Genomic DNA, 576,716 nt, shown 5'->3' on the forward strand with positions numbered 1-576,716 from the left:
CTACAACTAACAACCATCTGACTCCTTGCTCTGTGCTTTGTCTTCTGAATGAACAATGCTGCTTCTTAAGTACACATAAGCCAAACTGCCTCTCAAATTGCAGCCATCTACTTTGAGTTCAGATTTGCACAGCATGACATGAATTGGGCTGCAAATTATGCAGAAAACAGCCATCACATCCATCTGTGATGTCAGAATCCTCAAGTACAATGTGACCTGTTAGTATGTAACAGAGTAGAAGGATACTGTGTCTGATTCCTTCCCTATGAAGAGTGATGAATATCCTTCCAGATGCATTTGGCCCAGTGTGAAAAGGTTAAATATGATTGAGGTAATGCCTGTGATATGCTCAAGAGCAGATTTCATATCCAAGGGTGCAGGCAATTAGATTTTTTTTAATGGTGTAGTAACTAGAGAAAGAAAACACACAAATACACTCATACCTAATGGTAAACTGAATTTATTTCCTCTTGGAAAACAATTCCAGTAATCTCCAGGTTCAGACTGCAGAGTAAACATTAATAACAGTAACATACAGGTTAGTTCAACTGATTCAAGAATTTGGCTGCGTGAAATCATTAAGGAAAACCTTGAACACTCAAAGCTTCAAATGTATCCAGGGAAAAAAAAATTCTTTGACAGTCTACATAACAACTATTGCATATATAGTGATGCTACCTGTCACATTGCAAGGCTTACAAATATATATATACGGGCCTTATCCAGCTGTGGGGTTCTGTTCTGTGAGAACATCTCTTCATGGTTTGCAAGAATCTTCAGCAATAAAAAATAGTCTTGGATTTAAGCGCTGATATACCTAAAGAGAAATTCTAGGCTTAAGTGTAAAGAAAAGGAAGTCCAACCATAGTCTCATGTATAACAGTTGTTTTTAATCTTTCTTCCTTAAAAATACTTTATCTTAAGCCATTTTGGTCATAGTCTTTTTTTTTTTTTAATCTTGCCTGAATAGGGCCCAAGTCCACTTGTCTTTATAAGACCATTTTAGTATCAGACGACATAATACATGTGCAACACTTTATATACAAGGGGTCTATCCGGTGCGCAAAAGTTCAAACACATGAACATCCAACAGTTTGATAATACAAGTTTTATGGTACAATACAATGTTTCTGAATAATATACATTAACAATGAAAGTTTCGTGCAAAGAGTAAAACATGTTCCCTTTTTGTGCCACAAAATCAATTCTCCTTGAGAGACTGTACTTGCACTAACTGCTGTGTTGGGTCATTGTATGATTCTGTAAATAACAAAAAAAAAAAAAAAAAAAAAAAAAAAAAAAAAGAGAAGAGAGGGAAAACAAACTTCAGTGATTTCATTTTCATCAGACCAAGCATATATACATGTAATTAATTCATAATGACTTGAACAGAACAATGAGTTTCTGCCCTCTGATGAATAGTGCTCATGGGTGCCCTCTAATGTTAAAAAAAATCTAATGTTTCTTCCCCAGGGGGAAACAGACCCAGAGATCTTCTGAACCTGCTGTCACCCATGAGGGCCTGGAAGGAGAGGCCAGGGCAGAAGCCTCCTTAATGTGAGATGGCTGGCTGGCACCTTGCCTTTTCTCCACCTCTGCCATGCCTTTCTATAATACCCTCCCGCCATCCATCATCTCTTCTTATTAAGATACGACCCAGTGTTCAAGGAGCAGGTAGCACTGTTTTAACAGTTTTATGGATCTGTGCGTGATTTCCATTGGTTACATATGCCTCTGTTCCAATCCCTCTGAGACTGTAACATCTTGACAACAGGGGCTCTATCTGCCCCTGAATATGGGTATGAAATGCAAGAGTTAGCTGGCTGATGATGGACAGTGGGAGCAGCCCCCCTCCTGAGGGTGGGCTTTGGGCTGTGGTCATACCGTGGCTCAGGGGCAGATTACAGTAGCCCGCCAGGTCTCCCCTTGTCCCCGGATGCTCTTTCTCAGCTGACACAGCCTGTGCTGTATATTGGTGGTCCCTGCTCATCTATGCTAGCATGTCCCCTTTCTGAGTGAACACTCTCTTTCCAAATTGTGAGAGGGTAACTGGGATTGCTGGGCAACTCAGGACCACCAGCCAGGCCCTGAGGGTGGACGCCGGGTGGGAAAGTTGAGCTGAACCTCTGGTCATTCAGCCTGTATTCAGGGAGCAGGCAGTTTGCTAGTTGCTGTAAAGGATGAAGAGATAACCTGGTTCGCCAGGAACCAGGCCTGGATGATGGTCACAGATCTGCAGGATATTTGCCTGGAGCATAAGCCTGGAGATGGCCTGATCTCCACTCTCCTCCTCTGTGCTTTCCTGGAGCCATGTTCTCTCACTACTCACTTGTATCCCCTGACCCCAATCCCTTTGTATTACAACCTTGGGGCCCAGCTCAAAATATCACCACTTCCATCCTCACCCCATCTAACACTGATCTCTCCCTTCTCTGATTTCCTGCTGCACTTTATACTGCTTACATAGGATGCATCTTAGGTCTTGTCTCATGATTATTTGTAGGCCTGGCTCTCACTCATGCCAATAATTCCGATGTTCATTCATTTATTCATTCATCTACAAGCATCTATTGAAAACGCACATCAGCACCTGGCACATGCCAGAGCGCTGCAGTGCTCAGGAAAGAGGGTTTGGCTATCTCAGTGACTGGCTGGCAAGGCAAGGGCTACTGGAGAGGAAGGGCATGGTCCTTGCCTTCATGCCTTCAAAGTGCTCACAGTCTAAAGAAGGTCATGTGGGTACATAAAAGTAAAGCAAGATGGCAAGCAGTCTATTAGAAAAGAACACAGAAATGTCACGGATACACCTAAACCTGCCTAGCCATTGGGGAATGGTTCCAAGTGGATCCAGCATACTGACAGCCGGAGACATGAGCAGAGAGTACAGGGAGGGCACTCTAGGCCAAGGGACCCACATGGGTCAGGGCAATGAAACAGGAATATGCAAGGTACGTTTGCAGACCTGCAACTTGTTTAGATTGGATGAATTCTTCTGGAGTGTTCTGAATCAACAGTACTCACGAGACATGAAGATGGAGCTGGTTTGGGGCAAGAATATGAGCTGTCTTATCTACCTTGCTAAAGAGCTGAGACTGTCTTGTAGGTTAAGGGAGCCATTGGAGTATTTTAAGCAGAGGGATTCATCTTAGAGATGTTTGTTATCTCTTCATCCTTTACAGCAACTAGCAAACTGCCTGCTCCCTGAATACAGGCTGAATGACCAGAGGTTCAGCTGAGAACCAATTGGGGCTGCGTGCAGAAGTTGGCGGGGGGCTGGGAGCCTTGTGAAGAGGACTTAGGTCTTCCTTGTTCCATTTCAAATTTAGCTCATTTTTGAAAAAGATGGATGACAAATCATGATGCAGACCAGTATTTCACTCTCCCTTATTTAAAACATATCTTAATAGTCCCAGCCTCAGAGTGAATACAGGAAATAGCAAATTGTTTTTATGCCAGCTCTTTTATCTGTATATTGATTTTTAATACTTCTGAAAAGTACTTGTCACCGATATGTAGACAGAAAGGGTAATAAAAGTACTAATGAGACCGAAAAACTTTGCTATTTTCTGAAAAATCAACATGATTCTGTTCGGAAAGGTTATAAACAATAAAAGTTTGATTACTCAAAATACACCACATCTAAGCCTTCTTATACCTTTTGCTATCTCAGAGTCAAGTTTATAGAAAGGTTTTTTATTTTTAAAAAGTCCAAAAACAATGACCAAATAAGTACAAGAAGATACGATAATACAGATCGAGCACCTCCAAATGGGAAAATCCAAAATCCAAATACTCCAAAATCTGAAATTTTTGAGCACTGACATGATGGAATATAGGTGACTAAGCTAGTGACACCTTTGCTTTCTGCTGATTCAATGTACTGAAACTTTGTTTCATGCACAAAATTATTGAAAATATTGTGTAAAATGACCTTTGGGCTATGTGTATAAGGTATATAAGAAATATAAATGAATTTTGTGTTTAGACTTGGGTTGCATCCCCAAGACATCTCATTATGTATATGCAAATATGCCAAACTCTGAAATCGAAGACACTTCTGGTCCCAAGCATTTTAAAAAAGGAATACTCAACCTGTATTTACCTAAATGATAGGACTCTGACAGAAAGATGGGTGTTTTTTTCTTCTTACCAAATAAAAAAAAAAAACAGTTTAATTACATTATTTTCAAATGTTTAAGTGCTTATGATGGACACTCCACATGTGATTGGATTCTAGGGGTTAGTAAAAGAGTACACAGTGCAATTTTCCTGGTGTTTTTATATGTGCTCATATCAAGATGCTACAAGAACCCAAAACAAACTGCCCATAACAGTTGGCAATGGTTGTGTGTTGTATGCTTTCATCCTCAATCAAAGCCATACAAGTCTCTTCAGAGGTGCAAGGACATGAACAAATACACATACATCACTTACTACAACAGACTGAAGTTGTTTCATAAAGGAGTTATGTTTTGCATATAAGAGAGAGGAATATAAATCACTTGTGAGAAGGGCAAGGGTATGGCTTGTGAAATTCAAAAATAAAGCAACCCAATGTAAGTAATATCAACCTAAGAAATCTGGCATGAGAAATGTAAGGGCAGGAAGTCCTCTTGGTGTGGAGATGCCTGCAGACCACGGAGGTCTCTTATTCTCATTTTGTTTGGTTTCCCTTTTTTGCTCCAGCCCAACAGAGTGCTATGGCAGGGTGTCCCCAGGCCTGGCTGTCCACCATTGGCAGTGATGCTCATGGTGGAAGGCAGCACGTTCCTAGAGCTTCTTGGGCAATGGATATACTTGTGTTGGAAACAACCCCGCCATGGGATTCTGCTCCATCCTCAAGGGCTTGCCTTTGCCACCTTTGAGGATCCGGGGGATGTGTCTGTTCTCCTCCCCCACGCAGTATTTCAAGTCCACTGGAAATACAAATGGCCTCATTTCATTCTCTGGGGGAAGGAATGGAATATCTGAGCCATGGTTTATTCGATTGGCTTTTAGGTGTTGGTGAGAACAGATGCGAAGTCCTAGTCTCTGGTCTCGACTAAAGATTCTCTGAATAGAGCTTCATGGGAGCACTCAGTGTTTTTTGTGTTTTCTGATGCTCATAGACATTATTTCTTTAGAAAGGGAGACAAGAGGCAAGTGGGAAGGATAAAAAAGTAGACAGCAGAAGCGCCAAGCAAAGAGAGGGTAGGCTCTGAGGCCCAGTCTGCTCTCCCCCTGGCTACTTGCCACACCACAGAACCAGTCCTGAGACAGCAAGGACACAAATGCATATGAGCAGAAAGCGGAAAAATGCTGCCAGGCCATCCACAAGCAGCCTTCTCTCTGTGCAAGAGTTTTCAGCTCTTTAGGTCCAGAGGAAACCACTACACTAGAACAAAGCAGTGGGTAATCTCACCAATTTTACACAGCAATTCACAGTCCCTAAAGTACTTTAATGCAATGACAGGTTATGAGAAAAAATATCTGTTCCAATGAAGGGAAAGTGTTTTACATAATTGAGAAGAACATCAGTGCAACATTGGTGGAGGTGGGGGGTGAAGACAGAAAAGGAAGTAGGAAGAGAAGAAAACTTCTGTAATCCCACAGAGAGCCATATTCTACTCTGCAAAAAGCCATCTCCTGGAGACCCCATGTCTAAGTAACTGAAAATTGCAAACCATTAATCCCAGTTATGAACAGTTGTTTTACACGAGGGGGGTTTGTGTTAAAAAAAAATCAAATCCACAACATACCTTAAAGCTGAAAAGAAGATCCATCTAGGTATGATACCTTAATAGCGAGGTTTCAAAAACACTTTCTTTACTGTAAAGGGCCCCATCTGGAAGGAGTGTGCTGTATGTATTTTTTTTCTCTATAAATGTGAAATTAAACTTAGAAAGCTAAAAAACAGACGAGGGCCTTAAAAATTCCCTTCTAGCACTATGTATTTCTTTTTAAATATGAGATGCCTTTCATTTTACAAGACTGGAATTCTCATTTTGGGCTTGGCACTCTAACAAATGATTAATTCAGCCTCCTTTTTTTCTGAGAGCTGACCACATTTGCTGGTCAAACAGTTTAATCCTATTTAAAATGCAATCCAAGAAAAATATTTTTAAGTAAAAATAAAAATCCATGATCCTTTGAAACTGTTCACCTTGGCTAAAGACATTCCATTTTCCTGCAATCTTGATGTAAATTTGAATTTTTGCACCTACATCAATGATGAAATTCAGCTTTGGAGGAAAGCCAGGGGGAACCTATCTTCCTAGAGTTGAAAAATTAAATTCCCAACCCCAAAACTTATGCCCAGAGATTGCCTTCACTTTTCTAATTCTTTGGCAGAGACCGTGTCTCGTCTGTGCTTTGTAACACTCTGTTGGCATCGGCAAAATGTTACGTATCAGTGGTCATAAAAACAAAAATGGCATTTGAATGGAAGTTTTGTGAAATCTGTTGATTCAAAGATGTTAATCATTTTTACCATGACTTGTTTATTTATAGCCTTTTGTTTCAAACAAATTCTGACAAGCTTTTAAAACTAAGTAAAAGAGCCAGCACGCTATTTTAAAAAGGAATGAAAAAAAATAACAAGCTTTCCACCACTAATTCACTATGCCATTAGAAACCCGAATTTAAACTGCAGTTGTATTTAATTTAAATGAGATGTTTTCTAACTAGATGAAATAGTAGGCAATTGTGGCTCAGAAACAATGCAAGGTGGGAAGAAATAAAGAAATATAAAGATTAAATGTGGCTGTTTCTTTCAACAGATGGTGACAGCACCATGGCAGCATGTTGTTTTTTCTTTAGTTGAAGAACACAAACATCCGTAATCAATCATCACTGATTAACTAATTATATTACCCTTCCTTTTATCACTTGGGTTGGACCTTTATCCATAAACACTGAGGATAATCGGTATGCTCTTATTTTTCTGGAAGTATATTCTAGTTCACATACAGTCGTGCAGTTACAGGCTGCAAACAGAATTCTACATTACCGTCCACCTTTAAGCACTATTGCTTTTTTTCATTTTTAATTTTTTTTTTTAAACAAAAGCAATTGGTTTCCCACAGGCTGGATAATAAGTCTTTTGACCTGCATTCTTCTTTGACCCATTAAGGTCACCCCTGTGCTCGGGCATATAGCTGACTTAGGAAATGCCTGCAAGTCCTACATTTCATCTCCTGCCCACTCAAAATAAAGCTTTCTTTAAATGTGTCTGTACGGGTCCCTGAAGGCCAAAGAGGCATCCCTGTAGTGGGCAATGGAGGGACAGAAGCTTCTGCCTTTATTAATGAATGCAGACCATTATGAGTCTGGCTGGCTCCTTCCCCGTTCCCAGAAGCATATACTGTACGTGACTTAAAATGCTAGAATATTGACACAAAGCGAGCTGGGCACCCCTAAGGAAAATTACTCCTTGGATATAATGTAGGCTCCTAACAGCTATTAGAGTACAAAATAAAACCCTCCGGGATCAGACTGACATATACCGCATTCTACCTAGTCCTCAAACATTAGAAGAATTTCTTTGTGAAGGCATTCTCAAGGACAGCATTAAACTGACTTTTGTAGCAATCTGCAACAGCTTTTTGGCTTAGAGCTTTTAGTACTAAATCTCTGGTTCGAATCAATATAAGTACTATATCTTCTACATTAATCAATATATTTGGTTCAATACATATTCTATTAAATTATACTTTCTAATCAAGATTTTTACATTTCCATCCTCTCTCCTTTTCATTCCCAACTTCTTATGCTAGTAAAATAGTTTTAAAAGTGTATACAGCTAATGATGACAGGATCCTGGGTTATTTCCCCTGAACGTTAAGAGAAAAAATAGTCACAATGGCAAAGGGTGACCTTTAAGCATCTTAATAAGGTTAACAGGATGTGAATGTTAATAAATTAACATTTTCAAAGTCCACACAATTACAAAAGTACTCATAATTTTCAACTGATTAAAAGTAAATTGCTACGGCTCTGGGAGTACCATTAGGAATTTTCTAAAAATTACACTGAAGACCAAAATCACCCTCAAGTACCCTACTTTGCCCACCCCAAAGTTTCTACTGCCCACAACTATATAATTCCTGGCTGAGGAAATCTGGGGTAATTGTGTTTTTATGGACCTTACCAGGTAAACATCAGGACCATATCTGTGGATATTGCATTTTTGTGAGCTATGCTATAGTTCAATGCATATTTTTTAAAGGACAAATATACAGTATTTTCCCTAAGTGCTATGAGAATCGAAAAGACATATGCATAGTGGATTTTTTTCATAGCCAGGGAAGTTGACTCATAATCTTTACATTTGTAGAATCTGCTAGAATGAAGTTCTACTCTTTTATTATGACACAGCAATGGCATTTCCAAATTGTCATGTATGCTTTTGCCCCTCTCTTTAATGCCATGAATGTTGCATTTATGATCATGTTTGCACTGACAGAATTTCCCTTTTTATTTTTTCATATGGTAATGTCATCACCATGAACTTACAGAAACACTGATGCATTTTCTTTTGACATTTAACAGTTCACATGGGCTTGGTCTGACATCTCAAAGCATTTTCTGGATGACACTAAGCTATATTAAAGCAAAAGGTGAAATGGCATCATCAGAAGCGATCAGAAGAATACAAGATATTAAAGAAGGAAAAGGACTATTAGGACATTTGGTTTGTCCCCTTGTAGGAACATAATTGTTTGATAAAGTTTACACACTTAGGCCAGTTTTGAATGATTCTGGCAATGAAGTTGCTATCATACCTCCCATAGGAAACAATTTCGCATTCTAATAAACCTCACTGAAGGACATTTTTGTTGTTGTTCTCTGGACATTTGTGCTAACTACGTCCAGAAAAAGGGTGATCTGAGATAATCCTGAAGGATGAGGACACTGGCATGTTGATGAGTTTATGTTCCAAACACTAGACCATGTACCTATAGTATAAAAGTTCATCCATCTCATCCAAAGCAACCTAGAAGACCATCCAGTACACCATTTCTCAGTCATTACATAAAACACATCCCATTCACTTGCTTGGTTCCAGAGAGGAGCCTGAAAATAGATTTTAGAAGGCCAGTGGGGCTTGCCTTACACAAGCAGGGTTTCCCAACCTCAGCACTACTGACATTTGGCGCTGGACAATTCTTTGTTGCAGGGGGTTGTCCTGGGTATTGTAGGATGTTTAGCAGCATCCTCAGCCACTACTGCCAACATGCTAGTGGCATCTTCCCAGTTGTGACAAGCAGAAATGTCCCCTGACACTGCCACATATCTCTTGGTGGGAAGCATCTCTCCCACCAGGGAGATATTGAGGAACACTGCCTTATACTGTTTGAAAAACACTTGTGCATGAATAAATGAAAGCTGGGAAATAAGGAGGGTTCTGAATTTAAGGGTTTTGAAGAATTTGCAGGGAGGAACTGATCTAAAGGGGAAGAAGAAATGGTGGTCTATGAGGTGTGTTAAATAGCTGTAATGAGGAGGTCTTGTTAATGACCTGTCTTGTTATTGACAGGTTTAAATTAGAGGTCAGACACAGGAACAGGTGGTCATAAGGAAGGTATATAATTGTTTTGAATTTACTTTGTATTGAAAACACATTGAGCTTGCTATACCATGCTTGAGTATGCTACTTTGTCTTCATTATAAGATGGTATTTTCCCCATTTTAAAAAGAGAACTGCAAAGGGACACATATACCACATGAGACTGTACTGCAGTAAATATATACCGTACTGCAGTAAAACGTAGTCAATGGGTGAACGTGGGCAAGTATACAGAAACTGTAGAAAGAATTCTTCTGAGATATATAATGGCATTGTTTATGTAAAGAACCAAGTATTTCCAGAAGTGTTCATTCTTTTAGTGACTTATCAAGACCATCCATATACCATTGATGAACAAAGATGGTACGTTTTAGTGGCAATCAACCTATGCTGCTTTAGGGATATTTGCAATCTAATAATGTTTAAAGGTACCCAAATATTAAACTCTGGAAATCAGTATTTGGGGAATGGAAAAAACTATCTACTTTGAAAGAACTACAGAGCCATCATCCTCAATTTGTTGGTCTAGACTCAATGGCAGGTGAATCAACTACACCTGTAAGTAATACTGCAGAGAAAGAAAAAATTGGTTTCAGAGCTGGGGGTTGGGGGTGGTACATAGCAGCATCTGGTCCAGTATCTTATTTTATAGATGAGAAAATTAAGTCCCAGAGGGTTGAAGCCAACACTCAAGGTCTTAGAGTTAGTCCCACGGCTGGGCCAGCTGTACAGATAAAGGACACTCATTGCCATAGCCCAGACCTTCTATCTGGAGAGACAGGGTGCTCTAGGACACAGAGGAAGGGCCCTTCACCTTATGTCAGAGGCTTTGTTCTTGGAGGAGTCACACATGCCTGGTGCGGGAGAGATGAGGAGGCAGAGGTAAAAAGGGAGAGAATGGCCCCCGAAGTAGAGGGAAGAGCAGCAGCAAAGCTGAGAACCAGAGGGCAGAAGGCAGGGGGCAGAGGGCAGAGGGCAGGAACTGTGTAGGAGCTGAGGCATCTGGTGGAGCTGCAGATATGTCCGGCTGTGCCGGGAGGTAGGGAGTCAGTTCAAAAACGGCCTATTTTCACCACATTTTGCTATTTTCTGCAATATCAAACGAGCTGGAAAAGCCCATGGCGGTTACCATGTACCAAGAATACCCAGTTTGACCTTAGTCTAATGTGAGTCTTCAGAAGACTAAGCAAAGACTAATTATTTAAATAATGCTAAGTCCTAGTTGCTAACATAGAACAATTCCTAGTATTTTGACAATTAAACATTTTGGAGATATAAAACAAGCCCTTTAGTCCACCAGCTTCCAAAGGACAAATTCTGCTGTGACGTCATACGTGGGAAATGTTAACATCGTGACAATCCCATTTTCCATTAAGAACTTAAAAACAGTAGTAAAATTGTAGTTGCAAGCTGACCCCTATCTGTTGTGCATACCTGACAAGCTTGAAAATTTCCCTCTTTGCAACTGACAATAGCGTGCACTATGTACTACCTTGAGAGTGGGGGAAAAAGGTGCCGAAAGGGAAGAACAGGCGAAAAAGAGCAAAATGGCCACTGGGAAATATAGTAAAGAGTACGATGTTTATTTTTAAAAGAAAACAATGAATTGAGCTGTCTGTTTCCATGCAAGAAGCCAGCAGAAAATTTAAATCAAACTATATAAAGCCAGCACCAGTGAGAGGGAGAGTGTAAAGATTTCACTCAAGATTCTGGAATTGCAGGATTCCAGCGTACTGTGGGACAGAAGGCTTTGATAGGCAATACTGTCTAATAAGATATTCAGGGATTAAGTCAGTGCTTCACAGACAGATGTGTCCATGTGCCAGTTGTTGCTAAGCTTTAATTTTTTCCCCTGTAATGTTTAATTTATCACACTGGCGCTTTCTAAACTAGAACATCTGTAAACAAGGTTAAGAATGACCTCCTTCCAATTTTACATCCATGAACAGTGCCCCTTCTTCGTGCTCTAATTTTAGATACCTTAAAGATAAATAAATCTTTGGAAGGAAGAAAAAAGAAGGCTTGTCTGACATTGTAATGTGTTCATCTTGGGCGAATACAAATTTCCTCTCCGCCAGCTCTCGGTGCACACAACCAACTCTTGCTGCTGAAGCTATATTCAAGCATCCCCTTCCCAGTCAAACGCAATTAAACAAACTTCTGCTAAATATTTAACAGCCTTGTGTACCAATTAGCAGCAAATAATGGAAGCTTAAATTGATAATTGCTCAGAAATGTCCTCTTACAAACATTACAAAATTCCAACTCCTCCCTTTTCTCTTAGATTTTGAATCCCGGAAGGTTTTTGAAGAGAATTTAGTCAGCAAAATTAACTATAATCATATCACTTGGTCAAGATCTCAGAGTTAAGTTTGGCTGTTTTGCAGTCAGCTGCAAGATTCCACTGGCATCATTTACTTCACTTCCGTGTTTGAAATCCATTGAAATTTAGTTACACACTGAAAGATGGTGGAGCAGGGCATTGATTTAAAAACTGACTGGCAGGCTTAGGATTTAAACTCTGGTCCACCAGATTCAAAAGGTCATCTGATTAGAATGAGAGAAGCACAGGGCGTTGTAATTTATATTCAAAGGGTAACCTTTGTAGGAAGAAGGAGGGAGCCAAGACTCTTTCTGCTTTTCCACTTGATAGGGACACGGATTCCCTTCAACCAAATTCCAATAATTATGAAAAATAGTTTATTGAACTTGGGCAAAAAGCAAAAGAAATGCCACTTCCTTGTAGTGTATTATTTCTTTTATTAAAAACACTGCCACACTCCCTAGGAGGTAAACTCACATTAAGAGTAAGTCAAACATGTTATAAATCATTAAGAATAACAGAAAAACATCTTTCCCCACCGTAAGCCAAAAAAAAAAAAAGCTTGTCTACTATGGCATATGCTTTGGTAAAGATATATAAAAATAAAACTGTGAAAGGACAATGTATTAATTTAGATAAACTGTGTTAAGTATGAGCCACCTCCTGAGAGGTGTGTGTGCGTGCATGTGTGTGTCTGTGCACATGTGTGCGCACGCGTGTGTGCGTGCGTGTGTGCACGCGCACGGGAATATGCCTGTGCGCATGTCCATTTCCACGCCTAAGCGAGTGTTGCGCAGGGCAAAAAAAAAGAGTTACATACATGCATTGCTTCTACAGGTAAAATTCCTGGTGTTTGCCTTTGATCTTTCTGTCTCTCTGGGGACTTATTCCTGCATGGAGAATGCAATTAGAAGGAGCCCCAAGTAATTCTTGTTTTAAGATCTAAGCAAGCCCTTTAAAAATGCAAGTATTTCACAGGCCCAATTCTGTTTGGTTATCCCCTACTTTAAATAAAAAACCCAAGTTTGGAGAAGAGAAAACATTTCACACTCAAGTTTGGTGCTTTTTTCTTTTTGCCTGTGTGCTTGCTTTTCTTTCTCTTTTCCCTGTATGTTATTGTGTATTGTTGAAAATTTCAGGTCTCTTTCTTTAACGATCCCTCCCCACCCCCTAAAATCATCCCGGTTTATTAGCAAGTTCATACAGGCACAAAGAAGTCAGGAATGGTTGGGTGCATTTCCTATTCTCTATTAAACCTGTTCTTAAGATATATTTTTATTCTTTCTTGTCCACGATTTCCCATTGTCTTATACTCTTTAAGGTCTTAAAATGGCAGAGCTGCCCCCACTCTCTACCCTGCCAAGAAGAGCTTCTATTTGCTTCAGAAACCCACACGTGAAGTTCCCATTCTCCTCTCACTTCCTGGGCACCTTTTCTGGCTTTACTTCTAGGTCTCTGTGGGACAGTTTCCTCACCCCTTATGGTGCACAGAGCTACTGGAAAGAGAACCCTTTAATTCCTCCACGCAGAGATGTGCTGTAGCTATGGTGAGAGTAATCTATAACCCTCACATCCTTAAATAATTTGCTACTCCAAGTTAATTTTAATTCATTACAATAAAGCAATATAATTAAAAAAATCTCTTTAAAGTGAAGTATTTAACATGATCCTGAAAGAAAGACAGTCCTGACTAACAGAGGGCCAGGCGGCAGGCATGGTGCAAACTCATGCAAATTCAAAGGTGAGCCGTAAACAAGAACACACAGCAACACTGCCATGCATAAAGGGCCAGGCAACGGGAGGCCTCATTCTAATCAGTCCTCAAAGGAACCTGCCATACAGAAGTGGCACTTATTCTAATTTAAAGCCCTCATGCTTGCTTCAGTGTTGCAAAATTTATAAAAGAATAACTTCATTAAACCGCCTGGCATTTCAAACACAAATGCAAACCAGCCACAACACAGAAGGAGCTGGACAAGAGGAAGAGAAATATTCCCAGAGAGTTGTTAGCTCAGATATTAAAATAGAGTCTGCATTGTGGTGCTTCTCTTTCCGTGCAACTTTCCTTCACCAATGACTCCTGCCACCGGGCTCTTTACTTCTGTCACAAGTCCTGTTGCTCCTGTGAGTTTGCTTAATAACACTGAAAATCATTCAAAGCGGTTTGGCGAGCCCAGTCACATGCAGAAATACATCTGGCAGTACATAAATGAACGCTATTCAATGTTCCTTGCCTGGCCTGCAGAGGAGATTGATTCTGAACACACCACTATTACAGTTCCCATTTACTTGGGTATATATTTCAGACTCACCTAAGTTGTTGAAAAACTAATGGAAGAAAAAATTTCTTCTCCTTAACCCTGGCACTCAAGAAAGAAAACAATAATAAGGGTTAAGTGGAAACAGTCTACTGAATCCACGCACGGCGCAGGAGAAAAGTTATTGTCACATCCTAAAACATATGCTTTAAAGGGAACTTCTTTTTCTCCCCTGAATCAGAGTCCTAGAAACGCTACAGAAAAATTACTTCAGGCTAGATTCCTAAGCTGCAATGCAGTGTGTGTCAGAACACACATCATTTCATGCTGAACTGTCAGCATATTTCTCAAAATCATTTTTTTTTGGAATGCAATGAAACGACAAATCTGGAAGCCTGTATAAAACCTCCAAGCCTCTGAGAAAGTATGTGTCACCCACAAGTTAAACTAAGCATCATGATCTTGAGAGATCCCAGTAATGAACCACTCCTTTCCTGCTCAGTGTTTCTCATCACCTTAGTGGGCACAAATCTGTGCTAAGATTTTGCTTCAGAGAACACAGTGAGCGTTCAAAAACCTCGAAAATGGTAATCCGTGGATGAATAAGAGGAAATGGCCTTAGGGTAAGTAAAAGGTGAATCTCTCCAAGGGTTATAAAAGAAAAAGACTGTTTATCCCAGTTGTTTTTCAGAATTCTGGAGTGGGATTCTTGCTGTTGGTTGGAAGAAAGACCTGTTACAGGGTGCTCAGACCAGGCTGACCGGAGACCAGTTCCACGCAATGGATGTGAAACTTAAAGTTGTCACCAAAAATTGCAGGATGATAGGAGTCATATTCTTCTTAGGGTAAACAAATATTGAAATGAATTATCTCTTATCCCTATGCAATTGTTTTATAGTGCTGGAAGCTTTTTATATCCAAATAATGCAATATTTTGGTGAAGGTAAGTTTGTATTCTTTTTTCTCTCCATGAATACAATCGAGCTAATCAGATGGAATGAATGAGCCAATTCACTTACAGGCAGCCTTTATTATATAATAAAATATGGATTATTGATCTTGTGGAGTTGGCAATTGCATGATGCAAATTCAGTGAAGGAAACCTCCAATATTGGAATTTGAGGCTATTTGTATTGACGCTTGAATCTACCTGAACTATTTTCACTTTTGAAAAACCATCAAAATAAAACAACACTAAAACTAATTAAACCCAGTGTTCCAAAAAGGACAAAGAAAAGTTAACACAGAGGCCTGGGATGGAAGGCTGGGATGGCCCCCTTATAGGGTATAATCCCTTGTTCTGTTCCAACGGAGGGAGAAGAAACAGGCAGGCTCTTTGGGCCTGTCTGTGGAGTAGTGAGTACAAACTTATTTGCTAGACCCAAATGTACTGCCTAGGCAGCTTGCTACAAATCCTACCCAGCCCTGTAATAAGAGTCAGTGTATTGTTGTGGCCCTCACACTTGTGAGGCAGACTTGTTTAAAATACAACACTGGGCTGTCCTAGCAAAATCCTTTCATCTCTTATCTCTTAAAAAATGCGGTCATCAGCCCGGGTTAGGAGACAGCTCTGAATACAAGGGTCACATGGCAAGGAAAGCCTACACAGCAAACACTGAAGGGAAGAAAGAACGTGAGCTATGTTATTCAACGTGTATTTACTCACCTCTGTTCTGCCTTCCCGTTCCCCTTATAAATCTGCCCCAAGATACGATGGCATGCTGATTGCTATTTGTGCTCTGCTACAAAGTCCAGGCCAGACTGTCTCCTGTATTCCTTATAAACTTCTCCCAGCTCTTCCCTACAGAGCAAGCACGCCCTTCCTTTTGACAGAGTTCACGTCCTCTCTACCTTTTTATGGGCCACATCCGCGTGCCCCCCACATAGCAGCACAACACAAACATGTGCCTTTCTCCTCTTATGTTTTTTTTAAGAGTAAAAACAGGCTCTGTGTTTTGGTAGGCATCCCTCCAAAGCATAGGTGAACGTCCATGCGTTATGTTTCCGAAAACGACGCCAATGAAAGGGAGGGATGAGAGATGCTAAACAATGCCGCACCAAAGTTGCAGACTGTTCGGCTACAGTCCAGAAAATGAATCCAATTTTTCATTCTGTCATTATAAATATTTCATTGCAAATGGTACTGATTTTCTGCAACTGTGGTTAAGCAGAGGGCCTCTGTGTGAATATTTAAGAAAAAAAAGAGGAAGACAACGAAGAAGAGGGAGGCGGGGAGAATTAAAGGTTAGCAACCAATTAATTTCTCACTTGAAATGTAAAAGATTCTGGGAGAAATTCAACAGTGATGTAGTGTGTGACTCAAAGAAGAAGAAAAAAAAAACATTTACTCTGCTCTTCTTCTGACAGTTTCTCATAAAATATCTGCAGTCCATCTATCTTTTAGTACTCCGGGCTCCTCTGGAGAGCAGAAAATGGTGGTTTAAAGCTCACTTCAGTGCCAGTCTGCGGGAGATGGCTTTCCACAGGGCCCCCGCTGATGGAGGCCTAGGGGAAGAGGCCCAGGAGTTATTCAATCAGCCCGAGACTCTGGGGCGGCTGGGGGTCCTTTGAGGGCTGATTATAAAGCTGCCCTCCTGTTGCCTGCCTCGGAACAGAACGAAATGAGCAGCCTCTTGCTGCGCAGATTCTGAAAGAAGGAATTTCACCTGTCATGGAGTTTGTCAGAATTTCAGGATTTATCTTGGTGCAAAATTAATAAAATACCAACCAGGATTTCAGGCTGACTACTCAGCTGTGTCATCTCAAAGTGATCTTTCACCCAAGAAAACCTGGACAGTGAACACGGCCATTCTTGCCCTACTTTTCCTTTGCAGGATGAACGAGACGATGTGACTAATGCCACCCAAACATCAGAATGAGACCGTGAGCCAATTACACGCGAGGCAGAATTATGCGTGGGTGCTGCTGTCTTAATGCATGACCTCTCACCCCGCCGCTGCAGTTCTAAAGCCCCTTTGGAATAAGTGGAGTCTAAGGCATAAAAAGGCCATTTCTGCAGCTTATAACACAGTAGGTCCCCTATGGCATCACATCTGTTAAATGCATACACTGGTATTTCAGACCCGGATTTGATTTATCTTTTAAAAGGAGTACTAACAATGGAGTATGGCAAGAATATATACTATGAAACGTTGCACATTAATCTTGGGTTGGCTATGAACGAGGTGCAGTTTCATCCTTTGTTTCAGCACACGCCCTCTGCATGTCCCATCACCTTCTGGGCTCCCAGCAGAAAGTGGGAGTGCAGAGGGCGGGGGAGGTGGGAGAGAACACAAAGGGATAGGACAGAGTGGGAACAAACCACCTATTTCTGTGACCCTCTGCCGGCTCTGGGCTGCAACAAGTTTGACCATCTTGGCTTCTTTCACTTTAGACTGTGGCTTGCATCGCACAAATCACCACTGCTCTTTTAAGTGAAGTTCTGTACAACCCAGGGGTTTGATCATTTTGAACTGAGACTTGGGTAGCTCCAAGGCAATTAGTTCTGGTCCTCAGAGTGGGTGGCATCGCATGGCAGATGGCGCCAGTGCGTGGGGTCTGGATTGGCGCTCATGCCACTGGTTGGCCCAGGCCAATGGACAGAGTGGGCAAGCAGTTCTCAGGACCTTGGTCTCACTCAAGTTCGACTTCCAGAACACTGAACTCAGGTTCAGCACAGGGTTGGTTAGTTTGGGTTGTGATGCACACCTTGTTTTGTGTCCCTGGCCTCCATCCACGCTCAGGCCATGGGTCCCTCTTACTCATCGATGATTAGCAGCACAGCCTCGGCTCTCGGAGTCAGCGACGGGTTTAAGGCATTGCTGCTTCTCTAATTTCTAATCGACATTTTCTAAATGAGACATTAAACAATGCTGTAATACATTCTCCCCAGCTCTTCCCCTAGTTAAATGACAATTCTGCTTTGGAGAACCAGTTTTACAATTCAGTAGCAGTCTGACTATACTAACACCAAGAGATCTCAGGAAAAAGTAAGAGAGAGAGAGAGAGAGAGAGAGAGAGTGAAAGAGAGAAGACAGCTAGGAAGTGAGCGCACAGATGGTGGGGGGGACGCAGGGTGCTCTCAGCAGGCTTCAGTGGAGATGCATTAACTCCACAGAGGGATAAGGGCTTCCCACCAGTACTGTCATGAATTATAACTGAGTATGGGAGTGAAGTCTTGGTGCCTGTCTCACAGCAAATATACTGTTCCATTTTCCTGCACAATCACCTTTCACCCTTATAAACTCAAAGCACAGCAAAGCACACTGCTGATATTTAATGGTATCACAGTAGCCTTTTATATGTCTAGAAGGCACACAAGCTTAGCAGATGTGCCCAGTGGTGTAAGACAGACAATTATAAAATTAAGTTTTGGCAATGTGAAAAAGGAAGTCTTTTATGGGCGCTTTGGGTTTCCAGTGAAGGATGGTCTCCTGCCAGCCAGGAGCTGCTATCAAGGCAGGGGCAGGGATCACGCAGGAAAGAAGCTGTCCTCCCAGACATGGAGGGGCCCAAGGAAAAAGCCCCGCTTTTGCAAACTTGGCCCTCCTATGGGAAAGCAGTTCCTGGCCAGTTAGTTTCCACTCACTCATTCAATGAAGTTATCAATGAAGGAGACCTGTTATTTTAGGCAGTTTAAAATTTCACCACTATTAAAGGACTCGTTTACCCTGCCTTTCACTCCCGTTTAAAGCCTCGGAGTTGCTGTTCTAAATGACAGCACCGCAAGCACAGCTTTTAAGCACTATTCATCTCGCCGCCACATCTCAGGCTTTTACAGAACACTACTCTCTCTCTCCAATAAGGGGAACTTACTCCTTCATAGCTGCAGGGCAGAGCCTGTTCCAAGCTGTAGATTCGTTGCAAATATAACAATAAAGGATACAAATGTGAATTCCTCTTAAAATACACGTTTGGCTCTGAAGCTGCCCGGCCTTAGCAAACTCGATCAAGAGCAGCCTATCAATCTTTCTCCAAATGCACAGCAGCAGCTCATTTCACCCGGCTGTCCGAGGGATCGCCACATTGATGGATCAGGAAGACGCTGGAATGGATTCTTTGCTCGTTTCAGGGGATTTATAGTGGAAGCCCATGATTACTATCTTTCTTACCCTAATTGTCACAACAGCTGGATATGGAAGTGGTGTTTTCCAATAGTTAGAGGAAAGTTTGTAAACATAAAGGGTCTATTCTTGCCACTTTGTCTCTGCTAATGTGAGGAAACTGATCCATGTGTGGTGCAAACATCTAAAATAGAAACAGGTGGCAATTCCATGTGCCTCTCTAGATTGCAGAATGTTTTGGAAATTTGGATTTCTGGATTTCTCCAAAGGATCCGACTACAAAGGCGCTGAGACAGAGCTCTGTCTTTACAAGACAGTCACACATGCAGTCTTTCCTTCCTAATGGAGGCAGATCTTCCGGTGCTATGGCAGCAGGCTGTCTTGGCGACATGGAAGATGGCAGGGCCAGCAGAGCCCAGCCAAAGCAGAATGTGGCAGAGGTGATGAACATTTCCAGGGGGTGGGAGGGAGGGGGCTGCAGAACTGGCCACAGTGCTCTTCAGTACACCCTGGCTGGATGCTCCATAAAGCCGCACTGATGGCAGTTCGGAGATGGCCATCTGTCGTCAACTCTGGGCCAGACAAAAAAATAATGTAATGGCAGCTCGCTAACAACAGGGCTGTTGGAGGAGGGAGCGAGTCCTAGAATGAAGAGGTGGTGCTCCCTCTTTTAATAGCGAAAACCAGCCATCAATATGAACATCAAGAAATTAATGGATGGAGAATTTTTAAAAACTGAGCTGGGGTGCTGTAGAAACAATTCAAATGCAAATAAAGTGGTTTCAGCTTATTGCAATTACCTCTGTTGCCCTTACTTCAGTCATATTAACCACTTGATTCTTGAAAATTTGACTACCAGGACACATGGTGAAGCAGGAAGGGCCAAATTTAGAAAAAGGTGAGCCCAGGTTGTGCCTCCAAGCATGCACACACAGATGAGGCATTTATTGTACAAAACAGGTAATTGAAAATGCATTTACTCATTTAGTCCAAATGAGTTCATTGTGATAATCATGCTTATCTTTCTGTATGCTTGCTTAATTTCTAGATGCAATTTTATTAAAAAGCCAAATAAAACTATCTTACCTTTAGACGCATTATGAATGCTATACAACTGCAACCTCCCTCCTTTGCTTAAGAAAAACTCTAGTCTTTTTGCTACTGCATAGATGATGGGGGGTTGGAACGGAGAGAGAATAACAAACTGAGGTTAGCTTAGCCATGTCCTGTTTGTGTCCTATGTGATTAACTTTCTGCCTTCAATGGTAAGGCCAATCAATCCTGATTGAATTATCCAATATTAACAGCTGAAAGTGATCAAAACTAATGGTGAAAACATAGCACCAATCAATAAATCAATGCAAATGATTCGGTTCCTGGAGATCCGATCAAATAAAAGAGATAGATCAATTTAACCACTGAGCAAATTAAGTGGAAGTTGCTGTAGCACCAATTTACTTCCAAAGCCCTGCAGGCCCACAAAGCAAAGAAATGAGGTGATGTATGAAATGGACCAGTTCCAGAACCACGTGCTCATTTGACACAATTTATACTCCTGTGACTTTTGAAGTCTTTGTGATGTGCTTAAGGGCTGCGATTTCAGCCCCAAGAACAAGAGATACACAGGGGCACAGTGGATCTAAGGATGTAAAGAGCAAAGGAATGAGGCCCAGACCATCCAGGAAGGGGTGGGAATTACAATCCCCCACACTGGCTTTCCTCCAAACTGATCAGTATAGGACCCGGATATGCCAGATCTAGATGTGGTGATGGGCAAATATTTCCAACCCAGGGGTCCCAGCAGAAGAACACATGATAAGAGGCAAGACATAACAGGGTTTTGAGTTTTATATTTTGTGTGGGGATAATAAAAGAAATTTTGGCCTGGTGTGATGGCTCACGCCTGTAATCCTAGCACTTTGGGAGGCCAAGGCGGGTGGATTGCCTGAGCTCAGGGGTTTGAGACCAGCCTGGGCAACATGGTGAAACCCCATCTCTACTAAAATACACACACAAAAAATTAGCTGGGTGTGGCAGTGTGAACCTGTAATCCCAGTTACTTGGGAGGCTAAGGCAGGAGAATTGCTTGAACCTAGGAGGCGGAGGTTGCAGTGAGCCAAGATGGTGCCATTGCACTCCAGCCTGGGCGACCGAGCAAGACTCCGTCTCAAAAAAAAAAAAAAAAAAAAAAAAAAAATTAAGCTCTGTAGGAAATAAAAAGTAAGCCCTTGAAAAATATGAAAAAGTGAGAAAACGGGGATGAGGGTTACTTCCTTTGGATGTGCTGTGAATACACACCCTTTCATTCCTCTTGTTTGCAAAAGAGGATTTCAGCCTCGCTTGGAGGAAAATATGAAAAAATAAACTAAAACTTTTTTCCAAACTACACTCAGATTCTACCTTGTCTTTCGTGAAGGGGTAAAATAAAACCGTTTGTCTTAGCCACACCTCCGTAATTGGATGAAAGACAGGGGAGTGTATTAGTTTGGAATACATTTCTGAAAGCAAGTATACATGTTTAGTTTTGTAGTTAGAGGTTAAAAACCAAAACAAAGCCCAAGACTCCTAATCACTTGAAAAAGATAAATGTTTAAAAATAAGAATTTTTACCTGGAAACTGATTAACATGAAACCATGTCCAGATATGACTCATTGCAAAATTATTCTCGTAAGCTAGAACAGAGAACTCAGGAAAGTTCTGATATGTCTGAGGTAGAGATTTTGTTTTCAAATAATGATGAATCTGGATTTTGTTCACTTAGGTCAGCACTAGGAAAGCAGCAAGAAGGTCACAGAGCCAACGTTCTGTGAGTGTCTATTATGTTCTCCGAATTCCATAACCATCCATCCAAACCAGCAGGGGTGCCTCCCACCCAATTCTCCCAGCTGGAGAAGAAACACCTTTTCTGGGAAGATTTATAACAATTGATTACATATCACCTCATATAGTAGCTATTTCTTTGCCTATCTTCTCTTTCCTAGTAGATTGTAAATATATGTCTAATTATTTTAAGTATGTCTTGAAGTGTCTGGCATCATGGTGAATTTAAAAAGATGGAATTATATATTTACATATATATATTTTGTTTGTTTGTTTGTTTGTTTTCTTGAGACAAGGTCTCTCTCTCTCTCTGTCGCCCAGGCTGGAGTGCAGTGGTGCAATCATGGCTCACTGCAGCCTCAACCTCCCCAGGTTCAGGTGATCCTCCCACCTCAGCCTCCTGAGTACCTGGGACCACAGGCACCTCAACCTGGGTAATTTTTTTTTTTTTTTTTTTTTTTTTTTTTTTGGTAGAGATGAGGCTTTCACCATGTTGTCCAGGCTGGTCTCAATCTCTTGGGCTCAAGTGATCCGCCTGCCTCAGCCTCTCAAAGTGTTGGGATTACAGGCATGAGCCACTGTGCCTGGCCTGTAAATATTTTTAATAAGTATATTTTCTTAATAATGGCATGGGGACTATAGCAGTATGTAATATAGCAGTTGTAATTCTGACTATTAACAAGGACTCCTAAAGGCCTCATCACATATTATTTAATAATGTGAGACAGATTTTGTGTTATACTCACTGAGAAGCTGGTTTAGGACCAGTAGCTAAGTTAGCAAGTGACCCAGCAAGCCACTCAATGGTGACAATTTAATGCTGTATTGTTGTCTTATACGTCCCATCCCATAGGCAGTAATTCATTTTTCCTTCAGCAATATGACCATAACACTCAAGCACCAGTTAAACTGTGGTGTGAAAAATATGCATCAAAATCAGGTGATTTGGTGGAAGTGATTTGAGAAGGAAATCAAATAGCTATAGTGACAATTACACATTTAAACCTTAGTGATTTCTGAAAGTCTCGGTATATCCCTCAAATGTCAAATTACTACTGCACTTTGAATGTAGGAAACACTGCACTCATGACTTAATGAAGGGAAGGGCTGGGTATTAAGATAATCTTTGATTCAAAAGGAATTGAAATACTAGAATTTCAGAGCCTAAAGTTCAACTAGACCAATTTCTTCTACCCGTACTGCAGGAATTCCCTCAATCTTCATTAAATTTATAACAAGAGGCCTGACAGAACTTTCTATGTGGACACATTGGGAGAGAGGATGATTTGATCATTGCCATCCAATAGTAGCTTTTCTGGAGGCACCAATTAAACAGCAATTAGTGTACTGAAAGAATGTGGTCTATTCAACAGGATTTTTACAAACACCACTTGCTCACACCTGCATAAACCACTTTGGATACAAATATGCATTGTAGGATATTATTCTTGGACCATACCATCCTCTCTCAAAGCAGCTTCCTTAGGTTCTGCTGAAAAATTTTGAGGTCTATTAGGAAAACATGTGAAACATTGAACACATTCATTCACTTAAAAAATAATAAAATGTTCATTGAGTTGAAATAATGGACTCTTATTCCAAAGCACATCTCCTCTCCTGGCAGCACGCTAGGTGGCCTTTGAAGTGTATTAGAATTTCTTGCAAAAATGGAGGGAAACTCTGCCAAAAGAGAAAGGTTATATCTTGCTACAAATTATATTATATTTTTATGTGTATATATATATATAAGTATAATATGATATAATTTTATATTATACACATTATATAAAATTCCAGTCCAGATATATATCTGTATATGTAGAACATTTGGTCAGCAAGGTTTATGGGTTGTGTGATGAACGTAACTTCTACACTGGCAAAAAGTGTGACTTAGATTAAACGTTTCATAGAAATAAGGGCTTCATCTGGCCTAAATCTTAAAGGACTTGTGGTTTGTGATATTCAAAGGATGGTGCCTGAGTGCTTGATCTCCTAAAGATGAACAATGTATAGTGAAGAATTATCTACATTCTGACTGGCTTTGTAGGCAATGCAAATGAAGGTAACACACCACTATATATATGTGTACATACATAGTGTATGTACACACATAGTATATATACATGCATGTATACATACTTATACATCCCCATATATATATGTGTGTGTGTGTGTGTGTGTGTGTGTGTGTATACATATATGGTGGCAAGTAATTTTCGTTAACATTCCCTCATATATATATATGCGCATATATACGCATATATATAAATTCTATACCTAACAAAGCACTTCTATCCACAAAAAAATGCTTCATATTTTCAACTGGGCATAAACCAAAAGAAATGTAAATTATGTATTATGGTCATAAAATCATTCATGTACATTTAAAAGATATCCATAGTGATGTTGATGGTCAATTCCAGAATGCTTATCCTAAACTTAACCTATTATTCTCACCTTGATAGAAAAGCCAAATAAATTGTATACTTTAAAATCTCTAATAGGATTGCAGTTCTTAGACATTTAGTTTTATAGTCTCTTGTGAAAAGTCCTTATTTCTGAACTTTGGTGGCATAAAAAAGTAGATGAGTTCAAGTGGTTTAAAATTTACATTTATTTTGCACACCAAGGCATGAACTACAGTGGCTGATAAAATGGCTTCATTTTTCTACTCTGTGGTTATTTTGGTTATAGATCCTATTTTCTATTGTCACCTGAATTTTAGAAAATTTTTTTTCACTTGTCCTAGGAAAATAACAAAACTGTTTCATGGTTTTTGTACACTTACCATCCCATTTTCTATACAGCAAATAAAATAAATCAATATTTTAAAATTACATTAATTCCATCCTCTAAGCACTGGTATAAATGCAATTTGGGTAATGAAAGCAAATGCAAAGGACCATGAATGCCAAAAGTTAAAATATAAAAATAAAAACACTTTCAAAACTAGAAAAAGTCAAGTTAACTCTGATCCATTTTTCTTAATGTGTTGAAACTAAAGCCACTGACATTATTGAGGATTTCAGAAACTAGACCCACATAGAGATTCCAATAACTATGAATTATAGTTTTGCGAAATATTGACTGTGTAGTCAATATCTCATCTCAGATTCATAATAATTATCACATACTCACCATAAATACTGTTCTTATCTAAGGAATGATTCACATATTAAACCTGAGTATTCGCATCAAGAGCAAATATATATAATTTAGAGTTGTGGGATTGGAAATATAAGGCTCATAGTTTTGGATTACAGAGTAAGTCTCTGTTTGGCCCAGATCACAATTTGTATGAGCGAGTCAGAAATGTTTTGGTAGATGTTTGACTAAAAAGGTCACAAAAACTCAAAAAGAGTTGTGTGTTCTGCACTAAAATTTCTATGCCTGTGGTTCTCAAAGGGTGGCCCAGGGACTTCTGTGGTCTCCTAAACACTTATGAGAGGTCTGTAAGGTCAAACTATTTTCACAATAATATTAGACATTATTTGCCCTTTATACTCTCATTATCTCAAGAGGGTACAGTGAAGTTTTCTAGACGCTACCTGATATGTGATGACATCATCTCTCTGACAGCTAATAGAATATGTGCTTGTATTCTTGTATTTAATAGATTTCTCAGTTTTGATTTTTAAGATGGAAAATGATAGTAACTCACATAAACCAAAGCCTTTTGTGGTCCTCAATAATTTCTAAGAATGTAAAGGCATCCTGAGATCAAGGAGTCTGTGATTGGTCTATACTAATCGTAGAAAAGAGTGAATACTATATGTTCCACATAGAATAAAACCTGAAAATACATCATCATAAAGGAAACCTGGAATCTTGAAGGATGTGATTAATTGCTTAATTTTGTCTGCTCTACAATGGGTCAGAGGCCACCGCTGCCACAGTGCTGAGTTCTTTTAATGAAAGACATTGATGGTACCACCAGGTAAGAATCTACTAATACAGTACAAAAGTGGAAGTTTGTTGCAAACATTTTTGTTTTCAAGAACACTAGGTAGGAATCAGTCTCTAAAGAAACTCTACAGCTTTGATTTTAAACGATTACTTAATTCTGCCTCACAGTTTACATACTAATTAACAGTATCACTAGGTGTTTTGGCCATATCCTTTATAGATTCACAAAATCAAAATGACTTATGCTTTGATACCTATGCAATAAAAATGTAGTATTTTTTTCAAACAGAAATTTAGATTATTTTAATAAGATGTATTTTTAAACAATAGTCTAACTTGGCCCATCTTCTATATTCAATTCATGAACACATGTGACAGAATAGCATTTTTAGAAGCGATACAAGGTAAGATAGTAACTTTAATTTGGATCCACTGACACGTTATGACAACTAAATGGGCTCAAGCATTCTTTCTTATATTTTGTATTTCATCTCCTTAACTTACTATTTGTTCACTTTTAGAATGATAACTGAGAAGATAAACTGCAAATTCCTTATTTTGACACATAACTCACATAAATCTCGTTTCATCAGGGCCCAAGGAAGCACGAAGTTGCCCCAGGACCCAATGTGGGATGGAAGACTGAGGAGTGGGTGGGCTCCCAGTCCCTCAGTCTTGCCTCTCCCAAGTCAACCAGATCAGCTCTTTCATTTGGTTCAGGGATTCACTGTGAAAATTAACTGCAACCCTCATTTTAGGCTAAATACCTGTGTTGTTAATAATAATACTCATAATAACAGAATAATTTTCTTTTCTTTTCTTTTTTTTTTTTTTGAGACAGAGTCTCGCTCTGTTGCCCAGGCTGGAGTGCAGTGGTGTGATCTCGGCTCACCGCAAGCTCCGCCTCCCGGGTTCATGCCATTCTCCTGCCTCAGCCTCTCAAGTAGCTGGGACTACAGCCGCCCGCCACTGTGCCTGGCTAATTTTTTTTTTGTATTTTTAGTAGAGATGGGGTTTCACCGTGTTAGCCAGGATGGTATCGATCTCCTGACCTCGTGATCCTCCCACCTCGGCCTCCCAAAGTGCTGGGATTACAGGTGTGAGCCACCGTGCCCGGCCAACAGAATAATTTTCAGTTCGACTCTATTCTCCTCCACGGGAACCAATAAGATTGAACAAAAAGCATGTTACTCTCAGATCATTTCATCAGAAAAATAAGGATAAGACATTATACCCATTTTCAAGGTGAAGTAACATTAAAAAATAAATTATTTTCCTTTATAATACATGATACTTCTGGAATAGAATCTAGGTCTCTGACTCATTTTTTTTAAACTACCAGTCTATAGCTAAGAAAAATAAGAATAACCAAATCTTCCTATGTTTATATCTTATATCCATACCCATCATTTCATTTTCACTGTATAACAGCCCTATAAGTGTGATGTTTGTTTATTTCTTCATATCTGAGGTTCAGAGGACTTACAGTCCAAGGTTACTCACACATTAATCAAGTGGACCACTCAAGGCTAGATTCAATGTCTTTGGGTGCAAAATTTTCAACTATAAGGCTTTGGTTAAGTAACAGTTATTCTATTCCATTAAATGGAAGATATACATACTGGACAAGAGTACGATTTCTTTCTTTTCTTCCCCTCTCCCTTCCAATTTTAAGCCCCTCAGGACAACAATAACCTGGACATCCACCCAGCTTGGAGCCCAGTGGGAACAGAACATGAATAAAACAGGATTTGGGAGAATGAGTCATGACAAGCAAGGTGAATGATCCCACAGTCCAATAAACCTGACCTCTAAGTCTATCACACTGGGTCAGAAGGTCCAATTATAGGTCTGTTCTAGTTCTTTTTATGATTGACAGCAGCCAGAGGCAAAATTACTTTGGTGTCTATTAATCCAGGCTCTAATTTTCCCTTTGCCCCCAATACACACAAAGCATCATGGTGGCCCAGGGTGAGTGATACTGTGAATCCAGATTTAAAATGCCCCTGTTTACTATAAGAATAGCAACTGAGTTCAATCCCAGTCCTCCCCATGAGGACATTACCTGCAGCTCTGTTTGGAAGAAAAACTTCTGTGGACATTGTGTACAGTCATAGATCTTGTCTTCTTGTCCATGGGCAGAGAAAATATGCTGCTGCAACTTGTTTGCTTGAACAAATACTGAAATGATAAAAGAATGATGAACTTGGGTTATTTTGTTTCCGAAATGCCCTCAGTCGATGACTCTGCATGAACAGACAGCAGGCCGGACAGCACGCCTCCCAGGTGTGACTTACTGCCTGAGACCTGGGGAGAGCTGAGTCACATTTGCTCATGGTTGGGTCTCTGGCTTTTGTTAAGATGCACTCTACGGAGCACCTAATTCAACCCAAACAGCTCCAAAGTAAAGGTTTATGGAGGCCCTGCTCCCTATAAATCTTTAAAAAATAAAGCCGAAAACTGTCAAATGCATAGCTCTGTCTCAACAGAAATGACTCCTATTTCTCAGCAACCCACAGGTTAAGAAATCATAGATGCCAAAACCCTGTTTATTGTGTTTGCCTAAAGTTATAGCTAGCAAACAGTTCTCTATTTAAATGTGTTAATGCTAAAAATCATATCCCACAGCTACTCTGGGGCACTGTCTATAAATGTGAAACAGAACGGCAGGTAAATTCTCTTTGGATACTTTAAGATCAACTCAGCCTACACACTGAATGCAAGGGTTTCAATAATATAAACATGTTCAATTTTAATGACTACAAAACAAGGCCCTAAGACTGTGTAACAGTTTACCTAGGAGACACGCTATTAATAATTAAATTGTATATGCCAGAGGCAGTGTTTGGGTTGGCAGAACTGACTTCTGATGGATGCCTGGTGCACTGTGACCTAAAAAAGTTTGCATCTACAATATTAATCTGTATAGGCAGGGAAAGGATTTATTAAAGATGTTGGCATTTGACTTTGACTCCACTCTAATCATTAAAATTATTCTAATTGCCAGCCAACCTAAAATATTAGAATATTGTTCTTGTGAGTCATACATTTTAATCACATTTCTCATTACCTTAAAAAACTGCTCAGATTTCCTTTCCCACCTAACACACTTTATATTGGAAGCATTTTTTAAAAATTGTTATTTCTAAATTACTTCAAGATACGCTAAAACAATTCACGTCTGTCTGCACAGAAAATGCAGACTGTGCACGATTAATGCATTTTTGTCTCTTTATCCGTATCAACAAGAAGAAATGAGGTTTTTACATAGATTTGCAGCTAATCTGCATATAACTCAGTACATTTTATGAGGCTTCTGGCTACAACATGAAAGACCTATTTTATTAGGGGTCTTAATCGTGAGGTGACCTATGACCCAGTCCTCCTTTATGAAGACTTATGAGCTTTTATAAAGAACCTAGACTCTTGACTCGTTGTATGTTAGGATATATACTACTGATGGTAAACCATAGCAGTATATATTTTTAAGTATAAACCTGGAAGAATAAAAAGAGTTCCAAAAGAAGGATGGAGAGTGGCTGATGGAATTATTGAATGAAGGAGCCAAACAGGCAACTGTTGAAGGCAGAGCCATCAACGTACTCAGTTAGTAATTGTGCTAGCTGTGCAATGAACATGGCCCCTCTTTATCACAGAATAGAAATCTATAGGCTCAGTTCAGTGAAGGTAAATAATCAATGCTTGGAATTTTGCTCTGCAAACAAAGAAGTCATCCTTGAGAGAAGGATATATTCTCCCTCCTCCAACAAATAAAAAGGCATTGCTTGAGGGGCTTAACCACTGAGTCCAAAACACATGCAAAATAATCACAAAGGATTTTCCAAAATAACTTTGTCATTGTTAGGGGAATACCACAAATATGTGTGATCATATTTCAACCTCCATGGGCTTCAAATGAGAGTTTCAGATTTACTTTTTTTTTTCTGCTAAAATCTGTAATGCTATCGTATCTGTTAAAAAATTTCTTCTTAAAAGTATAAGTGTAGATCAACTTCTACTCTAAAAATCCAATTTCATAGGCAGTAAATGCCTCATCTAATCTGTTTTCCATGTCAGAGAATTTGGGGTGAGTTTTAATACTATCTTTGTATTTCTGGTGGAGAATGTTATGAAATTCTCCATGTTTAAGTAGCAGACATGCGCTGACAACACGGCTGCACTTTTAGTTGAACATCTTGTGATTAAAAAGCAGCTCTGTGCAGGCAGCCTTACCCTTGGTAACCTTTAACATCGAGAGAAAAAAAAAAGTGAACACAACATGTATGTAGTTTTCCAAATGGAAAAGTGCAAACTTCTGAGAGAACTTGAAATGCCTTTGTTCATCCTGACAGTTAACCTTCCTGCTCATGTGAGCCTTTAAGTAGGCTGCAATCAATAATGCTAATAAAGCAGAAATCAAACATCTTCCCCCCAAATTGAACTGAAGTCATGTCTGTAAAAGGCCATAGCAGTGGGAAGTAATGCTTTGGTAGGAAAGACATGATGTGGCCATCAGCCTCTCCTGTGTCTTCCTGAAATAATCTTCCCACCTGTAAAGCAGACTGGACACTTGAAGGTGCCTCCCATCCCTTCGAAGCTGTGCTCTATCAGGTGGCACTGGAGTTTGGCAGGAGAGTCAAAGGTCTGGCTGCAGAGTTTGCATTCATGGTTCAGTCCTTCATCTGTCAAGGAAAACACATGAAGAGAAATGATGAAAACCTGTCATATCTTTAATACACTAGAGAGTTATCTTTAATTGCATATATTAAACTATTTCCATCACCTAATATACATATGTAGTATTATATATGGTTTCTGGTTATTTCACATTATTCATGAGTTTATATCAATTTAAAACAGTTCTGGAATTTAAAATCCAAAGATAATCAGAAGTCAGATTTTATCTTAAGGCTAATGCATTTTATTACACTTTTAAAATATAATTGGTGTATCAATAATGAGGCATTTCCTTTTCTCTCATTACCATGATTTTCTGGGGTCTGTATTTCCAAAGCCCTAAAATAAAAAAGTGTGGACAGCTTCTTCCTCAGTGATTCTACTCTGGCTTATCCAGAGGGTCCTGGAAGTGTCTATTTCTAACCATAGGTCTTCAGTGGTATTCAGTTGATACAGACTATCTTTTTCTATTTCCAAGAATTTCTGGCAATTTTGAAGTATCATTAATAGGACAGTCTCTTACAAATGCCCTTTTCTCTGCTTCGCACCTCCAGTCTCCCATATTCTTCCTAGTTCATCTCTCCCTTAACTCTGGAAGACAGTTTCAATTTTACCCCCAGAACCAGACTCTGCTTCTGTTTCTCCAAAGCACTTTTGTGACCTCCAGGCTCACTTGACTAGCCCTGAATTTTTCTTGGATATCTTAAGAATGAGGGGGCAGAAAAATATTTTGATGTCATAACATTGCTATATAAAGTGGAGAGTTTGTGTTATACATAGACACTGTTATTTTAAACATTTATGGATTTTAAACATTTAAAATTAAAATTTAAAATTGAAGTTTAAAATGTAAGGATTATCCTAACTTATTTCATTGTGCAATTGTAAGGTATAAAAAACCAGGGGCACTAGAGCTAGCAGCCTAGCTGACACTGATTTAGTGTTTGCTGTGTTTCAGAACTGCTCAGAGACACAAATTCATTTAATTGCACTAAAACCCTATGAGAAAAACTACTATTAGTCTCATTTTACAGATGAGAAAAATGAGGCGCAGAGAGTTTAAGTAACTTTGCTCTGAGTCACAAGCACTCATAATTGGAAGAGCCAGAACTTGAACGCAGGCAGTCTAGATTCAAACCTGGGCACTCTGGCCTCAGGGGACATATCTTAATAGATATGGTGGAGCACACACCCACTACTTCCAAGACTACTTACTAAAGGGTAGAGGCTGCACTTTAACCTGGCTTGTTATCACATTACACTTTTATATTCTCCTATTAGCAATGATTAAAAAATGCTACTAAGACATTCTAGGTCTAGGGAATGAAAGACACCGTCACACTACAAGGGTAACAAGTCTACACTGCAGTTATTTTCTTTCATTCAAAGACAACATGCATGTGTAAGTCCTCTGCCAGCTGATATTACTGGTAATACCACGTCCCAATTACAAAGTGAGTAATTATTAGCTAACTGTGAGTAAAATCACTCTATTTGTATTCCTAATCTTTCTTCCCATACAAGTATGAGTCTTTAGAAGCAGAGGATTGGAATTTGTAAAAAGAGAAGCAAAGCACTAATTAAGCCACCCAGTACTGTCTACATTTCACAAGAGATAAAAACCTACTCTGTATCTGGGTGGCACAGTAAATTCCTTGATTATAATTATGTAAGAGGGAGTTTAATTGTGCATACTGACATGACAAGGGGTTATACAAAAAGCTTTAGGGATTATATAAGATCAAGGGTTTTTTCATCTGTTTCCTTTTTTTAAAATCCTGAAGTCACCAAAAAATTTCCAGATTTTAGACATTAAGAAATATAAAAAACACTATTTATTGTAAGAAATTGGATTGGCAAGTGCATCTTCAGAAAAATACTTGCTAACTTTAAAAGTTCTCTATTTCCTTAATGCTACATACCTTTATTTTGAATAGTAAGAAGGTTACTACGGGTTTTCATCTCCTTTTAAAATTATGTGTGCTTTGCACAAGAACCAAGAGATGGCCTATGGATATGAACTGATATACACTTGTTCCAGAATTTTAAAACTTGCAATAGGTGTGATGTAATAGATCTGGCAGGTTTTCCTGGGGATAACAATTGACTGTCACATGAGCATAAAGTGAATTATGCACATTAGGATGTTCTGTAATGTAATATTATCTTTCTTGACTATGAGTATTTTGTTTGGAAAAATAAGAGAAGGAAAAATAAATAAGACATATGTGTATGAGTGCAGGGAAAATGTACTCATTCATTTTTATGTATTTCTTACCCAAAGAAAAGAGAAGTTGCATCCCAAAATGTTAAATAATCCAAATTCAGTCAAGTGAATTCATAAAAAGGTGACACACAGGCATAAAGGTATTTATGCATTATTAGGGAAGACTTATTTTCTACATATTCTATCTTTTATTTGTGAAAGCGCTAAGTGACAGCAATGATAACAATCACATCTACCATTTTCAGAACTCTTTTTACAGCTTAAAAGCACGTTATAATGTTAAAAAAAAAGTTGGAAGTTCTACCTGCCTTTTATTTTTAAGTTACACTGTGAGGTCTTTCCTAGTTACTGATCTCCTAGTTATTTCCATAGGAGAGAAAATATATATGAATTGTTACACAGCACATTATAAGATGAGCAAAAGCCAATAAGCTCTTAGGTGGACATTTAGAGTCCCTCCTTTTCTCTCACCTTTGTTCATTTCCCTACTCCCTTCCCCCATCTTCACACTTGCTTATTACCTCAAGGTCAAATGTATAATGAGAAAGAGAGATAGTAACACAAAACATTCTAACAACTGGTTAATATAATTCATTTTGTATTTTTTTTTAATTGAGGGCAGCACAGGTAGTAAAAGAAAATGAAACTTATTTATAGTAAGAATTTCAAAAGTTTATCCTTATTCAGAGTCTTTAACTCTTCTCTTCTAATTCCATATTTACCTTTGTATGGCTGAGAGCCATGTCTGACTTTTCAAAGAATTCTTGAAAACCCTTAGAATTGGGTGGGGGGGATCTGGCTGAGTTAAACCCCATCTCTTTTCAAAACTCTCCTTTCTTTCCCCTATCTGGTATAAGGTAGTAAAGAACAGTAAATGTAACTGCTGTTTTATTTTTAAAGCCAATGTTCTTGATGGGATACTATCAGCACCTCTATTCAGGATTTTGCCCACAAAGCATAACCTGAATTGTGTCTTTCCTCCTCCTCTTCCTAAAGGTGCCAAAAAGCTTAAAAAATTCAATCAAAATAACCAATTCTGCTCTCTGGAAAGGTAGCAGCTGACAGTAATTGGATAATACAGCCTGACTCATTTATTAAAAAGAGATTCAGAGTCAATTGATTTAATAACCATTACAATATTCCATTAAGGATATAATAGGCTAGTACAGCCCTATTTTTTAATTAAGAATTATAGATGGGATCTTCGAACGAAACTTCTAGATTTTTCTTCTCCTTTTTGCTTATCTATATTCTCCAGATTTTCTACAATGAGCACAATTTGCCTTGTAGGGTACTTTGAAATTGAAAGAGAGAGGGAAAAACCTACCTTTTCTAAACCCTATTAATGAAGACTGATTACAACACTGAAATTTTGCTAGCTAAAAAATTAGATAGGAAATGAGCAATATTATGAAGTCTAGAAAAACTCTAGTTTTGCCCAATTAAACTTAAAAGTATTCTAGCCACGTATGTACAAAAACAAAAATTAGCACAAGGAAAGGGAGAAAGAACTATCAGAATGCAATTTAGCTATATGAGCAAACATGGAGCTTTCTGTATGAGCCTGTATCTTTCCAGAACACACAGAATACCCCTCTCTGTTGGATACTGAGGGAGGTATATGTGCCTAGCAATGGGGGTCCAGTGTCAGAGTGGGGCCTTTACCATTGAGACCATGCTGGAAGCCAGCAACTTCCTGTCTTGGTCACCCACTGGAAAGGCATGACCAAAGCTGCTTTGAGTATAATTAAGAAATCATTTCACATGTATAGAAATTTCATCTAAAATAATTATTTCCATTTGTTAATCTTCATTTAACTGTGAACATAAATGTAAACAGGAATCAAGTCTACATAAAAGAGACTGATGCTAATGTAAATATTTACTCCAATATTAAATGTTTCAAAGGAAAGCGTCTGCATACATAATTGGACTACAACCTCACTGACTTAGTAGGAAACGTGCTAATCACTTACAAAATTTTGTGCTCTAAGAAAACCATCTGCTTGTCTAAAGCCAGTTCAAAGATGAATGACAACTTCTATACCTCCAATTTATAAAACCTGGACCTACATAACTATTTATTAGCCTGTTTTATAACAGGAGAAATATTAGTTACCATTTGGATGCTCAAGCACAGGTTTAAATTATGAGCTCCAAGGTGGCAATTGGTAGTTTAACACAAGACACTGACATTTCAATATAAGCTTTAAACAAGAGAAACCCTTTAAGCAGCCTCCAGACTGTGTGTCCCATGTTTATACTCCTTTTCCTTCAATAAAAACAAAAATCTAGAGTGGCTACAAGCAAATGTTCAGTGGCTGACTTACATGCTGCTGTTATCCCAGGAATCACTGGGGGCCCCCTTATATCGTCTGATCAACGCTACAGCCATTACTGAGGGCCAATTTGTAACAGTTTATAAGTAGAACTCCTTCTCCCTTTTACCCTCAAGACTGGCCAGAAGGGTCCTCCAGCCTCTTCCACTGCATAAATCTATAGGCTAAAGTCCACAGATAGAAACCCCTCCTGCTATATCACCATGTGGCCGGGGCCATACTTAAAAGCTCTGATCTGAGTGGGAGTAAACTCTGCCCTCAGAATCCAAACAGAGGAATCAAATGCCCTACAGTTGTAACTTATCCAGTTCGAATGTGTGTTACCACTGTATCCTCATATATATTTTTAAATCTAAGAAAACTATGCCCTAACCCAATTCCCAACCTCCCACCCTTTACTTTGCTTCTCCTCTTCCTTGAGTTAATTTCCAAGCACACATTTATAAGCTAGGGGTCCGAGGAGTAACAAAGAAAAGCCATACATGACAAAACTCACCCCTCGGCTACATTGGCTCGCCCTAGAAACCAGGAGTAGAAAAATAGGCAGACTGCAGTATAATTTGCCATGCACACAGCCATCACATTCTTTCCAGGGCCATAGCACTCAGCCACGATAATTTGTTGTATTATATACAGCACATGTTTCATGACTGTAACATAAACACACTGTGGTGCTAATTTGGCAATGGAGAATATGACTTAGGCTTCAAAGTCTGCCGGTAGATTAGTCATTAAGCCCCCAAAGTAAGGCAGAATTTGAGAGAATTGCATATTGTGGGAACGTTTTTTCTCATACCAGTTAAAAAGTTCTGCCCTTATTTTTTTTGAACGAGTTGCCATGAAAATGAATGCAGCCTGAAGACCGACGCTAGCACCTTCTAGGAGTTTTGTCACTGGCAATATGGGAGTGTCTGGCACTGTCAGTATTTCTACGCCACATGAGAGAGGAACAGAAGACACAGGCATGAGACTCTTACAATAAGAGGAAAAGGACACTGGGACATGAGGAAATGAGCTCCAGGTTCCTGGACCCTGACTGTGTGCACAAAGTGCCTAACCCTTAGGTATCTCAAGAGCCGCAGGATACACATCCTGTGTGCCTCAGTCAGAATCTCACTTCCAGGAGATCTACAGGTGCAAGCTTACCTTAACTTAGTTACTGGCTGTTTTTAGCCAATGGTCTAAAGGCTACAATGCTTTTGGACTTTATAAGCAAAGCCACTGATATTGCCACTGTTATTTCCTGCCTTGAACTTCTCATTATCAGCAGGGCTGGAGCAGGAAATGATTCAACTGGGGTAGGCTGCATGGTACCCAGCAGATTTTAAAGAGCCCGGGGGCTGCCTAGAGCCCCATAAACATCAGCAGCTTGGAAACTAGCAGGAGGTCCAGGTGGGTAGGGAGAGGAGAGGCAGGCAGTGGGATTTTAGATGCTCTGAGATGCAATATCGTCCAATTCCTTGGCTATTATTATAGGTTGTGTGAAGTACTTATTAGAATATTCTCATGTAGGAGAAAACATTGGAATGTTGTTCAAACAATAAACAGTAAAACAAACAGCCCACCAAAAAGGTGGCTTTCCTTCAACTGAGGGGACTCAGCAGTGGTATTTTGGCACAAGTAGGGAATGGGGATAAGCACACAGACTACAATGTTTTTCAAACCTGGCCAGTACATTAGCTCCTCTAGTTCCTTCTTTTCTTCTTCACATTCTGAATCTAAACATGGACCCCATGGTTGAAGTCTCAGAGAAAACATGGTGCCTACAAATAGCTTTAAAGGTAAAACTTTGCCCTCATTTTTTTTTTATTAAAAAAAAACTGCAAACACCAGTTTTGGAAGGGCACTGATAAAATCACTTTGATTCTTCCTCTCCCCATCCCAAGAAAAAAATTGTTAGCCAAGAAAAGAAGAAAGTAGTGGATATTTCTTAGCAAATATTCTGGAAAAGGCAAGGGCAGGGATAAGGACGGGAGTGAGGACTGAGACCAACTAAGTCTGATGTATGTCCTCCAGGTTTGATTAGATATTGGAGTTGCTTTTAAACAACTTGGATGTTGTTAACACAGTGCCACTGTGTTGCACTGAAAAGGATCCAGTTTACTTGAACAGTCAATTCTCCCCCTCATTTATACCCACTTGAATACAGGAGAGTACATTTTTTCTTTCAAAAAATTTTTGTCACCTAATCTTTAGTGCTGTTCTGTTCTCTGACTTGAAAGAAAGTTTGTGAGCACGCAAATACAAGTATAAAACATTTGTTTCCATTTCACATAACAGACTAGATGAATGGAATGATTGAAGACAGCAGTGTTTCCAATTCAGCAACGCATTTCAGTTTTTGCCTTGCCTACAAAGAGTGGTGTGTGGCAGCTCTGACCATCTCAATGCCATAAGAGTGTTGAGAACTCAGTTTGGGGTTATTCACCTATTCTTGCTACAGTGCAAGTTCCAGGAGGGCAAGGGTATTTGTCTGTTTTGCTCATTGATGTACACGAAGTACCTAGAACAGTACATGGCTCATAGCTGGAACTCAATAAATATTTATTGAATTCATGGGAAATAACTACTTAGCAAACCCTATATTTAATTTCATCAGAATAAAATGCCAAGACTGATGGTAAAACAATATCTATTGTTTGTCAGTTGGGTTTCAAAATTTTGCTCCGTTCCCTTGTGCATTAAACCCTGTGCATATAACATAGCGGACTGGCAAAATCCACCTTACAGTGCTTGGCTTCTTTATTTCCCAAAATAAGATGAAAATACTCTGGCAAATAAAGCATTAACAAAGTAGCTGTCTAATTTGCCAACTTATCCCTGGCAAGAAACTGATAAGCCAAAACTTATCCCTTATTTCCAGAAGAAAAATATTATTATGTATCTTATATCTGAAATACCAAAAAGTGCCATATCAAAGAAGGGATAATTACCTTTTATTTGTCCCAAGTCATAGAGAAGTCTCTATACCGTACATCCATGACCAATAAACAATTTTTATTAATTGTCTGTATTCTCATGTTACAAAGCTCCATTCTTTTAATTAATTGGCTAAACCAGATGTATATGCATTTATTATACTCTTTGTTTAAAATTTCTCTTGTTTGATATCAAATACCTTCTATTAATGCCCTTACATCTGGGACTTCCGGCAGTAGTGGAAGTACAGGTATATTTACCTTTGAGTACTGTACAAAACCCCCACAAATTGGTAAGATCGAAAGAGGATAGTTCATGCAGCATAAACTAAATGTAACCTGCTTTAAAGTTAAATCTATTGGGAAAACATCTTTGAGAACTGAGACAGTGCAAGAGTCAATATTAATTCCACACAGTGGGGGGCCCGCAACACAAGCCATGTGCTGGACACGGCACTCATCAGGCATGTTTTCCTGTTGCTGTGCTGAGTTTATGGCAAGGGTCAGGGCCTTTTCTTTTTTTCTTTCTTTCTTTTTTTTTTTTTTTAATCTTCTTCTTCTTGGCATAAAGCCACTAGTTATCTGAAGGAGAAAGTCTCCAAACACTGAAAAGCTGTTTATCCTTGCTAGAAAGCACGGCTTGCTACTGCTGATGATTTTTTAAACAACAAAAGCAAATCAAACAAACACAAGAAATTGAGTGAGGTTCAACAGCTTCTGCAAATGTTATGGTCCTTGACAACCATGGGTTTTAAGTGCTCACAGGTTTAGATGAGAAACTAAGTCAAGCATTTTCAAAGCTAATTTTCTTTCTAAGAAACTATATTATTGATTACTTATTGCAAAGATGACATCTTCTCTCCTTCTGATTCTGTTTATTAATAGAATCACAGTTCACCACAAAAGCACACGTCATATCTGCAATGGCACATGGGGGTGTTAAGGGGGCCAAAATCTCTCTAATTTCCAAGGGGCTCAATCCTGCTCCTTTCACTTTGTGGCAATGGTAAGAAAACCATTAAGCAGCAATGCAAAAATCACAATACTGCATGCTATTTGCAAATGAGTCACATTTTTATTGTTCTATTGGTGTGACCTTAGAAACTTGGCCTTGAAGAATTAAAAAAAAAAAAGGTAATGGCACAATAAACGCAATAAGATTTCTAAAAACAGTTTATTGGAAATGTGCTGTGAAACTTGAATTCTTCTAATCAAACGATGCCACCCCTTAGAGAAATTTGCCTGTGCATTATTAAAGTGATATACTGCAGTACTAGTTAGAGCTCCATAACCTTTAAATTGCCTGATTGTAATTAAGGCCACTAGTTTTATTTAGGAAGGTTCAAGGAGGCTCAATTTAAGTTGGCTTAACTAGTGTGAATTTAATGTCATGCTGCCAGAAGGCAGAGGAGCATTCTGGCCTGGCTGTTCTGTGGCACATGCAGCTGTGGGGTCATGTATTCTAAATTAAACCCAGATTTTAAAGAAACTACAGATATCAGTAAATAGCTGGATGTGTGTAAATAAACGCCCCCATGTTTGCATGTGTACATCATTCATTCTTTCATTCAGTCATTCAGTATGCTGGCAGTTTTCCAATTTAGGAATCTAAATACAGTTGGCCCTAGAACAACATGGTTAGAACTGTGTGGGTCCACTTACCTGCAGATTTTTTTCAACCAAATGTGGACTGAAAATATAGTACTCACGGGATGTGAAACCTGCATATAGGGGTTCCACATATACTGAGGGACTTGTGCATGCATGGAAGTGGGTATCCTAGAATCAATCCCCTGCATATCCCAACGGACAGCTGTACAGCTGATCATTTACAGAATGAGGAGAAGGGGTTTGTAGATGTTTTTAAGGGCATGATGACCCCTTTCACAGAAAGGCATGGCTTAAGGCAATCTCCAGTCAGCATTAATGATTTAAAATGAAATGTGCATGTAACAAAGTTGTAAAGGCAGGAATCTTACTATAAATAAATTCTAGGAAGGAAAATTTATAGTCAGGAATATGAGGAGAAAAGAAAAGGTATTCTTTGGACAGGCCACTGAATGGAGTGCTGAGAACAATATGTAAACTTCACTGAAAGGGCAGCAAATCAAGGACTGAAACAAAAGATGAAAGAAAATGTAGGTACTCAAAGCACAGACTAGCAGAAGCAAAGGGAAGCAGCAGGGAGAAAACACTTACAGATTTGACCCATGTTCAAAATTTTACTGGATGTGAACTCAACAACATTCATCTCTGGATAGAATGCTGGTAATTTTCTGTAGCTCCAACAGCAATAATGATAAATGAATTTCTTTACAGCCAAGTGGCTCAAGCAGCCAACTACGTTACCACTATATAATTAATAACAATAAGCAATTAAAGAGAACAGCAGGTTACAACTATAAGGTGTCAAAATATATCAGCAAAGGAAAATACAGCAATGATACACTTAAAAGAAAAATAAATGTACAGCACATGAATCCATGTAGTGTCTTCTTCCAGACTATATTTTGGATAAAGCTTTTATGTTTGAAGAAAAATAGACGATGGCCTAAAACTACTATAAAGCAATTAATATCCCTCCAAAAACAAATAACACTCCTAATGCTCAGAGAAATCTGAAATGTGATATGGGACACACGACTGGGAAGGCACACAAGAATTGGCTGGCTACTATTTGGCATTTTTTTTAAATTAAAAGATAATTTTTTAAATTAAAAGACATTCTAATAAATACCTCACAAAACTGTATTTTTTGGCTTAAGTATTTTCAAAGATTTTCATGTAAAATTGAGGAGAAGCAAGCAACGAGGAGAGTGGAGGAAAAAAGAAAGGGAAAGAGTCAACATGGTACATTTGGCTGAACACTGGAGCACTGGATAAAATTTAGAAGGAGCTTGGAGATGCTCTAACTAAGGACTTTTTTAAAAGATGAGAAAATTGAGACTATATATATATATAGTTTTTATTTTTATTTTTTAGAGTAAAGGGGTCTTTGCTCTGTTGCCCAGGCTAGAGTACAGTATATGTGCTCATAGCTCCCTGCAGCCTCAAGCTCCTCGGCTCAGGCAATCCTTCTTGAATAGCCAGGACTACAGGTGTGTGCTGCCATGCATGGCCTGAGACTATAGATATTAACCAACACACCCATGACAGAAAAGCCTTATGGTCATGGCCAGCACCAGAATTCAGGCTTCCCGAATCCAAGATTATACTGTCCCACCAACCTTCACTTAAAAAAGAAGTTATTTCCTCCCTTAGTACAATGTAAGTTGTCAAGGAAACAAAACAGCAGTTACTGTTTTCTAGATCTCTTATTGATGTGCAAGGAGCTATTTCTATTTCCATGCCAACCTGGTGACGCCTTTGCTCCCTGACAAATCAAGGCCTGAATTTATTCAAATCCACCTCATCCCCCTATGTCTTAAGCAGCTACTGTTAAAGTCTCTCTCACCCCTTGAAAGCTTTTCTTCTCCTTTTAGGGAAGGGAAGCCTAAGTTGATGTGATGCACCTGTTGGAAGGCTGGAAAATTTGGTTATAGGAAGTTAAATTTCCCATAACTAGAGATAGAGATATCTCTAGATATGGGGAATTTTATCTCCCTAGATGGTGCTCCTAGAGGGGCTAGGTAAAGCACTTGGGTCTGAGCTGTCAGTCTGAAGGAAATCTTCCCGATTATACAACCTGTGATGGAGTGGCTGAACGCTGATGCTCTGTATGACAATAACCCAATGATTTGCTTAAACTGTTACCCAAAACCCTGTGGAGGCTGGGCTTGAGTGCTCCTTTATGGAGTTATAATTACTCAAAAACAAACACTGATTTCTTAATTCTATTCTGCCTATAGCTAACTGTACTTCTTCAAGTACCTGGATCATTCCCCGATATAGTGTTAAATTGAGTGTTTGAGAAGAAACCGAGACTGCATGCATAACCCAAAGTGTGTGGCTTACTAGAAACATAACCCCATACTTACGTATGGAAAATAGGTCAGCTCAATATATTCCTAACCTACTTTTCTCTCTTGGGCACCATTCTGGATACACTAGCACATCTAGACACTGTATGCTGAAGCCAAGATGTTACTGGCATATCAATGAATCATACTCATTTCTAGTTCCTTCTGCTGTTTTCTGTCAATCAAGAGCTATCTAAGTGAGACAGTTGTTATCCTCTGTGATGGGAAGAGAGAAGGAGTAAGGGAGGGAAGAAAGAAGGGTGAGAGGAAGGAAGGGAGGGAGGGAGGGAGGGAAGGAGGAAATAAGGAAGGGAGGGAGGAAGGGAGGAAGGAAAGACAAAAGACTCGTGGTAAGAAAGATTTCTTTCTCATTTCTACTTAGTTATGAAGTGTGATGAAGAAGTAGATGTCTCTGGGTATTTTTGCTATGTCAAAAACCAAAGCTAAAGACTATGAAAAAGGGCCCAACAAAAACCATGGATTAGTTAATAAGTCTATCTGTTAAATAAAGAATGAGACATAATAGTTATGGAGTGCTCTTTCTCCGATGATAATTCCTTATATTACCTTCTTTAAAGCTATTAAATATTTCTAAGTCTATAATGTCAAATTATAAATATGTCTGGGGCACAATAAATTTTTAATCCCCTATCTTTATGACAATTTTTCTATAACCTGAACCAGCTCATTCAAGATCCACTTAAAAAATTTAAAAATTGTATACTATGTCAATATAAAGGCTGATAATGACTCTCCTAACACAAAAGGAAATCTACTGACATAATCTCACTAAAATATCTGTCAATGGCCTTAAAACATTTTATATATTTAAAGGCTCTGTTTTGCCTTGCATGATATGTGATACAATAAGCACAGAATTCCAATGCTGTCTTAAACAATCTAAGTAGAAGTCTGATGCCAAGGACTGTAAAGTTTATTTCCTTTCTGAAAGCAAGTCATATTTAGCTCACTTATTGGTTTCATTCTTGGTAAAGAAATCATAAAAGTCCAGGACAGAAAGTGACCTATAGGGATGACCTGGCCTCTTGCCCTTTTCTTTGCTTCTGGAAAGCAGTAGCAATGTTTGGTTCCTTAAAGACAAAGATTAGCATGAGGATTTTTAAATTTGACAATCTGGAGAAAAGCGAATACCTTTATATAATTTTGTGGAACTGTAATTGTTGCGTAAAACAGGAGACGTAGGGTCTGATCTGAACCAGTAACAAAAGTTCTCATCTCAGAATACAGGAGAAAAGACAGTTCAGAAATTGAAACAAGAGTGGGTAAATAGAGATTAGCATGGTATGAATGTGCAGAAAATAAAAAAGTGAATACATAATTTCAGCATATTTTCAGCCAATTGCAATAATTCAGCATGCATAGATACTTATATTTAGAGAAAAATGCCCAGGCAAAATAATTTTTTTTCTCTGGGACGGGAAGAGATGTTTTCTTAATTAAATTTTGCCCTGGGCTATTTTAAAGAATTAAAAATAAAATAATTCTCAAAGAATTAGACATAACTATTGCTCTCTCAATAGGACAGCATGGGATTGATGAAGAGACAGACTGGCATTCTGGCTCATGTAGTTCAGTCTGAATCTTCTTCTTCCTCTACCAGATACTCACAATTCAGCTAGACACGTCTCCAAAGGGAACATCGAGAGGAAGGGGAAGAATGCAACCAGTGACACACAGGACCTAGAATCTAGGCATCTCTCTTTTGAAATGAATATTAGAAATTCTATCTTAAACTGATAACAGCAGGGAAATTCCAAATCAAAGTAATCACTATGGCCTTAATTCACCCGAGTAGGTCTAAATATGATCTCATCTTCTGCAAAATATCAGACTTTGTGCTTAGGCCAACTTGACTTTTAAGCACAAGATGTTGAAGGAAGTGTCTACACAAGTCAAACTCATGGGCATGTCGAAGGCCCCATAAAAATGAGACTCTTATTGTTGCTAAGATTATAACAATGGTACATTCTCCTCCCCTTATCTCTGAGGATGATTATAAATATAATAACTACTGTATTTATATAGCCCTTTACAATTTTCAAAATGTGTGGGTGTGGGTTTATATACATCCATTCTCAATTAATCTGCTCAATAACACAAATTTCTCCAGGTAACTCAAGTCCTAGGAAGAGCTTTACTGATTTGCTTGAAGTGATATGGGTAGTTACTGAGAGCCTGGCTCAAATATGGATTTAGATTCCAGATTAGAGAAAAGAAAACAACTAAATTTCAGTATCGGAGCAAATTTTTAGTTAAATCGTGTATGATGCTTAGTTTACTGGGTCCCTATGCCCAGGAAGATAGGAGATCATCCATCTACTTGTGTTGATAACGTATGTTTAGTTAAGGCAGTGAACAGCAATAAAGAGAAAATTAGAAAAATATACTTTCAGCTTGGGCCTTTCTGGTTATTTTGATGGTTTATTTTAGGGCCCTTTTAAGGTTTCATTAAGGCCAAAAATGTGGTATTCGTTTTGTTGTTGTTGTTGTTGTTTCTGAATTTATCAAGATTTAATTTAAAACTTGGCATTAAAAAATCTGACTAATTCATGAAGAAATAACCTATTTCAATTTTGCTCTTATGGGTGAGAAAACTGATATGATTCATTTTATTAACAAACTGTTTGAAAATCCAAAATGTCATTATTTTCAAACTGTATGAAACAAGACAGAATCATTTGTTTCCCAACAAATGGTACCCGTTACAAGGTTGTTTTCTCTTCCTCATGTGGAGAGTTTCACATATACTGCTAAATATCACTTACTGAGTTGATTTGGAAAATACCAGGAAAACCATATACTGTACAGCTCAAATGATTGGGGTTAACAAAAACAAACAAACCCTCCCGGCCCCCAGAAATGTAAATAAAAAGTTAGATTTCCCTGTACTACATTTGATTGCATTAATTGATGTTTAAAAAAAAATCCGTTGAAAATAAAGCCCAGCAGTAGCATTTTTCTTTCCTAAATCACAATAGCAGCACATTACAAACATTACCAAAAGGTCCCCTGGTGCGATTGTAAAGTTCTACTCTGGCAGTAAAATGCTTCTACTGTGTGTTCTCCATTTTCATCTCCACCCTCCCCAATATATAAGAAAGCAGGTCACGAATGCAATTAAGCCTGCTTGTGTGTTGCTTAAATATTAATTTCTGATGAATGCTCAGATACTGAATAGTCACCCACTACATCTTTTAAAATATATATATTTTAAAATCCTCTTATTTTAACATAGGGTTTGAGCTTGGTTAGTAAGCAGATCATTACTAGTGAGTCCAGTTTTATAATCTGTCATCTTTTCTACTGTCACAAAAGTTGCTTCCACAGTGGGAGGGAAATTCTTGGTATACAAGGCATGTACTAGGCCTGGTATGTTAGCAAACACAGACCTCTACTACAGATGTAAAGTAACTTACACTATAGTGTACAGAAGAGACAGTATTTATAGAAATCAGCACAGGCATCATCCCCAAAGCCTTTCTTCCCATGCGACATGGTGGAGAGGTTCAAAAAACAAAGGCTTTGGGATCACTTAGCGGGTGGGATGCCCAACCCTGCCACTAACAAGCTGAGCCATTTCACATAGGTTATTAATCCTTGCCTTCGTCAAATCATCTATTAAATGGGAATATCAAGTACCTATGTTGTGGGACTGTAGAAGTGAGACTCAATCAAAATAACATATATAAAGTATCTAGCATAATACTTGGCCTATGGTAACTACTCAGTAAATGTGAGTTATTCTTGTTATTAAGAATGAAACAAATGTTTGTTCCTTTGTTGAAATATCTTTTAACACTCAGCATTTTTACTTTCTTATTATCTAGGATACAGATCTTACTCTGTTTTCCCAACACTTCAGCCAGTTATTTTAAAAGATTAAACAGTTTTGATGCATAATTTTTAGATCTATACTGGAAGACTTTCTCTGAATATCTAGTCATTTATATAATCAGAAATGGAAGTTATCATATTCATCCTTGTAAATATTTTCTTTGAGTTTTTAAATAATATTTAGAACACTCCAAGAGTCTTCAAGCTGGGTATACATGGAAGGCAGCTATGTGTACCACTAAACTGTGAATGCACAACCTGAGTGTACATAGAGGCTTTCAAAGAAGTATGCAGACTGCGGTAATAATTCAGAGGGAACTGATTTTCAGTGTTAAAACTCCACATGGACTCTTTCCTAAAACTGATCTGCCTGCAAGCAGCCTGTGGTCTGCTGGTTCCCCTATCTCGCCTCTCCTTATACTTAACCTTGTCCTATTGTACAAAATGTGGGAGTACTTCCTGCCCTTTCTCAATCTTACTCATGTTTTGTCCTGGGCTGCAAAAATCTTCTGGGGGATTCAAAAACTGGATACCTGCTGTGGAATAGATCCGCAAGGGTGAAAGCAAAATTTGTCATGGTACAACATGCTGAAGAGGGCAGTGCCTTTTTCATCCAGGTGGGAGACTCACAAGGCTTGTGCCTTCTCCATCTCTCTTAGAGCTAGAATTTAGAAGTGAGATTATTGTCACAGGAATGCATATTAACACTTTCATTTTCAAGTCAAAGTCAGACTTTTTCTGACATTAAGTGTAAGTTTGTTTTGGCTTATGACTTTGACAGTGAAGACTGGCTTTGTCCTTTAAATTACATGGCAAGTATCTCATCCAATTGAATGAGATAAATGTTAATGATAAAAATATACTTAAAGTATATGCAATATACAGTGCACTGAAAATTGCATTTTTTCAATGACTTAATTTATGATTAAAAAATTTTTATAGGTGCCAAATTAAAAGCATGAGGAGATATATAATTTTAAAAGTTGTTTTTGGGGTTACACAAACAACTTTGAAGATGTAACATATATGGTATAAGTTTTTCTTTTTTTTCATGTTTTTGTCTTATCTTTTTACTGCTTTTACAATTACCATTTTAGTGTTTTATCATTTTGGCAATTTTAGTAATAATAGATATTGGAATTCATAGTTCTTATTCCATTTTAAAACCTGTTTCCCATAGCTGCAAACTATGAAAAAAATAAGCAGGGGGAATTTCCAGTTACCAAATACAATAGAGCTATGGTTAGAAATTTGATATTTCTTTTTCTGAGACAGAGTCTCACTCTGTTGCCCAGGTTGGAGTGCAGTGGCTCGATCTTGGCTCACTGCCATCTCCGCCTCCCTGGTTCAAGTGATTCTCCTGCCTCAGCCTCCTGAGTAGCTGGGACTACAGGCGTGTGTCACCATGCCCAGCTAATTTTTATATTTTTAGTAGAGATGGGGTTTCGCCATAGTAGCCAGGATGGTCTCAAACTCCTGACCTCAAGTGATCCACCCACCTCAGCCTCCCAAAGTGCTGGGATTACAGGTGTGAGCCACTGCACCTGGCTAGATTTTAAAAATTAATTTATTTGATTTTAATTTAATTTTTAAATTTTAGATTCAGAGGGTACATGTGCAGGTTTGTTACATGAATATATTGCATAATGGTGAGATCTGGATGTCCGTTCAGTGTACCCATCACCCAAATAGTGAACACTGTACTCAATAGGTATTTTTTTAACCCTCACGCCCCCAACCCTCCCCCACTTTGGAGTTCCCAGTTTCTATTATTTCCATCTTTATGTCCATGTGTATCCATTGTTTAGTTCCCACTTATAAGTGAGAATATGTGGTAATTTGATTTTCTGAGTTAGTTCACTTAGGATAATGGTCTCCAGCTCTATCCATGTTGCTGCAAAGGACACGACTTCATTCTTTTTTATGGCTGCATAGTATTCCATGGTATAAATGTACTTCATTTTCTTTATCCAATCATCCATTGATGGGCATTTAGGTTGATTCCATTGCTTTGCCACTGTGACTAGTGCTGCAATAACACAGGTACGCAGGTGTCTTTTTATATGATTTCTTCTCCTTTGGGTAGAAGCCCAGTAGTGGGATTGCTGGGTGGAATGGTAGTTTTATTTTTAATTATTTGAGAAATCTCCCAACTGTTTTTCATAGAGGTCGTACTAATTTACATTCTCACCAACAGTATATAAGTGTTCCCTTTTCTCTGCATCCTTGACAACATATGTTGCTTTTTGACTTTCTAATAATACCGTTCTGACTGGTGTAAGATGATACCTCATTGTGGTTTTAGTTTGCATTTCTCTGATGATTAGTGATGTTGAGCATTTTTGCATGTTTCCTGGCCACTTGTATGTCTTCTTTTGAGGAATGTCTGCTCATGTCCTTTGCCCACTTTTTAATGGAATTGTTTGTTTTTTTCTTGTTGTGCTGTTTGAGATCATTGTGGAATCTGGATATCAGTCCTCTGTTGGCGGCACAATTTGCAAACATTTTCTCCCATTCTGAAGATTGTCTGTTTATCCTGTTGATTATTTCTTCTGCTGTGCCAAAGCTGTTTTGTATTTAGTTTGAACTATACCAAGTGTTTTTAATCTTTATAATTCTTATATTGATTTTCTTCTTCTATATTCTTCCTCTTCTCCTCCATATAGGAAAAACAGAGAAGGAAGAAAAGGGAGAAGAAGCCATAGGCTGTGGGGCAGAAAGGGACCCTGCTTCCAGGAGTGTGTTTAGACAGGAGAAAGACAGGAGACAGCAGAGTTTTATCAAAGTGGGTTTCCCATCTACAGTCAGTTCTGTCAGCTGCCCCAAAGCAGTGGTGGGTCTTGCAGGATCTGGGAGGTAAAACTGAGGCAATGGCTGTAAGGGCTGAAACACCGAGTCCGCTCAGCAGAATGCTATCAGCGGGACTGAGGAGGTGAGGAGAGGTGGGCCTGCGCCTTGGGTCCTGCCTGCCCCCTTGCATCCTGCCTGATCCAAAATCCCAAAAGTGTGGGGTTTTGTTTTATATGGTTTTTGTTGTTGTTGACTGAATGAATGGAAGGCAGGAGACCAAAAAAGAAAGAAAAAGAGGGAGAGAATGAGAGAGGGAGGGAAGAGACAGCTTTGGTGAAGCCGCAGGGTTATAAGGGATTTCAAGTCCACCCATGAACGAGGTAGAAGCACATGGTTGATTCTTCTTTGTATCCTCAAATAATTCAATATGTCGTCAAAGAGATCTTTTCAAATTCACACCATTCCTTTACTTGTGACAGGCTTCTTGCCCAGCTATCTTACTTTTGACTAGCCCAAAAGTAAAAAAAAAAAAAATTGTGTGTTTCAAATATAGAAGCACTGTCTCCTGTATTTATTTCTATCTAAAAAATAACATTTCCCCCTCCTTTTTTTTTGAGAGAGAGTCTTGCTCTGTCACCCAGGCTGGAGTGCAGGGTACAATCTTAGCTCACTACAACCTCCTCCACCTCCCAGGTTCAAGTGATTCTCCTACCTCAGCCTACAGAGTAGCTGGGACTACAGGCACCCGCCACCACGCCTGGCTAATTTTTGTATTTTTAGTAGAGATGGGGTTTCACCATGTTGGCCAGGCTGGTCTCGAACTCCTGGCCTTAAGTGTTCCACCCTCCTCAGCCTCCCGAAGTGCTGGAATTACAGGCGTGAGCCACCACACCTGGCCTATTTTCCTTTTATTTAGCAGGGCCTCCTTACTGCCTGCTAGTGTTCTATTTTCTCGACAAGCAGAAAAACGGTGCCCAGCTTCCTCCCTAGGCAGTCTACATTTGGCTGCTACCATTTTCCAGGTGCTGACCTCTACTTGGCCTTCCCTGCAAAGTTTTCTTTATTTTACATTTTAAGAATGAGATTAAAAGAATGGTCTGAATAAGCACTTCAATGCTACTGCATTCCACTTGTCCCACACTGTCCTTACTAATCTATGGGCAATCACAATTTCTTTAGAGTGCTACCTCATTGTAACCTCTAGAAACCAGACGATATTAGAAGTCATTGTGTTTAACGAAAATTCTGAGGACTCATGTGATTTTAAAGGCTCAATTAACTTAATAGTTACTAGGGAAAAATACATTTTAAAAATTCAGTATGAAATATCTGCGTTGGGTGTTTGCATCATACTAGTCTCTCAAGAACTTTACCCTCTTTGCCAACTGCTACATAATATCTGACCAGCTGTTCTCAAGTAAAGCTGACACCCCTGGTCAGTCAGTGAACAATGTGCAGACAAGGAAGAGGTGCACAACACCCTGTGTGCCAATGTGATGCTTTCCTTCTTTTTAAGGGGCTAAACTGCCCATTCATTAGCCTTTGCAACTCTCAATTTCCAAGGCACAGGCTCGAGTCTTCTCATTAGCACTGAATTCCCTGCCTCTAAGAAGAGCACAGATGTCAGGCAAGCCTGACCCAGTATCTGGCTGATCAGATGCTGTTTACTTTCATAAGCCCGAGGTTTTACTGCATCTTGAGACGAGGCAGTGGGATTCTTCTCTGGCCCTCCTCGGCGTGGCGGAGTAATGGAATGCACAACAAGCTCACAAATGGCCTGTGCCCACAGCCGCAGATCACTATGAGGAGAGGGCTGCTGTTTTCCGTGGGAAGCTTCCCTAAAGGACAAAGGGTCCAGACTGCTTCTCTGGAAACCAAATCTGCAGGAGGCTCCAGTCCTCTGAAACAACCAGGCATGCTTTGGCACATTCAGCCTGGGGCAAATGGCCTACTCTCCTGTCCTCTTCAGAAAATGTTCTTTGTATGGAGTTAAATAAATAAATAAGTGCATGCATACATATCTGCATACATACATACAAATATGAAATGAATCTCTTTAATAATATCCAGATATCATCTCAGCTCATGTATGAGGCAGTCGCTAGGGGCCCGTGACAAAGGGGCCTTCGGGTTTTCTCTTTACCTTTGATCTGCATTATGAAATGTTAATGTTCATCCCATCAGGGCCCCTTCCAGAAACACACCCTTTCTAGAAAGGCGTACCCCTGCCCACTACAACTTCCACTCAAATTCACCATTTATATTTAAGTGCTGACTCTGAGCTCATGCCCAGAAGCACTGACATTTTTAAACAGGGCTAGCTAAACTGCTAAATAAAATTTATTGATGATAAAGAGCACAGCTGAGATTAAATTGTGGCAATTTAATAATAAACACACTCCCATCCAGCGCATCTTGCCATTCTGCATACACTTAATGTATGAACCTTGACTCCAAGCATTTTGTCTGTAGTAGGGAATGTGGGGTGCGGGGGGGCAGAGTCCATAGAATCTATAATTTTGAGTTGATTAGGTAGGAAACAACCACAAGCACATATTTTGATATCTCTATTAACAGCCTGTTCGTGTCTAACTGCAAAACTTGGTTGCACTTCTTTCACCATCTTTGCCCAAGACAGACCAGTAAACACAATTCCTCTCTCTATAATTAGCCTTTTCTCTGAGGGCCCTGAAGTAAGTCTGCATGCCGTAGATTTAATATCCAGTGCTATATCCATATGTGCTGCCCTTGCCTGGTCCCAGAGCATATAAACTCCCCTATTAGCAGCCTTGACTGCTTAATTATGCAGATTTTTTTTGTACCCGCCTGCCTGTAAAATTACTGTGTCTAACCTTTTTTTTTTTCCTCTTTGCACCATGCTGGCCATTCTAATGAAATCGGCATAGGGGAAAGGGCCTGATTTGCAGTTATGGAGGCTGGATCGCACTGGCAATCTGTCCTTAGTGGGAGTTACAAAAGAAGTCAAATGCCTTCATCTGGCTCTACCCTATCATCCCCAAGGTGATTGAGTTCACTTCCCGATGCTTCCCAAGTTTTCCTCAGGCTGTCCAATCAGCAGGTCCACCAGGGAGCCCAGCCTAGCTTGCAACAGTCTCTGTATCTAGTTACAGCCCCACCAGGGACAGTCAACCATCCACCCCCAAGCCTTCAGATGAAAACCTTTTCTAACAAGGCCGCCCAGCGCCAATGAAATAACACACATCTGCATATCCACTGGGTCCCATGTTTCTTGTGCTCATGGATTATGTATCTTGCAGCCTCTAATAAAGAAATGCAGTTCTTTGTTTAATGTTTATCTTGTGCTTGTTAAGCAAATGCTAATGTTGTATCAGAATGCTTTAGTGCTATTTAGGTTTTTGGTGATTTACTACAAGACAATCTGCTGTGAAGTAAATTTAGAGAGGGAGAAAAGGGAAAAAATCATTCTGGTTGAAAGGCAGAAAAAGAAAAAGGTTTGACAGAAAAATCAAGGAAAAGGGAATGAGATAGCGTGGAGAGAACGAGGAAGTGGGAGTGTGCTAGAGACAGCAAATGCCTGAGACAGACAGACAGGCAGGCAGACCGAAGGACGGACGGACACACACACACACACACACACACACACACACAGAGACGGGGGAGAGAGCAGGGCCTTACAGAAATCTTCTAGCCCCAGGCTGACATACTCACTCTATCACTGGACAGTTTGAGACTGGAAACTAGAGAATAAACCCAGTACAATTTCCTAAAAAGATGAGATGATAACTTTCCCTTCAGTGATAAGGTAAACAGTGTCCTGAAGGGTAAACAAAAAATAAAAAAGCCTTTTTTTTTTGTTTTCTGCCTTGTGCCCTCATGGTTAGCACTGTGCACTGTTATTCACAGACCACAGGGAAGCCCTAAATTTAATTGTTCATGCCTAGCTCTGCTAGAAATAGGCAAAAATAATCAGAATCTCCCTCCTCCCAATTTCAGGGAGGGGTGGGGGTTGGGGGAAAGAAAAGAGGGTGGCAGCTTGAAAGCTGATGAATGAATGCCCTTTATTTATCCTTTGGCAAGATGGGATATAGATATCCACAGTGCAAACCTTTCATGCCTGCTTTCCAATGCTGCAATACTGGTGGAAAAGAGGATGTCATTTTTATACCAAGAGATTACAAATTTCCCCCTACTCCATATTTTTGATAGGAGTGGTCAAAATGCAATTCTTTAGAGGTCAAATTGGGGAAAACTGAGGTCTATATTTTTAAAAATTACAGCTGTTATAATTTGTTGACAAATTGTGAGGTTAATGAGGTCTTAGATTTCTGGTTTATAATATACAAAGACTAACTGATAAGAGATGATGGAGAGAATAGCATAGTGGGCAGGATAAATAAGTATTTCACTCAGGAAGTACACTTGTCACAAATCATAGTCCTTTTCTTTTCCTCCTCTCTGCACTCCACGAAATAAATCAATAAATTTCCAAAAGGATGAAAAAACTCTAAGTGGGTAAATGAAAAGCAAACACCTACCACACAAATACTCACTCTGTCAAGTGAAAATTACATCCGCATAGGAGAATGCCATGTTAGCTTTCTTCTTGGGTAAACATCTCTATCCTTAACACACTATAGAAGCTAAGGATAAATTTAGTCTTTGTGATTAATACAATTAATTACAAGTACTCTGGTTCTTCAGAAATGCCTCAAGGATGTCACAGAAGTTTTCATTAAAAGTGTCAGCTCCTGCTTCAGAAAATGTATGTGCAACGTAGTTTATTGTTCTTTGCTAATATTCCTTTTGTAAATTCTTGTTTTATTTTTTTTCCTATGAATATTGTTTTCCTTTATAAATTTGCTGTTTTCTAATGGTGTCCTATTAACACACAAAAGCTGAATTCAGGGTCCCTTTCTATGCCAATGGAAGGGAGTAGAAAAGACAGTGAAGGCATCCATTTGTTACTTGAATAACTGGAAATCTATAGTCTGGGATTCTCAAAAGCACTGCCTCTTAAGTCACTGAGGGCTCTCTGCAGAGAGTGAAGCTTAATTACTACCGTGGACATAATTTGGGGATCTGACACTTATTCTTTGAGGGCTGACCAGAAGTCATCAACTTCTTTCCATGATTTCATTTCACTAAATAATACGATCATGGCAGACTTCATTTAGGCTCAAAGCAAATCCTACTGCTGAAAGGTCTTTTTTCCCATTGTCTTAGCCACTTAGTCCCCATTGGGGGCTATTATTAGAATTGGAATTTAATGTATCTCTTTTCCCCTTTAAATTTAACGAATAAAAAAAAACAGAAAAAGAAAATCAATGGCACTTTTCATTAGCTGGTTCTTATACCTATGGCAGGGCATGAATCATGGGCTTTTCTGTTCATAAAGTATTATATAGTAAAGACTCTCTAAATAATAAATAAAAGTAACATGCATGTTTAGATTTGTCTTCTCAGTAACTTATAATGCTTCCCATTCTCATATCATGAATTCACATTACATTCCTGTGAAGCAGTTGTGTTCTGTGTATTACAGTCTCCATTACATACTTAAGAAAACAGAGTTACTAAATTACTAACAAAAAAGTCATTCAGTGATGAATGTTCAAGCCCCAATCTCCTGTCTTCCTCAGGGGAGTGGGTTTTGAGGGAGTTGAGGTTGCTCAAGGCTGGTTGTCTATTCAGCCACAGCTTGCTTTGAGGCAGGGCCTGACTCCAGTGAGTTTACAAAGAGCTTGACCTCAATTTCTCCGCCAGGAAAACCTCAATAATGCTCTAGCTATCCTGGCCTAGACAACCTAATATTCAAAGCAGTATATTAATAGAGATAAGCACTTAGGGTTAAGGTGGTAAAAAGACCAAATATTTGAATAAAATGACATTTTTATTCTGGAACTTTCAGTGACCAGGGTGGCTCAAGAACAATGGGTGACTGAAGCGATCTGTTGTGATGGTATTCTCCTGTGGCACTGGAGCACTGTAGAACTCAGCTGCTAAGAGTTTTAGGCACTCCAGGAAGAAGAAAATGCTCTTATCAGTGGCCCTACCCAGAAGCTGTGCTAAATGATCAGGGGCAATCTGAACTGCCATTGGAATAGAATCCAGGGTGAGAAAAAGACAAGGAGTTGATTGGAGAAGGTGGGTTAGAATGAGAAAGTGGGTTCTTTGGAAGGTGGTGGTTAGATTTAGATAATGGGTTGCATTGGGGTTGAGTGAGACTCCAACTGAGGGCCATTCTGGGAATCAGTTTATTTAAAAATAAACAAACTACAAAAACTAACAAAAGGTAACCCCTTAAACATGGTTTAAAATTATATTTAGAGTACATTAAATCTCCACATTCTCTAGGATCACCCTACACACTAAACCTTGTGGAATGGGAGTGCCACTTGGATTGGCAGAATAAACTCCTACTAGAGCAAACCTCTTGCAGATAACTACTATAAATTTCAGACAAAAGACAAACAATCATCAACCTGAAGGCATTAGCATGTGAATAAAAGCAGGCAGAGTCTGGAGAGTCAACACTTGGATGAAGAAGGGAATAACACAAGATGAATTTCCTCCTTTTTAAAAAAAACATATTTTATACGCATGTGGATGTCAGTACTCCAATAGAAAGCTTCAGTTATGTCTGACTTGAAGAACTAGAAAACATAATTTGGGGCAAGCATAGCCACTGGAAAGTAAGGGGAAAATCTGTTACATATATATATACGTATATATATATATATACGTATATATATATGTGTATATATACGTATATCTATGTATATATATACGTATATATACACATATATATGTATATATGTATATATATGTATATATATATACACACACACATATATATACATACACACACACACATATATATATACATACACACACACACACATATATATACACACACACACACACACACACACACACATACACACATCCTTAATTAGATTGCTTCCAGTCAGTCCTGCTCTTGTATGGTTCAGAATTTGGTCAGGGATTTATGAAGAGTTTGTATACAGTATGTGTTTCCCCATCTCTACCAAGCTCTTTCCTTTCTAGTGTTTTCCCTCACTCTCTCTCTCTGTATAAATAGAGAGAGTGCTGACATTTGAGCTGCGGTCCAAATGATGGTTTGCAGTCTGAGTTCAATAGAGGTACCTGTCTGCTAAAACAAAAATATCAGCCTCCTCTGGAAGAATGTATCAGAATCCATCGTATCCACAACACAACACTTACAATGTCCAAGATACAATTTACAAAGAAAATAGACAATGTGACCTATTTTTAACAGAAAAGACAATTAACTTAGATGTTAGAACTAGCATCCAAGGATTTTAAAGCAGCTATTATAACTATGCTTAATGATATAAAGGAAAATATATTCTTCATGAATGAAAACATAGGAAATCACAAAAGAGGAAAAATAGCCTATAAAAGGGTATCAAATGGAAATTCTTAAACTGAAAATTATAATTTTTGAAATAAAATAATCCCTGTATGGGCTTAACACCTTAATGAATATGATAAAGGAAAAAGTCAATGAATGTGAAAATAGACTAATAGAAATAACTCAAGAGAAATGAACAGAGCCTCAATAACCAGTAGGATAATATCAACACATGGGTAACTGTAGTTTTAATGTGAGAAAGAAAACGGGAAAAAATAATAGTTTAAAAAATAATGGCAAAATGTCCCAAATTTAGTGAAAGATACAACTCTACAGACTCATGAATCTCGCAAACTCCAAGAAGGAAAAGTATAAGAAAACCACATAAGCATATCCTAGTCAAATAGTTCAAAAGCAATACAAAGGGAACATTTTAAAAGCAGGAAAAAACAAAACAAAAAACCTCTCCCCAAATAGAAAACAAAAACAAACCCCAAACTCATAAAAGCATATTACACAGAGCAAAACAATGATTTGAATGATTTCTGTCTTCTCACTAGAGTCAATAGATCTCAGAAGACAGCAGACTAATGCCTTTAAGGTATTAAAATACTACAGAAATCTGTCAACCTATAATTTTATATCCAATAAAGAATATCCTTCAAGAAGGAAGGTGAAATTAAAATATTTCCATATAAGAAAAACTAAGAGAATTTATCTTTAGCAGAACTGAACTATAAAGAGTTCTTCTTCAGACTGATGGGATATTAGACCAGATGAAAGCTTGGGTCTTCAGGGAAGAATTAAGAGCAACATAAACAGTAAATATCTAGTATACATTAAATAATTATTTTTCTTTTTAATTTCTTTAACAAATGTATGATTACTTAGAGCAAAAAATTATAGCATTATCTTATGGGGTTTATTACCTATGTAGACATAATACATATGAAATCTATATCACAGATTGACATATGGTTACAAAGTGTCTACATTTAATAAAAATAAAGTGGTAAGATATTAACTCTAAGGAGACTGTGAAAGTTAATTATATATATTAAAATCCCTACAACAACCACTAAAATAATAAGGCAAAGGGATATAGCTGAAATGCCTACAAATAAATGATAATGGAATTATAAAAACGATTCAGAAAGTCCAAAAGGGGGAAGAAAAGGAAGAAATGACTCAAAAAAATGAGGCAAATAGCAAAGACATGGGAGGCCTAAATCTAACCACATTAATAATTACATCACATTATAATGTACTGAACACTAATTAAAAGAAAGATTGTCAGAATGAATAAAAATGGAAGCTCCAACTATATGATGTCTATAAGAGATACACATTAACAATAAAGAGAAGTTGAAAGCAAATGGATGGAACAAATACATACTACGAATACAGTAAGCATGAGAATGCTAGAGGGGCTATATTAATATCAGACTTCAAGATCATATTGCCAGAGATAAAAAGAGATATTTCATAATGCAAAATAAGCCAACTGCTCTGGAAAATATAACAGACATAAATGTGTATGCACCTAAGAAGAGTTTCAAAATATATAAGGCAAAAACGGACAGAATATAATGAAAAAAAGATAATCTTAACAATTATGGATATTTGAACGTCTCTTAGCAATTAAAAAGACAATCTTATAATCACATATAAATATTTGAATGCCTGCCTTAGCAATTGATAGAACACTAGCTCCCTGCCCCCGCCAATGACTAGACACATAGATGATGATTTCAACAACACTCTCAACCACCTTGACCTAACTGATAGCTACAGAACATTATACTCAACATCTGCAGAATGCATACTGTTTTCAAGTGCACATAATACATTCATCAAGATTGACCATATGTTCACCCATAGAACAAGTATCAATAAATTTAATAGAATTAAAATCACACAGAGTATGCTCTCTATTCATATGGAATTAAATTAGAAATTAGTAACAATTAGATATCTAGGAAAATCTCAAATATTTGGAAATTAAAATTAAAAAATTAAAATTAAAAAAATAATCCATGGGTCCAAAAAGAAATCACAAGGGAAATTAGAATATACTTTGAAAGGAAAGATACTGAAAATTTAATATTTTAAAATTTACGGGATGCAGCTAACACATTTTTTAGAAAGAAATTTAAGAGATACAGATGCTTGTATTAGAAACATAAAATTGTCTAAAACTAATGACTTAAGTTTTACCTTAAGAAGCTAGAAAAAGAAGGGTAAATTAAACGTAAATCAGTATAAGAAAAGAAACAATAAAGATAAAAATAGAAATCAATGAAATACAAAATAAACCATGGAAAAGTTAATAAAATAAGAAAATTGATCATTTGAAAACATCTGCAGAATTGACAAACTTAGCTAAACTGATTGGAAGAAAAGACAGTACAAATTATCAGTATATCAAATTATCAGGAACGAATAAGTGGCACTATTAATCCTATAGATATTTAAAGGCCAATAAGAGAATATTACAATTTTATGCCAACAAATTTGACACAAAATTAAACAGAAAATCTGAACAGCCTTTTTTGTCTATTAAAGAAATTGAACTTATTAAAAAAGGAAGGAAGAAAGGTAGACACAATTCCAGATCAGATGGTTTCATTGGTGAATTCTAACAAGCATTTATGGAAAAAATAACACCTATCTTAAACTCTTCAGAAATTCCTCTTATGAGGTCAGCATAACCTTAATATCAACCCCTTAAACAGATTTTATAAAACTTGTAGGATCAGGCCAGGCATGGTGGCTCACACCTGTAATCCCAGCACTTTGGGAGGCCAAGGTGGGCAGATCACCCGAGGTCAGGAGTTCAAGACCAGCCTGGCCAACACGATGAAACCCCATCTCTACTAAAAATACGAAAAATTAGCTGGGTGTGGTGGCATGCGCCTGTAGTCCCAGCTACTTGGGAGGCTGAGGCAGGTGAATCACTTGAATCTGGAAGCAGAGGTTGCATTGAGCTGAGATCCCACCACTGCACTCCAGGCTGGGCAACAAGAGCAAAACTCCATCTAAAAAAAAAAAAAAAAAAAACCACAAACAAACAAACAAACAAACAAAAAAACCTAGTAGGACTGGCCTATAACCATAATTCAGTCAGCCACATGAGTATACTAAAAGGGACATTGATAGATATAAAAAAAAGGAATAAAAATCAAATAAAATTATTTTCCTTTTCTTATTCTTATTACTGTAATAAACAGATCAACCCCTTTAGAATTAAAAACTGATCTGTGAACAAATACCTTGGCTCCCTTCTTCTCACTTTTGAAGCAGTCTTTTCTCATTACAGTCACTTTCACCTTCACTCTGCAGTAAGACACTGGCAGTGGGGGCAACACAGCATAGACCTGCTGTTCAGGAAGGTGGTAAGAAACCTGGTTCAGGTCATGGGTCATCTATGCTCTCAAGTTTATCTTTCTCAGTAGTAAATTTCATAGTTTGGTCAAGAAGTTTTTGGAGAAAAATCCAAAACAAAAAAATAATACTGAATTTGTTTTTCCTTAACCCCTAAAAAATAGAGTGAAAGGGAAGAAGGAGTATTTTTTTTTTTTTTTTTTGAGACAGAGTCTCGCTCTGTCTCCCAGGCTGGAGTGCAGTGGTGCCATCTCGGCTCACTGCAAACTCCGCCTCCCAGGTTCACGCCATTCTCCTGCCTCAGCCTCCCGAGTAGCCACCGCGCCCAGCCTTCTTCTTCTTCTTCCTTTTTTTTTTTTTTTTTGAGACAAAGTCTCGCTCTGTTGCCCGCGATCTCAGCTCACTGCAACCTCCGCCTCCCAGGTTCAAGCAATTCTCCTGCCTCAGCCTCGAGCAGCTGTGACTACAGGCACCTGCCACCATGCCTGGCTAATTTTTGCATTTTCAGTAGAGACGGGGTTTCACCATGTTGGCCAGGCTGGTCTCAAACTCCTGACCTTGCGATCTGCCCTCCTTGGCCTCTCAAAGTGCTGGGATTACAGTCATGAGCCACAGCACCCAGCCAGAAAGTCTTAAAAAAGTGTTAGATGACATGAAATAACTGCATGTGGAAGTAGAAAGCACCCAGCAGAGTGACCACCATCCCCTTCCCCACCACTGGAGGGGGACAGTGAAGGAACAACAGGAGGGGCTCTGAGAGGAGAAAGTACTGGGTAGAGTATGCAGAAGGGTGTTGCATCAGTAGTGCGGAAAAATTAGCCCTAAATTAAAGGTTGCTCTGCAACTCCTCCCCCCAAATATAAATAAGGCCTCAAAGGATCAAACTATTACAAACTTAACTTAACTGCTTCCCAAAACAAAGCTCAAGAGTAGTTATATAAATACAAAAATATCCAGTACCCAGCAAGGTAAAATTCACAATGTCTGGCATCCAATGAAAAATCACCAAACACGTAAAGAAGCAGGAAAATGCAACACATAGGGCAAAGCAAAAAATCAATCAATATTAACTGACACAGAAATGACACATGATAAAATTAGTAGAAAAAGACATTAAAAAAGCTATAACTACATTTCTGTGTATTCAAGACATAGAAGAAACACTGAAGGTGTTCAATAGGGACATGAAAGAGATAAAAAGATCCATATTGAACTTGAAGAGATGAAAAATACAGATGGATTTAACAGCAGATTAGACATTACAGAAGAAAAGATTAGCAAATTAAAGACAGAGCAACAGAAACTATCCAAAATGAAACAGAGAGACAAGGTAGTGAAAAAAAATGAACAAAGTATCAATGAACTGTGGGACAATTTCAAGTGGCTAATATACCTATGACTAAAATCCCTGAAGGAGATGTACAGAAAAATATCTGAAAAATAGGTAACTGTCAAGTGACAGAGTGTCATGAACATTCAGATAATTTAAGTTATAATTTTTGGTATTTTCATGGTTTTAAGTATATACTATATTCTGAATATTGTACCTAAAATTATATTCTACCTGGAAATGTCTAATATTTATTTAAAAACAAGCCCCAATGTAAAATCTAGAATTACATATATCCTATCAAATAAGTGAGTGACTTTTAGAATATATTCAAGAAGTAAAGTGAATTTCTAATATAGATTTATCTCCACTTTTTATGGACCTGAATGTTGATCTATTACTGATGAAGCAGTTAAGAAATTTAATGTCTCACTTCTCCCTCTGATTGGAATGCAGGTAGCTTGTGAATGTGAAGAAAAGAAATAAATTTTGGTTGTGGGTGGCACAGAAAAAATTGGTAACTTGTAGTATAAGTATTATCAAAGAAAGAATAGAAACTGACAAGTTTTAGATCATGATGAAAAAAAGGAAGGAGAGAAAAAAACATCAGGAACTAGCTTACAGAATGGGACATGAAACTTGGTCCAGTGTGGCAGTGGGGAAGGTGTAATTCACACGCACTCAGCCAGTCACAGGTGTTTTGGTTTGGTCAAATATAGAGCCCTTAACTTAGGATGAGATTCTATCTGCTTCTTAAGCTAGATCTACTGTAAGTGGTGACCATTATACCAAATATTAAAAATATAAACTAGACATTCCTCTATTTGGGGTTTGGAAGATTATTACAGAGATGTCTAATAATTATCTGTACTTACAAATGACTCATTATATGAGTCATTTGTAAGTACAGATAATTATTAGAACAAAGAAGTAAGAGAAGCAAACACTGTTTTGTTTTGTTTTTGCCTCAAAGATTCACTTACAGACCACATCGTCAGGGAACTGTTGTAAAGCATGCTATATTTTTTCCATAGTCACAATGGCATTACTGGGGACTAAATTATTGAGTCAAGACTCAGTTTAAAAGAAAACACAGAAATGATAAAGAAAATGACATAAGGACAAAAGGGAAAGTGACAAACCTCCTCAGTCAATTGAAATAATTCCGTGAAATAAGATTAATGTTTTCCAAGTCAAAAACCTTTAGAGCTAAAGTACCTTCAAGCAATCTCCTCATTTCCTGATAGTAAAGAGATTAACCTAGGTGATGCAACTATTCACTGTAAAGGAAGAAACTGAGTTGCAAGTCTCCTCAATCACAACCCTGAGCCTTGGTTGTTGCATTCTCCAGTTTCCTTGCAGAGGGAAGGGAGGGAGAGTAGACTGTATGCAGTGATTTTACAGAGGACTCCAGTGCACTTTAAAGTGCGTATTAACATTCATAAAAATACACTTTCTAATATAACCTTGACCTACCTTGACCTAATGTGCTTTCTATAAGAAACATGAATTCCATATTTAGTTACTAATGGTTTGGGGTTCTCAGAATTTAGAAACATTTTTGCCAGATGCTGGTTTGGATGATAGAGGATTTTTTAAAAGATCTTCTCATGAAAGAAATGATCCCTTCTTTAACCTTTTTGATAAATCATCACCTTTAGCTTTGTAAACAATTCAAATTCACTCGACTGATTGTTATTTCCATAAGCCATCATTCCAGTATCTTGTAGAGATATACTTGCGGGACTGGGAGCCAAGAAATCTGTGTCCTGGCCCCAGTGCTGCTTGGAGCCTGCGTTAAGTGATGGAACATTTATGGATCTCAGCTTTCTTATGAAAACAAGAAGCCGACAGAATGCTCTTTTCTCTAAATTTCTATTATTTTCAACTGCAAGAGCGAGGAGAGCAAAAATCTCTAGTCATCTTTTATTTGTAACTGGGTAAGTTTTTCTTCTGTTCCCCTTTCTGTACCCATCAACAAGTAGAAGGATCTGTGAAGAGATACAGGATGAGGAGGAGGTGGGGAAGAACTAAAGTAACTACCCTAATTTTGTATACCTTTTAGTTTTAACAACAGCTGCAGTCCTGCTTCATTTTTTCTCCTTAGCTTACTGGCCACTGGGTCCTGCTTCAGAAACTAAGTAACACATGAATAAAGTCATGGCAATTGACTGCTTTTCATAAGCAGATCATTTGGTGAAATGATAAAAGTTGAAGAATTGAGAGTGCCTTTATGAATTTACAGTGTAAATATAAGCTAATTTCAGAGCCATCCTTTATTTTTTGCTTCTTCTATTTGTACTGAACATTTCCCCCTTTTCTTGTCCTTAACTCTTACTCAGATTTCCTTCTCCATTTTTGTCGTATTGCTGTTCTTGTGTTGTGCAAACTTTATCTTATTTTCAATTGGAGAAACAAATAAATGACTTAACTGTGCTGACAGTTAAAATGCTAGTAAAAATTCTATCTATTTAAGTTACATCAAATAAGCAGAGATATTTTGTTCCAAACAAATTAACATCTATGTCAAATACACTCCTCTAACAGTGTTGATACAGCTTCCAAAGCTCCTGATTTTAAACCATAGGTGTTAGAAAGATATATGTGCAAATGTTTTGAGCTATATAAATCCAAGCTATGCTCACAGTAACAACTAGTTCTACTTCAAGTAGTTTTATATTGCTTATGGAAGTGTTATTATGGCATTATGTTAAAACATTCAACCAAAATTTCCTGGACACCATTTATGAGCACAGTATATATAAAAGTGATTTCAATTAGTTGATATTATGTGTCTACTACAAGTACCTCAAAGAGTATGCATGGATCCGATAGTATCCTGGAGGTATAAATTCACCCTCCACATAATATTTGATCCCATAAATCTAGCAGTTTATACCTCAAAGGAAACGGTGGATTTTCTTCTGTTTTTATTTTCAGTGAAATTTGAATCTTATCTAGCCACATGGGAATATGATAGACAATAATCCATTGTTGAACATTAGTCTTATATTTATCTAATTTATTGATTGAATGAAATGAGGTCTTTGATTCAATTCAACAGTTTGGCATTTTACACTTTTCAGTTTATAGAACTGTTTGATTAACAATAAATTTCAAAACAGTCTATTCATATTAAGAAAATTAGGCCCAATACTAACAGATATCAAGACATACCTCATGTTCAATTTGTGGTTTAATCTCTCTTCCTAAAATGAAACAGTAATTGGTAAACCATCTTGAATAGGTCTTGTGTGTGTATGTGTATATGTGTGTGTGTATGTTGTGTGTATTAAACAAGTTTGATTATGGGTTAGTAGGATTGCATCAGCTATCTCTTTGACTATGTGGCATCCAATAAGTGGGCACTAATGGTGTGTGTGTGTGCGTGTGTGTATGTATGTGTAATGGTGTCATGCACTTTCTCTAGGGAATTTCTCCAGGATAGATTTAGTTTTCAAAACTGCTTTTTTTTTTTTTTAAATACTATAAGCAGAAAGGTATGATTTGGTTGTGGTTTTGCTATTATTTCCAAGAAATAAACTTGCTTGCTATCCAGTAGTGGCTGGCACTTTAAGTTTTAATGTGGATATTAGTCCACATTTTGCAAGAATTTGGCCATTACTCAAGTATGAAGTTAGGAAATTGTATATTTTATCTGACATTCTATTTCTAGTTGTAGCAAGCTTTTTGGCGTCAGAATATTTGTGCACCATATTCCCCTTCAATGGTCCTCATAAATGTTATGTTTGCCTTTATACAGTTTTTAGTTAGGAATTTGGATCCTAGGAAGAGCCTCAAGAAACTGGATAGACTCCTCTAGGACATCTCACAGGAATGAATAACCTTGAAAACTTGAAAGTGGATTCGACTACCTGGTGACACAGACCACATGGTAATACACGAGCAATTTTCTCTAACCCCTAAACAGGTCTCACAAGCAATCTTTGGTTTCTCAACACTTTTTTCCCAATTAAATTGACCAGAAAATATCCTTCTTTCCTTCTCCAGCATCTAACTTTTTAAGTTGCAAACTCATAAATGAAGTCAGGCTATTGATATTATGCTTACATTCTACACAGTAATATTATAAATTTAAATGAAGCAATATCTACTCTGTGTTCTAGTTCCTCAAATGAATAGTTTATTCCACATAAAAAGAGGGATTATTAATAACAACATTCTGTTTTTCTATTCCCTCTGTAGTTTCAATTAGTTATACAGATATTTACTTCCTTCTCTGTACCTGTGTCATATTTAAAAATCTTTATTCAACTGAAGAAGCAGCTCTGTTTTGTGAAGTAAGTAAAGTCACTCATGAATAACGTTTACCTCCTGGGGACTATTAAAGGACTGAATAGGAGCCACATACAACCATTCTAGAAATATCTATTTAAGTGGATAAAAGTCTTTTTATACTTTAAAATTTCCTACATTAGAGATAAGCACAATAAGATAAATCTTGGACATCAGGAGAAAATTCTACTTCTAATACCTACAGTGATTAATGTGTTATTTGGAATGTAACACAAAATTAAAAATTAAAAAAACCAAAGAATTAAATTATTGTAATTACTGCACTTGTATTTTTTGGCACTGCAGGAAAGGACATCTTAGTCTGATAGCCTCCAGCACCATAAACTTGGATAAGCCATCTGACCTCTCCAGGACTTGGTTTATTCATTTGGGCCAAGTGACTCATAAGGTCTGTGCCAGATCTAAAAACATCATGGGTTTGTATTATTGGTGGGGAATACTTTAATAAAGCTCAGATTGACAAATGTTGCAAAGCTATACTTTAAATACAAAGACACGCCATACTATTAATGAGTGATTGGGCTGGGGGATGCAATTGAGGGAGGAAATATGATGTGGAAGCTGTTTGGGGGAAGTGAAATAATCAGTTTGAAAAGGAGATTTTTGTGTGGGTAGATAACAAAAACCTTACAATGGATATAAAGGTCAGGTTGTTGAAGGTCCTGAACTTTAAAATAGGGGATTTAGATTTTGATCTGTAGGTGACAGTAGTAGGACAAGATACAGAGTGGGATAAAGAGGACCGACATAGAGACTTCCTAGCAGAGTAATAGCATTAATATTAACAATGGCTAAATTTTATTAAGCACTTACTATATGCCCAGCATAGATCTACATCCTCTACATGTATTAACTCATTCAAATAATGGAAATAATAACTTTAGGATGTTAGGTACTATTATTAATGCTTTCGTTAAAAAAGGAAACTGAGGAAAAAGGAGAATTTATGCAACTTGCCTAATCAAAAACACAATAATGTTTTAGAAAAAGACCTAAAAAAAGATACGATCCAGAATGATTTGGAAAGGAGCCAACAAATATGAATTTATATTCAGAAATTTGAGTTTTGGAAAATATTGATTGCATTAAGAGAATATATGTACATTTCAAGTGTGGTAATCACTTATAATAATTTTGCTTTTGAAGAGCATGCACGGACTGTTTTATAGTCATGTTTGTGAGTTTAAGAGTACATGTATTAAAGAAAAATAAATTAAAACAAAAAAATTAACCCAATCCAAAACAGACTTGGTTGATTTGGTCTCTGTGGAAAAGAAAATAAATAATGGATAATGGAAAATAGTGAAATGTATCAAACATCGAAGAAACAAATGACACCAATTCTCTAAAATTTGTTTCAGAAAACAGAATCAGAGAGAACATTTCCCAACTCATTCTATGATGCCAGCCTTTACCTAATACAGAAACCAGACAAAGACATTACAAGAAAGGAAAACAATAGACCACTATGCCTCATGAACACAGATGAAAAATATTCTCAATAAAATATTAGCAAATTGAATCCAACAATACATAAAACAATTATACCGTATGACCCAGTGGGATTCTTCTAGGTATGCAAGGCAAGTTCAACATTTGAAAATCAGTTGATGTAATCTATCATGTCAAGAGACTAAAGAAAAAAAAAATCGTATCAACAGATACAAAAAAAGAATTTGACAAAATCCAACATCCATTCATGATAAAAACTCTGACAAAACTAGCAATAGGGGGTAACTGCTTCAATTTCATGAAGAATATCTACAAAAATCTATAACTAACATCATACCAGTGGTAAGAAGCTAGAAGCTTTCCCTCTAAGATCTGAAACAAGGCAAAGATGTCTCCTCTCAACATTCCCTTTCAATATCATACTGAAAGTTGTAGCTGATATAAGAAAAAGATAAAAAATATACAGACTGGAAAAAAAGAAATTAAAACTTTGTTTACAGAATACGTGATTGCCTATGTAGAAAATCCCAGAGAATCAACCACAACGAAGAAAATCCTGGAACTAATAAGCAATTACAGCAATGTTGCAAGATACAAGGTTGATATACAAGTCAACTGCAGTCTTACATACAAGCAATGAGCAATAAGAATTTGAAATTGAGAACACATCATTCATATTAATTTCAAAAAATTTAAATACCTACGTATAGACCTAATGATATATGTACAAGGTCTATATGAGATAAACTACAAAACTCTGATGCAAGAGATTTAAAAAGATCAACATAAATGGAAACATATTTCATGTTAATGGAAAGAACAACTCAATATTGTTAAGATGTCAATTCTTCCCAACTTGACCAATAAATTTAACACAATCCCAATCTAAATTCCAGCATGTTATTTTTGTGGATATTGACAAAAAGATTCTATAGTTTATACAAAAGGCAAAAGAACCAGAATAGCCAAAATGATACTGAAGAAGAGCAAAATCAGAGAACTAATGCCACTCAACTTCAAGACCTATTATAAAACTACAGAAATCAAGATAGTATGGTATTAGTGAAAGGACAGACAAATGAATCAATGAAGCAGAATAGAGAGCCCCGAATTGATTCACACAAATATAGTCAACTGATCTTGGACAAAGAAGCAAGGGTAATCTAATGGTGAAAGTATAATTTCCTAAACAAATGATGCTAGAACTAGACTTTCACACGGAATAATAATAATAATAATAATTATTATTATTATTATTAATTAATCTGTGTCTAGATTTCTAGACACAGATCTTACACATTTCACAAAAACTAACTCAAGATGGATCATAGACTAAATGTAAAGTACAAAATCAAAACTTCTAGAAGACAACAGGAAAATCTAGGTACCGGGTGTTTGGCAATAAATTTTTAGATAGAACACTAAAAGCATGATCCATGAAAGAAAATTCAAGAAGATAAGCTTCATTGAAGTTAAAAACTTCTGCTCTGCAAAAGACAATATTAGGAGATTGAAAAGATAAGCTATATAATGAGAGAATATATTTGCAAACACATGTCTGATAAAGGACTTGTATCTAAAATATGTAATAGTCTTAAGATCCAGTAATTAGAAAACAAACAACTCAATTAGAAAGTGGCGGGGTGGGGGGTATGATCTGGACACTTCACCGAAGAAGATACACAGATGGCAAATAGGTACATAAAAAGATGCTCTGCATCATGTGTCATTAGTGAATTGTGAACAAAAATAATGATGAGATAGCACTCTGTACCTGTCAGAATGACTGATTTCCGAAACACTGACAAAACCAAATGCTGGCAATGATGCTGAGCCACAGAAACCCCCATTTATTGTGGTGGGAATACAAAATTATACTGCCTCACTGAAAGACAGTTTGGAGCTTTCTTATAAAGCTAAGCATAATATTAACATATTATTTCAGCAATTGAGCTCCTAGGTATTTCCCCAAATGATTTGAAAATGTATGTCCACACAAAAACCTGCACACGAATGTTTACAGCAGCTTTAGTTATAACTGCCCAAACTGGAAGCAACAACTAAGATGTCTTTCAATAGATAAATGAATAAATGAAGTGTGGTATGCCAATTTAATGGAATATTATGCAGCAATAGAAAGAAATGAGCTATCAAGTCATGAAACACATGGATGAATCTCAAATGCATATTGTAAGTAAAAGAAGCCAGTCTGAAAAGCTACATCCTGTATTATTCCAAGTATATGACATTCTGCAAAAGGCAAAACTATGGAGACAGTAAAAAAAATATCAGTAGTTACTAGGGCTTCAGGGGAAGGAGCAGAGGGATGAGTAGATAGAACAAAGAAAATTTTTTGGGCAGTGAAACTATTCTGTAAGATACTATAATTGTGGACACATGATATGCAAAATCTATAGAACTGTGCAAAACAGAGTGAACCCTAATATAAACCGTGAACTTTAATGTATCATTATTGGTTCATCAATTGTAGCAAATGTACCATACCACTGCAAGATGTTAATGATGGGAGAATAAAGTCATGGGGGAAAAACAATATGGAAATGGTACTTTCTGTTAAACTCTTTTGTAAAACTAAAACTGCTTTAAGAAAGTTTATTCATTAGAAATAAATCCAGCCCAGGCACTATGGCTCACACTTGTTATCCCAGCACTTTGGGAAGCTGAGGTGAGATGATTCCTTAAGGCTAGGAGTTGGAGATAGGCCTGGGCAACATAGCGAGACCCCATCTCTACAAAAAATTCAATAATTAGCCAGGTGTTGTGGTGCATGCCTGTAGTCCCAGCTACTTGGGAGGCTGAGGTGGGAGGATCACTGGAGCCCAGCAGTTTGAGGCTGAAGTGGGTTATGATCACACCACTGCACTCCAGCCTGGGTGAAAGAATGAGATCCTGTCTCTAAAAATCAATCAATCAATCAATCAATCAATCAATCAATCCTACACAATCCAAAATATATCTTTTTTTCCGATTGGAGAGTCTCCATGGTATACTTATGTGGAAAATGAATAGTGTAATCAGAAAAGTTTGGTAGCAGCCACAGAGAACCAAAGGGAAGAAAGCATGAGAAAGAGAAGATTGCTTCTTACTGCTCCTGTGGCTTCCAACAGTGCCCTCAATCCACTCTGATGCCAGAATGACCCTGTTACAAGAAAATCTGAACATATCACCCTCATGCTCAAATTTCATCAAGAAAACCATGGGCTGCAAGATAAAACTTAAAGTCCTTGGCATGGCATACAAGGTTCTTGATGGTCTGGTAAGGCTCCATTTCTCTGTCCACCCTGGATCATTTCATTCCATTCATCCCACGTACAATTTTCCCAAGAAGTTTTGTACACACAGGAAAATCCTTCCTTGGCCTTGCAAATTCCAGCTCATTCTTCGAATATTAGTTAGGGAGTTCTCTTCCTAACGAAGTGTCCCCTAAGCTTCCCAGGCAGTCCTTGTCAAATACTTTTTCCTGTGCTCCAGTTGATCATGGTACCTAGCTTTCCTAAGACAAATATCTATCATGACATAAATATTCATTTGCATGTCTGGTGCCAAATTTGACCCAAGCTCCTTTAGAAAACCACTGTGTTGCATTTGTCTTTATATCCCTCGTATCTAGCCCAGAGCCTTGTACATAGTAGGTGCTGAATAAATGCTTGTTCAGTAAACATCGGGAGGTGAATCTTCAAGCTCTGATTCACCACAACCTCTATAGTAATATCCTCTAGTTAATATTTTAATAGTTCACACTTCTCTAATTCTCACTTGTATATATAGTGAACTCTTGATTATACACCAGAGGATTATTCCACATTGTAGTTTAGTGTAGCAAATCTTACTTTTAACTTCTTGTTGACATCACCAGCTGTTTACTTATGTCCTTCATTGACATTGTCGCCAATTCCATCTACTTTTACTCCTGTATGCAGCCAAGAGCATGGCAGAAGCTAGAAAGAAAGGATTTTTTAAAAGTTACACATACTTATTTGCCTCTCCCTACCCAAGATTCTGGACTTAAAGGCACAAGAGATCCCAAAGTCAGAAAAAGGAGGTTATCAAGGTAAGCCAGATAAAAACAGTGATGAAAGGGGCAGCTACTTGAGTGATGGTGTGAAACGGGAGTACTGGGAACATTTTTCTGGGAAAAGGATCTTCATCACAAACTACAAATCTTTGAATAACTTTTAGGATATGCTCCTCAACAAAGAATCCTACATTTCCACCTACTGTATCTTCTAAGCAGACTAGTGTTTTATAACTTCTAACTTTTTCCATTTCCTTGGAGTCACTAACTTGATGACTGCAATAAATGGTAGGATGTTTAGGAATAAAACATGAGCAACTGCACACTCCTGAAATAATCATCTATTAAACACTGTCTTCCATTTCAGACTGCTAGTAAAGAGAAAAATAAATACTTTAATTTCAGGCACAATTTTGTTTTGTTTTGTTTTATGTTTCCCTGAGTATGTGATATGAAACTATTTTTTAATGTCATTTACATTAAACTCTGGCACTGCTGGCTGTGCTTTACATTCTTCTGAAGGCTCCCAGTAGTGATTCCTCTTTTAAATTTAAAAGCCTAATGAACCCAGATTTTAAAAAGTAGCTAATATTGGGTTGAGGGCCAAACAATATAATGATGCAGAGCTACTTGCATTATTCCTGGAGCTATTTGATTTTGACAAGCCCACATTTGGTAATTAACATGAGAATGCCCCCTTGGGCCGTTCTCCTGTTAGCTAAAATATCTTATAAATTACTGTAATAAAAGGGGAGAAAAAGGAACACGCTGCCTGTCAATGTTTCAACTTATCTAGCAAGAGGAGGAGACAAAGCCCCGATCTGGAAACATACAGATGCCAAACGGGAGCATAAATTCTACCGTCTGCCCCGATCTGAGAGTGGAACCTATTCAACAGCAGGACATGTGTGCGGCATCAGCTGAGTTCCCGAAGCAAAAGGTGTGTTGGTCTGTTGGATGGGCGGTCTTGGTAGGTTTCCTAATTGCCGCTTAGTCAGTGATATCACATTATCTGCTAAATGCCAGGTCAGTGGACACAGTACCTACAATTGAGGAAGCAGCTTCATATATTCCATTTCAAGGTCTCTTGGTAGAGTTCAATAAATAATACCATCTACCAGTATTGTCAAATGCAGTTGAATTTATTATCCTAATCTAGATGAATGTATTAACATGGCCTAATATAGATTCTACGTGCATTTGTGGTTAAGAGTCAAATGTCTCCCCTCACTACTTCTGTTTGCTCCCATCTGGCTATGAGCTTGTAATCAGCTAAAGGAACTGGAAGTGGACAAATGAGCAGGTTTTACAGTTCATTTTCTTGAGGCTAAGATTTGGCAATGATGTAATTTTAATTCTGGCAAGAAGTAACAATCTGTGACTATTTCCTTAGAATTGACTTTTCAAATTCTTTAAGACCTCACTTTCTTTTCTCTTTCACCCACATAACCATTTATCATCTGATTATAGACATATAAGCCACTAAAAGATAATTATGATACAAGTAATAAATTCTTCCTAGGTAATGGAGACTACTGTGTATCTAAACATATCCATATATGCAACAATGCATACAAAAATAAACTTTATTTTCTCACACTATAGTTTTACCTCCTGTTACCAAATCAACTTTATTATCATCAATTTATTTTAATCTAGGACATTAACCACATTATTTTGAGTCGACAGCAGCTGCTGATTGAACAATAGTTTTCAACATTCTATTACTTAGGGTCTCTTTTTTTTTAATGTTTTAGTTAAAGGCCTGAGGGAATCAATGGGTATAATGTGTAGACTTATTGATAAAAATTCTGAGCCTGCAATAGAATATAGCTCAAAAATAGCTGTGTTTAATCCATAGCAGACATAATTTGCTACTAGGGCTGAATTTTAACAGGAACAGATCCAAAATCATGTCAGTGTTCCCATTTTTGTGCCACAGAGTAATGACATTTAATCAGGAATATTACTACACTCTTTTGGTGACAGCTGAGACACAAAACCAGCCAGCTGATGCAATTCCTGTCTTACTGCTGGCGGCCTATAAACAGCAACTACAAACAGGAAGCTGCCTTACCTCTTGTATCCTAACAGACGGAATTTTAAAGAACAAGGCTTGCAGAGTGGCTGCAAGTACAAGTCATCAGGCTTCCTAAAGACTTCTGGAACCATCCCACAGTCTCCACACATCCCTGTGGCCAAAGGAAGCTTAAGGAGGAAACTGTTCTAGATCTTTTGATGTAATGGCGCTGCAGTCACCAGGTGTGAGGCAACATGAGATTTGCAGAATATAACCACCATAGCTACTGCTCAGTTAGATCGATGGCCTATAATTACCTGGGAATTACTTGGACACAAATCAATGGTGTATTGTGTCCCATTCCTAATGAGCAGGGTAACTTTTGCCTGGTCTGTGAACATTATGATAAAGACAATATTCCCATCTGCTTACTCTGCCTTCTACTACCTGCCCAAACTGCATCTGATGTAGCCCAGCAAGACTGGGGATGTGGGAAGCGGACTTCAGACAGCAAGGAATTGGGGGTGATGTGTTCCAACTCCAAAACAATTTTTATTGCAGCGGTTGCAGCTTTTCACTCCATCCCAATCTGGACTAAGACTGACATCTCTGAGATAAAAGGCTCCATTAGATGTCTTCAGTTTGGCCAGCCTCCTCCCCTGGCCACGCCCCAAGGGATCCAGGCACATTCTGATGACATCCATCAAGCTCATGATTCCAGCTCAACACTTTGCAGCAATTTCTCCATCTTCCAGCTACCACAAAAAGAGGGGTGGGAGGAGAAGATCCAAGCAAGTGGTGGGGAGGGGGTGCTTAGTGCTATTTGATCAAACACAGAATGTACGGCCCCATAACTAAGCTGCCACAAACACACCACTCTATCCTGTAATACTTCTTAAAAGTAAAGGAACTGAGCTGGAGTCCTGCTGGATTTCCCTTAGCAACTTGACAGGAGCCCACAAGGTCAGCTAGCAGGAAGCGTAGAAAATTATACAGTGGGGAATTATCAGCTAAATTATTTCACTATACTCAGGATTTTTACTGTTCTTGCCAAGACAGTGGCCTCTTGCTACCCAGATTAGAAACATGAATAAAAGGACAAGAATGACAAAAGGAGGGGGAAAGAAAAGAGAAACATTTTAAATGGCTTCTTTACCTTATTTTATATATGTACACATACATACATGTATATGTATACGTGTGTGTGTGTGTGTGTGTGTGTGTGTGTGTATGTCTTTGTTTTGTTTTAATGCAACTCCTTGAGGCTACTGCCCAGAAATCCAACCTGCTTGTTTTCCTTCTCTGGCCATAATGTTTCTTTTCCTTTTTGTTTGGGTTGGAAGGATGATGGGGGTTGGGCTGGAGACGGCTCCATGACCAGGTTTGCTACACAAGCCACAGCAGCAGGAGCAAGCATGATTTATCAATTAACAGGTAATGAAAAAAATTCTCTGCAATTAAAGATATGATTTTGCTCAAACAGGAAGCAGCACCATACAACTGTGTACCCCTCTGAGGAATACTCAGCTCCCGTCACTAATGTGGAGCACAGCTAATTTTAACAGAGTGTGTGTGGGCCCCTTGGGGGACTCCTTGTTGATGAAGGAATATACAGTAGGGAACCCCCAGAGGACCTAGCTGATTGGAGAGCCCCAGGAAAGGTGTAGGGAAATTACATTTCCTGTTTCTTAGGAGAGTTATTAAAGGGAAAGGCAGCTTTAATCACTGAAAGACCAGTTGCTGTATTATTTTTGATTTATATACCAAAACAATACCCTTTATTCCTTGGTTGCTTTTTAATATATATGTCAGCTTAGTCAATATTATATTTCAGTATAACATATAAACAGCTGTAAGATCTTGTTAAAAACGTGAAGGCTTTTGAAAGATTATACAAGATAAAATACATTATTGCTACTCAACAAAAAAATCAGAGAAAATTAAAGTAGACAGAAATATTCCCCTTTTTCCCTTCACATAAATCAATAAGCTATTTTGTTAAAAGAAATGCACCAAAAATTTCGTAATAATATATAAAAAAAGTTGTTGGCTTCCCAATGTTTTCTTCTTCTGGATATACAGTTTCTTTGGAAAGAAAAATTTCATTTCTATGCAATTAATGCAGAAAGTGCATAGTGATTTGTTGATATTATGTTCATGCCAATTTGTTTAAAATACTTCTATATAGTCCCTATTTTACATCAATATTTTAGTAAGCTTTGGAGATAGAGGAGTTTTCAGATCACCTAGTTCAACTCTTTCACATTTCAGGTAAGAAAACAAGAGTCAGAAAGGCTAAGTATTAAAAACACAACAATAATAACAACAATAATGTCTAACATGGGTTGGGTAATTACTGTTAGGTGCTGCTCTGAGCTCTTTGCATATGTGACCTCATTGAATTCTTTCTATAGCCCTTTGAGGTATTACTATTATTATCAATGATCAGTTTTATTGTTTTCATAGAAGGAGAGGTTCAGGTTGAGAAAGGGTGAATGACTCACCCAAGACCACGTGAGAAGGGCAGAAGCAGGGAGTGGGAAGAGGGATTCCTGACTCCAGGGACACCAGAGTTAATCACTAGGCTACGCTGTCTCTCCTGTCATGCACTGATTACAGAGGTGTGGGCACCAGACGCCAGATCCTTTGTTTTGGAGTCTAGTAATAAAACAGAAAATTATTTCATTCCATTAGATTATGTTGAAATATTCTCCGCCCCAAAAGATCACCCACAGAGCTGAATTTCAAATTGAAAGTTCCTATATGAATTTGAACTGTTAAACCAAATGGGACACCACATGTGTGTGTGAGTGAGTGTGCCGAATGTGGTTGTTGGACTGGGGGAATACAAGAGACCTTGGGAAAAACACAGGCAGGGAGGCCTGGTTCCTGCTGCTGTGCCCTCTGACCTCCCAAAAGGATCCTCCTCTGTCTCCTTGTAACCCCCAGGATGAGTCTCGCCACACCACAGTCCAGTCCAAATCCGATTACGTCTATAAAAACAAGTGTTCCATTTCTGGTGCTTTTTAAATGTAATTGAAAGACTGCGTCTTCCTAAAACAGCCAAAATCTATAACCCTTCTTGCTAATGTCCTTCCTGAAAACTCCTCTGCTTGCCAAAGCAGTGTTAAAGAACAACCACAGTGTATGGCATGAGTGCAAATAGCTTTCCTTTTAAAACACAAACCAAAATAACCTTTACAATCCAGCAGCTATAAGTGGTGGAGAAGGCTCCTTCAAACCCTGCCCCACAGTATCACCTCGGGCAAAGGTTTCTCTACTGTTAGAACTGGGATATTTGGAAGTAGGCTGCCCCTACAAGCTTTGCTCTTGTTTCTTTGGCGGATTCCTCTGACAGTTCCTAACTGTATTATCAGGATTTGTCTCGCCGGTAATGGCCAATTCATTTGTATTACCACATTTAGACCTTCCACTAAGCAGACAATCACAGGTATGAAGACTGGTCCCATGGAGTCCAGTGCAGCTGACTGATCTGACTGGCTCAGAGGAAAATGTCAGCAGGAAATCAAGTCCGTCTTCTTCATTTTTCCTGTCCAGATTCTGCACTTCCTTATGGACAAGCAGACAGACAGAGCACATGTGTGTGCACACACACTTCCTAAATCCCAGCAGTGAGCCTCAACCTCATTGGGGAAGAACTGGGACAGACATCGAGTCCAACGCCTTCATTTAACAGCTGAGGAACCAAGTCCCAGAGAAAATAAGAGACTTCCATGTGTTAGTTAGTAAGTGGCAAAGCTAGCGTTTGATCCTAAGGATGCCTAATCCTAAGGCCACCGTTCTTTATGCAGCACTGTTTTACTAAAAGCAAAAAAAGTCTTTATTAATGGGGGTGTTCAGAAACTCTCCTTCTGTAAGCCCTTGTTTAGTGACTCCATTTTACAAGCAATCAATTTCTCAGGTCTTTCTTAAGTAAGGACTTCCACACAGACATCCTCACCCACTGGGATAGGGCCTCCGCTGGTAGAACCAGACACAAAACAGTACCAAGGACTTCCTGGGAGACTGAGGAACCAGCAAGCCCAACCTTGCCCACATGCTTCATACTCTGGTCCAGTTCCAGGGCTGATACCTCCCAGGGATTCAACTGCTATGCTTTGAATACAACTGAGAATATTAAAGGCATCTACTCTCTCAGCATCTGAAAACAGAGGGTGTCAAAGACCTCAACATATTTCAAAGAACTTGTGAAGGAAAACAAATATCGGAAAGTTATTTTGAGGTTCAAAATTTTGAAAGAAAAAAGATAACCCTGAATAATATTCTAATTTTTATAGGTACAATTTGTACCTATCTTTCCATAGATGAGAGAGGTGGCACACGAGAAACGGATCATTAAACAGTAGTGTGAAACCAGGGAAATTAACCAGCTGGTGTGAAAGCCACCTCTTATTCTCTGAGAAAGAGAGTGGAGGGTGGGGGTGGGGAGGACAGAGCTCAGGAAAAGCAGGAAGAAAGGAGCTGATTTCATCGATAAAGCATTAGCTTAGAAGTCTGTGGACCATCTCAAAGCTAATGAACAGAAAATGTATGATCAAAAAATAATAGTTGCAGGTGACAGATCTTTCATACTTTTCAAATTATAATAATTTTGTCCTGGAAGAGCCTTAAAGACCATTTCATTCAATGCCCCGATTTAACATAAAAGGAAACTGAGGAACTGAGGTTGAGAGAAGAGAACTGGCTTGGCCTCATTTCCACGTATCAATTTGGTGGCAGGAGCCTGGCCTTGTGATTCCCATCCTATCTTGTGCTCTACCCACGAACACTGCCTTACTCATTCAACAGGCCACAGGGCACTGGAGGGAACTCTGTTAAGTCCAGCAAGTAAGGACATTGTACAAGATGGTTGGGTTTTAGCTGCTGGGATATTTTTCTGTGCAGAAGAAAGGCAAACTCTTTTCTATATCAAGAAGAATCTATATGCCTGTTGGGTTGTTGAGTAAGCGTTCCATGTGCCTCCACCAAGTTAGTAATGCAAAAAGACGCTGGGCACGGTGGCTCACGCCTGTAATCCCAGCACTTTGGGAGGCTGAGGTGGGTGGATGATGAAGTTGGGATTTCAAGACCAGCCTGGCCAACATGGTGAAACCCCGTCTCTACTAAAAATAAAAAAAATTAGCTGGGTGTGGTGGCAGGCACCTGTAATCCCAGCTACTCGGGAGGCTAAAGCAGGAGAATGGCTTGAACCCAGGAGGCAGAGGTTGAATCCAGGAGCTGAGATCACACCACTGCACTCTAGCCTGGGCGACAGAGCAAGACTCTGTCTCAAAAAAAAAAAAAAAAAAAAAAAAAAAAAAGACAATAAGCCTTTAAGAGCAAAGGAATCTGTAGCAAAAGACCATACAGGAAAAGTCAGTGCAGAAGAGCTGTCCCAGGGAAATATCCTGGTCTTACAGTCCACAGCCCTTGGGAAAGGTATGACACAGAAGAGAGCTGCCATCTGCTGAGTGCCTCTAGTAGAGGTGTTACAGCCCTTTTCAGGTAAGACAATCAAGGCCAGAAATGTTACCTGACCTGCCCATTATTACACACAGAGAGCCAATATTCTAGCCCAGGTCCACTCCAAAGTCCAAGTTCTTTCTTTGGAACCTAGTTTGATTCCTTCAATCTACAAGTGCTCTGTGTTAAGTAATACAGCACTAGGTCTTTGAGTGCAGTGGACTGAATGTGTATGTCTCCCTCCCAACTCATATGTTTAAATCCTATCCCTGAAGGTGGTGGTATTAGGAGGTATTAGGCCTTCAGGTTCTGAGATTGGAGCCCTCACAAATGGGATTAATGCCCTTATAAAAGAAATCCCGAATAACTTCCTTGCCCCTTCACCAAGTAAGGTACACGGAAACAAGCCACTGTCTATGAAGCAGGAAGCTGGCCCTCACCAGACACACAATCTGCAGGTGCCTTGATCTCCAACTTCTCAGCCTCCAGCACTGTGAGAAATAATTTTCTGTTGCTTATAAGCCCCTAGTTTATGGTATATAGCAGCGCAAATGGACAAAGACACCGGGTGAAAGGAGACCATGGTATCAACTCATCATTTACATGAATTTGCTTCATCAAATCACAAATCAGAAATTTCTATCTACTCCTGAATGAAATGAAAAGGCAGTCCCTTCTTAGCTTCCCTTTCTTATTCCACTCAGATACTTGGAAGAACAAAAAGGAAAGCAGCCAACATGAAGAAAAGTAACATCTCTCGGCTGAGATTTCTGTGCCAAAGAAAGAGATAAAGCAGGAACAAAGTAACAAATTATATTGTCAGAGAAAACGTGAACTTTTTGATTGGGGATGACATTTATTTTAAGTGTGCAATGACGGCAGGAAATCTGTCAGGGTAAGACATGGCAGAGGTTTCAGCGTTTGTTAAGAGTGTCGTGGGAATTTAGCTAAAACTGTTAAAACTGACACCATTGGCTTTTGTTAACACATTAAGCATGGGAAAAGTGCCAGTCAGCATATCCTCCATAGCATCAGTTCAGTTAAATCATCTGGAAGATGCATAAAACTGGGTGGGATAATAATGGCTACATTTTTCAACACATGGGGAGACAGAGGGGAGAAGGCCAGTGCCGTTTTGATAAGAATGACAAATGATTCCTTTAAGATATAGCTCCCAACAAGGGAAAATGGGAGAGGGAGGGCATTTGTATTGGTCCTGTTACATTCCTGAAGATTTTTTAGTGTAGAAAACAAAGTGCACATACAACTGTGATGATGCCAAGATTACAGAATAATCGCTGATGCAAACACATGGGTTTGGCTGAAGTAAAATCAAAGGCCTGCTTAACATTCTGCTTTCAATGGACTCAATTACTTCAGAGACAAGCTAAGCGGCAAAAAGCAGAAACACAGATATTTACCCAACAAGATGAACAAAATCAAATCCAAAGGCACTCTCGCTTCTTCAAGAAATCTTCAAACAGACCCATTACACAGAATCTTGCCTCACCTGATTCCTCTCAAGAAGCAGATCGAAAGAAAAGAAAACTGAAAGCTTAACAATGACAAGTGCCTCCAGCAACTCAATGGGTTCCAGCTGTTGGTGACCAGAACAATGCTTTAATGAAATGGCACCCTCAGCTTATTTGGACAAACGTTTTGACTGAATTAGAGGAATTTTGTTCTCAGCACCCTCTGAGTAGTAAATTAAAAATTACGTGTTTGTTTCATGAAAAAAGTTAAGAAAAAAAGCTGGCTGTTTATATGTGATGTGCACAAAAGGTGTGGTGGTCCTGCCAAATTGTGCTAGAAAATGCAATACCTTTTAGTACCACACTACCCACATGCTTTGTAAGACCTTAGGTAATGAAATAGTCTTTGGAAGTTAGGGCATCCCCTGGGGGCCGTTCTTCCTTAGAGCACAGAAAATGGAAATTTGGTTCTAGAGTTCCCTTAGTGGTTCTACATGTAAAGAAAAGTCTTCAGTTGAATAAGTCTCTATGAAGCGAATAACTTACTGCTCTTTGCCAGAGATGGAAGCCTGTGTGTACTTTTACTTCAGGATTTACACTCTTTGTAGTCTACAGAGGCTCAAAGGTGGCTGGTCATCTGACTTGGGATTTTCTGGTTAGTTTTCAGGAGAGTGTTTATTGTCCACAGGTTAGGGTGTCTTTAATTTAAAGCCTTTCTTGCCCTCCTGGTTATCTTGTAAATGATTACTCCATGCTCAGCTTTTTCGGCAATACTCTAATGAGTATAAACAAAATAAGCCCCAGTTTTCCAATTATAGAGCCATGGCGCTCTCCAAAACATCACCATACGACTGTCGGTGACCAGTGTAACTTTCCAACATTCCATGCGCTAGGAAGTTTTTGCTCATTTGCGCCTGTCTGGTTTAGCTGATAAAACACAGACACAGAATTAAGGGCAAAAACATAAAAATTTGCTGCCAAGAACTGTCTTTCTGCTATGCAAACATCATCTTGTGTAGCTTAAGACACTAAATGTTTTTCCTAAAGGGCTGTTTCCACCCTCCTCCCCCATCACACCAAAAAGGGAACATATGGAAGAATGAGCTTGGACCAAAGGGATCCTGTTTTTTGGCTCAGCAGTAGAGTAGTCACAGAAGCACAGCACCTCATCAAATAAACCAGACTGACACCGTTTGGACTTTACCAACCTAATTTCCTAGATCTTTCAAGTTCTCTCATCCATCTCTGGCTACTACCAAGCTCAGGCAGCTCACCAGGCATAGCACCTGGGTTATTCAGATGCATCACTACTGACTTTTAAAATTAATTTTAAAAAAGAAGATCAAGCAATTGCCATAAGCATTGTCTAGATTCAAAAATGGCTTCTCATTCCCAAACAAAACTGATTGAAATAACATCATCGGAACTGGCCTCATTCTCAGTGGCCTTCAATGGAATGACAGCTAATTAACACACGACCTAATTCTTAATCTGCTTCCTCCCTGCCTACCTTGTGAGTTCTTGGGACTTCTTTTCTGATGACAAGGAGAATAGTACTTTCATGGAAAAGATGTGGCTACCAAGTCTTAGAATATCTAAGCAATGGAACCTTGAGAACCCAAGCCCAGAAGAGAGAAAAACTAGAGCCAGCTCACTACAAAATGCCACACATTTTAACCAATATGTTGAAATTTGATTTTTTTTTTTAGATTTTCATAGATCCTGTACATTCCCTTTTGTAAGTTATTTTTTGCATCTAAGAAAGGTAGCAGAAGTATTCATTAACACTACTTTGTGATAATTTCTATTAGTTTTAGAAATAAAATTCAGGAGACTGTTATTTAAGAGATTCCTATTTCACATGTGTCCTTTGGTTCGGGTTTTAAAAGCAATTTTAATGAACTATTCTAACAGGTTATGGTAATTCAGTTCCAAAGATATTAATCTGACTATAAACAAAATCACACCTGCTAGAGATGTTCATGTTGTTATCAACAGATATGCAGATATACTTGGCATTGACCTTCCCTTGACACAGACTACCATAACTAGAGGACTTAATAAGCATCTGATGCTCCGCAAAACTTTGAAATAACACATCTAGTGTCAGCATGTACTTTTTATCATATTTTCTACATTTATACTCTTTTTTTTAGCATTTTGAACATAGTATCAAAGAGTGGATTTTCTCTAAAGCTAGTTTTATAGCAAATATCTTATCTATGCTTTGTGACATCACAGGAGTTTCCCTAATAACTGTGAATGCCTAAACAGAAATTTATTATCATGTCAAGCTGGTAAGAGACGGGGATATAACTACCAATAGTTAGAGTCCTGTTTTTCATGTAGATGTTTGCTTTCAGGAGTAAAGAGATGAAAAATTAAGGAAATATGAAGTGTGTAAGTAAATGAGATAGATTTTCTTGTGTATCTTGTAAACTGGCTCTGAGGACCATCAAAAGGTCTTGTTCTGGGCAAGGATGGTTTTGTTTAGAATAAACTGCTAGCCTTCAGTTTAAAGTTCACCATCATTTTAAAATTAAAAGTGATATGACATATATAGTATTTGTAACTATCTTCATGAAGCTTTCTTCAGATACCTTGTAGCAAAGATGCTAAGTAACAAAAATACAAATTTCTATTATTTTATACATTTCTATTATTTAAAAATTTAAAAAAGAAACAACGTGTTTTCCCCAATTAGAAGGGCCTGTAGAGACAGAAAGTTGCGATAACTATCCATAATAAATTCAGCCATCAAATTTCACAAGACTAGAAGCAACAGAAATATTTTATGAGGCAATTGTTCAATTTGTCCTCTTACTAAGTGATACAATCAGTTATACCAATAAGCTAGTAAATATTTTCACTGGTACATGAAACAACCTTTTGGTTGGTTTATAATTACAAGAATGATGCTAACTGAATCCTTTGCTTTGTTTCAGTATCCCTTGTTAGTGCCATAGACCTCTCTGTCTCTCTTGTTTTTCTCAAAAGCAATTTAGAAAATGCTTGTATTTTAGACAAAAGGAGAACATTTGGTGAAAGAAAATTCATCATTAGGTATCTAGAGGTTTGTTAATAGAAAAGGCAACTCCCACAGTGTATCCTAGTGCTCAAGCCAGACACACACGCTCAGGACCAGCAAGCTGCCTTCACAGTGGGCCAAAAGTCATTATCATAATTTTATATTACATAGACTACATTGAAAATTTAATATATCCCAGCAAAAAGAGACAAAAGACATTTTGCATAATGCTTCTGTGAGCGCACTCTCTCTTGCTACTCTTTTAGCCACCCCATGCAGATAATCACACCAGGAAAAAGAAGTTCATTACCTAAGCCAAATCAAAATTAGGCTTTTCTTTTTGATAGGGAACTTCATTAGTAAGCCCTGTCTTATACAGCTGGGAGATTTGATGAATCTATCTTAGAGTAATAATTCAGCACAATCAGCTACAATTTTACTTTAAGTTTCATATCTTTATCAAGAAAAGTAGAAATATATAAACTGGATACATATACATGGATTTTTAAAGATGCTAAATCAAGATGCTAACTGAAATCACTTTTGGACATTTAAAACATTCCAGAGTGATAGAACAAACCCAGGTAAGAAATGCAACTCATTGCCATGTAGTTATCTATGATTAAGGCTTTAAAGAAAAAAAAAATCAAAGAAACCAAGGCTGAAACACTTGAAGTTGAGGAAAGCAGATATTTATTGAAACTATTCAAATGAAAACATCTTCACATTTTTAAAGTTAGCCTTTGCTTAACTGGAAAACGCAGGAGGAAAGAGTGATTTTAGAATCTCAAGATAAAGGCTAAAGATCTATTGTCCCTACATGCTGTCCAAGAAAATATCTACTGCAGTGCTAAGCCCCCATTTATATCATACAAAACTCAGTTATCCCACAGACGTGGAACAAAGAACTCCATTCTCCCCTTTGTGTGACTCACATATGTAAGTAAGTTCACCAGCATGCAAGAGCTCTGCTGGCTGCAGATGACTGTCTGTGGAACTCCTCCAAGATCGCACCCTTTCATGCTGAAAAAAACTATCTCTGTAGCCCTGGTTGTGGACATAGTTTTCCATACTGTGCTTGAAGCTAACCTTGACTTTTGTAACCAGACTGAGGTTTCAATATCATGCAGGGCTTTTCTGGCCATTGTCCACTATGTGTTCTCTTAACTACACAAAGCCAGTTAGCCATCAAGAGAAATATCAGTCTCCCTTTGCCATTTCTCCCCCTCTTTATTGACATCCCTGAATTTCCCTAAATATTTACATCAATATTACTGAAAGGATGAGAGTACTGAATTCTTGAAGGTTAAAACTTTTTAAAACAAATAACTTAACCTCCTAGGCCTCTTTGGTGTTATCGATCTATAGTTTTTGTTTACTCTCAACAGTGGCAAAACCTATGGCACAACCACCACCACCACAACCATCAACAAAATGAAAATAAAAAACAAACTTCTTCCACTTCATCATATCGGATGTCACTTCATCCATATTTGAGTGGTAGGAGTGCTCAAAAGACATATTCCATTTGACTTAAGCTTGGGTCTGTCACTGAGCACGAATGACCCGAGTGACAAATCCTGACATCCAATATTGTGATGCCCAACAACCTCTTTTTGAGCAAGGACAAAAGACTTAAGAAGTACTTGGTTTAAGAGTTAACAAGACTAAATACTTTCTTACACTTCTACCTATTCAAAACACACTCTGAGCCTTCAGAAACAAAAACAGCATTCGAAATTCCAGCTTTTCCATAGGTTTGATTTCACTTTTACAAATTAATAATATCATCTAATTTATTCCCTTCTAGTGTTTAATCTTCTTCTGGAAAACGCTATAGTTCCTAGTGCTTAGAAAGTGGAAATGAAACTGTTTCAGGCCTTCTAGGATATGACAACATGGGAAACCTTTAGAAAGAGAGATGATGACAACAGTTACCATTTATAAAGTCTTAATTGTGTACCAGGCATGGTGCTTAATGTTTTTAATAGATTATTTTACTTCAACCTTCAAACAACCTTATTAGTTAGCTATTATTATTCCTATTTTATGGATTAGGAGACTGAGTCTTTGCAAGGTTGTGTCACTTGCCCCATGTCACACAGCTAGCAAGTGCAGAGTTTTGGCTACTTGTTAATCTAACACTCAGGCCTGTTTTTCTAACCACTGAGCTTACTAACCCTCCTAAGTGGATAATGAACAATAAGCAATTCCAGGAAATTTCAGGAAATCAAAAGAGTTGCTTAATTCTCATAATTGTCATATAAGCAATTTATAGGAATATGCAATTCCAGGAAATCAAAAGACTTGCTTAATTCTCATAGTTGTCATATAAGCAATTTATAAAACTACCCTTCCAGGTGTCCTTTGGGGCTAGGATATATAAAAAGCATTTAGCAACAAAGAAAACAAGCAGGGAGCCCTATAGAAAACTAGAAAGGATAGAGAAAAATACATAAAAATGAGCATCTTTTATGCCATGACATTGGTTTCTCTGAAAAAAGGCTACTCCACTATCTGCTTTTCAAAAAAAGCCCCCCATCTTTATTAGAAAAACTGTTTTTCACTTTTATAACCCTTGCCACTTGGCCTGGTTAATCGTAACTATTTCTTTAGGGTCTATGAAAATTATGCCATATCATTGTTTAGTTCTCCTTTCCCTAACCAAAAAACAGTGGTGTAGATCAAGGCCCAGTTCAAGTCCTCTTCCTCCTTGATGACTCGGTGGTATAAAATGCATTGCTCTCCACTGTCTTCACAATTTATCCTTCTCATATGATTTTTTACCCATGTTTTATTACATTGTGATAAACCCTTTATACCTAGATACAGGTATAAATATCCTATGCTCCTTGATAGCAGGAGTCACATCTTACGTGTTTGTAAATAAAACAAAACTGGATGCTCAAAAATGTGTGACAAAGATAGTAGGAGTATGATTACATAGGCATCAGATATAGGATACACGACCACAGGGTTTTCTGCTTTGGTTTTCTTCTTCTGAAAGTTTGCAGGATACAGAGCAGGGCAAACATTTTAAAATTTGAGGTTTATAAACACAACAATGCATCCCAGCTCACAGTTAACAAGCCAACTGCAAAGACAATGATCAAAAACAAATCAGTCAACAAATGCCAACAATAAGATGAAATATAATAATAATGTCAACATTCAACAAAACCAGTCATTAACAAGGGTCTTGAGATTTACCTTTAATACTGAAGTGTAATAATAGAGTCTAAGGGGGCATTTTTACATATTTTATAAGGAAGTTTTAGGTTATATGAACCTTTAATACTTGGCCATAAAAATGAATCAATCACCATCTTGCAAGGGACCAAACTATAAATTTTCCAAATTCCCCTCACATTTGACTGCAGGTTAGTCCAAGTTCAGAAAATCCGGTTCAGCTATTTTCTTTTTCAACAGATTTCCACGTTATTAGAAGTACACAGTTAACCAGGTTTCATGCAGTAGACAAAATGGCATTGTGGGATTACATTAGTTCGACAGCTGCTTTATGACTATAGCTTCCAGACCAATTTATTTAATATTGATCTTTAAACAAACATCAGTACAAATAAATTTGAGCACTCCAGTCCTGAGATTTTATATCTATAAAAGAGGCCTATATTCAGAGAAACAGGGCTGCTTGTATTTCTCCCTTTGATTCTGTTTTCTTTGATCCTACCAGGTATCAAATACATCAATGCCAAATTAAAACAAATCCATCTTCAGATAACACTCTGTTTATAATCTTTCGTGCAGAAAGAATTTTTCTATCAATAACTTCCAGCAAGCATTTTAACTGATCTTTTTATTGCTTTATTCTGACTACTACAAAAGGCAGCCGTACCCTGTCCTGACCGAACACCATGCCTGGCTCTACCTGGAATATCTGCTAGGAAGGGCTGAGTTCTACCCCCATCTCCATGCAGCTTGCTTTCTTTAACAATTCCAAGCCAGCAGCAGGGACACACCAAGATCCAGCTGGCCCCTACTGAGAAAATTGCTGCACAAAGCTAGGGGTTCCGGAGGCCAATCTGAAGGCTTTTATGAGACAGCAGTTGACCATTTGGAGAAGGGGACAGCTGGGTGCTAAATATAAATGGGAAAAAAGACTTAGATAGGGAAATAGATAATGAATCCTGGGATTAAACACTTGATTCAATTAGTAGGGCATGTATGAATGTGAAGCATAAATGGACGTGACATAATTATTTGCACAGGACTTATTTATGCCATTCTTAGTTATCCTGATTGAGTATAGATACGAGGCTCACCAGAGGATGGATATTCTTGTGGTCTGGAAATGGGATAAAGTTCAAAGTTTTTGGTCACTATGTATTCACATCTGTCATCTATTTTATGTTCACTGATTTCTATGCATTGAGTTTTAAAAAAATTAAAGTTTCTGTTCTGTTCTTTTCCTTCTCTCCTTCTTCTTTCCCTCCATTCCTCCCTTCCTGCTTTCTTTTAAGTATAAATATTCTGGAAACAGGCTAGGTCAATGGATAAATCCTTATGAGAAATTAAAAAGCCCTTCAGCAAAATGTTCAGTTTATTTCCAGATACCCTGAACCTGTACTAGCAAAGGGAGGTCTACCTGCTGCAAAACTGTAAGATAACTGTGTTTTGTGAGTGACAAATTTCGGTCATAGTCAGTGAAGGATTGGTTTTCAGAGCATTCGAATTAAAAAAAAAAGTCTTTTCACTTGTCATAAATTAGGGCTCAAGGAGAGATTGGGAAGACATGATATTTTAATGCTTAACATCAGAAATGCCTAAAAGATACAATTATTTAAGACTACTATTCCTTAGTCAATATAATAGCTTGGTGCTATAAATATAGCAACCAATCTATTATTTATACAAGTACCAGCTTCTGTTATGTCCCTTTTCAGTGTGCTCACATAAATGAACTCGGAGCATAAAACAAATGTACAGAAGAGGAACTGTACCCATGATGTCTTCCTAATTTGAAAGGACTTTTCTTTTTTCACCACATCCCTAAAACTATTGATAGGTGAAGATAAGTGAAGGGTGTCCACTGGCCAAATATAGTCTGCTGTCTTGCTTCTGGCACACAGGATGAAGCATTAAGGCACAGGTCTTTGTCCATGTAGCTGCTGAACCTTAAAGACAGGAGGCAGACCCTCCATGCGGTATGAAGGGGAAGACAGGTGCTACTGTGTAACTTCTAAGGTGCTACGATTGAATCAGCCATAGATGTAGGTCTTCTTTCAGTCTGCGTGTGTTATGGGTAGAGAATGATTCTTTCCTCATAGAACTTTCCTATAGTAAGTATTAAATGGTAAAACACGTGTAAATTTGCTTTGATAACCAGAAGATGTGGGGCCAATATATAAGGTTGATATTCTTATAATTATCTATGATGTCATAACTATCATAGATATCTGTGCAGGCAATGATTTTATTAAAGGAAGCCCATATTTTATGGCTAATAGAGACCTTTATATTGGCTCATGTTTAAACCAGACTCAAGGCTGAGTTACATGGAAGAGCTGGTCTCATCTCTTGTTGCACCCCGATGTTCTATCTATAGATGGTTAACTGCATTCCCACAGGCAGCACTCTCATTGAGAATGCTATAAATTTTGTATGACATTTCTGTTGCAACCTTTACTTCACTGATTCTTAAGAAGCTGGGGGCCACAGCTAAAGTGAAGCTATGCCTCACTTCTGGGTGTTCATATCTTGTAGTAGTTCATAATGGGTGCTCATAGAGTCCATAATGAAAGATGAGACAATGGTGCTCATGAGACTCTGCCACCTGGGTGAGCAATGATAGCTGATGATGTCAGTCACAGATATCAGATATGCTCTGAGCAGAAAAAATTCTGAGAACCACCCCTCTACAGACACCTCCATCAAAACTTTTTTATAACAGAGAGCAATAACTATTCTTGTTTTTGGTCTTTCTGCCTATGGATCATGAGCTCCCTGAGATATGCTCAGTATATCTTTGTACCCACAATTAATGAAAGTCCCTGGCTTATATTAGATAATAACTAAATGAGTACAGGTTAATAAAAAGAAACAAGTTAATGGCATTCACAGCAACTTGGATGGAACTGGAGACCATCCAGTTATTCTCAGTGCAGTAACTCAGGAATGGAAAACCAAACATTGTATGTTCTCACTCATAAGTGGGAACTAAGCTATAAGGATGCAAAGGCATAAGAATGATACAATGGACTTTGGGGACTCAGGGGGTAAGGCTGGGAAGTGGGTGAGGGATAAAAGACTACAAATTGAGTACAGTGTATACTGCTTCGGTGATGGGTGCACCCAAATCCCACATATCACCCCTAAAGAACTTACTCACGTAACCAAACACCACCTGTTTCCCTAAAACCTACAGAAATAAAAAATTATAGGTAAATAAATAAATAAGTACAGGCTAAAGGAGCAAAGTTGGAGAAGTGATGATGGTTTTGAAACCAGGACATATAAGCAGTGTTTGAAGAGACCAGAGGATGTTGATCTTGGAGAAAAACCAAGAGAAGAAGATGTCAGCCACAATAAAATACATGAAGGACTTTATAGTAGAATAAGGACTTTTTTCCATGTGGACTAGTGAATGGAAATTTCAGACACAGACTCAGAGTATCCTGGGATCCCTTCCTCTCTTTTATCTTTCACATCTATTGGGTCATAACTCCTAAATATTTCTAAATTCCATTTCTTCTCCATTTCCATTCCCATGGTTTTAGTTCTGATCCACCTCTAAATCTCTTGGGCTAGTTATATTTCCCCCCATGTGGTCTCTCACCCCTTCAATTCTACTCTCCAGCTGGCTCCAGCTCTTTTTTTTTCTTTTTTCTTTTTTTTTTTTTTTGAGACAGAGTCTCGCTCTGTCACCCAGACTGAAGTACAGTGGTGTGATCACGGCTCACTGTAGCCTTGACCTCCTTGGCTCAAGTGATCCTCCCGCCTCAGCCCCCGAGTAGCTGGGAAGTGATCCTTCTGCCTTGGCCTCCCAAAGTGCTGGGATCACAGGTGTGAGCCACCGCACCTGGCCCTGATCCAGGTCTTATGTTGCTCCCCTGACTAAAATCTGTTCAAAGCCTCTTCATCGCCCTAAAAATAAAACCCAACTTCCTTGGCTTGGAAACAGGGTCTCTGAGGAGTGAGTGTCTCCCTGAATCTTTTAGAAATCCATGCTTTAGATACACTCTTCCTCTGATTCATATCCTTCTTCCTTGGCCTTCCTGGGACTCTGTACTCATCATTGAAGATTCTGCTCAGAAGTTTCTTTGATAAACCTTCTTTGACCCTCTTAGGCATGTTCATTTAATCACTTCTGGTCATCTTCTAACACCTTGTGACTTAGCAGATTTTAATGATTTATGTTGTTACTATTATCACCTAGAAGAAAAATAACATTCTGTTTATCTTTTTACCCCCAATGATATGTTGAGTGAATAAATGATTGACTGACTGAATGGCCCACTCTTTAAGCAGAACTTTGAAGACTGGACCAGGCTCTTTTGGGAGGTGGTGAGTCTTTAGGTGTTCAGCTAGTAGTCTGGACGAGACTTTTATCGTTTCTTTCAACTCTTTCCCTCTGCACCCCACTCCCTTAGGGCTTCTCGCTTAGCAGTAGGGTAGGAAGGAGTCAAGGCAGGCATCATGCAGAAGTTGAATCTGAGCTTGCTGTTCAGACAAGCAGACTAGTGAGAAACTCACAGCTCTCTTTCACAGCCCAGGATCCAGGTTTAAATACTAGAAAAGCCCCCCAAAAATAAGCTAAGACTGTCAATCAGAGTTAAAGAGGATTTCACTTGAGGATTCATGTTGCACAAATAATGAATGACTTCTATGAACAAAAGATCTAAGCAAAGTCCAGTCCTTTCTTATGGAACGGGGGTTGGCAGATCTCTTGATGCTGGCTTGAAATGGTTATTTTTTTACATGAGAGAGCATAAGCACTAACATAGCATTCCACTGCCTACACAGATCTCCCAGAGTATTAATGAGGAATGATCCCAAAAGACCGTTTTTATGAACCCTCACTGTGGAATCTTTCTACACATTTTTGAAGCCCTAGCCACCCGGAAGATCAGAATACCTTTGTTTAGACATTTATTTAGTACACTACAAAGGCAATTTAGAAAACTATCCTCTAGGCTGGGCATGGTGGCTCACGCCTGTAATCTCAACACTTTGGGAGGCCGAGGCGGGTGGATCACTTGAGGTCAGGAGTTTGAGACCAGCCTGGCCAAAATGGCAAAACCCCGTCTCTACTAAAAAAACAAAAATTAACCTGGCGTGGTGGCGCACACCTGTGGTCCCAGCTACTCGGGAGGCTGATGTAGGAGAATCACTTGAATCTAGGAGGCAGAGGTTGCAGCAAGCTGAGATCGTGCCACTGCACTCCAACCTGGGCAACAGAGCGAGACTCGGTCTCAAAAAAAAAAAAGAAAAAAAAAAGAAAGAAAAGAAAGCTATCCTCTAGTGATCTCTAAAACTAAATGCCCCTCCCTAAGTGTCTAACCAATTACCAAGGGATTTTTACTGCCAGAGAAAATTTAACATTTTTTTAAAAGTTTTACATCGGGTACAAAGGAGAGGAGACCCCGGAAAATTATGATATTGTGTTATGGTAAGTGGAAAAACGCCCGTTCACAGAAAACTCTCTTGACTACATACATCTTGAAGTTTTGCAGATAGGTCTGAGATCTGCTACAGGTTTAATTTCATGAGGAATGAATTTAATCTCTTTTTTTCTGCTCTTCCGTGTTGTCTTCTATTTTTGATACTTCGCTGGCATTAATGAAAACAGTGGAATTACTAGAGATAAAATGCAAAAGTTACAGAGCTACTGCTTTTCTACAAGAGTCTTGGGGATGGCCACGATGGGATGGAAGTTACTCTTCCTGAAATCTGACCCGAAATACCCCCCAAACACCATAAAATGTATAGATATTTGTCTTAAAACATAAACCCTGTGATCTTTATAAAATAGTTACTGACAAATAGTGAAACAGCTAGGTTTAAGGTTTTAAATGTATATTTTCTAATGGTGCTGATGGCTGTGTTTACTATGTATTTTGGTACATGAAGTACTATTACTAAGTGGATCGTAATGCTGTCAGTATGGAGAATGTTGGTCAGCTAAACTTTCAAGTTGCATATAATTTATACTAATATTTTAAGTAATTCACTTGGTCATGTAAATGGAAATCATGATACTACAACTCTCTAATAAAAATCTGTGCTTTCAAATTAAAAATTTATTTCCTACACTGCCTATACACATTTCATCACAAGCAGGATTTATGAAGTCATGGGGAAGCCTGTTCTACCCTGCCCCCTCTCTTATTACCTTCTGGTACTGGGATAATGAGAAGCTTGACAACATGGCTTCAGGTTGGAATTAAAAGCCTCAAGCTCGTCCCACTCTGATTTTATGGGGCCTGGCTACTGAGACTTCACAGGGCCTTGCTGAAACGGCCTGTCTACTTCAACTCCACATGGTCCCAGTCTGGCTAGGTCTTTGGATCAAACTCTTCTCGTGTGAATACAGACAGCATCTGGGAAACTGCACTGCGGATGTCTCCACAGAGAATCACAGATGCTGTCAGGACCGAACTTCACACTCAAACATTTGATGCATTTTAAAAAGGGATTCAGCCTCAGACTCTAACAGGCAGATGGATCGTCTAACACTTCAAAGGCTTTAGCATGATTGCTTTTTTTTTCTTTTGTCCTATAACCCATTCCTCTTCTCCTCCTTCTCCTCTCCAACATGCCTTTGCACAGTTCTAAAGGAAGCGACAAAGGTTCACCAGTCGTAATATCAAGAACACAACAAAACAAGCACAGATACTTTATCTCCCTCATACAATCCTGAGTATTTCCAGTTCTAATGTCAATGGTTCTAAGAAATCAGGAATAGGGCAAAAGGAGAAGTCACAGAAACAATGACAAGATTAAAGAAGCAACGAGGAAGTGTCAAGTTCTGTGTTCTGTGTCCATTCAGATGGTTTACCATCTTCCAAATCTGAACCTACTCTTCCCTAATAGTCAATTCCATTAGTAAAATGAGGGTATCCTGGATGGAAAGAATTGTTGATTTCATTCTGGTTCAAGCTATTTGGGGAAAAAAGTCCCAAATTCAACATGAACTTTTTCTTAAAAGGCTTCCTTTCTACAACTATTAAAGCCATTATTAAATTAGAAACATGCTGTGGCCCGAAGCTGCTAATCTCTACACCAGTTCTAAAATTGCTATTGCTGTTTCTCCATTAATTAATTACCAAGGTTTATACAAGTTGGCCAACTGACATGAAATGTGGACAAAAAGATTTTTCTCAGAGACATCTCAAAATAGGTGAATACCTGAGTCATTCACCTAGCTCTGATGGGATGGTTCTAAGGAACCATCAGGTAGGGGTGAAGGAAAAGAGGCAAAATAGGCAAAAGTGAACTTCAGAAGTTTAATCACTCAATCAACAAATTCTTAATATAAGTTGAGGTACCAACCTCATCCCAAGTGCTTTGGGGGAAGAAATTTTATTAGCCTTCAATACCCTGAAATTTAATAAAATCACCTATAAGTAACTCAAATAATCTACCTGTAAATAACTCAAATCAGATGAGCTAGAAGCTAAAAGGTGATAAAATACACTTTTTGATAAACTCAGAGAAGGGTGAGCTGAACAAGACCTTAGAAATTGTCTAGTACACACCTTCTCTTTAAAAATAAGATGACTCATGCATTGATGAAGACTTAAGTTCTTTCCATATTTTGGCTATTGTGAATAATGCACAATGAACATGGGAGTGCAGATATCTTTACGAGGTGGTGATTTCATTTTCTTTGGGTATATGGCCAGAAGAGGGATTGCTGGGTCCTATATTACTTCTATTTTTTATTTCTTTAGGAGCATCCATACTGTTTTCTATAATGGTTGCACCAACCTACATTCTCACCAACAGACAAGGGTTTCCTTTTCTCCATACCCTCATCAACATTTGTGATATCTTGTCGTTTAGTAATTGCTATCCTACCAGGTGTGAGGTGATATCTCATAGTGGTTTTGATTTGCATTTCCTTGATTAGTGATGTTGAGCACTCTTTCTTGTAACTGTTGGCCATTTTTATATCATATTTGGGGAAGTTTACTTCAAGTCCTGTCATCTATTCAAGTTCTTTACCCATTTTTTAATTGGGTTGTATGTTTTCTTCCTATTGAGTTGTATGAGTTCTTTATTAATCTTGCCTATTGACCCATTCTCTGATATAAAGTTAGCAAATATTTTTTCCCAATCTAGCAATTCCCTTTTCATTTTGTTGCTTTTTTCCACAGCAGATTTTTTTCTGCTCTGCAGAAGTTTTTTAGTTTGATGTAGCCCTATTTATTTATATTTGTTTTGGTAGCCTAGGGTTTTTAGTGTGATATCCAAGAAATCATTACCAAAGCCAATGTCAAAGAGCTTCTCTCCAATGTTTTCTTCTAGGAATTTTATGGTTTTAGGTCTTACATTTAGGTCTTTTATCCATTTTGAGTTTATTTTTGTGTACAGTGTAAGATAAGGGCCCAATTTCATTCTTTTGCAAATGGAAATCTGGTTTTCCCAGTAGCATGTATGGAAAGGCCTATCCTTTCCTCACTGTGTCTTTTTGGTGTCCTTGTCCAAAATTAGTTGTCCATATATGTTTGGATGTATGAACAAATGGATAAACTGTGGTATAAATATATGCAATAGAATATTATTCAGTCTTAAAAAAAGGAGGCAATCCTGCCATTTGTACAACATGGATGAACCAGGAGGACATTGTGCTAAATGAAATAAGCCAGGCACAAAAAGAAAAATATTGAATATTCTCACTTATATGTGTAATCTTAATAAAAGGTTAAATAAAACATATAGAGAATAAAACAGTGGGAAAGATATTAAGTTTAAAGGACATAAAGCAAATATGTAGGAAGAACTAGTCAACAGAGCTAATGTACAACATAAGGACTATAGTTAGTGATAGTGTACTGTACTCAGAATTTTTGCTAAAATGAGGAGATTATAGCTGCTCTGACCACAGCAGGCGGAAATGGGTAACTATGTGAAATGATAGATTTGTTAGGTTTTCCCATTATTATAACTATTTTACTATATGTATTTATCTTGTAACATCATGTTCTATACCTTAAATACAGACAATTTTAAAAAATAAGGGGAAATGGACTTGTTTAATGCCACTCAATTAGAATGGCAGAGCCAAATTGAGAGTCCAGTTCCCATCAGCATCCATTTCTATGAACTTCCCACAGTGCCTTTCCTCTAGGTACTTGCATTCTGTGTGGGGGATTTCACTGCATAAAAACCTATACATCAGTGTTCTTTATTTCAGAAGAAACATTTTCTCACGCTCATTCGTCTCTTCAAAGCAGAGATGCAAAATTCACACATGTGCATATATATTTCAATACACTTTAAAAAGTCTAATGAGCAAAGTAGAAAGACTGGACCTGGTTTAATCCATTGAAATCTTGACTTAAATTTTATACATTACCTATATATACAATCCAGGCAAGAGTATTTTCTTCATCTGATGACTGTTGTAATTTGCAAAGGCTACTAGTACCCCATATATATGTAATTGTTTTTCATATATATGGAAAATCTATATGTTACATTTAAAAATACCTAAGAATGAAAAATATATGCATATTAAACACTACTAAAAAGGTAAATAGCAAATAAAGGGAAAATAGTATTCTGAAAGACAAAACATCTCATAGTCTTAAAACGTGAAGAGTTCTTAGAAATCAATATGAAGACAGCAAACCAATTTTTAGTGGACATGAGGCATGAAGGAGCTCTTGCCAAAATAACAACAAATAGAAATGGCAAAGGTGGCTCATGCTGTAATCCCAGAACTTTAAGAGGCCGAGGCGGGCAGATCACTTGAGGCCAGGAGTTCGAGACCAGCCTGGCCAACATGACGAAAACCTGTCTCTACTAAAAACAGAAAAACTAGCTGGGCATGGTGATGGGCACCTGCAGTCCCAGCTACCCGGGGGCTGAGGTGGGAGAATCGCTTGAACCTGGGAGGCGGAGTTTGCAGTGAGCCGAGATTGCACCACTGCCTCCAGCCTGGGTGACAGAGTGAGACTCCATCTCACAAAAATAAAAATAAAAAAAAGCAAATAATCAATCTCACTAACAATAAAAAATTGAAAATTAAAATGACAGATTGTTGCTACATATCTGATGGAGGGTTTAAAATGTAAAATGTCTGTTTAAAAAAGTCTACGATTTAGTGTGGTCAAGTTTATGAGGAATGGGTATTCACACACAAAGATAGAGATGTGATTCAGTATAACTTCAGTGATCAGAAACGGGAAAGTTCAAATGAAGAGCATTAAGAGTGTTCTTTTACTTTCTTACTCACAGAATTTATCCTAAGGAGATAATCAGAGATAATACTATTAGAAGAGCAACACGTTGGTAACAATTCAGTGTCCAGTGTAGACCGTGCAAAACGTCTAAGTGGATTGCTTAAGCAAAGATGGGCACAAGTGTGTGAGGAACTGTCTTGCAATCATTAAGGCATATAAAGAATATAAAGAAGGAGTCCCTGTGTCTCAGTGATTTAGAACCAGTCTCTGAACTTCCAAACTGCTCAGTTCAAATCCTGCCAACTATTACCTGTGTGGCCTTGGGGAAGCTACTAAACCTTCTTTTTTTTTTTTGAGACGGAGTCTTGCACTGTCATCCAGGCTGGAGTGCAATGGTGCTGTGTTGGCTCACTGCAAGCTCTGTCTCCTGGGGTTCTAGTGATTCTCCTGCCTCAGCCTCCAGAGGAGCTGGGATTACAGGTACCTGCCACCATGCCCAGCTAATTTTTTTGTATTTTTAGTAGAGACGGGGTTTCACTATGTTGGCCAGGCTGGTCTTGAACTCCTGACCTCAGGTGATTCACTCACCTCGGCCTCCCAAAGTGCTGGGATTACAGGCATCAGCCACTGCGCCTGGCCTACTTAACCTTTTAGTGCTTAGTTTTCTCTAATATAAAATGGGGATAACAGTAGTACCTATCTCATAGAATAGTTGTGGTTTCGTTAAATACTTGATATCTTTGAAGATATTTAATGACAAAGGGATAGGTGTATTATGTACTAATTTTGAGGAGGAAAAGCAGAAACCATTTAAAATATTATATTGTATATAGTAAGATCATATATATATTTAAAGTATATATGCATGTGCATGTATATTTGCATAAATTTTTTAAAAGGCTGAAGAAAGAAAAAACTTGAAGAAAACATTCCAAAATGCTACAATGTACCACCTCTTACAGTTCTGAGTAATTAATTTTTTAATTAATTTAAATTTTAATTAATTATTCTGCATTTTCCCAATTGGCCATAATCATCAAAAATACAGATTATTCAAAGGAAATACAGGAATAACTTCTCTATATTGTTATTCTCTGATTTTTAGGGAAGAAATCTTCAAAGGAAAAGGAAACACTATTATCCATGAAACCACGAAAGCATGAAAAGAGACACTCTGTAAAACAGTTGAGGATGCTAAAGAACACAGGGAAGGAAGAAGAAAAGGAAATGAAATGAGGTAAGAAGAGGAAAAAATACCAGCCGGGTGTGGTGGCTCACACCTGTAATCCCAAGCACTTTGGGAGGTCGAGGCAGGTGGATCACTTGAGGCCAGGCGTTCAAGACCAGCCTGGCCAACGTGGTGAAACCCCATCTCTACTAAAAATACAAAAAATTAGCCGGTGTGGTGGTGTGTGCCTGTAATCAGAGCTACTCTGGAGGCTGAGGCAGGAGAATCACTTGAACCCAGAAGGTGGAGGTTGCAGTGAGCTGAGATTACACCACTGCATTCCAGCCTGTGCGACACAGTGCGACTCCATCTTAAAAAAAAAAAAAGAAAGGTAAAACTACCAAACAAAAAAATGAAAGAAGGAAACATCCAGCAAACATGTAAAGTGTGAGAGGTAAATAAGAATATAAAATCACAGAAGACTGCTTTATCCAAGTCTGCCCATCAGAGTGATTTGCCCGGTTGCCCCCATTCAGAGCCTTCTTTACAGTGAAATGTAAAGTGCTGCAACTTTAGGATATGGTTACAAGAAAATGGTTAAAGGTAACCGAGAAGCTGATCATTATCAATTAAGTTGTGCTCACTTGGCATGGTGGGGTGTATTCTACAAAGTGAGGTAAACAGTTTCTTCCATGACAATTTTCTTTTTATTTTCTTCACAGTACATTTATTTGCTATGTTGCCCAAAGTTTGGATAACCCCAGCATCCAGGAATATCCTGGGGGCAGGGTAGAAAGAAATTGTGATCTAAAGAAAGACATACAGATGTTTAAGTTTTCTGCTATTACTGGCTGAGAAAAGAATCTAAACCAGGGAACATGTAAAAAACAGGAGTGTTGCTTTCTGCAGAGGAGAAACGACTAACACTAACAAAAAAAAACCATAGATATTTTGGGTTGTAAGATTGATGACTAAATAACGATCACATCTGTGGATGATGAGGGAAAGTCCTCCAGCTAGGTACTGATTGAGTGGGTCACTGCAAAATTCAGAGTAGTTTGGTAGTTACACAGTTAATACTTGGGAGAGGAAAGAAGCTGTGAACCTTGATAGGGCTGGACAGAATAAGGGGGCCACTTCACTGTGCCAAATTTAGAAATGTCACATCGGGGTCAACAAAGTTACACTCACTAAGAAAGACTCAGGATATGTGGCTTTGGACAAGCTACTCAGCATCCTTCGGCCTTGGTGTTCTCAGTGTAACACCAAGATAATAGTACACATGGTTATGCGGGTGGAGTAAATGAGACAATATGTGTCATGCTAAGCTCAGTGCAAGGTATTCTACAAATGACAGCTGAAAATAGCCTTAAAAATGCCAACATAAAATAATGTGTCATTAGTTTGTAATCATATCAGAAAATGCTTAAGGAAATACTTTGGAAGTTCTAGAGATGGGAAGATGAGGGTATGCAAAGGCACCAGACAACTCACCTGCCAGGACACTCTTCTGGTTCAAGGTGGAATTTTGTTAGGCACAATCTGGATTAGCCATCAGGGGGTTATTTTAGCCGCATGTTTGTTACTACTCTATTCGTCTTTACTGTCAAGGCAACATTAAATGAAAAAGTCATGAAAATGAAATCGGGTAAACTTTTGCCCGTCAGAGGATAGAACAGTGCAGCCACCAGTGCACTCTGGGAATTTTGCCTGTAAGATGTTGACCTAGATATGTTCCCTGGTGAACTGATGCTTCTCTGTCCCTCTTACTGTCCAGAGGGTGAATGAATGATGCACATGTGGCCAAATTCCACACTACGTGATTAATTTGAAGCAAGTGATTAAAGGGCTCTTTTTAGGAATTTGGTTGCAAGAGCTAAGACTCACTCATGGATTCTTTCATACATGGACACACTGCACTTATGCACACACACACACACATTACACATATACATACACACACATCACCACTCATTCAGATGAATTTTTGTTTACTATCTTCGTTGTCAGGTTTAGAAGTAAAAGTTCCACAGATAAGTTCGCGCATATGTGTTCTCTAGGTTTTGTGTTCTTTACAGCACTTTGTACATTCCCGTGGTGAGAAGAAAAACAAATCAAGGTGAGAACTTTTCCTCTGATATTTCCATTGCTTTTCATGTGAAACAAACAAGCCGTATGCCATAATGGGAATGAGAGATGACATTTGGGGAGGTTGACAATTTTTAGGGGGATGTGTGTGTGTATATGTGTGTGTTTTTTCTGTTAAGAGATGCTAGAGTAGATAATTCCAAATAAAATTCAGCAGGTCCTGATGTTAAATTTTGGGCACCAAACTGAATTTAAGGAGAGCAGAAGTACCAGGCCTCCCTGAGGACCCAGTCTGATACCTCCTGAGGCCCCTGGCTCAGCTGTGGCAAGCTAATAAGGTGACCCTGAAGCAGATGCAGTTGTTAATACAGATGTGGCATGAGACCTCCTGAGGCAGGTCACAGTCATGATAACTCATGGCAATATGCAATATACTCATTATGAAGGCTTGTGACGGGAGCACCTCAAACCAGAGGCCTCCTAGTACGTCACACTCCCTTTGTCTCCTTCTCCCTCAAAGCACCTGATGGAAGGCAGGCTCACTAATAATTTTTCTAAAACACACACATACCACACACACGGTGGTTGGGGGAAGTTTTGTTTGGACACATTTCCTTCAACATGAAGGATTTTAAGTTGTTCTAAGGCAATTAACGTTATTTGGGAAGTACATATAGAAAATCTCATGGAAATCAAGTGTGACAGCTGCTGTGGGGGTCCAGAAAAAGAAATGCCACTTTTTATGGACACAATGGAGGGGAATGGTTGTTGGCAGCTACTTTTAAGGTTCATGATGTGTGGTGAAATGGCCAGCATTGTGAATGAAGGCTGTTTGTAAGTAAAATGGTGTGTTTCCTCAATTCTTCCCACTAGTCACAGTCTAAAATAATTATTTGAAGACAGATATAAATGACTAGATTTAATTTCACTTAAAACTCTTTTGAAGACAATGAGCTGATTTGAAACTTACAAAATCACAGAATCTCCTGAATGAATGGAAGACTGCATGTACATCACACACTGATGCGTTAACTTTTAAAACGGCTTGCTGGTCATTTGAGTTAATGCAAGAAAGAGCTGACTAATGTACAGAGAGTAGGTTAAGCACTAAAATGATGTGATTTGTTCAATATTTTCAGACTAACAGGGCACTGCAATCTTTTTGCTACTAATATTCTGATTTCTAGCCCAAAAGACAGACAAGCAGGTAGACTTCTGAAATTCCCCAACCACTTCATTAACAATGATGGCGGGTTACAACATGACAAGCAGTGGTTCCTGGGCACATGGGAACTACCTTCTGTGGGATTTTCAAACTTCCTAGTCCTCAGGGGAGTGGAGTACAGGACAGAAAATGTAAGAAAATTTAAATCTCCTCTGTGACTCATGTTTTCCCAAGAGAAACTCCATTGCTGGGTCACTCTTTTAGCTCGCCTGAACCTATTTTCCTTCCTCTGTATGTGATCATGAAGAGAACAATGACTGTGTTCCAACCTGAAATCAAATGTTCAATGTTACAAATAGTCGTTTCAATGAAGTTAGAATTGATGGGAAAAAAAGGCCTTAACATTCATACATGAGAATAACTATCATTCTAAGATACTTGCAAATGAAGACTGCAAAAATAGATAAGGTTCAATCAAACTAAAGATACAAAATAAAGATAAGAATAATAATTGAAGGACATAAAAGCAAGATGATATTTCAAATTTATTATTATAATGTATGGATACGGAATTCTATAATAATTTTCAGTGTTTCTAAATAACTAGGGCATCACTACATCTATTTCTGCAACACACAAAATTATCATCTAAGTTTACTCATTCATTCAGTTGATTAATCAATCATCCAACAAACTTCTCTTGCATGCCAATACATTTTTAAATGTTTTCTATAAGACATTAGAGATTGTAAAGCAAGTCCAACAGGGCTTGGCCATCAGACCAGACAGTCTGTTATTTGATGTAAAAATGCAGTGAAAATGACTGCCAATGATGCTTCAGTGACAAAATTCATATCCAACTCAGGCATGGATTTGGGGTTGGATGTGGTTCCTACAAGAATAAATAGCAGTAATTGAAATAAAGTAAAGGAAGTGATCTCTGTGTCTGGAGTATTTTAATCACAGAACAAGACACTTACAATTTAAGCATGATTTTTAAGCTGTATCTTACAGGAGGCATTAGGTTAGATTTTTTTTTTGTCTGTAGTTAACAAGCCCTGTAGGGTTTAATATGCTAAGACTGGATTCACCTAAGCCTTAAAATATGTTCATTATTTAACTATTAATCTAAGATCAACATAAAATGGCACTTGCATATATTTTTCTCCATTGTTCCATCTGTATTTTGCTCTTTCATTTGCAGAGATGCAGGCAAGAAGAGACTATAATTCAGGATTGCATAGCTAGTTAGTAGCTGAATTAGATCTAGAATGCTTGCTTTCTAATCAATGAACCAAGGTTTATATACCGTAGGTCCTACAGCTTTGATTGATTTTAAATTATCAAAGTTAGCATAGTCAATAATATCAGAGGAGAAAACTCAGCATAGTATGATAAATAAAATGGATCCACATATGTTCTGTGCAATGCAAGTATGGCCTGAATCAAACAGTGCTATCTCAACCACACAGATAACTGTCTTCTTCCTATTCATAATAAGCTGATGGCAGTATTTTTTATAACAAAGATGGCTCAAAGATTTAAAAGTTGCTGGACACACTAATTAGAATTAAGATTGGCCTGGTTTATATCAAGCCCCTTTTTAGCACCGTGCTATTGGTTTGGTCCGACACCATCCCCTGCAGTGTGTGGAGACAGGCCAGGAGTGTGAGGGCTGCAGAGCAGAGCAGGAAGAAAATCAACTGTGAAATTGGTAATTTTATTGAGTTTCATGGGGGGCTTTGTTGTTAAGACACAATGCAATTGGAACAGAACGCCTGTGGTAACACCATGTACACAGTGCCCATTTCATGGCTAAAGGTAAACTGCCTCTAACCAAAAGTTACACATACACATACGTTCCTGCTCAAAACCATTTTGCCAAGTGAAAAAAAGAAATGGATCTGATGCAGGATGAATTGCTGTGTTGCAGGTATGGGGGCTTTTTGCCAAAAACACAGGTAGAACAGTGTGTGTGGGATGGTAGGTGTGTGTCTTTCCCTCGCGACATATCAGAAGGTTCCTTTTCGGAACAGGGCCTGCTGGTTTGGGTTTACAGAAAAGCTGTCCTTTCACTATAAATGATAGGAAGGTCCCAGAAGGAGTATGTGAGAAAGACAGGGGCAGAAGGAGAGGACAGATCGAAATGTAATGCCTGAGCAGCTGAAATCATTTGGTACTCTCAATCCCCCAGGTAAAATAGGAATTAAACATAGCTAACAGGATATTACTCCCAGTTGGAAAAGATCTGCTTGCTGGCAATGTGAAAGTGAAGCTAACAATTGGTATTTGTTCTAGGGTGGTATCCCCCCCACTTCCCTGCCAAATAGCTTGAAGTAGGAATAGTTAAATAAAGTATGCTGGTTAACTGTGTAAATACTCCTGCAGCTTCTGTGCCTTGCAGGGCTGTCCCCGGAGTGGGTTAACTTGCTTTCTGATGGAAGCATGTCTAAAGATGTCCAAGTAGTCGTGACAGGGCAGGAGAGCCAACCCCAATAGATGAGGTTAAGTGGTGGTCAAAGATGGAACACCTTCATTTTGCAAGAAGAAAGCCTGTACATGAAACACTTCCTCCCAGGCCAGCACCTGAGTCCAAACAGCAAGCTACCATTTCAAGAAGGTTTCATATTTATCATGCATTTTGACCACATTTTTGCACGGAAAGAAACTAGGAAGATCAAAGTAGTCCTGTGTGTTACTATCAGTTTAATTTAAACTGCATGCGGGTATAGCAATGCTATCCTTTCCTATTTGGGAGCATATCTCAGGAGATTTTTGCCCTCGCTCTGGGACTAAGTTGTCACGGTTGGCTTCTCCCCATACAAGGGAAGCATTTGGGTCAGACTATGTGTGAAAAAGGAAGGAAAAGGTGGTTAGAGTGCCAGGAGATCACACTGCTGCCCCTCCCTGGGCACCCCCAGGAGGGGGGCACTCAATTCACTATTTATGCTGAAAGTGACAGAAGATGACCAGCTGGCATTTTTTACTCTTATTTGTTTTTGTGTAATCAGAATAATAGTTATACCCACTGGCGCAGTATAAATGCAATACACCTGGATAGGTCTGCCCCTCCAGAATACAGAGGAAGGGGTATTAATTCATTTTCAATAGAGATAATAATGAACACCGATGTCGTGCTCTTTCCGAAAGATATGACTTTCGTGTTCGTGTGTGGCTAAGTATGTCAGAGCATCTGTACACACCAGTTTCACTTTCAAACATGCATTTTAAACTGAAGCACTCTTTTAACCCCATATGGTTTTTCAGTTGTACTGTATTCTATGCTTCTTTTCTTTTTCAAAATGCAATTAATATGGTTGTGTGTTAAATGATTCAGTGAAAGTAAATCTTTTATATTCAGGTAAGCAATTCAGCCTTGTAAGGTTTTATGGGAATTAGATTTTTCTGAAGTCTGGGTTGAGCATGCCCATAACTCTGACAGAGCCCTGCAGGCTCTTGTCTTCACCTTCAAATCATAAGACAGAGAAATCAAGCTCCCTCTGTGCTCTCAATTATACCAAAAAACACGGAGCAGAAGTCTTCAGTAATTCAATCCCTGTGGAAGCTTCTTCACACTGTTTGCGCTGTTGGAACTGCTGACAGCAGCAATCCCACCGTCCCCCGGTAGACTGTCAAAGTTCCTCATACAGTGTGAGCAGCTCTGTTCTGTCCCACAGCTCCTTCTCCAGAGACCTCAGAGCACATGCATGACTTTTGATGCTTGCTTGATACAGTGGCCAAGAGGCCAAAAAACATCACAATGAGAGTTCTCATACTCCTACAAGGTGCTTTGTACTCAAAGTAATAAGTTCTGTGGCTACATGTGGGCCTGAGTTGGTGTAATTTAATCACAAGTACAGCTGCATAAACACTGTACTAAGGAATGTCTGCCTGCAATTGGATTCTTTCTTTGAAAACACACTGTAGAAAATTCCTGAGTGCCATTTTCCATATGGTTAATGAGCAAATGTATCATGACCAGCTTTTAAAAGTAATTTGAATTTATGAGTTGCACTGATTCTAGCACATGTGCATAAGAAATCACACATACGCTGGGCTCTTCCTTATCAGGCAACACCATTTCATCGTTTTCTGCCAAACAACACCAAAAAGAACCACTCTGTGTGTTTAATTGGCTTAAATCATCAGTTACAGCCTACAGCCATTATTTCCAGAAACCACCAACCGCTTCTAGTCTCTCCTGTCAAAAAGTCTTAAAGGTAGGTTAGTCCACATATAACACAAAAGTGCTATCCATTTTTTAAAGTTTTCCTTTATAAATACAGATTTGAAAAAAATCTTTAAAACTCACTTTCTCAACACAATCTCTGCTGTTCCATCACATTCAAGTTTTTCTACTCTTTTTAATGAAATAAAAGACACAGGGTACAGATTTTTCTACAAATCAAACCTGTTGCTATATACTTCATTCTCTACCCTTTGACTGTAGCTCAAGTGGGAAGCATAAACAGAATGAATTGCTATCACGATATTCAAAATTCCAAAGTAGCTGAGTAAATTTGAAATTCACTAGATAAATAGAATTTGCCTCAATGTGTGGGCTGAAGTTAACTGGATTTTTTTAAACAAGATTCTTGTTATCATTTTGCCATAGGATATATTTCTGGTTCTAGATCATTATGCCTGCACATTAAAAAGATTGCAAATCATTATTTTTAAAGAAGAGATAAAGACACATATGCACACATTACCCACTGACGTAATAGAAATACACTTCACTATATTGTACACTGTCAATCTTTCTTCTTTCTGTTGTTTGTAGACTTTTAATACAAAAATATAATTCAAATCTTTTCCTATGTAGGAACATAGCTGCTTCTGCCTGCAATCCCCTAAATCATGCCACAAACATCCATGTTTCTGTTAACATGAATTATTATAGAAAACATATAACTAGACAATTGGCAGAATTAGCTTTCTTTTATAAGACAGCGCCACATATTTAAATATTGATATTAATGTTTAGTCCAACTCCACCTATAACTGTATGATTACTGGTGCAGTATTTGATTTAGTTCGTACATTAATATTTGTTGAAGATATGGATTAACCAATATTATTGAGCTAATATGCTATTAGTGTTGGAAAATAATGATTACTTTTTTTCATTAACTAATAATAAACTTAAATTTGCTTTACTTTATATATTTCTCATCACTGCTTTTCTGCTGATTCAGCCTTAGCCAAGCACACATTCCTAAGGCTTAAGAAAGTGAGGTTTAATTGTTCTCTTCCTAGCACAGGTGAACCTAGTTCATCTGAATGGGTACTTACTGTCTCACAGGGAAGTGGTCACCAAATGGTAATCAATATGGTGCCATGAAAGTTCACCTGGAAGCCCTGTCTTAAGTATACTTTAATTTTTACAGATTCACATTCACAATTTTCCACATTTCTGTGGGCTGCTTGTCTCTTTACCAGCCCAAAGTTCACAGAATCTTAAAACATACAAAAAACACTTGTTTTATGTAAGTGCTTCTACAGTAATAGGCTGAATTTTTAAAGGCAGGTATCAGTATTAATACTAATTCTAAAGGTAAAATACTCCAAAATGACAGAAGTGTTTTAGGAATAAGATAAATCCAGTAAAATTGGAAGACACAAAACCTACCTGACCAAAATTCTTGAAGAAGGACCATATTGAGTAAATCTGTATTTTTGTCTTATTTTTGGACAAAGGTGGATGCTTGTTATTTTTGAAACCTCAAAAACCTTCTTGGTCTTTTTATTTAAAAAATGCTTTTCTATGGCCAATATGAAGAAATGTCTCAAATTATACCAATTCATGCCAACACTGTTGCATGAGTATTCTAGCTACCATTAAGCAGGCATTTGGTGGAGGAGGAGGGACTAAAAATTTATGATACAAACTGGAGTTATGGATTGCTCTGTGGCTTTGTGCCCCATCTGTCAAACTGGGGTGTCTGAACGGAGAGAAAGCAAGAAATTCCCACAAATCACAGATTGCAGTGCTGTTCCGCTCCCTCATTACTTTAAAGGTATGATTCTGTGTGAATAAAAAATGTACAGTTAGCATTCTGAAGTATTGAATGGCTTTTAAAAGCATTTAGAAAATATGTACAAGGATGAAAAGGTCACTCGCATAAAAGAGGGTATGCACAAGGTGAAAGCCTAATGAAACATTATGCGGTATCTTTTTTGGTGCTCAGAATAGCTCCAAGGTTAAGAGACTCCGAGTCAGTCTTCTGCAGATCCATTTCCTCTCTCCAGGCTTCTCATGTTAACCCAGTGATTTAGTGCTCTGCATTAAGAGCAATTCACCTGCCTCTGGTGTCCCTGTGGCCCGTCCCTCTAGGGAGCGAGGTGGAGAATAAAAAGTTCCACATATGGTAAAGTCAAGCTGCTTGGAGCCTGCTGAGTGTCTGCTGTGGGGATAGCGGCTCCTGAAAGCCCCAGCTGGTACTTGGAAGAGATTCTGCATTACTACACCTCAGTGCCTGCCTGGTTCCCTTCGGAAACTGTTGGCTCCACATACGACAGCCATTTTAGATCTCTTCAACCCTTTTCTCCCGGTTCTGTATCCAACTGAACAGTTGGTCCTCTACTGCTAGATAATCAAATTCTTCCATCTGGTCCTATCCCTGTGGAACTGAAAAGGTGTAGTGTGCACCCGGTCCCAAACACATACCAGGAGAGGCACAGACTTCCCAACAAAAAGCAGTCCACAATAGACAACTGCAAAACCTTGATTTTAAATATAGGGGAAGAAGGGGAGAAGACAGTTAAATATCTATACAATTATCTCCACAAAAGAGATAGTCAGAACGTGCCAAAGTCACTAAACTGCGTGAGCTACAAATACAGTAAGAACACATTCCTTACACTTTTGACTCCTGCTGGAAGTATCAAGCCAATTACCTGAGATATCTTCCAGGCACGTACAGTACCTTCCTTGACATATACACCACTCTGTGTCTATGTCAGTGTGACCTGATCGACACTAAGTGTGAGTAAACTGGGAAGGCAGGTTAGTATTTCTCCCAGCTGCAGTAGTTTACCCATCATCTCAGTTTAGCAGGAGACTCAGTACACAAACTGTATCACTGGGTCCTACAATGACTGGTTTCTGTGTCTGGGGTGTGTGTGTGTGTGTGTGTGTATTTCATATTGTGTGAGGGACAGAAAAAGGAACTGTAACAGGTAATAGTTTCCACAATTATTCCTCCTACATTTTCCTGGCACTATATTATAATTCCATGGACAGAATATATACTTTGCTTTCCTTCTTGAGGTGGTTTGGCTTTCCCTTTTAACTGTCCAACTATTTCAGTAACAAAAAGGTCATCTTAATTTAGCCTCACTAGTTTCTATGGAACCTACAGTGGTTTGCAAAATACATATATTTTTGGACATCTATTATTTTCCTATTGCTTTACTGTTTTTAAGGAACTTTAACATGTCTTTTGAATTGATCTTCATGAGAGTTGCATGAAAGTGCCCAGTACTGGTATTTTCAATCCACACTTGCTAGATAAAACAGCTGACCCAGAATGACAAAGTGACTTCCTGAGGGTGGACAGCTCATACAAGGTACATCTTGTCACAGGACTGCAGATGTCCAGGTCTGGTACAGGCCCAGAATTTCAAGTCATTGATGAAACAATGGGTATTGTGTGCAAAGCCAGCAATTTTTGTGTTGAGATTTGTCTTACTTTCACTATTTTTTTTAATAAAGACTAGTTTAAAATAATTAAATACCATCCCTTTACTTTATAAATACGAAAAACCAGAGGTCAAATGACACATCTAAGATGGTAAAATCGGTATCTCTTATATTTTAAATAAATGACGACCTACAATTTGCATGATTCTTGAAGAGCAATTGTCCTGAAGTTGCTTCTAGGATACTGAAATGAGGGTGGGGAATAGAGTGTGGAGGATGGTGGAATATGTTTAAGGTAACTGGATTAGCAGTTTAGAAAAACAGAGTAAGAGATCCAAAGGTTAATCTCACTATACTAATAAGGTCCTTATAAATCTTCACTGTTTTTCTTCGGTATGTATGAGTCACTTATGCTGCAATTATAAAATACTTTTGCATCTTATTAGGACTTTTTCTGAAGGAAACTTAAAGTGTGTCACTACTCAGCCATTTTATTAACAATATAATACTGATCTAGGGTGTATTCTTTCCCAATAAACATTATTCTGATTTCAAATCATAAACAAGAGTTTACAGTCAATAAGACTAGCAATACCTCAGTTAAGCTGCAGATGTTAATAGAAGTAGTTTTCTTTCTTTCTTTTTTTTTTTTAAGGAAAACTCACTTATCTCATTTAAGCACAACCACCAAAGGCGGCGTTCAATGCTCAAGTCACAAAACCAACCTTCTGGTTCCTATCTTCACAGTGATTGGAAAATCTTCACTAACCTGAAATGTCAGAAATAATGATCAGATTGAATATGACTTCATAAATAATTTAATAATAGACTTAGAGCATCTCATTCCCTATTCTGATTGGTGGAAAATCAATTGCACTGTGCTTGGCAATGACTGACTTCCCATTAGAGTTTTTCCTAATTACAGCCAAATACAACATCTTTGTCCTTCCGTAGAGCCAGACTGCAAAGTAAAAAGTTGTTTTTAATATAAATTTTAGTTCTTGTAAACCCTTAACAATAGTCATTCTTCATCCTCTCTAAATCAGTTTTGACTACACTAAGTGATGAGTCTGTTGGTACACACTATCTCTGGTTTCAAATGACAAAGCTTAACACATGAGTTGTTAACTATCTGTAATGACACTTAGTTGATTAATGCTTCAGTGACACCCAATTTGATCTCACGTCCACTATTAAATCGTAGCCGTGTAACATAATTTAGTGTTGAAAGATTTTATAAAGGAGGCAAAATTGGCTTTGAAGGCCATGCACATTTTTAAAGGTAAGACTGATCATACAATTCAGGCCTATTTCTCCCTTGGAGTTTCAAGGAATTAATTTTTCACTAACATCTACTAGATGTTGTATTTTGGCATTTGCATTTATGAGTTAAAAATTTGTTTTGTGTCCAAATAAATCAGTTGCTACCAGTGGATTTATTTATTGGGACAATCTGATTCCAGTATTAAGAAGTCAGTGTTAAGAAAATATAGTTAGATGGGACAAAAAACATAAGCTGTGGCATACTGTCTATATCATGTACCTTTAGTTATGAGAGACAGACAACTTAAAATAATTGCATTCATAATTGTGCTACAGAATTCATATGTAGACTGAAACATAAAATTTTTATTTAGGGAAATGAGAATCTGATAAATGAGCATTATAAACAAAACAACAACAAAAACTAAGTGGTGAGTTACTAGGAATAACTGCATTCTGCTCACCTCACACACAATCGAAATTAGAAACCATTACTGCATCGAAGACTTGCTCTCAATAGCAGTTAAGCTTCTTTGAATGGATTCCCTTTTGTATAAAAAGTATGCCAGTCTTTGACTGCCAAAATCAATTAGTCACATTCATTATGCCTCTATTTATTAATGTTGTACACTTTATAATGCATGTGCTAATGGAACAAAAGAAAGTTATGGAATATCAAATATGTGTTATGATTAAAATCAGAGCAAGAGAAGTAATGATCGTTAGTCTTAAAACGGTTACAAAGCCACTGTAAAGATTAGATTAGTGGTGACAGATTTATAATCTTTTCCAAAATGTAATCCTTACTAGTTCAGATTTTGCAATAGAACAAGTATGTGATGGTTACAGGTTATTGGCTCCAACCGTTATATTCATGAGACTACTGTGCTTCTGTCTACTGAAATCCAATACACAATATAATCTTAACAGATGCAATTCTAATCTGCACTGCACTGTAATAATAAAATGGGGCAACATAAGGCTCTTTACTGATATAGGGTTCAGAGTTAATTCAATGATGCTAAGAATGACTGACTGGTATTAAAAATCAGCAAAAAATTAAACCTTATGCTAAAATGAATGAAGAACAATCTTGGCATTCTCTGGCAGGGTAGATTTTAATGGAATTTACTGTCAAGCTGCCACCCCTAAACTTTTCACATGAAACAAAAACTGTAATTTGTCTCCCTGTAATAAACAGTGTTATATTGTTTATTTCTCCTCAAGTATTGCAGCATATAAGTTGATACACACCATATGATATGATTCCTGCAGTTCTCTTTTGGGGGGGAAGAGGGGGCATGAGGTGGAGAGTACATGTATTAATTGTTTTAATTGAAAAGAGTATTAATTGCTTCTTCATATTAATGTTCAAATTTAGAGAGTGACAGCATAGATATGCTAGAACATTTGAAGATTGAGAGGAAAACCATACACCCATTTAGGCCTGAAATTATATCAGACATTCAATAAATACATTTCTCACGCCTCCTAGGATTAGCTTCTAAAATGCTGCTTGTGGCTCTACCCCAGTATGCTGTACTTTCCAAAAATTCAACTAGCTCACTGAGCCTCTTTCTATTGCCGATTTTGGCAAGCTATTCTATATTCCATCTATTGTGTTTAAAGAAACTTCCCCTCAAATTGCTAATATGAGATAGTCCAGTCGAGTCCTCCATTTCAGTCATGACCTCTATGCTTTCAAATTAGTTTCTACTTCAAAAAGCTTACTGGCATCAAACTGATTTCCTTTTAGGAATATTATTCCCTTCTACTAAATCCCACTTAGCTTTTCTTTCCCCTGAGCTAAACAGACTTGATTTATCAGTCTTCAAATTGCATTCTTAAAGCACTTTTTAGTACCTAAGCACCCAGGTACTGTGGTGATAGACATTACTAAATGCGTTTTAGAGTAGATAAGACATGAAAGAGAATGTGTAGAAAGCTGACATGCTAAACACAAATTTCAAATATAAATGGAAAGGGAGTTCCTTTACTTCCATTTCCATTCTTGTAGTAACATACCCCGTTGACTCCTAAATCTTCCCTTAAAGTCTCAGCTATCTTTTCTGGGTTATATGTGATCATCCAAACCAAGCTTTGCACATGAATTATGAAGCTTACTCAAGGATGCACCACCCAATATCCACCTGTACATATAAAATTCTCTACTATTAGGCAGATATCATGTTAAAGTTGTGTGAATAAAAATCCCAAGGAACTGAAGTTGCATGGTGCTTTTTACTTCACGTAACTGAAGTACGCAAACGGTTTTACAAAACTCTTGTCGCAAAGTATTCTATACTCTTCTCCAAATTTACCAGATTCAATAATTAGCAATAATGCATTAGATGCCAGTGAGAATGATAAATCTGAGTGCGTCCTACAGTGATGCTGTGGGACACATATTCAATTTTTATTAAAATATGTACATTCCCACAGTTTGATTTCTTCCAGGCCCAGGGCTAGTGGGCCTGTGCTAATTTACATGGCTGATGGAACGCAGAGGTTAATCAGGGGATAGGTGCTGGTTTGATGAGCCCCCAAGGAGGCCAAAATGCAGTCACTTCCTGATTATCCTCACACATTATTTGAACTGTGCATAATCCCTCTGACCTGGACACCTTTTCCTCATCACACATTCCATCCCAAGCCTTTCTCCCCTCCAATCCCTGCTAAATTCCTTTGTAGCCAACCATTCCCAAGGCTGCTTTCTGGTAAGGAGTGAAAGGTTTCCTTGTCACCTGACTGTTTAAGGCAACCACCCCACGTGCACTTCTCATTTTGGGGTGGAAGAGCTGTAAATGTATCTGTAAATGTATCATACAGCAGTATGTGGATGTTTTTATGAATATCATTTGTATAAAGTGTTTTAGATTATCCATGTTTACTAGCATGAGGGGGAATAATTGAAAATTGGCTGCAGGTGGAAACAAGAGATAAAGCAGAATGGGAAAAATATAAAACGAAGTTAGCCAATAGTACTAAGGAGGAAAATGGAAAGAAAATTTAAGAAAAAAGGGGTCATGTTCCAGTGCTATTTCTTTAACACAGAACATCCACTTGAAACACTGGAAATATTTTGTCAGATTATTAAACCAATTTTCAAATCTAACTCAATAATTCCTCTATTCTTCCCTTACTTCAGCAATAATACTCTGTAAAATATCATTATTCTCAAAGTGTATCTAAGATTCATTCCTTTCATTTTATCTGGCAAAAAGTATGTTTTCCGAAAGACTGAAAATACAGAGCACTAATTAACTCAAGAGTTAACATATTTTTTAAAAAATTCATTTTTATGTTTTGGAAGTGATCACATCAACTTGAATTCTTTTTTTTAAATGAAACAACATCACTATTATTGCATCGATCAATTTGAAATAAGAATGCTTACTTATATGTATACCTTTCTAGAATTCTGGAAAACAAAAAATCAGATCAGTAATTACTTTCTAAGCAAACATCAGAGGACATTTTTGGGATGAACACTTCTCCGTGACAGTTTCCTTTCGAGGAGCACTAACTCTGAAACCACCACAGAGACAACATATTAGCTTTTTAGATCTCTCCACCCTGGTCAGGTGGTGATGGTGAAGCTGCTGTTGTCTCCAGGGAGTGGAAATTCATATCAAAAAATCGTTACACATTATATCACTCCATTCCACGTGAACATTAGTCTCTACTCATAAGGGGACCCAGGATTCAAGCTAGTATAAATAATGAACTGCTGCTTATTTTGAGAGGGCAGGTGGGGGAGACAGCGAGTGTTTGGATTGGTTCAGGGAGTCCTTGGAGGCCCTGAGAGAAGCAAGCTTGGTCTGCAGCTTAGCAGCTGCACAGGCTCGCCAAGCGTGGTCATCTCTCCACCTTCGTGGACACACAGACTCACCCAATGTAACTTGCCATTACTGTAGATACAGTAATCCTGGCAACACAACAAGAAAAAGAATCACTTTCGTTCCAACTCTAAAATTGCAGTCAAGGCTCAGGAGACTATAAACAACATCTTTCACTGCTCTGACCCCCATGCAAATTTAAATCCCCCAACCTTTCTGAGCACTGTTGGTGAGCAGCCCCATTACATCTTAATGACTGTCATTAATTTCTAAAGAGTGTTAATTTCAGATTTTTAATCACCCCTTAACTATTTAATTAAATTTCAATAAAATGTTAAGTACTTACAAGTCTTCTCATTTTTCCTAAAATACTTACCACATTAACATGACCAAGGTCCAGCGGTAAAAGCGAATGTAATTAGATGATACAGCACTATTACCATTCCTGTCAATGAACTAGAAGAATCACTAAGTGCAAACATGTTAATGGAAATTCTACACCAATTTCCAAGGTGATCTGAGGAATACAGAAGTGAAGAGGGAGGTAGGACTTTGAGTACATTACAATTATGTGTTGGGCATTCAAAAACTAAGAAGTCATCACAATAGCCTGTGTGTCACAGGACATGATGAAGGGGCCATTCCTACCTCCGACGTATAAGTGGTTAGACCTTTCCTCCTCAGGGAAACCTCACTGGAATCCATGGGGGTCAGGGAAGTAATAAGAAATCAGAAAATTTGGGGAGAATGAAGATAAAACAGTATCACAGCATGGCAAAATTAGGACTTTATAAATGTGAGTTTTTCTACTAATTATTTATACATCATTGGGGTTCTATGTAATGTAAAAGTTGAAATGGATCAACTCAAGCAAGGTTGGCTTATATGACTGATGCATGGAGCCTACCACATACTTTGTAAAGCTGTCATACCGGAGGATTTAAATGTCATGTCACTCCTTCCCCTTATTGCTGTTAATGAGCCTCAGTTATTTTGAGAATAGAAAACGTGGATGGTCAGCATAAATATTGGTTGAGTTACAAAACTGAAAAGCTTGTGATACCTGGACTTGTTCACATGTCACTTTTAATAGACTACAAATTCTTTGATTTAAGTGGTGAAATGACCTCCCTCCCTACCAATTGAGCATACTGTCACACAATCAAATGGCCATTTATCATACCTTGTACCTTCTTGGATCAACGGTTTTGCTACTGTATTATGGTCAATTCAGACATGCCATAGTATTCTTTTAAAAATAATAAATGGAAAGTTTCCTAGGACTTCGAAGAGGCAGAAAAAAATGCCACCTTTACAAAATTATGAATTGTTTATAAATCAGGCTCTATGACTTACACATTTATGATACCATTCCTGTAAATAATGAGGCCCATGCCTTACACACAATACAGCTAGAAACCACAGCACAGCTCAGTTTTAAAATGATTAACTGCTGCATACAGCTATGACTTTATTTGTAAGGAGCAGTTAGGAGAGGCAAAATGAGTATGCAGCTTTCCATTATATACAGGCATATTTTCAATAGCCGTGTGAGTCTTTTTATGGCTCCATTTATGTCAATGTCCTAGTGTCATCTGTAATAAACTGGCAGCAATTAGAGCCACAATAAACCCCATAATGCAACACAAACAACAGGAAGTCTCCCAGAACCCCAACGCTCTAAATTTACATCTCCCCCTCGAAAGTCTATTTATCACCAGAGTTTGCAAGCCCGTCTGCTAAAGAGCGCTCTAATTAAGATGTATCTGGTGAACAAGTGTCTGCTTTTCACCCTACTCTTTTAACACATCATGTATGCACTGAGCAATCTTCGTCGGGTCTCATAATGAGAAAACTGTGATATGCAAAAACTCTGTGAAATCTTTTATCCTCCCAGGAGACCTCCCTTGATGCCAGGCATTCATCATCTAGCCTCTAATATCAGTTATTTTGTGCCTCCTCTGCTTACACCAGAATTAATTTTTGCTTTAATTACTCTCTTCGCTGGAATGCTGATGAAGGAGAGGGACTCAGCATTTGGGGACTTGGGCCTCATTCCACTGCTTTAATTTAAATGAATTCCACTAGGAGAGGCAGGCAAACAACTGGCAGCGAAGCCTACAGGGGCTCCGAGGGATCGCAGCGTAGTGCAACAGATTACACCAGCTTGCCCAAGTCGGCCGCCCCGGTGTTGCTTTCCTTACAGAATAAATGACAAAGATGAAACTGCTCCCGGAAAATTCTAGACACTCACACATGCTCACCAGCACACGTGCGCGTGCACGCACACACTCATAAGCACACGCTCCCTGGCTGGCTCCAACATTCGGCGCTGGCGTGGAACCTGGTGTTTACTCCCAATACTCGCTGTGACCTGAGCACTTACCAGCCCCCTTCTCCTTCTGCCTACATCTGTTCTACATCTGAGGACCTCACTATGTAAAATTTTTACACACAGCGAACAGTTTTAACCTCTTGCCTGCTAAATTTCATGTCACTTTCAGTGATTTTTTTTTTTACTGCTAGTTTTATTAGTGCTCATATTTTATTGTACACTTTAAACTTACCCTATTTTATGACTGCTAGGTACAGAGGAAGGTTTTAAATGAAGAGATGTGAACCTCAAAGAAAATCAGGGGAGAGTATCTTTCCCTGAACTGAAGAGATCAAGCCTTTTGCTGACCATTTGGTTTTAAGTCACCAATTTAAAATTCCACTTGGCTAAGAGGAAGAGTCAAAGAAAGGAAGGTGTGGGAGGCAGGAGACCTCTGCACTAATTCATAGGCACCCATGGTATCACACAAATCAATCAAAATATGAATTCAAAGAAAACTTGAGTAGGAAAAACGTGTCATTTACCTTACACATTACAGATTTTAATATGGAGTTTAAAAATAAAGCATGTCCAAGAAAAGAATCTACACCCGTTCTGACTTACAGGAATGCAAACTTTCTGCTTTGTGAGGATTTTTTTTTTTTTCAGGAGTTGAGAAGGCTGCTATCTACATGCACACCTAGTAAGCAAATTTGCTGCTAGTTAATTGGACTGGTTTAAAAAATACATTTTAGAGAAGCTTATATATACTACATGACCAGACTTTTTAGCTAGGCAAAAATATCGTCTGTAATAAAAACTAAAATCAGTTTGCAGCTCCAATTGCAAGAACACTTATAAAACAAGGATGCATCATCATAATTGTAAGCTTTCTACCAGCACCAATGAAGAGTTGGCAATGACCTCACATCCAGACCCAGATGGCACTTTCTTTTTACTGGCCATTGTTCCTCGTGGATTTTGGGAGGAAACCTGCACAATTTTGTTCTTGTCCTGTGACTGGAATTTAGAGCATGTTTCAATTCCCTTTGCCTAACATAGCGACATATACAAAATGTAAAAAAGTATTAACATAAAAGAGTGTTCTTCTTCATTACTCCTTCTCTAATAACACATTCTGGCATCTAATAAATTATCTCTGTGGTTCAAAAGGAACTCTGCTAAAAAAACTGTGATGAACATCATAAATCGTATTGTCAAGCTGCATATAGTATGTCAATTCCTTTCTCATGTTTAAATGAATGTGCAGTAACTGCGTTACTCCCTTTCCAATCATCCTATAGTGAATTCATATACAGATACCTACAGAAAGAGGCTTCTAGAAATGTTGGAGGTTTCCAAGCCATTTCCCATTTCTAACAATAATTAGACAACATGTGCGCTATTAAGACAGGACTGAGGCACATATGTTTTCATGTATCGCAGGGTCTGTGATTCTGGGTTCCACACATCATTCCGAACAAAGCTCTTGCTATTTAAATCTATCCACTCAGCTTTCAAAATGATATGAACATAACCACTTGCTACTTTGCAGAGACGTGAACATTTTTATGCTGCTCATTCACACATTAGTATTATGGAAAGCCATGTCCCATACTCAGGACGATTTACCCTGAATTTATCCATTTTTGTCACTTTGTTGCCTATTTCCCACCATTTCCCACCATTGCCAAAGAATTCTGATGCAGAAGCATACTTAGCTGTTTCAAAGTAGTTTGTTTTAAGAAAGTAGAAGAGAATACCTAGGCTAAGTCTTTACTTATAATGGAAAGATATAATGGAAAAATCTTTTAATGGAAAGATCAAATTTTATCTGAACCAAGTATAGGTTTTATTGCCTAGAAAATGACATCAACATCAGGCTTTGATGCAATGATAGCAAAGCAATTGCTAAGAACACCTCAGCACAGGCTCCCACAGTGAGCAACTTGTGCATGTGTGAAGAGATGAATACTGCACCAGCTGAAAGTGATGTAGACAGATTCAAGAAGTGTGAGTTTCTCTCCGTACACTAATGCACACTAGCTCTGTTCTGCTCACGCCTCAGTTTCCTTGTCTGTATAACAAAAGTAATGATAACAACCTCATATCATGGCTCAGGAGAATCAATGCTTGACACCTGTTCAAGTGCAAAACCAAACAAACCCCAAACCCTTTGAAATGTATTTCTTATGACTTATACTTCTTTTTCTTTATTCCTTTTTTTTTTTTTTTTTTTTTTTTTTTTTTTTTTTTTTTTTTGGTGGTGGTGGCAGGGATGGAATTTCCCTCTATCCCCCAGGCTGGAGTGCAGTGGTGTGATCTCGGCTCACTGCAACCTCTGCCTCCCGGGTTCAAGCAATTCTCCTGCCTCAGCCTCCAGAGTAGCTAGGATTACACATGCCACCACATCTGGCTAATTTTTGTATTTTTAGTAGAGATGGGGTTTCGCTCTTATGCCTTATACTTCTATACATGATCATTTATTAAATCACTACCAATAGGGAGTTAGGTTTGAGATGGCACTCACAGCATTTTACAAACTAGTTGTTGGTGGTGGTAGTGATGTGTGTGTGTTTACGTGTGTGCATGTGTGTATATGTGTTTGTTTTAAACTTAGGAAAACCATGCTTCTTATAGAGAACTGTCCTGGAATTTTGAGTGTACAAGTTTGTTATTCTGAGCTATTTGATTAAATTTAACCACAGGAAACTCTTCCAAGTCCTAATGAAGCAGCAATTACATATAAAAGGAGCCAAGCCAAAAAACATCCTTTTCCAATATCTCTCTTTCAAATATCAGACTCCAATATAAGCTCCACAGTATTCATTTCACTTTTGTACCATCTCCCTAAGCTGTTGGAAACACGCTAAACACAAGACACGGAGTGCTGCAGCAGTGAGTGTGTGGTGGAAGAGACTGACGGTGGGTACATGTCCACACACAGATGTACGCATGTGACACACACACATTTAAATACACAAAGAAGACGACAAAAATTTATCTTTAAAAAGGACCATAAAAATAGAAAACCATAGTTACTGACAGAAAATCTGAATTAGAATTCTGAAATCAGTCATGCAAGTTAAGACCTTTGATGTATGTATTTTAAAGTTTACTATATAACATAGTATGTGCTAGTTCAAGGTACAGATTATGTAAAACAGACTTTTAGAGAAAGTTAAAAAAACTTTTTCGTTTAGAAATGAAAGCCCTTTTTTGCCCATAAACAAACCCACAACACTTGGAAGATTATAATTTTTTCTTAAAAGACACATGCACATGTAGTTTTAGCTAATGTATCCTTATAAGATAATGTATCCTTAATAAGATAAGTTAAATTGTTTTAGTAACTAAAGAAGTTACAATTGTCCTAAGCACCCTGGACATAGAATGCAATATTATACATACTATTCCCAGGTTTCCAACATCACATTTATCCCATGTGATGGTACATTTCAGCATAACAATGCAGTGGTTCTGGGATACAGGAGACACAGAAATAATGTCAAAAGCAATTCTTCACATTTGGATCTCACCACATCAGTGCAAATAGTGAACTTAAAACATGAAAATACAATTTGCTCCTTCTAAAGTATATGTTTTTATCTCTTGCAAAAAAAAAAAACCCCACATTTATTTCCAATGCCTCAAGGTAAAGAGGATGGCATCTATCATAAGTGCAGAGAACGTCTGAAGGATTTAGAAGCAATCTTTTCATAATGCTTCTTTGGGTGAGGAAGTGGAGTTATGAGTTACTCAAAATTCATAAAGATTATTAAGTTTACATCCTTACAGAAGATCTGCTGCTACTCTATTTCTCCACCATACTGCCAGCATTCCAGCCCAAAACGATTGAGAACCTGTCTCTGGTTCAGGAAATCCATCCATTTTGTGGCATTAGTGCTCTGCTGCATAAAATAAAAGGTTCTGCCTCATTCAAAACAACAACAACAACAACAACAACAGCAACAGCAGCAGCATAAATTACTTTCAGTGAAGCAGCCTACAGTATCTGCCCTGAATTCGTGGTACTCATTCTATCAGTATTCCTTCATGTAAGTGATTTTAACAGGTAAGTAAATCCCTATTTCAGCAGGTTTACTCCAGATTATCAGCTTGTGTGTCTGTGCCTGCTGGGCTATTTGAATGATTACCCTATCCCCCAAAGGCCTCAGCTAGGACTGATTCTGCACCCACGGCAGTGATCCCTCACAGTAAGGAAGCCTCCCACACAACGGTCAGCTTTCCTGCTTGATAAATTCCAACCTTTCAGCTCATCTAAACTGAGCCTATGGGCTTCATGTTTTTCCTTCTTCCTCTTCGCTTAGGTCTATGGGAAGTTATGAAACATATTTTTCTAGTCCTCCCAGGAGCAAGGCCAGGTTCACAATTTGACCTCAGAAACATAGCAGTCCTGCAATGCCAGACAGCCTGATAGAACTCAGTATTAGTGCTCTCTGCCTGGCCCACACAAACCATAACATGCAGCATGGAGCAATGTTACTTACGGGAAATGACAAGCAATGGATCAGTGGGGGAAAAATAATGGGATTTAATCACGTAAAAACATCACAGGCGCACAGCTCCCTTTCAACAAGCTGCCCCACTACAGGTGAGGACACAATGTTCATAGGAAACTAACCACCTATAATTTATAATGGAGCTGCCTAACCAGCTATTTTGATCAGATGAAGTTATAGGATTCTTTACACACCCAGAGATTCTAGTTCCCATCAAGTCAATATCCCCCTAGAGAATGATTTTAAACATACATGCAAAAATATCTACCTATGCATTAGATAGACGTCTTAGATGTATGAGGAATGATCCCAGGAACAGTTTTAGGCTCATATAAAGGACTGTCGTCACAGACTAATTATAGACACTGGTACCGAAAAAGGAAGGCTGACCCTGCAGTCTTATTTACACAATTTCCAGCCAGAGGGCTATAATGTGGAGCCCCAGTGGGGGCATTTCTCTCTGAAACCCAAGGGCACCTGCATTAAGGAAACTGGTGTAAATGAATCCCTTTGCTCCATGACAGAAGAGAAGACACCAATACTTCAATTATCTTGATATGGAATACATATGCTGACCTTCTTGAATTCTACATAATGAGATACAGTTACCTCTTATTTATTTATTTATTATTATTATATTTTGCATTTTACCATGCATTCAATTAGAAGAAGGACATTTTGAGGCAAGAATGATATGCTCTTTGGACAGAAGGTAGTGATTCAAAAATTGCAAAACTTCAGCTTTCAAAAATAGCCTAAGTGACCTCTTGCAGTACTCTGACCACTCCGCAGCAAGCAGGAGGCAACCCCTGTGAAGAGCAAATTCTGGCAAAGTTCTCTCTTCACAGATGATGCACAGCTTAAGCTATAATGAGTTTTTGGGTTACAAATGCTGAACGCATTAATATTCCTTGATGATAATTATCACAGTATAAGCACCTTCCCCAATGTGAGTAGCATAAAGCAACTGAAGCAGCATTTTTACTATATTTGAAACAAGCTGGAAAATGGGATTTTCTACTCTTGTAACCTGAGGTCAACATACATCAAGCATTGCATATTAAACACACCTATATGTGACGCCCATTTCGCTTCCCTTCCCTTTTCCTTCATGTATACTTAAAGCTATCTCCTTTATTCATTCTTTATTATAAAATTCTTGGTATGAACATATATGTGATATACGTAATCTCAAAACAAAATGTACTTCCACTGCATCATAATGAAACCTATGTTTCTTCTTATGAGAATACAAATAGCAAATAAGATCAGCAAGCCGTGTTTTACAGATGAGATGTGTCTCTGTGCAGTTTGAATGAATACTGTGGTCACTGGCTGCATATAAAATAGGATGAAAATTAGAGTCTAGCAAACAGGCTTCTAGAAGAGTCAAACACACATTTCATATAAATCTGAACAAACGACCAGTCTTTACCTTTACACCTTCAAAACTAATTATACTGATAAGCATGGAAAGGTTTAAATGTGAATTCAAACCTACCAACGTGATGACAGTAATGAAGTCAGCATCATATTTACTGGCAATATTTTTGCCTAAGGCTCCTAGATACCAATTTTCACTCCAGATTAAAAGAATAATTACTGTTATTTGGGTAATAACTATCAAATATTATAAGAAAAACTGATAAAGGTGATCCATTATGCATTATCCATGTGTACAACAATATCTGTCTAATACTCATTATTTGCTCCAGCATACCCAAATTAAAGGCTGAAAAGATTCAATATACTATATCCTAATTTGATTTGATAATATGCTATGAATGGACTATAAATCGATTTCCCCTCATCTCTCTTTCTTCCCCTTCCCCTACTCAGTTAAAAAAAATGGAAATACTTATTATAAAGCTCAATTGATGTTAGGACAGCTTAAAATAATCACAATTCAGGTCTTCTTACTAACATGCTATAATGTCAAGTTAGTACTCTATGTAATTAATGCTAACAGCACTTTGACTTAGTGACAAAATGAAAGCCAGTTTGAACCTTTAATCCAAAGAATGTAAATTGGTTGAGGTATTCAGTAGGTGTGAATCTGTTGAACTCATTTGTACCACGTTACCCTACACTTCATTTAGAAAATAAGCCATGCTACAACTGCCTCCAGTTCTCCAGCATCATTTTTACTTATGTGCTGCAAAAATGTCTTAAAATCCCATTTGAATAGATGGTAGGGTTATAAGGGAACTTTGCTAAATATTTAACAGTACTATCGGCATATTAAATAGTATAATGTGAGAGCCATGAAAGCATGATATACAGGGTTTGCCTTCTTCAACTTAATGCTGGTGCTCGTTTGAAACACTCCGCAAGCCCATTCATCAGCAGAACAGATGCATTTTAAAAAGTCCTCATTTACTAGCAGATAAATGTGGTTAGAGAACCTTTTTAGTGTAGAAATGACTGAAAACCTATTTGATTTTACTGTTCAAAATTTGCTTTACTATGGCAAGGGAAAAAAAGAGCTTCACAAAACATTTAAAAGGCCATTTTGAAATAATATGTAAAAGCTAAAGGAACATAGCTTTGAAACAGATAGGGGATGGTATATTTTTTGGTTCACCAAAAATACATCAAAACAAGGCAACAGATTTATAGACAGCTGATACAGCACACATATTCATTGAATCTGGAAATAATATCTCAAAAAACATAATTATATAAGGAAATTACCCACTGAGACTCTTGCCTGACCATGACATTGTTGGCAGGTGACTTCATTTGCACCTACTCATAATTGCTTTTTTTTAAAAAAAGTGTGAATATTATTTTGTATACATTAAAATATTTCTAACTACAATTATGCCTTTTAAATAAGTTAATAGCATATTTTAACCTGTTACAGTAGATAGAAAGTAGGAATTCTCTTTGACGATGTATTTTTCTCGAAGAGATATAATATAGACTAATTTAAAGAAAACCCCCTTTCTACTGGAGGTCTGCAGAGTTCACATTTATTCTGTAAACACTGTAACAATGATTATCTGTCCTCCCAGTTCTCAGTGGAGACTCTTGCTTTTGAAAATGTCTTGTGGTGACTTACTAAATTCAGGCTATTTCAATTAGTATTACTGCACATTAAAAATTAATTGCATTACTGAGTGGATTAAGGTTTAAATTTCAATTCTACAGTATGTGCACTAGAAATGACAGCTAAAAATCAATGCTCTTTGGCCCACAATTGGAAGTGTGTGTGGTTGAATAGCGTGGGACTGGCGTCACCGGCCAACCAGTTTTAAAAGACTTGATAGTTCTATTGAAGGTGTGTCAGTTTTAATCCTAGATTTTAGTTTGAATGCTGCGCAACAGCCCAGCCTCAGAGAGAGAAAAACAAAACAACAGCTGCACTAACAATTTGAAAATAAATGGACACAGGTACTAAAATTATGACAACAAAAGGAGTAATAGTGCCCCTAAATACACATCTAATTATCCCTTGGTTAAAAGCTTGTTCACAATTCTGTTCAATAACAGTGCAGAATCTCTGACTTCAATCCACATTATTTTGCTATTAGTTACTGGGTAAAAACAGTAGACCAGGGGCGGGAAACAGGCTATTTTGTAAAGAAAACAACTAGTGTATACAATATTCATAATGATTTTATCTATGTCTTAAGCAAACCTAAAAAGATATTGAAAATACAAATCTTTTCTTTAAGAAGTAATCCCATCTAGACCTCTATTTTAAAATGAATTATTAAACCTCTTTGGGGAAAGGGACAAATTAGGATGGGCAATAGTTGACCATTTTGACTACAGATTTATAACATCTATACAAAATGGGTGAAAAGAAATGTCTCACTTTTATTTACAGTAAATTTGTTCTTTTAAGAAGATGAAGAGGAGAGACATTGTAAATGAAGTCAACAAAGTAAAGAGGCATCGATAAAGAACTGCAAAACCACCCAGGGTCTCTGGTTTTGGAATTGAATGGTGATTGGTATGTGCATAAGAGAAAAAAATGATGTCTGCAGTGTTCCTCAAGATGCCCTCTGTGTTGTACCGGTCGCCAACAGTAAGTTCGGCAGCAAGAGAGTAAAGAAGATGGGAAGTAATAATAACAATAAAAAGAATAATCTGGTGCAAATGGACCCCAAGGTGTAGTTGTCATCCCTGTGCAACAATCACCCTTCACTGCAATTTACTGATGTTGCTTCATTACAATACAGCATATAAAGGGGCAATGCACAAAGTCACTATTTAAAGCTACATGGTTAGAAGCAGTGCATCCCACCCTAACAGGCACGGTTGTGGGAGCTAAGTCAGATTGTTCAAAAGTGAATTGACCTGTAAAAAAAATAAATAAATAAACAGAGGTGAAACCTGAACGCAGCATGGTGCTAAATTTGGGGAGAAACGGAAGAAGAGGTAGCAGGAAAAAGTTTTTCCTTAGTGAAATATTACAGGGATCCCAAATTAATCTGGATTAAAACATCCTTTGAGAGTGTAACAACTTGTGGCTTTGCTAAAAGGAAAAGATAAAGAATATGATGTTTCCTGTTTGGACAATATAAACAGGCTCTCCGTTTTCTATTTTTATCCCTCATAAAATGAACTGAAATAATGTTTTTAGGTAAACATAACACTGTAAATTCAGGTTAATATGACTGAAAAGAGAGAACGACTGATTTTTCTAATTTTTGTCTGCTGTAATTGAAAGTCTTACTTTTCAGTCAGTGCTCAAAAGATGCCGAGGCAATGTGTTATGGGGAAAAAAAGAGATTCTCTCCTCACCAAGGATCACTGAGTATGTCATTGGTTAATTCTTGCTCTATGCTTCTCATTAGCATTACTCTCAAGTTTCTGGTTATCATATCTGAAATATTAAGACATAATAACTACGAAGGTGCAGATAATTGGATATTAACCAGAACATACTTGACTGGGCAGGAGGTAGAGCCCTGCTTAAACTAATCCTGAAATATATTAATCACCAATTAATGAAAGGGTTTCAAATTCATTTGTATTATAGAACACCTCCGAGTATCTAAGCTTTTTCTAACAAAATGACTTGGAATAACAGGGTAGAAATAAGAAATACAGCCATCTGATGACGGCTTGAATTAATTCTTTACAGCATGTTGTCAGGTAATCATGAAAACTATAGTTAAAGCCTTACTTACTCTTTACAAAGTCTGATGAAATGAAGGAACTCTTTTCAAAGTTCAGTGGCCTCTGTTTAATATTCCAAATTTATCCCTTTAAATAACAGACCGATAGCTAAATATTTCATCAGAGAGCTGTCAGAATATTATCCAAGTCTTCCACCTCCAGACCTTCAGCTCAATAACAGATGTACTCTTAAAATATAAAGCCAATTAATAGAAGCCCAGAGAACTCCAGTGAAGACATGCTTTATACACAGTGAACACTCCATGGTACTAGGTTGATGAATTAAGAGATAAAAACCTTGTCTAGTAGAAATGTCACCCACCACTTACTTACATGGAAATAAAGTAATGCTAAAAAAAAAAAAAAAAAGAAAAAGAAAGAAAAAGAAGAAAACATAAAGAGGAACAAATGGAGAAGAAAAGTCATACTTCTGTACGTTCCATGTGGCTGCAAGATTGTGTCTGATATGTACGTCTCACAGGCGTTTTATTAGTTTGGTTTAAAAAGCCTCACTGTGCTCTGTGGAAAATCTTGTACAAGTGCTCTTTAAGTTAGATAAACCGCTAGAAAAATGCCATTCATCTTAAAGAAAAAAGTAAAATTTCTAAGCACATTATTTTCCTAAAGAACATTATTTTCCTAAAGAATATTATTTTCTTAAAGTGTGAAAAGAGACTGTAATCTCTTTTCATACTTAAAAGATGTAGTTCCCCAAAACTCTGAGGAAGACTTACATTTTTATGTCAGCGAAAACAAGGTGTCTGAATTAATGCAATGTAAGCGTGAACTTAAACGATACAATTTCTCTATTTCTCCTGCCTTGATTCACTTAATTTGATGAAAATAGTAAGAAAACGCTTGTTACCTCAGAGTTTTTTTTTTTTAATTCTGTTGTTTGTTGACTTTAATTTTAATAACTCTTAAATAAGCACTCACAGCAGATGGACTTAAAATATGCTGGCAAGCAGGCCCTTTTATCAACAATTTTGCCATAGAAATACACAAACATTTCAATGGCTCTTCATTAGCAAACAAATCAACAAGTGATATTTTAATGCATGACTTTATTCCATCTCTGTGGGGACTGCAGTTGAGAGTGTGATGTACAGTACAGAGAAAGGAATCATCAGCCACAATGTCCCAGGGCTCTCTCCATTGAGGACTTCGCAGCCTCTGCTTAAAGACTGCATTTAATTGACTGATAGACAGTAGCTTCTTTGTTCACAGAAGACAGCGAAGTAATGGCAGCTTGAAAATCGTACCATCTACAGGGTCTCCTGAGACTAGTAACAGGGGGATATGTGTCAGGAATAAATAAATAATCTAATTATTAAGCCACTTCCTGTCAAGTTAACTCCAATTTGTTGGCTTTTGAAGGCAACAAAACGAGGCATTTTTCCTCATTATGCTTCTCTTTTTATACCAGTGGTAATCACAGGCGGATTAAAGGGTGCCTGATTGGTTTTTTTGTCAAGGAACTGAGAAGCAGCCAACAGTACAGAAAAACAGAGTTGGGGTTAGAAGAAATTTCATGCTTGTCTCCTTTCCAGCTCCCTAACAGCCCACACGGCTGCCCCATACAGAGCTGCCAGCTGTACAGCAAATGTGTACCCCTCCAACTGAGGCCTACCGGGCCACAGGCGCCATCCTGAGAGCTGTGAGATACCTTGCAATCTTGGCAGGTAGCTACTGCTGTCATAGGCATAATTCTAAAGGTGACCTACGAAACCCCATCAGCTCACCAAATGCAACAATATGAGCAGCTGAAGTTCGACACCCACTCTCCATATTGGCTCCCTTTCCTTTGTTTACTGCTATTAATGGCCCTGAAACTAGGAAATAACCTATGGAAATAGGTCATCAGAGACCTTTTCCTTTGATGTGTGTGAACGGATTCTGTGGAAATAGGTCACGATGTGTGTGTGTGCATGGGCAAGCATGACTGTGCAGGGATCTATATCTTTTTAGGTATTACTGATGACTTTTAGTGCCCTCCATTCGGAAATGCTTTGCAAGCTTCATTCAGAAACAGATACCCACATCTGATAAGGAACATATCAAAGAGTGAGTGAAAAACCGATACATTAGTGATACATTCTACCGGAAGTCAAAGGTGAGGACAAAATGAGGTCCAGAAGCCCTGCCATTGTATGTCAGCCAGTCACATGGCCGTAACCAACTGGTAGGGCCTCTCTTCCTAGCGTCTCTGTGCTGAGCCTAGGACGACAGGGTGGCATCCAGTAATTCTCCTTGAGAACAACATTTTTCTGAGGCCCCTTTAGGGGCAGTGTGTTCTAAAGAGTAATAAGACACTGAATCTTCGATCTATGGCCTCAGCCACAATCCTCAGCCTCACAGAAAATTAACATCATAAGAAATGTCTAGCACGCTATCTTTGGGGTTTATAAATTAAAAAGTACACTAACTGCCAGTATTTTTTATTCTTGTAAATCAAAGCTGCTAGACGCAAGCTAAAACACATGATTTGTCTTTTAATAGCTTAACCCTGAAATTGAGTGACAGACCTGAAGACTTTATCCCAGGTTCCTTAAGAAATGAGAATCCAAAGAATCACGATGAGCTCTTAAAAACTCTGCCTTCCTCCAAGAAGTCATTTTTCTTTGAGTTTCTTTTAAATTGTCTTTGTTTTTAGGAAGGCTGATCATATGGAGCCTTGGTACGTTCCTGTGGCCCCCTCTTTGCACTTGGTAAGCAGTACAGCTATGTTATATTTATGCCCGCGTATGTCCTTTCTAAATACATCCTGAATTTTTGCTAAATTGTGGAGATAATTAAACCCTCTTCATATTTACAGTCTGCTTCATTGGTACCATGAATTCTGTTTTCAGTTACTGTCTGCAAATTCCCTCTCTGAACAATTTCATACTAAGCAATAACACTTCATTTTACGTAAGTTTTATCTGATGTCCCCATACAGAGCTGCCAGCTGTACAGCAAATGTGCGGTTCTCAAACTGAGGCCTACCAGGCCACAGGCTCCATCCTGAGATCTATAAGGCACCTTGCTGTCATTGGCAAGCGTTCCCTGCTATCTCTGTGACCATCACTCCACACTGCACACAACTTAAAATCATCTGATTATTAGAATTTGTGGCCCACACTCCATTTTATCCTTTATTTAATCTATCCCCAGATCACACATTTGTTTAAATGTTTTGGCTGGTTTACAAATCATGCAGCCATCTGCACAGTAGGTGTGACACAATTTTTTAGACAAAAGTTACGTTATAAACAAAGATAAAGTCATTTGAAATGCTTTGGTGTTTGTTATTCTGCCTGGTTCACTTGGACCAACTCTAAGAAATAAATAGAATTATCTGTGTAAATCGATGAACATCTATGAAAAACAACACCCAGCAGAACGCCCAGCTTGCTCCATTACCTACGTTAATATCATGACAGCTGAGGAGAGATGACCTGGCCCACTTCTCATCTCTCCTGTACAGATGGCTATTAAAGAGAAAGTATCCCTTTTGTATGGTCCATGTAGAAACCCTTTATGGGCTTTTCAAATAAGCCAGCATTGCCCACATGAGGGTAGCTTTCTGTTACCATTAAACTGCCCAGATTTCATCTTTTTTAATCCAGCTCTTGATGAAATAAGCCAGTGTTTTATCATATTTAACACCAAATGCTTGTTTCTTAATTCTCTGAATTTTGTAAGCAATCAAATAAGGATTTTTTTTAAAAAAGGGTTCAGTCATCTTCTCATTTAGAATGAATGTAAATCAAGGTTCCAAAAAATCTCAGTGATTTTGAGCTTCTTAGGATAGCATGGAGATTATAAACACATATGTATAGCCACACATATAGGCATTATTGTTGATCCATTTCTATTCATTCTTTTGAAACCAGTCGGTGAAAGCAAGAGTTTAAAGGGAGACATGGACCTTTCTCTTCCTATGCAAAGATCCATATATTTGGATATTTTCCCTTAGGACATAAAATCCTAAACTACTATGAACCTCAAAATACTGGTTTTAGTCTTTTCTAAAGCAAGTGCACTCAAGCTGAAATGCTTCAGAGGTGATACTGAAAGTCGCAAAACAATAATGAAGATTAGTCACATAGTACACCACCCACTAAAGAAATGAAAGGAAAAGAATGCCATTTGTGACCTTGGGCACCAAACAAATTGCAGGAAGTATGAATGCCACCTGCCACAAGAACAGACTAAAATTTCACCACACTGTTAAGAACGGATTTACTCATTCTTTATGCCTTGACATCAGTGATATATATCATGTGTAACACAACACATAGAGTACGTATCTTCCTACATATGCTGGAGAGAGCTTAATCTTTTTCTGATTTTTTGAAAATCGTGATTATCTATAAAATACCGAGTATTTATTAGAGATATAAATAAAAAGTCAGTATTTTTGCATCAGTATTTTCTTATTAGCTATCCTTTAAAATCCTAAATTCTAGTTCTGCTTTTCTAAGAGACAAACATATTTGCTTCTTCAAAATGCTTTAACATTACACTTGATCTATCTAGGACACGTTTATTAGTGACTATTTCTGGATTTTCCTATCTTTTACAAAACGGGGTATCCTGACACTTAGACACAATTTTGCCATTACAACACTGGTCTCTCTAGTCAGATGAAAAAAATAAAACATATTAAGTAACCATTTCTAAGTATATTTTAAAAAATAATCCTTATGTAAATGGCTTGTACCTATTCCATTCATTTTCTCCATCCATGAACTTTGAAAGGGAGGCCTGGAAATGGCCACAGCTATATCCTGACTACTTGTCCTCCAAAGTCCATAACTATAGTAATCAATTCCAAGGATAATGGTATTTCTCCCCTTTGATCATTCCTTTGTCAAGCTGACTGGCCTTCGATGGTGAGTGTACTGCTGGTTGTCTACCACCAGCCGCTTGCAATTTGCTCACTATGTTTCATGAGACAGTTGTTTGTGGCTGTTTGGAACACATTTGTTTCTTTGGGGATTTATGCGCTAGTTGCAATGCCAACCTCCATAGTGATCGAAATTTCTTTCTAACTAAAATAGATAATTAGAGGCTGGTAATTATTGGTCAAGAATTATCAGAGTGAAAAAATTAAGCTTCTCATAAATAGTTCTTGGCAATGTCATCTCTTTATATTATCTGATGCCTAACAGCCCTTTATTCAGAGCACTTACAAATTTACTCTATGCTGTTGAGCCTCATAATTTTATATGAGGCAATCCCTTTGCTGGGTTAAACACATTTAAATTCTCTTGTTTCATCTCTATTTTTGCTAATCCATACCAAAGAATAATAATAATAACAGACAGCTCAGAGAGGAAAATAACAATAAATATTTACTATGCTGATTTCAGAAAAGAGAAGGGTGAATAGGAAATTAAAGCACGTAATACACACTTGTATCTTGTTGTATTCTCAGGTCAAAAGCCAACATAAACTATGTGAAATGAGCAAAGGAAGAGAGGAAAAATTTTCTCATTGGCACAGATCTTAAAAGAGGGAAATCTTTTCCCCAGGAAAGCTGTTAAAATGTTTTGTAGCTCTTTTTGCGTGTGTGTAAAGAAGAAAAGAAACCCCTGAATAGTCACTGGTCTGATTTCATACTGAAACTCTGTCAAAATGTGGTGAAGAGGGAGGTTTTCTTTTTTTCCTTAATAGACATAAGTCAATTCCCTAGTGCATTTTTATCGAGTAATTATTCTCGCAACTCAGACCATGTGTCCACACCTTGCTGCAAAACTGCACTTAAGAAGAGCACCTCTGGTATGTACCTGGTAGAAACATTGGTGATTTCCCTTTCACAAATGTCCCTGGCCAACAGCCTGAGACCAGCACATCCAGAAAGATGTGTGGCGGTTGCTTGACACTGAGATTGCACACAAACATAGGTGCCACAGGAGCAAATGCAAATGACTTGAGTAAAGAAGGAATTTAAAGTTACACCTCATTGGGTCATCTGTAGATCTTGTTTTCCATCAGGTGACATAATCCTTCCTCTACATTGATTGAAATGTAAAACAAAATCTGCAAAAACACTATATACCCTCTTAACAAAAGGAGTAAGAGGCTTTTCAGATAGTCCCTAATCCCCCTTCCTCTATTAAATGTCTAGTTGAGATTATTTTTTGATTAGACAAAAAAAAAAAACCACACACAGATACACAACCTAAAAATACCTACCCTCAATGGAGGTATTTTAGCTAACAAAATAATGCAGCCTGCATCATTTGAAAGACTAAATAGCACATTGGAATTCTAAAAAGGGGTATCTTAGCCTTTGTGACTCCCTTGGTTTTTGCATTCTCTCTAGATACTAACAGCACAAATAGGGTGTAAGGACTTGGATGCATGGTCAACAAATAAAACAATTAAATGGATGCTACTCATTTGTTTAGGCCTCAAGTGCAAGAGAATTACATATTTTTATTATTAAAAATGGCATGAATATTAAATAACTAGACCCTCTGTGAAAAGGAATGGAATGTGCTTCTCTGATGAAAGGTGAATTGTTAAATGCTCAGGTCCCAAGAGGTAAGTGTCTTATTAATCCACTATAAGGTAGAAGGGAAAAAGCCTTGGGAAAGCACTAATGATGCAAGGAATATAAAATAAATACAAATAGGAATGATATAAAGCAATTTAAAAAGAAGACAAAACAAACTGATTAATGTTTATAGGCAAAATGATACTAAAATTGGAAAATCAAAAAGTCCTGTTATGCTGAACATTCAATTGAAATTCTAAATGTGCAAAAGAGTATTAACATTGTGGTGAAAATATATTCAACATATTCATCTATGTACTGGGACAAATAATAAATCCAGAAACAAAAGTAAGTTTACATTGAATAGAACTAATGAGAAGCATGACCACAAAATTTCACTGAATTTCCCATAAACTGCAGACTTCTAAGAACTGCCTTCATTCAAGCCTATCTAAAAGTGCAGCATGAGGTAGAATCATGAATGACTGCCACCAACACAGTCTACTCAAGAAATAAAGAGACGGGAAATATTAACATTTATCATTTGGCAGGAATTCATTTTTTCTAAGCTGCTCCTCTCCTCTAAAAAGCTGTTTTAAAAGTTTATATAAGGTATTTTTTACAATCTCAAACAGAAGGGAATTGCAAGGAAACATTTGAATCTCTCCTACATTTTGCCATTATCTTCTAATCACTCACTAAAGCTGTCAACGCTATTGTCACATTGAAGGATATACTATTTAATATATGAGAAATCACGAATAATATTAATACTTAAATCTGGAAAATACAGAGATGAATTGATCAATATTTTAGCTGTTATGTATAAGTTCCATTTTGCACAAATAAGCTCTTAGTCATTTATAAGCAACAACCCCCCAGAAGACCTATCATTTGAAAACTATAAAGCACATCCTATTGAAAAATTATCAATCAATTTTCCAACATGCTTTTGAATTTATCTTCATTAATTTATATAAGAAAAATTGAAGTTTTGTTATAGCTTTAATGATCAGAAATGACAGGGGAACAACCTTCCACTAAGCATTCTTAGAATATTTCTAATTAGTATACAATCAAACTTATTCCCCCCTGAAAACAAGTTCATAGTCTAAACTGTTGAATTTTCTTTCCTGTCTTACAGAGTTTCATAGTAGGAGAGTATGAGGTTAATTTGACTTTTTAAATATTATAATTATTTATGGTATTATGAAATACCATGAAGTGAGTATGAAATAGAAAACTCATAGTATAAAAAACATAAATGAGTAACAAAAATAGCATAAAGTAATAGCAATTGTCATTGTACTAGTAGAAAAATGATCTGCTTGATAAAGTTTAACTGGCTGGTAAAACGTTTAGTGTTATTACTAAATGCTTATCAAATTAAAAAACATAGGCAGTAATCCATGAGGAATTAAGAAATAATGGGACAATATGAATAAGTTAAAAAAATATCCTTTTGGTTTTAGGCCATGTGATAAATGCAAAATCCTAAAAACAATGGCCTGGAGTAATTTCAGAAATCTTTCCCCAAACTACTTTTATTAAAATCTATGGAAAATTTGGTGGGGAATAAAAAATGATCACTGAATTCTTTACATGATCTTTATGATCATGATTATTTCCAGGCTGTTGAAACCATACATATAAAACTATTTTATGGCTATTTAAATTATTTATGTTTCCCTATCACAAAAACTCGCTACTTTAGATTTTGATACAAAGATGCTTAAGCAACGCACAACAGTGCCATTACCATAATAACTTCTGAAATTAAAACCTGTCTAAAACTCTATGGAAAGCTAACATCCAGTTCATTAACCATTCCTGTTAGTTTTCAATAATGCAAAAATGATTAGAAGTTTAATTTGTTAATCACCTGTGTTTTGACTGGCAGTAGATATATAATCCTCTGCAGAAGTCTAAACTAGCCCTTGCAGAAAATAAAATGTGCTAACACCTTATCAGGACTAATAACAGAAATTAAAAAAAAAATCAATCATGCCGAGGAAAAACAATGATGGTTGAACAATTAATTCATCTTTAACTCTGTTTAATGGTGATATACACAAGCAGAAGAAACATCTATCTGTAATAAGGTTTAGAGTGTCACTCACCAATCATGTGATTTGCAACATGAACCTGAATATCCCATTCATTGTAGAAAACCATCTGACACTTGATGCATTGATAGGTCTTCTTCTGAGAAAACAAGTATAAACAGAGTTACTTAGACACATGGACTTTTAATTGTTTCTTTGTTTAAAAAACATTTTTCTGAGATGCTGATCTTACCTATGTTGCTAAGGAACAAACTAAACTACAGGGCCCCTTGGCCCAAGTTCTACGAATTCCTTACTTAGACCTTATGGCTTGATCCCAACACTATATTTTCATTTGCAGACATTTAGAAGAAACAGAAGCACATAATTATGGCATAATATATTTTTAAAGATCCCTAAACTCAAAAACAGAAGGTTTTTAAAACCAGAAGTATTACAGAAATACAGTTTAAAAAAACATGCGTATTAAAAAAAAATCTACAGAGTTTCAGAAACCAGTGTCTTTGAAGATCAGGCACAATTTCATTCTGACCAACATAACTGGGGTGTTGCTTCTAGATATCCATAAGTAATACGGCTAATAAGTTAAGATTCATGGATGCTAGCTAAAATATTTAGAGATATAATTTTTGGCTAAAGTCTACAATTTAAATGATGTTTTAGAAGTTGCTAAGCATTAGTATTTAAATATGTACCTCATCCTATAAAGAAATAATATCATAATGAACATTCTAACACTATTTTATCATTTTACACAACAGCCCTGTGAAGTAGAGCAAGATTTTTATTATAATTCTTATAGCATAAATGAAGAAACTGAGGTCCAGAGAAATAGAAAGATTTGCCTGATGTCATGGTGCTGTACAGCTGGGAAGAGAAATACTTTTGATTCTAAATGCTAGTAGGCTCTCTGATTTCTGAATCATAAAGCAGCCATTATAATTTTACATCTTTATTACTGAGTCCCAGTACCTATTAGATGAACTCAATAAATAGAGTATTAGCTGTGTTTTCCAGAACACATACTTACATAAATTCCTTTTTGATGAAACTTAATATTTGTAATTAAAAACCATGTTGGAAGACAAAATAAACCATTATGAAAATAATCCATTTTTAAAATTTCCCAAACATGAGAAAATTACATTTGTAAAATCACATAAATGACATTTTCTTATAAGCGTTTTTTACAGAATTATCGTTTCATTTGAAATCATATAAAATTGTTTTACTGATGGTATTAATAAGGAAATACCAGCCTGTAAGTTACAATCAATTTTAAGGAACTGAAGTTCTTTAGAACTGAACAAAACCAAAGTTAAGCACAAACATTTAGCATAATTCAAGATTTAAAATTATAAATGCCATTAATATAAATTTTTCCTAATTATTGTAATTTAACATAATATTTTCTTCTGCAACAGTGGCCAATATTCCTTGTAAACTACGGAAGTACAGGCATATTTCCATTGGAAGCTGTCTAAATCATCTGACGGTCTTTGTACATTAGGCATATTGCGAACTGAATGTGCTGAATCTAAATCTAACACGGACTTCAAACACCCTGACAATCACCAAGGAAGATTGACTACACCGAGCTGTTTACAAGATGCTTTTGATGGTGACATATAGAGCAACATGTGTTACGTAAGTAACATCTATCCCTTTTTTAACACTATTTCCCTTTAGAACTAGTTAGAAAATATTTCTTACTCCCTGATGACCTACATTATATATTGTTTATTAGCATACTTCTAGCATTATTCCTGATATGTGACCTTGCTGAAAAACAAAGAAACATAAACTTAATGGCTAGTCTTTTCTCTTGTTAGCACAGTAAAACATACAATATGTCGAAAACTGTCTCCAAAAATGATGACTGATGAATATGTTGGCAGAATATACTAGGGCTTTTTTTTCCCCAGTCTAATAATAAAGAATAAAATCACTTGAAAAGCCAAAATAATAAAATGCCAGCACTTACTACTATCTTCAAAATGAACTGACACATGTAAGTTTTCTTTTATCATTGAATGAAAATGCTTTTGCCACTACTGATAATTCAAACATTAATTCTCTCCACTCATAAAACAGTGTCTAAAATACTATGTTATATTTTTTATTAACAAAGCCATATTCTTATCTATAAGCTCCTAAAGTTACGGCTAGATAAGAATTTACTGTGATCAAAAACAATGAACCGTGATTTTAAAATACTGAAGCTTGAACTCTACTTCACCATATTTTTCACATTTCCCAAATACAAAGCAATGATATGCAAATTGGGATGTGTTAAGGGTTTTCTTTTTAAAGCCATGATGTAAAATTCATTTTTACCCTTAATTTTTAAAACGTTGATGTTAAATGACCTTTAAAGCATATCTCATTATAATTATAGATTATTCGCAAAATATTTGAGAGATCCCTGCACACCTGTACACCATCTTTAAGTAAAGGGATTATAACCTCTGAACAGTGTCAGCCTTGGGGAACTCATTCCCTTGGAGGTAAATTTATTCCACCTCTGTGTGGCTAAAATTATGAGAGAATTCTTCCTAATTCTAGACCCAAATCTGTTTTTCTGCCACTTTCACCCATTGGCCCTAACTCTAAGCTCTGGTGCTACAAAGAAGAGGTTGAATCCATTGTCTAATATGACAATTACATTAGCCCCTTTTCAGACTGAACATAGGGGCACAATGTAAGAAATACTTGGAATTACCTCCCTTCCTGGTTACCTATCTCCAGGTCAATGTTTTAAGAAATAGAACCCCAAATGAAGTGCCATACTCCAGGTATGATCTGACCCTTGCAGAGTACATGAGGATTGTCATCTCCCTTAGGACAATTACTTACATTTATATAAAAGACAACAAAAAAAGTCAAGTGAGATAATTTCTTTTAAAAGCAGATAAAAGTAGAAACAGAACTTCCATTGTTTGGGCCCCAGATTGGCCTTTATCAACGCTTAAGTTGTCAATTTACTTGAAATGCTAATTTAGTACATTTTTAAAAGAGACTTTTTTTTTCATTAGCCTTTTTAAATGTGCTACTTGGGAGTGGGATTGTCATTTCCTGATTGTTCTCTTTTGTTTTCTGATACTGATAGATGTAATTATCAAGGATACAACTTTTTCCTAGCACCTCATTATTTTTGATTGATTTTGAGAACAATTTAAATGTGCCTTTTTGACATTCTTGTTTTCAGTTACACTCTGGTTAAGGTACTCAGAGACTTTTTAAAAAGAACATCTCATAAATTAAAAAAATGATTAGAGATGCTTAATAATATATAGTTTTAAAAAATTATTCTGATTAACCCTATTCCCCTCCATTCCATCCATTAGGACTCAGACTTCACATTTAGTCTTACCAAATTTTAAAAAGTAATTTAAAATAATAATTATTAAAACTTATACTTTGTAGAAATCAAACTGCTTTGATTTCTTTTACCAAAATACTGAATAGATTAAAAAAAATCAGTGCATAGTAATCCTCAAAAACAGAAAAGAAAAAAAATTAAGTTGTTACCATGTGAGGTGACTATTACATCAATTTCTTTTTCTGAAAATTGGCAATGAAAGGGTCAGAAGCACCTTGCTTTTTTAAGGAGGAAGTGTAGGTCGTGCCTATTTGATGAGTGAAAGCTTTTCTTTATAGAAGAATGACAGCAGAAGGGATGACAAAATTAGATATTCACCATTTTGCAATGCCAAATAAAATGGTTCAGGATAATCATTAATGGATGCTGAAACTAGTAGAAGACAGGTTATTCTGAGATACTCAAATTCCATCCTTTGATCATTGCAAAGCAAAAGATATATCTTTACATTTAGCTGATGGTAATTACTCTAACCAGACTATTTAGCTTAATATCACTAAGAATGGAAATGACGTGACATTGTGTACCTCTTAATGAGTTGCAATATGAAGTATACATCACCAATATAGTATCTTATCTAAAATGTGTACTTGAATCTAATTAAGTCTTTAGGCCTAACAATCCAGTTTTCAGTAAATACAGGCATAGGGGAACAAATATTACTATGAGAAAAAAATGCAAATCTAGAATATTCTTTCAGAGAAATGGCCTGTTGTCTTTGAAAAGAGGAACAACTATTACTATGAGGGGGAAAAAAAACCCTCAAATCCAGAATATTCTTCAAAAGAAATGGCCTATTGTCATGGGAAAAAAAAAGTGAACAGATGAAAGAGACTGAAAAAGACTTGAGCAAATGTAATGTGTGGATCCTGATTTGGGGGGAGGGGGTGGAAACAGCTATAAGAAGGCTTTTGAGGCAATTGAGAATAATTTAGATATCAATCTGACTATCAGCTGATTATTAGATGCTATCGGGATGTTATTGTTACCTTTTTTAGATGTGATAATGGTATTGGGGTCATGTGGGTAAACATTCTTTTTGGTAGGAGATGCATACTGAGTATTTAGGGATGAAATATTTGCAATTTACTTTCAAAAGTTTCAAGAAAAAAACATATATAATCATATATAAGTAAATGGCTACATGTTAACCATCATAAAATCTAGGTGTATACATGAACATTTTCATAAAAACTGGAAAAAATGAACAGGATAATTCATAACATGTAGTTTTTAGAAGCTCAACCTAACCTGATTAACCCCATCTCCACTATTCACTTTAGACTCCTTCACTTGATATGCACCAAAAATAATTTGTGCTTAGTTGTTTTAAGTAGCTTTGCAAACATTTTGGTATTTGTTTGTGAAGTTTTTGTTTTTGTTTTTTACATAAATCTAATATATAAACTCTAAGAAGTCAGGAACCATAGCTCACATAATTTTATAAACTGTTTCATACTTTAGTCTATAAAGAACTTGTATGTAAAAAAAAAATCCCTTGAAACAGTCCTGTTAAGAGTAGATAAAGGAGGGATTATTATCCTCATTTATAGATTAATTAAGTGACTTGGCTAAAGTCATACAGGTATAACCAAGCCAGGATTCTACTGTCTTTCACACACTGGATTTTAACACAGTTTATATTCTGGTCATTTGCAGGTAAATTTACAATTACATTTTAGGTGCATTTCAAAAGGAGGTTTTCCATATAATTAAGTAGTGCTTTGGTCTTTGACAATGCCAGGAATGGTAGGAAAAGTAACTTACGAGAGCGAAGGAACTGTCGGTAGCCACGTTAGCCTTAGGCTCCCAGTCCCAGACTCTTGACTAAGATTCATAGGATAGAATTGGCTCTTAATTCCTTTAGTCTATTTCAAGATTTTCCCTTTGTCCTCAGTGTTCTGCAGTTTTCTTTTTTTTTTTGGCCATGTTTCAAACTGTACCTTTACGTGTATTTGTCTTGCTCAATACAAAAATAATAATTTCAATTTGAGATCTCACTTATGTACTCAATTCTTAAAATTTTCAGTGATTAAAATCACTCAGTTATTAAGTCTATCTAAGACACTCTCCATTCACTTCTATCAGAATCCTTATTAGACACAGATTGGAGCCTCTCAGTCTATCCTCCATGTATTTTAACTGCCCTTTCATTCATATTTTAAGAATCTATTTGTCTTCTTATGTTCTAATCTAGATCATCTTCTCTGTACTCTTACAAAACACTGATTCTCTCTTCACAGCTGACCAGTCTAGAGTTTATCCTATCTAGCAAAGCTTTTATTTAAAATGACTATTTTTCATTTCCAACATTTCTAGTTTTAAACGTTCAAGTGCTTTTGTTTTACTTCTGCTTGGATTTGCTTCATAATTTGTCACTCTTTTCAGTGGAAATCATATCTTCATTTATCTTTCTGAGCTTCTAAACATGCTTATTTCAAAGTCTTTGTCAGACTGTTCAAAATAATTATTTTCTTCTTTTTTTTCTGCTTTACTAGTGTTTGATTCATTCACATACTTTGGAATCTTGGTTGAAAGCCCATTTGTAGTGATTTTTTTTTTTTCTATGTGCTCATTTCTCCCTTTCTAGTAGTTTCGCCATTGGTTCTACTAGGGCATCCCAGGCTACTGTACCAGAGCTGGGTCTCAGAGGGGCATTTGCTGCCTATCTGCTGTGCTGCAGGGATAGAGAGACATTGCAAGGTAAATCACAGAGGCAACACATGGGTAATTCAGTTTTATGTCACAAAACCGTGTCTTCCTTCCTACTCCTTCAATCCTCCAGGTAAAAATCCTAGTTCCTGGTAGTGGTCAACAGAATTACTTTTTCCCAGTCTCTTGCTGTGAACAAGAAATTTCCTCCCAGGCCCTGCTTCAAATAGTGGATCTGGATTTGTTCCATAGGGATTAAACCCTAATTACCACTTTCTATTGCTGGAAAATGTTCAGCAGACCCCTGGCTTTAGCCTTAATAACCATGTGGTTTTCTTATTTGGTTTCTGGATCTCAAAGACGAAGAACTGTTTTGGACTTGACTAAGTCCATTTGTTTTTCTATCTTTATATTTTATCAATCATTGCTATATGTTTGGAACATCAAAGCCAAAGTTACAGAGCCATTTTTCCAGGATGTCCCATAGCTCTCAGCTCCCTCTATTTCAAGGCTTTTAAGGAAGGACGAGTGTCAGATTTGGTCACAACCCTGAAATCAGGATGTTGTACAATGATGCTGTAAAGTACTCATTCCAAATATATCCAGCAGTCTTAGTAGGAGAGAATCTCTAGATTTTCTTTCTGTAATACTAACTTGCTGTATAGTTAGTTGTGTGACAAATCATTAAATGACCCTGAGTTTCCTTCTCTGCAAATGAAAAAATAATAAAACCTACATCTTAGAGTCGATATGAAAAGTAAGTGAGAATTATATAAAAGTGCTTGGTACCATGCCTACCACGTAGCACACCTGCACTAAACAGTAATTTTTAATGCTTACTTATTTACTAAAGGTACTATTTACTGCCTGTATTACTCTTTATTTGACAGGTTATTATGGGGATGGAATAAAATATGATATAAACTGTCTGTTGTCAAAGGTGAGTAGTTTTCACCCTTTTAAGTGAACTTTGGAACCACATTAAAATTTCTTTCAACTCGAATCCACTAATTTAAATTTCATGACAATTAACAAGGGTTAAACAAATGTTTATTAAATATAGCTTTAAAAATTAGTTGGCCCTCCATATTTGTGGATTTCGCATCTGCAATCAACCTCTGGTTGAAAAATTTGAAAAAATAAAAAATAATACTACAATACCATAAGAATAATCAAATAAAAAACCAATACATTATGACAGCTATTTACATAGCGCTTATATTATATTCAGTATCACAAGTAATCTAGAGATCATTTAAAGTATATGAGAGCATGTACATGTTTTTATAAAGAACTTCAGCATCCGCAGGGCATCCCGGAACCAATCCCCCATGGATACCAAGAGACGACTAATAACACAAATAAAATCACAAGTTGGTGACAAGGTTGGGTGAATGGGAAGAGAGAAGCGGTTAAGAATGTGTAAAAAGGTTTAAGTTAGCTAGGAGGAAAAAGCTGTTTTCAAGGACTATAGCAATATACATTACCATCCCAAGAATGAATATATTAATCGCAAATGCAATATATATTTAAGAGCAGTAGCACCAGTATTTTGTTGGCAAGCAAATGGATACTACATGTGAGTGAAAGTAATAAGCCAGCAGCTTTCCACAAATGCTCAATAACTCAGACATTCTACTAATTTAGCCTAGTCATTTTCTAAGTAATTCTGAATTTGTATGAAAATAAGTCACTGAAGAAAGAAGAAAAAAATGGTTATTGAAATGTAATGAAAGCCACTAATGATGAAAAGCCCAAATAATTCATTGAAAAACAAATGTATCAATATTCTAATTTGTATTCTTGTGACAGTTAAAAGGATGCTATTGTCTTACAGTGGTGGTGAATGTCCTGATAAAAAATCCATGTAACACTTTACATCATGCCTGGCACATGGCAACACCTCAACAACCAAGAGATATTAACCGTGATCCCTAAACTCAAGGCATTACAATGTGATTGGGGAAATAAAACACACAAACATTAAAGTGTTTTAAGTATTTTGCCTAAATGACATGGCAAAGCAGTTCAGAACCAAGTGCCTATTTTGGTGTATTGCAAAGAGAAGACAGAACATGTCAGAGAGTGACAGATTAATATGGTCTGGAAGAGTTAGAAAAAACTCTCTGGGAGAGATAGGACGTGATCTGAGGTCTAAAATGGGAATAATTTTCTTGAGTTTGAAACTGTTACAAGGCCTGGTGTGGTGGCTCATGCCTATAACTCCAGCATTTTGGGAGGCAGAGGTGAGAGGATCACTTGAATCCAGGAGTTCAAGACTAGTCTGGGCAAGGTAGCAAGACCCCATCTCCACAAAATATTAAAAAATTAGTCAGGTGTGGTGGTTTGTGCCTGTATTTCTAGCTACTTGGGAGACTGAGTCAGGAGAATCACTTGAGCTCAGGAGTTTGAGGCTGCAGTGAGCTGTGACCATGCCATTGCACTCCAGCCTGGGGGACAGACTGAGTGAGACCCCATCTACTACATGCCAGCCCAGTTGCTTACAGATGGTGGGAAATAGAAAGACAATTCAGAAGAGAGCCAGGGCTAAATTAGAAGATTGCTTCTGGCCAACTGACTAGACAAGAAAAGGAAGAGAAAAGAAAAAACCTATAGATACTTGTTTTAAATGACTGAGTTGCAATTTTTATAGTACCAGGGAGAAAAAATATTTATTTAAGTATATGAAGTATATTTATTGATACAACCAAAGCTCATGTTGAATTGTGATTCCCAATGCTGAAAGTGGCCCCTGGTGGGAGGTATTTGGGTCATGGAGGTGGATCTCTCAAAGCTTGGTTCTGTCTCTGCGACAGTGAGTGAGTTCTCACGAGATGCGGTCACTTAAAAGTGTGTGGCACCTCCCCGCCACTCTCTATTGCTCCCGTTCTTCCCATGGGAGATGCTTGCTCCTGCTTTCCCTCCTGCAAGAGTAAAAGCTCCGTGAGACTTCCCAAGAAGTGGAGCAGGTGGTAGCACTGCAGAACTGTGAGCCAATTAAGCCACTTTTCTTTATAAATTACCCAGTCTCAAGTATTTCTTTATAGCAATGCAAGAATGATCTAATACATTTATTTTTACAAATAAAACCCTAAACTCCATGAAGATATAAATTTAAGCTACTACTACATTTATAATTGAGTAAAAAAGTTGAGCCATTTTTAAAATGTTTTATTGAATTCTCTTTAAATATTAGATAAAATAGTATTAAAATATTTTATTTTCAAAGGTATCCCCAATAGTCAAAAACCAGGAAATAATTGAGTGGAGTCTTCAGAAAAATCTGACAGGTATGCATTAAAAGCAAAACTCAGTGTTAAAGATGGAGTCATTTCCATGGATCATACCAAACATGTCTCATGGAAGGAATTTACTACCTTGAAGTTTAGGAATAAAGAGTCATTTTATTTCTAAGAATAATGTTTACTTTAAGTTTAAAATTAATAAAGAACAACAAATAATCTTTTTTAAGTTCAAAATTGTCTCCTAACAAATTTTCTTCAAAATTTGTCTTTCTACACACTTGAACTCATTGATGTCTCACATTAAACACTGAAAAAACTGTGCCCAAGTTTCCCATGGAGAGAGATGCTTTATTAGGCTTACTCTCCTCCTTCACATTTTGGAGTCTCTTCCAAGGGACCAACTCATGTCCCTCCCTACACAGTCCACTGAGACCTTCCAAATAAGGTATCTTCATCTAGATCATCTCATTTAATGTTATGGTTTCAGTTGCTGTTTATTTCTATGCCATAAAAAATCTACCTGAATAAAATCTCCCATAGTGTTTTCCACAGAGTAGGCAGTCAATACATTTTGTTTACTGACTGTTGAATGGACAATCTAATGAGTCATTCTAAATCCATCACCTTCATTCATAAGGTACTTACCTAAGACTGGTCTATTTCTGCTTGCAAAACTGCCTACCCCCTTACACAGCACCAGAAATCAGTGAATTGGAAGAGGATGAATAACAGACTAAATTGATGCCGTAGTGAAGGTAAAAAAAAAAAAAAAAAAAAAAAAAAAAAATTACCAGAGCATGTGCTAATTATTTTTGAGCTAGGAAAAGGAATTTGTCTCTTGCTACTCATGGCTATACTATTTTGTTAGTTCCTATTTGAAGACATTTATAATTCATAGTAAATTCTAGTTAACTTCTTACATTGACTGTTTTATAAATGTTCATGTCATTCAAGAAAGGTAAGAAATTGAAGGTGGGAAAATATGGGTTTAAATAATCACTCTTTCAGAAACAAACCTGAGAAGGAAAAGAGAAGTCAAAATTTGGGGTTACACAAAATTAGGGCCTATTTTCCTCATCAATTATTCTGATCATCTGATTGTTTTCATTAAAAAGTATTGAAACTTCTTTCTGTTTCACTGTTACCAAAATAAGGAGCTACGGCTGGTAGATATCAAGGATGGACAATTGGAGAGGTGAAGGAGTAGCGACAGTATGTAAGCACACTGCATCACCATCAAATCACATCACATGCCCAGAGAGACCCCATCCAGAAGAGTGGTAGTATAACTTATAATCCCACCATAAACTAGGAAAAAAATTATTAGGGAGAATAAAGTATTTTAGAATCCATTAAGAAATACTTTCCTAAGTATATGGTTTCTGTCCTAAAACAAATTAGATTGGTTCATTTTATGAGTACTTGATATCATTTAATAAAAAGTCATCACAAATTTCAAAAGGATAAAACAGACAAATTTTTTATCTCATTTAAAAAATTCTCTTATAATTCGTTTACATGTTGTATCAGAATTATTTCAATAAAACTGATCCTGAACAGCTATAAGCTCTTTAAGGCTAGGTAGAAGGCTCTGTCTTATTCATTTTTTTTTAATTTGTTTGTTTTTTTGTTTTTTTGAGACAGAGTCTCGCTCTGTCACACAGGCTGGAGTGCAATGGCACGATCTCGGCTCACTGCAACCTCCACCTCCTGGGCTTAAACAAGTCTCCTGCCTCAGCCTCCCGAGTAGCTAAGACTACAGGCATGAGCTACCTCGCCCAGCTAATTTTTTTTTGTATTTTTAGTAGAGATGGGGTTTTGCTATGTTGGCCAGGCTGGTCTCGAACTCCTGGCCTCAAGTGATCCGCCCACTTTGGCCTCTCAAAGTGCTGGGATTACAGGTGTAAGCCAGAGCCACCGCGCCCGGCCCATTTTGTATCTACTGCAATACATAATTAGTTACACATAACAAATTAATATGTAAATGACTCATACCTGTTCACTGTGCAATAAAAATCTTTGCTTCCTTCTACTTCTCTTTAGATGAAGGCTCCTGTGGAGTCCTAGTCATTCTCTTTTGTTTATATCTCTAATGTATCCTTCCAGCTAGTCTTCTGTCAAAGAAATACCTCGTGTTCTGGTAGTTTTTGTGTCTTACCTACAAAATGTGGTTTGTCTTATACTAGATCATTTCATTTATCCATGTATGTGCCCAAATTACCTTTGTTCTTTATAACTTTTATCTCCGCTGAGATATTTTAATGCATGTCCCCCTTTCTCTTAGCAGTTCTTACTTTGTTTCTCTCTTTCTCCATATTCTTATTCTGGGTTTGCATTTTCTCATCCATCCATTCCACTTGAACAGCTTTCCTACTGAGGCATGTCAGACCACCCTTCTCTTCTCCTTCAAATCACTTCTAAAACCCACCTGCTTCAGAAAGCTTGCTAGCAATTACACCCACACAATGCTGTGGGTGCTGACTTTATTATTCCTGTTGTTTGTACTCTTAGTAAATTTTTTAGGACAGAGGTGTGTTTCTTTCACTTTACCTATTCTAGAACATGCTGTGCAATTACAATGTATACAAATGTGCAAGTGGTAGGGTTCTTTTAACCCCTTGATTTAACTAAAATTATCTAGATTTTTCAAAACCTTCCCCATTCATTATCCCGAAAATATCTTTTTGAAAAATAGGAAAAAAAATGCCCCCATATTCTCTGCATTTCCAAAGGTAATAGCCAAGCTTATATAGGGTATTGTGGAGTTTTAGGATTGAAACGGACAAGTAAGTTCATCTATTTCAAATTTCCTCACAGACAATGAAACAGATCCAGAGAGATGGACTGACCTTGCCCATGACTCACAGAAAGTGACCAACCTAGCAAGCCTAGGACCCCAGACTGCCATGAAAACATCCACATGTACATGGTGTGGCGGCTCATTTACAAAAAGGAGCTGCTATTATTGCCATCTTGGCTATCTGTGATGCTTGCAACTCATCGGGGCTCCTCGGGGCACAGGACTCCAGGACCGACTCTCCAGCACCGCCTCTCCATCGCCAGTTCTTGCTACTAACCGCTGCCTTCTTGGAGGGTTTTCATTTCCCAGTGTACACTTTCAGCGCATAGAATGTGCATATTATATTCAAAGGTTTCCTGTCACTTAAGTAGTAACGTCTTAGTTTTCTCTTAAGCTCTCACACCCAGCACACTGCCTGACAGAGAGCATTTGTGAAAGGGTGCATGAACTACACAGAAGTGAACTGATGTGAGCTTTTTATATGTACACCTAAAAGTAAACGTTTTCAGAATATCATGATGGAGGGAACCAGATTGCTGTTATCAAACACACCTAGATTCTGCATCATACAACCAGGTATAACCTCTTAGTTCCCCTTCAGGTCATCCCAGAAAGATTAAACTGCAGCACTGAAAAAGTTCTGCATAATCATTACTGATAATATATTGCATAAAGCTAGAAATTCTCCAAATAAAAAAAGTCTAAGAATATAATCTGGAAAAATAGGGGGCCCTTTCCCAACCAAGCTTCTGCTCCTTGAGAACATTCTACCACAGTATATAATATGAAAGGTGAGAAGTGTTAAGAAAAGGATAATATCAAATTTGACATCTTGCAAGGAAAGCACCGTGATTTTTTTTTAATTTTCTTTAGAAATCCAGGTGACAAATCAGTCATTCTTTTAAAAGACATGTTGCAATATCACTGTTGAATAGCCTTACTAGACATTTAAACATAGTCCTACTTCTAATCCTGCCAGCTCTTCACAGTCTTAATATACATAGGAATCACTATTTGAAGATATATTTGCTTTTTATAGGTTTAATTCTTTACTGAGAGAAACATGAAGCAACAACTATGTTTGCCTTTTGTGCCCAACGTCTATGAACAATGCTTGCCACACATTTGAAACTCAATTAATTGTTGAATAAATGAATGAATGAACTAGACTCAATCTAAACAGCATTTTAAATTTTGTATAACAAAATAATATCAATCTAGAAACAATTATGGTGCTAAAAGAATCTGTTTTCCATCAAAACTATCTTAATTCTCCAGTTTTAGTAAGTACAGATTTTAAGCTTAGGGGGTTTCCTGCCAGTTTTTCAGCTACTTTACCTGGTCGTTTAGTTTTCCTTCCCTCCCTCCCTTAAACCCACTTTTCTTTTTTTCCTTTTTTCTGTTCCTCCTCTTACTTTCTCTTTTTTGAAAAAAATGACCTTTATCAAACATGTGGTCACTGCTTATAATTATCAATTTCTAGATATTTATCAATAGCTTTTGCAATATTATTTTGTTATGCCAAATTTAAAACATTTAAAACCAACTTGTTACACTGTTTAGATTAATTTGAGTTTAGTTCATTCATTCATTTATTCCCCACACCCACCTCAGCCTCCTGAGTAGCTGAACTGCTGGCACATGCCACACACCACTGAACCCATTAAATTTCTTTAAATTTTCAGTAGAGACGAGGTCTTGCTACGTTGCTTGGACTGTATCAATAGCTTTTAATACAGCTTATTTTTGCTTCCTACTGCCTAAGCCGAACTTAAATGTAAAATTTCGAAGATAATCCTTAGATCTATCTTAAAATGAATATGTTAACAGCAGACTTTGTCAAGTTAGATTTAACGATGCCACTCGACTTCTAAATCATGGCGTATCTTTGTGTTGAAATATCTCTCAATTGCTTACTTAGTAGTAATTTTTAAAATATAAGTTTCTATTTTTTCTTTTTTTTTTGAGACAGCATCTCGCTCTGTCACCCAGGCTGGAGTGCAGTGGCGCGATCTTGGCTCACTGCAACCTCCATCTCCTAGGTTCAAGCGATTCTTCTGCCTCAGCCTCCTGAGTAGCTGGGACTACAGGCGCGCGCCACCACACCTGGCTAATTTTTGTATTTTTAGTAGAGACAGGGTTTCACCATATTGGCCAGGCTCATGATCTACCCACCTCGGCCTCCCAATGTGCTAGGATTACAGGCATGAGCCATGGCGCCCGGCCAAGTTTCTATTCTTAAAATAAAGAGGTTATACATCTAAATTACAAATCGTGGCCAAAAAGAGAGACAATTTTTACTACGTTTTCCCCCCAGTATGTAAATACTGTGTATGTGATTCATACAGGGCATCGTCGGTGGATTTTGGGCAAGTAATAGCCCTTTCAAACGAACTGCTTCTCAAGCTACTCATTTGTTTCCTAGGATTAGAGGGTAGAAATCCTGATTTTGGTATTCACTTACTAAACCTTTCATGTCCAATTTTTACTTGACTTAAATGTTATTTCTCCAAGATGTTGTTAACTCCCTTGCAATCCAATAATACTATTGAGCATTTTTCCTTTCTTAACTGTGATTATATTTGTCACCTATATGCTCATTTATTTATATGCGTTTCTACCTTTTATATGTATTGCTACCTGACACTATCTCTGACCTCAAATAAAGTAACATTTTATTTCTGTGGTCTTTACATTCTTTTTGCTCCCTGATTTTCATTGCCTTTAAGTTTGATTTTAAGACTAAACTATGTTTTTTCCACTTCATCAACTTTGTGGAAATATGATTCCTCATTTAGATGCACTTTGACTGAATAAGCTATAGTTCTAGCATTAGATGAAATAATTCTACATTATAATAACAAATTGAAAAAATTATATAAATATATGTATACATAATACATACATAATAGGGGTATGTGTAGATTACATACTATATAAATGATTTATCACATATGACATTGGTAGTGTGCTTCATGTTTAGCAAGAATTTTCATAGACTATGCCATCTGCTTTTCATGATACCTTATAAAGAGGGTAAAGTATGTTGAATGCCCATTTTAGCAACAAGGAAACTGAAGCTTAGGAAGGACTGGCTGAGATCACATAGATGACCCTGTCAACTGTTACATGAACTCATTTTTTTTCCCTAAGGACAATCTTTCCTTCTACTATACTATGCTGCATATCCTTAAACTCCCCATGCCCACAGCAGCAATCTCCCTATAACAAAAAATTTACAGACTCAGTTAAAGGTTTGCTTATGTAATACAATGTTTAATTCAATAAAATAAATTATTTGCCTTGATATGGGGATTTTTATAGGACTTCGCCTGCCACTCAATCTCTTTATGACATGAAGTGCATAGTATATCACATACTTACGAGGTGTCTAATGTTCTATTCATGTGTGGCTCTGAGAACCTGTACTATTATTTAGTTTTTAGAGAAATGCTTCCTTCTTTGCTTCATTTTCCAAATATTTTAATTACCAGGCTTCAATTATTTACAAGTGTTTACAAAGAACCTATGGCATACAAGTAACTAACCGGGGACCCACGGAGGCTACCAAGCCAAAGCCCAGCCTCTGCCCCTCTCTCCAGCTCTCTGACCTTCTCTCCCACGACTCTGTCCTCTGCTCACTCTGCTCCAGGCATACTGTCTCCCTGTTCTCACATAAGCTTGCCAGACATACACAGAGGAGAAAGACATGTATCCAAATAACCATATTTGTATAAAGCTTCTCCTCTTTACAAACCTGATAGCTAATGCCTTGTGCATGGCAGGAATTAATAAATCTGTTATCACAAATTGAAGTACCAGATGAGGAATAAAAAAGTTCATGCTAAATGCTAATATTCCCCAAAGTGTGAGATATATACCCATTAAAGTGTAATACATGGATACTGCTCTAATCACAATAACAAGAGAAAAAAGATTAACTGAGATGCTAATATGTCTTTAATACCTCTACAACACTTAATAAACTTGTAGTAATGAACAGGTTTCAGGCTCAGAGCCTTTTGTGGGTTAGAATATATGGCTAGAAATTTTAGAATATCATTTTGTATTCATTCTTCTATTTATGGTGAATGATACTGATTATATACTTAGGGTTCTGAGTTTTGGGAGTTTTTTGTTTTTATGTTAAAGATTAAATGCTTATAGAGCATTGATAACATAGGTAATGTATAAAGAGTTAACTGTTAAACACCTGTATACCTGGACTCCTGCACAGCCTCCTATGCAGCCCTCCCAGACAATCCGTTACTCTTTCTCTAAATTTGCATTTTCTATATTAATAATGAGAATAAATATTTTCACATGTTCACTGGACCTTCATGCTTCCTATTTGTGAAATTCTGTTCATGTCAATTTCCCATTTTCCTATATGGCAGTTTGCGTTTTTCCATCAGTTTCTAGCTGTTTCTTACATAGTTTTGGAAACTATTCATTTTTCTAGTTATGTGTTATAAATTTGTTTTATAAACCTGTAGCTTTTGTTTTCACTCCCTATATGATGTTTGGTAAACATAAATTATTTTTAACGTTGCTGAACATATTTTATTTGTGATTTATATTGTGTGGGCTTGTTTACAAAATAATTCCCTTATAGAAAGTGATAAAAATATTCTTTTATTTTACTAAAAGGTTTATGGTTTTGCCTTTCACACATCTGTCTTTAAACCACTAATTTTTATACATGTCAGTAGAGATTCAATTTTATTTTATTCCATATAGATAATGAGTTGAACAGTTTATCCATTTCCCCACTAATGTGCAAAGGCAGTTCTATTCTACACTGAATTTTATACATGTAATATCCTTTTTGGAGAAATCTCTGTGTGGTTCTGTGGACTAACACTGCATAATCCTAATCACTGCAGATTTATTATAAATTGACTAGAAAATGGGACAAATATTTTCTCTGCCTATTCTTTTTCTTCAAGAATATCTTTGTCATGTGACTTTTCATTCTTCTATACATGTTTTGGAAACTGCTTATCAAGTTCCAAAATATAAAAATATATAAAAAATATTTTAATGGCCGGGCATGGTGGCTCACGCCTGTAATCCTAGCACTTTGGGAGGCCAAGGTGGGCAGATCACAAGGTCAGCAGTTCGAGACCAGCCTGGCCAACATAGTGAAACCCTGTCTCTACTAAAAATACAAAAATCAGCTGGGCATGGTGGCGCACACCTGTAGTCTCAGCTACTTGGGAGGCTGAGGCAGGAGAATCACTTGAACCCGGTAGGTGGACGTTGTGGTGAGCCAAGATCATGCCACTTCACTCCAGCCTGGGCAAAAGAGTGAGACTTAGTCTCAAAAAAAAAAAAAAAAAAAAAAAAAAAAAATATATATATATATATATATATATATATGTATAGAAACATATATTTTAAAACCTGTTGAAATTTTCATTGGAATAGCACTAAATCTATAGATCAATTTAGAGATAACTGACAGACTTACAGTATTGAGTCTTCCTATAACTTCCACGAACAAGTTATATCTGATCATTTATTCAAGTCTTTTAAAATATTTCAGTAATGTTTTATCATTTTTTCCATAAATGTCTTATATATTTTGTAAGATTGATTTCTAAGTACCTATTTTTTTCTCCCTATCATAAGTAGGATTATTTTAAAATGTGTATTTTCTGGGTTTTGCTAGTGAATAAAAATCCAGTTGACTTAAATGTGTTGATTTGGTACCCAGCAACTTTGCTAAAGTTTTATTGTAATAATTTGTCTTTAGATTCTTTGGGTGTCGTTTTACATGCAAATATATTACCTGTATATGACATTATAATCTGTATATTTTCAATTTTTGTGCTACTTTTTTCTAATACTCAAATTCATTTTGATTTTATCTTAGCTTACAGGCTACATCACCCAGCATGCCTTAATAGTAATTTTAGTTATAAAATATTAGTTAAAATTTCCCTGCAAATTACATTGTCAGTATAATAATATAGTTACATTATAACATATATTATAATGATAATATTATAGTTACATTATAATTATATTATAAAATATATAACTATATAATAAAATAATGGTTATATGTAACTATTATTTATAATGCTTGCTTAAGATAATATTTTAAAAAGTTTTTATTAGGGTAAGGGAATTCCCACCTATTCTTAGTTTAGTGTTCTTTTTTGATCATGAAAATATGTTAAATACAGTTTTTCCATTGACTTTTGAGATAAAAATATAATTTATCTCTTTTAATCTGTTAATGTGGTCAATTAAATTAATTGATTTCCTGAAATTGAACCCACCTTGCATTCTTGTGATAAACCTATTTCAATCATAATGTATTCTCTTTTTTATACATGGATTTAGCTACTAATACTTTGTTCAAAATTTTAAAATGTAAAATCATGAATAAAAGTGGCCTACATTTCTCTTTTTCAGTATTTTTGTCTGGTTTTGATATCAGGATCATATCAGATTCATCAAATGAACAAAGGTATTTTCTCATTTTGTATTTTCTTGCACAGTTTTGAAATTATGTGTATGTTTAGGGCGACTCATTTTGAAAGCCACCTGAGCCTAATATTTTCTTTGGAGGAAAGATTTTCAACAATTTATTAAACTCTTTAATGTTTATTGAATCACTATACTTCTCTTTTTTTCTTGAGCCATTTTTGGTAACATATTATTCTAAGATGGTTTCTATATACTGTAACTTAAATTCTCTACCATTAGCATAAAGTTACTCATAGTATTATTTTTTCTTCTTTTATCTTCATTTGGCATTTTTTGTAAAATTTTAATTGGGAAATAACTTTACATATAGTAAACTGTAGTAATCTTAAGTATACTGCTTGGTGAAATTTCAGATATCACTCACCAGGATAACCAACACATAGAGAAGATATGAAACACTTCCAGCATCCAGGTAACGCCTTGCTTTTCCTTCCCTGTTGACACGATCCCAGAAGTAACTACTCTGACTTTGATCATCACAGATTAGTTTTGTCCATTCTTAAACTTTACATGAATAAAGTCATTTTGCTCCTCATTCTCTCAAAAAAAGAATTATTGCATTCTTTTTATAGTTATTTTGATATGTGTAATGTTTCTCCTATTAGCTTTTTAACTTCTGCGAGTACAAAGTAAGGCTCCCCTTTTCATTATTAATATTATTTATCTCTGGTTCTTTTTACTGATTCATCTCACCAGAAGTCTGTAAATTCTGTCAGTCTTTTCAGAAAACTAACTTTTCACTTTCTTGGCCTCCTTGTTGTTCATTGTTTCTTTGTTTTCTATTTATCTTAAGTTGATATATCTCAGTGATAGTATGCTTTCCTTATTTTCTAAAGTATATTTTCTAACAACTATCCCTCTAAGTGGTGCATTTAGTTATATCTCGAAACTTTTGAAATGTATTTATCCTTCAGTTTTCAGCATTTTTAATTTCTATATTATGCCTTCTTTGTTCAATGTATGTTTTAAACTTTAAAATGTATGATTTTAAGATATCCTTTTCATTTATAAATTACTTGTATTATAGTCAGAGAACTTGATTTGTGTGATCCTCAGGTTTTAAGTTTATTGAGATAAGCTTTATGATAGGAAGCACGTGAAGGAGACCAGCTGAGATTTAATATAGTTTGGCCTGGAGAAAGGATGCAGGAGATGCAGATAGAAGAGAAATTACAAAAGAATAATCAATGGCTCCTGGGGAGTGACTGCCCTAACAGGTTAGGAGAACAGGAAACATATAGGAAACAGAAACAAAGTTTCAGGCAGAATGACGAGGCGAAAGACGAAACACTAACCAAAATGGGAGAAAAATGAAATTATAGTTGGAGTTGATTAAAGGGCTAGCAGAAGCTTCAACTGGTAATGTGAAAAGGGAAGCTGAAAATTTAAGACTGGGAGTTAAACAGAAGTTGAGAATTGAAACTTCATATTTTGCTTATTTGTATGGGATAATAATGAGGTAATAGGAAATAGGAATTCCTATTTCAGAATAGAAAAGTAGGTTAAGAATAGAACCTTTAGAAACATGCACATTTAAAAGATAAAAAAGCATAAAAAGGTTTGTAAAAGTATAAATAAGGGGAACCAGCTATTCAGGCTTTTTAAAAGCTTTTGGCAAGATTCTTAAAATTAGGCTGCTAAATTTCTAGAAATACAAAGTACATGTACTAGAAAACTACATCTACATCATGTGGTAGGTAGAGCAACACCGTAATAAGAGATCCAGACATCCGGAATATAGCTTTCACTTTTCTTTCATCATTTAAAATCATCCTGACTAGATATTTACTAATCTCCATCTTGACAAAATCTCAGTCAAAAATGTGAAATGTTTCTCCTAGACAGAGTTCTATGATGACACAAGATGATTCCAAAGTCCTTTGGCCTAGTACCAAAAGGATAAATGTTATTATGTGCAATCAGCAATTTGAAATACAAAAACATTCCTATTTTTGAATTTCATAAGTTCTAAAAAGTCACTGTAACCATATAAAAAATATCAACAAAAGGTCTAGAACTGGAGGTAAGTACAGAAAATCTAGGAATGGTAGATGCAGCAAATTCAATAATGGGGGCAATGGTCAGTATCAGGTGATCACGGAACTGGGTAGAAAGCGTGGATGCAAGGCACCTGCTCCCACATTCCAACCCATGGTACTGGTGCCAGGGCCGTTGACTCCCTGTTCTATTACTTTGTAGATGGCAAAAAAATATTGAATACAACAACAACAATACAGATTGGACTTGGCAGAGCAATTCACTGTCTTTGAAGAACACCTTGAACCTTATCAATTTATTTGGTCCTGTAAATTTTCTATTTAATTTTTTAAATACTGTCTCTTTAGAGGGAGTTTAACCCATTTAGTTTTTGCTCTTTGCATAATTAACTTAGCAAAACTTAGTATCAGCAATTTGAAATTTGAAAACTTTAAAATATTTTTTAATCAACCTGTTTTTTTCAGCCTCATAGGGAAATTCTGATGAACAGAACAATACAAAACAGAACTCCGGGACTTGAGTAGGCTCTGAATTGTCATCATGCACATTTCCATCTTCCATACAAAAACCATAAAAAATATTGATTCTAAGACACTTAAAACAGATCTTCATATTAAAGATGAACTTTGGATTGTTACAAACTTCAAACCTTTTACTGTATTTTAATATTTTTAGATCAAACCTAACTTTAAAATAGTTTTAGGCTAAATGACCTATACCCATATGTATTAGTAACTAGATGTAACTGAAAATAAAGTATACACCATTTTGTGTTACTCTGAAGGACTTACACTGTATTCATTTATTCAACTAACATTTACTGAGCCCTTATGATAAGTTGATGGGCATTCAGAGATGAGAAAGGAGAAGAACGAAATAGGGCTTTTTTCCTTGATACAGGGTCTCACTCTGTTGCCCAGGCTGGAGTACAACGATGCTATCACTGCTCACTGCAGCCTTGAGCTCCTGGGCTCATGCAATCCTCCCACTTCAGCCTCCTGAGTAGCTAGAACTACAGGTGTGCACCACCACACCTGATTAATTTTTCATTTCTGTAGAGACAGGATCTTGCTGTGTTGGCTAGGCTGGTCTCAAACTCCTGGCCTCAATGATCCTCCCACCTCAGCCTCCCAAAGTGCTGGGATTATAGGCATGAGGCATCATGCCCGGCCGAGTGAACAAATAATGACATTTTTAAAAGAAAATCCTAAAGGGCAGACCACCTTTGATAAGGTTTTCAGGAAGGCCAACCTGACAGACGAGAAAGAGCCAGCAGAACAGACAGGCTGTTTGGGAAGAGCAGCTCAGGTGATAAAGTGGGGAAGCAGCACATGTTCAGGATCTGGGCAGAGTTAAGAAGGAAGAGTCGCCAGAAGGAAGTGAGAATAGCCTGCCACAGCCAGAGAGCCCATGACTTTGTAAGCTGGTGAGGCGTTGGGGTTCATTTGAGAAAGTGGGAAGCCACGAAAAAATTTTAAGTGACTTCACTTAATTTACAGGTCTACGCTTCCAACTGCAGCATGAAGAATGGACTGGAAGTAGGCAGAAGATGAAGGAGAGGATCTGTTAGGAAGCTACTGCGGTATCCAGACGAGAAACAATTGCAGCCTAGACTAAAATTCTGGCTTTGAAGGTATACAGAAGTGGATGAGATATTTGAAGATACTTATTGGAGGTGGAATCAACAGCATTCATTGATGGATTAAACATGGAGAATGAGAGAAAAGAGGAATGAGGAATGATTCACAGGTTTCTTGCTTGAGTAATTGGGTGTAGAGTGGTTCCCTTTACTAAAATGATGGAAGTCTGGAAGAGGAAAACGTTTCAGGAGAGAGAACCAGGAGTCTAGGGTATACATACGACATTTCAGACAAAGGTTTCCTGGATGAAAAATCTAGGTGGTCATTTGTCCTGCAAAAATAAGAAGATATTTTGGGAGGGCAACCAGGCACATTCAAGCTCCATGGCATGATACCCATGCAGTGAGGCCTTTGCCTAATATGGGCCTGGCACTGTCAGAGGTACCAAGAATATGAGACTGAGTAAGTTCTTGTCCCAGGAAATTAATCAGAGGAAAAGACAATGTAATAGATAATCACAAAGCAGTGTAACAATTTTCACGTGATATTTACTCCATATTATCTGCACAGGGCATTGAGGGGATAGGGAGATGCTTGGGATGGAGAGTCAGGCTCATAGACGGCCTTCTAGAATAGTTGATCTCCAAAGAAAGGATAAGCTGGACAGCCTTCTGGAAGGTGGAAGACAGTCAAGAGGAGAGAGGTTATTTGGGGAGAAGAAACAGGACAGCCTCAGTAAGACACAGAGACAATATGTTATGTGTGGTTAATTAAAGTGCTTCCAATTATAGAACAAGGAGAGGGCAGGGAAAAGAAGGGAAAGCCGAAACCTGAAGGGTCCTGTATTTCACAATAAAAGGATTATTATATCATCCTATGGGGATGGAGGAGCAGAACACTTACAATGTTTCAAATAGGAAGGGACATGCTAGACAGATTTGTGTTTTAGATGGATGGTTCTGGCAGTGGTGTGGAGATGGATTTGAAAATGATGAGACTCAAGTCAGAAGGACCAAATGAAGCTGCTTCAGTTGCTCAGGAAAAGAAGATCAGAGATTGAACTTAAAACGTGGTAAGGGGATGGTGGGAGGAGTTGATTCAAGAAAAACAGTTGGCTGGGTGCAGTGACTCACGCCTGTAATCCCAGCACTTTGGGAGACCAAGGCAGGAGAATCACTTGAGCCCAGCATGGCCAACATAATGAGACCTCGAGCCTACTAAAAAAAAAAAAAAAAAAAAAAAAATTAGCTGGACATGTGGTGCATACCTGTATAGTCTCAGATACTCAGGAGGCTGAGCCAGGAGGATTGCTCAGGAGGTTGAGGCTGCAGTGACCCATGATCCCACCACTGTACTCAAGCCTGGGCCACAGAGTGAAACCCTGTCTGAGAGAAAAAAACCCGTCTCTACTAAAAATTACAAAAAAAAAAAAAAATTAGCCGGGAATGGTGGTTCATTCCTGTAATCCCAGCTACTCAGGAGGCTGAGGCAGGAGAATCGCTTGAACCTGAGAGGCAGAGGTTGTGGTGAGCCGAGATCACGCCATTGCACTCCAGCCTGGGCAACAAGAGTGACACTCCATCTCAAAAAAAAGAAAAGAAAAATAGCTGACCCTCAAAGAACACAGGTTTGAACTGCATAGGTCCACTTATATGTGTATTTTCTGCCTCTGCCACCCCCAAGACGGCAAGACCAAACCCTCCTCTTCTTCCTCTTCTGCAGCCTACGCAACTTGAAGACAATGAAGATGAAGGCCTCAGTGATGCTCCACTTCCACTTAATGGACAGATTTTTCTCTTCCTTATGACTTCCTACTAGTATTTTCTTTTCTCTGGTTTACTTTATTGTAAGAATACAGTGTGTAATACATATAACTAACAAAGTATGTGTTAACTGACTGTTTATGTTATCGATAAGTAGGCTATTAGTAGTTAAGTTTTGAGGGAGTCAAAGTTATATGCAGATTTTTGACCGAGTGAGGGGTCAGTGCCTCTATCTCCTGGAATGTTCAAGAGTCAACTGTACATATGAGCTGCAGTCAAGATGGCTTGATGACCAAATGATGCAGAGTAGAAAGGAAGTGACTGAGAAGATCGATGGACCTACAGGTGAAATAGAAAACATAAGAAAAAATGCAGGTTTAGAGAAAAGGTGCTGAGTTCTATTTGGGACCCACTGAGTTTGAAGTTCAAGGGAACATGTGAGTGGATACGTGTAGCAGGCAGCTGTTTATATGAGTCCGAAACTCAGAGCAAAGATGTGAGTTGGAGACATCATTGCTTTTTAAAATTAGCTCACGCCTGTAATCCCAACACTTTGGGAGGCTGAGGCAGGTGGATTGCTTGAGCCTAAGCTGGTCTTGAACTCCTCACGGCAAGCTCGTCTCTACCAAAAATACAAAAAATTAGCCAGGCATGGTGGCATGAGCCTGTAGTCTCAGCTACCCAGGAGGCTGAGGTAGGAAGATCACCTGAGCCTGGGAGGTTAAGGCTGCAGTGAGCCATGATTGGACCACTGTACTCCAGCCTGAATGATAGAGTGAGACCCTGTCTGAAATCAATAAATAATAAAATAAAATAAAATTAGCTTCATTGAGGTGTAATCCCCATAAAAATAATAAACCAATTTTAAATCTGCTGAGTACTGATAAATGCATGCAGTCACGTAACCACCACAGGCATCAAGATAAAGAGTGTTCCCACCAGCTCCCAAAGGTCCCCTCCTGTCCCTTGGATACACTATTTGGAGAGCGGTCAGTAAAAGGTGGTCGTTCAAGCTCTGGGAGCGAAGGAGGCCCCATGGAGGGGATATGCAGACTGAGAGCAATGAGGGGGAAACAAACCTACAGGAAGGGGCTAGCAAAAGAAGGAGAGGCCACAGGGCGTTCACAGAGGCAACCAGGAAGCCAGGAAGGAAGACAGAGGCCCCATAAAAGTGGACTGGCCAACAGTGACAAGTGCTTAGAGACAATAATAACTAAGATATACTATCTTTTTGTTTCTCTAAGTACAATGCATTGGTCAATTAGGCCAGAAGAGCCCTTGGAGTCAGCTGCAATAAAGTGACGAATGCAGAAGATCCTGGGCAATGGGTGAGGGAACTGAAGGAGAAGAGAAAGAAGACAGGAGTACCGAGAGGATGCTGTAGAAAAGACGGGGATTCAACTGCAGCTAGAGGAAAGTGCCACGGGATTGTGGAAAGAGAATCCTGAACCTGGAGTTAACCTGAACTCTAACCCCTTGCCTACCACTTACTGGCTGTGTGATCTTAGACAATCCTCTATTTACCCGCCCCTGTTTTCTTGTCTGTAAAATAAAGTGGCTGAGTCAGATGGTCTACACTGTTCCTTCTATTTTGATTCTGTGGCACCCTATGCACATCTCGCGACATGGAGATCATGAGGATAATGGTAATGCTGGCAAGAGCAATTTCAAAGGACTGGTGAGGACAGTGTGAATTGAAATGTGAGTAAATAGTTGCTCAGGGAAACTTGACTAAGAAGCACACTAGAAAAAGGAGGCAGAAGAATACGTGTTTCCAAAATCTACTGTAGAACTTCAAAGTCATGAGACAACATTCTGAGGTCCAGATGGGGCAGCCCCTGAGTAGACAGTGCCCATGAACTCCAGAAGAATCAACATTTATTCAACGTATAGTAAATGTCAATAACTGCAAGGTGCTTCATGTGTGGAAACAGCTAAAGGGCCAGTGTTCTTCCTGTCCCCAGTTAACCTTACCATCCCTGGAATCATTTATTGTAGGTTATGTGTAAATTTCTATCACACTCAACCTTTGAGGAGCAAAGAAAAATGAATAGGTTCTCCAAAATATTTTATTCAAAACAAAATCTTCACTGCAAATTTAGATTAATAATCTGAGGATTCTGGCACAAAGAAAACATTTTTCACAAATTCAGAAAGCATTAGGCAGAAGAAATGGGATTCAAACTCAGATCTGCCTTCGATTTCAAATCTCTCTATTACATAACAGCTACCAACAATTATCCTTCTTTTAGTGTTGCATGCCTTGTCTTTCATCCATTTTTTGGATTGCAGGGTTTTATATAGTACTTATCCTCCCCAGATTTATATTTAAGTTTAAATCCCTTTTAATTAGGTATCCTACCTAGTCTCAATCATATAATATTCTTTTTAGTCTTTGAAAGATGGACACAAATGTTTACCGATATTCTATGTAATTCTAAGTCATGGTCCAGAAAAATCTAACCTTGTTCTTGACCATACCTATGTATCCAGGTTTTCTTATCTCCTGTGATTTTCTTTTCACTTCTGGAGTCTCAAGCCTCAGCAAGAAGAAGAGATGAAAATACCACCTATGTTGCTAAGTCCTTCAATTGCTACCTAGGGCATCTAAGTCAATAGACATATATGTCACATTTCTTTTTGTGATAAAATTTATTCCTATATGATACACCTGTCTTTTGACAAAGACTTATATAATAACATTTCATTTTACCTAATCTGGAAAAAATGCACAAACTCCTCAAAATGAGAACTTATAGAAATTTAACTTGGCTAACAAAGAATGTGAACAAATGAGTATTTATTTTGTATTTTTCTTGCTGACATATTATTTTTAGGCTTCTTTTTGTAAAACTTTGTGTATATTTAGATAATTTTCTATATTAGTCTAAATAATATGGTATATTGTACATATTTAATTGTAGAGAGTATCATACAAAATTTTATAACAAATAGTATGATGAATTTAAAAATGGCGATAGTAACGATGATTAAAATGTTGAACAAATTAGTGAACTTTTGAGGCACTAAGAAATATTTGAAACTAAATCCTAATATCTCATCAATTAAGCATACCACTCTAAGCTCTTATTAATCAGGTTTCATAGGGAGGTACTCGACTGCATAGTCATTTTTGACCCTTAGTCATTAGGTACTTTAAAAATGCAATTGTAAAACTTAAACAAGTATTTTAAAAAATATTTGAAGTATTATCCTATGTAAGTGCAGGATAAAGATAGGCTTTCTAAATATCACTAAGATTTTAGGTGTCATTCGAGCCTTAATGATAAATTCTCCTCATCGAGTAATTCTAACCAACTTAATGTGTAAATACTATTTATATGTCCTCATTCGTTTTTGAAATATTTCCTCTTAGATGTTATTATAATTACAGCAATTTATAAATATCAGAAAATACAAACCATGAACAGATAAGAAGACACAGGCATATGCCCTTTCATAAACAATCTACTAAGAAACAAGAGAGTCCAGCTATGCCTCATTTAAAATGCACAAGCAACACCAAAATCACACACACAGACACACAGACTAATGCAGTCATTTAAAATCAACTTTACACACTTTGTAAATTAAACATGAGTATCAATCTCTTGTAGGCATATGTTAAGCATTACAAAATAAAAACAAAGGAGAAGAGTAATTTTCTGCCTTAATGTTTTCAGAATTCTCATTCAAAAACTTAAAAATATGAGACATTTTGGGGACAACTGAGGAAATCTAAATATGAACCTCTTACAGACGATATTATGGGATTACTTAATTTCCTTTTTTAATTTAGTGAATTGCTTTAGCTAATGATGTCATAATTGAACAAAAAAATACCCTTATTCTTAGGAGATGTCATGATACCTGCAACTTTCTTTCATGTGGCTGAAGTTGATTTTAAAAAGGGGTGCAGAGAGAGAGAAAACGCTACAAAATATTCTTATCTGGAGGACCTGGGGATACCCATACACAGGCACACATACGTGTTCGCTGTGTTGGTCCTTTAACTTTTCTATAGGTTTAAAAAATTCCGAAGTAAAAACTTGGAAAACCCTCATTTCATATGCTTTTAACTACTAATATTTGTTTCAAAAGAAACAATTTGATCCAACCCATGAGCTATGAGCCATAATCAAAGCTATGTTCTTCCAGCTGTCCTCAGCAGTTTGAAAGGATTTCATGTATTTAAATGAGAGAAAAGTGCAGATTTACTTGGGGAGGGGAGAAGGGGGAAAGTGGCTTCAAAGTTTGGGAGTTTGCCTGCCACACAGATGCCACATTTTGTGAGGCCAGGCTCTGTCTCAGTCTTCTCAGCCCGCCCCTGCCAGCTGACTGATGGCTATCTGCAGGGAGCCACAGGGGGGCCTCCGCCAGGGTGTGAGTGCAGAGACAAGATAAGGAAAATGCAGTAACCCCAAACTGAAGGGAGAAGGATCTCCCTGGGGTTTTCATTTGGATGGATCTCCAGATAGGGGCAGGTAGGGAAGTGGAAAGAGCTTTTAGAAACCAGGTGATAAAGCATAAAGAAATATTAAAATGAGCCATCCTCTGCTCAGCTACTAAGAAATGATGACTTATGAAATGATTTCATTATAAATGAACTTGTTTTTTGTACTCGTCACGGCAAAGAAAGCAGAAAACTACTCTGAAACTAAGGAGAAAAAAAAAAACGCACACATTGATTTTGAAACCCAGAGAGTAGGCCTCAAACTCAGGGATAGTGTCTTTAAACAGAATAATGGGCATGTGGTGCTTAATAAATGTAGGGGATTTTTAAAAATCCTGTTGTGAGGAAGTATTTTCCTCTCTACCCAGAAGACAAAGAAAAACAGTGAGTGTTGACAACATGGCATTAAAAAGCCACCCCTACCCAATTTGTTATCCCCAAATATATATATTCTTTTTAATTTACTCTAAGCCAGCATGGTGGCTCATAGCATCTTACTTTTGAGTCATTATCTCTCTGCCATACACACAAGTCATAGCTGGGGATTTCAACTCACGGTGAAGCTATGCTGAGATTCCAGATCTCAGTAGTGTTGGCATGAGCGCTGGTCTCTTCAGTCATAGAGAAGACAATATCCTAGGGAGACTGGAATTAGTCCTATTTTGCACCATTCAAGCCAAAATGCTGCTTATCAAGAAGCAAGTAATTGCTAGCTAATGGCTATGGGGGAAAAAGAAACCCACTGCATTTCAATCTAAGCATCTTTTGGCCCATGACAATAAATAAAGCTGTGGAGAGTGTAAACATAAAGCAGGGACCGTTTCTTGAGGAGGTTAAATAGCAAACATTAAAAAAGGCGAGTTACCTCATCCGACTGGGAGGGACTGATTCTGGGCATTGGTGATACTTGGGGCGTTTTCAACTGTGTGCTGTTGCTGTCTGGCACGAGCTCTCGGTGGATGGTTTGGATGTGGTTCTGGAGTTCACTTTCAGACTCAAACTTAACGTTGCAGCTAGAGCAGCGTGTCTTCAGTCCCCCCACCTTGCCTTTCCCCTCAATGGCACTCAGATTCTCATTCTGGCCCAAGCCTGGTCTATTCGTGCCGGGAGGGACGTTAATGCCTGGGCTGGCGCTCTTACTGAGATTCACGCAGCCGGCACACAGACCATATGGCAGGCCATTGATATCAAGTTTCACCAGATCTTGCTTGGAACGGAATTCTTTGAGGCAAGATGCGCACTTATACAGTTTTTGGACGTGCTGGCCCCGCCCTGTGGTCTGAACTGCAGACCCATTCCCTGTCTTTTGCATGTGGAACGTCCCATGGATTTTGAGTTCCAAGGTGGAGGTCACTGTCTGCATGCACACCACGCAGCGAAAGCCTGTCAGGGAATTCCTCAAGTCAGGGTGCATTTGGCAATGCTCTAAAAACTCCTCTTCACTCTGGAGAGGCATCTTGCAAATCCGGCAGTTTCCAGTATCAAGACTCTTACTATGCGTGACTTTGTGTTCAGTAAGAGTTAAAAGGGAGGGAAACCGCTCTCCGCAAATAGGGCACATGTAGTGTTTGACAGGGCCTAGGTGGGTCTGCATATGTTCCCGGAGGCCATTTTCGGAGAAGAAGGTTCGAGAGCACACGTTGCACTTGTAATTCCCTTTAATGAGCTCAGCTTTCTTTTTCACGATGGCACTTTCTCCAGGTCTGATGTTGTGGTCTCGGAGCTGGTGATTCTGCAGCAAAGTTTCCATAGTGTAGGCTGCCCCACAAATGTCGCAGCCGTACATAGGCTCAGAGGTGTCAACGTCTTCTTCGCTCCCATCGTGACTGTTGTGGGACTCCTGGCTGTTGGTCAGCAAAGTCTGCAGCTCCACTTCCTCTTTCTGCACTTGCTCGGAAGCTCCATTTGTTCCACAGTTGGGTGTCTTGGTTTCGAATACACAGTGTTTTTCTCGCAAGTGTTTTTCTAACAAAATGATCGCATGGAAGGCTTTGCTACAGAACTTGCAGTTGTACTTCTTACTGTGAGTGGTGATGTGGCATTGCAGCTCCACCTCGGTGCCAAAGGACTCACCGCAGAAAATGCACTTATGCACTTTCCCTTGGTTTTCCAGGTGGTTGTGTTTCACATGGAGCTGCAAGTCAGTTTCGTTGCGGAAGTCCCAGTTGCAAGATGTGCACCTATAGACTTTCTTTTCGTTACTGTGCTTCACAGCCAAGTGGAGCTGAATGGAGACTTTTGAGTCAAAAACTTCCTGGCAGAGGGTGCAGCGAAAGAAGACAAAGGTGTGCATGTCCAGCAGGTGTTTCTGAAGGTCATCCACTGATGTGAATTGCTTGTCACAACTCTCACAGATGTAATACGTTGAAGTGATCATAAAGTGAATGGTAACATGCTTCAGCAAGGATTCTTGGTTGGGGAATTCCTTGTTGCACTGAGGACAGGTCAATTTTGGAAGCACAGTGTCGAGATGAGTTTTTAGGTGAGTCTGAAAGCTGTCTAGGGATGTGTACTTAGCACCACATTGATTACAGATATATTCTCCAGTGGGACGTGCAGGTGCACCTCCTACTGCCTGCATCATCTTAAGAGATGTCTGCTCTATGGCCACAGGAGATAGGGGGCTTAAGGCCCTGGATTTCTTCCCATTGTGGATATAATTCAGGGCCAAGGGAATGTTTTTATGATTCTCTTTGATATGCTTGTTCAGTTTAAGAACGCTGTTGAATATTGGCGAATTTGTACAATAGGAACAAGAATAGACTTCTACTACTGGTTCTTTGGGAGTCCCAAGCACTGGAGACCCAAATCGGGAGCCACTGAGGTCACAATGAACCTGTCTAATATGCTCTTCCAGGGAAGAGTCAGTGAGAAACCCCATATAGCAATGGGGACAAAAGAATGCATTACTATCTTTAGCTGCAGGGTTTGCAAATCCATGAGAACATCGGATGTGTTCCTGAAGAGTGTTGAGGTCGTTGACAACTTCGGAACAGAAGTTACACTGGTAGACAATGGCAGGCATGGCAGAAACAATCAGACCTGGGTCCTGAGCTTCATGCACTTGCTTAAGATGTTCATTTAGGTTATAGAGTGAGGGCAGGACCTCCAAGCAATACTGACAAATATGGGCCTGTTCTGGCTTATCTAAGTGCATAGTTTTCAGGTGAATCTGCAGAACTGCAAGACTTGAAAATAATTGTTTGTTGCAGTAAATACAGCTGTAGGTAACTTTTGCTTGTTTACTCGAGGGACCAGTCATGTCAGGGGTTTGTTGAGCGGCCCTCTTCCTCCCTCGACTCTTTGGGATTGGCGGGGCAGCTTCCACCATGGTTGAGCTGTCCACTGAGAGGTTGGAATCTGGAGTCGTACTGGACACGGAGGTATAGCCCACCGTGACCAGGGAAGGGCTGTTGCTGTGATTGCATGACTCCGGTTGCTGGTGACTGTCCATGTGGCTGTACAGTTCCTCAACTGTGTGGAAACTCTCAGAACAAATGCTGCATGAGTTCTTCTTCTCCCCGCTATGCACCTGCTCCATGTGGTTCATGAGGGAGGTCTCCTCTACGAAGAGCTCGTGGCAGTAGACACACTGGAGGGCCGCTCGGTCCTCATTTGGGGAGCATTCGGGGTGGCACTCTGCAATGTGTTTTTGGAGGTCTTCCGGGAAGTCAAAGCCTTCCTCACACTGACTGCACTTCTGAGTGTCCTTCATCTTCCAGTCCTCCATCCTGGAACCGGACTGAGAGCCGTCCTTGTTCCTCTCATGAACCTGCATGTGTCCGTGTAAGGAACTAGAGGACAGAAACCCACGGCGACAAATGGCACATTTATATGGCTTGTTGGACGTGTGAGTCTTTAAGTGGATCTTCAAGTGATCACTTCTGGAAAACGCAGCATCACATTCACTGCAGTGGTACTTCTTGTCCCCGGTGTGGAGTTTTATGTGGCGATCTCGGCTGCGCTTGTGTTTGAACAGCCTACTGCAGTAGGTGCATTTGAAAGGCAGTTTGTCACTGTGACTCTGCTCATGGTGCTTTAGGTAGCTGAGGCGGCTAAACGACTTGTCACAGAATTGACACGGGTATGGAAGCCCAGGGCCACCTTCTTCCTCTCCAAAATCGCAACCTTCTCCATGGCTAGGGGAAGTCTGATCCTTGCTAGAAGGTGAGGAAGCTGGCCAAGAGCAAGTCGGATCATCTTCAACATCCACTCCATCTGCAACAAGAAGCAATGACAAATTTCATCTGACATGTTGAGATTCAAGAGTGAGTTTACCGTAGCATTTCAACCAGCACGCAGAGTTGGGCCCTCTTGAATCTTTCAAGAAAAAACAAAATGAAAAGAGAGAATATTTGAGTGAGACATTTTCAAATCTGAGCCCAAAGCAGTTATTCTGCATTTACTTTTTGTTGAGTTGTAAAATATAAGAGGATATTAAATAGTTCTATGTCTAAATTACCCTTTTATTACTTTTTATCATTCTTCCTTAGAAGCAAGGTATATATTACACATTGACAATTTTATTAAAATGCAGATTTTAATATATTTAATGTTTCTTTTGTATTCCTTCTAAAATGATTTGCATATTATGTGAGCATCTGAAGAACCAAATGAAAAGAGGAAATATTACGGGAATGATTTAAAATTAATGCAGTCAACCCAGATGTCTAATATTTAATAAAAAATTCCCTCTGCATTTTGCTTGTTTTTATATAAAAAGGCAATTCTGCAGACCAAAATCTGTTACGGGGTTCTTATTGATACAGACCTTATTGCTTTCAGCAAAAAAATATTAAAAAGTAAGCACATGAAAGAAGACAGAAAACACAATAATAATTATGTCTTGTGTAATGAAAGATAACCAGGATTTCTTCAATAACTGAAATTCGAATTCCATAGGCCAGAAAATGGATTATTAAATGTTAGAAGGGTACTGCTAGATATTACATGTAGCTAGGATCAGCTAGGATCAAGAAAAAATGAGAGTTTCACAAGGGCCAGATTTTAATAGTGTATTTTGTTTGGAAAGTTCAAGAGGTGGCCCACCATATCTTCCTTTTGCAAAAGCTTCAGCAGCCTGAACTTCCTTAGCTAAACAGGACCTGCACTTTGAGGTGAGCAGAGACAAAGCAACTTGTGAAAAACTGGAAACAGGAAAAGTGATAAATGATTATGGTAAATGCTGAAAGATTTATGAGTGACAAAAAGAAGACAAACAAGACTGAGAGCCAGATATAAACTTAGCAAGTTATCCATAAAGGAATGTTACCTTATATTAGGTGATTTTAAAAACTATGTTCTTAGCAAACGTGCACTGTTATTTCTGTTGCTTTCTTGATATCCAAGTGGAAAATAAGACCATCTCAAAGCAGGTTGTGAAACCTCTTTTTTGCTTTTCATAACCTATTATTCAAGATCAGAAGAAACTTTAAAAGCTTTCCACTCTCCAAAGGAGCACGATTTTTCAAAAAAACACACAAGTAAAGACCATGGAGTGGAGCTGGTGGGGATAGTGTTTCAGTTAGAATAAGAGGCTCAGTTAGAGCATTATTAGAATATTCTAATGGTATTCAATTAGAGTATGTTCAAATAAGTTTTTAAATTCTTCAAAGCTGAAGTTCACTAGCAAGCTAAATGATTAATATAAAAGTAGAAACTGGTGAGCATTATGTAAACGAATTCCATGTCTGCTTTCTTTAAGGTAACAAGATTTTACTAGATTGTCAGCCTCTTCCTTATCCACAGGAAACAGATGAGGATCATTCCTTTCCTGCATCTAGAAACTGATGACAACACCATCTCACTATCAATGCCAGATGGCAACCCTCTCACTCTGAGAAAACAACCAAACACCATTCCTGGATCCTTGCCCACTGCAACAAAGCTTCGCCATACAAGTTGAAAACCGCATGATTTTGCATCCTCATTTATAGGACTCTATAACCCAACATGTTTCCAGCATAAGAAAGGGTCTGATGGATGTGGATGTGATTTATACTTAAAGTGAATACACCAGGAACATATGCAGATAAACTCAACTCACCACTCAACATACAAAAAAAAAAATTTAACTAAAAGCAAAAAAACTCAATAATGATCTAGTTTTCCCCTTAAAAAAGTGTTGTCACCTAAAGCTAATATACCTGAAACAAATCAAGGTTTCAAATATTTACCCTAATTGAAAAAAAAGGCCATCTATTAAATGTACTCAACATTCTAGGTAAAATCTACCACATTTCACATTTATCTTTTAGGCTTAAATCCTGCTATTTCATTTAAAAAATATTTTCAAACACATCTTCTCATTTATACATTTGGGGAAAACAGTGAATCAGAATTTGTAATGCATCCAGCCTAGAAGGATGTAACTATTGAGCTTGAAAATTGAGCAAGTGAATTTATAATTAAATTGCAGATTGTGTCCAGGTATGATATATTTTTTACAAATACATAAAGAATTATAGAGCAATGGACCATTATAAAAATTATGCAATCCCTAACACCAGGCTTAATTCAGGTTCTTGTCTGTGGTCCATGCCTGACTATATCTATTATATAACTGTTCTCTTAAGCTTGTAAATTTCAGTGACACGTCAAGTGAGCTGAAGGTTAGGATCAAGGTTTTAACCAGGATTCAAGAGAGCAGAAACCTTTTCTTTCTTCTCTCCAGTCCCCATTACTTGTCTTTGTAAAGGAAATTACACAACACCCCCTCTAGAAGTCATAAGGCGTGGGGATTGAGCAGAAGTAAATAGTTTGAGCAAGGAATAATACTTATAGAAAAATAAATAAAGCATCCCTGAAAGGCTGATTTCTGTTTTAAAATATAAAATGTAAAAACTCTCATTTGCCAGTACTGTAAATGGATTGTGTTCTCCAAAGAACACACAGGGACTCACTACTCCAAGCGGGTTGGTCCACACTCTTCAGGTATCAGACTCCTCCAAGACTTTTGTGGTGATGGTCTCCCCGCCAACATACTCTGAGGTCTACCTAAGACTTTGAGAGTTATCCATCCCCATTAACTTAGGCTTTTTGGCAGCCACAGTGCAAACTAAGCTTAAATGGTGAATATAGGTTTAAACGATGTCAATTTCTTTTTACACGTGGAAGAAACTGTAGAAGATTCTTTCAACTCAGGTTCCTGAATCAACTTTAACTTTTTTTCCCTTTGGCACTAAGTGCTACTTACAGGGACTGTCTTTCTGGGTGATGGCAAGTTTTCTGCATTTCAATGTGAAGTACTTAACATGTCCATGTTAAATTTTAATTTTTGAAACCAGTCTCTTCACTTGAGCTGACTCTCCGAGAGCTGTAGCTCTTACTGCCGAAAAAGCTTTGCTAGAAACCAGCTCTGTGGCCTAAAAAGTCTATTTAAAGATGCAAATGTGTGTGCATGGTTAGTGCAGATGTTTTTCTACAGCAACTGTACTTGCTGAGTTTCACCATTTCCATAAAGCACATTAAAACAAGTGTGTGAACACTCCGAGATGAAAGTCTCCAACACTCCTGAGACTTTCAGTGGAAAGTAGAGCCGCCTGACTTTTCTCCAAGCAGACAGGAATGCCCATGATTCAGCAGCCTGAGTAAATAAAAGAGGTCCTTATTTCCTAATTTCGCTGGCTGGCCACACTGCAGCAGCCTCTGTGTTTCTGCCAAAGGGGATGCAGAACTGGAACTACACCCAGCCGCTGAAGGCCTGTCTTTGTTAGCCAGCCAGGCTTTCCGGACCATCTTCTGGCAGCAGAACGGCCATATCCTGCAAGGAAGACCTCCATCTCAGGCTAGGCGCTTCTCTAGTCTGCCTAAAAGGACGAAACAACAGATTTTGCTGGGTCTGTGTTGGAGGAGGACAGCTGGAAACTCAGTTAGCAGCAGAGTAACACCTGTTCAGGCATATTTATGGGGGAAAGTGCTCACTAACAGAAAAGTGAAGTCATACCAGAAGGAGTTATTCCACAGAAAAAAGGCAACAGAACACAGAGTACCTTTGTGACGTGAGCCATCAGCCCCTCGTGTGCCAACCTGGGGAGGAGGAAGCAGAGACTGGACGTGATTTGATCCTAGCTCCTGCTGATGGACAGACAAGCACGCAAATGAGGGTCTGAGAGTCTGTTTACAGCCTGCCATTGTGGAAGAGAAATGCTGAGGGTTCTGGCCACTCGCTGGTGTTCAAGACTAATCAAATTAGCCAGAAATTAGAAAATAAGATCAAAGAGAGAGGAAGAGAATATGTGCAGAAGGGCTAGACTAATGTTAATGCTTACTTTGTTTATGATTAAGCGGGTCTTAATTTGTGTAGGACATACACTTCCTGAGGACAGGGACCAAGCCTTTCAGAAGATTGATTCCAACACTAGGGGCAATCTGAAATTATTCAAGAGAAACTAATGTAAGAAAGTAGATGAAAATACTTTCTCTGAAGTTATGGAAACTTCTGATAATGTTCTTCATAGGGCCTGGTCTGCAAGAAACTGGCTTAACAATATCCTTTTGCTACCTGAGCTTGTTCACTGCAACAGCAGAGTACCCTCTTAACTGCCCATCGGGGACTCAGTATCATGTGTGCTAGTGCCACACAGCAAGATTTCCTTAACAGGGACAGGATTTACATCAATGGTTACTTTTCAAGTGAGGAGAAGAAGCACAAATACTGATGGGTCTGATACTTGTGTAGGAACCAAAAGTCAAGATCCTGGAGTTTTATTTCTAGCTTCATAACTGACTTAGAGAGTGACCTGGCTAAGTCATTTAATCTGCCCCTACCTAGGTATTTCACCTGCAATATGAAGATAAGAATTCTTGCTACTTACCCTCTGGGGTGTTACAAAGACTAGTGAATGTTTCTAGGGCACCTTATCATGGCTGGAAGAAAAGCTGCATATGTAAACAAAAAGATTTATATGTGTTGCATGTATTTCTGTTTCCATGTGTAAGCTTCTATGAATATAGCATAAACATATTTTAATATTTTCTTTCCTTTAATGCAATCTCAGGAATATTAATTTTAAGGACTGACCCAATGGCAATCTACAGTGCCTTAAGCTTTCACAGTTGTATACGCAGCTAGCAAGAAAATAAAAGATAAATAGCTGGTGATACCTAAATGTTAATAGACCATAAATCTGTGCTTACTATGTTCCAAACATTAAATTATCAAACATGGGATATAATCTTGGGTCTTTACAGGCAGGTAACCTTGGCACAAGTGTTTTTCTATGGAATTCTGAGGCCAAGAATGCGGTTTATACCTCTCTTCTCCTTAAAACACGAGCAATACAATCATTGCATTATTTAGCAACATGGTAAGTTGATTCAGTAAATTTTTTTTTGAGGCTCAAACAATAGGGTAAGACTTGAGACCAACAAAATTTCAGGTTTCCCCCCACTTGCCTTACATAATTGTTTACTTCTGCCAGCAGGCTATAGGAGCAGTTCTGAAATTTCTTACTAAATAGAATTCACAGTACTTTTTCAGTCATTAGCTACCTGAGACACTTTAACATAAGCTGAAACTCCTGGGGGAGATACACAGGTGTGCACAAACACTAAGAGAAGTCGGGCTCTACTTAAAGAGGACAATATTTTGAAATGCATGTTTAATAGACACAGGTAACAAGGGTACTTGACATGTTACTTCAATGCCAACACAGTAACAATTTTACACCATCATATTTAAAATCTTCTAACCAAATTACAAAATACATTTTTAAAGCAATGATTTAAATTGCTAAAAGATAAGGTCATGCTAAAAAAAAACTATTATACATTATTACACAATTGCTTCCCTTCATTCTCCATAGAAATGTCAACAGTTTTAGAAAAGCTGTAACTTTAATAGCTATCATGCTTCTTTTTAAAAAAAAAAAATCAACAGCTCCACATTAAATTCACTCCTTTGTCATATAACTTATTTAACTACTTGAAAACGAATACCCTTTACTGGGTGTTCAAATGAGAAATGTGAACTTTAAAATTATTTATAATTCACAGATGCTTTTAAATTCTGTAATATTTTGAACTGTTCTAGAAGGACCAATTAAATGAATTAACAGTTAGGTTATGAGGAAGAAGGGTGGTCACCCATTAATAACAGCAGCTGTGAAGAGCGGGAGTTGGTGGTGCACATTTTTTAACAGTCTTAAGATGAATTCCAGATATCAGAGCTCAAGCTCAGAGGTTTTTTTTTTTTTTTTTTTGCCTTCAATACTCCCTAGTAAAAAAGAGGCTCGCTTTCCCCCAACAACACTTTAACACTTCAGATGAGCCAACAAAGAGATAAGGAGTTGTTATCACATCTCCATGGCTCTCCTTAGGTAATCCTGGGCTTTTCATCCATTCTTTCACCAGACACATTTCGATTGCATGTGCAGGGAGAAGTATAAATGTTTTGCTTGCTGTTGCTTAAAGTTCATTTGAACAGACGGAGCTCAATGAATTCCATCTTCCGCAGCCAAATTAAATAGAAAACAGTGCATTCTTAAGCAGTTCACACTTAACTCCACCTCTCAAATCAGAGGAAAAAGCTGACGTGAAACCAGTTAAAGAACAGTCATCCTCTCTCGCACGGAAATCAAGACATTGTGTTTCTGAAGCCAGACAGAAGGAAAAGTGGTTTCCAATTATGTGGGGGGTGAGAATTGCTTTTCTTTTTCTATCTTTTGGCTCACTTAAAAATATATATAACTAATGATAAGCACCCACCTCTTGGCGTTCAATAATTGGCAACTGTGTATTACACATCTGTTTACAGTGCCGTGACTGAGGGTGTTCTAAACCGTTTAACATGTTGATCTTTTCTTGAATAATGACAGACGTCACCAGAGTGGATTTCCTGAGTCTGTATTCTTTTTATTCTCTACTATTTTGAGTTAGAAGGCATTTATTAGTTACTATGTGCTCTTGTGTTTATATATGACCTCATACCACAAAGAATTTAAAGCAGTTTTTCATTGCTTTAATCCATTGATTTAATCAACTTTTATTAAGCACCTACTATGTGTTCAGGTCTAATATTGGCTTGTGAACTTTAGAAACTACTTTTTTTTTGAAGTTTTGATTTCCTTGTCTATAATATCAGAAAAATTTCGGCCTGCCTCAACATATGAGGTATTATAAGACTCAAACATGACCTTATATGAAGGAGTTTTCTGTACTGCTAAAATCTAAAAATGTATTACATTATTACTACTGCTATGAAAGCCAAAGTTACCTATAAGTGATAAGTGGTAAATGATAACTCATAAATGTGAGAACAGCAGAAAGGAATCAAAATTAACGATAATTTAGTTGTTGCAGTTTTCATATTGAGATTCTAAAAATTTTTAATGACTTAAAGGGCATTTCTGTTTATAAATAAAAATAAACAAAAATAAAGAACTACTATTTAACAATATTATTTAAATAACAATTTGATAGACAATATTATCATTATAAAATTAATATGGATTAATTTATTAACAATATTATTATTCTTGTTAAATAACAGTCTTAATAAATAAAAATAAACAAACAAAAATATTCCAAAAAAACTCTTCTGAATGCTACTCACAGATATCTTGAAAATCAATGTGTAGCAGTTCATTGGTTAATAGCTACACACACTGGCCAGTTGTGATTAATTCATGAGTGTTGTAAAGTCCACACAACGAAAGGGCCTGCATTCAAAGTCCAGGAGCCACATTCCATAGTGCCAGCACCACTCTATAAGTGACTATTTGGCTTAGTTAGAAAGTCCTTGAGGCCAATTCTATTTCACTTCAAAATCCTTTGCACCAGTGTGAAATATACGTACTGAGCTTTGAAGGATGACCTACACTTTTTAAAAATACTCAGTAAATTTCTCAATGCTACCAAGTTAATCATTAGTGATTTTAAATTAACTTCTTCACTGGGGAAGCAGAAGGTAAAGGGGATTCTTCCACTGAGAAAACTAAGTTCGGAAATGGCTTCGTTAGGGAATGACGGATCTTAGAAACTTCATTTCACCACGTTAATGGTTTTGGAAGAACTGCCATAAACCACCAGAATTTTCAAAAAACGAAATCAAATTCTATTTCAAAGCAGCATCTGGTCTAACAGAATGTTTTGTCTTGTTAAACTAGACTTTACTGACTATTTTTCCAACATGTAGGCTTTGGTCCAAGGCCGGAAAACTTTCAGTCACCAGGAATTATAACAGTCCTGAAATGGTATTTATTGGAGCCGAATTTCACCTGTATTATAACCATGGCAGTAGTAACGCCAACATGAATTTTCGGCAGCCTGAAAAGGCCACACTGTATACTTCACTGCAGACAAGGCCACTAGAGAATACAAAAGTGCTGAAAGGCTAAAATTTAATTAATGAACAATTAGCACCCCCTGTGGGTTCATTGTGCAGTAAAGTGATAAATATGGTTTGCTAATGTAGAAAAAGCTGTTACAAAGATTAGGGGGGAACTATTACTACAATTATCCATATGCCTTTGTATTACAACTGACCTCAGTACCAGTTCTTGATTTGGACATACATGTGTCTAACAAATGATAGGAATTGTTAAGGTCTGTGGCAAATAATCATTTTGAATTTTGTTAAAGCACAGACTGACTCACACAGGTTGTCAGGCTGTTTTCATAGGGTGAAAAAGCCACTGAGATCGCTAGTGAGTACACCCAGCCAACCACCCAGCAGCTGCAACTCAAAGTAGTATCTGTTGTCTGCTCCTCAGTTTTATGCATTTAATGAGGAAATTATATGCTACAGTGGTATTAAGGAATTCAGAGATGAGGGGCTGGGCGCGGTGGCTCACGCCTGTAATCCCAGCACTTTGGGAGGCTGAGGCGGGCAGACTGCCTGAGCCCAGGAGTTCGAGATCAGCCTGGATAACATGGTGAAACCCCGTCTCTACTAAAATACAAAAAATTAGCCGGGCGTGGTGGCATGCGTCTGTAGTACCAGCTACTCAAGAGGCTGAGGCAGGAGAATTGCCTGAACCCGGGAGGCAGAGGTTGCAGTGAGCCGAGATCACGCCACTGCAGTCCAGCCTGGGTGACACAGTGAGACTCCATCTCAAAAAAAAAAAAAAAATTAAAAAGGCATTTCAGGGATGTTGGACTATCTTGAGACTTCATGCATAAGAAAGACTCTACAGTAGGGCCAATCACTAATATGCCTTATACAATAGAATTTTTATAGTGTTTCAACAGAATTATTACCTTTCACATTAACACTTACATGGTAAAACTGAAATGGAAAAATGAGATTGGATTCCAAGTAACCCAAATGATATAAGACAATCCTTTATCTCAAATGAGATAATGTTTATAAAAGTACTATATAAACTGGAAAGCCAAAGCTATTTTCTTAAAATCATCTTTAGTTAGGGTATGACAAAGTATCTCTACACAGGTCTTATGATATTAAGTACATGTATTTATAGAGTTTTTAAATTTATAATTTTGCTAATTCAGCAAAATATAAAAGAGGCATTCTGAAAATAAGGCGAATTATCAATTTGAGGACTTTCCAGTTACCCTCTTTGCCCTTTATGTTTTATTTTTCACTTTTGGTTTGATTTTTCTCTTCCCTAGAATCTCTACCTTAGAATGAATATGATGATAACATCCAAGCCAGTTCATTTCATTATTTTTTTCTTGGTAACAGCCCTGGTAATTTATTTATGGGAACCAGTACAGTTAAAATTGTGGCACACGGTATGTGTACGCTTGCATGCTTTTATCCACAGTTGACTAAATGTTCAGAATAGACTAAGTGATTTATGCCAAAGTAGTTTTTCAAATATTTTAGGTAACTCTCATTACAAAAGTGCTAATCGTAGTAATTTGACACTTAATAGGACTAAATATCTGTACAATCATGTCTTAATGAAATATGTCTCTAAGGGAAGACTTTATGACGCTACTTTCTACTGATTAATATCTATAATCATATTTTTATTAAATTATATATATGTGTCTATATATAAATAACACATATTATCTGAGATGATACATCTTGGCAAATATTCCAACACCTGTGACAAAATCAGGCCTCAAAAACCCCATGATACCTCCACATACTAGCATCTTACTTTGCCTCCATCCAAGATACTTTAAAAATAACAAAATAATGTATAAGAAAAGAATCCAAGGTAGTGTGGCCACAGTAATGAGACACATTGCTAATATTCAAAGATATAAAACCTACCAGCACAGTTTTAGAATCTTCACTGACTCAATACTGTCTGTACCAAAGGGCTGTTCTCTGAAATCTTTACAAAGCTTCCTCCCACATCTGAGCTCTGCTCTTTTCTCTTAAGATGGCCTGTTGTTTGGCATGGATTGTGCATACCTCTGGGTCTGACTTTAGGGCTCAAAGGAAAGAAAATGAGTGAATGTGATTGAAGCCTACACAGAGAAAAGAAAGTCAAGGCTGTCATTCCTAACTTTTCATGTATATATATGAAACATAAGATTTAAGACCTGTGAGAAATGTGGGCCTTTAGGGGAAAAAAAGTGCTAATTTTACAGATGAACAAATAGGTCAACGAGGATGAGTAACATGTTATAATCTTGTACTAACAATAGTAGTTGACAGTGGCACTGAAACCCACATCCAAATCTCCAGTGCCGAGGCAAGCACCTTGGCTCTACGTATTAGAAAACCCTCAAAGTCCATCCTTCCCAAACTCTCCTCCACTAAAACAACAACAACAATAACTCAAATGCTGAGTTTTTATGGGTAAATGAATAAACCTAAAGTGGTGTTTAATAGTGTTTCTCTTTTAAAAAAAATTCATTGTTTTTCATATTACTAAACCAATTCATGCTAACTGATGTATGTATTCACACATATACAGAAGAAGACAAAAATTGCCTAACAACTCTACAAACCTATAACTCTCTGTTAACAAGTCATGACAGCCAATTTCTTAATTTGATTTCACTGCTGGCTATTGACCAGAAAAATCCTATATATACACATCTCCTTAACAGTGGGTCTGTTTGCCTCTCTCCTGTTCTTCCATCCTCTGCTTTGAGCAGGGTGGTATGGTCGGATCAGGTATTGACAAAGCAAAGCAGAAAAAAAGACACAGTCAAACTGGCACTGTGGCCAGCTTTACTTTCCTCTCACACCCTTGCCTGTAGGGACATATTCCCTGCCACTGATTCAAATGAAGGATCCTTCTCACCTATCCCTTAAGCTACCCTTCTTCAATTATCATTCCAGCTATCCTGGCTGTACACAACAAAACCAAAGGCTGACCCTCTACCACAGCCAGATGACACAGGGCAGCATTTCTTAGTCTAATCCACCAATCACTAGCAGACCAACTGCTTGAACTGCCTGTTTAAAATGCAGACACCTGGACTCCACCCCACGCCTCCTGACTGAACTTCTGAGGATGGGGCCCAGAAATCTCCCTTTTTTAGCAAGTTTCCTGAGTCTTCACCTGCATTCCCAAGCTTGAGAATCACCTTAGAATCTTTTCTTTCCCCTGAATCACCTAAGTCCTTGCTTGAAGTTTGCTGCACTCAGCTGTGCCTTTCCCGTGTTTGCTCCTCTGTAATGGAACATCATTGATGGAGGGCTTTCTCGCCCTTATTCAAAGACCAAATTGAATCCCAGTTCTTCCAAGAAGCAGCTTTTACAGAAAGAAAATTAGATCACTATATTCTTTGCCCTCCTATCCTTTAACAGCCCCCCTCCCACTTTGAGTAGGACTCCATATTTCAAATCTTTTCAGTGAAATACTCAATTAGCTCCTGCAAGTAACTTCCTCTCTGTAAGAGCGTTGGCAGCAGCTTGTACATTTCCAGAAAAAGAGTGACCATTTTAAAGAGTTATACAGTTCCAAGTACATAAAGCCTGGTATTACATGCTTAGGAAACATAGTTCTGAGTAGACAGCCGTGTTTCAAGTGTGTACATGAAAAAGTCTGTCTGCTAAACTTTTGTTGATGATTACTTTCAAGCTGCGTTAGCTAGATGGGAAATATTAATACACTATCAAAGGTAGCTCATCCTGCCAACCATTTCAACATAGAAAGAAGGTTGTCACAAAACTACAAAGCAAATGAATATCTGGAGTAAGAAGTGAGAAAAGAGGAAGGGAGCTTCCTATATTCAGCAATACTTTCTTTTTCCACTCAGGGAGGCGATGCTAGAATTGCTGATTAAATGCCTCAAGTTTGGACCTCTCTAGAAATTCTTTGTTCTTTGAACAGGCTACAGTCTCTTGCAACTTCCGGGGTTCAGAATGTAAGTGTGGTATGCCATACAGTAAATGAAGCCTTCTGTTGTCAGAGCTGGAAATAGGAGGGGGGAGGAGAAGGAGGGCTTGATCTCAAGTGATTTTTATTGGCTTCATTTACATCCTGTTTAAGGTCTTCCAAGTAGCTCAAGGTGTCTTATCTCTGGCTACCAGGGGGTATTTTGCAGTCAAAGCAGTTAACATATTTTCTCTCTCCCTCTCCTCCTGTCCCTTTCCCTCAAGCTCTCTTTTTTTTCAAGCCATCTTATCTTATCACACACATCTCTTCAGGCTGAGGAGAACCCATACTTATCAGAAGCAGTGCACTCTATTGTCGTTCAGGGCTGTTAAAGACAAATGATAGTGTAAGTCAAAAGAAAATCAGTTAACCTCTTCTGCACTCCGTTTTGAAATACTCTGGACTGCCTCACCTTTATTAGTCCTAAGTGGCATCAGAAGTGCCCCTCAAATTTCCATGCATACAGAACATCCCATCTCCCCCATCAGAGTAAGAAGACTAGGGACAAAGTTGCTGGTCACTGTTGGACACTGACGTCACATGAGGCACTTCTGCCTTTATCAGACTCCTCCCCACTCTTAGGTGACTTATCCATGATCTCACAGGAAGTGGTAGCTTCAAACATCTATAAGGAAAAACAACAACAACAAAAACAACAACAAAACCCAGAAACTAAAGGAGAGTAAGGGAAAGTGGGGAACAGTAGTCAAGAGACAAGGAACTTCTCCCCAGATATGCCTGAATGCTTGCCCACGACACTGACATAAACACGAGAGGGCTGTCAGAAGCATACGCAGCACGCATCTTCTGTAACAGCAACACAGACACTATTATTCAAACCTATTAAATCATCACACAATCTGCTAGAGAGCCTGAGTGTTGAAGAGCTTGATCTTCTGTTACAAACTCAGCAATGATAGCCCTTGATTCTGAGTACACATTGGAATCGTCCAAAGAGCCTTTAAAATTACATACTGGATCCATCCTCAGGCCAATTAAATCAGACTCTCTGAGAGTTAAGACCCATAGAGGGTACAGGCTGGGTTCACAACCACTACCCTAGATTAAAAACCCCATGGAAGCTGGTCTAAAAGACAGATTCCACAAAACAAATCTCTTTCTTATCCAGGTTCCCTTACCCCTCGACAGGCAGGCCAGCACTGGGGCGAGTTTTCTGCACTACTTTGTGTCATATGCAATGAACCAGATATTAAAAAAAAAAAAAAAAAAAAAAGTTAGAGCAAGCAATACTGAACACTCCAATCATTCACCATTATCACAGGTAAAAGTGCAATATGTAAACAGTTATTAGGCGTCTCATCTGTGTGTTTTATACTCCCTTTAAAAATTCCCATTCCTCTTCTCCTTCATACCCCAGCACCCCATGGGCTCCTTTATATTAGTGATAACCCCATACTTTCACCTGCAGTGAAGGCTCTCTTAATTGTCCATTATCTTAGTGTGTCAGCAACAAAGGAGCAGGAATGGAATCCTCGTCCAAACGGTTTCACCTCCCTCTCCTGAGAGTGATGCCCTTGTCAAGGCATTAAAGACACGAAAACCTGCCACTTATCAGAATTGTATTTGAATCGAACCACTGTCCTTGAAAACTGTAGGCAGGAGATATTATCAAACCACAACGCATTGCCAGCTCCAGTTCCATGGTGGCTCGAACAATCTAGAAAGATACTATCCAAACTTTGCCATGCATTCCTCATAATAGAATTACAGGGAACAATGCAAACATGCTCGCTGATTTTTTTTAAATGGTTAAGTATAAAGAAATGCATGGGTCAGGTTGTTGATGAATACAAATGTAACAGTTCCAAGCCTTAGGACACCTTTGAATGTAAACTCACCAAGAAACCAAACCATAAAACTCTTCTAATTACTCCTACCTTCAATTCTTAACAAAACGTAAGTCAAGGCTATTAAAACATCACATTTATCTTTGTTATAATGAGGGGGAAAATGTGCACATCTTTAGTATCCTATGGACAGATTCAAAAACAATGCACATTCTAAAGAGCACTTAAAAACAAAATTGAAAGAAAAACCATTATTTGTAAGTATTCAGGCCAATCTGTGTGCCTTCCACATCTCTGTTTTTCCTTCTCACTTTTTATACTTTTTTCTTATTCTATTCAAACCCACGCTGCCTTAGAAAAAAGAATGTATGCGTGCTTTTAACAAGTAAACAAGTGTACAAATTAATTCAGAGAGCAGTAATTTTGAAAATTTTCAATGTTTAATGTACACTGCAGTTAAACTACTTTTTCTGTACAAATTAATTTACTGCATCAGTGATCGATGTTTATGTTTAGGCAATTTTATTTCTCAGTATGGTAAAATTAGACCTAATAGTTGCAACCTGTTATGTCCAATCTGTCACTGAAATTCAAATTGCCTTTTTCCTATTATTCAAGGAGCAATTTGGAGGAATTAAAGCCATCTAAAAATGGAAGACAAACTATTCTCTGTAAGGACTCAATAGCCTGTGTCATCAACCAAATCCACATCCCCGATCTCTTCTGAGCAGGTTCTTTCAACATGATTTTTCTGAGGTTCTCAAACTTTCACATTTGCCAAGCCACACAAGAGGAAATTTTAGGGTGAAACTAAAAATTTTACCCTACAAATTTTCAGCCTTCAAGAGACGTAATCAAAAAGTTCAAAGATCATGGTGTTGACTTCCAAATACCAACTCTCACCTAAAAAACTCCCAACTTTCATGGCATATATATTTGCTACATCCTATATATTTTTTTTGCTTGTTTTGCTTGATCTAGGAATATATTATTTTTTCTTGCACAATGAGTTTAATTTGTAATTCCTTTCTTACTGGGGAGAATTCAATTATTTAGATGTATAAGATTTAAATTTTGCAGTGATGAATGCTAAAATTGGGAAACAAATAAGGCCTGTTTTTGAACATATTTTGTTTTGCTTGGTTTTTCTCATTGTTTAGCTATCGAATGTAGTGGGTGATTCTTGTTCTATACTGTGAATACAAAGGACATACCAAAATGGAGAGAGTGGGAGAGGACAAACTGAAAAATTGGTGCAAAGCCATCACAGCCCCCTTAGAGGGGTTGGGGAATGTCAAAGCAGGCTACAACTAAAAGGGGACATAATCTGATGAGACTCCACTTCAAATACGCAATGCCATCGTGTTACAATACGTTCTCACTAGATTTTGGGTTTCTTCAACAAAAGAACCCCAAATCAGCTGTTGGTATAATCATCCCTTGGTATAAAAGAATTTCTGAAAATGTTTCTTTTGTAACACTCCCTGACTCCCAACTTCTATTCCCAAGTCTGCCTTTCTCAACAGAGTTTGCAGTGATTTTGAGGAGATCACCTGTAGATTTTGGAATGCTTCATCTGATTAGATAACCTCAATTTTCCCTTATGGTTAAGTTTCCACATTATTTGTGGAACTCTGAACGTTTATATCAAACCAATCATCTTTTCTTCACAGTGGTCAATACTGGTTTGACTTTTTTTTCCTTGTCCTTTTGTTAGCTTAAAAAGCCAAATTAAATGGTATCATGCCTCAATTTACGTCTACTCAATGTCACATATGGCCTCAGCTTACATGCTATACCAAAATAACTTCATTCCCTCAGGGTTAAAGAGACAACTCAAGAGGTAGCTCTTCCCAGCCACTGACACTTTGCCACAAAACTTTCTCTCTGGGCAGAAAAGGACACAATTAAAAGAGGAAATTACTTGTTCAGAACTGGATATCAAAGCTCAGAGTCACTCTGTATCAGCAGAAGATCTGGTGTCAAAATAACTGAAATAAACTGAAATGAGTATCCTTCTTCGTTTCCTTTCTCACTCTTTCTAACTTTTCCATGATCACTTTTTAAATTCTAAGACAAACTCATTTCCTCAGAAGATTGCTTAGATCATCAAGCTGATTAATAATTTTACTTCAACGCAGGACTGATTAATGTGGATTATTCAACTGATTAATACTGTTACTATATGGCACATCCAAGTGGGCACTAAGTGTCTTGTTTTCATAAATTTTTTAAAATTATTGAAATAAGTTCTAATTAATGTAACTTGGTCTTAAGTCTAGAGAACTTCACTGTAATGTAAAATTGAGGACTTGATGTTTTTTGGGGGGAGGGGTTTTCTCAATACCAAAATACTTAGAAAAAGCAAATGAAAACAGAGCACATTGATTCATAGCATTTTTAAACTCAGCTCTGTGATGATATGAATCTATTGTTCAACCGCATAAATTCACTGGCTTCAGAACACCAAACTTACATGTGACACAGACAAATGAACCACCAACACCTTCACCTTCTCACTCTCCCCAAGCTGAGTCCTTGCCATAGTCCACTGAGAAACTCCAAGACTACCTTCCTTCCAATAGTGGTAAGTAAGGAAATCATAGCCATCCTGCTCCACCAGATGCAGGTCCAGGGGACCCCACCATACACCAGCAGTTTTTACTCTGCCAGTGCAGAAGTTCTCCTGGTTTCAACTTTCCCAGAGACATTCTAACACACAAGCTGTGTATGCATGTGCACACACACACACACACACACACACACACACTCTCACCCTTTATACCACCCCACATCCAAAGATCAGAGTTCCTTTAAGAGCCACTGTACTTATAGCTACTTCCCCCACAGCAGTCCTTGCTTTCAGGAAGCCTAAGACCTCACAGAGACTCTGACCACTAAAACTTCAGCTTCCCCAGTCTGCCACTCCTCCTGTTCTAGAGGAGCCAGAAAAGGTGCTATTCCCAGTGCTCAAGAAATGTAGGAAAAGGGACCCAGAGTCTTTGTTCTGGAAGTGAATCCTGGGGAAATGCAAGTCTCATTTCCTTAATGAAAACTCAGAATTCAAATTCTCATCTAAACAGTGCTTACAACTTACTGTTGTTCCAGCGGTCTCTAACACAAACCAGAGGTATCTTTATGTGAACTGCAAAAGGCAATCCCCTCTAAGAGGAGAAATTCCAAAAGGTACTCTCCTCACAGATGACTTTTTTAAGTGTCTCTTCTGCTGGTCGTGACTGCAAGCACTGCTGTTAGGTTTCTGTCTCCTCACCCCATTGCTGGGGATGTTTGTGCAGTTCACAAACTGCATAGCTGCATTCTGTGGCCCTGTTCTACCAACCTTATATATTTAAATATATTTGTGGGCTAGCCTTAAAATGTAATTCCCACTTACTGCACTGCTCCATTGGAAAATGTGTGGTGAATTCCAAGAAACCAGCTTATTAAATTAACTTTTGGGAGATAATCTATTTATAAGCTGGGAACTGCCTGCATTTTAACTGGTGGTTTTGAAAATAGAGGAAAACAAATGAATCAACTTTGCTATAGCAAATTTTCATTGATCTCATTTTTGCAAGGTTGTTTAGCCTCAGCATTCCTGTTCTGAGGAAGAGAGTTTTAAAAATCCCATTAATTTTGTTGTGAGTCATCAATGAATACTTTTTAGAATGCATAATTTTTTGACTACACATCTTTGAATTCGTCCTTTTTATTAATAAACTATGTTTTAGGTTGGCTGTAGGTTCACAGCAAAATTGAGCAGAAAGTACAGGGATTTCCCATATAGCCATGCCTGGACACATGCATAGTCTCCCCTATTATCGACATCCCCCACCAGAATGGTACATTTGCTACAACTGATGAACCTCCATTGACACATCATTATCACCCAAACACTCATATGCTTTTTAGTCTAAGCTTCATGCGTTCACTTTGCAGCTAGGTGGATGATGCAAGACAGGGAAGAAGGTGGCTTACTTGAGACAAAACAGTCCCAATTGCTTTTGTAACTTGTATTCAAGTTTATTCATTCATTATTTTACCCATTTGTTCATCAAACGGGCATTTTGCTAGGCACTGGGATCAAAGGTGTATGAAATGTGATTCTTCACCCACTCTTGGTTTTTTGTAAATATGTACAGAAGTATTTAAAATGTACATATTACATTTTTAAAATGCTTGTGCTCTGCTGGGCGTGGTGGCTCACACCTGTAATCTCAGCACTTTGGGAGGCTGAGGCAAGAGGATGGCTCGAGGCCTGGAGTTCAGGACTAGCCTGAGCAACATAGTGAGACCCATCTCTACAAAAAATTTAAAAATTAGCCAGATGTGATGGTACATGCCTGTTGTCCCAGCTACTCAGAAGGCTGAGGCAAGAGGATTGCTTGAGCCCACGAGTTTGAGGTTACTGTGAGTGCCACTGCATTCCAGCCTGGGTGACAGAGTGAGACCCTTCTCTTAAAAAAAGAAAGAAAACAGCCAAACATGCTAACCGATTGCGCCACAGGAACATCACACACAAGGGCCTGTAGTGGGGTGGGAGGAGGGGGGAGGGATGCGTTAGGAGACATACCTAATGTAAATGACGAGTTAATGGGTGCAGCACATCAACATGGCACATGTATACATATGTAACAAACCTGCACGTTGTGCACATGTACCCTAGAGCTTAAAGTATAATAAATAAATAAATAAAGTAAAAAAAAAGAAAGTCTTATGATCTTTATGAAAAAAAGCTTTAAAATAGCTATAAATGAGTTTGTTGCTCAAAAGCTATTACACTTCATATTTTGTGAATATTCATAATGTAGAAGGTCCCTTTGTTTCAGTGCGTATAACACCACAATCAATTGTAGGGATAGATTAACTTTCTAAAATAGACAAGAATCATTCTCTTATATAGATTTCTTTTTTGTTTGATCCTATTTTCCTTTTTCCCCCATCCAACTAATCTGTTCACTATATTTTATATTGTTGTAGGCAAAGACTTATCAAAACCCCAAAATGTAGCTACTATTGTTAAGACTATTCAGTTACTGCTTTGGGCTCTTTGGCATCATTCTTCTTTCCACCACCCTCCACCCTCTCTTAAAGTAACATTTTGCTTTCTGGTGAATTTTCCAGTCTTATCTGTGGGTTTGCTAACATTGCTAATATGTTACCTTAGAGCCAATTTAATGTGAGCATTGATTTCCTTTCCCCACCTAAGAGAGGATTCAGTTCAATTATTATTGATGTTTTCTCTCTTCCCTTTGTCACCTCTCTTGCCCAAAATCTTGACCATAGTCTTTACTTGGGCTGTGGTCACATGACCTTGTATTTGCCAACCCACAGAAGGGGTTCCATAGTGCTTCTCATCCTAAGGACTCTCCTGCTTGACAACACCCATTCCCAGACTAGTTGTTTTTACCTAATATTCCATTGGAACAAAGATAATTTTGAAGCCCACTGAATGAACTAGTGAATACATTTTCAGGTGTGTTCTAGCTACCACCCCAGTCCTGCTCTTCTGATGCAGTCATCAATTCCATAATGATATTCTGATGACCCATTTATGGATGAGACCCAGAAGAGGCACAGCAGATACAAAGTTGACCAAGACACAATACATGGTTACAATGAATAGTTCACTGACTAATGAATGGGAGAGGCACACATGTAAACATATGATCACAAGGCAAGGAAATCAGGAATGTTAATAGACCCCTCTACAGAAATGTTGTGGGTGTTCTGTGGAAGAAGCACGAAAACAATCTTGTCGAACATATAATAGCCACCAAGGATGTGTTCTTTGAGTTGAACCTTAAAGAATAAGCAGGAGTTTTCCAGGCAGGAAAACAATAGTATGTACAAATGCAAACATTTGTGATCAGGGAATCAATGGTGTAAAATGACTACAAAGAGGAACTTGACCTTGGCTGCACATTAAAACTGCCTGGAGATCTTTTTAAAATATTGATGCTTCTACTCCACTCCTAGAAATTCTTATCGCATTGGACTAGAGGTGAAGTTTAGATTAGTATTTTTTTGAAGTTTCTCAGGCAACACTACAGCCAGGTTCAAGTGCCACTGGACTAGAACATAGAATTTGTGAGAGGAAGTAGAGCCCGATCATGATGGCTTATGGCCCCAAGTTTATTTGCAGGCAGCAGAGACAGAGCTGTTGAAGGATTTCAATCAGCAGAGATGGTTTTCACCAGAGCCCTTTGGAGTAGGAGGGACTGGATGAAGTCTAGAGGCAGGGAGTCCATTTATAAGGCTATGGCAATGGTCCAGTGAGAGGCAAAAAAACCTAAAGTGAAGGAGTATCCCAGTGACAGAGTGAAGGAAATGCATTCATTTGTTTAGAAAAATAGATCCAAAAGACTCAGTGACTAATTATATATGATGAGGGAAGGAGAAATGCCTGTAATGTCTCTTCCTCCCAAATTCCTGCCATTTGTCACACTATTAGTCACTATATGGTTGGTTTACTGCAAATATTTGCAAGAAGACTATTAGGATAAAAATCATAGTTTTGAATCCAAATGTCAGAAACAACAGGACTCAATACCAATGTTACAGATTGCTTTTCTACTTAAAGTCAGCTATCTTGACACCACACACACACACACGTCTGATAGGAAGGTTAAAAGAAGACTCTATTTTGGCTGGGTTAGAACAAAGTAGGCACCCTTATAAAAAAGGAGTTTGACATGTATGTCCCACAGACTCTAGGTCAGCAACAACACCTCTGAATCTGAAATACAACGTTATACACCAATGGAGCTTTACCCAGGAAGAACATCTGCAAAAATGACAACAGAATATTGAAGCAAGAATGATTCTACATGCTAACCTGCCTTTCGGCCTGCCTCTCCTGGAAAAGACTTGGCAACACTGAATGTATATTATGATGTTATCATTTATGCAGTGGCAGTCTTAAAACGTAAACTTCTTCATCATGACATTTAGGCAAAGATAACCTTATGGTTTTCTAAATAACACGAGTTAGCATATTAATTTGAAAAGCTATATTGATATTTACAACAATCCTCTTATCCTGTGTACTTTTCTAGCTTTATTTAAAGAACTTTATCTTTATCTAGATAAAGAACCTTTACACACCTTTCCCACTTACTTAATTAGTCATTAATAACAGTGTAAATATGTAAGACCTTGCAGGCACTGGCATATGCACACAAATTTCCTTCTGTCAGACAGGGATACAACTACAAGTGCGCACTTATTTAAAAACTCAAGTACTGAGCACTATTATAATCACCTACTAAATGCTGAGAACCTACTAAATGCTAAACTAATCTATTTTAAGAGAGGTTAACAAACTACGGCTTATAGGCCAAATGCTCTTGCTTTTGTAAATAAAGTTTTACTGGAACACAGCCATTCTTATTCATTCACATATTGAATATGAGTTGTTCAATGCAGCAGAGTTGACTGGTTGTGACAGAAACCATATGGCTCACAGAACCTCAAATATTTACTATGCTGACTTCCATAATAAAATTTTGACAATCCTTGAATTACAGCATTGTCTTATATATTAACAACCCTCTCTCACATAGCAAGAATAAATATTTATGGTACCATACCTCTTTACTTTCTTTTTTTTTTTTTTGATACAGAGTCTCGCTCTGTCACCCAGGCTGGAGTGCAGTGGTGCAATCTCGGCTCACTGCTCGGCTCACTGCAAGCTCCGCCTCCTGGGTTCATGCCATTCTCCTGCCTCAGCCTCCAGAGTAACTGGGACTACAGGTGCCCGCCACCATGCCCGGCTAATATTTTTTGTATTTTTAGTAGAGACAGGGTTTCACTGTGTTAGCCAGGATGGTCTCCATCTCCTGACCTCGTGATTCACCCACCTCAGCCTCCCTAAGTGCTGGGATTACAGGCTTGAGCCACCACGCCGGGCCTTTACTTTCTTTCTTTTTTTTTTTTAAGACAGTCTTGTTCTGTCACCCAGGTTGGAGGGCAGTGGCACGATCTTGGCTCACTGCAGCCTCTGCCTCCTGGGTTCAAGTGATTCTCCTGCTTCAGCCTCCCAAGTAACTGGGATTACAGGCGCATGCCACCATGCCCAGCTAATTTTTGTGCCTTTAGTAGAGATGGGGTTTTGCCATGTTGGCCAGGCTGATCTCGAACTCCTGACCTCAAGTGATCTGCTCACCTCACACTCCCGAAGTGCTGGGATTACAAGCCTGAGCCACCATTCCTGGTCTTCTTTACTTTCTATCTCTGTTGTCTTTGCTAAAATAAAAGAATTGTACTCTGCCTAAAATTTACTAAAATATTACACTTGCAGGGGACAGAGGCTGAAAGCTGACAATCATACTCTGAAATAACCAATATTTTAACATTACATAAATTTAACTCTGCTAATGACTGTGAAATAATTTTTCTTTTATTTTGTTTTGAGACCAAGTCTCGCTCTGTCGCCCTGGCTGGAGTGCTGTGGCGCAATCTCGGCTAACTGCAAACTCCACCTCCCAGGTTCAGGCCATTCACCAGCCTCAGCATCGGGAGTAGCTGGGACTACAGGTGCCCGCCACCACTCCCGGCTAATTTTTTTGTATTTTTAGTAGAGACGGGGTTTCATCGTATTAGCCAGGATGGTCTCGATCTCCTGACATTGTGATCCACCAATGAAAAATGTAAAATCATTTTTCATTTGTCCATTGCCCTTCAAGTTACATAATCTCACACTCTTTCCTATTAAGCAAGGCTGTTTTTAGAATCTGTTTTATATTACTTAGCTGTCTGGGACTGGGTGGCTAAAAAGAGCCATCCCTCAGCTTTCAGCAATTATCCAATACCAGATACAAAAATTATCATCAGCAACTTGTTTGCCATATTTACTGTGGAATAGATCTGAAGTAAGCTATTTTTCCTTAGTTTTGGTCCTTCTTTAAAACTGTCATATTTTAAACTGGTCAGAATTTGTTCCTTTTACTCCCATAAGAATGACTGCAATATGCATGAATTTCTGCCTTCAGCAAGACTGTAATAATCTTTCACCTATTGGCCTTAGAGATTAATGTCTGTATGGGTGCCAGATTCTTCAGAAACTAGCTGCCAAATGTGTTATCTTCCAAATAGTGAACTCCGATGTTATCATTCCCTTTTGAAAAATGCCCGAGAATTTAGGAAGCCATCCTGTTGATATATGAATTATACACATTTTACAGGCTTTGGCTTCGATTTCCCTCAAACACAATAATTTCCATGGTCTTTTCCAACATATCATTTAGCCATCTTGAAATTTAAAATGTCTCATGTAAAAATCATGTCTCTCCATTTGGTTAAAAAATGATTGTGAGGGTAAGAGATTCTTAAGTGATTCATTCTTCAGTGAAAAGTTAAGAAAAATATATTCAAAGTGAAAATATATTCCATGAGATGTTAAATTTTAGATTTGCAAGTATCCATATATATGTTTGACATCATGTAAACGAAACACTCAAATAACTGAGGTTTGTCTTTCTTCCACTTGGGTTTTCTAAAATAAAATGACAAATATTATTTCCCATGTAAGCCTTTAAAAGGACCTACCTGTTCTCAAAACTACAGATCTTAATTCTCTGCTGCAGTTCTGCAGGGAGAAAATGCCGATTTGCTATATACTATCAGGATATCAGGAATAACAATGCTTGGTGGTCAAAATGAAACAACAGCATTCGATGGAACTGGCTTTTCTTTTTCCCTTCTCATTTCTATTTGCCAAACTGCCTGCTCTGCTTTTTATGTAAAACTGCAGATGTCTTCTTATTAATCAAGATTCTAATACATTCCAGATGAATAAACAACTTCGGTACTACAGCACGTACCATTCTCCTTAAACCCAGGATTTATTAGAATTGCCCATTCCAAGATCTCTTAACTTTAAAAAGATGGTTTATTCTTCCTATTTCTACAGCAGGGGCCTAATAAATGCACTGAAACTATGACTTTGTCCCTTTGCAATACAATACTCAAAGAGATTTCCAGCCCTACAGTGTAACATTATCCAAATCCTTTGAAACCCTAAGTAGTTTGCTCAAACTCAATCATCCATATACAGAAATCATAGACAATCAATACAAATGCAATATGTTAGTGATGACATTAGAGAAACAATGTCCCAGAACCCTCTGCAGTATGCACCACTACATTCAGCATCCACTATACAGGCCAACGTGGCAGCCGCAACATAAAGCTCTAATTAAAAAGCACTCTTCGGTGAACAGCTAAATATTTTGATTTTGAACCTTTCCTTATACAAGGAATAATTCAGGGAAAATTATCTACACACATGGTATTGATTAACTCAGGGCTGTGATTTCTCTGATTTCACACTGGTGATAGTTCAATGGGAGTTTACCATGTAATTTACCCAATCAAAATATGTTCAAGTACTGATATTTAAAAATTAAATTCTGCTCCACAATCATTATTTTATGTATTTCTACTTGTACCGTTTTCAAGCTAAAGGAAAATAGATCTTTCTCTATGTAATCAAAAAGAAACAGGACAGGGAAGTAATAATAAGGTGTAAAAGCACATATTATAGCAATGTATGTGGCTAATAGCTTTTGTATAGCATTAGCACCCCTCTTACTGCTCCCAGTTTACTAATGTTCTTACTAATACTGGACTCCTAAGGGCGGTTCTATAAATAAGACATTTATATAGAAAACTAGGAAAATATGAAAGGTTATAATATTAACATACCAAACTCATTTTTAATTAAAGAAATAAAAAAGCCCAGTCTTTAGGGGGTTTGGGAAAATAAGGTAGTCAAATGAGACCAATTAACTTCATTAGCTTCTGCAAATACCTAGTTTTCTAACACATACCTATTTTTCCATCTGCTCCACAGTTAAATGTGTCTACAAATTAACATTTTATTTATGATTCAGGTTCTGATTCATAAACACTATGCACATATTCTACAAAAATCTAATACTTCACGGAAAAATACAGAGGACTACATTGCAACTTATTTACCTTTTTTTTTTTCTTGAACAAAGCAATCCAGATCATAAAATACCATAGGCTAGGAAATCAGCTACACACTTTCTATTTCCTTCTGTTTTTAACACAAGGTATTTTCCCTGGATATATCTGAAGAAGTTAAAATTGCTGCCTTTTCTGTGTCCTCCTTTTTTATTCTCATCTCATAGTAAATGGCAAAGGAGTTTCTTATTCAGTATCTTATAAAGTTCTCCCCTCTCTGGCCTGACATTCACATTAACTTCAAACCCCATAGCGCATCCATAATGTGCTAGAAATGCTTTATATCTGAGTTTTAAATGCTGTGCAAGTGCCTGTGCTTTCTACTGGCTTATACAGGAGAGCAAAGCTTTCAAAATATGTTGCAGGGATAAACAAAAATCAGCATGGTTAAAGGGTGTATGCTAATTCCATTTTAAGTACTTATAAAAACCTTATCCATAAGGCAAACCAACTTCCTTCACGCAGTAGTTACTACCATTCAACTGAGAATACAGGCACTTTTACAAATGGATTCAAGAGTTATTTAATTTCACTTTAACTTCTGTAAGTAACTCTTTATCCCTTGCTGACATGCCATTTTATTATTTTATTATTTACAGCAGTACTTGTTCATAAATCAAATCCATACACCTCTTAAGATAATAGCAAAACACAAAAAAGCAAAAAAGAATTTTCCTTTTGAATCCAAAAATTCCAAGAATATGTGTTTCTACAAATTATACTGTTGGTCCCTGGCACAAGCCCTTTCTGACTGGGCACCAGACCCTTAACCCCTGAAGTACAAATCACTACGGTATTTCCATTTATTTGCACTGCCACATTCCTGGGACATTACTGATCTTGAAGGGAAGCCTGTCACATTCAGGAAAATTTAGGGGAAACAATTGGGAGTTTAAAAGAATTAGACTCATTATATTTTTGTGACTTATACTAACTACTTTTACCTTCTATGTAGCAAACTTGAATATATTTATTCTATTTGATCTCCTTCAAAAAAGTTGGGGTGCTCAAAGTGGTGTATATATTTGGGATTTTAAATTTTTTGAATAAAAAAGACTCCATATTTCATGAGGAAAAGACATGGTTCCATTTAGATTTTGTGCTTCAAAAAATGTATTTGCTGATATACAATGGAGCTGTCATAAGTCAAAGTTAAATGAGAGGCAGCATTTGGATAATAAAAAATATGGTTAATAAGAAATGATCAGCATGTAATTTGCTCAGGTCCTCTGGAGAAATACAGATATAAATTGGAAATCAGTATTAAGGGCACTGTACAACACAGTATTGGTTTGAACTATACCTCCAAAGGGTTCAATAGCAGATGTGGGGGGGAACTATTTGCAAGCACCTTACACTTCTCTTGGATAATTTTTACACATGATATGAACTCAAATCCTTGCCCAACTCTTCAGTTACTCTGACTATGCAGTAATCTTACTTGGCATGAACAAGGTCTGATGCTGTCACAGAGAAAAGTACAATTTTACAGCGGGAAGCAGCATCAGAAACCAACTTGTCCAGCACATTGTTATTCAGCCCAGAGAAATTAAGTTCTTTGCCTAAAGTCCTAAAATAGTAATGAAGTCTTTTCATTTTGGGTTCTAGGCTCTATATCAACTTCACCAGCATATATGGATACTGGGGAATAATTGTGGGACAGTAAAGGCTGGCTGCACCATGCAATAAAAATCAATGAAGCAAGGTAAATGCATACAAAAGATGTATTCACTGGTATATACTTATTTTGTCTTACAGGTAGAAGCATGTACACTATCTAAGTTAACACATTTCAGTGCCATCTTGATAGGGCCAAACTACATCAACCAGGTAGAAAAAATGTTCCCTAGCAATAAAATAACAACATGTCCATCAGCTACTACCCAGGACAGCTGTCTATAATTTTGATTTTAAATCAAATTCTCACCTATCTGTAGCCTAATATCTTTTAAAATCAATTAAGTTTCTTCTTTGCAGATGCTGGTTGATTTGTGGTTGTGGCTGATTTACAAAGTCCTTCTCCCTGGTAATTTACTAGATCAAGGTAGCTTCTATAAACCCAACCTGAATGAATATGGAGTAATACAGGATTTGAGTTCCTGAGATCTCCTAGACATAAAAGAAGGAAGCAAGGTAAGAACAGGGAATGGGTACCCATGGGAGTAGCCCACTGTAAAAATGGACTTGTCTTCTCTGAATCTTATTTGATACCCACTGTTTTCCGCTGAGGTTTATGTAGCTTGTTTGATTACAGATCTTTGTCCCCAGATTTCTTCTCCACCCCACCTTTCTTTTCATACACAGACCCTTGGACTTCTATAATGGAATGGTACCACCCCTAAGAAAGAGTCTGAAAAATGAACTAGCGCAGTGAAAACCCCCAGTAAATGTTATGCAAACTTATCATGAGTTAAGCCAGAAGTACAAATTTGCTACATTGTGGAAAGGCTATAAAATAGCAATTTGTCTTACTGTATGTGCAATTTTAATGTATTCCAAAGCATGTGTATTGTCTATTTCTATTACCCAGATCATTCAAACTTTTAAGTGCAAAGTAAATATAAAGCGTTGCCTTTTTAATAATATGCAGTTGTAGCATATGCTTTTCTTGTTTTCCACCTCCAGTGTGGACCAGAAACACATAATTGCTGCTTTTACTCATGTTATCTGATCATTACACAAAACATGAACCTGTTTGAGATTACTTTATATTTTTACAATTATTATTGTTAACAGCTACTTTCACTATTCTGGAAACAATTGAGAATTTTAGTAGGTAATGGGTTATATTTCTTAATACTTTACATACAAAGTAAAAAGGAAGGTGGAAAGTTTAACTTTTTCCCTTCAAATTTGTATAAAACTGCAACCACCTTTCATAAAATTACCAATATAATCACTACATAAGAATGCATAAAGTGCTCTTGGGTTCTCGTTTTTCAGATATGTAGTAACTGAATGTATTTTTCTATATATTCTTTCCCTATTTTATTTCTGATATAAAAGAAGTAAATATTTTAATCTATACAAGTCATTTACATTCAATATTGTAACACATTTGCTTCACTGATTTATCAATTTGCTCAATCAACAAACACCTTCTGAGTACCTACCATGATGAGGCACTGTGATAGAGGCTAAGAAGATATGAAGATGAAAATGACCCAGTCATTGGTCTCAAGTCTCGTAACATAGTATCAGCTCACAATTTAGGAGAGTTAAGCATACGACCCAGCAATGCCACTTCTGGACATATACTCAAAAGAAATGAAAGCACAGTCTCAAAGAGACAGTATGTGCATGTCCATGTTCACTGCAGCATAATTCAGAAGAACCAAGAGGCAGAAGCAACCTTCCATCATGAATGATGATGAATGAATGGATAAATAAAATGTGGTGTATATATATGGCATATATATATATATCGTATATATATATGTTATATACATGGTATATATATGGTATATATATATGATATATATATGGTATATATATGGTATATATATGATATATATATATGTAAAATGGGATATTATTTATCATTAAAGAAGAAGGGAATATTGTCACATGATGCAACACAGATGAACCTTGCAGGCATTAAGCTAAGTGGAAAGTGCCAATATGAATAGACAAATACCATATGATTCCAGTTATATGAGGTACCTAGAGTAGTCAAATTCATAGAGACAAAACACAGAATGGTATTTGCCAGGGGCTGGGGAGAGACGGAGATGCGGAATTGTTTAATGAGTATAGAGTTTCAGTTTTGCAAGATGAAAAGAGTTCTGGAGATTGGCTGCACAAATGATGTGAATGTACGTAACACTTAAAAATGATTTGGATATGTAAAATTTTATGTTATGTATACTTTACCACAATTAATTTTTTTAAGTTAGCAGTTACAAAACATAAGCAAATATGATGCCAACAAAAGCATAAATGCCTTAAAAGAAGACAGTGACGATTCCAAGGAGAGAGCAGTTATGTCAGGTTGGAGTATGCAGTTGCATTCCAAATGGAGCATTTCAGATGGGTTTGTGACAGAAGTAGAGTTTCTGACTCTACGCTCAAGACTTTAAGGCTTGAAAAGAGGCCCCCTACAGGAGCGAAGTGCGGGGAAGGGATCCCAGAGGCCAGATAATTCTGAAGAGGCTCTTAGTCTGCAGTCCTTTGTGAGGAAATGGGGCAATCTAAGGAAGAAAGACAAGAACAGAGCTAGGAAGGAGAACAGTGTTGGGTCAGAAATACAAGTGTGTGTGCAGCTGAAGGAAAAAAAAAACATTAAAACTGAGTTCACTATGGCAGAACAAGGTGTAGAGCATCTCACAGAAGGACAGGTGGTTAAATGGTCCAGATTTATTGAGCATGCCATTGGACTGAGTTCTGAAGACGGCCATGGCAAAAAATACTTCAATAAAGGCACCACAGATGTAGTTAAAAGAAAGGAACATTCTGGGCGAAGTCAAAAGCACAAGGAAAGGCAGAGATGAGAAAAGTCTAGCAGGAAATGAGGCTAGATGGGGAGACTACCGTAGATCACTGGGGTAGCAACGCAGGATGGGACTCCCTGGGTAAATACACTGTACTCATAGTTTTAGGAACACTTCTGTTGCTTTGAGGAAAGTGGAATTGATCATCAACTTAAGTAACATCTAAGTTCCCTCATTTAACTCACAAATTATAATGATTAAAAAGATCTATTTTAGAAAAGATCTATTTTAGAAAGTTCATACCCATTTCAATCTATTTTTTCAATTTACTTGTCATGATGGGCTATTAAGTTTAATATAAATATCAAGCTAGGAGTGAGTTTTAGTAGTGAGACCCCTGGACAACAAGGAAAACAAGCCTGGGCTCAAACAACACATTGCTTCAACTTCTTATGTGACCTTAAATACATAACTTCCTGTCTGAACCTTCGTTTCCTTTCTTGGTAAGTTCAAAAGGGACTAGATTTCTATACTGTTTCCTATCCATGCAGTTCTAATATTCTATGACTGTCTCAAGGTGGAGGGTGAACTGCCTGAGAGTCAGAAATCCATTCGTAAGCGATATTCCCTGTTCTTCCCTGCCTGCCAGTGGCTACACGGAGCAACTAAAGGCAATAGGAAAACAGAAAATAATTGCCTCCTGTACTCGCAGGTCATGAAACCTCCTCTTCATTTTCCAACCTATCAGAGATGCTTGTTGAGTATCAAATGCATATTTTCAAATTCCTTATATCTCAGCCTTTCTGACTGGAAGAGATACAAAGGAAGGGTTGTGGCTTTCAAGTCTTGGGAAGAGGTCCATATCCCATTATAACGGGTGAAGCTCAACAACTTTCTCATGTCTCTTCAATTTAGTTTTCTTTTTTCTCCTTCAATATTTTGTATAAAGTCCCAGAAGAACACATTCACAGACACACATGCACATGTGTGCACAAATACACATACAGACATACACACACACTTCACATTTAAAAAACAAAATTTCTTTTGGTTTATCTGCCATTTGGAGGTATACATGTAGTATTCCCTTCTGTATGTATAGGCTATAGATTAAATAAAGACAATTCTATACTACATTATTGATAACGAGGCACTCTCATAATTGATAAGAATAATAATATTAAAAGGTAGACACCACTTCCTGTTCGTTACCTTCTTTGTTTTCAGAAAAAAAGTCACTTGCTTTGTTTCACATTTAGTAGCTGTTATTGACGATAAGGTTTGGATAATATCACTGGAGAATTGCTTTTATTCCAGCAAGACAGCATTCTTAGAATATGCCCATAGACTATTACAAAATGTACAGCTTGCCCAACATGAATCACAGTGATAGGATTAGGCCCAAAGGGAGCTATGACAACTCTCTACAAGTAACTGAAAGGTGCAAATGGCAGGGAGGGAAAAGAATTATTTAAAGAGGTCCGAGGTGTATGTGAAGAGGGATTAAATTAAGCAAAGGAAAATTCAGGTTTTATATCAAGAAAAAATTCCTAATGGCAATATGTTAAAAGAATAGCTTCCCAAGAAATGTGTCGGAAGCTGAGATGCTGGAGGGAATTTTAACTGTAACTGAAACAATACTGGAAATAGACCATAAGGACAGAAGCCCATGCCGGTGAGAGATGAGCTTGTTGACCCACCAGCTTTCCTATCTTCTTCTCTATCATGCTATGGATCTTTCTGAAGAAAATAAGAGATTAAAGACTGAGAACTAGCCTATCAAAAATGACACTGGAGACACGTGGCCTCTCTATTTATAAAAGAAGACCACTTATATGGGTTTCCTATGGGCTGCCTCTCCATCTACACAACAGGGTAAGTGAAAATGTTCTCCAAACACAGAGTATCATTTAGGTATAAAATATTATAATAAAAATAATAGCTATCATCTATTGAGTAATGACAATGTGCCAGGCACCCTGCTACATGCTTGATATGTGTCATGTCATTTACACTTCACAAAAACCTGTGAGCTTTCACAGATGAGAGAACCAAGACCTAATATGTGCCTAAGAACACAGAGTCCATAAGTAGTGGAAGATTTGAACCCATGTAGTTAGAGGTCAGTGCCTGAGCTCTCAATTCCTGAGCTACTTTCAACAACATGGCAGCTAAGAAAGTTTACACCAAAAAGAGAAAGCTAGTCTTTTTGTTTTAATCTTTTTACCCAGCGTAGGTACCAGGAGGGATCTCTGAAAGGCAGGTTACTCCTCGCCAGGAGTAGGATCAAATCATGAGCTTATTTTAAATTGGCCCATTCTAGGTACAGTCTTGGCCAAGTCTGGATTTGTAATTTAGCAGAAAAGAAACTTTTGAGGCAGCCCTTTGATTCAATTCTTGTGACCCTTGTGAAATAAACCTTCTTAAGACTGAGTTATGGTATCAATTTGCTTCAATCCAACAAATATGTACACTGTGATGCACTCAAGGGGCTAATATCTAGCTGGGGATCAGATTAGTTCATCTCCAAAGTAGTTGGAGAGGGCACCACGGGCGTAAACTTCCAGGAGCAGAGGTAAGAAGAGAGCTGAAGGGAGTAGAGAGGAAAACAAAAACAGCAACAGGAGGGTGGAGTCGGGGTCCAGGTGAACTAGAATTTCAAGACGATCATTCCATCCACGCATTGGGCAATAAAGATCTGTTGAGTGCCTACCATGTGCCAGGCACTGGGAACACAGCAGTCAACGGTATTTCAGACTTTATGGAGCTTACAGGATAGTCAGAAGACAGACATCACCCAACAGCAGTTCACAGAGAATGTGGTCGTGGACGCACCTAGACTGGGGCTCAGTGAAGGCCTCCCAGAGGGAACACCCCTTAAACTAAAAGGAAGAAGAGGAGGCAAAGAGGTGATTGACTCCAGACAGAAAAGCACAGCATGAGGACAGGCCAAGGAAGAAAAAGTGCTTGGTCAGTTCAAGGAATAGAGAGCAAGTGGGGCTACCAGAGCAAACAAGGGGGAGGTTGGGGAAGAGAAAGCTACAAGATTCTGCACAGGCAAATTATGTAGGGAGTGTAAGGTGCATAAAGGACTCTGAAGTTCATTCAAAGAGCCTTGGGAAACACTGAGAGCTTTTGAGCATGAACTGATTTGGTTCCAAGACAACATAATAGTAAATGCCAAGGTCTTCTGATTCAGACACATCCTGGGTTCAAATCCCACTTCTGTCACTTATTCACTATGTGCCCCATGTCTCATACAAAAAAAAGAAATGCTAAAATAAAACAAAGCAAACAAAAAATAAATAAATAAAACAATGCCTACCTCTCCTAAGGTTGGCCAGAAGGATTAAGTAAGCTAAGGTTGGTAGTTTAGTGCATTTCTGGAAATGTGGTCAGCATTAAAAAGAACAGGTAGCAACATAAAATAGGGATATAAAGTATGGGTGGGGTGGTGGGTCGGAGCATGGGATGTGGAGGAAGAAAACCTTAAGCAAGTTACTTAACCTTTTCTTCAGAACCTCAGCATCTTCATCTGGAAAACATGTTTCAACTTCATGGATTTCTTTTAAAAATTCAATGGAAAAATATGTATTATATCTAGCACATAGTAAGTACTTAGTAAATTATTATTACTATTGCTAGTAATAGTAACAATATACGGTATTATCCATAAAACTTTATACTTTTTGGCATGTTACTCCAAAAAAGCAGTGGATTTCCTACTATTATAATTACTCATGTGTCTTACGTATTCTTATTGAACTCTGTGGTGCTCAGAATATTTTCTCAGCATTATGTTATCTCTTCAATCTTCAAAATCCCCAGGAGAGTCATAGGTACAAATGAAAATACTGATGCACGTGGAAAGTAAAACCCCATAAGGAACACAAGAAGGAAAATATAGGTCACCAGAGTTCAACTAAAATGTAACTGTTACTCTATAAATAATAGATATCTTTCTTAAAATTAAGGCACAATTTCAACAGAGTAAAATACGAAAACCTGGAAACCTTTTCTTCAGGATACTTCATAAAGCAAGCTCCTTCTCTGCTTTTGCCTGTCACTTTCCAGGCTTCCAGAGTGTCACTGCAGTGCTACAGTGAGGTGGTTAAAGTATGAACCGGAGGGTCTGAGAGGCAATTTGCATCTCTGGGAATTCATGTCCAGAGTCCTCCTCAGTTTGGCCAACGTCAGCTGCATCAGAGCACCTCCAGTTACTAACAAAACAGAGACTCTGGGGGCAAGTGAGTTAATACATTTTAGACCTAACTAAACACCTGACCTGTCTGATTAGCAGGAGCTAGGGGATGACCTTTAAAACTCAGTGCTCAAACTTGATTCTGAACTCATCTTCCTTCTTGTTCCTAGAGTACCCCATACCCTCTGTGGTCAACGAGACTGATTCCCTGCTCAATTTTACAATTTTATGCTATTTGCCATTCTTGTCACATAGTATGCTTGGCACATTAAAGGGGCCTAAGAAGGGTTTGTCTACTCGGTGAATGAGTCCATCTTCCCAATTTCTCTATCACAACATATATCTTACTTTCCTATACTTATGAATAGTTAGGAAGAAAAACAAAAAGCCAAAAGAATTTATTTGATTTCCTCCTCCTCTCCCTCCTTCACTTTCTATCCCCTTTTTCCTTCTCTCTCCCTTCTCTCCTCTATTTTTTCTCTCTGTGTATATGCTTTTTTTTTTAATTTTTAAAAGCCACTCAATGAAGAGATTGAGCAGAGGCTGTCCAGTCTCGGAAACAGTGGTTCTCCCTGACCAGATGGAACTCTATTAAGCTTGTCTCCATGGAATGTGCTTAAAGGAAAGCGGCTCTGCTGAAAGTCCTATATATTTAAGCAATGCCCAGAGTTGCTGAGTCTAACCGTAACTTATTACCCACCCCCTGCTGTGCGGAAGGACTTGGGCATTTTACCTCATCAGCGTTAAAGAAAAGGAGCCAGGAGTTTTTAAACAAACACAGCAACAGACCAAACATCCTAAAACTCTTAAGTTTTTACTAGGATTATAAAACTCTTAGTTAAGTAAACCAACAATTAAGAGACAGTAGCACAATGGACAATAGCTTTTGCCTTATAAAGGACAGACAGTACAAGAAGTCCCTATACAGTACAAGGAAACAATCACTTACGTCCCTTTATCACTTATGTCTTATGTCATCTTTCTTTACACTCATACCATGGGAGTCTTCCATGGCCCTCCCACAAGACCTGCTCTGAAAAAAATATTAGAAAATTATAGAGAACTGGTGAGTTCAAAAATGGGATGATTTCCTTTTTGAAAACAGCAACAATTTTAAGGCAGATACTTTTCCCTGGGGTTTTACATTCACATGGTATAGTACTCTTTTATAGAAATTCCTGTACTCCAAAATATCTTTCCTCACAGTGCTTGAATGATTTTTTTCCGTCTTGTTACACTACTTGAAGACAACACATTAGTTTTTGAAGTTGACCTTTTGTTTAGAAAGTACAAAAACATCTGGGAAGATTAACTATGTTGGTTATCCACATCTTAGCATGAATTTGCTCTAAGGAGGAATTCATTTTGTCATTCTATAAACATTTACTGATCATCTACTATGATCAGAGAAAAACAGAATCTCTGCCCTCATGAAACTCATGGGTAAGAAAAGCAATAAACAAACTATCAAAATAATAAAGTGGTAAGTTTTTTGATATGGCAAATAAATACAAGGAGAAATAAGACCACAGTGTCAATACCTGGCTCAAAGAGACAGGAGGGCTGCCTAGGGCAGTGAGTAAAGAATAAGAAGGAGTCACCTACACCTGTCATGTAGGGGATGTTTTAAAGGATATCCCAGGGACAGTCTGGGATGGTTTGAGCAGCTGATAATGCCAACAGACCTTTAGAGAGAATCAGGAGGTAGAAAGGGGCTGAGGAATAGAGTGAAAATACTGCCAAGAAACAGCTTTGTCCATTGCAAACTTTCTCTGAATGTCAACTTAGATACCACTGGTGAGTAACTGTGAAGCAGGACAGAGCACAGAGTACTAGAAACGGCCAGTGGAATATCTCCTTTTCTGTTTTGTAATTATTTGCTTGGACAATTCCCAATAAACCACTAGTAGTTAGGCACTGTTTTAGATTACAAGACTATGTTCTCACAAATTCCAAATCTCTTAATCAAAACCAAGGTCAGAATGAGTCTCACTTAGCCCCAGGACAAAAGTTTATTAAAGCATCCAGAATTAGAAGGTAACTTTGATATCTAAATTTAGCTCCCAGTGCCTGGCACGTGGGAGACACTAATTTCATCCATCCTTCAAACCAGTGATTCTGACCATGATCAAGATACAGTATCACAGTTACTCTGATTGATGAAAAAAAAAAGTTAGGTCAATAACTTGCTTTTTTTTTTGTTTTTTTGAGACAGAGTTTCACTCTTGTCGCCCAGGCTGGAGTGCAGTGGCACGATCTTGGCTCACTGCAACCTCCACCTCCTGGGTTCAAGGGATTTTCCTGCCTCAGCCTCCCAATTAGCTGGGATTACAGGTGCTTGCCACCACGCCCAGCTAATTTTTGTATTTTTAGTAGAGACGGAGCTTCACCATGTAGGTCAACAACTTTGTTTGTTTGTTTGTTTTTGGAACAGAGTCTCGCTCTGTCGCCCAGGCTGGAGCACAATGATGCAATCTTGGCTCACTGCAACTTCTGCCTTCCGGGTTCAAGCCATTCTCCTGCGTCAGCGTCCTGAATAGCTGGGACTACAGGTGCACACTGCCATGCCCAGTTAATCGTTTGTATTTTTCAGTAGAGACGAGGTTTCACCGTGTTAACCAGGGTGGTCTCGAACTCCTGAGCTCAGGTTATCCGCCCACCTCAGCCTCCCAAAGTACTAGGATTACAGGCATAAGCCACAGCACCTGGCCTAGGTCAATAACTTTCTTAACCTATATGTAAGAATGAATAAATAGGTTATTAGCTTTTTCATTAGAATATCACCATTATACCTGTGATACTGTTAACTATTTGAAATTTAACAGTGCTAAATTTTGTCATGTAACAAAATCTTTTTATATCCAAAGTATTTTACTTGTTCCAGATAGATACCATGAAAAAGGTGTGGTACCCTCATTATTGTGATGAATTGAAATCAGGTACCTGGTTCAAGCAGTTATCACCAACTTTCTAAACTCTTTGGACCGCAACTACTCTTGTATCTCAGGAAACTATTATCCTAATTTGTAGAGCTATGAGGATTAAATGAGGGGATTAGGATATTCATTCCTGGTATTTTTACTCTGCCATTTTGTTCCAGCATTTTGAGTCTTAGAATGTTGAATATAAGCACTTTACACAGAATTTTGTCAGTACAGATATATTTTTGTCATTAACAAATTTCTGGAATATACTCAACTGAGTTGATTAAATTCCTTCATCAATTTCTTATACAGCACTATTAACTACACTATTTTTTCCCATTTTAATTCTTGTTTCACTGAAATTATTTTCACTGGGATCAGCTCATTTTTATTAAAATTATATGATGATAATTTGATTCATTTATCAATTTTGTCCATATTAAACATATTATGAGTTTCCTAAGATCAATATTTCTACCAAGTTCAATTTTTGTGATTCAAATTTTGAAGAATTACATTTTGTCAAGATCTCATTCCTCTGTCAATTTTATTCAAAACCAAATTTTATGGAGTTTAATTTACATCTTCATAATGTTTATTTTTATGTTCATTATTTCTTTCAGTAATTTTCATTGTTAATTAAACAAAAGCCCGAAAGTTCTATTTATTTGTTAGCTAAATCAAGGAACTCTGATTAGATACTTTATAAGAGGGAAGAAAACAGGGTGAAACAGAGGGAAGAAACAGAAAAAGCTTCAGGAAGGAGGAGAGGAAAATGTGGACACCATGAAAAGGAAAAGAATACAGAGAGAGAAACACCAAGTATGGCAGGAAGGAGAAAAGGAAGGAAAAAGTCTGCAGGAAAATAACAGCATATTCCTCTGGGTGAAAATAATGGAAACCAACTATCACCGGGGAAAAATAAACAGCTTCATTAAACAACAAAGCATAACTATTATTATTTGATTTTAATAGGTTCCCTTCTAAAACTGTGTTGGTAAGTCAACTGTTATTCATGACATACATTTTTAAAAATATTAAACAAAAATCTAAATTTCAGGTGACTTAACAGCACCATCCTCTGTTCTGAACACTCACAAGTTGCCACCTAACTGATGTTACTTAACTCCAGTGTTCAAAATACTTGCTCAGGTGTTGACTGTTGGGAACAACAAATGTGAGACAAAAAGCAGAGGCCAAAGTAGAAGAGGAAGAAAGGATAATTAGATCTTTACCTCTCCCATTCTTGGACTCAGGACTGGCTCTTGGTAGAATTACAATAAATGAAGTTATCATAAACATTCCTGCTTTCTTTCCTGAACTTAATTACTGTTACCCAGTTTCTCTCTCCCCCTGATATCAGAACCCTCTTAGTGTCCTAAGATCTCCCTCTAAGAGACTCTAGGAGACATTTATTCAGACACCTAAGGAGCGCTCTACATATCCATCCTCCTCATTCATTCTCACATCCTGTTCCCTCAATACGACTGTTCTCCAGCACTGAAAGGAAAACAATCTGTTAGTACAACAACTACAGAGAACAGTTTGGAGGTTCCTCAAGAAACTAAAAATAGAGCTACCCTATCCCATTGCGGGGCATATACCCAAAAGAAAGGAATCAGTAAATCAAAGAGATAAGTGCACTCATGCTTGCTGCAGCACTGTTGACAATAGCTAAGACTTGGAAGCAACCTAAGCGTCTATCAACAGATGAATGGGAAAATAATATGTGGTATGTATACACAATGGAGTACTATTCAGACATAAAAAAAGAATAAGATCCTGTCGTTTGCAACAACATGGATGGAACTGGAGATCATATGTTAAGTGAAATAAGCCAGGCACAGAAAGACAAACATCGCGTCTTCTCACTTACTGGTAGAAACTAAAAATCAAAACAATTGAACTCATGAATACAGTGAGTAGGAGGATGGTTACCAGGGGCTGGGAAAAGTAGTAGGGGTCTGGGGGAAAGGTGAGGATGGTTAATAGGTACAAAACATAGAATGAATGAATAAGACTTAGTATTTGATAGCATAACAGGGTGACTATAGTCAATAAAAACTTAACTGTATATTTTAAACTAACTTATAAAGAGTATAATTGGATTGTTTGCAACTCAATGAATAAATGCTTGAGGGGATGGATGCCCCATTCTTCATGATGTGCTTATTTCACATTTCATGCCTGTATCAAAGCATCTCATGTACTCCTACTATGTACCCACAAAAGTTCAAAATTAAAAAACAATTTTATTAGAAAAGAAAGCAATCTGATTAAATCAGTTTTCCACTGACTTGTGAATGACTGATAACAATTTAGCCTTCTAAAAGATACTTTAAAAATACTATAAATCGGATTTGCTGGCAAGATGGCTGAACAGGAACAGGTCCGGTCTGCAGCTCCCAATGAGATCAACACAGAAGGCGGGTGATTTCTGCATTTCCAACTGAGGTACCCAGTTCATCTCATTGGGACTGCTTGGACAGTGGGTGCAGCCGACGGAGGGCAAGCTGATGCAGGGTGGGGTGTCGCCTCACTGAGAAGTGCAAGGGGTCGGGGGATTTCCCTCCCCTAGCCAAGGGAAGATGTGAGGGACTGTACCACGAGGAATGGTGCACTCCGGCCCAGATACTGCACTTTTCCCACGGTCTTCACAACCCACAGACCAGGAGATTCCCTCCTGGGGGTGCCTACGCCACCAGGGCCCTGGGTTTCAAGCACAAAACTGGGCAGCCATTTGGGCAGACACTGAGCTAGCTGCAGGAGGTTTTTGTTTTTGTTTTTGTTTCTTTTTTTCCATATCCCAGTGACATCTGGAACACCAGCTAGACAGTACCGTTCATTCCCTGGAAAGTGGGCTGAAGCCAGGGAGCCAAGTGGTCTGGCTCAGCGGGTCCCATCCCCACAGAGCCCAGCAAGCTAAGATCCACTGGCTTGAAATTCTCGCTGCCAGCACAGCAGTCGAAGGTTGACCTGGGATGCTTGAGCTTGGTGGGGGGAGGGGCGTCCGCCATTGCTGAGGCTTGAGTAGGCAGTTTTACCCTCACAGTGTAAACAAAGCTGCCAGGAAGTTCAAACTGGACGGAGCCCACCGCAGCTCAGCAAGGCCTCTGCGGCCAGACTGCCTCTCTAGATTCCTCCTCTCTGGGCAGGGCATCTCTGAAAAAAAGTCAGCAGCCCCAGTCAGCGACTTATAGATAAAACCCCCATCTCCCTGGGAGAGAGCACTTGGGGGAAGGGTCAGCTGTGGATGCAGCTTTAGCAGACTTAAACGTCCCTGCCTGATGGCTCAGAAGAGAGCAGCGGATCACCCAGCACAGCATTCGAGCTCTGATAAGGGTCAGACTGCCTCCTCAAGGGGGTCCCTGACCCCTGTGTATCCTAACTGAGAGATACCTCCCAGTAGTGGTGGACAGACACCTCATACAGGAGAGTTCTGATTGGCATCTGGTGGGTGACCCTCTGGGACGAAGCTTCCAGAGGAAGAAGCAGGCAGCAATCTTTGCTGTTCCGCAGCCTCTGCTGGTGATACCCCGGCAAACAGGGTCTGGAGCGGACCTATAGCAAACACCAGAAGAGCTGCAGCAGAGGGGCCTGACTGTTAGAAGGAAAACTAACAAACAGAAAAGAAACAGCATCAGTATCAACAAACAGGATGTCCACTCAGAGACCCCATCCGAAGGTCACCAACATCAAAGACCAAAGGTAGATAAATCCATGAAAATGGGGAGAAACAACACAAAAAGCCTGAAAAATTCCAAAAACCAGAACACCTCTTCTCCTACAAAGGATCACAACTCCTCACCAGCAAGGGAACAAAACTAGACAGAGAATGAGTTTCACAAATTGACAGAAGTAGGCTTCAGAAGGTCAGTAATAACAAACTCCTCTGAGCTAAAGGAGCATGTTCTAACCCAATGCAAGGAAGCTAAGAACACTGAAAAAAAGTTAGACGAATTGCTAACCAGAATAACCAGTTTTGAGAAGAACATAAATGAACTGATGGAGCTTAAAAACACAGCACGAGAACTTCCTGCAGCATGTACAAGTATCAATAGCCAACTTGATTAAGCAGAGGAAAGGATATCAGAGATTGAAGATCAACTTGATGAAATACAGCAAGAAGACAAGACTGAAGTAAGAAAGAATGAAAAGAAACAAACAAAGCCCCCAAGAAATATGAGACTATGTGAAAAGACCAAATTTATGTTTGATTGCTGTACCTGAAAGTGATGGGGACAATAGAACCAAGTTGGAAAACACACTTCAGGATATTAATCAGGAGAACTTACCCAACCTAGCAAGACAGGCCAACATTCAAATTCAGGAAATACAGAGTACACCAAAAAGATACTGCTCAAAAAGAGACCAAGACACATAATCGTCAGATTCACCAAGGTTGAAATGAAGGAAAAAATGTTAAGGGCAGCCAGAGAGAAAGGTGGGGTTACCCACAAAGGGAAGCCCATCAGACTAACAGCGGATCTCTTGGTAGAAACCCATAAGCCAGAAGATAGTGGGGGCCAATATTCAACATTCTTAAAGAAAAGAACTTACAATCCAGAATTTCATATCCAGCCAAACTAATCTTCTTAAGTGAATGAGAAATAAAATCCTTTACAAACAAGCAAATACTGAGAGATTATGTCACCACCAGGCCTGCCTTACAAGAACTCCTGAAGGAAGCACTAAACATGGAAAGAAACAACCGGTACCAGCCACTGCAAAAACATACCTAACTGTAAAGACCATCAACACTATGAAGAAATTGCATCAATTAACAGGCAAAATAACCAGTTAGCATCATAATGGCAGGATCAAATTCACACATAACAATATTAACCTTAAATACAAACAGGACAAATGCCCCAATTAAAAGACACAGACTAGCAAATTGGATAAAGAGTCAAGACCCATTGGTGTGCTGTATCCAGGAGACTCATCTCACATGCAAAGACATACATAGGCTCAAAATAAAGGGATGGAGGAATATTTACCAAGCAAATGGAAAGCAAAAAAAAAAAAAAAAAGCAGGGGTTGCAATCCTAGTGTTTGATAAAACAGACTTTAAACCAACAAAGATCAAAAGAGACAAAGAAGGGCATTACATAATCGTAAAGGAATCAATGCAACAAGAAGAGCTAACTATCCGAAATAAATATGCACCCAACACAGGAGCACCCAGATTCATAAAGCCAGTTCTTAGAGACCTACAAAGAGACTCAGACTCCCACACAATAATAGTGGGAGACTTTATTGACCCCACTGTCAATATTAGACAGATCAACGCGACAGAAAATTAACAAAGACATTCAGGTCTTGAACTCAGCTCTAGACCAAGTGGACCTAATAGACATCTACAGAACTCTCCACACCAAATCAACAGAATATACATTCTTCTCAGCACCACGTAGCACTTATTCTATAATTGACCACATAATTGGAAGTAAAACACTCCTCAGCAAATGCAAAAGAATGGAAGTCATAACAAACAGTCTCTCAGACCACAGTGCAATCAAATTAGAACTCAGAATTAAGAAACTCACTCAAAACTGCACAACTACATGGAAACTGAACAACCTGCTCCTGAATGACTATTGGGTACATAAAGAAATGAAGGCAGAAATAAAGATGTTCTTTCAAACCAATGAGAACAAAGACACAACGTACCAGAATCTCTGGGACACATTTAAAGCAGTGCATAGAGGGAAATTTATAGCACTAAATGCCCACAAGACAAAGCAGGAAAGAACTAAAACTGACACCCTAACATCACAATTAAAAGATGTAGAGAAACAAGAACAAACACATTCAAAAGCTAGCAGAAGACAAGAAATAACTAAGATCAAAGCAGAACTGAAGCAGATGGAGACACAAAAAGCCCTTCAAAAAATCCAGGAGCTGGTTTTTGAAAAGATCAACAAAAAAAGATAGACCACTACTCAGACTAATAAAAAAGAAAAGAGAGAATAATCAAATTGACACAATAAAAAACGATAATGGGGATATCACCAGTGTTCCCAGAGAAATAACAATTCCCATCAGAGAATACTATAAACATCTCTATGCAAATAAACTGGAAAATCTAGAAGAAATGGATAAATTCCGGGACACAAACTAAAGACTAAACAGGAAGAAGCTGAATCCCTGAATAGACCAATAACAAGTTCTGAAACTGAGGGAGTAATTAATAGCCTACCAACCAAAAAAAGTCCAGGACCAGATGGATTCACAGCTGAATCATACCAGAGGTACAAAGAGGAGCTGGTACCATTCCTTCTGAAACTATTCCAAACAATAGAAAAAGACAGAACTCTTCCTAACTCATTTTATGAGGCCAGCATCATCTTGATACCAAAACCTGGTAGAGACACAACAAAAAAAGAAAATTTCAGGCCAATATCGCTGATGAACATTGATGCAAAAATCCTCAATAAAATACTGGCAAACCGAATCCAGCAGCACATCAAAAAGCTTATTCACCATGATCAAGCCAGCTTCATCCCTGGGATGCAAGGCTGGTTCAATATACGCAAATCAATAAACATAATCCATCACATAAACAGAACCAATGACAAAAACCACATGATTATCTCACTAGATGCAGAAAAGGCCTTTGACAAAATTCAACAGCCCTTCATGTTAAAAACTCTTAATAAACTAGGTATTGATGGAACGTATCTCAAAATAATAAGAGCTATTTATGACAAGCCCACAGCTAATATCATACTGAATGGGCAAAAACTGGAAGCATTCCCTTTGAAAACCGGCACAACACAAGGATGCCCTCTCACAACTCCTGTTCAGCATAGTATTGGAAGTTCTGGCCAGGGCAATCAGGCAAGAGAAAGAAATAAAGCATACTCAAATAGGAAGAGAGAAAGTCAAATTGTCTCTGTTTGCTATTACATGAATGTATATTTAGAAAACCCCATCGTCTCAGCCCAAAATCTCCTCAAGCTGATAAGCAACTTCAGCAGTCTCAGGATACAAAATCAATTGCGAAAATCACAAGCATTCCTATACACCAATAACAGACAAACAGAGAGCCAAATCATGAGTGAACTCTCATTCACAATTGCTACAAGGAGAATAAAATACTTAGGAATACAACTTACAAGGGATGTGAAGGACCTCTTCAAGAACTATAAACCACTGCTCAAGGAAATAAGAGAGGACATAAACAAATGGAAGAACATTCCATGCTCATGGTAGGAAGAAGCAATATCATGAAAATGGCCATAATGCCCAAAGTAATTTACAGATTCAATGCTATCCTCATCAAGGTACCATTGACTTTCTTCACAGAGTTGGAAAAAACTACTTGAAATTTCATATGGAACCAAAAAAGAGCCTGCATAGCCATGACAATCCTAAGCAAAAAGAACAAAGCTGGAGGCATCACACTACCTGACTTCAAACTATACTACAAGGCTACAGTAACCAAAGCAGCATAGTACTGGTACCAAAACAGATATATAGACCAATGGAACAGAACAGAGGCCTCAGAAATAACACCACACATCTACAACCATCTCATCTTTGACAAACCTGACAAAAACAAGCAATGGGGAAAGGATGCCCTATTTAATAAATGGTGTTGGGAAAATTGGCTAGCCATATGCAGAAAACTGAAACTGGATCCCTGCCTTACACCTTATACAAAAATTAACTCAAGATAAAGACTTAAACATAAGACCTAAAACCATAAAAACCATAGAAGAAAACCTAGGCAATACCATTCAGGATATAGGCATGGGCAAAGACTTCATGACTAAAACACCAAAAGCATTGGCAACAAAAGTCAAAATTGACAAGTGGGATCTAATTAAACTAAAGAGCTTCTGCAATCCAATAGAAACTATCATCAGAGTGAAGAGGCAACCTACAGAATGGGAGAAAATATTTGCAATCTATCCATCTGACAAAGTGCTAATATCCTGAATCTACAAAGAACTTAAACAAATTTGCAAGAAAAAAACAACCCCATCAAAAAGTGGGTGAAGGATATGAACAGACACTTCTCAAAAGAAGACATTTACACAGCCAACAAACATATGAAAAAAAAGTTCATCATCACTGGTTATTAAGAGAAATACAAATCAAAACCCCAATGAGATATTATCTCATGCCAGTTAGAATGGTGATCATTAAAAAGTCAGGAAACAACAGATGCTGGAGAGGATGTAGAGAAATAGGAACACTTTTACACTGTTGGTGGGAGTGTCAATTAGTTCAACCATTGTGGAAGACAGTGTAGCGATTCCTCAAGGATCTAGAACTAGAAATACCGATTGACCCAGCCATCCCATTACAAGGTATATACCCAAAGGATTATAATTCATTGTACTATAAAGACACATGTACACATATGTTTATTGTGGCACTGTTCCCAATAGCAAAGACTTGGAACCAACCCAAATGCTCATCAAGGATAGACTGGATGAAGAAAATATGGCATATATACACCACGGAATACTATGCAGCCATAAAAAAGAAAGAGTTCATGTCCTTTTCAGGGACATGGATGAAGCTGGAAACCATCATTCTCAGCAAACTACCACAAGAACAGAAAACCAAACACTGCATGTTATCAGTCACAAGCGGGAGTTGTACAATGAGGACACAGGGATACAGGGAGGGGAACATCACACACCGGGGCCTGTTGTGGGTTGGGGGGTTGGGGAGGGATAGCATTAGGAGAAATATCTAATGTAGATGACGGGTTGATAGGTGCAGCCAACCACCATGGCACATGTATACCTATGTAACAAACCTGCACATTCTGCACATGTACCCCAGAACTTAAAGTATAATAATAATAAAAAACTGTAAATCCTAATAACGTTTAGGCCAGGTATGGTGGCTCACGCCTGTAATCCCAGCACTTTGGGAGGCAGAAGCAGGTGGATCACTTGAGTCCAGGAGTTCAAGACCAGCCTGGGCAACATGGCAAAATCCTCTCTCTACAAAAAATAAAAAATTTAGCCAGGCACGATGACATGCACCTGTAGTCCCAGCTACTTCGGGGGCTAAGGCAGGAGAATCACTTGAGCCCAGGATACGAAGGTTGCAGTGAGCCGAGATCGCTCCTCTGTGCTCCCAAGAGGAGTGAAACCCTGTCTCCAAAAAAAAAAAAAAAAAAAAAAAAAAAAAAAGACATTTTAAATATCTGCAACATTTACTTTTAAAAGATGAAGGTGCCAGAAAATAAATTTTGTTGCGCAGTCACAATATAAGCAGGCTAGCCCTACTGGATAGCTTCCCTCACTCCAATTCCATATATATTTAAAAGTTCAAACTTCTTTTCACGATCATCAATGTCAGTAGCAGCAGCAGGAAAACAAAAGACAAATATGGTTGTTTGAGAAGGAACCTGGTATAGGAGTTAAGGGCATGGAATCTGGAGGCAGGATGCCTAAGTTGAAACCCGAGCTTCATTATTCATATTTACGTGACTTTGGACAAGTTATTTGCCTTTTCTGGTCCATAGCTTTCCCATCTGTAAAAAGGTAATAACAATTACACTTAAATCAGATTAATAAAAGGGTATGTATAGTACTTAGAGTGTAAGGCATAGAGAGTACTATGTAAATATTTGTTATAACTACTTAGTATATATGGATTGTTCATAAGACATTATGTTTTAAAATTAGCTAGGAGTGGTTGTTTTACTTTCTAAAAGTTTCTACCACAATGTTGCATCTTGTACAGGCCTTATTATAAGAAATCTGCCACCTGTCCATAACGGCTAATTTGGGGTTAGGATAAGTACAGTTTTCTATTATTAATAATAAACTAATTGTTTAAAGTTTAGGTAGAACCACAGAACTTCAGGGTAGAAAGGGTCCTAACAGTTCAGAGGTATCATCTCACAGACCAAGAAGCTGAGGGCCAGAAAAATTAAACAACTCAGGCAAGCTTAGAGGTAGCTGGTGGAAGATTAAAAGGTGGAATCTACCTCTCCTTATCAGCTGTATTTCTTCACTTCCAAAGGGCAAGGGAAGAACCTTCTTCCATGATGCAGACACACTGATACTTTGGCCTCCCAAGACTCTGCTATAAGAATTATTGATCCTGGAATGAGGAGATTCCTTTGCTATTAAGGAATTTCCTTATTCAAGGAATACCAAGGAACCAGCATACCCACAAGAATTTCCCCAACATGGTCAGTAGTCATGGTGGTGATTTCAGCTGGGTTTAAGGGAAACTGGGGATACTCTACTATGTAGATATGACACGACCAGAAGGCGGTCTCTTCTAACTTCTGGATCTGATGACCAAATCCTCCCAGAGTCAGCTGACTATCAGGTAAGTTGTTACTGTGCTGTTATCTAAATACATAAAATGCAGACTATTACCATACTGTTGAAAACAATTAGATATGTGGTATTTATTAGAGGTTAATGGCATATGAATAAAATTTCACTGACAAATATTTCCAAAGATTATGTATTACAGAAAAAGGGAGAATCTACCAACACAACAAAATGGAAACAGGGATAGTCTCATTGGAAGGAAAATGTAACAAAGTTCAATATAGCTGAATCTACTCATATTTATGATACTGTTGTGGGCAGGTACTTTGGAATAATGAAGAAATACTTGCATACTGCCAGGCATTCAATGTACAATTCTTGGGGCATTCTTCAGACTTGTTTACAGAATGAAATAAGATGTTGTGTCTAGTGGATGGGAGAGTTGTCATTTGAATATATTTACAGTATCTTAAAGTATGTTGTGGGACTTATGGCTTGTCCCCTAGATTCCTTCCTCATTGTTGTATATTTAACTTTATGACCATCAGGCATGGCAAGTACCTCAATATCCTACTGTTCAACTAAGCAGCAGAGTACAGAGAAAAAAAAGTTTCATCCCCAAAGCGGGTGGAGGGAACAGAAATAAGGAAGAAAAAGAAAAAAACTTACAAACCTTATCTGGGCTTTCATTCAAAACAAATTCCTTATCCAACCTATAAAATATTGCCAAAAAAACTTGCTATAGTGCAAACACTCAATCATCAAGGTACTGAAAAATTTACAGTGGATTTCCTGCCGATTTGTGGGGCCACTGGATCCTGCTGCGATAAAACTTGCAAAAATATGACAGGCATTTGAATAAACCTTTCTATCTCATAATTGAGGTTTTGTAAAAGGATGAACTTCAACATTTCTCCCAATACAACTTATGGCGCAAAAATTTTTTTAAAAAATAGGAAGGTAAAGCCAAGGACATCACTAAAAGGGGGACAAATAAGCATGTTTTACTCTAATCTAGAGCTATAACTGGCTGAGTAGTTAAGATGAATGCAAACTAGTGAACAAATGAAAACGAATGTACAGAATCTTTACACTTTGATTTATTGGCCATCCGGGCACCCACTCATGCGGTAATAACATCATGTGTAGCACGCCTACCCATTTACTCTTAAGATAACAAAGATTATTAACCAGACAGCAAGAAACACATCATACTTTCAAAATACACATTTTGATTACCCACACTGTATCCACATGATGACAAGCTACTACATTTTCAGGGATTGCTCCCTCCCTCTTTCCTTCTCCCCATCAGCCAAGGTTTAGTGTTCTGCACTGGGGCCAATGGGCTTTCCTGCCAAACAAATCTAAGGAAAGGAAAGGGAAACAGGTCACAGGGCTAGACTGACCAGGATTGCCTACGCCACGGAGACAGGAAGCTTGGGCCTCCAGGGGTGACCCTTTTTGCAGCTGTGCCCTTCCCCTTGACACATGAGCACCAGCATACGCAGTGATCCATGAAGGCAGTGTGAGGGGAGTGAGAGAAAGGTGATGAGTTGACAGCATCTGCTAAAAGACGTCCAGGGAAGCTGCTATTGATGGCGGAGGAGCACAAAGTTTGGCAATCGGCCACCGGCACCATGTGCAAAAAGAGCTTACTTTCAAGGGCTAACTTATAAAGGTAAAATTTGAACAGTGATAGTGGAAAAAGCAGGGAATTTTTCTGCTTGGTGCCACCATACAGGTAAACTGTGCCTGTGAGGCTACTCAGGGCATCACAGAAAATGATCACTATCAGACCAAAAATATGCATGCCCTTATGCACAGCAAAGAGGGGCTTCATCACTCTCTCTTTCCTTCCCCTTCCTCCCCCTCCACCCACCCCAGACAGAAAGTGCTACCTTCACGTTCACCCTGCAGATAGAAAAATGTTAATTTAAGGCATATCAAAACACATTTTATAATGTATAAATATAATACCCAATAGACTCCTGAGAGATATACAAAATTAATCCCACTTGTGAAGGCCTTAATATTAGCTCTTTCCTCTTGGGAAGAATTTTAAATCCCACAAAAGCCCTTGATTTATTTCCTTCCTACACAACAGCAACAAACACTCTCATAATTTCTAAGCAATGTAAAATATCACTTTAATGCTGAATACATGGAGACAGAGAAAGAGCTCACTTAGAATGGATACTTGGACACCAAAGGAAGTACTTAGGGGTCCCACCTCCCTGAACAGTGGAGCATAATGCATTAATGCTGCCTGCCTAATTCAAGGAAAACAGAGCTCCCTGAAACTGACCTGTACTTTAAGACACATCCCACACTTCAATTTTACACTGCCCCTTCCAAAGCCTCGTTCATATGCGCACGTCACTTTCTATTTTGTATCTGTGAAGAAGTTAATGAAGTCTTATTAACACAGATATATTTAGTTCACCTTTATTTTACCTTTAACAAAACACAATCTGTGATGGTTCATTCTAAACTGAAAGTTAAATGAGTTTGGATATTATCATTAATAAGTGTATCTATTACATCAGGCCAGGGGCAGTGGCTCACGCCTATAATCCCAGCACTTTGGGAGACCAAGGCGGGTGGATCACCTAAGGTCAGGAGTTCGAGACCAGCCTGGCCAACATGATGAAACCTCACCTCTACTAAAAATACAAAAATTAGCCGAGTGTGGTGGCACACGCTTGTAATCCCAGGTATTCAAGAGGCTGAGGCAGGACAATCGCTTGAACCTGGGAGACAGAAGTTGCAGTGAGCCGAGATTATGCCACTGCACTCCAGCCTGAGTGACAGAGCAAGACTCCGTCTCAAAAAAAAAAAAAAAGTGTATCTATTACATCAGAATGTCTGAAAAAGGGAATATAAGCATTATATATTTATTAAGAGCAAAAGCTTATCAAATATTATAATTTTTCGATCTTTCCTTCTTCATTTCACCACTGCAAAATCTGGCTTTAAAACAATGTTACTTTCCTTTCCTATTGCCACAAACCAGCTAGTTTTTCATATATAGGAAGTAAGAGAAAGGTAAGCTTAGGGCACAAAAAAATAAAAAAAACCCCTACATAAATCTAACTTGGGTTTTTAAGTTAAAGATCAGTAGCGGAGTGACATCAAAGAGAAACTCGGACCCTCAACTATTAAGTAAAATATGCATAAATGATTGTACTGACAGAAACCTGAGTGCCAAAGGCTCAGTGGAAGAATGGGTGTGTGTATTTCATGTCATTTACCTTATCTTTCTGTGAGGAACACACCTAAAAGAAAATTAGCATTTCACTAAGTTATTTAGTTTCAGCTCTGGATCAGGTAAGTTAACATCTGCACTATATTTTTATGGGTGAAAAGCACCATACTAAATAGAAACATTACTAAAGCCACAATTATCTTGAATTAACAGTTATCATTGATGGCACAGAAGAGTAAGGAGTCAAAGATGATGAGGCCTTAAGAAACAGGAGGAAAGAAATAAGGAAGAAAATTAACATGACTTAACTTTCAAAATATTTTTCAAGGATGCCACAATCTTCCATTAAAATTAATGTACTGGTAGATTTCCCTACACCCACAATCCAGTTAAAATACAAGATCCATCATATCCAAATTTTGTGACAATGGTAAGTCTTCTTCAATCTGTGTGCAAATTACGAAATAAGGAAAATGTACTTCCTTACCTCCATCATTTGGAAAATGACACCTTTTAAGTCAATAATGCAATACTTAGAGAAAATGGTGCCACAGCAAAATATGACAGCACAGGCAATGCAAATTAGTGCTCAGATGGAGAGAATCACTATTCATGTACCCAAAAATGTGGTAATTCCAATATTCTGCAACTTGTATTTTGAATAGCACTTAAAATCTCAGTCCTCTACCGAGAATCCAATTTCTTTCATCTGTGATTTTTTGTGTTACTTACTCATTAGTAAATGCCTCAGCACATGACAAAGAAAAAGAGACAAGTATTTCCAACAAAGAGGAGATTCAAGTAAAGTTAACCCCCACTCTCTACCCACTTTTCCCTTTTGGGTCTGTTCTTCCATTTGAAGCGATCTGTGCTGCTAAGTCCCATTAATGCTAATGCAGGTAGTTATGACCCTCCACTAGCTGTGCCCATGCCTCGAACAGCCGCCACTCTTGCCTGCTTTACTGACCCACAGAACCCAGCCTCGCTGGTGATAAAAATGAAGAGTGTCTTGCAATTTCATCCCTTAATTGAGATCCTAGCATATGGCAAGAATCCAAGGCCCTTGCTCAGGTTGTTTATCTTTCAATACTTTCAAGTCACTTGCTGGCTAGAAAAGAAATTGCACTGTAATTTAAAGTGAAAGCAGTCAGCTTGCTGCTTCTAATTTTTCCTCCTCTTGTTTAAAAAAAAAATCTCTCTTTCTCCACTTTTAACAAATAATAAATGACTATAACCATGGATCCTCTACAGACTTGCTTGCCACTGTGAATAGTTATTATAAAGTGATGCCATAAAACAGGTCACTTTTTACAGTAGGTTGGCTTCAGGTACTTTATAACTCCGTTATTTTATTAACTTTTGGTTATCTTTCTCTTTTTCTAAACTTTTAGTCTCTGCAAATCTCAAGGAAAAACTGCCCAAATTGTGGAGAAACTGGTGGGGGAAGACAGAGTGAAGCGCTTAATTTTAATTCTGAAATCAAATGAAATATACCATATGCCACTGTTACCATAATCTGTCATGCCACCCATGGCTTCTATAATCAAAATGTCCCAGAAAAGGTAGACAGGAGTAGTGAGGAGGAAGGTGAAGAACAGGAGAGAGAGTGGCATTGTTTATACAACAAGAACCAACTTTATATAAGAGGATTACATCAATCAGACTTATTATGGAATTAATTTGGACACTCAGACAACTTATAAAAATATACTACAGCATTCTACAGTAATGATCTAATGCATTTCAACATATGTTAGTATAACTACAGCCTTTGGCCCATGACCAATACTACAGTGGTTTGTGTGTAAACGAGCTTCATAGAGTATTTATTTTTGACAAAGCTCTGTATGAATGATTTAAAATTCATTCAAAAACAAATGTACTTGGCTTCTCTTTAACAGGCAACAAAAAACTCCACAACGAATGGGCAGCAGAATTTCCTCTTTGATAACCAGTCAGGGGAAAAACTTGTTTTGCAGAGGGATGGACAACACATCCTTGTATAGCAAACATAATTTCAAACAAAAACAAGGTTATATATGGTTGTGATGTGGTATTCAACCAGAGCACTTCTGATTGACATGTATATGAATGCCGTGATGTGGAATGTAAATAGAAAATGTTTCATATGCAAGCGTTTTAACTTCACATTATGGGAAATAATAAATACTGAATAATGTAATACGAGGTATTTTTATCTTGGGGTTCTAATGACTAACCACTTGAGCTCTGCTTTTGTGGTTTATAATGTCACCAGAACCCTCCATGGAATTATATATAGAATAAATGTAGGCAATGTTGAATTACAAGGCTATCAGGCTATAATACATAAAGTAAGTACCTAATATAGCCTCATAAATTATAGGCTTTTATGGTCTAGCATTTTACAGCATAATGTCACAAACTGCAGTGATACGATATATTGATAAAGGATATGATATCACATTAGGTTTCAAAAAAATGTCCCTGGCACTACATTAGGGCCAAATTATTTCACAGAATCACAGGCTCAGAGCTGGAAGGATCCTTGGAGAACGTCACACTCCATGCTCCTCTACAGTCACCACCCAAACGCTGACTTCCCCTCATCGCTGCTCCGCAGCCCTGACAGATGGCCCTCCTGCCTCAGACTCTCCCAGTCCTGAAAATAATAGAAGAAAATGCCAGGGAAATGCCTCAAATGTCTACACATAACACAGACACCAGCACCATTAAGTGGCACATGTGAAGGTGAAATGCCCATGATGTCATTGAAGGCACACGACAATTCTGTTTAAGCACACACACACTCAGGCACTTTTACAAAGAAAAAGACCCTCTCTTTTGGTTTTCATCAGGATTGGGAAGGGATGTAAAAAATTAAAAAAAAAAAAAGAGCAAGATTTCTTTCTAATGTCTCTTTGTATCTCCTCCTTTTCTCTGTTTCAGATGCAATAATCATTACCTGATGACAGTCTACACCTTTACTCAATCACAGACACACACACAAGTCAGACCTAGAACTACATGTAGTACCACTGGATTCTGAAGGACTCCAGGCTTCTTTCAAAGTGAGAAACAAAGAAGGAAGGGACAGTAGAGCCCACATCCAGTAGTTGTGAGATTTTGGGCAAACTAGAAGGATAACATATAAATGTTGATATCACCCTTATTTGTTTCTGATCAATTCTTTTCTCTGTAAAACAATTTAAAGCAAAAGTAAATGGTATTGTCCCATTGAGAAGAACAGGGTTTTCCCAGCCTTCTAGGAATATATTTGTTTTAAATGTATTCACATCAAAGATTGATCAAGGATAATATATATTAATATAAACCATAGATTCGATCACCTAAATACAAGGGCTCATGACAAAGGCTTCTAAATACTGTCTCACTCTCTCTCTCACCCAAATCCCTTTCCGCTCATACTATCAATTCCTTGCTTAAATTCATTCTAAGCAAATCAATCCTTACACCTGTCTTGCCCTCATTTTCTACTTCCCAGTTGTGAAATTTCTCTTACATCCTATCAACAAATAATGGACTTAGGGGTGAAGAGTCCAGAGATATATAAATTAGTGTTCCACAACCATTTAATTTCCTATGCACCTACAGCTTTATCCGTCTTGCATGGTATTTGATCTGCAGAAACTTTTTCATAGAAAACCAGGACTAGAAAATAATGAGCAAAGCAAGAAGCAATCTCAAACACACGTGAGGAAATTATGCTTGATGTAAACCTACTTTGATCCTGTTATTGTCATTCAACACAAATACTAAATGAGAGAGGAAATGTCCTCCTCATTCCTGCACACAGAAGGCAAGTGGGAGGGTCTTGCTTTCTAACTAAAGTACAACTTTGGCCCAAATTAAGTTTGCTGACCCAAATCACAAGTCAAGAAGTTTGTTCCATAGAATGCATGTGCTGGAAATGTAGACTGTGGAAAACAGTAAAAGTTTAAGAATGACTTACTCTACATAGTAACAATCAATCACAGCTAACAGTCATTGAACACTATGTTCTAAACTCACACTGTGTCTGACATGCATAATCTCCTTTACTCCTTAAGGGAACCCTAAGAGAAGGGGACTATTAGTAGCTCCATTTTACAGATACAGAAGCACAAAGAGTTAGTTAAGCAACTTCCCCAAATCACGTGACTATTAAAAGGTGGAGCTAGAAATTGCGCTCAGGCAATGTGACTTGCCTTCCATGAATGCGATGAAACACAATCTTACCAAAAGACTTTAGGAGGTTTCTGACTGTCCAGTGCAGTTTAGAGTATCTTACCAGGCAAGTGGCTAGAATAAAGCATGCGGTCAAAAATAACGGAAGGAATCACAGGCGGTACTTCATCAGCATTTACTAGAATCCTGCTGGCCTAAAACTGGCAGAAAAAAAAAAATCCTCTCATATTCTAGGCAAAGCTTTTTGCCTTTTGTTCAAAATAGGATCCTGTTTTTCAGACTCTTGAAAATACTCTTTGCACCCTTCCTGAGAAAAGGATTAATTTTGTTAGGAAGTTGCCACTCGTTTATAATTATAGGAAAATTCTGTTTAAGAATCCAAGGGTTCCAAAAAACAACTCCTCTGCTCCATTTCCTAAACTTTCTACAGTTTGGAAGGTAAACTTGAGAACACAGAGCACCTATGAATATGTGTACTGGTATTTCTTCCAAAACATCCCAAAACTGTTTTGGGGGGATGAGGGGATCAGCTGCCTTTGGAGCCAGGTAGGAAGGCAGAAAGGAGGAGGGCCAGAGAGGAGTAGGGAGAAGCAGGGTGAGAAACATGCACATCGGAACCACTGGAAAGCCAGGCGGCTTGTGACCAGTGCGTCGGGCCACTAGACCAGGGAGCAAAGTGCAGGCTAGTCCTTCACACCCAAGCCTTAGGGGAGGCAGCACCCGGTGTCAGAATAACATAGTTCAGTGTTTGGAAAGAGGAAGTCTGCAGAGCGGCACTCCATCCGGCTGGCCAAGTATACAGGTAATAAAGTGTGAGCTTGCACATGGAGGGGGCGGTGCATGGTGGGGACAGGGAAATGAAAGGCAATGTGGATGTGCCAAAAACAATATTCCATCCCCACTGTGACAGGGCATCAGAGGGATCTTTTTGAAAGGACTAGTCAGAAGCCCAAAAAAATTAAGTTAAATTATATACAAAATGCCACACCTAAAAAGAAATATTATTTTAGTAAAAAATCCTACTGCTTTTTTTTCCCCCCTTTAGGCCTTTACCAGGGACACCTGCAAATAAGAAAAACAAAACAAAAAAATCCAGCAAGAATAAAGCACTTTCCAGACTGACAAGGACAGCAAAGAACACAGAAGATTTCTAAGTGAAAGGCACCACGTGGAGTAGAGATAAAAGAGCTTTTAAAATTTTTAGGGAGCCAGATTCAAGTGTTTCAGTGAATCCTTAAAGTGCTTAAGTACAAAATGCTTTCCTCCAATGCATTAAACCTACAGAGAATGACTTTAACCACAGCGTGCCTGCTTTGTGCAGGAAGCAGCTGGTACCTCTTTCTGTGTAATGGATGGGACAAGCACTCTATCCAAGGAAAGTACAACCAAAATCTCACAGGAGTGTTGGCATGAGCCTCTAACACATATCAACAAGCACCTCCACTCACTATCTTTTTTCTCAGCAAAGAGCTTCCACCAGGCCCCTCACTTTGAAAAGTTGCCTCCTTCTGTCTAAGGAAGAATTTCACCTCAGTCACCTGGTTTTGCACATCATACATTCCCACTCTTGCCTCTCCTACTCATGAGGATTGCTGTGCTCTAAGCTTAACCCTTGAATTTGCCAGCACTTAGCAAGAGTCAAAATCAGAGCCTAATTCAGGGGCTCTTCCCTGGTCTCTGGTCCAACATACGCTAATTAAAAGCTGAGGTCGGTCTCCAATTACTGGACCACAATAAATATGTCTATAAAACCTTCACAGGATTTTGCTGTATCAGCAAGAACATTAGTTTAAAAACACCAACTATACCCCCTCCAAGTTTATGTGTCTGCATTAAGTATAATTAATTTCATTGTCTTGATGTTTCACCAGAAAGCTTTCCAGAAAAATCCAAGAATATTATTCAATAGCTGAACATAAACTTAAATGGAAAATAGAAAATAATGTGCTGCTGGAAATCGTAAATTTGGGTAAATCTGAAAACATCTGACCCTTTTTAACTTCAAAAGCAAAAGATCTGAATACCCCCATCATCATTGACGGGAGTTTAAAACCTTATTATAATTTGCCAAATTCCAAAAGAGTTGGTGTTTTAATCCCTCACCACTTTTAAACGGAATCAGTTGAAGAAAAAAAATCAATGTCTGGAGACAGCTCTATGAATGTAGCCACACCTAAAAAACAAGCCAATACTTTCCCCCCCCCCCAAAAAAATTCATGAGCAGCAACAGCTGGAACTGTTTTACACTAGACGGCTGAGTTCTGTGAGAATGTCCTCCTTGTCTTTGTCTGCAAAGCTGAAAGAAGCTGGACTCAAAGGTAGTGTTCAGTCCCAGGAGGACCCTGAGTAAACATGAGCCTGAGCCCCCAGCTCCCTCCTGATAAGGTCAGGTGACATGGTGTCAAAAGACAGCCAAGGAAAGATCTAGAAAAGTGCACACACAAGGAGGATATTTTTCTTTCTCTTTACCAGAGATAATAAAGAACAGAAATGGACTTCAAAATTTTTTATTCACTTAAAATACAACAATGACACTCCCACCCTTGCCCTCAAGCCCTATGTATGTATGATAAACATTTACACACACACACATACACACACTAAACGCACTGCTCTAGCTATCCTTTACTTCCTGAATGAATGCACAACCGAGTCTGAAGCTTGCAGATCTACTCCAAATTGTCAAAGCAACCTGTCTTGATGAAATGTAGCAGCAGCAAAATAACAATACGTCACACAAAAAAATCAGCAAAGTCATCTCATCAGAAAGCAGCCAAAAAATACCCAAGTATTTCCAAAATCTGAGTTGAGACGAGAGCGCTGAGGGCCGGAGGAAAATTAAAAAGAGAGGCAGAGTCATAGGCATAAAGAAGTCTTCAATAAAGCAGTGAGAGTTCGAAAGGAAAGTAGCAACACCACAAGTTATGAAAAGGGGAGAGTACAAAGCATGACAGGCAGATGTAATAAAAGAAAAGCACCATAAAAAAAGAGAAAGAGATGAAGAAATATTTCCAAGTAACTGAGACAGGTACATTGGGAGTATAAAAAAAGAAACAGCTAAGCCTGGAAGGAAACAAGATGAAACTGATGATGCACCTAAAAATGAAAACAACTTTTTGCATGTAAACAAAAGAGGTTTCTAGTGAGAGAGACTACACAAACACTCATGTGCGTGCGCGCGCGCACACACACACACACACACACACAGGGAGGCATCAGGCATCTGACTATTTCAAAAGCCACATCTAAAATTTCATTAAAAAGAGCCCAGCTGCTTCCTTACCCTGACTTTGTCTTTAAGGACTTAGCTAAGCTGAAGGAGTGGCCAGAAAAGGGAAAAAAAAAAAAAACACTTCAACCCATCTCTCTCAAATTCTTTTATTTCAGCAATGCATTAAGCAATCTCCCTGCAGAGTTATTCTCTTCTTCCTGGTGTGGATAAAGCTTCCCCTGGGGAGCTCTGTAATTTCCAGCTTCTCCGAATTCAGGTATTAGTAAAGACCGCTTGGGGACACGCAACAATATAACTCTACATTTTCAGGCATTCGGAGAGAACCCCCTAAGGGTCCCAAGTTCAAATTTCTGAAATGTAGGCATTGTAAAAGGAACCTCGGGGGACTCCAGCAATAGAAATCTGCTGAATTCAAAGCATTTCCTAAGCCCTGGCAGGAGCCTTTGCTCCCACTGGAGGCTTTTTATAAAACATGTGTTGCTGACATGTTGACAGATTGCTCAGTGAAGTGTTAGGTGCATACACAGGCTGGCCATTTAGGGGGACATCAGTTTACCCTTCATCTCTACCTGAAGCACCATGTTTTATACATTACCCGAGGACAGGCAGAAAACAGACACTTTCCAACAAAGTATAGTATCACTTGGCAAAAGACAACCACCCCCTCACACGTACCTCTATCCACCACCTACAGAACTACAGACAGATTTTGTAGTTGCACTTCTCTCTCTCTCTCTCTCACACACACACACACACACACACACACACACACGTACGCGCCTGCGCGCGCACATGCACGCATGGCTATACAGAATCTCCCCAAATCACAAAAAGGTCAGAAAATAAATTAAGTGTACAGTGCAAGGCCCAGGCTTGAAATTGCCTCCATGTATCAGGACTGCCACCCTTTTGCTACACAGGCCAGAGCTCTGAGGGTATAATGAGCAAAGGAATTTTCTAATGACAGCTGACTGTTGGGAGGTAATCTGATCAAAGGCCGATATTAAATCCAACTTCTGCTCATATCAGGGTATTAGTGATGTACGACTTAATAACCCAGCAGCTCCAAAAGTGCTGCCGTGGCAACAGGATGGAAATTGGGATAATAATGTATTCATGGTGCTGGCGACCTGGGGCTGCAGTGCGCGCTCTCAGGGGAGGGCACTTCACCCTGAGCCAGACGTGTCTGGGCAAAATCACTTCACAAAGGACAGGAGTGGAATACTGAAGAGCTCTGGCACTGATGAGAGAGTCGATAAGGGGAAGAGTGGAATGAAGTGAAGGGAGGGAAGGAAAAACATTTTCAGCAGAAGAGCTTGAGTGGTGCTTCTCTGAAAAACTGATGGGGCTCAAGAAGCTCTCCCCGACAAGTACAACCAAAATGGATAATTATTAAATGAACATAAAACTACATTCTCTGCAAAGAGCTGGAGGATGAACAGCACCAGCTTGCATAAAATGACAAGATTTGCACATCAGCCATCATCAGCTTCCAGCCCTACCTACCACCATACAGAGGAGAGCCAATGTCTGCCACCAACAAAACACCCATTCTTCTCAATTGAAACAGATTTCCAATCTTAGCTACTATTTTATTCCTAAAGAAAAACAAATGTTGAGAAAAAACAAAGGTCATACAATAATCAGTCACATCTCATAGACTATATATCTCTCAGATATTAAAAATAATCTCTATTTTTTCATTTCTTGAAATAGAAGCTGAGTAACAACTAAACACCATTTGGGTAGGAGGAAAGAAAAACGGGATTTGAAGGTCTGGAAAGGGGAATCAGAAATTTAATTAAACGAAAAGGGGAGGAGGGGAAGACGCAGAGTCTAGGCCAAGGCACCTCAGCGGTTAAAAGCGTGCCCACCTAGTCTAATCTAACACAAGATCCTCGGACTCCCTGGACTGAGGAAATGAAAGCACATACAAGGGTGGTTTCAATTCCAAATATCTTTTGCAAATTACATCATATGGGACTTATATTTGCTGAAGACATCTTTAGAATATCAGTGAATACTCCAAAAGAAAATTCATGGACCAGACATGGACTTTGGGGACAGGAGAAGAAAATGGCCCATTTTTCTTATCTAGCTTAAAATACCTTCTTTGCTATAAGGAAAATGCTTCTCTGTAACTAATACAGAATATCCTCAAAGAACAAAGAGACCAAACATACCAAGCAAACTTGGTAAAAACGTGGCCTCAAGAAACACTCCTGGGGGGCCTGGTCGGCTTCTCTTCTGAGGAAACTGACTCCGTAATCATTCTGACATGCAACTGAGGAGAGAGCAGCAAATCCTAATTTCTTATTCTTGCAGCGCTTAATGCCAACAACGTACATATTGTACTCTTAAGCGCTCTTCCTGCCTTTCCTAGTATTACAGATAATTTGCTAGTTTCAGAGTGTACTTATTACAGGACTGTCAGAGGAGTTTTTGTTTCAACAACACGTTAACTTTACTGCACTTATAAAAAACATTATGTGTCCCCTGTGATTCTGTGTGTTTAAGAGCAGCGAAATGTTATTGATCCCGGTGTGACAAATCAAGAGTTAGGTAATGTCTACAAAACTCAATTTTCTGCAAGACATAAAAACCCTCTTTATGAAACCCCTCCTTAAGAAATTCAGGAGAAATTCAGAAAAAAAAAAAAGAGAGTATAAAGGTCAGCAACTATTCCTTATTAATGTAATCTAACTCTATTCCAATGACAGGCACATGACCACAGAGGCCAATTTAAACTAATATTTTTTTCACTACTGTAAAAACAAATCTGCAGGAAATTTAAAAAATTACTTTGATACAACTAGTCATCCTCCTCAGAAAGAGCATTAAATTGAAGCCAGTTTCCTCTCACTAAGGACTGTGTGACTTCAGATTCGCAGATAAGTATCCAACTTCTTGACCAAGCATTAGGATTCTACTTGCTTGTATCTGTCTACAATGGACTTTCACAGAACTCGTTTGCTTTAGAAATGTCACAATGCTGAAAACATCTCATTCTGATTCACATGAAATCTCTTAATTCTTATGATTTTTTTTCCTCTCAGAAAAGATATAATACTGAAAATGCCCCCCCAATAGTTTCAGCAACAAGAGTTGTAAACCTGATAGGTGACAGGGAAAGAAAAGAAAAAACCTCTACTGGGCAACATCAATAAACTGGGCGTGATGTGCACAAAATCCATTTGCATCCATAGAAATTTCATAACTCTGCATACATATTTGGATTTTTCCCCCAACTGTTCAGGGACAGTAAGCACTGATACTGCATTTAATTAACAAGCAAATGTGATGCCCTCCGATGTGAACAATACTGAGCCAATTGCTTAAGTTCTCACAAAGATAAATGTATTACAAGCACCACTGTACTACTGCAGAATATGACAGTAGTCATTTTCCTCATCTTCCCCAGCAAACTTTAGTCTCTGACAGGGCTAGCCTTCTGTCCACCTTTACCCTCAACTCTTTCCTTTCGGGTTTTAGCTTCCATAGGGAAATTCGCTTTCCAGATCCGTGGGTAGCTCACTCTTTCTCTTTTCCTCTTTTCTCTCCCTCTCCTTTTCCTCTACTGTATTCATCATTATTCAGCTGCATTATAACACTTAAAAAAAAAAAAACCCAGCTTTGAAAAAAAAAAAAAAAAGAAATCATTTGATTTTCATTGCCCTGGAGAGAATTAAATACCCCCAAGGAAAAATTCTGGTACATTCTCTGCACACATTTACATGCAGCCAGTGAAGTAAACATTTCCATAATTGCTCACTTCAGAACACGTTACCCAGTTCCTAGGTACAATAACTGTCAGGAGTCAATGAGGAATAAAGAATTTTCCTGAATCCTTGCACATAACCTGACTAGCATTAATAACTCCACAGTTGTACATAAGTTAAGAAATGGATTACTGCCAGACATCAGCCTTGCTCCAAACACTTTGGTCATGAGCTTTTCATGCTGCCATTAACAAAATAAATATGTTTTCTAAAACTTAAGGCTATTGATAATAAAAGCATTTTTTTTAACTTTCCTTCTCCTTAGAATAAAAGGCAATAGCCAAAACTATAGCTTTTTTTAACCTTGGAAATTACAGCAACAACATATGGCTTCCATTTACTTCCAATTTTACTCGTACTGTGAGCTTCTTTGGTGAAGTTGTCTTCTATTGCTAAATGACAAAATGAATGATGAAATTCGGTTGCTATGCTAGAAAAACAAAAAACAAACCATGGTGGTTAATCCCTAAGGAAAACTGGACTTCGGTTATGAATCATCCTTACCAGCAATCTTGTAAATCTTAAATAAAAGTCTTTATGTCCTAAAAAGTATTGTGAATAAACATTATTTTCTTTTAAACCCCTGGCAGAAAGGATTCTCCTCCCTCCCCAGTCCCTTCACATTCAAGGTTAGAGAGCATGCCACCAGCCCTCAGTGATTATGCGAACAGAACTTTCCTTGTGCAAGAGGCATCAATGAGGAAGGCGAGCACGAAGTCGGCTCTGTTTTTATTGCATGCTTGCAGGGCTTCTCATATTGCTGAAACTACAATGAAGAGCTCGGGAAGCGCATCATAAAACCAGCCCATTGGCTGTGATGGTATTAGTAATTTTTCTACAAAATGAAAATGTATATACTTTGTTATCAGATAAATCTTTATGTGCTTCCTCCATCTTTCCCTAACCAACGCATTCCCCACTTACCCCCAACTCTCTTGTGTGTCCAAGATTTACTTGGTCTTTATGATGACTTCAGATAGATAGTCATTGCCTAATTAGGCTGTGAAAGGGTCTGAGTAAACGAAACATAAAGTCAAAATTGGGGGGAAAATTATTTTTTAATTTTAAAAATGCGGCTAGCTAGACAATCAACTTCCGCACACAATAAAAGTGTAGCTCTGTGTGTTATAAACTATTTATGACGTGTTCAAGAAAGTTTTTCACCCAGGCAGAAAATATCCTTTTAATAAGCCCTTTTTAACTACAACATGCCATTATTGGTCTCTTCTTTATTGTTGTTTTCATATTTTCGGCATAAATACAGTGCAAAAAAAAGACAAAAAGCAATGCTGCACACAACTGAAATGTTATACAATTTGCTAAAATGATGAATAAAATTAAAACTGCCTGTCAAAGCAAAATGAAAAGCAATTTTGTTTGCAATTTTCATAGCAGCTATGGAAAAGCAGCCAAATTGATGAACTGCATGCAGTCTGCGGTTTATAAGCATCCAGAGTAACTGAAGAAGGCGCTTTGATTAGTAATAGTATCAAGATGAACTGCAGCTTAAAATTCAGAACCTTCTAATCCAGCTGTTGGCCTTCCTCTGAAAGACAAATTTTATACTTTACTCCCCAAAATTGATCTAAGGGTTAATATCAGACTATCTAGGTGATTATGAACACCTTAAAAAGCTGGTGTTTTATTCCAAATTTAAATTTCATCAATCATTCCAAGCACTAACACCTGTGAAATACGCATTCTGTGCTCTTATTCCTGGGCCCCTCGCTGGGAGCCCAGAGTACTGACTGCAAATGAGTAGACAGGGAGGTGCTGATACCACTGTTTGCTACCAAATTTTAACTAGAGAGCAATTTCTACTTCTATTGAAGTAGAAGTTCAGTGTTTGATGCACAGTAGGCCATATTCTTTTTTTTTTTTTTTTTTTTTGAGACGGAGTCTCACTTTGTCACCCAGACTGGAGTACAGTGGTGTGATCTTGGCTCACTGCAACCTCCACCTCCCGGGTTCAAGCAATTCTCGTGCCTCAGCCTCCTGAGTAGCTGGGATTACAGGTACCCGCCACCACACCTGGCTAATTTTTGTATTTTTAGTAGAGACCCACCCAGCCACCCAAAGTGCTGGGATTTCAGGCGTGAGCCACTGCACCCAGCTGATAGTAAGCCATATTCTTGAATGAAAAGATGAATAAATGAATTAATGGATGGATGGATGGATGGGTAAATGAATTCATTTCCATCACTGTACTCCATTTTATGATACCCAAAATTTGATTTAGACGAAATATAAAGCTTTGTGGGGTGCCTGAGGAAAGGCCAGTAACGGAACTACTGTTACAGAGGACTAGCATTAGTCACATTACCAAAACTATTAATACACTTGCCAAATGACTGGGGCTCCAGTGCAGAATTCTACCAAGATATAATTGAATGATAAGAAATGGAGGTTCTTTCTTTCACATGTGGCCATAAATAATGCACGAGTGAAATTCTTCTCATTGAAAATTGTCCACTGCTGACATCAATTTCTCTATTTTACCCTCCGTCTAAAGTAAAAACATACAAAAATGTAAACATTAAAGTGACCATTTCTACACTCAACATGAAAAGATACCAATTAAATGCAATAAAATGAATAAATGTTCCATGTCAGCATTTTGGCTTAGGAAAGCCTCCCAAATCCTCATGTGGAATGTTTGAATGTGGCCATCTTATTTGACAATATCCCTTGCTATTGTCACTCATAGGTAAAGGTAGTGGAATTAAACACAGCTACATAAGAGTAAGTAATGAATTTGAGCTTCAGATATAGGATTACAATAACGTATACTTAATTCATAGGAAGCCTAATTTCCTCCTAAGCAGTTAGTTGAATTGTGAGGCTCATCTTCCACCAGGAGAAATACAGGTCAGCTCTCTGGGTTTTGCATTCAAACACCCAAAGATCCCTGAGTCAATAAATGCCACAGATCCTGCAGACAATTCTACTCTCTGTAGACGTCTGCCACCCTTCTCGCCAAGCCCTCGGCATACTATATTTGCAATTATTTATACAACATAAGCCTCTACAAGTGGTATTCCTATTTTTCAATTGAGGAAACTCGAGAAAATAGAATTTCTGAGTTTCCAGAATACAATAATCAACACCCTCTCTAGATACAACTGTACTTGAAAAGTTGTCAGGATTTAAGACATCCTCATTCCAGTCATTTGGAAGTTCCAATCATTGCACCAAGAAAAAAAAAAATCATCTTTTTAACTTCTTTTGGTACAGGAAATATTTTAGTACCTGACAGTATCTGGCTCATAATAGGCGCTCAATGAATATTTATTGAAAGAAAAAAAGGAGGGGAATAAAAAGAAGAAAAAGTGCTATCCAAGGTTATTGTCTTAAACTGCCACATATTATTTTTTGCCCTGGAAAACACAGGGCAAGTCTTTGGTTTGAATAAAGTCAAATGAGCATGTCTACCAACACTTACACATGTCACCTGCCAGTTTCCCACTTTTTGCTGTATCCCATATCAAACTGTGATGCTGACTCAGATGTCGGATACTTTATTCTGGTGAATCTCATAGATTTACTGTGAAAAAAATGTCTAATTTCATTTCATCATTATTTGAGATTTGGGCCTCTCAGTCACCATCTGTACCATGTCACTGCACTTACATTTCACATGAGTTGCCTTAATGTCAGGGCACAATAATGGCACATATTCACAAAAAGGGCATTTCCAACAAATTCTTCTCAACACTGGTATTTTTAAATCCTCCCCAGAGCTTTTTTGTAACATCATGACTAACTGTGTTTTCTTTTGTGTCCCTGACATGACACAAAAGTAGCTTGTGCTCAAGTACAGGGAAGTGGATAGTGAGGTGGTAAATAATGGCGTGTATCATTAAGAAATACAAGATATAGTAGGTGGGTATGGATAGTGGAAAGCAAAACGTTATCAGGGAAACAGCCCCATTAGACATGACCATGTGGCTTCTGTTGTTGCTTCTGCCACTACCAGCAGTGAAATCTTGAACAAGCTACAACTTTACTGGACTGCAATTAATTCAAACATGAAAGTGGGAGATGAGGGGATTATTTACTAAAGGAGTGGCTTTCAAGCTGTTTTTATTTGTTCTTTAAACAAAACTTTAAGGGGAAGTCCAAGATAAATAAAACCACCCAACCTGAATCCAAGGTAGGACCCTCAGGGTCCAGTCCCCAGGGCCCATCTCCACTCTGCTCTCCTCATACTGTAGGAAGCCCCAGAGATCCCCAAAGCACAGTTTGAATCCACTGTATATAATGATCTCCAAGGTCACTTCTGGGTCCACTGCCCAATGGTTTTCCCATATATATTCTGCCTTTATTCCTAAGTCAATATTTTTGTTTTCTCAGTTGAAGGTAAATAAAGAAGAGGCGATAACAGAACATAAAACAACCAAAAAGTTCTGGATACCCTGTTGCTTAGTGATCATTTTAATCAATAATTAAAGAAAAATCATACATATGATTCCACACAATTAAAGAAAACCCATAAGCTATCTTCTATCACACAGAGATTATTAGCAAACACTCCTCTACCTTTCGCCCAGATGAGGGCTCCACAAAGGGTTGTTGCTGCATTAACAGATTTTCTTGCTTGCACATGTACACATACACACACACACACACACACACACACACACACACAAATTCCTTAATTTCTTAGAAGTCTCTAAACAGACATTACCAAGAAATTTACACTAGAGAATCAATCAATCATTGCTCCAGGAGTACAATATTTAAAACTAGCTTTTCTGGATTCTACCTCAAGGTGATCTCACTATTGCAGCTCTTTAGAGATTTAACAACAAAATTATTATTTCCAAACTTTAATTGAGCTTCTTAAGATAGGTATTTATGATACTCTTCACAACACTTGGAGATTTTATGCTCTACTGTGGAATCGTTGGCTGCTTTGTTAGTGTTCATTTTTATATTTTAGGTATTTAAATAGTATTGTATGGCTTTGTCTTGAAAATAAATCAATTTGGCAATTTATTTCTAGCAAATGGTGCTTCCACAATTTCTTGCATACAATCCAACCTTCAAGCAAACCATCAAAGCCTCTACCAGAGGATATTTTATGACTGTTTCATAATTTAAATTAAAAATCCATTTTTAAGAGACAATACTCTTTCAAAAAAGTAGTGCCTTATGACTAGCAAATTAAAGATAATTTTTTTCTTACTTGCTTGCAAATAATTTCTTTAATCCAGAGCATGAGATGTGAACTCTAGTTAATGAATATTATCTTTGGCAAGCAGTAACCTACAATCTTAAAAGGTTCATTTTTATCATTGGTATTTTGAAGTTGCAACTTTGATCCATTACAATATAAAAAAGAAATGATTTTATTAGCATTCTCTTTCATTACTGGATAATACTCTGCAGTGCTGGTACTACTGGGAAACTATTAAAGGTTTCTCTTAAAGAGGAATTCACAAATGATTTTTAAATGATAAAAGCAATAAAAATTTCTTCATTTCTCTAGATAAGACATGTATACTAATTTTTTTTTCCTGCTGTTAATTTTCTGCTGATCCGCTGGTCAGTTTGCTTCTAGGTATAATTCAAGAGACTGCATCAATCAATAAATATGCATAAAGCATGGGAAAATAATTATGCTACAAATTAGTTGTCAAATTTGATTCTATAGGCCTAGGATGTCTTCTTCTGACTCTGGAAAAACAGGTTTTCGTTTTTAAATTACTAGACACTAGTAGCAAACTCTGTTTTTCACCATGTGCAAATTACAGTCAAATGTAACGAAAATGTACATGGCAAACCTGTCCTCTTTTTGCATAATTGCCTTACATCTTAAGAAGTAGGTTTAGGCTGCCAGGTGCAGTGGCTCATGCCTGTAATCTCAGCACTTTGGGAGGCTGAGCGGGGCAGATCACAAGGTCAGGAGATCGAGACCATCCTGGCCAACATGGTGAAACTCCATCTCCACTAAAAATACAAAAATTAGCTGGGTGTGGTAGCCCATGCTTGTAATCCCAGCTACTAGGGAGGCTGAGGCAGGAGAATCGCTTGAACCCAGGAGGCGGAGACAGCAGTGAGCCAAGATCGTGCCACTGCATTCCAGCCTGGCGACAGAGCAAGATTCTGTCTCAAAAAAAAAAAAAAAAAAAAAAAAAAAAGGAGCAGGTTTGGGCAGAAATCTTTCTATACTGCTATCTGCGACATCCTTTATCTCTTTCACATAGTTTCTTTTAAAAAAAATTGACGAAATATACCTACATAAAAATACAGAAAAGCAACAACTTGATATAATTATAAACAACACTCATATAACTACTATACTAGTATAGAAATAGAACACTGTCAGCACCTAAAACGTCCTCAAGTGTCCCTCCTCATCACTACCCATTCCTTCTACCCTAAAGGTAAGCACTAACCTGACCTTTGTGATAGTGATTTTCCATTCTTTTATTGTTATCACACCTATGTATACAACCCTAGACAGTATAATTTAGTTTTGCCTAGTTTTGAAGTCCATGTGAATGGTTCCATACTGTATGTATTCTTTGTCATCTTGTTTCTTGGGTCAATTCGACATTTGCAGGGGTTGTCTTCTTGAGGATAGCCATCATTCATTCATTTTCTCTGCTAATAATATGCCATTATGTTAGAAAGAATGCTTTACGACCTAGTATTTGCTAGCACAACAGGATGACTATAGTCAAAAATAATTTAATTGTACATTTAAAAATAACTAAAAGGGTATAACTGGATTGTCTGTAACACAAAAGATAAATGCTTAAGGTGACAGATACCCCATTTACCTTGATGTGATTATTATGCATTGCATGCCCGTATCAAAATATCTCATTTAACCCATAAATATATACACCTACTATGTACCCAAAAAAGTAAAAAAAAAAAAAGTAAATATTTTTAAAATGATAAATAAAATACATTAAAAGAAAATATTCCATTATGTGAATATGCAGTTTATTCTGTGTACCAGACATTTGGTTTGTTTTCAGTTTTGACTATCACAGACAATGCTGCTATGAATATACATGTACATGTACCTGTCTCCCATACATACCTGTTTCTCCAGGGTATGGAGATATGAAATTGCTGAGTCATAGAGTTTACATATCCTTAAACTTAGTGTATAATGCCAAACCATTTTCCCAAAGTGGTTCTATCCATTTAAACTCCCGCCAGCAGTGTCTATTACTCCACATCGTGGCAACACTTACAATTGTCACACTTTTTGCTAATTTGACAGATATGAAGCCCAAGAGATTTTACTTTCATCTTAGCCCTTGTTACCTTGGTTAAAAGCACTGCACAATCACAGACAACACAGAAATAGCTGAAGGTATGCCCTTCTATTCACTTCCTTATCCATCTTTTTGTTTCAATGGCCCTAGTCAATTTTAGACCTTGTTACTTAGAGTCTATTTTATTTAATTCCCTTTTATTCCTATAAATTTACAAAATTCTATGTAGCTCTATCATCCCTGATGAAAATATCCCACTTGATAGGAGCACTAGGTACAAGAAAGTAAAATTCCTCAAAAAGAAGTTATTGTCATCTGCCACCACTCTCTGCAAATATTTTTTATTTAGTAATACTATAGCACTTGAATCCTTCTATCTAGAGATACTTTTGCACACTTTCAGCATCAATTTCATATATGCAAGTAGTATATATACTATGTGCCTAGACTTGCTATGGATTTGGGATCTGAGATTGTTTCTTCAAAGATACTCAGTCACACTTATTCTAATAGAACCCCATCGCTGACAGTCTTGAGATTTTAACCTGTGGAAATTGGAGGGTGCATATGGAACAGGAATGAGAATCAGAGAATTTTCTTTGAACAAACACTGTTCTTTAGAGAGTGTTTTGGCCTTCTCAGGTCACACAATGGTGTACACATCTAACTTTCTTTCTGGGAGCCTCTGCAAATACCTTCTCTTCCTCAAGGTCAAGTTCAAGTCTTCCTTGACATGAAGGAGGCCTTCCTGGAAAATGGTGAGCTCCACTAAGTTCTCATGTCTTGACTATACATTTTGGTGCTTATTTATATTCTCTAGGATGTATCTCTCTATATTTTGCTGTGCTTAATCATAATCACTAGACAATATGCTCCTAAGAAACAGGAAACTTTCCTGTCTTGTTTAAGACTGTATCTTCAGTATAAGAAATAAATAGTGCCTGGTACATAGCTGGTACTCAATAAATATGTATTGAATGAATGAATGAAAAAAGTCTTATGTTTTTCTGTATTTGTTAAGTGTGTATGTGTGGTCACCCCATAAATTGTAAAGCCTTGTAAGTAGCAACCATTTCTTTATACATTTTTCCCATACACACACATACACACACACACATATATATAGACACATATACATGTCCCTTTATACACACACACACACACACATATATATATATACTGAATTAAAATGGGCCATAAAACAAGAGCCACATTCTCTAAGGTAGGTACTCTTTCAAAACATATGTAACACACTAGATATACGTAAAGAAACTCATGAGAATGCTAAACAGAATAAGCACAAATACCTGGCATTTACACTTTGTAATCCAGTTTTGCTAACAGAGATGTTCTAGTAAGTATGTGCTAATCAGAAGGTCTGTGACAGCTTGCACAAAATCAATTCACAATATTCAAGTTACAGCAAATCCATGAAAAATTCATATTAAATCCTTTCTTATTTGTGTATTTAGTCTCACGCAGATATTAAAATAAATCATTGCCAGGGTGCTTTGAAATTTTTTGACTATAACAGAATTTATCACAAGAAAATATAGAAAATGAATGCGAATACCACTAAATGCAGTATGACTTAAGAAACTAACAATATCGTAATACTATGAAAGTTCATATTACTGGCAGAGAAAATGAATGAATGATGGCTATCCTCAAGAAGACAAATACGTACTCTGTTATACTATGGTCACAGAATAGACACAAACCATAGGTCCTTTAGGGAAAGTGCAAATAGAAAGAAATAAACAGTTTCTCTACCAGTTATCAGATAAAAACTCTGTTTTTAAGGCATTCATATATTTAGTCTTTATTTCTGCTAGAAGACTGAGATGAGTTTCAAATACTTCCCTTTTTATTATAACAATCTTCATAAATCCTTAGAAATCCTAGTACAGAAATATTTCCCTCCCATTCTTAGACTTTTTGATTGAGTTATTAATAGATTAGTACATTCACTAATTGAGACTCATTTACTCATTCATCAAACATTTACTGGGGACTCTCTATGTACCAGGTCCTGGGCTACACGCAACATATTCAATTATTCACCTGCATTAGATGAAAAGGTGCCGATGTTGGTTATATAGATTCTTTTCATTATTCTGAAAAATTGCTTCTCTTAATTACTGTTGAGTTACTATTGTCAGAGAGCACAGACTAGTCTTCAGTTTCATTTAAATCAGAGAGAAAGAAATGTATATAACCACCCAAAGAAATACAAAATTTATAGAAGTCATTGAACTATACTTTCAATTTAATCTGCCAGTTCTTCTAAATGATGTCTTAGTCAAAGGTCTCTGCCAATTAATGAACCTTGGACCAAATCATACAATCAGAATATCTCTCAGATATATACTACCTGTATTTCGGCATGTGGACTGGGTCAGAGTAAATTTGAGGTTAGACTTTAGGCTCCTTAGGGCATCTCTCTCTCTCTAGCTGCTATTGCCAAAGCAAATTTAAGTCTCAAATAAAGTGATGCAATTACACTATACATCCTTCCTTCTTCCTGCCTATCACAAGAGAAAGTGAAGCAGACCACCACTCTATCCCTAGGACTTTTGTTCGCCCTTAAGAATGTATTCAATATCCAGTTTACCCACATACTTTATATTTTAAAAATGGAACAGCGGGTCATCAAAGTGGCACACTATATGATTTCCTTGATCATACACCAATCTAGGGATTACATTGGCCCTATGTACTTTCAGCAACAATAATCATGATGAAAGGCTAGTATTAGAATTAGTATGCTTTAAAAAAAATCATTGGAGAAGGAAATACCATCTTATACTGTGAAAATTGGAAGCAATTCACAGGTAGTAACTGTAACTAACACACCTATAGCTTCACAGAGTGAAATAAATCATTCTACAGTTTCACTTGATCAAGCAGGATCACACTCCTCTTTTAAAGAGTGACCATGCCCCAAAACAATGCAGCGTTGGCTCCTTGCCAAACAGCCAGACCACAAACATGGATACACCTTGGACAACGGACATCCTGGGCGCAGTAGCAGCAAAATTCTAGATCCTACCACTTCCCACGTGGAAATCCAGCAAAGAAAAACAATCTGGAGATCACATGATCCAGGTTTGTCATCCTCTGCATCTGTCCCCATGTATAAACATCTTGATGCAGAAGGAAACTGACTCATCCCTATCAGGAAAAGTCAGCTTTCCTTTGCTTAACATATACCAGGGCTTGGGCCACATGAGGTCTGGGTAGGAAACCATACACAGAATACTAACATGTAACTTTACAAAACAAAAGCTAAACTGCTTCCAACATGTTCGTGCTACAAAGTCCAATGAAGGAGGGCAGGAGAGAAAGACAGTGAGTGATGTAAATGCGAACAAGACAACTATCTAAGACAAAAATTCTCCACAGACTAAGAAGATAAGTTAGGAAAAGTAACTGTGAAGAATTCTGAATACAAACAGAATTAGAAAATTCAAGATTATGGTAACTATGCAGTACTCTCATTAGGAGACAAATACCTGAAATACAACTCAATTACTGTGCTGTATACAAAAAACCCCTAACAGGTTTTAAAATATGTTGGGGAACAACACTGTAAGGTCTTTCATAAAGTGATTGCCCAATACTGGTCAGGGTGAGAAACCACCACAGTTGACTAATGCTTCTTTTATAAATAAAGATTCCTGATGACATCTGAGAGTAGAATTAGGACATTAAAGACATACCACTCTATAAACGCGACCCATGATACAAGGGAACAAAAGACTACAGTTTAAGAAATTACATTGTATAAGTCCTTGCTTCCTATTTCTCACTTAAAAGCATAAGATCAATTAAACTTACATGGTAGACTTGGAAGAAATGATAATAAGAGAGACTCTGATTTCGGTGGCAGATTATGTTTCCCAAGGTGACCACAACGATAACTGCCATCCCACGTGCTCCTCTGCAGTGTGACCTTCCTATTCCACCATCAAGAAGTGGAGTTTATTTCCCATCCTCTCAAATCTGAGCTGGATTGGGAACTTACTTTAACCAACAGAGAACACAGAAGTATCGCTGTTATTTCTAAGCTTGGGCCTCAAGAGACTGCAACTTAGACCCTGAAGTACTCCTTCTTGGAACCTAGACCCATGCTGTGAAAGCCAGACGAGACATGTGGAAAGGACTGGTTAGAAAAGCGACAACCACAGCCCCCAGTGACAGTACAGTCTGAGCTCCCAAGTGCAGCCAGCACCAGCCATGTGAGTAAGACCACTGTGGACCTCCCAATCAACCTGGTGAAAAGCAGATCCACCAATCAATCCAAAGAATCTTGAAAAGCAATAAAAGTAATAAATTCTTATTGTTTTGTAGCTACTAACTTTCATAACCTAGCAATAAATAACTGTAACAATTTCTATAGTACTTTATTGTAGCAATATGATAGGTAGACATATACACACTCGATGACAATATAATAGAAATGGTTATTTAGAAAATACATGTTTTGATCTAATAGTGTATAAACAAGAGAACAGTCTTATGTTGGCATCTCTTTCCATCTCTTATTATTAAAAGCTCAATATTTTGGATGTATTAGAAAGATCATAGAGTGTCATCAAAGCAAACTTAAATAAAAAAGTCACTGCAAACTTTGCACGTTATAATATTAGGTTGGTGCAAAAGTAATTGTGATTTTTGCCATCACTCTTAATTGTGAAAACCGCAATTACTTTTGCACCAACCTAATAGGAACAGTAAAGTTCTTCAAAAACATTTACAAATATTTAACTTTAATTTCAGTAAGGATAGAAAAAAGTCACATGCTTATATTGAAAATCTTTTCTGCTCCTCCCTCCTTCTCTTTGATTCTTCAGTCAAATACTTTCCCACCCTCAAAGATGTATACATATTAATAATTTGCAAACATCAAACAATGGTGAGAAACATTTATGTTTCTCCCGAGCATTGCAAGTACAAAGATGGATCATCATTGCCTATGACTTATATTTTAATTCTCTAACAATGCAACAGCTATAAGAGAAAGACTGTCTATAAACTTGTTTTTTATTTTGAAAGCATCCATAACTTTTCCAATTAGCAAATATGAGTCCCTGAGAGCTGGAACTTACTTTTTCTTCCATCATATCTATACCCAGTTTTACGGTGTTTCTGGAATATACACTGGGGATACATTAGAGATGTATTTAAATCTGGAAAGGGGTCTCACACAGGAGTAGAGAAATCTAAAAATATCCAGTAGAGCAAGAAAACTGACAAGGACTCGGACCATGCAGATAATATCTGGTATAACAACTAAAGACAGGAAGCTTCTGAGAATGAGCCTCCTGCCCTCTGTACCCTTCCACTCAAAAGGCAGAGAAGTGCCTGCAATTGCAGAGACTTGATCACAGTGCTTGCCTATATCAAAACATCTCATGTGTCCCACAAATATACACACCTATTACATACTCACAAAAACTAAAGTTTTTTAAAAAAGAGACCTGGCAGCAGCTAATCATTTTACCTCTTTGAACAACACTCCCTACACAGAGTTGACTTCCAAAAATACCAACAATTGTTCTGAGAGCCTCAAAGCCTGCTTTCATGCCAAAATGGTGACCTGATGCTGTCCTCATGACCTGTCCATCAGAGGAAAATGATGCAGCTCTCACATTGCTGGCAGAAGCCCCTAATAGGTGAAAGTCTTCCTTCTTAGAAATTACCAGGCTTTTTCTCTTAGCTTGTTCCCAAAGAATGGGGTAGCAGCTAGGGACTGGAGAAGTACTCAAAAAGATGGAGTGGGGGGTAAGGAGGGGATGTTTGCAGAGTCCATTTAGTTACAGATAAATATCTGGTGCAACCTCTGGAACACACAAGTCTATACCTGAAGACAAGGGTACCAACCCCCTAATAAGCAATTATTTCCATCCAGAATATGCTTTTGGGTAACAGCTTGTGGTGTGATTCATTATTGATTTCACCTTGATGAAACAATTGTAGCAAACCAACACTGGACTTGGAGTCAGAAGTTCAATGTCTAAATCATGACAGAGCCAGTAAATCACTAAGTGACAATGAGTCTCAATTTCCCTTTTATAGAAAGGAACTTGAAGGCTCTCCCCATTCTTCAGCATTCCATTCCAACCTTCTGTTCTTCAGAATCCAATTGAAAAGCTCTTACTTCTATAAGCTTTTTCATTTGCATGGATTATCTAGTATCGTTTTTTCCCAATACCCATTTGTTTATAGATGCTGGGAAAGGCTGTGGAGAAAGAGGTGAGAGAAAGAGGTGTGTGGCAGCACTCTGAGGCATACGACATGCACACCAGTAAAGAAGCAGGCAGGTCACACAACAGCCCTTACCTAGGCACACCACCTCCGTGGTTCCATGGCTCAAGCTAGCAGTGGTAGGCTAGCACCTAGGTGACACCTCACATCCCAAAAGCAGGTGTGCGACAAGCCTTGCACTAATTGGCCTCCATTTCTGAGGATACATATAGAATGGAGCATATTTTGTGATACTTTCCTGGAAAGTGGAGTTCCCACGGTTAAATAAGACAGTGTTGAGGTCAGTTGGGTACACAGAAGTTTCATGTGCTATGTCATGGTTGGGCAAACATTCCCTGGGGTCATATATCCATAAGATGCCTGATTTGATTATATTAAACACTTCTATAATAAAGATGTTTCCTTATTTTCCTCTCTAGGAGTAATGACACATTCAAAACAAAGAATGAAGGTGGATAAAGCACAGAGTCCTAGACTGCAGTTCTGCCCTGGATTCAAAACAGTTTCTCCATGGGAAAATTTGATGTGCTATTTGCTAAATAATTTAAGAATGTAAGTTATCAACCAGAGAAAAAGGTCTGCCCATATTGGGAATTTAAAAGCTCTTATGTTTTAGCAAGTACTCTAAATAATACATGACATTAGACGAAAAAAATCGTGAGCAATACAAAATGTTACACAATAATGTAAAATATAAATATTCAAATATACTAATTGTGTGAGACACTATCAGTTGCACACCTCAAAATATGGGACTTATGGGAAGGTTGTTTAAAGGGAATCAACTCAGGCAGCAGGGCCTGTTAGCCCTTCTACCTTCCTCCTTTTCCTAACCTCCAACAGGACATGGTGACATGAACTCTGGCACCCACTGTAGCCTATTTGACAATGGCAGTCATGTGCTAGGAAGCAGAGCACCAAGAAAAAAGTCTTGGTGCCTAAAGGACCACTGAGTTCCCAAACCAGCTCTGGACTGCTTATCTCTAGAATTCTGTGAAAAAAAAAAGAAACTCTTTCTTTCTTTCGTGTGTGTGTGTGTGTGTGTGTGTGTGTGTGTGTGTGTGAGAGAGAGACGGAGTCTCGCTCTGTCACCAAGGCTGGAGCACAGTGGCACAATCTTGGCTCACTGCAACCTCCGCCTTCTGGGTTCACGCCATTCTCCTGCCTCAGCCTCCCTAGTAGCTGGGACTACAGGTGCCCGCCACCATGCCCGGCTAATTTTTGTAGTTTTAGTAGAGACGGGGTTTCACTATGTTGGCCAGGCTGGTCTCGAACTCCTGATCTCATGATCTGCCCGTCTCGGCCTCCCAAAGTGCTGGGATTACAAGCATGAGCCACCACGCCTGGCCTGAAACAAACTTCTTTCTAATTCAAGCTGTTGTTATTTTGGGGTTTCCTATTATATATAATTATTTAGCTTGTGAATTCATCCAAATGCTACTTTCAACCTTTGACATCTAAGCTCATAGATCAAATCTACTTTTTGGGGCCCAAACTCACACTTGGTATAAATGGATTTTTAACTGTACAGGGAGGAACAGATATCTGAGATAGTCAATTATTCAACACAAAGATATTTGGTTAACTAAAAAAATAATCTGAGAGTAAACTCAATTTGTTTTTGCCATGTCAATACAGAAATAGGTTGTTCAGGAAATTCACTGAAGTTTTTGATTTCTCAATCTTCTCATTTTATAATGAAGATAATATTGACCTACCTCATGAGCACCGACAGAGGATTAACTAATTAACAATTGTCAATCACCATGAAAATACAAATTTTAAGAAGCAATAAGACTTTTCATTAAACTATTAATGGCTGTGCTAGTAATTTCTTCCTTCACTGAAGAAAATTTACATTTGATAAGCACCAAAGGTTCATAGCATAGTAAGAATAAAACTTAAATGAAAATTACACCTGAAGACACTTCATGACATTTTAACAAAAGCATTAAGGCAAAAGATGCTACTATCAAATACAGTCTCTTTGAGACAGGCTCAACATATTTCTGTTGAATTAAGAGACTGGATGTGGTAGTCCATACATTCTTGTATTCTGCATATTCTAAAACTGTCACAACCTAACTCACTTCCCAACAGTTGTTCATAAACTCTACCCTACCTGATTCTCTTCAAGCTGCTCATCAGACAACCTAATGTGAAACAGATTTTTATTATTTCCAGGTTAGTAACTGACTTTACATTCGGTTTTTTGTGTGTGTGCAAACCTACAGCACTTTTTACACACACAGTGCCCCCAGAGAACTCTTCAATATTCTGAGTGTGCAAATGTTGTGACAGAATTCTACTGCTTATGAAATTATTTTCTGAGGCGATACCAGAATTTGACCTCGGGGTCTTTTTACCCATCTGCAATTTTCTACCCTGAACGCCTGCCTATCCCTTCCATCCCACACCTTCCCTTTAATTTCCCAATGATTACTCTGGGCAGAGTTCACCTTCAGCCTCTTCCACAAGACCTCTCCTATCAGCTCCTGTGAACATTTGCCACTCCCTTCTTTGAAGAGTCACAGAATTTACCATCCATATTAGCCATTCTGGTATATAATGATATACTGCCATAGGCAACACACATTTTCAGGTACACCTGTCATTGTCAAATACTGTACATGTGTTTACGCTTGCCTTAAGTGCACAGTAAGATTGTAGGCAATAGGTTTCATGACTCACATTTCTTTTGTGCCCTCATAATGCTCAGCAAAAGATGTGAATATAGCAAAACACACTAACACATATACTATAAGTATGTTCTTTAATATGTTTGATGTGCTGCAAAAACAGGCAGTTATCTTTATGGTCATTTGTCGCACAAATGCACTTCTTTAGGCACTATTTTCCTAGAAAGCAAAAGTACAAATCTCCCATATTTAAATGAACTCACTTAGACCAGATGATTTCCAAACTACTGATCACCTGAACATCTATTATAGCTAGACCAATTCCATGATGCTTACGCTTGCCTACTAAAAATGAGGTATCAATATTTTTCATTGTACTAAACTCAGATTAATATATTTTCTAATTTTTGAGCTAATTTATAAAACGAGAAATCTTTTAAAACCATTCTAAAAGTTGCATAGATAATTCTGTGTTACTAAATAAATAAGCTACAAGGATAAAATGTTTTAGTGATATCCATTCATGACTATCTTCTTATATATGCCAATGTGCAGGCTAAAAACTGATGACAGGGCCTTAATTTTTAATATTTTGTATAGAACTTAGAATAAAACGTTAATTTTATTCATTGGGTTTGGGAAACTGGGTCTCTCTTCTTTATTCCTAAAACATAACATTCTTTATTTAAAGAATGTTAGACATCAAGACCTTCCTAAAAATGTAATGAATGCAATTAAACTAATTTTCATTTCCTCCATTTGGCCAGTTACCCTTAGCAACAATAACACATTAATTCTTTTTGAATTTTAGAAGGGAAGAATTTTAAGATGGAATGGCAAATAATAACTCATACTAATTCTTTCAAAATATCTCAGGATTCTGGAAGATATTCAAATCTGGAATCTGACTCATGTGAGTTACTCTTACAGGAAACACTACCTTCTTTAATAATACCAACAATACTAACACTAATAATAGATAATGTTTATCACATCCCTTCACTGTGTGCCACACACCTTGCCATGATGATACATCTACCAGCTCATTTAATTGCCACAACCACAAAAGGCAGGCAATGTTATCACCTTTACAGGTAAATGTTCAATTAAACATTTAAGTAATCTGTCTAAGGACATACAACCAGCTTTGGGAGAACTGAGATTTGCAATTTAGTCAGCCATTTGCCAGAACCCACCCCTCTATCCATTACACTGACATTTCTACCAGTCCCATTAACCACACAACACTTTTTACTCATTTGAACATTTTGAAGTTTTGTTAATTCATTTCTCCTTTAGAAGATTGGTAAGAATTAATTACTACTGAATGATTACATTGATTTTTTTTAAGCTAATGGAATTTTTAATTAAAATAATACGAAGGGAGATGATGGGAAACTGCAAGTCTGAAAATCAGATATAAAAGCAGCCTGTTAAGATTCACGAGATGGCCACAGATTCTAAGCAATGAACAGTAAAATTAAATTTGTCTGGTAATTTCTTTTTTGGGGGGGAAAGGTGGGCATAACCAGTAATTCCTTAGTAATAAGATTTCCCATGGAGATGGACCTTGGTATATTTTTTCAAAAAGGAAAGAAAACCCTACATGCTCTAATCCTGTGAGACTAAAGCACCCTTCTTAGCTTCCATTTGCTGGATTTCAATAAGGCATTAAACCTTGTATGTCAAAATGCCTCATATTGAAAGACAAGAACACTAGCCAGCCTTAATGCTTTAAATGTCCTGCCTTTACAGATAAGATTTGTAGGGTGTCATTTCCACTTGCTGTAACAATCCCAGCTACAAGAGGCCTTATAAGTAGTAATCAATCTGAGAAGAAGAGATCCTTCTTTACTAAAAAGAAAAAGAAAGAAAAAAAGCTGAATCAGAAACAATGTTACAAAAATTGGAGTAAGGCTGGAGAGAAACTTAGACAACTCATAAAGGGAAAACTAAACCACAATTCAAGAAAAAAAAAAAAAGTATGTAAGTGGCCTGATGTCTACCTTTGGGTTCTGGCCTAAGTACACAACTGGTGCTTTAAACAATTCTACCCAGAAAAGTATCTCAGATTTAACACAAGCAAAAAGGGAACCCACCATTCTAACTTCCAAACCTGCTTCTTTATTTTTCCTAGTATCGAGTGATGGCCACCCAATACAGCTGAGGAATTCAGAGACACAACTAATCAATTACTACATCTGAATGACTTTACCTCCTAGATATTTATTGAATTTGGCCACCCTCTCTACCCTATGACCACTGCACTGGTTTTGATCCTGTCTTCTCTTACTAATACAATTGCAAGAGCTTCCTATCTCAAATCCTTTCCCCACAATGTTCCTTCTCCAATCTAACTCTGCAAAATAGAATCTAATCTGAATATGTGTTCACTCCCCTGCATAAAATCTTTGATGGTTACCCACTGCCTAAAACAGTAATTATTGAACATTCTTAAACCTCTAAACTCAAAACTCAAATGGAATCTGACTTGAATATTCATCCTGGGCTGCGCTGGTTGCAGGGAATGGAGAATCCCTGCTAACTCAACTCCCTACCTCCACCCCTAGCTGGGTGATATCTGTGAAGTTCCTCAGAGCAGTCTGAAAAATGCAGGCCAGAGAATCAAATTTAAGCTCTTGGCATTGCCTCCCCATTTCCAGACCCTGCCTTCCTTTCCTGGTTCATTGCAGTAACTGGCTCCAATATGGCTTCCAATGGTCCCTACCTCCTGGTATTCACGCCTTTGTATAATTCTTTCTCATACACTAGAGTTGATCTGTGTAACCAGTAGAATATGGCAGAAGTAATGTTATGCCACTTCCAGGATGAAGTCATAAAAGACACTGCAGCTCCCATATTGATGTATCTGTCTCTCTCTGCTGTCTGTCTGTCTGTCTCTCTCAGAGTACTTATTCTGAGAAAAGCCAATTACCATGTCAAGAGCTACCTTACAGAAAGGCCCTTGCAGTGAAGCCTCCTGATAGGTCTTCAGGCAGAAGCCACACAATTAAGCTAAGAAGTGGATACCCCAGGCCAGGCACAGTGGCTCATGCCTGTAACCCCAGCACTTTGGGAGGCCAAGGTGGGCGGATCACCTGAGGTCAAGAGTTCAAGACCAGCCTGGCCAACATGGCAAAACCCCATCTCTACTAAAAATATAAAAATTAGCTGGGCGTGATGGTGCATGCCTATAATCCCAGCTACTCAGGAAGCTGAGACAGGAGAATCACTTGAACCCGGCAGGCGGAGGTTGCAATGAGCTGAGATCACGCCATTGCACTCCAGCCTGGGCAAGACTGCATCTCAAAAAAAAAAAAAAAAAAAAAAAAAAGCGTGGATACCCCAGCCCCATCCAGGCCACCAGGTAACTGTAGCCCTGATTGACACCTTGATGGCAACCTCATTAGAAACTCTGGATTAGGATCTCCGGGAAAAGCTGCTGCCAAACTCCTGACCTATAGAAACTTTGAGAAAATACATGGCTGTTGTTTTTATACAAAAACTTTTGGAATAATTATTATGCAACAATGAATAACTAATACATTCTTATTCTCTCATTAATTCTCCATCTTACACATTTTCTACAGCTTAAAATTGCCCAGCAGATTCTATGCTGCTTCATACCTCTTTCCTATTCTTTCTCTTCTGTCGACCTGAAGCACCTCTTCCCCTTTCTCGGCCTGGCTAACTCTTGCTCATCACCAAAGACATCATGTGCTCCAGGAAACCACCCCAATGTGCCAAGTTGGCCTTAATGACATCCCCCCCCCCCCACCCGCCACAGCCCCTCCAAAATTATTTTTTTTCTCAGAATATGCTGGAACCTCTATTCCAGTGATTTATTGGTCAAAGAGTAGGATCTTAGTAGATGTTTATTGAACTGAATTGCTGATGAATGCATAGTGGTATTGGGAAAACACACTACTGGGAGGTGCTATTCATTTCATTACTTGTGGATGGTCTTCTTAGTGTAGCAAGAAATGGTGCCTTAAACTTCACATTTTATTAGGCCAAACTGCAGTATCTAATCAATATAATAATATTTATATTATTAAGTACTTGTCAGTTGTAGTCTGGTGTTCATAAGAAGAAAGCTATCACTATATAGCTGTCAGGCACCAACTTAAGCTCCATCTGTGAGTGACCATTAGCAAAACTTAAAGCAAAGCATGGTTCTTTGCTCTTTTGCTAGGCACTGGGACTAATGAATTGCAAAGGGCAGGCAGACTGCTTGCAGAAGGAAGTTAGCGGTAATGGAAGGAGGCAGAAATTAACTGGGGGAAGGGGATGCTGTGTTCATCTAATCTGCTTCATAACCATCGCTTCAGTCCAAGTGACAAAATAGTATCAATAACGCCAAGAGAAGCTCCGCTTAGGTTTCTGCAGGCCACAGAAGGTGATGGTAAGAAATGATTGAGGTTAGAAGATGGTATTCTTTCTCCCAACAGAGAGACACTTTGGTGGAAAAACAAAAGAAATGAACAAATCAATGGACTAAGGCTTGTACCCAAAAACTGTGGCCTTGGAAAAGGAAGAAAAGCAAAAAGAGAGGGGCAGAAAAGTGTAGAAAACTATTCAGAACAAGAGGAACAAAGGAGCAACTCAAATATGAGCTCTCACATAAAACTGTAAATCTTTCCCTTTAAATGCAGGATAATATATGTAATATTGAATATAAATATTAAACCAGACCATACAGCCACAAGACATGGCTTTTTAATAACCAGCATAAAACACTGGTGAAAAGCAAATATTTTGCATAGAAAATAAAATTAGGTATAAGAAATAGTAAGTATATAATAGATTTGACAGATTTCTTTTTAAAAAGATTATAAAAGCATTCTCAAGAGTCTGTCAACCTGATAATTTAATTATGAGGGGGAACAGTTTTATAAAACAGAAGAAGTTAAGTTTAAAGGCAATCTGAGTAATAAAAATATACACTTTAAATAATTCATAAATTAAATGGAAAAATGTTTTGTTGGCACAACCAAAAAAATATATCTTAGTGCTTGAATGTATAATAGTGCTTTTTCTAAAACAATATTTCTTTTAAATTTTTTTAACAATGACAATCTTTTCTATAAAAGTTTATTTTGCAAGAATGATAGAGATAGGTAAGTTGATGGCTGCTCTTACTTTTATTTTCTGCTTTTATAACCAGTTACTAGTTCACAAGAGATCTGAATATCTACCTCCTATTCTAGTATCTCCCACAGCAGAAAACCAACATGTCTGAGGTCATCAAAATGGGCACAACTCCAAGAAAGCCACATAAGATGGATGAGTCTTCATTACATAGATAAACTGACATTAAAATCAGCATTTCTCAAGACTAATTGGAATTTTTACTTGAAAAATAGTTCAGTGTACATGCCTACTATACACATACTAATATTAATTATGCATTTAAAGGTTGAAGTTAAGGAAGCTCATGACCCCAAACATCCTTGTCTACATTTTTAATTAGTCACCAGGGGGAGCTAATTCTGCTCTATAAGTAGGTAGAGTCTAAGAGTCAGATTTAAAACAAAAAACAGAAAACAAAAAAAAAAAGAGGGAGGGAAAAGATTAAATTGATGTGGTATTAAATATATTTCAAAGATGATATAGTGTCCATAAGGCATATATATTATACATGCAAAGAAAACAAAAGAGAATAGGTATATATTCTTTCTCATTAAGTTTGAAAAAAATAGTGAAAGCCATCAATTAATAGAATATTGTTGTGTTTAATAGAGGACATATATACGCCCAATCAGTTATGATTATCTTTGGTCCTATTGGGTTCTTACTCACCCTTCAGATTTTGAACATTTGCCCATTTGTTGCATTGACCCTGTTATTTTCTTGGTTTGAAGCACTATGATTCTACATTCTAACAGCTAATCTTTTGCTCAAAAATAACCCATATAATTAAATTATAATTATATTGAAACGAATGTTTCCTTACCCTTTTGCTTCAAATATTTTCTTCTGTTCCAAATATATTTTTTAGCACTTTTAATGTGTGTTCAAAGAGTTCTGCCCAATAACCTACTTAAATTCATTCTACAATTCACCCAGGAGACACAATCCCTTTAAACTTTGAGAAGCTCCAGTTGGAACAAAGATGGGGAAAGGGTTCAGAGTTTGTGGAATAATCACCTCTAATCGATCAATTTCCCCTGAAGGTAAAACCGAAAGAAAGGAGGAGTGAAGAGTTCCAGTCCAATTCCTTGAAGTTTAAAGGAACTAAGCCCTGAGGCACAGTGTAGAATGATTCCTGCTTTCCCCTCCCAAGACCTATTAAGAGGTCATAGATCTCTGTGACATTGCTACCATTCCCTAAAGACAAGATCCCCAAACACAGACTTAGCACAAAGAGAAGGGTGTGGAAATAGTCTACTTTTAACAGCTTTTTTAGTAACCCACTCCTTATAAAAGGAAACAGATAAAGGTCACGAGCATCGTAAGTAGAGAACATGAAAAACAACATGAGTCAAGCAAAAATGTAAAAAAAAAAAAAAAAAATTCAACCTCTTAAGTTTTATCATGTTGAATTTCACATTTGAAAACATGTTAAAGGTAGCAGAGCCCTTATGTGCACACAACTGTATCCAAATAGCTAAACATTGGTGCTTACAAGATAGACCAAATGACTGCAGAGGGCCTAAGAAATAGTGGGTCTCTTTTAATTCATCTTCCCCACAAAAGAGACCCCACTGTCTCCACATCCCAAATAGAGCCCTTCATTTATAATTTTTATACTTCTCCACACGGACAAACTGACAGCTTTGATTACCATCAATGACCATCAAGGACATGGGAGAAATTCTTGAAGATATTCTCCCATGGCTTGTGTTCTTGACATTTTATTTACAATTTTTGGCAAATGAATCCTGAAACCACAGTTAGATCATTATATATTCATTATTCATTACACAACTAAGGCAAAACAATTTACAGACAAATAATGCTAATTTTCTTCTTGAATTCTATTCATTTCAAAAGACTTAATTTTTAAAAACTCAAATTAGTCAAGAAACAGGTGATTTATGAATACAGTTAAAACTAATATAAGATATTCTCCACTTAGGTTTTACTTGTAAAAATTAAAGTGAATAGACTCATTTATTTTCTATTTCTAGGAGATTACATCCTTCAAGAACTTTTCATTCATAATCAGTAGCTTTCTTGTGAATCACCAGTTATTCAAGCAGGCTAAAAGTAAAAATGCCTAATAAAATATGGACATCAAAATTACAGAGAAATGTTTCTTATATTACCCTTTCAAGATCCAAACTTTTTAATTTTAATAAGTTAATTAATGTAATAGATCATCACTTATACTGGGAAAACATATTCATCAGTACAGACAGTCCTTTCATAAATCCCAATTACAATACCCACAAGCATTCAAAGAGCTTTGAGAAAATAACAGATCTAAAAATAATTATTTTATATCCATGTTTTGATAGCGAATTTTACAAATATATCAAGAAGAGAATGGCAGACCAGGTACTAATATTCAAAAACTTCTGCTGCAGCAAAATCAATGTGGAAATAACAAAGCTTGTATACTAGGTAATGATTGAACTGACCTTACCTCCAAAACCGGAAAAGGAAGCATACTCAGCCTATGGTTCAGAAGTTGGAACCAGGCCGGGCGCGGTGGCTCACGCCTGTAATCCCAGCACTTTGGGAGGCCGAGGCGGGTGGATCATGAGGTCAGGAGATCGAGACCATCCTGGCTAACAAGGTGAAACCCCGTCTCTACTAAAAATACAAAAATTAGCCGGGCGCGGTGGCGGGCGCCTGTAGTCCCAGCTACTCGGGAGGCTGAGGCAGGAGAATGGCGTGAACCCGGGAAGCGGAGCTTGCAGTGAGCCGAGATTGCGCCACTGCACTCCGCAGTCCGACCTGGGCGACAGAGCGAGACTCCGTCTCAAAAAAAAAAAAAAAAAAAAAAAAGAAGTTGGAACCAACTATAGATGATCACTTTGTCTTTGGTAACTGCATGGAAGAACTTGGTGGGAGCCCTGACAGTTGAACAAAGTGACACACTCAGCCCCACCACTTTCTCTAAAACTGAGAGGAGCAAAGATTTGGTGAGCCGTTTTTCACCTCATGAAATAAGTGATAGTCAAGAACAGTGGTCTCTGAAATACAGGGTACATTATCGTGCAGGAGAGAGGATACTCTGAATAGTCAGAAACCAATCAGAACGGACACCAATCAGAAATAGCCATCCAGGTACTAACCAGACCTTCCTGAGAGCAAGGAGATAAACAGTACTCCAGTCAGCTGGGTGGGCTGGCTTCTCCAGCCCCTTTTATCCCATCTCATACTAATGCAGTCTACAGTGTCCAGCAAACTGGACTTACGGATCAGAATATTTAATTTTAACTAATCTAATTCATGCAAAATCCTCAGATTTTGACAACTGATTTTTAAAAGTTTTCTGCAAAAAAAAAAACTGCAGGATACTGATAGTCAAGCACAAGTAATCAACAAGAAAACAGCAAATCTGGCCCTTTCACACCAAGTAAAAGCTCCTTGTCACCTACCATATGAAAGGGAAAGGGGAGGGGGAGAAACCGTTTCATCAGAGCTGACTGAAAGTTGGCAAAACAAAAGCACAGAAGTGAGATTATCAGGAAAGTTCTTTGAAATATGAACTTATACCCACCACTGATAACAACCTCATGGGAAAGAATAACATACATTCTCTCTGGAGGTTTTGTGAAGTATTTTTTTCAGTTTTAACAGCCATTAAAATGAATTACCAAAATAACATAAAATTATTTTTAAACCCTGTTTATTTCATCTTTACCTAATTTTTTAATTTCTGTTTTTGTGAATGTTGTATAATGCATGTATGTATGTAATGTATTAGTAAATACATATTATGACAGTGCATTTAGAAATCACTAGTCTAAAAGTAAAATGCATATAGAGATGGGCTGGAGAATGGAATCTATGGAGGCCATGAAACTGCATTTTGGGGGCTTAGGGAGATTTGGAGAATGAAGTAGGCTAAAAAAAGACATACTTTAGGTACAAAATGAGGAACTGATCAAAATGGAAGGAAACAGGAAAATAAAACTTATAGTGCCTTAAGCCTAATTAATATAGAAACATAAATTAATAACACTTAAATGATTAATAACAAAGTATGAATAATGAATTAATATAGAAATTAATATAGAAATATGCAAATAAAACTTATAATGCCTTAAGCCTAATTAATATGAACTAAAAAGTTGAAATATCACATTTATTTCATGTAATTTATTTCAACTAATGGTTTGATAAGGAAAACAGCAAAAAAAAAGGTTCTAAGCAGTTTCAATCTGCTTTTATGAAAACGATGCTTCATTCTGTAAACTACTCATCTCCCTTATTCCCACTGCCAACAGAACTAGCTGTTAGAGCACTTTATTGTTCATTGGAATGAACCAGTCTTTAATTTGCCACAACCATATGACACATGTATACTCACTTTCACATTTAAAAAAATTCTTTGGCCAAATAATAAGGATATTCCAGATGTCTAAAAGTTTTCAGCTTACAAAAATTGTATGAAGCTTCCAGGAAGTTTCATAAGATTTAAAACAAAATTAAATGGACATACTACTTTACACTGACGAACAACATCCACTCATCAATTCAGTTCATTTTCCTAAAAAATGTGAACAGGAAGAATATTTGTAAAGAAGCTACAACCCTGGGTAGGGCTTTATATATCTGGTCTACAAATGTTCCCCAAAGCTACAGCAGAATTACTACCACACATATTTCTACACACTCATCTACCAATAGTATGGTAGACCAGAGGGTTAAGAACTAACACAATGCTATTTAGTTTTTTCTGCGATTATGCCCAGGCAATTCACATTAATGATGTGAAAGAACACTTAACAGACAACTCAAGTTTGCAAATTAGCAGGAGAGAAGAGAAAAATGACTCAGAACAACAAGCATAGAGTATTACCAAATGCACTTTATACATTTATCCTGTTAAGTGTAGCTTAGTTTTGATGATTTACAATACTAGTTCTTACTCAGTTTTGTAAGCATAACAAAGTCTCTGTAATCTCAGCCTTCCCCATAGCACCCTGCTATTAAATCTTTGTTGAGCAGTGTGATGAGACCCCTCTGGCTTCCAGCCCTCCCCACCCCCTGAGGGAATTGGCAAGAAATGATAGGGTTTGTGGATTAGTAAAATGAGAGGTTCTCTGTGCTTTTCCTTCTTTAAATATATATTTTGATAATCTGTCTTCTGCATCAGAGAGTCCCAACAGCATTAGAGTGTTGATTCCCCTGCCTTCTTAGCCTCCAGGAAAAAGACAGCAAGGCTGGGGCAAGACAGGTGGTTTCCATCTATTGCTAAAATTGAAGAGAGGGACTTAATTTTTTCTTTCACCTTTCCCCCTATTCCTTCAAGCAGGGATGATACATAACTTACTTATACATGTTGGACTGTAGACTCCAGGAAAATTGCACCATGAGACAAAGGAGAGAGAACTCATCTGTGAGTGTCACCACGTCCTTTGCTATCTTCAGGGACTGTTCTGTTCTTTCTTAGAACAAGGATGCTTGTCCAGAAAAATATGCAAATACTAGAATATCCTCTCAGTGACAGACTCCATGAGGTGTGTGTGAGCTCGCATTTTCTTTATCCCTGCAGGATCCACTGTCTAAAATTTCAGTCCACGTGGACAGCTAATCATTATTTTACCTGGCACATAATCTTATAGCTGACTTTCAAATCTGGGTCTAGAATTGATCATCTTGTTCTTCTGTATTTGACCTTCATCTCCAAAGGCTTCGTTTGGCCTTGGCTCAGTTTCAAGACTTTTGATACGGAGTGAATAGGTTTTCATCAAGGCAGGCTCTCCAAGGAATGTGCGTCACCCTTGGGGATGAAAGTCACCAAAGGAACAGATCTTAAGTTACCAAGAAAACCCTCAGTTAAAAGAAGGGAAGAACCTAAGACAGGGTTTCTATGGCTCTCTCATAACAGAACTACCCTGAGTAACCCACATAGGCATCAGCACATAGAATATATCCCTTTTCTGTTATTTTGCAAATCAACAAGTTGTAAGATAGCTTTCACTTCTAATCATACTCTATAATTAACCCTCTAGCACACTGCTCAGGATTCCCTCTTTCTTTACACAGATTGTTCATCAAAAAGTCTTCAGGCAATGGTCTAGCTGGTATAGGGCCAAACATGTCAGTAACGACTTCAAGATTAATAGAAGGGAATCCACAAGCAACAAAGAATAAATTGAGAAAGCAGCAAGATAAGACCATGGAACGGGCAGGGAGAAAGGAAAGGGGAAAATATGGACAGGGAAATTAAGAATCTTGGAGAAAGGACCGGAATGAGAGGAAAATCAGCAAAGATGCAAATGGGGCTGAATGAAATTAAAAGGTAAAACGAATTTAAAAAAAAAAAAAAAAGGAAAGAAAAAAGTAATAAAACCAAGAGGCAAAAAAAAAATGTATATATAAAAATACCTTCCTTTGCTAAATCCAGCACTTTGTCAGCCAGGGGTGGGGGGTGGGGGGTGGGGAAGCAGCAAGAAGAGAATTCAAGCAGTGGGAAGCCAACACTGGAACTGTCAGACCTCCCAACTTACACTAAAAGGCTTTAACCAAGCAAGAAAGCAAAAGCATCATATTACTTTTTTAATTAAAATGCTTCCAAGTGTCTTTAATCTTTTCCAGATCAGACTGGAGGGCAACCTTCAGGCAACTCAAGCTACACCATTAACACCTTCAACAAACATGGATCGTTCCTGATTTCATTTCTCCCTTTTTTTCGCTTCCTCCTTGGCCTCCACTTACACTTTGCCTCCCGAATCTACCACCTTCCCAAAGAAATAATCCTGAACAACAATAAACAGGAAAACAAGACCCATCAGATAACTCTCTCTGGACATGTGCTTCAACAAGTGGCAAGTAAGACTTTTTTTTTTTTTTTTTTTTTTTTGAGACAGAGTTTCACTCTTGTCGCCTAGGCTAGAGAGCAATGACACGATATCAGCTCACTGCAACCTCCGCCTCCTGGGTTCAAGCGATTCTCCTGCCTCAGCCTCCAAAGTAGCTGTGACTACAGGCGTGCGCCACTATGCCCTGCTAACTTTTTTGTATTTTTAGTAGAGACGGGGTTTCACCATTTTGGCCAGGCTAGTCTCAAATTCCTGACCTCAGGTGATCTGCCCACCTCAACCTCCCAAAGTGCTGGGATTACAGACATGAGCCACGACGCCCGGCCTCTACTTTTCTACCTTTGACTAACCTGCTGTAGTATGTGACCACAGAACAGATTCCCTACTTTCAGAAAGCTTCAGACCAAAATAAACCAAACATTTTACCAGTTTTTTAAAAAATGTAACTCATAATCTTTGCCATACCATGTGTGGAAAATTCAGCACTTCCTGCACAGGTATTATTAAAGTTGTATGAGACAGGAATAATGCCTTTTGCTTCGATTCAATTTTATAGAGCTGAACATAAGAATAACTATAGGGCACGCACTCAGTAAAAATTAACCACTTACCAAGCAGAATTTGAAGGTTGTTTTCTAAATTATATGAATTTTAAAATAACTTGTAACATGAGAGAGGACCCACTCTTACCAAAGCCATGATTTCTTGCTAGATGAATATACACTGTCATGTCAGTCCAGTGGGAACGCTGAAGTTCCCATGTCTTTATCCTAATGTTAGTGCTGATTCTACGTGAGCAAAGCTTTGTTTAAAGCACCAGTTATTCTACTGAAAATGGCATCTTACTAATCATCTGCATTTAATGGGATTTTCCCAAAATGATATGTTCTAGGAAAAATACACCTTAAATGAAGTCAATTAAATATATATGAGCTAGAAAATCCACAAAAAATACCAATAAATGCCCAACAGAATGTCAAAATTAAAGACGGATAATATAAATGTTAGCAAGTACGTACGACAACCAGAATTCTCATCTACTGCTGGTGGGAGTTTTTGAAAAAGGGTTTGGAAGTTTCTAATAGAGATTAAACATATCATATCTCATGCCCTTCACCCAATGACCCAGCAATTCTATTCCTAACGAGAGAAATAAAACATATGTCCACAAAAAGATCCATATAGAAGGTTGACTATTATGAACTTTATTCATAATACTCAAAAACTAAAAATAAAGTATCCACTAACAAGAGAATGTAAAACAAATAATGATATGTTCATATAATGGAATACTACACAGCAATAAAAAACACACTACTTATATACACAACAATATGAATGGATCTCATAGACATTATGCTGAACAAAAGAAGCTGGACACACAAAAAAAGGGTGCACGCCGTACAATTTCATTTACAAGAAGTTCTAGAATAGGTAAAATGAATCTATGGTTAAAACAGCTCAAAAACTGGTTACTTCTAGTGGAGCATTATTGATCAGAAAGAAGCATGAGGGAACTTTCTGGGATGAAAGAAATTATATCTTAAGAAGGGCGTGTCACATAGGTGTATTTATTTTGCCAAAATTCACCAAATTATATACTTATAATTTATGAATTTCACTGTATGTAAATGTGGCACTAAAAATTACAGCATTAACAATTATAAACAAATATTAAACTCAGTTTGCCTATCATGGTGGTATCAGCAAGCAATTTTGAAACTACTTACTGTATATTCTAGGCTCAGGCAAATGAGTAAACATATTAATAAGGATAATGGAAGCCAGGTTTCTCTCTGTTACAGAAGGCAGCAGAAATACACCAAGGAAAAAGACTAGGATGTACCTGAGGTACTGAATTGAATGGGAGGTATCAATATGAACATATGGTTTTTATTGGATAGAGAAAAATACACATATGTGCATATACTTGTATATGTGTGAATTTTATGAGCCATATTATGAGTGTATTATATATTATAGTAAGTATGCATGTACATTTCCTACTTCTGTCTACTGAAGTCCATAAGTAATGGTACACCTATAGCATTGAGCATACATAGTATCCATATCTTGGTTTCTAAATACCTTTGTCCTCATAAAGAACCAGGAGAAAAAAAAGAAAAAAAAAAAAGAAAAGAAAAGAAAAATTGCTGGCTGATTGCAGGACTAGGACAAGAAAAGACCATGATGATTCTGGAGCATCTATTTGCATCAGAAACTAAAGTTCTCAAATAATGATGGAGGCATATTAAACACATACAGGATCCTGTTTGAAGGGACTCCCATTGGCTAGATCTATGGCAATCTGGGTATCAATACAATGAGAGTAATGAATTATGACCCACTGAATAAAATAAAAACCCAAGAGATGACAGTAACATGAATATACAAATAAACAAATGAATAAGAAAGAATATAACAGTAGGCTAACAAATAGATAAATTATGAACTTGCAATAGACATAAAAACAGTGAGCATGGCTGAGTGTGGTGGCTCATGCCTATAATCCCAACACTTTGGGAGGCCGAGGCAGGCGCATCACTTGAGGCCAGGAGTTCAAGACCAGCCTGGTCAACATGGCAAAACCCTGTCTCTACTAAAAAGTACAAAAAGTTAGCTGGGCATGGTGGTATGCACCTGCAGTCCCAGCTACTTGGGAGGCTAAGGCAGGAGAATCGCTTGAACCCAGGAGGCAGAGGTTGCAGTGAGCAGAGATCACGCCACTGCACTCCAGCCTGGGCAACAGAGCAAGACTCCATCACAAAAAAAAAAAAAAGAAAGAAACAGTGGGTAAACATTTTATGAATATGTAGATATTTATATAGTATCAAAGTTATCTTCCCACAAATTATTAACCATATACAAAGAGAAAATGGTAACTTTATAATGGAAACTGTTGGCAGATACCACCTTAAACAAACATTCATCGTTAACAACATCAACATGGTAACAAACTAACATCATGTACTTCCTGATCTGATGCACTGAGAAGGGTGCAATATCACTTCTTTGGTGATTCAGGCTTCTTTGGAGCCTGAATACTACAGGAGCCTATGAAACCTGAATTTAATCCTTGGGAAACATCAGACAAACCCAAATTGATGGGTATTTTGTAAACTAACTGGTAGCTTCTCTTCAAAAATGTCATGGTCAGGAAAGACAGAGGCTGAGAGAACATTCCAGGTTAAAGGAGGTAAAAGAGATGACAGTTAAATGTTATGCATGATCCTGAATCGTGGATGAGGGGAAAAAATAGCTACCAAAGACATTATTAAGACAACTGCTGAAATTTAAATATGGATTGTGAATTAGATAGTAGTATCTATTTGTGTTAAAGGTTAACTTTCTTTTTTTTTGAGACAGAGTTTCGTTCTTGTTGCCCAGGCTGGACTGCAATGGCGTGATCTCAGCTCACTGCAACCTCTGCCTCCCGGGTTCAAGCAATTCTCCTGCCTTAGCCTCCTGAGTAGCTGGGATTACAGGCACGTGCCACCACGCACGGCTAATTTTTATTTTTAGTAGAGACGGGGTTTCACCATGTTGATCAGGCTGGTCTTGAACTCCTGACCTCAGATGATCCACCTGCCTCGGCCTCCCAAAGTGCTAGGATTACAGGTGTGAGCCACCGCGCCTGGCCTAAAGGCTAACTTTCTCAGTTTCAGTAAGTATACTATAGATATGTAAGAGAATAGATTTGTTCTTCAGAAATACAAAGGATATATGTATAGAGGTGTGATGATGTCTCCAACTTTCTCTCAAATGATTAAGAAAGAGATGCTATAGGAGAGGGAAGAAGAGAATAATAAAGTAAATGGAGAAAAATGTAAGCAACTGATGAATCAGGTAAATGATATGGAAGTTCCTTATATTATTTTTTCAAGTTTTCTGTATGTTTGGAATTGTATCAAAATAAAAGTTGCTCCCTAGAAGCATATATAAACTGTAAAATATATATGTATGGCCAATATTTATATAAGCAACATCAATTCTCAAACTTCAGTTCCAGAAAATGTTTATGGGTTTTCTGAAAGGAAGATGATTCTGGGGCCTAATAAACTTGTTCACTGTAATCCCTCTTTGAAGAGAAGAGCCACAAGGCACTTTTAATAAAGAAGCCTATTTAATGGATTTAATCCAACATTCCACAATAATCCATTCAGAAAACCTTGTTAAAATAGAACACACTTTAAAATCTTATAAAAATATGAATATGCTGTGGAAAACAGTCAGAGAACCACTTGTCCAGTAAACACATTTCCCATACTCGCTTAATGGAAGAAAGATTTGTGTTGGGAAAATAAGAGGCAGAGAAAGAGAGACACACACATACACACACATAGGAGTGGCATCAGCTTCAAACAGAAAGAGCAGAATGATGTGTATCTTACAGAGTTCTATCTAAAATGCCCTACCCAGGCTCAGAGATGCATTCTTGTAGGATATATTTTAAGTGGGGTAGATATTTGGTAAACTGAGTCCCAGTTTTATTTAGCCATTACATCAAACATGCTATGCAACATGTTACTTTAAATCTGACTCTTCCAAGGAACTGCATAGCAGAATAACTTGCCAGCCTTAATGAGTACCTACTATAGGCCAGGTATTGTGCTAGGCTTAGATAATGCGAGAATGAATAAGACACAGTTTCAGCCATCCATGAGCTTTCAGTCTAACGAGTGAGATGGAAAAATGAACATACCCAGTGAGAACTGTGGTGCTCAAGGATAAGTATTGAACTTTATGGGAACACAAAAAAATGTGGCTAACTCAGGCAGAGGGAGATCAGAAAAGGTTTCCTTCAGGAAGTGTTATCTAAGCTAACATGTTCATTTCTCATGCTGTCTTTGAAAAGGTATTCAAAGGATTTTTAAAATATATTAGTCATCCAATATTCATGTTCTGCTCCTAAATGGCATCATGTAAAAAAAAGCAAAAAGGAAAATACACTCATTAGCTATTGACATTTAGGTGCATTTCAAAATCTAAGAGGGCTGTGACACTGAGGTTACCCCAAACAACCATCTCAGAATTCTTTCAAAAGCACCTCTAGACTTAGCTAGGTATTCAAATGTAGGAATAAAATAATTTGAAGAGAAAAACACATAAAGGAACAAACTGAAAAAATCAGAAATAGAACAGTACAAGAAGACAAAAAAGTGATAAGTATTGTTTACCTGTCAGTTGACATTGATTAATCTTGTGTTCTGTGATATCGCTCAGCGATTCAAACACCTGGAGGCAGCTGTCACAGCTGTGCACAGCTTCGTCTTCCAACTCCTCCCCGTCTTCCGGCCTCTTCTTACAATCTAGTGCCTCTCCATCTTCAGTCTTGTCTTCAAGTTTACAGTTGGGGTCTGAAAAATATCAACACTGTAAGTATGGGGTTTAAAGACAGGTTCTTTTAAAGTAACATTTAATCTTCTTGCTACCAAAAACAGAAACACCATTTTCCTTGAAGTTGCAATAGGAGGGCTTCATTGCAGATTTTATTACAGGAGAATCAAAAGTGAGCCTCTCCTAAAATTATTCAGTTAGTGACTATCAAAGGCCTTCTTCCCTTTCCCCACCATGTAGCCCTTTTCCTCTCTCTCCCATCAAATCACTCACCCACTCTTAAGACTGACTTTACCATTTTTTTCATAGCCTTTTAGTTTTCGCTTAAAAGAGATAAATCACTTTTAAAATTAAACAGTCTCCAATGCAAAAAAAAAAAAAAAAAACCCCCCCACTGTGCTTAAGAATGAACTCTTTTTCTGCTAAATATACTCTTTCACGGGAAATTACCAGAATTAGCCAAAAGTCTAGAATAAGCTAAGCCAATTACCATAGGCACAAAATTGACCTTTACTTATAAACTGGTCAAAACACACAGCTACTCCATTATTTGTTAGACAGTGATAGCAAAATAAGCTGTATCACATGGCAAAACATTCTTACAAATGCAAACTCAAGTGTAAATGTATGTCTCTTGTTTTCAAAATTATCCAAAAAAGTGAAATAAGATATATGAAAAACAATTATAAATAATAATGAAGTCAACAACTTGAGTTGGCATTACCAATGTTGAAAAGCTAAATGTTGTGAAAACTAAAAATAGTTCCATTTTCACCCTAAAAATGATACACAAACAGCAGGGAGAGATGTGGGGGTGCGGGGAGAGAAAAGCACGTGGAATGCTTTTACTTAGAGCTCAATAAACGCTTTTTGATTAGTTACGCTGTCCTTTGAGTCATTTCCTCCCAAAGAGGGAGGAAGAAAGGAACTGTGTGGGGAGGGGGCTGAAGAGTATCTCTTTGGGGGAAATTAAGATAATGGGATAATACAATCAGTGACTGAATTTATGGGTCACTGATTTCCAGTAGCAAAAACTCCTCCAAAGTCATAAATAAACTATATCTCAAAATACGGTAAAATTAAACTAGAGATTTCTATTTTCTATAAGGCCTTGACTAGTCAATGAAATGGTTACAAAATAACTGTATCAAGATACCTAAGAAATACGTAAGGCATTATCTGTAGCCACATTTTTATATGACTACAATATTACTTTTAATGGCTACAATAAATATGATAATTTAAATACAAATATATTCAATGTTTTTAATTTTGCTTTTTAGAGATGGGTCTTACTAGGCAGCCCAAGCAGAAGTGCAGTGGCTATTCATAGGCACTATCATAGCTCACTGCAGCCTCCAACTCCTGGCCTCAAGCAATCCTCCTGCCTCAGCCTCCCAAGTAGTTGGGACCACAGGCACACACTGCCATGCCCAGCTATTTAACACTTTAGATATTTCATTAAATGTTACAATCAAGAATCCACAGAATCAAAAATAACCAAGTATTTCTCAAAAAAGTCCATGAACGCCACACCAATATCCTGCTCTCTGAGATTGTTTTCTGCTATGTTGCACATAGCACGTTTCTATGAATGCTTCTTCTACAAGTCACTTATACTCCTTTCTTGTCTGGCAGTTGTTCTAGAGCTTTCCTTCACATCTTCAATAAACAACTATATCACCACCCTTCCAACGATTCACATATGCCAAAATCAACTTATATCACCATGTATCTGACAATCTCTTGGGTTCTTAAAAAAAAAAAAGCAAAATTCCCATCTCAAAGAGCACGTAGTTTTGTTTGTTGGGTTTTTTCAAAATTAACACACTGTTTAAGTACATTGGTAATTTGGGCTGATTTGCCATCTGGAAAATTATTATCTCAACATTCTACACAGTGCCCATTTCGGTATACCAGGATTTAGACTGCTCATTCCTGGGGGAGTAATCACAGGGATTTTGCATTTGTCTTGTACTCTGCCAAGCAGAGTTCTATGTCCAGGTGAGTGTTTAGTAAATATTATTTAGTGATGGTGAGAAACGGAAGGAGAAAAAAATAGAGACTACCTTTAAAAGTCCTTTACCAGTATTTTTTCTGTAAACAGGAACAGACCAGTTACCTGTAAAGTAAAAAGCACCAGCATGCCTACATTTTCCAAAGCTGATACTACAGGACCCACCACATTTGGGTTTGCTTCTCTCAAATATTTCATCTGGGGCAACAGATGCAAAAAAAAAAAAAAATGGCAATGATTCAAAGATCTCCAACAAACTAAAACCAAGTGATGAAACACTGCCAAACTAGACAGCAATTCAGGAAAATAAATAACAGTCCCAACTATGGCAAATTGACCCCCACACCATTAAAACACTTATTGGAAGGCAGTATGCACTCATGAATACTCTTGGTTGTTTAGCATGAGTTTCTAGTTTCTCAAAAAAACTGATAACACTCAGGGAAATGTCGCTGTTAGGTCTGATTTTTAATATGATTATTTAAATGCTACACATCCAGTTTGCAGACCTGTTTGTTTTTAAATAAGGAGACTCTGTGAATACTTTAAGTACTATACAGAGAAAAATGATAAAAACTCACTTTCCTTATTATTCAAGAATATGGACACTTTCCATGAATCCAATATCAAAAATACAAACATAGAAGAATGCATGATGGCTTCGCTCTCAAAAGCTGAAGAACCGACCCCAGTCCATGCTTCCAACACTGTGGCTAGTTATTAAAATGAGGGTCATTTTAAGACTAATAAAAAATAGTTTTGCTTCCACTTCTGCAATTGCAGATAGAACCCTTCAGGGACTGAAGTCAGTCAAGCTTATTCACTTCTGCTGCAACTTTAGGATGCATGCTCCAGCCAACTGGCGAATTTGTTTTTAGGTCAACACTTAAGAGGGACCCTCTGGGAAGCGGGTTCGATTATAGCCTATGATGCCTTGGTGTAATGAGTACTGGAATCTCAGTCTCTCTCCTTGTAAGATTTTTCCAGCCTCTACTTTCATGAAAAACTCTTTTTTGCCCATTCAAAAGATGTGTTTATTTGTGCTAGGGGTTTGCATCCCTAATGCCAGTTGATGTAGGAAGATTCTAGAAAGCTTACACTGTCAACCATTTCTTTCCCACAGGTGGCTACACTTCAATAATTGCACATGGACTTAGTGATGTAGTTTTTATAAAGTCCTTTGAGATCCAATCATAAAAAATAATTGTATTACTCTGCTAGCCATTCAAACCTCTGACTTCAACCTAAGGGGTTATAAATACAAGGTCCATGCCTGTAAGTACTGCCCTGCCCCCAGCACCACTGCAGGAAGGATCATTGTTCTTCCAACTCCATTGTTGTGCTATAAATCCACGCAAAGGGTGATATTTTAAAATATCCCCAAACTCTCTACACTGCAACTACAAACTGTGTCATAGCTGCAGGCACCACTCTCTCTCCCCCTACCCTAAATGATGCTGCGCAAACATGTTGCATTCAGCACAAATGATCTCACCTCCTCAACCAACTTTCCACCTCATCCTCTGAAAAGGGTGCTGTGGGACACTGGATTTATACCGTTCTGATTGGATAAAATGCTGAATTTTGGAACACACGCACAATTATTATTACAAAAGTAAGTGGCAGCTTTCTGTTTCCAATTTTGTTAACATTACTTATAAATAGGAATGTAAAAGAAGCATTCTTTTCCCTGATTGTGTTCTCTGGCAGGTGGTTCTTTTCTTCGTCTCATCCTCCTGTTCATAAGAATTGTTATTGCTATAACTTGCTTTAATAAAATTACAACTGTGGGGAAAATGAAAAATTGCACTGGCTTAAAAGTGTTGGAGGCAATAAACCCATGGACTTCAATTAATTTCAAGTGTGGGATCAGTTTAAGGCCAACCAGCAGAAATTCTATTCTGTCCATGTAAAAATGAGGTTTCACCACATTTACTTTTTATAACCTATATAAAAGTCAAGTAAAAGTAATGAATATCTAAAAGCCATCTCAGTGGACTGGCAAAGACTATCTGTATTCTTGAAACTCATCTTACATATTTCTCTCTGTGCAACAAGGATCCCATGCCTGATCAAAGCTAAAATGTCAAACTACTGAGAAAACAGCCCAATTTCCAATCCATTTCACTGCCTCAAAATGGACCTCCTTCCAAGCCACTTTTGCATGGAAAAGCACTGGCAAAAGAAAGAAAAACTAAGAGATCATGTGGTTATAATTATTACCAGGCAAGGAATATTTCTGCAGCTCAGTGGTAAAGTAAAACTCTGTCGCTCTCTGCTCCCAATAGTGTCCATCGCAAAACAACTGCCTCATTAAATCTCTGCAGTAAGATTAATATGCCGTAGCTGCACTACATTTATAACTTGGTACTCTATAAAAAGCACATTTAATGGTAAGAGCCAGAGCCTAGATACAAAGTATTACTATAAAAACTTCTGGCAGCAAGTACACAGTGCAGGCCCTCTGTCCCTCTTGCTGGAGATATAAATGAGGTTTTTCCTGGTTAATTCCAAGCATGAAGCTCTACCTTAAAAACCAGAGTCAGTTTTTATGAGAGTGGCAGAAACACAAGATTCTGAGGATGATGTAAATATGAATGCAAGAAGATTACTTAACAACTAAGACTGGCAAGAGATGAATGAACCCAAAATACTCCACTTATATACTCACGCAAACTTAAAACTGGACCACTTCCTAACAGTTTGTTCTCTGATCATAGCCAGCTTGTCACCAAATTAAACAGCCATGGCATGAATTACTCAATCTTAAGTCAACCCACACAGTGCCCAGTGAGTTCAAGAAACTACCAACTAAAAAATACATACTGTCTGAAAAAAACAAGTCTTAGCTTCACTGTGATGACCATGACCTCCAGGATCTCAGTAGCCTAAAACTGTCACAAAAAAAAATTAAAGAAAAAGTGGCCCCAACACTACACTGCTAGTGAACTAGTAAAAATAGAGGGTTTTTGAGACTTTAGAAAGCTGCCCGAGTTCTTTCTTTCAAGGATATTGTCTGAAATTAAAAAGGCATTATAACCCATGTCACATATCCAGGAATTCCATGCTAAATAAGTAAACAAATAATTCAAAGTAATGCATTCCACACCAAAATCTCCCCAAATCACTGCAAATGATGCATCTCAGGTTAACAACCATCTTGTACTAAACGTAATTAACTGTCTAATGATGTTGTATTTAAAGTTCATATGTGTACTCACAACTAGCCTTCTAGGTTTCGTGACATATTTAGAAGTCCCACACCTAAAAAGAAAATCAGAGAGTATCTGTTTAAAATAAACCATATCTGAAAGCACTCCTCCCCTACAAGTATGTTCAAATCCTAATCCCTGATTTATGTTTATACTTTTTAAGAACAGAGAAAAAGTTACCTTCAGGCTACAAAGAGTTAACAAGAAGTAGAAAGCCTTCCTGGTTTGCAAAAACCAAAGGGCGGGATCATTATTTTGTGCTTTCTGGGCTCTAGATATGCATTCTAACTTGAAATCCCATAAGACGAAAACAGATTTAGGGGAAATAAATCGCACACTGTTATAAAATGGCAAGCAGACTCTAATGAAGGAAGGCAGCATTGCCAGACTGTGCAGCCGTCTGTCCCGCACTCGCCTGCTGGTCTGCTGCCTCATTTTTTTTATTACTGTCAACTAAAGGTAAACAAACAAACACAACACAAACAAACAAAAAAAGCAATCGATGGGGTGGCTAAGGGCTGAGCATCCCCGGAACCACATCGGCCTCAACTTAGCAGGATTATGATGGGCATCCCAGGCAGACACCTGGCTGGGCACCAACCAGTCCAAAGAGCTCTGTGGTCACGGATAAGAATGTGCTCCTTTTACCTCTTTCTGCAATGTTTATTTTCTAACCACTCTATTCTCTGAAAGTTGTTAAATTGTTTTACAGAAGAAGAAAAGGAACCTGTAATCTATTTGTTCCTTCCTTTGTCTATAAAATCTTCTCAGACAGAAAGAATGATCTCTGTGTTAAACAAAATCGCACTGTTGAAGTTTAGACTTTCTGTGGTTTTGCTTGATTGTTCTACAGGTCTATCACGGTCCTTGAAGACCAAAGAGAAATATCACAGATGTACTGTTATCAAGGAGAACATGCCAATTGTGAATTTATTACCACTATCTACAGTGAAATTCCTTGAAGGAGGACGCTGAATGGGAGGAAATTAGCCTTAGGGGAGGTTAAACACACACACACACACACACACACACACACACACACACACACACACGCATTCACTTTCACACTTTGCAACAAAAGTTTCTTCTCTTCCAATCAGAAAGATATACCCAAGTTTCTTTCTTCCATTATTCCTCCTTTATCTTATTTTTTTATTAATTTTTTTTTTTTTTTGAGACGGAGTCTCGCTCTTTGGCTCAGGCCGGAGTGCAGTGGCGTGATCTTGGCTCACTGCAACCTCCGCCTCCCGGGTTCAAGCGATTCTCCTGCCTCAGCCTCCTGAGTAGCTGGGATTACAGGCACGTGCCACCATGCCTGGCTAATTTTTTGTATTTTTAGTAGAGACCAGGTTTCACCATGTTAGCCAGGATGGTCTCGATCTTCTGACCTTGTGATCCACCAGCCTCAGCCTCCCAAAGTGCTGGGATTACAGGCGTGAGCCATCGCGCTGGCCTATTCCCCCTTTATCTTTAACATGAAATTTGGTAAAAGAAAGACACAATGGAAGAAAGCAACTTCAGTACTCCAACTTTAATACAAAGAGTAGTTTGTAACTAACTATGTTAGTAGTAGTTACTAACATATTCCTACCTTAAAGTCATTTAACTTCACAATGAATTTCTATGGCTGCCTTGTCACAACTTCAGTAAGCAAACATTTCTTGAGCACCTATGTGGTTAACAGCCAGTTGATCAAGGCCCTGGAGATACAACGTCTAAATTCCTGTCCCAAGAAGTTTGCAATTTGCTGCCGCTTCCCAACTGGTGGGTCAAAAGCAAGTTCAAGTGTTTTGGGATACTGATCCTCAAGGTGACCAGGCACAGCTTGGGGTGACTGGAAACTGCAAGTCTGTCTTCCCTGGCCTTGAGTGGTTTTGTCCATTTACCCAAGTTTGCCATTTGAAACTTATCACTTTTCTGCATATGTTATTTCATGACAAGGCCTGACTGGCACAAGGAGAGAAAGAGAAGAGTAAGTCAACGACTACAGCAAGAGGGATAAGTACTCAGATGGAGGGGCATCTAAATCGGGGCAGGGAAATTTTATCCCAAGAAGAGCAAGTTGGGCTACATTTTGAAGGCCACATAACACTGGGAACAAGAACACAGCTCTCTAGGAAATAGAAACAAAGGTAAGGCCACAGATACGTAAAACAACATGATGACTTCAAAGAAATGCAAGTACCTGTGTTGCTATTCAAAATGGGGGCGAGGGAGGGATAGACCAGACAGACAGTAAGGCAGCGGCAGAGAGCAGGCTGGAAAAGCGGCTAGAGCACGAAGGAACTCCTGTGAGTGTAATGTCCAGATGTTAACCTCACTGCTATGAGAAATCACTGATGGATTTTAAGTAGGGGAGTGAATGATCTGATTGACATTTTACAAAGATGCTCCACTGGTAACTGAGAGGATGGCATGGACAAAGATCAGACCTGGAAGCAAAGAGACCAATCCAGAGGCTACAGGGTAAACCAGGAAGTAAGTAGAAAGTGAAAACTAAGTCAACGGCAGAAAGGAAATAATGGTTCTGGGAGCCACTATGGAAACAGGATCTGGATGGATGGTGAAGAGAGGAAAGTGGAGAGCTGTCTCAGTGTTTGCCAGGCACCATGCTTGGTGGAGCCATTCCTAGACAGGAGCATGCTTTTCTCACTATCTTCACATCCAGGTTTTTTCTTTTACCCATATTCTCACTTACCTAAATAGTGACAAAGAAGTGCCAAAGCTGGAGAAAAACTGGGCAGAAAAATCACACCACCTAACTTTTTTCTTTTTCTTTTTTTTTTGAGACAGAGTCTCACTCTGTCGCCAGGCTGGAGTGCAGTGGTGCAATCTCAGTTCACTGCAACTTCTGCCTCCCAGGTTCAAACGATTCTCCTGCCTCAGCCTCTCAAGTAGCTGGGACTACAGGCCCGTGCCACCATGCCCAGCTAATTTTTATATTTTTTTAGTAGAGACAGGGTTTCACCATGTTGGCCAGGATGGTCTCGATCTCTTGACCTCATGATCCACCCGCCTCAGCTGCCCAAAGTGCTGGGATTACAGGCGTGAGCCACCATGCCCAGCCACCAGCTAACTTTTTAACCTAGTACCAGAGGTTTCCAGGGGCCCCAAAGACACTTCTCAGGACTTCAAGGATCTTTGGTAAGACTCCTTTAACTTTAGCTTTATTTTAAGCACACACAATGCCAAAGAAGAATAAGTATAAAATTAAACTGAAAACCAAAAGAGACATTGATTCTAATATCTCTTTCTTATTTCTTCTTTAAATATATCATTAACCATTAGTTTAAGTAAGTTAACACGATTTTACTTGGAGTTCATGATTCTTTTCATCAGACAAAGTCAAAACACCAGACTACTACTTTTAATAACATAAAACCCCAATAAATTTAAAATACTTGTTTTAAAAGGTGCACACAGCCTTCTCCTAAAAGAAAATATGGTAAGGAACCACAAAGAATGCGACAGAGCAGCAGGGGAAAGAGATGACACAAGGGTGAAATGGGTACACAAACTCAAAATCACCTACGCTAATAAAGAAAGAAAAAAGTACCCTGCTGAAGCTTTTTCTAGATGAAGGGCTTAAAGTAAAATACCCAGAGTCTTTTTGTAACCGTGTTGTTTTTATTTTGTTTTGCTTTGGCATGAGCCTTTCTTCTTGCCAGATTTGAAATGCCTCACTCTTCCAACTACCCTGATGCCTTCAGATTCAACAATGACACATTTGAATCTCATATAGTCTCTAACTTCCTGCAAAAAGAAACAAAACCAGCTTCTGTAGTTCCATGCTCAATCTTAAACCGAGCCTCAAGGACTCCCTTCTTCCATTTTACATAAGAAAGATACTACACACAAATATTTTTAATATCCAGCTAATCAAGCACTAATTTCTCGATAGTAAAGCAACTTTAAAACTGCTAAAAAAAAAAATCCACTCTGGAGGAAAACAAATTATTTGAAAACATTTCTGTGTAGTCTTTAGTACATAATGACCAGGTATACTGAAAACTGCTTCTCAGACAAGACAGCTACAATAAGAAATAAAACCAATTTTTGAACCTAGGATTTAGACATTTGGACATTTGCGAAAGAATCTGGCTCCTCTTTACTAAATAAGTCTATGTAGTCTTAGTAGCACAGTTAGAAAGCATTAGTTTCCCCAAGCAAAGAAAAATCTGCGGCTAAATGCCTTTGTATTAACGATATCATACTAATACTTACACCAACTGTTTGTATTTTTTCAGCCATTTTAGACAGTGCCAGTCAAATTGCAACATTTCTGAATTGGACACCTAAAGTTAACTATCTCAACAATTGCTGAGGCATTAGCTTGGGGGGAAAGTGTTTTGTTTGAATCAGGAAACACTGGCTTGCTGCAATGTAGCAATACTCACTTTCACATTTTGAGAAGGTAAACCCCAACCTCATTCACAAAAATCAATACAATATTATCATTCAATTCTCTTTACTAGTGACTTTGGACTTGCTTTTTTCTTTTTTTTTTTTTTTAAATTTAGGAAATTCCTCTCCTTAACTGCAATCATATATTTGAAAGACAAGAACAATTGGATTTGTCTAAAGTTTGCCAAAATTAATCGAAACATTTTGGGCATTTAATATTCCACTAAACAGATTTATTTCACCCAGGAACATGAAAAAATGTTGGGTTTTTTCTTTCTTTTTCCCCTTCAGCAGCTCCAAATGGCTGTCAAACTGGGAATCAAACTGCCATTAAAAAGAAAAATAATTTGAAAACAAATGAAAACAGATTTTTTTCTTTTCTAAGTGGAAAAGTCTACATTTGTAAGAAATGATCCCACTTAGGAAGATAAGAAAGCATTTTCAAAACAACTGCCTTGGTAACATGATGACTCAGGAAAAGAGAAATTTTAAAAAAAGAAAAATCCTATAACATAAGGCACAAATTTGTATAATGAAAGATCACAGCAAAAAAAAAAAAAAAGAGGCTGTGATTTATACCTTATGAGCTATTATAAACTACAAGAAAATTTATGTATAATTGAAAAAAAGGAATTCATTGTGTCTTCCCCTAGTTGGTCTAATAAATTTTAAAATACATACAACCCTAAATGTCGAAGGTTCCTTCATCCTGATAAACAAAACAAGAAAAGCCACACAACCAAAAATAAACTATAAAAATAGATCATTATTGATTTAGTTCCATTTCTGTAACACTTTCCTTAAGGAATCTGAAACAAAGATAATATAAGAGCATCATTTGTTTTAAATTTTTTAACTGCACTTTTCATTTCCTAGGACACAAAATAATTCCTTAGGTGTCCATATGAGTCTAATGTTTTTCTTTAGTTTTAATACAATCTCTCCAAAAGCCAGGTTTTAAAAATGTACTTTTTCCTACAGAATGACCACCTCACCAAATGTGCATTCAATCTGCATGTATCTGCAGACAAGTAATAAAGACACGAGTGCCATTAGCATAATCAATACACAATTTACAGAGCTACCCAGATAGAACTAAAAGTGAACGTGTACGCCATTATCATAGTAACTGTAAATTAATAGTTGTTCGTGGAAATGTGTTCCCACTTATATTGTCTCAATCTCGACTTGTCAGGATAATGTGACCACATATTATATATTTGTATAGTATTTATGTATATAATGTAGCATATACATATACAAATCTATACATATGTATATATACATATATACTAGAGTAGTATATATTTTATCGTATAATGCTATATGTAAACATATTTTCAAATGATTATTTCCAGATAATCTCCAAATATGCATAAAGTAATATCAACGAAATCAATCACACATAGGAGGAAATGGCTGATAAATAAACACCTATATTTATTTGTTTTGCTTTTTTACTATGTAGTTTAATAAGCATGTGGTTTAATAAGGACACACTCTCTCTCTCTCTCTATATATATATATATATATACACACATATATATATGTAAATATATACGCGGAGGGAGCATATTCTCAGAGGGTGGGCAGAAGGGCCAGGGCTCATCTTACTTTTAAAAGAGAATAATAAGGAAAATAATCTGGTCAATTCCGCTGTTGCTGTTTGTATTTTTTTAAAATCCAACACATTTGAAACCTTACATTTAGCCAACACCACCCAAAAAAAAAGTACATCCTGTCTCTGAAATACCATCTCTAGGATGTCAGAATTGGAGTAATTTTTTTCAGAAACAGTGACAGGTCATGCCCAATTGCCTCCACAGAAGGTATCAATGCCACACCAGTCCTTGGGACAACCTATCCCTGCAATGGGTATGTCCATCTTTCACAGCCATGAAGAAAAACTGTATCAAATGTAATATATTTCGAACAAAAGAAAACAGGGATAATTTCAGGATGGTAAAGTGCCTTAATCTGCCAGTGGGAAATATGAATTTGTTTCTCCTCTATCTGCTTCATGGTGTGTTTAATACAGGCAGTGTGGTATTACCAGGGGCTAGTCAGCCCAAAGCCAGGTGCACTGCTATAGTCTTTGCAGGCACAACCATCACTCACTTCTTCCCAGAAGTCAAGCTGGTGGGCTCCACCCAAGCAAATCTCTTGACCTTTGAGTAACAGCACGGAGAAGAAAGACCTTTGAAAGTCTACTCAACCTCTACAAGGCAGTAGTTCCAAGATTTCACCAGCAATGAAGAAAACACTCCAGCACCCCCTTGCCACCACCACTAAAATATCTCCCAGATCAGCTTCCAGAGGCATTCAATTTTTTTTAATCAGAAGACAAAGCCTTTAATTATACAATTACAGATTTGTCAGGATTCCACTGCTTTTAATGCTACCATATTTTTCTTGGAGAAGTAACTTTCTCTTAGAGGCAGAAGAGTAGAAAAGGAGAGGGAACTCAGATCTAAATGCCTGAAGTCAAAAGGAACATCAGAGGAGAGATCTGGTGGCCAGTGGATTAATTATTTCTACATCTTGATTTGGTTTATGACGAGTCTTGGCTTCTTCATTTGAAAAGTATGGGATGAAAGATGCCCACTTTCAAGTTCTTTTTCTGCTTCAGCCATACTAACTGGATGGGCCCAGTGTATGTGACTCAGTTTTCTCACCTATAAAATGAGAGCAATGATAACTGACAAAGGATACATTTAAAGCCAAAGGAAGACACAGTGTCTTTTGAAACGTTAAACAGGTGCCCACACATAAGGTATTTGTCAAAAATAGTGAACTCAACTCTCCTCCAGCTCCATTACCCACCTTTTATTGTAGATAATGGTTACTAAGAGTTGAATATAAAAGTTCACACAATTCCTCTTAGGCTTTCTCCAGAAGGGGAAATATTTTCTTCTCTACACAAAAAGGCAAAGCAGCCGCAATACTGAGTGCCACCCCTAGAGACTTTGCAAACGAGGTAAACATAAAGAGGATAAAACATGCAGGCCTCCCCAGCTTCCCAGAGAACTTCATCCAGAATAGAAAGCTATTACCAGTTAGTGATTTGCTAAGAGCCAGACATCCATTAAGCACCTTATGTTTGTTTGTTAATATGACAGTCCTGCAAGGTCTATTCCTAACATTTTACTGGTAAGAAAACTGAGGTTTAGTAAGGTTCAATAACATGTAGCTTGTTAATAGTGTGCAGGATTCAAACACAGGTCCACCAGGCAGCGGGTCCCTTGTGTCTACTCATTGTGACATGCCGATTGTGCACACAGGACCAAAGCACTGAGACATTCCACTGCTCAGACTAGAATAAGGAAGGTGATGCTCTCAGAGCAGTGAGCCTGTAATTTTTGCTTTCAGAAAAAGTCTGAGAGGGTTGGAAAAGTCACTTTTCCTCCCATCACCTAAAATGTGTATAGCCATGAAAGGTAGTTCCTAGAATTATAAATCAAGAGACTGAGACTCCTCCCTAGTCTGTCACAAAGTCATGGTGTGACCTGGAATACGTAACTTAAGGTCTTTGGGTCTTGGAGACAGCAAGTGGGTCATCTCTAGGGTCTTCCCTGCTCTAAACTCTCATGATCTGTATCCTCTCCTGTCCTCAAAACACTCTGTACCTCGCCTAACCAGATGTCCATCCCCAGCCCTGGCTGACCTTTCGGGAAACTAAACTAGCACCCGCACCCAATACCCTTTTAAAAGTGTTTTCCAGAATATCTATATTAAGCGATCCCAAAGTGAAATTTCCTTTGTCACTTTCTATCATTTAAAGATATTCCACTCATTAAAAGTGGCCTCGCTCAATCCTCTTGGCTCTCCCCACTCTGATTTTCATTACTAATTCTCTCACTTCATTTAGCATTAAGGTTGAAGAAAAAAGTATAAATGGCTATTTGAAAGTCATCTGATTGGATATATTAAGGTTTTAGACTTTGTCGGTATAGAAAGACAACTTTATGACAGTTTACATTTAGTTAAAGTTAAAAGAAAAGATAGTGTCTACGAAGAGTATCACCGGACAAGTGAATGCCAAGGTCAACCAGCGAGCGCGGACAGAGGCTGGGCTTCTAAAGCCCAAAGGGCCAGCAGAGTCAAGCAATCTGGAAGTGGGGCCTGGGTGATTTCACAAACTGAAGAGAGAAAGACTTGAGATTGAACAAGCAAGGGAAGTTAAGGGGAAATTAAAACAACCTGAACAGTTAGGATTTACTGCAGAAAGAATAAAGAAGAAACCAAGAGGAAAACAATGTCAATCTGCCCCAAAATAAGGTCTCAAATAAAATTAAAGCACCGGCTAGACACAGCCAGGCATGGATGGGAGTTAACCGCCAGTCAGCAGACCATTCCTGTATTCTCCTTCCACATTCAATCTCTATACCCACATGTGCTTCTAGACAACACAGAATCTCTCTCTGAAGCCAAGAAGAAAATGCTTGTAGACAAATTTACTGATGACTGAGGTGATGCAGAAAATCATCCCCTCGTTCCACTAATTCTTTTGTAAACCCAAGCCCAGATTTATCTTTTTAATTTAAGGATTATTAATAAATCTGCTATGATTAAACTTTCATAATGATATGTGAATTATTTGTCTCCAGTTCCTCTCCCAAGAACAATTAGACTACCTTTGTAAATTAGCACTGGCCCTTTTGCAAGGAACCTAAAAGACACCAATCCGACTTACCAAAAAAAGATGGCAGAGGTGCTAAAATTAATTAGCTTCACTTTATGCTTCCATTATCTTTTAATTGGAATTTCTGCAGTAATTTTTCTTTCTTAATTCTATCTACGTTGGCAAAGCAAAGTTAGATTTTGGACTGGATCAATGCATTGGCCAGGGTGAAGGTACCTGTCGTGGCAGACTGAACTCGGCAAAGACTTTGTGAGAATCCCTCTAGCCCCCACAAAACAGGCTTCAGAAAGGGCTATGTGCTACCACACAGGTACATAAAAATTCCCAATCTTCAACCACAGCAAGAAGGAACTTTCTAGAATAGAAAAGAGTTGTATGCTATGGTGTGTACAAAAGTGAGAAAACCTTTGAGAGTAAAAAGAAACATTTACCAGGCACTTCATATCTACCAGACACTATTCTAAGAGCTTACACTAATTAACTCTTAATTCTCACAAGAGCTCTTTGAATTAGGTACTAGTAGGACCCTCATTTACAGATGGAGAAACTGTAGTACAAGGTGATTTAATAACTTTCCCAAGGTCAATCAGATTAGAATTTCAACCCAGAGAGTCTAGTTTAACACCCATGTTCTTAACCACTACACTATACTTCCCCCATTTAATAAATGTTTGCTAAGCACCTACTATATTCCCAGAAATATTCTGCGAGGTTGGGGACACAGAGATGGAGGTGGGGGAACAAGACACTGCAGCCAGTGTAATGGGGAACACAGAATGAAAAGAAAGATTAGGAAAAAATCCTTTCTATAATATGTCAGACACAAGATCTATTAGTTACAAGGGAAAGCGCTGACAATACCAAAAATAAAAATTTGGAAGTTCTGTATGGCAAAAGAGAAAAAACTACCACCCACAGAGTCAAAAGGCAAACTGGGGAAAATATTTGCAACACATAAGTCAGGCAAAGAGCTAATTTTCTTAATAATATGAGCTGCTCTTTCAAACCAGAAGATAAAAAACCCAAGGAAATAGAAAGGCAATTCACAGAAAAATAAATACAAATAGTTTATAAACAATTGAAATGATGCTCAATCTACCTCATAATTACAGCAATGCTAATTAAAATGTCAATTAAATACCAGTTTGTTTTTTCACAAGTCGCATTAGTAAGGATGAAGTATTTAAACACAGGCACTCTCTAACCCTGCTGCCAACTGCAGTGTGAATTGGTCTTACTTCTTTGGAGGGCACACTGGCGGTATCCATTAAAATTTTAAATGCACATTATCTTTAACCAGCAATTCCATTTTTAGGAATTGATCCCATGTATATAAAATCATACATATCAGCAAGAATGTATGCATGCTTCCTGCAACACAGATAAGTAACTAAAAAGAAACACCCTGATGACCAGCAGCTGGGGATGGACTAGACAACAGCCCATCATACAATGGATACTGCAAAGTCATTAGAATAAAGGGGAGAGATCATAAGTGCTTATATGGAAGGGCTGCTAGGAAATATATTTAGGAAGGAGGACAACATAGAGACCTCCCGCTTTTGTTTGGGGAAAAGAAAAAACACTCACATATATACATCACAATTTAAGATTGGCCCAGTTAGCTCCCTGGGTACATTACCCCAGCTAGCTATACTCACTGTCTCTGTCTAACCATGGAACAGATATTTAAGGAACAGTTGGAAGGGGCAACATATAATCGGCCGTCCAGAGTACCGATGCATCTCACTCTGACCTTTCTTACAGAATTACGTGGATGGTTAGGGGTTGAATTCAAACAACCTCTCATAGACTTTTGTGTGTGTGTGTGTGTGTGTGTGTGTGTGTGTGTGTGTAAACTACAATTAAGAATAAAGACAACAGAAAAGGCATAGGAAATGTGAGTTGAAAGTGGAAAAAAGTGCTAGTAGACATATTACTGTTTTCACAATCTTTCACAGTTTTTCTACATTTTTTTTTTAAGTTTTGAGATGGGGTCTCACTCTGTCACCCAGGTTGGAGTGCAGTGGCGTGATCTCGACTCACTGCAACCTCCACCTCCCAGGCTCAAGTGATCTTCCCACGTCAGCCTCCCAAGTAGCTGGGGCCACAGGCATGTGCCACCACGCCAACTAATTTCTTATATTTTGGTAAAGATGGGGATTCACCATGTTGCCCAGGCCTGTCTCGAACTCCTGAGCTCAGGCGATCCCCCCGCCTCAGTCTCCCAAAATCCTAGGATTACAGGTGTGAGCCATTGCGCCCAGTCATTTTCTTTTTAATTACAGAATATACTAATGAATTGTTGATGCACTATCACAGTTTAGTATTTACTAACCTCCTTGATGTGAAAATTGTGCTAAGAATTTACAAAGATCATAAGCAGAAACATAATTAGATGACTAACATATATTTTCCTAAATAGCTAAGACATAAAATAGAGAACAGTTGTTAAATTGTCTCACAATTCCAGAATGAGTGAGTTGATCAAGTATTTAGAGAGCATTCTAAGGATTAAAACAAACCCAGATATTTGAAAGTTAACAGACTTAGGTAATGGAAAACTCAATGAATGTAGCTGTAGGTAGTTTACTTAGAATGGGAAAACCAGGCCCACAATTAAAATATGGCCAGAACTTGCACAGAAGTGAGCCATGTGCCAATGACACAAAAGGAATACCATTTGTGTGAACTGAAAGAACACTATTGTTGTAAAACTAAGTAAAATCTAAAGTTAACATTATGAGAGACACAAAGAGGCACATAATATGTCTTCATAGACTGTTAGTTCCATGAAACCCATGAGCAGTTGGGTCTGACTGGTTCCATATTGTCTCCCTAGAACCTGACACATACTTGGTGCTCAATAAAAAATCCTTTAGAATGCATGACCATGTTCAGTATCTTTCATTCGAAAACATATGAAACTTCAGGATTTGCTTGAAAGCGCTTCCTCCAGAATCCTTCCCTGACCTCACTGATATCGCTGTTAAATAGTCTCATTAACATCGGTGCTGTCCCTTCACAGGAATGGAAATTACTAGCATCTTGTTTATTTAATATGTTTCCACTGTTTGATCATAACTCTACCAGGATATAGACAATATGTCTCCTTCATAGCATTCTCAACTGCTAGCACTCTTAGACTGCTAAATGACTGGTAAAACACAGTAAATATTTGTTAATTAATCAACTGGCTGAATTAATGCATTTGTTTGTGTGTCTACATTTGTTTGTCTACATTGTAGGTTACGGGGATTCAAAGAAAAGGGACACCAAACTGTTCTCAAAAGGCTTATAGAGAAACCAGGAAATGAAGTGCCACAACTTCTTTGACATATGGGGTATAAGGGAATAACAGAGATGGGTCACTTTAAGTTAGGTGGGTCGGAAAAAGCCTCTCACAAGATGTGAGATGAAAACAATATTCAAGCCTTTATCATTACAACACCGACTTGAAAATCCACAATCTAAGCCTAGAAGAGATTCAAAGTGAAGCCATGGACATCACTAAAGGTTTGGGACATGCTGCTGCAGGAAAAGAATACCAGCATTTGGGCAAATAGATGAACATGAATTGAAGGTGGCTAGTCAAACTAAATTAAAATGCTGTCTTTAAAGCAACACACTTTGGTAGGTTGTGGTGGCTCACGCCTGTGATCCCAGCACTTTGGGAGGCCAAGGTGTGGATCACTTGAGGTCAAGAGTTTGAGACCAGCCTAGCCAACATGATGAAACCCTGTCTCTACTAAAAATACAAAAATTAGCCAAGCGTGATGGTGCGCACCTATACTCTCAGCTACTAGGGAGGCTGAGGTGAGAGGATCGCTTGAACCCAGGCAGTGGAGGTTGCAGGGAGCCAAGATAGCACCACTACACTCCAGCCTGTGTGACAGAGTGAGATTCCATCTCGAAAAAATAATAATAATAAATAAATAAATAACAAAATCAAACAACACACTTTGACCTTGGCTCAAATGTTTTGGACGGCCAAAGGTAAATGGGTGGTCTTGATAAGAAATCACAGTGGAAAGTAAGGCTGTCCAAACTGCGTTTGGAAATTTTTGCCAGTCTTTGATTTTGTTCCATCAGCTATAACTCAGTCAAGTTCACAATTTGAAAGTATGTTTGCCCCATTAATATGAATTATTGATCAACTTGCAAGAATCACAATTTCTCAACATAAGAATTCTAGGATGTTGGAGCTACAAGGGAACTCAGAAGTCACTGAGACCTTTTTTTTGACTGTTAAGAAATGAAGTGATACTGATTCCACTGAAGTTTATTGAGCACTTAGTATAGGGCAGGCAACTGGCTAAGGACTCTCCTAGCCTAGGGACACAGGGACAAAGATAGAGATAAAAAGCCACCATAGAGGTCTGCCAGCCCATCACACTCATACTGGGTTTTAAATATGCAAATCGGCAAGTATAAAAAACAGCTACCTTTAACAGGAGCTATAAAATGGTGTTATTATCTTGTAATGGTTTTATTTTGAAGATTAAAAATTTGGTATAATGATGCAATAGTTATGTAAATGACCTATATGATGTTGGAGGAGGCAAAAGGGATTTCATGTTGATCATCTTTTTCTTCGGTCAGTTACACTCCCCACCATCACCATTCATTCCAGTGCTCACATCTTTGAACACGAAGACCATCAAGACACCCAATATCATTATCCTTAAATTGTCTCACTTAAGATCCATGATTCAGTAAAAGTTTATTTCAAAGCATTCACCTATCTCTCAGGGGAAAAATAGTCAAACCTGCACACTATGGACTTTTTAGTACCGACTTGCTGCATTCCCTAGTGTTCTACGCCTGCACATTTAATGGAATAAGTTCCTTGCAACTTCTTTCACCTCAATTTTGTATAGCAGGGATTCCTAACTGAAGTTTAGTTTTGCTGTTTTTTAATATGAACATCATACACATTCTCCAAGAACCTCCAATCACTTTAAAGGATGCCTTAAATTCTTTAAACAATTTAGAAAATTAATTAGCTTCACCATTGCACGATTAACTTTCAAAAATGTTATCCAGAACTTTTAGGAGGGGTAAAAGATATTGCAACATCACTGACCTAAGTACAAAAGAGTGGGAAGTAAAAGTTCTATATATTGTGCTTAGTTGTTTCAGTTCAAGTGGACATATTTCCCTTTAGATTATAAGAGAAAAACAAAGCTAGCAATTCTTAAAAAGTATAGTTCATCAAACTTTCGGTGCCAAAAATGTTTTTGAGACTCATTTTGTCTAACTGCTTCATCTGACCCAACTCACAGAAAAAGTTAACATACCATACACACGTACGTCCTTCTCCTCACCTGCAGAGCTTTCTTCCAAAAACTAAAAAGCAATGGAAAGTATGTAGACTCTCATCCAGTTTTCTAGACTATAAGCTCCATAAGAGCAAGGCTTATATATCTGTTTGGTTCACAGCTGAATCCTCAGAACTTAGTACAGTGCCTGGGATAAGACGGGCATCAAAAACCAAAACACAACAAAACAAAAACCCCCAGAACTTGTTAAATGATGAATAAGCTTCCTCATTTTAGTGACAGAAAGTCTAAATCCTAGAGTACAGAGGGTAAATGGCTTGCCAAAACACACAGCAAATCAGAGTATGCCCCCGTGCTCTTCCTGCTCTGCAACCATTTCCCTACAAGCACTAGTATCCAAGTCACAATACTTATGACCATAACTGTTTGTTTTTATTTTCAACTCTTTCCAGGAATTAATATGCACTCCCTTGAGCCCACAGTTCTTCTTAACCCTTGCCTCATGTCTGCAAAACATCATACAACTTTGCAAGTTGCACACTGACAACCCCAAACCCCCCTATGTATAGGAACTTCAGACTCCATACATCAGCATTCAAGCAATGATTCTGTTTTGGCTTCATTAGTACTTGGTAGATCAATGTTTGTGAAGACTTTACAGCCTTTTTCCTTTTCTTTCCTTTGTTTTTTTTTTGTTTGTTTGTTTGTTTTTTTTGAGACAGAGTCTCGCTCTGTCGCCCAGGCTGGAGCCCGGAGTGCAGTGGAGCCATCTTGGCTCACTGAAAGCTCCGCCTCCCAGGTTCCCGCCATTCTCCTGCCTCAGCCTCCCAAGTAGCTGGGACTACAGGCGCCCGTCACCACGCCCGGCTAATTTTTTGTATTTTTAGTAGAGACGGGGTTTCACCGTGTTAGCCAGGATGGTCTCGATCTCCTGACCTCGTGATCCGCCCGCCTCGGCCTCCCAAAGTGCTGGGATTACAGGCGTGAGCCACCGCGCCTGGCCTTCTTTTTCTTAATGTATAAAAGTAATCAATGAAAGACAAAAGGTGCTGATAGTGGTAATAAAAAGCATATGTCTGATAAACTTAACACAACTAAGACAACCTAAATCATTAGGAATGCTGAAAGCAATTAATATGTAGTCTTATTCAAGCACTAACTGGACCTAATCTGGCTCTATTGTGAAAGATAAGAATATTAGCTAAGAACACGTATGAAATGCTGGAAATTGTTTCTTGAAGTCAATATAAAGTTTAAAGCACAGTGATATTTTTTAGATTCCAGGTCACAGAAACTCCTATAATATGGCAAGTTATAGTTTACTGTGTGGACTGTTCACCTCACTACAGGTTTCAACAAATGTATTTTGTATGAATATATGGAACTGTCTGTAATCAATGAGGATTTTGTCCCTATCAGGTAAATAAGTTTCCATCTTGACATATCATATCCTTCACAGTATACTGATGGGATAATAAATTTTGAGAAAAAGCCAATCATAAGATGGAAAGAGAAGGTAATAAAGTCAGTGAAATAATGAGACTCAATGATACGCTGATTTTAATTTCAAAAAGGAAATCTTATTCTTTGACACCAATTTTAATTGGAAAAAAATCCAATTTTTCCCTTAAAACATTATTAACACTTATATGGACTTACTAAACAAAGTGCATTTCCTACAGAAGGTTTAGAGTATGTTTCCGTGTATATAGACTATGTATGTGTGTGTCACAATATGTTGTGATAACTGAGGGACGTAAACTCTTGGGTTTCACATATACAAAAAAATTATCATAACCAAAATATTGAAATATAAATCCAACAAACTGCACTATTATGAAAACAAATATTCTGAATGTCAATCACTTGACCTTGCTCAGATTGGGAGAGCTATGATCATGCGGGAATAGTATATATGCTTTCCAAACCAAATCATCTTTATTTAAAAATAAGATTCAAAATGAACACGTACCTAACACATACACACATAAAAATGACAGGCATACACATTTTTTTTCTTTTCAGGATTTTTCAAAGCATTTACTATCCCATAGAATTAAAAGAGATGCTGCCCCAAAATAATAATTTTTAAACTTAATCTTTTTTTAAAAAGTGTTCTAAGAAAGGGGAGTTTTTACACAGTCATATTGGAATCTAAATTTGTTTAATGACCAAATTATAAACCTCTGCAATCTGACAACTAGAGTAGAAATACTAACTATAGTATGTGCTGCCATAATAATGATACCCACAAGATCAGCCCAGTGCTTGTAGCTGTGGCAGGGTCCCCAGGCAGCAGGATAACTGCTGCTTGATCATTATCCCTGCTAAAACTGAAGCTACTGAAGTTTTAAAGAATTCATATCTTACTGAATTTCTTTCATCTCTAATAATTACTAAACTGGCATAATTACTTATACTAGAGGTGGAATGTGATGCATGCTAAAAGCCCAAGGTGCCTAAAATTAAAGTTTTTTATTAAAAAAAAAAAAAAAGCTGCGATTCTACTTAGTTTTCAGAGATTTATCTTGTGTCGGGCTTTTTATGCCAGGAGTTGCATAATTATTTAAACCATTTAAAAGCTTTCCTTACACTATTTGATTAATACTATAACAGAGCTATTTAAATTTACTAATGTTAACTTTAATGTTTAAGTTTTAATTGCTTTGTAATAACACTGTTGCAGAACATATTTTAAATCAGACAAGTACGCTTTCACTACAACAAACAAGGTATATGCAATCCTAGCACCATGTAGTCCCCAAACAAAAAACAGGAACATTTCAGATTTAATTGAAATGGAATTAGAAAGTTGCATGCATCTCCCCCACCCCTAGAACTAACTTTAACCTTTGACAGCACAACAGGAGTCAATGAAGAAAAAAATTAAATACATCTGGGAAAATACTTAGCTACAGGTTTGACGTGGAATATCAGCCTTTGTATCAAAATCTCATTCAATTCAAAAGCATTCTTTCACATCTTACTTAATGATAATATTTACATTTTTAATGATGCAGACAGCTGCTAAAATAAACAAATACTGCAAGTCTTAAAATCACTTTCCCTCTTAAAATTAACTGAAAAACTGAACATAGTATCCATTAAATCCAGCCATGAGGAATGTATTCTGTGGCAACAGAATTAATGACAGTAAACCAGCAATGTGAATCCTGACAGATGAATTAATAAAACACATTAATAGGAAAAAGAGACCCTTAATAAAATTCTTAATTGATCTTAGTAGACCTACTCTTTTCTACTATCAAAACCTCTTTCTTCTTATTACATGCTTTTACATCAAAATGAAAACTCAAGCAAGTATACTTAATAATATGCTTCAACTTATGTCAACAAGTATTTAACTAGAATTTACCAGACTAACGAGCCCTCACAAACAGACTCCTTTAAAAATAGAGGGAGGCAGGTACAAATGTTCCTCTAAGGTGAAAAGAAATCTCCTACAAATATGCTACGAGTCTTGCACTAGACCAAATAAGCAAGTACAAAGAACTAAGTATAATTACCGGAAGCAAAAAGTTGAAAAATTCTGTCATCACTGTTAGACGTCACTGCTGTCAGTAAGGATAACTACAGTGGTTTTTAAAGGATATGGAAATACTCTGGCAAAACAAAAAAGAAAAATTATTAACAGCTTGCTTTATAAAAGGCTGCTTGCTAATCTCAAATCCCTTTGTAATTTCATTTTTACATGTATGCTTTTATGTTCAGTATCCTATTTTTTGTCCTTTTTTGGCTGGATGAATAAAAGACAACAATCCACTCATGCATAAAACAGATGTTTTTGTTTTTAAGGCCAAGTGGAATCTTATGAATTTGTGTGCCCTCACTTTAGGAAGATGCTGCCAGAAGTGCTGAAATCGTGAAACCGGCGTTTTGGAAGAGACTCACTGGACCATCAGTTCTGGAACTTTGACTAGCACTCATGGGATCCTTGCCAACTGTAATTGCTGTTTTTGTTTATGTCGGATTGTCTACTGATTGGACTATAATGAATTTAATGACTTCAACATCTAGTCAGTATAATTTAAAGGTGGTGGAGGGAAGAAACAGTCACTGGTTGATAGATAAATAGAAGAACATTTGCAAGTGTCTGAAGGAGTATGGATGTCAAACACTGTTTGAGCTTCTGCAGTGTTTCCAATAATCAGGCTTTTTAGCATACAAGTCCAAAAGTAAAGCATACATTTCTGTATGCCAATTAGTATTTTTGCCTGTACAATCATGAAAAAAAATCTCTCTCTCTAATTTGTGTGTGTATGTATCTTTTCTTATTTTTTAAAAAACTTACCTTAGGTTAAAATCTAATCATGAAAAAAGGGAGTCACAACCTATCTAAAAATAATTTTGAGGGAAAGCCATATTGCAATTCTTAAAAGCAAAGCACTGCACTGTCTTAAAACAATTACCTTTACACACAAACTTGGGGGCTTTTTTTTTCTAATTATGTCATCATTTCCAAAATCAAAACTCAATCTTTACTGATGAGGTTTTTTTTTGTCTAAGAAATGAAACATATGAAATATAAGAGAAACACTTTTTTTTTGGTTATACTTCACCTGTCTACCCGTAAGTATATATATTTTGACTTTGAACATAAGAGAAAAAAATGTGTTTAAATAAGGACTGCAGAGTTTAATGTTTCTATTAAATTTCAGGGCCAGTACAAGCTCCCTGAGGTGGCTTTTCTAACACCTACAATTTTTAGAGCTTTTCCACTAGAGAATACAGCCTAATACACAGGTTTTCTTACTTTCAAAAGGTTTCAGGCTTAAAATCCATTGCCTTTACATTCAAATTCTATAGTTTACATTTCTTCTTTAAATTGCAGACTAAGTTTTGCCACTCTATTACATTTCTAAATAAATTACTCTACTCAAAAATAAAATAAAATAAACCTTCCTAAGTACAAAAGAAGGTAAATGGGGGAAAGGTCAATCACAAGTGTGATAACTTCAAAATGTGCCAAGTTACAAAGGGTTAGCTACTGTGACGGCCAAGTTAAACAAGGCACTTCTGGGGCTCTCTTTCTCCCTGGTTCCCACCACTCCTCTCCAGAGGTCCCTGGTATGGGTTTATGAACACCTGAGGGTTCAGATATCCTAATTGTGTCTTGTGTTTAACTTGGCCATCTAAATGACTAAGTGCTCCCCTCTCTCCTTCCCAGCTTTATAACTTGGCTCTTACTGAATATATCACACCTTTATATAGTGGACCACTTTTTCCTTTTTACAGTGCTTTTTGGAGTAAATTTCAAAAAAAAATTGTTTGTTATTAGGTAAAATGGCCGAGAAACTTCCATCAGAGAGGCACCACAAGAAAGAGAATAAATAGCCAGCAAGAAAAATAGAAATAGGTCACAATTGACCAATTTGATGCAACTGATTTGCTGCCTCTAAAAATAAGCTGACAGGAGAACTATTTTGAGTCAGGTAATCTACTCAAGTACCATGTCTACTCTCAGGAATTGAGACAAATATCCAAATAATATAAATGGGGCAGAAAGAGTGACTCATTTAATTGTCTGTCCATCCATGCCTCTAATAACTGGCTTCAATTCTCTATTTCATTAAATAGAAGGGGTTATCCAGAAGATTCGTACCATAAGGACAGAATAAGTTTGTCAACTTTGTATGTGGGCTGATAGAATTTTGATGCTAGGGCTTTGAAAGGCAGGAGGGGTAAAGGAGTTCCATGTTTCAAAATATATTTCCAGCTTTTACAAATAGAAAAGTGAATCTTTTCGGTGTTTAACAGGTTTAATGTACTTTAGAGGAGGTAAGTAGACCAACCAGGACCTGCTCCACTGAAGCTAGAAATATGGTACCTACTCTCAGGAGATGGATTCTTAGGACAATTACACTGAAGTTTCCTACAAACAAAAAACCCAGCATACTTTTTCAAGTAAACATAATTATTCCTTCAGGGTACTAAATTATGAGAATTCACACAATAAATTCAACTGTTAATAGAAATGTCCTGGTAATCTGTATTTTTAAGCATTTGGTTGAAAATACAGACTCCAAACCTAACTGACATTGTGTCTTCATGTTTTTATCTGCCTTAGGTAAATGACTTTCCTGAGATACAAGTTTCAAATTATATCAAATTGACAGTCATGTCAGCAATATCTTTTACATCTTGTTGGTTAAAGTACTAGTATGCATGTAAGACAGAAGTTGGAAATTCAGTGCAGAACTTCATGTTTTATTTAGAAGGGCCTATTGCATTTTCATGGTTTCCAATGCCTCCTTCAAGTTGGCTATAATCTACATGGTTTTGAAATACTGTCACTCATCTAATAAAATCAGACTTTTTATCTTTTAATTGCAAACCTATTAATCAGTTATTCATAAATGAAGAAACACAACAGGACTGCCTTTCTATACCTGCTGATAGCAAAGTGTTGTTCACTGCATATTACTACTAATATGATACCAGAACACAGGTCATAATAACACCTCTCTGGCTTTTCTATGATCCAAGTGTGACCTTCTGAATGATATAATGGACAATCCGCATACTCAGAACACTCCTACAACACATTTTGAAAAATTGGAGACCCTTCCAAGAAGACATAGGGAAATCAAAATACTGAAGAGAAGGCTAGGTATTTAACAAGAGCCACCCAGAATGCCCTTCCTCTTCTTCAAAACCGCTACTAATATCAAAATGATTCGTTTGGTATAGCTCATCTACATATGAATTTTTCAAGGCATACCCTGAAGAAAAACAATCCGCTCTTCAGTGAGGACTGTACTATTTTTATTCCTGTCTTCAGCTTCTCATCCCCAAAAGCCCAGCCAGCCCACCTGAGGCCATTCGCTCTTTTGGGAGTTGTCCAAGCAGCTGATAGGAGAGAACAGCACTGTGTTCCGCGCCCACACAGAATATGGAAGCTAAATCTTTGTTTTTAGTGTAAATATTTTATTTAGAATTTAGCAGTTGAAACAGATGCTGTCTTTGTGGGGAAGATATTTGGATAATTTTGCAACATGACGATAAAAGAATAAAATGTCCTCTTTACTCATTCTTCACTTGCCATTTTTTGCTTATTAACCTAAGAACTGCACAGGTATTTTGCAGTTCGACTTATCAAACCTGCCCAGCGAATACCGTCAACTGACGGATTCCCTTTACTGCCCATAAAATCCTACGTGCATGAGAAGAAATCATCTTCAGGAAGCACTGGGAACAAACGCATTCACAGTCAACCAAACTTTCGCTGTAAATTCACTCCAAAAGCAGGTGAACCAAATGCTCAGAAGCTGCGAGTGAACAAAACTGCCAATCGTGCAAACTTTAATAAACTTTTTTTTTTTTGAAAAGAAAAATCCCTCCCAAATTCCTTCACGGGGTTTCAGAAGCTTCTTGGAGCCCTTTCCACCGGACAGGCACTAACCGCTATCCTACTTCAACTCGGAAAGTTCTTCTTTCCAAGTGACTAGGAAGAGGTTTGTCCTGGTACTTCGCTCAGCGTTACTTTCAAGAAAGCCGGGGTCTCGGGCAAGTCTCGCCGGCGCGAGCCTGGTCCACCGTTACCCTGACACCCGCGCACGCCCGTGGCGTTTCTTTTTTCACTGTCGACACTTGGATCTTTCAGGCCCTGGGTCTAGGTTTCCCCCAGAAAAATGAGGGGCCCATGTGACGGAAACCACCAGACACACTGTGTGGAGACACATGCCAATGATTCACCTCGTTCCCGAACTAAAACTTCTGCGCTTTAGGAAAAAAGCAAGCGTTCCAATCTGCGAGGCCCTCCCCCACCCCGTCCCTTCCCAGGAGAAGAAAGAAAGGGCTTTGTGTGTGCGGTGAGGGCTCCGTTCATCGAGTTCAAAAATGCACAGCGGCCGGGGGCCGGGAGGCGTGGGGCGCCGGGCCCTGCCCACCCCTTTTCCCCGGGCCGGCGGCGAGTCGGGAAGCTGGTGCGGGAACCGGGGCCACGGGGCGCCGCGGCCCGGCAGCCAGGAGGAAGAGGATGCTGCGCCGCCGGGGACCAGAGGGCGGGGCCGGGCCGCGCGGACCTCGGCGGGACCCAGCGGGCCCGGGCGGGCGCACCAGCCGCCCTTTGTCCTCCGCCTCCGGGTCGCGGGGGCCGCGGCCGCCTCCAGCGCTGGCCCCCTGGCCCTCGCCCCGGTTCCCCGTCCTGCCCGCGCGCCCCTCCTCCGGCCCTCGCGCTCCGCCGCCCGCCCTCCCCGCTCTCCGCCTCGGAGCGCCGGACCTCGCGGCTCCCCTCGGCCGCCCGCCCCCGATTTCCTCGGAAGGAGGCTCGCGAAGGTGGAGGAGGCGGCCGAGGAGGAGGAGGAGGCCGCCACGTGACTCTCCTCGCCACATTCCAACACAGCCATCAGATCGATAACTTCAGGGACCCCCGCCCCCGCCGCAGCCAGCTAGTGCGCCCCCAAAATCCCGCACGCACGCCCCGCAACTTCCCTCTCCAACAGGGACGACGGAGAGCTGGACCCCACCGCGAAACGCAAAGGACTCCAGGGGCGGCGGGGAGAAGTAGGGGCGAGGGGCGGTCAACTTCTGGGAATGGCCAAGAGGGGTGCTCTGAGGCCCGAGCCGGGGTCCGGTGCCCGCGGCCGGCGGCCGGGGTCTGTTTACTCCGGCGACGTGCGGAGAGGACCCAAGCAGGACGCGGGCGGGCGGGAGGCGGCGGCCGGGACCCCGGGCCACGTTTGTCACGAGCGGGGGCTGCTCCCCACCTCCGAGATGACTTTTTTCTTCTTCCAAAGAAAAGGAAAAAAGAAGCACCGCACGGTTTTGCATATTTATTCTTTGCGAAAACACACAACAGAAACTTTTTCCTCCAGCCCAGATGTAGATCTCAGACGGGATATTTTTTTTTCCTCCCTCTCCGGATAATTTCGTTTCTTTCTCTCTCTCTCTCTTTTTTTTTTTCGGTTGTTGTTGTCTTTTCTCGCCCACTTTCTACCGCCGCCCCATTCGGGGATCCTCCTCCCGTCTTCGTCTCCCCCCACCCCGACACCTCACCCTCACTCCACCTAGGGGCTCAGCGGGGAGGGGAGCGCGCGCGCCCCCGCACTCACACTCACACTCACGCGCGCACACGCCTCGCAGCCACGCAGCCCTCGCTCCGCTACCCACAGTGACACTCGCGGATGGGGGAAAGCGGGGAGCAGGGGGTTCCTCCTTACCTTTGAGGGATCTCGGTTTCGCTTGCTTGCGGCGAGACATCCTAAAAGCAAACAGCTGAAGTTGTTTCAATTCAGCCCTGAAAGAAACTATACTTCCTCGTGGCCGCGCGCCCCTCGGGCCGCGGCGCCTCGCGCCCTCCGCTCGGCCTCCCTCGCGCCCTCGCTCCGCGCTCCGCTCCTCGCTCCGGCTCCGGCTCGCGCTCGCGCGCGGGGCTCGCGGCTGCCCGAGCTCCGCGCTCTGCACGACGGCGGCGGCGGCGGCGGCGGCTGCTGCACCAAACTTTCCCAGCCTTCGACCCCCACCCCCAATCTCCAAGAAAAAAAAAAAAAAAGGAAAAAGAAAAAAGGAAAGGAGGGAAAAAAAGCTAAAAAAAAAACCCCAAAGACAATGTTTGAAGAGCCGTCAGCTACACTAAAAAGAGAAAATCCGTTACTATTTCCACCTCAATCAAAATTCACATAGTTCATGCGAATAGAAAAAAACTAATAAAAAGAAAAGCGTCTGGGTGATTTTTTTTTTCTTTACCGCTTTTCCTTTTCAACAAATCCGCCCCCCCCCCCACCGGAAAAAAACAAATAACACTGATTTGTTTACAAAGCGAGTCGTGCTCTTTTGTAGTTGGGGGGACGAGGGGGGGAAATCGACCCTGCAAGGCGATGAAAAGGTCTTGGAAAGAAAAATCTCCCACCATCCGAGGCAGATGCGAACGGGCCACGAAAATAAGCAAAGGGAAAAAAATACTTTTTTTCTCCCTTCCCCCCACCCTTTTTTTCTTAACCCACACTAAAGTAATTTCTTTCAAAAAGAAAAAGCCAAAGCACCCGAGCCGACGGCCCCCAGGTGGTGTGCGGGGCTGCTTGTGTGCAGGGGGTGTGCGGGGCCCGGGCTCGGGGCGCCCCTCTCTGGGCGGGGGCGCGGCGCCGGCGGCTGGCGCTGGACCGGGGCTCTAAAGTCTACGGCTGCCTCGGCAGCGGCGGCGGCAGCAGCGGCGGCAGCGGCGGCGGCAGCGGCGGCGAGAGCAGGAGGAGGAGGAGGAGGAGAGCCGGGAGCAGGAGGAGGAGAAGGAGTGTGCTGTGTGCTCCCTCCTCATCACAAACCTGCAAGGTCTTGGACTGCGCTGTCGCTCCGGTAGTCCACATAATAATGGAAAATGGAAGCAAGGCCCCCAAAGCCATCAGGATGGCTCCAGAGGGGGCCCCTAACCCGCAGGGACTCGCTCTGTACGTAATCACTGAGGAAATCATTGTCAGCCTGCCTGCACTCACACACAGACAGAGGGGCATGATTAAAAGGCGAGAGCGCGGGGAGCGGGAGGGAGGAGGGGGCCCGCCAAGACCCGGACTGGAGGCGCCGGCCGCGGCGCGCGGATCCGGAGCCAGGCGGCGGCCGAGCGCCCCGAGCCCCGCCCGCCGCCGCCGCCGCCGCCGCCGCCTCCCACGCGCCGCGCGCCCCGCCCGCTCCTGCGCCGCCGCCCCTCGCGCCGCCCGCCCGGCCGCTCGCACACCCCGCGCCGCCGCCGTCGCCGCCGCCGCAGCTGCGTTATTAGAGCTCCACGGCGGATCTCGGGGCTCTTCTGCTCGCTTTTTTTCCTCTTCAGAAATTAAAGCAGAGGAGCATCTGAAAGTGGAAAGGTCCCCCTTCTGGTAGGATGGATGTAAAAGGAGGCAACAATTTGTTCTTGAGGGGGCAAAAAAAAAAAAAAAAAAAAAGAAAAAGAAAAAGAAAAAGAAAGGAGGGGGGAAATTCATTGCTTGGCTTTTGCATTGTCGGACTTTAAAAAAGTGTGTCTGCTGTTGTTGCCCGGACTCGGGAAATCTTTTTTATGGCAACCGCAGACCTGCCAAGTCTCTCTTACTTGGAATCTTTATAAAGGCAAGTTATTTGGACTTTTTTTTTATTTTCTCGTTTAGAGAAAGTCATTGATGCTGACGAATGTCATAATGTGATTCAAAAGAGACAGCTTTGAGTTCACTTTTTTAACATTCTCAAATTGACATAGATCTTTGTCCAGAAAATAAAGCTTTCTGTTGATTTTTTCTTTAAGCAAGAGGTAAGGAAATATGCACTTAAGAATATGTGTACAAGAAAATAGTTTCTAAAATAAATTGAAATGTCTGCAGGTCGGTGGGAATTTTTGTTTCTTTTCGCAGTTTTGTTTTCTAACTTTTCACCTGCTCCCATCGCAAAACAAGAAACCATCACCTGTTTCCTTCTTTTACCTTATCTTAAGGGAAAGGATGTTTTAGTATTATTATTGTTGTTGCTATTTATTGATTGGACACGCTTGTCAAGTTATAAATGCCTGAGAGGGCTACCAAGTAGAGCTTAGATTCACAAGTCTTGGTGGAAATTAAGAGATTCAGAATACGGTTAATTACACAAAACAGGCAGAATTTTGTACAAATACTATTGTTCTTAATCAGATTTTAAAAATTCTCCGTTCTGTAAAATTAAGGTACAGCTATCTATTAAGCCACCATGCAAAGACATCAAAGCTTTAAGGAAGTTGTATTTTTTCCAGTCTAACCTGTAAACTGCCTGGACCCTCATGTGGATAGCTGCAAATACAGTATGTTTTTTTTCAATATCTTCATTATAATTAAATGAGTTTTCAATCCATCTGCAGTAATTCCTAAAGTGAAATCATAGTTGTAGTCAAATTTAACTTTGCATGACTGTGAAATAAAGCAACTTTTGTTGCAGAATCTGTGTTGGTACATTAAGGATTCTAGATTTTATACATAACCTTATACATTCATTTTCACAGAAATCATTCAGAAAGGGAAAAATGTGTAAACACCAAGTTTTTACAAGACTTTCCTTTCGTGTGGTAGCCATATGTGTGCAGAATACTATGGTGCCATGTATGTGTGGTCCCAAGTTATGTGTGATATTATCTAAAATATTGATGGCATCTAATCCTGGTTTTATTGGAAAGTGAAAAATTGCTAACGTAATACTAACGCGTACCCTAATTTGTTAAAGTTTTCTATATGGGTTGATTTTTTTTGTTTCTTTCTCAAAGTAGTCTACTTTGCTTTACTCTAAAATTGTTCTTTCATTTCCCAATGTTAGTATTTCTGTTGCCTTCCTCTATTAAGAGATAAATAAAACCCTTAGCTCAGAGATTTAGATCTGGCTCAAGAGCCTGATATTTCAGTTTGGGATAGTACTGCATAGCATTTTAAGGGAGGTTAAAGCACCAACCACCCAAAAGACAAACATAAAAACTATTTTAACCTAAATCTGTCAAATATTGACCTATACAGATAGGTAAAATGCTTTTGAAACGTATCTTTAAATACTTTAATTTCCTCCCCCCAAGTTACCAAGGGGGGGAAGATCATTGATTATGTTTCTAAACATAAACCCCAACATCCACCCATGAAGCCAAAGCCATCATCTCTGAGCAGAATGCAGCAACTTTGTGAATATTTGGATGCTGTTGTTGATGATGGGGTAATAATGCATAAAGAACCATGTGCAAGGAATTTTACTAAAGACAAGACAAATATTTTCTTAGGTCTCATTAAGGGGTCTTGAAGTCCAAGATAAAACATCACCCATTCTACCTTTTGGAGGGACAGATCTGGTAGGCAAAACTCCCACTGATTTCAGCATCCCTTACCACCGTATTCCATGTGAATTAATCAATTATGTGGAATTGGTGAGCACTTGGATTTCATTAAACACTGCTGAGTAGCCTCGCAATTACTTTCCATGCTTCGTATATAAACAGACACCAAAAATGTAAACTGTCCAATTCACCTGATAGAGGCTACACAGATGCTAAAGAAGGAAAACTAAGATTTGTCTTTCTTTGGACGATGCGAAAAAGCATAATTAGCCACTGCAGAAAGGTAAACATGCCTAACTGATAAACATTTTTTCATGCTTAACAAAATTCATTTTGGGAATAGTAAACTACTATATATTCAGTTATTTATCCCCCAACTTTTAAATGTATTATTCTCATTCTTAAAACTGGAAACCAGCTACAATGAGAACGTCATTCATTTTCATTCAACAGTTTTTTGAACATCATCATCCAACAAATTGTGCTGTCCTCCAAATAACCTATTTAACATCTCCTGAATAACCAGCAAAAACATATAAAGCTTATAAATTTTAGGTATTATTTACAAATAACCTGAATAGTAGTATAAAGTTTAAAATGAGACAGACCCTTCATTACCGAGTTCTATTAAGAACTTAAGTAGCTACATAATTAAACTTTCCATTTCGTATTAACATATGATTGATTTAACTTCTGGCTCTTTTCATGCATTGACTCCACAGCACCTACTTTTAAGATATTTTGCACTTTTCAGAATGTCTTGCATTGGTGAAACAAACAATATCTGGAACTGAGACTCTTACTTGAAAAAAAGATTAACGTTTTTTCAACTGTTAATTCCAACAATAAAGATATTGCTAAAGGAGGGATTAATGTTAAAGGAAACCTGTGTCCATGAAACTTGACCTCAAAGGAATTAATTACAGAAAACACATTAGGTACCAGTTCAAGTAAATCTCCAATTTTAAAATGTCAGTTGCAAAGCATAAATTGTCTTTGATAAGTTATAAGTAATAGTGTCAAAGTTGCAATCTGGCATCTAAACCAATTACAAAGAGAATACTCTGCTCATAATTTTATATAAATATCCTTAGCACATGTCTACTTATCTGTACAACAATTTCATGTAATATTTTAAGATTTTCAAGACCGATTTCGGATTTTTTTTAATATTGAAAGTTAGTTCAAATCTAGTGTATTACCTGCCTGAGTAATATGACTGTATCAGTCATATTACTCCACAGAAGCTTTCTTTTAAAGGAGGAGCATTTTTAACAAGAGTTAAATTAAAAGTCCTATGAAAGGGCAGTTTAATCAAAGTCCATCTGAATCTAATGTGTGTGTCTGTGTCTGTGTGTTTAAAATATAAAATATATGTGTGTGTTATATATGTATATACATCCACGTATATACATATTAACACATTATTGTTAGAACAACATATAAGGGACTTTTAAATTAACATTTGTGCAAAGTATTAGTGATGCATTTGGAAAGGCAATATTTTTAGTCCACAAAAACTATACTCAGTTCCCAGTTCCTTTAATTGTCCACCATCTAATTCTCAGTAAGTTACTTAATATCCATCCTGCATACTCATAACCACACTCTACCTCTTAATCTATGAAATGGGTAGCAATGTTTGAATGCAAAAGCATTTAAGAACGTCACATGGAAAAATCCACATTAAATATATAAATATGGCAAATGTATTTTGTCATTATGAATAACAAATTCTATTTTCAATCTTTTTTTAGTCTTATTTACTTGACTTCTTTTCTTTCATAAAATCTGAGTCATTAAACCCCTTTAAAAAAAATTCTGATACAGATGCGTTGAGGACTTTTCTACTTGGTGGTGGACTATATCCAAAAAGGTAAAGTTTTTTAAATGCACACTATACATTATTCATTTATTTTATAATACACGAATTCATTGAAATTTAAAGATTTAATTTCAACATGTATAGAAACGTTTAAAACTAGAGGTTTCACATTGTCATCTTTTCTTACTGAGGCTTTCATAACCACTGCAAAGGTCCTTATTGAGCCACTAAAACAATAAAAGAGAGAAAATATCCTTTCTTCACACAGAAATTGCGAAAAGAAAAGAGGGATCTTTCAGTAGAATAATATTTGCAAGCTACTTTTAAAGGTAACTGAAAGGTGAGGCATCATCTTAAGAAAAGAGATTGTAGCATATTAGAAAAACCAGATAGTACTGATTTGTGAATTCTAAAGAATTAAGGATATAGATAAGTGATCTACTAACAAAAAAAATGAACATGTACCCTTAAAAGAGACAATAAAGGAATAAAACAGTTGATAGAAATTGAATCTACCTTTTTAAGTATTGCTAATAGTATATATTTGTAGAACTTAACTGGCATATGCTAAAAATAATTACTGTCATCAGAAATACAAAATTTATAAATAATGAAATAAAGAGGAAATAGTTATATTTCCTAAAAAGGCAAATTATGTTTCTCTCACTTAAAAAAAATTATTATAAACAATTTTTCATAAGTTATATGTCCCTAGATAATCATGCCTTTGGTAAATATTTTAGTTTTAGAAAGTGTACACAGTTGAATTAATTTTATACATTGAAAATAGAACATGTAATTTGGTTTATAACCCCAAAATTTTAAGTTTTTGTCCAAATGAGCACAAATGGATTTCTTTGGTATAGTTTAATGTAATTATTAAAATACCATAATATTTGGTTAACACTACGGTTTATAAAAATTAGAATATTGGTCATTAAAATCCAGAGATAATTAAAAGAAGCCCTTTGACAATAAGTGGTCATTACAGTTAATAAAAAGGATAAAATTCAAATGTAAAAGTTAAAGACTGTACATAGCAGAGAAAAAATGTAGCCATCTGTGAGCACCAGCTCTTTTGAAAGATAATATTAAAGATTATGTAGATATCTCTTTACCATGATACAGTGGTAGCAGAATAAATAGGTTTATAAAATTTCTCTTCATTAAAATAAGTGATCTATATTATGTTGTGTTGAATCTTATTTTCAAAGAAATCAAAGCCCTATAATCTGAGTTCAAATAATTTTTGAGGATATTTTTTTCTTTAGATTTCTAGGAAAATAAAACAGGTTTTTATAAAGCTGGAGTTTCAGAAAAGGGGAGACACTCATAAACTTTTTGTGTTATAATGAAAAATAGATGCATTGTGCACTAGAGGCATGGTATAAATAACAGGATTTTAGGTGTAGGGATTTTTCTTGTACATGTTTGGAAATTGTTAAGAGTTAAATAAACTATTTGCTGTCCTGCAGTTTGGAAATGTGTGCTCTCGATTACACAGATTAATAATTTTCAAAGAATCAGAACACAGTAAATTCACTTATCTGTGGAGTGTTGCTGAACAGCATCTAACCTGTCTTTGATGATTTAGAAGGTGCTTCATAAATTTTTGGTATCTTTGAATTAATATTTATGAACGTTCATTACCACTATAATCAAGACATGCAGAGATAACCAATTAATAGAGAATTCTGATGACAGAACGCCATCTACACCAAGCCTGAACTGAGTACAGACGTTTCATTCTTGTCTGCCTACAGTACCAATATTTTCAATTTGGATAGCTTCATGCTAAATATAAGATTTCCCAATTCAACAGTATATAAATTTCTTTGCATATAAGTTTTTCTAACCTCTGTTTTTTCCTTTTATTCATAAAACCCTGTGAGGCCCTCTTAGTCAATGATCATCATCATCATTTCCTACTTAGTAATTTTCAGAGATGTTCATCAGGTTGATCAAAATATGGATGAAGAAGGAAGTGGATACAGATTTGAGACAGAAAGAGAGTAATCATTCTCAGTGTCACCTTTGATGCTACATAAACACTTGTTATTTGCCCTTCAACACTGGGCCTCTTGTAGGCTCAATTCATAATAAATAGAGTCAATATCTTCCAAAGAAAAAATTCTGACCAAAAAGTTCCTATCAGAGTTTTTAATCACAGAGAACTTTGGCTCTTGTTCGTGACTTGTCCCCTCCTCTAAAAAAATTTAAAGTATTATTTCTTTTGACTAGTGGGGTTCAAAACCCACAATTGTTCTTTTTGACTGATGTTATCAACCCACTGTAAACTCTAAAGACTTCATATATATGCAAAATATATCCGTTTCTATCACATTATTTTCCCTGCAACACTGAAACTTTATGTGAGCAGTTTTCGCTCAGGTTATCTATATAGTATTATCAGTTCGTGGTATTCAAATCCCTCCTTGTTATCTCCCACGTGGTAATCTTTATGTTGCTGCTTTGCTGTTTTCATATCCTGCCCTTTTCTAAGGGATCACCTTTCTATTCCTTTTAAAGGGTACTGACCTCTCCCACTATCATTCAAAGCAAGAAGATGAAACTTAAAGTGTTTTCTCCACTCTTCTTCCTCTTTTTCCTTATTTTTTATTAAAATTGTAACATAAAAATGTCACTCTGAAGAAAGCCTTGGGTTCATCATTCCCAGCTCCCCTTCCCTGGGAGGTGAATACATTGCCTTTTAATCATGTTGGCCTTGCTTTTCCATAAGGCAATAAAAAAACAGTCTCAACAGAGGTTGCCAGTTATAACTTATGTATAAAAAATGGAATTAAAAACGTTTGATGAGGCAGAATCAGTTCCATAGGGACCCCCTCCTGTATTTCCCAAGTTTTTATTTTATCCTTGCCCTCCTCTAGTCTCTCTTCTTAATTTTGTCTTACATGATCCTTTCTCCCAAACATAGCAGTAGGATTTTAAAGAGGCCTTCTTTCCTAATTTTCCCATTTTTTCTTCTTTCTTACCAGCTTGCCTCTGCATTTATTTTCTATTGACTCTGTACCCTGACTGTCTTCAAATATTCATTATAATTGGAAGTTGCAATCTACCTTCTCCTCTGATGCGTCAACTGCATATGAACTGAATTCTCAGAGATTATTTCCTTTTTCTTATTGACTAGATACATGAACTGGCTTTCAGTTCACTGTATAGTTTTCCAAATTGATTGATATTGCCAGTACAGAAGCATACCTCTGTCATCACCTTATCCTTTTTATTTAATGATTTTACCTGCCTTCATTATTAACTGGTTTCCCCAATCATATTTCTAAACCTCCATCTCACGTTTGGATGTTAAACCCGATGCTTTCAAGGTTTAAAACTAGAGTATGCCTGTTGTGTGCAATGCTGCCTTCTGGGCACTCCCTAGAAACCCCACCCTGTCTGCCTTTTGGTGAATGTATTCAGTACCTTTAATCTTTCTCCTGTTTATTACAGTACTGAGTGTTGTGTCAACTATTAATGTACACTACTGCAACCTGACAGTGTAAATTCTGGCAGAAGCTTTTACAGGATGTAACCTGGTGGCCTCAGGGGTTCACATTTCTCCCATCCTTCTCTGTTTATTTTTCAGAAACACTTTCAATAACCCTTTTTGTGTGGACTTCATTCAAGTTTTACTTTTTCCTGAAAGCTACCCTTGATCTCCCACTTTTTTTTGCTTTCTGCCCTGACTCAGCCCCCCACCCAGCCCCCCACCATCAGCCTTTATATTTCTAGAGGACCCAGAGAAAGTATGTGTATTTATTGTGGTGTGGCAGGCAGCTTGTAAGATGGTGCCCATGACCCCTGCTCTGGTCTTCATGCTGCTGTGTCATCCCAACTCCTGAGTGTCATCTGCACCTAGTGAATTGCTTCTGACAATTACAATATGGCAAAAATGATGGCATGCCACTCCTGAGTTTAGAGTACAAAACTTCGTTTTGCTTGCCCTCTCTCAAACTCTTCCTTCTTCCGTCTTCTTTCTCTCTCTCTTTCTTTCTCTCTCTCTCCCCCCACCCACCCCCGCCTCCATCTTCCACTCTGGCTCTTTTCACTTGCTTACCTACCACCTGCCACATTGTGAGCTGCTCTGAAGCAGAAACCCTCCTAACGAGGAAATGAGACAAATGTGACTAACAGTCAGCAAAAAACTGAGGCTCTCAATTTCACAACCTGTGAACAAATAAACATGCCAGCAACTACTAGTGAGTTAGGAAATCGCTCCTTCTCTGGCCAAGCCCTGAGATGAGACATATTCCTCACAGCCTTGTGAGAGACCCACAGCTATAATGCCCAGCTAAGCTGCACCCAGATTTCTGACCCTCAGAAACTATGAGATAATAAATGCTTGTTATTTCATGTCGCTTATTTTGGTGGTGATTTGTTACACACCAATAGCTAGCTAATACACGTGGTATTATATATGTGGTTTACATATCACACTCTTTCATTAGTCAGTATAAGTAGCAACAGGGTTTTAATGAAGTAGTGAGCTCTGTTTTGCCAGGACCTAGCATAATGCCTGAACCATAATATTTGCTAAAAATGTATTTATTGAATAAATGACCTAATGAGGACTTCTCCTTTATTTAAAACTTCATTAATCACCACTTACAATAAGTTGGTGTATCAGCTGGGTTTCTTGGTAACTAATTTAGGCTAACTTAAGCAAGAAAGCAGTACAACGAAAGGAGAACAGGTAGCTTCCAGAATTGAGGAAGGCTGAAGAAGGAAATTCAGGGAATAAACAAGCAACAAGAGAGGGTAAAGTCCATCAAAGTTCAGTCAAGTTCCTGCTGCTGGGACACAGGTCAGGACATCATGCTGCAGGATGCGTGGACACTGCTGGACTTCAGATGCCAGTGCTGCCACCATGCATCATCTCCAGCTGTTCTGGCCTCTTCCCATCATTTCCCAAAGACCCTAAGTTCTGAGTGGGGCACCTGTTGGCTGAGCTGAGGTCACATACTAGTGCCTACCTGCTAGAGTGCAGAAAAAAGGACCATCTACTCACCCTTGATAAATAAAGGAGAGCCCCTGTCCTTTTCCAAAATCACCCATGGTGGTGTTTTCCCCAGAACAGAAAGGGATCAGGGGCTGGCAAGTGCTCACACCATCAAACAGTAAATAAATTATTCCAGAACTCAGTAAGAAACTCACCCATTAGAGAAGCAGCTCTTAGAAGCTTTAGTATTCTCTTCTAGGTAATTTTGTTTTTTTTTTCTTTTTAAACTTTCTCACCAAATGGATTCCCTTTTTAGCACAAACTCTCTAAAATAATGGTCCGTGCATAAATATTAACTACTATTCCCTTCTTGCCACCCACTTGCCATCTATTATAGTCTATTTTCTAGTCAGATGTGTGAAGAAGTAAAAGAGCATGTTTATGTGATTTCTCAGGTATGAAAAGAAAGAAATTAACTTTTTTAGTCTGAAGAAATAAATTTGCCAAGCACCCAGTGCTGGACCCAGTGCCCATTGTAAAGTCAATTAATGGGATGTACCTTTCTGCCACATTTCTCCAAAACAATTTGAGCTTTTTTTCCCTGTAAGGTTTCATATGGTATCTCTATCCTGGTGGAACTAATTTTTATAAATATTAATCTTCTCTTCACTTACCTATATTCTTAAATTATTTATTTTCAGCCCCAACAAAAACTCACCCACTAAGACTAATCCTCATATTCTGTCTTTTTTCTTTATATTATCACTTGACATTTTTATGGGCCTCACTTCTCTCTTTTTTCTCAGATCTCTCCAACCTTGTGCTTGGGAGAGAAGGTTGCACTAAATGATCCCCTGTGCTCGTTTCTCTGGATTTGTCTTCAGCTCCCTCCTCTACCCTCATCTTTGCTTGTGTTCCTGATGTCTTTATCTGTCAAGTGGCTGGATTTCTTTGTTTTTCTTTTTTCACCTTCTCTTTGTTTTGGCCTCGTTTTTTCTTCCTGCTCAGTCACTCCATAGTTCTTTCTCTGCATCTTCTCATATTGTACTTCATATCTTAGTTCATCTCTATCTTAACTGAAGAACTAAGACAGTTTTTTTCCTTTTTCTTTTTCTACTTAATTTTCTTCATGTCAACTATAGTTTTTAACCATACATCATTAAATCAACACACACTTACATATTTATTTTGTGACTGGAACTGCATGATGGGATAAGGGGGGCGGGCAAAAGAATACATCAGAATTCTGCCCTCAGGAGCGCAGGGCTTGGCAAAGAAGGAAAATGGCTATAAAAACTGTAATAAAATGAGATATGCACCATCCCGATGGGATTACCAAAATATTTGAGAGCACGACAAATGGAGAGACTGTGCATAAGAAGGCTGAAGTGGGCTTCACAGAAGAGGTGGCATTCAACCTGGGTCTTGAAGGATGGGTAGAGTCTTGCCAAACAGAAATGGGGAAAGCTATTTCAGGCTCCATGTTTCCAGGCAAATAGGTTGCTTCATCCTTCTCTTTCTCACATTTGTAATGTTTCTCAGCACACGTAAGGATACAATATCTCCTCTGTCATACAGATTTATGTCCAGCTACTGTTTCCAAATAAATATTGCCTTTGACTCAATTAGCACAAAGCTCAGTCACAGGCTGGGTGCGGTGGCTCACGTCTGTAATCCCAGCACTCTGGGAGGCAGAGGCAGGCAGATCACTTGAGGCTGGGCGTTTGAGACCAGCCTGGCCAACATGGCAAAACCCCATCTCTACTAAAAAATACAAAAACTATCCGGGCATGGTGGCACATGTCTGTAATCCCAGCTACTGGGGAGGCTGAGGCAGGAGAATTGCTTGAACCCAGTAGATGGAGGTTGCAGTGAGCCAAGATGGTCCCATTGCATTCCAGCTTGGGCAACAGAGTGAGACTGTCTCAAACAAAAAACAAAAAACAAAAAAAAAAACCAGCTCAGTTAACAATTTTTTTCTTTCTTTTTCTTCTCTTACATGTAGTTATTTCAAAACAAACTTTTGGAAAAGTGGCCCGCTTCTAAACTACACACACACACACACACACACACACACACACACACACACACATATCTAGACTTTCTGGAATTTTAATAATCTATCTTGAATCATACAGTCTATTCACTTTAAAGCCGAGAGAGATCTAAGGGGCATGAGAACTGACTTTATGCTTCTTGTTTACTGATACGGAAACAAAGTCTCTGATGCTAAGGGATTTGCTCCAAGTCACAGTTAGTTCACAGAAGAATCATCCTTAATTGTTTTATAAAAAGATGTATAACATAATTGTAACAAGGGCCATTGCAGGTGTTTCCATATTGTTGATAAATCATTTGGTCTTCCTCATATTAGAAACAATATGAGATACATTTTTGCTAACTTTTTTTATTGTTGACTTTAGCACCTCTGCAGACTTAGAGAATTGATACATACCCAAAGTTGCCCTTTCTTGCCTTTGTTTTTTCAGGTAGTTATTTCTCTTATCCTAGGTCATCCCACACCTATGACTTTATTCCTCTCTTTTTGTGGTGGTTTATGATTTGCTTCCTGATTTTTTTTCCCCACTTGCTATTTAGAACCTTCTCAGGCCCCTCCAGAATGATCCTCCTGCCCTGCCTGGGCTGAGCTCGTCATGATCCACCATGCCTCCCCATGCTGGTGCCCTGACCACCCTTTTGTGCCTCTGCCAAGCCCTACAGAGGGCAGGAGAGAAAGGATCCCTTGTAAGACAGCTCCAGATGCTCCCTTCACTTCAGCCCTGTGATTCCTTCTTAGACAGAAGTTATATTCCTGTTTTTAGAAGGACCCACACAAAGTTTTCGTTTTTAAAAATGATTTGGGGGTAGCATATAAATATGGCAGTAATGAATACACAACTTAAAATGTGTACATAGATTCCTTTATCATAATAACATTCTTAGATTTATTTCTTCATCTCTCTAGAGACACATTTATCCATTTCTATCTCAGTATCTAGAACTTGACATTTACGAGATCAGCTTCAGGTGGTTAGAGCAGTCTTTTAAAAAATACCAATCGGATCATGTCACTCCTTGTCTAAAATCCTCCATTGCTTTTCCATTGCATTTAGACCGAAACCTAGGCCCCTGACCACAGCACGTATGACCCTGCAAGATATGGCCCCTGCACCTATCTGACTTCCTGCCCTTCAATTCGCCTCTCCTGCCTCACTCAGCTCGTGCTACACTGACCTTTCCATTCCTTAAACATACCAAGCTACTTCTCACTCCAGGGCCTTTGCACTTACAGTGCTCTCTGCCCAAAAGGAGCAACCCCCAGAGCTTTGCCTGGCTGCTTCTTCCCAGCATCCAGCACCCTCTCTACTTACTCCATAACACATCACTTCTGTTCTGTTTTCCTCGTGGTACTTATCATTAGCTGAAATTACTTTGTCCGTTTATTTATTTTTTGTTGTATTCTCCCTCTAGAATAACACTGTCCAGTGGAACTATCTGCAATAATGGAAATGGTCTCTATCATGCACAGTGTAGTGGCCACTAGCTACAGGTGGCTATTGAGCATTTGAAATGTGACTAGTGAGACTGAGGTACTACATTTTAAAATGTAATTGAGTTGATTATTTAATATTTAATTGATTATTTAGTTGATTATTTAATAATTATTTAAATATTTCTCTTATTATGTATTTAGTTTTAAATTTTATTTAATTTAAATATCTACATATGGCTAGTAGCTACATTATTAGATAGCACAGCTATAGAATATCAGCTCCCTGAAAGCAAGAACTTCTCCTTCTTGATTGCCCTTGAATCTCCAGCTTCTGGAATAGCAACTTGTACATAGTAGGTATTCAATAACTGTTTTTTGACTGACCAGAAATGTTTTTGTTTTTGTTTAAAATAAACTCAGTTCAAAGAAAAAAAAAGGAGGTTTCTGCAAAATTCATGACGTTCATGCAAATCACATGATATATCAGTCAACTATTACCACAATAATGCTGCATAACAAGCTACCTTCAAATCCAGAGCTTTCAAATGGCAATAATTTATTCTTGCTCGAATAGCTCTATGTCAGCTTGGGTTCAGTGAATCTAATCTGGGCTTGACTCCAAGGGGCAGGCTGGGTCCGGACCTGTGCCATATGTCTCTCATCCTCCTTACACCAGCAAATTAACAGGGGCACTTTCTCTTTATAGCTATGGCAGAGGCACAAGAAGACAAGCCCAACGATGAAGCCTATTTTAAGCCCCTGCTTATGTCATAAATGCTAACATCTCATTTGCTGAAGCAAGTCACATGGGTGAGTCCAAAGTCAAGGGAAAGGAAAGCACACTGCCTTGAGGTGGGGTGACATGGCAAAGGATGTATATACAGCATGAACGAAAAATTAAGGCCAATGCTCCAATCCACCATGTCTTTTAGAAGAGTCTCATATAAAAGATATGATTACAAATTGAGTTCCCATAGGATTAAATAAAATATTTTTTCAAGGTTTAGCTAGAACATACATAACATAACACACAGATGCCCCACACAGAGAAATGAATGTATGCTAAAGAAACAAACAAGCATTTTTCTGGGGACTCCAATTGAGATCAATAAATTCATGTGAGGAGAAGGCACATTTGGGAATTTTGTGAATGATGTGTATAAGAAAGTACACAGTGATATCTCTAAGCCTCATGATAGCAAGGGGGAAGTCCTGATCCACTGAAGATCGCTGAGACCACAAAAGTTGGCCCCAATGAGTGGCATATAGATTTCAATGTCAGAGTTGTAAGGCAATGTGTCTTCTGTAGAAACAGTGGTTCAAACATTTATTTTACATGAAAGATTATTGGTTCTAGAAAGTCATTAGCATCTAGAAAAGGTATGTAGTATGCTGGCACATCTGCTCTCTTGGGGTTGTGGGGAAAAGCCTTGATTTGTGACGGTTGACAATTTCTGTGGTGGAAATACTCCCATCATTTCCATTTTCAAACTATCGATGTGTAATGTCACAGAATGCTGAGTTGGAAAGAGATGAGTAGAAGTGGCTCCAGGAGCTGGTCCAAGCTGGTGCCAGCACACCACCAAAGAGGTTCCTATGTGCTGTTCCACAGACACGAGTATGTTTTGTGCAGCTTTATCCGAGAAGTGAACAAAATACTAGAAAATACCAGCAAACCCTTTTATAAAGTCATTGGGCATCTCCTGCTGAAATATTGCTGCAATTCTGGTTGTTCCACTTTAATAAAAACCTAACAGAGCAGGAACAGGTCAGGGAAAAGGCAAATAAAATAAAATAATGATAGAAGGATTTCTGCAGGGCAGTGTTAGCCCAGGCAGTGCCATAGTGTGAATTACATGGAGGTGTCCTCCCTGGTGGACATAACCCCACACCCCCTCACCTGGGGAGGAGCATGCCAGCTGGATTTGAGCCAACACTCACCTCCTCAGCCGGCTCCCTTGTGCAGACCAATCTGTACAGCCACAAGGGTTGGCCCACTGCTTCTGTAAAGGGTTAGGATAGTTTTCTTTGGCCTAGAAAGATCTGAATGGTGAGCAACTAGTCACATGATAACATTGTTTAAAATTGTAAAAGATAATGTAAAATATATATAGACACATACACACAGAGAGATTGGGAAGGAGAGAGAGAGATAAAGAAGAGTTTTGCTTATTCAACTTTGGAACACTAAAATTAGGGACACACTTTGAAATTGAATCTGCAGTGTTACAGTACAAAAAAACTTTTAAGCAATTGTTACTTTTTACAAATAAACCTTTGAAAGTTATACTCCTAGATTATAAACTAAAATGTATATCTTCTAAGGAAGAGTTCCAATGGCCAAGGATAGAGAAAAAGAAGACTTCATCATTCAAAATATAATTCAGTATTTTAAAATTCATATGCACATGACCTTGAGTCTAAATCCCAGAATCCTGATGATCCATTCCTGTTGCATGCCCATGCCTACCTCTCTGGGACTCTGCTCCTGCGAGGTTCCCAATGCCACCCATCTTTCCTGAATCATCAGTTTTTCTCCGTCTTCTCTCCCTCCTTGGCTACCCTGCAGCATCCAGCTCTGATGCCCACTCACTCCCTGGAATTCAACACAGAATTCATAGAGAGCTTATTATGTGTCAGGCACTGTATAAAGTCACAAGGAAATAAAAATCATGTCCCTCAATTAGGGTAGATAGGCATGTAAATAAGTAGTTTCCCAATAGTATGATAAGTACAAAGAGATGCAGCTTCTTGATCCTTCAGGAGTGTGTAGAATAGGGCAACTAACACCATTTGGATATAGAGAAGCAGGGACTTCCTTCCTAAGAAAGAACCTGGGTTTAAACGATGGCCAAAAGTTTTGCTTTCCAGATAATATAGAAGACATGATATTCCAAATACAGGGGGTACAATATACAAAGGATGAAGATGTGAACAGGCATAGACTTACAAGTAGTCTGGAACTGCAGAGTGAGAAGGGTGAATGGAAGTGCAGGAGGTAAGGCTGTACTGGGAGGCAGGACAGGAGCAGGAACAGGAGCCCCTGAAGGATGGAAGCAGGGAGATAATAGGATCAGATTTGTGCTTTGGAAAGATCCCTATGGTAGGATGTAGAGAAGGGGGAAAGAGAAAGGCAGAGTCTAGACTAGTCAGGGGACTATTAAAGTGAGCCAGGCCCTGGAGGGCCAGGGCTCTAATTATGGGACTTGTCAGTGGCCATACAGTTGTAGGTCACTCAGGGGAAATCTAGGGGTTGAACTTAACCTTGGGGGGTGGTTGGGTGGGAGACGAAGGAAGGAATGATGACTCCCAGATCCCTGGCTTGGGTGGAACAGCAAATGGAAATATCATCAACTGAGTTACAGTCTAGCAGAGGCAGAACAGGTGTTGAGGAGGCAGTGAGCTTGGTTTGGTTTTGGACTTGCTGATATGAGCAATGTTCTAGATTGCAGCAGTCCCCAACCATTTTGGCACCAAGGACCAGTTTTGTAGAAGACAACTTTTCCAGACTGGGGTGGGGGGAATAGTTTTGGGATTATTCAAGTGCATGACATTTATTGTTCACTTTATTTCTATTATTATTGCATGGTAATATATAATGAAATAATTATACAACTCACCATAATGTAGAATCAATGGGAGCCCTGAGCTTGTTTTCCTGGAACTAGATAGTCCCATCTGGGGGTGATGAGAGACAGTGACAGATCATCAGGCATTAGATTCTCATAAGGAGCTGGCAACCTAGATCCCTTATATAGACAGTTCACAATAGGCTTAGTGCTTCTATAAGAATCTAATGCCGCTGCTGATTTGACAGGAGGCAGAGCTCAGACAGTAAGGTGAGCAATGGGGAGTGGCTTTAAATACAGATGAAGCTTCACTCCTTTACCCACCACTCACCTCCTTTTGTGTGGCCTGGTTTCTAACAGTACCAGTACTGATCTGTGGCCTAGGGGTTGGGGACCCCTACCATATTGGATACTAACAGAAGAAGATTTAAAAATCTGAGCTTTGCCCCTTAATTGCCTGTTGTGCCCTAGGCAAATTGTATCACTTCTCTGGGCTTCAATTTTCTTACCTGTAAAGCTTGGGACAATGCCTGGCATGTAATATTTCCATATTATCTGATTTCTCCAACAACCCTGTGAGGTATGGATGAGTATGCTTAGCCTAAAGAAACTGAAGCACCAAATGACTTGCAGAATTATAGTTGTGTATATAAAATCACTTTGTAAGATGAAATTCTTTATATGCTACTGTAGTTTTTTCATTCTGTTGTAGTCACTGCTACAACAATTCACATATAACTGGTCTTTAGTTGTCCCATGCATAATAATGATTTTCAGTTTCATGATAACCTGAGAACAAAGACTGGTCCTAACTATCATTTATGCAGAGCAGTAAGAACACAGTAGATTCTCAATTCATGCTTATTGATGGATTGAGCCTATGGAAATTGACTAGCTGATCAACTGGAGCTTTCTTTCGTTGTTTGTTCTACCGTCATCTGTCTCGGAATGGCTTTTGCCCCAAGGGAAGAAAAACAGAATTCTTGATTTAATATGCAGTATAGCATATTAAATATTAGATAATCTATGCATGGACCATTTTATACATTAGTAGACATCACAATATTCTGGATTGACCATGTTTTGAAATGGAACACTATAAAGCTGGAAATTAAGAAATATTCTTTTCAATTTATATTGGCAGTAAACAGAGTAATATGATCATGCTGAAAATGTCCTGGCTCTGCTACAGAATAAAAAGTTGTTTTTAAAAAACTGACAACTTTGAGCACAAGGCAGTTTCTGTTTTTACTTTACCCTCAAGAACTCATTGCACCAAGAGCATGAACCCATGAGAGTAATAAAATAATTATAGCTTTATTTTACTATATTCTTACACTTAATTTGATCCACTAATGTCTGCCTAATTCAGGTAGAAAAAAAATGAAACTGGCTGGATAAAGCTGATATTTTCTTATAATCTTAAAGTCTCTCTGCAGAGACCTTTGTCATCATTTACATATTTCTTTTTTTCTTTTTTTTCTTTTTTTTTTTGAGACCGAGTCTTGCTCTGTCACCCAGGCTGGAGTGCAATGGCATGATCTCAGCTCACTGCAAGCTCCACCTCCCGGGTTCAAGCCATTCTCCTGCCTCAGCCTCCCGAGTAGCTGGCGCCCACCACCACGCCTGGCTAATTTTTTGTATTTTTAGTAGAGACAGGGTTTCACCATGTTAGCCAGGAGGGTCTCAATCTCCTGACCTCATGATCCACCATATTTCTTAATAAAATTTCCTTCAACAATCTTAACACTGAGTGCACTAGTAAACCCAACATTCACCAATAAAACACCCTCAAATAATATTTTAAAAGAATGTATCCATTTACCAAGTATTGCTTTATTCTGAACACCTTGTGTCTGTGTGCGACCACTGAGAACGACAATTGTAGGAGTTAGGCAAATAGCACTTGATTTCGGAGTGTTAATAAGAATTGACAATCTTTTCTCTTTTTTTGGAGGGAGAAAGAAATATAAGGATTTGAAAGGAGAACTGTAAACCCAGTTCAGTACAGAAATCTGTACAGAGATTTCATTTTTGAAATGTATCCAGTGCAAGGGTTAAATGAAAGCAAAGCAGTCACTTTAACCGTGTTTTTGAAGAAAATAAAACAGCTTGATGTAAGTTAAATGAAGGGAGTCTATGACTTAAAAGAAATGGACAGATAGAGAAAAAGGTCACCAGATTAAATTTTCCCTGAGGGAAAAGTCCTTCTTTGGAATCATTAACCTCCTTCTAGGTCACTCCTGAAAAAACAGCAGGAAATCCTCCTGCGCCGGGAAAGATGGGTGCATCCCGGCTGCCCACTGACCTGGGAGGCAGCCCTGGAGTCTCCCAGTTCCCCTTCAGGCGTGCTTGATTTTAAGACCTGTTTTAAAGAAACAAGATCTCTTGTTTTTGAGCTCTGAAATCATAAAATATAAAGTATTTTTTTAACTTGAAAAATCTAATGCTGTTTCCCATAGACAAAGGAAATACACAAAAAAGGATAGCAGTTGTCTCAAAATTGCAGTGATTTTGTCAGGTTTTTTTTTTCCTTCTGATTGCCCCAAGCTTTATATAAGATTTTCTTATATTTTAATTTTTAAAAAGCTATTTGTTCTTTGCTTTAAAAATATGTAGTTCTTCTATATCTGTATAGATTGTTGTTGTTGTTGTTAACTATATCAAGAGGGTGTTCCTGAATGGAGCAGGGAAGCTTTTTACTTAGTGTGTATTGACTGTTCTTTCAACATATTTTCCACAATTTCTGTTATTTATATACTGATTTATAAAAAGAGGACATAGGTATATTAATAAAGAACTTGTGAGACTAAAATGAAATTTATTTTTTGAAACTCCCAAAATGAAATACAGATATGTCCTAGCTAAATTATTTTTAAATATCTCTCTCTTCAATGTCTTTTTTTCTACACTGAATTAAGAATAATTAACAATGTACGGTTGTTTAAACAACATTTAGTTAAAACAAATCTGATTTGTAAACTACAAACTAATTTTGAACCCCAAGCTTTCCTGTCATAATGGACCACCAAGTAAAACACCATGTTAAAAATGAGATTTGGCTAATTACAATGCATGAAACAGGAGAATAAACCAGTAAGACTAAAAGCTCTGAAGGGTACAGGAACCCACTGTGAGGTTCCCCCCAACCTTTGATGCCTAAATCAGTACTAAGAAAAGGGAAAAAAAAATATTTTTAAGAGTTTCAAGGGAAAGAAAGATTCATAAACCACTCACTGCTATATAGCAAAACATGAAAAATGCTCCGTCCAAGTTTTGCAGGTGATTTGTATATGCTTTTCCAGATTGGTTCTAAAGCAAAAGAGAGCAACGATTTTAAAAGACAGTGAGGCAATTTCGCAGTCCCTGGAGAATAAAGATAAGCTGAAGCATCAGTGAGAAAGAAAACTAAAATGCACTTTGTGAATCCTGACACAGCCTAGATGTTGGCACGGGGCTTCGGCTAAACTCAGGTACCGCAGGACTCATTACCTTTTCGCTCATGTTCACACGTTGATTGAATGGCCAAGAAGTAAGAATCTTAGTGTGCATGTAAGTAACTTATTATGTAACATAAATTGGGTACAAAGGTAACAATTTCCTGACTGGGGTATGGTAAGAAAAAGAATTGTATGGCTCACTGTTTTCTAGCCAAAACGCATTTCTGAAGCAGGAAATCAAAAACACATCACAAACCTTACAACTAGACTAAACACATTAAATCTGCTGATATTAGTAACTGTCACGAGGCTGTCAGGCTCAGGGAGCTGCAGCTACTGACAGCTACCCACTCCCTACCTCTAACACACTTTTCTCAGATTCTTTGCTGAAGAAAAGTGAACAAATATTCCATTGTTGCTGCTGTTTATTAAAATGGTCCCCTGGAATTCCCTGCAGACACTGCTTGAACAAAAATAACGAATGGGACACCGATTTGATGCACAACACAGATCTGAACTGAGAAGCAAACTAAAAGGTTTCAAGTGACATAGGCCAGAACACGTCTAAGTACCCCCCCCCAAAATAAATCACTAAAATGTCCATTCTCTAAGCTTCCTTTGTTTTCATTTGCTTCGAAATGCATCTTACTAGCTCTTCACTCATTTTACCTTAATTTCACCTTTCTCCTTCAATAGCAAAATCAAATCGTTTTAAAATTCTGAGGATCTAAAAGATACCCGGCCACCCCCACCCCAAAAGAATATTGGTTCTGTTTCAGACGGACTTCTTAGATTGCTGAGGCTTCATGAAGTTTAGATCTAAATGGCTTTTTAATATAAGGCTTATATTTCTTTCCTGTCAACTTCAATATGAAGGGCAGATGTCTTTTAACATCAGTTAATTGTTGGCAGAGTATCTGACTCATTTATTCACAATGCCAGACTTATTGCTTGCTAGCCGACTTCTTTGTTTACAGGGATTTCTTTCCCACTGCCCACCAACCGGAAGCCCACTTTTTCATCTGGTACTAGATTAAGGAAAATGTAGGAATGTGCCTAATAAGGGGACATATTGTACTCAGAGGCAGGTTTGCCATGGTTATCCGCCTTTCTTCAGAAGCCACCATCAAGAAAATGCATATTGAACATTGTCCAACGCTTCAGGCTATGTGGAGTTAAAACAACTGTAAAGGTGCCGATTGTCACCTCCTAAAAAACCTTAAGGACTTAAAATTCAATGGTGTCTATTTCATGTGGTTCCTTTACCTTTCCTTTGTTCCCTACCCTTTCTCAATCTTTCCCTTCTGTTTTCATTTATCATGAAGATTTAGAAAGATGCTGATACTAAGGAAGGTTGTATGAATAATTTTTGTGACATTGCTGAACTGATGATCCTTGATCATTTGCCACCCGTGTTGTAGAAATTGTAGTTGCAAAATGAAAAGATGATTCTAGTCTGAAATAAAATTTCAAAAATGAGTCAGCTACAGGGAAGGAAAGACAAAGGTGGAAACAAAAAACCTCATAGTAAAATGTTTTATTTCCATTTGTTTCCAGTGCCTTACTGATGTGAGGGGCAAGTAGGAAGCTAATACATCTCACTTTAGCAGTACTAATTGTTTGCATTATCACAATAATCAAATGCAGCCATATTAATGTCTCTGGTTATTAACTTGATTTTTACACATTAAGATTTAGATTTAATCCCCTGGGACCATCTATTAATGCTTTTAAAGTTGAAGGGTTTCAACAGTTTTAAGTTCTTTCCCTTCTTTTAGCTGCAGGCAGTAAAATTTGAACGGGTGTGGAGTTTTGTATTTTGCATTCCTGGGGGATTTTCAGAGACAGTGCTGTCAAGGACCATGAATCATGTTAATACATAGCAACCTCTACAGCTATTAAAATGTCTGCAATAATGTGATTATTTTAAAATGGAAAAACTAATATCACATGTGTTACTTAAAGATCAACTATTCTTTTAAAGTCACAGACAGAATGCATTTGGAAGAAAAAAAAATGAAATTGTTTTTGTATGCAGCCAAAATGTGAAATGTCTCATCTATTGAGAAAGAAAACTTTCAGCTCCTTTTACAAAATACATCCTTACTGAGCTTCAGGTCAACAGAGCATAAAAATGGCAAAAAGTCCAAGATCAATAAGCATGAAAAGCTGTTTTATTTCTGTTTGAGCAAGTTGTAGCGACAATGACCTGCTGGAACAGTCTCTAGTTTTATGCTTTCATAGTCACAGAATGATGACATCCAAGCAGAAAACAGAGCTTGGCCTGTTCTGATGAGCTGTCAGTGTGGAGCCAACATTACAACTTGCCTTCCATTGGTTGAGGGCTCAGCCTTTAGAAATTTATTAAAATTATTTATAGGCAGATGCATAGGTAAACATTATCCAGGTCATTATATGGGGCATTTGTATCATACCAATACAAGAAGAATAAGAGCACATTTCTTTTCATTGCTTTTAAAGGGATCTAAATTATTGTAGCCCTCGTGGTTTCTATGTTGATTTTTTTAAAAGTAAGGATACAAGTTAATGTGTGCTTGTTACAAATATCTCATTATATCAACAATACCAGAGGCCTGAAATAATCTACCCCATAAATGATCAATATTTCTAGGATTGTCATGGTATTGTCTTATTTCTGAAATTTCTTTCTCAAAACAGTATGCATGTTACTATGTATATTTCCTATAAAGAATATTTTTAGGGCCAGGCACAGTGGCTTACACCTGTAATCCCAGCACCTTGGGAGGCCGAGGCGGGCAGATCACTTGAGGTCAGGAGTTTGAGACCAGCCTGGCCAACATGGTGAATCTCCACATCTACAAAAACTACAAAAATTAGCCATGTGTGGTGGCATGCACCTGTAAACCCAGCTAATCTGGAGGCTGAGGCATGAGAACCACTCGAACCTGGGAGGCAGAAGTTGCAGTGAGCTGAGATTGTGCTCCTGCACCCCAGCCTGAGTGACAGAGCGAGATTCTGTCTCAAAAAAAAAAAAGAATATTTTTATAAACCTTATATTGTATTATTTTTTGTCTAAGAATAAAAACCAAAAACTCAGTTTTGGTTTTTGAACACAACAATTTATCAAAGGGTTTAAGATGATACGTATGGCAATTTTCTATTGACAAGGGAGAAAGATTAAATACTTTCAAATTATCTCAGACCCTGAGCAATATATGACTCTTTTTGACATTCCCTTAAAACATTTAGGTGCATTCTGAAAAATATAATAGGAGCTCTTTCATTTCTTTTTATTGAGCAAAAGCCTTGCCTCGTTTCCAATATGCTTCCTTGGTATTGATGACATGCATACACATTAATTGTTCAATGGATGAAGAGTGCCAAATCACACTCAACTTCTGTTACCTAGAGATCAGTACATATGCAGCCTGTCTGGAGTTGAAGTCAGGCTAAAGGACACCAGAGTGACTGACTGACTTTAGAGTCCCCGGAAGAGCCACTTTTAGGCATTACCAATGTCCATCTGGCTGGAATGTCATTTACAGACCCTAACATGCAGTTGAAATCCTAATCACCCTTCTAAAAATGATCTCACTATCATAATATTCAGGGAAGTCAAATTACCTAGAAACTGCCCTACTCTTTGGAGTCTTAGAATGATACTAACAATAGGGATAAGCTGTGATAAAGGACGTTCACCTTTGTTTTGTCAACTATTTTGAGATGTTTACACTAAGAATTCTACAGGCATAAAAATGGAACTGCCCTCCTAACAGTGTAGCGTCATATCTCACTAACTGGGCTGCCGCTTTCCTCAAATTATAGGCTGCTCTTTGTAGGGGGAGCTCAGAAGCCAGAGCAGAAGTTTCTGTATGAACCTGCCAAAGGCAAGAAGAACCTATTGCTTGCAGAGCCAGTTTCTGCATAGATGTGACCTCCTGGGTCCTTACCCCAACTCTGCAAGGCTGTTTGCCATTTTACAGACATGAGAAGGACTGGATAGGCTCGATAACTTGCCCAAAGTTACACAATTTGTAAGTGATGAAATGGGAACTCAAGTCTAGGTCTGTCATATTTCAAAATTCATGCTCTTTCTAGTAAATCATGCTGCCACCTGCCTGGGGTTGAGGTCTGTAACCTCATGCATAGGGCCCTTTACTCTTTTAACATGTCAGAGCTGGACCAAGCATGGAATTTGGACAGGCAGGGCTTTTAGAGTCTAAAGAAAGTTTGTTCCAAAGCCCAGCTCTGACCCTTACTGTATGGCCCCAGACAAGTTGTTAGCAATGGTAATAATAAGACACAGAAGAATGATAGCTACTATTCTCCAAGCATGGGCATGACATCAGGTAAGGGACAAGACACTTCACAAAACAGCTAATGTTACAGCAACACTTTGAGGTCAATATTATTTTCTCCATTATCAAATAAAGAAATGGAAGGACAGAAAGGTATGAAATTTGCATAAGGTCTTGAAGCTAGTAACAGCTTCTGCTCTGATTCTTGGCTGTACTGATTTCTTATAAATTATAGAATATCTTAGAGCCTCCATATCTTCAAAATGAATTTGTGGGATTGTTGTGCTTATTAAGTGAAATAACATATGAAAGATTCCCAGTGCTATTCTAGATGAATCACCCATGATCAAGAGAGGTTGATTTTTTCATTCCACCGCCAAGAAAATAAAAGCGTATGTTCCTCAAACACTCCGCTCAGCCCCCTTGCCATGGCTAAGGCTGTTCTTACTATTCCTACTCCATTGTAAAACTTCTGGTCTTTCTTCATATCTCCCCTCAAAACTAACTGTCTGCTCTTCCCTTTAAGAAGCACATGGCGTTTTACACATATTTTTGTTTATTACTGTGTCTTCCATTGATACAGACAGGAGACAAGGGAATACTGGGTGGAAGAAGGCAGTTCCCTGGCAAAGGCCCCACCTTCAAGCCTGGAGAACCCTGGCCCTAAATGGGAACAGGCATTCCTGTTTCTGGGCCCCAAAGTTGCCTTTTGGCCTGCCATGCCCCCCTAACCTGTACCCATATAAACCCAAAACCCCCAGCTCCATGAGGAGACAAACAGAAAGGCAGAAGAATGGCAGAATGGTGTGGCGGAGAGAACAGAAGGAGCATCTGAACACCAAGAGGAATTTGGCTGGGGAGAGGAGATCAGCCTCTGGACAGTTAAGCTCCAGGGGAAGGTCATCTTCCTGCTCCATCCCCTTCCCAGCTCCTCATCCATCCCACTGAGAGCAACCTCCACCACTCAATAAAACTCCCACATTCACCATCCTCAAGTCTGTGTAAGATCTGATTCTTCCTGGACACTGGACAAGGACCTGGGTACCAAGAGGGCACTGAGCTGGTTAACACTTAAGCCATCTGCAGATAGCAAAGCTAAAAGAAAGTACTGTAACACATGCCCACTTGGGCTCTGGGAATCTCAGGCACCCACTCCTAGATGCTACTGTGGGGCCAGAGCCCCAAGGTGCTTGCTCCAGCTCCTGCACCTGCCTGTCTGCATGCTCCCCCTCCTGTAAGGGGTTTGTGTGCACACAGCAGCCACAGCCCTGCTGCACATCCTGAGAGCAGGGTCAGGGAACTCTCCCATTTCACCATGACATCAGGCTGTTCCAAGGCACAGACAATACTTTATTTCTGCTTTCCTCAACACTAATTTTCTTCAGCACTTCTAAAACTCAGCAGTCATTCACCAAATTCTGGTTAAGTGCTCACACTCATTCAATCAGTGTTTACTGAACCCCCATATAAAAGCATCTCTTTACTGGATCTGAACAGTGGCTGACTGAGGGCTTCATGAACTTTTTAGAGGTGTCACAGAAGAATATTATCATAGAGATAAGGCTACTTATTAACAAACTTCATTCCTTACCTCCCCAACTTAGATGGGCTGTGAGCCTGACTGAGCCTCTTGCTTGTAGCAGTGTGTGGGTGATGATAATAAATATTGGTTTGAAGCTTCCTTGTTCTGTCTATAGGTTAAAGTGAGTTAACCTCATTTGCAAGTGATGTTCTCTGACCTCATTTTTAATGGATGAGTGAAAAAGAAATGGCCGAGCAAATATCTAAAATCAGCATCAGCAAATACTGTTTCCTCTATTGTAATTTAAATGGAATAATTAATAATGCACCCTATTCTCATTGGTTGGGAGCTGAGCCTGCCCAAGCTCAGGGAGGAGAGCAGGCACACAGGGTGATGATGTCTTAAAATTCACCCAGCCCTTCCCTTGTTCTCAGTAATCATCTAAATTACCCCCGTGGAATTGCAGCACACATCCTGTAGTGATTTCCAAGACCTCACCATTCTCCTCTTGAGGAGTTCTATCCTACTTGGGAGGCAAATTTACCTTCTTTGAAATAAACAAATAAAAACAACTAATAAACCCCAAACGAGACAACTTGAGTGAGCTTCCCTAGTTTCTCTCCTCTCCAATCCGTTCTCTGGTTCAACATCCATCTTCTCTTTTCACTTCTTTTTCAGATGATCAAGTCTTGTTTATTTTAAGCTGACCTCATCAATGAAACTCTTTTAATCTCTCTTATAACCTCTGCTGTCTCAGATCTGTCTCTTCTCCCTGGCATCTTTAGTTCCTCGCTCTGTGTTTACTCAATTTACCATGCTTTTCTTTTCTTTTTTTCTTTTCTTTTCTTTTCTCTTTTTTTTTAGACAGAGTCTCCTCTGTCGCCCTGGCTGGAGTGCAGTGGCACAATCTGGGCTCACTGCAAGCTCCGCCTCCCGGGTTCATGCCATTCTCCTGCCTCAGCCTCCCGAGTAGCTGGGACTACAGGCACCTGCCACCACGCCCAGCTAATTTTTTGTATTTTTAGTAGAGACAGGGCTTCACCGTGTTAGCCAGGATGGTCTAGATCTCCTGACCTTGTGATCTGCCCTCCTCAGCCTCCCAAAGTGCTGGGATTACAGGCGTGAGCCACCGCACCCGGCCTACTCTGTTTTCAAACATGACACTTTTCCTTAAAGTGAAGTCCCCAAAACTAGCAGCAACATCCCCTAGGAACTCGTGAGAAATGCAAATTCCTGAGGTTTCCCTCCCCCCACCAGACCTGTGGATTCAGAAATTCATGGGTGGAGTCCAGCGGTTCTGTTCAACAGACCCTCCAGGCAATTCTCACGTGCTGAAGCTTGAGGACTGCTATCTTTTAAGAAAAGCCTCCTTGCATCTCTCTTTGGAGCTACTTCCAAATTCTCTTCCTTCTTTAACTGTGAAAGTTCTCTATCAAGCAATCTTCACCAATTGCTTTCTCACCTCCAATTTTTAGACTCATCTAAAATCATGCTTTCACAGATCACCAAATTACTTATTGCCTGAGCTGGGTGGTGAAACACACCCTGGAATCAGAGATAAAAAACCTGGCTTTGAACAGTGGTTCACTGCTGTCCAGCTGTGTGACTTAGGAAAATTACTTACACTCTAAGCCTCAGTGTCTTCACCTGCAAAGTGGGATTAACATTTTCTTTGCTGGATTATTGTGGAGATTGAGATAATTATGTGAAAGTATTATACATAGTATATAGTAGAAGCTTAATAAATGTTTGCTGAATTCAAATTTAAGTGGTATATACATTCGTGCAGACTTTAGAAATAAAAGCTTTCAGAGATTTCATGGGCAATGTGGTGAAAGATATGTCTTCAAAAACTGATTAAATACTCATTTACATGACATATCTTAAGGACTTTGGAAGTGTAATGTTCACTACGTCAATTAACGATACTTTTAAAAACTGCTAAATATATATTTTCTATGATACTGAGTAATTTGTACTCATTTCCATATGGGGTTTCCATGCTCTTCTTTTGGCCTCAATATCATTTGAATGCCATTTTTTACTCTATGGAAAATTAGCAGAAACCAGCAAAGAAACATTGTTTAGTATTGCTTTTTTCATTTTCATGGAACTGAAACCAAATAAAATACATTATTGCAAGAGAGATTTAGAATAATCCCTGTAACCTCTTTTTTTTTTTTTAATTTAAAAAAGGAGCAACTTGGGATTCCTGGGCAAGATGGCCAAGTAGGAACAGCTCCAGTCTGCAGCTCCCAGTGAGACCAACGCAGAAGGCGGGGTGATTTCTGCATTTCCAACTGAGGTACCCAGCTCATCACATTGGGACTGGTCAGACAGTGGATGCAGCCCACTGAGGGCGAGTAGAAGCAGGGTGGGGCATCGCCTCACCAGGGAAGTGCAAAGGGTCAGGGAACTCCGTCCCCTAGCCAAGGGAAGCCGTGAGGGACTGTGCCTTGAGGACAGGTGCACTCCAGCCCAGACACTACTTTTCCCGTGGTCTTCACAACCCGCAACAGGAGATTTCCTGTTGTATGTTCCTGGGTGCCTACCCCACCAGGGCCCTGGATTTCAAGCACAAAGCTGGGTGGCCGTTTGGGCAGACACCGAACTAGCTGAAAGAGGTTTTTTTGGTACCCCAGTGGCACCTGGAATGCAAGCGAGACAGAACCGTTCCCTCCCCTGGGAAGGGGGCTGAAGCCAGGGAGCTGGGTGGTCTTGCTCAGTGGATCCCACCCCCACAGAGCCCAACAAGCTAAGATCCACTAGCTTGAAATTCTTGCTCCCAGCACAGCAGTCTGAAGTTGACCTGGGACACTCGAGGTTGGTGCAGGGAGGGGCATCCACCATTACTGAGGCTTGAGTAGGCGGTTTTCCCCTCACCGTGTAAATAAAGCTGCTGGGAAGTTAGGACTGGGCGGAGCCCACCACAGTGCAAAAAGGCTGAAAATTCCAAAAACCGGAATGCCTCTTCTCCTCCAAAGGATTGCAAATCCTCACCAGCAAGTGAACAAAACTGGATGGAGAATGAGTTTCATGAGTTGACGGAAGTGGGCTTCAGAAGGTGGGTAATAACAAACTCCTACGAGCTAAAGGAGCATGTTCTAACCCAATGCAAGGAAGGTAAGAACCTTGATAAAAGGGTACAGGAACTGCTAACTAGAATAACCAGTTTAGAGAAGAAAATAAATGACCTGATGGAGCTGAAAAACACAGCATGAGAACTTCATGAAGCATACACAAGTATCGATAGCCGAATTGATCAAGCAGAAGAAAGGGTATCAGAGAATGAAGATCAACATAATGAAATGAAGCATGAAGACAAGATTAGAGAAAAAAGAATGAAAAGGAATGAACAAAGCCTCCAAGAAATATGGGACTATGTGAAAAGACCAAACTTTCATTTGATGGGTATACCAGAAAGGGACAGGGAGAATGGAACCGAGTTGGAAAACACACTTCAGGATATTATCCAGGAGAACTTACCCAACCTAGCAAGACAGGCCAACATTCAAATTCAGGAAATGCAGAGAACACCACAGAGATACTTCTCAAGAAGAGCAACTCCAAGACACATAATTGTCAGATACACCAAGGTTGAAATGAAGGAAAAAATGTTAAGGGCAGCCAGAGAGAAAGGTGTGGGTACCCCCAAAGGGAAGCCCATCAGACTAACAGCAGATCTCTCAGCAGAAACCCTACAAGCCAGAAGAGAGTGGGGGCCAACATTCAATATTCTTAAAGAAAAGAATTTTCACCCCAGAATTTCATGTCCAGCCAAACTAAGCTTCATAAGTGAAGGAGAAATAAAATCCTTTACAGGCAAGAAAATGCTGAGGGATTTTGTCACCACTAGGCTTGCCTTACAAGAGCTCCTAAAGGAAGCACTAAATGTGGAAAAGAAAAACCAGTACCAGCCACTGCAAAAACATACAAAAATGTAAAGACCATCAACATTATGAAGAAACTGCATCAACTAATGGGCAAAATAACCAGTTAGCATCATAATGACACAATCAAATTAACACATAACAATATTAACCTTAAATGTAAACGGGATAAATGCCCCAGTTAAAAGACACAGACTGGCAAATTGGATAAAGAGTCAAGACCCATCAGTGTGCTGTATTCAGGAGACCCATCTCACATGCAAAGACACACATAGGCTCAAAATAAAGGGACAGAGGAATATTTACCGAGGAAATGGAAAGCAAACAAACAAAAAAAAGCAGGGTTTGCAATCCTAGTCTCTGATAAAACAGACTTTAAACCAACAAAGATCAAAAGAGACAAAGAAGGCCATTACAAAGATCAAAAGAGACAAAGAAGGTAAAGGAATCAATGCAACAAGAAGAGTTAACTATCCTAAATATACATGCACCCAATACAGGAGCACCCAGGTTCATAAAGCTAGTTGTTAGAGCCTACAAGACTTAGACTCCAACACAATAATAGTGGGAGATTTTAACACCCCACTGTCAATATTAGACAGATCAAGAAGACAGAAAATTAACAAGGATATTCAGGACTTGAACTCAGCTCTGGACTAAGCAGACCTAATAGACATCTACAGAACTCTCCACCCCAAATCAACAGAATATACATTCTTCTTAGCACCACGTCACACTTATTCTAAAATTGACCACATAATTGGAAGTAAAACACTCCTCAGCAAATGCAGAAGGATAGAAATCATAAGAAACAGTCTCTCAGACCACAATGCAATCAAATTAGAACTCGGAATTAAGAAACTCACTCAAAACCACACAACTACATGGAAACTGAACAACCTGCTCCTGATTGACTACTGGGTAAATAACGAAATGAAGGCAGAAATACAAATGTTCTTTGAAACCAATGAGAACAAAGACACAACGTACCAGAATCTCTAGGACACAGCTAAAGCAGTGTTTAGAGGGAAATTTATAGCACTAAATGCCTGCAGGAGAAAACAGGAAATATCCAAAATCAATATCCTAACATCACAATTAAAAGAACTAGAGAAGCAAGAGCAAATAAATTCAAAAGCTAGCAGAAGACAAGAAACAACTAAGATCAGAGCAGAACTGAAGGAGATAGAGACACAAAAAAACGCTTCAAAAAAATCAATGAATTTAGGAGCTGGTTTTTTGAAAAGATTAACAAAATAGTTAGACCACTAGCCAGACTAATAAAGAAGAAAAGAGAGACGAATCAAATAGACACAATAGAAAATGATAATGGGGATATCACCACTTATCTCACAGAAATATAAACTACCATCAGAGAATACTATAAACACTTCTACACAAATAAACTAGAAAATCTAGAAGAAATGGATAAATTCATGGAAACATACACCCTCCCAAGACTAAACCAGGAAGAAGTTGAATCCCTGAACAGACCAATAACAAGTTCTGAAATTGAGACAGTAATAAATAGCCTACCAACCAAAAAAAGCCTGGGACCAGATGGATTCACAGCCAAATTCTACCAGAAGTACAAAGAGGAGCTGGTAACATTTCTTCTAAAACTATTCCAAACAATAGAAAAAGAGGGACTCCTACCTAACTCTTTTTATGAAGCCAGCATTATCCTGATACCAAAACCTGGCAGAGACACAACAAAAAAAGAAAATTTCAGGCCAATATCCCTGATGAACATCGATGTGAAAATCCTCAATAAAATACTTGCAAACCAAATCCAGTAGCGTATTAAAAAGCTTATCCATTATGATCAAGTCGACTTCATCTCTGAGATGCAAGGCTGGTTCAAAATATGCAAATCAATAAACATAATCCATCACATAAACAGAACCAATGACAAAAACTAGAGGATTGTCTCAATAGATGCAGAAAAGGCATTAAATAAAATTGAACACACTTCATGCTAAAAATACTCAATAAACTAGGTATTGATGGAACATATCTCAAAATAATAAGAGCTATTTATGACAAACCCACAGTCAATATCATACTGAATGGGCAAAAGCTGGAAGCATTTTCTTTGAAAACCAGCACAAAACAAGGATGCCCTCTTTCACCACTCTTATTCAACATAGAATTGGAAGTTCTAGCCAGGACAATCAGGCAAGAGAAAGAAATAAAGGGTATTCAAATAGGAAGAGAGGAAGTCAAATTTTCTCTGTTTGCAGATGACATGATTGTATATTTAGAAAATCCCATCATCTCAGCCCCAAAACTCCTTAAGCTGATAAGCAACTTCAGCAAAGTCTCAGGATACATAATCAATGTGCAAAAATCACAAGCATTCCTATAACCAGTAATAAACAGAGAGCTAAATCATGAGTGAACTCCCATTCACAATTGCTACAAAGAGAATAAAATGCCTAGGAATATATCTTACAAGGGATGTGAAGGACCTCTTCAAGGAGAAGTACAAACACTGCTCAAGGAAATAAGAGAGGACATAAACAAATGGAAAAACATTCCGTGCTCATGGATAGGAAGAGTCAATATCATGAAAATGGCCATACTGACCAAAGATATTTATAGATTCAATGCTATTCCCATCAAGCTACCACTGACTTTCTTCACTGAATTAGAATAAAAGACTTTAAATTTCATACAGAACCAAAAAAGAGCCTGTATAGCCAAGACAATCCTAAGCAAAAAGAACAAAGCTGGAGGCATCACACTACCTGACTTCAAACTATACTACAAGGCTACAGTAATCAAAACAGCTTGGTACTGGTACCAAAACAGATATATAGACCAATGGAACAGAACAGAGGCCTCAGAAATAACACCACACATCTACAACCATCTCATCTTTCACAAACCTGACAAAAAGAAGCAATGGGGAAAGGATTCCCTATTTAATAAATGGTGTTGGGAAAACTGGCTAGCCGTATGCAGAAAAGTGAAACTGGACCCCTTCCTTACACCTTATACAAAAATTAACTGAAGATGGATTAAAGATTTAAATGTAAGACCTAAAACCATAAAAACCCTAGAAGAAAACCTAGGCGATACCATTCAGGACAAAGGCAAGGTCAAAGACTTCATGACTGAAACACCAAAAGCAATTTGCAACAAAAGCCAAAGTTGAGAAATGAGATCTAATTAAACTAAACGGCTTCTGCACAGCAAAAGAAACTATCATCAGGGTGAACAAGCAACCTACAGAATGGGAGAAAATTTTTGCAATCTATCCATCTGACAAAGTGCTAATATCCAGAATCTATAAAAAACTTAAACAAATTGGCAAGAAAAAAACAAACAACCCCATCAAAAAGTGGGTGAAGGATATGAACAGACAGTTTTCAAAAGAAGACATTTATGCAGCCATCAAACATATGAAAAAAAGCTCATCATCACTGGTCACTAGAGAAACGCAAATCAAAACCACAATGAGCTATCATCTGATGCCAGTTAGAATGGCAATCATTAAAAAGTCAGGAAACGGCCGGGCGCAGTGGCTCACACCTGTAATCCCAGCACTTTGGGAGGCCAAGGCGGGCAGATCACCAGGTCAGGAGATTGAGACCATCCTGGCTAACCCAATCAAACCCCGTCTCTACTAAAAATACAAAAAAAAATAAGCCAGATGTTGTGGCGGCCACCTGTAGTCCCAGTTACTTGAGAGGCTGAGGCAGGAGAATGGCGCAAACCCGGGAGGCGGAGCTTGCTGTGAGAAGAGGTCACGCCACTGCACTCCAGCCTGGGCAACAGAGCAAGACACTGTCTCCAAAAAAAAAAAAAAAAAGAGTCAGGAAACAACAGATGCTGGAGAGAATGTGGAGAAATAGGAAAGCTTTTACACTGCTGGTGAGAATTTAAATTAGTTCAACCATTGTGGAGGATAGTGTGGCAATTCCTCAAGGATCTAGAACTAGAAATACCATTTGACCCAGCACTCCCATACTGGGCGTATACCCAAAGGATTAAAAATCATTCTACTATAGAGATACATGCACACGTGTGTTTATTGTAGTACTATTCACCATAGCAAAGACTTGGAACTAACCCAAATGCCCATCAATGATAGACTGGATAAAGAAAATGTGGCACATATACACCATGGAATACTATGCAGCCATTAAAAAGAATGAGTTCATGTTCTTTGCAAGGACATGGATGAAGCTGGAAACCATCATTCTCAGCAAACTAACACAGGAATAGAAAAGCAAACACCACTTCTTCTCACTCAAAAGTGGGAGTTGAACAATGAGAGCATATGGGCACAGGGAGGGGAACATCACACACTGGGGCCTGTTGCGGGGTTGGGGGAAAGGGGAGGGATAGCACAGGAGGAATACCCAATGTAGATGACGGGTTGATGGGTGCAGTAAACCACCATGGCACATGCATATCTGTGTAACAAACCCGCATGTTCTGCACATGTATCCCAGAACTTAACTATAAAAAAAATTTACATAGAATTGGTACTGCCAAAAAAAAAGAAACAACTTTATTGAGATATTATGTACATACCATAATATCTATCCATTTACCATTCAATGGTTTTGCTGTGTATTAACTTCTTTAAAAATTTGTAACCTCTTTAATCTCCATAAATCTGGTTTCCACCTTCATCCATCGGCTGTAAAAGGTGCTTTAGTTGTTCTTCACCAATTGAAAGAAATCTGTTGCTCTTCTGAGGATGCTTATCTTCACAACCTCTCTGTTGTATTTAGTGTGTTTATTGCCCCCTCTTGGAAATATTGATTGTATGACAAGATGATATTTTTGAAAGTAACCAGTGTTTTCTTTTTTTCCCTCCAAGTTTCACCTTGCTGCTGCTCAGATTGCCCTCACGCCACTTTTTAGCAGGTTATTGGCCGGGGTTCATGGTCTCAGAGGAGGAGTATGACAGGGTAAAAAGCAGAAAGAAGACTGTGAATCTCTGGCTTTTAAAAATTCTTCTTCTACTTCATCCAAAAGCCTAACCTTTCAGAGAATGTAAAGGATTAAACAGAGGTAAAATATCAGATTAAGAGAAACAGGTATTTTCCCTTGGGTATAGACAAAGACTCCTTCAATTTGGGGTAAGAGGAAAAGTTAGAGGCAGCAGATGAAAAGAGGAGTTCAGTGAGTTTCAAAGATAGGGGTTTGGCTAGTTTGAGGGCCATGAGAGCAGGGAGACTGCACCCTCTTTCCCGGCAAAACCTGCCTCCACCCCAGACACTGTAAAACCTTTGAGAGAGAGTGGTCGCCCGCCTCCTCTAAGTTGACAGGGCCATAAAGAGCCTTGCAGACATTCCTGGGCTCTCTCATCCTGCAAGAAATCCATGGTGGAACTGTCAGGCTGGAAGAGGAGCTACAGGCAGTAATGGGGACACAACAGTGAGGACCGCTGGAGTACAATGGCACACAGTCACGGAGAAAGGGAACAGAAGTCTCAAGGATCACATAAGGCCATCTCCATAAGCCCCTTGGAGTTTTGTGAACTCCAGAGAAGGAGGTCAGAACCGCAAATTCAGCAAAATGAACTTTCTGTCTCCTCTGGCAGAATGGAGGTTCATATGGAAGTTAATTTAAATTATACAAGAATAAAATTATACCTCTTTTATAAGTTGCTAGTGGACTACTAGCAGTTAACATCGACTTTATGTTGCAGTCCCCCTGTACTGTGGAATTCACTTATGCTCAGAATACACGACACCTATCTTCACTGTAGGGCCCCAAATGCATGCAGTGAAAGGCCAAGCTCATAGTGAAGCGTCAAGAATAGTTTCGGATGGAACCATTTCTACAGCACTAGTAAGTAAATTCTAGAGGCTGTTTTCAACTCTTTTCAGCTTCTTTCAATCCTCAATCCCCACCCCATCTCTACCCATGGCTCTCACTTGATGGTCCACGGCTCAGGAATGCGTGTGTGGCTGGCACTGTGCTGAGCACAGGGAATATGGTTGCCCATAGGACAGATGTGGCCTCAGGGAGGTCTGGTGGATATTTTAAAACATTATTGCACAAACATTGCATTTATAATCAGTGCAATGAATATACATCATTATTTACAATGGGGGCCTATAACAGGGAGATGCTAACTAGACTAGATGTATTAGTCTGTCACATTGCTATAAAGAACTGCCTGAGACTGGGTAATTTATAAAGAAAATAGGTTAGATTGGCTCATGGTTCTGCAGGCTGTATAGAAGGCATGGCCTCAGGAAACTTTCAATTATGGGGGAAGTCTAAGGGGAAGTAAGCACGTCTTACATGGCAGGAGCAGGAGGAAGAGAGTGAAGGGGGAGGGGCTACACTCTTTTAAACAATCAGATCTGGTGAGAACTCACTATCACGAGAATAGCAAGGGGGGAATCCACCCCATGATCCAATCACCTCCCACCAGGCCCCTCCTCTGACATTGGGGATTACAATTAGACATGACATTTGGGTGGGGACGCAAATCCAAACCATATTGCTAGGTGTCTAGAGTAGTTCTCCCTGAAAACATGGCATTTAAGGTGAAACATGAAAAATGAGTCAACGTGGGATAAGCTAAGAGAATAGGATGAGAGAGTTAGTGTTTCAGGCATAAAGAACGCTGTGAGCAAAGGCCCTAAAGCTAAAAAAACCCATGGCATCCATCTTATACAGAGGAGGCCAATGGGGCCAGCAGGCAGAGAGCTGGCGAACAGTAGCATAGAATGTTACAGGGGATAAGCAGGGCCATGCCATGCAGCCACACACAGCCTGTGTTAGAACAGCAAACCTGGGCCAGGCACAGTGGCTCATGCCTGTTATCCCAGCACTTTGGGAGGCCGAGGTGGGTGGATTGCCTGAAGTTGGGAGTTTGAGACCAGCCTGGGCAATATGGTGAAATCCCGTCTCTACTAAAATACAAAAAATTAGCTGGGTGTGGTGGCAGGCACCTGCAGTCCCAGCCACTTGGGAGGCTGAGGCAGGAGAATCTCTTGAACTTGGGAGGCAGAGGTTGCAGTGAGCCAAGATCGTGCCGCTGCAGTCCAGCCTGGGCTGCAGAGCGAGACTTGGTCTCAAAAGCAAACAAACAAACAGAAACAGCAAACCTGTATTCCAGGAGTGAAGGAAAACTCTCAAGACATTCTAAACAGGGGAGAGACAAGGGCAGATTTGAAATTTGAAATGAGCAACTGCACTGAGACACCATTTTCATCCAATGTATTGAGAAAAAGTAAACCATATGATAATGACCAGGATTGGTGAGGATGTGGCAATTAAACACTCTCACATGTTGTGGAAGCAAATGCAATTTGACGCCTCCTTTTTGAAGAACAATTTAGAAAATTTTAAGTGACCAAACAGTTTCACCAAGAGAAATATAACCATGAATATACTCTCAAAATACCATGATTTAGTAAGACAACGAAATTCAATGAAGCACAATCTTTTATTTTTTAAGACATGGGGTCTTGCTATGTTGCCCAGGCTGGCCTCAAACTCCTGGCCCAAGCATTCCTTCCACCTCAGCCTCCAAAAGTGCTGGAATTACAGGTGTGAGCCACCACACCCAGCTCCCATCATCTTTAATATTAATCATTTCAACAACAAAAACTGGAAACAATCTAAATGTTCATCAGTAGGGAACCAGCTAAACAAATCCTGATACAGTCATGATGATTAAATACTAATGCTGCAGATCTGTTTGGACTGATATGGAAGATCTTAGAGGTATTGAAATCTGTGTAGTATAATTTCACTTACATACATACTGAATGGCAGCTATATATGTATGAAGATTATAAATTTACTTGTACTTTCAGATTCGGGTTACATTCTACAATCTCAAGAGCCATTTTGTGTGTTTCTGCTACACTGTTTCTTTACGTGTGACATGAATAGACATCTTTGCACCAGAGGCACTTTAGGATAAACCCCTGGGACATGTTTCAATGGGACCTCACATGAGTAAAACATTGCTATCCAATGCTTATCTAGAAGATCAAATTCTTAATCAGAGACCTCCACTTGAAGCCCACATTTTCCTCTATAATCTTCTGAAAGACTTAACTGTCAGCTAGCTTATATGGTGATTTTTTAGCTTTTTAGTATTTTTTTTCCTATCCAGTAACACCATTTTTTTTAATAAGTGCTCTCCCCAGGGAATTAATTATTACCTTGAAGAGTATATTCATATAGTTCCATCAAGATATCTTAAAAATTATCAAACTCCTGACAGACACACTGTGCAGCTTTTAAAAATCATGTAATGTACGTGTGTAGATTTTTTCCAACACTATTGAATCAGAAAATTTTTATTTGGGGATAGAAGACATTCTCTTTATCTTTTTTTCCCTTCCTTCTTGCTCTCTCTTTGTTAAATGCAGAAATCAAACTCACTGGCTGCTAATATCCAATGTGCACGTACTCATGCAAACAGACGTGTTACAGTCCTGCGTGAGAAGAAATCCATGTCACAAAACAAAAGGAGCTCTATGGACATGGGGACTCATCTCCACGCTGGCATTTGTTTTGCAGAGAGGAGGTTCATTATAGCACATCTTGTTTGCGGTTTATAAAACTTCGAGGAACCTGGTAACCATGCGGTACCTCACTGAGAAACAACCATCCTACCTGGTTTCCATATCCACGTGAGGAAACATAGAAAAAGAATGGAAAGGTGGGCCAGGCACGGTGGCTCATGCCTGTAATCTCAGCCCTTTGGGAAACCAAGTCAGGCCAATCACCTGAGCTCAGGAGGTCGAGACCAGCCTGGCCAACATGGTGAAACCCCGTCTCTACTAAAAACACACAAAAAATTATCTGGGTGTGGTGGCAGCTGCCTATAATCCCAGCTGCTCAGGAGGCTGAGGCAGGAGAATCACTTGAACCCAGGAGTCGGAGCTTGCAGTGAGCCGAGATCGTGCCACTGCACTCCAGCATGGGCGACAGAGCAGCACTCCATCTCAAGAAAAAAAAAAAAAGGTGGCAACTTCTAAAACAGCAACAGCTGCAGCCCTTATGGCAGCCACTTTTCATCCTTAACTCATGGCAGATCGGACCTTGTTATGGTACAAATTGCATAAAATGCCATGAAGCCTAATATTGGGCACTTGGAATTGTAAGCAGTGACAGGAGTTAAGGAGAGAGCTGCAGGGACCTCAGCCTCGCAAATTGGGGGTTGTGTGAATATATTTGGAAAACACAGGGAAGGAACCTCAGCAGCCATTCTGTGCCTGGAGATTAAAGGCAGCCCTGTGCAGTGATGTTGCGTGGGTGGCGCAGGCTGTTGTGGGGAGGCAACTTGAGGGGTACCTTCAGGACATGGCTTACTAGTGGTATCGTCTCAGGCCAGCAGTCTATCCTCATTAGTTTCCTCAACTAGAGCTATCTAGGGCTGTAACAAACTTACACTGGGATTCAGGAGCATGGGACAATGACTCTAAGTTGTGGGACTTCCTCCCCTCCCCAGATCTTTGACTGCATGAGTTAATTTGCGTGGGGAAAGAAGACCTGTAAGGAAGAAGTGTTTTGCTTGAGAATCTTATATTGGAAGAATAAGAAATAGAGTGAATCACCTTCCTCAGTCAATCCAAGGCTGTGGTAAGGGCTACAGGTGGAAGCTAAAGGAATTGTTTTCAAAGGGGCTTCTTTTTTTCTTTTTCTTTTTTTTTTTCTTAAACACTTGGTGAACAAGCAATGTGGTTCAGTGCTTGAAGCACTAAATGCCAATTGAAAGTTGAGAGAAACACGTCCTTTCCATGTCTGCAATAGATCAGCAATGGATGTGGGGTGTGAAACCTTCCAGCATCAAGAAAGGCACTTGATACAGAGCAACCATGTTCCGAAGAAGAACCCTGGCAGCAAGGCAGTGGCAAGGGTCCTTCTTTGGTTGGTCAGCTAGCAGTGGCTACCTCTCAGGAAGCTGAAGAATATGAACAGAATATGAAGCTAAAGAATATGAACAGGTCATAAGTATATGACCATGGGGAGATGCCTCCAAATATCCCCAGGGGCCAGTGTCAGGAGAGAACTGAGGACCTCCATAATGCAGATTGGAGCCTCTGCATGAATACAACCTACAGGTATTAATATCACCATAATCTCATTCACACCTCATGGCCAGTGGGATCTGGAAACATTCAGACAACCCATAGTGAAAGGAGGCTACTAGTATTCTCTCAAGCAGTCTTAGTAAGGATTAATAAGACAACCTGGGTGAAAATGCTAGCACAGCACCCAGGATGTAGTAAGCACTCTGCTCATTTTGTTTCCAAGCCTGACCTTATTTAAGAGACTTCTATAAAGATCAGTTTAGAATATTCATTCCTTACTGTGATTCTATACCATAGGAGATATGTACCTCATTTTTTTCATATTACGGAAACATAAACAGAAATAAATGAATTGCATGCTAATTAGGAAGGTGCTTATTATTTTACTCAGGTGACAAATAGCTCGGAAATAAACAGGTGAAACGTTTGGGGCTTTGCAGGATCTTTCAGTTCATTAAGGCAGTAGTGTATGAAAGAAATACTTCAGTGGTTCTAGAGGTGTGTATCACACATGGGTTACTATACAAGCCCGAAAAAAGATGGCTAAAAGGTAAAGTGGGAACAAAAAAGAATACTCTCTAAGGTCACAGACACACCAAGGGGTTGAAATAAAAGACCTCTATGGCATTATATTCTATTTATGATATTTCACTAAGTTGTTGTCACACTTGGAAAAAGCAGTCTCAACTTCTTACATGATACCGGTCAACAGCCATATTTGGGCTGATTTCAAGGTCATTAATGAGTTTCAATTGCCCCCCAAAGTCTTTTTTCCACTTGATTTCTAGTGCTTGGAAATTGTCCAATAGAATAAACACTTCTAGATTACAGCAGAGATGGCAAATTTATCACCTTCTGTGTTTGTATGTGCAGACATCACTAATCAATCACTGTTCTTTTCTGCTGAGTCACCTTTCTCAATACAGTACAAGCAGCCACTTCCAACCAAATATTGTTAAAACCATTTTCCATCTATCTGCCTTAATCCCTTGCTTTCTATGAAAATGCAAATATTTGAAGAAGAATACAAATTTAAGTTATCAGTCACTGACAACTAAATGTTAACCAAAAAAAGATTGAAAGCAGCACTTGCTCTGGCATTAAGGGAGAGAACTCAAGGGCTCTGGAATAGGAGGAGGGGAGTGGCAGAATCTAGGAGCTCCCTAAAGATAGACTTCACCTACTTAACAATTTTGCCTAAGGCCAGTGCTGCCAAAAGGACCAGTTCTCTCCAGGGCATCTATTTCAACCATTTACCATCAAATAAAACTTAAAACTGGCACATGAATTCTTAGGCCAAGGGCATTTTATTTTTTGAAATTTTAAAGTACTTGTTGGGTAAACTACTTTAAAAATTCAAGAGCCACAAAATAATCCCAGAAAGAACAGTGCAGGGGGAAGGTGAGCAAGGTGTAGCTCATTAAAGCGGGTGCTGTGTGTCTAAACATTGTGGACGCACAGGTGCTCTTGGGCATGCATACTTGCAAATGCCATCTACTTGCATAGTTAACAATCCTCTGCAGCACACTGGCAAGCCAACAGGGAAGGGAAGGCAAGATCAAACACATTTAGAAAGAAATTTTAGAACTTGGGCTTATGGCCTAGATGGAGTAACAGGGACCAGAGTTGCTTTCCCACCAGAAACAGCCAAAAATGAACAAGACATATGAACGACAGTTTGTAAAACACTGGACATCAGGCATCAAAGAACAGTGACCCTGAGAGATAATAAACAAATGAGAGGAACCTAATATCTTCCAAGCTTTCTGCTCTGAGAGGATCTCCAGCCATGGTGCAGGGAGTGGAGGGAATCTCCAGCCATGGTGCAGGGAGTGGAGAGAATCTCCAGCCGTGGTGCAGAGAGTGGAGTGAATCTCCAGCCGTGGTGCAGAGAGGGGAGAGAATCTCCAGCCGTGGTGCAGAGAGGGGAGAGAATCTCCAGCCGTGGTGCAGAGAGTGGAGTGCATCTCCAGCCGTGGTGCAGGGAGGGGAGAGAATCTCCAGCCGTGGTGCAGGGAGGGGAGAGAATCTCCACCCATGGTGCGGGGGATGAGGGAGAGAATCTCTAGCTGTGGTGAAGGGAGAGGAGAGAATCTCCAGCCATGGTGGAGGGAGGGGAGAGAATCTCCAGCTGTGGTGCAGGGAGTGGGGAGAATCTCCAGCCATAATGCAGGGAGGGGAGAGAATCTCCAGCTGTGGTGCAGGGAGTGGGGAGAATCTCCAGCCATAATGCAGGGAGGGGAGAGAATCTCCAGCCATGGTGCAGGGAGGGAAAACACAGGCATATGCAGGAGACTTCCTGAGTGGAGGAGAAAGACCTGAGAGTCCAGGGAAAATGCAGGAGCTAGAGTTTACATGACAGAGTGCCAGAGGATAGCTGCCTAGAGAAGAACTCCAGAGATCTGCAGAGAGTCCCCTTTGAGTATTTAGCTGAGTGCTGATCAGCACAAGCACATGAAGGCATTCTGGGAGACTATGAAAAGAATTGTCTGAAAGAATCAGATCACAGTTTTCCCATTTTGGCACAGTTGACGTTTTTGGCTGCACAATTCCTTGTAGGGCTGCCCCATATAGAATAGAATGTTCAGCAGCATCCCTGGCCTCTACTCACCAGACGGCAGTGCCACTCGTCTCCCCCTACATCCCACTTATGACAACCAAAAATGTTTCCAGGCATTGCCAATAGGAGACGTTGTCTTTCACTTCCAGACATTAGGAGGCAAAAATGGAAAACCACTGGAATAAAGGAAAGAGTGTCCAGTGCTGGGAACAGAGCTTGTTCCCATAAGCTAGACTGGAAAACTGGAAGAGTCACAGGACACTGGGTTAAGGATACATGGATGGGTCTTGCCTCAGTAGCGAGGAGGAATAATTAGACCTGGATTGACTGCTGTGGGAGTCCAACCTGACAAAACCTTAAGAGGAAAGACTAACAGAAGCAACCTATTTGCAAGCTACTTAGCTGCATTCCAGGACAAATCTCAAGAATATTTTAGAAATGTAAAAGTATCTAGCACCCAATAAGGTAAAATTTACAATGTCTGGAATCCACTTACAATCCATAATGAGGAAATCAATTAATCAATCAAAGCTGACACAGAACTGACACAGATATTAGAATTCGCAGACAGGAACATTGCAATAGTTATTAAATTTTTATTCTATATGATCAAAAAGTTAACAAGAGACATGGAAGTTTTTTTTTAATCTGATGTAAAGTTCAAAAAATGAATATTATAAAATGTGAGAATAAAAACTACAGTGGGTGGCCTTTTTGGCAGACATCAAAGAAGAAAAGATTAGTTTATTGGATGATATAATTATAAAAGCAGAGAGAGAAGGAATATTTTTAGAATGAACAGAGCATCTGGGAGTTGTGGGAAGACAAAAAGGGGCCTAACATGTGTGTAATTGGAGTCTCCAGAGCCGAGGAGAGACTGAGGACCACAGAAAAATTTGAAAAAAATCATTGCAGAAAGTTTTCCAAATCGGATGAAACCTACAAACCCACTAATCTAAGAAGCTCAATGAACCTTCAGCATAATAAACACCAAGTAAAATATGCCAAAGTACATCACAATCTAATAGCTCAAAACTGCCAATTAAGAGAAAATCATACAGAGGAACAAATATGGATGATAATAGATTTCACTTCAAATGAATATAAGTAAGAAGAAAACGAAGCAACATTTAAAAAATATGGAAATAAAAAACTATCAACTTACAATTTATACCCAGCAAAAGTATCTTCCAAAAGCCAAAGCAAAATAAGGACATCTTCAGAAATACAAACACAGCAAGGATTCATGACCAGCACACCTACATTATCAGAAATATTAAAGGAAGTCTTTTAGGTAGAAAGAAAATGTTCCTGTATGGAAATACGGATCTACATAATGGAATGAAGATGTTGGACTTAGTAACCATATGGTAACTATGTAAGATTTTTTCTTATTTAAATCTCTTTAAAAGATCATTGTTGGGTTTTATAACATATACAAAATGTATAACATCAATAGCATAAATGTCAGGAGGAGAGAAATAGAAATATACTCTTGTAAAGGTTTCATTTGTGAAACGGTAGAATATCACTTGAAGGAAGATGATATATGCGATAACCCCTAAAGCAAAAGCTGAAATAATAAAACAAAGAGTAGTAGCTCATAAGCCAGCAGAGGAGATAAAATGGAATCACAAAACATCAGATTATTACCAACAAAACCAGTAAAAGAGTAAGAGAACAAGGATGAGATGAGATGAAAAAAAAAGCAAGACGATTTTGCCAGTTATGAGTTTATTGGTTCTCAATTTTTAAAATGGGCAAAAAATTTGAACAGCTTGTTATGGGCTGAATGTTTGTGTCACCCAAAAGTTTCACATATGAGATCCTAACCCTCAATGTATATGAGGAGGTAGGGCTTTGGGGCAGTAATTATATCATGAGGCTGGAGTCTTTAGGAATGTGATTAGTGCCCTTCTGAAAGGAACCAAGAGCTCTCTCGCACACTTCCTACCATGAGGATACAATAAGAAGTCAGCTGTCTGTGACCCAGAAGAGGGCCCTCACCAGAATCTGACCATATTGGCATGCTAATGTCAGACTTCCAGCCTTCAGAACTGTAAGAAATAAAATACAGTGGTTTTTAAGCCACCCAGTTTATGGTATTCACTGGTATGGTATGTTACAGCAGCTGGAACAGACTTAAGACACAGATCCTACAGAAAAGATGATACATAATGGCAATACAAAATGAAAAGATTCTCAATGTCATTAGTCATTAGAAACTGAAAATTAAAGTCAACATGAGATACAATTACACACATATTAAAATGGCAAAAAATATAATATGTGATCTCACTTAAATCTTCAAAAAGTGGGGGTCAAATACAAAGATATGGAGAATAAAACAGTGGTTCCATTGTTACCAGGGTCAGGGTAGAAGGAAGGAAATGAGAAGATGTAGATTAAAGGGTACAGAGTAGCAAATATTCAGAATGAACAAGTAGAAAGATCTAATGTAGAACATGGGGACTATAGTTAATAACAGTGTATTATACTCAGGATTTGCACTAAATGAGTAGATTATAGCTCCTCTTGCCACAGACAGGGAACATGGGTAACTATTAGATAATGGCTATGTTAACTTGTTCCATGACAGTATTTTTTTTACTATATATATATATGTATCTTACAACATCATGTTGTATACCTTAGTATACACAATAAAATTTATTTTAAAAAAGAAATAAAATAAATATTAAAAGACTGACCATACCTGGTATTGATGAGGATATAGAAAAAACTGGAACTCTCATACATGGCTAGTGGGAATGTACAATGGTACAACCACGTTGGAAAGCACTTTGGAAGTCTTTTAAAAAGTTAAACATACTTCTCTCATATAATCCAGCCATTCCACTGCTGGGTATTACATTCATATGTATTTATATGTTCATTGGAGCTTTATTTGTAATGGCAAAAAACTGGAAATACCTTATTGTCTCCATCAACTGATGAATGGATTTTCAAAAACTGTGGTTTAGCGATATATATGAGTATATTCCATTGCTCAGCAATAAAAATTACTTATCGATACACACAAGAATGAAAGTCATGATAATTACACTGAGTGACATAAGCCAGGCATCAGAGTACACTATATGTTTCATGTATTTAAAATTCTAGAAAATGAAAGTGAATTTCTAGTGGCAGAAAGCAGATCTATGGTTGCTGGGAATGGGACATAGGGAGGGAGGTGTGGGAGGCAAGTGATCACAAGAGGAAACTCTGGGGATGTGAATATGTTCATTATCTTGATTGAGGTGATGTTCTCATGGGAGCATAAATATATTAAATTGTACACTTAAATATATATACTTTAGTGTATATCAATTTTACCCAAATAAAATTGTAAAAATGGAAATTATAAGATTTTCTAGGAGACAGCCTAAAGGATTATATTTAACATTGATACTTAGAATAAAGACCAGCAGATATGAGTTCTAGTTCAACTTCTGTCTTTGATGTGTCTAGCTATCTTGTGACAGACAGATAAATTCTCTTGATCTTAGTTTCCTAACTTACAGACAGCTGATTTAGTGATCTATAGCATCCTTCAAGTTCGAACTCTAGTAATGGATAAAAGTGGATAGGAGGGAGTTTGAGTAGTGAAGCCCAACCTGGGTTTGAATTTCAGCTCTATCACTCTTTACTTGTGTGACCTGAGATAAATTATTCAACCCTTCTAAACTGTTAGAGAGTAAGTTCCACCAGGAAAGGCTGTATTGTTTTGTTTACTCCTGCAACCCAGGGCCTGGTATTAGATACTGGCATACAAATCAATGTTTTCTTTTTCGGCAAAATGAGAATATTTATAAGCCTCCTTGTAGCAGAGGCTGTTGATGTCCCTCAACCTCCATATCCCATTGTTCCAGTCCTAGGTTTAACTTTCACACAGGGAGACAGCCTCTGCCATGCCTCCCACCTCAAGCACAGGAAAGGCACCCGGGGCAGACATTGTCAAGAAGGGCAGTGGGTGCAGTGGCCAAAGGTTTTTCAGGAGCTGGCTGTCCCTGGGGGCTTTCTCAGGGCCAGTGGGCTTCTCACTTAATGCCCTGAGAAGTCATGGGGAGTGAGAGGCAGTGGATTAATGTCCCAGCCTCCCTGCTTTCTGGTGGGACAATTCTGAGGCCTGGGTCCTCAGTGAGACTGAGCCCCAGTTGCTCACAGTGGGACGCTACTCATCCTACGTCATTTCCTGGCTTCTCACCTTTCCTTGTTTGATTTCCCAGTCCTTCACTTGTGCTTCCTGGGATCACTTCCTAAATGAACTTCCTGCCTCTATGCCAATGGTAGAAATCCAAAAGAAGGTACCATCTCTTGTGGATCTCGTAGGGATGAAGTGAAACAGGATGTATAAAGTGCTTCGCCTACTGCCTGGTGGGTTTGTTTTCTGTTTTTTGATTGGTTTTGATTTGTTGCTAGTTTCTTTCAGAGATCCCAGAGAAAGTGACCCTGCTAACTTTGAGTTAACAAGAATGAGGGGGGAAGGGAAATCTGTGTGAGGAAAGACATGTGCCTGAGAATTTATAAAAGCAGAATCAAAACAATCTAGAGAAAAAGTAGATCATGCTATGGACTTAATTGTGTCCCCCAGAATGCATGTTGAAATCCTAAGCTCCAATGTGACTGTATTTGGAGACAGAGCGTTTAGGAGGTAATTAAGGTTAAATAAGGTTATATGGGTGGAGTCCTAATAAAGTAGGACTGTTGGCCTTATAAGAAAAGAAATCTCTCTCTCTTTCTCTCTCTCTCTCTGTTTGTCTCTCTTTCTTTCTTTCTCCACCTGAGCACAGAGAAAAGGTCATGGAAGAATACAGCAGGAAGGCAGCCTTCTCCAAGCCAAGAAAAGAGCCCTCACAGAGAACCTAATTGCCAGCACCTTGATCTTGGACTTCCAGGCTCCAGAACTGTGAGAAAAATAAATGTCTGTTGTTTAAGCCACCCAGTCTGTGGTCTTTGGTTATGGCAGCTTAAGCTGACTAATATACTCATGTACCTCAAACCCTGTATAGCAAAATATGAACCCGACTCAAGAGGAATGGAGATTTTCTAAAGCTAAAATTCCAATTATATTATTGCAATCCAAGTGAATAAGGAAAGTTGAAACTATTCAAAACCAGTGAACCAAACAAAACCAAATCGACGTGTAAGGTTGGTGGATTTAGTGAATACATTTTAGAGGAGATGCTCAGTTAAATTTGAATTTCAGCAAAACAACAATTTTTTTAGTATAAGTATGTCTCAAATATTACACAGGACACACGTATACTAAAAATTTATGTGCTATTTATCCGAAATCCAAATTTAACTGGGTGTCTTGTATTTTATCTGGCAAACATTGATGTGACTGTACGGTAAGCTCTCTAAGGAGCTCAAGCTTTCATAAAATGTTAAGTATAAAATGTGAAAAAAATGAAAGATTGATTTTTAAAGCAAAGTGGCTCACATTGCTGGAATTTTATAAGGAATTCTAAAACCCAGACTAAGTTGAGGCTCACAAAACAAATTAAAGACAAAAACAGTGTTTCTTTAAAAATTCAAGAAAAGCAGGAAAAATGCTGACTCCCCTATATGGAGAAAGTGGTAGAAAGTTGACAGTGATAGGAGACAGCTACTGAATGTGCATTCTGCTTTGTATTACTCACCAGGAAAAATGCTCTTAAAAAAAAAAAAAGCCAACTAACAGTCAGGTGAGTCAGGAGTTATCAGAGATGATCTGTCTCATCACCTTCAATGCACTAAGATTTATGTTCCAAATTGCTAAAATAAATGGAAGATGTGATCTTACAGACAGCTCTGCAAAATCTCAGACAATGAGAGAGAGAGGTGGCAGAAAACTGAAGGCAGGCAAATGTTCAAACTCTCAGAAATAGGAAGCAAGTAGGCAACACAGGATGTTACCGAGCGGGAAGTCCAGAATATTTCTAAGATGGGTTGCTCCAAGGAGAAAGTCAGGCCAAATGAACTTTATTTTCTTTGTTGTTAGGATTATTAAAGTAATGCACTGGGAAAACATTATAAGGGTAATGCACCCAGGTTTCAACAAGGCATTTGAAGAATATTTTCTATGATAACCTCATGGACAAGAATGAAACACGGGAATCACTTTTCTGTGGCTCTGAACTTAAATCCCACTTAACTTTGTTCATCATGTCTCAAATAAAGTTATGCTTACCAGATTTGCTGTAAACAAAAAACTGAAAAGAATAGTATATTAATTGTACTATTTTGGTTGTAAGTAAAGAAGTTCAATGTGAGGCCGGACACGATGACTCACGCCTGTAATCCCAGTGCTTTGGGAGGCCAAGGTGGGCAGATCACAAGGTCAGGAGTTCGAGACCAGCCTGGCCAACATGGTGAAACCCCGTCTCTACTAAAAATACAAAAAATTAGCTAGGCATGGTGGCAGGCACCTGTAATCCCAGCTACTCGGGAGGCTGAGACAGGAGAATTGCTTGAACCTGGGAGGCGGAGGTTGCAGTGAGCCGAGACCGCACCACTGCACTCCAGGCCAGGCAACACAGCAAGACTCCATCTCAAAAAACAACAACAAAAAGAAATTCAATGTGAAAGAACTAAAACAGGGATTAATTAGAAAGGTATCAGGCATATAACAGAACTTCAGGAATAAGAACTGGAAGGGGCAGAACCAGGATCTGGTGTCAGGTATTTGCTTTTGGACATGTGAGTCTGAGATATCCTTAGACATCTGGTAAGCAAGGCAGGCAGTAGGAGTATGGGATTACGGGAGGGTTCAGGATCGAAGAGGCTAGAGATAAAACGTAGGATTCATTGTGCATAGATGGTATTTCAAGCCAAGGGACTTGATGAGATCACTTAGGAAAGAGGAATTGAGGGAAAACAGAGGATCAGAAATAGAATCCTGAGGGTTGGGGAAAATGCAAAAGACAGCCAAGGAGGCTGAGAAGGAGGGATCAGTGAAGTAAAATAAAGACGAGGGGGTTTGTTCAAGAGACAAAATGAAAATGTTTCATGCAGGTGATAGCTCGCAGTTATGTCAAATGCAGAGGTTGGGCATGATGGGAACTGCCATACCATGTGATCACATAGTGACAAAGGAGAGGGAGGAGCAGCTCCTCTAACAGGGCACTGGCAAGGCAGTGCTGCAGGTTTCCACCACATGTAGCTAATGCAATAGATTAAAACAGAAGTCAAACTTATTTTGATAAATTGTAATGAGAAGCCTAAATCATCAAATAAAACTTAAACATGATAAATGCTAGGTTTGCATTTAGATTCAGACTAGAGACTATAAACTCAGTGTATATACGCATACAAAAGACTAAAAGAATATGCCTCCAAACATTAACAATTATTACCCAGAAGTGGTGGAGCTATAGATATTTTTGTTCTGTTTTATATTTTCCATAATTTCAAAATTTTATCTACAATAAATATTAATTGCTTTAGTAAACAGAAAAATATCATAAATGTTATAAAATACCAATTATGTATAAATACGGATGGGAAGAGTTTGTATTAATTTATGCAAAAAAACCCCAAACCCTTAACATGTTGAATAAGAACTTGGGTTGCACTAATAAAAGTATAATATGCATTGCTGTATTAATTCATCTGGAAGTGGGAAAACAGTACAGTTTTACTATTAGATAGTACACAAAATAAGAGGATAGGGAGGAAACTAGAAAGCATAACATGGGAAAAAAATTGAGGAAAATAGAAATGTGAATCTAGAGGAAAGACGTAAGTCACAGTGGTAAATATGATGAGTTGGCGTGTGGTGGAAAGAATTAGATACACTCAGCTCCACTTGTATCTTGGGAAGTCATGTATTTCTCTGAGTCCCAGTATCCTGATTGATGAAGTAGCAATAATCTTCCTCATAACGCTGATTTTTAGGTTAAATACAACAAGGTATGAGTTACCCTCTTCGCTGGCCTAGAACCCTTCATATGCAGAGCTCAGGAGCTCTTCTCTATCTTTTTTAAAAAATTACTCACATAGAAGCATTGGTGAGTTATGTAGATTTCACTGTAGATTGCATATGGTAGGCGATAGACACAGCACGTCCCAGAGCAAAATGCTTAAACCCCCCACCTCACACTGCTGTTCTCTGCAAAGTCTTTGCCACTGTGGTAATTGGGTAGCAAGTCAGGATGTGTATCAGGGGATCCTTCTCCCACCAAGACTCACTAACTTCTCTCTATCCCTCCAGGGTACCAGGATCTTCAAGTTCCTTTGCCTTCTTCCGTGAGATAATTTAATCCTCTCCCAATTCCTATCTTGAAACTTGAAAAACAAAACTTATGATACTCAGCAAAACAAGGATCTGCTCGTGTAGCAGAATCTACCCTCCTTAGTAAACCTATTTCTGTCCTGAGTGTGGCCTTTGGGATCTCAGAATCCCACCGTTACCTCCACCAATAAGTGCTATTTTGTCATGCAAACGTGTTCGGTGCTCTCCCCATGAAGGGTTTCAGGTGAAGAACCTTCTCCCATCCACTTACATATATCAAATATCTACCATAGTGCTGTCTGTCACCCAGCAGACGCCAGAAAATGTAAATAGTTATTATTTTCATTATGATGACTGTCTTTAAATATTTAAAAAGCTATGTGGAAGCGGAATGTGAAGACCTATTTTTGATAGCTCCCAAGACCCAATAGGACCAATTGGTATGTCACTGGGAGGTAGAATTGGCTCAGTAGAAGGCAGATATTGCCAGCAATTAGAACTACTCAATAACAGGGACTTCTTGACTTGTCTTGAATTGTCTGATCCAAGACAGAAGAGAGCAGGAGACAGTAGATGGGAATTTGAATGAGTTGACCTGAACTTTCCCTCCTGAAGGACATCTGCTGATCCTGTGAAAAGTGCCTGAATGGGTGAATGGGTTTGCCTTCTTTCCTGTTTCTTCCCAGTGTCACCACAATCTAAAGTTACTTTTTTTTTCTTTTTGAGACAGGGTCTCACTCTGTCATCCAGGCTGGAGTTCAGTGGTGCGATCACAGCTCACTGAAGCCTCGATCTCCCCTGCTCAAGTGCCTCTCCCACTTCAGCCTCCCAAGTAGCTGGGACCACAGGCATGTGCCACCATGCTCAGCTATATTAATTTTTTTTTTTTTTTAGAAATGAGATATTTTCATGTTGTCCAAGCTGGTCCCGAACTCCTGGGCTCAAGGAATACTCCCACCTTGGCTTCCCAAAGTGCGGGGAATATGGGTGGTGAGAGCCACTGTGCCTGGCCAAAGGTGACCAGACCACCATAAACCTGATTCTTTTTGGATTTTCTTTTTTGAAACAAAGTATCACTCTGTCACCCAGGCTGGAGTGCAGGGGTGCCATCTCGGCTCACCGCAACCTCCGCCTCCTGGGTTCAAGCGATTCTCGTGCCTCAGCCTCCCGAGTAGCTGGGACTACAGGCACCTACCACCACGCCCGGCTAATTTTTGTATTTTTAGTAGAGACGGGGTTTCACCATGTTGGCCAGGCTGGTCTCAAACTCCTGACCTCAGGTGATCCACCAGCTTCGGCCTCCCAAAGTGCTGGGATTACAGGAGTGAGCCACCGTGCCTGACCTGGATTTGGTTATGTATAAGACACACAGTGACAGAAACCTCCCCTGGAAGGGGTGAAGTCAACATAGCTACTAGTTTCCTGACACTACTTCAAAAGCATCAGGAAGAAAAGAAGAGTTAATACAGCTGTCCAGGCCACTGAAATTGTAGGATACAGAGCTGTGCTGTGTGCTGGGGCCTTGGTGGCTACAATGATCAAACCCAGGGAGGGGGGGAATGGGAACCAGATTCCAGGACACCCCAGGGGCTTTCAAGATACACTTATATTTGCCATTTTGCAATTTTTTCAGGGTGTGCAGAATTAGCTCAAAGTCTTCCACATGCCAGTGTGGCTTTGCCTGTAATATAATCTTTTTAAAAGGTTAAGTTAATCTTGTTAATGTTGCAGCATTTCAACCTAACGGTGCTCCATGCACAATCTAATTGGATTTTTATGTGTCTTTATTTAAAGAAATTTGTTTAGTGACAATGACAATTTGAGTATTACATGTAGGTCTCTTTTGTATAATATTGAAGCGAGATAGAGTACACACAGGTAGGCTGGGATAACAGATTTCTGATAGGTAGTTATCACCTAAAGCCTGTATCAGTTTAAGCACAAACCATACAGGAACTTATGTGTTCAATGATGTTGACTCTGTAAAATTAGAGCAAATGGATAGGTAGGTCTGAGATCACAATACTGGGAGGTTTCATGCTATGCAATGAGTAAGTCATGTGACTTCTACAGAAAATTCCACTCATTTCAATGGTGAATTGGATACTAGGTTGAATTTTTAAAGGCTATTTGTCCTAAGAGATTATGAATTTATACTGCCTCAGGTTGTATTCCATCATTATAAAAGTGCAGGAGTTCTCCGTAAAGTTTGTTTTACCAGCCAGAATTGGGAATTATATGTCTTGCAATAAATTCCTTCACATTTGCTGTTTGACATTTCAGAGGTAACCCCTGGCTTAACTGGCTGCAGGTAAAAATTAGAGGCATAACTGGTTTTAATAACAGTCTCTGGGTCTACTTATTTCGAAGTACTTAGCCAATGACATCCTTCTTTATGTAATATTTTTTATATTCCATGAAGTACATTTCTAACTTTTTTTTGAGATGTTAAATGGTTTTGTTTGCCTTTGTTTTTAGCTTGATTTTGCAAAATTTAACTCAGGTCTTTCCTTAAGAATGTGGTAAATGGACACGTTATGAAAGAAAATCTGGCCAGGTGTGGTGACTCATGCTTGTAATCCCAGCACTTTGGGAGGCCAAGGCAGGAAGATTCCTTGAGGTCAGGAGTTTGAGACCAGCCCAGGAAACATAGCAAGACCCCATCTCTATAAAAAATTTTAAAAGTCCAGCCTGATATGGTGGCATATGCCTGTAGTCCCAGCTACTTGGGAGGCTGAGGTAGAAAGCTTGAGACCAGGAGTTCAAGGCTGAAGTAAGCTGTAATTGCACCACTGCACTCTAGCTTGGACAACAGAGCAAGACTCTGTCTCTAACTTAAAAAATAAACAAAGATGAAATAAAGAAAATCTTACTGATTTTTTTTTTTTTGGAGATTTCAGATCTAGGTTATGCTTTAAAGCCTTCATTCTGGAAGCTGATAGAATTGCACAGTGTGTAGATTTGGGGTTAATTATTTTTCCCAGGTGTTTCAGGTCTTATTTATATACATTTACCAAACTGGAGGATGTATAAGTGTTTTCTTGGAAATTCTAATGATCATAATGTAAAGGAAAACAGGAAAAACAGAGTGTGGGAGAGAGTAGGAGGAAAAGTGAAGCTTAAGAAAACAGAAAATGATGATTACCATTTTAGTTCTCCCTGGTGGTGGGAATAGGAGTAGGAAAAGATCAACTCATAATTGGGAAAAGAAATTTGATTGTTAGAATAAGAGATATAGGAAAAAAAACAAAGTATGTTTCCTACTCCTTACTCTCTACTTAACACAACACTTCCGACATCAGATGTCTAGGGATTATTTTCCCACACAGCAAGTAACTCTGCAGTGAATGCCAGCTCGGTGTCCTCCGATTCAGTTCTGGCACTATTTACCTGCGGATAGTGTCAGATCCCACAGGTTGAAGGCTCGGTCCCACAAGACTGCCCCCGACTTCAGATGCTAATTGCAAATAGCAGGTTGTCACCTATGCTTCTGACTGGCTATAAATTGGGGTTTCCATGATCCCCTCCTTGGGTTTGATTAATTTGCTATAGCAGCTCACAGAACTCAGGGAAACACTTTACTTAGGTTTGCCCATATATTACAAAGAATATTTTAAAAGATAAAGATAAGCAGCCCTATGGAAGAGATGCATAGGGCGAGCTATGGGAGAAGCGGTGAGGAACTTCCATGCCCCCTCCAGGTGGGCAACCCTACAGGAACCTCTACATGTTTAACTATCAGGAAGCTCTCTGAACTCAGTTATTTTGGGTTTTTATGCAAACTTCATTACGTAGGCATGATTGATTACATCATTGGCCATAGGTAAGCCATTCAACCTTCAGCCCCTCTCTCCTCCGTGGAGGTGAGGAGTGTGGCTGAAAGTCCCAATCCTCTAATTATGCCTTGGTTTTCTGGGAATGAGCCCCCATTATGAGGCTACCAGTAATTCCTTTCACACACAAAAGACACTCTTATCCCTCTGGAAACCAGAAAAAAACGACCATATATATAATCCTATATAATATATATAGTACATATAATCTTATTACAAATCATAATATCACAGTTAGTGAACTTTCTTTTCCAAGACAAAGAGCAGTGACAGGCAAGGGAAGGGATAGGACACATGTGCTGTTCCATGTGCCACTGAAAATTCTACCTTTGCAGCCTTTCTTGGAAGGATTAGAAGGCATCCACAATCCATTTTAAATTTTTTAAATAAACTTTATTTTAGAATGGTCTTCTACCTAAAGGAAAGTTACAAAGAAAAAAAGTTAGCCAGGTATGGTGGCACGTGCCTGTAATCCTAACTACTTGGGAAGCTGAGGCAGGAGAATCGCTTGAACCCAGGAGGCGGAGGTTGCAGTGAGCGGAGATCATGCCATTGCACTCCAGCCTGGGCAACAGAGTGAGACTCTGTCCCCAAAAAAATAATAAAATAAAATAAAATAAAGAAAAGTTGTAAAGAGGGTACAGAAAGTTCCCATATCCCCCACATCCAATTTCCCCTCTTATTAACATATTATATTAGAATAGCAATTTTGTTAGAATTAATGAATGCATATTGATGCATTATTATTAGCCAAAGCTCATGCCTTATTCAGATTTCCTTAGTTTTACCTGATATCCTTTTTCTTTTCCAGAATTCCATCCAGTACACCACATTACATTTAGTTATTACATCTCTTTAAGCTTCTCTTGGTCATGACAGTCTCAGAGTTTCTGTGTCTTTTATTATGTATGAGGAGTACTGGTCAGGTATTTTATAGAATGTCCCTCAATTTGGGATTGCCTGATATTTTTCCCATGAGATTGGGGTTATGGGTTTTGGGGAGGAAGACCAAAAAGTAAAATGCCATTCTTATCACATCGTACCAAAGGCACACACTATTGACATCATGTTCACCTTGTTAACATGTGACGTTCCCCTTTATCACCTGGCTGAGGTAGTGTTTGTCAGGTTTCTTCAGTGTAAGGTTATTCTTTTCTCCCCTTTTCTATCCTTTACTCTTTTGAAGAAAGTCACAATATGCAGCTCATACTTAAGGAGAGGAGAGTTATTCTTCGCTCTTTGGGGGCCATCCGCATAAATTATTTGGAACTCTGCTGCACAGGAAATTTGTCTATTCTCATTGACTTATTTATTGATTCAATCACTTCTCTATAATAGTATGGACTTAAAGATATTTATTTTATATTTTGGATTGTAATACAACACTACTTTCTTTTTGTTGCTCAAATTGTTCCCATTTGGGCTATTGGGAGCTCCTTCAGTTCACTTGGCTCCTATGTCCTTTGGACATCCTCCCATCATTGAGTTTTCTTTCTTTACTTTTCTTTTTTTTTTTTTTTTTTTGAGATGATGTCTCACTCTGTTGCCCAGGCTGGAGTCCAATGGCATGATCTGGGCTCACTGCAACCTCTGCCTCCCGGGTTCAAGCAATTCTCCTGCCTCAGCCTCCTGAGTAGCTGAGACTACAGGCATCCACCATCAAGCCCGGCTAATTTTTTGTATTTTTAGTAGAGACGGGGTTTCACCGTGTTAGCCAGGATGGTCTCGATCTCCTGACCTTGTGATCCGCCCACCTCAGCCTCCCAAAGTGGGATTACAGGTGTGAGTCACCATGCCCGGCCGCTTTCTTTCTTTTCTTGAGCACTTTCTTAGTTTCCGATAGTTCAAGATCCTCTAGTCCCATCTTGTATACGATGCTTTCAGTTCTAGAATCAGCCATTTCTTCAAGAAGCACTGGTTTCTCTTGTTGGAGAATCTTATTAGAAATTAAGGTCTGGGTGCAAGGTGTGCCACTGGAGTGTTGTTGCTTCCAGGTTCTCTCAACTGAAAAAGCAAATAAACATATGTGTGTATGGACCTGCTTGTGTACACATATCTCTACATATTTCTGTACATCACCATCTATATCTATATTAAACTTAACAGAAGTTTGTACCGATGTCTTCGACTTCAGTCTTTCACTGCATGCATGGCCCATTCTATCTTCCGCCCCTTGCTTATCTGTAAATTCCCACTCCAACAGTGAAAAACCTGATTCCCATTACTCACTGTCTGTTTATTTAATTGTTCAATTCCAGCACACATATATAGTGGTATCAGAATTATTCTTACCCTCGGGGAAACAATTTTATTAACTAGAGTACCGTGCTTGTGTCCAGTTCCTTTTGCTGTTAGTCTTACAGACTCCGTTCATTTCCAAAACTGCTTAGGTCAGCACCTTTCCCCCACATCTCCTTCAGTGAAGTTGCTCCATGCATGTATAATACAGTTAGATTCTCAGGTCACAGTCTGCATTCCATCTTGAGATCCCTCGACCTCCTAAGTGATTTCTAATAATTGCACACATTAGGTTTCATTTTTTATGCCATAAAGTTTTATGTGTTTTGACAAATGCATAATACCATGTATCCAACGTTACTGTGTCATATGCAAGAGTTTTAGTACCCTAAAAAGTCCACTGTGCTTCACCTACACAACTGTTCTCCCCAACCCCACTCTTTTGGGACCTCTGGCAACCACTGATTTGTTTATTATGTCTGTAGTTTTGCCTTTTTCAAAATGCCATATAAATGGGATCATAGAAGTATGTGGCCTTTGAAGTTTTTAATTGAGGTAAAGTATACATAACATACAATTTACCACCTTATCCACTTTTAAGTGAACAGTTCAGTGGCATAAAATACACTCACGTTATGGTGCAACTATCACCACCATCTATCTCAGAGCTGTTCACCTTACAAAATTTAAACCGTGTACCCATCAAACATGAACTCCCTATTCCCCCGCCCATGGCAACCACCATTTGGCTTTTTGTCCCTGTGGACCTGACTACTCAGATACTTTGTATAACTGGAATCATATAGTATTTGTTTTTTTGTGACTGGCTTATTTAACTTAACAAAATGTCTATAAGTTTTTTCCATATTTCAGTATGTGTTAGGATTTCCTTCCTTTTTAAGGTTGAATAGTATTCCACTGATATATTGATGCTACAAACACAGATGTACAAATATCTATTCGAGTCTCTGCTTTCAATCCTTTTAGTTATATATCCAGAAGTGAAGTTGCTGGGTCATATGGTAATTCTATGTTTCATTTTTGAGGAACTGCCATACTGTTTTCTATAGTGACTGCATTATTTTACATTCCTACCAGCAGTACACAAGAGTTCCAATTTCTTCATATTCCTGCCAACACTTGCTATTTTCTGTTTGTTTTTTCTAACAGTTTTTCTAATAGGTACAAAGTGATATCTCATTATGGTTTTGATTTACATTTCTCTAAAGATTAGTGAGTAATGTTAAACATCTTTTCCTGTGTTTACTGGCCGTTTACTTGTCTTTGGAGAAATATCTATTCAAGTTAGATGCTTTGCCTCTTTTTAAATTGGGTTGTTTGGGTTTCCTTGTTGTTGAACTGTAGGAGTTCATACTGTAGGAGTTCATATATAATAAATATATTCTGGATATTAGCCACTTATCAGATACATGATTTGCAAATATTTTCTCCCATTCTGTAGTTTGCCTTTTTATTCTGTTCATAGTGTCTTTTGATACATATAAGTTTTTAATTCTACTATAGTTCAATTTATTTTTTTTCTTTTGTTGCCTGTGCTTTTGGGTCATATCCAAGAAATCATTGCCAAATCTAGTGCCATGTAGCTCTTCCCTTATGTTTTCTTCTATGGATTTTATAGTTTTGGCTCTTACATTTGGAACTTTAATCTGTTTTAAGTTAATTTTTGTATTAGTATGTAGCTTTTTAGACTGGCTTCTTTCACTTAGGAATATACATTTAAGATTCATCCATGTCTTTCGTGACATGGTAGCTCATCCATTTTTGTTACTAAATAGTATTCCATTGCATGGATATACCACAGTTTGTTTATCCATTCACCTATTGAAGGACATCTTAGTTGTTGCAAGATTTTAGAGATTATTAAATAAAGCTGCTATATTTATTTTAGATGTTGATACAAACAGAAGTTTTCAAATCCGTTAGGTAAATATCCAGGAGTACAATAAACTGCTGGGTCAAGCAGTAAGATTATATTTAGCTTTGTGAGAAACTTCCAAACTGTCTTCCAAATAAATTATACCATTGGCACATTCATCAGCAAAAAATGGGAGTTCTTATTGCTCCACATTCTTACTAGCAATTGGTATTGTCAGTTTTTTGGATTTTAGCTCTTTTAATAGGTATTTATTGATATTAATTTTAAAAAAGTTACTGCTTTATTTGGATAGTTTGTATACCATAAAATCTACTCTCTTCACATATACAATTCAGTTTTTTTTTAAACTGAATTGTATATTCACAGAGTGGTACAACCATCATAGCTATCTACTTTTAAAACATTTTCATCATTCCAAAAAGAAAACTCTTCCCCATGAGCAGTCACTCTCCACTTTCCTCTCCCCTACCCTCTGGCAATCATGAATCTACTTTCTGTCTCCATATATTTGCCTATGCTGGAAATTTCCTGTGAATGTAGTCATATAATATGTGGCCTTTGTGTTGGGCTTCTTTCATTTAACATAATATTTCAAAGTTTGATCCATGTTGTAGCATGTAGCAGTACTTTATTTATTTATTTATTTTGAGACATGGGCCCTTTCTATGCTGCCCAAGCTAGCCTCTAACTCCTAGGCTCAGGCGATCCTCCCGCCTCAGCTTACCAGGTAGCTGGGATTAGCATGCTTGGCTTAGAACTTCATTTTTTAGCTGGATAATATTCCATTACAGATATATCACATTTTGTTTATCCATTAATTAAGTGATGAACATTTGGGTTGTTTCTACCTTTAGGCTATTATACATAATGCTGCTATGAACATTTGGACATATGTTTTCAGTTCTCTTGGCCATATACCTAGGAGTGGGATTGCTGGATCATATGGCAACTCTATTACCTTTCTGTGGAACAGTCAAGCTGTATTCCAAGATGTTACATTATTTTACATCCCCCCCACCCAGCAATGTCTGAGTATTCCAATTTCTCCACATCCTTACCAACTCTTGTTATTGTTCACCTTTTTGATTATAACCATTATAGTGTATGTAAAGTGGTATCTCGTTGTGGCTTGATTTGCATTTTCCTAGTGATTTTGATCATCTTTTCATATGCTTGTTGTCCAGTTGTATGCCTTTGTTTTTAAGAAATGTAGATTCAAATGCTTTGCTCATTTTTATGGTAGATTATTCGTCTTTATATCATTGAGTTTCAAGAATGTATATACTTTAGATACAAGTTCCTTATCAGATATATGATTTGCAAATATTTTCTCTCATACTGGATTGTCTTTTCACTTTCTTGATGGTGTCTTTTGTAGCATAAAAGTTTTCAATTTTGATGAAGCTCAATTTATATATTTTAGTTTTGTGGATTGTGCTTTTGTTGTCATATCTAAGGAAAGTATTGCTTAATTCATGGTCATAAAATTTTACTTGTGTTTCCTTTTAAGTGTTTTCTATTTTTACATCTCTTACATTCGAATCTGTGACACATTATTAGTTATTTTTTATGTAAGGAGTGATGTATCATTGTTTTATTTGCATTCACCTTCTGATAAATTATGCTGAGCATCTTTTCATACACTTATTTGTCTTCTGTATATCTTCTTTGGTATGGTGTCTTCAGATATTTTGCACATTTTTAAATTGGGTTCTTTTTCTTACATTTGGTTTTAAAGGCTCTTTGTATATTTTGAATATAACTCCTTTATCAGGTATGTGGTTTGCAAATATTTTCTTCTAGACTGTGGCTTGCCTTCTTATTCTCTTAAGTGTCTTTCACAAGCAGAATTTTAGAAAAATTAAGTCCAACTTACCAATATTTTTCATTGATTATGCTCTTGATGTAATATCAAAAAACTCACCATCAAATCCAAGGTCATGTAGATTTTCTCCTGTTTTCTTCTAGAACCTTTGTAGTTTTTCATTTTACATTCACGTCTATGATGCATTTTTAGTTAATTTTTGTGAAAGATAAAAAGGTCAGTGTCTAGGTTCATTTTTTCATATATGGATGTCCAATTGTTCCAGCACCATATGTTGAGAGACTGCGCTTTTTCTATTGAATTGACTTTACATCTTTGTTGAAAATCAGTTGATTATATTTATGTGGTTTATTTATGGGCTCCCTATTCTGTTCCATTGATCTGCATGTCTATTTTTTCACCAATACCATACTGTCTTGATTCATATATCCATTTTTTCATTCATGTATTTATCCATCCATTTATTTAGCATATCCTTAGTAAATATTTATTATCTTCCTCATGCAAGATATTGTGCTAATACTTCAGACAACAAAGATGTTTTAGACATGGTAGCTGACCTCTAAGAGCTGTCATACAGTCTGGGAGGTGGGATGGAGATGGTTGCAACTCCCACACAAATTGTGTAAAACAAATCACAAGGTGAAAATGCTATAGGAGATGCATAGAGTAAAAGACACTTTTCAAAGAGGCTGATATCAATACTGACTTAGAATAAGGAGATTTGAGCAGGGACTTGAAGGATGGATAGGATTTAAATAAGATTGGAAAGTGGCTGTGTCAAGGTGAAAAGAACAGAACAAGCCAAGTGAGGGGGGAAGTGCAAAGTCTAACAGCTGTGTCCAATTGAAGTATAATCAAAGCCTTGTGTGCAATTTTAAATTTTCTAGTAGCTGTACTAAAAAAGAAATCCTTGAAATTAATTTTATATTTTATGTAACGCAATATATCCAAAACACCGTCATTTCAGTGTGTAATCAATCTTAAAATCCTATATGTAGATTACATTTATCAATTTGGAGCAGCCACATTTCAAGTGCTGAATGCCACGTGTGAATTGTGGCTACTATATTGGACAACACAGGTCTTGGAGGCCAGTTGTGAGAAGAAAGGTTGCAAAGTAGGTTGGGTCCAAGTTATGCAGAACCTTGAATACTGGGCTGAAGAATTTGAACTTGATTCTGTAACTTACGGATAAACACTGACACTTTTGAGCAAGTAGTGACTCCTAGGTGCTCCTCCCCTGGACTGGCAGTCCTGGATAGGTACTCAATACAGGTGTACTGAATGATTGTTGAATTATCAGAGCAATACTTTGTAGAGATTAACTGTGGATATATTTAATGACATGGAATTGAAAACTTTGAGGACTTATGCCTAGGTTATTTGAATTTAAACCACATGATATAGAAGTTCTTGGTTGCTGTTTTTTAATTTTTGCTTTCTGCATGAGGAAAATTACTGCCTAAAATATTATTTAGTGTATGTATGACAATCTTTTGTAGTGTTGTATCCTTTGTTGTATTGAAGTGTGACTAGGACAACCTTATGTTTTTGGTAGCCTTTGGGGATGGGTCTGCTTACACATTTCAATTGCTTAAAAAAAAAAGAAGTGGTTTTCTTAAAGGAAATGGGTAGAATGATAGGTTGAAGATATGACTGTTGTATACATTTTTGTTTTTTTGAGAATGCTCTCTTGACAGTAAAGAGCTGGGAGCCCTTTAAAATGAGGGTGGTAATAGTGTTAAAATCCCAGTCCTTGGCTGTGAAGAAAACCAACCAGGTACTTGGATTTGTTGTGATTGTGGGTGCCACTCTTCTTGCCAAATCTATTCTCACAAACTAGTAGGGGATCAGAGCTGAAAAGCTTTCTGTTTTTTACTTATTTCTTTTTCACTTGAGATCATTTCCAAAGACTGATAGTGAAATATCTATCAAGAGGCCATGCTAAAATAACAAATGTAATATTTGCCTGCAGGGGGTATGTGTGGGTGTTACATTTTGGGCCTGTCAAACTTGACAGTGTCCTTTTAAGCTTTTCAAGAGAAAACCTTATAGTATTAGAGCCACATTTTCCATCAGCTGTGACATATTTCTGCATGTTAATCCTCAGATTTCTTTCTCCTTTCTCCTTTGTAATTAAGCTAACTTGGTTTTCAGAGGCTTGTGGTTTTAATATCTTTTTTTGTGGAATTGAAACAGCATCAATTTGGATTTTAACTCTTTTATTAGATTAGTTTTTAATTAGTTTTAACTCTTTTATTAGAATTAGTTATAGACGTACAGGCATACCTGGTAGCATTTATTAACACCAGCCTCAGAGAGCTTTGCAGGCTTTTCACTGCTGCTTTTGTTTCTTAGCACAGTAAATGGCTGTGAGCTGGGTCTTTGTTGCCAGGTCATGGTTGGAAAATATCAATTATTACAGAACATGTGTGCATTTGAGGAATTGTCTCCATGTAAATAAGAAGGGCATTTCATTGGAGTTGCTGCCGTTTTAAGCCACGGTCTCAACACACAGGCAAAAATTTTACTTTGGTCCCCTAGAAAATGGAAGGTAGTGGTGAGGGATGGGGGTGCCTTTTTCCAAGCAAAATTCTTGAGTAAATGCAAAGTCTGACATGATTTTATGAGAGGTTTCTTCTTTAATGATGTAGTATAAGAAAATAACACTACTTTAGTGCTTAGCAGTAATTAAATATAAATTGCTCCAGTCAAGAAGTGGTTTCAGAAGTAATATACCTAGTGGCTTTGGAACCAGAAGTTAGGTTTAAGTTCTGGCTCCACCAACAATTGCTGTGTGGCCAAAATCTTTCTAAGACTCATTTTTTTGTCTGTAAAATAGGTTAATAATAGCAACCTCGTAAGATATTTGTGAGGTTTAACACGGTAACTATATTCGGTTCCTAGCACATGCCTGAATGGTAGTTATTGGTATGAAACAGTGCTAAATGCTGTGTTTGGTTTGCAGGCCAATAGCTCACTTGCTCTATTCTTTTTGATTGTCTCTCTGGAATGACATAGAGTAAGGCAGTTGTGGTGACCAACTCTGTCTCCTGAGGTGGGATCATAAGTGGTGGATGACCCCAGCCGCTCCCTTTCTGGATCCACCACTGTGACTACACACCTTCCACTGCCTGTTCCTGTCAACAGCTGAGTGTGGTGGGAATCCTAAAGCAGGTCCATTCCAGCAAAAAAAACTCCTGTCCCATGGGCAACCTTGGCTGGAGGACTCCACGGTGACTTGGCTGAACCTTTCTTAAAACTGCTCAGTTGCTACCTCTTTCATCCCAATCCTCCTTCCTTCCACAGGTGCTGGAACTGTACAACTGTCTGCAAGTGCCCCTGCCTGCTCCAGCCCCCTCCCCTATTTGCTCTTGCAGGGCTAATCCCATCTTGGTACCTCCTTCTTGGCTGGCCTGAACTAATGCCGCAGTCCATGCCTGGTTTCCAGGCATTTGTAACTTAGAGCTCAATTTAATTAAAAATAATACTGCTTCCAAGGAATGCTCCAGAATTAAACCAATTTAGGTCCTAGAATGAAAAAGAGGATAGAATTGAGAGGACAATGCATCCAGTCAAAAAAGAGATGGAAAGACCTAGAAAATAAGGTGAGAAGAGCATTTCCCCTTGCCTCAATTGTAGTGCCTTTCCCATTTCCGTGGTGCTGAGCCCATGCCAGGTGCAGATGCCCTCAGCACGATGCCCTTCCCTCTGGCCTCTGTCTCCTGCACCACTTGTCTTCTTGCCCCTCACTTAGCCCTGAGTATAGCCCACTATCTAGTATTTCAAGTGAAACAGGTCCTTAGTTTGATTTGTGTTCCTTCAAGGATGGAAATGTATTTTTGCTATTTTCCTATCCCTCTTAGCTCCTATCACAGAGGGCTCTTGGTTTTATTTGCTGTTGGCTAAAAAGAGAAAATCAAGAGACCCATTAATGCTCAGGATACAAGAATGCTGGGCAACTCCCAGTTCATGCTCTCTGTTGGGAGGGGCTTTCTGGGTAGCCCCCGGACAACCTTCACGAACGGGAGGTTATCAGAAGTGTTACCACTTAAAATATCTATTTTTTGCCTTAGTTCATTAGAGTGTTCAGCTATTGATCCCACTCTGATTATGATGAATCTATTTGGCTTTATGCTGAAATATTTCCCTGTAGCGATGAATGATGTCACTTTCCCTTCTCAAGTTCTAAGGGGTAAATCTGTTCAGTAAAAATAATCAAGAAGATAAAGAGTCACAATTTGGAGAACAAGAGTGAGTTGTAAGAACAATGTTGCCCCAATGTTGGGGGCAACATTGGACCCACAGAAAGGGGAGATTACATTTAGTAGGGCTCTAGGGCATCCTCATTGGGGAGCACCACAGGCTCTGACCCCAAGGAGGGGAAAGAGAACGCATAGAGGCCTCTGGAGATCAAAGATGCTTCCAGGGGTGGCCGTTAGATTCACCACATGTCTGTCATGGAATTAGACATGCCGGCTACCCCACACTTTTATTCCCTGGCCTCCCTGCTGGCTCTCTGAGTTCAAACCAAAAGTGCATGGGGAGGGGGGCCATGGGGGGATTGAGGAGGGCTGATGGGAAAAGGCAGCAGAGAGCAGATTTAGACAGTTCTGTTCACAAGGTGCTTTCACTAAATTCTCCAGCAGAAATGGAAAAAAAAAAAAAAAGGCCTGGTGTTTCACACAATCCCTTTAGGGGCAATTTTATCTCGCTTTGCTAAAAATTGGATATGTCTTCCTAAGTCTTCTAGAGCCATTGGCTCAGCAAGAGTTTGAAGTGTTGTGGCAGCGACTCTGACTTTTTCCCTTGCCTCATCCTCTCCCACTCACCCCCTGCCTCTATTTTTCTCTTTTATGTGGATCTATCTGTGTCTAATTTAGATGGCAAGTTCCTTAGTACTGTATGTTATAGTGTCTAGCATACTGTGAGCACTTATAAATGTTAAATGATAATAATGATAATAGGAGAGCCCTAAAGGTGCCAGCTGCTTCATTTCACTTGAGAGAAGAGGGTTTTCACTGCAGACTGTAGTTTAAAAAATAAGGGCAGTGGGGAGGGAAGGCATATCGGCTTTCTTAGGCAAGGAGGAGGACAGAGAGAGGCAGATAGGAATTTGCCATATAAAAGAAAATGAATTAATAAAAAAAAATGGTCAGCTAAAACCTCAGGATGGAAACAAGAATTCAGTACCTGGTATTCAGTCTCATAACCCTTTCAAAAATTGCTTGTCCAAAGTTTCAAAGAAATATGAAACATTGATAACCTAAAAAGGATGCTGCGTCCACTTTCAGCCATGCAAAAGGAGAGCTGTGGGTAGTGAAAGACCCCCGACTCAGGCCTCAGAACCCCTAGATACTAGCCCTAATTCTGCAGCTAACTGGCTCTAGAACATTTGTTGAAATACTTAACTTTTCTATTATCTGCTTTCCCATTCACGAGTGAGGGGTGAGGCCAATGCAGGGGACAATCTACTAAATAATCTCAATGAGTTCTTCAAGTTCTGAAATTCTGTGTGCCACTGGCTAATAGCTGCATGATATCTACCATTTTCTTGAACACTTACTATGTGTTAATCTATCAGTTTCATACGTATTACCTCATTCAACATTCCACTCTGCAAAAAAAAAAAAAAAATTGTCACTATCTGTAGTTTACAGATGAGGATACAGAGGCAGAGAAAGAATAAGGACTTGCTCAAAATGCCACAACTGGTGGTAGAAGGAGGAGTCAACACCATCCTTGTCTGAATCTGAAGCCAGTGTGCTGACCCACTTTGCTACGCTCTACAATGGCCTCTCTTGAGCCAGCCCCAGGTGGCCCCATGAGTTGAGCCTGGAATGCACAATAATGTTCCGGATGTGCACAATATAACACTGTTCAAACTGGAAGAGTCTCAGAAATAACTTAGGGTAGCAACTGTGTTTAGAATATTCAGTTCAGCCATACCTTGCTCACAGAGGCTGAGATTACTTAAGAAGACACTGATTAAGCACTAGCTATTCCTATATATACCAACTCATTTAATCCTTACAGCAACCCTATCATGCTATCCTGAATTTTACAGGTGAGAATTCAGTGGCATTGAGGTTCACTGTATCCAGGCTAGATGAGGGTGGAGGTGGGCTTCAGTCCCATCTCTGGCTCCCTAGGATGGTGCTGCTCCATCACACTCTACTGCCTGCCCAGCAGCTCTCGTGGTTACTCACTGGCCTAGTTCTGTTTTGCTGCGGGTTGCAGGGAGGTATGGATGCAATGGAGACAGAACTCAGTCTCCCCCACTTTTCACCTTTTCCTGACCCACGTGCACCTTCAGGACTAAGACGTGCTAGACTCTCCTCTCTTCTCCTTGTGATGATGATGCAGGAGGCAGGGAAATTAGAACAAGCTACACTTTCCGCTGGTAGTTCTTGTTTGGAATAAAGGAAAACATTGACAGAAATTCTCCTTTCATGACGGAGGGTGGGAGCGAAACAACTCACATTTCCTCCTCCTTCCTTAGCCAAGTGCTTGCCTGCTCCACTCGGAGCAAAGGTGAGGACTTGGGGTTGCGGGAGCAGCAACAGCAGCCCATCCACTGGCTTTGCTGGTGGCCTTGTCACTCAGTCAGTGGGGAGAAGAGGCCTCATCTCTCCTTCGGAAGGGTACTGGGTGACCCGTTAGACCTCATACGTCCTTAATACAGAAAACAGCTGAGGAAGCTGGGTTTGGCTACCTTAAATTTCGATTTTGCAGCAACAATCAAAACAAACCCACTGTCACTGCCCTTGTTGTCCGCACAAGAAAAATGATAGATGCAGATTCCCAGAGAAAGACGTTTTGACAAATAACAGCCATAAATAGCTGAGGATGCTTCTCATTTTATGTTGCATCCTTCCCTTCCTTCCTTCCTAGTCTTCGTCATTTGAAAACTGTCATTAAGACGTGTTCATTCTTATGTGGTATTTCTACATATATTGATATCAAAAGAACTTGAAGTTATATTTTGCTACAAGAAAAAACAAGATGAAGTATAGCATATATGCGCACTTTTATTTTTTGTTACTAAAATATATATATGATATACATATATCACGTATATATATTTTTAAACAACAATGAAAACAAGGCTCTTTCTAGATGGGTACAGGGGACAGGCCCAGGGTAATGCATGCAGCCAGTGTGTGTAAAGCTGTCTACATAAAAACCATAGTAAGGAGCAATATCCCTTAGTTGTTCCCCACTGCTCCAGTTGCTTGGCCCAAGGAAACGCTTGTAAATTTAGACACACACATAAGTTTTTTAAGTATAAATATGTACATACACAGACTATTTCTGGAAGAATAAACAAAAATTGCTACAAATAGTTGTTTCTAGGAAGGGACACTGAAATCAGGGTCCTTTTCATTATAAGCCCTTTTTTGATATTTTTAAACTTTTAAACTTTTTATTATTTTATTTGTGAAAAGATGATTGTAAAAGGAAAATAATCCAAATAAATCATATTTACAGCAGAGAAAAATATATCAAATTTTCACAGTGAGGGCTTGGTACTGGTGTCATGAACCTCTCCTTGCCCTCTAGAAGCATATTAATAGAACGAACAAACTATATGGGAAGAAGAGAAAAAATAATATTTCACAATAACAACCTCTGCCCCCATCCTGCCCCTGCTGCTTCTGTGTGCAGGAAGAGGGTCTGCCGCTGGGCTCTCAGAGAGCAGACATCTCCCTTCCCTCCCTGGTCACCATAGGTTACAGATGCAGAGACAGGCAGAAACCCCACAGATGGGGAAATGGGGCCAGGATGCTAATTAGGATGCACATTGCAGAAGTGAATAGAGAGCCTGAAGATGTTTCAGGATGGGTCTATCCTGGTAGCACTTGACCCTCAGCCATTGGAGCTTGCCTTACTCGGTATAATTGTCCGCTGTACCCGACAAAGAAAATATGTTCCTTACACCATTCCAGCAAGTCAGCTGAGAATCCACATCGGTGACTGGCAAAAAAGAGAACCACATTCTGAAGAGAACTTGCACCAACTTGCCTGGGATTCTGCCTTGGGGGTCCACTTGGGAGTTATGCCAACAAATAGCAAGCAGTTTGCCACTTTTTAACCAAGCTCTATTTTCCTCTTTACGACAGCCTTGAAAGGGAAGGAGCCTGTCTTCTGGAGGAGGTCAGTGTAATTTATAGCTGGGGAATGGCTGCATCGTGCTCACTCCTTGAGCAGAAGGCCTTTGTCATCATTTGATGTGCACTTGATGCGCAAAGCCAGGGTGTGCCTTGAGAGGAGGCTACGGGCTGCTGCACGTGTGTGCATTTGTGTTGCTGCAGACCTCCCCATTTCCGGGCAGTGGCCCTGACCTGAGCCTGCTCCTTCTCTTCTTTATCCTGATGGAAATCCCAGAAACAAACATGATGTTTGGTTCTGGATAAAGATGCTGGGGAAGGCCAGGAAAGATAGAGTAGTGGGAAGGGAAAAAGCCAAGGCAGAATGAGAACATATAATAAACGGGAGCGTGTGGAATGTGCACCACCTGACTTAGCCAGATGCCTCTAGAGGGAAAGCAAAGGAAACAGCTAAATGCCTTTATATCCCCTGGAGTCTTCAAAGGAAGCCTGCAAAGCGGGGCATCTGAGTAATCCTCACTCGTTTAATATCTGACGCGTTTGCATCTGTGATGTGCACGGTAAATTAGAATTCCTGGTACAAGAACAGAATTTTAACTGCTAAAGTTAACACAGAGGTCAGGCAGCCTTATCATCACCTTATCTTATCTCATATGGTGTCGGGATGAATATTTGGGGACAGGGGTGTTGTGGATCTTTTCCTTCAGGAACATTAGGAAAAGCCATAAAGAAAATGATTCCAAACTCAGCAGCCTTCTGTGAGGAAGGAAGGTTAATTCTGCCATCAGCCCGTTCCATGGACCATCCAGATTCCCACTATTAAGACAGTTTAGCTGTAGTCTCAGTGCAGGTGCATTGTTACTTTAATTATTTAGGATGTAATTTCTGGGCCTAAGGAAGATGGATAGCACATCTTAAAGAAAACAGACTTCCCCTCCAAACACACCACTACTAAATTCTTCAGCAAAACAATGACAATGGATTAAATGGTATGTTCTTTAGATATTGTTAACTTTATTTGCAGAGGAAACATGAACATTTTGGCTGCCTGGGCTTTGGGGATCCACTCGCCATGGAGACATGAAGTCTAGATTTAATAAAATCATGCAGTGTGAAGTCCACACAATATTATTTTTCTTACACTAGGCTGAATGCTTTGATTATTATTCACTGTCAAGTTACCTTGGGAAATGAAATCTGTAATATTACCATGTTTATGCTGCTGGCCAAGGTCTTCTGAAATATGTCAGAAATTATTACCCCATTTTATAGATTAATAAAATGAGGCAAAAGCAATACATTATTGATGGAAAGAGGAAGAATTTTATACATATGTACGCATGTGCACACCCGTAAGTCTTCATCCTTAAAGTTAGAAAACAAAATAAACGTTATCATCTTACAAAAATAGACTTTTCTCCCAGACAAGTGTGAATCCAGCCTAGTCTGAAATTAATTGGAGGTCATGTCATGATGTTGAGTTTCATTTGTATATTATCTTTCTAATTTTATCTTTTGGAAAGGAATGATAGTTTCTTGTTTAGAATAAGGGAGAAAGTCTTGAATAGACTTAGAATATGACCCAGTGAAGAAATTTTAAGTATGCTAACATTCCAAGTGGACTACAATGCCATGTGATTGGGATATTGACTTGAACCAACTCTAAAATATTACTATTTTTGACAAAGATTTTCTTGTTTCTCTAGACCTGAATAAAACTGTCTCCTACTTAGCCAATACTGCATTCTAACTTATACAATATGCATCTCTGAAAATTAGCCAGAGAGGGTTTCTGCCATTGATCTCAGGATTTCTTTGGTGGAAGTCATGAATACTTTTCCGGATTATTGACCTCTGCTTTGTTCTGGATTCTTCTGAGCCAATGCAATTCCTATGTCTCTCACTAGAATAACTCATAGAAAGAGGAGAATGTGTTCCAGAAGTTATGGAGAGATTTCCCTCCAATAACCCACTGCTAGAAAATGGATTCGTTCTGCCTGAAAGCTAAACCCACACTAATTTTTACGTTCCTGCGACATGATATTGGGTCCTGGCTGAATAAGAAACTACACCAAGTCCTATACACCCTGAGGATATTCAGGTCCAGAGGTGTAGCTCAGAGGGGCCAGGCATTTGCCTTTGGTTTGTAAAGACTAGTAAGGAACATCTGTAAGTTTTTGCCCTTGTTCTATAGCAATGAGATTTTGTTTACTTTCAACGTGAAGGCCTAGCCTGCTGGCAATAGCATGAGTCAGGCAGATAACTCAGTAAACCTCTCAACCCCATCTAGTTGAAGAGGAAGAGAAGTTTCTCTAGAGTCTGGAGAAAGGCAGAGGAAAAGTACATCTGGCTATCTCTTACTTGTTTGAAGGCATTGGCCACCCTTCCCTCTCCCTCCTGTTGAGACCTAACTTGACCATTTCACTATTCATTATCACCTCCCACAGGGGTGGGCAAAAACAGGGGGAAAAGATGAAACTCAAATTCACCTATTGGAGGTGCTAATTCTTGACTTTCACACCATGCTAAATTGCTTGGATGCTATATTGGACAATTTACAGTTGTTTTTCTAAACCCTTTGGTCTATCAATGAAATGTTTATTCTATACTTTATCAAGGAACTGAAGCCCTTTCACCCAATTTACCTAGCAGTTCATGAGAGATTTTTGAAAATTACAGGACTTGCATACCATATTCCTATAACATAGCTAAAACTAACTCAATTTGTCTGTGTTAATGGAGGAAAAGGGTAAGATTGGAAATTTACATTAAAAAAACAACAGAAAAAACTTATACTTCTTGACCTTCTTCTCTCATCACAGCTCACATCAGAGTCACTATGGTGGAATAATAGACACTGGAGACTCCGAAGGGTGGGAGGGTGGGAGCGGGGTAGAGGATGAGAGATTACTTAACAGATTACTTAACGGGTACAATGTACACTATTACACCAAAAGCCCAGATTTCACCACCACACAGTGTATCCATGTATCAGAAATGTACTTGTGCCCCCTAAATTTATACAAGTAAACAATTTAAAAGAAACAAAAGGAGTCACTATTATGGTGAGAAAGATTAATTTAAGTTTAATGTTATATATTGTCTGGTGGAGACACCAGTAAGCAACCAAATGACCTAAAGCTAGGGAACGGGAGGGATACAGGGAAAGGGAGGGAGACAGAGAAGGAGCAAAGGGCTTGTAAAACTCACATGTTGGATCATTAACCCTTGAATAACTGAGAGTCGGTTTGAGATAATTTGTGCTGTGTTTGTCTAAAAAAAAGTCATGAAAATTGTTACAGTCAATTGCACTGAACAAGCAGCAATACACTTGCTAACAGGCTATGTCAATACTGTAATGTAATACTTAGCTGAGATAATAGGGAATGTAGACAACATGGATAATTGAAACACAAAAATAATTCCAAAACCTGATATAAACTGATAGTTGCAACTGCTTTTTCACAAAGCTGCTGACAGGCACCAATACTCATTCAGTTTTATCTCTGTTCTCATGTCTCTCCCAACACCTAGAGGGAAAGAAGTAGAAATAAACCACAAAATGACAAAAAGGAGGATCACAGAAGTAAAAAAGAAAAATGAGAAATGCAAGTATAGTTCATGTTATTGAGTAGCAGCACTAGAGACTGGACTGAATTTGCATCAATTCATGATGTCTCTGTGTAATTTGCTTTGATGGAACAAAAAACCACAGTAAGCCTCCTAGGAGTAATATTTTCCATCTCTTTAAGGTTTATAGGTTTGAACTCTCAAGACCTGTGCCCCTGAGGCTGTTTATTGTCCTGAATACTTGGCCTACAATTATGGTAAACCCAATTCCAAGACCTGGACTAACACACACACATTCACTTGGTGACACTTTACCTAATTTCGACAGATGCAGGTAAGAGTGAGCATCTTGATGGAAATTATGCCAAATTTGAAATTCACAGATCGTGTTTCAAATCCCAGAGCCACTCCTTGGATGTGGACTATTGGGAAAGTCACTTAAAAGTTTTGAGACTTAATTTACTTGTTTTTGAATTAGGATAATAATATCCCATAGGATTACTGTGAGGATAAAATGAGATGATATACGTAAATGTGCTTCATAAAATAGAAGTGTTATATAAGTCTTAGTAGATATTATAAAGAGGAAAAAAATTGCGTGGCACATCAAATGAACTGCTCCGATGGTGCTCAGATTCTAATGCTAAGTGTACATTTGGGAGATTTGACTAAAATGCAGATTCAGGGGCCCAGCCCCAGGGATTGTGATTCAGGAGGTCTGGAGGCGGACCCAAGCATCTTCATTCTTAACAACCGCCCCAGGTGATTACGGAGGTGATCTGTGGAGCACCTTTCAGAAACACTGCTGTGAGCCACCAGTTGACACATTCTGGCAAGAGTGACAGAAATAGGAGATGGGAAACTTCCCAAAACCATATGGAGCCAATGCTGCTCTCCTCCCATGCTCATAAATGATGCCCTACTATCGCATTCACGGCTGCAATCCACAGCTTGTCTCAGTCATCTCTTCTGTCTCTAGGCAGGCATTAGGAATCTATTATCCTTCGTTCTGTGATTTCCCCTCACCACTCCCTAGGGTCCTTTTGCCTTGTGCCAAGAACACACATTCTAGGTTCCTAAGTCTCTCCAGTAGGTACTTCACTCAGAATCTGTCTTTACTCTTAAATTTCTCAGTCTTCCTCCTGCTTCACATTTTGAAGTGAATGGCTTATATGTGCCATTGAAAGGCTGCTGATTGGGTCAAACAAATGATCAATTTCAGATACTTCTCATCGTTTCAAAGAGATAAATGAGACATTTGAACTATACGCAGGAGATTATTGGTAACTCTATAAATTAAGTGTCTGCACATTATGTCAACTGATTCCCGCCTTCTTTGTGACACCAGTCTTGCTTCCTGGGGAGGAGTCATGGCTCAGCCACAAGAACATGCCCAGCATATCAGAAGACCAGGGCAGGGAACTTGGCTCACTATATCTTAAACACTCACAAATCCTGTTCGGTGCCTGGTGCCATGAGGTCATCAGTGGCTGGGACTGTGCTCTCTAAAGGGAATCAGCCTTCAGTTACACCGGTGTAAACATGCTAGTTATAAAGATTTATGTGAAGCCTCGTAGGGGTCCTTTTACTGCAAGTGGTCCATATCCCGGATTTCCTCACAAAACAAAAGTGAAGTTCAGACTAGGTGTGGGCTACATTCTTAGTGCTTTAAAAAAAATCTGTGTGTTCATTAAGTTTTCTTTTTCCCTCTCTCTTTAGAGCTAAAAAATGTAATACAAAGTATTCATTTTACCTTTATTTTTCAAAATAGAATATAAATATTTTGGAAAATCTAATCCACACATTTTAATAATAATTCTAGAGAATTGGCTGTGTCAGATCCAATTCACCTTTTAAGGTAATTATTAGAGATATATACTTCTGTCTATTTCATCTTAATTAAAGATATTACAAGGGACTTGTTGGTTTATTAAAATAATTTAAATTATTCATCCCTAAATTAAAACCCCAGGAATAAAACCGTAATGATTTGGAGAACCCTCCAAAAAGTTCTGATATGAAATTATGAAAAGAAATATTTCAAAACCAGTTTTAAAAGGTGAGAAAAATATGTGAGGATAAAACATAACATTATCTACTCGCCTCTTTGTAAATGTCATAGAAAATTATCAAAGCATTTTCAAATACTTGGACCTAATAGTCCCCACTCCTGAAAAGGCCAGTAGAAGATTTGGAGGACACAATAGCTAATTTAAATATTTTTAATGGCTAATATGGATTCTAAATGGTATCATCAAAGAATGATATACTCTCTAAGTATCATACACATTTGCACCACCATTAATGGGTTTATGGGCCTGGATTTGTAGGGTTAATGATAGCAAAAAATATGAAATCTTTGCTGAAATAACAGATTTACTCAGCCAGATTTGATTGGTCACCGTGGCACTTGTCTCACTGCCTTGTTTTTAGGAAAGGAGATCCAAAGCCAAATCAATGTGTCTAGCTTGTCATCAGAACTTAGAATTCATTCTGGCCAAAATTCTGTCTGCAAAAGTATGACTCAAGTGAATTAAAGTTCAGAGCTTCTTGAATTGAATGGGCTGTGATTGTGCAAATTTAATTTTAGATAATGTACCAGATTTAGACATGTGCTTTCAGGCTTTTATTACCCAGAGGGAGAGCAACTATAGTGTTGTGCCATAGAATAGCACTGCCCTGGGAAGGCAGAAACCTGCAAAGTGGCCCCTATCCTGCCATGATTAGCTCCGTCACCTTGGGCAATCCATGTGGCCTTGCTGGGCATCGTGTGAGAAATGAAACGGATACACTGGATGATCTCCAAGGTCTCTCCAGTTCTCAGTCCCTCAGTCTCTCAGGTGGTATGAACACCAAATTACTTTGGCAAATGGCTCATAAATCCATGGGAGCAATGGGAGGTGAATACCACTTGATTGACAAGTGTCAAAAGCACTCAAGGGGTTGTTTTTTTCTGCTTTTTTTTTTTTCTTTGCAGGATGGGGTGGGTGATGGCAGTGTATCTTGTTGAATTTACAGAAGAGCTAGGGCAATCCACCACGACAAATGGCAGATTAGAAGGTTAGAAACTGGGTGGGTGGTAGGCACTGACATTCATGAGATACTCACTGTGGAGCAGTCATGATATTCAGCGTTTTTTCAACAAGAAACTGTGTAAACCTCAAACAGCTGCGAGAGATGAGAGTGGTCATCACTAATTTTGTAATGAGAAAAGGAAGCCTCGGAAGCATCAATAACATGTCCAAATCATGCTAGGACTTCAACCTGGAGTTCTTGGGCTCCAGGGCCTCTGCCAGCAGGATCAGGGAACAAGATAGCCCCACAGAGCTCCTGAGAAAGGCTGAAAAGTCAGGGGTTAGCTCTGGACACAGAAAAGTGCTATGGTTTGAATGTTCCCTTCACAACTCATGTTGAAATGTAATTGCCATTGTAACTATATTGAGAGGTGGGACCTTTAAGCAGCTATTAGGTCATGGAGGTTCCCTCATGAATGAATTAATGTCATTATTTCCAGAGTGGGTTACTTATCATGAGGCTGGGTTGTTATAAAAGTGAGTTTGGCTCGATTTCCTCTCTCTGCTTCATGCCTGCTTGCTTGCCCTGCTGCCATGTTATCACACAGCAAGAAAGCCCTCACCAGATGCAGATGCAGATGCAGCTGCTTGATCTTGGACTTCCCAGCCTTGAGAACCATGAATTAAATAAACTTCTACTGTTTATACTTTAGCCAGTCTGTGATATGCTGTTATAGCAGCAGAAAATAAACTAAGGGAGGAAGTGAACACAAATACTTTCTGCAAAGGAGGTGAGAATAAGAATTGGGGTGCCCTGCCTGCCATTAGGAGTGCCTTCATTGGATTTACGCCTGGTTTCTGAAATAACAGTGTCATTATTTTAACCTAGAAAACATTTCTTCACCTTAAACTGCAGGTTTAATTCTACCACAGCTCATAACCTATTATAGGAATTTAACAAATTATATAACTGTGAATGGCAGATGCAACAACACTATTCTGTACTCTAACAAGAAGCTTTGGGTAATTTATTTAAATATTGATTTACTTGTGGTATTATTAGAAAGTTCTTTAGTGTTTTAGTACAAAAAATATACTTTTCCTTTGACCTAGGAATTCATTTATTGTAAAATTATGCCTCACCACAATTAAAAATGAAAAAGATATTCATTTTATATTTATATTTTTCTATGTTTATAATTTATAACCTGCTTCTTTCTAACAAAGGGGTTAAGGCAAGTTATAAAGCTACTGGGTCTGCAGGTGGGAGTAAAATAATTATAATTGTGAGGAGAGGAGGAATGTGGGAGCTGGGAACTGAGCAAGGCATTAGAGATATAAGCACTTAATCAATAAGAGGTGACAGTGGCAGCACCAGGGATGAGTCTCATTTGAGGTCAACAGGACAAGAGTCTTTCTGCTCTAGGGAAAGCAACAAGAAATAGTAAAGTGATGAAAAGGCAGAATGAGAACTTACTTTGACATAGAAAAAATAGTCTGCAATGTGTTTAACTGGATAATTTTAGGGAAATTCAAGTCAATTTAACCCAGCAAATGCATTTGAGCACCTACTATGGGCACTCTTATGAGAAGATCAAAAGTTGAGTAAGAAAAAATTTTAATCCTCAAGGAGTTTACACTCTAGTTATGAGTATAAGAGGAAGACAACAGTTAAGAACTGATGTTTATATTTGTGGAAACAAATGATGGGAAGGAATATTGAAGAACAAAATCCAGTTGTCAATAAGCTCATTTTTTAGCCAATAAATTATATGTAATCTACAGCAGTAGTTGGCAAAATTTTTCTGTAAAGGACCAGATAGTTCATATTTTAGGATTTGAGGACTAAGAGACAAAATTAGAAATGTTGGGTAGGCACTTATATATTAAGAAAGAAAACTCGCTCACGCCTGTAATTTCTAGCACTTTGGGAGGCCAAGGTGGGTGAATCACCTGAGGTCAAGAGTTCAAGTCTTCAAGTCCAGACTGGCCTTTATGGTGAAACCCCATCTCTACTAAAAACACAAAAAATTAGCCGGGTGTCGTAGTGGGCACCTTTAATCCCAGCTACTTGAGAGGCTGAGGCAGGAGAATTGCTTGAGCCCGGGAGGCAGAGGTTGCAGTGAGCCGAGATCGCACCACGGCACTCCAGCCTGGGCAACAAGAGCAAACTCTGTCTCCAAAAAAAAAAAGAAAAGAAAACAACTGCCCACTTCATCCCAAAGCAGACACACTCTGCAACCCAGTTGCCACCAACTGAAGAGATTCTAGGGATGAATCTCTGTGTGGGTAGGAATGAATTGCATACAGATCTCTGTGTGCAATTCTCTCTTCCCCCCAAGAGCCCGGTTGCCTCAACTGAGGCAGCTGGCTCAAGGGGAGGCAACTCACTAAACTACTGACTCTTGAACTGGGATTCTACGGCCCAGTGCTTGGCAGCTGACATCAGAAGAGTCTCCAATGTGTAGATGGCAACCTGCGCAGACACTGGGTTGGAGCACTGGATGCCAGTGGGAACAGGGGTGAGGGGAATGACCTGGCTAAGTCTCCAGTGCTCAGTGTGCTAGCAGGGTCATACAAAAACACAGTGGTCTGATTTACAAAGTAAGAATCCACCTTTCTCACTTCATTAACATGATCAAATGATTCAAAATCTGCAGTATTGGGAGAACTGGCTAACTATGTGGAAAAGGATAAAAATTAGATACATTTCTCACAGAATATTTCAGGATAAATTCTAAGTAGATTAGTGATTGAAATGCAAGTAGACAAATTACAAAGCACTAGAAGGCATGTAGACAGATATAGATAGATATGGACAGATAGGAAGGCAGGGGAAGAGAGAGAGAGACAAGGATGCCCTCTGCTATTTAATATTCTGTTGGAAGTATTAGCCAATGCAGTTAGGAATGGGAAAGCAAAAACAAAATCATAAGAATTGAAAAGAAAAAGGCAAAACTATGTTAGGTTGCAGATAATATTATATATTATAATACAAATTGAAAAGAATCCATGAAAAGCCACTACAAACAATAAGAGGACTTAGTAGTGCTCTAACATTGTAACTTTAGCAGGTTATAAAAGTAACATAAAAATCCTATATATGCAAACAAAAATTATATAATCAAAGAGAAGACCCACTAACAACAGCAAAAATGAAAACAAAATACCTAGTTGTAAAATTAGCAAGAAATGTCTAAAACCTATATGGAATTATATGACACTTCTGCAAGAGATAAAACCAACATGAACACTTGAAAAGACATACAATTTACTTGAATATGAAAACCCAACATTATAAAGTTGTCAGTTCTCCCTAAGTTAATTTATGAACTTAAAAAAATCCCCATAAGAATTCATCAGATTTTTGGAGATCTTTTTCTTCTAAACTTAGAAAACTTGCTTATAAAGTCCATTTGGAAGAACAAGCAAGAATAACCATAAATATCATGAAAAAGAAAAGTAACAAGGAAGGGCCTTGGTATATCAGATATTAAAATAGAAAATAAAGCCTTGGTAATTAAAAATATTTTGATATTAGCATATTAATAGAAAGGGCAATGAGATAGGATAGAAAATCTAGAAATAAACTCATGTATAAAATGTATATAGTAAGTAAATGTAGTAAATATATACAGTACACTCTGATAAAGGTAGCATTTCAAATCACAAGGGGAAAAAAGACTATATTTAAGAGGCAATATTGGGGTAACTGAATAGCCTTATGGAAACAGATGAAATTAGATCCATTCCTCACAGTGTATGCCAGGATACATTTGAAATGAATTCTAAATGAATTTAAATGCAAATAACCAAGTCACAGAGCACAAGACGAAAACACAGGTGGGCTCCTCTATAGCCTGGGAGCGAAGAAAACTTTTCAAAGACTCACAATCTGGAATTAATAAGGCAAAAAATGATATATTTGATTATATAAAATAAAATTTTTGTGCATAGACATATATGCACACAACATATTTGGGAAAAACAAATGACACTGGTAAAATATTTTGTAGTTAAAGATAAAACGTTAATATTTCTATCAGTCTCTCTAACTTACAAATATCTTCTAAAAACAGAGCACAAACAAAAAAAAAAACAGCAGCCCTAAAGAGGGACAGAGCAATGAAAAAACAGCATACAGAAAAAGAAATGCAAGTGGCTTAATTAATTAATTAATTTATTTATTTATTTATTTTTACTGTAAGTTCTGGGATTCATGTGCAGGATGCGCAGGTTTGTTACATAGGTATATGTGTGCCATGGTGGTTTGCTGCACCCATTGACCCGTCCTCTAAGTTCCCTCCCACAAGTGGCACTTAAACTAGGAACATATGTTCAGTTTTATTATAATAAATTGAACGCAGATTAAAACAACACCAAATGCTGTTTCTCCCGCATCAGATTAGCAAAAACTCAACAGTTAGACAACCCATTCCTCTGACAAGGCTGGGGGAAAATAGACAGGCTTATATATTGCAGGAAGGAACACAAAATGGTACAGCCCTTAGGGAAGAGAATTTAAAAATGTCTAGTAAAATTATACATATATTTACTCTTCGACCTAATAATCCTACTATACAAATCTATCATAGAGATGCATTGGCAAAAACATTGAGATATATGCACAAAGCTAGTAACTGTAGTGTTATTAGTAAGAACAAAAACTGGTGCCAGTTGGTGACATAAGCCACACAGAGAAATATCCAGGTGATTTTAAAACATAGTTATCTGATGGTACATCTCTACAGGGCTATACTCTAATGACAAAAGAACTGCCAAGAAAAGAAAAACTGTATTGGTGGCAGGGCTGGTTTTGTTATTCTGACACTGTTTGGATTAAGCAAGTCAGTGACTATGTTGATCCATTGAAAATTGTGATTTTTCAGGTTAAAAACCTTAGAGCTCTAATTTTGAACTGTAGTATTATAATTTTAATATGAATTCATGATGTATTTTCATATACAAATTTTTGTATCTAAGTGTACAGAATTTGCACATATATGTGTGTTTGTACATATGTGTGTAAGTTAATTTTTGGAGCTGGGAGAGGTTATTCTCTCTGCTTGTATATTTTGTATTTTCTATATTTTCTATTATAAAAAGTACATATATATATATATCCTAGTAAAAATGGAATAGAAAAAATATTCTAGCTCTGTTCACTGAAAGAATAGAAAATATAAAGATGAACCTAGGAGCCAAGAGCATACCTAATACTTAAAATTGCAATTTCTAAAAACCTTTTAACCAACAAAAGCAACCAGAACTCTTTAGAGAAATGGGGATTCCAAGTCTGGGCAAGAAATGTCCAATATGATGTTGGAGCTATCAATGACATCCAGGAATATATCAAAAGGACTCAGGACCCAATTTGAAGAAACTACCAATGGCAAAAGACGGGAAAATTTGATTGGCGGTAAGAGGAAAAAGGAAATGTACAGAAACGTATCAGGCATGTTTAAACACATGATTTCATAGTGATAATTAGAAAAAACCTCATTGGTCAGCTTTGGAACATGCTAGGGAATGAGCTCCTTATTTTGAAAATTGGTAAATAAAAGGAAAGAATCAAGCATGAATCCTGCCTCTCATATATGAACTGTACTTCAATAAAACCCAATAGTAGATGAGCAGAAGCTTCTCTTTATAGGCATTTTCCAGCAACTAAATGAAGAAGGAATAACAGAGTTCAAATAGCATCATTTTGCAACCTGTAATGAATTAGAGTCTAATGGATCTAGGTAGTTGTCACTGGTTGCTGCTAACATCACAAACAGTGTCAACCAGATATTATGCCCCGCTAAACGAAGGTGTGCAACACCGCCTACACAGTAGTGTTGCCAAAATGTCACACTCGGATCTGATCAAGTCTCAGATGTAATTGCCAGTTTATAGGACATATATTAAATGGCACCAGCAAAATCCAGACTGTGGGTGATATGGTTTGGCTGTACCCCACCCAAATCTCATCTTGAATTGTAGTTCCCATAATCCCCACACATCAGGGGAGGGACCTGGTGGGAGGTAACTGACTCATGGGGACAGTTGCCCCCATGCTGCTGTTCTCGTGATAGTGAGTGAGTTCACATGAGATCTGGTGGTTTTATAAGGGGCTTTTCCCCCTTTTGCTCGGCACTTCTCCTTGCTGCTGCCAGGTGAAGAAGGTTGTGTTTGCTTCCCCTTCCACCATGCTTGTAAGTTTCCTGAGGCCTCCCAGCCATGATGAACTGTGAGTCAATTAAACCTTTTATTTTATAAATTACCCAGTCTCAGGTATGTCTTTATTAGCAGTGCGAGAATGGTCTAATACAGTGGGGAACTCCATAGGCAAAACCCAATCTCTTCTTCAACAAAACAACAAAAACTTAAGAAGAAAAAGACAGCAAGGGAGCAAGAACCTATAGATTAAGAGAGGCAAATCAAACAATCGCAATATGTGGCCCTTATTTGGATCGTAATTCAAATGAACTAAATTGTAAAAAAAAAAAAAAAATGTACCAGATATGTGGGGAAATACGAACACTGACTGGAAATGAGATAATATTTAAAAATTATTGTTAATGTTTACAAGTGTTACTGTGATTTCATGGGTGTTTTTTAAGATGAGTCCCTTTTTTCAGAGGTACATATTGAAATGTTTTCAGATGAAATGATATGACTTCTAGGATTTGCTTCAAAAATGTGGTGGAAAAGGGTAGTGATGAGATATAGATAAACCAGGACTGAGTTTGTGTTGATAAATGTGGCAGTTGGGGGAGGAGTACCTGGGACATTCATTATATTATTCTCTCTACTTGGGTATTTTAAAATTTTCTATAATGAAAAACTATTTTTAAAACTACATTTTTTCCCTGAGTCTTAATAAAATGATTTCATTTTACATTTTAAAAAAATGTGGCCTGTAAACATTTTATTTTTCCTGATAAGATCATCTTTCCAAAATATGTATGGCATGTTCTGCTGAACATGTCTTAGTGACATGCTGCTTAGCAGTGCTGAAGACTGGGGTGCACACCACTGTCCTCCCCAGCATTTGGACTCTGCTGTCAGCGTGAAAAAGAGCAGTGAAATAAACAGAAGAGCTTCTGCACGTGGCCTGATCCCCCAGCTCAGCCTCTGCTCACCACAAGTTCAACAGCATGCGATGGGGTAAGTGGCTGAAATCACTGAACTATCCATTAATTCAATAAAGTATAAAATTCATTCAGATTGATAGTTTGGTGAAATAGACTGGTCAGTTTTTTAGCTACTGTACAAAAAAGATATATCCATAGTCACTTAGGCACTTAGAAATATTTCCAGCTTACTGATACATCGTTCTCTGATGCAATTTCTTTTTAAAGCCAATATTGTCATTGTCAGTAAATTAAATGACTAGTTTCCAAGGCGGGAAAAAGCACTACATCCTAAACGTGTTACATTTACGGAAAGCTGATGACAAAGCATGCCATTTTAGTAAACTTCCATATTTAATGTTGTATCTATTCCCATATTCAAAGTCTTTTATTCATCACAGCTCTTCTTCACGCAAACTTAACAACAAAAACAGCCTATCCCAAGTCTAACTCTAATATTGACATTGAAGAAAAGAGTTAACAGGGAAAGCTTTCTTCCTCATTTGTCATCATTAATATTGCTTTCAAAATTGCTGGACCTAACAGGAACCCCACCAAAGTGAAAAGTGTTCTTATGCCAATGCTGTTATCAGCGTTAGATACATTATTGACTGTGATTCAGAGGCACACTAAATTAGAAACTTGGGAAGGGAGAAGTTCATTTGATAACTAAAATTACAACTTGCTCTTTTTTGGGCCCCTATTTCAAAGAGTGGTGAGGTCTCTTTGTTCTTCAAAGCTCTGTTGGAAAAGACAGCACAGATTACAGGATGAAATGACTAACCCTCCGTTTTACTTATAATTTCTCATAAGGGCAAACATACAGTTTTAGAGATTCAGGTGTGCTCATGGACTGTTAAATGTCTGGCACATGCCTGCATTCTCTCTGATCCTACGTGGGGCCCATCAGGCCCAGTGTTGGGTCTCAGGTAGTGTGAGGGAACACACATGTGCTCAGGGTGCCTGGAACTGGGTGGGTCTTCATAGCTAGTGCAGCCCTGCCTGCCACTGTCCTTACAGAAACATCAACAATGATTCATGAAGTCTTTATTCTGAGTTATCAACAAAACCTAAATTGTGAATCATTGTCAGTTGGCCAATCAGTCAAACCACCACAGAAGCTGTGAAAGCTGAACAATTACAGCAGAAAGGAGTTCTGTAATCTTTAATATTTTTAAACATTAACTAAGGGGCTTAGGAAATGCCTCAAATTCAAAGCAGTGGAAGCCAATGCCATCTAATCACAGACCCACACAACGGCCAGGCAAAACGCTCCTCAACTCTTCCCCGAATGCTACCAGTTCAGATGAGAGGGACCACCAGGAAGGGGGAACATTTCTGTCTTCATGCCCATTCAATTCTTGGCCTTGTTGCTGAGCCTTCCAACAAGCATATCAATTAGTAGCTCCAATAGTGAGGGTTTTATTGTGTGTGGGTTTTTCTTTTGGTAATTCAAACACCTGTCCACTAGAAACTGGACTGAGGCCACTGAACAGTTGTCAGATGGTAACTGCAGTGTTTATAGATTCAATTCATAGATCTGCCTCTTGGTTGCACAAAGTGCCAAAAAGTTATATAGCCAGACATCTGGCAACTGGAAGGGTATCTGCCTCTTTAGCACTCTGATTGGCCCTCAAAGTTCTATTTGTGCATGCTATGCGGATCCTGGGAAGGCAAGCATTATTTTAAAATTGTTATCTCCCTCATTGCCATCCACAGAGTTGTAGCCACAACTTCTGGTTCCTTACTCCCTGCCAGTACTACAGTCACACCAAGATATAAAAAGAAAGCTTCTAGACTTTGGCTTTCCATATCAATTTCTGCTAAGCTCTCCCAACTACTTAATCTGGCCAAACACAATCAAACAAGCACTCTAATTCTCCCCAGTGTCTAAGTTATTTTCATAAAGTAATCTGAGTATTTGGAGAAGCATTCAAATTCATTTAAACTTTTGGGGACCAAATAGTGCTTTATAGGAAATGTACTATTAAAGAGTCCTGACAGACCCACAGAAGTTAATGTACTTTGCCACCTTCTGTATTTTTTCTAGGAAGGGGCTTAGACAAAGAAAGGATAGAGTAGGTGCACAAGGTACATGTGTTTTCAATGATCAGTGGTCGCCTGGAATATAGCAGAGTGGTGGTGCGTCCATATGAAAGTGGAACATATGTTAATCACTGATGTAATTCTATAGCTTTGCACAAAAGGCACCTCTATTTTTTATTTCTGAAGTTCATTCATTCAGCAGGCATTTGTAGGCTGTGCCCTTCCTTTGTATATGTGTTCGTGAAAATGTGTACTAAAGTTGTACCTGTGAATATTCAACAATAGATATATTTTATAAAAGAGACTCTGGTTTTTGAAAGTTTAGAGGAAAAAAACCCCTAATTAGATTTCACCTTTCCCACATTTCTAGAACTTCTTCTACAGTTTTTAATTCCATGGTTTTTCCTTCACAGCAGAGGACATAGTCAAAGTAGTTCTATCACTAGAGTCTCCACTCTTCGAAAGCCTAATTATTTCTTTTACATTTCTTTCCAGTTTTTTCGCATCTCTGCTCTTCCTCACTTTACCCCTTCAGGAAGCATATATGGCATACAAAGGCCATTGACCAAACCTGCGAGGGGCATTAAGGGTTAATGGTATTTTTATTACAGATGAAGATAGAAGGATCTGCAGAGAATCCCCTCAGGTAACATGGAAGGGGAGAGGCCTGATGTTTTGGATATTTGCCATTAAAGCTCATTAAAATGACTCCATAGCTATGTCTAATTCTAATGAATAATTAATGCTAAAACGTTAAGGGCTTGAGATTCTTAATAGTGACGATGACGAAAGGCGTGGGGACCAGACTCCATGGCTGTCCATTCATTCCTCTTCTTGGCCCTCTTTAGCGTCTTATCCTCAACAACGAAGTTTAAACTCACCCCCTTGTGTGACAACACATAATACTCTCTTAAATGTGATTTCAGGTATTTCTAAAATATCTCTGTGAGAGGGAAGGAGCAGTATTCTAGGTTCATTTTTGTAAGTACAATACTTTAGTTTCCAAAGTGACTCCATAAGTAGAAATTCAACTGAAATCTTTTGGTATTGACCAACAGATACTTAAGTGAGTCAACAGGATCAAAATTGAAATAAATTATTGGCCTGTCACTTACATTAATTGGGGAAGAGCCTTGGTTTTTCTATCTCCAAATCAGTAGTCTAGCTCCCAAATCAGTAATTATGATAGCAATGAAGTGTTTTTCTGCATGCTTATAACTCAGAGAGGCACTGGCACACATGAAACTCAACTTCTACAACTATACAGTTGGTGGGAGTGACGTTGCCTTCTATGCATAGCAGTGTTGCAAAGTTTAGCTCCCACTACAATACAGGTATGCATAAGAAATACCGTATTTTGATTTTGTCTGTAACTAACTTACCTTTCTCCTATGAGTGATCTCCTCCCTCCACGCTTCTATTCCACTTAAACTCCTACATACCTCTGGCTAGAGAGAAAGATATTAACAAATGTCCAATCTGGTTTAAGGCTTGATCCAATAATCTAAACTGAAGTAAATGACTTATTGGATGAAAATGCTCAGTCTTTTGGATGTATTCCCTCCCTATGACTTCTCTCCCAAGATGCTGCTAGATGTATGAGAAAAGGGATGTGGTCTCCCAGGGCAGTGGGGAAAAGTCCAGGTTGTAAAGTGAATCTTGGATGCCTGCCCTGGTCTCTCAAATGATTTTCCTTATCCATTGTGTACCACTTGAGCTCATGGCATTTGTGTTTAAAATATGCAGCTGGGCTATCTTAAGGTTTATTGGTCTGGCCTGGCTTTCTCAGAACCTAGTGACTCCCCCTGGCTGACTTGACCCCTAAATCAGCTAGTATTCAGGATCCTGCTGTGCATGCTGGGACTCTATTGGGCTCCCTGCAGGCTACTGTCCATTCTCCAGCCCTGGATACAGAGCCACCCTGTCATAGTGATCACAGCCATTTGTAGATCCAGACGCTCAACAATTTCTGGGCCCTACTTCATGCCATGTTGGAATCAAGGGTGGCTTAAAATTCTAAGTGCAAAGGTCCCACTGCACCTGGGCATCCACATTGATGAAGTTGTGCCCCGTTCTCTCCTCCCTCTCCCCTATCGTTGCTCTCCACCACCTCCCCTCCTCTCTCCCTTACTCTTCCCACCATGCCCCAAGCAAGAAAAAAGGTAGGCTGTTACTTTGACTTCCCCTATGTTATATTTTTTACTAATGTGGAGTAGGCTCACCTGACACCGGGAGACAAGGGAATTTAGAAAATCTGCTCTGGAGACAACAGCCTGACTTGTAAGGCTTTAGTCTGACTTACTTTGAATTTCAAAAGCAAGCTGAATATTACCTAGACTTTTTACCCTTACACTCCTTCAGTACACTTTATAATCTACCTCCAGGAAGATGGTTGTCCGATTGATTGAGAAAAATCCTGTATTTGGGAAGGAAAAGAAGAAAGCAAGAATATTTAAGAGCCAATTAACCTTCTTCCCCACATATTGATATAGGACGACTCACATGCCCCTCAGTTTAAAAATGTACAATGTAATATTCATGCTGAGGTGCACTGAAAAATGATCATTATTTTTCTCATCTGTTTTAGAGAGATTTTTGATGACCTATATCTGGAATTTTGTATAAGAAGTAGAAAGGTCATGGGACATTATTAAGAATCAAGGAAATAATACAAGAAAAGAATACAGAGGCATTTTCCAGTTTTACAGAGATATGGAAACTAGTTTGTTATTTTTGAGCAACGCATGCAGATGGGCACGCATACACACCCACTGGCCTGTGAAACTGATGGATATTAGAAAGATAATATTAGTTACTAACAATTGTTGCATGCTCATAAGTCCCAGTGACTGCTGAGCGAGTAGCTCCGAAGTGGAGTCTGCACATCCCAGGGATAAGCAAAACAGTCCACTGAGATGTGGGGAGAAAAGATTGAAATTCTACTTAAGTAATTTCTTACATGACATAGAGAAAAATGAGCATCACTGATATTTAGTGTATGGGGTTATGCTAGCATCCTCACTCAATTCCTAGGCTAGATTAGGGGGTCCTGAGGAAGCGCAGAAATTCCATTTGGGCAGTGGCCCCTCCTTTATTCATTCATTTTTAGTTTATCCTGACATATGTGGTTTACATGAACCAATATAAGGCTATATTCATACATATAGGTATGACTGTGAAAATGTTTGGTACCACACAGAGGTTCTCAGATTAACTCCTGGAAATGGTTCACACAAGTTTTTAAATGTAATAATGAATTACACATTTTATTGACAACAACAACAACAACAACAAAAAATGTCCCAAATTTGCTGAGGTTTTTTTCTTTTCTGTGATAAAATGTGACTGTCAGTAATATGCTATCTAGCTGTTGTTTTGGGAGAAAAAAATCAGCACACTTAATCCATACTTTGCAGATAAATGTGACTGAACAATAAAAGAGAAAATAGGTGTTCTGTAAAATAAATATCTAGTATGGAAAAAACATTTTTAAAAGAGGATGTTAGAAATGCTTTCATCATTATGACTTTTTTTGCTGAAAATGTTATCTATTACCTACCAAAATGTTTAAATCTAGAAAGAAGTCTAGAAACAAAATATTCTTACTCATTTATAAAGCTTCCAAATGAAGCGATTCAGAGTACTTTGAACCTGTTCAGTAAAATGTGATGATCTGTGATTATTTTCAAAAATAACTGCCTGAAACCAGAGAAGATGGACATTTAGTAACTTAATTTCAACAAAGGTCTTTCCGTAAGTGTTGTATAGTTTGAAGATTTTAAGAAGTATAGCCAGAAATTTATGCCTTTCATTTAGCTATTCGTAGCTTATGAAGTGTATTTTAAGCTGCAGTGGTCACTAAAAGAAAGTAGAAACAGACGTTCAAATGAATTACATCACAGTGTTAAAGCAAGATTCTAAAAAAAAAGAATCATTTAAATCACATTGTTTTCATAAAAATACTAGTTCAAAGTAGTAATATAAAATGTTATTTAAATATAGTAATAATTTCCCCAAGTGCAAAAATATGTTCTTTATTATTAATAGAACAAAATGAAAAATGTTTTAAGTATTATTTACTCCAATCATTTAAAATTTTTTTGTGTATGTTTTATAATGTGCATAATGTTTTAGTCCAGTAGTACACGATTTAATTTATAAACACAGAAGTATCTTAAACATATATTGAGATGTGCATGCTCAAATTTTTTTTTAATGATGAGAAGGAACATCAAAGAGGTTGGCCCTGATGTTGTAGCCCTTGGCATGTATTTTCCTAATTAATGATAATAAAACCTATTCCGTGATAATGACACCTATTCCCTAATAACCGTATGCCATAATAACCCTATGGAATGGATGTTATTATCATTCCCATTTTACAGATTAGGAAAGAGAAACAGAGACCTCATTCGCTCAGGAGCTGGCCCACAGTCACAGAGTTAGTAGATGGTTGATTGGAAATCTGTAAACCCTAGAATCTAAAGTCATAGCCCATGTTTCATCAACTGCCCCACAGTGACCTCTTAGATGACATGCTGAAGACCCTGGAAAGATTCAAGGTTAAATAGTGGGTACATAACAGTTACCTTGTTTAGGTGCCAAGTTTTACTTAGGTGCTCATTTCTTACATCTTAACTCTCAACGTGATTAATATTTATTGTAGGTTAAGTTTACGGGTTGAAAGATATGTTAATGATTTCTCCTATGGGAAAATCTACAGTTTGGAATCAACCAAAGTGCTACAGATCAGCTGCTGGTAACGTGACATAATTGCAAGCAAAGAACTTACGAGAAAATAGAGTCACTTCATTACTGTCCAAACAGACCCAAGCCCAAAACAGTGACAGCAGTAGGACATCTACAGATCTTAGAGCCATATCCATGGAGTTGATTAGGGGGAGCCTCTGATTCGATCTTTGCCCTATCAAAAATATTTCTGCAACCTTTTATACGTCAATTTACGTACGATATATAGGAACTTCTGAAACTTGAGTTACTCTGTGATGGCCAATGATGGCTGCCAGGGGGCCATTATTGCTCATCATGTCAACGAGTGCTCTTTAACAAGAAGATTACTGACAAGATGGAGCATAATGACAATGAGGAAAATGTTAAAATGTTACTATCTGTCATGTCAGCCCACTGTCCACGGCCTAGGTAAGGTCGGCTTGTTACAGAATCCTCATAGGCTAGCAAGCTGAGGCCACATATCTCAACGAAATAACCCCGTCATTTTTATTTTATTCGTATTTTCAACATACCCAAAGGCTGTGAGCACCCTGACGTGTCAAGTTCCAGGCAGCAGTGAATTTCCCTGGCAGTTATAAGCCTCCGAAACAGGGTCTTATAATGGAAAAACTGACAGACCCTTAACTATAGCTGCACTACCAGAAGTCACTATGATAAAAGCTAGCTTAATAAACCACAATTTGGCCCAATTACATGGGGCTGCTACTATCTCCGATAAGACTGATGTTCATCCTGACCTAATCTTTTGTGCACTTTAGATTGTTATGTATTGGCAATTTATAAATAGGTTCCTTCTACCCTGAATGTAGGCTGTGTGATGAATCCAGACTCCCAGTTTTGACAGCCAGGTCCTTATGCCTGGGAGAGTCAATCAGTGGGTGTGAGGCAAGACTTGTCAGTGAAGGAGGAAAGGATCAGTGGTGGATCTTGGGTGAAAATCAAGAGCTTTCCTGACCTTGCCCATGGAAAGCCATAATCAGCAGGCATGAAAAAAGGCAGTCGAATTGTGGCTGATAGGAAGGAATGGCAGTTAGAGCATGTAATCAACAAGTCTGCATCTACAAAGCCAGGAGGTCAGGTATGGTGCCAGGCCTTAGGGGAACAACATGATTACTTCCCTTAAGGAGCCTGTGGTTTACTAGGAGATGAAACTATGAAGAAATAAATACAAGTTTGCTTGGTTTGCTTCCCAGTGGGTCGAGATAGGTGGAAGTGAAGGAGATATTCTGATTTACCTATACCACTCACCACCATATCCTCTACCCATTCACTCATCTGCCCACCCATTCACCTGTCTACCCAGGCACCCATCTACGCATTTACTCATTTGACATTTACTGAATACCTCTTATGTACTGGGCCCTGTTTGCTTCCCAGCACTCAACACTTGCTCCTTTAAAGCAGTCTCTTCTCCCAGCTTTCCTGTTTCTGTTTGCTGTATCAGCATCCTTCCATTCATGCCTCTATCTCCACCACCCACACACGCAGCCTTGCTGAATCCTTCACAGTCTTTGTTGCTTCTATTTCCTCCTTCCCATTCCCATAGTCACCAACCCAGTCCAGGGCCTTAGGTGATGGGCAGAGTACCTTGTGCTATATGTGTTTAGTTGGTGTCTGGCTTCCAATTGAATTGTCTACCACACTGACCATTAGTGATCTGGCCTTCCTGATTCCTGTCTTTTTTTTTTTTTTTTTTTTTTTTTTTGGAGACAGGGTCTTGTTCTGTCACCCAGGCTGCAGTGCAGTGGCGCAATCATAGCTCTCTGTAACCTCAAACTTCTGGGCTCAAAGATCCTTCTGCCTCCACCTGCTGAGCAGCCCCTTGGCTACTCATGTGCCTCAAGGACTACAGGCACATGCCGCCATGCCTGACTGATTTTTATTATTTTATTTTTATTTTTTTGTGGAGTCTTGTTATGTTGCCTAGGCAGGACTCAAACTCCTGGCCTCAAGTGATTTGCTTGCCTCAGCATCCCAAGGAGCTGGGTTTACAGGCATGAGCCACCATGCTCGGCCCTCCTGTCGCTCTTTATCACATCACCTTTTTAAATTTTTTTCTACATGACCCCTTTTGATATTTTAATAATTAGTTCCATGTGTTTAGAAACCTTGTTCACTGCTAACAAATAAACTCAGTGCCTAGATGGATTGTAGTCTTTTTTATTCATGTCAGTCAATATTTACTGAATGGATGAATGACTGTTCCCTCAAAATTCAGCCTAGCCTCAGCTCCTCCTTGAAACTGTCTATGACCTCCTCTTCCCAATTCTAAATGATTATGTTCATTTCCTCTGTGTTTCAATAGTATCTAGAACATAATTCTATCAAAATGATTACAAAAGCACATTCTAATAATGATTTCATTATCAGTCTGCTTCACTTACTCTAACAACACAAGAGCAGGGATATCCCTTCCTGTTTTACCTTGTATCCTCATTGCTAGTACTTCTCACGGACTAGCACACACATTTGTTGAATAATTTGTTAAATGAGTGAGTAAATAAATGGGTTATAGAAATAACCATGACCTGTGATCATATGTATAAAGTTTAGCTACCAAGACAGTCAAAAGGATAAAAAATGGCATCACTTAAATGAAAAGTTTTTTTTAAAATCAATTTGGCTGTCACAACTCTAAAACCACTTTGAATGTAGACAAGATATTTTAAATAATAGAGACACAGATGTCTGCCTTGACGCCTATTTTGTCTCAGGCCAGGGATGGGGTTGAGATCTCAAATGTAATAAATGCTCCAGATCACTGCATACCTCGGCCTTTCAACCAGGTTTCTCTATGACCCATTCATAGACCCTCAGGCTCAAGGGTCCTCTTGGGATTCACTGGGAGGACCACTTGCACAAAGAAGGAAGGAGGGAGTTGTCATGAACCATCATGAAAATGTAGTTCTTTAAAACAATGTACACGTGAGTGGCTGTCCACAGCTTGCTAGAACCAGGGTTTCAGGCTTTTGTCTCCTACGTAGTTCACGGGATTGACCATTCATTTGATTAGACCAGACTTAGTAATTGGAGGCATGATCTTCCAAGACAGGATCTAAGTGTCTGCTTATAACTTCTACTTATTTGAAACTGCTCTTTTTTTATTTTGGAAAAATCTGCCCCTTCCTCCCTCCCAACCTCTCCTTCTTGTAATCTTCCACTTACTGAGCACTTAATATATTTTAGACTTAGAGCTTGGTCTTGTAGAAAAAAAAAGAGTGTAAGTGTTTGCCCATAAGAAATGTATGATCTAATTGGAGAGCTAACTAAGTACACTTACAGTTAGAATTCAAAGGAATGTAGGATATGTGCTGTGTGTGGTCTTAAGAGCCAGAGTGTGGGTCACAGATACTTTGTGAGCACTGAAGAAGGCATATGGTGTGCATTAGAAATATAATGATAAATAAGATATAATCCCTGACCATGGTATTAATTTCCAGGCTATTAAGGAAGACTGGCATGTAAATGTATCATTATAAAATTAACAGTAGTATTAAGAAAAATGCTACAGAAGGTCAGATGTGTAGGATTTCCCTCAATTAGGAATTCAGTGGTGGCTTTGTGAAGACTCTGAAGCTGAACCATTGTTGATTTAACTTAACTATAATGCAGCACTTAACATGTGCCAAACAAAGCTCTAGACACTGTCCATATATTAGCTCATTTAATCCTCATAACAATCCTATACGGCAACTACTATTATTACCTCCATATTACCAATAAGAAAACTGAGGCACGGAGAGGTTAAGTAACTTGTCCAAGACTACACAACTTGTAAGAGTTGGAGTTCAGATTTACGCTCAGGCAGTCTGGTTCCAGAGTGTAGTGGCTAGGCTGCATGGCTACTGGCATTCAAAAAACACCACAAATAGAATTGGAAGGCAAACCATAATCTGGCAAAATACTTTCAGCATGCATAACAGAGTTAGTTCCATGACATTTTTTTTCAGATTACTTTGCAAAAGTTAAATACACCAAAAGAAAAATGAGAAAAGAACACTAAAAGGCAATTCACAAAAGAAGAGAAGTAAATGATTACCAAATATATGGAAATGTTTAACTTCACTAATAAGAAACGCAAAATAAAACAAAATCTTGATTTCACCCACAAAATTGGAAGATATTTCATTTAGTTATTACTATGGCCTTTCTGAGAACAATTTGGCAATTTGCATCAAATCCTTAGAGAGTTGCATATCTTTTGATTCAGCAAAAACATCTTTAAGAATATATACAAAGGAAATTAAAATTCATGTTCAAACAATTTCATCAGTAAGGATATTCATCACAGTATTATTTGTAACTATGTAAAATTGGAAGTAGTATAAATATCCAACAATAGAGAAACAAATAGAGAACCAATTAAATAAGTCACGGCACTGCCACACAATAGACTTCTATGTACCCAATGCCGCGTAATAGTGAAGGATGATATTAAATGACACAGGAAATTATTCATAATTATGATTAAGTAAAAACGATTATGTTATAAAATAATAGGGCATATTTCCATTTTTATAAAAACTTTATGTAAGTATAGAAAAAAATGTCAGTACTGCTCATCTCTGGGTGGCAATATAATGGAAGATTGTTTATGTTCTTCATTTTGCTTATCTGAATCTTCTGTTTTCTTTAAACTTAAAATATTTTGCCTTTATAATAAGGGAAAATGAGTAAGCTTTTTTCTTGAGGTGAATTATTTATGTGAAAAAGGAGTGGGGCAGACATCTAGGCAGAAGATATAACGTGAACGGTATGGCTTGGGTGTGCTTTGTGGGGAACAAGTACGTGTTTTGAGAACAGGTGAGAGACAGAGAGCAATTGCTTTGTGTGCCATGCTAAGGAGCACAGGGTTGGTTCTGAAGATGAGCCACTGACGGGTGTGGAGCAGGAAGGCAGAGGGAGATGGCCAAAGGTCCATTCCAGAACCATCACGTTGCAGGCGAGTGGCCTGGGAAAGCCTGGCAAAGAGCCCTGGGGTAAGTCTTTGCCGTGGTGGAGAAAGAGATGGTGAATGTCTGATGCAGATCAACAGTAATAGGGGATGGCCTGGTACAGTGACTCAGGCCTGTAATCCCAGCACTTTGGGAGGCCAAGGTGGGTGGATTGCTTGAGGTCAGGAGTTCAAGACCAGCCTGGGCAATATGGTGAAACCCTGTCTCTACTAAAAATAAAAAAATTAGCTGGGCATGGTGGTGCACACCTATAATCCCAGCTACCGGGAGGCTGAGGCACCAGAATTGCTTGAACCTGGGAGGCTGAGATCCATGCCACTGCACTCCAGCTGGGCGACAAAGCAAGACTCCGTCTCAAAACAAACAAACAAACAAACCAAATGAAACAGTAATAGGGGAGTGGAGGTGATGAATTTAGAGAAACAAAACATTTAACAGGCAATATAGAAGGTGAGCCTTAGGAGGTGAACTCATCAAGACTCGGCAAATGATTACCAGGTGGCAGAAGAGAAGCCTCAATTAACACTTAGATTTCTGACTACGGTTTCAAGTGGATGGTGGTATCTTCGCTAAGACTTGTAACACAGAAGAAGGAATCAGATTGCTTGGGAAAGATCATATGTTCTGTTCCAGACAGATTGAACTTGAGTTTCCTCTGACACTGAAGATGATAAATTTGGCAGTTCAGAAGACACATTTCCAATATTGGTGACCATGTAAGGTTTAATCTGAGAGGTTAAGAAAGGGAGATAAGAAAGAAAATAAAAGATGAATAGAACTTCTACAAGGCTCCATGTTATATGCAAATGAAGACAGAGGCAAGAGACCTCCAAAAAAGTCCAGACTGGCTGAAATACAGTTTGTGAGGGAGAGCAGTTGAAGATAATTCTGGAAAATTTAGAGCTAGACTACAAAATTCTGTTTTGTTTTGTTTTTCTTTTTTTCTGAGGTGGTGTCTCCCACTGTCACCCAGGCTGGAGTGCAGTGGCACGATCTCAGCTCACTACAACCTCTGCCTCCTGGGTTCAAGCGATTCTCCTGCCTCAGCCTCCCAAGTAGCTGGGAATACAGGCACACACCACCACGCCTAACTAATTTTTGTATTTTTAGTAGAGATGGGGTTTCACCATGTTGGCCAGGATGGTCTCAATCTCTTGACCTTGTGATCTGCCCTCCTCGGCCTCCCAAGGAGCTGGGATTACAGGCGTGAGCCACTGCGCCTGGCTACAAAATTATTTTAATGTTTTCTGTTTTTTCGTTTTGTTTGCTTAGTGCTATAGGAAATAAAGCTCTTTTGAGGCATTTTGGACCACAGACATCACACAATGGAAGTCGTGCTAACAATATTGCCAATGGTGTGCAACAAAATGAAAATATTTGCAGCTACCATTTAAAAAACACCTACTGTTTAGACGTTTTAAACACTGAGAATCAAGCAATAGTCTCATTTACGACTCACAACAATTTTGTGAGGGAGGCATTATCACTCCCACTTTATAGATGAGGAAGTGAGCCTCTCTGTGGCTCATTTTCCTCAGGGTCACACAGCCTGTAGGTGGCAGAGGCTTTCAAACTCAGGTCAGTTAGAGACCAGTAGGCTGTACAGGAAATGGGGGAAGCCAGGGAAAGCAGGAGGAAGCTGAGACGTGACTAGAAGGATTTAAGGTACCTAACAAGGCCTCTTTGAGACATAAAATTTGAACTGAGATCTGATTGATAATGAGAAGCCATGATAATAATGTGAAGATCAGCAAGAAGAACCCAGGCCCTGGAAACAGCTTTTCCAAATACCAGACAGATAAGGCTGCGTGTGACCGAGGACTAGAAAGAACACCAGTGCATGGAAACAGAGAGGGCAAGGTGCCATTAGGGTGTGAAATGAGGTCTCACAGGAAGACAGGACATGCAGGCTGGATAATAGATTTGCGTTTACTCAGAGTGCATGGGGAATCCACTAGAAGGTCTTGGATTGTGTGACATAATTGTGTGACATGATCTCATCAAGAATTAGCTACATAAACAGGGGAGTAGGGTGAGAGTCAAGGAGGAAATTCTATGAATAGCAGGAGCTTATGGGATGGCACAATATTGAAAATAATTCTGTAGAGGTAGAAGAAAAGTTTCCTGTAGAAAACAGGTCCCCAACCCCTGGGTCATGGACAGGTACCAGTCCGTGGCCTGTTAGGAACTGGGCCGCACAGCAGGAGGTGAGCGGTGGGTGAGTCAGCATGACCACCTGAGCTCTGTCTCCCGTCAGATCAGCAGTAGCATTAGATTCTCATAGGAGCACGAACTCTATTGTGAACCACGCATGTGAGGGACCTAGGTTTCAAGCTCCTTGTGAGAATCTAATGCCTGATGATCTGAGGTGGAACGGTTTCATCCTAAAACCATATCATCCCCCATCCCCTCACCACACACCATTCCCACACCCTGCTCCATGGAAAAATTGTCTTCCTCAAAATTGGTCCCTGGTGCCAAAAATGTTGGGGACCGCTGCTGTAGAAGATGATGAGGCTGGCAGTCAGACACTTGGAAGATCTTGGCTAAGAATTTTGAACTTTGTTTGACAGAGAAAACCGAAGAATTTTCAGCAGAGCAGTGACATAATTAGATTTGCATTTTAGAGACCTCCCCACAGCAGCTCTGTGGATAACAGAGGGGCTGACATGGGAGTGAGAGGTTAGGGGAGTTGGATGAGTGCTAGGAGACCAGTAGGCTGTACAGGAAATGAGGGAAGCCAGAGATGGCAGGAGGAGGCTGAGAGGGAGAATATTTGAGAGGGATTAAGATGGGGCCGGGCATGGTGGCTCATGCCTGTAATCCCAGCACTTTGGGAGGCCAAGGCGGGCAGATCACTTGAGGTCAGGAGTTCGAGACCAGCATGGCCAATGTGGTGAAACCCCGTCTTTACTAACAATACAAAAAATAGTCGGGCGTGATGGCGCATGCCTGTAATCCTAGTTAGTCAAGAGGCTGAGGCAGGAGAATCGCTGGAACCTGGAAGGTGGAGGCTGCAGTGAGCTGAGATCACACCACTGCACTCCAGCCTGGGCGACTTTCAAGATATCAGCAGTGTATATAAAGAGGCATTCAGGGAAAGTTCTGTTTTTCTGGCATAACTGAGTGGATGATGTCAATTAGAATATAGAAAGCAGGTTTTCAAGAAAAAAATGGTGAGTCCACTTTGGATATAGTGACTGATATATTTGGAGGTCATCCAAGTGTAGGTGTTCTGGAGATAAGGTGGAAATAAGGGTCGGTTTAGCAGATTTCTGTATCAGAGATGAAGATGTGGGAATTATTAATCTGTAGGTGATAACCTGAAGCCTTGGGTATGGAGATAGTCACCAGGGGCAAGTGTCATAAGAATAGACCCAGGCAACTGAGGAATATATCCTTGGGAGCATGCTGACATTTTGGGGCTGAACAGAGGAAAAATGGACTGTGAAGTAGATTAAGAGGGACTACAGAAGGTTATAGAAAAAAGAGAGTGGTTAAGTGCTCTAGGATACATGGGTTTAGTCTTCTACAGTTGTAGGGCAAACTGCCTGATCATTGTGTCCAAAAATGACATCATCAGTGCCCCAGATCTTGGTTTCTAAATAATATTTCAGCCTTGGCTGATTCCAAAGCTGGGGCAGAGAAAGTACAAAGTGAACCTGGTATGTCTTATTGTGCCAGAAAGCAAAAAAGTGTTCAAAGATTAATGGGATCACATCAAAAGGACACAGGAAGCCACAAGAACTGGCTTGAAGGGATCTTTGTTGTCTGAATTGGAGACAGTTGAGCAACAAAAATGATAATAATAAGTAAATAAAACAGGGAGAGTCCTTGATCCATGATGATATGAGAAAGGGAGAGAGTGACAGAGAGACAGAGCTCACACAAAAGAAGGGGGCAGACATTCTTTACAATAAAATATGAGAGAAAGATAGAATTAGGAAATCTTGAGAGGCCGAGGCAGGTGGATCACCTGAGGTCAGGAGTTCAAGACCAGCCTGATCAATATGGTGAAACTCCGTCTCTACTAAAAATACAAAAAAAATTAGCCACGTGTGGTGGCAGGCGCCTGTCTGTAGTTCCAGCTACTTGGGAGGCTAAGACAGGAGAATTGCTTGAACCAGGGAGGCGGAGATTGCAGTGAGCCAAGATCGCATCACTGCACTCCAGCCAGGGCGACAGAGCAAGACTCTGTCTCAAAAAAATAAAAAAAAAGAAAATCACCATTTTGTAATGTAATAAGTGATTTTAAGCAAATATTGCCAATAGATGCTAAAACTATTAGGTTGTTAGGAAATAGATTATTCACACCTACACATAGTATCACCACAGATTATCTATTAGTTACAAAAGTAAAAACGTATTTTTATAATGGACAGATCTTGTGGATAGAAAGTATCAAATTTAGCATCACAAATAAAGGCAAAATGGTCAGTATGTTCCTCCTTATATGATGCAATGAGAAGCATATAGTATTACCTATGTCATATTTTTGCCATATGTATAACCTGGGTCTAACCCAGGTTATGAGAAAACAAATCTACAACACAACTTGCCTGAACTCTTTGAAAGTTTCAATGTCTTCAAAGATTAAAAAAAGAAAGAAAGAAAGAAAAAGAGTATGGGGAAGGTGAGTGTTTGAGATTAAAAGAAACTGGAGACATGACAACCAAATGCAAAACATGAAACTTTGTTGGATCCCAGATTTTTGAAGATGATAAAAGATCACTTTGGAATAACTGGAGAAATTTGCATGTGGACTGCATATAGACAATTTAAATCAATCTTAGGGACTTCCTGATTCCAGCCCAATTGCAGCCCCGTTCAAGCAACAGGTAAAAAGCTGAACAAACTGAAAAATAAACAACTCTTCTCAGATTCATCAGACAAGTGAGGTTATAGGGCAAATCACTGCCCCCTATAATTGAAAAGACAGACAAGAAACCCACAGACAGAGAAGCACAACTTACCATAACAGAAACCAAGGAGCAAAAACCTCCATGGGAACCAGTGCTGGACAGGAAAACCTAAACTATGATTGACAAGTTGCCGGAGGCTCAATCTGGAGAAGTCTGAGAGCCAAAAACTCCAGAGGGATCTGGTCATAGAGACATCCCCACACTTTTGTGAGTTTTACACCCAGGAGCTTCAGCAGGTTCTCACAGTGAATATGAGGGAAAAATCCCCTGGTACTTCCAGAACCGTTTTGAAATATACCAGAACATTCTATTCTTCTTAACAAGGTCTTTCCTCAGGAGAAACTATTTAACCAGAACCTAGCCTGCCAAGATTTTATCAGAGCCTAACTGAGCTGGAAAAATGGTAAGTTGACCCTAACTAACCTTCTACATGGGAAAAAGGGAGTGGCTAACTGTAGCCCACTGTAGTCACCCTGACCAACTAAGGGGGCATGGGGCCACGGGGTGTGAGAAGCATATGTGAAGTTTGCAGTACGGAGATACCAGCTCACTACGAACCTGAGACCTATTCACAGGGCAGCGAACTCTTCCCCTTCCTCCACACCTCAACACCGTACTATTAGAGGCCTATTTACAGCAGTTCCTTTTACCCATGACATCATGTACGGCTGTTACAAAAAAATACAAGGCATACTAAAAGACAAAAACACAGTTTGAAGAGACAGAGAAAGTATCAGAACCAGGTTCAGATATGACAGGGATGTTGGAACTATCCAACTTGGAATTTAAAACAACTATAATTAATGTGCTAAGGGCTCTAATGGATAACATAGACAGCATGCAAGAACAGATGGGAAATATAAGCAGGGAGATGGAAATATTAAGAAAGAATCAAATAGAAATGCTAGAAACCCAAAACACCAAAAGAAATGAAGAATGCTTAGTAGAGTGAACACAGCCAAGGAAAGAATTGCTTGAGACCATCACAGTAGAAACTTACAAAACTGAAAAGCAAAGAGAAAAAAAGGCTGAAAAAACCCACCCAAGAATAGAATATCTAAGAACTGTGGAACAACTATAATAGGTGTGACATTTGTGTAATGGGAATACTAGAAGGAAAAGAAGGAGAGAAAGGAACAGTGAAAATATTTGAAAGAATAATGCCTAAGAATTCACCCCAATTCATGTCATACACCAATTCACAGGTGCAGGGAGCTTAGAGGACACCAAACAGGATAAATACCAAAAACAAAACAAAACAAAACAAAACCTAGGCATATCATATACAAATTTCAGAAAATCAATGGGAATGAAAGAAATCTCAAAAGAAGCCAGAGGAAAAAACACCTTATCTGCAGAGAAGCAAAAATAAAAATTACATCCAACACCATGCAACAAGAAGAGAGCAGAGTGAAATAGTTAAAAGTGTTGTGAAGGAAAAAAAAATACCCAAGAACCTAAAATCAATCTTACCTTTTTTGAATGTGATAATGGTATAGTAGTTAGGAGAATATTTGGTTCTTAGGAGGCAGATGCTGAAATAGGGGGTAATCATAACATCTGCAACTTTGCTTTCAAATATATAGAGGAGTGTTTTCAATTGGGGAATTTAAAAAATATGTCTCTTAGGGTTATAATAACTAAAATAAAAAATTACTGAAATGATAAAAACAAAATAAAACATTGAATTGTTAAAATCTCATTTTCTGATCTGAGGACCATAGGAGACCATTTCCATTTCTCCAAAATCTGAAGAGCCTATCCCAAGAAGGAAATAGTTTACTGATGAAGATAACGTAGACTCTAATGCTAGGTAGATTTAATAGAATCACAGAAATGGTTTAGATCCAGCAATCCCACTTCTATGTATTTACCCTAACAAAATGAAAACCTGTATTCACACAAAAGTGTACATACAAATGTTTATGGCTCTATTTATAGTCATCCGATACTGGACACATCTCGAAAGTTTTCCAGTGGGTGAATGGATAAATGAATTGTTTACATTCATACAATGAAATTCATATCCAACAATAAAAATGAACAATTCATAGATGCAACAGGATGGATGAATTGCAAAAGCATTATACAAAGTTAAAGACGTTAGATTCAAAAGGTAACATGCTATCTGATTCTATTTATTATGACATTCTTGAAAAGACAAGACTACATGACAGAACAGATCAACAGTTGCCAGCAGTCAGCTACAAAGAGATAGCACAAGGGAGAATTCTGGGGTGATGACTGTTCTGTACCCTGATTCTGATTGTGGTGGTGATTCCATGAATCGATACATGTGTTAAAATTCTTAGAACAGTACACCAAAAAAGTGGTCAAAATTACTGTCCTTAATACAGTAAAAAGGAAAAGAAATAAAAACTCTGTGACACACACTCTAAAATTTTAATAACACATTCAGAGACAAAAATATTAACCCGTTCTAATAAATAGAGTATATTTAAATGATATTAAAATAGGACATTATTATAATCTGTAAAAATTCACCATGCTATACGCTTCTGATTTGCTTACCTTTTTTTTTTTTTTTTTTTTTGAGATGGAATTTCGCTCTTGTTGCCCAGGCTGGAGTGTAATGGTATGATATCAGCTCACTACAACCTCCGCCTCCCAAGTTCAAGCAGTTCTCCTGCCTCAGCCTCCCAGGTAGCTGGGATTACAGGCGTGTGCCACCAAGCCCAGCTAATTTTGTATTCTTAGTAGAGATGGGGTTTCACCATGTTGGTCAGGCTGGTCTTGAACTCCTGACCTCAAGTGATCCACCTGCCTCAGCCTCCCAAAGTGCTAGGATTACAGGCATAACCACTGCACCTGGCCTTGCTTGCTTGCTTTTTTGAATGTGTTATATTTCAATACAAAGTTTACAAATACAAACAAATTTGATTTATGTGTGCCAGTGGATGTGCTATTTTACAGGTGAAAACAATGCCTTAACTTATTGAACAACATGTTACAAATATCCTTGGCAGGTCTGAAGTTGGGGCATGATTTCAAACGACTGTAACGCTCTTTTTGTTACTCCAAACTTTCTTTTACTTCAGGGCATAGGGGCATAATCACCAGCTTCCTAAGTTTATGGCATGAAGATATGGATGATTCAAATAATACTCTGGTTTCAGCTGTTTATCATTTAAAATATCACATGACATCTGTGTCTCTGATGACATAGCAACCACCACTTCCCCTTGCCCTTTGAAAAATTCCATTATTTTGCACAGTAAAAATTGAACTGGAAGTGTTGGTCTGCCCAAGTAATGGTGCAATGCCTGATGGCCTTCAGATTCTAGAATTGAATAATAATGCAATGAGACTTGCATTTATATCATGTTTTATATTTTTATGGGGTGGACAGAAGGAAAAGGAAATTAATTGATCATATATTGAATGCCTGACATTCCAGACGGCACCCTTCCAGACGGCAGGGTGGACTCTGCTCTTAAGAAAATTACACAAGAGGGTGAGTTGCTGTTTATGGGTGGACAACTTTTTTTTTTTTTTTGCTGCGTGGTTTGGGCCACAGAGCTTCTGAGGCGTGTGCATATCCCAGGAATGTGAGATGTTTGGCTCCCAGGAAGCGATTACCTCAGTGGTTGGCAGATACCATTAGTCTAAATACCATAATACCTCAGCCTTAGGAACAGTGAGTTCCATAAAAATCTTATTGCTTGAAATATTCAGTCTAAATTCTACAAAGTGATGGAAATTTGTCCTCAAGTGACAACCTCCTTACCACAGGACGTATGGACTCATATACTTGGATTTCTTCCATGGACAATTTCCAGCTGTCCTACCTTTTGATGATTTATTTCAGATACCTTCCAGGCTTTACCTAGGAACTCCACCATGAAAAGACAGCAGGAATTCTAGGGAGTTGTCATGGCAACCCCTAGATATCATCTTCAGAATGCCCCATGGCTGTTGGGTCCAGATTTATCACAATTATATTTCTATATGGAAGAGGAGCTCCTGCATAAGCAACCAGACCCCAGTAAATGGATCTAATTTGTAATTTTATAGATCACTCTAACACTCCCGGTAGCAAGATGTTAAGGAACCGCCCTTGCATGTTGTCTTATTGGTGGCCGCTTGTCATATTTACAAGGGCCTGTATTTCAAATGCCACTGGGGGAGGAAATCTATCCAATCTTTGCCTTTTGTCAAAGAAAAACTTACAGTCAAGTTTTAGGAAGGCATTTGATGAGAAATTGGGATTAGCTGCGTTTTTCTCCCTAAAGTAAAGAGAGGAAGCTGAGTACTTATTTCAGAGACTCTCATTTTTATTTCTCTTTGTCTCATGCTCCTTGCTTGAAACAATGGCAGCACAAAGCCCAGTTACACAGTATCTGCTTCCAAGCGGGATGGCGCTGGGGCTGTCCAGCATCTTGTGCAGTGGGTGTTTGTCTAGCATTGTCATTGCAATTTTTATTGCATCTCATGATGTGCACAGATGTGCTTGGTAAGCATCCCAAGAGAAAAAGAGACTCTGCTCAATATCCCTGTTCCCAAATGACACTACCTTATAGAATCACTTTCTAGGCTACCTCCTTTGGGATCATGTAACCATTTAAAGTCTCTGGATTTTGGTGTTTTAACAAGGGTTTAATTACTAAGGTAAGTGTATGCACCTGCTAAGGCATTCCTAATTATTTGATAATGGTGCAATCTTTCTCAATACAGCCAGTTTTGTGGTGTAAGCTACACTAATGAAGCACACTGAGAGAACACAGTCCCCCAATGTTGGGGAAGCTTATTTAAATTAAATAAATTTGCAAAGGACTGAATTTTTACTACTGGCCTCAACAATTATGCATTGGTATTTCATGCTGGAAGCCAGTATGCACAGTGTCAGAATAAGGCACACTTCCTATTACTTTTGCTCTTCAAAGTGTTTTTAAGTGAGATCGTGTCACTTTTAAAATTGTATGTTTTTCAGATTGCTTCACATATGCCAACTTGTCCCACCCTGTCTAAAAGCCAAAAAACTAAAAACTAGCTTTTTTGTTGTCACTTGGCAAAAACTGATAAAAACACTATTTGACTATGCTGAAAGTGTTTTTCTCTTTTCCACCTGATTCTTACCATTGCCACATGTGGTCTGTAGTGGTTTGGTAATAAGATCTTTGCTATAACATCTGCAAATTAGCACCTTGCTTTGCACCCTCCCTGAAAACTTGCTGATGGTTTGCAATTGTAGTAAGTCAGAGTTGACACTATATCCAAGTGTTTCAAACTTTGTTGTTTTGCACTAATAAAAGAAGGTTCCAACAGGCAGATTTCCAAGTCACTGTGAGGAGCTAGTTAGCAAAATACTACGTCTCACTTCTCAAGCATGCACATGCGTTTTAATACATAAAGTTACTTTGGGAAGAAAGACTTGCTGGTCTAAACTGGTTCTGTCTATTCTTCTCTGTTCCTAGCCATCTGCTTTTTTGTTCAAATATTTTAGTGTATCAGGCTGGTTCACCAATTTGCAGAAGACTATCATGAATGCAATTTTCCAAGTAGAGATAAAAGAAAGTGCTTAATCATTTAATTTTCCCAAATGTGTCTGTAAACCAAATTGATTTTTAAAATTTTCCAATAAAATAAGAGCATTATTTTAAATACATCAATGACCTGCCATTAAGGTTTTAAACTATTTACATATGACAGCCAAGACAAATGAGCAATGGGTGAGAACATACACAAATTAAAAACCCTTGCAAATAAGGGTTGAGGGATTAATAGAGTGTTCAGGGGTGGTGAGGACCCAATGTCAAAGTCTGCTTAAGGACAGCTTTCAAGCGCGCCAGGGGTCAGATGCCTCCCACGCCGCCATAGCTAACACACAGGTCTAGATGACGCTGCCCCTGTTTTATCACACCATCAAACAGGGCTGGAGAATGCAACAACTGGGGACCAGTAAGAGCAAAGCAGAGGCACGGTGGGAGGGGCGCTGGGAGCAGAGAGCACAAGCTGCAGCGCCAGGCAAATCAAAAGGCGGAGGGGGCCTCCCAGCTGATTGCTCAGTGTCCTAGAGATTTCTGTTATTAATGTGGCTTGGGGCATGTACTGCTGATAATTACTGCTAGCTGGAATAATTAATAAGAATAATTGCTTGGCATGGAAAGGGAAAGGGAAGCTCTGGGAGGAGGAAGAAACAGGCTAGAGGAGCAAGAGGCTCCCCGAGCGCATTTATATAGACAGGAAGTTCAGCAGCAAGCATCCTGAGAATCGAAGAGTTGTCTGGATGCCAAGGGCAAAAGTTAAGAGATATCGAGTGAGGCCAAATTCGACAGTCTCATCTTGGAATGCAGTGGAGAAGAAGCCTGCCATGGCTTCGGTAAGGGGGGACTCCCTTTGGAAATAATAGGTGAAGGTTGTGAAAAAAAGATACATTGTGAAGGGAATTAAGAAGTGGCCTTAAATGAGCAGATAAGTCTGTGTATCTGGTATAAACCCAATCATTACAGGAGGAGAGCAGCAAGAAAGGAAGACAAGTAAAGAATGATGCCCCAGTGAGAGTTTGGGAGAGTTTATCCCAGCTTGAAGGAAGAAAATTGTCCATTAGAAGCTAAGCATGGGTGTTGACAGTGTGTAAAATAACCACAATTCTGATGTAATAGGGTAAATTTTCTCAACACTATGTAGAGAGTTGCCAACATAGTTCTTGCTATTGTAGCTTTCTATAAATTACACCTAAATATTCCCCCAAAGGCAGGACAAACATATGCTTAGCAAAACGTAAAGAGGCGAAGAGACTGGATGTGAAAACTTAAGTGTAAGCAGCAGATGGAATCTGGCGGCCAGAATTCTGATAATGACATGCAGAAGGAGCAGGGCCAAGCCAAGCGCTGGGTGTTCACCATGACCCTCTGCAGGAGACAGGGCACCATGTGTAATGTTGTGTTCTGAGATAAAAGGGGCCCATAAAGGCAGAGTGACTACTTAAGATTCCTTTGTCCTATAGGAATCATACCAGAGGGGCAATTAAAGCTGAAAAAGATAAATTTACCAAATTATCCCTATCCAATATTTGATGTTAAGCATTGCATTTCAAAGGATAATGCCCTTAACCCTCTTTCCATCTATGTAACATAAATGGATTATAATTGTAAAACAAAGGAAGAAATGCTACTAACTCAGCCAATGGCAAGTATTTGGTGGTCAGGGGGGCGGGGGCTTTCCAATGTCCTACTGCTGCTCAGAGTGGGAGTGATTCTCCTCCTCCGACTCCAAGCTCCTATCAGCTTGGAGCACTAGCCCCAGCTGAATAAGGAGCTTGTATGCCCTGAGGACAGCTGTTGCTCATCTTGGATTGAGTCACATTGTGTCTGTACAGCATTTAGGGAAATCCAAAGAGCAGAACACTAAATGATTGATGCCTTTTTAAAGGATGTCACAAGAGAACCAAGTATAAATCAGTCTCCCGGTTTTAGAAGCCTGATTTAGGAATTAGGAGCCTGGTTTTAGATAGTGCCACCATGGGAGGGAATGGCTGAAAGGTACTTGGGGGAAGCTTAAGACTGATCACTATGTTTTTAGGAAGCTTTGCACATACTAACTGACCATGATATTTCTTGGTAGATGAGAAGCTGAACTAGACCTTAAAGTTGGTAACTACCCTTAGATGACCTTTCACCCTTAGCCTTGCCACAAGTTCTCCAGCCAATGGCATTGAGGAGGGGGAGATGGGATTGGTTTTATTAATCAGCAGCTGTCACAGAATTAGCAGAATCCAGAGGAAACCCTGAGCATGCCTCAGAACCCAAGGAGACCCTGCAGGTTAAACATGCACTTGGTGCTTGTTTTTTTCACGGCTTCCAAAAATGATGGTTGAGAAGCGTAAGTGCTGGCGCAAACCGCTGAGCTGGAGCAGGTGGACCTGTGAGAGCTGGGAACTGGGGCAGTGCTATAAGGGGAGGGGGGAAGAAATCCTGGTTTGGAGAAGTCCTAATTCAATACTTAAGAAAAAAAGGAAGAATACACTCAGTGCCTTTGTTATCCTGTCCAGTTGTGAAGCAGCTGGAACACTCAGCTCAATATTCTACTTTATGCTGAAGAAACAAGAGAAACTCTGTTGGCTAGGTGCAGCAGACAGCTTAGGGGCTTTGAAGTCAAATACATGGGCCTGCATCCTAGTCCATGAAGGATTCACCACAGAGCAACCTTAGACAAGCTACTTGCCTCCCTATGATATGGATAATCATACCTGGTAAGATTGGTGTCAGAATTAAAATAATGTAATATGCCTAGATCATTGCATGGCACATAAATACTCAATTTCTGATAGCTTCCACTTTTTTCATCCTTCCAAGACATTCCTAAACCTGCTTCCCTACTCTTCCTATTACCCTCTTCCTTGCCCTTTCATAAGTGATTGGATAACATACTTAATTATGAGAGTTGAAGAGGATCCCTGGCTATCTTGGTTTACGAAATTTGAGCATCAAATAATTTCTTTTTCTTTGTTCTGGTATCAGCAATTTCTGTTCTTGTTCTAACAGGGTGGTGCCTGGTCCATTCAACAAATATTTATTGAGTGCCTCCCAGCGGTCAGGAAGTGTGCCTTCTTCCAGCATGACTGATAACTTCATCTTCTCCAGATACCAAGATCAAAGCTGTTCCAGGGAGCAAGAAATTGAGGCAAATCCCCTGACCCCACAATTCTGAAGGGAGGCCTCTATAGTGCCACAGAAGGACAGTGACCTGCAGAAACAGTGGCAGGAAGAGAAGATGACCATCAGCTGGTTCGAAAAATGATCTTATCCCTCAACACTAACAGTTCTGCTGTGCTTACTACATGCCCAGCTTTGGTTTAAGTGCTTTCTGTGCATTAACTCATTTAACCCTTGTAACAAGTCTATGAGACAGAGATAATTGTCACTTCACTTTAGAAATGATGAAACTGAAAGGTAGCGAGGCTAGGGACCATGTCTAGGTCACAAAGCTAGTTTGTGGTCAAGTTGTCTGGGTCTTCCCTCTTGGCCTCTACAACACGCAGCCGCACCTGCTGTCCACTGCCATACACTTGGTACCCATCTACAAAGTGAGGCGGGTGAACTGCATCACCCCCATCTGTATCTCAGCTTCTCTTCAGTGACTTCTCTTCCTTGGTAAGGCTCCTCTTAGTGTTTGTTTTCATTTAATTTAGACCCTACCAAAACATTAGCTTAGGATCAGAGGATGCTATAAATATACCATTTATAGTATCCTGGAGCTGGAATAATGTGTTACCTTTCTCTAGGTTTTGGTCTAGGTAGATGTCTCCTCTTATTTCTCAGAAAAAAAGGCCCAAGATGGCTGTATTAAATTTCTGAATTATCAAGAGACCAGATTCAGCCAAAAGAAAAACCTCTGTTAATTTTCAAAGACAGTCTTTTGTTTAGCAGATTTTGAGACTCAGATGGTCTCAACCAATGCTCTGGCAGTACCCAGTCCTTTGGGACCAGCAGAGGAGGGGAATGTGAGTTTCCTGGATGCCTTAGGACATACTTCCCCCATGAATGGGGTTGCAGGGCAATCTGAAGTCTCAAGGGAACCAGTTCCCAAATATAAATTTTAACTTGTTTACCTTTAACTTGGAGCCTCTTATAATAATTCCCTTGGGATTCTGCCATTGGCACTCAATCTATCCTCATCTTCTACAGTTAGGGGCACGTCTCTTCCCAGCTATGCTAAAGGCTGCTTTACTTCCCAAATGCTTCAAAACGGAGCTAAATTGTCCCTGTCCCAGAGGAGCAAACAAAACCCTGGCAGGGAAAGGCTGCTTTCAAATCTCCTCTACCCATGTTCCGTAGGGACAAAGCCACATCAGAGGGGACCAGCACTTTAGCCTTCTTGTCTCCCCACTCAGCTGGCTGGCTCAGACCGAATAGACTTTGCTCTATTTTCCCAGCTGTAGGTCCTTTCCTTCTTCATTTCTGTTTGCTGACTGTGAGATCCCTCTCCCTTTGCAAGATGAAGGTTCAACTTTGCAGAAGCAGAAAGAGAATGGTTATGTTTAGAATGTAGGCTCATGAGGCAAAGATAAAATCTGCTTTACTTACCATATTATTTCTAGGACCTAGCAAAGTAGATGCGCAATGAATAAATGGTATCAGAAGACAGAATAATATTCTTAAAAAGTGGGGAAATAAACATTTCTGTTTACCCAATTAGAGAGATAGTGAATGGCTTAGTTAACTAAAAATATCTTCTTCTATTGCCTTATCTTGTCTTTTTTGGGGCAAAGTTGGTAGGTCTCCATCAGTACTTATGGAAATTTTTCTTAGAGGCCAGGAAAACTAGCAGCCATCCACTCCAGGGATAAACATAGGACAATGTGGTGAAAAATAGTCTGAATGTGAAGTTAGAGCATTCTGCTCATAGCTCCATATCCATGTGCCAAGGATAAATCCCTTCACTCCCCCTGGGATCTCAGTTCCCTTGTTTTTAAAATGGAAGGTTTGGTGGGGTGCAGTCACTTATGCCTGTAATCCCAGCACTTTAGGAGGCTGAGGTGGGTGAATCACTTGAACCAAGGAGTTCAAGACCACCCTAGGTAACATAGCAATACCTCATCTCTACAAAAATTACAAAAATTATCCAAGCATGGTGGTGCATGCCTGTAGTCCTAGCTAATCTGTAGGCTGAGGTGGGAGGATGGATTGAGCCTAGGGAGGTCGAGGCTATAGTGAGCCATGATTGTGCCACTGCACTCCAGCCTGGTCAACAGAGTGAGACTTTGTCTCAAACAAAAACAAAAACCACAAAACAAAACAAAACAAAAATTAGAGGGTTTGGGTCAGATGACCTGTGGCCCAGTATATCAGATAGGATGCTAACAGATGCCCATGCCAGACAAATGAACTAGAAGTGGCTTCAACAAATAATGACAAGTCCAGAGGCAGGATGGTTTCAGGGCTGGTTGGTTCAACTACAGCTTGAAGGACTAAGGTTCTCTCCTTCTTCTACTTTGCCCTCTTCTCCACAGTATGCTTTCTTCCTAGGCTGGTTCCCCTTCTGGGCCCAAAATGATGGCCACAGGTATTATAGGCAGGCAGCAACATTCAGATGAAAGAATAGAAACTTCTCTGTCTTGTATCCTTTCTCAAGAAAACCCAACAGACCTCCCTCAGGTCTAATTGGAGAGAATTGCATCACCATCACTTGGTTTAGATCCACAAGGACTTAGATACTTTGAGATACACCCCCTTGGGACGGGGAGGTCTCAGCCTTCTGTGAAGGCCAGGCCAGCTCCAAGGAGGTCTGGTAAGAAGGAAAGTAGAGAACTGTGGTTGCCTGGGAGGCCAATGGTGTCTGCTACAAATACGTAATTCAGAGAAAATAAGAAAAATGATAAGAAAGTTTAATAGAAGAAAAGAGGGCCAGGAGACAATGGAAAGGCCAGGCCTCTGTGTGAGAAGTCTTCGAAAGACAGGACTGTCACATGCCACAAATGTTTATTTAAAGCAGGCCTAGGGAACCTGCACTGCCTGCCCCTGTGTTTAACTTTCCAGCTATTGGAGCAGCAGGCTCCTTTGGGTCTCCAACTGAAGAGAGCTTATACCAATTTGTTAGGATAAGGAAGGACTTGCTCTAACAGTTCAAAGGACTCCACAGGGATCCCAAGCAGGGATTAAATCAGCTGTGCTGCCTTCTTCTACACTAGGGCAGGGAAGACGGTCCCATACCCCCTTGGTAGACCAGACCTGTACCCTGAGAATCTCAGTGTTACCTTCCATGTTCTTTTCTCCCCTTCTGGGCATTTGCAGGTGCCATTCCATCTGCCTGAAACTCCTTTCCTCCAACTTCTGGCTTATGCTTTTCAACCTTTGTCAGCCTAAGTTTCTCCTTCTTTGGGAAGCTGTCTCAGGCCTTACAGATTCTGGGTCACTCTGGTCTCATTTGCTCCACTGAATACTAACTGCACCTTATTATAATTGCCTGTTCCCTTGTCTGTCCTCCTCACTAGGTAACATATTTTTTTTTATTTTACTTTAAGTTCTGGAATGCATGTGCAGAACATGCAGATTTGTTACATAGGTATACATCTGCCATGGTGGTTTGCTGAACCTATCAGCCCGTCATCTAGGTTTTAAGCCCATCATGCATTAGGTATTTGTCGTAATGCTCTCCCCCACCTTGCCCCACAACTCCCCGACAGGCCCCAGTGTGTGATGTTCCCCTCCTTGTGTCCATGTGTTCTCATTGCTCAACTCCCACTTATGAGTGAGAACATGCAGTGTTTGGTTTTCTGTTCCTGTGTTAGTTTGCTGAGAATGATGGTTTCCAGCTCAACATACTTCTCAAGAGTAAAAACTGTGTAGTGCACATGACTATTCCTAGCACACATCTTGCATTCAATGAGAGCTCAAAAGGTGTTTGTTAAAATAAGAAATAAATATTAATAGTAGAAAGAGATGTAGAAATAAGTTAGAATTGATGGTAGAAGCTTTGAAACCACCAGTAACTTTGAACTTATTAGTGAAAACATTAAATAGTTTAGTTCTTCTCCCTCTAGGAAACTGTAGCCTGAGATGGCAGCTTTCTGTGTCTAAACTGGAATCTAAAGCATAAGAACGTGGTCTCCTATAGGTATTGGTGTGTGTGTATGTGTGTGGTAGACAGGACTGTATTGCTTTAATTTTGCTCAAGTCATATTGAATGCAATCCTTTCTATCTTCTTTTCTTAAATCTAAAATAAATCTACCCCGATGATATAAGCACTTTTCTAAGGTCAGAGGTAGAGTAGGGAACAAGAAATACTTCCTGCACTGATACTTTAAATAGGCAACTGCATGGAGCAGGGGGTGGGAAGAACACAGAAAAGAGGAGGGGATTCCCACCCTGCAGGAGGGATCCATAGGCTCTTCTCTGGCTTTTCTCCCCACTGCTCACACTTCTCCCAAGAGCGGAACAAACTGAGCAGCCGGGAGAAGGAACTGAACATGCCCATTGAAGCCTCTTCACTCCCCCTCCTTCCTCTCTCTGGCCCTGTCTCATTGAGGACTCACATTCTTCTCTCCCTGCCCCTCAAGTCCCAAAGATTCCAAGTGTGATGTTTCTGGGATACACTGGAACACGGGAGTGTGTAAAAACCAAAGAGAACAAACTTATTTTCGGGAATCAAAGAAAAATTTCTTGAGGAAGCAACACTTATGCTGAGACCAGAAAATGAAAAATGAAAAGGAGAAAATAAGGTGAAAAAGAAGGGTTTTGTGAGAGCCAGTGTGGTTGGGAAGAGAGTCGTGAGCTTGGAGAACACGTAGTTGTGAAGGGTGGAGGTAGAAAAAGAAAGGCTTGCTGAAATTACAGTTTTCTTCCTGGCCTCTAACCTGGTGTTAGAGAGGGTCATATCTTAGTTTGGAATAAAACTCATTCATTTGTTCGTTCATTCATTCATTCATTTGTTCATTCATTCCTTCCTTCATTCATTCATTCATTCTTCATTTAACCTATAGCCACTCTCCTACGTGAAGGTAATATAATTCTGAGTTAGATATGGGCTCTAACCCAAGGCAGCTATCATCTACTAGTAATGCAGATGTGTTAATAATTTTGTTTATTAAACCATACTGGTGTTCTGCTAGAGGACAAGGACACAAGAGTTATGGGTGGTGGAGAGAGGGATGTCACAAGAGGCAGAGAAGAGGTAACACTTGAGCTGAAAAATGAGTGTGTTTTTACCAAGTCAAAAAGAAATCTTACTGTCCATCTTTGGTGTCTCCCTTTCTGGACCTTTCTGCCTTACAGAGCTGATGATTACTTGATGTAGCATTCTTCTACCATAAACAATCTTCCATATTCTAGCCAGAGTGATGTCACTATGAGACTATGCCTGGTGTAAACAGGATAAAATTCCAAGGCAGATCAGAAATGAAACTAGATCTCTGTAAGAATGAATTAGCCTCAACATAATAAAATAGTTACAACTTTGTGGGAGATATGTAAAATGGTTTACATCACTGAATGGTCCCAGATGGTAAACATAAGGAAAGATTGTGTCTTAAAATGCATGTACAGTGGATGTACTGTACATACATAGTGCAGAAAAAACTTTTAAGAGCCTAGCATTTTCTAGGCTCCTGGACAATGCATGTTTATGATAATGTGCACCACAAATATACCCACAATTTTCAATGTATTAATCATAGATAGTGTCCAAAACGAGTGAGATGGCAAAGAAAATACGGTCATTGGAAAAGAAGAGATGTATTACTGAATGTGCTAGAAAGTAAAGAACACTAGACTCAACACAATGTGTAAGACAACACAAATGATGGAATGCTTGGAAGAAGGTAATAAATGTAACTTCTAGGAGAGAGACGAGTGGAAGGCTTCTCAATTGCCCTAAAAGAATGGCCTGGCTGGAGTCGCTCAGGGAGGAGGTGAGCGCACAGGCTGGTGTGGGAAATGAAACAAGGACACCAGGGAGACTGATTTGCTCTCGTCCTGTCACTCCCCTGTGAACTTTGGGTCATAGATGGTTAAGTGTGGGAAGGGAAAAGCAGGAAGTATTCTAATGAGAATTCAATTAATTCAAGGAATCACAGAAACCAGGTGTAAACTCTGCCGGATATTAAAAGATCCCTGAGAGGAGACTTAGGATTTTGTAACACGTCAGATCAATTTTCGAGGAGCTGGCAAATTGGCAGCTTCCCGTTTATAGCCCAGGCCTTCCCTAACAGGTCCAAACAATTCACGTCCTTCGACTCTGAGCAAGTGTGACTTGAGACCCCTAACAAGGCCACTGCTGTGAGGGACCCACTCTGCTCCATCTGGGTACCCATGGGGGTCTTCAGGATGCAACGGCCATCCCAGGACACTGGAGAAAGCCCTGCCACCCTCTGAAGGACTTCCAGCCGGTTGCAGGACTCGGCATGAGGGCATGGTTTCCTGTAGGTGTTGGACTGGCCATGATAAAATGACGCATGACAGTCTGATGCTGGGGCTAAAAGCAGCGGGAGCTTAATACCGCGGGGCAAAGGATGAAAACACAGCTGAAAAACAATGTCTAGCTGAAGAGAAGTGTTGAGTGGGGCCCCCGCAGGGGCCACTCCGAGGGCCTTTAAGGACTTTATGTCCGCATGATTAGCCAAGATGAAGGGACCAGCTGCAAACTTTAATTTCCTGATGACACAAAGGAACCATGAACAATATATAGATAGGATTTGAATTTGTAATAAGCAGTGGCCTAATCCACAGCAAAGGATAGTCAGTGTAGACCAAAAAAAAAAAAAAAAGCCTCCTGAAATTTCTTAGGGTCCCCATTCAGACATACTCTTTACTGAGAGTTTTACTTCAAGCAATTTATCTTGGAGGAACTACCAGGGTTGGCTGTGGGAAAGAAGCAATGCACTTTTGCTCTAGGACCCTGAATTCCTGACAAATCCCTCTGTTCTCCTAGCAAGAAGACAAACCAGAGTTTGTATAATAATGTTGCCTGCACCTGGCTGGAAGAATACTCTGGATAAAGGAATGACCACATTAGTCCACTGAGAATATTTTGCCAGACACTAACCTCTTTTATTATACTCTTAATCTCAAGCTAGAGAGGGGAATTTTTAAAAATAATGCTTTCTTCATTCTTAGCAGATGAAAACATAACATTTGAGCTTCTTTCTTTCTTTCTTTCAAGTGCTGTTGGAATCAAATTAGCTGCTGGAAAAGAAAGGCTCAACCTTCATTTTTTGTTCTTACCCTTTCAGCTCTAATCATCTTGAAGTGTTAAGGTGCATAATAAAAAAAATGTTTAGGTCCACAGGAAGTGGCTCGTGATGAGGACTGGCTTTAATAGCACAGGGAAAGCTGAGGACAAAAGGGGCCAGATGTTTTGACAGGGCACCGAGGAGCAAAGAATCTGGGAAAGGGAAAGAAACCTTTCAACAATTCTCAGAACAGGGGGCTTTTTGTCTCCAGCTCTTGAAGAGGTCCTGTGGCATGAGCTTCCCCCTAAGAGGCAAAAGATGAGAACTTCAAACATGCATCAGCATTGTGAACACAACATGTTAATCTTATTAATTATGAAAACCCCCACTGAGGGAGCATTTACATGTGCTAGCAAATTTACCTGCATTATCTCATTTAGTCTTTGCAAAACAAGCCTGCGCAGTTGGCTTTATCATTCCCATTTTACTGGTGAGTCAGTTTAGGCTAAGGAAATGTAAACTTTACTTGTCCATAGACATGCTCACTGTTAAATGTTATAGCTAAAATTAGAGCCCAGGACTTTTTGACTCCAAGACATACTGCAGCTTCCTTGCAATGACAAAAATTACAAGAAACACACTTGGAGCTCCATGATGCTTGTTGCATATTACTGGGATCTGACTCTCTCAGACATCACTTCCGTTGCTAAACGCAAAAACTTATAGCCCTCTTGGAGGTATTTACTCGGTGCCTCCTACTTACCACTAGCTTCCCCTTTCCTCCAAATAATAATAATAATGAGCTGAAAGATTTATACAATCTGAAGAGAAACCAGAGTATTAATAGTAATAATAGGTTACAAAAATATTTCCATGTAACCATTTTCAATATGGATGGCTTTACAATGTTGACACAATCCCTTAGTGTGGCTGCAGAAAAGGGAAGAAATAGGCACACTTCCAGTCCCAGGAGGAACTCAGGGCTGGTTTTTCTCTATTTCTTCTTCCAACAGAAAAGGAATGGGGACATATGTGTTTGTTGGATAGTAAGAAAGTCCTTTGTGTGATACGTGTGTTCTTGTGACTCAGTTTTTGGAAGTCATGGTCAAGTTCTAGTGCTCAGAAATTTGATCCTTGCATTCCTCTCTTTGGCATTGAAAGGTACCTCAAGGCCAGAGCTGGCTGAACAGAGGCTTGTCAGCTGCCAGGGCCTGCCTCTGATGGCCTTCTGGGCACAGCTGTCAGGGAGATTGGGCTGTGTCCCAAGGGGGATGTGTCATCACCCAAATGCCTGGGCAGCGACGGGGGATGTGTGAGGTTTAGAGCTAAGAGGAGTGCTCTCCTTTCACTAAATATTCTTAAGTCTCTGTCCAGGAGCTCTGCCCATGCTGGCCTTCTCTGTACCTCTTTGTCCTCAAAAGTCTATGTCACAGCAGGCTGCTGGGTTATCCTATGGGGACAATTTTGCTCTGTGTAGGCGACCAGCCTCAGAGTGTTTCTGATCCCTAATAGTCCTCAGAACGATGCTGGGAAATGTCTCTGAGAGTCCAAGTTTGCCACAGCCTGGGCTGCTGGAGCCCTGTGCCTTCCCTCCATCCTTCCTGTCTAGGACAATTGAGCTAATTAATGTGACCAGGGAACATTTGAGTTGCTAATAGGAGCCAAGAAAGTGTTGGGGTGTCCAAGACAAATGGCACTTGGCTCATGTTGCTCAACAGCTTAAGTTTCAGTTTTGAAAATTAGTTCAGTTTTACTTAAATCATCTTCTGTGCCAGGCAGCCAATTTTGAGAACTGACGCATGACAAAGCCTCCGTATCTGCAGTGAATAGTCTCTCCATTTTATTTGACCCTTAGGAACTGGGGGAGAAGGTGGTCTGTGCACAGCCTGTCCAAGGCATCCTGGAAGAAGGAGAGAGAGGGGGAACTCTGTGTGTCTGGTTTTGCCCAGTTAAGAAAGAACAAAGTAATCAAGTTAAAACTGTATTTCAATTTCCTCCTCTGAAGAATGTGTTATTAAGTGAATTAACGTGTTGTTTCTTTTATCTGAAGATCTGTGGTAACTCATATCTTCTGAGATGGGTCTGACACGCTTAGTTTCAACAGAAGTAGATGACTTGGCTTTACTGTAAAATAGCAAAGGAATTTTATAAGACATTAGAATAATAACTTACATCTATTTATGTGTTTTTCTAGTCATTGTAGTCACGCTGTTTATCATGTGCAAAGACTGTGAAGTCAGACACACTGAGGCTTGACTCCCATGCTGCCCTTGGCTGGCTGTTTCACTCAAGAATGTTCCTTAATCCCTCTGAGACGCAGTTTCTGAACTTGCCAAATGAAGATAATAATAGTACCTACCTCTGGCCAGGTGCGGTGGCTCACACCTGTAATCCCAGCACTTTGGGAGGCCGAGGTGGGTGGATCACGAGGTCAGGAGATCGAGACCATCCTGGCCAACACGGTGAAACCCCGCCTCTACTAAAAATGCAAAAAATTAGCCAGGTGTGCTGGCAGGCGCCTATAGTCCCAGCTACTCGGGAGGCTGAGGCAGGAGAATGGTGTGAACCCAGGTGGCGGAGCTTGCAGTGAGCCGAGATTGCGCCACTGCACTCCAGCTGGGGCAACAGAGCAAGACTCCATCTCAAAAATAATAATAATAATAATAATAATAGTACCTACCTCTCTGAATTGTTATGAGGAGCCAATGAAATATAAATGTACTAAGTATGTGGCCCGGGGGTTATTTTACAGTAAGTGTTCAGTAAACAAGTCCTAGTTCAGATAATATCTACCTCAGATAAATGTAAAATTAAATTACATCTAACATATGTGGAGAAATTTTCTCACAGTAGGTACCATCAATACCGGTACCCTTACTGTCCCTGCGTATCATAATGGCTAGGTTTGTTGAAATATTAGACGTAAAACTATACTTACATTTACTTTCTCTACCTCAGGTATTTTACTTGAATTCTCTTGTGAATTTTAGTATTCTGTCTACCTACCACTTTCAAACCAATGGGTCTCCAGAAGGGACTGAATTCTGATTCACACACCACAAACAAGCAAATTCAACCACCAAAAATTCTGCACCAAGCCACCACATTGAAGACCATAGGTGGGGATCATGCTGGGCCACCAAGCCATCTTGTCAACCTCATACATGTCCGTCTGGTTCAGGCCTGTAAACCAGGACTCCTCGGCCTGCCCCTCAGGCCTCAGAAATCTCTTCTAGCAAAAAGTATACCTGCAGGCCTGGCTATGTGATTTATAATAGTCTTTATGTATTCCAAGTCATGGGGATAGGAAGAAGGCACTAAATGCCAAGGTTTTAAAGACAGTGCCTCACAGAAATGACCATAAATAGCAGCTCAGGAGGCCACTTACATGAAGTTAGACCCGTTTAGGACTAGGGGCTATTACAGTATGAGCTTATCATAACTTGATTCAAGTGCAATAAGCGAGGAGTGGAGAAGATGACCAGTCAGTGTTAGAAAGCCAAGTGTGGATCAGATAACCACATTAAAAAGATTAAAATGTCCAGCCTGCTATAAATGCCTGCTAAAATCCTAAAAAGGAGCCTGGAGAGACCCATAAAATCATAACTAAGAAAGTAAGGGAGCCCTGAAGCTTTAACCAGATGTTCCTGTGATATGAATGACTATGTTAGTAAATTTTCATCCTAGCAATACAGCTTTGTATTGATCTTTTGCTTTTATTAGTCAGTGCTGCTATGAGATTAAACATTGTCTGGAAGGAAATAGAGGCTTCCCTCTCTAGAAGGCTCTTCTCAGGAACCCAGCATTTGTTATCACAAAGCGCACAAGGGAGTTTATAATGAATTGCACAACAGAGCAGAGGCTTGAGTCTATAAAAAGAGTTATATAAGGGGTAGCCTTATAGAGAATAACCTCATTTGGGAAGCAAACATTGTGTACCGTACCGAGTAGGAAACCTACGGAGAGCTGTCTAAAACAGAAATAGACATGAGTATTTATGACCAGGAGCACCAATCGCAATACACAGTGCTAAACACTTAATCTACGTTTAGATTTTACTCCAGATCCAAGCTGAAGTCAGCAGAATTAAATTTTCAAATGTATTTCAGCAGCCTTAAATCCTTCTGATACTGTTAGCAGTGGCAGGGTTCCAAAATGCATTCTGTTAATAAGACAGTAAAGTATAAAATCGAGTTATCTCTTTCAAGGAGAAAAACACAGAGTAAAGGAAACGAGTCTTGTAAAATTACATTCCAGTATTCAGGCCTTTTCTACCTGAGTTCCTTTCAATTTATTCTTTTACTACCAGACCATTCTCCTGGAAAATAGCAGGGAAAAAAAAAGAAATTACCCCCCAACATTTTTTTTGAACTATGAAAGAAATGGTACTCCTGCAAAAAGCCTTAGGATTTTTTGCTTCTTATTTTTACAGGTCAGAGGAGGTTAAGATTTTGCCAATCAGCTTGTAACATGCAGTATCAAGTCTCCTTGGGCTAGCAAAAAGAATTCAGCAGCTGTTACCTTTTCTTTCTCACTTAACATAACTTTTGGTTTACCTGCAGCTAAAAGAAATTTATGCAGCACATACAGGGCTGTTGTTCAAGTCCCCAAAGCAATTTCATTAGTTCTCCCAGGAGCAGCATCAAATGCTTGTTAAGGAGGAAGAGAGATAGACAGACAGACAGAAAAAAAGACAGAAAGGAAGAAAGGAAAGAAAAGAAAAGAAAGAAAGGAAAGAAAGAAAAAGAAAGAAAGAGAAAAGAAAAGAAAGGAAAGGAAAAGAAAAGAAAGAGACACATCCACTACCAACGCTCTTTGTTTTTTTTTTTTCAATTTTTTAAAATTATGCTTTAAGTTCTGGGATACGTGTGCAGAACATGCAGGTTTGTTACATAGGTATACATGTGCCATGGTGGTTTACTGCACCCATCAACCCGTCATCTACATTAGGTATTTCTCCTAATGCTATCCCTCCCCTACCGTGACAGGCCCTGGTGTGTGATGTTCCCCTCCCTGTGTCCATGTGTTCTCATTGTTCACCTCCCACCTATGAGTGAGAACATGCGGTGTTTGGTTTTCTGTTCCTGTGTTAGTTTGCTGAGAATGATGGTTTCCAGCTTCATCCACGTCCCTGCAAAGGACCTGAACTCATCCTTTTTTATGGCTGCATAGTATTCCATGGTGTATATGTGCCACATTTTCTTTATCCGGTCTATTATTGATGAGCATTTGGGTTGGCTCCAAGTCTTTGCTATTGTGAATAGTGCCCTTTGAACACATAACACTGAGATGAAGTGCCAGACTTGCTCAAATGAACAAAGTCAAAATGAAGCCTAAAATGCCATCTAGACATCGGCTTTCACATCACAGTTTCTGCACATATGGGATGAGAGACCACCCACTGCTCTGAGATCCCTGCAGGGCACCACTGAGCGAGTTAAGTAATGAATTTTAATCTTAACTCTGAATTTCTTTGTCTTTAGGCAATTTTTTTTTTTTGGCCTGTCTAGGAGTTAGAAAAAGATAGAAACTCCCTTGTCTTGTAGAACTAATGTGATATAAGAAATTGAGCTGTAGCAATCCACTGGGAAGAAACAAAAAATATACGAAAGTAAAGATTTATACTGTATACTCAAATAGTTCTGGAAAACATATACATCTGGAATATACTAGAAAATATCTGGAATATCTATAGGTAATACCTGTATATAATACCTCTCTATATTTGATATCCTGTACCTTTATAACTTTGAACAAATATATATATATATAATTTTACCACATTGAATTATGACATTGAGAGAAACAAGAACATAAACTTAATTTCTAATTATTATTATTATTTTTTTATTTTTTTTAATTTCTAATTAAACCTATCATTAGAAGAGATTTTGGAGTTCTTAAGAATTATTTTTGTTGAGTTCAACAAGTTATGTAAATGATTTTAGAGACTTTTCTTGAATAACTGCCTAAAATGAAACCTGAAAAAATTTCATTCCCTTTTTCCAGCTTTGCCAGAGTCTGGGCAGATGCCTACAGTTATTTTATGACATCAGAGTTAACATTTATAAGACCATAATTTACTCCCATTATCCTTTAGTCAACTTAATGAGATTAGGAGGATACCATGATTTTTTAAAGTTGATTTGAGAGGCATTTCTGATCTAGATATAATTTAAGAGATGCCCTGTTTTACAACCACAGGTCATAGGTAACTTCTGTAAAGGGTGAATCTCTGTGATTGTTGCTGCTTCAGTGTCGGAGGGTATCATTTTGTGACCATGTCTGGGTGCCCCCCAGTGATTGCCTAGGGTTTCCAGGGCCTGGCTATTACCATATGCTATGGACAACTCCAGTTGTGTTCTTTGCACGTAGCTTTTAAGGTTCAACTCTAAAAATTCTTTCCAAATTCCGCTAGTTGAAATCAATCAGGGTTTGCATCTACCCCAATTAAAGTTATTTCTGTGACTTCATACCAAATTACGAGCAGCTAGATTAGGTTCTTTTCAACTTTTAGATCCCCTTCAGTGTCTAGAAGAGTGCCTTGCATAATATATGTCCCTTGAATGGAACTGTATTTTCTAAAAACTGGGAATTAAATCCACCCGTGGGGAAGGGTATGAAGATGAATGAGCAATGGACAGAAGCATCCTCTAATGATGGCAAAGATGAAGCAAACACACACCTGGGCCCAGACCCTTGCTAGGGCATTTATGTAAAACCAAATTAACTTCAAGAGAATTCAATGAGTAAAGTGAACGTTTTTCACCCTCCAGGTGGTCCCTGGAGAGGATGTTAGCATGATGAGAAGAAACAGGGAGAGGAAAAATGCTGCTGCTGACCCCTGTATGATAAAGATAGGTTTTCCCATCTCCACTCCTCCATTCTGCGTATTTCAAAATGACAACAAGGGAAACAATTTACAGTTGACTCCAGGTGCCCCTGGCTGTGAAACTCTTTCTGTCATGGCAGAGAGATGAAAAAGAGGCCCCCTTTCCCATGAACGACTCTGAGCCACATAAATATTGTTTCATTTCCACTTGTAGCAGTTTATGTTGCTTGTCTGTGTTCAATCTCCCTAGATCCTGGCAGTTCAGTCACTCCTCTCTTTCTAGACACTAGATCACAGCACCTGAAACTAGGAAAGGAAAAGAGGCCTGGAAAGAGGCCCAGCAGTGGCACCTTGATGCTATCTTGAGATGTCTCCATTATAACTTGCAACATCCTGCAGTGGTAAAATGTGGGTTTACCTTGAGATAATCTAGATCCTTCCGCAGCATCACTTTATTGCCTAATGCTACTGTTTCCTTCTCATCATTTGCCCAAAAAGAGGGGTCTCAGGAGATGCTCTTTGGGGAACTTGTTAAAATCCTGAATTCTGGGCTGACTTCTGAGACTTCTGATTCAATAATTCTGGATGATACCTAGGGATCTGCATTTTAATATACAGTGCATCCCAGATGATTCTTATTTCAGGTGGTTGATAAACACTGTCTTATGGCTAAGAGGAGGGAAGATTAGCTGGCTTATTTTCTACTCATGGGGTTTTTGTTGTTTGTTTGTTTGTTTGTTGGAGTAGGTGAGGAAAATTGGAGAAATAGCTCCCCTGCATATTACATTTGAAGAAAGTAAAGTTAAGGACATAATGATATAATTAAGTTTAATGTAACATATAAACAGATTTGTTCATCAAACGCACTGAGCTAGTTACTGGACATTCAAACTGTGAATGAAACTTGGATCTCTGTGCTCAAATAGCAAATAGTTAGGGAACAAAATGAATTACCATCCAGGCTCAACAATGGATTATCCAGTTGGTTCAATTCTCTACCTCGGTAGAGGTTACAGTTTGTCCCTAATGTCAACCTTCCCATGAATATCCCGTGTTTCCTATCTAAAAGCCTAGGGACCTATTCATGGAGGTACTCCTGATAACAGGTCATGAAGTCACATCAAAGATTACCTGGGCCTGTCTCCCCTCATCACAGATAAGGGAACTGAAGTTACAAGAGGTTAAGGGACTTGTGGAAGGTAGCTAGATAGTTTGTATGACAGTTCACACCCAAATCAGGCCTTCTGAGGCATTGCTTTTCCCACTTTAGCATATTGCTTGGAGCAAGATTGTCCATTGGTTTGTTCATTAATTCATTCATTCTACAGATACTTAGTAAGCACCTACCATTTTCCATGGTAGTAAGCACCTACCATTTTCCTGGGCCATGTGTTGAGGATGAAAAGTTGAGTAAGACTCTCTTTCTGTCTTTACAACCTTATAATTTAGGGAGATAGAGATCAGAAAACAGGTTACATAAAGCCAACCTTCTTTGATTTTTTTTTTCCATAATACAGATCTTATGCTTTACTGTCTCCTGGAATGATTTTCAGACTTAGGTTATATCCTTTCTGACCTCTTGATTCACCATCTGACCAATCTGGATCATTTTAGTCAGGCCTTCCATAGAGCACATCTATCTATCAGGTGCATGTCCTTACTTATCCTAGAGACCTCTCCACCACTGTTTCTTTCTAGAGAGAAGGCAGCGAGTTGCACAGAGTATTTCAGAGATGAATAGATAGGGTAAAGTCCAGCTTTTGGTTTTCATTTTTTCAGGTTCCTTTAGGATGATGTCCTCTGGTCCTGCAGCAGATCTTTGGAACCATGACTCTCAGACCCTCTTGCAGTTCTCAATCCAACAAACAGATGACTATCCCAGATAGAATTTAGCTTTCTTTTTCCCAAAATGGCCCACCTTTCATTGTCATGCATAAAAGCACATATTCTCTGTCCCTTCACACAGCCTTTCAAGATAGTTCTAGAGTTTATTTCTCTTTATTTGGCATTTTACAAACAAAAGATATTACAGGCTGGGTGTGCTGGCTCATGCCTGTAATCCCAGCACTTTGGGAGGTCAAGGCAGGTGGATCACTGAGTCAGGAGTTCGTGACCAGCCTGGCCAACATGGCAAAACCCCATCTCTACTAAAAATACAAAAAGTAGCCAGACGTGGTGGCAGGCGCCTGTAATCCCAGCTACTCAGGAGGCTGAGACAGGAGAATCTCTTGAACCCAGGAGGCAGAGGTTGCGGTAAGTTGAGATGGTGCCATTGCACTCCAGCCTGGACGACAGAGTGAGACTCTGTCTCTAAATAAATAAATAAATAAATAAATAAAAGATGTTACAGTGGTAAGTTTGAAAATTTCACTGACGACTTTTCTTCTTCGCCAACAAATAAACCCCTTCCTTTCAATTAGACAACTTCAATTACAAGAAAGAAGGGACATTTTCACTGTGACCCTTTTGAAACTCATGCTCCCAGGACCAGCCACTCCCCTTAGCCTCTGACTTTATTAATGAGCTCATCCTCTGGCTTAATCCTTAGCCAAGGCAAATTTGAGGTAGCAAATTGCATTTTACAGCAATAAACCTAAAGCTGTATGTCACAAGAGCCACAGTACCCTAAATGAGCTCACATTTGTCTCAAGTGACATGTCAGTGGCTTGGAAAAACTAGTATCCACAATGCACATCTTCTTGCCACCTTCAAGGGTATTCCAGTAATATTGCCCATATGCACATGTCACTTACTGACTTCAAAAATGTACATAATTGGGTTACCCAATTAGAGAATAATTTTTTTTTTAAAGACAGGGACTGCATTTCTTATTTTCTCTCAAAGAAACTAATATATATTCTTTGGACACAGAGGATCTACAATAAATACAAGTAAGTTAATGATCCATTTTATCCTTAAATCCCAGCCGGATGCAGTGGCTCACGCCTATAATCCCAGCACTTTGGGAGGCCAAGGTGGGCAGATCATGAGGTCAGGAGATCGAGACCATCCTGGCTAGACCATTCTGGCTAACACGGTGAAACCCTGTCTCTATTAAAAATATAAAAAATTAGCTGGGCGTGGTGGCATGTGCCTGTAGTCCCAGCTACTTGGGAGGCTGAGGCAGGAGAATCGCTTGAACTCAGGAGGCAGAAGTTGTGATGAGCTGAGATCACACCACTGTACTCCAGCCTGGGCAACAGAGCAAGACTCTGTCTCAAAAAAAAAAAAAAAAAAAATCCCTATAGCCTCAGTTATTCGGTTACCTGTTGAGTGGCTCTCCTGTGCCTAACCTTGAGCTATATGTTATGAAGGAGAAATGAGATGTATTTGACATAGGCCCTGTACTCAAGGATTTTGCAACCTTACTGAAGAAGAATGAAATAATTGGAATAGTAGATCTGGAAGGACTTTAAGGTCTATCTAATTCTGTTTTCTTGCAGTAGGTGTATCGGCTATGCGTCAATATTTCTGGTTGCCCTCTCTTTCTGAGTACCTGAAAAAATTGCATTTTTCAACCCCTTGGGCTTTAGATAGATTATATGACTTGCTTTGGCCAGAAAATGTGAATGAGAGGGATGTGTGTGATACATGGATGGAAGCATTTAAGAGCCAGAGCATGATCTTTACTTCCCTTCTTTTCCTGGTGTTGCAATTATGAAGGTGGTTTCATGGTGAAAAAGCAGAAAGCCTGAATAAAAAACTATGGAGAATGGAGGACTGTCCTAGGCATCTCTAGGAGCTTTTGCATGAGCAAGAAAAACAATTTTATTGTGCCAGGCCACTGAGATTTTAGGATTGTTTGTTACCACAGCATAACTTAACCTATTCTGACTAAATCCATCATTTTATAGATGGGGCAATTTAAGTGTGAATTTGTGTGACATGGAACTTCAATGTATTAAGAGCTCAATATATCTTTGGACTGGACTGGTTGAAGGCATCTTCACAAAAGATGTCTAACTTGAGCTTCACTTCATAGGTTGTGCAGGATTAATCCTGGAGAAGTGGTTGTGGCATTGGTGGGGGTGTTAATGGTGGCAGTGATAAGAAAGTCCAGATCATAAGAAGACAGGGAAAAAATGGATACCGAATTTTAACAACACTACCCATAGCTTAATATACATAACTATTGGTGCTAAGTATTTTATTTGCTTTATTTCGTTTCATTCTCACAGTCATGCCTATAGAAATAATAATCATAACTATCTCATTCCTCCCTATGAGATAGTAATAATTACTGTTCACATTTCTTTAAAAAGTAAACTGAAGCTTAGAAAGCTTTACTCAAAATATCTGGAACTACATCACTGGTCGATTTCTTCCCATCTTCTTCCATGACTGTGGGTAAGAAGTGTTCTTTTTGTACTCATCAAGACTCTTGTTGTCATTCATGCAACGAATCCCATCCCTCCCTTTTCTCTGGGATGTTTCCATGGCTGTCTCTTTTTTTGTTGTTTGTTTTCATTATTTTTAACTGCTCTATTTCTGCTAGTTCCATTCCTTCACCTTATACACTCGGCAAATGTCTTCCATTTTAAAAGAAAAACTATTTGAAAACATGTAAAACCAAAATAACTATACCCTGATTTGCCTTCAAGTTATCATGCTCTCTCACCATTTCTTCAGAACAACCTTATTTAAAAAACCATCTACACATTCTGTCTTCACCTCCCTAACCCATCACAGAAACTTCCCAGATGAGTTACTACTGACTTCCTGGCTGCCAATCTCAATGGATGAAATGAACCCTGATGTTACTGATCAGGACTAACCTTGGCTTCTAAGGACCCACTGTCTTCTAAATTCTTCCTATTGCTTTACTACTCTCTCAATCCACTTTGAAGATTCCTCTTTTTCCACTGGTCCCTTAAATGGTACTTCCATATTTGTGTTCTCAGCCCTTATTCTTCTCATGCTTCATGAACTATGAGAACAACCTCATCCAGTCCTATGGTTTAATTACATGTCACTATGTTAAATCCCACCAAATCCATAGCTTGGGTCCAGATCTTTCTCACAGACTTCATAAATAAGTATTTTGCCTCTTCATTCATATGTCATCTTGAAATAAATGGTAAAAAACCAAACTCATTCCTTGGCACCGTAAACCTCCTCCTTCCCCTGAACTCTTTTTATCTTCATAAATAAGGTCACCAACTACCTACTCCCTATAAGCCTACAAGCCCAGTTTGCTCAACTTTCATTATAATTAGACTCCACAGCTTGAATCAACTCTCTAAATAGCTCTCAATTTGTACCCCTCCTTTTTTTTTGATCATCCCTGCTATTGGTTTAATTTAAGGCTTTGCCATCCCTCATCTCATTAATAATGAGGGATTATCTTCTTAATCCCATTAAGACTCCCTCCAAACCATTTTTCACACTTCAGCCAGAATAATCTTTCTAGCATTTCAGTATGTTCACGTCATTCCTCTACCTTGTTCTAAGGTGCTTTCTCACATTCTGGATACACTCAGAACATCTTAGCAGGTACACATTGTCCTTCATGGCCTGATTCATGCCTGGGTCTCCAGCTTTCTCTGCTGCTACTCCCTTCTCCATGATTACCCCTGAGCCAAGCCAAAGATGTTCTGGCCCTAGAAAATCTATGATTTCTCTTGCCTTCGTGAGCAGCCTCCTTTGCCAGCAATAGCCAGTGGTTTCCTTTGGTCTTTTTCACCTGCTTAAGACCAGCTTAAGGACCCTTCTGTTGTGAAGGCTTGGTGCTCCCACCTCAGTACCCCTAGGGTACCTTGAACATGCCTCTATGCTGCTTCTGTCGTATTGCACTGTGATCATGTACGTGTCCCACTCCAAGCTGAAAGTGCAAGATCCCTCAGGGGAGAGTCTAGTCTATGTTATAGTCCTCTTCATATTCCTGTGCCTAGAACAGTGATGAAAAACAGTAGAGTCTCTGTAAATATTGTTAAACATGTGAATTAATGATAGCTTTCAGGAAATATAGGTTATATGAAAAATTACTTGAGGTTTTGGTTTGCATTTCCTTCTACAAATTAAGGGGATTTCTTTTTTTAAAATGATCATTTCATAGCTTGCTTTTAGTTCTCTTTGCAAATGTATTTTAAAGACTGCCAGCCTACCTACATTTCACAATATAGGATTAGGTCTTTAAAATAATGCACAACAGTAAAACAGCACATTGTCATCAAGATTTACAGAATTCCCACTCCCGGTTCTGAGCCATGTAGTTAGGAGAGAAACACTTGGCGAACACATAGACTTTTTCTTGTTGCCTTGTATTTTCACTTTGTTTGTCTCATTTATGGCTTAGAAGTTGCTTCTGAACCACAGGTGGGTATAAAGACAGCTTGAGCTTTGAGAATTACTGATGTGTCTAACAAGTCGGCTCTTTCACTCAACCTGTTTTCTGGATGAGTGGAGGACACCAAACCATTCAGTACCTTGATGAAAGGAAGTGGGCTAGATGCACTTCTGTTTTATAGGGATACATCAGACTGAAGCCCATATTTTGATTTTTTTGTGTGTGTGATAGTACTGTAAATTCTCCTTTTTCATTTTCTCAATCTCATTAACTTCATTCTCGGTTGCTTCATTATTTTCAGAACTATCTTCTTGTAGCTGCATTTTTTTTTCTAAGTCACTAATCTGTCAGCTGTTACAGTATTTTTAATTATATTTTTCCAATATTTCTTTTCTTGTCATCATTTTTAATTTACATGCATATATTATTTTTATGATGAAGCATAGGGGTGGCTGTATGTTATATGCTATATAGTTACAAACTTTATAGAGATTTTGCCTCTTGAATTTCACAATGCAATAGCAATTCTTCTACGCTGCCCAGATTTATGTAGAGAAGAGGCCATTAGGAAGAACTTGGACCCATGTTGGTAGGCTCTGAAGGTTGTATCTCAATCAATCATTGCCACAGAAAATCTAGTTCTGATTTTGAGCCTTTGTATTTTACACTGCTATCCTGGGCAGCAGAATACTTCCACAAAGCATTTAGAATGTGGGTCTTTGGTAGCAAACTGTCTTCAAGGTCATAACTACAACAAACCAAATTTCTGGCATCAAGTGCCATGGGACATGATGAATACCCTGGGTTGAGGGGAGGTGGGATGGAGAATGGGGCAGGGGTTTAGAAGTTGAGCTGTGGCCCGGGCAAGTGTTCCACAGAGTAACTCAGTTGGCTGCACTAGGACTCAGGCTGAGCTCCATGATCAGGTGCTCATGTTATTTGTGATTCTTAGCATGCTCAGTACTTGGACTCTAGCTCAAAGAATGGATGTTTTTAAAGAAAGATAAAAGCAACCAGGTGCAGTGGCTCATGACTATAACTCCAGCTACTAGGGAGGCCAAGGCGGGAAGATTGCTTGAGCCCAGGAATTCAAGACCAGCGTGAGCAACAAAGCAAGATCTTGTCTCTACTAAAAATAAAAAAAGAAATAAAATAAAATTTGTCAGGTGTGGTGGTGTGCACCTGTGATCTCAGCTACCCAGGAGGTTGAGGTGGGAAGATTGCTTGAACCTGGAAGGTTGAGGCTGCAGAGAGCCATGATCATGCTACTGCACTGCAGCCTGGAGAGCAAGAGCACGACCCTCTCTCAAAACAAAAAAACAAAAGCAGGTAGCAATTGTTGAGTGTTTACTATGTGCCAAGAACCGTGCTGAATATTTTAAATATATTATATCATTTAACCTCACAACAAACCTACAAAATAGGTACTTCATTATTTCCATTTTGAAAATGAGAAAACCGAGGAATAAGGATGAAACAACTTGACCAAACTCATAGAGCAATTATTAGGTTATGGAGTTAGGAGTTGAACTTTGGCTTCTTATTCCAAAGCCCCTGATCTTAGGTACTACACTGATAAAAATATTGGGAAAAAATGTGAGTAAGGGGAATATTGGAAGAACAATTCCTCTCTTCTCTTCACGTCCTTAAAATAGGAGTGCCCCAGTCTTTGGTCCTCTTTCCTTTCTTCCTGACATCTCTATGATGTCAACCAGCCCTATGGCCTATATCCTGACAAACTCCCCAATTTATAGCCTCAGTCCAGGCCTCTTTAATGAATTACAAATGCATATACTTAATTACCTCCTTGGTATCGCCAATTAGATGGCAAGAAGATATCTCAAATTTAACACCCCCAAACTAAGTGACTTCCTACCCACAGTCCTGGTCCTCCCACAGCCTTCTATCTCTCAGCTGATGGTAACTCCATCCTCCCAGTTGTTCGGCCAAAAACCTGTGAGTCTTTCTTGACTCCCTCTCCCACACTGCAATCCAATCTATTGGCAAGTCCTGTTAGCTCCATCTTCAAAATGTATTCAGAATCTGATCCCTTATCATACCTCCCTATAAAACCAGCCTAGTCCTGGCCAGGTGCGGTGGCTCACGCCTGTAATCCCAGCACTTTGGGAGGCTGAGGTGGGCGGATCACCTGAGGTCAGGAGTTCGAGACCAGCCTGGCCAACATGGTGAAACCCCATCTCTACTAAAAATACAAAAATTAGCTGGCCGTGGTGGCACATGCCTGTAATCCCAGCTACTCAGGAGGCTGAGACAGGAGAATCACTTGAACCCGGGAGGCGGAGGTTTCAGTGAGCCGAGATCGCACCACTGCACTCCAGCGTGGGCAACAAAGAGTGAAACTCCATCTCCAAAAAAAAAGAAAGAAAGAAAAAAATAAAATAAAACCAGCCTAGTCCTAACCATCATTCTGCTTCACCAGAATCACTGCAATAATTTTATAGTTGGTTTCTCGGCTTCCAAACCTCATCCATTTACGGTTTACCTTATACAGAACAGTCAGAGTGATCTTTTTAAAATGTAAGTCAGATCATGGCAATCCTCTGTTTAAACCATTTAATGGCTCCCAATTTCACCTAGAGAACTGGCATGTTTTACAGTGGCCTATAAGACACTATGTGATCTGCCTACACCCCAAAAGTGTCTTGGGAGAGGATGATATTTCTCTTTCCTCCTCCTTCTCTTCTTCTTCCTCTTCCTCTTGTTGTTGTTCTCCTCCTCCTTCTTTTCCTTCTCCTCTCTTCCTCCTCCTTTTTCAGTTCATCTTCACCCTCATCTTCATCCTCCTTTATTGTTAATTTACTCTATTACACAATTTCTGGAACAAAATGGAGTTCAGTGCTTAGTATTGTCTATCGAATGAAGCCTAGATGTTCTCTTTTGCCAAACAATTTTCCACTCAGTCTTTTAACATTTATTTATTTATTTTTGGGATAGGATCTGGCTCTGTCACCCAGGCTGGAGTGCAGTGGTGTGATCTCGGCTCACGGCAACCTCCACCTCCTGGGCTCAAGCCATGCTCCCCCCTCAGCCTCCCAAGTAGCTGGGATTACAGGTGCACGCCACTACACCTGGCTAATGTTTGTATTTTCTGTAGAGTTGGGGTTTTGCCATGTTGCCCAGGCTGGTCTTGAACTCCTGGACTCAAGTGATCCACCCACCTTAACTTCCCAAAGTGTTAGGATTACAGGTGTGAGCCACGGCTCCTGGCTTCTACTCCGCCTTGAAAGCAAGAGATGTGGAACTCATCCTTGACTACTTGCTCTCCATCATTCACCATACTAACTTAGTCCCAAGACAGAGACATGGCTCTCAAGTCATTTCTTCCTGTCTGTCTCCACTGCTGCCACCTGAGTGCAACCCTTTTCATCTCCCACCTCCATCACTGCAACAATCCCCTAGGGTGTTCCCCTGTCATTGGCCTTTTCCTTTATTTATTCTCCACCCTACAGCCCAGGTTATAGCTCCAAAAGGTAATAAGATATTATTTCTTGGCTTAAAGATCTCTATTGTCTACCCTTTTTAAAATAACTTTTAAAAAACCTTTCTTTGGAATGAAGATTCCTTGGAATTTTGACAATATATATGAACTTCTCAGAAAAGTACACATAAGTACCAACATTTATACTAAATTTGGGTGGATTCACAGATGCCCTGAAACTGTCCAGGGAAGTATTCAGTGTCCCCGAACACCGAATACTTGGGCCATAGGAGAGTCCACCAATGTTCCTCAATATCTGGCCCATGCATGTCCATCGGCAGCCTCATATCCCACGATTACCTTTACCTTTCCAGATCTAGCTCAAGGGGAGTACTTCCCAATCTCCTCCGAAAATAATCTTTCCTCTTCTGTGCCTCCAAAACACACATAGCAATTATCATGTTCAGCTACAAGGATTTCTAAATGTTTTCTCTCCTTAAAGTTCTCAATTCTTTAAGGAGAGGAATCACATCTAATTTTCAGTTTATGTACTAGTCCTACCAAAGACTCTAGGGCAGAGTTGGTAGTCAGTAAATATTTACAGAGTGCCTATATCAAAGGTGAATAAAAAGTAGGGATGGTATTTCTCTGTTAAAGATTTCCTCATCCTTCCTTCTTCCGTCCTTTCTAATATCATCCAGAAAACACAGATAGCTCAGGCCCAACAAATTGCAAGGTGATGGTAATTACAAACAATCCAGGTCAGTTTCCCCTCAATTCTGAGCTTTGCTATTACAGTTGTTCTAGCTGGTCTTTCCCATTTCTTACCTCCAAGACGGGGATGAGATTTGCTTCTGGTACTTCTTTTAATCTCCGGAGACACAAAGTTTGGTTCAGTTTTTCCCTCTCTTTGTCCAAATATATTGCCAGGAGAGCAAGTTCCATGGCCAGTTAATCTGCTCATGGAGTCTTTAACTCTGGGTTTGCACAGTCTCTTCTCTTGGGTCCATAGCTTGGAGCACTGTTTCTCATAGACTGGTCTATGGACTGCTTGCCTCAGAATCACCTGGGATACTTGTAAAAGATATAGATTCTGGGACCCACCTCGAATTTCCAAATGGTGCTGTGGGTGTCAGTAAGATATTCTGGAATCAGCATTTTAAAACTTTCCCAGAAGAATGTTCTTGACACTAAAAATTGGGAATCACTGACCTAGAACCTATTCCCATTCTCCATCTATCTCAAGCATGCTGAATCCAGGCTTCTTCCTTTTCTTCTTGACTCTCTTTCATCAAGACCATACCATAAATTCACCATGACTGGTGAATCCCCCTTTTTTGTTTCATAAGCAGGAATAAAACTAAGAAGTGGAGGTTGGAGCCAGAAAAGTCTGAGCTTAAGTGTCCTTTCTGCCATTTACTTCCCCTGTGAGCTTATTTAAACCCTCTAAGCCTTATTTTTTAACTACCAAAAAGGCAAATAATACCTACCTCATAGATTGTTGTGAGAATCTAATGGTATAAATTATTTATTTAGCATAGTTCACAACCCAATCAAAGTACTCAGTTATTAGTAATTGTAGTAATAAACAGCCCTGAAATGTATCATTTTCCCATCAAGATATAAGTATGTGTCTTATGGTATATGCGTGTTTGCATGTAGATATGTATATTTTTATATATTTATATAACAGGTTTCTTATTAAGATCATTTGTCTCTATTCACCTACCCAATTTGTCCTGTTTTCCAGCTTCTGTCTGTCCGTCTAGCATTTTGAATATCAAACTTAGCTCTGCACTGAAGATAGTTGAAAATCAAACCCTATTCTGCACTTAGAAAATTGCTTTACTCTATCAGGAAATTTTAAAAGTGCTCAGATGAATCACTGTGAAGACTAATTTTGAAAACCGTGTTTGATCAGTGATACAGTTTTGGTTGATAGCTCTGTTATTCCCAGAGGAAACTTAACAAAATATTTTCAAACAGGAACACTTTGAAGGAAGAAATGAGTATCTAGGGGCGGGGGAGGGGGCAAACTTGGGAAATAAACATGCGTAATAAGAATTGTTCAGAAGGTTTCTCATTCATTAAATACGTTTATGAACTGTAAATCATGTCGGTAGAGCCTCTTTATCGAGTACAACCAAACTGAGATTATGGAAAGATCTCTTCAGTAACACGAAGAAAATGGCTCAAGGAGATTCTCAAGGATTTTTCTATAGAAAAAAAAATGAAGCAGTATAAATTTAAGTCAGACTCCTCTCTCTTGAACTAAAATTTGTCATGATCACAGCCACCTTGATGTCATCTAGAATTTCTCCATCGTTAGAAATCTCTAAGTGGGCTTCATCCCTGGGATGCAAGGCTGGTTCAATATACGCAAATCAATAAATGTAATCCAGCATATAAACAGAGCCAAAGACAAAAACCACATGATTATCTCAATAGATGCAGAAAAAGCCTTTGACAAAATTCAACAACCCTTCATGCTAAAAACTCTCAATAAATTAGGTATTGATGGGACGTATTTCAAAATAATAAGAGCTATCTATGACAAACCCACAGCCAATATCATACTGAATGGGCAAAAACTGGAAGCATTCCCTTTGAAAACTGGCACAAGACAGGGATGCCCTCTCTCACCGCTCCTATTCAACATAGTGTTGGAAGTTCTGGCCAGGGCAATCAGGCAGGAGAAGGAAATAAAGGGTATTCAATTAGGAAAAGAGGAAGTCAAATTGTCCCTGTTTGCAGACGACATGATTGTTTATCTAGAAAACCCCATCGTCTCAGCCCAAAATCTCCTTAAGCTGATAAGCAACTTCAGCAAAGTCTCAGGATACAAAATCAATGTACAAAAATCACAAGCATTCTTATACACCAACAACAGACAAACAGAGAGCCAAATCATGGGTGAACTCCCATTCACAATTGCTTCAAAGAGAATAAAATACCTAGGAATCCAACTTACAAGGGATGTGAAGGACCTCTTCAAGGAGAACTACAAACCACTGCTCAAGGAAATAAAAGAGGAGACAAACAAATGGAAGAACATTCCATGCTCATGGGTAGGAAGAATCAATATCGTGAAAATGGCCATACTGCCCAAGGTAATTTACAGATTCAATGCCATCCCCATCAAGCTACCAATGACTTTCTTCACAGAATTGGAAAAAACTACTTTAAAGTTCATATGGAACCAAAAAAGAGCCCGCATTGCCAAGTCAATCCTAAGCCAAAAGAACAAAGCTGGAGGCATCACACTACCTGACTTCAAACTATACTACAAGGCTACAGTAACCAAAACAGCATGGTACTGGTACCAAAACAGAGATATAGATCAATGGAACAGAACAGAGCCCTCAGAAATAATGCCGCATATCTACAACTATCTGATCTTTGACAAACCTGAGAAAAACAAGCAATGGGGAAAGGATTCCCTATTTAATAAATGGTGCTGGGAAAACTGGCTAGCCATATGTAGAAAGCTGAAACTGGATCCCTTCCTTACACCTTATACAAAAATCAATTCAAGATGGATTAAAGATTTAAACGTTAAACCTAAAACCATAAAAACCCTAGAAGAAAACCTAGGCATTACCATTCAGGACATAGGCGTGGGCAAGGACTTCATGTCCAAAACACCAAAAGCAATGGCAACAAAAGACAAAATTGACAAATGGGATCTAATTAAACTAAAGAGCTTCTGCACAGCAAAAGAAACTACCATCAGAGTGAACAGGCAACCTACAACATGGGAGAAAATTTTCGCAACCTACTCATCTGACAAAGGGCTAATATCCAGAATCTACAATGAACTCAAACAAATTTACAAGAAAAAAACAAACAACCCCATCAAAAAGTGGGCGAAGGACATGAACAGACACTTCTCAAAAGAAGACATTTATGCAGCCAAAAAACACATGAGGAAATGCTCATCATCACTGGCCATCAGAGAAATGCAAATCAAAACCACTATGAGATATCATCTCACACCAGTTAGAATGGCAATCATTAAAAAGTCAGGAAACAACAGGTGCTGGAGAGGATGCGGAGAAATAGGAACACTTTTACACTGTTGGTGGGACTGTAAACTAGTTCAACCATTGTGGAAGTCAGTGTGGCGATTCCTCAGGGATCTAGAACTAGAAATACCATTTGACCCAGCCATCCCATTACTGGGTATATACCCAAATGAGTATAAATCATGCTGCTATAAAGACACATGCACACGTATGTTTATTGCGGCACTATTCACAATAGCAAAGACTTGGAACCAACCCAAATGTCCAACAATGATAGACTGGATTAAGAAAATGTGGCACATATACACCATGGAATACTATGCAGCCATAAAAAATGATGAGTTCATATCCTTTGTAGGGACATGGATGAAATTGGAAACCATCATTCTCAGTAAACTATCGCAAGAACAAAAAACCAAACACCGCATATTCTCACTCATAGGTGGGAATTGAACAATGAGATCACATGGACACAGGAAGGGGAATATCACACTCTGGGGACTGTGGTGGGGTCGGGGGAGGGGGGAGGGATAGCATTGGGAGATATACCTAATGCTAGATGACACATTAGTGGGTGCAGCGCACCAGCATGGCACATGTATAGATATGTAACTAACCTGCACAATGTGCACATGTACCCTAAAACTTAGAGTATAATAAAAATAAAAATAAAAAAAAAAAAAAAATAAAGGCCAAAACCTGAAAAAAAAAAAAAAAAAAAAGAAATCTCTAAGTGAGAGTGAAACTGTAACATGAGTTCCCATTTTTTAGTTTGATGGTTTCAGCAGGGATTCCATCAGAGCCTGAACTGTTGCTGTATCTACCTGATGACTTTCTGGGGACTGAATAGAAAGGCACAACAAACTCTGGTATTTGGAAAGCTTAAAGTGAGAGTCGGAAATGCAACTTCCAATATGCATTTGCCCTCTTTACAGTCACCTCCGTCTTTAATTCTTAATATGCAGGATTGTAAAAGTCTTTACTATAATGTGGGTGGGGAGGAGAATAGGATATTGAATGAGGAGTTTGAAGAGACGGGGCATTTGTTAGCTGTGAGGCAAGGTTTCCAGAGAGCACCCCAAACAGGAAGGAGCAGTGGGAGATTGAATCTGAAGAGACGTGCTGACCACTATGGGGATGAGAGCACAGAACAGAATAGCTGACTGGATGGGCCACAGCAAGACACAAGAATGACAAATAATTGTGAATCTTCTTAGAAGTCTTCATCAGAACCTCTTGTCAGCTTTTTCTTTACTGATGAGCCTCCACATACTGTCACTTCTTTCACATCTGTCATGTATCAATACTTCAGCTACTCTTTTCCTGGTATCTTCAACCTCTCCATCCATTATAATTTTATAGCAATCTGTCTGGCTAAATGCTAGGAAATTCTCCTTGTTCTTCCCTGTGCATACCTTGGCCTCCCAAGTAGCTGGGATTACAGGTGTGTGCCACCACGTCCAGCTAATTTTTGTATTTTTTAGTAGAGATAGGGTTTCACCATGTTGGCCTGGCTGGTCTCAAACTCCTGATCTCAAGTTATCCACCCGCCTTGGCCTCCCAAAGTGCTGGGATTACAGGCGTGAGCCACCATGCCCCACCTATATTGGCTATTCTTAAATTTTAATTCTTTCAGATGAACTATGGAATCATTTTGTCAAATGATAAGGAATAATTTACCATTGATATTTTGACTATAATTTTGTTAAGTTTGTAAATTAATTTAGGAAAATATGGACAACTGTAGACTTTCAAGCTTCTTCTTGCAGATGTCATGTCTCTCTTTTTTGATTCCCAGAAAAGGAGTAAATTGTTGTACCTTCAGGCCTTATATTTCTTGTTAATTTAATTACTAGGTCATTCATCTTTTCTCTTTTGCTTATTATAGTGATGGGAATTTCTATTTTTCATTATATTCTTATATAGAGGCTTTATATATTTATCTTGATTCCAGGTACTTTATAAATCCTCTTAGTAGTTTTAATAATTTGGCAGTTTATTCTGTATGGTTTTCAAAAAGGGTGTTTTAGTATATAATTTGCAAAAAAAAAGTGATAATCTCTTTTCAATCAATGTACATTCTTAATTTTGCTTTACATCTTACTGCAATGCCAAGAAATGTCAGAAAAATATTAAAAGGAATGAATATTTTTATTGTACTTAAAACTGTATGATTTTATTAGGCATGATGTTGGATGTTTAATAAACAGGCTCTATATGTACGTATTTATTTGTGTGCACCTATAATATCTCTGGAAGGGTAACCAGAAACCAGTAAGAGTGGCTGTATCTGGGAAGGGGTTTGATTGATAAGGCAGAAATGTGGGAGTATACTCAGCAAATAAGCCTTTGTACCTTTTGAATTTTGTACCGTTTACATATACAACTCATTCAAAACAGAAATAATTAACAAATCAAAACAATATTTGTTATCCTTTTCAAAAAGTATTTATTTAGTCCTAGTTTCTAAGGCATTTTTTTAAATCAGCAACTGATGGTGAATTAAACATGTGTTTCTTTCTATAGTCATTGGTGCAAGGATTCTTCCATTTGATTATTTGATATATCTAAAGTGTGTCTCACTTACAACCATTTTCATTAATAGTGGTATTTTAATCTTTATTTTCTGATGAGGTAAAACTAATATTTTATTTAGGATTTTTGTATCTGTTGTCATAAATGAGATAACTTTGTGGGGTGGTGTGGTTGTGATTTTTTGCGGGGAGAGGAGGTTTTAATGTTAGTATTATAAACCAGATTTGAGAAGTCCTCCATGTTTTTCTTGTCCAGTGTTTGAAAAATTAAAAGAACTCATCCATAAAACTATCTGGATGTAAAGCTCCTTTTGGAAGAAATATTTTGATAAAATCTTCTTTTTATTATCACTATGATTTTATTAAGGTTTTCAATTAAGCAAATATGCCTTAACAATTTTTGTGAATTATTGACTAAAAAAGATACCTTCTAAGTGTGGCATTTTATATCAAGTCTAGACCACATCGTGGTCACAAATTATGAAAATTATTAAAAAGTGAATTTATTAACATAAAAAATTTACTTCCTGATTATAAAAATATAATTTTTCTTTCATAAGTTATTAGATCTTAGTTTTATCCAAATGATAATATATATTTATATCTGGTAAAATCATCTGAATTTTTCAATTAACTCACATGGTCATATGTGTTCATTGATAATATAAGCCAACTCTTGAAAATATTTGATTTTCTGCTCAGAGTCCATAATGGTAGCAGCTGAAATGACAAGTTTATCTTACTCCAGAGAACAAATCTGTGTAACTCAACCATATCTCTGCTACTCATGAATCATCAAGTCTCGGCTTTACTTGTGGGATAAATATATCTGTTATGTATACCTTCTTGTCCTTTTTGCATAACTATATATTTCTTTCTTTGCATCTATTTTTATTTATATGCATCCTACCTCTGATACTGACAGTGGAGACTTAACTTGGAGCAAATCAATTAAATCCCCCAGTATTCTTTTTGCTGTATAATGCTGCTGAATCAAAACGCAAATTTGCCAGGGTCTTTACTGTATTTTCCTCAAAGTAGAGGCATGAGCTGGAAAAGGGAGTGAGGTGAACATTTGATCAGGATGACAAGCACCAGTGGATTCCTGCTGTTAGCTGGAACACAAGCCCGATGACATGTATTTGGTGTCATTCCGATGTAGATTCTGACAGATGCCAATTTATGGTCCAATTTATGTCTTGACTCTCATACGAAGGCCAAGCAAGCCATAAAATGTAATAAGAATTTCTTCAATCAATGTCCAGAGGAAAAACAAATCACTCAGTTACTGACACAATATTGCATCAACACTCCGGTAAAGTTCTCACAAGTGTGTGACATGCCCCCAAGCTACAGAGAGCATGGAGAGTAAAAAACCCCAGCACAGCAACACCACATCCTAATAGAGGAGCTCCTGAACTTCACAGCTCTTAATAGGTCATCTGCTTTCTTTTTCTTTCATTCTAACAGAATTCCCGTTTTGCAGGGAGGGGTGGGAGAAGAGAATTAAGTAAATGAATTCCTCCTCTCTATTTCCTTCCAACATTCCCGTTTCAGACTTATTTCTGACCTCTTTGCTGTGAACTCCTCCATTTCTTTTCTCTCTTCCTCTTTCCGTTCCTACCAGCCTCCTCTTTACAGAGAGGGTTATTTATTCGTCCCCTGCCACATCATTTCAACTCAGGCTTCTAGTGAGGTAACACAGATTAGTCCCTGATCACAGTTTCAATCCAGCCAGTTGCGGGCTCGTGTATTTTTCCTTTCCCTTCCTTTAGAGGTTTTTCCAACCAGATACATGCCGTTAAGCACGGTTACAAGTTGGTGCCTGGAAGGGTTTCAGAGAAGAAAGATGGGAGAATCAGCTATCCATAAGACCCATTTTAATTGTTTCTGATTTGTTTTTTCCAAATCCAGTTTTAAGATTGTCGCTGCACACGTGCACGCACACACACAGAGTGAAAGGCTGTAGGATCACCATCATGCTCTATCTCAATTGTGTCCTCTTCTATTTGTGCACTTAGCACTGAGGGTCAAAGTCATTTTGTTTATTGGTACAGGACAAAATGGTTAACCTGGGACACTTTATATTTGAAAAAGTTTGCCTTTAGAACACTGGGAAAGTTACAAAGCAGGCCAGGAAAAACAGAGCACACTTTTGAGAGAGATACTCTTTTCCTTCTTTAGAAAAGAATAGGGGAAGAGTACAAAGGATATGAACATATTGGAATGAGGATTGGAGGCAATGCTGGTTCACATCTCAGCTCTAACACTCCTTGGCTGTATAACAGGTTGGGAAAGTGCTCCTGCCTCAGCAGTGCTTCTTTAAATATAAATGCTACAGATATGAGAAAGAGTCCATGCAGTAATTATCATTAGTATTTAGTAATATATTTAATATATTCCTAAAAAGGAAGAAAGCTCTATCCAGTCAGGGCAAATTTTTTTTCCATGCAAACTAAGAAATGATGGTCTCACACACGGGCTTCACCCCGGAAACCTTCCAGACCACAGTAGCTCAAAATTACCACTCCCTCTTGTGTTCTAAAAGCAAGTCAACTGTGAGACTCTATTGTTAGGGAAAATCCAGGTGTTGCGGGGTCCGGAGCCATGTGATACCCGGTTGCAAACTGACTTCTCCTACCCACCTAGAACCTCTGCAAACACCAGCAGCTCCCAGGACTCACAGGTCTGATTCAGGTGAGCAATTCTTAAGGCTTAAGCCTCTGTCTTTTACATTGCTGCCTCTCAACAATGTGCCTGTCTTTCTAGATTGCAAGGTAGAACCCATGTGTGATCTCATCTGCCTACTGCAGACCTGAGTACAGTACTATGAATAGTATAGGTACTCAATAAACGCACGTGGGATTGCTTCTAAACTCATTTCGCTGTTGATTTTTGTTGAGTAATTTTTCTGACTATAAAGCACCATGGGTTCATGACCAAAGCTTTAAAAAACCCAGAAAATAATTTTTAAAAGAGAAATAAAATATCAGTAATGCCACGGACAATAATATATTTCCCCATCATCTTTTTTACATGTATATCTGTATGTTATGTTACATAATTTTATTTAAAATATCCAGCTTTTCTTTTCTATTATTTTTCTAATTTATTATCCTAGGAAAAATATTTGGAAAGCATGATTTCAATGGTAAATAACCTCCTGTTGTATGTTAGATGTACCATATTTTTGTAAACATTCCCCTAACCTACCCAGTGCATTGTCCTATAGAGGGCATATTTCCAATAAACAAACACAATGCCTTGTAGAGTTCTTCTAACATCTTTAGTAGTCTCACTTTATATGTTGGCCTCTGAGGTGGAGATAATACAGAAAGCTGAGGGTTGGGTGTCAGGGGAGTGAAGGAAGGGGTAGAGGGTGAATAAAATTTATAACTAAATTTAGATTCCCACAAAAGAAAGTTCCTTATACCAAATACAGGCATACCTCATTTTATTGTGTGAATACTTTGCATTATTATGCTTCACAGTTTTTACAAATCGAAGGTTTGTGGCAACACTGTGTCAAGTAAGTCCATTGGCATCATTTCTCTAATGGCATGTTCTCACTTTATGTCTCTATGTCATATTTTTCTAATTCTTGCAATATTTCAAATTATTTTCATTATTATTATGTATTTTATGGTGATCTGTGATTAGTGATCTTTGATGTTATTACTGTAATAGTTTTGGGCAAACTTATGATGGCAAACTTAATAAACGTTGTGCGTGTTCCAACTACTTTGCCTACTAGCCATTCCCCTGTGTATCTTCCTCTCCCTTGTACCTCCTGAGACACTACAATATTGAAATTAATCCAATTCATAACCTTACAATGGCCTCGAAGTGTTCAAGTGAAAGGAAGAGTTGCATGGCTCTCACTTTAAGTCAAAAGCTACAAATGATTAAGCTTAGGGAGGAAGAAATGGAGAAAGCCAAGATAGGCTGAAAGCTAGGCCTCTTGAGCCAAAAGTTAGCCAAGTTGTAATGCAAAGGAAAGGTTCCTGAAGGAAATTAAAAGTGAATACACAAATGAAAAGAAAGTGCTACTCCAATGAACACATGAATGATAAGAAAAAGAAACAACTTTATTGCTGATATGGAGAAAGTTTGAGGGGGTAGAAGATCAAACCAGCTATAGCTTTTTCATAAGTCAAGGCCTAAGCCAGAGCAAAGTCCTAACTCTCTTCAAGTCTATGAAGGCTGATAGTGGTGAGGAAGCTGCAAAAGAAAAGTCTGAAGCTGACAAAGGCTGGTTCATGAGGTTTAAAAAAAGAATCCATCTTTATAACATAGAAGTACAAGGTGAGTCAGCAAATATTGATGTAGAAGCTGCAGTAGATTCTCCAGAAAGCCTAGCTAAGGTAATTGGTGAAGTTGGCTATACTAAACAACAGATTTTCAATGTAGACAAAAATAGCCTTCTATTGGAAAAATATGTCATCTAGGACTTTTATAACTAGAGAGGAGAAGAAAGTGCCTGGCTTCAAAGCTTCAAAGGATAGACTGACTCCTTTGTTAAAGCTTAATGCAGCCGGTTACTTTTACTTCAATTTGAAGCCATTTACCATTCCAAAAATTCCAGGGCTCTTAAGAATTATCTAAATCTACTATGCCTCTTCTCTAGAAAAAGGAACAACAAAGCCTGAATGGCAGCACATTTGTTTATAGTATGGTTTACTGAATATTTTAAGCCCTACTGTTGAGACCTACTGTTCAGAAAAAAAGATTCCTTTCAAAATATATTGCTCACTGACAATGCACCTAGTTACTCAGGAGCTCTGTGGAAATGTACAAGGAACTTATTGTTGTTTTCATGCCTGCTAACACAACATCCATTCTGTAGCCCGTGGATCAAGGAGTAATTTCAACTTTCAAGTCCTATTATTTAAGAAATACATTTGATAAGACTATAGCTGCCATAGTTAGTAATTTCTCTGATGGATCTTGGCAAAGTACATTGAAAACCTCCTGGAAAGGATTTGCCATTCTAGATGTCATTAAGAGCCTAAACGTGAGAGGCATCAAAATATCAACATTAATAAGAGTTTGGAAGAAGTTGAATCCAATCCTGAGGGATGAATTTGAGGGGTTCAAGACATCACTGGAAGAAGGAACTCCAGATCTGGTGGAAATAGCAAGAGAACTAGAACTAAAAGTAGAGCCAGTAGATGTGACTGAATCACTGCACTTTCATAATAAAACTTCAACAGAAGAGAAGTTGCTTCTTACAGATGAGCAAAGAAGGTAGTTTCTTGAGATGGAATCTACTCCTGATGAAGATGCTGTGAACATTGTTGAAATGACAATAAACAATTCAGAATATTACATAAACTTAGCTGATAAAGCAGCAGGTGGTAGGATTCAAGAGGATTGACTCCAATTTTGAAGGAAGTCCTACTGTGGGTAAAATGCTGTCAAACACAATCACATGCTATAGATAAATCTTTCACGAAAGGAAAAGTGAAGCAATGTGGCAAACTTCTTTGCTGCCTTATTTTAAGAAATTGCTACAGCTACCCTAACTTTCAGCACCGACCGCCCTGATCAGTCAACAACCATCAACATTGAGGCGAGACCCTCCACCAGCAAAAGAATTATGACTCACTGAAGGCTGAGATGATTCTGAGAATTTTTTAGAATAAAGTATCTTTAAATTAAAGTATTTACGTTGTTTTTTAGACATACTGCTATTGCATACTTAATGGATTACTCTATAGTGTAAACATAACTTTTATATTCACTGGGAAACAAAAAAAATCATGTGACTCACTTTATTGCAATATTAGTTTTATTGCAGTGGTCTGGAACCAAACCCACAATATCTCTGAGGTATGCATGTAGTCTATTAAACCTACTTAAGAAAAATTAAGTAATAGTATTTCTCCCCATTCTTACAACCCTCCCAAAATGTTAAGAACCTATTTTGGAGATATATAGGCAAATAAAAGCTGTAGATGAAAAGGACAATAGATTCCATTAAAATAGCACCCAGAGAAATGGTTTACTCACTTAATTGAAATGATGGACAAGGGAGAAATTTAGAGTAGAGCATTTCAATGACTCTAAACAAATGAATAAATGGCTTGTAATTCATTTCAGTGTCTGGTCTGGTGGTACCCAAAAGTCTTTTCAAAAGAATGTCCCATTGTATTGCCCCAGGGATTGCTTCTTTCTGCCCTGCTCTGAATATATATAGGTGTTTAAAATTCATGTCTGATATAAAAGTCATCTATACAGTTCATGTTAAATGTCTAGGGCTCTACTTTGGAGCCTCAGAATTCTGACCACCACCACCAAAAGAACATGATCTGACTTTTAAAGAAGTCAGCTTTGAGTTTACAGGAAGAGTTCTAAAAAATGTTTCAGTGTAAACCATTCATTTGTGACTAAGCTATACTTAAAATGGAAGAGACTCAGACTTGGCTTGCAAGAACATTTATGAAGCATGTACATTGTGCCAGAAATTGAACAGTGTGTTTCACATTCTTTATTTCATTAAATTCTCAAGAGAACCCTCCCTCTGAGGAAGGATTCTTGAGGTCATTTACGTGGGTAAAAACAGTGGGACTCAAAGACATTTTGCAATGAGCCCATGAACTGTCATCTATGTACTCCTTTATTCATTCAGAAAACTTTTGAGGTCCACTGTGTGCCAGGTCTTTAGCATACAATCTTACATAAGTCATAATCCCTTCCTTCAATCAGCTTATAGTCTTGTGTAGCAGACAGTGTGGAAACAGGCTGAGTGGGCAAACAGTGTGAAAAATGCCACAGTCGTTATAAATCAGGGTGTGTCATAAGATCACAGGGGAGCAATAGACAGCCTAGACTTGGGATAGTGGATTCAGGGAAAGCTTTATAAAGGAAGACATAATTAAGCTAGGGGAAAGGTGTCTCAGTAAAGTCTGGGAGAATGTGGAGAAGGAGGGCTTACAGTATTTTAGGCAGGGGGTAGAGCAGATACAGGAATCTGAAGGTAAAGACAAGGACTGTGAGTGTGAAGATCTGGACAGATTTCAACTGGTGGGTGCAGAGGGTGCAAAATTATGGAGATGTGAGAAGTAAAGCTGAAAAAGCAAACATGAAGGCTTTATAAGCCAAATTAAGGCATTTAGAGTAAATATTAAATCCAAAGGAAAGCCTTTGAGTGTGTTAAGCAAGGATAGACCTAGCCAGGTGTGTGGTTTAGAAGGAGCACTCTCTCACTGCCATTGGAGAATGTGTTATAGGCTGTAACAGTGCTAATGTGGACATGAGTTAGGAGGCTACTAGGAAACACTGGCCAGAAAGACAATGGCAGCCTTACCCAGACAGGGGAAATGTTAATGGGGAGAATGGATCTGAAAGTTGTTTGTGAAGAAGAATTAATTAGAAATAAATTTTTATTGGAGGACAGAAAGGAGAAGGAGAAAAGCTATGACTTGGCTGGGAAAGTGATGATGTCATTCACTGAGATAGTGAATTTGAGAGAGAAGGAGGGGTCTGACTCCCAAAGTTCACGTAGAGTTTGAGGTGCCTATGGATGTCAACTTGGAGAGATTATATAGATAGTTGGATTTATAAGCCTTAAGCCTAGAGCCATGGATTTAAAGTCTGAACATCACGAAAAGGACACATGGAGATTAATGAAAAAATAATGAGCACAGGGAAAGGAGTTCATTAAGGAATGATTGGAGAGATACAACAAGAACCCAAAGAATGTGTTGTTTCAGAAAACAGAAAGGAATAAAGAACTTTAAAAAGAAGGAAATAGTTTACAATCTCATGTATGGTCCAGTGAGATAAGGGCTGAAAAGTGCCCATTAGCTTTTGCAAGCAGGAGGTCACTGGTAACTTTATCTAGGTCACTTTCATGGAGGTAATGGTAGAAACCAGAGTGCTCTGGGTTTAGGAATATTTGGGAGATGAAGTTGAAGTAGAGAGAGAGAGAGCTAGCTCACTCTTGAGAAGTCTAATAGAGGAAAAGGGAAAAACTGAATGGTAGCTACAGGAGGGATGCAGTTTCAAGGGAGGGTTTTGTAAAATGTAGCTGTTTCTTGGTGTGTATGCGCATGTGTGTGCATATGTGCAAGCATAGTATTTTCTTTCTTCTTCTGTGTTTGCATGTGCTTTTGCTCTGCAGGGCTACTTTGAAACCATATCTTCTGATTTCTATTCCAAGATCTTGTAGTTATACCACAACTACAGAAACTGTGCTATAAAACTGTTATAAAATAATTCTATAAAGCTGTTCCCAGGGCCAAATAAGCCATTGCCCTAAACCTAAGCAAAGTGGTTATTATTTACCCTACCAAAGTTATAAACAGTGAATACTTGCAATAAACCACAAGGAGCACATATTCTTGCTGAGTTAAAGTAATGGGCAGGACTAGCAGGAAGCAGAATTTTCACTAAATAAAATTCCGGGAGCAGTTCTTTTGGAGAGAGAGACTTAAAGAGGCAACAACATAGGTGACCTTGGGCCTTGGATTTCTTCCCATCAATTCTGAATCTTTCAAGCAAATTCTAAGGAAGAAAGCAGCTTGTCTCAGTGGTTAATAATCTTTGCACTGCAGTGAGAACATTTTCGTAATATGCTTTGGGGAAAAGGTGTCATTCTTTTTTCTCTACCACAAGGCCTTTAGGGTAATGACTTAGGATGCTTGCAGAACACGTTGTTGTTTATTACCACTTCTACCTTAAAAAGGGCAGGGAAATGGAAAAGATTATGAAATTTAAACCTGCCACTTTCATTAATAGTTTTAAGTACTGGGGGGAAAAATCTACAGAAGAGAAAGGTATAAATGATTACACTAAGGAATAATTCCATTCCCTCGTTATTTGCATCTATGATACTACAGAAAACTGACAGTTGGGGGTGGTGAAGCAGAAAGTCTGTCTCATTAGAATGAGACATCTAAATGAACAATCTGAAAATGAAATTAAGAAAACAATTTCATGTACAATATCATCAAAAATAAGAACTTAGGAGTAAATTTGACAAAAGAAGGGAAAGACTAATACACTGAAAATTACAAAATACCAGTGAAAAAAATTAGAAGCCGGGTGCAGTGGCTTGCACCTGCAATCCCAGCTACTTGGAAGGCTGAGGTGTGAGGATAGCTAGAAGTTCAAGACTAGTCTGAGCAACATAGTGAGACCTTGTCTCTAAAAAGGTAATTTAAAAAATTAGCCCACTGTGGTGGTGCAAATGTTTAGTCCCAGCTACTCAGGAGGCTGAAGTTGAAGGATCACTTGAGCCTGGGAGTTCGAGGCTGCAGTGAACTATGATCACGCCATTGCACTCCAGCCTGGGTGACAGAGCAAGACTCCATCCCTCTAAAAATGAACAAATAAACAAACAAACAAAATTAAAGAAGACCTAAATAAATGGAAGGACATCCCATGTTCATTGACTGGAAGACTTGTTGTTAAGATGGCAATACTTCCCAAATTAATCTAGCGATTGGTTGCAATCACTTTCAAAATTTCAGCTGCCTTTAAAAAAATTTGATCAGCTTGTCCTAAAATTCATATGGAAATGTAAGGGACCCTAAATAGCCAAAACAACCTTGAGAAGGAAGAACAAAGCTAAAGAACTCATACTTTCCTATTTCAAAAATTACTATACACTTACACCAATAAAGATAGTATGATACTGTCACAATGATATAAATCATGGATCAGAATAGAAAATTCAGAAATAGGCTCTTACATTAATGGTCAATAGATTTTCAATAAACGTGCCAAGTCAATTCAATGGGGGATAGTATATAGTCTTTTCAACAACTGGTCCTGGGACAACTAGATATCCATATACAAAAGAATAAATTTGGAGCCCTACCTCACATCACATATGAAAACTAAAATAGTTCAAAAGCCTAGATATAAGAGCTAAAACTATAAAATTCTTAGAAAAAAACATGGGCATAGTTCTTTGTAACCTTGGATTAGGCAAGGGTTTCTTAGACATGACACCAAAAGTATAAGTCACAAAAAATATATAATTACATTGGATTTCATCAAAATTTAAAACTATCATATTTTAAAAGACATCAATTAGAAAGTAAAAAGACAATCCACAGAATAGCAGAATATATTTGCAAATCATCTATCTGAAAAAGGACTAGTATGCAGAATACATAAAGAACTTTAACAATTCAGCACAAAAAACAACAAATAAGCCAAGTAAATTATGATATTTGAATAGACATTTCTTCAAAGAAGATATATAAATGCCCAATTAAGCCCATGAAAAAATGCTCAACATCATTAGCCATTAAGGAAATACAAATCAAAACCACAATTCACACTCACTACATGGCTATAATAAAAAAGACAGACAATGCTGAGTGTTGGCTAGGATGTGGAGAAATTGTAGCCCTAATACATTGCTGGTGGGAATGTAAAATGATGCAGCTGCTTTGGAAAACATTTTGACAGCTCTTCAAAATTTTAAACTGTATGTTTCTCATGTATGTTTATCAATGCAGCAATTCCACTCCTAGGTATAAACCCAAGAGAAATGAAAACATGTCTATACAAAAACTTCCATATGAACACTTATAGTGGCATGATTCATATCAGTCAAAAAAGGAAACAATTCAGATGTCCACCACTTAAGTAGGGGATAAACAAAATGCAGTATGTCCATAGAAGGGAATATTATTCAGCCATAAACAGGAATGAAGTACGGATACATCCTACAACATAGATGAACCTTGAAAACATTATATTAAGTGACAGAGGCCAATGACAAAAGACCACATACTATATGATTCCATTCACATGTAAGTCCAGAACAGAAAAATCTATAAAACAGAAAGTACCTTAGTGGTTGCCTAGAGTGGAGGGGTGGGATGGAGGGGGTGGGGACCAGAGGAGGTAACAGATAATGGGATAATAGCTACATAGTGTGGGCTTTCTTTTGTAGGTGATGGAAAATATTCTAAAATTGACTATGGTGATGTGTCTGTGAACACACTAAAAGCCATTAAATTGTACACTTTAAACTAATAAATTAAATGGTATGAAATTATATCTTAATAAACCTGTTTAAAAAATAGCAGATAGAGAGAAGACAGATAGATAGACTAATGAAGTATTGATAAATGTTACAACAGGATGAGTATTAAAAATGTCATGCTAAGACCGGCACAGTGGCTCACGTCTGTAATTCCAGCACTTTGGGAGGCCGAGGCGGGTGATCACCTGAGGTCAGGAGTTCGAGACCAGCCTGACCAACATGGAGAAACCCTGCCTCTACTAAAAATACAAAATTAGCCTGGCATGGTGGTGCATGCCTGTAATCCCAGCTACTCGGGAGGCTGAGGCAAGAGAATCGCTTGAACCCAGGAGGCAGAGGTTGCCGTGAGCCAAGATCGCTCCATTGCACTCCAGCCTGGGCAACAAGAGCAAAACTCTGTCTCAAAAAAAAAAAAAAAAAAAATCGTTCTCTGTAAAGAATACAGTTACAATGGCCACACATTATACAACTTCATTTATATAGAACATCTAGAATTGGCAAATCTGTAGACAGAAAGTAGACTGGTGTTGCCAGGGTCTTGGGAGAGAGTGGAATAAGAATGACTACAAATGGACATAGGGTTTATTTTGCGGGTAATGAAGATGTTCTGGAACAAGGAAGTGGAGATGGTTACACACCTCTGTGAACATACTAAAAAACACTGAAGTGGACACTTTTTTAAAAAGGTGAATTTTATGTTATGTGAATTATATCTCAATTTAAAAAAAAGACAAAAAAGAGACATCAATAAATGGTTATGTAAGAGAGATACATGGTTATACATGAGAGACCTTGACTATCAGTTCTGACAGTACAGAGATTGCTCAATTCTGTCAAATCCCATTCCTCAGGGAGGTCAGAACAGACTATTTGATTTTTTTCCTCTTTAAATATTAAGATGAAGGATACATTTTCTACATATATATGTATAGATTTTTACTAAATGCTGCAAAGTGTCTTAAAATAAAAATGAACATTAAAAATTATTTTCTGGAATATACCTCAGGAACATAGGCCTCAGCTGGGCACCTGCCACAGGGAAAGCCCAGGCCCAGGCGTGCTGAGTATCAGTGGAACCTGCGAGGCCAGGCTGTGGAGCCCGAGAGAGAGAAAATAGTGCTGGTGTGGCCCCTGCTGTAGCTGCTTTGCTAGTCAGTTCAATTACCCATCCTCGAGTTTCCTAAACAGCAAAAGAGACCTAGCCTAGTATGGGTGTCTCCCATTCATTCTAACTCTGTCATTCAGTCTCCAAGTTTACTAAAGAAACTCTGAGTTTAGGTATAGAGTGAGTAATGATGAGGCTGGCTGGTGGAGCATCATCTTCAAAAAATAAAACCAACAAATACAAACAGAACAACAAATCCCACTATAAGAACTAGAGACTGGACCTAATTTTAATCCCCCTTGATTAAAACCTATCTTTTCTTATTCCTTCAAAGGCCTGGGAACATTCCTGAATGAATGAGCAGAGCCACCTCCAGAGTGAGACTTCTCAGGACAGTTGCCCCCAGTCAGGTGTGAGGACTCAATGCTCAGTGCCCAAGGGCCCAAGCCTAGGTGGAACCATGGAAGATGCAGTATTTCAGGAAGGCTACACCAGAGATATGGAGAGAATAAGAAAATGAACTCCCCAGCGGAAACCATCCTGAGGCTTATGTAATGTACATGCATTCACACAATCAGCCAGTGGCCCTGCCCACATGTTGCAGCCACAGGCTGGCTCCTGCCCGCTTTTCTACTTTTCCTCTCATGGCCATTCCTTTCTTGGCGATTGAACCAAAGAGAGGGATGGGGATAGGGAGGAAAGATACACGATGGGTTTGCCACAATCTCCACTCCTCCTGGAATGTGTGAGGCAATGAAAACTCCCTGGAAAGAGATGGGCTACGAAGCCAGGCTGCTCACACTGGGACCCTGGCTCCGTCCCTTCTGGTTGTGTGACTTGGGGTCAATGTTTAAACCCTGTAATTTTCAGATTCCCCATCTGTAAAGTGGTATGTAAATTCCTACTTCAAGGAATTGTTGTGAGAATTAAATAACATATGCTTATTAAATGGTAGTTTTTTTAAACAATGATAAAATAAAATCTGTACTTGTAACCCCTCTATATTAATCCTGATATTTCCCCAATAGTTTTTAAATGTAGCTACACGAGTCCATCCAACTAAGTTATTTATACCAACATGACTTAATGAATAGTTATGATGGTCTGCATTAAAAACCTAGGCATCAGACAGAACCTCTTTCTCATTTTTGACTCAAGCACATGCCAGTTGTGTGAGGTAAGGAGGGTGCTTTAATCTTTCCAAATATCAGTTTTCTTATATATAGAATGGGAATTTTAATAAGATAGCATATTTAAAGTACTTAGAAGACTACCTGGGCAGCAACTAGTATAAATAAATGATAGTAGTAGCTCCTTTACTCCTCCTCTTTATATATGCTAACTTGCTTGTATTCATGTTTTTTAGATAATTCAAATCAATTTAATCATTCCAAGCAGCTCAACAACCAACAATCTGATGGATAACTGATTTATCTATGGTAAATTGCCCGGATAGTGAAAGTGGTTGAAATGTACAACTGGACGTTGCTACAGTCTGATGAGTCTTCTAAATAGAGAAAATGTTTTAGAATTTTAAAAGTAATACATTAAGAGAAATAAACCATATCACATGTTCTCTCTTACATGTAGGAGATTTAAAAAAAAGTTGATCTCATGGAAGTAGCAAGTAGAATGGTGGCTACTGAGGCTGGGAAGGGTGGGAGGTGGGCATGAAAAGAGGTTGGTTAATGGGTACAAACATAGTTAGAGAGATTAAATAAGTTCGTGTTCGATAGCACAGTAGGATGACTACAGTTATCAACAATTTATTGTACATTTCAAAATAGCTAGAAAAGATTTGTAATGTTCTCAACAAAAAGGAATAATAAATGTTTGAGGTGATGGATATTCTGGTTGCCCAGATTTGATCATTTATACATTGTATGCCGGTATCAGAATATCACACGGACCCCATAAATATGTATAATTATTATGTATCAATTTAAACATCGGGATCGAATCTTATACAATTACGGACACTGATAAGGGAGTTCTGTTTGTCTGTTTCTTAGGAGGGATGCTGAACCTGAAGTCACAAGACAGCTGGTCAGGATCCGAAGATGGGCAGGAAGTCGGGGAGAGCAGGGAAAACTGAAACTCATAAGGACCCCACGGGAGTGTGCATCTGTCTGTCCCTGAAAGCCACATTGGCCCCTTTCCATCCCATCTCTAAGCCTCCACCCTTGTGGCCGAGGCTGCTCTGAAGAGAGGCTGGTGTTCTTGCTGCAGAGCCCCGCTCACTCCTGGACCAGGCTTTGTAAAGCTGAAGGAAGCAATTCCAGGGACCGGAGCTTTGGACCCAGTCAGTATAGTGAGCGAGCAGATCTGTGAAAATATGTGTGAGCCGCAACAGAGTCCAGCCTCCACGGCCCTTTCAAGGATAAACACGGCTCCGCTCCACTTCCACCTTCCAGATCTTGCACAAGTTGTTCCTATGCCCATCCTAACCAGGAACATGCAGGGAACGGAATTCTGGGAAATGTAGTTCAGCTTAGCCGAGTCAACACATTACAAAGCCACCGCATGGGAAAATAAAAGTTTATTGCTATAAGCCACTTACAAAAAAATTTATATGCTACAGAAAATGGTCTCTGGAATTTACCAAGTCTCTCTCTCTCTCTCTGTCTCTTTCTCTCTCTTTCTCTCTCTCTCTCTCTCCTGGCTCCAACTTAGCACTTCCTTCAGAAGTACTCAGTTTTGCCTTTCATTTTTTTCATGTAAATGCAGAAATAAATTTCTCCAGTTTACTGAAAAGTATCTCCCAGAGGGACCAAGGCAGGCAGGAAATTAAACTATGGTGCTGGAATCATTTTACCATACCAGCTTTACCCCACGAATGTAAATTTAGGGAATTCCACTTGTCAAAGTCCTCTTTGAAGCTTTGAATAATTGGATCCCAATTATTCTTAACCACGTTATACAGGCCTGTGCTCCTCTTAATATCTAAATAGATCTCATTTTTTGCCACCTACTAAAATTCTCCAAAGTGAATATTGCCACATTATGCTCTCCAGTTAAGAGTGAAATTTCTGACTAAAAATGTTTTTTACTCATATCCAGAGATGGCTGCAAATTTCTCCATGATAACTAAAGCTGTGAGAATTGGCATCACATTTGAATTGGTATTAACTCGTAGTAAAAATATGCTCAGCAAGAAGAAATCATTGTACTTTCTACCAATCATTTTAATACCTGAGACATCTTCTTTCTTACTAATAGCTATTCATAATGGTTATAAAGTCAAAACAGATAGCACAGAATATAAAGGAAAATCATAGTATCTGGAAAGCATCCCTTTGAACAGGCTGGATACAATATCAATTACACGTTCTTACTACACTTTCAAAAGAAGGAGTTAATGTTTAAAACCATGCCATGCACATTCTCTTGTTATATAATTTTCTTTTGGTTTTCTGTTTCTTACAGAGCACTGTTATCAAACAGCTACACTATATTTTTGTGAACTCTGAATATCAATTCTTCCTTTCAACTTTGCAAGAGAAAGTGAAAGAGTTGTATGAAAACCTTCTTTAAATTGATAAGAAAATAGGCATGTCTCCATACAGTATTGAGAATCAAGAAGGCATTAGAATTATCTTTAGCAAATGTACATATCATCACTAAAAGTATTTGTTAAGCACTTAGGCACCATGCTAGATGCTTTCTGTCTTCCACAAGTTTATAATCTAAATCTACCATTACTGTCTTAGATGAATGCATACAGAATGGGGGAAGGGAAATTCAAATTGTTGAGTTTCTATGATGAGCCACACACAGAGTTTGCTATTCACTTTTTATACCTGATCTCATTTAATTTTCACAGAAACTAATGGTTAAAGAGGATCAGTAATCTACTCAAGTTTCTGCAACAAGCATGTGAGAGAATTCTTACTCATACTCTGGTATCACAGGCCTGTTTGTTCCATTACATCAGTGGTTCTCAGCTGTGGCAGTTTTGCTCCCCCCTCCCAAGGAGACATTGGTCAATAACTGGAGATATTTTTTATAATCCCCACTGCTGGAGTGCCACTGGCATCAAGAAAGTGGAGGCCAGGATATCTCTAATTATCCAACAATGTGATCACCCTGCCACACACAGGATTATCTTGTCCAACACACCAAAAGTGTTCAGTTGAGAACCCCTGCATCACACCACTCACAGATGAAGATGTTGATAAACCGTAATAAAACGTCATACCAGACATGAGTGCACAGATGGGTTTACATTTTGTGATTACTTGAGACAAAATTACCACATGGATTTATTGATTGTAATTCAGGATCACAATCAGTTGTGAAAGGCAGTGGCTGAGAAGTATGTTGGATGATAGAAACAAATCACTTTGGTATGAAGTTTTGTTTTTTCATTTCTTACCCTGGGATTGTTTGTCAAGTGATCAATCTACTTGTGGTAAGAAGTAATTATTTTTTAGAGCCTCTTTAACTTTTACCTTCCCCCCAGCCCTGATTTTAAATTCTAGAATTTTCAGAATGGACAGGGCAAGTAGGCAATATTGAGTCAATGAATTCAAAGTTCAGAGTTTTTACATCCATAAGGTATTTTAAGTACCATAACAAGTTGATCTCAGTAATAGTTTTATACATCGTATACTATAGTCATATATGGTCTGCTATTTATATGTAAGCAAAGAGGCAAATATAGGTAAAAATAATTCCTAATCCACTTGGTGGCCATCGGACCCAGGTAAGGTTCTCCACGAATTTGTTTAATGCTCTCTCATTCCTCTTTACCTCTCTGGATATAACAGCAGCTTCATTCTCCCTCCTTCCCCTCTTTCCTTCCTTATCTTCTTTCCTTTCTTCCTGTATTTCTTCTCTGCTTCCTTCCTTCATTCTTTCATACAAAGTTGACAAGGAGAAAAGTAGCAGGAATGAGATTTATGCAAGATTGGTTAGAAACTATTTCAAACATCAACTCCAGTCCACACATGAGCTCTGTAAGTCTGTTATTCCAGGTCTGTGTAGATGGGCCATTTGCTGTGATTGGTTTTCATGATCACCGCTTCATGCAGGGTCACTTGTTTTGCAGGAGTCACTTAGATGGCAGATTGACATTTCACATCTTGGAAGAACTACTAAACAGGTGAATGATGGGTGATTACTGAGGAGAAAGCCTATGTGACCCTCCAGGATGCTGCAATGGCACCACTTGAAGCAAATCTTCCTTCTAATTAACCTCTCAGCTTCCTCCCCTTCCCATAGGCAGGATATTGGGCATGACCATGGGACTGCAACAGTGCTAAAGTTTTTGTATTCACACAGCACACATAGGCAGAAAAAAAAATAGCAAAAGGAAAAAAAACACATTGGATTTACATTTCTGAACAAGATGAGTAACCAAGATTTATTCTACCCTGAAACAACCCAAACAGAGACAAAATACACTAAATGTTAGTTTGTAAAACACTTTACATCAGTCAAAAAAGACAGTATCTTTGAGAGATGGCAAACAATGAGCCCTGAGATAGCCTCAGCTTATTGTCTTGAGAGAGTTTCAGGGCCACAGCAGAGGGAAGAATTGTGGTAGAGTTCTGCAGATTCCCTAAATTGAAAAGAGGCAGCTGAGAGACCAGGAAGACCAATAAATCTAAGTTCCCAGGATAGAGTAACAAACAGGAGAAAGCTGAGCAGAGAGAGGCCTGGAGATCTGTAGAGGGTCCGCCTTGAGTATCCAGCTGAGTACCGATCATTACAAACACATAAGGAGTCTGCTGGTAGCTGGGGAAATGAACTTGAAAGGATTAGAGGTAACAGTGCCCAGAGCTCACAAGGGCTGGAAGTAGTGCCCCGGATCCTGCAGCCAGGCTGGAAAACCTCCAGATTCACAAGACAATGGGTAGAGTACTCAGAAAAGTCTTGCCTGGGTGGTGAGGACTGGTTAGTCCTAGATTGAGTACAACTCTCTCCTTAGCTAACAAATCTGAAAATCAAGATCTGAGAGGATTAACTTTTTCTAAGCAACTTAACCACATCCTAGAACAAATATCAATAATATTTTTAGGAATTTAAATAATCTCTTATTCAAAGAGATAAAATTCACAATATCTGGCATCCAATAGAAAATTACCAGTCATGCAGAGATGCAGGAAAATATGAATCATTATTAAGGGCTAGATTAATCAATTGAGAGAGACTCTGAACTGACAGAAATGTTGGAATTTGCAGATGACGACAATTAAAGCAGTTTTAAAGACCGTATTCCATATATTTAAAAGGTTAAGGAGAGACAATGGAGAGATAAAATAATAACCAAATCAACCTATTAGAGATGAAAAGTACAATATGTGGGAATAAAAATACATCAAATGAGATTAACTTCAGATTAGACAGTGAAGAAGAAAAGATTAGTGAATCTGAGAAACATTTAAAAAATCAAAAAAAGAAAAGATAATTTCAAAAAATGAACAGAGTACCAATGATTTGTTCAAGAACTACTGGCAGCCTAATATATGTATAATTAAAGTTTTTGAAGACAGGGGGGTACAAAAATATTTGACCACCGTTTTTACCTTAAGAAATAGAAAAATGTGACTAAATTATACTCAAAGTAAGTAGAAGAAAGAAAATCATAAAGCTCACTGTGGACAGCAGTGCATAAGGAAATAGAAAATCAATAGAGAAAATATGAAGCCAAAAGTTTGTCTTTAAGATCAATAAAATTGATAACCCTCCAGCTAGATTGATTTTCAAAATAGAGAGAACACACAAATTATCAATATAAAGATTGAAAGAGGTGGCACTACTAGACAGTCTACAAATATGAAGGAAACATTATATATAAGTTTATGCCAATAAATTTGATAACTTTAAAGAAAATAGCCACATTTACTTGAAAGACACAAAATACCAAACATCATTCAAGAAGAAATAGGTAACTTAAAAATCTGTCTATACACTAACAAAATTGTATTTGTATTTTTAAAAACATCCACAAAGAAAACTTCAGATCCAGGTGACTTCACTACTGACTTCTACCAAACATTCAAAACAGAAATAATATTATTTTTTCTTCCAGAATATTAAAAAGCAGAGAATATTGCCCATTTCATTTAATGAGACTGACTTTATTCTGATAACAAAACCAAAGATATCATAAGAAAAGAAACTGTACACTGATATACTTCATGAATATACATGCAAAAATTCTAAACAAAATTTTAGCCAATTTAATCAAACAATATGTAAAAAAGACAGTACATATGACCAAACAGGCTTATCTAAGGAATGAAGGATGGGTTTAACATTTGAAAATCACTCTATCTAAGTCACTCTATTAACAAAGTAAAAAAGAAAAAGAACATCCAGGATTATTCATCCCTGATAAACAATACTCAGCAAAACAAGAATAAAAGTGAATTTCTCAACCTGATTAAGGATATTTATCTCATGCTTAATAGGGAAAGACTGAATGTCTCCCCCTAAACTCACAAAGTTCATAATGTCTTCTCCAACCCAGTCTATTTAACATTCTGGAGGTTCTAGATAGTTCAAAGCAAGCAATAGAAAGGAATAAAAGGCATCCAGATTAGAAAGGAAAAATCAAACTGTCTTTCTTCTTAGAGGACGTGATGGGCTCTGCAGGAAATCTAATAGGATGTGCAATAAAGCTACTAGATCTAATAAGTAAGCTTAGCAAGGTTAAAGGATTAAACATGAATATACAAAAATAAATTGCGTTTCTATATACTAGAAAGAACCTATTGGAAACTGAAGCTTTAAAATTACAACTTACAACAACATCAAGAATTATTACGTTCTTACAATTTATAATTACAGGTCTGATGTTTAAATTTATAATTAAAGGACTGGTCTGACAAAAGATGTAAAGACCTGTACACCCATACAGAAGAATGCAGAAAAAAATGTAAAGAAGATCTAACTCAATGGAGAGATCTATTTTGTTCTGCATCAGAAAGCACAATATTTTAAGATGTCACTTTACCCCAAGTTGATCGATATGTTAATCTCAACCTACTATATGATTCCAATTATGTAAAATTCTAGAAAATGCAAACAAATTGATAGTGACAGAAGGCCAATTGATGAGTTGTCTGGGGACTGGGGCGGACGGGTGTTGTAGTCAAGAATGAGTGGAAAGAAGAGATTACAAAGGGACACGAAGAACTTTTAGGGGCGATGGATATGTCCCTCATCTTGACTACAGTGATGGGTTCACAGTTATTTGCATATGTCAAAACTTATGAAATTGTATACTTTAAATATGTGCAGTTTTTTACATGTCAACTATACCTCAACAAAGCTACTAAAGTGGTTTTTAAAAGAGAATGAAAGCGATGAATAGGCATATTGCTTCTTTCTTTTAAAAAATTCAAATTGTGAATCAATGCTTTTCCTCTATTTTTCAAAATAACTTGAAGTTGTTGTGCCAGTTCTTGCTTCTCTCCATGTAAACCAATCCCAGATAAAAACTTGAACAAACAAAACACATTTTTTATATTTAAGTTATCTACGCTGATTAATTGGTGATTCTATTTCTCTTGTATTTTAAACAAGGGGCAAGTCCATGGATGGCTCAGTTTCTCTCTGCACCTGTCATGGCCTTAGAGCTTGTTTTACAGATCTGCCATTGGCTGCCGTGGGAAGGTAGCAGGTAAGAAAATTGGAGTACCCCAAATGTCCAAAGGTGGACAATGACTCCCACTTTCCACAGGTGAGCACTTAGTGGTAGGAAAGATGCCCTTTGCTCAGGATGAGATAGTTTGGATGGACCTGAGATTGCTGAAGAAGGCCATTTATTTATAATACAGGGAGTGGAAAATTAGGCCATTGTGTTTCTGCACAGGGGAAGAATTCATAAAAAGTCACACAGAATTATTTTTATATAACTGACAATGACATCGTTGTAAGGTGGAAACAGAGCTTTATTTGTCTTACTTAAAATGATATATAGAGCACTTGTCTGTTTATTCCACTGCAAACAGCTTCTGCAAAAACAGCCGTAAATCCCTGGGGGTTTCTACTGATAGTTATAAGTTACTTGAGCAAAATCTCTCAAGCAAGTTGCTGCCTTGCAGGTATCCATTATTCTAAATTCAAAGGCCTTTTTCTTATTGTTTGTTTGTTTGTGTTGAAAGTGTATTTTCCCCAAAAATTATGTTACATGCAATATTACTTTAAAAATATAAAATGTGTCAGAACAGAGCTACTTTTCAAATAGGTAAGTCTGTGTACCTAAATCAAAACACACACAGCCAAAGGGGGAAACACTCGATAAATAGGCTTTATAATCAAATCTGGCTCAGGTTAAAGTGAAGTTAGTTTGATGGATTCAGCTGAGGCCCTAGTAAATAACAGCCTCTGTAATTAAGCTACCATTGCTTAGCCTCCCTGGGAGCTTACGGGCAGCTCAAAGATGTAAGAGTGACAACCAGGAGGCAAACTTCAGAAATGAGCAGACAGCATGCCCACCCACGTGCTAGTCCCTTCTCAGCCCTCAGCACATTACACCAAGAGATGAGCCAGGGATAGCTGCTGCTATCCACAGGCAAAGCCAAATGTCAATGACATTGACTGGCAAAGCCCATGTTTGGGAAGGTGAAAGTAACAAGCCCACCTCAACAAATGCTAAAGACACCTGCCCCCTTTTCTGTCACCTGTCTGGAGCCTGTCATTTTCTGTTCTTCTTCTATATATCTGTATCTATAGACATACATACACAATTTTATCTGTCTATAGACATCCAGACACCATTATTCATGTGTACTCATAAGTGCATATACATGCATACATATTCATACATATACCCCTAAAAGAAAATACCAGAGCAGAGAGAGAAGCAGCGGCTTTGTAGCATAAAATTCTGGGTCCAAATCTTAGCATAGTCACTTTTTTACCATGTGCCAGACATATTAGGCATTGGGGAGACAGTTGCTACCACAAGGAGCTCCCTAACTAGTGGGATGGAAAAGCACACAAATAACTTTAATATAACATGCCAAAAGCTAAACTAGAAATAAGTAGGGTGTTATGTGATCATAGAGAGATAGAGGATTCAGATTTAACCTATTGAAGAAGAAAACTAAACTAAATTTTATAGGACGAGGTAGTAACTTCATGTTCCTTGGCCTTATTTTCTCCATCTACAGAATGTACATGTATAGCATGTATTAATACATCTACAGTATTGATATGAGAAATAAACAAAAGTATGATGTGAAGTCCCTAGTAAGAAATATTAGTTCCTGTCCTGATGACCCTGTCTCCTTCTCCTATTCCTCAAATTAGATGAATGAATATAAACAATCTTTTGTCAAGGGTATAAAATTGTAAGTACCTATCCCACATAGAAAGTTAGGGAGGAGAGAGCATTGTGGATTGAAGTAAGGATTTCTGACTTCTATTTATTATGACAAATTAATTTACAACACAGAGAAAAAGCAAAACTCTTGTTTATTCATTTAAAAACTACATCTAAAAATTTTTCTCCATTTCTTTCTTTATTAAGTTTATGCAAAAGCAAACAAATTTCTTCTATCTTGATGGGTGTTCCAATTTTTCCTATCATTCTGTGCGTGTATGATACAGCCAGGCCATCCCTGGTGTGGCTGACAGAGCTGCTCAGACAACCCTTCAAGGCAGGACTCGCTACCCAGTTTCAAGAAGCATGATGGGCAGACAGTCTCCGGCTGTAGACTGTTTGAGGTTTGGAGTGCGTCACAATATTCTCCAGGTGGCAAACTTCAGAAATGAGCAGACAGCTTACCCACCTCCGTGCTAGTCCCTTCTCAGCCCTCAACCCATTACACCAATAGAGTTACAGGAGTGGGCCCATAACAATGGGAGCCACAAGTGGTGCCATCACTGTGCTACTCAGAAGCTACTGGCCAGATAGCTGTTGTCATGGTGGGCCGAAGGTGCAAGTGAAATGCCATCATGGTGGTAATAACTCGTGAGAATGAGGCCCCATCCTCCAGAGCATGGTATATGAACTAAATGAGAAACTTTAAATGGCCCAGTCTCCCCACTAGGAAGAATACGAGGGCCTGGAAGAATACACGGGTCTGAAATCCAGGAATTAAAGCAGGAGTGGCCCCACCTAGCATCAATTCCAATGACCCATGGGATGAACTTGTCCTTTCTGCCCTGCAACCAGAGGCTCTGTTGAGTTGGAGACTCTTATTTCCAAAGAAGTCTGCTCTTACCAGGGAACAAAACAAAAGTCCATGATTGTTGCCTGGGCACTTTGGCTTCCTTGTGTCCAGGGGTCAGTAGGCAAGAAGAGGAGTCACCATTCTGTGAGGGATAACTGACTCCAATCAGTAGGAAAAGTGGGACTAGTGTTACACAATGGGATTGGATGGATGTGTGTGTGAAACTCAGGTGGCCCGCCTGGGTGCTTCTTGGTACTTCCTTGTTCAATTGCAACTATAACTGAATAAGTGCAGTTACCTTGGCCTGAAGATGGCATGATTACAGGAGGCTCAGACCACTTAGGTATGAGGGTTTGGTCAAACCACCATGTAAGCCACATGGAATCAGCAGGGATAGTAGCTGAAGGTGAAGGGAATTTTATAAGGGAGAGAGGACTTATCTGCAAGTGAGGGATGCCATGAGTATAGTCATGGCCTTGAGGCAGACTGCAGCAGTGGGTGCATCCCATAAACCTCCCTCCCTTAAGTTTCCCATTAGGAATAGGGGCCCACCAGAACCCTGGAGGTTCTACTCCTTGAAAGAGTATCCATGTGGTGCAAGGAGAGGACTGTGGCAGACATGCTACTCAGATGCACCTTCTAGAAAGACTTGCATTATTAATGAGTGTGGTTAGCTGACAGCTTCAAAATGGTAGCACCTTGAGGATCTACCTCAGCTTTTGAAGAGGCCTCCAGCTAATGACTGAGTGAAGCCTCACTGCAAGGGCCTGGTCACTTCAGCCCAATGTGGAACTCTTCTAATGGTCAATCTTTTTGCTCTGGAGCTCCCCTGTGGGTTGGCAGAGAATTGTTGTCCACGAACCAATGGGTCCTCCTGCCCAATCCTGCTCCCTCCCCTTTGCCTTTCTTGGGTATTATTCCACAATAAACCATTCACACTTCTAACTCTATCCCAGCACCTGCTTCTTGGAGAATCCAAACTATGATATGGAGGGGCAGGGCCAAACAAATCCAATGGGAACCAGGGAGCTGTTCTCCTGGAGGATTTGTCTGATACAAAACTTTCCTGAGAACCTTTGTCTCCAGCTCCTGCCCCACAGAAAGAAACATGCAAGGAGCTCCAACTTCTCCCTGAAGTTGCAGATTCAGACAACTCTGATGATGGGACCCCAAGGCTTCTGAACAGATGCTGCCTAAGCTCCAAACCTCATTTTCTAGTCTCTGCTTACCTATATTTCTAAGCTTTTATTTATCCCTCTTTCTTCTATTCCTGATTTCCTGGTTCCTAAAACCCTTGGCTTTGGGATCATGATCTCCATTGTCCAATGACCTTCTCTGTGTGCTTCTTCCCCACATCTCAGGGCTGGTCTATTTGCCTGGTCCAATCTCACTACTACTGGTTTCCCCTGCCTGAACTACCTCCAAGATCCTTCCAGTCTTACTCTTTAGAATGAAGTGCCCGGTTCCTACTTCTACCTATGACCCCTTGCTGTTCAGTCCCTGTGAGCCTTTCTGAAATCAGTTTTTTGTTTTTTGTTTTTGAGACAGAGTCTCGCTCTGTTGCCCAGGCTGGAGTGTAAAGGCAGGATATCAGCTCACTGCAACCTCCACCTCCCAGGTTCAAGCAATTCTCCTGCCTCAGCCTCCTAAGTAGCTGGGATTACAGGTGCCCACCACTACGCCCAGCTAATTTTTGTAATTTTAGTGGAGTCGGGGTATCACCATGTTGGTCAGGCTGGTCTCGAACTCCTGATCTCAGGTGATTCACCCACTTTGGCCTCCCAAAGTGCTGGGATCACACTGAAATCAATTTTAACCAAACTCCTAGTCAGGCCTTTCCTGGCCTAACTGATCCTATAACATTGGAAATTCTAATTTTTACACTGACTGCCAGACCCGGAGAAGAAAAGGAACAATGTCTTTGCCTTTCTTCTCCATGCAACACCTCACATAATTGCATGTACTCCCTATAGACTTGCAACAAATCCTTTCAGAAGCATTACGTGGCATTTCTAAGCATCAAATGTGATTTGTATTGACTTAAGTCATGCTTCATGTATTGACATGAAGTCCATGCTTCAAAAACCAATTATTTATTAATCATTAACTCAGTCCTTACTATAAGCCAGCCCTTAGTCACTTCCAAACAAGAAGACTCCCAAAGTGGTACATATGTAGAGTTGGGTTGTTTAGTTGTTTGTTTGCTTTGCCACTCCCTGAATTTCTTTATGATACTTTATGTAGACCTTTTAATGTTCTCTGCTATTCATTTTTAAGTTGGTGGTTCAATTAGTACTACTTCCTTGTGGAAAAAGTCATAATATTATTTAAATTGACATAATCAAGGACATTTTTAGGACAATGACCCCAAACGTGGCCCATTTTATTGTTCTTTTCTCCTCATTGTTCCTATTTTCTATCTCACATTTATATTCTGTCATCTTGTTTTCTTCTAGAAAATCTAAGTTTAGAGAAAGAAAGTATCTTCTTTTGACTATCATTATGATGTTTGCTTTTTTTTTTTTTCTTTTAAGGAGCTAAGCCTCTATAGTTTGGTGAAACCAAAATTTTAAAGTTAGAAAAAAAAGAAGAAAAATCAACTCTAAGTGCAATCTTCCAAATATATAGAGAGAGCTTAAACCATCTGATATCACAAGCTCACTGTCTAAATTAACCTGACTTTACTATTCCTGGAAATTCTTGCCTAGGAAGACAAAGTTGTCAGTAATTTTACTGTTTCTTTCAAGTATTTCTCCAAAATCCTTTTTTTCCCCCAGATGATAGACTACTAGCCTCCTCAATTAGCCCTTATTAGAGTAAGTACCTCATTCTCAGGGTTCATCAAACAAATATTTACTCAATATTGTCCTAGAAATTCTTACCGTCTATGTAATCCTAAATGATTACATCCCCAAGCCTGCCCAACTGCAATTAGATCACCCTCCCCAGCCAATCCCCTCCATGTCAATACACCCACATAACTCCCCTGACCCCCAAAACCTCATATGCTTCTCACTTTTGTCCTTCCTGCTCAGAGATGCTACTAAGACTCAGCTTTGCTTGATCATGGGTTATTTTGGTATTTTTTCAGGGAATCACCAGTCAACAGCCACCAATATTTAATGGGTACCTAGCACTGACCTACATTTTGTAGGCACATAATAAATAGTCTAGTGGGTAAGAAGGATACATAAAAATCCATAATTTTAGGCAGAATCAAGTAAATGCTTTCATAAATGCGTGAACAGCCCATCCTGATGGAACTCACCAAAGGATCTGCTAGCACTTTTTAGAGGAAGTGATCATGGAATTTAGGGTGTTGTAAAGGCTAACTTGCAACCTTCTGGAGGCTTACACCTTGTAGTGACTTTCTTTTAATTCTCAGATAACTTCTGGAGATTCCTATGGCCACTTTAATTAGAAACAACATGAAATAAGTCCAAAATTTCATCAGTTGCTCTAATCCTTGATACTGTGGTGATGAATTTTTGGGGGCTCCCTCAAAGAAGAAAATAGGATTCAAGCACACTCACACACACGCAGACACACATGCACACACAAACATATATATATACACACACACACATATATATACACACACACATATATATATACACACACACATATATATACACACACATACACACATACGTATACATATATATACATATCTCAAGGAGGCAGAACCTACCTATCTGCCAGGGCCATCCTGCTCTTTCTACAGCCTGTGGACCTGCAGACCATCTTCCCAGCCATCTGGTGGAATCTTAGTCCTAAGACAAGGCACGATGTTTCGTGGTCAGTCACCCATGCTTCCTGCAACCTACTCCGACAGTGAAAAAACACACCAAAGCACTTGTTTAAACAAAGCTTACTGAAACAGAACTCTGATGGTCCTCTAATATATTTTTTCATGGGGTTTGGTTGGGGGATGGTGGAGCTGGTGGTATAACCAATACGTTTTGGTAAACATGAAGCAAATTAAACAAAATGAGGCTTTTGTTCCCATGGTAATTGTATAATTTTCTCTTAAGGAAAGTATGGATTTTGTTTGTGCAGCTGACAATTACTGTTGAAAGTACAGTGTGGCCTGCTATTAGTTTTCTGAAGATGGTCCCAATCCAAGAATGTTTTGAGAATATTCTATTAGCCTAAACAGAAGCTATTCCCATTAGAAATAAATATTCTGGCCACATCCTAATTACACTTTTAAAATTAAAAAAAAAAGGCATTCGTGTGTTCATAGTAACTGTATTTCTACATTGTCCACAAAAAAATATCAACCTGATTTCCAATGAGTTAATAAAGTTTCAGTGTCTTGCAGTGATTCAGCTTAACTTTGTTGAGAAGTAGTCCAAGTATGTGGAGAAACAGCAGGTGCTGGAAACAAAAGCCTCTTTCTACCCTTTGTCAAGATAACAAGATTCAAAGAGTCTCATACAATGACCAAAAGTTGATCAGGGCCATAGTCATCCTATCAGGAGAGCATAGGAGCCACCTTCTACCTCATTAGCACTGTTTATCTCATATCGTGTTAGCATTCATTTTCAGTAATATGATATAAGAATGTAATGATGTATAAGTGTTTTTTAATGTTGTGTAAGTGAAAACAGGTGGGTAATTTACCATGGGCTCCATGCAGATTGGAGCTGGCATTTCACAAAGAGAACACTGAGCTATTTTTTTTTTTTTGGTAAGTATTTTTTTTTTAGCCTGGGTCAGATTTCAACAACCATGGTTTTTAAAGTCACTTAGTCATGTCTATACGAGGCATGACACCACAGATCTGTGAACCCAAAGCAAAAATCAAGAGAGTTATTTACCAGGGCTGAATGCCTCAACCAACAACAAGCATGCTTATATCGTTAACTTTCGTTCAGTATGGAAGCGAAGAGGGGACAGCAGTTTAAACAAGGTATCACGGGTATTCAAAGAAGCCCATAATTAGAGTACAAGCTGCTGATTAGAGCACTGGCCCTGCCTAGATACCTGGCCGCTGAGCTAATGGACAATTCTTTATGCAGAAGTCAGGAGTGTTACTTTATAAGAGTTATGATGAACATCGGGTGGCATTGATTAGTCCCTGCTTTTCCCAGGAAGTTAGAAAGAATTTGTATACCTCTACATCTTTTTATAAAATACTCAGGTGACATTCCTGTTGCCAAGATATCAATAATCTGAATTAATTTCATCATCATCAATACTAGCTGAGCTAATAAAGCTGGAGAAGCCAGGTGTCTTCATGCCTTTTTCTAGGACAAGTGTTACTCAGAGTCTCCCATGACTATTTGCTGATGAAAGGTTATAATAGATTTAATAACGTCTGAGAAAGTAAAGAGCTAATTTTGTAAGTGAAAGTGAGATGCTTCTTTCTACCCCAAACGTTTGTAGAGACAGCACTTTTTATTTTCCAGATTTTCTACTTTCCCATTTTAATATTGAAATAGAAGAAAAATGTTCCCCACCAAGTGCATTTCTGCAGCCTTGTTCTGTGTCTCACGTTGCCTGTCAGTCTGTGATACTACATTCCACAATGCCCTGCGGGAGAAAGAAATTGTGTCCAGACGCAGCCATGGGAATGGAATTTCCCATACCTTGAGAGTGACCTCCAATTTGACCTTAAAATTAAAAACTTGTTTGTGAACTCCTGAGAGGGAAAAAGAAGTATATAACAGTAGCTGCTGTTTAAAAATATAATTGGCAAGCATAGTATAGAAACAACACATGAGTCAATCATGGGCTCCCTTAGATCCCAACAACTCACAGCCCAGATTTCCTGTGTTTTCCTGCCCATGAATGGGGTGAACCACCCGTGTAAACATCCAGGAGGGAAAAGAACGATTCCTTTCTAATCCCCATTTGCACTGGTAACTTTTCCCCAGTGTTTGTTTAAGAACTGGCATCTCTCACTCATTCAGTCACAGTCTGAGAATTTGTCATCAGGCTCATTTGTGCTTAAGAGCACAGATTGGAGCTTTGGCACCAGAAAAGGCTTGAGTCTCAACTCTACCACTTGCCAGCTGTGTGACCTCAGTTTCCTGATCTGTAAAATGGTGATAAACAGTGATACAGTAGTCCCCCTTATCAGTAGGGTATATGTCCCAAGATCCCCAGTGGATACCTGAAACCACAGATAGTACCAAGCCCTATACTATGCATACATACCTAAGATAAAGTTTAATTTATAAATTAGGCAAAGTAAAAGGTTGACAACACTCACTAATAATAAAGTAGAACAATTATAACAATATACTGTAATAAAAGTTACATGAATGTGGTCTCTGTCTCTCTCTAAATACTGTAATATTTTCAGACCATGGTTGACGTTAGGTAACTGAAACCATGGAAAGTGAAACTGCAGAAAAAGGGGAACTACTGTATGTACCTAAGACGGTTGTTTTGAGAAGAAAAGTTTATATACTGGTACCTCATTTCACTAATAGTCTATGTCATGAATTTTTCTTCTTATGGAAATTGCCGAATGACTATTATTCCTTATGATCAAGAGAGTTTTAGATGCTGTATCCATTTCTGCCCTATGAGAAAATGATGAACAAAAAGGTATGTTACTAATGTCGTCAACAATATATCACATTTCACAGTTTATGGATGTATTCACATCACATTATTTAATCCTTGCAATAATCCTGTTATTAATCTTTGGATGGCTATTATTGCCTGTATTGTCCAGATGACATATTACTACCTCTATTTATGTATTGAGAGGTAAAGTCCAAACATTGTAAGGGACTTATTCAAGTTCAGATATTGTCTGTACAACTAGACTATGGATTTGAGAACAGCCCTGCCTTAGGAAGTCCTTTGCCATTTCAGTTACAGCAGGTGGACAAAATAAAAGTATTTGCTGTGAATTCTATTTTTTATTTTTATTCTTTATTTATTATGACTATTATTTTGAGATGGAGTCTCACTTTGTTGCACAAGCTGGGGTGCAGTGGTGGGACCTTGGCTCACTGCAACCTCCACCTCCTGGGTTCAAGCAATTCTCCTACCTCAGCCTCTTGAGGAGATGGGACTACAGACACACATCACCATGTCTGGCTAATTTTTTGTTTGTTTGTTTGTTTTTTGAGACAGAGTCTCGCTCTGTTGCCCAGGCTGGAGTGCAGTGGCGCAATCTCGGCTCACTGCAAGCTCCGCCTCCCGGGTTCATGCCATTCTCCTGCCTCAGCCTCCTGAGCAGCTGGGACTACAGGCACCCGCCACCACGCCCAGCTAATTTTTTTGTATTTTTAATAGAGACGGGGTTTCACCGTGTTAGCCAGGATGGTCTCGATCTCCTGACCTCGTAATCCACCCACCTCGGCCTCCTAAAGTGCTGGTGGGATTACAGGTGTGAGCCACCGTGCCCGGCCACATCTGGCTAATTTTTATTTTGTATTTTTAGTAGAGACAGGGTTTCATCATGTTGGCCAGGCTGGTCTAGAACTCCTGGCATCAACTGATTTGCCCGCCTTGTCCTGGATTTGCCTCCAGGATGCTGCAATTGATAGGGAACATAGGGGTATGTGATTGCTTGACTTGTTTCTTGCTCTACTGAAATTTCCATCTTGTTGAAAGTAAAGAAATATTAATACAGTCTAGCCCGAAGAGAGTAGATTTTCCTAATTTTCCAGACTCCAAAACAACAGTTTCTTTAATCCCAGCTAGACAGCCAGCCACAGCTGATGGGCGAGGTTCGTTACCAACACAGGTGCAGCCAATCCATTGCATGGCCAATCACAGTGACTTTTTCAAGAACTTAAACTAGTAACACAGGCATTAAGGAAGTTGGATGCTGAGTCAGGCTACCATAAGAATAATAAATAAAATGCAAGGACTCCGTTGATGAGATCCAAAAATATGTCCTGCTTCTTATCTGTCCTTATGATAAACCTCTTTTACTTAAACTAGCTGATTTGCAACAAAACCATCTTTGAATCAGAACTCATCTGCTGAAGGAATCAGCTGGGAGGGAATATTGTGGGCTTGAGGAATCAGTTGAGGGTTCATTAAAGAGGGAGGCAAAGCCAGTGTGGGTTACAGGAGTAACCCACTGCACCCTGCCTTTGCTGGGAATTCTAAGCTAATTATCTACCACTGACAATCAAATCGAAGACCTGGGTCATGCACGGTCTATCATGCTAGTGACTAGTAAACATTTCCATGTCAGCCAAGGAAGCATTATTATTATTATTATTTTTGTTTGTTTCTTTGATGTTCTTGTATGTTGCAATATTTTGAGATGGTTTGCTAAAAGTCGGATTTATTTGTTGTTGTTTTTGTTTGTTTTCTTCTTTTGCCTCAATGAAGAACTGCTGGTGGACTCAACTCTTCACTAGATGACATAGGCCTGCATAGCAAAAGGCCAGGTTGTCTTGGGTTATCTAAGTTATGAAAAAAAAAATTGTTTTTTGCATACAAAGTGATAGACATTAAAGTTTTCAAAAGGTTGAAAGAGTTGTTTTTACCTGTATTTCATGCTGCTTAATAACTGCTTTAACCTGTTGATACAGAACTGAATTATCCTAATCTCCTATTTAATTGAAGACTAGCTATGTGTCCAGAACTCTGCAAGAAACCATGAAGCATATTTTTTCTTTAAATGACACAACATGGTTTCTGCCACAAGGTGCTGAAAATCTAGCAGACATAAAATTCTTCTTGAAGTCTTCCAGACACTTTCAAGAACAATACAACACAAAATATAATTAAATGTGATACTGTGTTTTATAAATGGCAAACATTACGGGAGTTAGAGAAGCCAACAGTGGACTGCAGCAGCCAGGGAGGGAGACAGGAAACCTGTCCTACTTTCACCTGCTCCATTCATCTCCTAGTCCAGAAAGGGTACTCCAAGTACTAAAGACCACTATATTTTGCTATAATACATCTAGTCAAATATATCACATTTTATAAAAGTGGGATTGTGATGTATATATGATTTTAACCTTTTTTCACTTAATTTTACTTAAACATATACTGAATTGTTATATAGTATTTCATATTTCTTAGTTTCCCTCCTGTTGGACACTTAGGCTATTTCCAGTTTTACCAATAGAGGAAACCTACAATAACCATCCTTGTAACACTACAGAAGTATTTGTGTATACCTCTGATTATTTTTTCCATAAAATAACCTACTAGAAGAAAATACATTTCTCATCAGACCAAAGGTAAGCTTTAAGGCAGTTCTAAATATTAAGCAAAGGAAGAAAATATAATAAAATTTATCAATAAGTTTGGGCTTATAAAAATGAGACTCTTTGTTTCCATTTTTGTGTGTACTTGAGGACATGCCCTGCTATCTAGCTACAAATCTGATAAGTGGGTAGACTAATTGGCCACTATTATATTTGTTGTGCAGAAGCAAGGAGTTGGGGAATTTATGTTAGTCTTCACAGTCTAAAGGTACCATCAGATATGGAAGGCAAGTATATAAATGTGTCCATCTGAAACTAGAAGATCCATGAGGCCTTATTCTCAGAGGTCTCCTTGGCTTTCTGATCTTTCCTCATGTAACTAATATGCTCAGCTCCAACTCACTTGCAGAATCAGGCTTCAAGAGATTGAGACAGAATGAAGAGATGGTCCAATATGCCTTTAAAAATCCCCTAATCTTTTCATTTTATTTAGATAAGAACTTTTTAAAGGATGAATGCCATTTAAGCTTATTAAGACGCTTATTTGTTCTAACATAACACACAAAAACACATTGGTGAATTATCAAGCTGACAATGCACTTAGTAATGAGTAAGGATTAATGTCTTTGCAGAAATGTGATTCATGAATAAAAACTGGTGCAAAATTAAACTCTAGACATACACAGTCATTTGTAACCTTTAAAAAGACTGTGCTGAGTTGTGAATTATTTTTGCATAGGACTGAGGTAAGAGTTATGAAAATATGAGGTGAGAAGAGGTGTTAGGGGGTGATCTTTTTTACCTTTAGGCCCATACTTAAAGCCTCACAACCAGTTGGGTTGCCACAGCTTGCTGCTGTCTGTCCTGCCTCTAGCTTAAAGGCTAGACCAATACAACTACCTAGAGGTCAGCAGCAAACGTTTGTATTGTTTGTGCCTAGACCTTCCCTCTTCATTCCCAGTCCATTTTCCCAGCACTATTTCCACCAAATTTAAAACTCCTAGTAATTGCTATGGTTTGAATTGTCTCCCCCAAAAGGTTGTTGAAGCTCTAGCCCCCAGAACCTGTGAATGTGACCTTATTTGGAAATAGGGTCTTTGAAGATGATCAAGTGACAATGAGGTTGTTAAGGTGGGCCTTAATATCCAATAGACTGTCTCCTTATAAAAAGGGGCAGTTTGGACACAGACACAGACACACACACACACACACACACACACACACACACACACACACACACGGAGAATGCCATGTGAACATGAAGGCAGAGGTTGAAGTGATCCCATGAGCCAAGGAACACCAAAGATTGCCAGCAACCCACCAGAAGCTACAAGAGGCATAGAATAGATTCTTCTTCGCTGCCCTTAGAAGAAACCAACCTGGTCAACACCTTGATTCTGGAGATCTACTAGCCTCCAAAACTATGAGATGATTAAGTTTCTGTTGTTTAAGCCACTTGTTTTGCTGTGCCTTATTATGCCAGCGCTAGCAAACTAATACAGTATGCTTAGTGACCCTGAACCTGACTTTGTCCTATGTACTCAATCTCCCCAGGGTTTAACCCCTACTTCTCCTAAAGGACTCTGATTTTCAATCTACCACCCTTCTATCCTAGTCCTGGCTCCCAGGAACCCATTCTTGGCCTGGCCACGAGGCCCTTATACTCTTGCCCAGCCATGTCTTGCCTTGTTATACAGGAGAAATTTAACATTGACACTGTAAGATATACAGCCTATACTCAAAGTTTCCTCACTGATCCCAAAATATCCTTTATAGCTGAGATTCTGTTTTTTGGATTCAAGATCTAATCAGAGATCATGTATTACATTTGGTCAGTATGTGCTTTAGTCTATTCTTCTTCATCTTTTATGATAACGACATTTTTGAAGATCTCAGGAAAGTTATGTAGAATGTCTTGTAATCTAGATTTGCTCCATTGTTTTCTCATGATTAGACTCAGATTTAATATTTTTGACAAAATTATTACATAGATGATGCTCTATATTAGAGGACTCATAACAACAGTTTGTTTAATAATCGGTCATGCCAAGTTTTCATCAGGTTGTTAAAGTGATGCCCACCAGACTTTTCAATTGTAAAGATACTTCTTTTCCTTTCTGATTAATAAATAATATATTGGGTGGTACTTTGAGATTTTGAGAATTTTTCTCAATCAGATTTTACATATTTTTTAAACTCTTAATTTAAAAATAATTATAGATACACAAAAGGTTACAAAAGATATATACAGCAAGGTCCTGTGCACCCTTGACCTTGCATTCCCCAAAGTTAACACCTTGCATAGTGATAGTTCACTACCAAAACCAGGAACTTTTTTTTTGTTATACTTTAAGTTCTAGGGTACATGTGCACAACGTGCAGGTTTGTTACATATGTATACATGTGCCATGTTGGTGTGGTGCACCCGTTTACTCGTCATTTACATTAGGTATATCTCCTAATGCTATCGCTCCTCCCTCCCCCCACCCCACAACAGGCCCCAGTGTGTGATGTTCCTCACCCTGTGTCCAAGTGTTCCCATTGTTCAATTCCCACCTATGAGTGAGAACATGTGGTGTTTGGTTTTCTGTCCTTGTGATAGTTTGCTCAGAATGATGATTTCCAGCTTCATCCATGTCCCTACAAAGGACATGAACTCATCCTTTTTTATGGCTGCCTAGTATTCCACGGTGTATATGTGCCACATTTTCTTAATCCAGTCTATCATTGACGGACATTTGGGTTGGTTCCAAGTCTTTGCTATTGTGAATAGTGCTGCAATAAACATACGTGTGCATGTGTCTTTATAGCAGTATGATTTATAATCCTTTGGGTATAAGCCCAGCAATAGGATGGCTGGATCAAATGGTATTTCTAGTTCTAGATCCTTGAGGAATTGCCACACTGTCTTCCACAATGGTTGAACTAGTTTACAGTCCCACCAACAGTGTAAAAGCGTTTCTGTTTCTCCACATTCTCTCCAGCACCTGTTGTTTCCTGACTTTTTAATGATCACCATTCTAACTGGTGTGAGATGGTATCTCATTGTGGTTTCGATTTGCATTTCTCTGATGGCCAGTGATGATGAGCATTTTTTCATGTGTCTTTTGGCTGCATAAATGTCTTCTTTTGAGAAGCGTCTGTTCATATCCTTTGCCCACTTTTTGATGGGTTGTTTGATTTTTTTTTTCTTGTAAATTTGTTTAAGTTCTTTGTAGATTCTGGATATTAGCCCTTTGTCAGATGGGTAGATTGCAAAAATTTTCTCCCATTCTGTAGGTTGCCTGTTCACTCTGATGATAGTTTCTTTTGCTGTGCAGAAGCTCTTTAGTTTAATTAGATCCCATTTGTCTATTTTGGCTTTTGTTGCCATTGCTTTTGGTGTTTTAGTCATGAAGTCCTCACCCATGCCTATGGCCTGAATGGTATTGCCTAGGTTTTCTTCTAGGGTTTTTTATGGTTTTAGGTCTAACATTTAAGTCTTTAATCCATCTTGAATTAAGTTTTGTATAAGGTGTAAGGAAGGGATCCAGTTTCAGCTTTCTACATATGGCTAGCCAGTTTTCCCAGCACATTTATTAGATAGGGAATCCTTTCCCCATTTCTTGTTTTTGTCAGGTTTGTCAAAGATCAGATGGTTGAAGATGTGTGGTATTATTTCCGAGGGCTCTATTCTGTTCCATTGGTCTATATCTCTGTTTTGGTACCAGTAGCATGCTGTTTTGGTTACCGTAGCCTTGTAGTATAGTTTGAAGTCAGGTAGCATGATGTCTCCAGCTTTGTTCCTTTAGCTTAGGATTGTCTTGGCAATGCAGGCTCTTTTTTGGTTGCATATGAACTTTAAAGTAGTTTTTTTCCAATTCTGTGAAGAAAGTCTTTGGTAGCTTGATGGGGATGGCATTGAATCTATAAATTACCTTAGGCAGTATGGCCATTTTCATGATATTGAGTCTTCCCATCCGTGAGCATGGAATGTTCTTCCATTTGTTTGTGTCATCTTTTCTTTCATTGAGCAGTGGTTTGTAGTTCTCATTGAAGAGGTCCTTCACATCCCTTGTAAGTTGGATTCCTCGTTATTTTATTCTATTTGAAGCAATTGTGAATGGGAGCTCACTCATGATTTGGCTCTCTGTCTGTTATTGGTGTATAGGAATGCTTGTGATTTTTGCACATTGATTTTGTATCCTGAGACTTTGCTGAAGTTGCTTATCAGCTTAAGGAGATTTTGGGTTGAGACGATGGGGTTTTCTAAATATACAATCATGTCATCTGCAAACAGGGACAATTTCACTTCCTCTTTTTCTAGTTGAATACCCTTTATTTCTTTCTCCTGCCTGATTGCCCTGGCCAGAACTTCCAACACTATGTTGAATAGGAGTGGTGAAAGAGGGCATCCCTGTCTTGTGCCAGTTTTCAAAGAGAAAGCTTCCAGTTTTTGCCCATTCAGTATGATATTGGCTGTGGGTTTGTCATAAATAGCTCTTATTATTTTGAGATACCTGCCATCAATACCTAGTTTATTGAGAGTTTTTAGCATGAAGGGCTGTTGAATTTTGTCGAAGGCCTTTTCTGCATCTATTGAGATAATCATGTGGTTTTTATCTTTGGTTCTGTTTATATGATGGATTACATCTATTGATTTGCATATGTTGAACCAGACTTGCATCCCAGGGATGAAGCCAACTTGATCGTGGTGTATAAGGTTTATGATGTGCTGCTGGATTCGGTTTGCCAGTATTTTATTGAGGATTTTTGCATCGATGTTCATCAGGGATATTGGTCTAAAATTCTGTTTTTTTGTTGTGTCTCTGCCAGGCTTTGGTATCAGGATGATGTTGACCTCATAAAATGAATTAGGGAGGATTCTCTCTTGTTCTATTGATTGGAATAGTTTCAGAAGGAATGGTACCAGCTCCTCTTTGTACCTCTGGTAGAATTCGGGTGTGAATCCATCTGTCCTGGACTTTTTTTGGTTGGTAGGCTATTAATTATTGCCTCCATTTCAGAACTTCTTATTGCAAAACCAGGAACTTTACATTGGTACCATCCACACACTTTATTCAGATTTCATTAGTTTTATAAGCACTTATTTGTATGTATGTTTGTGTGTTGTTCTATGCAATTTTATCAAGTGTGTAGCTTCATGTATCTTTCACCACAATCAAAATCTAAAACTGTTTTATTACCAGAGGACTCCCTCCTGCTACCCCTTTGTAACCACAGCCACCACCACCACCACCCATCCCTAACCCATGGTGACCAAAACGTTCTCCATCTCTGTAATTTTGTCATTTCAGGAATGTTATATAAATGGAATTACACAGTATGTAAACCTCTGGGATTAGTTTTTTCACTCAGCATAATTCTCTTGAGATCCATCCAAGTTGTTGTGCCCATCAATAGTTTACCACTTTTTTGTTGCTGAGTGGTATTCTATGGTAAAAATGTACCATCACAAAATGATTTCTCACATGCAGGGATAATCCCTGCTGGAGTCAGTTGTTACTTTTGGGGGTTGCAAAATTAAGATTTATTTAATACAAGTATCACCTCACTATAAACATTTCCATATTAAAAATGTGAGCCTCAAGAATGTGAAGCCATAAAAGAATGAATTGAAGATTCAGTCCCAGAGTATCCAACTACAGATCTTGTATTTTGCCTAGTCTGCCATATTTACTTGTGCCAGTTTTCACAGTTTTCACTTACTAAGCACCTATTATGTACCTCTCCATTCTAGGTACAAGAGGTAGAAAAGTGAAAAGACATCAGCTGTCCTGATAACCAAAGCTGACAACTATTCAAATATAGCAGCTGCGTGAACAAGATTTTCTAAATGTGGTGAAAAGTAGAAAGTCACAAACCTAAGAAGCTCAATGAAACCACTGAAAGGTAGAGAAAACATAAGAAAAATTATACCCACCTAGACATAATCCAATTGCTGAAAGCCAATGGTAAAAAAAAAAAAATTCTTAAAAGTAGGCAGAGAAAGATACAGAGTGGAATGAAAGAATGATAGTAGATTTTTCTCAGAAACCATTCAAGTTAGGAAAAGAGCAGTAACATCTTGACAGAACTGAAAGAAGAAGAATAAAAAACTATCAACTCAGACTTCTAGTCTCCCCCCAAAAATGTTACAAAAATGAAAATGAGAAACTTCTGTTTCAGAGCAATATGGAATAATGAGAATCAGATTTACCATCCTACCTAAAGCACCTACACATAAATTTTAGAACTACACATATTATGAGACATAAAGACGAACAAAACATAATAATAAAGGTGTCAATTCATCAAGTAGAAATAGCAAAATTAAATGTTCATTTATTTAGTAACACAGCTTCAAAATACATGAAACAAAAATTGATGAACTGAAAAGAGAAATAGAGAAATCCATAATTTATTGTTGAAGAGTAGTCTTCTTGCAGTAATTGGTAGAATAAGTACACAGAAATCAGTAAGAATATAGATGAACTAAAAACACTATCGAATAACTTGACCTGATGTATATTTAGAGAACATTTCTCCACTAATAACAGCAGAATATAAACCTTTCTTTTCAAGTGCACACAACAAACCATATTATGGTCTCAATATCTCAATTAATTTTAAAAACATTGGAAACATACAAAATATGTTCTCTGAACAAGCAAATTCAGTTAGATATCAATTAAATAAATATATCTGAATATTTTCCAAACATTTTTAAGCTAAATAAAACATTTGTAAATAACTCATTGATCAAAGAAGAAATTTTAAAAAAATAGAAATATTTTGACCTGAACAAAAATTAAAACTTGGCATGAAATTTATAGAATATGGCTATGACTATCTTCGGGCAGAATTTATAGCAATAAATTCTCAGAAAAGGAGAAACACCATAAATAAAAGATCTGAGTTTTACCCATAAAAAGTGAGAAAAAGAAGTACAAATTAATCATCTCTGTAGTATAATGAAGGTAATAAAAAGGATAAGAGCAGAAGTCGATGAAATAGAAAACAGAACAATAGAGAAAATCAATAAAACCAAACGCTGTTCATTTTAGGAGATAATGAAATTGACACACCTCTAGATTGATAAGAAAAAGAAAGATAAAAATGATCAATATCAGAAATCACTGCATAATTAGGGATTTGAAAGCATTATCAGGGAACATTATGGACAACATTATGCCAATACATTCAACAATGATATGAAACTCCTTGAAGACCCAAAAATACATAAAGCACACTTATAACTCAATACTAATAAGAAAACAACCTAAAAGAAAAAAATAGGCAAAAGATATGATTAGCACTTTGATAAAAAAGATATATCCTGGTAAACAAGCACATGAAAAAATGTTTAACATAATTAGTCAATAGTCAGTGAAATGCAAATTTCAACCACAAAGAGATATTAGCACACACTCCTACTAGGATACTGAAAATTGAAAAGTTCCACAACGTCAAGTACTGATTGGGGTTTAGAGAAACTGGAGCTCTCACACAATGCTTATGGGCGTGCAAAATGGCAAACAGACTATCACTGACTTATAATGGTTCTTTTTAGGATTTTTCAACTTTACGATGGTGTAAAAGCAATATGCATTTAGCAGAAATCATACTTTGAAGTTTGAATTTTGATCTTTTCCCAGGCTAGCAATGTTTGGTGTGATACTCCCTAGTAATTTTGGGCAGCAGCAGTGAACCACAGCTCCCAGTCAGCCACATGATCAAAGAGTTAACAACTGATACTCTGCATTTTTTTACGTATTTTCAACTTAAGATGGGTTTACTGGGGTGTAACCCCATCATAAGTTGAAGATCTCCGGTATTTATTTACTTGAGAGAGAAAATATGTCCAGACATGTATACAAAGTTCATAACAACTTCATCTATAATAACAAAAAACTGGAAGCAATTCAAATGTCCATTAACCGGGCAATCAATAAACTAATTGTGTTATATTCATATAAAGGAGTATTACTTATCCATAAAATACAGTGAATTTAATTGTGGTAATGTTTGCACACCACCACCACATATTTGCATATATGTTAAAAGTCATCAAATATTACACTCCAAATTGATGATTTTTTGGTATGTGATTTATACCTCAATAAAGCTAATATATAGAGGTATAGATATATAAAAAATATTAATGCATAAGCATATGTAAATACAAGTATTTTGGAACTGAGGAATGAATTCAAAACTAAAAGTGTAGATTTGTGAGTCCAAAGCAAGGACAAAATTTAAGCCATAAGTTTTGCAGGAATCATGAAAGGAAAGCTTGGTTTATAATATTATCACCTATTACAGATAAGGAAACAGGCTCACTTTTTCCGTTTTTTTTTTTTTTTTTTTTTTTTTTAGCCAAGGTCTCACTCTGTCACCCAGGATGGAGTGCAGAGGCGCAGTCTCAGCTCACTGCAACCTCCACTTCCTGAGTTCAAGTAATTCTCCTACCTCAGCCCCCTGAGTAGCTGGGACTACTGGCATGTGCCACCATGCCTGGCTAATTTTTGTATTTTTTGGTAGAAATGGGGTTTCACCATGTTGGCCAGGCTTGGCCTCGAACCCCTGACCTCATGTGATCTGCCCACCTTGGCCTCCCAAAATGCTGGGATTACAGGCATGAGCTACTATGCCCAGCCAGGCTCGCATTTATTATGTGATTTGTCTGCTGTTATACAGCTATTTTTAAAAGCCACAACAAGGATTCCATTATTCTAATGATATATGTATATGTATGTATAATCTATATATACAATGCAATTGTAAAGGATTTGCCAAGTTCCATCTATTAAAAAGTTAGATCGGCAGTTACTTACCTTTTGTAACCCACTCAACTCTTTTCAAAAAGCATAGGCAGGAAGTAGTGACCAAAGACCATTTCTGTCCCTCAATATTCATTTTCAATGAATATTCTTCTTACCCACGTAGAAATATACAAGCATAGAAACAATACCCATACACTCCTCAAAGGGCGAAGTAATTAGATAGATGAGTATTGATTGGTGGTTGGGGACAGGAGAGATCAGGGTATATAAATGAGAGAATAATGAAAGAGGCACATGAAAGATTGAGGATGGGCGTTGTGACCAAGAAAACTTAGAATCTCCATGATCCTTAATTGTCCTTTATTTTGTCATTTGATAGTTAAATTTGCAGTCTCAAAGTCTTTTGAATGATGAACTTTGGGGGCTACATTTGCATGTGCAGACAATAAATTCCTTATTCTAATTAACTCAAAAATTAACACAGATTAAAAAATAAACATTAACTTTCTATGACCAAAACAATTATCAGGGATCAGGAAAAGAAACTACATAAAAGCGTTAGCTTAGCAGACACAAGCGTGTCTGCTGTTACAGATTTGCAAACACCATTCAGCATGGATTAAATCGCAGGCAAAATGAACACACATGAAGAATGTGATAAATTTTTATGCAAGTATAATTTTATTCCAGATAGGCCACAATTCTTTTTAAAAATGAAATGACTTTAAAAATCTAGCAAAGGAGCTGGTAATGAGTACACAGCTCCTCATATTTCTTTTGAGAAATTAAATTAAACCATTTTTCATTTTGATGGGCAAAAAAAAAAAAAAAAAAAAAAAAAAAGTCAAATGCCCTGAAAACAATAGCATTTTTGGTTTTTGAAACAGTAAGCAAGGTCCTTCTCATTTTCCACAAAGATTCACTCCCTGAGTGTGGCTCTGTCATCATGGAATATACGTGTGTTTTTATGGCTGTTATAAACCCATGAATTCTAGGGCTTATGACAGAGAGACTAAACTACCTTTAACGATGGTGGCATGAACAGTAACTCGAGATAGTATATGCCATACTGCACAAAATAGATCATAATATCATCAAATTGGATATTAGAATGGAAACCTCTATATCTGTAAATATTAATGAAAACAGTAGGCTTCAGAACAACCATAGTGGTTGCTGAGAAAAAAATCAACCTAGAAACAGTCTTATGATTTGAAGAACAGATCATCACAATGCAACTGAACTGCTTCAAATCCCCATGGTATTTGAGGTGGGGATGGGGCAGGGGGAGAAAAGAGAGCCTGGGATAAGAAATGTTGTGTTCACATAACTGGCTTTATAGACGTTCAGCAGTAGCACCTTGCCATTCCTGTGGCTCCAGCCTGTTTTATATTGTCCTACAGAAGGAATTCTGGCAGTCAGCTTGTGTGGGGTGTAAAGAAACATTTATGAAATCCTAATTAAGCATACAGTGATTCTTCTAGGGAAATTTTTTTTTTAAGTTATAACCCGGAGGAATGCGGGGTATGGGAAAAGGAGGGACAAAATGGAGGATTGGGGGAGAGATGGCAGGGGAAAAATTTCAAGATTTCCTACTTCATGCTGCGGCTGTCTTGCTCCATTACTTCCTATGATGAGCAAGAGTGTTTTAGGGGCTGTTTTTTCTGCAGCAGGTCAATGTTCTCTGTAAAGAGAAGCAACAGGAAGAGGGCAATGGTTTTGCACTGTGAAGGAAAAATACAGAAACCCGTTAAAGGGAAAGACACTGAGAATAATATTCCTTAGGATCTCTTCCCTCCTGTAGCTTTTTTGTACTTGCCAAACATTATTTCAAGGACAAATAGTTGTCCTTTCATGGCATGCAACTAAAGGAGCTTGGTATTTGGAGTGGATAGATGGAGGGAGAGATTTAATTTATTTTACTTTTGTAGATATAAAAAGTGTACATCGCTGTATACGCAATTACACATTGTTTATCATTTTTATATGGGACACCAACCATTCGTAATGTTTTTACTCACAAGGGCTTAGAGACAAGGCTACTGAAGAACATACAGTGAGTAGTTGCTGGAATAGGCATATGAGAAAGCAAAATAGAAGTTCAATTTCAGACAAGATTCAATACCAATGAAATAAACTCAGGTAATAAACAGAAGGAAGGAGGAAACAATAACATTAAAAAGAGGAAAGAGTTGATTTAAGTATTGCTCTAAGGGGACTCCACTAAGGTAGATTCTTGAAGAACTAAATGTTACTAACAGGCTTCAACTTGGGAGAAATCAGTTAAGATAGCAATAACATTTGTCTTCATCTTGCAATTTTCCTCTAAGGATCTCCAAGCACCTCACATATATACTGGAAGCTAAGAAGTTCCTGACAATGGTAGCTGCTAAACATTTAAACCAGTTGACAAGGGAGCTTGAAGCCATATATAGAGTAGCTCCTTATTTATCCAGAATTGTTATAGGCCATTGGTTTCCAAGGTTTAGCTTGCATCAGAATCACCTGGAGGACTTGCTAAAACATGGATTTCTGGGTCCACTCCCAGAGTTTCTGATTCAGTTGGTCTGGACAGTGGGATGGCCTGGAGAGTTTGCATTTTTGACAAGTTTGGAGTGAGGCTGATGGTGTGGATCCAGGGAACGCACATTGAGAAGCACTGGTTTAGGCACAGCTCTGTCTAATAACGACAATAACCACCACCTGTTGAGCTCTAACGATACACAGGCCACGTGTACTCTATTAGGTGGATACCACTTTCGCCCACATTGTACTGAGAGAGGAAAAAGGAAGAAACTGGTCAGGCAGGTAGTTAGGGTAGATCCTCGGTTGAATTCTTTCAAACAAAAGAACTGCAGGCACAGATAAGGGAACTTGCATGAGGGGCTTGCCTAAGACATGCCCACAGCTGCACAGATAAGAAAGACTACACAGATTACTTGCCCAGACATGCCCACAATGGAAAATTCCATCCCCTGACACATGCGCATTGAGGAGAACAAAGCGATATGGAGTAACTCAAGCTAAGGGCCCACATGTGCACTAGAAGCATGGGGTGGAGCTACCAGAAATTCGTGACTTATGCAAATCATATGCCCAGCCCTCATTGGTTTTTTATAATAGCCTTTGCATTCAACTGTAAAAAGAGCAACCCTCTTCCAGGGCCCCTCTCTGCAGCAGAGAACTTTTTTCTTTCACTTTTGCTCCAACCTCACACATGGTGTCTGCTCTCCTTAACTTTCTTGGTCTTGAGACAAAGGACGCTGGGTACTAACTCAGGCAACAAGAGACTGCTATATTGTGGTGCATTGGCAAGACTGCAACAGTACCAAGGGTGAACGTAAAGATGAGAGACAATAAACCATCACTCAAATCACTCAGCAAGTAGGGGCAGCACTGGTGTCTAGACATGAGTTGGCCTGAATTCGAGTCCTTCACTATGAACTACTACATTGTGCTGAGTAGTGATGGGGATATGAATAGTCTCTAGAAAACTGACTGTAAATTTCAGGCTATATACCACACAAGATGCAGGAAAAAAGTCCACGCACAAAATGTAAAGAAAGTAAATGTTGTTTTTAAGGTGTCATAATTTTTCGAACTCACTTCGATATGCAAGATCCCATCTTTACTATAGGAATTAGTTATGAAGTGTACTGCTGTTACCCAAATATGAGCTGTCCCTTTGTTCTTGTTTGCAAGCTTCTCCCCACTCTTGGCACCACCAAAAATGAAAATCCACTGATACAAATTCATGTTAGAGTGATGTAGATTATTCAGAGAATGGAGGGAAAAGTTCACCATGTCCCTGACCATCTTCCATTGAGTCTTCAGCCCTATTGCTCCTGTCTCCTGGATTCTTTCTTTCTCCTTCCCATATGCAGAGTCCTTTTGCCTCCTTTTAATACACAGAGTCTCTTTCCTTCCTGAAAACTGGGCACCACTCAGGTACCCCCAGATCCTGGAGGCTGCTTTTATTCCATATTAGGCTCTTCCAAAATGCTCTCCCTACAAAGAAATTTTCATATCAGCTTATTGACATAAAATGTTCTCCATGTAATTACACAGAAAACCTTTAAGAAAGTTTCCAGTAATTTCAAGTGGAGAGTTTAAACACCAGAGATCTGTACTATCTACATGTAGCTATTGAGTACTTGGAAAGCATTCAAATGGCACTGTGCTGGATTTTTAAAACACACACTGCATTTCAAAGACTTCGTATAAAAAAAGAATATAAAATATCTCATTAACAAGTGTTTACATTGATTACATATTGAAAGGATAACATTTTAGATATCCTGAATTAAATAGGATATATTATTGAAATAAATTTTACCTCTTTTTATGTTTGTTATTGTGACCAGTAGTACATTTTAAATTGCATATGGCCACATGTGCTGGCTCATGCCTGTAATCCCAGCATTTTGGAGGCCGAGGCAAGTGGATCACAAGGTCAGGAGTTCAAGACAAGCCTGACAAGACGGTGAAACCCGCCTCTACTAAAAATACAAAAATTAGCCATTGTGGTGGGCACCTGTAATCCCAGCTACTCGGGAGGCTGAGGCAGGGAATTTCTTGAACCTGGGAGGCGGAGGTTGCAATGAGCCCAGGTGGCACCACTGCACTCCAGCGTGGGCGACAGAACGAGACTCCGTCTCAAAAAAAAAAAAAAAAAAAAAAAAAAAAAAAAAAATTGCATATGTGGCTAGCATTATATTTCTATCAGCACTGTTGCAGATTCTAAAGAAAATGAAACAAACTGACATCTGGAGAATATGTAAGGCTGATTTTTTTCTGAAAGAAAGTGGACTGAAAAGTCATTCTTTACCTGCAGAATAACAAGAGAAGATCTACTATCTACTTATTTTCACACAACAAATGTCACGACTCTGGTCTTTAAGAGCTTCAGCTATTGCTGACCTGAACACTTGACACTGGAGTCAGCGGACAAGACTGTAACCTGAGGATAATTCTCAGTACATCTGATATTGCACTTATGTTATGCTTTACAATGCACAGCATTGTATAGTATCTGATGAATGAACCAATGAATATAAAATATCTTCCTTATTTAGACCATAAGCATTTTTTGGTGGCAAAATTTATGCTTTTTATTCATTTTTCTTCATTGCACAGTGCCTTATGCACAGCAGGGGCTCAGCAAATATTTGTTGATGGAGTGACAGCATGAGAATACTGCTGAGAAAAAGAGTGGGTGAGGAGGTGAGGACCCAAGCCACCTGGGACTATTTGGTCTGGCTAACCACAAACACAGTTCAAATCAACAAACCCACTAAAGAGGGCTCAGTCTCATCATTCTTAAAGCCACAGTTTGGTGCTTTGGTTGTACCTTAATTAGTTATGAATTGTTTGATTCGGCATGCCATTTAATGTTTGCAAAACTTTCTCCAGGTTGCAATTTCCATAGTAGGAAATGAGTCCAGGGTGTATTTTTTCATGAAAAATTTCTGCAACCGAAGAAGGGGCTTGAAATCTAAAATATCTGTGATTCCCTTGGTGCTAACTGTGAAGAAAGGACACTCAGGCTTTTAGAGATTCAAGGATCATCAACCAGTTAGCTATGGACAATCTGGTCCAAGCTACATGGAGGATTTTCACAGATATTTACAATTCTCCTCCCTTTCCCCCTTTGCCTTTTCTCTTCATTCTATCCAAATTTAAAGAATAAATTTGCACAAAAATAGTAAAAACACTGTATTTAAAAAAATAAGTTTTTTATTTAGCAAAAGTAAGAACACAAACAATTTACAAGAATAGGAAATACAGAAAAAAATAGTTCTAGATTATACAGCAAGCTGGCCAAATGTGTGCTTCAGGTATCAGCAAATGTAGAGTAAGAGAAAGATTTTGTTTTGTTTTGTTTTTTAAGGGTGTGCTGTTTCAGATATTTTCAAAGGAACATTCAGGTAGTCATCATCAATAAAAAACCGATCGGACTTACTTATTATTATTATTCTGTGGTTTATTGTTGTTTGTATTTTGAATTAAATATGAGGATGAACACCATAATATTTTTGTTTGTTTGTTTCATTTTGTTTTGAGAAAGGGTCTCTCTCTCTGTCACCCAGGCTGGAGTGCAGTGGTGTGATCTCAGCTCACTGCAACCTCTACCTCCTGGGCTCGAGCAATCCTCCAGCCTCAGCCTCCTGAGTAGCTGGGGACACCATAGTTTTAGCAGCATATAGATCTTAATCTGGACCTCGGAGAGTCAAATTATAAAATGATACATTAGCCACACTTGGAAATATTGTGGGTTAATTCAGGGTCTCCACTCTGTAACTTTTTGCATTGAAGTTAAATGCACACAGTTATCATGACTACAACCCTCTTAAAGGTGTTCTTCTGTGCATGTTAGATTGACCCCCAGAGAATACATGGTTAATAAGATTGTTAGATAGCATATATTGTTACCATTAACTTTTAATTTTTTTCTTGCATATAACTCAGGAAAACTGGGATTATGAGCAAGATCCTGAGACCACAAAAGTATCTGTATCAGGGAGACTTTTAGGGTAGTCAAAGTATTCTGTTTGACACAATATCATGGTGAATACATATCATTATACATTTGTCGAAACCCATAGAACACACAAGAGTGAACTTTAATATCAACTATGGACTTTGGTTGATAATGGTGGGTATATGTTCATTCATTGGTTGTAACAAAGGTACCGCACTGATGTGGGATACTAATGGTGGGGGAGGCTGTGTGTGTGTGGCACAGAGGGGTTAAGTGGGAACTCTGTACTTCATACTCAATTTTGCTGTGACCCCAAAACTACTCTAAAATATAAAGCCTACTAATTAATTAAATATGTAATCCATCATGCATTGCTTAACCACAAAGATATGTACTGAGAATATGTCCTTAGATGGATTCGTCATTGTGCAAACACCATAGCGTGTACTTACACAAACCTGAATGGTGTAGCCCACTACACACCTAGACTACAGGGTATGGCCTGTTATTCTTAGGCTACAAACCTGTACAGCATGTTATTGTACTGAATACTGCAGGCAACTGTAACACAGTGGTATTTGTGTATATAAACAGAAAATTTTAAATGGTATAAAAAATTTAAAAATACCTGTATAGGGCACTTACTATGAATGGAGCTTGCAGGACTAAAAGTTTCTCCAGGTAAGTTAGTGAGTGGGTGGTGAGTGAATGTGAAGGCCCGGGATGTTACTGTCCACTACTGTAGACTTTATAGACACTGTACACTTAGACTACACTAAGTTTATTTTTAAAACTCTTTTATTTCGTTAACAATAAATTAGAGAAAGCTTACTTTGACTTTTTTACTTCTTAAACTTTTTATTTTTCAAAACTTTTTGACTCTTTTATAATAACACTTAGCTTAAAACATAAGCACATTGTACAACTATGCAAAAATACTTTTTTATATCCTTATTCTATAAGCTGTTTCTTATTTTTATTTTTGTTTACTTTTTAAACTTTTTTGTTAAAAACAAAGACACAAACACACACATTAGCCTATGCCTACATAGGATCGGGATCATCAGTATCACTGTCTTCCATCTCTGCATCTTGTCCCACAGGAAGGTTTTCAGGGACAATAACACACAAAGAGCTGTCATCTCCTATAATAATAGTGCCTTCTTCTGGAATATCTACTGAAAAAGCTGCCCGAGGCTGCTTTACAGTTAACTTTGTTTTAATAAGTAGAAGATGTATACTCCAAAATAATGATAAAAAGTATTGTATAGTAAATAGGTAAACCAGCAACATAGTCATGTATTATCAAGTAGTGTGTACAGTACATAACTGTATGTGCTATAAATTTATACAACTGACTGGCAATGTAGTAGGTATGTTTACACTAGCATCACTATAAACACGTGAGTAATGCATTGTGACAGGACATTATGATGGGGCTATGACGTCACTAGGCCAGTTTCATTATCATCGTATGGGGCCACTGTCATATATGCGGTTTCTCGTTGTGTGGCGCATGACTGTATACACACACACACACACACACACACACACCAGCTCAAAACACACTTCCTACTTAGTGGGAGCTTTCTGTACTTAAAAATGATGATGGAAAATGGATAATACAGTATTGAGTATCAATCAACCCAACAAGAGAAGAAAGACACCTTATCTCACCTTAAAGAAGTAAAGAAGGAAAGAGAGAGAGAGAGTATGGGAGTGGGAGTGAAGAAAGAAGGGAAGAAACAGAGTCCTATTGAAATAATTACCCTGGAATATGGTGGCCCTGAGGTTTTGCCATGCTGGCAGTGGGCGTATATGGCCTTGCAGTCTAGTTGTGGGAGGTGATGATTGCTATCCATTGTAAGGTCCAGGATGGCAGTATTAGCCATGTCACAACCACTCAAAGAATAGCCTTAGACTAGTTGAGATTAATAGAATAGACAAGGCATTAAAAAACCAGGCAGAAAAAAGAGCATTTAGAACTCTGCTTACCCATAGGAAAAAACAGACTGAAAATACAAAATAACAAAATAATAGTAATAGTAGTAACAAGAATTGGGATCCCAGACACTAGCAACAAAAATCTATACAAATCCATTATTAAGAATAAATGCACTGAAATAGAGGGGTTTGTACCACTGTAGGGGATAATTTTTAAAACCAGCTGTGAGTGGATTTTGTTTTTTGTTATGTGTGTGTGTGGTTTTTTTTTTTTTTTTTCATAATGAGATGATCTCAGGTAAGGGAAATTTTAGGCTGAATGTCAAGAAAAAAATTCCTGACTGTAAGAACTATTGGATTACAAAGTGGTCTCTCAAGGGAAGGAGCAGAAACACCATCTGCACTGCTCTGGGAATAGGTTTGTTAGTTAAATTGTACTCCTTTTCTTAGTTGACTGCTTGACATTTCAGCAACAGAGCCAAATAATTCATGGGTCAACTAAGAAGAGTGCTTATTATAATCATCTTTTAAAATCTCCACCAACAGCAGTGAATTAGAAAAAAAATATAGTTGCTATTTTATTCTACATGATAAAGGCTGTCAGGTTTTTACAGTATGAAATCTCTTCTTCAATACCCTTGGATTGCTTTTTAAATGATCGCTGATATCCATAAAAAAGAATGCCCTGGCAGTGCTAAGAAAATAGCATTTGAGAATTGACTAGAAATAATGAAGAGGAATTGTGTCCACTATTTGTACAAAACTGCTGGTAGGATCGTAGCCATCCCTTGGACTTCAAATAATAACCTTGCTAATAATAAACTATATTAAAGCCAACAACAAACCAAATGACTTTTAATTCTCATGGAAGCAGAAAAGAAAAGACAACAGTTAAAGTAAAAGAAGGCTTGCAGAGAATCAATAAATTAAGGACTGCAGATTGTGACATTATTATCCTGTAAATACTCCTTAGTGATTCTTCCAGGATCTCTTCAAACAAAGAAATAGAAAATTAACACCATCCCATCCAATATTAGCACAGAATGAATTCAATAAAGGTGAGATACTAGTGCTCTTAGGGCCTGGGGCAAATTACTGTGTGCTCTCATCCTCTAACACCTTGAATAGAGTTAGACATGGTCATCAAGGACAGCCTTGAAAGGCAAAAGAAGGCAAGGAGAATTCCAAAATGGACAGCACGCAATTTGGGCATTGTACAAGGCAGACGGCCCTAACTCCCCATATATATAACTCTTAGGTAGTTTGGGGCACTTATGTCACCTCCTTTGCCCTACCTGCCACCTGTCTGTAGCTCCAGCCAGTGGAATCTCTGAATATCAGTGATTTTCCAAGCATCAAAAGGAAGAGAAGGAGGATAATATATTTATCTAAACATGTATAGGTTAACCATCAGAACCAATTGTCATGTTAGGGCAATGTTCCTCAATCACTGAAACTACTATAGGAAGAAGAGCAGAAAGGATGTACAATCCTCATGAATGTGTCAAAAATTACATTAATTGCTGTTAAAGTATCTTGCCTCTTTCTATTGAAAAAGCCAAATAAAGATGAGAGTCAATAACACAAAAGGTATATACATAAGAAACCATAATGAAATAATTATTCAGATACTTCATCGGCATAGGGTTAAAAACATAGCAAGGTTATATTAGACCACATAACATATATACAGGTATATAAAAGCACTTATAATACTAGGTCTGAAATAGATATCATCTAGTTCAGCTTCTTTACAGATAACCAATATTGACTAAGTAAAGCTGAGAGGTGACTGAGACCAGACCAGAAATGTCCAATTACAATATATTGTGATGCCCTTTCTCTTCATAATATAGAGAAATATATTTAAAGCCTTTTAGTTAGTTAACTCTACACCCAGACACTATTTTAGGCACAGAGAATGCAATGACAAGCAAGAAAGACACAGTTGTCCTTACAGAGTTTATGGTTTGGCTGGGAAGACAAATAAGTAAATAAAAATAATAAAATGTGATAAGCATTATGAAGGCGAAGTCTAACATATAGTAGAAACCTAAACTCATTTACAGATCAGGGAAAAGCCCTCAAGGAAATATTTTTAAGTTGAAGCCGAAAGTATGAGGTAGATAAATGTGAGAAAGTAGGGACAAAGAGGTGTCCTGGACAGTAGCAGAGGCCTGTGGGCGAGGGAGAGGGGATGTTAAGTTGGAGACAGAAACAGAAGGGTGAAGAGTGAGGAAAGAGAAGGCCAGGCAGAGGATGGTGAGAGATGACTCTGAAGAGGTGAGTAGGAAGGCCCGGAAGTCCAGGTGAGAGTTTAGCATGGGGAGTGGGAAGCCACTGAAAAGGCTTAGTAGGGGAATTGAAATTATTATATTTGTGTTTTGGTGTGATCAGTCTGGCTGCATTGTGAAGAGATGACGGAAAGGGAAAAGAGTAGAGACAATCGTCTCGTTGGGAGGAATGGGATGAGATAATGGTAGTAAAGGCAAAATGATATGGGTAGGTTTACCAGGTGAAATGGGGGAGCTTTGTTGACTGACTGGATATGGGAGCAGTGAGGGGATGGAGAAAGTCAAGACTTTTTCTTAGGTTCAACACATGGGGAAATGCAGAGAGAAGAGGAGATTGCCAAGAGCTATATAGAAATTGTGTGTGTGTGTGTGTGTGTGTGTGTGTGTGTGTGTGTGTGTGTGTGTGTTTAACTTATGATGCTAGAAGAGAAATGATAATCCTATCCCCAAAGCTGCCAGGAATTTCCAATGCATAACCCATTATACACCACTAACATCACATGGGACAGATAATAAAGCATGGAGACTGAAAACATTTTACGAGACTTTTGGAAGAAATGCAAATTTCCTAGAAAGATATTTGCAATCAGAAGCAAATCCTTGGGCAGATGGAGCTAGGAGAGTTAGAAGAGCATTCCCTGAGCAAAACTCCTGTGGTAGGAAACACTCGGGGTGAGTGACAAATGCACTGGGACGTTGTGAAAGATGTGTTTGCAGTTGGGCTCAGAGAACACAGAGAGTCGTATGTGGAATTAGGCACACCTGTGCGTAGCACAAAATGCTTCAAAACAAAACAGTGGCTTCTCTCTCACCAGAGGGGAAACAAATGACAAATGGAAGCTTCAAAATTGCCCCAGGGCCATCACATACAAAGTCTGATATGCTGCCCAGCACAAATGACTTTTCCCTTTCTCCTTCCAGCTTCTGGCCAGCACAGCTTCTATTTCTGAGTCCCTCTAACTTTGGGAAGAAGCAGGTACAGCCTCTTTGACCAGCTTTGCAGATCAGGTTTCTGCTTCCGACTCCATTTCACCACTGTTTCTTTAGAAGGAGAACTTAAACTTTCCAGATGTTCAACCCCTCTGCTCTAGCAAACCTTTTAAAAAATAAATCTTTCATGAAATTCTCCAATACCAGCTTGTCAGCACTTGCTCTTAATTGGTGCCTTAGGGTGCCTCCAAACTCAGACCCTCAGACAAGGAGAAGCCAGAAAGCTGTGTGCTGGGAAGATAAAGGGACACTTGGGGGGGTAAGAAAGTGAGGGGACAAAGGACAGAGAGTCAGTAAAAAGGTGTGTTATCAAGCCAGCTGCCACTATAGGTCACTGGAAATTAATCAGAGTTACCCCACACAACAGATTGGGAGTTTGGGTATTTCTACACCAAATCCCATCAGTCACAGGTTGAGGGCTTTGGGGGTGTGTATGGGTAGATGAGGGCTGTAGATTCTCATAGGAGTAGCAAAGTGTTGGGGGAAAGCCCTCAAGCAAAAAATAAAAAATAAAAAAGCATATTCTGGCAGTGGGAGGTCAGCAGGTGTGCACTGATGTGGTAAGGGTGAAGAAATATGGGTGAGACACTGAGAGTGTGTCCTAAAGTTAGCAACAGAGTAGATTCCCCTATATGGGGCAGGGGTAGGGGTAGACTAAATGGTAATTGACAACAGATACGCATGCATCCACACAACAGAAGAGATGTGTGACTTCACATTTGATGGCTTCTTGAAAAACAGGAGAAAGCATACAGAAGCCATTTTATCATGGTACTGGGATGAGAGATCAGACAAGAGAAAATACAAAACAAATATTTCCTCTGAGAAGGTTAGGAATAACATTGTCAGTGTCTAGGTCAGAACAGTGGCTAGCCACTCTTGCTTTGCTCTTTTGAGGACATTGGATTACTAGCAAATGCTATTTGACAGGTACAAGTTTGGGCCATCAGATTTCCCTAGTTCCTTCCAAGCTCTAAACATAATAGTTCTACAAACCAACTTAACGGTTATGTGTGAGCGTACACACACACACACACACCACAGTAGCTTAATTTAATTTCCTAAATTAAATCCTCCAGAGCAGACCCCAGATCTTGAGCTTTACTTCAACTCATCCTCCTGCCCAGTACATCGATCTGCATATTGTCAATGCAGATGATAGACAATGTGAAGCAAGAGGAAGAACCACATACGTTTAATGCTTCTCACCTGGACTCACAGGGAATTCATAGTACTGCAGATGTGGCACTAGCCCTAGCACTGAGCTTCCTTGTAGGCTAGACACAGCATTTTCTAAAAACTAAACATGAACTTGAAATTCAGTTGAACTTCCAAGAACTGTGGTTTGAAGTAGTAGGTAAATCACTGCAGGACAGCTCTTCAGGCCAACAGAGTCATCTGATGGAGAGGCAGCTCTATCTGAGGTGCTAGCAAGGACTTGAGGGGGAACAACAGAAAGAGATGTTGGTCTACCTTGCTCAGCACAGGTGTTATCTCTCCATTTTGATATCTCAACTACTTACCTTGACACTCTGTGTACACCAAAAGCAATAAAGATAAAATTGTACTGTCCAAATATAGTAAAAGGTTGTCAGTGAAGGACAAACAAGGCCACATATTTAAATGTTAGCATCAATCTCTCTACAAGAGGCTCAGATCTGTGGGGATTAATGACCCAAATTAGTACGCTAAAGCAGCTTTTCAGTTTCTTAAAAGAAAATTAAGGTGGGGCCCTTTAAGAAGAAGAAAAATATGTATTCATATGAGTCTGACTCTGAGGTTCAGAAGTCATGGAGAGCAATTTTTAAAAACTAGACCCCAGGTTATGGGATTCTGAGAGTCATACCTAGGAAGAAGCCTACCACTTTGTAGGTAGCTAGATAGGATCTCATAAAAAGAAAGAGGAATATTGACCAGCCCATGAGTTCCTTCCCTTTCCCCATGTCTCCCTTTTCACAAAGCCTGGCAGATGTGTCAAGGTGACTAAGCCTGTACCAAATATCTTACTTTTGCATATCTTTGGTTTGACTTAAGAACTTCTTTAAAAAGGCTTAGATATGTAAGTCTTCAGTATTAATTTTAAACATAGTCCAACAAGGCTAGAATGATAATATTATAGGATGTCTTGGAGCACAAGTCCTTGAGTCAGAGGTATATAAGTTCAAATCTTAACTCTTTCCCACACTGAGCACATGACCTGCACCTACATACTTTCCTCTTTAAGGATTTACTTTCTTATCTAAAAGTGCAAATGACAATAGCATCTACTTGTAAGGCTTAATGTGATGAGTAAAGGAGCTAATGAATAAAGCATAGTACTTGGCAAGTAGTAAATACTCAATACCTTTTAACTAGTGGTGGTAGTGAGGGTGGTAATAATTGTGTTGATGGTTGAAATAGAAGAAAAGTTCAACTTTCATCAGGATGCTAGGAATTAGTGCTGTGTACCTGAGAGTCTCAGCTGTCCTCTTTCCAGGCACATGGTAGGACTGCACTGCCTATCCACTCCAGAGTTAGATATGACCTTGTGAAACATTGACCACATGAAATATGAATGCAAGAGATCCATGTCGCTTCTGGGGAAGTTTCAAGAGCCACTGAGTCATCTACCTTTCACTCTTTTTCTCTCTGCTGTGACAATCAGTAATGTTCCTGTTAGTGCTATTATTACTAGCTCTGTCATCACAGAGATAAGTCAACATGGAGCAGTGCCCCTAACTAATCCATGATGGGCATGTAGCAGTAGTAGAAATGAACTTTGTTGCCTTTGCTACTGTGATTTGGGGGCTGTTGTCCTGCTTCCATTCTGAAATGCTGATTCTGATATATAGGAAATATTAATTTGATGTCATATTGTGGCTTCCACTTCCCCATTTTCAATGGAACCATTACTTCTACAAGGAAGTTGTTGCATAAGCTACTTGGGTACTCTCCTCATGAACAGTTACTAAATGCTTACTTTGAGTAAAGAATGAAAGCATAATGATTTGCCTTTTCTTGCCTGCCTTTAGAGCAATATAGTTCTTTCCGGGAACATGGCCACAGAGAATAGGCAGAGTAAGATAGCCAAATGGAAGCCTCTACCAATGGTCTTCCCCCACAGAAACACCAAATTGAACAACTATCTGTGCAAAAAACACCTCATACGAACCAAAAATTAGGTGAGTAATCACAGTACCTGGTTTTACTTACATCTTAAGCAGAAAGACTAAAAGATGAACCAATTAAAAATAATACCTATGACAATGTTTCAAGACATAGATGGTACAATCAGATATGAATAGAAACAACCAGAAGTTTAAAAGTGAGGGGACACATTTAAAATGTAAAGTTTTTATTAGTTTTCTTTTGCCTGTTTGTTTCTTTATGCAATCAGTGTTAAGTTGTCATCAGCTTAAAATAATGGGTTATAAAATATTTTCAAGCAACATGGTCACCTCAAATTAAAAGACATGCAATAGATACACAAAAAATAAAAAGCAAGAAATTAAGACATACCACCAGAGAAAATCACCTTCACTAAAAGGAAGACAGGAAGAAAGAAAAGTAGGAAGAGACAACCATAAAACCAGCAGAAAATCAATAACAAAATGGCAGGAGTAACTCCTTACTTATCAATAATTACATGGAATGTACATGGACTAAACTCTTCAATCAAAGTACATAGAATGGCCAAAGAGATTTAAAAAACAAGTCCCAATGATCTGTTGCCTACAAGAAACACCTTCACCTATAAAGACACACAGACTGAAAATAAGGGAATGGAAAAAGATATTCCATTCAAATTGAAACCAAAAATAGCAGGAATATCAGTCAAAATAGATTTAAAAACAAAAACTACTAATAAATACAAAGAAGGACATTATATAATGAAAAAGGGTCAATTCAGCAAGAGGATATAAATATTTTAAATATATATGCACCCAATACTGGCGCACCCAGATATATAAAGCACATATTATTAGAGCTAAAGAAAGAGATAGAGCTGGGCACAGTGGCTCACGCCTATAATCCCAGCACTATTGGAGGCTGAGGCAGGTGGATCACGAAGTCAGGAGTTCGAGACCAGCCTGGCCAGCATGGTGAAAACCTGTCTCTACTAAAAATACAAAAAATTAGCTGGGCATGGTGGCGTGCACCTGTAATCCCAGATACTTGGGAGGCTGAGGCAAGAGAATAGCTTGAGACCGGGAGGCAGAGGTTGCAGTGAGCCGAGATCGCGCCATTGTACTCCAGCCTGGGTGACAGGGAAAGACTCTGTCTCAAAAAAAAAAAAAAAAAAAAAAAGGAAAGAAAGAGATAGACAGACCCCAGTACTATAATAGCTGGAGGCTTCAAAATCTCACTTTCAGCATCAGACAGATCATCCAGATAGAAAATCAGCAAAGAAACATTGGACTTAATCTGCACTGTAGAACAAATGGAACTAATAGATATTTTCAGAACATTTCATCCAACAGCTGTAGAATACACATTCTTCTCCTCAACACATGGATAGTTCTCAAGGATAGACCATATGTTAGGTCACAAAAAAACTCTTTTTTTTTTTTTTTTGAGACGGAGTTTCGCTCTTGTTGCCCAGGCTGGAGTGCAATGGTGCAATCTCAGCTCATCACAACCTCCGCCTCTCGGGTTCAAGTGATTCTCCTGCCTCAGCCTCCTGAGTAGCTGGGACTACAGGCATGTGCCACCATGCCCGGTTAATTTTGTATTATTTTTTAGTAGAGATGGGGTTTCTCCATGTTGGTCAGGCTGGTCTTGAACTCCCAACCTCAGGTGATCTGCCTGCCTCAGCCTCCCAAAGTGCTGGGATTACAGGTGTGAGCCACAGCGCCCAGCCAGCAACTCTTAAAACATTCAAAAAATTAAAATTATATCGAGTATCTTCTTTGACCATATGGAATAAAACTAGAAATAAATAACAAGAGGAATTTTGGAAACTATGCAGACAAATGAGGATTAAACAATATACTTCTTAGTGACTAGTGGGTCAATGAAGAAATAAGAAAGAAATTTAAAAATATCTTTCTTTTTTTTTTTTTTTTTGAGACGGAGTCTCGCTCTGTCGCCCAGGCCGGACTGCGGACTGCAGTGGCGCAATCTCGGCTCACTGCAAGCTCCGCTTCCCGGGTTCATGCCATTCTCCTGCCTCAGCCTCCCGAGTAGCTGGGACTACAGGCGCCCGCCACCGCGCCCGGCTAATTTTTTGTATTTTTAGTAGAGACGGGGTTTCACCTTGTTAGCCAGGATGGTCTCGATTTCCTGACCTCATGATCCACCTGCCTCGGCCTCCCAAAGTGCTGGGATTACAGGCGTGAGCCACCGCGCCCAGCCAGAAATTTAAAAATATCTTAAAACTAATGATAATGGAAACACAACATACCACAACCAATGCAATACAGTGAAAGCAATACTAACAGGGAAGTTCATTCATAGCTATAAGTGTCTACGTCAAAAAACAGAAAAATTTCAAATAAACAGTCGAATGTTACATCTTAAGAACTAGAAAAGCAAGAGCAAATCAAACCCAAATTTAGTAGAATAAAAGAAATATTATAATAAAGATCAGGGCAGAAATAAATGAAATTGAAATGAAGAAAACAATATAAAAGATCAATGAAACAAAAAGTTGGCATTTTGAAAAAATACACAAAACCAACAAACTTTTAGCCAGACTAAGAAACAAGAGGGAAGACCCAAATAAATAAAATCAGAGATGAAAATGGAGATGTTAAAACTGATACTGCCAATGGACGAATGGGATCATATCAAGTTAAAATGCTTCTGCACAGCAAAGGAAACAATCAACAAAGTGAAGAGACAACCCACAGAAAGAGAGAATATAGTTGTAAATGCTCCACCTGACAAGGGATTAATAACCAGAATATATAAGGAGCTCAAACAACTCAATAGGAAAAAATCTAATAATCTGATTTAAAAATGGGCAAAAGATCTGAACAGACATTTCTCAAAAGAAGACATACAAATGGGAAACAGTGCTCAACATCATTGATCATCAGAGAAATGCAAATCGGAACCACAATGAGATATCATCTCACCCCAGTTAAAGTGGCTTTTAACTGAAAGACAAACAATAACAAATGCTGGTAAGGATGTGGTGAAAAAAGGACCCTCATACACTGTTGGTGGGGATGTAAATTAGTACAATCACTAGGGAGAACAGTTTGGAGGTTCCTCAAAAAATTGAAAGTAGAACTTCCATATGATCCATCAATCCCACTGCTAAGTATATACCCAAAAGAATGGAAATTATTATATCGAAGAGATATCTGTACTCCCATGTTTATTGCAGCACTATTCACAATAGCAAATATTTGGAATTAACCTAAGTCCATCAACAGACAAATGGATAAGCGGAATGTGGTGTATATATACACAGTGGAGTACTATAAAGCCATAAAAAAGAAGAATATCCTATCATTTGCTACAACATGGTTGGAACTGGAGGTCATTATGTTAAGTGAAATAAGCTAGGCACAGAAAGACAAACTTCACTTGTTCTCACTTATTTGTGGGAACTTAAAATGAAAATAATTGAACTCATGGAGATAGAGAGTAGAAGAATGGTTACCACAGGCTGGAAAGGGTAATGGGAAGTGGCAGGAGTGGGTATAGTTAATGGGTACAAAAATATAATTAGATGGCCAGGCGCAGTGGCTCACGTCTGTAATCCCAGCACTTTGGGAGGCCGAGGCAGGCAGATCACGAGGTCAGGAGATCGAGACCATCCTGGCTAACACGGTGAAACCCCGTCTTTACTAAAATACAAAAAATTAGCTGGGCGTGGTGGCGGGCACCTGTAGTCCTAGCTACTCAGGAGGCTGAGGCAGGAGAATGGCGTGAACCCAGGAGGCGGAGATTGCAGTGAGTCGAGATGGCGCCACTGCACTCCAGCCTGGGGGACAGAGCGAGACTCCATCTCAAAAAAAAAAAAATACATATAATTAGATAAAATGATTAAGATCTAGTATGTCATAGCACAATAGGGTAACTACAGTCAACAATAATTTATTGTATATTTAAATATAATTAAAAGATTATAATTGGATTGTTTGTAACACAAAGAAATGATGAATGCTTGAGGTTATGGATAATCCATTTACCCTGATGTGATTTTTATTATACCTGTATCAAAATATCTCATCTACCCCAAAAATATGTACTCTATTATGTACCATAATAATTAAAAATAAAATTTTTAAAGTTTATTTAAAAATATTGTAAGGAGAGATGGAAGTACTGGAGGTCTAAATTCTATACAGCTCCTTAAAAAAAAACAGAAACATGGCTACAGCTTCTTTGTTGTTAAATTGGTTGATAGTCCAGAAATTTACAGAGAACAGATGGTAGATGTTTTCTCTATGACACATCTAGTGTTATCCTGTTCAGTTTCCATGGCTAAGGTGATGAGATGAATTCACTTCAGTTAAAGGACATAAAACCAGGTCTTAACCTACAATACGAGAACACTGCATTTTGACAAAACACCCAATTAGGATTCCTGTAAAATGTCTGCTGTTAAATTGGCAGAAACTCCAGTCCCATCACTTGGACATCATATCCCATATCTGGATACAACAAGCATGTGATGAAAGCCAAACGAAAAATACTGTTAAGCTATATACAGAAAGAATCATGTGTGTTACCAGTTCTAGTTCAGACTTGGCAATAATTTCAGTTCCTCAAGGGGTGGAAAAGAAGGAAAGAGAAGGGAGTTAAAATATGGTGAGCAGCTATAGATCTTCCGAAAAACTCCTGGCACTGAGGATACAATAGTAAACAAGACAGACATGGTTCCTGCACTCATAAGCAAGGATTATAATGATAGAGATAGGAAATGTCTAAATAAATAAAACACTTTCAAGTTTCTATAAGTGCGAATGAAAGACACAAATAAGGTGTTTGGAAAATATACAAGGGAAATTGAAGCCATCAAAGACAGTAAAGTGATCCAATTCAGGTTTGTATAACCTGTGTAACTACCACTCATAAAAACATGCAGAGCAGGGGTGTCCAATCTTTTGGCTTCTTTGGGCCACATTGGAAGAATTGTCTTTGGCCACACATAAAATACACTAACAATAGCTGATGAGCTAAAAAAAAAAAATTGCAAAAAAAAATCTCATAATGTTTTAAGAAAGTTTATGAATTTGTGTTGGGCTGCATTCAAAGTAATCCAATGTGGCCCATGAGCCATGCTTGGACAAGCTTGATGTAGACATTTCCCTCAGCCCCAGGCTCCTTGACAGTCACCAACCATCAACAAGCCATTTTCACTCTCTTCACATTGATCAGATTTCTATCATCATGCCTATTCTTGGACTTTATATAAATGTGTCCAATTTATTTTAATCAACATATTTCTGAGATTCATTTATGTTACCATGTGTATCAATCATCCACTCCTTTTTATTGGTGAAGAGTATTCTATTTTACGCATTTGTCCCTATTGAACTATCCATTCACTTACTGATGGACATTGATATTGGTACCAGTCTCTAACTATTATGAATAAACTTGTTCTCAACATTCTCACTTACTTGCTGGGCCATAGGAAAGGTAGATGTATAATTTTATGAGGAACTTCTAGTTTCCCAAAATATTTTTACCATTTTACATTTCTACTAACCAAGTACAAGATGTTTATTTGCTCCACGTCATCTTTAACGTTTAGCAATATCAGTCTTTTTGATTTCAGCCATTGTAGTGGAAGGAAAATTGTATCTTATAGTGCTTTTAATTTGCACTTTCATGATGACCAGTGATGTTGAATATCTTTTCTTGCACATTTTGGACATTTGTACATCCTTTTTGGTCTGTTCAAGTCTTTTGCCCATGTTTGTATTAGGTTGACAAATGTAGTAGTTGTTTATGTATATGGATATGAGTCCTTTGTCAGGCATGGTTTGCAAATGTTTTCCCAGTCTTCGATTGCCTATTCATTTTCTTAGTGGTGTCCTTTTAATTTTCATGAAGTTTATTATTTTTTCTTTTATATGTTTTTTCATTGTTCTAGCTTTTGCAGTTAGACATATGACTTCTCTCAAATTAATTTTTAAATTACATATATCTGTGTATATATATATGCATACATAAATTTTATGTATGTATAGAGGTTGAGTTTCTTTTTTTCTTCATATGGTATCCATTTGTTTCAACAATATTTGTTAAGACTTTCCTCATTGAATTGACTTAAGGCTTTGTAAAAATCAATCAACCATACTTTATGGGTCTATTTCTAGACTTCCTATTCTGCCCTACTGATCTGTCTATCCTTATGCCAATGCCACACTATCTTGATGATAGTAGCTTTATTCTAAGTCGTGAAGCAGGTATTGTAAATCTCCAAATTTTTCTTTTTCAAAGTTGTTATAGATATTCTAGATTCTTTTAATCTTCCATAGATTGATAGAATAGTAAATAAAATAAGATTCTTTGAACATTCATAAAAATTTTAAATCAGCCTGCTGGGATTATGCTTGGGATTATGTTGAATGTCAAAATCCATTTGGGGAGACCTGATTGATGTCCTTATAATATTGAGTCTTCCAATCCAAGAACATAGTATCTCTCTATTTTTAATAATGTCTTTAGTTTCTCTTAACAAAGTTTTGTAGTTTTCAGTGCAGAGATCTTGCACATCTTTTGTTAGATTTATTCCTGTTTATTTTGTTAGATTTATTTGATGTTTTGCTGCTATTATAAATTTTTTAATTTAATTCAATTTTTAAAATTTCATGCTAGTTATATATAACCTTGTATTCTGCAACCATACTAATTTACTTATTGGTTTTAGTTGTTTTTTTTTTTTTTTTTGAACTCCCATAAGATTTCCTATGTACATAATCGTGTCACTTGCAAACAATAGAAATTTTACTTCTTCCTTTCCAATATATATGCCATTTATTTATTTTGTCTTATTTCACTGGCCAAGACTTCCAGTACAATGTTTAATAAAAGTGGTATACCCATCATCTTTCAGTACGTATCATTATAACCTAAAACTTAGTGGCTTAGTACAATAATAATCTTGTTGCTCATTAATCCATGGGTTAAGAATTCAGTCAGAGCTCAATAGGGGTGGCTTTTTTATACACTGCCTTGCATGTAGGGAGTGAGCCATGTGTCTTGGGAAGGATGATTCTCTAAAGCTCTCTTGCCCTGTCCCCAACTATCAGGATATTACTCCTCAGCACTCAACAGAGGCTTATGGCAAAGAGTTGGCAAGTTGGTGCAGACTTGCTCTGTGGCTTGGGCTCTTCTGAATTGCAATCTGTCATATCAGCCCACATATGTTAAAAATTTTTTTAAGTTTGCTATTAAATAGCAAATTACTTAAAACAAAATAAGCAGATTTTTTTTTTTTAAGAGTTGAGGTCTTGTTCACTTGACCAGGCTGGAGTACAGTGGCACGATCGTGGCTCAATGCATCTCGAACTCCTGAGCTCAAGTGAGCCTCCCACTTCAACCTCCCAAGTAGTTGGGACTACAGGTGCCTGCTGCCACACTGGGTTATTATTTTGTTTTTGAATTTTCAAGAGATGGGGTCTCATTATGTTGCCTAGCTGGTCTTGAACTCCCAGACTCAAGCGATCCTGCTGTCTCAGGCTCCCAAATCACTGGGATTACAAGGCTTGAGCCACCACTCTGGGCTCAGAAGTTTGTTAAGTTTGCTTTAAAATAGCAAATAATTGGGTTAAATAGACCCAATTATACACAGAAATCTAGTATATGATAAATGTGGTATCCCAAGAAATTCAGATAAAGACTGTCTTCTTTATTCTTAATAAATCATGTTAAGACAGTGGGATATCTCTTTAGAAAAAGTAAAATTAGGGCCAGGCGTGCTGGCTCATGCCCATAATCTCAGCACTTTGGGAGGCTGAGGCGGGTGGATCACGAGGTCAGGAGATTGAGACTATCCTGGCCAACATGGTGAAACCCTGTCTCTTCTAAAATACAAAAAAAAAAAAAAATTTTGCCAGGCGTGGTGGCGCATGCCTGTAGCCCCAGCTACTCAGGAAGCTGAGGCAGGAGAATCGCTTGAACTTGGGAGATGGAGGTTGCAGTGAAATGAGATGGTGCCACTGCACTCCAGCCTGGTGACAGAGTGAGACTCCATCTCAAAAGCAAAAGAAAAGGTGAAATTAGATCCATTCCTCATACAATACACAAACTCCAAATGGATCAGAGATCTAATGTTAAAAATGAAACTATGAAAGTACTAGAAGAAAACATGGGTGAATTTGCATGTAATGTGAGTGTAGGGAAAGGCTTCCCAACTAAGACTCAAAATCCATACACAATATTAAAAAATTGATAAATTTGACTATGAAAAAATAAGCAATCTTTAAGACAAAAAGCACACTGGGAGAAAATATTTGCAAAATATTTCACAGAAAAAGGATAAATATTATTCATATACCAGTAATATTTAAATATTGAAGAATAAAAGACCAAAAATCCTGTAGAAAAATAGACAAAAGATATGAACAAAAAAAGACATAAAATGACCTTTAAACATGAAAATTTGTACAATTTTACACATAAGAGAAATGCAAATTAAACCACACTCATTTGCCATTTCTCACCCATCAGATTGGCAAAAATTCAAAAGTTGTGCAATGTACTCTGTTGGGACACTGTGGGGGAACAGACACTCCCATGCAGTGCTGATTGGAATGCAAAATGGTGCCAGTCCTATGGAGGTAAAAGTGGTAATATCTTACAAAACTATAATTGCAGGTATTCTTTGACTCAGCAAGCCAACTTCTAGGAATTTACACTGAAATACACTTCCAGTAGTACGAAAATGCATATGTGCAAATTCATCCATTGAGCATATGTGTAATTGCAAAATAATGGAATCTCCCTGAATGTCCAAGCATTGATGGGATAAACTACAATGCATTCACCCAGTGGTTTTGAACACACTATGCAGTTGAGGAAGAGCTCTATGAACTGACATGGTGTGATTTCCAGGAGACATTATAAAGTAGAAAAAAGCAAAGTACAAAAGAGTATATATCTTATGCTGCCTTTTGTGTAGGAAATAAGAGCAAATAGGAAACCACAGATACATCTTCCTACCTTTACATAAGGAACACAGGAAAAATACATCAGAAACAAAAAGTTTGTAACCCATAAGACTAGGGAGCAGAGGAAAGAAACAAAGCAAAACGATACAGGGGAAGTGACCCTTCTCAGAATATTCCTTTCTGTACCATTTCTGCCTTTGGAATCGTGTTGATGTTCTAAATATTCAAAAAATGAAATTAACCCAATAAAGATGGAAAGGGGGATCAAAATGGAAAGCAAAGTGAAACAAATGAACCAGATGTTATTTCGAAGAATACCATAATCACATTATGGTAGAGAGAAAAAAAGAAAAATCAGGTAACTGACAAGCACAGAATTTGACTATTAGGCCCTATGTGTAGGGCAGGGTGGAATGCAGGGAGAGAATTACAAGCAAATTCTAAATTCCTTTCAGTTAGGTTTAATTTTGAAGAGGTATGGGTGAAACAATTCTGAAAAAAATTAAAATGTATTAAAAGATTGAACAAACAAGTAAATTTATTGATACTGTTGTGGGCTTGGGGTCTCATTGTGGAAGAAAGAAAACACAAATGTGAGGTGGAAATAAGTCAATCCTGCAGGGATAGATTGGAATAAGAGGTAACAATATGAATTCATAATTTTAAAAATATGAATATAAGTATGCTTGTATCTGTGCACACATACACATAAATATTTGTGTCAGTATATTTGTATGTGTATGTATTTACATACATATGTTTCCTAGCTCTGCCTTCTCAAAGGGCCAAGAAGCAATGAGATCTTAGGAGTAATGAGCCCTCCTAGCACCCAGATCTTGGTCTCTAACACTATTTCTCAATAAAAGGAACCAGGGATCCTCAAAGAAGAAACTGATTCTAGACCTAGGATAAGACAAAGACAGCCTGGAAAATCTTATTATGTCAACAAATAAGGAACTGCTTTAAAAAAAAAAAGTGATAGGGGCATGCCACAAAGATGTAGAAGTCATTTGAAGAGGCTGCCACTGGTCAGATCTGGGATAATTTGAGTACCAAAATAACTAACTACAGTAATAAATTGCAAGCCACTGAACAATAGAAATTCACGACTTTCTACATTTTAACCTGAACTGAAAGTCCCAATTTAGATTTAAAAGTACTTTTTACTGAGTGGAGATTGAAATGGAGGGTTGAAATCAGTTGTGAATCTAGAAAGGGAGCTGTTGCAGTTTTCCAGGAGATGAATGATAACTGTCAGAAGTCTAGTTGGACGCAACGAAGACAAAAAATTAATAAAGAAAGGAAGTGGTTTGGAGATGTATTTTCAGGATGAGACCAACTGACTTGCTGATGAATTACAAAATAAAAGAAGGTCATTGCATGCCATTTATTGAGAGAGAAATGTTGGAGGCAAAAATTTGTAGCAAGGATCTTGGTGGGATGGAGCAGGCAAGGATAAAGCATTTGGGCATGTGTGGTTTGTATTCTGTTAGCTATCCTGGTGAAGATAGCAAGGAGACTGTTGGATGTATAAGTTTGGAGCCAGAGAAAAGACCTGGGCTGGAAATTCTAACCTTGTAAACCAGGCATTTTTAACCTCATGTAATGATGAGGATCTAAAATGTGACTTAATTTGTTCAAGGTTACCAACCTGGTAAGGTGACAAACTAAGATTCAAACCCAGACTTATTGAACTTTAAGCCATCTCGCCACACTGTCTTGGAGGACTCGAACTCCATCTCAGACATCTCCTATGTCCCAGAGCACTAAGCAAAATACTGAGTGCACAGCAGAGGCTCAGTAAGTATTTGTTGATTGATTAATATGCCTTGGGATATTAGGAAACTCACCAAACTCCAAACCTCATATTCTATTTACACAGCTACATTTGAAGAATAGACTTGATTAATTGCTTTCTGGCAGTCAGTAGCGTACCAACTTGGGCAGAAAGTGAGCAGAAGCACAGGGAAGAAATCCAGCTTCTGGGAGTCCCAGTCAATCCTGATCCCGAATGATTGGGCCTGGCCATTTGAAGTCTCTGTTTAACCAAATAAAGGCAAGACATTGTTTTCACTTGTAGGTGCCTTGATCTGCTTTCATCTGCCCATAAGTAATAAAACAGTCCTGGCTGCCATATTAAGACCATCAAGGCCTACTTAGTCCTTTTGCATCATTGCATGGCCTGGGAAAGCTGCATCTGTGATCCAGTTTCTACCAAGAAAAGAATAGCATGCTAAGCTTGAGCAGTACAACAAATCATCTGAGGAATCTTTTCCTGCCAGTTTTTCTCCACTTTTTTCTCTACATTTCTCTCTTATTTAGCTTTTTGTTATATATTTAGCATCCATGATGCACCTATCAGCCAGGGCACAAGAGGCTATTTCTCTCCATTGATGTAGGGCAAAAGCAAAAGTTTATCTGAACATTTTAAGGTTAGCAGTTCACGGTGTTTGGGAAGAGCTATATTTTCCACCAAACATGATTAACCACAGAAAGAGTTGTATTAAACTGCTGATATGTCGCAAGTCCCTCACTTCAGAACAGTATTAGGATTAGCAACCCTGAGGTTGTCATGCGGTAATTAAGGGACTGTGAAATGTTATATAAAGACTCACAGCTGGCTATTCAAGACAGCAAAATTGAAAGGCAGATTGCTATCACCAGGGGAGATCAACTCTTCTAGGTCTGTAATATTAAGTCCCAGTGCTTGCTGGAAGAGCTGCAAGTATGTCAAGAGTTAATTTCTGGCCATTATATGACCCTCCTGGTTTTCCTGTGGTGGGGCAGAGTCCTGAAAGAATCCCATTATCACATTGGACTGGGATGGTGTGCGAGTTTCTGCCAAGATATGAAATAAATTTGTATCGCCGGCTCAAGTTCTTTTGTACTGACACCCTTCTCAATCACTGGCTCTTAAGGGGGAAATAAGACAATATTCAGAAGACGAAAGTTCTCTGTCCACCAGTCCTCTGGCTTGCCTCATCCCTCAGAGAAACGGGAAGTTACATAGCTGCTTAGGAAGCTATTACCATGCTACTTGGAGTTTCCTGCTGTTCTCATTGTCGCTGAATCCCTGATAGTGTTATTTAGAAATAAGGGATAATCGCTATTGGTTTATTGTGTATGAGACAGAAAACTGTTTCTGAGATAGACTAATAGCCAAAGCAAAATGAAATCATTTAATCCATCTCCAAAGCTGTTTGTTGAGAGTATACTACAAAGCCATAAAGATCATTACTATTATAGAGCACACCATAACATTAAATGAGAAGTTTCTTTCCCTGGAGAGGGCAAGGAGTTATTCCATTATGCTAATTCCATCTAGCACCTTCTGGGTATACCACGACAGGCATAAGAATAAAAAGATGAATGCCCGGTTAGCTTAGGAGTGAACATGATCATTTTCACTGTGTAACACTTCCCTCCAGACTATAGGTAGCTTCCAGGAAACCTCTAAAGTGTAGAATTTTCCTGAGTTTTGATCATCGGTTTTCCCAGCAGCTGAGCACTAACCTGACACTTTATCTGAAATAGTGGAGGTAGAGGGTGCAATTGGGCAGTAAAATGGTTGTATAGATCCTGGGTTGATTGGAAGCCTTTGCTTCTAAGCACAACAGTTTGGCCACCATAAATGTGATCATTGAATATAACACTGCTGTTTGAATTCTTGACACATGAATTTTAAAATAACAACACCTTAAAAAGTAACATCTTGAGTTATAAAGACATTGTTTTATAACCCTGGCAGCTCCTGTAGACATGTGAGTAAAATTATTTATGCCTATGAACTTTAAACTATTTCTGAATAATCTATGCAATGCTTAGCTTAGAACCATATGCAATTAGGCACTCAATAAATGCTTTTTTTAAGAAAGAGAAGAAAAATCAATTTTGATTTTAACCTCCTCAAGAGTATCAGGAACTATCTTAAAATTATTGTATATAAACCAATAGTTTCAGTTCAAATATCTTTTTTTTTTTTTTTTTGAGATGGAGTTTCACTCTTGTTGCCCAGGCTGGAGCGCAATGGCACAATCTCGGCTCACTGCAACCTCCACCTCCCGGGTTCAGGTGATTCTCCTGCCTCAACCTCCAAGTAGCTGGGATTACAGGCATGCACCACCACGCCTGGCTAATTTTTATGTTTTTAGTAGAGATGGGGTTTCTCCATGTTGGTCAGACTGGTCTCAAACTTCCGACCTCAGGTGATCCACCCACCCCGGCCTCCCAAAGTGCTGGGATTACAGGCGTGAGCCACTGCGCCTGGCCCAAATACCTTTTTAAGATTTCAGAAAATGTAATGCTTAAAGCCTTTTTACAGTTTATCTAAAAATATGGGACTACTTATGAACTGTTCAACCTATTTTTCCTTCAAATTAAAAAAAAATCCATTTCATACTGTCTTTAATGTTGGGAGGAAGAGTAAGTTAGAAAATAATAGCATAGAAGAGAAGTGGCAAATAGGCTTTATCTCATATGCCAGAACTGTTTAATTAATAATGCCTACCTGCAGGGTTGGGTTAAGAAATAGCCAGAGTGTCTTGATTATTTAATGAAGCCTACCATTGGTGTAAAAAGGAGGGATGGGATCTTTATATGAGGTTGCACAGAAGGCATTTAGTTTTGGGAATGTTTGCCAAAATGTAAGGAGATTAGGATATCATTTGCTGCAGACTCAAGCTATCATTCTGAAACCTGTTTATTTTTCTTTAGTGATCATAAGAATCAATATAGAAGCACTAAAGGGTAAGTTTGACTCTGAGTCAAGATCAGAGATTGTCATGTAATAAAATACCCAGATTCTCCTTATAAGCACTAGCTAGGCAGTTGGCTGGATGAGCTAAATTTACACACACACACACACACACACACACACACACACATCTTTAATCAACTAGGGTAATAGTTAAGGGTGGCTGCAAATCTGCATATCCTTGGACACTCCTCTGATCGAGGGTTAGGGACTATGTGTACTACCCTTAAACCTGAGTGTGTCCTTGAAATACAAAAAAGAGATATATACAACTGAGTAGCATGACAGTTAAGAGTTCAGACTGGGTCCCAGTCTCTGATCTGACACTGTTTGACTTTAAACAAGTTTTTAAATATCTTTGTGTTTCTGTTTTTCTTACCTGTAAAATAAATATAGTGATAGTACCTGTCTGATAAGTTATTGGGAGCTTTAAATGAGATACTATGTGTATAGTGCTTAGAATAGGATCTGGCACTTAGTAAATGCTCAATAAATGGGCCATTATTTTTATTACAATGAGATTAAGTACAGATGCTTTGGGAGCAAACAAAGGAATGATATCCAAGTGGTGGTGATAGGAGTTCAGAAAAGACTTCATAGGAGAAGTAACTTTTAACCCTAAACCAGCAAGGTAAGGAGTAGTGTCTTAAGAAGCAGGAGACTGTCGGGGGGAGAAGCGTGAATGGGAGGGCAGGGACTTCCAAGCCAAGGAAGCAGTGTACGTGGAATCTCTGGAGGCAAGAGAGAGCATGGCATCATGCTGAACTTCATTGCAACTTCTGACTCCAAACCCTATGGTGTCATTTAGTCATTATTCAACTCCTCATGCATCAAGATGTCATTGACTTTCTACATTCGAGTTCCTACTTCCTAGGCTTTCAATCATTTTCATCATTTACTCTAACTCTTCTCTAAATGTCAACTACTCTTCTCCTAGACAAAGAGACTAAGCAGTTCTTGGCATCCTAATCCAAGTTCAGCAAGCCTCCTACTCTGGCCTTGTGGTCTGTTTTGGACTCCAGATCTTCAGGACCTGGCTGACTATTCTGATAGGCTTTTGCACTGGTGTTGTGAGGCCAATTAACCTTGCTAGTCTGGTAAGGGTCAGTCCTCGGCAAGTGATGACCTTATCTGGACACCATGCAAACATCTGTGAAAGGAAACAGAATAGCTCATTTAATAGCTTGAAAGTCCTGTGGAGGCCTGAATAGTTGAAAACAGTTAAACACAAGGTAATGTTCAGCCTGAGTGGCTGGATCACTTACTCAAATCAAAATAAATGCTCTTTACAAAATACCTATCAGTCAGATTATCTGATACCTCTTGTAAGAGGGCAAAAGATGAGGAGGAGAGGATTACAAGTGAAAAGACATCCCATAAGAGCAAAAGCCATGCAGTTGAACTCAAATCACACAACGTATCTTTACAAAAATAAGTCTCTAGTGTGCAAAAGGAGGTAAAAAGACTTTGCAATTGATGTGACTATAAACATCTGATCCTCTTACCACACCCAACTGTACAAAAGGACAAGTTCTGGGCTGAAGTCCCAAAGACTTTCCTGGGCATTTGCAATAGAACACATGCATGCAGGAACTCCACAGCAAAGCCAAGCGGGCAGAGCCAGTCTGCCTTCTGGAATGCCCTGCGTAGAGAAACAAGCTTTGCAAGACAGAATTAAATGCAGATTACCAAGGGCGTTGGGAGCTGTGCAGACTTGAGTGAATCACAATCAGAAACAAGGATTAAGTTGTTTAATTTTGAAGAGTTCTCTCCTAATTTTCTCAAATAAATGTCATTTCCAGTGATCCCTGCTCTGAACATTAATATAATAAGCACTCTAATAGAATTCATAGTAGTAATGGAGTATTTTGGTGGCAAATGTATCTAAATATCCATTTCATAAAATAACATTTGTTAAAATGTAAAAATGAGTGAAAAGAACAAAAGAAAAATACTGCTTTTCCTCTTGTGTTTGATGGGTTTTTCATTAAGCCTACTACTTATAATGATAAAATGGTCCTTGGGAATTAACAGCCACAGAATTTGTAAAGCATGCTTCCAGAGTCTTACAGCTTTCACCTCTCTGGTGTGTTTAAGGAAGGAGGATAAAGGCAAGGCCATTTACAAGGGGAATGACACTCAAATATTCAGAAGTAGACAGCTTCCACAGGTGCCTGGACGTCGTGGAATATAGGGGCTGTGTCCACTTTCCTGCTTGTGATAATATTGATTCTATTTAGTAATTCTAGGCAAATGAATATTGCTGACTGTTTCTCAGTTGGGAAGTGGTAGAGAAGACACATGAAATGAAACTAACATTGCATGTTAAGCCTGTATCATTTACAAAAGGAAAGAGCATCACAATGGAGTTTCTTTTAAAAAAAATTATTCTGAAGACCAGTAATAGAAAGGAGCCAAGAAATCGTGAAGAAAATACGACTCATTGACATAATAAATGATCAGAGATTAATAGATGAAATAGTGCCCGTTCCATGCCAGCTCCTATGCAGGTTTGGAGAAGGTAAAAATTACTAAGACAGTGACCTGCTCCATTTTATTAAGTGCACAGGCTTAGTTTACATGCCAGTGGTGGAGGGTGGCAAGGGTTGAGATGAGTGACCAACTGCTCCAGGTTGCCCAGAACTGGGAGGGATTCCCAGGTGCTAAAACCAGGAACGTCTCAGGCAAACCAGCATGCGTTGGTAAACCTCAGAAAGGAGGCTAAAGCAATAAACAGGCTAGGGTTAGTTGAAGAAAGTGTTTTTGTATGCCATGCAATGGGGTTTGGCTTTGACCTTGTGGGAAATGCTGGGCCTTTGTTTCGACACACAGAGTTGTGATGAGGTTAACTGTGTCCTGGAGGCCAATCAGATGTCATTTCTGCCCATCAATTCTGTTTCTGTCTCATTGCCCAGAAGGGAGACCTTTATAGTAAAAGTTGGCAAGAGAGGAGTGTGCGCTGCAGGATTCTACCTCCTCCTGTCCAACATGTCTCCCCACGTGGGGGTGATCAGGACATCAGGTAACGTTGCCCGATTCCATGACTCCGTTTTCCCCTACAATCCACTAGGGCAGAAAGAACAGACTTTCTTCCTAGTTCCTCTTTCTTTCTGTCTGAGATAGCCACCTGCTAGTCCCTCTTTCCTGAGGTAGCATTCATACTTTGTTGTCCCCTGGATCTGTGAACCGAGAGTGGCCACTAGGGGTCATGGTTCACAGAGGAAGGGAATTTAAAAAAAAAAAAAAATATATATATATATATATAATATATATATTTATATACACACACAAACATATATACACACATATGTGTATATGTGTGTATATATGTAACTATGTTATGTAGATATGTGTATATGCATATATATGTTGTATATATGTATATATGTGTACATATATACAGATACACATACACATATATATATACACATACAGTTATTTAGTAGTGTCACAATAGTATCTCTTTTTCTTCTTTTGAGACGAAGTCTCACCCTGTCAACCAGGCTGGAGTTCAATGGTGCAATCTCGGTTCACCGCAACCTCCACCTCCAGGGTTCAAGCAATTCTCCTGCCTCAGCCTCCCAAGTAGCTGGGGTTACAGGCACCCGCCACCACACCCAGTTACTTTTTGTATTTTTAGTAGAGATGGGGTTTCACCATGTTGGCCAGGCTGATCTCAAACTCCTGACCTTGTGATCCGCCTGCCTCGGCCTCCCGATTGTGCTGGGATTGCAGGCGTGAGCCACCGCCTCCAGCCAATAGTATCTCTTACAAGCAAAATTAAACTAGGATAATAAAAATCAGAACAGAGATTGTTTCCAGGGCATATGTTGACTGGGGAGGGGTATTAATGAATGTTCTGGGGTGATAAAAATCTTCCATATCTTGAAGGCATGTGGATTACATGGGTGTGTGCATCTGTGAAAACTCACTGAACTGTACCTTGAGGATGTGAGCATTTCACTGCAAATAAATTACACCTCAATAAGAAAGATTTTTTAAAAGGGAAAAAATTAACTCTGTTGCCCTTCTAAATGTTCTTCTAATTAAGTCTTTGGATTCTCTCATGTTTATCACCTTAGGGCAAATTGCTAAAGTGGAATTTGGGAGCCAAAAAAAGATATGTACACTTTTAGGGGTTTTGTTAAATTTTGAAAATTATCTCCCAGAAAGGTTCTTTCCTGTTTATACTTCATTAAAATTGATTGAAAATGGACATCAGGATTTACCTGTTGTGGTTTGATTTGCTATTTATACAAATACAAATGGAGTAAGTTACCCAGAAATGCATAAAGATAACAAGTAAATTATTTGAGAATTACTAATTTATATATATATATATATTTTTTTTTTTTTTTTTTTTTGAGATGGAGTCTAGCTCTGTTGCCCAGGCTCCTGATCTCAAGTGATCTGCCCACCTCAGCCTCTCAAAGTGCTGGGATTACAGGCAGAAGCCACTGCACCCGGCTGAATCTCAGAACCTTAATTCCCCCAGTTCAGAAACCTGTACACAGAGCTGCCGAACTGCTACACCCCAGCACAGGTGGCAGATTTGAGCATGAGCTCCTCTGCTGTCCCTTCCACAGTGTCTGGTGGAAGTGCTAATGACAGGGAAAGGGACAGCAGCAGGAGGGACAGGGAAGGCAAGAAAAAGCCAAGGGATAGTGCAAAAGGCAATAATTAGCTCTCCGATAATCACAATTTGAAATAACTTGAATCCAAGTACTTTTAAAGGCAGCTTTCTTGAGGGATACATTTTCTGAACAGGAAGTAGGGAGAGAACACCAACCAGGGCTAAAAGCAAAAGACTGTGAAGACTTCTGCAGCCCAGACTCCTACATCTGTCGGCATCACAGAGTTCATCCTTCTTCCCTCTCCCACCGCCACTGTGGACATGAGCATTAATGGTGCAGACGATCATGCAGTCACATAATTACTGGAAATTATCTCCAAAAAGCCGGGGAGAAACCAGTGTCATCTCGTACCGCTGGTCTGCTTTAGGAGAAGCTGGCATGAAGCAGCATCCCCCAGTAGGCAGCAGCCTTCATCTTGGCATAAACCTGCGGAATCAAATGCTTCTGCTTCTTCCTGGCTGGTTCATACCCTCTCCTCTCCTTCCAGAAGGAATTAGCCCAGCTCTGACTAGGTGCTATGCTGTTCCATATGGACCACCTCACAAAGAAGACAAAAAATGTCACGCTCAGCATTAAAGCAGGGGCTCACACTGCTATCTTGCGACCTTTGCAACCTCAATCTGAAACGAAGCTTCCTTATTCTGCATACAGCACTGTCAGTGGATTGCAAAAGCGGGTAGATCAGATTGTCCCCCCTCTATCCATCGCTTTTCAGTTTCAAAACCCTTCCTAAATAGAATTGAGTTAAAAGAAAATGCTGGTTTGCTCTTTTTCTTGGGGAGGGGAGAGAGAGGATGAAGGTCTTTGGAAACCAGTTCAGACAAGTTTGAATACAATTAAACAAGGGGCTCCTCTCTGCCTGCCATCCACAATTTTCCGATTCCTTTCTAAGCTTAGTGTTGCTTAGTGCCCACCGATGTGAATAGACTGGAATAGAGAAGAAAAGCCAAGAAGATCTGTTACTTTCTGGTAATGCCCAGGAAATTCTTAGAAAAGCCACTAGGTATCATAGTACTCTCGATGAATATGTATTGACCTTGAAAATCATTTTAAAAATCGATACTTACCAGCAATAATATTGATGCCTTTATCTATTTTTTTAAAAAGTTATCTGGCCTGCTATAAAAAAACTATGTGAGTTTAAATTCCTTCTCAGTCTTTACAAGGTCAGACTCACAAGGTACAGGGAAGAGAAAGATGTCTGACTCTAAAGCTCACCGACCCATGAAGGGATTAGCTTCCTGAACGTCCCCCGATACTGTTGCTTCTCTGAATAGAATAAGAGAATTAAGGCACCTGCCTTGGCCAATATGACTAGGGCCTACCAATGGGTAGATTTTAAAAACTCGATTGTACACCCCTTGTGTTCAAGCCACTAGGCCATCCACTTCATCAGTGTAGACTGATTCTTTGTGTTTAAAGGTAGCATTTCCAGTTATTATTTATTCCTATCACGTGACAAGCAATGCTAACATGATGACCAGTTGTTAAAAACACAATAAAAAGAATGAAGGACTCTGAAACAGGCCTGGGTTTGAGCCCCAGTCCAATTTCTTTATCAACTCTATGGCCCTCAGTCTGAATCTTAGTTCCCTTGCTTGTGACTCCAGGATAAAAATCCCAAATCTGTTTTACAGAGTTGTTGGAGTCATAAAAATGACCACAAAAATGGTCAGAAATCATTGTTCACTGGCTTTTCTCTCCACCCCAGAACTCTAGCACACTCAAATTTCTCCAAAAATAGTTCAGAAGCCCCCGAGAGAAGGGACCCACATGTGGTTCTCGGCCTCTTGGATTCTCCGTGAGATCCACTGTCTGCTGCCTCTTCTGTTGCTGCCAGCATCAAAGGCATGATCATGCTACCAATCCCTGCTGAAAGCATCAACATGGCTTATGATACTCACATGTTAGGCACAGTGCACCTACTTTGTGCCTAGAGTTGTACTCAGCACTGGGGCAACAGGAGCAAGCAAGTTAGGCAGGGTCTAGCTCACCTGGATCCCTGTGTGGCTGATATTTGCATATGCAAATGCACTGCACACACACGTGCACATACCTCATATGCACTCACACATACATGAACACACGCTGCTGCTCACCATGATGGCACCATGTGGCTTGATGTTAAGGGTTCTGATACTGGGCCATGGGCAAAGCTTCTGCCATTGTCAAAATTTCTGGAGGCAATGCTGCTGATCTCTTGCCTTGGAGCTCCATTTCTGTTTCCTCCTTTTACTGGCTGATCAGGAAAGTGACTGAAGAACAGGAGCTGCATCCAGGGTTACTTCTCCACTGTGTTGATCCTCAGCCTGGGGCCTCCATGCTCTACTCCCATGAGACAAGATTTAGAGAGGAGACTCCTTCCTATGGACTCACTCAGCCACATGGGGCTCCAGGTGAGCTGGACACTGCCTAACTTGTTTGCTCCTGTTTCCCCAGTGCCAAGTACAACTCCAGGCACAAAGTAGATGCACTGTGAATATCTGCAGAAGAAATGACTGGAGTTGGTCACCTCCTTTCCTCGATGTATCACAAAGTACAAGGATATGAACGGAATCATGAGGTGTTACAAGACTCGCTCCATCTTGCCGTGTTCAAATAAACGACCAGGGCATACTTGGATTTTAGTAAAGCTGATCATGTCTTACTTTGTTCATGGTGTTAAAAGGCAGTAGAAATGGCTGGGTTTTAGTTTGTTGGATGGCTGGCTTTTTGCACTCCTTTGCTGCCCTTTGGACCCTTACTTTGCCTTGGATACATTGTTGCTCTTGGATCTGAACTGCTTACTAACACTTTTTATCTCCTGACAAACCACAGCAGTGGGCCAGGGCCTTACCCAACCTTGTTGTCTGTGCTTTTGTCCCATCTGTCTAGAATGACTTTGCCCCATTTTTATGTCAAGTGAAATCTTACTCATTTTTTGAAAGCCAACCTCCAAGGAGCTTTCTCTAACACTCTTCACCTCCCACTCCCTTTAGGACAATAAATGGTCCCTCTGTGTTCCCACAGTTGTGTGTTCACTTGGCCAGTGGAATGCTAGTTATCTGTTAATTATTGATGTGTTTGTTTCACTTGCCAGATTGTAAGTTCCCCAAGGGCAGGAAGCACATTTTATAAACCAGTATAGCCAGGGCCTAGCACATGAGAGATGCTCTGTAACGGTGCATCACAAGAATATCTTTGAAAATTGTAAATTAAAAAGCCATATAAACATATCTGACTCCTCCTCTCTACCTCCACTGTGCACTTCACACACACACACACAAACACAGTCTGCTCACACACACACATGCTAACCAGCTTGCTTTTAAAAGCCCGTAATGTTTTTGGTTTTACCATGGCCATTGCATGTGCCCAGAATATTACGGTTTCAGTGGGTACATCCCTTCTTCTACTCTCAGGTGAGCATTTTACATTCTCCTTACTGTGGCTTGGCTCTGCTTTTATCTCTGCTTTTACAATTAGAACAGCTGCATCTTTACATCTCAAAATCCCATTTCTCCTTTTTCAAATTTGTTGTAGAAGAAATAGACAAAGAGTAGTGCAAATTAAGGGAATGCATTTGCCACCTGCTGAAGACTGAATGTTTGTGTTCCCCAAAAATTCATATGCTGAAATCCTAATCCCCAGTGTGATGGTAATAGGAGGTGAGGCCTTTGGCAGAGCCCTCATGAATGGGATTGTGCTGTCATAGAAGAGACCTGTGACAGTTCCTTCACCCCTTCTGCCATGTGAGAGACACAGCAAGAAGACGATTGTCTATGACCCGGGAATGGCCCTTAGCAGACACCAAATCTGCTGGCACCATGATTTGGACTTTCCAGCCTCCAGAACTGTCATAAATAAATTTCTGTTGTTTATAAGCCACCTAGTCTAAGATATCCTGTTGTAGTCACAAAAATGGACTAAGACAGCATTAGATCGGAAATCAAAAGAATTCAGAAGTTTGGACAAACCAATGTTCAACTATTAGATTAGATCAACCTTGTCCAATCCATGGCCCATGGGCTGCATGTGTCCCAGGATGGTTTTGAATGTGACCCAACACAAATTCATAAACTTTCTTAAAACATTATGAAATTTTTTATGTGATTTTTTTTCTTAGCTCATCAGCTATTGTTAATGGTAGTGTATTTTATGTGTTGCCCGAGACAGTTCTTCTTCCAATGTGGCCCAAGAAAGCCAAAAGGTTGGACACCCCTGGACTAGATCACTCTAGGTAATCTAGAGGTAAGAAATGAGAAATTTGGGAGCTACTGACTTTTCAGAGAAGATAAGCTTCAAATTCTCTTGCACAGGTTTTTCTGTATCAAAGACATCTTAAAGTGCATATTTAACAAGCTTAAATACCCATTCCTATCACCATGCAGTGGGAGCATTCACCATGCAGTGGGTTTTAATACAAATCTAAACGGTATATTAGCAGTAATAAAATTATTTTTATTGTGACTTTTTTGCTGTTATGACACACAAGTCATTATCATATAGGTAAATTACCTACTTTTATTAATCATGGTTGACAAATTATATTCATTCAGAAACAATAAACTTTTTCTATGAGTCCTAATGTACCTCTAAGAGTATGTTATCTATTCAAGGCTCATCTGATTACACTCAATTCTAGCTCAAGAAGAGGGAAGTTTTAAAAATATTAAAAATGGGAAACCTGACAGACATTTATATACAAGAACCAAAGTGTAACTCTGCTTCATAGGAACAAAAACAAAGAACTCTAGAAGAAGGAACCAGGTCTTCTCTCTCTTTTCAGACACCATGCGGTCTTGCTCATTGCATGATTCCTATCTGGGCTCCACTTGGGCTTTTTTTTTTCTCTCTGTCTTCCAGCTGTCTCAGTAGATTCAGTTTGCATAGACCTTAAGCCTGCGATTGCTTTTGGGTCCTAGCTGCAGCCTCTGTGACTACTTTAAACAGTTTGCTGATTTCCCAACACAAAATTCTCCAAAAAGAATTTCTACAACATAAGTTGTAGAAAACAAGCCAGTTTAAGAATAGTCAGTCATAGGGCTGGACACAGTGGCTCATGCCTGTCATCCCAACAATTTAGGAGCATGAGGCGGGCAGATTGCTTGAGCCCAGGAGTTTGAGACCAGCCTGGCCACATGGCAAAACCTCATCACTACTAAAAATACAAAAAATTTAGCCAGGCACGTGCCTGTAGTCCCAGTTACTCAGGAGGCTGAGGTGGGAGGATTGCTTGAGCCTGGAAGGTGGAGGTTGCAGTGAGCTAAAATCTCACTCCGGTCTCGCAGCCTGGGTGACAGAGTGAGACCCTGTCTCCAAAAAAAACAAAAACAGAATGGTCAGTGGTAGAGTCAAGTTCCCTTCTTTAGTCCAGTCAGTCATGACCTGGGAAAGGGGATGAACTTGGGCAACCCCACTCAGGAGGGGCTGTGAGAGAGAACAGATTCCTTAAATGAAGTAGAAGCAGGGCTGAGCAGGCAGCCCAAGGCATGTCGAGAGCAGTGGTTGCAAACCCCTTCTATTAACGGCCAGACAGCAAATATTTGAGGTAATTTTTGGCCACATGGTCTCCGTACAACCACTAAATTCTGCCATGTATGGTGCAAAAGCAACTGCAAACAATACGACAACAAATAAGCATGTCTGCGTTCCAATAAAACTTCACTGAAACAGCTGGCAAGCTGGACCTGGCCCATAGATTGTAGTTTGCTAATCTCTGCTCTAAATTATTATAGGGAGTTTCATAGTGTTATTTAGCAGTAACACAATAACAGTCAAGAGCATCAAAAACTTTTCTCTCAATAAAAAACTTTTTATTACAAAATATCACATGTTCCACATAGAAAATTCACATATGTTGAACATATGTATTTATATATAATAAGTATTACATATTAACATATATTTTATAATTCTATATTATATAAAGTAATATTTTATTATATATATTATATATAATAATATTGTATTATATTAAAAATATATATATTTTTTGGAGACAGGGTATGGCTTTGCCACCCAAGCTGAAGTGCAGTGGTATGATCTCGGCTCACTGCAACCTCCACCTCCTGGGCTCAAACAATCCCCCTGCCTCAGCCTCCCAAGTAGCTGGGACTATAAATGTGCACCACCATGCCTGGCTAATTTTTTTTTTGTGGAGGTAGGTTTTCACCATGCTTCCCAGGCTGGTCTTGAACTCCATAGCTCAAGTGATCCGCCCACCTTGGTCTCCCAAAATGTTAGGACTACAGGCAAGAGCCACCACACCTGGCTGAAAATAAGTATATTTAATCTAACCACTCAGAAAATAAAACATGGCTCATATTCCAGTCTTTTTCCTATGTTTTTTAAGTAACTGGATTTATACATATTGTTTTAGATGCTATCATCCTCACATAAAATATAGTAAACATTTTCTCTTGTCATTTAGTATTATACAAATATCATTACTAATAGATGTAAGGCAGTAATATGCTGGTAGATATTTATGAACTAGCTCTCCAAGGGATAAAACCAGCCTGAATTTGTAGCATTTTCTGATTTCCATGGTGTAAATATTCCCACCATGGTTGATTTCAAGCTACTAACAGTTCAACAACTGCCTTGTAAAATTCCTGAAGTTTTAGCAGTTGACACTTGCAAGCTAGTATGAGCCAGCTCCAGCAAATTGCTGAAAGTGTTCCACATATAGACAATAAATTATTCAACCAATGTCCCATTGTAAGGTATATAGGCTATTTTCACATTTTGCTATTAGTGACGGTAATGCAACGAACATAGGGAAATCTTGCCCCAGATTGTCGATTTCCTCCGGAAAGCTTCCTAAAACTGAAGTTTCTGAGTCAAAACTATGCAGTATTTAAGGCTTTTAAAATGTTTTTTCAAATGTCCATGTAAAAACTTGTTTTCACGTTTGTCCTCTGTAGTAATAAATGAGAATGTTGTTTCACTTAAATCTTTGCTGTATTAGTCTGTTTTCACACTGCTAATGAAGATACCTGAGACTGGGTAATTTATAAAGAAAAGAGGTTTAATTGACTCACAGTTCCACATTGTTGGGGAGGCCTCAGGAAACTTACAACCATGGCAGAAGGCACATCTTCACAGGGTGGCAGGAGAGAGAATGAGTATCCAGCAAAGGGGGAAGCCCCTTATAAAACCATCAGCTCTCTTGAGAGCTAACTCACTACCAGAGAAAAGGATGATTCAATTATCTTCATCTGGTCCTTCCCATGACATGTGGGGATTATGGGAACTAAAATTCAAGGTGAGATTTAGGTGGGGACACAACCAAAACATATCATTCCACCCCCAGCCCCTCCTAAATCTCATGTCCTCACAATTCAAAACACAATCATGCCCTTTCGACAGTCCCCCAAAGTCTTAATTCATTCCAATATTAACTCAAAAGTCCAAATCCAACTTGCTTTTGATTTTAAAGGCTCATAGGTGGAAAGGACAAGGCAAGTGCCTTCCACCTATGAGCCTTTAAAATCAAAAGCAAGTTAGTTACTTCCTAGATACAATGGGGGTATAGGCATAGGGTAAATACACCCATTTCAAATGGGAGAAATTGGCCAAAACAAAGGGGCTACCCCTTTGTTTTTGGAATTGCCCCATGCAATTCCAAAATCTAATAGGGTAGTCATTAAACCTTGAAGTTCCAAAATGATCTCCTTTGACTCCATGTCTCACACCCGGATCATGCTGATGAAAAGGTAGGCCCCCATGGCTTTAGGCAGCTCTGCCCCTGTGGCTTTGCAGGGTACTGCCTCACTCCTGGCTGCTTTCACAGGCCAGCATTGAATGTCTGTGGCTTTTACAGACGTACAGTGCAAGCTGTTGGTGGATCTACCATTCTGGGGTCTGGAGGATGGTGGCCCTCTTCTCACAGCTCCACTAGGCAGTGTCCCAGTGGGGACTCTGTGTGGGAGCTCCCACCCCACATTTCTCTTCTGCACTGCCCTAGCAAACGTTCTCCATGAGTACTCTGCCCCTGCAGCAAACTTCTGCCTGGACATCCAGGCATTTCCATATATCCTCTGAAATCTAGGTGGAGGTCCCCAAACCTCAATTCTTGACTTCTGTGCACCCACAGACTAACATCACATGGAAGCTGCCAAGGATTGGAACTTGCATCCTCTGAAGCAATGGCCTGAGCTGTACATTGGCCCCTTTTAGCCATGGATGGCACGGCTGGGACAGAGGACACCAAATCCCAAGGCTGCACATGGCAGAGGGGCTCTGGGCCTGGCCCAGGAAACCATTTTTCCCTCCTAAGCCTGTGATGGGAAGGGCTGCTGTAAAGATCTCTGACGTGCCCTGGAGACATTTTCCCCATTGTTTTGGTGATTAACATTCGGCACCTCATTCCTTATGCAAATTTCTGCAGCGGGCTTGAATTTCTCCCCAGAAAATGGGTTTTTCCCTGGAGGTGGAGGTTGCAGTGAGCTGAGATCACGCCACTTCACTCCAGCCTGGACAACAGAGCAAGACTCCGTCTCAAAAAAAAAAAAAAGAAAGAAAGAAAATGGTTTTTTCTTTTCTATTGCATCATCTGACTGAAAATTTTCCAAACTTTCATTGTCTGCTTCCTCTTGAATGCCTTGCCACTTAGAAATTTCTTCCACCAGATACTTTAAATCATCTCTGTCAAGTTCAAAGTTCCACAGATCTCTAGGGCAGGGGCAAAATGCTGCCAGTCTCTTTGGTAAAGTATAGCAACAGTCACCTTTGCTCAAGTTCCCAACAAGTTCCTCCTCTCCATCTGAGACCACCTCAGCATAGACTTCATTGTCCATATCACTATAAGCATTTTGATCAAAGCCATTTAACAAGCCTCTAAGAAGTTTCAAACTTTCCCACATTGTTCTATCTTCTGAGGCCCATGTCTCTGGGAAGTTCCAAACTTTCCCATATTTTCATGTCTTCCACTGAGCCCTCCAAACTGTTTTAACTTCTGCCTGTTACCCAGGGCCAAAGTTGCTTCCACATTTTCGGGTATCCTTATAGCAGAGCCCCACTCTCCCAGTACCAATTTGCTATATTAGTCCATCCTCATGCTGCAAATAAAGACATACCTGAAACTGGGTAATTTATAAAGGAAAGAGTTCCACATGGCTGGGGAGGCCTTGGGAAACTTACAGTCATGGTGAAGGCTCCTCTTTACAGGGTGGTAGGAGAGAGAATGAGTGCCCAGTGAGTGGGGAAGTCCCTTATAAAAGCATCAGATCTCATGAGAACTAACTCACTAGCACAAGAACAGGATGGGGGAAACTGCCCCCATGATTCAGCTATCTCCACCTGGTCCCTCCCACGACACGTGGGGATTATGGGAACTTTAATTCAAGATGAGATTTGGGTGGGGACACAGCCAAACCATATCACTTGCCACACCTGGATATTTATAATTATTATTCACCAATGTGATAAAGTCCAAAGGGATCTTAAATTTAAACTTTAAATTTTTTTATTTTTAAATTTCTATGTATTTAGTGTAAGACAATTTTTTCATATATTGATTAGCTGGTTATATTCTTTTATGTAACTTTTACTTAAGTTTTTTGCCATTTTTTTCTAGTAGGTTGTTTATGTCTATACTGTTTGGAATGTTAACATTTGGGATATCAACACTTTTTCTGCCCTATATGTTGCAGGTGTTTTTTTCTCTGCTAGGCATTTTTCTTTTAATTTAGTTTATAAAGATTTTGATTTATGGAAGTTTTACATTTATATGTAGTTGACACTATCATTTTTTTCCTTTTCATTTCTGCTTTTGATGTCATAGTCATACTTAGAAAGGCCTCCCTCATTCTCAAGAGACTAATAATTTCCTAGTACATTTTTCTTTCTTCATTATAGTTGAATATTCAATTCTTTTGGAACTTACTTGACATGTGGGGTTCTGATCTGAATTTTTTCTCCCAAGCTGGTCTAAAAACCAATTACTGAACAATTACTTTTTTATAGAATATTTAGGAATATAGTCTTTATTATATATTAATTTCTTACATACTTGAAAAATAAATTTTATTGTGCATATTTGAGGTATACCATATGATGTTATAAAATAGATATAGAGAGACAGTGAAATGGTTACAATCATGAAGCAAATTAATAAATTAATATACTTCTCATCTCACATAGTTACTTTTTCTTTTTAGCAAAAGTAGCTAAAATCTACTTATTTAACAAAAAATCCTAATCTAATATAATTTAATTAACTGTAGTCCTCATTTTGTACATGAGATGTCTAGACTTCTTTATTCTACATATCTCCCACTTTGCATCCTTTGACCTATGTCTCCCCTTTTCCACACTTCTCCCCACCTTCACCCCAGCTCTTGGCAACCACTGTTTCATTCTCTATTTCTGTATATTTGACATCTTTTCTGTTTTTTTAGATTCCATATATAAGTGAGATCATGCAATATTTTTCTTTCTGTGTGTGGATCATTCCACTTAGCATAATATCCTCCTGGTTCACTCATATTGTGGAAATTGGTAGGACCTCATTCTATTTAAGGCTGAATAATATTCTATTGCATATATACATTTTCTTTATCCATTCATCAATGGACAGACACTTTATGTTATTTCTGTATCTTAGCTATTGTGAATAACGCTGCACTAAACAGGGGAGTGCAGATATTTTTATGAGGCAGTGATTTTATTTTCTTTGGGTATATGCTCAGAAGAGGGTTTGCTGGGTCATATGGTAGTTCTATCTTTAATTTCTTTAGAAACCTCCATACCGTTTTTCCATAATAACCATACCCATCTACATTCCCACTGACAGGGTGCTAGGTTCTTTTTCTCCATACCCTCCCCAACACTTGTTATCTCTTGTGTTTTTTATAATAGCCATCTTAACAGGTGTGAAGTGATAGCACATAGTGGTTTTAATTTGCATTTCCCTGATGATTAGTGATGATGAGAACGTTTTCATATACCTGTTGACCATTTTTATGTCTTCTTTAGAGAAATGTCTATTCAGGTCCTTTGCCCATTTTTGAATTGGGTTATTTACTTTTCCACTTTGAGTTATAAGCATTCTTTACAGATTTTGGGTATACACACATTATCAGATATGTGGTTTGCAAATATTTTTTCTCAGTGTACAGGTTGCCTTTTTATTTTTTTTGGTTGTTTCCTTTGATGGCCAGAAGCTTTTTAGTTCGATATAGTCGCATTTATTTGCTTTTGCTATTGTAGCCTGAGCTTTTGGTGTGATATCTAAAAAATCATTGCCAAGGCCAGTATCAAGGAGCTTTTCCCCTATGTTCTCTTCTAAAAGTTTTATGGTTTTCATATATTACACTTAGGTCTTTTATCCATTTTGATTTTATTTTTCTGTCTGGGGTAAGATAAGGGTCCAGTTTTATTCTTTTTTATGTGGAAATCCAGTTTTCCAAGGACTATTTATTGAAGAGACTATCCTTTTCCCATTGTGTCCTTTTGGTGAACTTGTCAAAAATTTGTTCACTGTTTATGTTTGGACTTATTTCTGGGTGCTTTATTCTGTTCTTTTGGTGTATGTTTCTGTCTTTATGCCAGTATTGTACTGTTTTAATTACTATAGCTTTGTAGTATAATTTTAAATTGTGATATATATTTTCAACTTTGCCTTTTCAGTATTGCTTTGGGTATTCACGGCTTTTTGTGATTATACATTAATTTTAAGATATTTTTCTATTTCTGTGAAAAATAACAGGATTTTGATGGTGATTGCATTTTATCTGTATATTACTTGGGTTGTATGGACATTTTAACAATATTAATTTTTCCAATCCATGAACACAAGGTATCTTTCCATTTATTTTTGTCTTCTTCAATTTCTTTCATCAGTATTCAGTGTACAAAGATTTCCCTTCCTTGGTTAAATTTTTTGGATGTTATCATAATGGGATTTTGAAAAAAGATTCTTTTTCAGCTAGGTCATTATTTGTGTGTGTATAGAAATACTACTATTTTTATATTGATTTTTTTATCCTGCAGCCTTACTGAATTCATTAGTTCTATTAGTTTTTTTGTGGCATCTTTGGGGTTTCCTTCATGTAGGATCATGTCATCTGCAAATAGAGATAATTTTACTCTTTCATTTCTAATTTTAATGATTTTTCTCTCTTTCTTGTCTCATTATTCTTGCTAGTACTTCCAGTACTATGTTGAACAGAAGTGAAGAGAGTGGGCATCCTTGGCTTATACTGGATCTTAATGGAAAAATTATCAGTTGTTCCCTGTTGATTACAATGTTAGGGGTGTTTGTGTGTGTGTGTGTGTGTGCGTGTGTGTGTGTGTTTTAATAAATGGCCTTTACTTTAAGAAAGAAAAATTTTCCTTCTATACCTAAACTGTTAAGAGTTTTTACCAAGAAAGAATTTTAAACTTTGTAAAAATGCTTTTTATATGTCATTTGAGATAATCATGTCATTTTAATCTTTCATTCTATTAATGTGGTATATCACATTGACTGATTTGCATATACTTAACTAACCTCCATGCCATGGATAAATCCCACTTGGTCATAATGTATAACCCTTTCGATGTGTTGTTGAATTCAGTTTGCTAATATTTTATTGAAGATTTTTGCATCATATTTCATCAGAGATCCTGATTTGTAGTTTTCTTTCTTTGCAGTGTCTTTGTCTGGCTTGGGTGTCAAGATGATACTTGTCTTGCAAAATATGTTCGGAAGTATTCCCTCTAGCTCTGTTTTTCTTTTTTTTGAAGAGTTTATAAAATATTGATAATAATTCTTCTTTGAATATTTGGTAGAATTCAGCCATTAAGCCATCTGGTCCGGGTCTTTTCTTGTTGGAAGGTTTTTAAGTACCTGGACTTTATTTGTTATTGGTCTGTTGAAGTTTTCTATTTGCTTCTGATTCAATCTTGGTAAGTAACATTTCTCTAGAAATTTATTTATTTGCTTTGGGTAATCCACTCAGTTGGCATATAATTGTTCATAATAGTCCCTTAAGATTATTTTAATTTCTGAGATGTCTGTTGTAAAATCAGGTGTCTGGTTTCATGTATTTGAGTATTCTCTCTTTATTTCATATTAGTATCACTAGAGGTTTGTCAATTTTGTTTTTTGAAATATTCAACTTTTGGTTTTATTAATTTTTCTGGATTTTTTAATTCTCTATTTGATATTTCTGTTCTGATATTTATGATTTCCTTCCTTTTGCTAGCTTTAGGTATAGTTTGTTCTTTTCCTAGCTCCTTCAGGCATAATATTAGGTTATGTATTTTAGATACTTTTCCATTTTTAATGTAGGCATTTATTGCTATAAACTTTCCTCTTAGAATGATTTTTCCACATCCCATAGGTTTTAGTTTGTTGTGTTTCCATTGTCACTTGTCTCAAAATATTTTTTAAATTCCTGTTCTGATTTCTTTTTTGACCCATTGGTTGTTCAGGGGCATATTATTTAATTTATACATATTTGTGAATTTTCTAAGATTCCTTCTTTACTGATACTAAATATTGACCACAATTCATACCGTTGTTGTCAATAACAATACTAGATGCTTTTTCAATCTTCTTGAATTCTTTAAGACTAGCTTTGTGGTCTAACATATAGTCTATCTGGAGAATGTTACATGTGCACTAGATAGGAATACATATCCTGCTGCTGTTGGATGGAAAGTTCTAAATTTGTCAGTAAGGTCCATTTGATCTTAAGTGCAGTTCAAGCCCAGTACTTACCTGTTAATTTTTAGTCTAGTTGATCTATCCACTATTGAAAGTGGGGTACTATTACTAATACAACAATACTATTATTGTATTGCTATCTATCTCTATCCTTATGCCTATTTACATATACATATGTTTGCCAATGTTGGATAAATATAAATTTTCAATTGCTATATCTTCTTGAATAATTGACTCCTTTATTATTAAATAATAATTTATTATAATTAAATGATTTATTATAAATAAATATTAAACAGTAAAACCTTTTTTGTCTCTTGTGACATTTTTTGACTTAAAGTCTATTTTATCTGATATCAGTACAGCAATTCCTACTCTCTTCTGGGTACTGTTTACATGACCCAGATGTTAAATTTCTTCTTCCATCCCTTCACTTATAGTCTGAGTGTCTTTTAAGCTGAAATGGATCTCCTGTATGCTGCATATAATTGAATCTTCCTTTTTAATCCGTTAAGCTACTCTAGGTCTTTTGATTAGAAGGTTAATCCATTTACTTAAAGACTTAAATGTTAGACATAAAACCATAAAAACCCTAGAAGAAAACCTAGGCAATATCATTCAGGACATAGGCATGGGCAAGAACTTCATGACTAAAACACCAAAAGCAATGGCAACAAAAGCCAAAATAGACAAATGGGATCTAATTAAACTCAAGAGCTTCTGCACAGCAAAAGAAATTACCATCAGGGTGAACAGGCAACCTACAGAATGGGAGAAAATTTTTGCAATCTACTCACCTGACAAAGGGCTAATATCCAGAATCTACAAAGAACTTAAACAAATTTACAAGAAAAAAAATCACACAACCCCATCAAAAAGTGGGCAAAGGATATGAACAGACACTTCTCAAAAGAAGACATTTATGCAGCCAAAAAACACATGAAAAAATGCTCATCATCACTGGCCATCAGAGAAATGCAAATCAAAGCCACAATGAGATACCATCTCACACCAGTTAGAATGGCGATCATTAAAAAGTCAGGAAACAACAGGTGCTGGATAGGATGTGGAGAAATAGGAACACTTTTTCACTGTTGGTGGGTCTGTAAACTAGTTCAACCATTGTGGAAGACAGTGTGGCAATTCCTCAAGGATCTAGAACTAGAAACACCATTTGACCCAGCCAACCCATTACTGGGTATATACCCAAAGGATTATAAATCATTCTGCTATAAAGACACATGCACACGTATGTTTATTGTGGCACTATTTGCAATAGCAAAGACCTGGAACCAACCCAAATGTCCATCAATGATAGACTGGATTAAGAAAATGTGGCACATATACACCATGGAATACTATGCAGCCATAAAAAAGAATGAGTTCATGTCCTTTGTAGGGACATGGATGAAGCTGGAAACCATCATTCTCAGCAAACTATCACAAGGACAGAAAATCAAACAACACATGTTCTCACTCATAGGTGGGAACTGAACAATGAGAACATTTGGACACAGGGTGGGGAACATCGCACACTGGGGCTTGTCATGGGGTGGGGGGAGGGGGGAGGGATGCATTAGGAGAAATACCTAATGTAAATGACGAGTTAATGGGTGCAGCACACCAACATGGCACATGTATACATATGTAACAAACCTGCACGTTGTGCACATGTACCCTAGAATTTATAATAAAAAAAATTACTTTAAAAAAAGAAAGTTAATCCATTTACATTCAATATTATTTTTGATAGACAAATACTTTCTCCTGACATTTTATTATTGTTTTCTTGTTGTTTTGTATATCCTCTCTTCATTTTTTCCTCTCTTGTTGTCTATCTTTGTAGTTTGGTGTTTTTCTGTAGTGCTAAACTTTAATTCTTTTCTCTTTCTCATTTGTGTACCTGCTATAGCTTTTTGTTTTGCAGTTGTTATAAGGCTTACCTGAAACGTCTTATAGTTTTAATACACTATTTTTAGCTACTAACAACAAAACTTTGGTTGCATACAGATACTCTAGACTTTTACCCTCCTCTTACCACTTACACCACTGTATATTGTATATTCTTTAATAACTTATTATATATATATAGCTATATTTTTGGCTATTTTGACTTTCAGCATTCATACTAGAGATCTGAAAGATTTGGGCATGTTCCTGTGGTCCAAGCTACTGTGGAGGCTGAGTTGGGAGGATTGCTTGAGCCCAGAAGGCAAAGGTTGCAGTGAGCTGAGATCATACCACTCAATTCCAGCCTAGGTGACAGAGCAAGATCTCATCTCAGAGAAAGAAAGAAAAAAGGTTTACACACCACCATTACAGTGATAGAGTATTCTGATTTTGACTATGTATTTACCTCTACCAATGTTTCATACTTTTATATGTTTTCTTGGTACTGATTATCATCTTTTTATTTCTGGTTGAAGATTTCCTTTAAGCATTTCTTGCAAGGCAGGTCTACTGATGATACATTTCTTCAGCTTTTGTTTGTCTGAGAAAGAGTATTTTTCCTTTATTTCTGATGAAAAGTTTTGCTGGATATAGTATTCTTGGCTATGCGGTTTTGAGGGTTTTTTCCTCTTTTTTTTTTTTCTTCAGAACTTTAAATATATCATCCCATTCTCTCCTGGCCTGCAAGGTTTTCTGCTGAGACATCCATGGATAGTCTAATGGAGGTTTCCGTGTATGTCACTTGATGCTTTTCTTTGCTGCTTTTAAAATTATTTCTTTGTCTTTGACTTTTGACACTTTTATTTATAATATGCCTCTGTGAGAACTTCTTTAGGTTGATCCTGTTTGAGGCTTTTGAGATTCATGGATTTGTATATCTATGTCTCTCCCAAGACCTGTGAGCTTTCAGGAATTAGTTTGTTAAATAAGCTTTCTGTGACTTTCTCCATTGCTTCTCGTTATGGAACCCTCATAATGTGAGCATTCATTTGCTTTATAGTGTCCCATAAGTACCATAGGCTTTCTTCACTCTTTTTTTTAAACTTTGTCCTCTGACTGAACTATTTCAAAAGACCTGTCTTTAAGTTCACAGATTCTTTTTTCTGCTTGATCTTTCTTCTACTGTTACTGCTGAAATTCCGTACTATACATTATATTTCATTTACTGAGCTCTTCAGCTTCCAGATTTCTGTTTGGTTCTTTTTAATGATATCTAACTCTGTTGAGTTTCTCATTCAGATCATGAATTGTTTTCCTGATTTCATGGAATTTTCTTTTTGCACTCTCTTCTATCTCACTGAATTTCCTTAAGATCATTATTTTGAATTCCTTTTAGGAAATCCATGAATTTTTGTTTCTGTGGAGTCAGTTACTGGAAAATTATTATGTCTCTCTGGTGGTGTCATGTTGCCTTGCTTTTTCGTATTTCTTTTGTCCCTGCATTGATGTCTGTGTATCTGACTTCTACCTCTTCCAAATTTATAGAGTGGCTTTCACAGAGAAAGGGTTTCACCTGCACATGGGCCCTAAGGTGTTGGTATGGCTGAGTGTGTTGGCTCTGATTCTGGAAGGGTGCAGTAGTGTAGTCTCCAGGCAGCTTCTTCAGCTGTGATCAATGTCAGCAATGACTGCAACTACATTAATGGCCTAGGTTGTAGGAGTTTGTGGCAGCAATGGTGGCAGCATATGTTCTTGGTGGCAAGGACTTTAGAGGTCTGTCTATTCTGTTTTCCCCACAGTGGACAGACATCACTGGGGAAATTCCTCTTGGTGTAAGGTCTGACACAGCCCACAAGCAGCCACAGCAGTGTTGTGTTCCAGGGAACAGATGCCCAGAATGGCTGTGGAACTGGGGTGCTGGGCTCAGTATCCTGCTAAACTACTGTGGTATCTGTGACATGGGTGCAGGTTCACTCTCTGAGGCATGGGTGAATGCAGCTCTCCTATAAAGCTAGGGACTGTAACTGTGAGGCACTCCCAGTTAGCTCGGACCCAGGGGGCAAGGATGTAGTTGTGACTTTGATCCTGGGGGTAAAAGTGCAGCACTGGCAAAGGTTGAAGTAGAAGGAGTATCCCAAAGGCTCAGGTCTGGGGAATCAGAGGACAGCTGCCATTCAGGTCACAGAGCCAACAGGGCACAGTGGCAACTTGGGTCCCAGGAGAGGAATGATAGTGTAGTGGTATCTCTGGAGTCGGGTGGTATGACACAAAAGTGGTCCAGGCTCTTCAAGGTTGGGTGTAGTGGCAACAAGGATCTAGGAATGGTGGGGTGCAGCTATGGTTTGGTCTCTATGTTATGGAGAGTAGCACATGGATAACACCACTCCCTAGGGAGGTGGGACACCTCAGCAGCTCAGACTCCAGAGAGCTGGCCCAGATCCCATAAAGTACGGCACTGGGATTATGTGGCTCAGAGGGTAGTGTGGTACGACCCAGCCAAAGCTCTATCTCCCTGCAGGTGGAATGCCCGATCAGCTGGGGTACCTAGGAGCACAGGTGTTCTACTAGGCTGACTCCTGGGTCTCCTTAGGGTCAGTGCACAGGTTGGCTCAGGCTCCAAGAAAGTGGTACTTCTTCACTGGGCTGGGGCTCCTGGTCCCCTGAGAAGCAGAGTGCCTCATGGTCTTGGGCACCATGTCACAGATGCTCCCCTAAGCCGACATGTGGATTCTTGTGAGGGCTAGGCACTGGGCTGGTTTAGGCCAGATGAGGAAGGGGATGGCAGGGGAGGATATTCCACTGGGCGTAAGCTCCAAGTTGGTAGGGAGAAAGCCTAGTCACAACTTGACTAGGGGAAATGAAGTCCTTCTGAGGCAGCTTGACCCAGAGGTAGAGAGCTGCAGCAGCGCAGCTAGGAAATGATATACTATCGTATGTATGAAAGCATGGTGCAATGATGGCAGAAGCTCAAGGCTGAGGGGAATACAGTGGCTACTGGTCCCTGAAATGGGATGCAGGGGCATCTGGTTTCAAGATGGCACTGTGCCATAGCAGCCTGGGCCACAGGGAGCAGGACAGAAGGTAGGCTCCTTCTCTGGGATATTGCAGCTATGTGAGCTGAGCCCAGAGCCTGTAACCACTGCAGGATTCTCTAGTAGCAAAGACCTTCAGGTGTCCAAAGTGGTGATGCAGACCACTGGGGGATTCCTGCTTACCTTTCCAACAGGGAGAAGTCCCTCCTGGTTCTGAGCTGATCCCAGCTGGGAGGAATGAGTGGCAGAAACAAGGCGTTTCCTTCCCTTCTCCACGCTCCACAGGTTTCTGCCATTCCCTTGCTTTATTTCAGTACTTTCCTTTTATCCCTCTGGTCAAAATGTAGGTGTCGTTGCTTTGCTTTGTTTTGGAGGGTGGTGGGGACAATTATTAAGTACCTCTAGTCAGCCATCTTGCACAATTTCTTATAGACTTTGAAGTATTGTCTTTGTGTTCAAGAATGTAACATTTCTATTTAAGTATTTGTTGGTTTTAGACATTTATTAAATTTTATACTCAGGAGATCCCTTTAATTGAAGGTAGTATAAAATGGTCAAATACCAGATAAATATTACAATAGTTATCATAGAAAGGGAAAAATATGAATAATATTTCAGCCCAGTGAGATCAATTTTATTATTATTTTATTTTTAGAGATGGGGTATCTCTATGTTGCCCAGACCGGTCTTGAACTTCTCAGCTCAAGCGATCCTCCCACCTCGGCCTCCCAAAGTGCTGGGATTACAGGCGTGGGCCACTGTACTCAGCCAAAATCAATTTTAATTAAATTCTAACCCTCCCTATTCTGACATCAAGCCCTTTTCTCTGTTTTTAAGAAAGTGGTACTTTTTTCCCCATGTGGTTTTTTTAATCCTTGTCTAGAATAAGCAAGACATTTCTAAATCTCTGAACACTTGCAGAAACAAACCATGAGGGATGAATTTTATAAGTCATGTAAGTCTTAATCCAACTTTATTCTTTATAAAATAAAGTATTTTATACTTTATTCACTTACGAATGTTTAAGTGAAAAATTTTTTAAATTGTATTAAGCAGTATTTAATATTGAGTATGAAGAGCAACATGCTGCAATAGAATGAGAGATCCCTATTGCCTACAATCTATTTTAAAATTTGTTGTGACCCTATGCAGACTCTATAGCTTCCAGAGAAAGAAATCATAACAATAGCTAAGAAAGACCAACAAATTTGAGTATGTTATTTAGCCACTCATTGCCCTCGTTTCTTCATCTGTAAAGTGGAAATAATGATACCTTGGGGTCACAGTGAGAAATGAATCCGTTACTCTATATAAGTAAGCATCTAGCAAAACACACGGTATTAAAAAAGTACTCATTAAATGTTATTTCTTTTCCATCTCCTCCTTAACTACAACTGCATGTTTCTGGGGGTCTTGGGGTAAATTGCCGCCTTTCTTATTATCAGAGGCATTATAGAGAAGGACATATGCCTGCTCCCCTCATAATTCCATCTAATACCTTACTATTGCGACAATTTACTCAAGTGTGTTGTTTGTGTATCACCAGATATAGTTGTGCACTTAGGAGGTTTGTCAGGACTCATTTCTTTTTTTAAGAACATTTTCACACACTGAAATTTACACTTTGTGGTATACTATGAGTGCTGACAATGTATCAAGTTGTATGTTCACCACCACAGTCATGATTAAAAAAAAACTGTTCTACTACCCGAAAAGCTCCCTGGTACTGCTCCTTTGAAGTCAGCCCCACCTCCCATCTCAATCTCTGGACTCACTGACCTGCACTCTCTACCTACAGATTTTCTTTTTCCAGAATGTCATATAAATGGAATCATATGTTATCTATCCTTTAGATGGCTTCTGTCATGTGACAATTTATGTGGGATTTATCAGTGCTCTTATGTCTATTAATAGCTCCTCTTTTTCATTGGCAGAGGAGTAGTATTCTACTGTATGCATGTACCAAGCTTTATCCACTCACCAGTCAAAAGATATTTGTTTCCAGTTCTTAATGGTTATGAATAAAGTCGCTGTAAACAATTCAATACAGGTTTTTGTGAGGCCATAAGTTTTTATTTCTCATGAGTAAATGCCTAGATGTGTTTCCATATCACAAAGTAAATGTATGCATGTTTTTCTTTATAAGAAAGTATCAAATTATTTTCCAAAACGACTATACCAATTTGTATTCAATACAGCATTATATGAGAACTCTATATTGATTTTCATCCCTGCCAGGACTTGGTATAAGATATTGTCGGGTTGTTTTGTTTGTTTTATTTTGTTTTGTTTACCATTCTAATAGGTGTATAGTGGCAGCTCACTGTCATTTTAATTTGCATTTCCCTAATGTTTAATGATTTTGAATTTTTTAAATGTGCGTTTTTGCATCTCTATATCTTTTTTGGGAAAGTGCTGTTCAAATGTTTCGTCCATTTTATCGGGTTGTTTATCTTCTTGAATTTGAGAGTTGTTGTTGTTTTGTTTTGTTTTTGTTTTTTTGAGACGGAGTCTTGCTCTGTCAACCAGGCTGGGGTGCAGTGGCGCGATCTCGGCTCACTGCAACTTCCGCCTCCTGGGTTTAAACGATTCTCCTGCCTCAGTCTCCTGAGTAGCTTGGATTACAGGCACCTGTCATCATGCCCAGCTAATTTTTGTATTTTTAGTAGAGGAGGCGTTTCATCACGTTGGCCAGGCTGGTCTTGAACTCCTGACCTCAAGTGATCCACCTGCCTCTGCCTCCCAAAGTGCAGGCGTGAGTCGCTGAGCCTGGCCAAGAGTTTTTTTAAAAAATATATTATGTACACAAGCTTTTGTGAGATACATGGTTTGTAAAAAAGGATCTAGCATGTATTTTTATTTTCTTTACATGATTTTTGGAGTGACAATTTTTAACCTCAATAAAGTCCAATTTATCGATTTTTTTTCTTCTGGATCAAGCTTTTGTCACCTAATTTAAGAACTTTTTGCTTAAACCAAGATTACCAAGATTTTCTTACGTTTTAGTCCAGAAATTTGAGAATTTTGTTTTACATTTAGATCTGTGATCTATTTTTAGTTAATTTTTACATAAAGTATGAAGAATGGGCCAATGTTCTTGCAAACTGATGCATCATTTGTTGAGAAGACTATCCTTTTTCTATCAAACTGCCTTCACATCTTTATCAAAAATCAGTTGACTTAAGACTAATCAACTAAAAGTTGATTCGTTTATAAAAGCTCTAAGTGCAACTTGTTTTTTTGAGACAGGGTTTCACTCTATCACCCAGGCTGGAGTGCAGTGGTGCAATCAGAGTTCACTGTAGCCTTGACCTCCCCAGGCTTAGTTGATCCTCCCACCTCAGTATCCCAAGTAGCTGGGACTACAGACAAGCACCACAACACCCAGCTAATTTTTGGGGTTTGTTTGTTTGTTTGTTTGTTTGTTTGTTTTTGTAAAGATAGGGTTTTGCCATATTGCCCAGGCTAGTCTTGAACTCCTTGGCTCAAATGACCCACTCACCTTGGCCTCCTAAAGTGCTGGGTTTACAGGCATGCATGAGCCACTGCACCTGGCCTAATACAAACATTTAATGTTACAAATTATAATCTAAAAACTGAATTAGCTGCATTCCACAAATCTTGATATATTCCATTTTAATTTTTATTCAGTTGAAAATATATATAAATTTTGCTTTGACCTCTCCTAAGAAATATGCTTAATTTTTAAATATTTGAATTTTTTCAAGTATCTTTCTGTTATTGATTTCTAGTTTAATTCAGTTATGGTTACAAAATAGAATTTACATGATTTCTATTCTTTTCATTTTGTTAAAGTTTGTTTTATGTCCCAAAATGTAGTCTATCTTGCTTTCATGTGCACTTGAAATAAATGTGAATTTTTATGTTGTTGGTGAAGTGTTTTGTAAATGTCAGTTAGGTCGTTGTTTGATAGTGTTGTTTAGACCTTCTGTAACCTTACTGATTTTCAGTCTAGGTTTTTTTTGTTGTTGTTAAATAATACAATGTTTCACATTAGTGTATAGACCTTAAAATAGGATATTCTCAATTTCTCCTCCCCAACCTTTGTGCTATTGTTAGCATTTGTATAAGATAGTTTGCTTTTAGATATGCTTTAAACACAAAATACATTGTTATTATTTTTGTTTTGAATAATCAGGTAACTTTTAGAGTAATTAAAGGTAGTAAAATAAACTGTACTATTACCTTCTGTGTCAGTCCAAATTGCATTGCTATAAAGGAATACCTGAGACTGAGTAATTTATAAAGAAAAGAGGTTTATTTGGCTCATGGTACTGCAGGCTGTACAGAAACATGGTGCCAGCATCTACTTCTGACGAGGGCCTCATGAAGCTTTTAGTCATGGCAGAAGGGAAGGAGAGCTGACAAGTCACATGGCAACAAAGGAAGCAAGAGTAAGGAAATGAGGTGACAGAATGTTTTAAACCACCAGCTCTCATGTGAACAAATAGATTGAGAACTTGCTCATTACCAAGGGGAGGGCACTAAGCCATTCATAAGGGATCTGCCCTCATGACACAAGCACCTCTCACTAGGCTTCACTACCAACATTGGGGATCACATTTTAATACAAAATTTTGAGGGGACAAATATCCAAACTATATCACCTTCATTTAGTCCATTTCTTGCACTCTTTGTTTCTTTGCATAGATTCAATTTTCTACCTGGTATCATATTCCATGTTTCTGAAAAATTTGTTTGACTCCTATTGAAGTGTAGGTGTGTTGGAAATTAATTCTGTCAGTTTTTGTTTTCCTGAGAAAATATTTATGTCTGCTTTATTTTTTGAAAGATATTTTCCCTGATGTGTAGAATTCTAGATTGTCAGATTTGTTTTCTTTTCGGCACGTTAAAGATGTGGAAGTCAGTGTGGCGATTCCTCAGGGATCTAGAACTAGAAATACCATTTGACCCAGCAATCCCATTACTGGGTATATACCCAAAGGATTATAAATCATGCTGCTATAAAGACACATGCACACGTATGTTTATTGCGGCACTATTCATAATAGCAAAGACTTGGAACCAACCCAAACGTCTATCAGTGATAGACTGGATTAAGAAAATGTGGCACATATACACCATGGAATACTATGCAGCCATAAAAAAGGATGAGTTCATGTCCTTTGTAGGGACATGGATGAAGCTGGAAACCATCATTCTGAGCAAACTATTGCAAGGACAAAAAACCAAACACTGCATGTTCTCACTCATAGGTGGGAATTGAACAATGAGAACACATGGACACAGGAAGGGGAACATCACACACTGGGGCCTGTAGTGGGGTGAGGAGGGGAGGGGAGGGATAGCATTAGGAGATATACCTAATGTTAAATGATGAGTTAATGGATGCAGCACACCAACATGGCACATGTATACATACGTAACTAACCTGGACGTTGTGCACATGTACCCTAAAACTTAAAGTATAATTTAAAAAAATACAAAAAAAGCAAAACAACAAGAAAAAAAACAAAAAACAAACAAACAAAAAAAAGATGCCACTCCATTGCCAGACGACCTGCATAATCTCTGTCAAGAAGTCTGCTATAATTCTTACTTTTAATGCCTCTACATGTAGTGTATATTTTTTCCTCTGGTGCCTTCAAAATTTTTTTTCGTTTCTTGTTTTAAGAAGCTTGGACCTAAAATATCTAGATGTACAATTTTTGGAATTTTGCTTAATCTTCGTTGAGATTTTTACATCTGTGGTTTTTTCTCTGCCATTAATTTTGGAAAATTCTTAGCTATTATTCTTTTTTCCCTTGTTTTTTAGTTTGGGTCTTTTCTATCAACCTATCCTCAAGTTCACTGATTCTTTCCTTGGCTATATGAGTCTACTAGTGAGCCCATCAGAGGCATTTTTCATCCTTGCCACTGTATTTTTTATTTGTAACGTTTCTGTTTGATTTTTCTTATAGTTTCTACTTCTCTGCTGAAATTCCCTTCTGATCTTGCATTTTTCTATATATTTTCTATTATAATCTTTAACATGTTAATCATAATTATTTAAAATTCTTGGTCTTAGATTCTAACTTTTATATCATATTTGAGCCTGGTTCTGTTAATTGCCTTGGCTTGGTAATATGTTGAGATTTTTTTCCTTGCTTTTCCAAATGCAAGGGTTTTCACAAATTTTTGTTGAAAGGCTGGTATCTCTTGTAGGGCAGTAAATATTGAAGTGAGGTAAATTGTTGTTTTTTTTTTTTTTTGCATGGAAATGGACATCCATTTTTTCTGTGAGGTTCTTAGTGCAAAAGTCTGAGACAATCTAGTTAGGAATTTAGCTGGTTTGGGTGTTCACTGTTGCTTTGACTACCATCAGTGTATCATAAGTTTCAAATTTCTCTATTGGTACCCTGCACTTAGGTTGAGGACAGGTTTCTCAGAAGTTTGGCAATTGTCTACTCCATCCTCAGCTTTGGGTCTTTTCTTTGTGCTGTGCTTCAGAGAAGATCTCTTCCCATGCTTTTACAACTTAGCCAGCAGTACTCTAGTTACTTGTCCTCAAAGATTGTTAGCCTGATGGTGGAGAAGAAAGGAGGTGTTCTCAGTTGTGCAAACTAAGCTGAAGTCTTGGGCAGGCACTCTGTCCCTGGTCTTGGTCTTAGGAGGGTGGTTTTTCTCAGTTCTCTGGCCCCCTTCTAGCTGTAGTTGTGTGCCCAGGACATAATCCTGTCTCTCTCCCAGGGGAAGATGGTAATTTTCTGTTTATCTCCATTAGCTACAATGAATTTTCTCTAGTTCCCTAAGAGTGACAGTGTATGTTGCCTTTCTCCCTGTAGTTTAAGGCTTCTGCTTTGTCTCTTTTCATAACAGCTTGTTCCTCTTGCACCACAAGGGATGGTTTCTTGGAGCTGTCTCCAATCTTTTTGTGTAGTCCATAGAAAAGAGGCGAAAAGTTAGTGCAAACTCTTCCTGTATCTGTGGCCCCAAGGAGCTACATAGTCTCTTCACAGCCATCAGTCAGTCTTTGCCAATTCATTAATTATTCTAGATGAATTTTTCTTATTTATGTCTGTCTGTATCTGCCTCAGGTAAGCAAGTGCTCAGGTCCTATCTTTCCCAAATGTATCCGTGTCTCCTTAAGTTTTGTGCTAGTTGGTTACAAGCAATTTTAGCTCTCTGATGAGTTCAAAAAAGTTGTGACCTTGGAGTTTGTCCAGCTTGTTGTGTGTTGTTGTTAGGTTGTGAATGATGCTTCCTCTAACTCTCCACAACCTAAGTAGAAACTGGAAACAGCAGGTTTTAAATTTTCTTTTTCTTTTCCCAAGAGAAAATTCTTAGCTTCTGGCTATGAATATTTTAGAATTCTCCCCCTATCATTTCTAGGAGGATCATGTTACTTTATCTTTTCCACCAATGTTTTCCTTTCTATAAGTGGAACTATATTGCTATTAATTGGCACTTTCTAGCACTTTACACTTCTAAAGTATTTTAGAATAATTTAAATAGTTTTCTCTGTAACAATCACATGGGGCAAATGAGCAGCATCTGCCCTTATTTAGATGAGGAAATTGAAGAAAAGAGAGATGTAGTCATTTCTCTAGGATCAGAGCAAATCCTCCTTAAAAATTCAAAAGCTAACGTATTAGTTATTTTAGGCACCTTGTCTCACATTTCACTGGGGCAAAATTGCCAGAACATTTCCCTGCAGAACCACAGGGAGAAATCAAGCCTCGTTAGAATAGTTACAATACTAAATTTTTATGTATTTTGAGCATTAAATTTAAACTTAGCCTAGATAAATGACCTTTGTGATTCCTAGAGAACTTTGCCAAGTCTTTACTATGACATTGTCCTGAGTGCGGGGAAGGGTGTGGTAGATGAAGAACAGCCTTAATTCCCTTATCATTTTAGATCCTGGCAGGCAACAGATAAAGAAAGAATGCCAAGAGGGATTAGAATGGAAGAAATATAGTTCTGTGCTGGGGCCACAACTAACTTCCTCAATTTACCTAGGGGAGTCTCCTGCATCAAAGAGCACATCTCCCTAAAATCACGGAATCTGAGTTCTTACAGCCCTCTATGAACCACCTTTGGTTCCAGGCCCTGAAGTTACCATCTGTTGGTCTTTGAGCTTCTTTGTCTCCCAAAACATCTGTTTTTCTAACAGGATATTTAGAACAATCATGTCCACAACAGAGAGAACTCGTGCTGGATCTCAGTGCTTTTAAAAACAGAAATAGAAAATAATATTTTTCAGCAATCCAAGATCAAGCACTGTCCTTTCATTTTTTATAAAAGCTCTCAATTTTAAACAAAAGAAAAAGAAGGCTGAACCGAAGAGCCATGTCCTCACTACCTTTTCATTAAACTTTTATTGTCTATACAATACAAGTTATTATCTAAGCCAGTCAATAATGACTATTAAGGATATATTATAAATCTAAGCAAAACACACAGCAGGGAGAAACGACGTCAGCCGTCACAGGCATAGGCAAGGGCATAGGCGAGGCAGAGGTAAACCTGAGCCCAGATACTAGAAGCCATGCCATGGTTTCACTTTCTTATGGCAACCTGAAGCAAACTGCCTGTAAGAGCAGAGCAGACAATCGGACTACCATGGATAAGACCCTTCCACATGTAGCCGTCTTTATGTTAAATGACTCAATGAGTTTAAAACGTTAAGTAGCAAGTTACAAATAAATATAATTTTCCCATAAAAATTAATGCTCAGTGGAGTGTGAGTACATCCAGAACTTAGAATGATTGCATCCTAATTTTGAAGAAAGTTGTAGAAAATTGTTTGCTAGAGATTTAAGTGCTCCATGCTCACAAGTTGACTGTTGTTTGCCTACATACTTCCTCACCTTGTTCACTAACATCATCTCGCTTAATCTCCAAGAATCTCCATCATCTTGAAAAGATGTGTTAAGCACTAATTTGCATTAGGCGCTGTGTTAAACTCAGGACAAAGGTCATTTAAAAGCTTCCTAGGGCCTTGCAACACAATGGCACAGGCAAATCTATGTAAGTGCACACATTTTAAAAGAGTGTTATTACTCAAATGTTTGTATTATGTGAACTCAAGAGGAAGCATCCTCAAATGCTGTGGACACACAACATTTAATCTGGAAATGTGACATGCTCACCTTGTGAGATATTATGGGTTACAACTTACATAACCCCTTCTGAATTTTTCAAAAGTATAATATGCACAGTAACATAATTCTTGTGGTTACTTGGTATTTTTTATCATCCACAAATGTAAACTACTTAATGAAGATGATGGGTACAGTATTTGTATCATGTGCAAAGCTGTCACAGTTCAAAAGCTTTGGACAAGCTTCTACCATAGCCTTTGGCTGAGCAACTCTTGAGCATTCTGTCTGAGGAGTGTGCAATATCTTTGAGTTCTTCTTCCTTTATCATGGTAAAGCATGACAGTAGCTAAGCAGAGGCAGTTAGAGGAGAGAGTCATCATCACTTATTTTTTTCACTTAAACCAGCGCCAAAATCAATTTTGAAGCATTATCTCCAAGTTGCTTTCAACTCGATCTGGGTGTTTCTCTTCACCTAGACTATCACCCCCCCACACACTGGAATCTTTATTACATCACACTAATCTAATTTAAATGCATTTTTACTGTACTTGGTTTAATGAATGTGGAATGTGTCACTATGAAATTGCACCATTAATTTGATAAATAGGACTTGAAGGTATAATTTTTTCCAGCATTGCCAACTAATGAAGCTAAAATACATATATAATAAGAAGTGTAAATAATAAATTATTCTTAGGAGCAAAAAAATTAATTAGATCTTACCACAAATTGCATCTCAATGTCAATTTTTTTTTCTCAAAACTACTGACTTTCAAACTACTTGGAACGCCATTGTAAATGTTGGAAAGTTTCTCAAGTGATTACCTTCCATCCTGGGGAATCTGCTTTAAGAAACTGCTATTGTTCAAAAAGTCCTTTCAAGATGCCAGTATGGATCCCCTGTTGTCATTTCTACCTGGCATTTAGAGTATCTTGATGAATTAATCTTCTTCTTTAAGTTGCATTGTTTTATTTATTTGTAAAGACTCCTAAAATCCTTTCAGATAGTGTGCCGTGGAAGTGGAAAAAACCAGGAGACCTTATATGCAAATTTGCACACAAAGGTGACAGAACTTTATTTCTAGGGATTTTGGAGAAAGTTGCTCCTGCAAGCTTGCTTTTCACCAGGAAGCTAGGTCTATGTCATCCATGGGCTAAAGGATGGGCTAACAGACAACGATGGATCACACCCCAATTACTGTATGGCTGCACACTCTGTGGCTAGATAAGCTGGAAATTAGCTGGTTAATATGCACACTGAAACCAGAGACCAGATAATGCTCCAAATGAGATTCTATTCCTTGGATGGAGAAGAAGGAATTGCTGTTACGACTGGCATAAGTGTGTTTGGTTCAGGTTCAGCATAGGAGCAGTGACTTTAGCATGTGTACATATTAGCCAGTAATTCCCAGAACTCTAATTAATGAAATATTTGCAGAGGACATTAGCTACAGCATGCCTGCCTGCTTAGAACCACAAAGACTATGAAAGCCAAAATGTATAGGCAACAGGAAGCCCATCTGGAGACTCTAGTCTTTGTTTTTAGTATGTATATTAATTTTAAAAACAAAATAGCTACCATGTACAATAACTATGTTTTTCTGTTGTGGTTGTTTATCAGATATGAGGATTGTTTCAGCTTCATAGTCAAGATGAGACTAAATTTGTCCTCCTAGAAAGATTCCAAGGAGAGCAGGAAAGATGCTGTAAGAATTAAAATGAATTATATGGGGTCCAGCCACCCCTCTCTTTGTCCCCACCTGTAGGTTGAAGCCATGCAATCACAGGCAACTTAACAAAGCTCTGTCCCTTCCTGGCCTGATGCAGGACCCTAGGCCAAATGCTGTCCCTGGCCTTATTTTCCATTCCTAGTGTGTCATTTAACAATGTTTTTATTCCTTGCTATTTGATTTGAAGCCAAAATTCTGACGTGGCATCAGTTTTGCTGCCAGATAATGCATTAAACCTTACTAAGGGGTAAACATAATGATCTTCATTAAACCCTTTAAATGAACCCACCTCCTGCTTCTTCAGGTTGAGAAAAGCATTGACAGGGAATGTTGTGGAAGCGTCTTGGAGCTATTTTCTTCTTGTAACAAGGGGAGGGAGAGATGAGTGGCAGCTTTTAGGGGCAAAAAGAAAGTTAGGTAAACATAAAAGGTTTTGTAAGATTTCCTTTCCTAATGGCAAAGTTTTAGAGCAATGAATCACAATTCAGTCAATACCATTAGTTTTGGGGCATTATATACCCTCATTAAAGTGCATAAACAATTATATTTATTGAAGGTAATGTACTGTGTAGTGCATTATAACGAGACTCATTAACATATGTAATCATCATTTGAATGGGCTTTACTACAATGTAAACTGATAATGGCATGATTACACACTGGGTTATTAACTTTTCAGTCTTAAGATAATAAAAGGTGATGCAAAAAACCAAAAGCACATATGCATTGCCCTTCATTTGTGAGTTATGCATTTCCATACCAAATTCTAAGCTCAGGTACCCATGCTCAGAAGCTGTCTCTTCACTGCCTATTGTCTTGACAAAATACTAAATTCCATGCAGTGCTTTGAGGGTTGGGGCTATTTCAGACCTAATTATGAAGACAATTCTGTGAGTGACCCTATTTCTATCTTATATTGTGGCTTAATCTATCCATGCTTTGGTTTTCATAACTTTCTACCCTAGACCCTGTTAATATCACATGCTCTAAGAAAAATAAGAACTTCCTCCAAACCTTCTCTTTGAAAAATCTCATTTAAGAGTCATGTGGCTGATGATGGGGAAACATTGAGAAAACCCACAGTAAGGCACATTGTATGAAAAGTGACAAGGTCATGAAAGACAGAGTAAGGAAATGTTCTAGAGTCAAAGAGATGCGAAAGACAAAACAAAATGCAATGTATGACCTCAGATTGGATCCTGAGCCAGAATTTTCTTCTCTCTTTTGCTGTAAAGCTGTTTTTATTAGGACAATTGGAAAACTTTCAATAAGGTCTGTAAATCAGATAATGGCACCTTATTCTCAAATGAATCAGAAAAAACAATATTTTTTAGGCCTAATAAGAATAGTAATTATAATATAGATGAAAAGAGCAAATCGTGAAGTAAATGTGGTAAAAAGTTAACATAATATGGGTGAAGGATACTTAGGAATTCTTTGCACTATTTTTGCAACATTTGCTATGTCTGAAATTATTTCAAAATTAAAAAAGAGAGAGACATTTGGAATTTAAGAACTGACCATGAAAAGGCCATGACTGTAACTAAGCAGGTCTGGTGGTTGATGTTATCAGCGATGAGTCAGAATAATGATCAGGATCCCAGTACTCATGTAGGTTCTTTATCTCCTCTGTCAGTGAAAGTCCCAGATTTGATAGAACAGTTTTTAATTCCTTTCTTCCCAGCAATATTTATTTCCTGTATTTTAGGGTCAGGAATGACAAAAGGTTTGTGATACAAAAGGTAAAAGACATTGTACTTTTGTCACTTGGATTAAAAAGTTATAGCAGTAGCCACTTAAAATTCCCTCTGAACGATGACTTCACAACTAAGTTTGGAATCAGCATGAGAGCTAGACTCAAAAGAATGATTGACTTACATCTCTGTATAAGCCCTAAGGAACAGACTCCTGTCTTCATCTCAAATGAACTGCTGCATTCTCACTCCTAAGTGGCATCCAAACTTTAGTCATCAGATCCAGTGGAATAGGCATAAGTTTACCAACCACACTTATTTTGGGTTGGATGAAGTAAATAAAAACAAAATAAATTACCCAGAACACTGAGGAAGAACAAAGATAAAACTAAACTCAGAGGTTTCTGGTATTCGTTCTTTTTTTTCCATTAGACCACATAACCCGATGAGAGCAGTAATGTTGATATATTTTACATTTTTCTCTAGAATATATTTTCTTCAGTGTCTAATTTGCACCAAATTTCATGGAAATTGGGGAGTTCTATAGCTAAGAGCTACCCATTTTAAAGTACAATTATAAAAGCAGAACAGCCTGATCATCCTTACAAACTACAAAGCAAAATTAAGCAATACCTCTCTATAAACAAGAGGAAATGCATACTGTGTATGCATTTCTACATAGATAACTAGACTTGAAGACTACATCTGCTGGGTTAATGTTTTTATTAAATCATATTCATGTTGGCACAATCGTCTTTTCTCATTATAAACACTGAGCACTTTTATTTGCTACAGAGTATAGCTTTAAGACATTTTCAATTGACTGACAGCTGCCTGTCAACTTCTGACTCTGGAGAAATCCAGGAACTCAGCCTGTAAAGCTCCAGGGAGTTCTAGGGAGCTCCAACATGGTTAATGGCCGTCCATTAGCATAGGGCCCAGCAGAGCCCCGGAATCTGTTAAGTGGGAAGTTCTTGCTGTAGAAGGTCATATAATTCCCTGTTGCCATCTGAGAGAACTGGGAAAATTCAACTTGAAGCAAAGACTGGGGTGCTATAAGTTTATGTACTAAGGGAAATCATTTCATGCAGTTTGGTACTACTGTACACCATGTTTTATTTATATTCTATACTGGATGAGAAATTGAATACTATGCTCTTTTCTGGCAATGGAAACCTGCCTTATTCTCCTAAACTGGGCACGGCATCAATACAGCAGCTTGCAGCCTTTTTGACTATGTATTATAGAGTGGCTTCTGTGCATTATATATTAAATCCGATATGCACTGTGAGTTTATATGCCACACGCACTACATTTTTCTATATTACGTCCTGCAATCTATCATATTAAGTGAAAGGGGTGATGGAGTGGGCCTCAGGTAATGTAAAGAAGATTGCTAACAGCTTGCATGCTGCGTTGAGAGTAGGTAGGCATTTCTGCAGTGTACTCTGTGTATATATCAGGAGAGCACGCTGCAAACTGACCATGTAGAGAGTTCCACATCCCTGGCAATGGAATTAACCACCTGTACACTACTAAAATTACCTACCAGCCCCAAACAACATGCCAACCCCATTAACAAAGCCCAGCAAAGGTCAAGAAAGCCAAATAGTTCTTCCTAGAAGTGAGAATAAAAATGAGGTCTGGGCTGTCAAAGGAAAAGCAGGCTCTACTTAAAAGCAGTCAACCCAGGCTAACAAAGGTCTTCAACACAGGAAACTTGGACAAACATTTAGCAATCACTGCCTCTGAGCTGTTAATCTATATCTCATGTTCTTTGGTCTAACACATGGAAGAAACCTGCAGGTCCCATACCCAAACATCACATTTAAAAGAAACCCACAAAAGCCATAATTAAAAAGTATTGACTATGCTTTTTGAAATAAAAGCGTGTTTTCTATGGCATTATCTATTCATGTAGCAGAATTCCTAAATTCAGGAAGACTCAGAATTATGTTGCTTGCCTCATCACTGTTCCTTAAATTATTTTTTCTGGAATTTCCTAGGATGAGGAAATACACGTAAACCGGATCACTGTCTTTTTGGCATAACATTTATGGCTTATGAGGAATTCTGATGGTAATTCTTTTTTTTTTTTTTTTTTTTTTTGGCTGTGAAAACTTCTTGGTTCTGCTTACCCATTGATTTAAAGGTAAAATGTTTTTCCGTTACCTGGGAACTAGGTATTGTGTTTGCCCATCAAGACTTTGACCTTGTGTTCAGCCACTGTGAGATCCACTGGTCCTCACTGTCTGAGATCCTGCAGTTACTTTAATCTATAGTTACTAATCTTGGAATTACACTTTAAAAAAATAAAGAAGAAGAACCCCGCTATTAGACACTCGTGACCGACCACAGGGCTGTCTTGCCTTCGCATTGTCACTGCAGAATCTTTTTCTAAGAGCAGTGAAAGTGGTCACAAGGATGAAGAATCTTTGCTATCAATATTAGTGAAAAGAACCCCCTTTTAAGGTGCTGTATAATCACTCATTATTTCTATTCTTCTAGCACTTATATACTTCATGCAGTGAGGGGATTGTAGCTTTTGTGGAAAGGGACATTTGGCCTTGAGTGTCAGGCTTTACAATGCATCTCTGGTGCAATATTATCAGGTGACACCAATTCATCCCAGCGCATTTTACAGCTTAACAGAAGGTTTTGATTTCCTGGTGGAGTCTTGATTGATTCTGAATTCTTTAGCATTCAACCTTCCTTGTGGTGATTGTTATAAGATTTAATACAGGAAATATTAAGTTTAAACAAAGAAGGCCCAGAAGGGATACTTCTGTGGACTGTCAGGTATATTTTTCACTGTGAAGTGGAAGTGCCAAGCTAGCCAAGGAGACTTGGGGTTTGCTTTAGACCACCTTATGGATTTCTACAGCTGCCCCAGAGGGACAGGATCCAAACGGCTCTGCTACCCACAATCTCAGCTGCTAGACGATGCACAGAGTGACAGTGATGAGCCAAGGAAAACTAGTAGGAGGTACTTCCAGCTTCCTTCCATCAAAGGGAAGGCTGCCAAATTCAAAACTCTAAAGATGCCAGGGAGCCGGAAAATATAGCATCAGAAAAATGGCTAAACCAGGTGAAGCCCCTGGGCTGCATACGGAGGAGCGTCTGTAACGTGCTTGGCCACATTTGCACCAAGTTTCTTTCCTGCCGTCGTTAACAGCCTGTGTGCAGACTTTCCCTTATGCTTTTTAGAAGGACCGAGTCAAAGCAGGGAAATGGGATTTTAATAAAATAGCACCAGTGATAGCAAATGTTTGTTTTCCTAGATGGAGAGGAACTGATCATTGAATTGCTTACAATATCTGGATGATAAGGATGTGGGCACCCTGCCTCCTTCTCTAGAGCAGGGGGATTCACGTTGCTCCTCAGCAATGCTAGTAGGTAGGTGCAGAGATCAATCCTTCAGTCACCAGGAAGAAATGACCTCAACTGAATAGTTATTCATTCTTTCATGTGTTAAAAAGTTGCCTAAGAAAGCTTTTTGATATGGTAGAGTAGAAATATAGCAGAGTGGTGGGCACATAGTAGGTTCATGGTATGTTGATGGGTGAAACTGTGGAGGAGAGGATCTTCCTCCATTCCTGAGGTGATGAAGTTATGACAGGAGGCAACGTTTTCACAACCTGGCATTGCTCAGCAGAGATGCTCTACCATGTGGCATTCTACAAACCAAACCACAGGGCATTCTCTACCCTCGTATTGTATTCATCACAGTGCATACCCATGGAGGGTTCCCCAGTACACAATCTTATACCAATTTATACATATATCTATAGATATATATATAATGTACATAATCATTCTGCAGCTGTCAGAAGCTCCTGGAAAGCCCAAGAGTTCAGTATGAAAGGTGCTATTAGCCTGGGAAAAACACCACGGCTGCCGCAGATGGCTCATTTTCACAATAGACCTGAGGTTTAAAAAAAAAAAAAAAAACACAAAACCTAGTTGTTTGGCCTGCAGCATAAACAAGGAATATTCTCCTTGAGCAAGTGAAACTGGCTTTGCAGAAATGAGGCTCCAATCAGTCTTGCTAAATTCTAACATTAAATATACACACATATGTACACATACAAATGTTCTCCAGACAAAGATGCAAGTTTGAGGTAGCTGTATTCAAAGCTTGACTTTATAACTTTATTTGTCATGGTGGTGCTAGTAATATTTTAAAAATTAATAAGAATATTGAATTGTAAAAGTAACACATGCTCATTCCTGAAAATTTGAAAAATAGAGACAAATCCACCCAAAAATTTGTTATCCTGGGATATTTACATATTTATAAGTATTATTTTATAGATAACTTATAATTACATATTATATATCATTAATGTGTTGTACTATATGAAATAAATTATACAAAATAAAATATATAATATATAAACAAAATATATAGTTAATAAATAAATTATATTATCTTTAAATATACAAATAAATGTTTATTTATTCATATGTGTATATATGTACACACACATATATATCCTGGAAATATACATAAAGTAGACATATTAGTTTACATTATAGACATAGTTATATCATCTGTGTATATATATTATAAACTTTTTTACATAATTAATACAATATGTTTATATATGTATACATTTTGATGTCGTTTTTCTTTCTCAATATTTTAATTATAATAGGAACAATTTCCCATGTCATTAATCGTTAATTACACCACTGAACATTTTTAATGACTACACAGTATTCTATCATGTGTATGTATCACAACTTTTTCCAACAAGTCATCCACTACTAGAAATCTCCAAAAAATGGTCCCAGCTTTTCTTTTCCTCAAACAATTTTCCATTAACTGTCCTTCTATTTAAATCTTTAGCTGTGTCTCCAATTACTTGAATTACTAGTCAAAGAGTATAAACATTTTACAGACTCATACATTTAGCCAAATACTTTGCCCAAAACAAACCTTTTTAACTGAGGATAACACATGTTCCTGGTTAGATATGAAGGCATATTGCAATGGGGCCAATCTGATATAACAAATATAATTTCATAACTTTTCACAACTTCCTAGGCATGTCTAGCCACAAAGATAAACCAAAATAAAACTATTTCCTAGCTGACAACTGTAACTCTACAATGATTACCCAGATCTTAGATAGATTGACTTTAATCTCAGCCTCAAACCCTCAAAAATGGCATTACTATTCTACATTTTGTTTGTAACCATTTTATCTCATTTAGAGATACATCTCTATTACTTAGCTCTTAAGGTTATAATTTCCTGAATCTCCTCACCGTTAGGACCTTTCACAAGGGCAAACAGTTGTATTAGAAGAAGGACATGACAAAGTCCCTTATTCACCCTAATGCACAAAGTATTCTGGACCCACCTGAGAATTTCTTAAGGTCTTTCAGGAGACAGTATACTCTTGGAACGCTCACCCAGCTACCCTTAAGTCTCCTTTGAGATGCAAAGTATCTGAAAATTCAGAAGAACCCTTTACTGTGTATTTTTTTAAAACTGCTAGTTGTAGAGTGTCATTTTGTCCCTTGATTTTGTGGCTTAAAATCCATCTTCTGCATAAATACACTGCTAGGCAGTCCCTCTGTGATCAATCTTATGTTTATCAAGGACACTTAAGCAGTGAAGAGATTGCTGTGCGTGGTCCCTCATGGATCTGCATGGAGTGTGGATTGGAACCCATAGTCTACACATTTCCAATTCCAGCCCCAGCAGTTGAGCTACTCGCCCCCCCTCCAGAATGATCTATGCCCTTTTGTGGAAAGTTTGATGGATAGAGACAGCTCAAGCACTAAACTGGAATCCAAAATCAATAAACGTATTAGGACTGGGTGCTCACAAATTGGTAGCCATTTAATTCCCCTGCTATTAATTTTTTTCCCTTCCAGACATGAGGTGGGGTGCAGTGTGTGAACTTGTTAAACCACAGCTGCAGGTCGCCCTTGAAGGTGCCTTAGTGGGCTTAAGGAGGGGCCTTGCTGGTACTTCAAGCAATCTCCTCGGCAGGCATTTATTTCAAAAGTCAGGAAAAGACCCCTATTTCTCTACTTGGTATTTATTGGTTAAGAGGAAGACTTCGTGCCATTTAATTTTTAAAAAACTTTTTATTATAGATATTTTCAAATATTCACAAATACTGAGATTGAGATAATAATGTAATAAACCTTATGCTTATCACCTATTTTACATTTTTATTTTTCACCCATTTTTAACATATTTTGTTTGTATTTTTTGTTGTTGTTGTTTAGTTTTTGCTTATGCTTCTAATTTTAAGAATCCCAGTTGATTTTCTGGAAACAATGGGCTCCTCTTGGTAGTGGCAGCACAAAGGTCACAATCTTAAGAGCATTTATCATGGGGTTTTCTCATCTCAGTAGTATGAGATATAACCATCCAATCAATTTGCTAAGATAAAACACCCTAGGGTCCTTACTAGTTCCAACCCGTCAGCTAGTCCTGTTGACTCCACCTCCAAAGTAGATCCCATATCTGTCCACTCCTCTTCATCTCCACTGCTTCCTCCCCAGTGTGAATCCTCATCCTTCTTGCCCTGATTACAGTACCCTCCTAGTTATCCTTCCTGCTTCTACTCTTTCCTCCCAGCTCCACCAGAATCCACTCCGCACATGGCAACTCCAGCAACCATACCACCCTCCTGCTTACCATCTCCCAATGACTTTTACTTTTGTCACCTACCACCCCTCTCCACCAATCCAGGATGGCCAGTATCATCTTTTACAAATACAAATAGACCATGCCATTCCATTTCTGAAAGCCCTCCAGTGGCTTCCTATTGCACTCAAAAGTTCAGACTCCTTGACCTGCAGGCAGCCTCTGCCTACCTCTCAGAAGCTAATTTCCCATCTATTTTCATCTTGCACAATATGCTCCACCTACACCTGCTTCCTTCAGCACCTCCAACCTGTACAGCCACGCTCCTTTCTTCTTGTGGGCTTTGCTCTTGTTTCCCACCCTCCATGATCTCCCCTATGTCTTCACTGTTAACTCCTTCCTGTCATCCAGGAATAGTCTCAAAACCCCGTCCTTGAGAAGTCTTCTCTTATCACCTGAACTAAACTAGCTTCCCAGCCCCAAAACCTTATTACTTAGGAACTTGCATTGTATTGTATGCTTATTATCCCTTTATCCCACTGCAGTAACGGCTCTATGAAAGAAAACACCTTTTCTGCCTTATTCATCATTATATCTTGAGTTTCTGGGACATGATAGGTATAGAAACTCTATAAAACTGTGTTGAAAGAAAGAATGAATGAATACAACAAAAAAGAACTTTAGATCTTATTGTAAGGATTTTAAGTAACAGCTACTTTTCTGAATAATAAAGGTATGTCTAATAGCAGAGAAAGCAGATTGTAAAAGCTCCTGGGGGCTTTGGTGGGTTGTGTGGGACCATGGAAAATGCTAAGGAACTGCCACATGCAGAGACAAAGTCAATAGTTAAGTCAGCAACAACTGTAGAAAGGCTTATTTATCCCCCAGATCATGTTTTCTTCCTGCCTTCCTCTGTCTGATATTCCTGTCATCAGATTAATGACTTGGGGTGAAACATGTTTGCCCAGTTGTCCGCTGAGTACAGAGGTCATATCTACCACCGCCTAGTAAGTTACTAAGCTCTTAAGGCAGTTTATTTTCTCATTGCCTTCTCATTCCCTAACACCTGACAATATTACTTCCACTCCACATTATCTTCTGAAATTGATCTTCCCATATTTATATTGGTATCCTAATCCTCAATTATTGTAGACCCTTAGTTATCTTTCCTGCTTCATTTTTTCTCCAGAACCATCTTCCCTTCTACATTTCCTTATTTCCATCATTATATTTATTCATTCATTTAAAAAAGATTATAAAACAACTTGGATTCTCCCTTTTTTTTCCTAACCTCCCCTACAAGGAGCATTCAATTTTTATTTTATTGTATTTTTCATTTAAGCCCTTTCCCTGACTAACAATACCAATGAATCCTCCCCACTTCCATATTTTATCTACTCCAGTAAATCCAGTTAATCTTGAAACAATGCTTTGCCCACATCACTGCATTGCTCAAAAACCACCTTTGACTCCCATTGCCTATTCAGTAAAACCTGAACTTGGTTTAAGAGGATGCCTACCTAAAATTGGGTATTTTAGTCTTCGCTGATGTCATTTCCCACTACTCCTGACAAAACTTCTGCTCCCACCAAACACTTCTGTTCCCTGACTGCTATTCTTTCCTGATACATCCTCCCTCCACCCTATAGTCTTGACATAATAAAGGAGGAAGGATCTTGACTACTATAAAATATTAACTGTCTGAATAGAGGCTGTCTGTTCAACATGATAGGCGCTGGCCATACGTGGCTCCTCAGCTCTTGAAATGTGGCTAGTGAGACTGAGGATCTGAACTCTTAATCATCAAAATTAAATTTAACTGAAACACCAATACTCAATGTAGGTATTGGGAAACTTTTAAGCATATTTAGAACAACTTGGATGTGTAAATCTACTTTTTCAACTGTAAGTTTTATGAAATAAAATTGCAGATCAAGTATTTCCGATGAGATTTTCGGGTCCAAATTGAGATAGGCTGTAAGTATAGAGTCCACACCAGAGTCTGAAAACTAAACATGAATATAGGAATATAGAGTATTTCATTAAAATTTTTAATTTTGATTACATGTTGAATTCATGCTATTTTGAATATAGTAGGCTAAATAAGATATATTATAAATAGTAATTTTATTTTACCTGTTTTACATTTTACAATATTTCTACTAGAAAGATTTAAATTATACATGTGGCTCACATTGTATTTCTTTGGAACAGTGCTTTTCTAAATATCATCTGCATAAACATGTTGTCATAGCCCAAAAGACTTTGATTCTGATCCCAAGGCCCATTCACAGATTGAACAAATCATAATCTCTAGGAGAAGGTCCTGGGGTTGTTATTTTTAAGTGCCCCAGGAGATCCCAATCATGAGGCACATTTGGGAAACCTGCCCTAAGTGACGGCCCTGCCTCTGGCATTTATTGTCTTCATCGCTCATTTAATGCATCCACTTAATGTGTTCATTTAATACAAGCTCTGTCATGCTATCACTCTATGTCACACATGTGTATTCCCAAGTAGACTAAAAGTGCTCAGAAAGGGGAGGTGCTAATAATTATAGCTAACATGCATTGAGTGCTAATAAGGTGTCGAATACCCCGCCAGGTGTTCTATGTTTATGTCCTCATTTAATTAATAATAGCACCTACAGTCCAGTGAAGTGGGTGCTACTCTATCCCCATTTGACAGAGGAAAGAGAGATTTGGGTCAGACAGGTATTGACTGATGCTGCTATGACCTGGACGAGTTCTGTCCAACGTTACAGCCTATGCTGCTCTTACATGACATTGCCCAGGAGCCTAGTGCAGTATCTATTTGTACAGGAAAAGGCAGCATTTGTGCAGTTGTCTTCTAACAAGGTCAAAGTGCAATTTACATTAATAAATGCAAATGCTGGTAACATTCAGCACCCACACAAGAGAATGGTGGGCAGGCACTCAGTTAAGTGCTCTGGTGGCGCCTTCAGGATGTAGTGCTGCATGTGAAGAGGCAGGACTGTGTTTGCCTCATTCGTGCTCAAGTCAAATGCATGTCCCCTGTCAACTGAGCAACTGCTGTGGTTTCAAAGGCCCTGGTTGATGAAGAGCTCCCTGCCTTCAGAACTCAGCAATAGGAGCACCTGTTCCAGAGCCCCAGAAGACACGGCTGTAGCTCTCTGCATTCAGGGGCTTGTGTTGGGGGAGTACAGCATTGGAGCAGGGCAGCACAGTTGTCAGCAGGCCAAGGAGAGACCAGCTGAAGCCATGATGCCAAGGACATTCTGTTCAGGCTGCGTGGATGTTAAGATTCCCAAAAAGAGAAAGAAATGTTGGATTGGAAACCGAAGCAAGATTCACCAGGCTTGTACAAGGCATTTAGCTCTTAGTTGTTATAAAAATGAAAATAATTGTGAAAGCAGAGAGAAATCTGCAGCTGCTTGGGGCTATTCATACCATAAGAGATCCCATCAGGCCCTCTTTATTGCTGCAGTTTTGGCAAATTATTTTCTTATCACACATAACCTCCTCACTTCTGTTCCTGGATAAGCACTTAGGCCCATAAAGCTGTGGGTCAGCCACAGTTGAGCATCCAGCACATGGAACAGGCGGCCATGGGGAGCTCCAGAGCCCGCCTGTCGGAAAAGCAGCAACTGGAGTCCATAAAAAGTTGGCCCGCCCGGTCTATTAACGGACCCAGGTCTGGGGCTCTGGCTTGGATCACCCGCCCCCTCCACAGAGCCTCACCTGCAGGGATGGACACCTTGGGAGGGCCACCTTGTGGGCTGGGGCCCACCTTCCCTGGGTGCTGAGCCCCTGGTGGCCTCAAGGGCAAGGGGCAGGTGCATGGGCGAGCACTCAGCTGCGAGGCGCTGGCCCCACCATGAACAGAAGGGGCTGGGTGCCCACCACACATGTGTGCTGGACAAATGCGCTGGCATCTCCGGCGTGTGCAGAGAGCATGCTGCTCCCATTATCCTGGCCCATTAGGGAAGCAACTGGAAAAAAAACATTTAGCAATTTGGACAGGAGTGAGGCTGCAGAATGGCTCGTTTCTCTGTGACAGCCTGCCACGTACAGATGAAAGGGAAGGCTTATAACAAATTTTCATTACCCCCAAATAAAAAAGCAACAGCAGGCAAAGCAAGGGCTTTGAGGCTGAGAGGTGGAGCCAGAAATCCACCCAGAAGACCACAAAGGAGCCTCAGCAAAACAAATCAATCAATCTCTCAGTCACTTCCACTTGCCTAGCACGGTTCACGCCAGTGGCAATCAGGCCCGTCAGCCTGTCAGGCTCTGGCCTTCAGCTCCTTGCCTCACACTGTTAGGAAATGCACCAAAGTACTACCTCCAGGGCTCTCCCTTGCAAAACCTCTTGCCCACCTTCCCTCAACAGCCTATGCTCTGTAGGAAAACCTACCCCCAACCTGAGAGGCAGCACTGCAGGATTTGGTAAAGGGAAGCGATTGGGGTTTGCAAACGGCACCGGCATCTTTGCCTTTTGCTCTGCTTCCAACTTCAGTGAGTGCCGAGTGGAAATCAAACCTCAGATTCAGGAGGGCATGGGCCCTACAGGGTTCCCAGATTCCCAGAGCTGGGGCTTCGTCAATGTTCCTCCCACCCCCAGTTCATGTTCTGCTGAGAGAGTTCAGGACACCCACTAGGCGCAGACCCCAGATGAAACCCCACCTCTGAATACCCCACACAGGTCCCGCGACCCACTCCCGCTCTAATGAGTCTGGCTGCCCGCAGAGCTGCATAATACATTGCGCCTTTGACCTTATTAGAAGACAACTACACAAATACTGCCTTTTCCTGGCCTGGGTGTCTGTCCGCAGGTATCCCCAGCACGTTTACCATTGCAGATAAAAATGATTTGTGACGGGGAGCTGCAGGCTGGATGTTGGATAAGACCAGGGCTGGAATAGACAGGCTTTCCCTTCCATGATTTCTCTAAACCCTCGTCATTCCTTATCAACAGCTTCAAAAACACATGTTATTAAACATCTGGGTTTTAGTGACATCCAAAACTGTGTGGAGAGTAAATGGGATTCGTGGGTGTAGGTATTTTTACCTTTGGGAATGGCTAGTGTTGACAGCTAAAGGACAGCATCAGGTCACAGGCTCAAGAATACTGAAGCAGGGTCCCCAAATTACCATTTTTTTAATTCGTATGGGATTCAGGAAAAGAGTTTGCAAAAAAATAGCATACACACAGAAATGTATAAAAGATGTTTTAATCTCCCTAACATGACAGATGTTAATTGTGAAGGATTTGTGGTGTTTGTGGTGCATACACACAGGTAACTACTGAAAGCTACCGAGAGTTCAGAGGAGGAACATCCCTTAACAGCTGAGTGATCAAAGGATTCACTAAAGACAAGGATAAACATTGATCGAGCACTTTCTTATGTGCCAAGTCCCTTAGAAAAATTGTCTTTTTGAATGGTAAACTGAGGCCCAAAAAGGGAGGGGCAGAGCAAGGAGAAGGAGGAGTACAGTTTGACAAGGAGGATTGGCCAAGGACAATCAGAGAACAAAAGCTCAGAGACAGAAAATCAAATTCCATGGTTGAATGCCTACTCTGTACCAGGTACTGGCCCAGACACGAGGGGAAAACAAAGACGCAGGAGGCATGGGCTTCTCCTTCAAGGAGCTTGAGACTAAGACACTCCCGGGGCACCACGACCATAAAATGCCATGATGGACAGTAGAGGATATCACAGAACAAGGATACAATAACTGGGTGGCGGGGGTGCAGTGGGCACAAGGCGGTGGAATGCTTGGGAGGCAGTGGTAGGCTGTTTTGACAAAGGGACTGCCCAGAAATTTCTCCCTTTACATCCAAGGATCCAACCTAGTGTCGAGGGAACTGCATATTGGCCTTTTTTGTCTCCCCTCATTTTCCCAGTCCAACAGGACATAGTCACTGGCCATGGGAGGAAAGGAATGGGAGATAGGATGAAGGTTAATAATTTTTTCCTGGCTTGTGCTATATCTTTGCTAGGAAAATTGTACCACTCCTAGCTTTTTCTGAGGTTTATGCTTTCCATGGACAGATGAAAAAAGCACAAATAAGTAGGGAATTTCAGAACTAAAGACTTCCTTGGTATTATATTCACCTTGGCCTGGTTTCATTCATGGGGTCTTCATTGATAGGCACTGGTTTTGACCCAGGGTAGAGAGAGAGGGGGCTTGGAATTATTGATACATTGGTCACAGAACATGCTCTGACATTCTTACAAATAATCTGCAGGCCCTGGATTTTAGAATAAATGATTCACTTGCATAGTCTGTGTCTTTATGACATCTCTTTTCCTATTTTAAGAAATACTAAAGAGATTAATAAATTCAAGCCTACCTTATAGAATACCCTGAGGTAGAGGGCCCAAGAGTACACTATGACTAAAACTATGTACAGAAGAACAAATATTCTATAATCCAACATTCAATTTCTTGGAGAAGTTTGTAAATGATTATAAGGTGTGGATAGTAGCATTCTTTTGCAAAGCACTCCTGCATGTATTACCTTATTCACTCCTCTCTATTACCTGAACTAGATGGGCATTGTTATCCCATTTCAGGTCCAGGGTAACAATGTGACTTGTCAATTGCCACGCCATTGATAAATGGCAAACTCTGAACCCAGAATTTTTTTAAAAACATAATTATTTTTCTCTTTGAGTAGCTAATACTCACCAAGTATTGTATACTCATTTTATTTTATCCTTACAATTACCTACACAGTAGGTTATATCATCTTTGATTTATGATTGAGAAATGAAGGCTCCAAGAGAGAAAGTGACTTTCTCAGGGTACTGCTGCTCATAGTGGGGTCTGGGATATGAGGATTTTTCCCAGAAAGGAAGTCTTTCAAGAGCTAAAAGACTCTTTTACAGAGGAAATGAACGCCAGACTTGGGACAATGAAACTGAATTCCAGGTTCTGTCCACTAAATCTTCAGGCGAATCATTTTCATGTATTGAGCCTTTGCTTCCTTCTCTGTTAAATAAACCTATAGGAATGTTTCAACCCATGGGTGAGGATGGATGCCAAACAGCTGCACATCAGTTTACATCATATTTCACTGTCAAACTCAGCAAAATTACTTTGGATTTTGGAATATGATTTTGCGGACGCTTGCTTCACAAACAAGCAATATGACTCTGATGGGCATATTCTTGAGTGAAAGAGGCAAATGACAAAATTATTCTTGCCATGTAGCTTTGTTCATTCAGAGTTCAAAAGCATGCAAAACTAAGCAAGATATTGCTAATATATTTATTAAAATATAATTTGAAATAAATAAATAAACTTAGAATCTGGCACCTCAGATTCTAAGTCCAGGGCTTTTTTCACCACAATACATTGTATCATGAATGCACTGTCTTCCTACAAATTTCTTTCTATGGAAAAAATAATCCTAAAATTCTTTCTATGGAAAAAACAATTCTGAAATTCTTATGTAACCACAAAAGACTGAAAAGAGCCAAAGCAATTTTGAGCAAAAAGAACAAAGCCAGAGGTATCATGCATCCCAAATTAAAAATATACTGCAAAGCTACAGTAATCAAAACAGCTTGGTAACCCACATAAATACTCAACTTACCTTTGACAAAGGAGCAAAGGCAATACAATCGAGCAAAGATAGTCTTCAACAAATGATGCTGGAATAACTGGATACCCACATGCATACACACAAAAAGAATCTAGACACAGACCTTATTTCCTTCACAGAAATTAACTCAAAATGGATCATAGACCTAAATATAAAATGATCAAAGGCCTAACTGTGAAATAAATCATTGCTAAACTAGACTTCATTAAAATTAAAAACCTTTTCTCTGCAATAGATAATGTCAAGAAAATGAGAAGACAAGTCACAAACTAAAGGAAAATATCTGCAAAAGACACATCTGAAAAAGAACTGTTATCCAAACATAAAGGACGCTTAAAACTCATCAATAAGAGAATAAACTTTTCTATTAAAAAATAGGCCAAAGACCTTAACAGGCACTTTACCAAAGAAGCTATACAGATGGCAAATAAGCAGGTAAAAAAATGCTCCATGTCATATGTCATCAGAAAAATGTGAATTAAAACAATAACAAGATAACACTACACACCTATGAAAGTAAAAATCCAAAACACTGACAATACCATATGCTGGTGAAGATGTGGAACGAGGATTTTCATTGCTGATGGAAATGCAAAATGGTATACAGTCACTTTGGAAAACCGTTTGGCTATTGCTTACAAAACTGAACATACTCTTACCAAAAGATCTGTAATTGTTCTCCTTGATATTTACACCAAAGAATTGAAAACATGTCCACACAAAAATCTGCACATGGATATTTATAGGAGCTTTATTTATAATTGCCAAAACTTGGAAACAACCAAGATATCCTTCAGTAGGTGAATGGATAAATAAAATATGGTATATTCAGACAATGGGATATTATTCAGCACTAAAAAGAAATGAGCTATCAAGTTATAAAAAGACATGGAGGGAACTTAAATGCTTATTACTAAGTGAAAGTAGATGGTCTGCAAAGTCTACATAGTGTATAATTCCAACTATATGACATTCTGGAAAAGGCAATATGAAGACAATAAAAAAAAGATCAGTGGTTTCCAGGGGTTCAGGCAGGGGAGAAATGATAAGGAGACCACAGAGAACCCTTGAGGCAGTGAAAATACTCTGCATGATATTTTAATTGTGGCTACATGTAATTATACAATTCGTCCAAACCCACACAATGCACAATACCAATAATGAATCTTAATGTAAACTCTGGATTTTGTGTGATATGATGTGTCAATGGAGGTTCATAAACTGTAATAAATGAACTACTGTGGTGGGGGATATTGATAATGGAGAAGTTACATGGGGACAGAGGGTGTATGGGAAATCTCTTACTTTCTTCTTAATTTTGCTGAGAACATAAAACTGCTCTAAAAAAATTAAATCTTTAAAACAAAGGATGATGCTGGCATAAAAACAACATACAAACCAATAGAACAGAATGAAGAGCCCAGACATAAATCCACACATGTATGACCAATGGATCTTCAACAAGGGTACCAATGAACAAAGGACAGTCTCTTCAATAAACAGTGTTGAAAAAACTGGATATCCACATGCAACAACATGGAATTAGATTATTTTACTGAATATATAAAAATCAACTCAAAACGGATTAAAGACTTAAATGTTTAAATCCTGAAACCATAAAACTCCTACAAGGAAACATAGGGAAAACCTTCTTGACATTGGCCTTGGCAATGATTTCTTGGATATGGCCCCAAAAGCACAGGCAACAAAAACAAAAATAGACAAATGGGACTACATCAAACTAAAAAGCTCTGCACAATAATCAACTAGTGAAAAGACAACCTATGGAATGGGAGGAAGTCTTTGCAAAACATACATCTGATAAGAAGTTAATATCCAAAATATTAGAGAAACTCAAATAACTCAATAGCAAATAAATAAATAACCTGACTTAAAAATGGGCAAAGGGCCTGAATAGATATTTCTCCAAAGAAGATATACGAATGGCCAATAGGCATATGAAAAGGTGCTCAACATCACTAATCATCAGGGAAATGCAAATTAAAACCATTATGAGATATGATCTCACACCTATTGGGATGACCATTATCAAAAAAAAAACAAAAAGGTAACAAATGTGAGCAAGGATACAGAGAAAAAACCCTTGTATACTGTTGGTGGAAATGTAAATTTTGTAGCCATGACAGAAAACAATACGAAGGTTCCTCAAAAAATTAAAAATAGGGCTACCATATGATCCAGCAATTACATTTATGTGTATATAGCCAAAGGAATTGAAATCAGGATCTAGGAGAGACATCTACACTCTCATGTTCATTGCAGCATTATTCACAATAGCCAAGATATGGAGACAACCTAAATATCCATCAACAGATGAATGGATAAAGGAAATTCAGTATATAGATACAATGGAATATTATTCAACCTTAAAAAAAAGAAGGAAATCCTGCCATTTGCTACAACATGGATGAAATGGTAGGTCATTATGAAATAAGCCAGACACAGAAGAATAAATACTATGTAATACCACTTATATAGAAAATCTAAAATAGCCAAACTCATAGAAGCAGAGAGAGGAATGGTGGTTGCCTGAGGCTGGGGAAGGGGAAATGAGGAGGCGTAAGTCAAAGGCACAAAGCCTTCATTACACAAGCTGAATAAATCCTGGAGATCTACTGTACGATGTTGTGCCTGTGGTTAACAGTACTATATTGCATACTTTAAAATTTGCTAAGAAGGTATATCTTATATTAAGTATTCTTTTCATCAAAATAATGAATAAGTAAATAAATAAACACAGTGGAAGGAAACTTCTGGAGGCAATAGATAAGTTTATGGCATAGACTGTAGTGATGGTTTTAGGATATATACGGATCTCCAAACTCATCAAGTTGTATACATTAAATATGTAAGCTTTTTGTAAGTCTAATCATACCTCAATAATGTCATTTTTTTTAAAAAAGAAAGCTCTTTCGACACTAAAACATGGACAAGCATTCTGATTCACTTGGCCATGTTGCAACTCACCATTAAATGGAACTCCAATATCAAAGAAACAAGGGATGAGACTGCCACTTGGGTTATTTAGATCAAAAAAATTCTACATCAAGTAATGAACATGAAAAAGTTCTGGATTTTTAAGGAAATCACTCCAACTTTCCACTTGCCACTGCTAAGAGACTTCATGCCTGAAAGGAGGCCACATGGCTAGGACAGAGCTGTGTCTAAAGCCGAAGGCCTCCATGATCAGATGAGGACTGCAGTTCCTGGAATATTCTGATTTCAGGAGGGAGAGGTGGTAGGGGACACCTAGACTCAATGCTTACTTGTTTTCGTTGCAATATTATGCAGCATTTTGCTGTGGCATCTCTCAGGAAGGGATGCACTGCGAATATCACCATTCTGCCAGACTTACACTAGGGAGTAGCTAGAAAATTTTAAGTCTATACATGGATTTCTGGCGAGAATAGAAAGTCTTTCATAAGATTATCCTGATTTAAAATTCACAAATCACTGTTTCCCAAAGTGTGGTCTGTACATCATATTGCAAGCATGACCTGGGGTATTAGTTAAAAATACAGATCCCTTGTTCCCATTACAGTTCCACCAAATCAGAATCTGTAGGAGGGTCCCCAAAATTTGCATTTTAACAAACTTTCCAGGTGATCTCTATATGCCCTGAAGTTCATGAGCCACCGTTCTAAACAAAACAAACCACTCCCATATCCACAATGCCCCCCTTTAAACAAGGTTTCTGGCCAGCTAAAATAATAAAATAAAATTTGTACTTCTCCCAGGACACAGAATTGCTCCCCAAAGAAAGCAATTGGCAGATATTCCTGCTGACGGGTGGCGGCTGTGGCTGCAGTAGTTATTCCAGGCAATGGACAGTTCTTCCAGCCCAAAGGAAACTTAAGCTTAAAATAACAATGATGGTTTTTCTGTAGCAGCGAGGAATCTTTCAATTTATCATTCCCCAAAATCATACGGACTGCTGAAGCCATTAGATCCAATAGTGCCCATCCATGAACAAGCTGGACTTTGATTTAACCTCAAATACCATCTGAGAAAGTCAAAATAATGTCACAGGGCTGGCTTCCATTTTGCTTTTTCTGAGCACTTTCCTACTCGGCTCACCTCTGAGCATAGATGCTATTCTGCTGACCTCCACCCTTTCTTTATTTGCTTCTTTTTGATCCTTCTCCTTTCTCATGTGCCTTTCCAAACTCAGCCCCGATGAGCATGCAAGGGTCTTAGAAAACATGGAGTCCTTCAGAGCCTGATGGGAGACGCCTAAAGCAACTAAAAAAAAAACATAATTCATGTTTCCAAATTCCAGAGGGGGAGAAAAACAGCAAAGTGAACAGACTTGTGAAAAAAACATAAGGAATTTATCAACATTTATCAGTTTGATTCAGAGCAAAGCATGATTAAATATTTATTGCAGATGCTGGTGAATTCTGGCTTCTCCTTAGTGAAGGGGCTGCCGTCAAGGACACCTGGGAGACCCCTTTTCTTCAGCTCGCCCCTCCGCTTTCTGTCTGACCCACAAAGGGCCAGAGCACACTTTCTCTGCATAGAAGGAAAACCTACTGGGGCATTTCTTCTTTACAACCAGATGCAAATCTGCCTGCTGTGTAAATAGATGGAACTAAGTGACTAAGTGACACCATTCTCAATGCAAAAGATGTTAACCCTAAGTTTTCACAGCAATGCACTGGAATTCTCCAAAGCTAAAAGAAGCCCACAAAGCCCTCTGCAAAAGTAGAGCAACCTTTTCTACCAGTGAACTCCGATTCTGTACATTTTAGTTCAACCACTGACTCAAGAGGATGCTTAGAGTCAGCGGGAAAGCATGGCTGCAGGTGGAAGGGATAATGGTGTTGGGTCAGGTGGATTAGATTTATCAGGAGAAATTGGGCAAATATGCATGTGGTTCTTCTCATGGTCATGCTCATCCTCTTCGTCTACTGTTAATTGCAAAAGACGCCCTTTTAAAGGTAATTGCTACATTTCATCACTTGTTCATGTGGCTTGCACAGTTTGATATTTATGACTGTCTCATTTTTCATACAAATGGAAATCCTGGGAGTCTGCCTTTATAGGCTTCTAGTATTAGCCCTTCCTGTTTCTCAACCTGTGTTTTTCCTTCAGTGGCCATTTGCTCCCTTTGCGGTAATACATGGCCTCAATTAGCAGGTTATGTTTGGACTGTAACCAGTTGTATTCCAGTTTTTCTGACTGTATTTCCCCTACCATCTTTTGCAGTCTTTCTAGAAAGAAAAATTCTGCCAAATCTTAACGGGTAAGTAAAATAATGGGTTTCGTCCTCTTGGCAAAGAGAGGAGCATGCTAGCAAAACACACGGAAGAGAGGGTGAAGGGGATTCACATCTTCTCTGTTTTGCCCTCCGGTAAAGCTGCCCAAGGTGTGTATACACAGGTTCTCTCTGTCAACCTGCTCGCCCCATAGTCTGGGAAGAATTGGGCTCAGTGTAAATAAATGATAATGAGTCCATCGAAGCATTATATGGGATGGTCCCCTAGTGGCAGGAAAGAGTTAATATACCTCCCAAAGTGCCTAACTCACAATCAGGGAGAGACCTCACTCTGGGAGAACCAGGCTTCCACAAACCCAAATTTGATAAAAGATGTCAGCAAGAAGGAAAAGTAGAAAAAGGAGGGTAATTATTTTTTTAATCATGCATGAGTACTTCACTCTGGTAGGTATTAACTCAGTCATTTCTAGTAGGCCAGGAGATTAAAAAAAAAAAAAAGGCAGAGGATGAAAGAAGAGAGACCCACAGAAAAGAAAAAAAGACACAGCAGAAGAGTCACAAAAAGAAGAAAGAGCAAGTGACACGTATGGTATTTTTTATTTTTCCTGACTACATTTGAAATTTCTGAGTTGCAAAAACTGAATCCCTCATGTCTCAAAGCCCCTCCAGGTAGTTGAAAACAGTCACCGTCTGCCTCCCAGAGGAGGTTGATCCTTGGCTTTTATCAACTACAGTAAACTCTATCTTAGAATATATTTGTTACAGGTATCAGAATTCCCTCCCTGGAATTATATTTTAAGATCTATGTGTCTCTATCTTTTTCAAAGGTACAATAAAAGACCATGTTTTAAAAAAAACTTCTTGTACACTTCAACTTTATTTTTTATCCCCTAAATGTGATTGCCTAGATCCACATAAGATTGTTAAAAACTGGAAGCTCTTTGAGGGCAATTGTTTTTAGTAATAGTAGCAGTAGTTGTAATATTTCTTACAAAACTTTATTAAAGTATTTGCTTGGTAATAGATATTATATTTTACAAATGGTGAGCCAGAAAATAAATATTACTCAATTATAAAACTTTAAGTAAACATTTATAATCTGTTATTTTTTTAAATATATATTTAAACTATCATATCTATTCTAAAAAACAATTTAGAATATAAAGATATATATAAAAAGGAAGAGAATTCTCACATAATTCCACCTACCAAGTGTAACTACTCTTTACATTTGAGGTCTACATATTCATTATATATATATATATATATATATATACACACATACACACACATATATATATTTAATTAATTTTATTAAAATAAATTGCATGCATATTTTGTCACATGCTTTTTAAAAATTAAACAACATAATTTTCCACATGTCTTTCCATTTCATCAATTATTATGTAAAATTCCAAACATTATTTTTAATAAGTGCATGTGTCTCATTATGTGGGTAAATAAAAATTATTTACTGCAATTTGTCTAATTTACAATGAAACATTTATGTTGGTTACATGTATCTGTATTTGAAACAATGCTGAGATGAACATTCTCAGAGTTAAATGTTTGTGTACATTCATAATTTTATAATTCTATGAAATGGAATTATGAGATCAAAGGATTCAGCCATTTATTTATTTATTTTATTTTCAGAGATGAGGTCTCTCTCTGTCGCTAGAGTGCAGTGGCATGATCATAGCTTACTGCAGCCTCAAACTCCTGGGTTCAAGTGATCCTCCCACCTCAGCCTTCTAAGTAGCTAGGACTGCAGGCATGCACCATACCTGGCCAATTTATTTTTATTTCATAGAAATGGGGTCTCACTATGTTGCCCAGGTGAGGCATTCAGTCTTTTAAAGGTGGCTATTTTATATTGCAAACTTAATATCCCAAAAGCTTGTATCAATTTATTTTTCCACCAGCAGTAGGCATACATATATCTTCAAAGTAAACAGTCAAACAGCAAATCCTATCCAAAAAGGTAATTTGAATTTTCTGACTCCAATACAAATTTGTGGTAGATAGCAAGAGTCCCAGCAATAGAATCACAAAGATTTGTATAAGTTAGGTTGCAAAGATGATAAAGAAGATTCAACATGCCTTTTTAATAAAAGATTTTTCTATACGCTTAAATTTGGACTGGATCTGAAGATTGTAATCACAAGCTATAAACACATGAAAGAAGATTACATCATTTTATGATTTACTTTCAGAGGCATGAAATAGACAAGGTTTTATGTGCAAGATGGTCTAAGGAGAAGATAAGAATGAAAACTCAAATTCAGGGCTCCGTTCACTCATTTATTGGTTCTTTAACATTTATTGACTATCCCTGTTTTCACCATACTGTGCTAAGTTCTACAGAAGCTCAAAACTGAGAGGAATTAAAATCTGATTCTTATAATAGATCATAGATTCCCCAGAAAGCTCTTCCAAACTTTAGGAACTTCTAATAGTTGTTCAAAATGATAGCTGATTGTTTTACAAAAACATACCAGCAAAGTACATAATTGAGCGATTAATCAACTGATTTATTGAACACCTCCTTTAAACAAGGCACACCAAATGCTATGAGATAGTCTCTGCCCTTCAATACCTACAAATCTAATGCAAAAGATTTGACAATAAACACACATAAAAATGTAAGCGGCAATCCATGGTACAGAAAGAAAGTGCCGCAGAGAGAGTCAGCTGAGTGGAAGGCCTGATTTGCTCTGTGCGCAGAAGTCCTTCCAGCTTAAATGGCAAGAGTTGAATTTGGGATGGGCCTTACTGGATGGTGGAATGTGCATGAATAAAGGACACAGAGGTAGGAAATCAGCCTCAGCAAAGCTTCAGAAGCCAGAATGTGCAAGGCATATTTGGGAAGGAGCAATGAGAACTCCAGGAAGGTCTGGCTGGAGCACAGACTTCAGTGTGAAGAAAAGGGAAAGAAAGTGCCAACAAAGCAGCTGAAGCCACATTGTCGCACAGGACGAAAGCAAAGCCAGGCAGTTCGAACTCTATCTGAACGCAATGTGTAACCAGAAAAGATCTTAGAGGGAGGAAATGAGGAGGTGTGGACAGGATTGTAGAAAGATCAGTCTCTACTGAGAGCAAGCTGGGATGGTGGTGGTGAAGGGGAAGGTAGTTTGGAGACTCATAATAATCTAGGTGTGCAGTGACTATGTGCTGGGAACCAGGTAGACACAGCGAGATGGGAAAGGTGAAGAACTCCAAATATTAGGACAGATGAGTTTTAGGGAAGTCTGGAGGCTCTTTGTCCTTTGATCACCTTTTCTTCCTATGGTCAATTTAAAACACACAAATGGATGGCAGCAGCTTGCCTCTCCCTGGTTCTGCCAGTATTTCTACTCCTATTGTCCCCTGATTCGGGGACAACTGTTACATTAGGCAAGTATAAAACCAAGTGTGGATTTCAGTAACCATTGTTGGGGATATTTTTAACATAATTACTAAAGCCTTAAATATTTTAAAAAGGTCATTCTCCTTTATGAATGCATGTATTACGTGTATATTTACATATTGTGCATTTTGATGTGATTCACAGGTTGTACATCTAACTTTAGAAGAAGTAAAGCTCTTATTAAATATCCCATGCTTGAAAATGTTAGAATAATTTGCAGAAAATATTTCAGAGCTTCTCTAAATGGCTCAGAGGCATTTACAACTTAAGAAAAACTACAGCTTGCTGAAAAGCATGAATTGCTTACTGTCTTTTTTTAATGAGAATTTAAGAAGGCTTATTAAAAAAGAAATAAATTTTCCATTTCAGCTCATTTGGCTTCATCTGCTATTAAATCCTACATATACCCAAGAGTTGCACTGATGTACTTAAATATTGTTTCTGCATTGAGATTGCCTAATGAGGCAATTAGTGGAACTCCTCAGATAGCTGGACCAAACGCTTTTCAGCAGACAGAAGAGGTCCACTAAAGCAACAATGCAAAGTGCTTACATTCCCTGCCCACTTCTATTTGACCATGTGTCTTAGACAAGGCGAGTGGTGATTTTGGAAGGTGGACAAAACCATGCACTTCGCCTAGATGAAAGAGGAGCTTTGAGGCATTGTTTCTGAAAACCATGCAAAAGGCACAACACAGAAGAACAAAACTTTCTCTTTTCTCTCAGAATTACCAGCTTTGCTCTAATCCAAAGCTTTCTAAACTTGAGTTTTCAAGAAACCACCTTTTTGTTGTTGCTATTTATTTACTGTCTTAAAATATAAATTAACTACTTTCTTCAAATTGATTAAAAACTTTTACTAAAATTTATTTTTAAACTATATACAAATACCATAAATGGAATGCCAGAATCATTTGATACAAATAGAAGATAACTATAAAAAGTAATATCATGACAATAAAATTGGCTTATTAAGTGCCGTTGCAATATCATCTTCTGTCAAAGAGAGGAGCTTGGGATATTTTCTTTTTCTTGCAGAGGGAGATTGACAAAGGCTAGAGAGGTATTCAAGTCATTCTGGTACCAGGCAGAGACTTTCTTTTTGACTTTGTCATAAGGATTGAAAGAGAATTGAAAAGGAAATAGCTTCCTTCCAATGTGATTGGTTATTTATTCATTATTTAACAAATACATGCATAACACTCACCAGGTGCCTAGGTGCCTATATTGGCCTAAGTAATTTACATCTATTAACTTATCTATCCTCATATCGACCCTATAAGGTAGTATATTATTATCCCCATTTTACAGATGAGAAAAGGTACACAGAGTTTAAGTATTTTGTTTAAGGTCACACAGCTAAAAAGTGGCAGAGCCAGGCTCAAATCCAGGCATTTTCACTACCGTTTGTTCACTTACCACCACTCCACACTGCCTGTGACAGTGGGATTCAACACTCTATAGAGCCACTTTCACACATGACCTAAAATCATAGCGTGTCTCATGTAGAAGCATTAGCCCACACTGCACTACATGCCCCACGTGTCGAAGAGCACTGAACTTCCAGCTGTCTTCAAATCCTATCTCCTTGGCGAATCTTATGATCCAGCCCTCAGTGACTGCTTTGTCCCCTGACCCACTGAACCACTTACTGTTGGTTCTCTCTGGATTGTTAGCGTTGATGAACTTGAATGGTTATTTGAAGTTTTAATATTAATATACCAATATTAAATACTATTAATAATATATTAGTAAATAATATTAGTATATTCTTCTCCCCTGGTACATTTTAAATCCTTTAAACAAAGGAAATGTTTTGTATGTCTTTGAATCAATCCTTAAAACTTAATAGGTGTTTTATAAATGATTTAATGATAATCATTTTATCCATATATAGACCAGAGTTTCAAGAGAAGGAATTATATATCAATATCTATTATATATATTTAATGTATATATACACAAAAGTTTCATAAGAATAAATGTTCACACACATACACACACACACACACACAAATGCAATTTCTAGAGAGGCTGAAGGTAAAGACAAAGAGTCATAAGGCCCATGCAATAAGATGTTGTCTCCCAAATATTTTACATGTGATTTGGTAATGACATAAAGAAACAAATCAGCTGTTAGTTAGAACTAACTACATGGCAAGCACCATTATGCGATTTTACAAAAGGTAAAACTGAGTATCAGAAAGGGTAATTTGTGCAACGTGATATTAATATAATCCCTAAGATTTGAGATTGGAAACAGGGCTGCCTGAATCCAAGGACTGCATTCATTTCTTAACTACGACACCACACAGGGAAGAGGGGGTCAATTGTGAATTGTCACTTGTCAATTGTGAATTTTGAATCGTCAATTGTGAATCTCATAGATTTCTATGAGAAAATCTAAATGTGGCATTGTATGTGCATTTTGTATTGTGATTTAAAACATATTACATGAAATCTACCCACTTAATAAATGTTTGAATGTATAGTACAGTATTGTTAACTATAAACACAATGTTGAACTGCAGATCTCTAGAACTTTCATCTTGTGTGACTGAAACTCTATAACCACTGAACCACTCCTCATTTCTCCTGACAGCCCCTGGCAAGTGTCATTCTACTTTCTGTTTCAATGAGTCTGACTATCTTAGATATCCATATAAGTGGAATCATGCAGTATTTGTCCTTTTGTGACTGGCTTGTTTCACTTAGCATAATGTCCTTAAAGTCCATCCATGTTGTAGCACGTGACAGGAGTTCCTTCTTTTTTAATGGCTGGAGAATTTTCTATTGTGTTTATAAATACACACACACTCACACACACACACACACACACATACACACCCCTACATTTTCTTTATTCATTTATCCATCCATCCATGAACATTTAGGTTGTTTCTACCTCTTAACTATTTGAATAATGCCACAATGAACATGGAAGTACAAATATCTCTTCAATATTTTGATTTTGATTCCTCTGGATAAATACCCAAAAGTGGGTTGCTGAGTCATATGGTGGTTCTCTGTACCATTTTCTGTAATGGCTGTACCATTTTCCATTCTCACCAGTAATATACGAGGGTTCATTTATCTCCATATCCTTGCTGACATTTGATGTTTTATTTTTTAAATAATGGCAATCCTAACAGATATGAGTGATATCTTATTGTGGTTTTGATTTTTCTTTCTCTGTCATTAGTGATTTTGAGTACCTTTTCATATATCTCTTGGTCATTTGTATGTCTTCTTTGGAGAAATATCTATTGAGGTCCTTTGCTTATGTCTTAATCAGGTTGTTTGTTTGATTTTTTGCTGTTGAGTTGTAGGAGTTCCTCAAACATTTTAGATATTAACTTTTTATCAGATGTATGGTTTGCAGACATTTTCTCCCATTCCATAGGTTGTCTTTTCACTCCGTTGACTATTTCTTTTGCTGTGCAGAAGCTTTTTAGTTTGATGTAGTCCCACTTGTCTATTTTTGCTTTTGTTACCTGTGCTTTTAGTGTCATATCCAAGAAATCATTGCCAAGCCAAATATCAACAGGGTTTTTTTCCTGTGTTTTCTTCTAGGAGTTTTATGATATCAGGTACTACACTTGAGTCTTTAATCCATTTTGCGTTGATTTTTATGTGTGGTGTAAGATAAGGACCCAGTTTCCTTCTTTTGAATGTAGATATCCTGTTTTTCAAGCATGTTGTGAATTCTTACAAGTTTATGTTGCCTCAGCATCCATTTTAAATATGAGATTAACTTTCTCATATCAGTAGCAGGGCTTAGTCATCCTTGACACAATTTCCAGTTCTCTGCCTCCTCCCAGTTCCTCAAAGTAGTCAATCCAGATGTCTCCCTTATATAACCACTTCCTAGTGACCATTGCCCTATGAGACAGCTAGATACAACTTACCTAACTGACCTCCACCTCCTACATGCACAATGCAGATAAGCCACAGCAACCACCTTTTAGTCACAGTGTGATCGCATGGAACTTGATCCAGCTTGCTGTAAATCCACCAGTTACAATTCCCAATGGGAAACCCACCTAGATGATACCTGGACCGCAATAAAAGCTTCAGCCTACAGGTCCCTCATTTTGTCTCCCTCTTATTCCTTACCCGCTGGTTGGGAATGCCTTATGACTCCCCCCTTTCCATTGGTGTTCCAAGGCATGTTGACCTCTTCTCTCTGGGATCTGTCAAGTAGTAAACTTTCAGTTATTTCACGTGTTTTGTTGAGTTGACTCCTCTGTGTCTTTTTTCCTGGTCAGGGTTCTCCTAGAGAGTGGCTATCTTGGTAGGAATAAACTGGACACAGGGCAGACAAGAGCCACAGAGTGTTCACCAGCATAAACATGTTTCCTGTGAGAGGAACACCTGGTCATGAGTCAGACATTGAGGCATCTTCTCAATAAAGAAGTATCCCACGAAGGATACATTTTAAATATTCATGACCAAATACCCTGGAGCCCCATAAAGGCAAGACTAGAGTTTATAGCCACTATCCAGAAAAAGGACTCAAGACCAAATTAGAGGAAAATACAACACAGCACCATTTGTTGAAAAGACTATCCTTCCCCACTGTGTAGTCTTGACACCCTTGTTGAAGATCCTTTGATCTCATATATGTGGGTTTATTTCTGGGCTCTCTATTCTAGTCCATTGAACTATTTCTGTATTTATACCAGCACTATACTGTTTTGATGACTGTAGCTTTGTAATGTGTTTTGAAATCAGGAAGTCTGAGGCCCCTAGCTTTGTCCTTCTTTCTCAAGATTGTTTTGGCTACTTAGTCTCCTTTTTGGTTTTATAGAATTTTAAAATTGTTTTCTCTAGTTCTATTAAAAAATGCCATTGGGATTTTCAAAGAGACTGTGCTGAATCTGTAGATCACTTTGAGTAGTATGGATATTTTAACAAAATTAAGTCTTCTAATTACAAACATGGGATGTCTTTCCATTTATTTGTGTCTTTAATTTCTTTCATCAATGTTTTGTACTTTTCAGTGTATGTGTCCTTCACTTCCTTAGTTAAGTTTATTATTAAGCATCTTATTCTTTTGGGCACTATTGTAAATGGGATTATTTTCTTAATTTCCTTTTGAATTGTGCATTTTTAGTATAGAACACAATGGGTTTCTATATGTTGATTTTGTGTCCTGAACCTTTACGATATTCATTTATTGGTTCTGATACTCTCTGTCTCTCTCTCTCTCTCTCTCTGTGTGTGTGTGTGTGTGTGTGTGTGTGTGTGTGTGTGTGTGTGTGTAATATTTAGGGTTTTCTATGTATGATTAGGTCATCAATGAACAGAGATAAATTTACTTCTTTCTTCCCAGTGTGAATGACTTTTACTTTTTTTCTTGTCTAATTTCTCTGGCTAGTGCTTCTAGTACGATGTTGACTAGAAGTGGTAAGAGTAGCTATACCTGTCTTACTCCTGATTTTAGAGGAAAAGCTTTCAGTTTTTCACCATTATGATGTTAGTGGTGGGCTTTTTAGATATGGCCTTCATTATGTTGAAGTCATTTCCTTCCTAATTTGTTGAGTGTTTTTACCATGAAAGGATATTGAGTTTTGTTATTTTTTTATATTGACTTAACCATGTGATTTTTATTCTTTGTTCTGTTAATGTAGGGTATATATTGATTGATTTTTGTACATTGAACCATCCTTACATACCAGGGACAAATCCCACTTAATCATGGTATATGATCCCTTTAGTGTGCTGTTAAATTTGGCTTGCTGGTATTTTGCTGAGGATTTTTGCACTTAAATTGTCCTAGGATATTACTCTGCAGTTTTCTTATACTGCTATGTCAGACTTTGGTATTATGGTAATGCTGGCCTCATAAAATGACTTTGGACATGTCCCTTTTTCTCCAGTTTTCTGGAAGAGTTTCATAAGGATTGGCATTAATTCTCCCTAAATGTTTGGTAGACTTCACCAGTGAAGCCATCTTGTCCTGGGCTTTTCTTTGCTGGGAGGGTTTTGATTATTGATTCAATCTTTTACTGAGTATAGGTGTATTCAAATTTATACTTCTTCATAATTTAGTCTTCATGATTTAGTCTAGGAATTTATCCATTTCTTGTAGGTTATCCCATTTTTTGGTGTATAATTATTCAGAGCAGTTTCTTATGATCCTTTTTATTTCTTTGATATCAATCGTAATGTCTCCTTTTTCATTACTGATTTTTGTGATTTGAGTCTTGTCTCTTTGTTCTTAATCTAGCTAAATGTTTATCAATTTTATATTTCCTCAAAACCAACTTGTAGTTTTGTTTATTTTTTCCTATTGTTTTTCTATTCTGTATTTTACTTATTCTTCCTCTAATTATTTCCTTCCTTCTGCTAACTTTGGCCTTAGTTTGTTCTCCTTTTTCTAGCTCTTAGATATGTAATATTAAATTTTTTATGTGAGATCTTCTTTTAATTTGGGCATTTATCATTATAAATATTCATCTTAGTACTGTTTTGTTGCATCCCATAAGTTTTGATATGTTGCATTTTCATTTTCATTTGTCCCAAGATATTTTGTAATTTCCCTTTTGATTACTACTTTGACCCATTGACTGTTTAGTGGGTCACATATTTGTAAATATTTCAGTTTTCTGTCTGCCATTAATTTCTAGTTTCATTCCATTGCGGTCGCAACATACATTTGGTATGATTTCAATCTTCTTGAATGTACTAAAAATTATTTAGTGACCTAACATGCAATCTGTGCTAGGGAATGTTATGGGTTGCTGGAGAAGAATAATAAAATAGGGGTATTGAAGACAACAATAATTGTGTTACTATTTCTCCTTTCAGTTCTGTCAATGTTTACTTCATATATTTTGGTGGTCCAATGTTGGGTGCATATATATTTATAATTGTTGTATCTTCCTGATGAATTGATCCTTTTGTTATATAATGTCCTTCTTTATGTATTTTGGTAATATTTGACTAAAAGTCTATTTTGTCTGATATAAATATGGCCACCCCACTCTCTTTTGGTTATTATATTATGGAATATCTGTTTTCATTCTTTACTTTTAACCTATGTGTGTCCATAATTTGAAAATGGATCTCTTATAGAAAGTATATAGTTGGATCTTGGTGTTTTAATCCATTGAGCTATTCTGTGTCTTTTGATTGGGGAATTTAATCCATTTACCTTTCAAGTTATTATTGCTAGAGAAGGAGTCACTATTGTCATTTTGTTACTTGTTTTCTGTCTTGTAGATTTCTGTTACTCTTTTCCTTTCTTTCTGTCTTCCTTTATGTTTCATTAATTTTTTTAAGAGTAACAGGCTTCATTCTTTTCTCATTTTCCTTTACTTATATTCTATAGGTATTTTCTTTGTGGTTATCATGGTGCTTACATAAACCATCTTACAGTTAAAATACTCGTTTTAAACTGATAACAACTTGTCTTCAATCACATACTAATACTCTACAATTTTCCTCTCCCCACACACTTTATGTTATTTATTTTACAAATTACATGTTTTTATTTTGTATATCCATTAACATGTTTTTATAGTTGTAGTTATTTTTATACTCATCTTTTAATTTCTATACCTGATATTAAAAGTGATTTGCATATCACCATTACAGTATTATGGTATTCTGTATGTCTATAGACTTAGCTTTACCAGCTGGCTTTATACTTTCATATGGTTTTGTGTTGCTGTTAAGTGTCCTTTTGTTTCAACTTGAAGGACTTTCTTTAGCATCAGTTGTAAGATATGGTGATAATGAATCCCACAGCTTCAGTTTTCTTGAAAGTCTTTATTTCTCCTTCATTCTTTTTTTTTTTATTATACTTTAAGTTATAGGGTACATGTGCACAACGTGCAGGTTTGTTACATATGTATACATGTGCCATGTTGGTGTGCTGCACCCATTAACTCGTCATTTAGCATTAGGTATATCTCCTAAGGCTATCACTCCCCGCTCCCCTCACCCCACAACAGTCCCCAGAGTGTGATGTTCCCCTTCCCGTGTCCACGTGTTCTCTTTGTTCAATTCCCACCTATGAGTGAGAACATGCGGTGTTTGGGTTTTTTGTACTTGCAATAGTTTGCTGAGAATGATGGTTTCCAGCTTCATCCATGTCCCTACAAAGGACACGAACTCATCATTTTTTATGGTTGCATAGTATTCTGTGGTGTATATGTGCCACATTTTCTTAATCCAGTCTATCATTGTTGGACATTTGGCTTGGTTCCAAGTCTTTGCTATTGTGAATAGTGCCGCAATAAACATATTTGTGCATGTGTCTTTATAGCAGCATGTTTTATAATCCTTTGGGTATATACCCAGTAATGGGATGGCTGGGTAAAATGGTATTTCTAGTTCTAGATCCCTGAGGAATCGCCACACTGACTTCCACAATGGTTGAACTAGTTTACAGTCCCACCAACAGTGTAAAAGTGTTCCTATTTCTCCACATCCTCTCCAGCACCTGTTGTTTCCTGACTTTTTAATGATTGCCATTCTAACTGGTGTGAGATGGTATCTCATTGTGGTTTTGATTTGCATTTCTCTGATGGCCAGTGATGATGAGCATTTTTTCATGTGTTTTCCATTCTTGAATGACAGTTTTGCTAGACGTAGTATTCTTGGTTAATGGTTTTTTTCTTTCAGCACTTTGAATGTATCATTCCACTTCCTTCTAGCTTGCAAGGTTTCTGCTGAGAAATCTACTAATGGATGTATGGAGGTTTTCTCATATAAATCATTTGTCTCTTGTTGCTTTCAAAATCTCTTTGCTTTTGACTTTTGACAATTTGATTACATATCTTGGTATGGGTTTATTTTGGTGCACTGTAATTGGAGCCACTGGGCTTCTTAATTCTGGATGTCTATTTCCTTCCCCAAATTTGAAGAGCTTTTGGCCATTTTTTTTAAAATAAGCCTTCTTTCCTTTCCTTTTTTCTCTCTGTTCTTCTTCTGGGACTCCATTTTGTGTAAATTGGTGAGCTAAATGGTGTTTCATTAAGTCCCTTAGGCTGTCTTCACTCTTTTTGTTTTTTGAGACAGGGTCTCACTCTGTTGCTCAGGCTGGAGTGTACTGGCATGATCATGGCTCACTGTAGCCTCAACTTTCTGGGCTCAAGCAATTCTCCTGCTTCAGCCTTCTGCATAGCTGGGACTACAGGCATGTGCCACCACACCTGGCTATTTTTTTATTTTTCTTTTTGTAGAGACAGGGTCTCACTGGGTTGCCCAGCATGATCTTAAACTCATGGCCTCAAGTAATCCTCCTGCCTTGGCCTTCTAAAGTGCTGGGCCTAGAGTCATGAGCTACTGCACTTGACCCTTTCTTCATTCTTTTTTATTCTTTTTCTTTTTTTTAATGGAGTCTCACTCTGTTGCCCAGGTTGGAGTGCAGTGGCACAATCTCGGCTCACTGCAACTTCTGCCTCCTGGGTTCAAGCGATTCTCCTGCCTCAGCCTCCCAAGTAGCTGGGATTACAGGTGCCCACCACCATGCCCAGCTAATTTTTGTGTTTTTAGTAGAGATGGGTTTTCTTTCACCATGTTGGCCAGGCTCGTCTCGAACTCCTGACCTCAGGTGATCCACCAGCCTCAGCCTCCCAAAGTGCTGGGATTACAGGTGTGAGCCACCACACCCAGCCTTTCTATTCTTTTTATCTTTTTGTTTCTCTGACTGGATGATTTCAAATGACCTATCTTCAACTTTGCTGAATCTTTTCTGTTTGAAAAAGTTTGATATTAAAACCCTTTAGTGAATTTTTTAGTTCAGTTATTATAGTCTTCAGCTCCCAAATTTCTATTTGATTCTTTCCAATATATTCTATATATTTGGTGATATTCTTGTTTTGTTTATGCATTATCTTCTTGAACTCACAGAGCATCTTTATGGCAGTTACTTTGAATTATTTGTCAGATAACTCATATGCCTCCAGTTCAGTTCTTAGGATCGGTTTCTGAATATGTGTTTTGGTCCTTTACCTGAGCTATGTTTCCCTGTTCCTTCGTGTGTCTCATAACTTTGTGTTGGGATTCACACATCTGAAAAAAGAGCCACCTCTCTCAGTCTTATTGGATTGGCTTTATGCAAGGGAAGACACTCACCAATCAGCCTGACTAGAGCTTCTGTGATCTCTGAAACCTTTTTTAAGGGGATGATGCATTTTCTTTAAGTCTGTGTGTAATTTCATTAGAAAGGCGTATTCCTTTCTTTTTCATAATTTCTTTCTCTCTCTGGCATCTGTCTGTGGCACTGCAAGTTCTTTGAGTCTACAGCACCAATCTGGGTCACTCTCCTTGTTCCTAGTGCCCACCAGGTATTCAGATTATGCAGATTCTCAGTCAGTACCCTGAAATGTAGACAGATACCTGACAAGAGAGATGAATAACAATCCCTAGAATAGCTCTACAAAAAGCCAGAATGCTGGACCCATGCTTCATTTCTCTCCCCCTTTCCCAAGGGGATAGCCTCAAGTTGAGAACTTTCTTCTGATCACAGTAAGCCATGATGGCTACAGCAATCTACCACTCCCTCCCCCACCACACACACTTCTTTTTTCTCAGCAGTCACCAGGCATTGAAATTATGTTTGTTCAACCAGTGCTCTCAATGAGACAAGACAGAAACCAGCCCACTGGGCAGCCCTCTGAAAAGCCAAAATGTTAGATGCACACTCTACCCTTCTCTTTCACTCAAAGGAGGAGTTGTGAGCTAGGGCATGCTCTTCTGGTACTGAGCTGTGCTAACTTGGGGAAAGTTGTTAGGGTAGACTGAAATTGCCCTTCTTACTCATTTTAGTGATATTGTTCTTAGCTTTGTGCTCACCTAGAGTGCTGAAACTTATTAACTGGATTCTGGAATTCTCATAAAGGTATTTTATCCCTATATTGTTGTTAAATCAGGGTAACTGTGGGGAAACAAGGGCTGGGATGTTTTATTATGCCATTTTGCTGACTTCACTCCTGTGCTTGTTTTTAAGTAGGGTTCTTTTATTGTAATTATTTAAAAATAAATTGTCTATTATATAGCTATCAAGTAAGTGTTAGAGGTTGAATCGATTCTAAATGGAGCAAAAATGATAGAATGAACCCTCAAAATCCATGTTTTCTTTCCTGACCTTCTCCAGATTCACATTTACAATTGGTCTCCTAGATATTCTGTGACTCATGACTATCACTGGTTTACTAAAATAGTTTGACTAGCTACGATGCAAACAAAAATCAACTTTAGTCTGTCATTGCACCATGCTTACAAACTAACTCAACCAACCCCCATCTCTCTAACCTTTGTTGAAATCTTAGGCAAGTCATATAGCTCTTCTGATCACTCTCAGTTATTATCGATGAGTATCAATTATTACAAAATAAAACATCCAGTCCAGTCTAATATCAAAATTCCAAACTCCAATCCAATTTATAATGTCACCCTTCCTCCAGCTCATGTTTGATACAAGCAGGGAACCTGAATTGGGAGAGGGGACATAGGTGATTTCACTCTGCCCTCATTTGCCTACCTTGCTTTTCCACTGACTCCTCCTTTAATTACATTATCTCTGACACCCATGAAACTGAAGCAGTGGGTGGGAGAGAGGTAAGGGGAAGAAACAATCTTACCTTTGAAATCTGGTACTGGTGGGGTGATTTTGGATTTTTTGGAACCCAAAGAATTGGAATTCCAAACTTTCCACCATCACTGGGATCTCCCACTTCAGTTCTCTTTACAAGGGCAATAATTCTTTTAGAGGGATGCTTATGATTCCCCCTCTGCCTCTGGCTTCCAGTGGTTGCACACACATACCACACTCCTGTTGGGAGTCATTCTGTCCCTTCAGGAAGTCCTCTTAACTTAAAAGATAGATAGATAGATAGATAGATAGATAGATAGACAGACAGACAGATAGATATTCTATTTTTTTTTTTGAGACAGAGTCTCACTCTGTTGCCCAGGCTGGAGTGCAGTGGCACAATCTTGGCTCACTGCAACCTCCACCTCCCAGGTTCAAATGATTCTCCTGCCTCAGCCTCCCAAGTAGCTGGGATCACAGGTGCCTCCCACCATACCCAGCTAATTTTTGCATTTTTAGTAGAAACGGGATTTCACCATGTTGGCCAGGCTGGTCTTGAACTCCTGACCTCAAGTGATCTGCCCACCTTGGCCTCCCAAAGTTCTGGGATTACAGGTGTGAGCCACTGTGCCCAGCCGGGTTCTCTTTTGACCTATGGAAAATACCATAGAGCTTTAAAATGTTAGCAGCCTTATTTCTTTGCTTTGCCACCAGCAGACTGCTCCAGCTAGACATTACCTCTTTGGCATTCCAGATCCTACATCTCTCAAATTCCAGTGTGGCTTACTTACTATCACATCACACCAGTGTGGCACACTTAGTATCACATGTTCTCCAAATGATCCTCCTGAATTTTTCCTCACTGGACTTGATGTGAAGACAGGGCACCTTTCCTCTCCTTCCTCATAGAGGGTACACAATGCACTGTTCACTCTCTCCAAAACAAGCCTCACCACCAGACCTTCAAACTCTGGATGAATTCAGAGCCTTTGACAACATTTCAATACAAACTTCATGATAAAAACTTTCAGAAAACTAGGAAAGAAAAGAACTTACTCAAACTGATAAACAGCATCTACACACACAAAGAAAATCCTAGAGCTAGCATCGTAATTAATGGACAACAGTTAGTTGCTTTTCCTTTAGATTAAGAGCAAAGAAAAGAAGTCTTAGCCAATGTAATAAAGCAAGTAAAGGAAATAAAAGTCATATAGATAAGAAAGAAAGAATTAAAACTGTTGTTATTTGCAGACAACATAGAAAATCTCAAGGAATTTACCCAAAAAAAAACCTCATGAAATGAATAAGTAAGTCGTAGGTTTAGCAAGGTTGCAGAAAACAAGGCTAATACACAAGAAGCCAATCACACTTCTATGAATATATGTTAACAATGAACAATTGGAAACTGACATTTAAAACACAATGCTGTTTACAATCAGTCTAAGAAAATAAAACTCTCAGGTATAAAACTAACAAAGCATGCACAGCATCTGTTTGTAGAAATCTACAAAACACTAATTAAAAAAATTGAAGACTTAAATAAATGGATAGATATGGTGTGTTCAGGGTTGATAGACTCAATAAATTTACCTACAATGTGATGTAATTCCCTTCAAAATTCTAAGACATTTTTAGACATAAACAAGCTGGTTCAAAACATATATGAAAAGCCAGAGACTAGAATAGCAAAAATAATTTTGAAAAAGTAGCATAAAGTTGGAGGAATCACATTACCTGATTTAAGTTGTACTGCATAGCTACAATAATCAAAACAATGTGGTACTGGCAGAGGGACAGAAACACAGATCTATGGAACAGAATAAAGAATCCAGATGTAGATCCAAACAAGTGTAGCCAACTCATTTTTGGCAAAGATGCAAAAGCAACTTAATGGAGGAAGTGTAGTCTTTTCAACAATTAGTTTTGGAATATTTGGGTAATCATAGGCAGAAAAGGAAAGAAACCCTCAACCCAAGCCTCATACCTCATATAAAAATGTATTCAAAGTGCTTTATATATCTAAACGTAAAGCAAATAAGTGTAAAACTTTTAGAAGAAAACAAAAAACATTCATGACCTAGGATTAGTTAAATAGTTCTTAGATATGACACCAAAGACAGAATTTATAACAGCAAAATTAATAAACTGGATTTCATCAAAATTAATAATTTGCTTTGTGAAATACCCAAAGAGGATAGAAAAACAAGCCAAAAAATAGGAAAAAACTATTTGGAAATCATATATCTGACAAAAAGGCTCATATCCAGAATATACAAAGAATGCTATAAACTCACCTGCAAGAAAACAAACAGTCCTTGTAACACAAAGGATAAATGCTGAGGGGATGGATACTCCATTCTCCATGATGTGGTTATTGTGCACCACATGCTTGCATCAAAACATCTCATGTATCCCATAAATATATATACCTACCATGTACCCACAAAAATCAAAAATGAGAAAATTCTAAAAAGAAAACAAATAGTTCAATTATAAAATGGGGAAAGTACTTAAATGGACACTTTGCCAAAGAAGATATACAGATGGTAAATAAACACATGAAAACATTTCAACATCATTAGCCATTAAGAAATTTCAAATTAAAACCACAATGAGATATCACCATATACTTGTCAGAACAGCTAAAATAAAAAATACTGTCAGTATTAAATGCTGGCCATGATGTAGAGAAACTGTACCCCTCATATGCTGTTGATGAGAATGTAATATGGTATGGCCACTCTGGAGACAGTTTGGCACTTTCTTATCAGGTTGTGTGCATTGACTATATGGCCCAGAAAAATTAAAACTTGGGTTCACACAGAAACCTGTACACGAATGTTCACAGCAGCTTTATCTGTAATAGAGAAAACGTGGAAACGAGGCAATTGTCCTTTAATGGGTGAATGAATGAGCAAACCATGGTGCACCCACACAATGAAGCACTACTCCACAATAAAAAGGAACTGACTATTAATATATGCAGCAACATAGATGAACCTCAAGGCAGTTTATATTAAAAAAGCCAATCTCAAAGGGTTATATACTCGTATAATACCATTTACATAACAACCTCAAAGAGACAAAGTTACAGTGATGGAGAAGAGACTGGTGGTTGCCAAGGTTGGATTTGGAAGAAGAATATGATTATTAAGAGGCAACATAAAGGAGTTTCTTTGTGTTGGTGGAACAATTCTATATCCTGATGGAGGTGATGGTTACTTGAATCTACACACGTAATAAAATTTCACAGAAGCATATATCAAAAAAAGCTTAAGTAAAAACTTGTGAAATCTGAATAACTCAGGTGTAGATGTCTGAACCTAGATGTGGAGTATATTATGTGCTATGTGACTGTGGCTTCTACTGAACTACAAACTCAAGGGCAGGATCCCCTGGTGTAGACCTGGGTTAATAATATTGGACCAATGACAGTTTCCTGGTTTCAACAGTGTACTATGGTTATGTGAGACATTATCACAGGGGAATCTGGGTAAAGTGCATACAGGAAGTTCCTATATTATTTTTGCAACTTCTTGTGGTTCTTATACTCTTTCAAAAAAAAGATTATTATATCTATACACTCACAGTCACACAAATATGATGGTGTCACTTTCTTGTTGTAATGTACTCCACTTTGCCAATAGAATGTAGTCCACATTACTTGGCATGATATTCAAATTCCGAAGTGTTTTCCAAACCTACACTCCCTGACCCACCCTCTTCAATTTCCCTTCCACTCCCCTGCATATCGAATGCTGCTCTTTCCCAGATACCCTGTTTTTCACTCAGCCATGTCTTTGCACAGATTATTCCTTTCCTTCTACTTTTTATGACAAACCTTGTCTATCCTTCACCTGTACAGGGAAGAGTCCTCCTCCTCCTCCTCGTCTAGTCACTTTCCTGCCTTTGCTCATACAAAGGGAAAATACCCAGCACACTCCTGCAGACACTTTTCAAATGGCCCTGCACCTTCTCTTCACTCCTGACCTATGCCCTCTCAAAGACAGAGAAGGCAGCAGCAGGTGGTCTGAATAGGAGGAGCCAAATGTGCACAGGATCTCTTCTGTTAGTGGGTGGGATTTTTGTGTGCAAAATGAGCCATCTCTTCTTTTTTTCCCCTCCCTTCCCTTTTCACACATTAAAAAACAAACAAAACACAGGATAGCACTCTCCCAGGCTGGAATGCATTGGCACGATCTTAAACTTCCCAAGCTCAAGTGATGCTCCTGGCTCAGTCTCCTGAGTAGCTGGGGCTACAGGCATGTGCCACCATATCTGGCTAATTTTTTTTTTTAGATACGGGGTTTTGCCATGTTGGTCAATCTGGTCTCAATCTCCTGGCCTCAAGCAATCCTCCCATCTCAGCCTCGCAAAGTGCTTGGATCACAGGCATGAACCACTGCACCAAGCCCATTTTCACATGTTTTGTTATTAAGAGGAACTTTTGCTCCATTTGGCTGAGAATCTCAGTAAGAGATGTGCAGGTGCTGGCATTTGGTCCTTGAGACAGGCCTTGAATCTAAAGCAGAGACTCAACCTAAAAGACTCCTCCTCCATGAAGCCTCCCCAGCTTCTCCCAGGCAGTCAGTCACCTGCCCTATATATCCTCAGAATACTCGGGTTATAGCACACAGTATAACAACAACGTGCTCTGTGACTGTGGTTTCCACTGAACTATGAACTCAAGGGCAGAATCCCCAGGTTTCTTTCATCTTTGTTATTTACTGTAACTGAAAGAGAGTGTGGCATAGAGTTACCTAGACAGAGATCCATCTAGTGATTAGAAGAGCAAGCACAGGGCATTATGAAGAGTCCTGGAGCTGAGAATCATTTGCTGTAAAATTATCTCAGATACATTTTTAATATGTAAGAAGGAAGATGAAAATAACTCCTAAGGGTATTCAAGATGGTGGGTATGTGCTAAAAGAGCAGAACTCAACATGAACCAGACATGAAATAAGGAGAAAAGTTTCTCTTACTTTTCAGAGGGAGCCAGAGGGAATTGAATGGGACCACTAAACACCAGCGTTTTTGCCTAGAAAGTCCTTCAGTGAGCATGCAGAGTAGGGCCTTTGGCCCTATTTTTTAGCAAGCCTCTTTTTCTCTACCACCTGTATTCCTTTGTGTTCAGGATGTTTTTTCTCATTTTATTCTATGGTCTTGTCCAGTCCACTACACATTCATGCTCATGAAACGGTAAAGCAATAGATATGGCATTGTCAATGGCACTGATTTTGTTTCCACTGTCAACAACAGATGTGACTTCAATAGGGAAGCCAAAATGTGCTCATTTACCAACCTACCACTAAGATTTCTTTGGAATCAAGCATTTCACTGTGTTAAACTCTTTTTTTTCTTCTAGGAACAGTCTAGCCAGCTAACATAGAATTTATGGCTTTGCAGAATTCCCTGAGAACAGGTGGAGTGAAAAATCGTACCCATGTTGTCAACAAATTCCAAGAATAACGTTCCTGTCTATCCATCCATACAAGGAAGTTTACATGCCATAAACATATGGATTAAAACAGTAATTCACCAGTATCATAAGAAGGCATTTTTTAAGTGTGAGAAAGACACAGTAAATTTTAAAACCTGCTTAAAAAAAAAGTAGGGTATGATCTCCCTGCCCCATAATTTTGCAACTTATTCCTTGCTCATGTGAAATATGCCTGGAACACACAATGTAAAATGTACCTTCTTTAAGATCATATTCAGGCCAAAACTGTTAGTCTCAAAAGAAGAAAGTAAAACTTATCAATGTATTCATTTTAGTAGAAAGAACATGTTACATATGTATAAATTTCAGTATCTATTCATATTCTTGTGCTTGTTTCATTTTCTCTTAGTGTTTGTCAATGTACATGCTTTTGTACAATAAATTTTTCAAAAAGAATTTTTTTAAGACGAAAGTTTCTGCCTAACTTTCTGCCTCTTAGCTAGTATATGTGTGTGATGATAAATTATTACTGGACAGACCATCCTAGCACATGAGATATTAGCTTTTCTGATTGAACCATCTGACATGATATTCACTCCTAAAAATTCTGGTTCTAAGACCCTCGCAGATTTTCATGCTAATAATTTTCTGTGTCTGCACACCTGCAAAATTGGACCTAAAATTGTTCTTAAAAACGTAACTCAAAGATTGGCAAACACCTTAAAGATTAATCATGCTTTCTTTATATTTTAAAAACAATTTATATTGCTCCTAACTCAGAACCATTGAAATAGTGGGCAGCCAGTCAATATTATTTGTGGTAAATAACTGTATACACAGCCAATGAATTGTGCTGCTCTATGCTCTGAAAGGTAAATGTAGCAATTAATTTTGGCCCCACTTCATTAGAGGAGAAATTAAAGAGGAGGAAGAACACTTCTTGAAGTTATCACCTGAAGAGTCACAGGTAGATTCTGAGATGAGATGTCATTTTCAAAACACACCAAACTCCAGTCTTTCCTGCTCCTATACTGGCTGGGGAGGTAACAGCTATTTAGTCATATTAAATAAAATAATAATAATGCACTTTATTTACAAGGCACTTATCCTCCATTGGCATGCAAGGTGTCTGCCTGGAAGCACAGCAGTAAAACAATTAAACTTCATTGAGCTGTCTAATGCCATCCCCATGTGGATGTTGGCGTATTGTAAGACCTTGCTCAGGGTTCTTTGTATAAGACTTGCATTTTCACTATAACCACTGTTGATTCTTTATGTATCTCTAATTTCTTTCCATAACATCAATAAAAGAGAATATTGAGGGGAGAAAGGTCTCTTCCAAACAGGAGGTCTGACTCTCGGCTGTGATTTGCTTGGCAATTGGAGATTTTGTGTACAATCTCTTGCAGCAAAAGGTGAGAAATGCAGAAGCAATGGCTTTTATAAAAACACAGAGCAGCAGGAAGCCCTCTCTGCCCAATTACAAGGTGATCCCAGTTCATTTTTACGGTTTGTCTCTTTTTTTGTTTTTTTATCACATATGTTTCCAAACACAGTCTTGATATCCTGTGGGGCTGCTTTTGTAAAAAGCCATAGCTTCTGATTTAAGGAGCTTCAAAAATAGCTCTCTGCTTCTTCAGTCTGAAAGAGAGCAGTCAAGTTACAGCATATTTATTCTCTTTGAAAAACAGAAAGATGTCAAAAGCAAAGTTCACGGCAAAATTAGGCTGATTTGTTTTGTGTTTCTGTGATTCTGGCTGTAGAAGTAAACAGGAAAAAAAACCCACAGTGGTTTGCTTAATAAGCAAAAACTGCTATTAAAATGAATTTTGTGCTCAAAAACTTATCCTGGCAGGAAGAATCATCAATTATACAAGCTTTGGGAGAGGTGGGTAGAAAGCAAAGCTTAATATCCACTGTCAGCATACAATCCAAGCCTCATGTTCAGATAAAGGACAACCTCATTAGTTTGATACAAATGATCAGTAGTTCTCAGAGATTCTGTGCTTTGGCTGTGACAGACACGATGCAGCAACCTGGTATGGAAACTTTCTTAGCAGAAGCAGCTTTGGCTGATAATGACAAAAGGGTGGCCCCAATCTGGAAAACTTTCAGATGCCCAGATGGGATTCTCCTGGAAGTGCCACCCAGAAAGAGGCTGGTGACACTCTAATCAAGACAGTATCAACAGCACCACCTTTTTCTTGAGCATGCTTTGACACTGCTGTTAAGTGGTGGCAATTCTGCTTTCCCAACCTTGCATATTTCTAAGCATGGAGCATGAGTGTGTTTGCGGGGCTTGCATCCCCCTTCCACTCCTGCTTTTCTTGATTTGCATACCCGGGGCCTAGAGTGAAAGTCGGATTTGGCTCTGATCCCTAAGAAAGCAACCCTATGATTTCTCCTTCCAGTGCTTGCAACTGACACAAAGGTTTTGGGTTTTTGAAGTGATAGTGAACTAAACTGTTGTATACTGAGGTTTCGTTGTTGTTTCTCTGTTGTTTGCAGCCATTCATAATGAGAGAGAATGGAAAGAAAGCATACTAAATTTTCTCAGTTAGCTCTCTGTGACATTATTAGCCATGTGAACCAAGCAGCCTTTTTGAGCCTCTATTTCTATTTTTTATATGAACATTAAATTAACATTTCTGGAAAGGAAAGTTTTGCACCCTGCATCAATGCAATGGTTTTCCAGAAGCAGAAATACTACTTAGAATTGCTGGTTATATCTTTGTGTTTCTCAAGTGCACCAACCTTCCACATACCACAAGGCAATTGCACATGCTATTGCTGCTGCTCAGAACATCTACCCTCAGCTGTGTCCAGTTAACTTCTGCTCTTCCAGTAGATCCCAACCCAGTAATCACTTCTTCAAGGAAGCCTTCCCTGGTGGTCCTATATTATATGTGACTAGGAGCACACGCTTCCCCTTGCTAGCCCTTATCACAGGTGTAATTTTTCAGTATTTAAGTAATCCTTTGATTACTGTCTTCAATAATACACAGAGGCTAGAATGTGATAAATGCCCGTGTGCTGCAGACATGGCTAATTTTCAATCATTTGTGTAGAGTTTCACAATTAAATTGATCAATTGTCTAGAGGTACATAACTTAATAAATCCACAGATAATTTAAAGACCACTTTTTAACCAAGATGTCTGGTCCCTTCCTGATGTTATCTCTCATCGGGGTAGAAGTTAAAGAAAGAACCAAATTAACTCACCTGTGTTTCCTCTCTTTGCTTCTGATTCATTGTGTCAGTTCTCCTCATGAACACTGAAATTGTTACCACCAACACCAAGTAGAAAGACAGGATCCTCAGACTGGGAAATAGAAAGCGAATACCAACAGTTAGATCAAAAGCCAACAGTGCGGTGTGATCAAAGATAACTCCTAAGATTTTAGACAATGGCTTTTGATAGCATGGAATAGAAGGAAACAACTCTTTTTTCTATGTCTACCTCCACTTTTTGGATAAGTGCATGGATAATCTAGAGTACCTTTGTTTATTTTTTAACAGATAGGTAGATAATAGATAGCCAAGAAGGCAGAAAATAGATTGAAAGATAGGTTGTCCTACGTTGTTATATACTTTATGCAATTTTGTCCAAGAGTATAACTGATACTATGTGAACTTTCAAATATTATGGACATGACCTCTTGTAGCTCCCACTTTTTCTCTTTCAGCTTCACTTATC

At 38.5% G+C, this 576,716-nt stretch overlaps 1 protein-coding gene and 3 long non-coding RNA genes across 17 annotated transcripts, besides 14 other annotated features; 3 read left to right on the forward strand and 1 right to left on the reverse strand.

The window, feature by feature from the left end:
- Window positions 1-442: 442 nt before the first annotated feature.
- ZNF521 (zinc finger protein 521) lies at window positions 443-290,685 on the reverse strand. Of its 11 annotated transcripts, XM_024451141.2 has the most exons (11): window positions 290,524-290,685; window positions 289,426-289,466; window positions 283,771-283,866; window positions 265,925-265,967; window positions 262,756-262,808; window positions 260,527-260,706; window positions 162,864-166,216; window positions 133,679-133,763; window positions 30,469-30,600; window positions 27,984-28,099; window positions 443-1,260 (listed from the first exon to the last, which is right to left on the reverse strand). In XM_024451141.2, the coding sequence occupies exons 7-11, from the start codon at window positions 165,774-165,776 to the stop codon at window positions 1,231-1,233; spliced, it is 3,276 nt and encodes a 1,091-aa protein (XP_024306909.1). In that variant the 5' UTR covers window positions 165,777-166,216; window positions 260,527-260,706; window positions 262,756-262,808; window positions 265,925-265,967; window positions 283,771-283,866; window positions 289,426-289,466; window positions 290,524-290,685; the 3' UTR covers window positions 443-1,230. The 11 variants fall into 11 exon arrangements, with proteins under 11 accessions (XP_024306909.1, XP_047293429.1, XP_047293428.1 ...); XM_047437473.1 differs by lacking the exon at window positions 283,771-283,866; XM_047437472.1 differs by lacking the exon at window positions 262,756-262,808.
- Window positions 50,971-52,195: an enhancer, noted in NCBI's record as "VISTA enhancer hs367". NCBI's record gives its function as "enhancer in: midbrain (mesencephalon)[3/10] | limb[3/10]" and the evidence as "EXISTENCE:transgenic organism evidence [ECO:0001131][PMID:17130149]".
- On the forward strand, window positions 62,457-67,755 carry LOC124904269 (uncharacterized). 2 transcript variants are annotated; one of them, XR_007066317.1, is made up of 4 exons: window positions 62,457-62,715; window positions 64,539-64,670; window positions 65,378-65,480; window positions 66,454-66,971. It is a non-coding gene; the product is annotated as an uncharacterized LOC124904269 (long non-coding RNA). The 2 variants fall into 2 exon arrangements; XR_007066316.1 differs by having other exon boundaries at window positions 65,378-67,755.
- Window positions 103,223-104,825: an enhancer, noted in NCBI's record as "VISTA enhancer hs1027". NCBI's record gives its function as "enhancer in: hindbrain (rhombencephalon)[4/9] | forebrain[5/9]" and the evidence as "EXISTENCE:transgenic organism evidence [ECO:0001131][PMID:17130149]".
- Window positions 135,070-135,270: a silencer, noted in NCBI's record as "peak3078 fragment used in MPRA reporter construct". NCBI's record gives its function as "represses an SCP1 promoter by STARR-seq MPRAs in K562 erythroleukemia cells {active_cell/tissue: K562}" and the evidence as "EXISTENCE:reporter gene assay evidence [ECO:0000049][PMID:32103011]".
- Window positions 135,158-148,396, forward strand: LOC124904270 (uncharacterized). Its single transcript, XR_007066318.1, has 2 exons — window positions 135,158-135,271; window positions 145,721-148,396. It is a non-coding gene; the product is annotated as an uncharacterized LOC124904270 (long non-coding RNA).
- Window positions 166,889-168,539: an enhancer, noted in NCBI's record as "VISTA enhancer hs1653". NCBI's record gives its function as "enhancer in: blood vessels[5/8]" and the evidence as "EXISTENCE:transgenic organism evidence [ECO:0001131][PMID:17130149]".
- Window positions 169,461-169,580: an enhancer, noted in NCBI's record as "active region_13173". NCBI's record gives its function as "activates an Ori minimal core promoter by ATAC-STARR-seq in GM12878 lymphoblastoid cells {active_cell/tissue: GM12878}" and the evidence as "EXISTENCE:reporter gene assay evidence [ECO:0000049][PMID:35858748]".
- On the forward strand, window positions 172,549-219,217 carry LOC105372031 (uncharacterized). Of its 3 annotated transcripts, none has more exons than XR_001753378.3 (4): window positions 172,549-172,634; window positions 192,663-192,759; window positions 193,032-193,187; window positions 219,008-219,217. It is a non-coding gene; the product is annotated as an uncharacterized LOC105372031 (long non-coding RNA). The 3 variants fall into 3 exon arrangements; XR_001753379.3 differs by lacking the exon at window positions 219,008-219,217 and adding an exon at window positions 197,231-197,307; XR_001753377.2 differs by lacking the exon at window positions 219,008-219,217 and having other exon boundaries at window positions 193,032-193,578.
- Window positions 223,308-225,012: an enhancer, noted in NCBI's record as "VISTA enhancer hs369". NCBI's record gives its function as "enhancer in: hindbrain (rhombencephalon)[8/9] | midbrain (mesencephalon)[8/9] | heart[5/9]" and the evidence as "EXISTENCE:transgenic organism evidence [ECO:0001131][PMID:17130149]".
- Window positions 227,790-227,990: a silencer, noted in NCBI's record as "peak3079 fragment used in MPRA reporter construct". NCBI's record gives its function as "represses an SCP1 promoter by STARR-seq MPRAs in K562 erythroleukemia cells {active_cell/tissue: K562}" and the evidence as "EXISTENCE:reporter gene assay evidence [ECO:0000049][PMID:32103011]".
- Window positions 290,711-290,780: a silencer, noted in NCBI's record as "silent region_9370". NCBI's record gives its function as "represses an Ori minimal core promoter by ATAC-STARR-seq in GM12878 lymphoblastoid cells {active_cell/tissue: GM12878}" and the evidence as "EXISTENCE:reporter gene assay evidence [ECO:0000049][PMID:35858748]".
- Window positions 327,790-327,990: a silencer, noted in NCBI's record as "peak3080 fragment used in MPRA reporter construct". NCBI's record gives its function as "represses an SCP1 promoter by STARR-seq MPRAs in K562 erythroleukemia cells {active_cell/tissue: K562}" and the evidence as "EXISTENCE:reporter gene assay evidence [ECO:0000049][PMID:32103011]".
- Window positions 396,270-396,470: a silencer, noted in NCBI's record as "peak3082 fragment used in MPRA reporter construct". NCBI's record gives its function as "represses an SCP1 promoter by STARR-seq MPRAs in K562 erythroleukemia cells {active_cell/tissue: K562}" and the evidence as "EXISTENCE:reporter gene assay evidence [ECO:0000049][PMID:32103011]".
- Window positions 402,662-405,408: an enhancer, noted in NCBI's record as "VISTA enhancer hs1544". NCBI's record gives its function as "enhancer in: hindbrain (rhombencephalon)[5/5] | midbrain (mesencephalon)[5/5] | forebrain[4/5]" and the evidence as "EXISTENCE:transgenic organism evidence [ECO:0001131][PMID:17130149]".
- Window positions 457,332-457,501: an enhancer, noted in NCBI's record as "active region_13174". NCBI's record gives its function as "activates an Ori minimal core promoter by ATAC-STARR-seq in GM12878 lymphoblastoid cells {active_cell/tissue: GM12878}" and the evidence as "EXISTENCE:reporter gene assay evidence [ECO:0000049][PMID:35858748]".
- Window positions 470,966-472,165: an enhancer, noted in NCBI's record as "MED14-independent group 3 enhancer chr18:23112411-23113610 (GRCh37/hg19 assembly coordinates)". NCBI's record gives its function as "activates an origin of replication core promoter dependent on BRD2, BRD4, P300/CBP and CDK7 cofactors, and independent of MED14, by STARR-seq in HCT116 cells {active_cell/tissue: HCT116}" and the evidence as "EXISTENCE:reporter gene assay evidence [ECO:0000049][PMID:35650434]".
- Window positions 532,950-533,150: a silencer, noted in NCBI's record as "peak3083 fragment used in MPRA reporter construct". NCBI's record gives its function as "represses an SCP1 promoter by STARR-seq MPRAs in K562 erythroleukemia cells {active_cell/tissue: K562}" and the evidence as "EXISTENCE:reporter gene assay evidence [ECO:0000049][PMID:32103011]".

Source organism: Homo sapiens, chromosome 18, assembly GCF_000001405.40.
Source record: "Homo sapiens chromosome 18, GRCh38.p14 Primary Assembly".
Lineage (NCBI taxonomy): Eukaryota > Metazoa > Chordata > Mammalia > Primates > Hominidae > Homo > Homo sapiens.

Coding starts and splice junctions, on each gene's coding strand:
- ZNF521 (NM_015461.3), bottom strand. CDS start 289,465: ATGTCTCGCCGCAAGCAAGCGAAACCGAGATCCCTCAAAG. Junction 260,707..289,425: donor GAAACCGAGATCCCTCAAAG/GTAAGGAGGAAC, acceptor GATATTTTTCAG/ACCCCAACTGTAAACTTGAA. Junction 133,764..162,863: donor GTCCCTCCCAGTCGGATGAG/GTAACTCGCCTT, acceptor TTGTTTTCTCAG/AAGAAGACCTATCAATGCAT.